Here is a 529512-nt window from a genome sequence, read left to right as displayed (position 1 = left end):
ACAACCCTCATGTGTCATGGCTGGCTCTTTTGTTCGGATCTCTCCCCTCTCTCGTTATGATGGACCCTCCCCTCCGCAACAGACGATTTCATAAATCAGATAAGAGAATTTCATCCTGTATTCTATATAAGAAATCCGATCGGAGCCGCAACTAGGGCGTTCCGGCAGTGTGTAATTCTTTTTTTCTTTTTTTTGGTGGTAATGCTGCTTAATCTAAAAATCTTCTGAATTAAATTTATGACAATGATATTTTGAAATGAAGAAAATAGCTCCTCAATATGCTTATTTAATTTCTTATATACGAAGTAAAGGTGAAGTATTGAATGGATTGTGAGATTTAGTGGCGCAAAAGCCAAACCTGACCATATTGCGTCAGGTGAAGTATTGGAAACGTCAGAAAATACCAGCTCGAAATTTTGACGAATCTTTACTTTCAGACTCCCTGAGTTCGAAAATTGCAGTTTTTTTTCTTTATGTTTGTTTGTCTGTCTGTGAACAGGACAATTCAAAAATGCTTTGAGTTTTCGATTGAAATTTAATATATCGAATTGTGACCAAATATGTAGATTTCTATCAGATTTTAAACAAACTCCATTCAGAGGAAATCTCTCTGGTTGTTCGAATACGAATGAACTCAATATCTTCAAAAGCTAGATAAATAAAAAAAAGTTTACATAATTTTAACATCTAATATATATTTCTTATTAAATTTTAAATCAAATCAAATCATTATCAAATTTTAAATCTGTTACACTATTGACCATCTCTCAGTCTGTGCTTTCACGTGAATGTAAGAATATAAAAAAGCGATGACTTAAATAAATAAAGCGATATGTCTTAAATCAATAAAATTAGACATATAGCCTTGTGACTACAATTTTTAAGCCGTGTCAAATATTGATGTCAATGGGTATGCGAAAAGGCGGGCAAAAAAGATATTCTCAGAGTGATTCAGAAGAAACGATAGACTCATGGCAAAAATCTGTATCTCTTAACTATCGTTGACTAAGGCCATGCATGGTATTCGGACCTGCAAATTTGTGCTGGAAGACAGGGGAAAAAATTTATTGGAGAATATGCAAGAAAGTTTCAGGAGGCACATCTCATTTGTGTAAGATAATTTTTGTTCTCAAAGCGTTGTATGTAAACAAGATAAACGTATGAATTTCTAATCCGGAATATCATAGAATAATTATGTTCCAAGCTTATATCGTCTGTCTTTATTTTAGATTTTAATTTCGTCCTTAACAATATAGCAGCGTTGATGGGCTTACAAAATTGTCTGTATTAGTGAGTATGTAATACCTAAGAAATAACTCTTTGGCAAATTTCGTATTTGCATATAGAATAGTCAGTCTAGTAGTGCTTAGAAAGATATTTGTATAATACATTTCGTGTGCAATTTATCACATTTGTAAACATCATCAAGTTAAAAAAAAGTTCCAGTGCTGCGATATTCTAAAATTAGTAACTGAACCCATTACGTAAGATTTTGAAGTTGTGCCAATGGTTTTTAAAACGCTATATTGATTTAGGCCCAAATTACAACAGCTCACATGAAAATCATAGTTTGATAGTTAGTTCTGTATTGCAAACCAGGTCCGTTTATATTTTGAATAATTTATTAAATCAAATATTTTGCAAAACATTTCGCTAACATTGTTCGATGAAATTTATAATAATTTGAAGTATATTCAGAGATATAATACTTTTCAGAGACCAGAATAGGTGTATTTACTTTAATATAACCCTTATTTTCATTAAAAACATTTTGTAGAGAGATTTTAAGTTATAAAATTTTCCACGCCCAAATTGAGAGAAACTTCTAAGAAACATTTCATGCCAAGAAGATTACCTGTTTTTAATCCCATTTCTTTTTAAAATGTATTTCTCTTTATTTGATTTTTGTTTTTATTCTTTTAATTTGCAACAATAGATCATTATAAATGTTGTAATCAATTAGAAATTTAAAAAAAAAAACAAAAACAAAAAAAAAAAAAAAAAAAAAACGATATATTACAACAGATTTTTCCCAGACATTTCTGAGAGAATATATTCTAATTGTCTTAATAATATTTTTTAATATATTTGACGTTAATGCATTTCAATTAAAAACATCTTATTTGACAACACTTTTGAATGTTTGCCATTTGAAGATCAGAAAACACGGAACACCCATATGAGTCTTTTAAAAGATCTGCGATTGCACTTTATAACTAAGCACAATACCAAATGGCGTTCCAGCTTCAAAATGACCCGGGGCAACTGAGCTATTTGAAACTTTTTTTAAAATCACTTCGGAACAATACATTTGACGACGGAGTGAACGATAAGTAATTAACTCAAACTTCAACCCATTCTTTTAAACACAAATTAGAAGAGAGAAAAAAAAATTGAGTTGTTTGAATGACAACTTCTGCAACTCTACAACCTTATTATGAATTCTTTTAATTAATATAAAAGCAGAGCCTTCCCAAAATTCAAAATTTTCTTGGCTCTTGGCAAAATGACAACTTGACGAAAACGCGTCTTTGTTCTTCAAGCTTTTGTCTGTAGCGTTCTAATTTCAATATGAATGAAGTCCAGGACAGTGCAGGTTATAACAATAGACCAAAGACACGTTCTCACATTGGCTGGTCTGACGGGGAACAAAAAGCCCGAAGAATAAAAAAAGGAAGATATTCCAAGTTTTTCTTTGATATTTAAGTGTGCTTTTGACGCTTTTATTTTTTATAAGCAGCGAAAAAACAATGTCCGTCCAAAGACTGACGGAATCTCTCAAAAAAATTTAGAAGAACGAACAAAAAAAGTGGCAAGAGGGACAATATTACCAACAACCGATTTTTTTTTTTAGTAAAAAGAAAGCATTCTATTATTATTTTTTTCAACGCTCAAAATTGAAAGACGTCCCCTCGTGTTAAATTCGTCGATTGAGACAAAACCTAGTATCAAAAACACGAAGGCAAAACAGAGATTCGGTTGTGTGGTCGTCCAAACTGTCATTAAGAATTTGTTTCTAGAAATCAAGTAACTCCCTTTCTTCTTCTCTTTACTTCTTTTTTGTCGAATTCTTCACCATTTTTTTATTTTTTTTATTTTTCCCCCCGATTCACTTTCTTTGTCTTTAATTCTCTCTTTCTATCTCTTTTTTATGGGAGTTTTTTCCCCCGGATTTTTCTCCCAGCGTTCCAATTAACCAATTCATTTGATGGTAATTATGTTCCCGGAGTATTATAAAAAAAAGAAGCAAAAAAAAAATTGGGAATGTATTCATTAAAGAAAAATATTAAGTGACAAGTGTCGTTCTATTCTGATCTTTAAATAGCATAATTTGCGTAAGATCTTACCATCTATGGATTTATTTGCAGATAATAACAGTTATTTGAGGAGAATGATGAGAATTAATTAATTCGACTAATATATATATATGAATGATTGTGCAATTCTTTTATTTGTATTATTAAGATAGTAAAAAGGAATCTTTCTTCACAAACAATGTTTTCAACAAAGTTATTTTGATCATTTTGTTCCAAGTGTCATTTTCAAAATGGTTTTTTTTTTTTTACGCTCATTTGATAAAAATACCACTTTATTCATTTTGCTTTAAATTTTATTGTGATATGAGACTTGGTTTTTTTAAGTGTTGATTAAGATTTCAAATACAGTTAATGATTTCTATTGTGGGATTTTTCTATGAAATCATTTAACACCAGAATGAGATTTTTTTATTTAATAAATAATTAAAAATTTTCTTTATTTTTTTCTTTAACAAAATATTTCGAAATACTATAAAAATCCATTTCATGAAAAGATTGTAATTTTTGTTTTAATTATTTACAAATTCAAATATATATAATGTTACAATCGTTGGGAATAATTAATTATTAATGGTTAATTACTCATACTTACAATAACACATTATATGTATATGAAATGAAACTTCTGGAAAATGAGCTAGCATTTATTAACATTCATTAACGAGCTTATTATTTTTCATCATTATCAAACAATAAGCTCAATTTTAGAGACATTTTTATAGGTTTTTTTAAAATTCATTACCAGTAACTAAAAAATTAGGATAGAGAGAACATCCAAACGTATTCAGAACTTATATTACTTCAAAAGAGAATACTCAGAAATTTATATATACATATATAGTGTTGCGATCATTGGGAGTAATATTTTTATTATTAATAGTTAATTAATCACACTTACCATCATAACATATTACCTAAATATGAAACGGAAATTCAGGGAAATGAGCTAACAGTGATTTTTTTTAAATGAAATCTTTATTATTTTTCATCGTTACAAACAATAAGCTCAATTTTATCGATATTTTTAAAGTTTTTTTGTTGAAATTCATCACTGTATTAGATACAATAGTATTAAACAAATGCAGAAATCAGGACAGAGAGGACATAAAACGTATTCAGAACTTGTATACTTTCAGATGGGAATTGTACGAGATTTAGCTTAGTAAGTAATTTTTTTTAAGGGTATACAGAATCTGATTAATTTGTGAAACTAAAATTCGCATAACTCAAAATTTAAAGTGATGTTTGAATTCAATTGATTAGAAAATAATTTTAAGAAATCTTATTATTCGAAATTATATAAAAGCATTTCAAGATTAAGCCTTAAATGTAGTATTTGGCGTATACTAAAATATCAGTAGAAGTACCAATTATTATAAGCTAAAGTTCATAAAAGTTTTTTTTTCTTTTTACTTATTTACAAAAGATGTTTTAAACGTACAATCATCAGAACTATAAGTAAAAATTTTTTTATCAATATAACATCTTTCTTTTAAATTTGGCTGAAATTCATTTGCTACATTATGTAATGATCAGAAATTCTGAAAAATCTCTGAAGAAGCTTAAGTAAAACGTTATTTACCATATTATATAATGTGCTAAAAATCAAAAGGTTTCGTTTTGCAACAATATATAATGATCAGAAATTCTGAAAAATCGTTTAAGAAATTTTTGTAAGATGTTTTAATAACAAAGATATTTTTCATTTTGCCTCAATTTAATATATTGCAAGTCCATAGATATATATAAAAGGTTTTCCCCTGTTCAGAAGTACCTCAAAATTAATAAAAACAATCTTTCCATCCATTAATAGCACTATTTGATGAGAGTATGTTAGAATTTCGAAAACAACAACAAATAAACCAATAAATAAAAATCCAAACACTCCATCCTGATCTAATCCCCAGATCCATCCCATAACGCAATACTACTTTTTATGACCCCTTAACTTCCACAAAAGAAGCAACTTTTGCAGTGATGAAGTTGGCAACACAAATGGAAGAGAAAGGAATGGGAGGGGGTGGAAACAGTGAAAGTAGATGGGGGGGGGTGAGGAAAGTATAACAAAAAGAAACCTCCCAGCGGCCTGCTTTGGAAGCTATTCATCTCAAAACTCATTCCAATCTATAAAAGGAAAAAAGAGAGAGAAAGAGAGAAAAAAAAAGTATATATGATTGTTCGAAAAAAATTGGGAGATACAACAACTTTCTCTGGCCTGCCTCGCCAGGTGTTGGGCTCTACCATCAACAAAATAAATCTGTTTCCAGCCGCTCAGTGACAGCGTTCCCTGTAACCGTGCTGGTTTGGGAAAGACATAGTTTTCCTAGTGGTGTGTGGCAACACCACTGACAAAAAGGGAAGGCTGCTAGTATTTATTTTATTTTCCATCGTTGATGGGGCTACTTTTTACTGTGGTAATTGCCTACCTCCTCCCCCTATCCAAAATTAAGTTGTCAAAAATATTAATGGTAGCAGAGCTTCCCCCCGATGTGTAAAAAGCTATGTTATACCAAAGAGGAGGCAGATTATTGATAGGTTACGAGTAACGTCTTACTCTTAAGCAAGAGGAAGGGGGGGGGGATTTTGAACTCTTTGGGAACCAAAAAGGATCATGTGATCGATCGAGTGTGTGGTCAAGGATATACAGTTTTACTCGAACTTCGATTCGAATGAGGGAATCTTCTATGCTGCCTATGATTGAGTATTAATACAGGGGAAAAAACAAAAACAAATATGAAATTGTATAAGTGAGATGTGGTTACACCCTTTCCATGTACATAGCTTACTGCATTTGTTTTCTTAGCACGTGTTGATATCAATCAAGCTATAGTAGAGTTCGTGGATTAAATGGTATAAAATATACGTTCACTTGTGATTTAATAGAGAAGTTGTGGTGATTTTGATTAAATGTATTAGGCCCATAATTACTGAAGTTGTGATTTTTGAGATCAAAATTGTTGAAATATGTAAAAAATATTGAATAATTCATCCAAAATCGAATAAACTGATATATAAAATTAAAGAAGGTCTTAGGAGAAACAGACTTTATTAACACCTATGCCTAACCTATGTAATGTTGACTAATGCTATAATAAGGTCATGGGAGAAAATAACCTTATTGACCCTTGATATAATACAGATATAGTGTGAGAAAATTTCAGTGTATTTAATTAAAATTCCGTTATTTTAAACTGTCATTTCATTTCGCTAAAACACATGTAAGATAATTGGTTTTGTTTCAATTTCTTCTAATCCGATTTGATAATTTTTACTGAAGAATTTACCTGCTGTAAATCAGTTTGTAAATTAAGAAATTTAATATATTTTGAATACATAAATAAATTTTTTCTGCAGGGAAATAATTTTACAACTCAATTTATTTATGTGTAAATACAATAGTAATTCATTAGCTAACATACCTAAATAAAGAAGTACCATCTTCTAATTGCTTAATTGAATAAGAAATTATAGATTGATTTATTATTCAAATTTCTATGTGACTGATTTATTTGGCAAAAAGGTTGAAATTATAATAGGATTAGGAATATGAATATTTTACTAGTGGAATATATTAGAATTGTATGCAAAAGTATATTCTTGAATATAATCAGTGATTGATATCTGGTATTTTGACTTAAAACTATTTTGAATAAAAAAAAATCTATTATGACAATAAGTTACTTCAAAGTTCGAATAATCATTCAATGACTTCTTGTAAAAAGATATTACCAGAGATATAAGATATGAAGAGTTGGGATTAAAAAATCTCTAAGCATATCATGGTACCATTGTCCTGTGACGAAACAGGTTTGAATTCCATTTGAAGTTATCTCTTGAAAGAAATACAGCCCAATGATAAAGGTAGTTGTAAAACCACACCATACTGCCACTTTTTCAGGATGCAAGGGTTGTTCCTGGATAACATGAGGGTTTTCCTCTGCCAAATTCGACAGTTGTTGATGTTAACTTGCTCATTGAGGCAAAAGTGGGCCTCATTCCTCCACAAAATGTTCCATGGCCAAGTTGTGTTAACCACCAATCGAGCAAGGAAATGTAGTGCAAAAGTTTTACGGACCTCTAAGTCCCCATCCTGCAACAGGTGCACAGACTTGATTTTACATGGATAAAAATGCAAGATCTGCCGTACGATTTTTCATACAGTTGAATACGGCATATTCAGAACACGGGAAACAACTGGCAAACTCACATTATTAGGCGAAGACTGACTCCTGGCAACATTTTCGACTCTGGAAGACGGGATTTCTTTTCATCCTGTACCTGGAAAAACGGCAAGTTGCCGTGTTTTTTCAAATTTCTACATCAGCTTGCGTAGGGCACCTGGAGACATTGGACCTCTTCATATCTGCTTTATACGACGAGCAACGGAGTTTTGTTGGTTCTGGTAGAACAATTTCACCAGTAGTGCCTTTTCTTGCAATTTAGGTATGGCGAACAGATAAGAAACGAATGTTCGTGCAGAATCCGCCTTCTTTTCATCCAAAGAAAAATGGCAATAGACATGCGCTGTAGCGCAAATTATGTCTCACATTTTCAATATATGCAAATAAATGCCATCTGTGTTACAACACCATCTACTGGTGAATTTTTGTACTAAATTCTTTTAATTAATAAATGTAATGCGCATCATCTGAATAATCTGCAGTTCAAATTTCATCTCATTTGGATCAATAGAACGCATTTTAGAGCCCTCTGAAGTGGGTAACTTATTTCTTGCTCACCCTGTACAATCCAAAAATAATTTACATGCAATTTAGGGATGAATCTTTTCCCACTCTTGAATTCAATAAGCATTGAGCATTGGATTGTATTTGGTAAAGAATTTCGATGTTAATCTCATCTTGTAAAATGAGAAAGTGAATGTCATTTTTTTAAAAATTACTTAAAAATTATTCGAATAAAAATTTTTGAAAATGAAAATAATAATAATGCAACAGATTATCAAACTATATTACTGGGAAATGTAGAAAAGAATGTAATAAATAATCAAAATTGGCTATTAAAGATTCATGAGAATATTGCATTGTTTAACGAATTGATTGTAGAAACAATCGAATCGTGTAAATCTAACTTTATACTGATAATTCTTTTTCCATAATCAATCGATTTAATGATAAGAAAGTTTTCAACTATTGGAACTTAAGAATACATTTTACTAAGACAGTTTTATTATCATGTAGAAACATTATTACTTTGATTCACGCATGCTTTCTATCATTGATACTACTATTTCAATGAAATGAAGGGGAGGGGGGAATGAAGATTTGTTATTTGAAGTATAAATGAATAAAATGACTTATGGACAAGATAATGGAGATATAAAGAAATAACAATACATGCTTTAGTTTATTATTTATTTAATTTGAATTCTTATGAGGAGTCTTGTTCTGTTTTCGAATAAGTCTTGTAAGTGTTATACAACAACTTTGATTAATTTCACGATTAACATCGTTATTATATTTTAGAAACGAATTGTTCCTTAGGGCCAAAGAAGTCATAAATAATAATACTTTTTTGTTCGGAACATTTTTTCCTTCAGGTGTACTTATATATAATAAAACAATTGATAGCAGTTTTCATACAAACTAATTTATTAAATGATAACCGACAGAATTACAATACTAACTAAAACTAAAGCATATTAAATTAGAGAATCTTGTAACAGCTATACAATTAGAATAGCATTTTAAGCTATTTTTTAACATTAATGATTTAAAAGCTTTAACGAAATTTTTAAAATAGTTATTTGACAGAAATTAATAATATGTCCCACAATAACCAATACTTCACAACAATTGCATATATACAGGGTGATCAGTAAAGTCCTTTTAAGCATTTTAATTTCAAAATGGCTTTTCCAGGGAAGTAATGTGTATTTAAAAAAGGAGATCGATAAAAAAATGCAATTAGAAAAAATGCTCATTATACCAATTATACCAGAAAAAACTCAGAGAAATATTTCATAGTTTTTTTTATAAAATTTTCAGTGATATTTGCGATTAAAATTATGACTTTCCGTGACTTGAGAAAAGGTTCTTCTTGAATTGGGAAAATATATTTTCTGTTATTACCATGCAGTTTTTCCGAGTTAATCAATTGAGAAGTGAAATTTAAGAAACGAAGAAAGTTAATATTAATAATAACTTAAAAGTCTGAAAATGTTCTTCGAAAGGGACGCAGACTACATTATTTTTTTAACTTTTGGACAAATCCTATATTAAGTCATGAAAGTTGATAATTTTAATCTCAAATATCTCTGCCAATTTTACAGATAACTCCATCAAACTTTTTCTTATGTTTTTTTATCGGACTTTTTGGCCAATCTCCTTTATTTTTTTTAGTTATTTCTTATAACTTCTACATTTCGGCACTAAGGGCCTTGTAATCTATCTCAATAAATTCAGCATATTGATTTTACTATGGCCCACCCTATTTATCTAACTATACGAAAGGGCTTAAAAGGATTTAACCGATCAGCTTGCATAATTCTCTGCCAAGCCACAATTCACCAAACAAATATCGTCTAAATCCTTATTAAAAGAATTGCATTTTACAGAAAAAGGACTTGCATCTGCTGAAATAATTCCAAGTTATAGTAAATTAGTAACGTATTATTATCTTGGATGGTTTTCTTGCCAAAGAAAAAAAGGAAGTTAAAATTCCCCTACCCCTTCGAAAACAATTGCAAGAAAAAGATGACAGTTGTAGAAGTTCAAAATATATTCGAATTAGTAGCCATTAAGCCTTAATTCAGAATTAGAATTTCTAAAAAAAAGGTAATGCCGCTAGAATACAACCATATTTATAATTTAGTATGAAATCTATTGACAGATATTAGCTACAAGATTTTCACTTTTTCCATTCGAAAGTAATATTGCTGTGCAAAGACATATCAATGTACCATATATGCATATCTTCATATATCTACAAACTTAAATTTTGATAAAATATAAAAATTGTGACTTCAAATCATTCTTTCTGATTAACCTTTCGGTTATTACTTCGCATTTTATATCGCATTAACCTTTTAAAATTCTCTTAAATAGTTCTTAACAAAAGTAGTTTGTTTTGAGAGGCAAAGGAAGATTTTCTATCCCAGCCACTGACTTAAAAATCATTTGAAAAAAAAAACTATTATCTTATTAAAACTATTGTAATTATTATCTTTACTTTGGTAGAAAATGAAGAGAAAAGTATTTTTAAAAAATTCATAGTCGGTAAGATAAAATTTCTGCTATTCGTGTCTGCTTATGAAGTCATCGCACCGAAAAAAGATTAAGCAGAGATCCCTGACAGGTAAAGTAATAACACTCGCTTCAGCTCGCTAATTACCTTTTACATCCAAAAATCAGCACATTTCAACAAATTTCCCAAAAACGGCGAGTGCCACAAAAATTGCGGCAATGTATTTTCCACGCTGCAACATTTGTGTTGTTGTTCTTCATAAGTGAAACTCGGTCGTTTGCGGGGCCCGTGATTAATCGGCCCTTTCGGCGGAGAACTTTCATTCCGGCCCTCTCTCCATCTTTTCCTAAACCTCATTCTTTTGTAAGTGTCAAGGCCTTCTTCTCCAAAAAGTTTGTTAACTCGCTTCTCTCAATCATTCCTTTGCCACCCCCTCCCCCTTCCATCCTTCTTCACAGGCCCTCGGTTTCTCTTGTTCTTTTAGAAAGGGGAGGAGGGAGAGTTTGTAGAGCAGTGGTTGTGTTTCTCTACCCCCCCCCCTGGTCGACAGGGGTGCCAAAAAGTGTGCTTGCTCTACACTAATTATGAGGGTCAATACAATTGAGTTTCTTGTATCCTCACGTTTAGCAACGTATTTTATGATTGATTTTGAAGGATTTCTGTCAGTGTAATAGGTTCTTGGTTTGCTGGAGTGAGGGCTTGGATAAAAAGTGCTTATATTACGTGAAGAATGAGCACGAAGTGAAAAGGGGATGATTTTTATTAGAATAAAAAATTGTATAGTGAAATATGGATAGATGTCCTTGATGAGATCCCGCTAAAAATTCGATTTATCTGGTGATTCAAATTCCAAAAAATTGAGTCTAAAAGTACAGCAAGAGGAAAGATAAATTTTTAATATCAAAAGGGGTGTAAAGATTTATTTTTGATATTTAATAGCTTTGATAAATAATACGTAATAAGAAATTAAGCAGTGTAGTATTTTAAATAAATCTTATATAAATATAATCAGTACAATAAAAGAAATCATATCTTCAGTATCAACTATTGATATGATTTCGCCAATTTGTTTCAAATGAAACTCGTAACTTCATCAATGATCGTTTGATTTCCATGATCTTCCATTTTCGAAACGTTGATAGAATCATTCAGCCATAAATGCTACAACGATTTCTCCAATTTTTACTTTAAATGAAAGTTTGACTCTTAGTGTATCAATGTTTTCTGCCCCTTACATTTTAATTACTTAAATCTTCGAAATAAAATTTTGACAGATCCACCAGCTTTAAAATTGGACCGATTTCTTCAATTTTTTCACAATCAATCTTGCCAGTTTGCTGAAATTGTTAACTAATTCGAATACTTTATTTATTGTTCGAATATAATTGAAAATGCTATTTCTTTTGTGTGTGTGTGTGTGTGTGTGTGTGTGTGTGTGTGTGTGTATGTGTGATAAGATGCAATTAGTTGCCAATATTAGATTAATATTGTTTAATATATTTGTCAAACAATTGGTGACCAAAGGCAGCTAATGAATAAATGATAATTATAATCAAATTTTAAAATATTGATTTTAATAGACTTGTAAGCAATTTAAATAAACAATGTTTAGCAATTTTATAACGAAAAATTTCGAAAATTCAGAAACTTCAAAAGAGTTGATACATTTCAGATCTAACATATTAAATCTTCCATAAAAAATTTTTACATTGCATTGAACAACTGCACAAGGTATGGACGTATTTAACCGATGGAAAGATTCTTGAAATAGAAACAATGTTTAATTCTTTGTTTTGATTTCTAATAAACAAAAATCAATTTATAAATGATATTTTGATATTATGTAACTAGATAAGTTCAAGAGATCAGTGATGAATTAAGGCCAAAAATGTTTGAATTAGTCACTTTCCTTTCCTTCTTTCAATGATTTGAAAAAATAATTCAAACCAATAAATGAGTGTGCGAATATATAATTGAATATTTTACTATTTGAATACTGTTCTATCAAGTATTATTCCATAATTTCCTGTTATTATACATAGATTACAACAACAGCTCGATTTGAGCTTTGAAACACAAGTATTTTAAAATACATTATCAATTGTCAAATTTTTCAAAAGAATTGGACACAATAATAATAAATAATATATAGTTTTTAAATTATAGTAAATACAACTATCATATTTTATAGATTTTCATTTTTGGTTAAAATCTTTTATATCTTTTTTAAATAAAATTTGTACTTCGATTTATCGAAATTTCTATTTAAAATAAAGAAAAAAAATCTTGATTCAATAGCTAGAAGTTAAATTGTTGAAACGCATAAATTCGAATATTAGCCATCTTTTCACATACAACACTATAATTAATAAATCATTTAATCATATCACTCAAAATTGTCATAATTCTTTTTTTAATATGCCAGTTCTGTGACAAATAATGCCAATTTAATGCCTTTGCAAATAATTTTATAAAGCTGCTAAAATGTTAATACTAGTATATATAACTAACAAGGGGAAATAAACTCGCAGACTAAGCATTACAGTAGATTTTAGATCCAGTAACACATCGGATCATTTATCATTTGGCTCATTTGCTGACAATAATGGACTTCCTAAGCTCAACAAACTAAATAAATGACACGTGATGATATTACTGATTAATAGCAATTGTCCATTTTGCGATTTCAGTCAAAGGATAAGGAAACGGAGAGATAATTTTTGCTTTCATTATCGTTTTTGGATTTTAGAATTTGGAGGATTTTGCATTTTAAATAAATTTTTATTGCATTTTGTTTATTAAGCATTTTGAATTTTAGATGCTTGAAAAGTATGCATTAAGAAACCAATTTAATATTCAAAATGAAAATATCAAGAAATTGAAATGCGTATCTATTTCAGATTAAGGGCTCTCAAAATATTTTTTTATATTTATATATAGCATAATTGAAAATTAAAAATTTATGTAACATCATAAAAATATTAGGGATTAAAAATTAATACATACACGGAATTTGTTAAAACGGATTTGTTTAAAAAATCTGCCAAAATGTGACTTACCAGACGTGGTACATATACCCAGGCAAGAATATATTCTTTAAATGGTACTATGGTGTGATAAAAAAATTAAACCTAATCCATTAGAATAATATTAGATGGTCCTAATATCAATGTAGGCAGTTACATTAATTACATCGATAATTACATTAATTATGTATGTAAGCTATTACATAGTCGTTGATAATCTAAGTGATTTCTATTGTATGCATAGTTTAGAATTTTCTTATGTCGCTTCTGATATTTTTTTGCATTGATATGCATGCACATTATATAACATTACAAAATAGATGGCTATTTAATTAAAAGCCCTAATCATTTTTTATGTATAACATGTTTAAAATTATATTAAATTTATTTTTTGGTTCAATATTAAAATAAGATTATGTTTATCCATTTTAGGTTCATTTAAATCAATGGCACAGCAGAGCTATAGTTCAATCACTCATTGGATAAAATAGCTCCCCATGTATTTGAGAAATTTTGCTTTAGATCATAGAATAGTTCATCAAAAATACTGATGTTGAAATAATGATTACATTAAAGAGAAGATATATATTTGAGCTTCAAATTAATACCTATATTTTATTTTGAAGTTCAAATATTCAGAAAAATTCCTTAAATGATCATTCATTAATTCAATGAACTGTCAAGAATATTCCCAGTGAGCGTTGTTCAGGTAAAGTTCAAAATTTTTCTAATAAAGTAGCAATTCAATAAACAGAAAATAAATTATATTGATTCGGGAATAATAATAATTAAGACCTAATTTATTTTGAATTTGTGTAAAAATTTTTTGGAATAAAATGGGATTAATGTTGAAATCCTATTCTTTTTAAATTATATACTTGTATAGAAAGTATTTGATATTCGGATGCTTTTTTTTTGTTTCATTTAAAGGAATTTCATAAAATGAAAAACTTTCTGAAAATAGATTTTTTTATTAATATTGTAAGAGATTTTATAACATAATATTCACTCTAATAGTATTATCACTCTATAGAAATAAATTTTGAGCAGAATTTGTCCTGAGGTAGTCATTCTGTCCGGCTGTTTGAATATAAATTAACATAATAACCAAACAAAGAAATCTAGAGAGATAAAATTCGGCACGTATACTTAGCATCCATAATTTAACACCTGTGAAATTTTGAGCAAAAAACATTGGAGGGGTAGGGGTTGGCCATCTGTTGATCTGTATTTTCAGAAACATGTAATCGCGGTAACTCAAAAAGGTAATGACTTAAATATATCAAATTTGGTATGGGATTTTGTGACTACAAGTGTAGCTTTGTGTCTAACTTTTATTTCAGTCGGTATGGAAAAATGCCTCTAAAACACAAATTCGATTTTCGGATACTATTAACTGCCTGCCAGGGTTTAATTGGCAAGAAACTCGCCAACGATCACACGATAGATTCAGTAAAAATGCTAAATACGCGGCAAAGGCATACATTTGGTATATATTGTATGCCAGTTCCACGCAAGACACTTTCTGGGATAACATCTTTATAAGAGAGGATACGAGAAAGTTTTGTTGATACCACTTCCACCAGTTCTATTAAAATAATTCCTGCTCTGGTTTTATTAAATGTTTTCTGATTTCGCTCCATTTTCTCATGTGTTTGTTAATCGTTTTCAGTGACCTTATGCGGTCCCGAAAATTAAGAATCGACGATTTAATAAACAATGTTGCAAAGATTTAAAAGAAACTTTCGTCAATCATTACTCTTGTCAGGGCCTCCATCTCACTTGAGTATTTCTGATTTAAATTTTGCATTACTTCTTGCTTGCATCCCTTTAAAAAATGTTCATACCCACACCTTGAACTCGCTTTCAACTTCAACACGCTCCGTCCAAAATTCCGTTTGGCAGTCTGGTTAGTAAATCTGTACCGCACAATTTATAAACGCACCCTTGAAGTGGTAGGTCTGCTGAATGCCCCCTTCGCTGCACCCCCCCCCATGTCCCCGTGACAAATGGTTTCTATGATGGAGTGTCAAATTTGTTGGCCAAGCCCCGCAGTGAAAAAAACACGACAGGGGGCGGCCATCACAGGGGTGCAGGGTAATTATTTTGGGCCGCGCTAAGCGCCTCTATCACTCACCCTCCCCTCCTATTTCGTTACCATAGCAACGAAAAAGATTCCCGTAATGAAATGAAAAGAGAGAGCGGTGTCGGTTCGCTGCTTGCCTCACTTTTTTTTTGTAATAGTATTTTTTTATTGTCATTATTATCCTTTCCCCGCTTAAATTTATTTTGCAGTTAATTAATCAACATTTTTATGAGACTTCCAGGATTATAATGTCTCGTTTATATGGCCGAAATTAAATAACGATTAAATTTAAAGGTTGAGATTTTTTTTGGTGGACCCTCAGGGTTTTTTTGGAGGACATAATTTATACTCTAGCCTTGTGTCTTTAGGTGCAACTATGGCCTATTAAATCGGGGGAATTATTTTAATTGCCGTCCTCTATTGTTATATCGATTTTATCAAATAAAAGACTTAATTATTTTTTTGGAGTGTAGGTTTCGATGTAATTATAATGCTCAGAAAAACTTAGAACAGATATTTTCTGCTAGAATTTTTATTTAAAAATGAAAATCTTACAAGTAAAATGTTATATACTTTAATGCGCATAAATTTATTATCCTATGGCGAAAACGTGGGGTATAAGATTATTTAAGATTTAATGATTTAAAAAAAAATTTAAAGCGCCTTGAATATATACACGAATTTAATTATTCTTTTCCGGCGTTCTAAATAGGTACAAAAGCTTAATAAAGAAGTGAAACAAAATAAATAAGAAACTGACAATATCATATTCAGGTGAGATGCTTACATAAATTCTTACCTTAACTTACAGAACAGAACGCCGTCTCATGCCCCCGTACCCGTGACCATTCTGGTCACTCAACGGTTTGGTGGGCATGTTACGGGAATTTTATTTAATTAACAAAATATTTACAGTAGGAAAACGAAACAAAATAACTATATACAGAATTTACAATTATATAAGAAATTATATCATGATGAGACCGTTTACATAATTTTTCAACTTAGAAATATAATTTGTAGTAATAAACTTAGAAATATAGTGCTGAGAGATAAAATGTGTAAAAATATACATATAATCTGTGTTTACTTATTTTTTATGATATAGTAGATCAGGATGCAGTTAAAAAAAATCAGATGGAAAATAATTTGTGAAATGGAAATGAAGACAATCTCTGATGGATTGAAATGTGTGACAGGAGATTGCGGTGCTTGTTTTTTCCTTTAGTCTTTTTTGGTATGAGACTTGATGTTGAGAGCTATGGAGGCAAGAATAGGTCTCTATTTGCACTTATAAATTTGATTATACTGTGGATTTTTTGCCTGGAAAGGAAGTTGTTGGCGACTCTTTCCACCCATTCCTGTTCATGGCTTGGTGATGGTTTTTTCATATGCCAGGAGATTGTAAGGATGCATTCCGTAGCATAATGAAGTGCGGTGCCTATCCCACCACAACTGCACTGGTCACTCTCAGAACTGTCTACAATATCTCCTTGAATGCAATAAAAGTTTATTCTTCAGCTAATTGCCGTTCTAAAATACAACCTTGTTGAAATTTGACTCAACAAATTGCCATTAGAACCATTACCAAAGTATCATAACTCTTCTTTCATCCAATTTATTCGCATGCTAAATTTCAAAATTGATTATCAAGAATTTAATAATAAAGTTTTCAAAAGCAGAAGACATTATTTTTGCAATACCAATAAAATTCATTACTTGCTTATTTTTATTGCGTCCTTAGTTTATATAGTTATTATCAGACTACAGCATGATCGAAAAGCTAATATTGACGGTTATGAGATTACGCCAATATCACCAACTCCTTATATATAAAATGCCAAGATTTCGCCAAATGTCCATTATATTTAAGATACGAAGATTTCACAAAACTCCTTTATAAATAATATACCAAGATTTCACCAAAATGGTAGCATTCCCGGATTTTCTTGGCGTTTTTCAGATTCAGCCAAGATCGCCAAGTTGTATTATTCATAAAAAGAAAATATTTCGCTTAAATGGTATAAATGTTATGTATTTTTTAATAAAATTAATATCATGCATGCTTCTAATAATAGGTATGCAGGAGCATTTAATAAAAGAATAAATTAAAAATGTTTTTCAATCAATATTTTAATAAAAGCTATTTCGGTATTAGTATATTATTTATAAAAAGATTGTAAATTATGCAAAGAATCGACTCATTTCATACAAAGAAACTTGCTTATTGGACATCATGAAATTTATATAAAAAGTAAACAACCTTCTCCATTGACAATTTGGTATTGTTATGTTTTGGGATATAATAGAGATAAAACCTGCTTTATCCCTCTTAAATATCAATATATTCTGTCAATGATTTGTAAGAATTTGTACGAATAGTTAATTTTTTAGCATTAACATTTTCTCTTAACATTTCTATCTTAAAATTTTTTTAACTGATATTCATTTTATTTCCACGTTATTTTACTCAGATTTCCACAATTTAAAACATTATAGACACAATAATTTGAAGACAAATTAAGGCTTCTACTTTTTTAATTGATTATGCATATGTAAAGGAACACAATAACAATGATATATACCCTTAGTTGTATCGAAAAGGGATAAATATTTATGGATATTTCTAATGGATGTCAGGTCAATCAATGCCTTGGGGGGAAAACTTGGCGACGAATGTGAAGTTTTTATCGAAAAAAAAGAAAGTCCTGGGAAAAGTATGAAAATTCTGGTGATATCTTTATTAGGGGTCGGGATTTAGAGACTCTTCTAGAAAATTCCATGTCCTATTGAAAAAATGTTTTATTTTTTTTTATTTAAAAAGGTTCTTTCAAATTATTTTTAAAGAGTTGGACTTCTTCCTCCTTACATCCAACTGGCAATTTCCTGTAAAAATTTAATATTTCACAACTTTACAAATAAAATAAAGATTTAAAGATATCTTTGTAACTGAGGATCTTTCTTATGTCTTTGTAATAGAATTCAAAGAATCGAAAATGTAGTTGAAAAATCTCTAATCGTTGGCGAATTTGGTTCAAAATTTCATACTACTGATTTACATTTTTGATACAAATATCACCTGTTAAATTATATACAATTAGCACATTGGGTTTTGATTTTACCTTGATTTCATGCATATTAATAAATAGATGAATATACAAACATAATACTTTTATTGATCTCTTAAGTAAAACATCAAAATTCATTGAAACTTCAAGATCGTAATTTTTGGCAACATTTATAATATCTATAATATACATCCTTTGTATCATTATTACTAATGATTTGGGTTTTATTCTGATAGAACACAGAACTGCTACTTAGCTATGAGCAGATTTTTATTTGTGCGGTTAAGAAAGCAGAGAAATGAGAGCTGTAAATGTGTTTTTATTCTATAACAAGATGCTTGCAGAGAAAGCCAACTAAATGTCATAATCACCATTCAGATCAAGTTTCTGATTTATTTTAAGGACTAAAATAATTTTGTGAAAAATAAATGCAACTTATCCTCAAATTAAATGTTACAATTAAGAAATTAAAAATTTAACTATTTATTTTCTTAAAAGTAATTAATACATGTAGTTACATTGAAGAAAATAAAAAGGCGAATGAATCATTGGTTATCTTTAGTAATAAGAAAGGAAAACGTGTGTTGGCCTTCTACAAGACAAATTGTTTCATCTAGAGCCATCAGATTTAGCACAATTATATTTTGGAAGTTGGAAATCTACAAGTCGGAGAGTTTTTAATACAGATTTTATTTTAAAATTTTAAATAAAAATTAAGCAAATTTTGATATTTTTTTACACTATGACTTTCTAAAATATTATTGCATAAAACTGGGTTTTACACCATTTTAAAATTTAAAAATTTTCCATTTTAATGATATAAATTGAATTGAAATGACAAATTTAAAAGACATATTTTCGTCTAATTTTTAATAGATTTTATGCTGCAATGAAATTTAAACAATCTTAATTATTTTATATCTGCAAAACAATTTGCATAAGGAAACTAGGGAAATGAAATTACATTACCGCTAAAGGCAATGCACAGTTTGAAATGTATTATTGGAAATCAAAATAACTTGAAGGGGACCCAGTTATTTAAGATTTTTCATAGCATTATGATATCATGAGATTAAACTTCATCAGAAAGGTTCTTGGGCACAATAAAGATAACTGATGTAAAGATATTAACATTACAGCACTTTATTGTCTATCATCATTTGACACTTTAAATTCTGTGTTGAAAAAATCCTGAATGTCAAGTTATTAAGAAAGATTACACTGTAATTAAGCGTAAAAAACATTTCTGATAAACCAGCTGGCCAACACTTGTGGCTAATAATCGCTAATAAGCTGAATTGTAATCATATAGAAAGGAGTTAGATATTCGGCTAGTAACTAATAAATATACAGGGTGTTCATTAATTATTGTCGGGGTTTCCGTACCTCATAATTTTCGAATAAAAAATATTACGCAAAAATCGATTACGTATTCGTAAATTACAACTCAAAGAATTTTATTAATGATATTAAAGTGTAAAGATTGCACAATTTGCACTTTTTAGGCATTCAGTTGAAGGCGATTGTATTCGTAATTCAACTCAAAGAATTATGAATACGTAAATTACAACTCAAAGAATTATGAATACGTAAATTACAACTCAAAGAATTATGTATTCGTAAAGTACAACTCAAAGAATCGCCTTCAGCTGAATACTACAAAGTGCAAATTGTGCAAGCTTTACACTTTAATATCATTAATAAAATTCTTTGAGTTGTAATTTACGAATACGAAATCGATTTTTGCGTAATATTTTTTATTCGAAAATTATGAGGTACGGAAACCCCGACAATAATTAATGAACACCCTGTATTTCATTTGTGAATTACGAAATCATGAAGGAAACAAAATTTACTTTTACTTTTTTTATTTTCAAAATTGTCTTTCAAATGTTGTCTCAATGCTTTCAAATGTTGTTTCAATGCTTGTCTTTCAAATGGAAGTTGAGTACATGTCATACTATTCATTCAGCATCGCATAGTATCTAGAGCAACGTACTGTATTTTCTCAGTTGTTACAATAATGGTATGGGAAAAACTTTAAACTTTTAAGTATAACTACGTTTAAGAAAATGAAATAGGCAAAGGAATCATTGATAATAAATGAATACATTTTTTATGACAACTATTCGTAAAGAAAAATTTTAGAATTATCATTGAAATGAAGAAACATTTTCTGGACAATTATTTTTATTAGTGCTATAACATTCATTCTTTGTATGTGTGTGTGTGTGGGGTGGGGTTTATGCCATTTTGTTTCTTTTCTTATATTTTTTTAATGTCTCATCATAAAAAAAAAAAATGTTATATTCTATTCAGGTCTGATTCTTTTTCTATTCGAGTGGAATTTGAGTTTGAAAATTTCATTCTTAGAAGTACAATCAAATTAAAACATATTAAAATGCAAATCGCTAATTAAAAACTTGTAATATAGCATAATTTTGAAAAGAGAAAATTTTGTCAGTTCTTTGTAGGATTGCAAGAAAACGTTTTCTTTTGTTGTTTGCTATTTATGAAGAATAGTAAATAATTGCTGAAGCTACTTTATCAATTAAATTGCAATCTTCTAGACAATAGAGAAACACCTTTGTATTTCACTGTTCTGTGTAATTTGGGGATCATTAAATTATTAATAAAACATATTGAAGATATCCCTCACTTTGTAACATAAAATTGTTCATTATATAATTGTAGTGTAGAAATGAAATATTCTACAATGGCAGTAATTCTGGACATTAAATAATCCTAAGTGAAAGAAAGAATGAAAACATGAAAAACAGATTAAAACAGAAAAATTCATTAATCGAACAATAATAATAATAAAGAAAACACTAGAAAGCATCGCTTAAAAATTATGTAATGCATTCCAGTCTCTTACTAACTGATTAATTTTTTTCAATACTATGTCGAAATCAATACAAGCGAATTTAGCTTTTGCAAAGCAATTGGAAGGAAGAATTCGTGCAGAATAAAATATATCCAAGTTTCAAAAGTTATATAACAATCATTTCAGAATGCTCTGCTGTCAGAGAGCTATTTATATTTTACAAAAATGATAAATGATTGACAATATATGAAAGAAGAGAAGCAGCTTGTAAAAATTCTAAGAATGGAAGAGATTTTTTTTTTTTTTTATTGAAAAGTTTTGTTCTGAGTACTAAAAGTCTTGAACCGCGTGCTGTACTAACTCCATCGTCTTTATAATTTAAATTAATTTAATCTTCATTTATATTAGATTATTATTTCCTAATAATAAATTTCGATAAATGTTGTCCCCTTTCTAGTTAAAAATCATAAAATGCGTCTCAAATATAAATTGAATATATTTTTCCGTATGTATAATTAGAAATATTCCGAAACAAAACATTTTCGTTCAATTTATATGATTAAATGAAAGTAATTATAAAATCTGAAGTTGTCGAATGAGAATGTAATAGAATTCCTCCAATAGAAGAAAATGTAATGCAGAATTTTAGCAAATTTAATTTTCATTCATTTGAATCCAAACTACTTTTATTTTTATTTTTTAAATACTGGTTAGATAATTTAATGTAAATAATTGTAAGGAATATAAAATAGAATTTTTTAAAAATTAAAATTTTGTATATAAGAAAGATTAATTTTTCCATCAGTATAAGTTTTAATAATGGTAGATTTAAAAATAATTTTTATTTTAAAATTACTTTCCATGAAAGTATTTGATATAGAAGTTATTGTTTAATAAAAGAGCGCAATATGATTTAAATAAATATGAAATATTTATTCAAACAATATTTATGAATATTATATTTTTATTATTTATACATATTTATTTATAAATATTTATTTGAGCCTTTTATATAAAAGCAAACGAATATACCTAAATGCGCAATGATAGTAATTAAAATCACTTAAATCACAGTTGATCATGTATAAATGTCAAAAACATAAAGTTAAAACCATCTGGATTTTTCTGAATTTCTTATAAATAATTAAATGTTTTTTGAATAAAATCTTTGTACTCTAGAACAATTATCCATGTTGCTTTAACAAAAAAAAAAAAAAAAGGTATTAAAAACGAATAAACACGGCGAAACAACTAAATTTGATTTATATGTTCTAACAATGATATTTCAGTATCCTATGTAATGCATATAAAATGCGAAAAAAAAAGTATTTTTCATAATTAATATATTATAAGCAAATTTACCCTACCCCTAAGAAATAACATTGAATTATCCAATTTTTGAGACATTCGTTTATACAATTCGAATATGGTCAAATTTAATCCGGATAATTGGTATTCTATTGTATTACATTTTGGGTTAAAAGAATTAAATCACGGAAAAGTGGAGAGCTAGTATTTTAAATATAATCTTAAAATGCACATATTTATTTTTTATATTTTTTTACCATTAATTGATTTGAATTTTCTTTAACAGACATATTTAATGAAATTCCGGAAATGCTGTCTATTTCATATCATGAATTATTATTCGGTTATAACACTCAGTTACCTCAATAAAAAGTTTTAATAATTGTTAAAAAGTTACCTAGATTAACTTCCAATATTACTATCTTTAATATTATTTTATTCTCTGATCCTTCACCCAAAGGCAGAATTCCTTCAAAGTGAGCACTGAATTTTTTTTTAATTCAAAAATCCCAATCTGACAAGGACTGAAAACAAAAAGAGAGAAAAAAATGTTTAAATAGAGATCCTAGGTACAAGATACATCCCCTTTATGCACCTGTTGATCTCCAATTCTTTTTTATCTTTCCGCTCTAAAACAAGTACTTCCAAAAATGGGAAAATGATTCCCTCGGGGGCAATATCACTTTCCTTTTTACGACGCTTAAAATTATTGGCCGAATTTCCGGACAGAATGTCATAAAAACGCAACACCCTCAGCCCTTAAAAAAATGTTCCTCTTCCCCTCAGAATGAAAGCCGACACCCATAAGAGACGAGAGATTATTTCAGACCCACTCCAAATTTCTTGCTCGCCGCCGAAAATGTTTAACCCCAGCCAAGCAAGAGATTACGCCCGGGTAAACCACAGGAAACGGCCACGAAATATGGGCATTCGTGTAAGCCCCGGTGTTATTCCGTGTCCACTCATTATTTCCAGACCAACTGCACCCCCAAAAAACTTTTCCTAGGTGTTTGCGCGTGTACATACATCTATATGGGTTCCTCTTCTCTTTCGCCAACCACTGTGTCCATAATCCAGAGAGAGTCTGGAGCAAGCCTCTGCGTGACCTGGACCACCAATGGGGTATTAGTATTCTGGAGGGTTCATCCTTTCCCTAGCACGCTCCCACAATTGAGGAATCCAGTTAGATTTCATAACAACTTCGTGGACTCTTATCTTTCTCCTTTCCCACCAAGGCTTCCATTTTATTTATTTTTTTCTTCTTCTTTTTCTTCTTCTTCTTTACAGGATGGCTCCCCCGATGGGCATTTTCTCCCCTTTATATCTTCGCTCCTCTTTTCTTGCAGAAATTGTCTGTCAGTTATCAGTTTCGCTTTTCCTAAGAGTTATAACGGCTGGCAATGTTGCAATAAACTACCTCGCTTTGTGATTCTTTTTCCCAATAAGGTGGTTTTAGTCGACTTTTATTACGATTTTTATTGACGGTGATATTTAAATCTCAAAATTTCTAGGTCGCCTTAGTTGCCACTTTTTTGTGTGTGTGGATTTAGAGCAGGTATAAAATATCAGGTTTGGCTTAGTGCCAGCCAGTAAGAGCTAAAGAACGTGATTGAAATGTTTTATATCAAAGATCAATTAAAATAGATTTGAAATTAAATTTAGGTATAGCAATCTTATAAAGCTATGCGATGAATATTTCAGAAGTAATCTCGTAATTTTGAATAGTTGTAACAAAAATAAGACTTGGGTTATTATCCTTATCTTTGAAATTCCATGCTACCAAAAAAAACAAAGGGACAACGTTTAATTCAAGGCGTGAAATCTAATGTGCAGGTTGGTCTCAATTTGTTTATTATTATAGTAAAAAAAATGATTGTAAAGAAACTATAACAATTTTTTCATATATTATAAAGACTATTATAAAGTTTTAATAAAAATACCTACATCAATAAATTTCAATCTGTGCAACTTTGGTAGCTTAGACACAGCATCTGTGATCCTAACTTTGAATATATCGTTTTCTTCAACTGGCCTTTTACACAAAGGACATATTGTCTTTAGTGAAACCTCAAAATTAATACTGGACAATTAATAATTGATTTGAATTCAGGGAACTAAAGAATATATTGAACTTTTCCTTTGCTGATGCTAGTTTGATAACATTCGGATGCAAAATCATTATTTCTGCATTTGTTTTACTATCTAATAGATTAAAAAGAATTAGGAACATGATTATTATAATGAAAGATTTTTACAGTATCATATTCAATGACTCTTTTGTAATAATTTCTTGTAACAGCGGATATATTGAAGGAATCAAGTTTCGAAATTGGAATCTATGGCCCAGGAGCCGTGATCGAATCACTAGTATCATCAAATGCAACAATTTAAAATTACTTTGAGTTTGAGCTGGTGTAAATGAAAGATAATTTAAACTAGTAATTATTGGTTAGTCATATCAAGTTATAGAATCTGAACAAGCGTTTACAGTATTTCGCCAATAGAATTACAGTTTTCTCGTCAATAGGATCAAGCTCGCTTTGACAGAGAATCAGATAGGACAATGGTATGTAATTTTTCCGTTTAGACAAGAATTTTCCAATGTTTGGATAATGTTTCCTTTTTTGTGCATGCGTCATGATCAAACTGGTGTGATAGCATTAATCTAATGTAAACGCAGCTTAATTCATATTAGACTTTTATTCATTAATAAACCTATATGTACAGAATTTTTTGCCTATATTGCACCATTTGTCTCAAATTCAGTCGCCTATGATATTTTTAATCATTTGAAAATTCCCAGTTCCGACTGGATTTTATGTAATCATTACACGCTTGACGTGCGTCATTTCCATTCCATTCCATTTCACTTTAAAAATAAGAAAAATAGGTTTTCTTTTATTTTCATGGATTAAAGAGTACAGTGCATGATGGCTTCTGTTGATCTTAACGTATTATGATGTTCTGATGAATCATAATATGTTCTGATGAATCTTAATATGTTCTGATAAATCTTAATAATCTTTGATGTGCCATGGAGCTCAATAATTCATGATTGATGAACAATGTAACTGCGCAATAAAATCAATGCAGGAGCATCTGGCATTTAAATGATACGAAAAATAGGAAGATTTCCATGTATAGATTGTTTTGGCAATCCAGAATTGGGGAGGTATTGAAAAATAGCCAAGATTTTCGAAGATAATAATAAAAGTTTATATTTCTCAGCTCAGTATATCGAAATACAGTGGAGTATGGGAGTATGACTTATCCGAACGATTCTTTTGTTGTGGCAAGAGATTTCTTAACACATATGATTATTTATAAAAAAAAATCTTGTTGTGAATAATTCATAATCAGAACAAGAATCTTGAAATCCCTATATTCATGTAAATCATTACTTGATAGAAGTTTCCTAAGCAATTCGAAGTGTGAAAAATGAATATTTAGAATTAATAAAAAACTATATGTTCATGTACGATCTTGGTTAGATGTATCATTTGAGCGTTGTTGAATTAAATGTAATTGTATTTACTTTCATATTTTTTGGAGTGATAGATTTTAAATTTAATTCATTCTAAAATCAAAAGTTCAAACTCAATTGCTCCAGATAGTGTAATTGGAGGCCATGGTCTTCTAACACAATCACGACTTCGTGAACAAAATGTATCAAGATCATTACCTATTTCCTCAGAAGATCCAGATTTCTGGATGTTGAACTTTTTGTAATTAAAACGTCCTATTTTTGTGCTAGGAAAGCTTAGAGAAATGGATGCCGGCCCAGGTGATGTCTTCATCAATGGCAAAGAAAGAAAAAAGCCTTTGAAGAGCTTTAAAATGAAGCCTCAATATAACTAAATCCAAACTAAGTGCGAATAATCTAAAACAAGAATGTCAAATTAGAAGACACACAAATATCTTGCAGCCCAGTAAGCACATTATACAATAAAACTTGTAACAAAATTTTTTTTAGTTATAATTTATATTTTTATTGATGAAAGAAAAAAAACATTCAGAATTATTAACAACCTTTTTTTAATCAATTTTGAATTTACTCACTGAAAGTAAGATATTTCTCAAAATAAAATAACAATGATAAAACGTCAAATATCAGGAATAAAACATTAGCTTTGCCATTCTTGTTTATTACATGGCATTTTCTAAATAAACATACGTTTCAATAAAATCCCTATTTTTTTTTCCTGCCCATTTAGAATTTTTATATTTGGCTTCTGCTAGTATATGAGTTTGAACTTTTGATCAAAAATATTTTATTTAGTAGCTTTAAAAAAATCACCTGATAAATATTTCAATCAGTTTAAAGAAATAATTTTATTTACAATGAGATGTCAATGAATTCACTCAGAAATAAAACTGCATTTATACATATGTATAAATCACAAGAATATAGAAAAAGCTATGTATATTTATAATCATTATAACATAATTCTCTTTTGCATATTCATATCCTTCAGGAACAGGAATGTAGAATTTTATTTTATCAGTAATTAAACTCAAATCCTATCTATCAAGTGGAAAAGAAGGGAAAAAAACCAAATTATCAATGTTAAACCGATTTCATCACTTCCAATTTTAAAAGCTGCAAATTGGATTCTTCCATCATCCATTCTACCTCCCCCCCCTCCTCCCTTCTTAAAAGTCCAATATAATTTCTTCGCATCTTCAGCACTTAGCCCTTGAGGAAGTCTGAAATATTTGATAGCCATTTTATAAAATGGAGATGGTGGTGAAGAGAGAGAAAAAAAAATACAACTAAGGGAAAAAAATAATAAAAAATACCATCCCAGAAATTAAAAACTTTTCCACTTAAACCCCATCTAGAACCGTTTTCCAATATTCATTCCTCCTTCGAAATATATGAATTTAAGACGATCCAAAAATCCACCAAGAGAAAAAAAATAATATATATATATATTCGTTCTTTACAAATCATACGGATCCTTGAGATGAAATAAATTCCCCATCAACTTCAAAAATTAATTCTTTTTTTTTTCTATTTTACTTCCATCATGTGACGTCATGGTTCTTCTCGACTGAGCACCAAACGACAATCACTTAATCGATAATTATCGCCTTGCAGCTCACCCCCTCCACCCTTTTCGTGCAAGGCAGAGGGCCTATTTAATTCGTCCTATAATTGTCCCTTCTGGAAGCTGAGGAAAAGTTGGCCCTAACTTTTCGTGGAAAGTCCTTCTCGGTTTGGCATGCGATTATGAGGTAATGCGCCCCATAATCCTGGAGCTTCCTTTCGTGTCAGGACGCCCCGGCTTCTTATGGGGAAGGGGGTGCTATGTCGTTGCTACTTGCTATTCGCAGATATTGATTCCCAAGGGGAAAATTGATAGTGAAATATCCATCGCAGATAGTTATCTTGGAATTAAACTATTTTAGAGACATATGTACTAAACTTTTTAAATTTATTTTATAAAAGATTTTATAAGCTATTTTAATTGAATATTTAATGTTTTTTATGTAGTAGATTTTTAATATCTAGTAGATTATTTAATATTGTAGAGAAAAGATTAAGATCTTGGGAATGTATTTTCAAGCTATAATTATTGTTGAATTTTACGCGTAAAGCGATGTGAAACAGTAAAAAAAATATCGAGAAGGAATGAAAAAATTGGTAAGAAATATTATCATAGCTTTTGCTCTTTAATAATGACTCCTTCCTGGATTTTTGCTAAGCTAGTGGTTTTATGGAATGGTGGATAAGTGAAAAATCATGCGATTCATTAGTTAAAATAGAATTACTTTTATTTTTAAAATTGTGTGATGTTTAAAGGAATTTAACTTACAATCCAGATAAACTGAAGTTATCACATATTTGGATTCATATAATCCTAATAACTTTTCAAATCTTCATTTGTTTCTACGCAACGTAGAAGCTTTTTAGATCTCTTATTTCAAAATGCAGATTTTGCATTTGCAATGGACGGCTTTCTTTTTACCTTTTAATATATGACGAGGATGGGTCGCTGATTTAATTTTGGAAAATATTGCGAGTCTCCAAAGAAGAAAAAAAGACATTATTATGACCTTTCCTGCAAATCGCTGCAGCAATAATGACACGAGAATATTACACATAAGACGGTATTACAAAATGACATCAAGGCTACCTTTATAAGGGTAAAGTAATGCTCATTACAATAAATTTGTGACTTTCAATCTGTTTTTAATAATGCATTTTCCACCTTCGTCAATTATCTGTTAAATAATCATATAAATTTTACTATATTAGTAATGCCAACCAATTTTGATTAAATACAACTTACCACAACAAAAGAAAATATTGCTTGTAGAATAAGCAGAAATAATTTTGATTGGTTAGTTAAAGTTGTAACGAGGTAAAATTAATTGGCGAAATTGGTTCAGTTGTGAAGTCTGGAGGATCCTGTCGAATTCTTTCCCCTTCCCCTTAGAAAAAGTACAGTGTAGTAGCGTTGAAAGATTTTCTCTTGAAACTTGAGGATGGTGAGGCAAACGACCATTTATGACGTATCTAGAGCTCAAAAGCTTTTACATGGAATAAAAGAGAAATCAATGAAGTAGCTATTGTTGAGGAACTAATTTTGCAGAGCATTTATTTAGAAAATGCATGGTGCTTTTGAGATTTCCCGAAAAAATGCCTGTTGGCACCATTGATGACATATCTGATGAATATCAGCATTCATATAAAATAAAAATCAGACTGATTGGGGGATCAGGGGACTGATATTTTGCTTTTCTCGATTATTTTAATGGCGTAGGTTGACTGATTTAATTGTATAGATTATCTATAGATTTACATTGATTAATTCTTAATGTACGAGATTGTATGTATAAAGCACATAAGATGATACTGCTTGTATCAATTTGTCAAAATGACATATCCACAATCTATAAAAGTGCTTAAATGAGCTAGCTGCAAGTGCTTGCTTTGAAAACGATTTCGTGAGGTTATTTGGTAATAATTCCATGATGACGTTATAATTTGATTTAATTCAAAATCTAGTAATATGTTGTTGTGTAAGATATCTTTAATTTTTTTCCTTTACTGCTTATATTATGATTTTTGCCCTTTATTCTAAAGATACCTCAAATTCTGTTAAATTAAAATCATATACTAAATGAGAAAATTAAATTAAGAAAAAGAAATGAAACAAATCCAACATACACATAATTAGAAAGTGTTCATAGTACATTTTTACAATCCTTTTTCAAAAGACATTTTTAAATTTCTGATCAAGTGATTATGTTAAAACGTCTTTTTGCGAGACTATGAATTTTTTTTATTAAACATTCTTAATGTTAGAAAGAGTTTCTTTACAAAATCGTTAGAATTTGGTTTCTAAGTTTATTTTTTTTGGAATTTAAATTGATTTTTACATTTGCATTACGTTACATACGTTTTAATTCAGTTTTACAGTTTTAGATGCTATTTTCTCAAATATAGAATATGATAGAATTTTCTTACGAAAAACTTCGTAAATTAAAATCTAATGCATATTTCTTTGTTCAGATTTGGTATAATAATTTCTCAATATGTTCTACAGTTCCTGAACTAGAGAACAAGTAATCTATTCATTTAGGAATATTTTATGGTTGTTTTAGTGCTTCCCAATGTGAAAAAAAAATGAAAATTTCGTGTTATTTATCAGTCGAACGCCAATATTTAAAGAATGGATATAAATATAGCTTATTTTTCAGTTCAGGAACTAGATTATATTCATTAAGCTATTTGAAAAATTTAAAACAAATCATTTGAAAACCTCCTAACTAGAGGATTTCTCTTTTATACCTCTTTTTAGGCAAAAAAGCCTTTTTTTCCAATTTTTAAAAAACTCTTGGCTTTTAATTGGTATATTTGGTTTCATAGATGTTTTTTAATCTTTTTTATGCAAATATTCAAAAATATAATTATTTTAGAACGTTTTTTAAAAAATTAATCCCGAACGTAACCACATACCTCAACATCTTTTGCCATTATTCATCATTAAATTTGGCACATTTGATCCTAAGTCTTTATTCTTTACAATTAATTTGCAAATATCAACATGATTATTTTTTATTATTTAATTGCATGAAACATTATCGGGAGCACAATGTATGGAAATTTGGCATAGAAATGAGTTGTATGGAGAATGCTCATCATTTTTGCCATTTAACTCCAAAAATATGGCACATTATCGCACACATTTCAACAACTTCCATCATTTCTTTGCCTAGTGGTTTTTACCGCAGATTGAACTAAAGGCTTTCTAGCCCCAATCTCTTCAGTACCCGCGAGGCACTAATTACACTGGACCCCGTCATAAATCTAAGGGCACGTGAGCGTTCCTGCAGGACCCCACTCTCTCGCAGCACGACCCCCAGATCCTCACGCGCCAATATCTCATCACTTTCTTCTCCTTTATCCAATGCTGAGGCATTAGATCGTCCTCATATTGGTAAAATAATTACTCCTCTAATGACCAGGAACGGACGAGGAGCAGCCATTGACATTCTGTAATATCCATCTGCCTTAAGAGCGTAACTTTATACCAGAGGGGCTTTCTGCTGGGAAAAGTATAGGGAGAAGTATGGAAGGGGAAAAAAAATTCTTCTTCGCATATATATTCCGTCCTAACTTCGGGACATTTTTTTCATTTTTTTTTTTTTTCAAAAAGTGAAATTTGTTTCTCGACTGCGAAGCCGGTTATTAAAGTTCACGGGCGCGATGGATAAATATAGGCTAGTGTGCGAAGTGGCCGAGGCAACTTCCCATGAGTTTTGAGTTTTAAAAATATTCACATCCATATCGTCGCGCGGCGATGTGGGTAGGTGTGTGCGCGAGCTAATATCTAGTTGGTCGGTTCCGTATTGGATAGTAAGTTAAATTGACAGTATTTCTTTAAAATCATTGGGGTTTAAGGTTTTTTTTAAAAATATGGTGGTTGCGGTTAGATATTGATATATTTTTTAATTACAACAAATATGAATCATATTTACAAGATATTCATAGTTTGAAAGATTTTTTAATCTATTATGTTATTTAGAGGTATTTCAGAAAAAAATTATGAGTGGAGAATGGTTGTAACTTTAATCTTATATTTCCGAAGCCATATTTATTTGCATAGTTTTAAGATGGCATAGATATTTATTAAAGAAGAATGCATTCGTTATATTTATCATTAATTCTTTAGCTCCAGTTGTCATCAATAAGCGATTTAACAAGACTGTCTTGAATTTCGGTGATCACCAATATATATTCACTTATTATAAAATTAATTTTTTTTATTTTGTACAGCGATTGATAATAGATATATAGATATCCACTAGTAATTTTATAGATTTTTATATAATTTTAAATCGATTTTTAACACATTTTTCTGTTTTTGGGTTATATAAAGATGCAATTAATGAATTTGGTGTTATTTTCTTGGCACAATTAAATAGTAAAATATTTTTCATTATAATAAAAATTATGCTCTTAAAGGTTAAAAGAATTGCGATCAATATTTTTTGATGAAAAGTTTGAACTTGATTATTTTTTTAAAAACTTTCTTATATATATTGTAATAAACCCAGTAAAAATTAATAAAAGATATTAGCGAATTTCTAGTTGAAATAGGTTATTAAAATTATTAGTTTTCCTTCATTTTATATATGAAGATTTATCATGTGGTATAGAAACATAAAAATTTAAAGAAAAAAAATATTTGCATACTACGAGAAATTTAAAGAGAAAAGAATGATTCTATAAATTTAGAATTTTGAACTATAAATTGTTTTTCCTAATTCTATTTGATATTTCAGATTTTATAAACTAAAACATTTTCGGTACCAGTTTTAAGAAATGAAAAGAGTTCTTTATTCCTGGCAACATTCTTTGTTTTAACACAATTTTTTGATATTCATTTTTCAAAATAAAAATATTATTTTCGATGGATTTTATAGAATTCTTGGAATGCTTCAAAATTTAAATTCTGATAACATGATTATAAGTTTAAAGTTTTTTTTTTAAATTTATAATTACACAGATATTTGTAAACTCTTAATAATCTTTAATGAAGATTGATTCTGAAATGTCTTTTGAAAACCGAAATCAGATTTTGTAACTAATTCACTCATTGGTATATTTCTGTAAAATATGTTTCACTGCGATTATTCGACTGTGGTAAAGAAGTAGCGAGTAACCTTTCAGTAAAAACAATATCGTTTGCGTTCGTATTTGCTACTTCTATCGCTTTACTTCATGTTTCGCTTATTTAAGAAAATATAAGTTTACTTTAGTTTTTCATTTATTATTACTCAAATTTCAGATACACTAATTCAAGTTCCGGAGTAATCATTCTTTATCAGAGGAAATTTAAATTTAAAATTTAATTAAAATAAACTCTGTACGAAGATTTTATTGAATATCTGAAGTTAGATTTTAGTTTTTGTAGTTCAAGGATACAGAAAATAGAGAATAGAAAATTTGGTGGCGGTTTTATATATAAAATTTTGGAATATTTCATAAACATTTATCTTTTATAGAACCTATCATTACTTCTAGCTATAAAATTTCATAATTTTAAAAATCTCCACCCCCCTCCTCTGGTGGGGGTAGAATTTGGTCTATTGGATCCCAAACGAGTTCTTTGGGTTTAATTCGTATATTCGAGTAAAATATTCTGAGGAAAAACTGAACCAATTCCCCAGGCTCAATCACTGATCCGATTTTGCGATTCTATTTTTGTTTTAAATGAAAATTTATGAGCTGTAGGTATATCTTGTTAGATATTGTCCCCTGTTTTCTAACACCTTCTATCTTCAGAAGAATTATTAAAAAAAAAAAAACTATTTCGTAGTGTGTGTGGGGGGTGATGTATGACATAGTCCCTAAGCCGTAAACCATTGTGTCGATTTCAAAAAAATTATTTCCCATAAAATCTTTTGAATTTTAGATAAATCGTTAATGGTCACCTGTCTTCGCCTATTCTAAATCTCTGAACAGTCATAAAATGAAATTTACAATAAAATTTTAAATTTAAATTTACAAGAACCTATTTCATCAAAAACTATCAGGAATACACTGCGTGCAGATGCTTTCATGGTAAAGAACCTGACATCAAACCATTGATTACACCATGCACTGTCTTGAAACGATGAACATTGTATTACAAGGATAGAAATTGGACATAACAAAAATGGGAGGATATTATCTGGCCAGACGAATCGTCGTTCATATTATTCCAAACCAAAGGACAAGTTTAAGTTTGGAGAATGCCATTATAAACGAATAATTTTGATTTATCTTCGTCCTTCTATTAAGGTTCTAAGAGGGTTCACTGATGCTGTGAGGCACGATGTCTGTGGTCTACACACACTTGTTTTGTTGTATGAGACAAGACAGGATTACATCCATATTTTAATAGGCCATTTTTTTATATCTAAGGTGCAAATTGATGAATGACACATGCATAAAGAACGATAAAATCCCCATTTATAACGCTTTAATCTTATGTCACTGATATAAAGAACAATGATGAAGTGTAACTCTCCAATCCTCTGGTCTGCATATAACAGAATGTTTGGGGGGCAAGCTATGCAGTTAATATCCACCTCCAAGAAAACATTCTGAATTACGACTTTTTTTATTTTGCTGGCAGTGTGTGTATACATCTTAAAGGCTGTTGTACATGATTGGTATTTGTCATACTTTGTTCTAGTACGATAATTGTTGTAAAAAAATTAACTTTAATTCTTTTGATGACGTTTTCATCACATTTTCACAGATGTCCATATTATTTTGTCCAACCCTGTGTCTGAGATGCGTTTATAAGCTTAGAACCAGCGCATGCTCATTGTCACAGCGATTTTTATGTCTTTATATGTTAATGCTTCCATCAAAAATATTGAGCTCCTTTATTACATGTATAATTGTTTAACATGTGTAATTTAAATCGAATTTTGATTTTGTAATTATTAAATAAAAATATATATTTTTAAAAGTTACATTATTAGAGATGTTTGTTCTTTTCATATTCAAATATTTCTCAATTAAACAATATAGTCAAAAATATTATTATAATCATAAAAAAATTCCAAAATGAAAATTATAAATTGTAGGGTTACATGGGTAAATAAATGTTTTAAGATGAAAAAAAATAATCTTAATGTTAAAAAAAAATCTTGTAAAAGTTATTATAATTGGCGATCATACAGACAGGTGTTATCAATACAATCTGAATATTTCCAGAATAAAGAACATTTCCAGAAAATGGAAAATTAAACTACATCTTTAATAAAAAGATGAAATTAATGACGCGAACCACAAGAAAAGCCATAAAGTCTATGCAACAGGCATTTTGGCTTATGGCATGCGAATTTTTCAGTCTCGAAAAATCAATATTTTAAAAGAAAAATGATTTAAACAGCTCTCTCTTAATACGAGACTTTTAATCAAAATATTTCAAGTATGTTAATGATATATTATGCTCGCATTGTTCAATGATTCATTAATGCTTCTTAGGCTTATTTCCCATTTTGTGTGCATATGAAATTGAAAAGTTTATATAAACAATATCTTGGTTTCTTTTTATTCATAGCAATAAATTCAAAGGATATCAAAATAAAAGGGATGAATTCAATGGAAGTTAAAGAACTGATTTAGATAGGGAAATAAGGTATTTATATTATTTAATTAAGGCAGATGATTAGTTAAAAAAACAATTTTCACCGAAAAGTCAATTTTTATTTAATATTCTTAATTTCTAGATTATTTTCTTTATGAAATCGTTTGAATTTAGTTTCTACCATCTTTCATTGCGAAATTATAATCGTTTTCATATTTGCATAGTCTACGTTTCAGTATTAATTTAAATCTTTAAATGCTATTTCTCTTATTCTGAATTTTGGTAAAACCTTATTACAAAACATCTTGTAAATTAAAATCTAATATATTTGCCATTTTCTGTTTAAATTTTAACAAAAAAATATCTCAATGCATTTTGCAGTTCTTGAGATGCAGAACAAGCAATCAGCTCATTACGAGAACCGTATTATTATTTTAATGTTTCATAATGTGAAAAAAAATGAAAATTTCAGATTTTTTTTAATAATTACATTTAAATATTTACTGATCGTATAGAAATGACTTTTTTTTCTTAGTTCAGGAACTAGACAATTCATTTCTTAAGTTATCTGCAAAATTTTAAACAACGCATTTATTAAAAAAAAAAAAAACTATTATATAAAAGTTTTTATTTTATGCTTTTTTTTAGCCGCAAATTTTTTCCCCCGTTTTTCAGAAAACTTAGCCTTTAGATGATACATTTTTATTTCAAATATCACCTTATTATTTTTCAATCACTATAAAGCTAAAATTTACAAGTATTTTATAATTTTTTTTACAAAAAAAAATATTCAAAATGTAGTTTTACAACTTAAAAATAAGAGAATTGGTATGAATTTTGAGATCAAATTAAAATGAAGAATCTTTCTTTTATAGAAATCTATTTCAAGTTTAATTCGGATTTTGTTAATTCTTCTGACTCAAGCATTATATTTAATCAGATTACGTAACACATGGAAAAGTACTTTAACAGAGTGTTTAAAGGGCATATTGCATTAACACTTAGTATAAATGGTGATAATTAAAATGGTCATGTAACGCTGTTTAATGCCTAGGCTCTCATTAATTTTAATTTGTAAATTTAAACCGCCAAGAAAATTAATTGTGAAAGCAGCTTAAAAGACTACCCTTAAAATTTGTGAAGTATTGTTTTCACGTCAAATATTTTGTCTTTTTTGAAAAGAAATTGAAAATTGTTTTTAATATAATGAAGAAATTAACGAAAATGAAATAAAAATTAATGATGCTTTTACGTATTTTGAGAACTAAAAGATATTTCAAAAATATAAATTAATTAAAGTATATATTTTACAGATAATTTTTTAAAGAAAAGTTGCCTTTAGTTCTGAGTTAGGCTGTTTATTTATTTTTTTCAAAAAGTTTTTGATAAAATGAAGAAAAAAGAAAACAAAAAAAAAAAGTTTGATTTATATATATATATAAGCGCCCAAAAAAGACGAACAGTAATTGTAATCTTAATGAACAAATCTAAGAGGAGCATTAAAAAAATGTATTACAATCAGTTTAACACAAACCTTCTTTTCCAAACTGGTATGAAATTCAAATTCTTAAAAAAGTCTTTATTAGATAAACTGAAAAATGTGAATTTGTTATCGAAAAAAATTTATAAGGTGTTAATACAAAGTATTTTTCTAGCAATTAGGAATAATCAAACGATTTTTAAATAAAAATAAATCGTCAAATTATACTTTAAAAATTATTATTTCATATTTGAAGCATTAATTGGATATAATAGTTCATTATTTCTTTTTTAGAATTCGTATTTTCGTTTTAAGCTCAGCTGATAGGATAAACAGTTGTGATGAATTTTTTTTTAGCATCTGTTGTTGTTACTCAATGTTTTGTCATCATTTTGCTGATAATTTTTCAAGAAGGATGATAGTAAAACTGTTTTCCTTCAATTCAATAAAAAAAATTAAAATAAAATGGCATACGTTACTGAAAAAAATAAAACTAGAAACGTTTCGAAACATTGAGATAAATATAAAAAAATTTATTTAATTGAATATAAAAATCATTTAAAAAACGGGACATGTGTGTTTATTTTCGATGAAATTTATTCATATTTTCCTTCAATAAGACAATTTTTAACTTCAAATTGAAATAGCTAATCGTACTATTTTGTCATAGCGATATAAATTGTAATGGTTAATTGTATAATGGCAACATTTCATTAGAAGGTTGATATCTGATCAGAATTTTATGCCCAGTATAAAGTTTTGTTATCTCGTTAAAGATAAGAAACAACTGTATGTTTATGAATACATGAAATATGGAAAATTTAAAATTTAATCCTACATGAAAAAGTTGAAATTTGATTAAACTAACAGTTTATTAGATGGGGAAAAAAAACTCATGACAGAATTAAAGATATAATAATTTAGCATACCAAATATGTTTTTCAACATGAAATGCATAAAAAAAAATTAATCAACAAATTAAAAATTTATTAAGAATATAAGAAATACCTTTACTAATGACAAACGCGAATTTGTGTGTCTACCCGTATATATGCAAACACTTTGACCTAATTAGGCATCAATATACTTCTGAAAGTGAAAATGTGCTACGTGAAAAATGCATTTTTTTTTTTTTTGAAATTTTTCTTTAAAAAAACTAAAAAAAGTTTGGCGTTTTTGTAATAACAAACGTAAAAATTGCATCAATAAATATTAATGCAACTAAAACAATTTTCTAGAACTTAAAAAAAAATTATTTTTCCAACGATGCTAATTTAAAAATTAAGATTTTTTCAATCACTTTTAAAAATATATTTAAATATAATTTCTGATAATACTTCGCGTTGTTGCATCATCTATTTAAGTCTTATGTCATTGTTAAAAATGTACAATAAAAATTGTCATTGGTCTTTGCATATTGGCTTAAAAACAGATTTTTTTTTTAACTATGCCGTTTATATGATAATATAAATGGCAATGTAACTGCATGATTTCCATTATTATATATATGAACACTATAAAATAAAGATCATTATTTATAGTGATCTTTAATAGTATAATAAAATATAAGATCATTATATATAATCACTGTAAAAAATAATATAATATATAAAATCCCTAAAAAAATATATCATGGTAAATAATATCATGATATATGATCTTTTAATCTAACCAACCATCCTTCAAAAAATATATTTTTAATGATTTATATTATTTTATTTTGTTTAGCAAAATAATGTTTATGTGTATTGTTTCGTCGGTTTTTTTAAAAATTCAATACTGATTTATATTCCCTATTATTTGAAATTCTAGTAAAAATATTTATTTTTAGCAGAGAGTAAAACACTGTTTTCCATTAATTTAACTTAATTGAATACAAAGCTGTTTTTCCCTTTGGTTTTGATAAATTTCTCATTTTAACTACGACCTTACTGCATGTTGTTCTTATTTGGAGACTATTACACATAAATGAGGAACATAATTAGCTTAAATATATAGCATATTACTGCTTAAATAATGCGCGATATTTTAAAATTTAAATTAGTATCATGATTGGACAAAATAACTAGTGGAAGAGTTCTCTCGCGAATGATATGTTAACAGAATATGCTGCATTCTGCTTTTACTGAAGAAAATCAAACATGGATTAGGCCTATCTTCCATCCAACTGATTGTGTCCAAAATATGATACAGATCTATAATGAATAATAGAAAGACCACATACCAGACTTCATTTATGCGAATCGTAGGATCTTCGAGTCAACATATATGCGAATAGACAAGCAAAAGTCAATTATTTAATAATTTGATCAAAAATCTGACACACATCAAAATTGTTATATGAATATGGATGGGCTATAAGACAGACTTCCTGCAACGGTTTCATCAAAAATGTGACAGATATTTGCAAATATCTGTAAAGGTCACATGTCAAATTCCACTCGTCTGTTCGTTCCAATTTTGAACTGTGTCTCTTCTCTATTCTCTTCGTCTATTTTATACACAAAAAATTAAACTAGAGGTAATGGTCTCCTCGAAACTTTCTCGCATACTCTCTAACAATTGTGCTATCTCTCTCCTTATATTCCTTGCGTTATCTCATAAAATTGTGTATCTTGGGTAAAGTTGTGGATACTTTGCATGCCATTGGCGAACAATAATTACGAAATATGAATGTTTGGCGATTAATCATTGGCGCGCAATTAAATTCCAAAATACCCACAAATCATACACGTGTTTTGGACGCCTTTTTTATGAATCACATAAAAATTTGATATAGTTAACTATAGTAACTACTATATGACAACTATAGTTACAGGATCACATAGTAAATTTAATTTATTCCAGTCAGTGTGCTTTTGAGTTACTGCATTTACATATATGCAAAAGTACAGACCGACAGATGGTCAACCTCTTTGAAACTTTGTAAGAAATTTCATAGGGATCTATCTATACGTGCACCTGCGTACCAAAACTTTATCTATTATTTAAATTTTGTAATTATCTAATTTATTTGTACTCGAACAGTTGGTTAAATTCCTTGGAATGGATTTCGTTCGGAATTTGATTAGAAATATATAAATTTCTATTAAGTACATTCATCAAATTTTATCCTTTCTAGTTCAAAGCATTTTTGAATTATCATGTTTATAGACATACGAAAAAAAAAAATGACAGACATATTTCTAAAAATGTGTTGTTTTTTTCCCGAATTCAGGGATATCTGAAACATGGAGATTCGTTAAATCTTCGATATCGAATTTTTTTGGTGACCACAGTACTTTCTGGATGTATATGAGAGAGTAAAATAATCGTCATTAAACCTCATATTTTCTAGAGTCATTCTGACGATTTTCAGCAATTGAAAGCAAAAGCCTAAATTACGAACTTTATTAAATGCAAAAAACTTAATACTTTTTTCTTACCTTTATGTTTAAAAATTTAAGAAAATGAATTTAAAATTATTTATTCAATTATTCTTATTTAAAATGCTATTTATATGTCAAATTAATACTGATACACTTCCCGAGTACAGACTTCTTTTGTATTTTCAGATTCTTTTCTTGATGGTTCAAAGACATTTACGCTATCAGTGTGTAAAAATTGAAATAATTTGAAAAACCTAAAAATTAGTTGGCATCACTAAATTAAATTAACCAGATTAAAATAGAAAACAAAAACTAGGGATGGCAGGCAGTGAAAAATAAACGTATCTATTCTTTAGTTTTTAATAACGGAGGAAAAGAAAAAAATATGCAATCAAACATTTGAAGAAGCAATGAAAATAATTTAGTTTACATTGCAATAGTAAAATACATTGTTGTAAACTATATTAATTGTTTTATAGTTAAAATTATAGAAAAAATTTCAACAAAGAAATCTGCATCACTGGATAAGTGATTTTCTGAATATCCTGTAGGAGCAAAAATTATTTTAATGTGATATTTTTTAAAGGTATCCAAAAAGTGTCAAATTTTCGTCTAGTTTTTAATTGCAATAGCGAGCGTAACTCTGCAAGAAGTACGTTCTCTCATCTCTAAAGTATATTTGCGCCAAATCTGATAATTGCTGATTCAAAATTCTGATTTGAGGTGCGCCTATTGATACACATTCATTTTTATTGTCAGTAGAGACTACCGTTCTTTTTTCTTTTAGATATTCTATAAATAGAGAAGAATTTAATTTATTAATTAGAGAAGAATTTAATTCTTCACCTTACCTAATAATGACAGTCCATTAATTTATATAATTGCGCGAAATATTTCAAATCAAAGATGAAACAGAAGTTGTTATCGGAGCTCTCTTGCAGAATTGGTCCTTTTCATAAAATTATTTCAGAATCTGATTTGCAGTTGGATATGGAATTATGCATCTCAATATAAAGAGCTGGAAGCTTTTGGTAAGTTTTCTTTAATAAAAATAATAATAATTGAAAAATAAGCCTATGTGTTATTGCATCATTAAATGGTTCCCTATTTTAAGGATCCCGCCCCTTCTATTTCTGAAATAATTTAAAATATTCGTTCATCAGAGAAAGTACAAACTCATTCATTGTCGTGTTAAATATCGCCGAAGGGATGTTATTTTAAAATGATAGTATTTTTAGATTGACGTTCTTTCTGCAAATTGGGTGATGTACAAAACCATAATGCACAGGATATAATCAAGACAGATGAATTGATTTATTAACGTGCTACTATGTATTGGGCTAAAGATTTGAATATTTTAATGTTTTACAGAATTTTTTTTAATTGAACTTTCACTACTTTTTATTTCCAGTTGCCAATATATAACAAAAATTTAATTTAATACAGCTGTTTGGAAAACACAAAGAAAATTGAGCTGATTTAAAACATTAAGACAAATGTTGATGTTGATTTTCAGTGATTCTCATCTGGGGTCATGGTCCATTTTTTTATTATCAAATTGTGGGCTTCAGCTTTGACTGACTCGTAGAGGTGGAAATGGATATTTAGAAACTTTTGGATACGCAATCTCATTTTTATAGTAAATTTGTCATTGGAAAATAAAACATTAAAAGAAAATTCAATTAAAAATTATTATCCAGTCAATTTTATAAGATTTTGATGTTAATTCTTTTATCTATTTTTAAGTCAAATATTTTGGCTATGATTAACATAAATCAATTGCCAGACCAGGCCTAACGGCCTAAATTAAAGTCAGCTGTTTATAAGGAAAAGACAAGAGGAATGCAGATTTTTAATAGTAATTTAAAAAGTATTCTAATTATAAATGTGTCTGAATGATGAAAGAATAATTGTATACATGAGTTGCTATGCTACCTTTCGAAATTCCCATCCTTCCTGGAAGTTAACGATAAATTCCAAGTTTTAAAGGAAATTGTAATAAGGTTGAAATTTAAATACAAATAATGTATCGGAGATTTAGAGCCAAAGAATCCATGCACTCCATTTGAAGATTCAAATTTAGTGCTTATCTGAATCCCAGAAAGAAAGTATTATAAATGTTGTCGTGATCTACAATGAAACTAGAGCTAAAGGTGAGGGGGGAGGGGAACAACTTTGTTATTTTTGCTATATAAGCAATTCGAGAATATGTGTTTGAAACATGTAGAGTATAAATTTTGTAATGAAATGTATTAAAGAAAGCACACAACACAATAACAAAAAGTCAAAATATTTATTTCCGTCAGTGACTTGAGTGTTGACGTTATCGCTCAATATTCACAGACCATTCATTATACTACAGCACATGGGGGGATGAACAGAAAAAAAAAATGCCGCATAACAGAAGGGGGAGGGCAACAAACAGGGGACTGTACATGACGGTCAAAATGGGGTGGGGGACACTGTACAAATGGACAGACCACCGCTGTCCAATACTTTTTTTTTCCGCTCTGCAAGTCCACTGCAGACCGATATCGCTGTGTTCGACTTAACAGAACAGAATTTTGATAAAAATCAGAGTTCGTCTCACATTTAATTTGAGTGTTTTTACGAACACGGCAATAAAGCTGTACAATAAATTTTTTTTCGACCTGGAGATTTTTTATTAACGATGAGTTTCTTGCGACTGATAAAATCTGTACAAGCAAATGGCAAGAATAAACGTTCTTGGTGAAGATTGAACAAGAACAACATATTTGAGCATCTCGTCAAAACAAAACATGGGGAAATGAGATTCTCTCACTGCAGCCTGCATTAGATTAGAAAAAGAAAAAAATACAAGACTGAAAGGAGTACATCACACAGCGCATCATTTTGGCTTTGAACTAATAAACTCTTATGGCATTTGTAAAATTATTTAAAATTTCACTTTAAATAAGTTACCACAATTTTTTATACTCACAGATATAAGAAATCCATTGGAATAAATAAAGGATTTTTATATTTAGTTAATATATCAAGTATAAAATAACAATTTTAAAAATCGTAATTGTCCAATTGAATTAATCGTACAAAAATAAATTTAAAAATTTTGCTGTCATAAATTTGGTTTATGTTAAATGCATTCACTATCACACTAAATATAACGAATTATATTATTTTAGCTGATGTTACTCAAGATAATTTTTCTCTATCTTCATGAAATGGATGCATAGTTTAAAATATCTTCATTAAAATATTTTTAAAATATCAGTTTTCAATGAAGATATAAATATTTGCAAAGCAATATTTACAACTAAAAGTCATATTAGAGAACACAGAGAATAAAAGTAATCCAAAACAAAATATTTTGATCATGTATGTTAATTATCATAAAACAAACAATGATTACATAAATAAAATGACTAAATACGTGAACCAATAGGCATTCACTACACTTAAAAAAAATTGATTGTTGAGTTACAATTAATCAAAAAAAAATTTATCATTAAAAAACAAGATCAATTCCTTTACAGAAAACATTATGCAGAATACTTGCAATCTGCTATTTATAATTTTCTACAAAAATTATAAATGAAATACAATAAATTGATAGATAAAAATTAGAAATTCAATTCGAGAAACTGTTTAATTTGAAATTTTTAAAAATTAGTTTTAAATAATTTTATTATCAGTTATGTTAATAACAGCTTTATATATTTTTCCGGCACAAAATTTGTTTATTTAAATCATGAGCAATATCTCATTGAGCTAGGAGATCCACAGTGAAATAGCTACAAAAAATTGCTATTAAATCGCAAATAACTTTCATGACTTTTATTCTTAACTATAAATAGTCAAGGTTATTCGAAAAAAAATGAACATAAAGCAAACATTACTTGTTTAGAACAAAATAGAAAGTTCTATGGATAAAAATACTTTTTCACAAATAAATATACTTAAAAAAAACCAGTCCTCATCGCATATCAAGAATTGTCCATCATTAGATCACAGAAGACTGAGCAATAAAAACACACAAACAAATCAGACAATCATTTTAAATAGTAAATGCCACAGTAAGACTGATTGTTTGATAAAACACTGGCCACAGCAGAAAGCAGTGAGAGAGAGACAAGACACAAAAATGCAGTCTAAAACTGTTTAAAAAATGTAGGACACTTATAAATATACCCCAGGTCGTGACGGATCACACATTGATGTCCTACAAATCAAGATTGGACGATGCGAAAGATGGTAACCGCGAAAACAATGTCTGTTAAACTGAAATGTGTTGTACTTATTTCAATACAGACATTTCGCAAAACAGCCTGTTTTTTTTTAACATCAAAGTTTTGTAAATTTAAGCAGAAATTAAAAATGTAATTGATATTTTTTTATTACATTGATATTTCTCACAAATATTGCTTACGACTATTTGGAATAAATAACTCGAAAATGTGAAGAAATTTTAATTCTGATATAACATGGATTTTCAGTATTATCGAAAAACAATATGCATCACAAGCGATTGATTCATCGCGATTACATCTCCACATTGTCCAGCCTTTTTCCTAAGTACAATTTTAAAAAAAAAATGCAAGAAATAATTAACTGAAAACTAAGGCCGGGAATTAAAAAAAAAAAGGGGGGGGGGAGAAATTCACATCGAGGTTGGGCAAGTAATTTTGAAGAAAGAGTCAATGGTAACAAGATGGACGACATCAAGATGACGGACGATGGAAAGGCCGCACACGCGCTATGACGTCACTCGGCCAGCTTGAACACGTATATAACACGGGCCAAATCGACCCCACTCTGTGAAAGTTAATGCATTCGAATTCTTCTATGTTTCTTGAATTATGGCACGATTTTGTTTTATTTTTTTTCTCCCGGAATTCAGGATCGAAATGGTTGAGGGAGTTGAGAGGTAGGGTAAAGACCTCTTCAGCTCACAGTGGCACATAAAGAGTTTGCGATCCTACCGCGGGCGGCAGTATAAGGAGTCTTTTCTTTGTTTTTAATTATTATTCTCACGTATGTAGTATATTACAAGAGTTCAGATTACAGGAGAGATCCTCCGTTTGTTTATGTACGTAAATCAGGCTACTATGGATGCAATTCTGGAGGCTGAAAAAGAGAAGAAGAAATGTGTCAGACAACTATTATACGATGATAAAACAGAAATAAAAGAATCTAGCAAAATTCAAGTCATTTATTGTGAACCCCTTATCCCTTAAAGAAATTCGAAGAAAATATATGTAACAGCAATTTTTACAGAATTAACTTTAAATTCGAACAAAGGAAGTAAGTATCTATATTTTATTGACAAAAATGGATAGCATATTAATTTGCATAGAGACAAGTGATGACCATCTTTAAGACTCAAACTAAAATTTGATGATAAATATTTATTCTTTTTTTAATCTCAATATTATTTGGCTTACAGGATGACAGCGCTGGTTAAAACAGTCTGCCTTTAAACCATTATTCTATGATTGTCGTGAATTCTTGGTATTTGGCATGAATCATTATAATAAAGATGTAAAATTTACCACTCTGCAAGCGTAGCACATTTTCTACAGTCTAGATAACTTTAGAAATATTAGCTGAAACATATTTGCAGAAATTCATTACATCTTAAAAGAATTCATAGATAGCTATCATAAAGATAAAATACCAGAAGACCTAACACGTGGAATATAATATGAAATGTCCCAGTATTTTAGAAAATGAATGAAAGTCTATTTAGAAGATGCTAAATTGGATTTTTGCCTGGATATTATTCTACAGAATTTTAAAAGATAGTACTTGAATTTTGAAAGGATTTTCTTTCTGATAAGAGCCTTACCTGATGCATACTGGGATCATACAGACCCCCAGATCCGTCCGCATAACCTGCTGTTTGGGAGATGACATGCCTGAGGGCGTTTGCCTAAGAGAAAAAAAAAAATACAAAATAACGAATCAGTCTCTGAAAAATGATACACCAAATAGATATTGAGCCGGGACAAAATAATTAGGTTAAAATCCATTACTTAAACTTTTCTTCCGCTCTTTTAAAAATTAAACATAACACAGGCTAACAGTCTGAACCGCACCTGACGGAGAACCATTCATCAAGACCTCAAGTTGTTATCACGCAAACTAAATCTCTTTACCTAAATATCACTTTGCAAGAAGTAAGCGGAAACGCACAGAAACTGTTCGGTGGTCAGAAAAAGAACAGTAAATAATCGGCCACATTAAACCCAAACGATAATTCCATGGTTAACACATCCCTCCCGAGAGAATAATCGCTGCCTTCTCTTAACACCAAGAATTTTATCTCTTTTTCGTACAACAATTTTTTCCCTTCCTTTCCCTTCTTAACAGCTCATTTTATAATAAATATTTTTTCCTCCTCTTGCAGCAGCTAGCTCCCCACACACATCTCCTATCACCTCCTGGAAGAAATTAGCCAACTCGCAGGGGAGTTGGCTGTCACTCTCCTGGAAAAGGCGACAAGACACGGCCGGGGCTACGCCTTTAAACAGGCCTCGTTAGTAGCTTCTAATCGGATTTCGTGGATCCCGAAGTCGGCGGGGGGGGGGGGTCGCCTCCTCTTCTTATATTCCCCCGAATTAGCCGCTCTTCTTGGGTAAGGTTGTGCGAAAGAGTTCGGCTGCCAGAAACGCTTCTTACTTATTGAATTAGCCCAGACACGCGACGTCATGCTAACAAAGGGGACTTCTGCTGCCAGATACCGATAGCGGTTGAGAAGAAGGGGAGTTTCTGGCGACTAAATTGAATTCCGTTTTCTGGAAGCGAGGGCTAAATAGCGGGACGGGATGACTGTCGACTTTCTTGTCTTGCTGGCTGCAGAAGAGCGCGCTGGGAATCTTAAAGAGGTTTCAGGGAGATATGGGTAAAAACGTTTCCACTCAGGAAGCGACATCTCTGGAGGAAAAGAGTCTGGGTGGCTTCGATTCTTCTTTTTTTTTTTCAGCTCAACATTAAGAAACAACGGGTGAAATTCAGTGCGGTACCGAAGAGGGACACTCTCTTTGAAAACTCTCCGTCTATCTAGAAGCATTCGGAAGTTTTTGGTGCGAGCTTTCTGTTCACAGTATGCTCAAACGTATTTAGAGATATTTCTTCGAGATATATTTGAAATGTTGAATTCAGAAAACTTATCAGTCTTGTAAATGAAAAGCAATATAAAGTCTGAAAGCCGAATTTAACAAAGAACAATAAAATGACCTAAGCAACACTACTTTTTAAAAAATTGCATTATACTCTTGATGTGGAGGATAACAAAAAAGCCGGAGTTCTATAAACTCATTTATTTGCCCATCAATAGCAGAAGACAAAGTTTTTGTACCAAAACTAACTGTTATAATATGTATTTTCTCACTTCTTATAGAGTACTAAACCCTCCATTTATCTCAAGCCACGTACAATATGAACGCGGCCACGGCCCGGTGAATCATAGAAGCAATTGCCCGTAACGTGTCGAGTTAAAATAGAAGGTTCTGTATTGGTAGTTTATGCATATTTATATACTGCATTGCAAGAATTTATTAGAAAAAAAGTAAATTAAAGGATATAAACTGTTCACATTTTAACATACATTCTGTACACTTCACTGTGGTATACTTATAAAAAACATTAAGCACACCCCAAGAACGATTTGCGAATACTGTATACATACAATGTATTTATAACAACGGCAACAACTGAGATCCATTGCACACTGATGAAACAATGAACAACGAATAGAACGCTCCTCTTTTCCTGTCACAACTCGTATTTTACACATGAACGTAGGAGGACAACTTCAAATGCCTTGTCTTCCTCAATTAATTATGATAAAAAAAAAACCTAGGCCGGATAATCGGGAGCGTACTGTATTCAAACATCGATCTCATGATTTGCAAAGCTATTTTTTTTTTTTACATGAATTAACTTTTCTGATAATTATCGATGTAGCTCAGTAGAATTAGAATGAAGATTCCTGTTCCGCCAATCATTCTTTGAAGTAATTTTAATACTTTTAAAAAAAGCAATCTAACTAAACATGTTTTTAAAACAAATGATAAAGCCTATAGTACCTGACATAATCACAGGACAAAAAAGTGTAGCGAAGTTATTCCAATTCTTATATAATTTGATAGTTTAATGCACACAAAACGATTTCTTCTGGTAAAAAGGACAACAGCACCTAGTGCAAACTCTGTAATGAGCTCCTGAAGAATTCGAGAATACGAATCTTCCATTCCACAAAAATTCATTCTTTCTGGAAAAAGACACGACCGGATTTTCCAAATTCGTGCAACTGTTAAAACGAATATCTGCCTTTAATATTGCAAAATTCAAAGAGAAAAACGCTCGTAAGCGTTACGAAATTTCAGCCAGAGTGGAAAAAGAAACGGCAGCGTTGAGATCGCGAGATAAAATGGACTCCTTTCTGAGAGCAATCATCAAGAAAGCGGCCAATTTCGCTTTCTAATAAGCGAGCTCTCTTTAATTAGTTGCTGGAAGGGAAAGAAAAACTCTGCAACTCCTTAGAAATCAAGGGGATTAGATTAGCGCCAGACGCAATGCCTTGAATAAATAAACACTCTAATTTATCACTATCTCAAAAGAGTAAAATGCACTAACTAGCTCAGTGCTTTGGACGGGGAAAAAATGGGAATAAGAAAGCAAAACCATGAGTTTTAATCTTAAATCGATTATAACAAGTTCAGACGCGATGATGGCAGAAAAAAAAAATACGGAGTTCCTTAAAAATAATTCTCTCCCCTTTTTTTATAGTGCTTAGTCAATAACTTTTTTTTTTTTAAAAAAAAAAGGTAGTAGGGGAAAAAAGTGGATAAAAAGAAAAGGCGGAGAGCTTTTAGCATATGCCTAGTTGCATATTTTTACATTTCTTGCAAGCCCCTTTGAGTTGAATGCCGCCAGTATTTTTAACGTTAGCATACTTAACCTTTTCTACACTTATCCCGCCCTCCATCCTCTCCAATCTATTTTACTGCTAGTAAAACCCTTTTCTTTTTTTTCCCTCTCTCTCACACATTTTTTTCATTTCTTTATCTATATCTATTCAAATTGCATTAAAGAAACTTAGGCTTTGCGGATGAAAAAATGTAATATTCGCAGAAGTAAATGATCATTATTAATATCTTCAAACGGATTTTAAAAATGTTTTATTTATTTTATACTGTGCAAAAAATACAAATGTTAAATCCGTAAAAAAATATACTGCTAACATTGAAGAGTAGGCTAACTTATTCTGCAAATTCTTCCAGATTAGTTAATCATCGATTTAATATATTTCGGATTTCCTTAATGTCTCCCTTTAAAGTCTTTTAAATCTTCTAACAGGTGGGTGAAAAGAGTTTTCACAAGTAATATTTTACATGAACATTAAAAAATCACTTATAATATTTTATATTTCAGATACTGTTTAAAAAGTAATTCACGATTTAAGTCATTTCGAATTTTACAGGCAAATTACCCGTCTTAGTCAGCCCATTAAACGAAGGATTTATAGTATTTACTATGTTTACAATTAAATACAATTTTAGATGATAGCTCCCAAAAAGTTAAAGTGCATCATTAAGCATAGTTCATTATCATCTAGAGATACTAAAAAGTGGGTACAGATTAAAATTAAATCTCAATAACAAACATTCTAAGCAATAAAAATATTTTATTTTATGGTGGCCTTTACATAACTATAAATGTAATACTTTTATTTCGTAGTATATATACTTTTTAATTTCCAATTTGCCGGCGTCCTGGCCTAGGGGTAGCATGTCTTCCCCGTGATCTGGGAGTCCCGGATTCGAGGATGATTGTTCTTTACCCTGTTTCTATCTGTGAGGTGTGTGAAAGAGCCCCCCCCCCCCCCCTGTAAATAGGTGTTGTGGAAGCTAGTGTGTGAGTGTCATCTTCATATGAGCTAGAAGTCAGATTTCTGCTCTCGGGTGCTCAGGGGCCTTTACCCTCAGAAACTATTGCACAAACTCGGTTTAAAATCGCTGACTTCGTAGCGGGCTTGTCTATGACAAGTGCCATAATTAACAACATAAATGTAAGGTAAATACATATTACATCATTCACGGACGAAATGGCCACTAGCAATTTTTTGTGTTTTATCATCTTAAATTGTTTGAAACTCCAGTTATTTCAGTATCGTGATGTCGAATAGAAGATGGAGTATATACTCACCTGCGACTGTACATTGGCCCCCATGGACTGGTAGGAGTCCCCACCGTTCAAGCTCATGTTGTACATAGAATCCTGGGGCGCACCAGGAGGGGGAGGGCTGATCATTTGACCAGGCTGCTGCCCTTGGGAGGTTGGCACCATGTTGTAAGGAGAGGAACCGGCTGCAAGAAAAGAAAAAAAATAGTCTCATTAAACCTTGAAGAAAATTGCACGGTCCTTTTGCAAATTTACAAGAAATTAAAATTTTGAATTTGGGGAGGGAAAATGAATTTTCAAGATTTCATCATTTCAAAACATTTGTTAGAAATTTAGTAAAAGAAATATGATAATGGATTTCCGTCATATATGTATACATAAAACATAAAAAAAAGGAAACATATTATTTACATTTCACTATTTAAAAACATAGAAGTGTCTAACATTTACTATATATAAATGATAAATTCACTAAATATTAAACTTAATCATAAATAATTAAAACTGAATTGTATAAAATGAATCACTTCAAAATTTTAATAAAAGATATTAAGAAATCAAATAAAAAATTGAAACGGTTCAAAATCGCATCTCACAATTCAATATAACTCTTCAAGTCATTTACGTCATTATTATTATTATTTTTTTTTTTTTTACCCAAGCAAAAAATCTGCTGTTATTTATTGCAGATCAAATGATATAAGTTTTGCTGTTAATGAATCAGATTTGTTAACTTAGGAGAATCAGCTAGAAAATTTCCGTCGAAAATAACTTGATATAAAATGCAGCATTATTATCATTTACTAATAAACGAAATAGAATTGATAGCTTCCCTCCAATGAATAACATGTTTTTACAAGAACCGCAGTTCGTAAGAATCCAGCAATTAATACACATATTTCTAATGGATCAAGCTTATTTCGTTTCTTTTCAAGCAGTATTTACACAGTAGGTCCCCTTATTTATGAGAATGGGAGGTCAGATAAATTAGCAGATAACTTCGACAAGAGCTAAAAAACAACAACTCAGTTCGACTCCGTGACCTCTAGAACTCAACAGGACAAACAAAAACTCCTTCTCCTGCCAATTAAATTCCCAATAAACAATCATCAAATATCCTATTACTCACAAGTGAGCTCACGAACACCATGTTGATGCTGCCAGATTTATAGCGCCACAGTCTCGAAAACTGTCACTCCGAAGGTATATTTATAGTTTTCCAACAGGAAACGACGCAAGCTGAAACCGAAAGATTTACAATCCTTTTACCATGGAAAAAAGAAGCAAAAGGTCTCTTTGGAAGATTAGGAATTAATTGGTCCGACGCAGCGGACAATTAGAATTTCGAAGAATACAGGAAATAAATACCATCTGCAATTTTTCTCACCGTTTCCACCGTTTTATTGCAGGCAGTGAACAAACAGCACAAACAGTCCTTGCAGAGTCTTCAAGAGAATCCTCTACAGGCGAAGTCGCTTTGCAATTAGCGGATTGATTTAATGCATTTCGCCATATCCGTTATGCCAGGGAGACGAATTAATTCATTAGTTTGACCTAGTATCGAAAGCGATCGCACCCGTACACTGGCCAGAAGCGGAACTCGAGTACTCAGAATCGGATTCGAGCAGGAAATAAGCATTTAAATCCTCGTATATTCGTCAGCACTCACTTCGAGAGCACAGAGCTCGTTTGGTTTAAGAGTTTTCTGGAAACAAATGAAAGCATTCTTCTCATAATAAATCCTTCATCATTTAAAAATATCGCAGCTGTTACCAAGATTCGTATCTTTTACTTCATAAATTTTTCCTGGTTTAGCATATAGATTCTAGTAGATAGACAATTATTTTTTCCAGTAGAAAAAAACAAACAATTCTGTTTAAGTCATACGACAAAATTGAAATTTCTAGAAAATTAAAATGTTTCAGATAACAGCAGGTCACTTTTTGTATTTGATTTAACTCACAACGAAATGAATTTGATTTAACTCGTTATAGAATTTTATAAATTTATGATTTCATGCTTGAAAGTAAAATTTCACAATATATTCATAGCTTTTGAAAATTAAATGTTGTTATGCATTTTGAATTTAACATTTCAAAGGCATTTACGCAGCAAAAAAAGCAAAGAAAATTCCATTTAACAGCTTATATTTTGTTTAAAACTAAAAATCAGGAAAATTTTATACAAAATTTATAAATAATTAACAATTTAGTTTCACAGACAATTGTCAAGTAAATTTTTCTAAAGGCAATAACTAGTGAAATAAAAATTTTTTTACATCAGCGAAGTATTCTGGTACTTTCGCTGCTGCATTATCAAATCAAGAAAATAGCGAAATTTTAATATTATATGTAAAAAAAACACACTTTTCATTTCACATTTTAAAGAGATATAATATATAAAACATTGAAATGCAACAAAACTGGCGAAATATATAATCTCAGTATTTTGTTGTGTTAGAAACCATTCATCATTAGTTAAAATGAAATATTTTCTGCGTTATGATGTACCAAATATACGGCGGAAATTGAGAATTCTCATAGAACAGCTTTGCAGTGCTATACATATTTAAAAAAAAAGTTGGAGATTATTGGGTCAAAACAAATATAAACTTATAACTCAGATGAAACCAAAATTTCGTATTATAAAAAGTACTGAGATAAGACTATGTAAAATACAAATGGCATATAAATAACAGGAATAACGGAAAATGGCGCCACTCAAAAGCTTAGAAAATGCAAGGCACATCGGGTTCACTACCGGCAGGAAAGGATTTAAATACGCCGAGGGATTCCACATATTTTATAACATGCTTCCCATAGATGTCGACGAGTCGGGAAGCATTTGACAAACAGCTGATAGCAGCAAATAGCCCTACTAAAGTCTTCTGGCGACACAGAGTGGCCATTGCATCCATCAATGACCTGGACCCTCCACTCTGCATTCACGACCACGAATAAATCATGGGCAACACCCGAATTTATATGAAACTGGGGTTTTTTTTCTTCTTCTTTTTATCTACACTATATCCAGCCCGGGTACAAGTTCCTCCTACAACGGTCAATTGGGGAATAGCTTCAATGTATGGTTTCGTCGGAGATAACACACTGGGGCTAAGAGATTGAGGAGTACAGTAAATAAATAACACGATGGATAAAAAAAAAATTCAGGGCGCACATAAAATAGGCAAGAAGAGGACTTGGAAGCACCCGCAAAGTGCCCAGCGGACGAAAACCCCTGTCCCACGGTCGCCGTTATGCTAAATCCAAACGGCCGAAAAGGGTGGCCAGCAAAATGGATTCATGTAAATTCTCAATGCCTCAGAAAGAGAGGGATAGGGGGAAGGCCCCCACCCTTTTAACGGTATGTATCTATGCATGCATGAATGTATATCTGTGTACATTCGTAACACGGCCGGAGACGTGCTGTTACATAACAAGACGATGCATCAAGAGGCATCCTTGCTGAAGCTCTTTGCCATCCTTCCCCAAACCATTCGCTCTAGCTGCACTGAGGAGAAAGAATGGGGGAAAAAAAAGAGGACATAGAAGAAGGAAGAGGGGCTGGGGGGAGGATCTTTTGTGCGTGTGCGCTCGTGTGCTCGAGCCTCGAAGTCTCGCTATTCGTCTAGCGATGACACGACGGAATGGAATAGCATTAATGCATCAAAACCTCTGACACATAAGATGAGGAAGGCTTTTCTGGATATTGCAGTTACGCGGATACATCTTTTCCCATTCCTTTCTGCTATCCCCGCTCGCCGGGAAAGGATATTTTATATGTATGGGCTACGATGTGACTGCGCTCTGTGTTGGGAGCTTGGGTGGTGTGTGCATAAGGCTTTCTTTTTATGCCGTGGTATAGACGCCGTTAACAATCTTTGCGAAAAAGCTCTTTTCTAATAGTGTGGACTTCCTTCTCTTCTTTTGGAAGGAAGACCAAGGGCATGGGCGAACGCCGCATCTTTTTCTTCATTTCCATCGTATCTTAGGAATGAAGATACAGATTTCTTTCTTTTATTTATCCGAAAAAGAAGGTTTTCATCTTCTAAACGATTTTCCCATTTCATTTGGTCCATTCTCGGGCTCCTATTCGGACAGCATTTGTAGGGTGAATGGGCCGTTTAGAGTGCCCTTTCTAAATGAAGAGGGAGGGCACTTTTTATATTTATTTATTTCTTTATACAAAAAAAATTGTGATCAGAGCTAAGTGCCGAAACCAGTCTGGAAAAAAAGGAATACAGATAGAAAGAAAAAAAAATATTTTAGCGGGGGTAGAGCAGAAGTGGTTGAAATGGAAATCGCAAAATAACAAAAGAGATGCAAAAGGGGGGAAAAATCAATTTTCGAAATGGACGTGTTTTTTCTCTGCCCCTCCCCCTCCTTGTCATTGTGTGCGAAAGCAAGAGACTAAGCATGCGTCTGTTTATTTAGTTTGTTACCCATTTTTCTGGTTCAGAGTTAAGAGCAAAGGCACTTAAGCTTAGCCATACAGTAGACCACTCCAGAAAACTATCGAGACAGGGTAGCCATTCCTTTTCTGACCAATTCGAATCTATTCTAAAAGCCAACCGATTCAACATGTTCCTACGAAGGCAGACAAAAAACAGACCACGATTTAAACAGATTTGCTCGACTCCGATAAAATATTTACAATTGTTATGGATAAGTATGTGGAAGAACTTTTATGTTTTCGGTAAGTATGCAGTTCGTCAGATTTATGACCGTCATTCGAAACAGATATTTATTTAAAGGCGGGGGAGGCAGCATTTCACTTCAGTTATGTTAAAGATATCTATAATACGATGCAAATTTTCGAATACATAAAACAGAGTGCGAGAATCGAATATATATATATATATAAAAGAGAAATTATTTGATTTGACGTTTATTTTCTTTAATAGAAAAAACAACAATTCCCTTCGGAAATATAATAGTGAGTGTTTTTAACTTTCAGAATGGGCACAAAAGTACAATAAAACAATGGCAATGTTGTAAACAAAAGAGCAATAGCTGTAACTAAATGATAGAATATTTAGATTTCAAGACTGATAGTAAAAAAAGAGTGCTTATTTTATAAGGATAGATGCTAATACCATAATATATTTAAATGCAGACTGTTCTTTAAAAGAAAAAAAAAATTTTTTTTTCGAGACAGCATGGCATATTTCATCGAAATTAATATGACAATATTTTTTAAGTGAAATGAATTTTTTTTTGAGGCTGAGTTATACAAAAGGAATCCAGATAGCTATTTTTTTTTATTGTAACTACATCTAGCACAGCAGAAATCGAATAAAGTATAATTTAACTATCCAAACCATGAACGAAAGATAGGATACTATTTTCTTTTAGAAACACTATAAAAAATAGCTCATATTTTCAAATTCACAAATTAATCCGATAATTTTCCAACTAACTATAGAGGAATACACAAGACAAGCTTTAGAAGACATGCATTGCTCTAAAAGGAGTTTATTATTTGGGCTAATAAGGTACATTACAATTTCGGCTTTTAGTTAGATAATTATATAAGAATTTTCATACCAGATCTGGAAGACAGGCACGGGCTTCCTAAGGACAGAAAAGAAACAAAAACAAATCACAGATCACACTAGAGAGAAAGTCCTATCTGCGGTTTTTAAAACGCAGAAACTAAAAAGATAATTCAACAAAGCAAAATAAAATTAAAAACAGAAGAAAATAGTTTTAAGCTGAAATCAATTGGGTATATTTTCCTACAATTCATGATAAGGGATATTTTTTTTAGAGTTTTCCAATCTTTAACTAAGTAATGCGATATACCAATATTGAAATGCGTTTACATATAATCAATCTTAAAATATGAAAAGCTTTTCCTTTATATGAAACTTGTTTATAAGTGTAAGAAAGAGAAAACAGCCCTAACAATTATTTAATAAACTTGAATAATTTTAATAAATAAGACAGGAGTAGATTATGCATGGCAATTTATTTTGGAATAAAGTAATGGTAGTGATAGTATATTCAACACAAATTTTACGTATGATATTTCTTCCCTTCCCCCCTTCTACAGTGCAGTTTTTTTTAAATAGATTTCAAGAATATTACATACACATGTGCTTTCGACAGCAAAAATGTTCTAATAGTGCAAGAGCTCATCGCGATGGTTTTCGATTGAATAATTACCAAAAGAAATAGCCTAATATCATTGTTTCAATTTATTTAAACTTGCATGATCAGATAAATCATTTCTTAAAAGTCCTAATACATTTTTTAAAGCTTGAGTGCAAACGATACATCCTAGTAACTTTCAAAAAATGTTTATTATTTGTGACCGAATAAGAGAGAATAACACGTAGCCCAATTTAAAATAACGATGAAACAATAAAGATAGTGATTTTTTTTGTTAATAAATTGCAGATAAATTCAACAACTATCAGGTTCTTAATCTGAAACAATAAAATAAATTTAACGCAATATCTAAAGTAACTGCATACCTAATTCCGAATTTCATACCAAAAATTTAGAAAATTCTGCAAGGTAAAAATTCTGAATTCAATCAGATATCTAATTGAAGCGGCATCCTAAGAATGCTTTCAAAATTATTGCTGATGGGTTCTTTGAAATTTTTAATTTTCGAAAACTTAAAATAGACGGCCGATTTCGAATGATTCATAAAAGAAATTAAGAAGAAAGGGAAAGATAGATTCCCAATAAAAAATGAAACTCTTCGAAAGTTTTTGAATATAATTTATTCCTATTCCGAAGTGAAAAACGAAAAGAAGTGGTTTTCGTTCCAATCATCAAGAACTGTCATCAGAAAATTTGCTTCGGGTACAACAGCCGTGGGGTAGGAAAACTTTTCTTCCTTTTTGATAAGGGGGACTTTTAAGTGTGAAGGCTGAGGAAGTGGGAGATGAACTTGTTTAAATTAAAACAATGCCGAATATAAACTCTGGATAAAAAAACGTCACTCATTTTAAAACAATCGATTTATTTAAGAATTCAAATTTGGAGAATTTTGAATCTTTGACAGGCTAATTTTCTTTGTCGCTTTCGCGTTGGCTTCTTCTCGCCGTTTTCATAAAATCTATTAAAAAATAAAAAAGGATAACAGGAGTGTATTTATACATTTTTGACTTTTCGTGCCACGGTTGCGAATTCTATTTCCAACGGACCTTATGAAAAACAGGGTGAAGAAATATGAAAAATAACAGAAATAAGGGATGAGGAAAAAGATGAAAGAAAAAAAAAATCCAGCTGGGTACGGAATAGCTATTTTATACAGAAAAAGTCCCGCTCTCTCACGGGGAATTTAATAACTTTAGTGTCAGACCTGGATATATCCCACATAAAAGGAATGGGGTAAAAAGAAATTCTTTCTTCAATTCCTTTCATATTTCGGCACGGACGAAAGAAGGGAAGAGATCTTTTCACACCACATAACTTTTTCAGGACTACATTTTTTAGGAGAGAAGAGAGAGAGAGAGAGAGAGAGAGAGAGAGAGAGAAAATTCATTCTCTACCAAGTGTGATGTGATAAATTTAATGAAAATTTTCGAAACCGCGTTTTCTCTACTATGAAGAGTCTGTTTTGAGGTTCCTACATGCTTTCAAAGAAATTTCTGAAATTCGGCAGACTGCGTGCGAGATGAGTCTTTCTCCAAAATTTGAGATCTAGTCTTTCAATTTACAACTCGTTTCAAACTAGAAGTAATGCATTTGTATGGAAGGAAATTTTATTAAGCTAATACAGAACTCCATAAAAAGGTTCCATCCAACGATTTTCTATACATAAATTCTGAAAATATGAATATGTTGTGGATTCGTAGTGGTGTATATTTATATTGCCGGAAAGTTAAATAATAAGGCATATATGTACGGTATATGAAATCTATAGTGCACTAAGGGAATATAATCCAACACATTAAAACAAAAATTTATTTCAAAAATACACTATGGAAATTGTAAAAAAAAACAAAACAAATAACTGAAAATTCTTTAAGTGATAAACAAACTGCCACATTGGATACTAATAATATATTAAAAGCTATTAATCATGACTAAATAACGAACTGATCTTATTAATTTCTGCAACATTCTGATAAAACAAAAATTTAATAATTAAGAATGCTCAGATTTTTCGAGTTAGTTATTAAGATACTAATCAAATAAGTACTGGGACACGATGTTTCGAATTCATTGAGAATAGAAAGCTTATTTCTCATAATCCGAGAAAGGAAATTAAAAAGAAAGAAATAAAAATTATGTTAGGAGGAAAAAGGCTCAATTTTTATAGCTAATTAATTCTTAATAATAATATATTATATATATATATATAGTGTGTGTGTGTGTGTAGCAAAAAAACGGTTTTCCCCACCAATTCTATCAGCAGAAAATTGACATGAAATCAAATGCATACATGCATGTCAAATAATATACATGATGGAATTTATTATTATCATACTAGTATGTACGGAGGCAATAACTGTTCAACCATACAAATCTGCAAAATTTGTATATTATTTATTGATACAATGATCACAATTGAAAAAAATATTTGAAACTCAAAATAACAAGAGATGTTAATATTTTATTAGATATATTGAAATCCCCAATTAATAATCGCCTGCTTGCTCCGTCTTCTATCCCGGGTAATGTTATATTTTCGATTTAAAAAATGAAACAGGTGTAATCGAGCTAACGTGAGCACCAATTTGCATTGCTTTTAAAGATTTAACTCCATACAACATGATGAAAAACTGTAGATTAAGAAACAAAATTACCCACCACCACCACCACACACAAAATGAATAACAATAATAATTCTTTGGTGGAGCATTTTCTGTTGAAATTTTGAAAACTAAAAAAAAAATAAACTTTAAAAAAAAAAAAAAATCTTTAAAAAAATAAAATTAACGATAAGAAAAGAATTAAAGAAAACGATATAAAAACTAAATTTTGATTCTTTTGACAAATTATTATGTCATACCTATAAGATATTTAATGTTACAAATAATTTTCGAATATTGCAAGAAACAAGAAACATTCACAATGGTAGGACTGAAAAGAAGAAAAAAAAAAAAAAAAAAAAAAAAAAAAATCTGGTTCAAAATGTCACAGGTCGATCATGGGTATTCTTCTTCAAGTTATCTTCAGGATTGCAGGACGCGTACACAACAAGCATCCTGGAACGCAATAAAAAATTCCCTTTACCCGGAGAACGGTTTGCGGACGGTTGTCAAGCGAATTCCGACTCCGTTCTAACGTGACAGAGGTGTACGTGGCGAGGGAACGAAAGTGTCGGACAAAGAAGGGGAAAAAAAAAAAAAAAACTACCACACCACCAGAGAGATTCAGAGAGTAGTTTCGGAAGAAGAAAAGACGCTATATGCAACGTCCATCGTAACCGAATCTCCCTTAGCTGTCAACGCTACAGGGCAGGAGTTTCTCATTCCTATTTCTACCCCCACCCCAGCCGTCCGAGTGCACATTGCAATTTGCTGCTGGACAGGGGGGTGGAGTGGCAGGAAGGGATGAAAATCCATTTGGGAACGAAGACAGGCGGATGGACAGAGCGACGGAGAGAGAGAGCGGAGAGGGAAAAAAGTCCTACGCAAAAAGAACGGGACAAGATAAAAATTTATTAAAGAATATATATGCAGTGCGGTCGAAAGGGGGTTGGCCAGGAAAAGTGGCCATTCAATTAGGGGTCCCCTCCTGTCAGAGTCCTGTCAAAGGCCCCCTTCGCCGGGAGAAGGCGGATTAGGAGAGGGTAGCCCTTAATGCCTCCCAGGGAAATATGATAAATTACGGAAAACGCAAACTTTTGCCTTCCAGGGAGGCCAATAGATCCTCCAGCGGCAATATGTCTTCGCGCCAAGGGCTTACAAGATATATATTCACCTCGGCCTCGGTGCATCAGGTACCCGTTGCCTGACAACTAACTTCGGCGGGAATTCTTTTAAGTTGGGATGGAATGGGTTCCTCTCGTTTGGAAGATTTAGCGAAGTTCTGAGAAGTATTTTGTTTTGTTTTATTTCTTCAGCTAGGTGAAGAGAAAGCGCGATCCAAATGTATTCAGTTCTTTTATTTTAGATCCTTTGGGTAATCAGGAGTTGCCGTGCAAGAAGTTTGCCTCTGTGTGAGGCATGGAATGATTTGGAGCCTCAAATAAAAAAAAAAGAATGCAAAAAGTTTAGAATCAACTTTTGAAAAAAGTCTTGAGTATATTCCGTTGACTATTCTTTTGTGTAAAGACTATCATTATGGCCGGAAGGTGCATAACAGTACATGTCAAGAAAACGTCTGACAAGTTCTCGGACAAAGCGGACTATTATTTTTTTTTTTGCTTAGATACATTTTATAGCCTACCATCTGACGGTGACACATTTTCTGAAACTTAAATAATGATATTTCTGAAATTTAAATAAAATCAAAAACACGAAACATGATGATATGGCTTTTTTACATTTTAAAATTTAGTTTAAATATAATAAATAGTACATTTCTTTAAAAAAGAGGGATTTTTAAATCCGTTTTATACTTGACATTCTATTTAATAACACCAACCCATGATAAAGATGAACTTCAAAAGAAAAAAAATGAAGAGAATTTTTGACTTAAATTGTGATGAGACTAGATGGGAGCGATTCCCATGACATAGAATGTAAAGTGTATATCAAAATTACAAAATGGGAACTCTATTTGTCAACAAATAAAATGTAAGGAACAACAAATAAGAAAAAAAGAGATATTTAACTGAACTTCAGTTACTGCTCATTTTTAATAGATTCGTAAATTAATAATAAATGAATACATGCTATTTTTTTTTTCTTAAATGATAAGCGTTTTAAAAATATATTGGGATTTGATATAAAAAGTTCATGTAAAGATAAACTCTTTTACATTGAAATCGAATCATGTTGAGAACTTTATATCAACTTTATTCTTTATCAGGTTGCTAAAATAATTTTAAAAAACTTTATTGTTAAATTAGATTAAAAATTTTCCAATTTGAAGATAATGTAAATTGCTAATAATTTTTATGGCTGTTTCATGAGAAATTAATCTATATTTCATATAATCGAGTTCTTTAAAATATCAATACGCTCGAGTCAGAACATTTTATTAAAATTTTTTTCTTGATTTTTGTGTGTGAATGTATATAATATTAATATTATACCAGATGCTCATTTAACAAAGCTAGTAGCAAGGCATGAAAAGGGTATTCGTATATCCTAAGAGGGAGAAGAGGGATGCCGTCACCATGACAACCGCTGCCAACAATCCGGCATGCCACTCATCCCTGACCTGGCCAGCATCGGCATGCGGGGTCTTCGCCAGGGTAATCACGGGCTGGAATCTCGGACGGACGGACACGCATTCCACCGGACCGGCGACATGATGGCGACGTCACTATCCCTCCCTTCCCTTCTATTGCTGAACCCCTCTTCCCAAACCAAAATCCGCTTCGATGGAGAAATCGCATATATACATATACGCACACGTAACACCTTCGCAAGGGCTTTCCTGCTCCCCTTCCATGGCATGGATAAAAGGGGGGGGGGTCTGCGTTGAATGCAAGCGCTGTGGGTGCTAATGCTGGCCTCTTTATCGCCCCCCATGGCATGCTTTCTCGTTGTCTAGTAACAAGGGGTAATTATCTTTGACTTGTATCGGCTGCAGATGAGAGAGAATTTCGCGGTGGTAGGGTTGATAATGTTGAATTTCTCGGGCAGCAACGTTTTATTACAGCCTGGAGGAAAAGAGGGCAAGACAATGGGATGGGATTGGGGGGGGGGCAAACTAGATTCGCATCGAAATTGTCTCTATCTAATGATATCTTCACATGGCTAGAGATGATCTTGACTTTAAAGAGAAGGATGAAGAGGATTGTATTTTGAATTCTGGAAAGTGAGTGTTAGAAATATTAAATGATGGATTGCAGAAAAAAAAATATTTGTATGAATAGCAATACGCGAAACAAAGTTAAGCATTTGAATTAAATGTACATATTGATATTGATTCCAATTTGTAATATTATTAAGAGAAAATAAAATTTTGAAAGAAAGAGAGGTTTTGAAAATATGGTATACTTTTCAATCTAAAAGAATTACTTAAATTCTCTTCTTGAATATATTTTTCAGTAAGTATATAAACATTAAAAAAAAAATATCAATTTTAGTTCATTTTAACTTGCTTTGTTTCCTATTAAGTGCACAACTTATTAAATTTTTAAAAGGATGAATAATGTATGATCTTTATTTATATTAAAAACAAAATAATCAGAACTGCTTATGACGAAATTTATATGTTGGTAAGAAATTGCCAAATTATAAATAAATATCATATCTTCGTTATAGTTCATTAAAAAGATAATTCATTAAATGAAAGTTTTAAAGACCATGGAAAAATAAAGAAACAAATTTTCAAATGTTAAAAATAAAAGCTAAATAAATTTTTCCTTCAAAAGATAGCTTTAATAAAACATTTGAAGTTCAACAGTTATCAATATTCAATACTTTGAAAATATACTAAGTAATGATCGCTTCAATAATGCTAATATACATTTTTAATTAAAAACTTCCCAGTCGAAAACCGCGAATAGAAACTAACATTTCACTGCGCATCAACCACATTAGTACAATAGATGAAAGCATTCAATTCGGTGTCAAGCAATCGGAACTGAAAACAAAAGCAGGAAATTAAATGCATTTCTCAGTCATTCCATTACCATTAACCTTCATCGCGTTTGTTTTATCGCTGTTTCTGTATAATAGGGGATGCATTGGCGGTGGCTCCTGAGGCGCGAAGAAATATCGACACTCGCTTTCAGCGAAGGCAGTTGCAACCCTAAGCAGAAGCATCCGACTGACCGTGGTCCGCGGTGGTCGATAGGGCCACTAAAGGGCGCAAAACAGCCCTCGCTTCGCTGGTTCCATCAGGAAACACCATTCCTGCGCCTGCCTGTCTGGATAAGGAAGGAACATAACGCTTCCTTTATTCAGAGCAAAGAGCAGAAACGCTTTTAGCCCAGGTGAGGCTGAGAAGAACTGAATGCCCAGGATGCAGAATAGAGTCAATGGCCTGTCAGCATTAGTGGACAATTTTGCATTGCGAAGAGGGGCTCGCTGCTGCTTATGAGTTTAAGAACATCTGAATTGAAAACATAAATATTCGTTTGAAATAAAAAGTAAAGTAATTCAATTTTATTAAAGTTTTAATGATTTCCTACAAATGTGCCAATAAAAATAAAAACATAATTTGATTTCCTGCGTTGAAATTAGCACTCCAATTTAGAGTTAAACGATGACTATTGAAATATATTTAATGATTGATATTTTAAGTGATGATAAAATGATATTTTTAGTAATACCCGTACAATATCGTAATTGCTGGGCTAGGTATGCATAACGAACCATGTGTTAGTTGGTTATGCTATTAATATGTACGGAAAGAATAGTAATCTGCACTTCTTATTCGACTTAATGCGTAATAAAACGCAAGCGTAAAGAGCAACTCACTCATTTCATCCAGAATATCAATCTATATCAGCTCTAATCATATTAAATAGATTGAAAATTAATTAATTGTTTGTCTAAACTACAAGTGGTGTCCTTATCAAGATGTCAAGATGATAACTTAATACAGGAAAACAATTTAATAAGATCTCAAAAAGGCAGTCACAACACGAAGTGATCTTCAGCAAAAATTCACATTTAAAAGACACTACTCGACACCAACAAATATAGACACAATGAAAATATATCGAAAGCTAATTCTTCATAAATTTTAATTTTACTGTTTGAAAAATTAATGAAATAATTTTGAAATATGACAAGTTCCCGATATTGAATGACAGATCAACAAGCTGAAGTTCATTTATTCATTGCAACCATTTTCCATTCATAAGAAGACTGGTTAAAACATGCCCTTTTGATGAAAATAGCTTCACACACTTGGATAGCAGAGTACAAATTCCCGGCTTAGATCTCATTTAACTCATAAATACGATAATGTTGAATCACATCGAATTTTCCAGAAAAAAAAAAGTAAAGAATGAAAAGGAGGATTTGTAGCGTTAAATTACATAGGAATTCCGAAAAAGTGTTTGAAGCACAAAAACAGCAGAAAAGTAAAAGAGAATTAACGAAAGCATTAGTTTTCTTCTTTTCGCCAGACTATTTGGAGTTTGAGACGAAATCAACTCGAAATTAAATTCGAAAGAAACTTAAGATTTAATTAGCATCGTCGTCCTAAGTACTTTCAGTAGGTGAATGGAAAGGCTCACTTAAAACGGCACTTAAATTGCACTCCACCTAGACATTATACGACACAATTTACGTCGTCAAAATCACTGAGAGGTGGAACGTCGAAAACATTTTTTCCCCCTGTAGCAGCTCATCGTCTTCCCCGTGCACCAATTAAAATTGGAGAGCTTTTTAACGAGGAATGCAGAACTCGAGCGCATTTTACGCGCGCTGATAAAAAGAGCCAGCCGGAAAGAAAGAAAAACCTTAACAATAACTTTTCTAATAAAAGCAAAAGCTGTTCTCTAAGAGGCTAAGAGATTAAATATACGAATAAGGAAACTGGAAGCGATCTTAAAGGAGAGAAGGGTGAAAAAATAATCAGAAAATCCTAACAAGGTGTAATTAAAGAGATATCACCAGAGAGGCCGAGTCGAAAACACGTAGTATTAATAATTGGTGTCGAAGTGCAAGAGAGAGAGAGCCTCGAATAGTTGCCGTCTCCATGGCAGAGTCACGTAGCCTCCCTCTTTCCACTCCACAGTAAGCGGAGAAGGGGGTTCGCAAATTGGATACTAGCACCTAGTTTTAGGGATAGTGAGGTCGCTGGGAAACATTTGCGGGTCGCCGTCAAATTGCGAAAGGTGATTTCTTTCCGCACCGGCAGTTATGAATTCGAGATTTTAAAGTATCACTCGACACGTATTCGCAGAGTGGAAAGGGGATGGATTCGTCAATTAACTGCCGAAGAGATTAAAGCACTCTCCAAGGACACTGCAAGCAGGTGGTGTTCTCAAATTAATAAGGAAAGTTGGGTTACATGACCTCTAGAACGTAGAGGAAACTTTAAAAAAATTCTTAACGAATAAACAGATCAGATAATGATGCATAGTTATTGATAATAAGTTAAATTATTTTTATACTGTTTTAGATTTGTTCTATACATTAGTAAAATTCATTATTTCCAATTATTTAGCATAATATTGAAATATAACTAGATGATATTAGGTGCCCTCATCAACAATCGAAATCAACAGCACTTTGCTTATACAGAAGGCCAACTAAATAAATATATAAAAATCAGTCAAATAACTTCAAATATTTGATTTAATTTGTCTTTGAAATTCGAAATTTAGAGGTGAAGCAAGTTTAATCAATCAATATGGTGAAGTTAAAAAAAAAAAAAATGTAACGATCATCTGAAAAAATTATTTGTTTGAGAGATGAAAAATAATCCAAGAAAAACTGATATATCTATTCTGAACTGATATATCTATTCAATTTTTAAAAAAATTAAGATTTAATTTGTATTAAAAAAAGTGAGACCTGAAAAAAAAATATCCATTTTCACAAGGAAGAGGCAACTCGAAATCTCAATGAAAGGAAACAATCTCGGATAGGAAGCGCCTATTCAGGAGGTACTTAATAGCAATTTTCGACCTTCTTTGTTTAAAAACAATAAATCCTTTACCTAAATACTTATAAATCTTCCAGCCATAGCATGCAAGTGAAGGTGGTGGCACGCAAGAAAAAAATGAGAGACACGGGGATGGCAAGCGAATTCTTGGCCTTCCCATAAGGCCGGCCGGATACAGGGCAAGATAATAGGGCGGCAGCAAAGAAAAAGGGACGAGGTGGCGAAAAAGATTTTGCTGATCCGCCTGGAAAGCGGAAGATGGGCACGGAGGAAAATAAGTTTGGGAAAAGGAAGGAAATAGTGGGCGCTATGGAGAAGAACGGAAACATTCCAGGCCCTTCCAAGCGAGCCTGAAGATGAGAACCTATGGGAGGAGAGTTAGCCAGTTTCCTGGATTTCTTCCTAGTTAGGGACCGGCTTTTCCTGATAATAACGTCTGACTTGTGGTTCCTCCTATAAACATCGCTTTAGAAAAAGGAAATAACGAGCGCGGTTTTTTTTTCCCTTCTTTTTTTTTCTCTCTCCTTTTCGTTCCTTCTTATAACCGAAAGGAAGGATGGATGGTTATATATTTTCCTGGCACTAGGAAACATTAGAGATAACCCGGGCAACAGGACATTAAAAAAAGGAAAATTTTCTATAAACTAAAATAGTAAATCAGTAAGTTAAAAAAAATCATATCTCAGTTCAGAAAACTAAATAGAAAGGGTTATGTTTCAGTTTCCGGCAAAATGATACATAAAGCGGATTGATTAAAAAAAATCGTTGATAATAAAAATAAATGGAATTAGATAAAATAGTGACAACTTCAGAACTTTTTCATTAAAAGATATCAAAGACACAAAAAGAATTTCAAAGTTTCATGAAAAACAAACGTAATGCCAAAATAAGCTTTTATTAAAAAAAAAAAAATGATACAGTGAATATCTAGAATAAATAAGATACAGAATGCACTATCAAAGCGAAAAAAAAAATTATATTAGCACACTATTTTAGTAAAAGTATTTGTTCACAGAAATTTAATTCACGCAAAGATTAAATAATACTAATTTTTATATTTTGCTGAATTTGGAATTTCCTTATTAAATTTATTTAATCTTTAAATGTTAACAACAAAATAAAAAAATGAAGTGCGAAAAATTTATCGACCCATTGCAAGCTCCCAACTGCGCAAACTTTAATTATCCGTGTAGCAAAAATACGCATTAGCTAATCTTTGTCAAACAAAAACATTTAACCTTTTTAATAAATTCCGTTGAGTAAACAAGAATTAAAAGAAGTAACTAACAAACACACACACATAGAGTGAGCAACTTCATTTGCTAATAATATTTCCGAGAATCAACGACAACTCTACCTCTTCACCCTCATGCAGTCGACAATAATCCCTCTTGCTACCATCCTACTAAACGATCCTTTCAGCTTGAAACAAATCAAAAGATCTTTCTTTTAAAAAGTCCTCAGTGGAAGATTGACACGACTAATTATCTCCACCGAAAAGTTTACCCAAAGCAAGGATCCTCAATTCCGAGCCTTTTCAAGAAGGACGGGGGAAAAAAAAGAAAGAAAAGGGCTGGCAGTACAAATCCACAGGAGGAAGCCAATCTCGCCAACATCAAACCACGCCTGGTGGAACAAACAGAGTAGAGGCCTGATATTTTTCCCGTGGCAAAAAAAAAAAAGGAAGGAGGAGCAGAAAATCGGGAAAAGCTGGAGCCGTAAGATAGACAGCAAACAAAACAATATAAACGCCCTCTTTCCACCAAAAGAAGAAAAGCCAATAAAAGCAGCACCCTGGAAGAAAGCAATAGCCATCAGCAGCTATGCACACACAAGACGCACTTCGGCGTCTGCTTGCACAAACATTTGTCCAGGCACCGAGGATACCTACAAACTCAAACAATTCTTCAGTTTTCTTTCTTTGCCTCTTTTCTGCAGGCGTCCTCGGGGCACAAACCACGAGTGGTTCGTCGCACTTGTGGTGGGTGAGAAAAAACGTTTGATTTTTAACGGGTGTAGGAGTTTCAGATTATCTTGGGAACTGAATTGGGGAGACATGTGGGAGGATCTCTTGCAAGTTGGAGGAAGGAGGGAGAAAGAGAATCTTTGATAATTCTGTTCAGAAAGAAAATTATTAGCGGCATTACACAATCGTGTCTGTGCTTAATAATGAAGGAATGAGAATAAGTGAACGCGTTTAAAAAGATTCTACTTGCGTATGAACATCGAAATGAGTTTAAAATCAACTCAAACAACTAATGTTTGTTGCGTTTTAAAGTATCTAAGAATCCCTAATTAAAAATATTTATTTATTCTTCCCCCAATGAATGAGATATTGTACTTTAAGCAGGGACTCAAAGAACTCTACAAGAAAATTATTATGAGAATTATTATGTTTGATTTAGCACTGCAATAAAGTTATTTTCTGCAAATTACAGTATTTTATCATTTAAATTTATTCAGAAAAAAAAATAATTGAAACTTACTTTAAAGTCTTAAATTCTCTTAGCTTATTATTAACAAATGTTGAAATCTTTGGAAGCCAAGAGAAGAAGCATAAAATTTATACTACACAACTATATTAATTTATAAAAATAGAGTATTTATTTGAAAATTTCCTCTACAGCTATTTAAGTTAAAATGAAAATATATTTGTGATGATTATGCGCATATCTGCCTGCATATTTAATTTAAACATGAAAATCATTAGAAGCAGAAATAAAATAAAACTTACGGAGTTTTTAGTTTTTCAACAGATTTATTAATTACTTGACGAGGACAGTAATAATTCATGATTATACGAAATGGAAGACATCATAATCCCAATTTTATTTCATTTTAGTATTTCTTCCTAAGATTTCAATGGCATCATGGATAACGTGGGAATCTTAAACATTACCGTAATAATGAATTTAAGCCCATCCGATATATACATCCCAAATACATTTCTCATCTTTCGCACTCACACAAACTTCCCGGCGCATAACTCTGTCCCCATAAAAAAAAACGACGCGCATAAATAGAGCGGAGCCCTACTCTTGGCGAAAAGACAGTGTCAGCTAATTCAAACAAAAGGCGAATATTTACTGGAGTGAGGAGGTGCGAGAAAGAAGCTTCTGCAAAAGAAGAAACGGAAAAATCCTCCGCCTTATTATCAGAAATCCGAATGGAAGTCGGAGAAAAGCCCCATTTAACTGTCCCATAAAGCAGGACCCCCGAATGTAAATGCGGCGGGGGGCCCCTTCGCCCCTTATCGCGAGCGAGCGAGGCAGAGAGAGCGAGCGTGCCGCCGAAAAGCAATGGGCACCCGGGGACAGTTTGGGCTGTTTGCCCGTCGAACAGACGTTGGGCCGAGATAAGCGGCTACGGGATGGAGAGGGCTAATCTGGGTCTCTCCCCCTTTCCATCCCTTTATCAGGGCCGAGCAGACACGGTCCGGGGCCACCATCCCCGTGTTGCCGTGGAGACCGGGTGATTAGTGTTGGGGATGGGGCTTGCCTTCGAAAGAGGAAGAGTTCGGATCTGTTTCTCGTTCTATTTCTTGCCATGGTAGGTTGGTATCAAACGATTTATTCTTCATTATTTATTTCTGCTATCCTACTCGACTGGACTTCGAATTTCCACTTTGATATCAGGCAACAATTTTAAATGAATCTTAGTAATTAATTGCATCATTTTGGATTATGATTAAAGTGTTAAAATAACAAGCATCAAACATTAAGTGAAAAGTTTTAAAAACGTGATATATAATCTAAAATCAGTTTTGAAATCTCTGATATTTATTTAAAAAATTGACGAATCGGTATTTGAAATAAAATTCACAATGGTTAAATAAACCGTGTTTCTTTCTTTTCGTTACATTCTGCTCATAATAAAAATATTTATCAAAAATGATTCATTTGAAGAAGAAATAATAAATAATTTTGATGTAAAGACTTTAAAAAATATCGCTGTGTAAGCCAGAGATTTTAATAAATTTATTTCCGAATTTAATAAAAAAAAATAAGGAATATTAAATGTTAATTGAAAAATAAAAATCGCAATTTAAATATTAGCAACCGAATAAAAATGAAGCATTCTCGGTACAGGAAAATAAAATACGAAAAAATTAAAGGTTAATTATATTATTATCTGCAACTGATAAAGGTATGTTTCATAATGCAAAATAAATAAATAAAAAAAAATTTAAAAAAAGAGGGAAAAAGCAGGACTTGGTATTTAAAAACTTGGAAGTATTCAGAAGGTTTATGATACGACGGATTTTACATAAATTATTTCAAAAAATTTTCAAAATTGTTAAACTAACCTGCTTTTTTAGCAGCATACAGGTTGGCTTCTTCTTGAGCTTTACCGATATTTTTCTTGTACCTTATCCTTTTATTACCGAACCAATTTGACACCTAAAGAGAAAAGGGAAAAATTAGTTAGAAACGTTCCAATCCTCAAAACGGGGGGGGGGGGAATTAAAGTTATAAAATTGCCGCAATCACTAGCAACTAAATTATCAAAGCTTTTTCTTGAAACCTAATGTTTATTCCAAATTTTAAAATACTTCAAAAGTTGCACCCTACATTATATCGACATTTTTTGAAACATTGAGTTTTTATAAGAATTTCCCACGGGAATTTCAAGAAGGAATGAAGAAATTACAGAAGACAAATATTTATTGTTGAAGAATCACATTCTGCGACACTTTCTTCAAAAATGGTATTTCTCTAGAAAGAAATTAATTATAAAACATTATCACTATACATGTAAAGACTAACATATAAATCTTACTTCATAAATCGATTTTTAGAAAATTCCGCTATTTTTGAAATATTCGTTCAAATATGAAATGCTATATATACATTAACAATCTGTAATTGGAAAGTTACAGCATTTTAATAATTGTAGATAAGCAAACGGGATTTATTGCATTGTATCATATTTTCAATAACCTGAAACAGATACTCTTACTTTGTGGATATATATGATCAAAGAAACATATTGAATTCTTGCCATTACAAATACTAATTTATTGCATGAAATTGAAATTTGATTCAAAGTATTTCTTTTATTAGATTTTAAACATCCTCTATTAACACATGAGGTCCGATTTTAGAGAAAACAAACAATAAAAATGGGCTTCTGTCAAAATAACAAATTTGCAATATATCTACATTCATTAACACCAACATAAAGAAGGAGTATAAAAGATAGGAAACTTAATTTTAATAAAAAAAATTACCTGAGATACTGTAATGCCACACTTCCTGGCCAACTCTTCTTTTGCTTCTTCACTAGGATAAGGATTGCTGAGGTGGGAATAAAAGTATTCGTTGAGGATTTCTGTCGCCTGTTTGCTGAAATTCCGCCTTTTTCTCCTAGAAATAGATTTAGAATTAGAATTCACCAGACTATTGAATTTAGATTTAGAATTCACCAGGCAATTTTTTAAACTTTAAATCCAAAATCTGTATACGACAATCAAACAGAAATTTCTATAATATCAGAAAACCTTTTACGCATAATAGATTTTTCAACTTAACTCATAATTTATATTAACAGGAAAATACTTAATAAGGCTTGTTATTTTAAAAGCCAAAATTTGGCATCACAGCAGAATAATTTTGGGTAAGTTTAAATACAGTTCAATTTTGATTTATAAAACCTTCCTTCGACATATAATTCATAATTAACAGAACAAGAAGGACTTAAAGAAAAAATTAACCTGTCGGTACGCATTTAACATGTATGTAATAAAGCTTGCTGTTTAAACCCCATTATTTGTAATGCATTTTTTAAATAAAAACTTTAACAAAAAAGTTGCAGCAATCCAAGACCAGTCCAAATAATACAGTGTATGAATCCATGAAACGTTCTCTATTCTATCATTTTACTTTTTAAGCCTAATTTTTAAGTTGTTTACAAACACGCCTTACAAGTACAAGGTAATAAGATCACAAATACAAAAGACATACAACCATGATAGAAAAGAATGAAATAGAATTCCCAAATAGCACCATCGAAATGGTGAAAAATTTTTCGCAATCGCATTAAAAAAAGGAATATAAAGGAATCGCAGCAGCAGCCCTTTACAATCCCGTTTTCATACAAGAAAAAAAAAAAAAAAGGATAAGAACTTATAATAATATTTGATGAATTTTTTTATACATATTGATTTAAAGAGTCAACGACTATCATCTTTGGATTCTTGTAAATTATTTAATAAAGACAGTTCTTTGGAATATGAAGTTTATTTAAAAAGCAACAATTCATTTATTCACAAAGTATTTCTATACCTAGAGATGAAAGAAATGGATTCTTTTTTTTTAATAATTTAATAGTGACTTAATTCAAAACTATTTGAACAAGAAGCGCTTGCGAAATAAATTAGCTTGTAAAATATACGTGCAATTTGAATGTAATTAAGCTTTAAGTAGATGCATTTATTTATTTTTAAAGTATTTCCTTTAACCCTGTACCTCGAAGAAAAGCCATTTCCACTCAATGAGCATGTGCCAATGTTCCACAAAAAGCTATCCGCATTGCTATTTAAACTAGGCTTCCAAATACTATCACAAGCACTGGAATGGTAAAATTTATTTCACAACCAAGCGTTGGAAAGGGGGGGGGGATGAACAGGAATCACAGAAATGGCCATTTTACCACCTCGTTCCGAATAGGACAAGACTCCTGTTTTCCCAAGAGACAGGAAAAAAGGGGAAAAAAACGAAATAATAATAAAAAATTAAACTGAATAAAAGAGATAAAAAAAAAGAAAGAAAAGGACACAAAGCAAATAAGAAGAGGAAGGAAAAAAAAAGAAAGAAAGAAAAGTAAAGGCGGGGGTTTAGCAGTGTAACGAGCCGGCGAACAACCGGTCGAAAAAAACCATTTACATTGCCCGCTAATTCTCCACTTCCCCATTAAACCTCGAGCAAAACAATTTCCACGCTTGGTTTAAAGAAAGAAGGTAGAAGAAAACAAGAAGGAGAAGAAAAGAAAAGGAGGAGGAAAAAATTAAAAGGAGAAAAGGAGTATAAACACCTAATGCCGATTCGCGAGCCGTGAGAGGTAATAGATTCAAAGAAAACGGAGAACGCCGAGTATTTTCATTAAAGGGAAGACTCCAGCCCTAATCCTTTCGCTTCAACCTGTATCGGGGGACGGTATATATACATACTTTGACGATGGAACACAGGTAATGCTTTACTATGAATGGAATTTTAAGTCGTATAGAAAAGTGTCGATTCCATAAAGTGCGATGCAATTCATGCAACGCCTAAACGGAAAATTTAACAACAGATGTACATGTGTGCCTTAATCTCTCATTCGGATGTTTCTTCTAAATGGATTTCGTTTTTAAGCGAATTCGTCTTTTGAACTTTACAGAGTTAATCCATCAGAGACTGCGACCGACCTTTTTACTGAAGCACGAACGGATATGTTTTTGGAAAACGTTTGACTCGAATAAAAAGAGTAATTTAATTTGATTATACTCAGAAAACGCATTATATGCCTCTGAATACGATAAACTGGCATAAAAGGTACAAGAAGAATGAAAAAAAAAAAAAAAAAAAATTCATTTTTAAATAGCAGTCGAAATGTAATTCAATAAAAGTTATAAAAATATCAATAATGCGCTTATCTAAAATTTTCTTGGTAATTGCAAAATTAACAGCAACGGAATATAATTTTTTTTTTTGGCGAAATATTGCTTATTCATAATGGATTGAATTATTTAGCAAAGAAATGATAAATTATATGCTTAAATAAATAAAATCTCCAAAAATGGAACGCATAAAATACTTTCATTTCTCTATTGCACTTCACTAAAAAAATCAGTGAAACATTGAAATAATTTTGTGGTCTTGTTCGTGTAGTGCTTCGCAATGACTAAGAAATTTAATAAACACTTGAAAATTTAAGATTAGGTTCTTACGCATAAAAAAATTCCCTTTTGCTTTTTACTTTGCGTATTTACAGCGATTGCATAGAAAACTCTTTTACAAACACAGTGCATTACAATGTGAAACTAATGAAACACAGTTGTACGCATACTAAGAAAACAATGGACTCGAAAGCGTAAAAGTAACAGAAAATTAACTTTTTTTAATGATTATCACTGAACCAATAAACAAGCCCTTTGTTTGTTTCATTTTTAGAACAATATTATTAATGATTTTTAAAATATATAGGAATCGTATCCATGCAAATGCAAACCTTTAGCAAATGGAACAGACATCCAATATAAAATTAAAATTTTCAAACAAGTGACAATTGTAAGCACTGCAATGCATTTATGGAAGAACTAAAATGATTAATAAATTAGTGTAAATGTGTACATTTATATATTATAATGTGTATATTATAGCGTTAAATAAAACGTTAATTTGCATCAAAAATGAAACTTCTTAAAATTCAGAAAGATAAAGTTACAGAAGTTTGTTTATAAATGAATTATTAGACAGAATTATACAAACAAATTAATTAATTGAAAACCCAAAATTTATAAAACATTTTCAAATTAAAATCTTTATTTTTCAATGACGAGAAAGACGATTAAATGCGACTGACAACGATAAAGAACAAGCAGTTTCACCTACATAAGTAAATCTCACTTTAAAACTTTAAAATGCTTTTTTCACTTTAAAAACCTATTTTAAAATGCTTTAAAGAATATTTTCTAAGTCACAAAATTTTATTTTGAAGCGAGACGTTGAAAATATACACATTCACATAAAAATATTATTTTTAGGGAAAACAAACATAAAAGAAAGAAAAAAAAAAAAAAAAACTTATACCAAACTCCTAAAAAGAGGCCTTTGAAACTACTGCAATCAAATAAAATCTAAGCTTCTTAAGAAACGAATTAAACCTAATAGTTAGGAAAAACGGTGTTAAAAATCAGCAATTCATCCAGAAACAAGCATAAAAAAAAATCTTTCCCTTAAGTCGAAATTTCTTGTACAATCGCCAGTACACATAAATATATTTTATATTCTACTAGTTGGCCTTTTTAGCATCTTATTTCTAACAAAATTCCTTCCACACCAATAAGGATAGCGGATTAAAATTTCGAGCTCACCCCCCTGCTGGCTCCGCTCCTCCACCCTTCTCCTGGATATATACACCTTATACTCGTTAGCAAAATAATTGACTGAATCGAGCGAGCGACATGTAAGGGGGCGCCGAAGTAGCATTTAATGCAGCTCTGGCTATTTAATCCTTTCTCGGGTAGTGGAAATTATTTCCCACTTGCGTTCGGGTGTGCATTAGTTGCAGCAGCAGCAGCAGTTTGAAAAGGCAAGCCATGAAAATAAAAATAGGTGGAAAAACCGCTCCTTTTTATTATTATTATTTTTTTCCGGGGAGAAAGCAAGGCGGTGGAAAATGTTTACGCGTTTTTGACGCAAGCACAAGCGGGCTTAAGGCAGCATAGATTTAATTTGGCTCATAAAATAAATTTCTTTTTAAAAAGGAGAGGAAAATTTTTAAGGTGATTTTCCGAGTGAAATCCCCACCTCCGTTGGCTCTTTTCTCCTATTCCCATAGAGGTAATTTTTGCAGGCAGGCGAGGTTTCGAGTTTTAATTGGAAGCAATCAGGGAAATTTATTGCGGGAAATTTCATACGTTTTAATTTACACCGAACCAACTTCGAGGAAGCAAGGGGAAAAAAAAATGAAAATAAAAATCCAAGAGAGACTTCACTTCTCTAAAAATAAAACTGCACAGTCTCAGCAGAGAAGGCAAAACCGTGAGCGCTTATGTTTTACGGGCGAATACATAAGAGGGTCTCGGATTTAACTTGTAATAAGTGATACCGGCTACAAATGTGCGCTCGGCCTCGTTAAAACTTTACAAGTCGCGGATGCATTTATCTTTCTTAATTGGAAGGATTTTATTAAAACAAGAAAGCTGGCTTGCTTTGACTCGGCGGTGAGGTAGATACAATTTGCAATGATTTATGTCAGAAATCGCTGGAGCCCTCTCGAATAAAAGGTTAGGGTGTGGAATTAGGAGGGAGGGGGAAAAAATGAGAAAATGCAGATTACCTCTGACACGCTCCGACGAGGATGAATTTCTATTACAGTCAGAGAGAGAGAGACCGGCTTATTTCTTTGCACCTACTTAAACTCTGAGCGAATACGGGCCTTATTCAATAAAGATACGCTTCTAAACGGCGTTAAAAATTCAAGAGACGAATAAATTTAATGATGCGGAGAAACTGATGGAACGTTCGCACAAAAAAAAGGGGATGGTATAGAAAGGGAGTGGGAGTAGGGGGAAAAAAGTGTATTCGCTTTGCTTTTGAATTTTAAAATATTTTGAAGAGGTGTTTTAAACATAATTATTTAGAAGCGTGTCTAGCGTAGTAAGGACAATCTGAAAATTACACAAGGTTTGCGAGACACTTTTAATTTAGAGAAGACATTAAAATGAATATTTTTATAACCTAAAACTTGAATCGCAGGACGCTAAGACTGCTAGTGAGGAATATGTCGGAATTTTTGATAGAAATCTGAAGCTCAGAGCATTGAAATTTTTAACAACTTGTTTTTAAATTTAGTACACTTACTTAAGTTGCTGTTATTCAAAATTGTTTTTTTTTTCCATAAATTATTCTTATTCTGAAAGAGGAGTTGAATAATAAATTCCCTTATAAATAAAGATAAAATGTCAATCATTCATAATTGTGACGAATGGCATGATAATGAAAAGAGAAAAGCTATATAAAATTATCAAGAATACGTTCCAGCACAAATTTGTTTTCATGAAGATATCTAGCATATTCATTATAACTGTTTTTATTATAATTGTCAATAAAAATTTGAAAATGAATTGCTGACACAAAAACAATGTATATATAACATATACATTACCAAGGCTTTAAATTTATAAAATATTTAAAAAAAAAAAATGACGATTAATCCTTATAATTTAAACCAAATAATTTTGGCTCAATATAAAGAAAGAGAAGAGAGCACCATCACGAAATTCCTTGCAGATTAAACTTATATAAGACAATTATATATTACAGGGTTTTTTTTTTTTTTTTTTTTTTTTTTGCGAATTTATGAATAATAAATTGTAATTCTCTAATGCAATTTAAAATATTCAACAAAAAGTAGCTAACTGAAAAAAAAAAAATATATATAAGTAAAAAAAAAAAAAAACTATTCAGGAAAATAAAATTGATGTGAATATATATCTGTCTTAACCCTATCAAATTAAATTTTTAATGGAAAATTAAAGAATGAGTTATTTTTGCTTGATTACGCCTCTTACATTTTATATCGGAAGTATATTGCCAAGAAATAAAAAGAACTTTAATTTCTAATTTACTTAGAATAACTTCTATTGAAAGCAAAAATAAACATATGCGTATAACGGCTATAACAAAAGCAAATTTGTAATTAAAGAAGAAGTGAAGTGACTTTAAAAAAGATAACAGTTATTAAAACGTGTGCAAAAAAAAATGTATTTTTGTAAAGAAAGGTTAAAAGTTTAACCCATTACACATCAGTACGCAATTGAAAACTTCAAAATAAGACATATAAATTTCTTAAAAAGCCCATAAAACTTCTCATATTTGTATGTATATATTGTAATGGAGCTGCAGAAAGGCAGTAGCTTCGGTTAAAGGGAACAAAAGCTAATAAACGGCAGTAAGCATCCCTTCCATCCCCAAGTGATGCGGAAGATGAAGATCAGGGGAGCGTGGACGCCGGGGGATGAGGAAGAGTTATGGGAGTAGCCCACGGTCCAGGGAGTGCGGGACCCATTACACGCCCATATGGGTCCGGCGTAGCTTAATTCTTCCGCGTCAGGCATCCCGGAATGACGCAATTGAAGGTCCGGGAACCTTAATCCTCAGTGACCGGACTTTATTCTGCTTGTCATGCGTACGTCATGAACGGATCTGTCATCGTGTAGCCTTTTCCTTCGGTCTGTTTTGGCTTTTTTTCCCCTCTATTCTTCTTTCCGATCGCTATCTGGTCCGGAGGGAAGTTTTAGTTAAATGTTTAGGAAAAAAGGTCAAATAATGCTGACTTTGTTGTGAAGGAGGATATGGGCCATGCGAGGTTTTCGTGGATATAAGCGTTCCGTTCCGGTTTTCGGTTCCCGCTATAAAGCTGCCTTCTTTGCCAGTAAACAATCTTTCCTCTTTCCTAGCCTCCGTCTTATTTCCACCGAATGACGAATGGGAAAAATTGTGAATGGTAAAACATGAAGAAAGGAATTTAAAATGAAAAGCATTTGTTTTAAAATATACTTCATATTGCTAGCTTAATAAATGGAGGTATTAACTATAACTGAAGTTTCAACTGAATTAACTTTTATTTGGTATAGAATTCACTTATATATAAATGTTCAATTTTTGGTAACTTTTATTTCAATATGTTAACTTGTATTTTTTTTATTGAGCTATCTTTAGAATAATTGATATATGTAGATCATTAGTAATATGGAGACCGCTTATGAGCTTACAAATATATATAAGAATAGAGTTGTACAGTAATAAATGCCTAGGAAGTAGAGGCCGACAATCTTTGATGAAAAAACGTTTCTATGCACAGCCTACGCAGCTTATAGGCAGTTTCGAAGGAAGTCGTTTTATACTTGCGTTGAGAACTGGATATTTTGTTCAGCTAAGCTTCATTACTCATTACATGGCATAGCAGAGATCTTTCTCGTCATAACTCAAAATGCAAGCATCACAAGAGAAATTAAAATGTGAAAGTTTAACAACGATCTCAGATAGCCAGACTTTAATTGCAGCCGATACTGACGATACTTCCTGGAGTCTTGACTTCATAAAATCAAAATGCATTTTGTTAGAGTTAATACTAATTTATTTCATTTTGGGTTGTGTGCAATTGGTTAAGTAAGTAATTGGAACTCGACTTAAATATTCCACAATAATAATAATAAATTAAATTTTTCTATCTGATTTAATAGATCTAAAAGCTCAAATCTTACTTGTCTTCATAATATTTCACCTAATCAGAATTTAAGCTTTACAGAAAGACAATAATGAATTTTGCTCGCAATGTAAAGGAAATTTTTAAAAAAATGAATATCGCAACTCACCTGGCGTCTAGAAACCTGGACCTGAGGATCATGACTGCTTCACAGGTGCTTTGTTTCAACTGGACTTGGATGGAGTTGAATTTCTTGTGAATGATCTGCACCATTCGCTCGATTTCTTTCGGCGTAATCGGCCTCGTACGGCTTTGTTCACGTAGCAAGTTCATCACGTGTGTCGTGAACTCGTTACATGCCTGTGAACAAAAAGAACCAGGATTTATAATTACTTTAAAGACGTTTGACATAAACAATCATTACATACATATTTAATAACTCACCAATCAGAATTCGGAAAAGTGATTCAGAAATGAGAACGTGATATAAATGGTATTTTATATCTCAGTTGAAGGATTCAACTTCTTGGATGTTTAACGTACAGACAATAATATTAAAAACCAAATTACATAGCTAGGATTCACAAATACATCCTATTAAATAAACTGCATTAAAGCATGATATTTAATTTTTTGCTTGTTTTTATAGACAGATACGCTACATAATTTTAATTCTAAAAAAAGATATGTGTGGATTTTTTTTTTCTTATTAACAGCAGCACTCTCAAACAGATGCTTACGTTCTCTAAGCGAATATATTAAGAAGTAGCAAGTTTACAATTATATTATTGATTAGATACGTGGAAAAGAGTCGATTTGGAAGGGGGATGACCTTGAAAAACAGATGAAATATTTAACTTTGTGAATAGCAAAATAACTAAAATATAATAATTTTAAATAAAAGTTAGTTAAAAAATGATGAGTAATATAAAATTTATTTGAATTAAATGACTATTTTTTGGATGAAAAACTCTGAAATTTAACTGATGTATGGGATTTAATACAAGATAATAAACTGAAGCGTAAGACTCCTTAATGAAGACACAGTTAATCTAAAATCAGAATTCGATGCTCTCCAGAAATAATAAGTTCAACTATTATAAATACATTTCACTTTTGATTGTTTCGTTCACATCGCGAGTTTTATTACACAGCAATTCATGTTGGAAAAGCAGCCACGAACATAACATACTTACGTTCAGGCGGAATCAAAACAAGTTTTCTAAAGGTTTCTCGCAAACTATATCAAAACACGTAAGCGGAAACAATGCACGCACATATCTTTTCCAACCATTTTGCGATAAAAGGAAGAGTCTCAGATCGCAACGCCCACTCCTCGAATCAGATACCATCCGAACAAAATTAAATTTCACGCAACGCACCATCCAGAAGACCAGACCGCTTTTATTGTCCTCGGCTCGATCTAACAATCGAGTGAAGAGGTAAACACATCGCAGTACCCGCACTTTTATGGCATCAGCGTTTTTCATGAGACATAAACTTCCAATTAGGCGACCCACTTCTAAACCCTATAGTCTCTGGCTTAGGAGGGAGGAAGGAAAAAGAAGAGAATGAACTGCACTAAAAGCCTAGGCCGCAGAAACCGAGTCGGGGAACATCGGAGCACCATTAAATATGACAAGCATCATTCCCTGAGACCAGGGCAGTAATCTCTCTCTCGTATTATTCCCGGCAAAAACCCTCAAAATCGATAACTGACCGGCCTACCCCCATAAACTCCAGTGGTCAGGTTTTACGAGGGAGATCTCTTTTCTACCAGCGATGGTTATAATACTCCTCTAGCCTCTTACTTGGAATTTTTTTGTTTTCATTTTCTTTTTATCTTTATACCCGACCGATTCTTATCTCATCCCTCTACGCACCGGCGGAAAGTGTTAACGCCTAGAGGGGCTGGGGAGGCCTATGCACCAGGTGGCTCCCTAGGGTGGATTTATATCCACCCTACGCAGGCCCGGTGTGCCTACCGTCTCCTCCAATTAGCGCTGACATAACTCATGATATCTCGCTCTCTCTCCCCTTGCTAACTAGTTTAGCCTAGCTTCCTCTCCTTTCGCATGGCAGCGCAAAAAGCTAATCTAGGCTACATCAAGTGGCTGCAAGAGGATATTCCATAAGGCTTATGGAACACTAATCACATTCCGGGACCTGTGTTTTGTTTCACCACTGACAGCTACCGCTCCAGCTCTTCCCTTCCAGCATCCGCATCCTCTCTCTTTTCTTTTTCTTCTTGTCTCTTGCACAGAGGGATAGAAAGCGAGAGAGAGAGAGAAAGAGACCCGGCCCTCTTCATCTGTGCCAGAGCATCATACTTGTAGTTCCTTACGGGAGATCATTTTTTGAAGAGGGAAGGAATATAACCACCATTCTGAGATTATTTCCTCGACGGGAAATCTTGTTGAAAAGATTTCGTGCGGGAGAAAAAAAAAAAGCTAAAAAGAAATTTCGTATGTTGGCTTGAAGATAATAACTAGCCAATTTTCTCAAACATTGGCAAAGGATATATGTCTTGAAAGTATGTAATTTCTTAATTGGGAAATACTGGATGATATGCTATTGTATTCTCTTTTCCTGAAAGGCAGACGATTCACATTTCCAAATGCTTCTTTGTTTAAATTTCATAATTCCAGATTTCCCAAAAATGAATATAAATAACTTTGTTTTAATGTTTTTGAGCACAACTACCTAAATATAAATGATACCGAACAAAATATATCATAGAAACAGTTATAAAGATAAAAAAAAAAAAAACCTTTATTAACTGAATTTCTCCTTATATTCAATAGCATAACATCGCTTCAATTATTTGCAATAAAAAAAATACAAATGACTGTTCCTTCAGATCTTAGTTTTTCAAGAAGTATATTTTCAAAACACTAAGATTTTATTTTTGCTTACTTTAAAGGAAACAAACAAATAAGATTTTTGAATGATTTTAAATAATGATTGCGTTGAAATTTCGTTATTTCTGCTTAATTTATCTTATTTCGTAGCAAAGCTTTGCTATTTGAAAGCAAGCGCAGAAAAATATCATGGAAAACATGTAAGTAGCGAATTCAATACAATATTACTAATAAAACGCGGCTGATCTTGGGAAATCCTTTCTGATCTTCTTTTTCTAAAAACTCTTTGCATTTTCAAAAAACATACCCAAAGAACAAAAACAGTTCGTTATCTCATACGCATTAACAATATCTTGATATTCAAAATTAAATATTTTTACAATTTTTATTCTCACGGGGATCTTTTTCGAAACATACCAAAAAGAATGTTTGTAGACCACTGATATCCCCTTTAAAAATTGTGTTAAAAGAATAATAATACAGCACTTAAAAATTATAGAATTTTGGAAATGCATAATATTTCTATTAGCAACCGATATTGCATAATTGACTTCCATGACCCGGAAAATTTTTAACCCTAAATGTAGTAACAATTCCAATTTTTAATGCATCCTTAACTGCAATTTTTATACAAGCATGCACATTGCTCAAGACATACAAAACAATCCAAAGCGGAATGTTTCCTCCAAAAATCAAACTCCACACTCGGAAATCCACGATTCGACCCACATTCACCTGACAGGTAAGGTGCTCATTAGAATTCCACGCCATCTTTCTTGCTTCAAGTTTTTTGAAGAAGCTCTTTTCTCGACTAGATTTGCGACAAGGTGGAGTGGAACGGGAGGACACCATTAATCAGGATGAAGGTCCCCGTTCGCAAAAGGCAATCAGGCCACGATTGTTTGTTCGTGCCTCTCTTAATTCAGCGGAGAGAGCGGTCATTAATCAAGAAGTGCTTACTAATGACGTCGACCAGGGGTCAGAGGGGTTAACCACCACGTGGCCAGACTCGACACCTGCCGCTGATAGGTCCTCAGGAGAAAGATGGAGTTTTAAAACTCGCGAAACTCTCCCCGTCTGAAAGAGCACTCGGGATTCTGACTAATGTCGGAAGAAGTCAGTGGATTGGAAAAGCATTATATATCATGCAGACCCGGGAAGTCCTTCGGATGGCATTTCTTTCATACTCTCAAGTAGTACTTTATAAAGAACTATTTGCTTAAAGAACTTCACCTAAACCATTTACCATTAATTGTGTCTATATGTAAAATTATAATCGAACCTTTATCTATGCTGTCTATGGCCAAAATTATCTCAGATAATTGAAAATTTCATTAAAAGAGACTAAATCTTAAATCGATATATTTATTTTTTTTCTCTTTCGACCAGGTTTTTCAAAATTATAAAAACTAATTCATATTTGAGGCCATGTATAAAACTTTTATCAGTTTTTGAACTTTTCATAAATGAATTCGTAAATGGTAACGATTTTCATTGTTTCCAGATGTTCTCATAAGAATATTATCTAAGCTCAACAACGCGAAATTTGCATGAGAGTAATGCCTCTTTTCATTGGAAATAGTTCATATCAATATAAAAGCATTTAAGAATGGAATTGCGTTTATTTTTCAAAATAAATCCCTAAATGATTATTTCTCGATAATGACCAGAACTTCGTGTCTTGAAAATTGACTCCAATGCCTATTTTTGCTCATTTCTAAATTTTTAAAAAACTATATTACAAAAAAGTTCGATTTTTATATAGGTAGGTAGGTTTTATAGAGGCATAACCTATGTTCTGCAGCAGTTTAAAATTATCTCGATGTATTGATGGATTTGCTCTGAGCGTTATTTTTCTTTTCATGTAATCAGAGGAATCCCCCCCCCGTAGGTTTTAATAATGTGCAATACATTTTTACGATGAAATTTCATCTACTCCTTAAGCCGCAAGATTCTTCTCAGACATAATATTTCTACTTAAGAGAAGTATCCATTTTAATTTAAATTATCGTAAGATGGTTCATAAAGAACTCATATCCATAAGATATGTCAAATTATAACTTTACATTTTACAAATTTACCTAATTGTTAGCAGGCTTTTAAAGATATATTTATATCATTTGTTCAATATATCAGACATTTCAACTGTCCTTTCAAGAGACATTCTTTATGGTAGCTAGTTCGACAAAATAATTTAATAATATGAAATACAAGCTATTTTCATGAATATATTTTTAAACTGTTCCTTTTCAACTTTTTTTCTATACCGAAACTACTTCATTGGAACTAAACTAATCTACAATTAGAAGATCTAAGTTCGAAATAATTTCATTTATTAGGCAGAAGAAATGTCCCTGTATCAAAATTAGTTTGGAATATCTTTTCTGAATGTAGATAAATTTGACGATCAATTATCTAGCAACTTATGATTCTTCTGCCACCTTAAAAAAAGTCCTCGAAGAATTTCAGAAAAATATTTATGCATCTAACAGAATTATTATGGATCCGCAAACTGAAGAATTGTATTAGAAATAGGAGAATAATGCCGATTTCAGTAATAATAAACGGTATTTTAACTGAATTCTATCATGATGGGCAAATTAGTGCGGAGAGAAAAAGAAAATCAACATAGGAATTAATAAAACAGGTTTCAGTCCGGGAAAAAATTTTCATCCTGATTTTTTCACCACCCTGTTTCGAATCACATATTTGCACTAATCAAATTCTAGAGATCGAATGCGAAGTTCGGTAAAGACAAAGATAATTTTATACCACTGAAATGCAAAATTCTTCACATAATGCAAGCCATCCAGAGACGACCCACTAATTCCGATGAAGAAATCCAAGCTATTGTTTCGTGCTGCCAATCGATTTGCATCCCTACTATCCTCAGGCTTTTGAAAGGAATTTCGTGATCTAATACGTAAATGGAAAGTGCGTGATCGCTCAACCATCATCATTACCCCTCACTTTTTCCTTCCTACAAGTAACCACCGCACACACGAGGGGGCCTGGTAATGTTTCCCTCGAATAACACACTATACCTTCCCAATCTCTCTCAAGCTGCCGGAAAAATTGCTCAGCGTGAAAATCGCCAAGAAAAGGTTAAAGCGCGGGAAAGAACGCTGCCTGTCTTAACGCTTTTCTAAGCACGGAAATAAAGGTGCAGCAAAAGTTCAGGGAGCTATTCTTTTAAAGAACCACCACCCACCACTCCCCATGGATTCAATGCCACATGGCGCTAACGGAGCGAATATCATGGAGGTTCGCCCCTACACAATGGAAAGCAGGAGGGGGGAGACGTCAGATTAGCAGGCACAGGGGGCTAATGGGACCAGGCAACTAATGTAATGTGTGGGCATGCGGCTTTGTTTAACCCTAATCTTTTGTCTAGGAGCTGACAGCCATGAAATGCAACGTCCGGGACGCTCCCTAACCCCCCCCCTCTCCACGTGCAGCACCATTCTTTGTTCATTCACACCAAATGAGTCCCTTATTAATTTGTCCGCTCGCTGAACTTTTAATTGGTGACAATATGCGCCTGATACACAGACAAACACCGCGATGGAAAACTTCGCAACCATCCATTTTAAAAGCGTATGCACACGCGCGGGTCTTACGGTCACTACACAGATAAAATAATTTCTTTCCCTTTTCGTTTTTTTTTAATGCTATGACGAAGCGATGGTGCTATTGTTGTAACACAGGAATTAAGCCGGCTTTGTTACCAGATATCGTTTTGTAGATAATAGCGCAGGAAGACTATTTTGTTATTTCAGTTCGCGGGACGAGACTGAAAATCTCGACAGGAGGGGAAAATTCTAATCGTAACCGAATTATCTTCAGCATAATTGTTATTTTTTTATCGTTAGAAAATTAATATCTTAGTATGATATGCGGTTACAGCAAATGCAATTTCCAATTTTTGTATGCATCTAAAACTTTGAAATGTAAACCGAAAATATTACTGAAATCTCCAGAATTAGGAGTGCGTGAAGCAAACATAATATTTGTTAAATATTCTCCACTGGAAATGAAAAGGTACAACAGCAGATACATTTCATTTAGACCTAAATTCATTATTATTTTTCTGTTTTTTCCCCATTATACTATATATTATGTTTGTAATTTTACGTTTTTCCAATAACTAAATGATAATCTTTGTAACAAAAGGTTTGATTAACAACTTATTAAAAAAACAGATAAATAATACATCACCGCTATTTCAAAATAATTTAGAAGATATTTTTACACATTTCGACAAATAAAACTTTACAAACTGTCTCTAGTAAAAGTGCTCGCCAAAGAAGAGATTGGACGTACTATATGGTTAAAAAGATATGGTTTGGTTTTCCACGAGAAAATAATGAAATGTTTTTAGCCTTGTTATAAAAATTTTGAAGCAGCTAATTATCTACATGCCCGTTTCAATTCAAAAGATAATTCACACATAGTTTTTGTTAGTTAGTTGTCGTGTGACTATTTAAGCCAAGTTTTTGCACAGTAGTAAAGATTCCTGAGCACCCGAGGGCAGAAGTCTGATTTCAAGCTCATATGAAGAAGAAACACGCACACACTCGCTTGCACAACCCTTTTTCACAAGGGAGCTCATTCACGCACCTCACAGATAGAACACAGGGTAGAGAACAACCATGCCCGAACCAAGACTCGAACCCGGGGAAGACGCGATACCCCTAGGCCAGAACGCCGACATAGTTTTTGTTAAAACAATAATTTTAAACAATCTATTAAAAGCAATTTTTCTAATAGCAAATTTTTAATCTCTGAAGTAATAATATTATTCATATGAAAAAGAATTATTATCGCGCAAAATAAAAACATTAGTTTGTTTATAGACGTGAAAAGCACACACATTTATCAAGTATCTTTCAAATTAAACGAATAATTAAAAAAAATCGAAATAAGTAATGCCATGTGCATGTATGGCATTCAATACATTGTCCTGAATATAAAAGAAAACCTTTTGCAATTCTAAACGAGAAGTTTAAGTTCAAAGAAGCAACTTCTGGACATTTATTACAGTCATTCAACAGAATGCAACTATATGCACAATCAAACTAATTCATTTCTTATGGAAACTTATTGAACGCATTCAGTGTACAATTTTTTTTTATCACATAATACCGGATGACATTTCGTTCAGAGAATACCTGTAAATTTATTAACCCTTTTTAAATATCCAACGCTGAAGTAAAATTAAAAGTAAACCCACCAAAGAACAACAACCTGTTCACCGTTAAAAAAAATTCCACCCGCCCCTCACCCAGAACAAAATAAATCGCAGAAGCCGAGCTTTACAACAATGCTCTCTTGACGCTTTACAAATGACGTTGTCTTTTCACCTGACATCTCTCCCACCCCGTGCTTTCAACTCATCTATTCTCGTCTGACCAATCAACACCCACGCCTCCAGAGGAAAAAGGGGCAGTAGCAAAGAGCGGAGGGGTCAGGCTTGACAGATGACTCGCCAGTACATATTCATGCTATAAACCATGGCCTAGTAATGCGCCACACATACACACTCTTTTTTTTTTATTCTCTTTCTTCCTTCTATCTCTGCGCTCTGTTTTATGATATATGTATGTCCTCTCTTTGTTCTTCACCTTTTCAGCCTAATCACACCAGGCTGAATGAGTCGCACGTCTTTATAAAAGGGGGCAGACGCGACAACTAATTCATTAAAAATAGTCGCTCTCATGTAGTATGTCCTCAGGTGACGGAGCGGGACACCTCTTTTCCGACCACCCCAGGAGCTGCCTTTGTGTTCTATGCTGCCTTCCCCTTTCCCCTTCCAGTATCGAGGTCCCCAGGGAGCCATCAATCTTGAAACCGACTTAATATCATTATCGTCGAAGCCGCTACTTAAAGTTCCAGCAGAAAAGGGTCTGAATATTTCATGGAAGTGGCAGGAGTGGGTTTTCGGTAGGGTAGGAAAAAGAAAATCGGAAACTATATTACCCCTAGCGCCCCTATGGTTGGAAATCTTTCTTCTCCCCCCCCACCTCTCTTTGTAACTGGGGGAAAGATACCGCGACTAAAAATCTCTTCTAGAATTCTTCCCCAGTCGACCCCTCTCTCTCTCCTTTTTACCCTTTTGGCTCATTCCATCAACTTTCGAAGAAGAATGGTACAGATTCAACGTTAAGGTCCTTCTGATTTTTGAAGTTGAAACTCAACTTATAAAACTATCATTATTATTATTTTAGCATTATTATCATAGCATTTTCTTTCTGAAATAAGAAGCATCGAGAATTTTCAAATAGCGTCAGATAAAGTTACGGTGACCGATGGATAAGATGCAAAAATGTACCCTTGAAGTAAGCAAAAATGAATGCCTTTTAAGTTTTAGTACGAGCATGCAGACTGATAAACAGAACATTTACAAACTAATACAATGGGAGGAAATAATAATAATAATAATAATAATAATAATAATAAAATTTCTGTGTAAACACGATAGAACAAAATCAGAAATCGTTTTCTAAATGTCTTATTTTCTTCACATAATAAATAATTAGATAGATGCTAGAATATATAATTATAGGCATTAGATTTTAAGAAAAGTGGAATTCACGCCTTCCCCTTTACTTTTGGACAATGAAATACAAAATATTAAAGTCAAAAATTTACAGAAGATGTATATACCCAATAAGCAATAAATTCCTCAGAGGATAAATAGTTTGAAAGGTACTTTTCAACATATACTTCATAAAATATTGGACAGAAATTTTAAGGGAAGAAAATAACACGACAAAATGAAAAAACTTAGATATCATACAATTAAAAGCCTTCTGTATAACCATGCATAACATTATTTAGCACTCAAAATGCTAAAGAAGTATGAGAAAATTTCATGCAAAATGAAATTGCAGATGAAAATCAATTCACGATCTATATTCCGAATATGGAAAAAAGTGGCAGGAAAATTCTTACAAAGTGCAGAAAAAAAAATACCCACCAGTAAAAAATAAGCTATTTATTGGATAAACACTAACTCATGCACTTTTGAATTTCATCATCAAAATGGTTAATCTGTCTAGATTAAATTAAAATTGACACAATCTGCTTTATAAATAAGAATGGCTAAAGAAACGAAAGAGAAAGAAAAACATCGCTTATAAAACAGCATTCAATACGCATTTATTAAAAATTTCATCTGCAACATTCAGCTAAATATATAAAGCGCAAGCATAAATTTTTAGAACTGGTTTATTAAAGTGAATACAGTCGCTTTTAAACGTTATCATATGTCTTAAAAGAAAGATTTAGTCTATCTCATGACAAAACGTTTTTACAACGAATTATCCAAACATTTCGAAACAAAACTTGAGAATTCCAAACGAGCGATAACGAAAAGTCACCGAACAGACGATAAAGGACTTGTTCCACTACCCACTGAAACGTCAAGCAGGCAGAGTCTGAACACTTTTGGTACGTCTGAAACCGCAAGACTTAGTGGCAAATCTGATTATACCCCCTTGCACTTGCCCCGAATTATTATTGAAATGGCAAATTTTCTTCTGCTCCTCACTCCCACCCCTCCCTGTTTCTCTACCTTCTCTTCGAATATGCAAGAGTTCGTAAGGGGGTGGTTGCGGCACAGACCCATAACGATTTTCTAAATGTGGGGTGAAAAGCGGTGGGGAGCAGACCCCGCAAGATAGGAGCTTATTTCTTCCCCACCTTCACTGAAATCGTTCAAAGATAAGCAAATATAAAGCACTTAAGGCCGAAGCGCGGAGACAAAATACTTTTCATCTTTGCAGAGTGTAGATACCGTTAAAGGAGAATGAAAAATTGGTGTTTGGGGATAGAAAAAGGGGTGGTGCGTATTGTGAATGTGAAAGAAGACTCGATGGCTTTAACAATCTGAAAGACAATCGCATTCGTCTATTATAAGCGACTGCACTAAAATTCGAAATGTTGAATGCCTTTGCAATAATAATAATAAATGATCATTTTAATATTTGTTTGAAAGCAAAGTGTTTTCATTAAGTTAAATTTTGAATTAGCCATTGTTGGTTTTAATATTTAAAAAAATCATCATTAAAGAAATAATCAGATATTAAATTTAATTGCTTCATTCATCATTATTATGCCCTTTCTATCTTTAACCGTACCATTCATATTGAAAATAATTAAAGAATGAATCTAATTCTTCCAAGTAATTTCAAGATGATTTATTTTTAAACATACCTCAAATGTATGCCTCTATTTACGTGACAAGTCAATATTTTAATTTTTATTTAAAATGATGCCAGTGAATTAAGGAGTTTTTCGTACATTGTTAAATGAGTAGTGTGAATACGGCTTCTGTAAAGTTTGCTTTCCAACTGAAACAGTCGATTCAAAGGGAAACATATCCACCATCAAGGTGAGAAAAAAACGAACGTTTGTTATTATGGTAAAATATAAAAGAATAATGAAGGAAAATTTCATGTTCTAAAATTTTATCATAAAAAAGAACCGATTACAATTCAGATTACAGATAGAAAAGATTATAAAAATAATGAAGCTTGATAAAGAAATTAATAAATTTAGCAAAAGTAATAATGTAAGCTGAATGTAGTAAAAAAAGGAATATTGTGAATATGTATCTTTTCAAATACATATCTAAAACAACTTAAAATTTAATAACTTTCGTAACATCATTAATTTTTGTAAACATTATAACAGCAGTTTAAAATTTGATAAGATTTCTTTATGCAAAGATTGTATTATTAAAATTTTACAATAAAAGATATTTAATGAAGCTTTGAGATAAATAGTAAAATAATGCATAGGAAAAAATAAAGAGAACGAATTATATGAGTTTCAAATCTATAAATAATCAAACAGGAGGAAATAGGTAGTTCTGAGATTTCTTGTTAAAACAATGTTTATTTTATTGATTGAAATTAATGTGTTTATATTGAATAACAAATATATATCAGTTGGAAAATAAATACATAAATTGCACATCATTAGTAATATTTTTGTAGATTTAATAAATTATGTTTTAATAAAGTCATTTGAAAATAATACCAGAAGAAATTGCAATTTTAACGTACATAATCTATGGATGGTAAGTAAACTAACGAAGAAAGAAAAAAAGCCATTAAATTCCAACGTCTCTCAAAACATCTCTTTAGCACAAATCCATACAAAGGGAGGCAACAAAGTTTTCACTCTTGTTTTTCTTTAAAGAACAAACTCCTAAACCGGAATCAGTCTTTTCCACTTAAAAACACTCTCTTCCCCTGCACATAAATGAAATAACTCAAATCCTAATACTTTTAACGCAAGGCTGGATACAAAACCTCGAGACAACGCGAGAGGATAAGACGTAGGAATAACGAGAAAATAAAACACTATAGATATTTTTCTCTACTCTTTCCTATAGCATCTCCTTTACACGAGCTTTATTTAGATTGACGCTTCAGAAAAAAAAGTAGAGGGAGGGATCTAACACCCCTTCACGTTTTTTCAAAGACCCCCCTCCCCCTGCGAAATATTTTTTTTTCCTTATCTATTTGCTTTATTTATTTACTCGATCGTTCGGAAACAAGCTACAAATGAAAAAAGAATCCCGGTAAACTTCTTAGGCGCCCTCACAATTAACCCCCTAATCTCCGCGCGGGAAAAATTCCGTCCCGGAAAAACAGGAAAACGAGATCGCAGCTGCGAGCGGGATCAAGGGGGAGTGACAGGTTGTCGCCGTCTCCTGTCAGTTTCCGATCCCTCCCTTGATCCCCGGCACCTTGTGAAGAGGTGATCCCTCCTTGTCACGCTTTTAAAATCCTCACGAGCCCCGATACAAGTGAGGGTGCTGCACAGTCCTCGAAGGGAATGATGCACTATACTTGCTTTCTTTTCGAGTGAATCGATTGAAACAATTGTATTGTGGAGCACGATTTGATAATATATCTCATTGTTAAATATAATAAAACATTAAGGAATCAATCGAAGTGGATAGTTTTCGACTTTATTTAGTTCTAGGCCCAATTTTTAATACTAATTTTAATAATATTCTCTTCCAAATTATTTTATTTCCTAAAATCTCGCTCATTTTCGAATAAATTTTAGATTAATTTCAAAAATAAACTTTGTGTACTTATATGCATTTAACTGTTTGTTAATAACACCATTAACAACATGCAACATTTTTTTAAAATTTGGGTTTCAATAATTAGTTATTCTTTATCCGCTTTCCATTACCTTTATGCCTTCTTAAGCTATTATCTGTAGCACAGATTAAAAAGTAATTGTTCCAAGTTAAAATGAGGAATTCAATGAAAATTATTTATTTTTCCATTTGAAAGGGTGCATGCATAGCTATCTTAAATAATATTAAAAATTATTTACATTTTAAATTTACTTTTTTCTTCACATTTTTTCTTATAAACCCGTTAAAATCAATTATAATAAATATATAAAAATAACAGCTCAAGCGTTTAAACAAATAATTCACAGAAATACTATATTTAGATACAATTAACAGATTCAACTTCAGTCTTTTTTAAGTAGTGTAATAAAAAGATTAATTCTAAAACTAAAAGTTTTAAGATTATCAAATTCTGGGTAAATCCAATGCGAAAAACGAAATTATATAGCTTCCGAAGACAATGGATATCTCAGATAAATGATGTGTTGTTTGTTTCCAGCTTGTTCTATTATATGTCACTAAGTTATCACTATCTTATATAATGTACTAATAACAGAAATAGAAATTGAAACTTTGGAGAAGGAAAGAAATGTTTGTTGGAGAGTATGAATATCATACGAAAGCTACGTGATAAGCAATTCATCATAATTTACTTATTCGCTACTTTTTCTTAATCTATAAGCAATTTTATTATTCAAAATAGTAAGAAAACGAAAGCCCAGTAAACTTCATATAACCAAAGTAACATTCTTTCTTAAAAATCTCTTTAAAAAAAATGGTTATAAATTTTCAAAATTCCTGGATACCAATCAAAGGTATTACTGAACATATATATAAAGTAATTTTTTAACTTTTAAATTAATCGGTAATACATTGGCTACATTAGCAAATGATAGACACAAAGTTAGAAGTTTATTAAGATCAGTGTATGATGATTTCACCATATATTTATTCTATTAAGTATATCAGAAATTCACTTCTTAAATGTTGAATTAATCATGAAAAAGTTTGTTTTCATTATTCATATTTACATACGAAATAAATAAAACTTAAGTATTCGCATTTGATAATAATATTTCTAAACTGAATTACTGTAAAAAGATTCGCCTAGATTATTCCTCTCTAAGATAATGAAACGATTAATACGGAATGAATGCACTGTTGAAAAATTAATTTTCATCATGTTGTTTGATACGACTGAAAGACATGAATTTCATTAAACCAGTCTAATACAAATTATTGCAGGAATGAGTACAAATTAAAAAAAAAAAAATGTATACACTACGAAATGTGTGTATCTATGATGTGAAAATCTTACATAGGAGGTAATATCCAAAGCAAGTATTTTTTAAAACTGAAAAAATCATACGATTAAGCATTTTTATGGGTGAGTTTTGAATTGAACATTGCTGGAGTCAAACGGAGCATAGTTTCAAACTGGAAAAAAAAAAAAAAAATGATTTTATATTATACATTAAAATTTATTTAAAAAATGTACGGCGACGAAATTGATATTATTAAAAAGGTTTTAAGTATTCAAAGAAACGTTTTCGAAAGATAACAGTTTTGGAAGATATGAACAACAGTTTCCATTGCCAAGTCATTGCGATTATTCCACTGATGACGATTAAGCCTATTTTTGCGCATGGTTAAATTTGACACCAGTTTCTATCACCTCATTTTTTTTCTTTTATAAATTCTTTCCTTTGACTGAATACAGTTTTGGCGACACGGCACGCCTATACTCGAGAAATTGCAACAATATTTTGGAGTTCCATTAATTATTTAAGCGGAATGTTGAGGTAAGTACTACTATAAAAACATTCAACGAAGCAATCAGAAATATTATATATATAAAGTATATTATATATATCTAAAGTAAATGAAATATATTTTATGTGTTAAAAGAAATTTTTTGTATTTCATACAAAATTTTGGTAACAATTACTTTTTTAATAAACATATTAAATAAATAATAAAAGTGATTTCTTCAACAATAAATAATAAGAGCGATATCTGTGCCACGTAATTAATGCTTTATATTATATTGTTGTTTTGTTTCTAATAGTATTTGTCATAGACAAGCCCACTTAGAAGTCAGGGATTTTATGCCATGAGTACGTCTCTTGTTTTTTCAGCAGCGCCATCTATGCCATATATTTTATATTACATACATGAAATATACTTTATGAACTAAAAGCAATGTATTTGTATTTCATATTAACATTTTAATAACTACCTTTCTCATCACCAAGATAATTTAAAAGGCATTTTAAGAACTGGAAAAATCCATTGCCAAAAAATATGAAACATTAAAAACTTGCTTTTTCATGATTAAGAAACCTGATCTGCATTATAATAAATTTTTAAAAAATCAATATTTTGATCATGAAAAATGAATTAATGAAAAAAAAGGCGTCGATTTCATTTCAAAACCCAGCTTCTTTACATCATTTTATCAAAACTTCATCAAGTCTTTAAGCCCCTTTTATCCCCTCTTTTCCAAGCTATCAACACACGTCCCACATTCAGACACTAGACAGAGAGCGAGGAGAAAGATTCAGAAATCAGAGGAGAAAAATTATTCTCTAATGAAAGCTTCCTAGGAATATGATAACAATCGACTCGAAAGCGAGTGATTCTCCTCCAGCAGAGATTTAGCGAAACACAGGAAACGAGATCCACCGCGAGATCCGGAATTAAAAACAGCTTCAGCCGCTACGGTCGAAGAATTAAAAGGCTGTAAAAGGCAACTTGAAAGTGGAACCTGACGAAACAAGCGATAGAGCTCGATTTATATATCTATACACCCCCACCAAGCCCGAGATAGATTAAAGTCGGGGAGTTTTCTAATTGAGAAAGGAGCCAAAAGCCAAGCAGTCCCTTCTCCTTTCTAATTACCAAGCGCTGGAATTCGATTACTAAGGTCTCTCCCTAGCTGCTACGGACCTCCTTTCCCCCTTTTCATAATTACTAGGTTCTGATTGGCATTCCCAAGTCTCCTTCATTCTCTTGAGCTGCTTGTCTTTTTGCTTAATATAGCTCTGTCTTTCGTTCGTTTTTAATATTTTTTTGGTCATCCTGGACATCTTTAGTACGAGAGAAAATAGGAAAAATTCTTGAGGCGCTGTAATAGGTGATAAGGCTGGAGGATGAAGGGCGATTCTGAACAGAGGCTTTCATTGCAAAGAGGCACTATGTATTTCTAGGAAATGTCCAAAAACATGAATTTAATTTCATGCAGTAAAATAATGTTGGATGCAGAAATGGTTTCAAAGATAAGTAAATAATAATAGCAAACTGGATTAGCAATCTGGAACTAAATTTATTTAATTCAATACATTTAACATTCCCTTGTTTTAATGTATTGATAACAGAGCCACCGTAGAAAAAAAAAAGAAAACTATAAGCGCTGACTCTCCCAATAAATATAACCTACAACTTAACAGAAACTAGCAAATATATTTCAATGATATAATTATTATTTTTTATTTAGAAACTAATTCATTTATGAAAGAATAACTATAGGAAAAAATGCTATGAATGTGGTTAAATTTATTATGTTATAAATTATCTATTATCCTTAAATCCATTGCAAGAAATTATAAATCACAAAGAAAAATAAATCGCAATAATTAAGAAATACATTTCAGTTTATATGCTAATTATTTAACATAATTTCTAATTATTTTTCAGATAAAACCAAACATGGGCACTCTCAGTATTAAAAAATAAACTGAGAATCGCAATATTAAAGGAATCGAAAATTGAATTCTAAATCTCACAAATATTTTAGAGTTCTGAAAAAAAAAGATTCAGTATTAAATTTCAATTAATTGGGAATTGAAGCAGATTCTTCATACCTTACAGAAAGTTGCTTATGTTTTCAAATTAATTTTCAATTGTTTTCTCAACATACTACTTTGTATGGTTCGTCCGACAGTTTTATCCTCTCAGCTTAGTCTTCCTACTTTGGAAAAATTTGGTGTTTAATTTTAAATTCAATATTTATTCAATTCAATATTTAGAGTAACAAACTAATTATTGGTCATAGGATTTGTATTAATTATTTTTTAAGCTATGTAAATGGATATTCATGATATTTTTTATTCATATAGATTCAATAACAAGGATATAGAAAAAAAACTTGTTGACTCATTTATAAATATTCTTATTTTGTCTTTGCAAAATATATTACATATTAAAGCGATAAGAGTTAAAAAAAAGTTATAGTTCTCAAGCTTATTAAATAATGCAAATCAATAAAGAAATTTAAAAAAAATCAGTGCGCAATTAAAAATAATTTTATTAAAAATTCCCAGCAGCTTACAAAGTTTCTCAGGAAGTCATTCAGGACGTATTGTCATTCGAAAATAAAAGACCTTTCGGAATGAAATCAGCTAAACTATTGGAGAACAAATCCCACTTAACCTCCCAACCTTCTCGGAAACAAAAAGCCCTGCCACTTCGCTCGACTCAACCCATCAGACAGGAGATAGACTCACCAATCCGGGATTCGAAGGTCATCACTCTGGAGCTGTCAGAGAACTCTTTGGGGTTTGTCATTTCATTTATTTACTCCACAACACTGCAGCCCTTTGGTAATAGGTCCTCAACCTTAAAACATGCATTTTCATTTGACTTATGGAGAGACAGGGCTTTTTCTTGCCCCCTTTTTCTTGGGCTGACGATAAATGATGACTATTCGGGTTATTTGAGACAAGACACAACACATCAAGAGGATAGTTTCTGGTTTCAATTGCATCTTGCTGCTGGGGCTTCTTGACTTCTGAATGGTAAGTGGCCATAAAACAATGCCATAAAGTTGTGCGCCAAGCCAGACCAATAATTTATGCCCTGAATAGGAAATTTTGAATGCAGGATTCAATTTACAATTACTCATGTGATAAATCAAATGTATTCCAAATCAATGTAATATCAAATGCATTCATTCTTTAAAAAAATTCTTAGTGAATCAGGGGTAATTTTCTTTGTATTTGACAGATTACTTTTAGTTTTCCTGTTTCGCTTAAAGGTATCCAGTGACACAGCAAGTATTATATTTATTACTTAACTTCAGACAATTTTTTTTTAACTGTTTCAAAAATTCTTGCAGGACTTATCTACATTTTGAAGATTCAGTGCATATTAAAGTGAGATTGAAGGTAATTTCTGAAATAGGATGAAGATAAAATAAAGCTTAAAAATTTTATTACTAATAACTTCAGAATGAAAAACGCGTTATAAGAAGAAAAGTTGCTGTACAGGAAGCTTTTTTGCAAACTACAAGCTATCTCGCATGAAAGTGGAATAAGTGTTTAAATAAATAAATAAAAATTTTCTTTTTGGATATACAAATTAATTTGACATTTTTATTACTATAAGGTTCCAATATCAAAACATTTAGAGATGTAGCGATTTTCTGAAAAGTTAACATTAAAAAAAATCCCAATTCCATAATATTTTTATAAATACTTTGTTTAATGATGGATAGCAATTAGTTTGATTTTAGGCAACAAACTACAATTACATACAGTTTATTTAATAGTGAATAAGAAATGTACAAAATTGGGTTTGGTTCATAACTGTATAACTTCACCTAACTGACATCTTGGTTTCAATTCATCCCAATTAGATGAAATGCGGTATTAAATGCAAATTACGTAGCGATGAAAAATAGTGATTTATCAATTCATTCATTCAAATTTCATCAACCTAACAAAAAAAAGTTTTTATTACATTTTGTCAAATAACAACTATTTCTAAAATTTATTTTGAAAGCACATTTCCATTTAAGAATTACACGCATCATCTTTTCTTTCCAGTTTCAATAGCCATTCTCTGCAAGTTCTCAACAAACACGTCCAGGATTACTTTATATTCAAGAGATCCAGCATCCCTGGACAGCTCATAAAATATGCGGCCGCAGGTTCATAATAAACGCCGACTGACCATCTGACAGACTGACGCGAGTGTGGGCCGTGACAAACTGAGACAGAATGCTACCCACCCCTTCCACTTTCAGTCAAAACCAAAGGGGTATAAACCCGTTATAAATCCGGGCCTGCCGCAATTTTAAGTGAATCGGAGTCTTAGCAAGGCAGGGAAGTTCTACTAGCCGATCCCTCTCATACACAGAGAACCAGCCGAGTCAGCTTAGCTACCTTTGCAGAAGCCAACCCCTAAAAGTTTTCGTAATTAGTCGTCACTGGGGCAATTTGTATGCTAAATAGCGGGGCTAACCAAATTGCCTGGACCACTTGGTACGGGAGAGTTAAGGCCTCGGCAATTACTGTTCGCAATCCATCAACCTTTATTACTAGGTGCCCCGGCTTATTGCAGTCTTCCCTGTGATTCTCTCCCCCCCCCTCATCCAGCGCCGACCTCCCTCTACCCCCTTCATCTCTTCTAAAGCAGCAGAAAAGCACGGTCCACGCGCTTTTGTGCAAAAGGTACACACAAACCATGGCGGCTTAATTTCCACCGCCACATGGGTAAATAGAAATAGCACCCTGTTTGTAGGGGGATGATACATCCCTCGAGGAAGCAAGGGAATGTAGTAAAGGAAGGAAAAAAAGTGGTAAGGGTTGAGATGGATGACTAAGAATCTTTCTAATTGCCTAAACTTTCGAGTGGGTAAACTAATGAAATTATTCAGAAGGAATCGTTCACGCTCGTACATCTTGGGACCCGGTTGGAATGAGAGGCAGTTTTTTTTTACTTCTTTTTTGAAAAAGAAGGGAGATTTTGAATGGACCCTCGGGGGTCGAAAGATGAGGGTCAAATATTTGCGAAGCAGTTAAAAAGTTAAGTTTTCTTTCCAGCAATGATGGAATAAAAAAATGTATATATATTAATATCTAGCTATAATAGCCACTTGGGAGAGCGTTGGAAGAAGACGGTAAATGTTTCACAGTTCATTTCATGCTAAAGTGCAATTACAAGCGAAGAGAGGCTTAAAAAGTCCCTAATCTCACAAAATATATATCACATCATTTCTATTTGCGCTCATGCAAAATTCCGTTAAGAGCAAAAATACATGATAAGTGAATAAAAATTCTTTATAATTTAAGTTATTTTAGGGATTCAGCAGTAGAATATGCGAGGAATTTTTTTAATGTCTGTAAAAATATTTTATCAGCAAGAAATTTAAAATTCCGATAAATAAAATATGATCTTAATCAGTCTTGTATGTAGTTGTCACATTCTTTTAATAGAACTTCTGTTTATTTTGACAATTTTGTATTACATGCATTGACATTCAGAAATTCATAGAATGCAGGTATATAAGAGCAAATGCTCTGCAGTTTAGGACATATTAATTGGTAATTTCATGTGCTAATCCGATATTCTCCACTGTTTAATGTTGTAAACAATTTTTAAACAACCTTTTTGTATAAAAGTGTGGACACATCCAACTTAAAATAATTTTATCTAGAATCTTCGTTGTCATAATTACAACATTTTCTCTTGAAATTTATATGCCAAATTTCTGGAAAATAGTAACCTTTATTTCTGTTAAACATTAATTATTCCTGATACATAAATACTTCACAGAACAAATTACCAAAATGAATTAATTCGTTAATTAAAATATTTTAATGATCAGCAAGCAAATAATGTTTTTTTGAATAATTTTTCTACAGTTCTACTAAGTTAAGGATGAAATAAGATTCAATTTCGAGAATACTTTCATCAAATAACGTATATTTAAAAAAAAAAAATAGAATGTAGTTTTATACTGGCAAATAACCAATAAATGGTTTTGTTTCAATTTATTAAAACTGTTGAGCGAAATAATTAGTCTCAAACAATACCAATTCCTACCATATTCAGAAAATTAAGAACTAAAAACTCGAAACATACCATTTAAAATTTAATGAAATTGCATATTAGTATTCAAAATCTACAATCAGACTTTATTGTATGAGTCGATTTACGGATTTTGGGGAATATAGTATTTGTTTGACTTGTACAAAGTGTTCCAATGTTATTTTATTAAAGTTCAAAGTGGTGTCACTTACCTGTTCGTACTTTTCGAGTTCCTGGTGGTATATTTGGCGAATCTGGGCTAATTTGGCGCGGTAATCGGAGTGTTCGATGGCATTTTCCGACTGAGGACCTCCGCTGGACGCCGCTGCCGAAGCGTTGGCGGCCGCGCCGGCGCCGCCGCCCTTCTCCGGACCAGCCACCCCTTCCGCGATCAGCATGTTGTCCAGCCTCATAAGTTGAGGGTCGGGAGGTTCCTCTTCCTGTGTATTCCGTAGACTTAGCACTGTAAAGAAATTAAAAGAGAAATCGTTAAGTATTAAACTCGCATTATCAGGGTAGATGTTCGCAGAAAGATATGACATTCAACTTGATGAAAAAAATATATTCGGTATCAAATCTCTTAGAACAAAATATACGAAATAAATTACTACATATGATGAAAATATAGGAAATAAATTACTACATGTATGAGAAAAATACGAGATGGAATAACACATAAGGAAATACGATCAACTACTTACTGATATTAAGAGGTGTGCACACATCTACATGAATAGAAATCTACTTTATATTTAAAAATAACTTTTGAATTCAAACTATGCTCACTTTTAGAAAAATGCTTATTAAATAGAAAAAACTAGTTCATGGGCATGAAAACATCAGTATATTGTCTTTAGATTTGTATTTAATCAATCGCATCTCTTGCATCACGTAATAAATTTTTAATAGTAGCCAATGCTTTCTAATAGCTCTTGTTTATTTTAGTTTTAAAAAAATTTAATGTATTTTTATATATAAACGAAATTAGGACAGAAAAATGATGTTTTATTTGTTCTAATTTCCATTCCTGATTTAATTTTTAATGCAACAGCTTTAGAAATTTAGCTGATTATCTTCATATTTTAAAAAATACCACATTGATTAAATGTAACGTTACAATGATTTAATCTTAATTAACAAGTAAAACTGATAACTGCAGTCCATGAATTTTCTATTGGAAAATAAAACTTCCAAAAATATTAACTACGTTAAATAGGATATGTTGTTCCTGCGTATAAGCTATAATAATAATATAAACCACTGCATATTAGCTGCAGTCGATAGATTTTCTATTACTAATAAAACACAACTTGTGAAAATATAAAATGCGAAGAATAATATGTCGTCTCTGCGATGATATAAACCACTGCATATTCTCTTGTCGGTAGCTGGAACGCATCTGAGGCAATATTAAAATAGGAATAGGATTTATCTCTGAAGTTATAGGCAAAAAAGAATTAAAAAGAAATCCCGGGACTGTTGATTTATATATGTGAACGTCAATTAGATTTATTCTTCCAAATTTAAAAGTGAACTAGATCAAGAAAAAGTAAATGAACATTCCCGATTTTTCCTTTTTTATTCATTTATTTTATTATATTCATTATTTATATCCTTTTTTATTTTATTCAAAATTTATTGCTTTGTATAAGACATACTACTATTCCTTTTAAGATTCGGAAGTCTATGCTACTGTTCATTTCAGGATTCGGAAACTCTCCACGCTTTTTAAGCACACGTCTGGACACATTTATTTAGTTCAAAAACGGCGTGAAAGGAAAGATGAAAAGAGAAGATATTTATATTTAGCAATAGGGCGAATTCAGCTCATTCACAGTATTAAGGGGCGTAATACGTGCTCATCTTTCTCGAATCATCCCTTACCGAAGTATAAACGCCGAAAAGTACTAGTCTTAGAACAGTTCTTGTGTCTATCAGCGTGAGTCTGTGTTTTCTTCTTCTCTACCTTCATATCTATTATATCAGTACATGTCTTTATATCTTTTAAGGAAGCAATGTTCTTTTAAATCTCAATTCTAAACTTATAATTATTCTTAAATGAACTTATTTTGTTTTAATGCCACCATTGCCAAACGCCATATAATCAATAAAATATAAGATGGGATTGATGAATGCAAAGTGTACTTCGAATTCGAAATAAATTTTTATAGTGGGACGTGAGTAACTGAATCAAAAATATCCCAAAAAATATTTAAACTAAATAATAATTTAATACTGAAGAGAAAAAATTTTTAATAGTCAAGAATTGAAATTCAAAGTGAACCTGAAAAGTTTTGAAATTAGCACAAGAAATATTACATGAAAAGATTTTGGATTTTGAATTAAAGGAACATATTGCACGCAAACATAAAAAAAATTAAAAGAACAGAGAGATAAATTCCACATTTCTCAAACACTGTCTAACCGATTCTTTGCAGAAATGATTACACATTTTCAGCAACGCTGCAAGAATTTTGGCAATTACTGACGCTGGTAGGAATAAACAAGTATACATGCTGCCGATTTTAAATATCCTCAACTAATTGTTCCAAAACAAACACACTAATACTTAATCAGCATGGGGAAACTGCTGCAATAAAAGAGCACAAACCGACAAATCAACCACAATTTCGACAGATAACCACCATCACCATTCAAAATCTTTGGACGAAACGTGGTTCGAAGAGGGAGAAAGTGGAGAGGGAAAAAAAACCTTCGCCAAAAATCTCGCGTGCCGAAGGAACTTACTGCAAAAATGCACGGAAGATAGAGAAAAGAGCGAAAGAACATGAATTAATATTTATGTGGGATCTTTTCCTCGCACTCCCCCCCTTCTGCAGGCCGCTAATAACGTTCAGAAACTTCTTATTCAATTACGAGCACCCGTCGCTGATGGTTGTGGAAACTGCTCCCAGCCACGCAAGGACGTGTGGCTATCACGGCGCGATCCACCAGAAAGGACGAGCTCAGCTTCAGCAGCAATTACTACTAATCGATTGCGATCACTTTCAGGACATTTAAATGTTAATCTTGTGCAAAAACGTGCGAAATACGGAGAGGGGATTGTTGTTTCTGTTTTCAGCATTTCGGAATGTTAGAACTGGCCATTTTGAATAAGACGGACCTCGTATAATAAGGTAGATCATAGGAAGTATTCGACAATTAGTCTTGCCATCTTGGGAATTTTGAAATTCTGTCGAATGTAGTATCATGTAATTCTACACCAAAAATGGGAAGATAGGGGAATGGACATTTTTAAAGTAAATATCTTAAAAACAGAAAATACTTCTGAACTATTATTATATAATACAGCAAATCGGATAGTACTAAGAGTAAATGGGTCACCGAAGAGTAAATGGTACTAAGAGTAAAGAGCAACTATCATAAAGATTGAAATTTAGTCAAGAAAATGTCGTTATTTGTTTTTCGTCAGTGTTTTTTTTATATTCAATTTCATATTTAAATTTTTTAATAGTGCATTTTATCCATGGTTATCCTCAACTCTTTGGAGAAAGAAGTGTTTCTTTAAATTGTCTAGAAAACGATTGCGATTTTTCCCTTAATAGCAAGTCAATGGGAAATCTAAGCAGCGGCTACATATATATATTTATTTGCCTATACGGTGAATAATATCTGTAATGATGACAGCTTCAGCTAAATTTCTGAAAATTATTTATGAAGGAATAACAGACATTCAAGAAATTATTCAAGCAAAAATTTGTATTTCAATTTATAAGCTGTATATCACTGCATATCATTTTATTGTTATGCCATGTTGTATAATATCGGCTATGTTATATATATATATATATATATATATATATATATATATATATATATATATATATATAAAATCCTAAATATTTTTGGGGCCGGTGTTGTCTGCACAAAAGTCAACAATTACAGCCAATATAAATATCATCTACTCTGCAAGCAAATTATATGGACACTGCATAACATTATCTAGAGCATCACATCACCTACAACAATTCATGTACCTCAATTAACATATTTATTTTGAATGTCTTCAATTTTACTTTTTATTACTGAAAGACAACTTTCTATTAATCAAAAGGAGTTTTCAATTAGTTGAAGAAATATAAAGCAACACAACCATGAATTTATTTTGATAGATATAATTCATCTTTGCCATCAAAATTATTTAAAAAAGCAAAAGGAAGGATTAAAGGAGGGCATTTTCATTTCAAATACAAAAATTTCACATTTTTTCAAAATATTGCCCAAGACATGCTACATGCTTAACATTCAAGAATGAAATCCCTTGTCCAGTAGGGAAATACATCGACAGTACATATTCAAGGTTATCAAAGGCAGTCTATTTCCTATTTCGTCTGCCTTAAGATCACATAGCTCACGTGGAATCAAGGTAGGAAAGCTGAGAGAATCGGGCGGAAATAGCTCCTATTCAAGAAGAAGCACTCTCCTCCAATTCCAACTTCGGGGACTCGGACGAAATAACATGACCCGACCCAATCTCGGACTACCTTCCCCATGACTGAATCTTTTTTCTCCTTTTTCTTTACAGAGAGGGCTTTATTGAAACAGTACGATTTCTTATTTGCTACTAGCACCTTTTCCTCCGACCAAGATAGAAGACAAAAGAAAAGAAAGAAAAATAAAGTCAGGGAATAGAGGTGTGAGAGGGGAGGTACTAGAGAACGAAATAAAGAAGGGGAGGAGGAAAAAGAATGTATAAAGGGTATGGTTCAGTATCGGCCCCTGTATCCACAGTACCACCATCATCCCTGCAACGTGGACAATTTAATGCCTCTCAGGCGATTTACTGGAAAATGACTTTGCGACACTATTACTTTTTTGGCAGGTTCCATTCCCCCTTGAGAAATTCCTCTATTGGATGGGAAGAAGGGGGAGTGAAAGGGAAAAAAATCTTTTCTCTTAGTTGCTCAGCTCTTCTTTTTGTTTGTTTCGATCCTCTCTGCCTTTTTACTGAGAAATCTTTTTCCAGTGTATGGCATTTATTTAGGGGTTTGCTTCACGCCACAAAATTCCACGCCACCTATCGGGTTCACTGCAATATCCGCACTTGAAGAAGGACGGTCGACATTGATGAACAAATTTAAGAGTAAAACAATGGAAAATGGAAGGAGGTTCGAAAAAGGAAAAGAAATGGGAGTAAGAAAAAGGAGAGGAGAAAAAAAAAAGCAGAAGTATCTAAAATGGTTTGTTTAGACAACAAAAATTTAAATACTGAATCTTACATTGAAGGTATCGGAATCAAATATTGAGGAGTTTTAGGAGACATTCAGAAAGTGAAAGGAGACAAAAAATTATCAAGTATGATCGACTTTTCTTCTTTTAAATGATAAATTTTCAATGAGCAATGATTGATAAATCGAAATTCATTCGCATTTTAGTGCAAAAGATATGTAATCATTGATGACAAGAGCTGATATTTCAACTTCAGAACCTGAGGATTGATTAAGAAATGTATTGATTACAAATTTTTGAAATAAATTTTAAATTAAGAGATGGTTTATCAATATATATTTTTATTTGGAGATAAGATTTCTTTTAATTTCAGATGATTGTAAAACAGTAAATAATAATACCAACTACCAAAAATTTCAATGTAAATAATTTATTTATTTACATTAAAAACGAAAATGAAATATTTCACTCATACTTGCAGACGATTATGTTATTTGAATCGTAATTCCAAATACCTTTTTGATTAACAACCGAGTAGAGGAAAAAAAAAAAATGTAATAAATTGTGTTTTAAAATCTTTTTCGTGAAATAAATCTTCAAATCTTCATACGTCAAAAATATTTATGGTTAAAATTTTGAAAAAAAAAAAAAAAAAAAAAAAAAAAATTCAACAAATTTGTTAAAACCTTTTGAAGTCAATAATATTATTAACTGATATGATTTAAATATACAATGGTAACAAAGCTCAAGTGAAAAATATTATAAAATATCATTTGTGCTGAAGTTAATTTGTGTCAAAGAGAAGTTTTAAAAAAATAATAAACCTAAATTTATATCAAAGAATTTCTATATCTGTTTCTAATGTCATGGCACGTAGTTATATTGAAAAGTGATTCAATATTAAGTGGGAAAATGTTACACAATCTCAAGGAAATAAGCTGAATAAATCTGAAAAGTTCATAAGAATTGATTCAATTAACTCAAATTGATGGGCGTAGATAAAAATTCTAACATTTTATGCCTTCCAGAAATGTATCTTTGACCCTATGTTAAAACTTTAGTAATCCAATCCAATTCGAAAGATATCAATTAAAACAAGAAGTTGGCTCTATTCGGCAGTGTAAGAGAGGGAGGATCCTTCCTCAACAAAGCACGCGTTGTATATACACCCTTTGGCGATTAGGTTTGCAGCAGTTAATGTAGCATCCGACAGGCTACCTTCCTGCCACCCCATCTCAAATTCTTGCAAGCCCTAGCGGAAGCATTCGAGAGGACAGAGAATTGCCCTGATTAAAGGGGGCGGGTGTGGAAGAACCACTGCTTCTGAAGATGGACTCTCGACACTAGATTAGCTGAACCGAAAACTCGCAACGTGCTTCTGATTTATGCTTGTCCATTGTAGTGCGAAGTCTTCGCTGGAGGTTAATGAGAGGGACTTAGGAGGCCTGGCGTCCGACTGAGATGGTAACAGGATGTGTGATGGGATCCTCAAAATAGTTGACCAAAGATGAGGAACAGGGACATGAAATCTGGAGTGGCACTTTACGAACAATAAAAAGCACTACGAGCTAAGAATGAATGTATATATCAATAAACAGATTAATATTAAAAATATATAAAATTTTATGGAATCAAATGCCCTTCTCTGATTCTAAAATATAAATAAGTTTTAACACTCCTACGTATATGAAAAGTTCAAGGTTGCATTGCTTAAAGAGTTGGCTGTCACTTGAGCTGAATGTGATTCACACGTACTATCTAAATCATTACCCTCTTCTTTACAAGAATTAAGAGATAACAAAAAAAAAGCGATAATCTAATTACATAGATGATCTGCATCACAAGTTTAAACCATGGCAGCGGACTTACTAATAATTCGCTTGGCGGCTCACAATAAGTTTAATCAATGCAACGTTTTTTAAATATAAGAATTTATAAAATCGTTTGAAAAATATTGTAAATGATTGCATGAATATCCCAGTCGCATTTTTTTTTAATCTTTCGCTATCAGTGCCCATAGACTAATTGCAAGCTCATAACTGAATCGAAAGGATATTGCTTTATATTTACACATAAATTGTTATTCGTTTTGCTTTTTTATTAACCAGCATTGGTTGATTTATTTAATTTCGACATATAAAATAATTTTGAAGCAATAAATCGAAAATTATAGAAAATAATAACTTAAAAGAATATGTAAAATCTAGATTTTTCATATTTATAGTAATAAAAGTTTATTATTGCTGAAACAAGCAGTTTTACAAATAAATATCATACTAAAAATACCTAAAAATGTTAGAAACATCTCGTAAAAGTAAAAGTTAAGTAAGGTACAATCCTTAAATTACATGAAAGGCTTTTCTTCCCTCCGTTATTTTTTTAAAGCAGAAGTAAAGAGAAAGAAAAAAATAATTCAAAAAGCAGTCCAACTTCTCTCTTCCTAAAGAAAGCATAATTCAAAAAAAGTCAAAAGAAGAAAGACCCTGGGGGATAGTTGGATAAAAAATTACGCCAAATTGGCGTAGAAACATTGAGAGCGCCTTTTGCACAGTTAAGATAAGAGCAGTCAGCAGTTGTATAAATCTCATCGGTGGTGCTTTATGTGCGGGGACCAGGACAGAGAATCTTCCTCCGGACGGTCGCGAAGACTTAACGTCGCCGAATCAAAAATGATCCCAGAGAGAAACGGGAAGCAAGACAAAAAAACTGGGAGCGGAGAAGCAGGGCGGGGGTGGCGGGCTCTGACGCTCAAACATCTCACGACAGCTTATTGGAATTGCTGTCTCGGTGGGCACAAAAGGGACTGCCGTTTTCGGATATATGTACACATATACATATGCTCCCCCCTCCCCGCTTCTTATTCTTTTCGCTCTCCTATCCCGTCTCGGAATAGGTTTTAGAAGGTTACTCTGCCGTGATTATGTGTTCACGGTTTGAACATTCTCGTCGGCCGTATTTTCTATATATTCTCATATGTATAGAAGCGGGGTGGTCGAGAGGGATGCAGGGGCGGAGAAAAAGCTATTCCTGCGCTAATATTTTTCTCTGTCTGTATTCCTTATCCTGGGATTCCATCTATCGTTTTCGGCTTCCTCTTCTTTTCGAATCTTTTTTCTTACCCCTCATCGTACCCTCCCCCCTTTCTTTCCCTTATATTTTATATATATTTATTCTTTTTCTTTACTTTGTCGTTTTCTGCCTCTTCCAGCATTATTTCTTGGTCCGTAGCCAATCCTGGCACATAAATTATACAGAGAATGTTGCTTTGGTACAGAAGCGACCGTAAGACGCAGCAGAAGAATGAGATAGGCAAGAAATATATATATATGTATAAAAAGAGAGTATAAGGGGACTTCAAGGGGGTAAAGGATCTAAGAAATTCATTCCGAGGAGTGCAGTATAAAGAAGATTAAAATGTCTTCCAAGAAGTAGGAAAGAAACGACTTTGGATTGCCTGGTAAAAAATAAAAAACCGTGGGAAAGAAAGTACAGAAAAAAAAGTCGGACCTTTTCAAGCTCTCTCAACTTGTTTACAGTTGATATCTGTAACGGGCTTATATTTATTTATTTTGTTTCCCTATCTTCTGATGGAAAATTCGAGTTGGAAAAGGAGGGTATGGTAAAAACAAATGGAGGGGGGGGGGGCGGGGGGTAGAGAGAAAGCATTCCAACGGAAAAGAGGAACTTTCAGCTATTTCTGCGGAGATCGGAATAATGTTCCCGGAATTTCTCTTTTCAATACCTAAAATTCGATTTCGGAGGCATTATACTCCCGCAGATATCTCATATTTGCAGTTTCGGGAGCAGTTTAACTGAAACTCACGCGCAGTAAACATGATACATGCGCCATTATATCATTTTTCGTTCCCTTTTATAAAAAGAGCGGAGACGGTTTTGCCTATAGAGAGGAATTTTGCTTTTACCGACCGAAGTAGGAACTTCCAAACCAAGTTATTTCTTCTCTCAAATCAATACAGGCGTTCATTGGGTATAGGAAGTGGTGCATTTATGCGAATGCGGTAGTTTTGCATATGAAAAGCTCCGATTTCGTTATTCGCATATGCTTTTAAGAAGGTTTTTTTTTTTTTTTTTTTGCTTTTATATATATTAGCAAAAAATAAAACAAGACGTTTAAAAAAATATCAAATATCCCTGCCATACGAACTTTAAGACATGTTGTCTTAAAGTTCGTATGGCAGGGGAAAATATTCAAAATGGGAATTTACCTCATTCTATGAAGTATCAAAATAAAAATAATGAAAAACAGAACGAAAAAGAAATTGCATCTCTGATAATATCATTGGGAAATGCGAATACTTATAGAGTTTAAATTCAGTAAATTTACATTCACAACAGATATTAATTAACTTATTTTTTCATAATCAATTTTTTATATTCTGGTTTTTTGTATTGAAGAGACAAAGCGGGACACATAAGCATTGAAAATGAGCAAAGGTGGATTGTTGTAAAAGAGGGATCAATTTAGCTGTTTCTGTACACAGAAAAAGGGGCAGTTAGAAACGATAATCACTGGAAAAAATTCTAATTGTTCGAAATTTTACATTTTATAAACATATAAAAAAATGACAATTATGGCAATTTTTCCTCAATTATCAATCAATAAATAAAAGAGGATATTTAAAGGGGAAACTGATTTTATTATAAGTTGTAGATATAAATTGCTGTCTAACTATTGCTTTCATCAAGTAATCAAATTGATGAGTTAAACTTACGCACACATTTCTTTGGAAATCGCATGAAAGTTATTGCATAAAAGCAGTATTTGAAAGATGATTCTAGTGTATTTTAAAACTAATTGACAGATTTGAACAAATTTTACCTGTTAAAACCTACAACTATTATGTATAGCAAAATTTCATTGTTAAAACACAAAGTGTTTAAATTCATCGAGATCCTAAGAAGCATGCATAATGTTGTTCATCAGAAATCGCTTGTTAGGAGAGGTCACTGTCAACCAGAATAGCCATTAACGATCAGCATATCTTTTGGCCTAAAATATTGTACAAAGGCTTAGAAAAAGACTATGGTGCAGGAAATCGGTCTAAAACAATCTACCAAAGTTCTAGAACGCGCATTCAAAATAATAAATAAATAAATAATCCGCTTTGGTTGAACTTGAAACTTTTTCTCATCAACCACCAATGATGAGGCAGTGAAATTTTTAAAACCGATTTCGGCTGAAAGAAAGTCCAGCAGCAGTAAAGCTGACAGCCCAACAGTGGAATGCTCTCAATTTAAGTTCAGCCGACCATCTTCACGGCTATCTGACTTTCTTGTTGACAAGGATGGTCTCGTGGGACGATATCTCTCCGTAGAAGACTAAAAGAGGGGTGTAGGCGATTGGATTTGTGTCACATGACCACTGCCTTCTCCCGGTGCGATAAGCCGAACTGACAGGAAGATATTGGAAGGAGGTGGGGGTGCGGTTATGTGACTCCAGCAGATGGTTCTGATGGAGCGGGAAGAGTTTCCGCACTTGGACCCCGCGATTCCTCTGCTCTGCATCCCTCGTGGTCTCTTCTCCTTTCGAAGGGGGGAAGAAAGGAAGGAATCCTTGCGGTATGATGATCAGACAGGCGTGAAAGATACACTGCACACTTTGTTAGGTACGTCACAACCGGTTCGAAAAGATGAGCCTCATGGTTGTCTTGTTCTGATTTTGGAGAAGAAGCCTTAAACAAACGATAAGCGACGCACTACTTCATTAAAAGAACTATTAGCGAAATAAAAGAAAAGTCGATGAGGGGAGATCGGAGTCTGAGGGAAAAAATTCAGATTAAAGATTTGTTTCATTGCATTAGCATTTTGGATTATAATGAATTATTCCAGTCTTAATTTGAAAAGGTAAACACTTATGATAAAACGTATCATTTGTTTAATTTATTTTACATAAACTATATATTTTTATTTCTTTAACAAAAGTATAGGCAGAATAATTTAATTCTGTTTCAAAATAAGCAATATATGATATGACCACAAATCACGTGGAACATTTTCATATAACTGTACGTGCTACAAAATTCCTCAATATGAAAATTCATATATTATATTTCCATAATTTAATATGAATACATCATTAAAATTACGATATTCTAATCATTTATCTATTATCACAGTAAAAAAATTCTTTTGTTTCTAAAAATAGAATTGAGTCACATTAAAATCAATTCAGATTTTAAAAAAATTGCCTACACGAATACTTAACTTTTAATATAATTAGGAACCATTTGTTTCATAATTGAAAAAGTTTATACATTCTAAGACACAAGCAAACATAATACCTTCTATAAATATTTATTGGAAAATAAAACTTCATCTGGATTATCACTCAGTTAAAAAAAAAAAAAAAAAAAAAAAAAAAAAAAACATTACTATGTAAATTCAACAGATTTTTCTGCTTCATCCTCATTTTTTTTTCACCCAGTAAAAATTCCGATTTTTATTTATTTTTTGCTTCATTTGTCGATTCCATACGAACTTCGCAAGCATATTCGACGACACGCCTTTCTCACCCCCCCCCCAAATAACGCATCGCATAATATCTATTCAAAAGCGCGCATGTGACCCTTCGATTATGGAAATTTTACGATTTCGAGATATTGCTCAATAATATACACTCACCCCATCTCGAGGATACCCCTTATCTCCCCAATATTTAAAAGAGTTTGGTGGTATTCCTCCCCACCCCTGCACCACCGAGTGAGAAAATTCATTTCCATCCCAGTCCTTCTTTCACCCCACTGCATACATATCCATATATACATAGAAGCCCCAGCATTAGAGAACTAAAAATTCCCGCCAGATAGAGGCCAGATTTAACTCTGCGATGAGAATTTTATTCAAATTTCTCCACCAAAAACCCTAGAGAAAATAGCGATAGAAGTTCGGGCTGTGACTTTTTTTTATTTGTTTATTTATCTACCATCCCCTTGCCCAACCCTTTGTGACGTTATTTCCCCAAGATATCCCCTTTTTACCCTATCCTTTACCCATGCCTTGTTGCTTTTCCATTGCATCATTACCACCCGATTATCACCCGTTGAAATTCAAGCTCTCTTCTTATATTTTTTTCCCGGTTCCTCCTTGACTAAAAGAGGCTGCAGAATTGATGGGCCACATAGATTAAAGCACAAGGTTAGGAAAGAGAAAAAAATTATTAAGGAAGAGAAAGAGAGAGAGGAAAAAAAAAAGGAGTAAAAGGAGACATTTTTTCCCCTCTCTTCTCCTTTTTCCTAATATATATCCAAGGAAAGCAGAAAAATACTTCTTCTGAAATAAAGGAGGACTGAATGTCTTCCGAACATTCTTATTTTTTATTCTTTCTTTCTAAGCATTCTTCGTCTCTGTTCTCTTAGCATTCGTTTTCAATCTGTGACCTCCCTACGTCAAGGGGGGATGCAGTCTTTTGTTCTTTTCACACTTTAAGAAATGATATGGTTTTTTTCCCTTCCTTTCTCCCCCATTGCTATGGATCTCTCCGGATATTGTTTATAAAAGAGATATTCAGAGAAAGGCTCAGTTGGGCGTGAGAGGAATTATTGGTTATTTTCTCCCAGCCGATTATTCATTTCTTTGCCATGCAGATTTGTGCTGATGTTTCGAGCAAAAGTCTTACGACTTCATTATTGTTTTTAAGGCACTAAAAAAAAATTTTCATTTGAAATTTCAGTATTAAAAGAAATAAAAATTAAAAATTTGTTCTAGAGACCGAAAAAAGAATAAATTATTTAAAGAAATATAAATAATTTTTTGCTGAAAGTTTTGGAATTTTTATTTCCACAAACTTTATTCTTGTAGTATCATTTATTATTATCCTCAAAGTATAATTAAAGGGAACAAAAATACAATTTTTTTAAAAATTCTTATCACCAAAGCTGAAGAAAATACCAGTTTCAAAATGGATAAAATGCTCGAAAAAATTGAAAATTTCAATGAAGTAAACTATTTTATATAACAAATAAAACCTTTTTAAAAATCATGGAATATTTTATTAATGATTTAGAATGAAAATAAAATAAATATGAAGTTTTATATGGCATAAAACCGAATTCATGCCAGTAGTCTCAGTAAGTGATAACTATGTTTTCACTAAAGATATATAATAATTTCAATATAAGTTGCTATATCCAACTGCTTTCACTGTCTTATATCAAAAACATTGACAGTAAACAGCTACCATAAAGCAAATGTGCACAGGAAAAGGCCAAAAGCTGTCAATAACATAACAAACTGCATGTGAATGATAAAGAAATCTTCAAGCTGACAAATCCTGCACTCAATATCTTCTTTGAAAAATAGTAAAAATCCTCAAATATATGATATGCACGTTTCTCTGAATAGAACAGCCCTTGGAAAGTTTACAGCTAATATCAAAACAAATCTTGCTACTATACTTAACAGAACGAGTTATTCGCATAATAAATTACATATTATTTTTGCATATACAAAGATTCGAAGAACTCACATAAAAATTTATAGAACTGTCACAATAATATGCTTTCTGCTATAGTTGTAGAACTTTCAAAAAGAAAACTCTACAACTTATCGAAAGGTCATCGATAAAATACAAGAATTAAGCTAATTCACTTTAAAGGCTGGGAGCATGCGCATAATAAACTGCACATTATTTTTGTAGTAACACAGATTTACATAGTTTGACAAAAAAATTCATAGTAACACTGTAACAATATGGAAAATTAGAGTATTCAGAGTAACATGCAATATAATTAATAAATAAAGAAAGTGATGTTTTGATATAAAATATATAAAGATACACCACATTTTGATAAAAAATTTTCCAGCAGATATTATGCGATACAGCCAAACAAGCTGGTCGTCCGTCCAATAAAATGAATATGAAAGCCGCTGGAACTATACATCACAGGTTTTTCGTGGTAACCTGAAAATCCAGGGGCCTTTACCGGTGGAATACGGGAACAGGCGGAAAAGTATAAAGAATTGCTCCCTGAAAGCATTTAAAGTAGTCTCAAAGAATTCGAAACTCTAAAAAACGAGGAATATTTCTCCCAACTTGTATGGGTAAGAAATTTTTTCGATTTCTCATTTTTTTTGAGAAAAAGAATCCTTTCTTCCTGCTCCCAGAGCGCCTGACCCTTTCAGGGCCAGGGGAGGGAGGTCCAATGTAGGTGGCTAGCGCTTATTCTATTCGTCCCGATACATCTTTTTATTCCCCTTTCACCCCCTAACTTTATGCGCTGCATGAGATTTTTTTCTCTTTTAGACTTCCATCCCTCGGGTTAGGCGAGGCGAAAATGCAACGGTAACCATTCCACCTCTACTAAGGGACGCGGTCCATTCCTCTGAATTTTTACGCTCCGAGGGCCCTGAATATGGCATGCAGGAAAGGCACAGAGAGGGATCGTTAAAAAAATTCCAGCGCCCCGATATTCGAAAAATGAAAGACCAGAGACTATTCGGCATTTTTTTGTCACCTTTTTCGATGGTATGGCAAAATAAATTTTTAACGTACAGAATTTAGAAATTCGGCAAATATATAGAAACAATTCTACAATTTACTTCAGAATTTATAAGTTAACTAAAATAAATAAGAAATTATAGATCTTTAGTGAAGTATCTGTTTCAAATGAAGGCATGAAAATGCCTAAAACAGAAATATTTGGATAAAAAAGGTGAAGAAATCGATTTACAGGTTTAAAATACGTCTTATCATCAACTCATGCTTTATATATTAAATATTTCGTGCTTCAATTGCCCGGAATTAATTTTCTATTCAGATATATTTTAGAGTTCGATAAACACTGCCATTAGAAGGAGAGGAGTGGTTTAAAAATTCTTATAACTTCCTTTAAGATTCATACGTTAATTATTTATACGCGTTCAATATTAAAAATAAGGAGATAAATAACTTAACTTGCTCATATACAAAGAATAAAGCAAAGTAGAGAGTAGTGTAATCACAAAAAAAATTCGAACTCAAAATTTTGACGAATTTTCACATTTCAAACATCCTCGAGACCGAGAAACACATTTTCTTAGCTTTTCTTAGTTAGTTTAGTTTAGGTTCTTAATTTTATGCGAATGTGAAGAGAAATATAATACCTTTATCAGAAAGCATGTGAGAATGTTTAAAAGAGACCACTCCAGTCCATTTACAGTTCTGCCAAAATAAAACTTAAATATTACTTCAAGACGTATTTAAAAATTGATACAGATCATTATTAAAAATGTGAAATTGGATGAAAAATTTCAATAAATGAAAAATGTTTTTTTATAAATAAATGAAAAATAAATAAATTTTTAATAAATAAAAAAATGCAAATTTTGGAAAACACAAAATTGTTAAAATAAAGTTTAATTAATTCAGAGGTTTTGTCTAAGTGATATTATACTGAAACAATACGCATTTCATACGACAAATTCATTATTTATTAAATAAAAAGAAAATATAAAAGTTTGAAAAATATTAAAAAAAAAATCAGCTCAAACTTTAAAAAAAGATTTAAATAATTCGGGAAATAAAACGGAATGGGAAATCGAGGACCTTATTTTTTTAGGTGACTTTACATGCGATCAAATTTGTTCTGTTACTAAATGGCGTAGTTCAAAGCCAGATAACGCTATTATAACATGACAAATTCTATGATCCTAGAACACCAATAGCATCTACGCATTCATTATCCAGTATTTATGAAAGAGCACTTCAGCACCTAATTCGAGCTGCCTGATACTTGTTATGAGGAACGATGAGATAATCAGTCGTTCTTTCGCAACAACTTGGCTTCTTAGTTAACCTGATCTCATTCCGTGTGACTTCTTAAAAGACTACGCGTATTATAAGAGCATGGTGCCTTTCTCTCTTTTTTTTTTTAAATTATACTATGAAACAATAAATAAAATATCATCTGATATATATATTGCTCAAATTGTATATCACTTGAACTAATCGAACACGAATTTTAATTTAAATAATTCTATAGAGTTTTGACCTTCGTTTTAAATTATAAGCGAGTATTAAAATGTGGTAAAAACTGTGGTGGTATAAACTGTGGTAAAATGTGATATTAAAATGTGGTTTAATATTATTTGTAATTTAAGGAATTAGCAGAAAAAGAAAGAAGATACAACTACGAAATATTTCAAGACGTGACTTGCATTTAATATACTGTTTTTCAAACACATAATTACCAACACGTGACTTTTTTTATGCTAGACAACAAAAATTATTTTATCGAACATACAAGGGTAGAAAGAAAAATATTTTCTATGATTTCAGAAAAATAAGACTAACAGATCCAAAGCCCGACGGTATTTATTATAAAGAACTATACTTTTTAAGAAGACTTAGAATTTTAATAAAAAGATTCAATAAATACAATGAAAGTCATAACTAACGTGGCATTCCTTATGCATGAAATATTTTTCCTTTTGTATTTACCTTCTCTCCCATTACAAGACGAGTTGGAAAGAATGGTGAAAAGGTGTATCTTTTCTTCCAGGTTTTAAAATTCGAATAGAGAACGACCCCGTTTTGTTTTCTTTAAAGGCATTATTTGATCGAGTTTTATGATTTTTTCTCCTCAATCTTTTCCCCCTTTTTCTTTTACTGGCTCCGGGAGTCCGTTGTTTATCGCGCACCCTCCCTCCTTTTCCACCTTTCCCAAAGAATTTCCAAACAATATATTTCTTACCATTTATATTCCTTATAGGTATTTCTTTTCTTCCAAAGAAAGCATCTGCTTAAACAAAATAAGAAAAGAAAAGGTTTTTCTACCATCTTCTTTTTCTTCAAAAGTCATTTTTCTGACTTCTTTTCCGGCTGGAGAAATTTAAATCGACAAAATGTTTTTTTTTTTTCTTTTCTTTTTAAATCGACAAAATTGGGAATATTTTAATAACAAGAAGACTGATTTTCAAGCAAAATACATTAAATTGATTAAAATTATAAATCGTCTTATGTATATCGTAGGCGCATATTACATGAATTAGTGGTCCTTTGTTTTTATTACATCTACTAATAATAAAGATGAATGTGTATGTGTTGGCGTCCCACAAGCTACACCAGATGACGTAGATCTAACAAACATAGCATATTATATATATATATATATATATATATATATATATAAATGCTTTGAGGGGTGGAGAGGTGCAACTCGAAGCGTTTTCTAAAACATAAATTCATTAAAAATTAAATGAAATTTTGGCCTTTTTTCCGTAATAAATTTCGAAAATATGACAGCAAAAATAATTTTTTAATCATTTTAAAATACGAAAAATTATCTTTTCAAGGGTATTATTTTTTATAGTATACTTTTTTATTTTTAATTATTTTTAAAAACATTTAACAACCGTATCTCACCAAACTACATTTCAGTAGAATGAAATTCAAATTATTTTTATTATTACTGCTAACATATCATTCATACTTTTATTTTACCATTATATAACGATACCAAGTACCATTATATAACGATAATGACCAAGATATAACGATTTGGCTCAAATTTTATAGTTAAATGGGTTTCGATAAAAGATATGTTTTTAATAAAATTTTTGAAATCTTGTTCTACTTGCAGACACCGAAGTCCTCTCTAAAACACCAAGCCATATTAGCGAAAGGATATTTGCTCAATAAATTTAACATGCAAAACTTAGTGAGTTAGTCTGCTTTGTGCAGATTGAATTGGCATCCCTCGAAATTGAGACATTGTCACAGATCACTATGTTCCAGCGCTGCGTATGTTATTAAATTAAAAACTTTAATTAATCATAACTCAATATTATGAATGAATAAATAATAACTAGACTTAAAGAATGTTATCTGCTATTTAATCAGATTACAAAATATATCACGAGTTAACTGAAGCAGCTGAAGTATTTACTTTAAAAAATCTATAAAAAGTGACATTCAAAAATGTCGACAAAAATACTAATAATAAATAAAAGAACATTAAAAGGTCTGGATGGAATGCCACTTTTTCCTCAAGTCATACATCTCCGTCCTATACCTCTACCACAGATGGCCAGATCCTAGGAAAAGAAATGACCGAAGTGACGCTATAAGAGACGTTAAAGAATCCGATAATGATGATAAATGAAATTTTGTGGTATAGAAGAGAGTCAAATTAAAAAAAAAAAAAATACCATCCTCACAGCGGTGACACCAAACGCTAGGTGTCATGACACGACGATGTGGCGAAAATGCGATTTCATCGTGTCCGGTTCATGTCAAAGAGGTCTCTACACCCCCTCCCCAGTCATTGTAATGCCTCAGGGTGAAGAATCGTTTGAGCAGGGATGTAGGCAGGTTCTTTTCGGGCGTTCCAGGGCGTAAAATATGGCTGCCTATCTGTAGCCGGAAGTGGCCGTCACGTGATTTGTGACCGATGTGGTTTATGCCCCTCCATTGCCTTTTTGATATTTTTGGTTTTGATCTTCACTTTCCGGTTTGTAAACGGACATGAAGTTTAGGAAATTCGGTAAGATGGAAATGGGGGGAAGGTGGTCTGCCTGCCTATACGAGCTAGAATTGCTTTTCTTTAGACGGTCTAATATCAATAAGATTGGAAAAGTTCTCGTGGAGAGTAAAAAAGTTTATATAAAGGGGACAAAAATCTGTTTTCTTCATATTTATTATTATTTTTTTAAGTTAAAAGTGATGATGAAAAGTTTTTAAGTTAAAAGTTATGAAAAAAAGAAAGAAAGAAAAAAAAAAAAAAAAACATGATCGTGCAACAATACATCAAACTCAAGGATAATGAGACATTTTTTTTCTTTATTGAGCAAATAAACATCAGAATAACATTGCTGAGAAAAATTATATCCATTTGATAAATTTTATGGCTTATCAACAATTTCTTCTTAAATACGTACATAAGATATAATTACTTATGCACATTCTGAATATAAACTAGATACAAATTTGCTTCGTATGTTTTTTTTATTTGTTGTTTGTATCATTGCATTGTAACATAGCAATAATTTAATTCATGAAATAAACATTTAGGTAATTTGCAAATGTTTTACCAATTTTTGTAGCAAAAATATCAAATTAGCAAAAACAAGGAAACAAGACATCGTTAAATCAATAATATGTAACTAATTTCTTGAGGTATAAAAACACTGTTTTCATGCCGAAATATTAACAGAAAAATCAATTGGTAGTACAGTAGAAGTAACTTCTAGAAAGAAAAGGCAGACTACAATTTAAATAAGTAGTTATTCCTACGACTTATAATATATAAATAATAATGAATAATTTTAAACACATTCTATAAAAATAAGAGAATGATATATGGAAATTCAATTCCGAATTTTTTTAGAACAGAAATGACATTTTTAATTTTAACTAGAATTATACCTATTTCTTTTTACGAGTGCTTCACAGAAATCTGTATTTGAAATAATTCATTCCATTTACTCTACAAAAGAAGAGGAGAGAGAAAAAATGCTTCTTACATGTTCGTATTCTAATTTTTAAGGTCTACGACTGAAAGTAGAGAGCAAAGGTACAATTTGCTTAACAAAAATGAGATTAAATATTCATTTAAAGCGAACCTCCAGCGTAAAATTAATACCGCAGGCAGATTAAATTTCAAAAAGAAAAACAAATAAAAGAACTTCCCGCTCCAAAGACAAAAGGAAAACTAAGTATAAAAAATTAACCTCAATTTCAGCAAATTTTACGCTCGTCAAAACAAAAGGGAAGAACGCAGATTTTCCTCTCCCTCGTAATTTCGCTTCAGCATGTCTTAAGCATACATGTGTGCATACATCTATATGTCTTTGCATGGGTGGGGTGGGAGGTGGAACGGTAAAAACCCATTTTTCTTTAAAAAAATATTAACGGTGAACTTTATACATGGTTGTGTATCAATATTGCCCTTATCTAAACCAGAAAGCAAAAATAATATCCCATTAAAAATGTGCCTTCGCCCAAAATCGGATACGAGAAATAGGACGTAAAATCTGTCAATTTTTTAAAAATATTTTTTTTTTTTTGTATTTTTTCAAATAACTAAAAATTAAGCTAAATATGTTTTAGCATAGAATAAAAAAAAAGGGAGGATTAGACAAGGAAGGAAAAAGATAATGACAGCCCCCAAACGGAAGGTTAAACACACTTCCGAGAAGGAAGCTACTCTGGGCAAGAACTCCCTCACTCCTTCAGGGCAAGCAGGCAGACGATATTTTCTATACTCTTTTCTCTATCTTTTAGGCTACAAAATTCTAATGGCTGGCGAAATAGAAAAGTTGGGCGGTTTAATTTGGGCGAAGGGCTTTTCTTGAAGTTTTGGAGGAGGAAATCAGGGGAGGTGGAGAGATACTGGAGGAAATGGAAGTTCTGGAACACAGAGAGAATTCCTTCTAACGGTAAGTGAACGGGAGCGAAAGGCAAGGAGCTGGCTTCCTTCTAATTACAGCACAAGCTCAAATCACCCCCCTGGGATTCGAGGGAAAGGTTAATGGAGCAAGGGTCGGGAGCCATCCTACATTTGCTGCCAACCTCTTACCATCCCTGTAGTAGGGTTGCTGAAGAACTCATATGTCGCCAAATTAGAGCCAAATGGAAGCAAAAGTTAAAAAGTGTAGGAAGAGGAGTTTTTCTCTCTTTCTTGAATATTTCTCAATAGACCTGTTGAAGTTACCACGAGTTTTTATTCGAATGAACTATTTTATAAGAGACAAATATTAGATTTTTTTTCATTGAGAATTCAGAATGGAAAATTTTATAATTTGTAAAGAAATTCTTGAGCTACTTTTATAACAAATTAAAATTATATTAATAATAACTGTTATAATAAAAAATGTGAAAATTCTTTTATTATTTAATTGATTCTACAGAGAAACAAAAGTTGAATCAAACCAAAATAGATAAATAAGTAATTTAACATTTTCTCTACCAATAGAATTTGCGATTGATATAAGAAAACTGAATATTTAGAAATTTATTTAAAATTCTAATAAAAAAAAGGCAAGAAAATTGATATATAGTGCCTTTTTTTTAAAAAAATACAATCCTTTAACGCTTGAAAAATTATAAAATAACGTAATTAAAAAAAAACTTATCAAAGAATAGATTTTAGATTATTTTCATTAATAATTTTGGAGTATGTAAAAGAAATCTTAAACATTTGACTGTATGTTGCTATTTATACTCACATTAACAAACCAATAATTAAAAAAACAGGAATCAAATTCGTGCACGAAGTCAGAAAAGAAATGTATTAATAACATACTGTTTGATTGATATTGATGAAATACATTAATATATATTCAAGCTTCAATTCAAAATCTAAAATAAAGTTGAAAGTTATTCTTCCATTACTTCCATATTGTTTTTCTATATTAAAGTTATTTTTCTCACATTCAATTTTTATTAAATTATCATGAAATACTTCATGATTTATGTCCATTATTTAAATAAAATAAGAAATTCTTAATAAATGGTAATATGTATATTTACTTTAATATTCTATAAAACGTCACAACTCTTATTACGATATACTAAGAAATTCATCTGGCGATCGCATCTTCACTGCATCTCGCCAAGGCTTGGCGTCCGCTACCCCTTATTCTAAATGGTGATGGAGCGACGGCCACTGCCCTCTGGTGGTCCTCTCGAGACTCCAGTGGGACCAGCCAGCTCACAGATGCACACCACAACGAAAAGATGATTTGGAAAATGTCTCTCACACTTTTGTCGCTCCCGGGCAGGCATGGCTATTTCGATGGTGTCTTCTCTCTTCAGTATGGGAGAAGAGGGTGGTTGGAATGAGTGATGCCTGAGGCTTTCCGCGGACCTCTGCAACGGGGCCCCAGAGTACCGTATTCGACCCGGGAAAACTTTTCCGACTAGGGCTTCACGGTACAGTTCACTTCGGGGGCTCTCGGGTTTTACGAGCCGGAAGCCGCTAAACCGCGAGGAATTAATATTGGGACAATTCAGTCGAGGCAGGCTCCAAAGGATGAGTTATGTGTTCGGGGATTAAGAGTAAGCTCGTCAAAGACTGAAGAAGGAATCGTTTTTATGAAGTGTATTCAGATCATTCAGATACTTTAGATTTAACATATTTCTTGTAGTAAAGCATATTATTGAAAGCAATTTTAAACTGTTTCAGAAAAATTTGGAGATTAGTGGAATTAAATGATTTTTAATGAATAAAACGTTGACACTTGCTTTTTAATTTTATTTTGAAAGTAGCAAATTTATCGTGATTATTTTCAAATTAAATATTTCATGGGAATTTCGCAGAAAATAAAGTTGAAATCGAAACAACTGTAGAATTTATTTTTAATTAACTTTATATATTTGCAGAGTTAAGATTTATTATGGTATACAATTCATCATTTGTCATATTAATGTTGCGGTTAATTAGCATTAAGGATTAACGTTTCATACAGCAGATGATACAAAAATTGTTAAGGTTTACAACGTTTCAATTTGTCAGTCGTGCCTGAAATGAAGCTGATTTTTTTTATCAAAACAATAAGAATCAATATAAGAATCCCTGAAAAATTAACCGAAGTGATAGTAAATTTCATGCTGACAATAAAAAAAAGTGAGTAAAATATTTATCTATCAGTCGCATTCCTCCATGGTGCAGATTGAAAAACTGCAGATTAGGACACCGGCAATGTCGTTTCCTTGCCAAGGAAAAGCGTGGCAGGTGAAGCCAACTTAACATGGCACTACTATAGAGCAAGTCAAATTGGAAATTGTCAATTTCTTTAATTGAATGAAAACCGAACTTTTTAAAAAAATTAATGATGTTTTAAAAGAAAAATGTTTTAATACAATTAACAGTGAAATTATAGAATTAAAAAAAATGTAATGCAGTGAAACATTTTTATCAAATATTACAAAATCACTCTGGAACTACTTTTAAAAATAAAAGCGAAATCTACATTTGTAACAGAATGGGGCAAATTATGTTTAATCATGCACTAAATGGTTCAAACAGTGAAATTTCAATATAACGAATAGCAAAAATCTTCACTATATTAAAATTTCTCTATAAAAATAACTATTTTATATTTAAAAAGAATTATGCTATTCATACATCTTGAATTTAATACGAACAAAGGACTTCGTTTTGTGCATGCTTGATATTTGTAAAATTTTTATTTTCATTTTAAAAGAAAAAGCAAGTTTATTCAGAATCAGCTCATAACCCCCCCCCCCCCGCCCAACGCCGCAGATGCATAAAGATAGCATTTGCATCAGTAAATGAACGGAGATTAGATGTAGAGAGAGCAAAGTAATATGAAAGAACTCATTTAAAAAGAAGCGAACACCCTGCGTCCTCAACGAAGATGTTTTCTTCGTAAAATAGGAGCCAAAAGCCAACTCTCTTCTTTACCCTAACCCAAAAGAATCCTTCCATCTCTTTAGTCAATACCATTTGATGTTTTCCTTTCGCGGACTTCTTTTAATAACATTAGGCAATCTCTGGGTTTTCGAGGCTGGAAAAGAGAGTAAGAGAGAGAGAGAGAGAGAGAAAGAGAGATGCACAGAACGAACAACACAAGACAATAATGACAACACACAGTCAAAGAAAAACCCTCTCAGCAGCAGCAGCAAGTGATAGAATAGAAAAGAACAAGATTGAAAAGGGAAGACACCCTCCCCATCGCCCCCCTACATTCACAACACCTGCATCCTGATGTGGATGGGGGATCTGAATGATACCCCCCTTTCTGCCGTAATTACGCACATTCCGTGCAATCGAAGATGTTACAGACGTTTGCCTTCGATTAAAGTAATGGGAAAATGGTGTCTTTTGGAACATTAAACCTCGGAGTAGGGCGTCGAGATCCGCTTATTCAATGGAAGAGGACAAAAGACGTACAAAAGAATAGAGAAAAGAGATGCGGGGGTGTAGGGCAGGAGGGAGGCTAAAACAACACACAATGCCCCTCCATTACGGCTCATCCCGTCTCTATCAGATGATACAGAAGATGTGATACGAAAAAGCAAGATTGGCCTTTGATGAAAAGTATTGATAAAGTACACATACACTCTCCAGATAGAGAAGAAATTATTCTGGGTGAAATAAATCCTTTTTTTTTCACGCGTATTATTTTCTTAATGATGAATTTTAAGTATAATTAAAAAAAAAATACGACACGGAATATGTTTTAATAGCTATGATATACAATGTAGTAATAATATGGTGATCTCAAATTTATGACATTGTTGAAAGGCTTCTAAAATTTTAATAAACAAAGAAAATTTTCAGGAAAAAGGATTAAAGAAAAAAGGAGTAAGAAATTAAAATTATATTTCATTCTCCATTCATTCTAAAAATCTATTTCAACAGCAAAGCATTGTTTTAGAATTCCTACATCACTGATGAGAATATTTTTACAATGCTTCATTCAACAAGATCATGAACACTTGGGGTGACTAGAATGAAAAGCTCAATTCCGAAAAAAATTAATTTAATTACTAAAATTTTATTATTTATCCTCTGAATAATTAAAAAAAAACTGCATGATAAATGAAAAATATATTTCGTTTCAATTAATTTTCAAAAAAATACAGTGCTTTCTGACATTTATTTCTAATTGATTAATTTTATTATTATAATCATCCAGGTCTTATTCAAATGTGAAAGCTGTTTTTTTACTTTTCCTTTAAATTTTGTTAATCAGAAACGAATTCCCCTCCTTTTCCCCAAAAAGTTACGTAGCCTGGCTTTTACTTTTCTAGTTCCTACCTCTAAATGTAGAAGGAATAATTTTAAAGATGAAACTCTCGCATAGACATTTTGTTCTTATATTTAATCCAAGGAACAAATGACTTATTGCAATCATTAAGCACATCATCGATTGAAAGCCAAACACTCACATAATCGTATCGTATCATTAATCGTATGTAGAACGAATCTGTTTTTCTGCGGTTCTATTTTATGCGATTTTATTTTTACAGCGATATGTGAATTCCAACGGTAATGTCATTATAATATCGTTGTAATGTTTTCTATCTTTGTACATACACAGTGCATATAGTATAAAATGTATGTACATATCACGTTAATTAATTCCAAAAACTCCAAAATAAAATAATATATCCAAAAGTGAATCAACCCTAATATCTTCAAGTGATGAAGGTGATTTTGTGTAAATTCATCAGAAGAAAATGCGTGTTTTGAATTATGAGCATTTTGACAATTCTCTCCATGTTTAAAATGAGAAATTAAATTTAAAAGAATATTTCAATGTGTAATTTAATTATTTATTTTATTTAGGAAGCCCTTTCTCATAATTTTATAAACCTTTGAGAGATGCTTTAAGTGAGAACTTATGTGGTCTCCTTTTACCGCATAAAAAAAAAAATTAATCTTTAATATATTGTAAAAAATTATTTGTTTTGGCTATTTATAAAGTTTCGGACTATTTTTTGAGCGATTTTTTTATCCAATTCCTATGAACAACATAAAAACAGGTTTAATAATACCTTAATATATGACATTACAAGGAATCACTGGAAACAAAATACAAAGTCAGTATTTAAATACAGAATGGGAGAAAAACAGAAAAATACCATACGAAAGGAGAGGAAAGCAAAACGAGTGATATAGGGACGATGTGCAGATAAAATTAAATTTTTAATTAGAGATCAGGCAGAAAGGAATGTTAACGACCAGTATAAAGAAGGGGACGACTCCGAATAAATGATTATTCGCTGGATGGGAAGGGGCAATGTCAAATATTCTATTCCGGCCTGCCATATAAAACATCAAATAAAGTATCTATATGAGTTAACATAGCGCAAGCAATTTAGTGTCTAATTACAATGATTGCAAGGCGATACATTAATCTGAAGTTTAAAAATTAACCTTTTGTGGCGAATTGCTATAAAATAAAGAAAGGTGAGCTTGAAATGAATATATTTCAATTCCACTTGTTGTACAATGATTTTGATAAATTCTATATAATAAAGTTCTTATTTTATTTCCATTAGAATATTTAAGAAAATACCTGGGAATTCTTAAGAGTAAAAGTTTTTATTTCATGTAAAGAAACGAAAATCGATTCATTCAGAAAACATTAATTCCGAAAAAGTTTTTTGAAATTGCAAGAAGAAATCCGAATGATTCCAGGATCATTTTTAGATTATGATTATTTGTTGATAAAGGTAATTAAGGAAATTAACCTAACAATGACAATTCCACTAAAATACGCTAAATAGTAATTTTTAATTCCTTTACAATACATTAATTATTTACAATTATTAATGTATTATTCATAATATTTCATTTCATTTTTCCGATAAATTTGTTCCAAAAAAATAAAATCAGGAAAATTTTCACCAAGCGAAAAGGTATGGCAAAATGAAAAAAGCTAAGGAAGTCCTTATTTCGAATTACATCTCAATTAGTTTTTGTAATAAACTGATGTCCTTCAAAATGATTAATTAATAGATAGAATTTTAATTTAAATCATAACAACATATGAAAAGAATATTTAAACAATGATTTATTAGCCTCTTTTAATAATCAGCTATTAGCCCACCATAATAATAGTATTACTTTCGTTACGTGAACCAACATTAACGAATTATATCTTATCATAAAAAAAGAAATTATTTTTTAAAAATTTATACTTGCAAACTGTTCTGACTGATGAACTATTCCATTAGTATAAAATTGAAAAAATTGATTGAAGCTGCTGTGAGCTGTAGAATCGTCGTCGAGCTGTTGCGAGTTGTAGTTTTATTTTGAAAAAAAAAAAAAAAAAAAAAAAAAAAAATCTTAAAAATGGAAGGAATTCTGAGGCATACTAAAACTGTTGAAGAATTAAGAGGTATTTTCATATGAAATAAAAATTGGCGAAATCGAGACTGGACAGGGATAGGAATCTTATCAAATATTTCCGCTGTCTTAATATAAATAAAAGTCATTTTGGCCAAGTATGTTCCAAATCTCCTCCTACAGAATTGGGCCGTATGCAACGAAATTTTGAGAATTTATTTAAGACATTAGAAATAATAGAATTTAATTAATTAGAAATTAACAAAAAGTCTGTGTTAGATTTTAAAGCGCCGTTTTATAGAGCTTTTATTAGTCAAAGTAATGATTTAACCATGTCATAAACTAAGTTTGAGTAAAACATTCAAAAGAAGACAGAGCATTCGTAACGTACCATTAGTATAATAAACTTGCAGTATTAATATAATAAATCTTAATTATTTATGAAGCAAATAACCTATCAACGGTTTCTAAAAATCTACCAAAATTCTACTCGGATTCATTTGATATTCTAATGTTAATTAAAAGCAGATGACAAAGTTTTAAATGACAAAAGGATTATTTTAATCTAATATTTTATAATAAATAGTTTTTACGTTAAAAATATGCATGAAAGGATTTTAATGCCGAGCAGTTTCGGGTATATTAGCTAATAGAAAATATATACTTCAAAAGTGTTTTCGATGTATTATCTGAAAATAACGGGCAATGGAAGGTAGGTAAAAACAGATAACATATGCAGCGATTATTAAATTTCTTGGCATATATAATGATTTAAATGAAATAAATAATATTAAATAAAAATTCCAAAAGCGGACCACAGCTTGAGGTTGGTTTTCCCAACTGCTTTAAATATATAGATAATAAATAATAAAAATTGATTCTATAACTTATTGCACAATGTTATATAAATGACTATTTTGTTCTACCCGCAAAAAAATTAATTTTTAGAAAAATTAAAAAGCATCGCATTTATATAATCAGTAACTTTTGTTTTCTTCTCATATTCAAAACAAAATCCTATAGACTGCACTAAATAAAAAACGAAATTGTGAAAAAAAACAACTCAATAATATTAATGAAGAAAAAGAGTAAAAAGAGTTTTAAAAATGTGAGATTAATTTTTTCCTACTAATCTAAACAAAAATTACAGAAAGCAAAGAGGCAAAATAGATGCTCTGCAGCGGAAATATAAAATTTCTTTCAACGAAATACGACAAATTTTAACATCCCTTGATATGTCAGGGAGTTTTTAGAAAAATCAGATATGATATCGCCAACCTCTTTAAAAGGGACAGAATACGAGACTTAGTAAAATATATCGCTATCTACAGTTTCGTCTCACCCACTTTAATTTAACTAAAACCCAACAGAAACGGATCGCACGTTTCGTCCTCAATAACCGAATGAGGCAGGCAGAGATTGAAAACAAAGACGTGTGTGCGGAGGCACGAGAAGAAGAGAAACAACACAACACTATCGCCGACACGAAAAGCGAAAATTCTCGTTCATTAATTCCCTCGCACGCGCGTGGAAAGAGGTGTAGAGAAGAGAAGCGAAGAGGCCTTATCGTTTGGTTTTGAGGGAGAAGGGGAAAGGATCAAAAACAAAACACTGACGCGCGTCCCTCCTCTCTTCATATCTGTTTGCTCCCCACCCCCTAGTCAGCGTCATATTAAAAGTCGCACTCCCGCCCCCCATTGAACAATTGCAATTACTGGAAAAGTTCCGATAAGAACTAATTAAACGCGGCACTGCGCCGAGAAGTTGTTCCCGTTTCCCAACGAAAATCCGGGATCTGGATTTTGAGAAGTTTGTCCGTCTGTCTGGCGCGTCAGTTGATCCAGATGGGGAGATCACAACAAACAACTTGTGGTGGTACAGAAAAGGGAGGAATAATAATTATCGCCATCAGTTTTCGGTTCTGCGTCCACCCCCAACCCACCGACGCGAGGCAGCAGCGGTCCGTTTCTCTAAACAATTCCACGTTCTCTCTCTCAGTATCGCATCTTTTCTATTTTATCGCGTATTGAGCTGCTTGGCTTTCTGTCGGTTGGGCTGTTTGAAAACTGATGCGGGGCCTCCAGAAGTCAATACAGGGGAAGCGAGCATAAATTACGATGCAGTTTCGAACCTCGGTCTCTTGGTAAAACTACTTTCCAGCTGATGAAAGGCGCCACTGTTGTTCAAGACTCTGCGAATCAACACATGGAAATCAGAGCTCAGGCAGCAACATCGTGGAAAATAAAGTGTAGCAGGAACATGTATGCAGACGGCATAATTCCTTTGTAAAAATAGGCCATATGGCGAGCTTGAATAAATGACAAAAAGTATATAAATTATGTAATGAGATTCCTAAAAAGTAAAACAGTCTATATGTTTTTTTTTTTGGATGTATATTATGAGAAAAAATTCCCTTTAAACTGCTATAAATCATTAAATTGAAAATCAGATAATGAATAAATATTTAACATTTCCATTAATAACTGTTTTTTGTCAGAAAATCTGTCAGATGAGAAGTGTTTTTAATAATGAATAAAGAGAATTGTTGGGAATTAAGAAATTCATTTTCAAAACAAGTTCACGTACTTTTTTTATCGACCGCTAGATGTATTTTGGGAGGCATACATATTGAACAGCATAAATATTTCAACCAGGCTCAAAATTATGAAGTAGCTGTCTAGACACTTTAATTGAGTAGTTTTTAGTTTGCAATAGAAAGGAGCAAGAAATAATAATAATAAGGGATAAATTTTGACTCAAGCCAAAGCTACTTAAAAAAACACTCAAACATTATTGATATAACTTTAAATCTATGAATCAAAATTATCGTTTTCAGTATTATCAGAGACAATATATAAAAGCGGCAAATTTCACTTCATTAGAGGGACAAAAAATCAGAACTTGTAAAAAGTATGTACAACAAAGCAGATTATTCGGTTATTACTCTTTTGGACAATGCTGCCAATGAATTCATATCTGATTAAGTAAACCATCGAATTTTTATTTTCAATATAATTTACAACCTTTATCTAATTCAATAACGGTACTTACGTCTGCCATTCCATACCAAATTGGGGGGAAAAAAACTCTCAGGGCAACTAAATTGTTCAGAGCACTAAAAGAGAAACTGGCAGACTGTAGTTAGCTCAAGACACAGAAAAGCACAGTTGCGCGATGAAGGAATCCAATTACTAAATAATACTCGTGTATAAAGTGGCTCACCCCTTCTTTTTAACAAGCAGGGCGTAGGGAGGGGATGAGCGAGGGAGTGGATTATCACAGCCGGAAAACGATTCCCTCTTCGACTTCCGACTCGCAGGGCGGCACAAAAGGCTGGATTTAATTAATTCGCAGAACCTAGTTGCAAATCAGTTTATCGGGCGGCGATATCCCCCGACCGTCGCACCAGCCCTTTCCACTAAGATCTTGGAAAACTGTATAAGCGGATTTTGATGCCTAATAAATAGGCTGCGGGATTTCTGGCAGGAGACCCTTGGGTCCGCTTAACGTGAATTTTGATCGCAAGCCTGAATAGTTAATTGGAAATGGTTGAAAACAACAAAAGGAAGGAGGAAAGCTTTCAAGATGGAAGGCCCTCAAGAACTGTGATATGCTTCTCTACTTGGTTGAAAAGTAGATCTATTTTTTGCGACATATAAAACACTTGGAAAACATTCATTACTAAACATAGTAATGTATATATATCTCAAATTTATGAATTAAATCTGATCAAAGGCAAACTTAAAGTAATAGGAAGATTTTATTTTTTAATGTTATGAGCAAAAATCTCAAATGATTTCATATCTTTAAAAATATTGGTAAAACAATATTTTCTATTGGTTGCATTAGTCTCAATTAGAAATACTTTTTTTCAAAAAATACTTTGCTGAAATTATTTCGAACTTATTACTTTTTTTCATATGATTAGATTAAACGAGCTTCATAGAAGTTGAATAACAATTATAGAAATGCTTATAATTGAAGTAAGAAATATCGCAACTTTCTGGATAAGAATAACTAATTATAGATAAGAATTTAAGATCAGCCTTATTTAGCATTGCACAATATACCGTTTTGAAGATGTACAAAAGAGTAATTTATATAGACAATTTTAGAAAGGAATGTCGATACAAAAGCTGAAATTCAGATCCTTAAATATCTGTGCCATACATAAAATCTAGAGTACACATACAAAGCAGTTCTAAACAGATTTTCGATTTCACGTCATTCTATAATCATTTAATCTCAACTCGTCATATGATACGATGATTGATACTTTCAAGAAATATGATTTAATTTAAGTTTAAGTTTAATTTACAGTTTACAATTTAAATTACAGTTTTATATCTTAAAACAATAATTGGAAATGGATAAAAAAGAAAGATTAAAAAATCTATTATGAGACACTAATCTTTTAGATCTATATGCTATCAAACTAGATAGTTTTTGAAAGAAGAACCGATACAAATTCTCTTATTAACTCAATTTTGGTTCGCATGAATTTTTAAAGAATCACATTCATTAAGGGAATTAGGTAGTCAGTTTTAAAGAAATGCACTCTATTACAAATGTAAAGAATATAACTTAATGAATTCTTTAAATAGGCGAGTGGATTTAAGTTTCAAAGAAAACTCAAATAATGTAAGTGAATATTTCAATGAGAAAAGAACAAAAGTGAAATAAATAAAATCCAGCCAATAATTTAATGGTAAGGACATTATATATATATGAAACCAAAATCTTTCTTCATTCACAAAATATTGTTCTTTATCATGCCATATTTCCAGAAAGAAAATCAATTGCGAGTCTCCCATCGAGACAATATCATTGAGATATATATGACTGCAAAAAGGGAGCTTTCATGACAATCGAAATTTTGAAATAAAACAACGTGTCCAGTTCCAGGAAAAAAAGGGTCGAAAATCCAATGTACATAAATTTTCCATCAATTTGAGATGGCAGGGAAAAAAAAAATGAATGTTCACTCCGACAGCAGAGACACAAAAACGATGGGAACATAAGAAAAAACAGAAGGGGGTGTTTGCGATTACGATCCCCGTAATCAGGCTCCTGTAATTACGGCTACCCCGAAAGCATAGGGATCGGGTGACGGATACAGCAGGATGAATGCGGGCCCATTTTTCTTGCTCCTTTTTCCTTCGTAGGTGCCACACGAGGTGGGGATGCGATCCTTTTGTTTTTTGATCCTAACCCGCATAGGGAAAGGACAAAGCAACCCAGTTTTTACATAGTTGATTGATTTCAGGCTTAAATCATATGCTTCAATTATAGCATGTGTCATAGACATTCTAATAATAGTAACTGAAAATTATTAAAGCAGAATTTTGTTTACTTATTTCTCCTCGAGTTTTTTTTATTTATTTATTAGTTAGTTTAATTAAAATGAAATTGGCTGAATGTTTACATTTTATTTTTCTTACAATCAATTATATTTAGCTGGACAATAAAACCAATAATGCAATTTAATCAGAATTCGTCTCTAAACTAGTTTAATGAATTATAAGTGTTTTGAAATCTAGCGAAGATTCTGATCTATATACTCAGTAAATATAAGTTTAAATAACTATTTACTAAAAAACGCTGGATGCTAGTTACAAATATATCTCTATTATTCAGTCAGCAAGAAGATTATAAATGATAAATCGAAATTTATGGTTTAATCATAACTTACAAATTGAAAAATATTTTAAAATTTATTCGATTTAGAATCTGCATTTATAGGACAGTACACCAAAAAGACATTATAATTATTACTGTTATTAAATAATTTTCCAAGAAATTCTATCAGTTATGAGAGAAATAAACATTAAAAAGATTACATTAACTCTAATACTAAGAAAATTTAATAATACATACTAAGCAGATTTTAAGATATAATTATGATTAATTAATATGTTTAGTAAGTATAATTTATAAAAAGTTTACATATTTAATTTGAATTTAAATACAATTTTTAAATTAAAAAATAAACAAGATTTAAATTTTCTTCTCACTAATTTTAGAGCATATTATTGCACAGAAAAGAACTCAAAGTCTTTCTTTTCAACGATACGAATTTATTTCTATTTAATTTTTTTTAAGTTTAAACATACTTTCTTGTACATTTTACAACAATAATTTGTATTAGTTCAGACAATGTATTTATGACATGTGTGTTGCAACGATAATAAATGCATTTTTTTTCACGCATTTATTATTTTACTCTTATTAATGCGCACGCATTACTAAGAGTAAAATTTTAAATAAAGATAATCGAATCAAGCCTAAAACTTAGCCCTTCTCCTAGGTTTCAAATTAGAGAGTAGAATTTTTTAAAAAAAAAAAATTTCATTATGTTTTCAGGAATGAGCATGGTATGTTATACCTGATTCTTTCTCTCTTATACCTGATTCTCTTTAATTCATGAAATTAAGCAGCAGATAATAACAAATATATTTTTAATAGTTTTATTTATTTTTTCAGAAAGAAAAAATGTTATACGCAGAAAAATCACGATTTATAAGCTTCCTAATTAAAAAAAAAAAAAAAAAAAAACTAAAAAAAGTGATTTTTTTTCTCTAAATAATTATATGCTTGTGATATGAAATTACTGCACTATAATGCGCAATTTTATGCAGCATAATTTAAGTGTCTAGAACTCAATTAAGTTATGCCTAAAAAAAGAGAGAGAAAATTCCGAGCACAACACTAATTATCAAAGAGAGAGAAGTTACAAGCATACTTTTTACCATCACCACAGTAGCGACAGAGTTAGTTCCTTAAAAATGCAAAATTAAAAACTCAGCTCGGCCCGGCCTTCATTCACACCACAAACCGAGAACCAAAAATCATGAAAAATAAACAGCAAAGCCAAGAAGCCGGATCATATAGCCGATACCGTAATTTTGTTGCCACTAAAATTATTTTGAAATATGTTGACGGGGTGGTTTATCTAGCGCCTTTTTCGAACATTCTCTTTCCTCCCCCCAGTTCGAAGGCTAGAATTTATAGCTCGCTATTTATTTAACTTTTCTTTCCCTCGGTAATGAGGGAGGAAATAATTATGTCGTAAGGGCGACGTTTTAATGGCGGCTTCTTTCAGAGCTGCCACAAAAGTAAACATTAAAGTTTTGAAAACAAAAGAGCAGTATTCTTCTCGTTCTTTTCAAGAACTCAGACGCGAACAATGACGTTTGAGAAGGATAGTACAACGGTAATTAAGGAGCCCAGAGAACACACCAAAAACGAAAAACGTAAAGGAGTTCGTTCTTTCCTCTTCTTTCGCTCTTAATATGTCTTTCATTTCATCCTTTAAAATTTCCCCGAAAATATCTTTTTAAGGAACGAAGATTCTGAACAATTTCTTCAATCACTGTCTTGCATTTCGAATATAAAGATTATAATCATGAAACTCGGATAGCATGCAAAAAACTAGCAAGCACAAGTGCATAAAACTATAATGTTTTATTTATAAGTATAGGAATAATAAAGAACATTCAAAAATTAAAATAAGATTTAAAAAAATAATCACCGCTACTTCACTGATACTTGCTTAACTCAAGATATTTCTCACAACCACAAGCCATATATTTACCTAAAATGAGAAATAAACAAATTAGACAAAGGGCAAATTTTAACAATATAGATTAGAAAAGTTCATAAAGAATCATATATTTAAAAAGATATAATCAAATCTGATCAATTAATTATACAAAGATGCATATTTTATCGTTTTGTGAAATATATAATAAAAATAGTAAAAAATTGTTCAAAGTAGGAATTTTTACTATAAATTTCAACTGAAATCTATGAAAATATTTAGTGTTTATCTTGTTACAACCATACTAAATAATTATCATCTCTATAACACAGAGCTAAATCAAGCATATAATGATTATGCAAACCAAAAACAAATACAAAAAGTAAAAAAAATTGAACTTCATTCTAAAAGTGAGTACCTACACAAATACATACATAATTTTTTTATTACTTTACTTTATTTAAGAACGGACGTAATTTTTTTTAACTAAATGTTTACATGGAAATGAGATTATTACATAAATTATAGATACAATCAGTGAAACGATTTACAGCGCATTTTAAAATATCCACGCATTTTCTCTGGCATTTGAAGCTAGAAAATTCTTTATAATTACATTCGTCTAATGTTTCAAAGGAATTGCAAGAGAGAAACAGAAAAAACATCATTGTTCTCTATATTTTTAAATAAAGATATATAATTTAAGACATACGTTACATATCAAAGAGCAATATTTATTTAATATTAATTAATTAATTAATTAATAAAATAAAACATTGTATTATTGGAAACACTACAATATAATCTCCTTGGGAAATAATAGTACAGTACTTAGAATCTAATTTATTAAAAAAATTGAAACTACGATATTTATATTTGTTTTCAGTCATCGATGATGAATTTTTATTTATGGATAAGATATATGAAAGAAATTCTACATACACATAAAAAAAAAATTAAACTCATATTTTGCCATTTATTGACGATTATTAGTCAATTATTTAACCAAGAATTGCACAAGATGGATCGTTGAAACACACGAAAAGAAATCACATATAAGCGGATGTAGAAAAATGAAATAAAAAAAAAAGACATTGAATAAGAATTCTGGGTGCTTTTGATGCTTTTATTTCGTTTGATACAAGCAATGAAACTTCTGAGAGGTCGCGGCCTACCCTAGAGGCAAATTTCTGCGAATGTTCGCAGCAAAGGAATCGCAGACGATTTCTACAAAGTAGGAGGGAAAGACGGGTTATATTATTTGCTTCTTCTAGTAGAGTTACAGGTTTTACTTGACCCTAGGTCGATTCATGAAACATTCATAAAGCGAAATTCGCTAATTTTCCACACAGAGAACAGTACTTTCTACTCTTTCTTTGGTTTATTTAAGAGGAAGAAAGGATTACAATAAAGAAATGCAGATAAATGTATCCCATTTTTGGACAAAAAGAAGTCGGTTAGTGAGAAGACGTTCTATTGTATGAAATATTTTCTTTTTAAGGAAAAAAATAATATTATTTAATATTCTAAACGTACATTTCATAGTTTATTTTATCTATGAAATGTGCAAAAATACATTTAATAATATATGAAATGACTGAAGTTTTCATAATAAGAGCGCGCTTTTACCATTTTTAATGTTTGTATCTATTTAAAAATAGTTAGCTTTCGTCTATTAGCATTCGATTATAGACATTTGACATTAGTTCAAATTCTTTAACATTCTAGATTTTTTTTTTTTTAACGCTAAGCAACAACACGAAAAGTTATTTTGAGAAATATTAGCATAACCAATTTTAATATGAGTAGTATTTCAAATAAATAAACACAGAGGGAGCTACTTTTCAAAAATCCAAAATATTTTACACAATCATTTGAAAAGTGACGATACAAAAGGAAAAATAGTGAACTAAATTTTCAATAAAAGGCTACATTAACTTTAATTTTTAAAAATTATTATCTGAACATACATTTAATAACACAACTAAAGCACTACAATGACATTTTCTAAATTTTTCATTGAAACAATCAAGAAATCGTTCATTTTATACATCGTGATAATCGTTTACATAGCTACATTTCGGATATTAAATTGCAAAATACAGAAAATTATAAGTTAAAAATAATAAAAAAGTAATATTTTTTCTTTAAAACAAAGATTTAAGTTGAATGACAAAAAGCTATGTCAACAAAATTCTCTTAAAATTTTCCTCAAATATTATGACATAACACCACAGAACAAACAAAACCAGTGAGAAACTAAGCTTCCGGAAAACACAACGTGCCTTAGAAGAAAGATATGAATAGCATAAACCTCATAACACTACCTTAATAAGTCTCTTTTCTTTCATTTTTTTTCATCATTTTCCGTGAAGGGAGTCTAGCTAATTTGGGCTCACTTAGGCTAAGTAAAAGCTTGAAAAAGAAGTAAGTGAAGGGGGAAAAAAAAAAGCTTAAGGCAAAAAGCCGTGAACGATTCAATTAAAAGGTTAAGCAGGCGTAAAAAAACCCATTGTTGGATTTGTTCATTTTCACTTAACCCTCTAATGAATTGCTTTTTCTTCTCCTTTTTTTTTATTCATCTTGTATTATTTTTTTTCATCATCATACATTTATTATTATTCGCACCGTTTTCAGCTCTATGATGGTATGATGCCTCTAATTCTTCAGCTCCATCGCGTCTAGAGCTCTATTCGAGCTAGCGTGAATCATTGCGAGCAGTAAGAGTGAGCTAAAGCACAATAAAATGCTAAATGTTGCGTGATGTTATTGAAGGCCATAATTGGTTTTTCCTTGCGAAATTTTCATTCTTAACGAAAAAAAACGGATGGAAATGTTCATGTTCGGCCTCTATGTTTAATTTTTGGTGAAATGATAAAACAACGACATAATTTGCAACGAAGCCAGCTAACACACAAGATAGATAATTAAACCACCTTGTAACATGTTCTTCAACTAAAAGCGTAAGCAAGTTTCAAGTTTCTGAATAAACAAAGTACTTATTTTAAATTTCTGATAAGAATACATTACATCACTTCAAATACAGACGTGTTATTCTGAAATTTGTTTTTACAAGATAACGAATATGGCCAATGAAAAATTTACAAATTTGGATTATTGATCTAGTTTGATGGTGACACACAAATTACTTTAGGCCATACCTAATCACATCGATATCCCTTTATAAAATTTTAGAAAAGATCAGGAAAATAATAATGAAAACTGGGCAGTAGGTATAAGGTACAAAATGTGGGTAATTTCTATCAGGGTGTATATATATATATATTATGTAAAAGAAATTTCTGTTAAGGTGAGATTGTAGTAAATGCAAAGAAATATTTTATACTGTTATCCTGCATAAACTAAAACACTGACATAAATAAATAAAGAAGCCGAGAAGTATTTCATTTTTATACGGATTGATAAATTTATACATAATAATAAAACATATAATCATCAAACAGTAAATTCATACTATGAAATGTTACACATATGAGAGTCATTTAAGGTTATCAAACAAAGATATTAATGGCCATAGCAAGATGACTAGTGTGCTCAGCATTTGCAATTAAAGAAAATTATTGAAAATTAATTTTAAATAATACATTATTTTTGGTGATGAAGGTGTACTTCTTCATCAAGAATGTTAATTTTGGAAATCTCATTTCTCACTACTATTTAAAAATAAATACTAATATATTTATTTTTGATGTAATTTTTTAAAGTGAAAAATAAAACAAACATTTTATTTAATGTACGATTTAATTAGATTCAATAAAAATAGAATATTACTCAAAAGTTTTGATATAAATCAGAGTTTTATTTAATTTTTAGTAATTAAAACCCCGCACTGGTTTCTATATTACAAAAATTTTAAAACCAAATCGTTCATTAAACACTTCACAGAGACACCAATAAATCTCTGACATTCATAGCTTCAACCACTGCTTAATGTTTTGTTGAAAAGCAGGCGAAAACAGGTCACGTTTGCTTGCAGGCCGACAGACAGACAGATCCTTTTCAGAGAGAGGGGCGACAACACACGGCATTCCTACTGATGATGAACGCCCGCATTCTTTTTCGAAACCGATCCTCACATTCGAACGCACACATACTTGCGAACTTTTCCCCATCTACAACGGTGCGGGATGGCAAGATAGGGCGCAGCACTGAGGATGAAAAGAGGGGTGCCTCTCCCTTATTAATATTCATGGCATCCCAGAGTCAAGCCTCATGTTAGCTACTGTTAATTTGCACGACAACACTTGCTCGGCTAACGCTCAAAATGTCCGCCGTTCCTTCCCACACCGAGACGTCAGAACCTAAAGCTGGAATTAATTACAGCTGCACGCAAAACGTCCCCGACACTTCTCCGCCAGCCCATCCCCCCCTTTGGAAGTCTAACTGCAAATCCGCCCCCCCCTCCCCACCCTTTGGAAACTCGCGATATTCGGGAGTTGGTATTTATAAGCCTAATTTTCTTTTCTGGGAAAGAAATTAAATTTCCGGCATAGCAGAAACGCCTCTTAACGTTTTCAGGGAGCCGTTCCCGAACCTCTCTCTCTAGGAACGGTGGAAAATGGCCGTTTCGCCCACCTACCCTAACCCACATGCATGCATACATGCATATGCATCCACACACACACATCTACGCGGATTTCCACACCAGTTTGAAAAGTTGCAGGGTGGGGGAGGTGGGGAGAAGGGGTGAGGGTCGAGGAATTTTCCACGGGCCTTGAAGAGAAATGCCGACATTTTTAAGTTTCACCAGTCATTTATTTGTAAACATTCCGTACATTACTTCCGAAAGTTTTAACTTTTACGGTGGAATTGGAGGGGTGTGGGGGAAGGTAGAGAAAAGGAAGCATTTCGTTTGCGCCTTCGCAGTTGTAATTATAAGCGCAATTTGACAAATCTCTGAGTTGCTGAGAAATTGCATCTTTTGGTAACTCCCGTTTGTTTCGTTTTCCTCTCTTCCAAAGATTTCGGTTCCCTTCGCCAACAGAAATATTTCAGGATCTTTGCTTTCCTTTCCTCACCAAATATTCAGGATCCAAACACGGCACTCTGGGAATTTTCTCATCCAACTTCTATCTATCTAGAGCCCCCAACAATAATAACTCACGGAACTGTGAGAACACCAGAAAAAGACACATCTCTGAAAGCACGAAGAACGTTGGCTGAAACAAGAATTTGAAGCACTTTGGACTGATTGGGTTAAATAAAACTCAGAGATAATTGAATCTCACTATAGAATACATATATTTTTTTTAAATATGCCGAACCCAGAGCGTTAGTCAGAAATTTTCCAGATTATCACTAGAATAAAATTTCAAAATGAAATAAAATAAACATAATATCATCTAATTACATTATATTATTTACTATATTTCTCACTGCAAAATCCTTTTCCAGCATTACGTTATTGTAACATTATACCTTATATAAAAGGCTGGAATTGGTTAAACAGTTTCGAATTTTGAGATAAATATAGTATTAACATACGAGGTTAAACCTAGATAATTTCAATATTCTTCAAATATGGCAATGCTTACGCAAAAATTAAAAAAAAAAAAAGTTTATAATTAATCATAAACATACATAAAATGAAATACAAAAATAGGAAAGGTAGAAAATTCGGAAAGAGTATCACGAAATATCGTTCGTGAGGAAATGAATAATCCTGTAACTGATACAGATAATTTTTTATACGTAGCGGCTAATGAATCAACGCTCAAAAATAGACCATTATCCGCTCAAAAGTATATAATAGAATTATATAATTTATACATTTCTGAAGGGGGGAAAATAGTATAAGCAGTGATAATGAGGAAAACAGCAAAATATTCCAGTTGGATATCATTTTATTTTATTAAAGGAAATAAACAAGGAAACTAGTAGTAAATAAGAAGTAAAGAAAATAATAAACAAAAACAAGAACACATTAATGAGATAAATGTGTTTATATATGTTATGTTTCTATTAAAAATATCAAACACAAAGAAAGTTTTTTTATGAGCTATGAAGAAATTATCTTTATTTACGAATTCAGTTAGTGAGTTTGATTAAAAAGAACGAGGGGGGGGGGTTGTGATTCTAACATCACAACAATTTTATCTTCCACAGTCTATTTTATAGACATTTCAAAATAATTCTAATCTAATGATGGAAGATAAATATGTTGTTAAATCTTGACTCTGAAATATGGATAAAATCTTAAAACAAAACCTGTCACAACTCTCGAAAGCCCATCTCTTCCCATCCAAGTTCTGATTCCGTTTCCGCCAAAGAAGGAAACTTCTCCGCCAATCAGGCCATCATAAGGTGATTCCGGAGGAGATCACATGACGTCCATCCGCCACGTGAATTACTAGGTGGAAATTTCAAGTAGCGCACTCATTGTAGCCCCTTCCATTTTCCTCCCCCACCCTTTTGTTCCATACCATTGACCTGTCTGGGAGAAACGAAATAAAATGGCTCGCCTCTCCCGATAAAATAAGTGTCGAAGCACATAAAATTAAAGCTGCATTTTCGGGACGGGGATCCAAATTAGCGCTTATGAGCCATTTCAGCCGGAAATTAGCCATCCCGTATCACTCCTCGTCGTTAAAAACCAAGAAGTTGAAGGAGTTATTATTTTTCGGCCTCTCATCGATATGATTTAGAACGAATTGGGAAGTGCGGGGAGGGTCGTTGAATGTTCGTTTTAATTTTATTCTTCTAGTTTATTTTTTTGTTCATTTTTTTAATAACTGCTGCTATTCTCTTCTTTGTCTTTTCAGGCACTTTTTTTTTAATGTTTGAAAAATTCGTTGACTAGGAATGATAATTGCTTGGCATTGAAGCCCCCTTTTCGGTTTTTATAAATTCATTTTCTGATTTATTCCATCTTGAAAGGATGATGGTTTAAATAGTTTTTTTTTTCATTGCCCCCTTTTTTTAATACTTTTTTTTCTAATCCATTTCCCTGCGCCCGTAATGTTTTGGTTTTTATCAGCTCTCACGTAAAACGGGGTGTTCAATTGAGTGTATCGTGCTCGAAGTGTTTTATTTGGTGCTACCTGTTTAATGTGCTACTTCAAATATTTATCTCTATCGCTTAAAGAGTATAAAACGCGTTACTTGATGGTGTAATGTTGTTTTCATTATCAGGAGTAATTCCCGCTTTTGAGGAGAGTTTCCGCTATTTTGTATCAAATAAGTGGTGCACCAATTCACTGCGGTTCGCTAAAGAAATGCTATCTTATTGTTTGGGAAAAATCATTAAGTTTTATGATAATAAAGTGCAGCGAGTAATAAAGAATAAATGGATCATTTATTTTTGGTCATTTTCGCCAAATGACGCTTTGACTTTTATCTATAATAACGACGTCTCGTGTGGCTAAAAATTACTTTTTGCCAATATCGTTAGAAGACAGATACATATTAAAGTGTTTTCTCTGTATTATAAAATGAAATATTTTTGAGGCAAACTTATAAAGCATTTTATAAATTTATCGGAATTTAGATCTGATATTTATAAACTGACTAACATTCATTCGAGATAGATTTTCAAAAACGCATTTATGTTTTCATGTGTATGACAGCTAAATAGGTATAGATATGAAGGAGTTACAGGTATATAAGAAACGATTTAGATATTCTATCTCTGTATCAGATTGATGAAAATATCTCCATTGTAGAATGATTTTAAAAATCAATCGTTTATTTAATATTAATCGTATTTTTTACTGAGTTTAATTCCCTATCGTGATACATAAACTTAACAGCATTCTAAGGAAATGAACTTTTTTTCATTTATCTAAGTACATTTAAGAAATGATACATAAGGAATAGAAAAATGAATGATAACCTAATTTTCTTTTATAATTAATGCGTTCATAAATGGATATAATATTTGCGTATTTCGAACAAAATGAAATGCAAATGATATGCATAAGTTTATTTGAAATAAAATATTCTCATGATTTCGATGTGAAAATCAGTTCTGAATTATTCTAACAAACATATATTCTTTTAATTCCTACCGATGTTTCTGAATTAACATACTTTCAAAATACCCTTTTTAAAACGAATGCATTATCTTTTGTTTGAATGTCACCATTGGTTTTTAACTTTGAACAGAGTAAACATTCGTACGCGAATACTTAAGATACAATCACTCCTCATAAATGCTCAAGGAATGCAACAAACATTTTAAAATTAAACACATTTTTTCAAAAGCGGCTAAGCAATTCCCTTTAGTTCACCAAGGAGGCAGCAGAAACTGAATGCAACAACAAACAACATCGTGCTTTTAACGGATTATATATCTCTTTCAAAAGGCTGAAAGAATGGCAAAAGTACGCTAATTTGGGCACAAAGTATTTAAGCACCCTTATTCCAAGGCAACGAACAAAAGCCCTCTCCCTTTGGGTATACGAACACAAACAAAACCTGCAACATCAAAACACGGTAGAGTTGATCCTGCTGCTAAACACCAAACCGAGCAGAAAGTTTGCCTCATAACGCTAACAAGAAACTGACAAACAGTTTCCGCAGAAAGAGAAGCATTTTAAAACAATAGCAAAACGGAATCCTTTGAGGGAAGGAAAACTTTAAAAACCCTTCCTCTCCCCGTTCCGGATTAAGTAAGAACTCGGGAGCCAGAGCAAGCAGGCATAAAAGCAGCAAGCAGCTCATACAAACAAACAGCAGCAGCAGTTCTGGTGCGCTCCGCTGCTTTTAAACGAATAATGCCGGCCCAAAGAAAAGAGAAGCAGCAAAGGGTTTTGGCGGGCTTTTTACTTTTTCGCGCGCTCTTTTCAGTTCCCCCCGTAATGGCTCTCTCGCTGCATTAGTTCATTAGCTGTTTTCCGTAATTAACTAGCATCACAAGTTGCCCGCGCGGTAATTAGGGTTTTTCTAGCGAGGATTTCTCCGCGCCCCACTCTCCCTCCTAGCCTAATGAAACGCGCCATCGACTGAGGCTATTTCAAAGAGCATAACAGCAGCAACAACAAATGCGAGTATTATACACGCGCGTGCATACACACATGCGTGCAGGGGCGGCTCGGGGCGCAAGTGGCATAACTGAAACCTGATGGGAGAATAAAGAGATGAACGCCATGGCGGCTTCCCATACAGGATGGAACAAAACGTTGGAAATTTATGCAAAACGTAGAGATCTTCATTATGATACATTAAAGAAATTGTCCACGTTTAATGAGGGTAATAATTTCCATAAGATTTCAGCTTTTTTCATTGAAACTGATTGATAGATAAATGTTGACAAAAACATTTTTCAGAATTATATGCTTTCATTACTTTGGATGTGACAGACGAACCAATATTGCGAGACTAAATAAATGGTGTGCCAAGACTACTTACTGAGTTGCCAACCGATTAAAAGAATTGAGACTAAAAGATTGATTTGATATTTTAAATTCATCCTCTTTGGTGTAAAAGAGTATTATTAAGGTAGGACATTGCAATATTGTAGTGACATCTTCCACAAATATCATCTATTAGAAAAAAAGTAAATTTTATAACATTATAGCAAGAGATATTACATGCAGTGGAACCAGTGCTATGAATTTCGAATGACTTTCTTTTCCTCATATTAATTTTCCAAGGAATTTTCTCTTGTAGATAGACATTCTTCTTTACATAGGAAAAAGCATATAAATGATTCGTCATTTGCCTTTGATCTAATATCTAGTTGGTCAAATAAGGTGAATCGGAACATAAATGGTATCCAATGGAAGTGACAACAATACTGTGGCGAGGAACGACCGAAAAGTACAAAAATAAAGAAAGAAGCAGCATGCGAGAGGTAAATGCATTATTTAACACAATGAATAAAGTCATGGGTAGACACTGGATTCCTTTAGAAGATGAAGGGGATTTAAATTGAACAATTATTGATACAAAGATGAAAAACTAAGATTGTTATACATGGATGAAATATTATTATTTAAGTGCATCTGTTTTTATAGAAAACGTAAATGCATTGTAAACTTCTTATAAATACACATATGATAAATGGTGAAATAGAAAGAAACAATGCTAATTATTTAATATTGCCCAATGATTTACGATTTTTCCCATCATTTTTTATATTATATTGATGATTCAGATGATATTACTGAATGAATCATAATGAACAACTTTTAATCGAAGCAACAGTCAATTCTATTCATTATAAATCCGTATTTTCATCCATTTAAAATAACATATGACAAAACATCAACATTATTGAAACTTCCACATTCCGTCCCTATTAAAGACAAAGCTAGAAAGCAGAGCTGTTTGTCAGAAGAACATTAATAGTGACTTAAACCACTGACGCGGCAGCTTTTTCCTCATAACACACATATAGCTAGAGGCGCTTTTACGTTAGGAAAAATCCTTTCTCTCTATTTGCTGTTTATGCAAGCCGAGGTCTTAGATTTGGCGCGTTTCTTTAAGTCATGAGAAAATAACTGCACTGAGTGCAGAGGAGGGGGGGGGGAGGAAATAGCATTGTTGGCGGGGAGGGAGGTTTTTGTTACGGGTGGTGGGATTTGGTAAATTAATTTTTAGCGCAAGAGTTAGTCTCGCTCGCTCCTCTTTAGCGGAAAAGTTTGAGTTCGAGTAGTAGTTGTAAAAATTGTTGGTTTTTAGAGACACAACTGGGAATCAAATGTTAATTTCGACTGCATTTTTTTTTTTTTTATTTTCCTTTCTTTGCTCCACATCTAGCGATTAAAGAGACTCAATTTAAGCGCCGGTACAATGAATATGTAAAACAATGAATGCGGTCGTCGTTTTTGCGTGCGTTTACTCTTTTCGCACGCAGGATGAGAAAGGGGGAGTGAGAGAAAGGGAAGAGAAAGAGAGAGAGAGAGAGAGAAAAAAAATATTGAATCCTTTTGAGGCATTTAAGTTGTTACGGAGCGATTAATTTTGGGAAGACTGAATTATTGTTTTTCGGATAATTATTCCCGTCGTTTACATTAATTTGGAAAATTTTTATTCATAACGGAATGATGATATTCATGACGAGCGGGAAAAGAACACGTGCATTTTTATGCGTCGGATTAGGGAAACATTTCTTAATGATCTCACAGTTGAAATGTATTTACAGTTTTTCTCAATGCTGAAGGGAATGCAGAGGAATCAGCAATACATTTAATGCTGCAGATTTCATAAGGACGAACAGGATTTATTTTTAAATGCTTCAGTAAGTTTTACAGCATTTGGTACGATTGAATTCATTCATTTATTTATATTCAATTTTTAATTGCATAGTCTGCTTATTTTTAAAAAATAGAGGAGGAACTAAAATCCAATTGTAACAACTCAGTGCTTAAGAATCACACTATAGTATTCTTGGTTCAAAACACTATCTCATATTACATCCGAATACATATTACTTCTTATACAATCATTTTTTTTTTTTTTTTGTATATATAAAAAGGATGAACTACTGCAAACTTGAGCGTGAATTAAATTCGAAATTGAGTCTAATAAATTTTGTTGGCGTGGATATTTTAGATGAAACAACTAAATAAAGACGATAATACTTATTGAGTTTCATATATCTTTTAAATTAACCAACCTAAGTATGTATACGAAACGATTTCAAGAATAAGTAGGCTACTTTAAATTTTTTTTTTTAGAAAAACAAGATATAAGAAAAAAAAAAAAAAGTAATGCGAAATTGCTTCAATTTAGCAGCATTACTGAAGCATTAGGGAGAGAAATATTGAAGAATATCTTTTCCTTTTCAGTGTTATGTATTTTTATCAACAGACCAAACCACATTCAAAATTTGATAGTTTAGATCTTATTAAATGGATGATGTCCAAAATTAATCAGCGTATACCAAAGGAGAACTATAAATCATAGAACGCAAAATAAATAGAACAGATTTGAATTCATTCCTTCTACTCAAACTCATGGTTACAAAAAGTTGCTTTTATGCAAATACTATTGATGGAGAGAGTAAGGAAGAAAGAACAAGAACATGGGGGGAGTGATTAAGGGGCGGAAAAAAAGTAAGAGGGGGAGTGGTCCCTTGTCACGTGGGCACCTGACTCATCACTCAAGGGAGAGGCAGATAGGATTAGTCACAGCTCAATTCGATTCATCGTGGAACCTGAATATATTGGTGAAATTATCTGATAGGCTGTGAAATTTCCATCCTCCATTGTTTCTTTCTTGCGACGCGTGACAATTGGGGATGGGGAGCAGAATAAAGAAAGAATTTGACTTCACAAATACAATGTTATATATGCTTTTGAAATTACTAAGTAACAATTTAGGAAAAAGAAACAAATTGAATTAATTTAGAAAAATACGTATTATTGATATAAAGAGCAAATATCCATTCAGCTTTTTAACGTGTACTGCATCAATAAAGAATTATTTAGAGTAAGAATTTATCAAGATATTATTATAAAAATATATAATTGTTTGAAGAAAGTATAAAATAAAATCGTACGGTTAGATTTTATACCGTTTAAAATTTTTCAAATGCAAATGCTACTATTATATAACTATTTCATTCACAGATGTCTCCCTTTCCGAAAAATTCCAAATTAGAATTATATAAATATTAGATAACAATTCATTAATTGTTTTGAGGCTTTGTACAGATTGAAATATGACAACAAACATAGTAATCTGTGAAAAAAGTTTAATTCTTATGTAGTTGAAAAGTCTGTCTTCGGTTATAAGTACATATTTATAAAATTTAAGTCATTAAAGATTTTAAAAACTTAACACATTAAGGACCGCTCACAAGTTTTCTCATGTTGCGAATCCCGTCTGTTATTGCTTTATAAACAATAAAGTTATGATTATTTTAGAATGTACAAGTTTGCTCAAAAACGTGAGGTGCCAGGCGTATGTCTTATAGATTTCTTTGTTGTCTTTAATGTATTAGAGCAATCAACAATTGTTAAAAAAAACTGCATATCATTTATTGGAGACAACTTCCAATAAAGCGCATTTATAATGAAATATATTTATCGAGAAAAAATACCAAGACGTGTTAAAGTATCACTTCCAATAACTCAAAAGCATTTCCTTAAATAATCAAATCCATTTCACGGCCACCCGATTGATACTGACAGAACAAAAGTCTTACCACAAGAAAAAAATAGGAGAGAGAAAATTATTATTTTATTTTAAGCTAACATTTTACACTGACATCAGTGAAAGGAAAAGCCTTTTAGTACATTACAACCCCGAAAAAGAAAAGCGAGCAAGCACATCCCTCCCGAAGTGATCAACAAGAGCCTGTATACACTTTCCCCAAATGGACAACGATTCATAAAGTAGAATGACGAAAGACACGTCAGAGAGAAATATGAACAAAAAGCACTTCCACTGAAATGGAGGAGAGGAAATGGATTGTGAAGAGGGCAGTGTGCTCACGTAAATGCTCCTCTTTAAAAGGCGCACACAAAAGGGAGAGGCATTCGGCTGACCACATAACGTATCCTTTGCATCATTGGAGTGAGCCATTCGAGTTGATTAAATCTCTTCCCAAAATCTCGAATGGGCATGCCCCCTCCCCCAGCAAACAAATCTCTCCTCCCTCCTCCTTCTTTCTCCTCCTCCTCGAGTGTTATTTACAGTCTTGGAAATATTCGGTCCTGTCACATACGTTTTGAGAAAGGCCCGTTTCTTTTTGTTCCTAAATAGAAATATTATGCCAACTGGTGCCCTGCTGACGTCGATAGAGAAGATCTGTTTATCCGGAGTTTCTGAGATGCCGCTGTCTTCTTTTTTTATTATTATTTCTTCTGCTATTCGTTTCATATCTGTATGGAAACGGTGGATAGAATGGGGGTGGGTGAGAGTTGGGATGATACGTGCGCACAGAATTCGGTTTCCAGAAAATAAAAAAAAGAATGTTATCTTCGGAAGCTGCGGATAAACGCAGTCGTATAACTCACTGCTTCCTCTCTCTCTCTCTCTCTGCCCTTGTCTCAATCCGTTCGTTCTTTCAGTTTTTCATAACTAGATCTGTTACAGATTTAATGGATGGCCGCGTGTCTGGCATAAACATAGTTCAAGAAAAAATTTGTACATCAAATGAATTCTTGCATTAATGGAACTGCAAATACATAGCTAATTTATTACTGATTAGATTAGATAAAAGTAAAATAAAGGAACTTAATAAAAAAGACAATGTTAATTCTGAATAAATTTTAGGAATTAGGAGCAATAGATAACAAAGTTTGCATCAAAGCGAGAAATTTTAGTCCCTTTGCTAACAAAAATGGTTCTGAACATACATTAAGAGAACAGCAACCATTTATTAGATATCCGGTCCAATACTGAAACTGCACTTAAGTGTGTTGTATAATTTACAAAACTTGATCCACTTCAATTTGTTAGATAACTGACTAGTAAAACTTTAATAATTATTTTTGGAATTTTTTCTACAAATATTTATGAAAAAATTACATTTCACAACGCGCATTTTTGAAAAAGCCGCCAATTGCATAAATGAGTTCAATTTTAAGTCAAATATTGTAAGGTGTAACTAACGTTCATTACTGAAAGGTGTAACTAAATTAATTGTGGTAATTAATTAAAAAGTAAGAATTGTACAGAAATAAGCAAGCATTTCATGTGTCGTATGTGTTTTACTGAGAAGCTGAGCTATAAGAAAACTCCAAATAAGAAGTGTCATTTCTGAGTTGAAGGCGAAACTCGTCTCACCTATTCAGTGCGGTATTTAATGCATCCAGTTTCTCATAGATTCAAACAGAAAACAACACTGTAATTTAAAACAGCTCCAAAACTATGTCCTCGTTATGTTTTTAAAAGCAAATATCACATTTAAATAAATAAAATGTATCTATTTGACATAAACTGCCTTTATTTAAAGAAAAATCATAAGTGCTGTATTACTTGCAAGCTGAAACGAAAACAATAAAAATATTCTTTTTATTGAACTATTAACAACTTCTGTGATCAAATAATTTTTTAAAAATATTAAAACTCGAGAATTCTATCAAAAAAGATGAACTACTAAAAAGATGGATAATTTAATTTAAGGACCGATATTTATGATAAATGTATTTCATACATATAATTAGCGCAATTATATAAATATTTTTGTATAACGTGATTAATCAATAACACTCTAAATAAATTTATGTAGGATTAATTAAATGTAAAAGAGTTCGGATAAAACTCCGACAGTTAAAAGAATCAGTGTGGTTTGCTTCCTTACAGCATCGGTTTTGTGACAGGGAAAAGAGTTTTACGTGAAACACATGCTGGCAACTGAATCATAACTTCAATGAAGTTATGATTCACTTTTCAAACATTTTAAAAAGTGAGATATTACATTAATTCGTAAAGAGTGGAAGAAAATGCATCAAATTATAATATTAATTAAATATCATCGTCATTCAATTTGAAACTTCGCACTTAAGTATAATTTAAGGTAAGATAATCACTATTTTTTAAAGACTTCGTTTAAAAAATGCTTCAGAATAAATGCATATCTGCTGAATTTTGAAAAGCACCGATATAAACAATAAAATTAAGTTCACAGAACTTTTCCAGCAGAAATTTTTGGGAAACAAGCTAAATGCATCTAATTCAATAAAATGAAATGAACAACGTAAAAATAAATATCAAAAATAATGTAATGACCTTACACAACCACACCGTTTAATTACAATTACTTGTGATTATTAATTATTTTTACTTAAATGATTAATTATTTAGATATTTTTCAATAAAACCAAAAATTTTCCAGCTCCAGTACTGCTCAAAAAATATATTACCACAACATTTCGAAACTTCTCCAACCTCATGTAAACCATGTTGTTGTTGGAGCAACAAGGCATTCAACCTTTTAAATAAAACTCTTCTCCCATTCTTCACATGAGGCGGAATCTAATAGCGTTCGTGGACCCTACATAATGGGAGGGTGGGAGTGAAATCCTTACTATACTTGTTATTGGCTATTCCTACTTTACGACTCCCATCTGAAGCCGGGAGACCTATAGAGTGGGCTCGTTTTACGAGGTCCTGAAAGAGCGGCTAAAAGACGTCCGGTTACAGTAATACGGGAAGGCCAAATGATACATGATGGCCACTTTTTTTTATGCCCTCCCTCGTCCAACGGGCAGGGGTGGATGGAAGAAAAGAAAGAGCATTTCACAGTTTATCAATGTCCTTTGCGGTTAAGAGGATGCTCGAATCTAAAAGGTTCGTCGCTTTTTTATGCGTTTGGAATTGGTTTGCAGGATGGATTCTTCCCGAAAAGACTTTTTCCTGACTCTTTTTTTACGATGGAAGGATGTCAACACATCTAAAGCGATTATGGAAACAAAGCATGCAGTAGATTGTTCTTTAAATCTATGATTTCAAAGAATGTATATGGATATAATGTGTTTATTTGAAAATATACTGAAAACGATAAAAATTGTAAATGAAAAATTTCGTGGCCCAAAATTAAACTTAATATTATACGTTGTAAAAATAAAAAATTCTATTTTTTTTTATAAGGAGCAAAAATTAGTGTCAGAAAAAGTTACAGAATATAAAAAATAAACAAAGTTCTGGATAAATTTTTGTTAACTATCAATTAAAAAATTAAAAAGTAATAAAAATATTTCGTATAGCATTAATAAATTCTATTATTTAATAAAAAATTACTCAATTTATTTACAAAAAAGAAATTTTCTAATCACTTTTATGTATGAGTTTTAATCGGACATTTTTTGATTTTCATATTTAAAACTTTCAGTAAACAAATATTTTATTTATTTATTTTTTGCTTAAGGCGATTTGCAGAAAAGACATAAATTTTGAAAAAAAACAAAAAGTCGGACATGTCTATTACGGTCAAAGGAAAATATCTCAAATGGAAAGATTCAAAATGATCATGGAGAATAATCTGCCTTACAATTCGAAATATATATTATTTTCAAATTTAGAATATTCAAAGAAATAAAAAATCGGCATTCCAATCAGAACAAGATTTTTTTTTGTAACTACCAATTCTATTATTCTCATTAGAGTAAATATTTCGTTTAGATTCCAGCAATTTTTAGTAAATTATGAGCACTAATCACAGCTGAGATTCCCAAGATGATGCAAGTTCCAGGGGATGATAGATGCAAGGGAATTTAATAGAAAAAGAGCAGCACTATACAACAATTGCGTCATATTGTAGTGAGAGTTGAAACGAAAATTAAAAATTTTAAGACTTTGAGAAAGTGCCAATGGAATGAGCAGTTAGTTCTCTCTAAGGCATTTCACACCAGCAAGGTAATCAAGCCTTTTCAAATAATAATAATAATAAAAAGAAAAGCAAAGCTAACTAGTTTAGATAGGCTTTGCGAAATTTACTGCGAATATTTGCCGATAACAAGTTTAAACAAAAACAAAAAGAGTAAAAGAGCTACAAGCGGATCTAGATGGTATATTAAATGATTACATGAAGAAGAACATGGTATCTTATGTATTACGGAAGTGTGGAAAACACATTAAATTTCAGAAAGAGCTGCCATTAATATTTCTTGGGAAAAGAGGGGGAAAAAAAAGAAGAATACTATTATTTCCAGCTTCCACCACAATACCAGATGGAAAGCACTCTCCCCCTTGACATTAATACATAGGCGTTGGATCAAAACGAGCTCCTCGTGAAAACATCACGGTAAGTTTTAGGTCACACTATCCTATATCCCAAAGCCCGGATATAAGATAAATATCTAGTTTTGTGGGGCAGTATTCTCTGGCACGTTGTTGGATGCGGAGAGGAGATGAGGCGTCACCTAGGCAACGGACGGAAAGACTAACAGGATCTTCCCCCACCCTGGGGGGGAGGGGTGCCCGTGTCCTCCCGTGCGTGAAATTGCCGGACTGCAGCGTCGCTTGGCTAATGGATTCGTCATATTTTTCATTAGACACCCTCTTCCCTGTACCCCGACCGTCCGTTGTTCAGATATTTTAAGCGGGGGAGGAGAGGGGCCTTCACTATCCTCCTGTTCCAAACGACAGCATGACCTCTGACCAGAACCGTCATGTCCTTTTTCTCCCCATACTCGTCTGAAATGAATGGGCTTCAAGCAGCAAATCACAGTGCGTAGCAAAACAGAATGCTAAGCATTTTCGAGGCGTTTAGATCTGAGAAGTGGATATTTGAGAGAGAAATTTTGAAATATATTTCACACATGTAAAATTGATTTTAAGAAGTATTATCATAAAGAGGAATAATGCAAAAAGGGAAAAGAATATAAAAGGAGGGAAAAAAAAATCAAGACAAAAAGAAAGCCATTTCCCTAATACGAATTTGCAATTATTCCTTTTTATGGCTATTATCCTACCAGTATATCGTATTCCTTCACAGGTCTCAGGTGATTTTTAACAATAATATGACAATGAACTGGATCATTACATGGTATAATGATTATAATCATCAGCGATAGAAATTTTGAGACAAAAAAGTCTTTTTCATAATGCCACATTTTAAAAATTAATAAGAACACTTCGAAAATAAGCGGATAAGACAGTATAAATAGCTAAAGGAAGTAATTAAGATGTAGCTGTAGTTTCAAAGAACGAGAAGACCCCCGACAATTTAAAAGTATAAGAGTCACTTTATTAATGAAACAAAGACAGAGAAGCATGTCTGGTTCATTCTTCTACCGTAGTATATACATAAACACTTGTAAAAGTGAGGGTATGTTGAAAAATAGTTCAGCAAATAATCCGATGATACACGATTTAGTTTATTCGTTCAATTTTCAAGCTGCAAATATTGTACAAGCTTAGAAAGTATGCCAAACTTATGGAATTGATTTGGTTGATTTTGGATTACTTTTCTATGTGTCAGCAACTGTAATAATAATAAGAAGAAGAAAAAAAACCCTGCATAATAGTGATAAGTAAATAAAGGTAAGCTGCTATCATTTGGCAGAAGTATTAAGAAACACATTTCTAAATTTGTATATGAAACTCAGAGCTATTTTAAGCACATCAAGAACGAGTCAAATCCGATCTTCGATAAAACCTTATAGCACGAATTCAAAAACACATGGAATCATTCGAAAGAACATGACTTGCAAACTTTGTCCGATCCATTCATCTTGTCAAGAAGCTGGAATTATCAATTCCCAAATAGAAACTTTGTCGAAAGAACAGGCATAGGGAAAAAAAAAAAAAAAAAAAAAAAAAAAAAAAGACTGATGAAAGCGAAACAGATCAGGTTCGGAGCGATAAAAAGTCTGTCCCTACAATTAGAGAATAAGTAACTATTAATAACACAGTTAAGGGCAGTCCAAGAGGTGGAAAGACACTCGTCATAAAAAAAGATCGTCGGGCACTTGGGCAACGCCTCTTAATAACTATTTAATACACTTCTAACCATGCAGGAAATGTCGGATCATTGAACATTCAATGGGGCCCTCTATGAAATATCCATCTTCGACATTTCTGTCAAGATCGCTTGACGATTTAGAGGTGGAGGAAACCAGTTATCTGTTTCCCACGAGCGCTGCAATTTGATTTATGTTAAATGGCAGCTGAAATCTTGAATCATTCGGAAATGCATTAACTAAACGGGATGGGCCATTTCGCATTTGGTTTCTTTTTCTCTCTATCTGCATAAATCCGCCTCGCTTTTCATTTCTTTTGTGGCTCCGAAGGGTTTTTATCGGAGTTGAAAATTGCTTTTTCTTAACGACGAAGTCATCCAAAAACCTATTCGGCTAAAGAAATTATTCGCAAATTTCTACAGCGATTTTTGATTGGCGAAGCAAAATGATTATTGTTATTGGACTTGCATTGACATGCAGTTTATGCTCCTTAGATATCATCTGAAATCAGCTGTACAGTTGATGGAAAATCAGGAATGTGATTGACCAAAAGGGGGAAAAATGCTATATAATAAAACAATAAACAATACATGAAGGAAAAACATTGAAAAAGTATAGGATTAAATAATTAATGTACAGAAAAAATTATTAAAATTACATTTAGCTTTCATATTCTTTCAAAATAATTATAAACGTAAGAAATCAATAATATATGATTTTTCCAAACCCAGGACAAATTTAAATGTATGTATATAGATTAACAAATATGAAGGGAAAGTCAGTACTTTAATGTAAACATATGTCACTAGTGTATCTTAGTAGCATTTCTTTAAGGGCCATTGGACTTTTATAACATATTTCGGACACATTACTGGCTTTTTTAAAACTAATCTTTCATTAACATAACTCAATAAGTTAAATATCAGTTCTACTGGTACTACACGCTTCATTTTATGTACAAATTGTACATACGGAAGAAATTTTTGTGACCTGAGATCTGCTTTTATCTGATGAATATTTCCCTGCAACTAGACAGTTTCGCTAGGTAGAAAGGTGTAGAGAGTGCAGCAAGCAAGAAAGACCTCCTACTTCCTTTTCGCGGTAAAAAATTTCTACTGCCGAGATAAATTGATTTTTTCCCCTTTTTAAATTAAAAAAGAAATGTATTATATATATCTTAGCGAAATTAACCAACTCTTTCTGGCAAGAAAGCACCAGCTGTCAAGGGTTTAATAAACTGAAAAGCAATACAATAACTCATAATTGAAAATTTTTTAAAATTTTCCTATAGACAGAGGTTTAATTTTTGATATTAAAGCCATCATAAGTTTAAATATATCGATAGAGGCTAAGTTTCGAAATGAATAATGCATCTGTAGAATAAATTTCAAAGACAAATTAAAATAAATATAAACACATGCACGCAAAGTACCATGATGGCGCATGAACATACAATAATCTAAATTTCCGAAACTTGTTTCGTGAAAAAAGTTAGTTGCCAATTAAGAGATATTAAGAAACATGGAAAATTACATTAAAAGGTAAATATAAGGAGCCAAAAATGTCAACCTCCAGATGTGTTAAAAACAAATTCTCGCTTTTTCTCATTCATGTCATTATGAATTGTACAGGAAAAAAAAAATTATTATTAAAAATTTCATAATGAGAATTATTTGGCATTACTAAATATATAAATTGAGCATATTTCAGTGTTTTATAGAATGGTTTAAAAAATCTTTAAACAATGGCACGTATTTTTCCAAGTAACAAAGCCTCCAGGACGGGGGACTCTCTTTTCTCTTTTTTTGCTCATCAAAGACAACGATCCAATTTCATTTCATTTCTTAAGGTCTTTGATTTTATAAAAGAGCATAGAAAAAAACAATTTCTAGTTCTTTTATTCCTCGTTTCCTTCTATTCGAAACCATTTGACAGCCATTTCACATTCCCTTCCACCAGCCTTAGAATAAAAACACATAATACATAGCCATTACCAGAAAACTTTTGTTTCAAATTCCTGATGACTGAACAAAGGCACCAATCAAGTGCACCCTCTTATTTTACATCCCTGATATTTGAGTTCGTTTATTTTTTTTTTAATTTTATTTTTTAAATCGAGAGCAGCCTTCAAATATCGGCTGTTAAGAACCTACCAGACAAAAAAAAAGTTTAAAAAATTATCCTTTTTTTGTGAGTGTATGTGCATTAAAAAATGAAGCATGAAAACAAAAACTAAAGAAACAAATTTAAAAAAAAAAAACTTTGCGAGGCACCGCTGCGGGTGGAAAAAATTTTTTTGGTCACCTTGTCAAACTATAAAAGAAGAAATAGACAATACCTAGAATTTTCAAAGGCATCATGAAATATTTGAAAAACAATGTTAGTAGAATTAGAATTTTCCCAGCGGGCACACAGGATGTGACGAACAAAACCCTTATCGTTTTGTGCTAATTAGCATATTCTCATAAATATGCAGGGCTGCGATAATTAATTGCGCTTGAAGACTGAATAGAGATCTCATTATGCTAGCGATACCATGCCAACATTTAAGTATAATAGTTCACGAAGAGAGAGTATACAAGGAAACGCAGATCGTGGTTGTGATATTGCGAGATTTGGGTGCATGTATTTAAATATGAATAAAAGAAAATTTATAAAATTATAAAAGAATTTGTGATAACATTAAAAAAAGTACAATATTAGGAATACTTAACGAGCCCTTCAGTTATTATTTATTTATTTTGCAAGACGTTCAGATGATGCTGAAGAATAATTTAGATTGAAGCATAGCGGATTAATGTATGATTATACTTTTGTAACTGTAAGACTTAGTTGATTGAATCTTGAGTACTTTTTGCAATGCTGGATTTAGGATAATCGATTTCCAAGATGGAGCTTTTGAAATTTTTTGGATTTGTTGATCACAACACATTTCCGCAATTCTGCATAGAAGAAATGCATAAGAAAATGATATAATTTAAAAAAAGAAACAGTAATCATAAATTAAGCTGATTTTTTTTGGTCAGTTCTTTTTTTTTTTTAGCCAATATATAAAGCACAATCATAAAATGTGATCCCATTCGAATTAACAAGGCTTGGTTTAAGATGTCTTCGTTTTAAAGAACATACTTTCTATTTATTCTATAATTAAATTCATATTATAAACTTTGAAGATTTTTTATTTTACCCCAATTTATACACTCAAGGTTAAAGAGGTAAAATATCTTTTACAGAAAGAATTATGACATAGCATAAATATTTAAATGTTAAATTTAACAATCTAAATTCAAGTTAATTCTTCCACATCATAAAATTTTTATATTTAACCAAATAAAAACAAGAATGACTTTTCTAATATGACTGACAAAAGAACAGGTTAGAGAATCGTTTTTATGTATTTAATAATACTTTTTGGATATGTATTGAAGTTGTTATAAAAATAGAAACATATATACACCGATCTTCAAAAAGTAAGAAATGTCGACGCGCGCGCCCCCTTCGTCGGGTCCAGGAAGCAGTCGCTCAGAGGCAGGGATCAATAGATGCAGGGGAGCAAAAGAGAACGGAGATGAGGGATATCGTGGCGGATACGATGTTTAATCTAGATGTTAATTCAGCTTTAAGTAGAATCCTTTTCAGAGAGGCGATTAAAAATCCTCGGAGCTTATTAATCAGAAAAGCACGCGAGGCTGAGCGAGTCACGTCAACCGAGAATTAACGACTTGGCAGGATTATTTGTTCGCCACCTTCGCTTTGGGGCGGCTTTAAAACAGTCTCAGAGCTCGGGATCTTTTACGGAGACTAAAGCCCCCTCTCCTTAAATCGCACGATTAATGTTCGGCCTTCTTATTCTTGCTGGGTGATGAACTGTTTCCATAATTGGAAGGGGGTGCGTTAACATTTCATTTCGAGCCTGCTCATAGAATATCTATTGGGTTTCCTCGCTAACTGAAATGGATGGATGGGATAAAAGTCGTCCAGGAAGTGTCCAGCTGTTGCGCAGGGAGAGGATAGATTCAGAAGATGTAAGAAGCTCCGAAAAGTTCAGAATAAATCCGTAATTTGTTTAGAGTCTGGTTTCTAACTTTCGGAAAGATAGTGGAGGAAGATTATTTGTAAAAGAGGTAGAGATTTTCAAGTCCCAAAAGAATAAATACTTTTCATTAAGTGATGCTAATATCGTTTGAAAACATCTGTTTTAAACAAAAAGGACAAGCTGAAAACATATTAAAAATAAATATAAACATATGTTAATACACGGAGAAAGAAGCAGGTACAAATAAGCAAGTTTTTACTTTAGTCGAAAGTTGTTTAAAAATTTTTGAAAATAAAATAGTGATATTTGATTTAACAGAATTTTGAAAAAAAAAAAAAAATCATTTCCTTTTAAAAAACGCTAATATAATGACTTTTCAACAAATTTTGATTCTGAAATTCACTCTCATAAATCATATTTTATTTGATATTGACGAAGGAAAAAACATATCTGGACATGTTATGTAAATTAAAATTCATTTAGAGAAAAACAAAGGAATCTGAACAATACTTTTATCTATACGGTGTGTTACAATATTTTAATATTACTGTTTAGAGTAATGAATTTATGAAATTATTTATATAAATTATAAAGAGAAAAAAAACCTTCATCTAATCCTTTCTGACAGTATTATTATTGAGGAAAAAAATTAAACTCATTATTTATTTGTATTCATATCATGTGCTCATGAAATTCTTTCTAGTTCAAATTAAAAGCGGAAAAGAATTGGAAAACATCTACTTGTGTGATAGGCTCCGAAAGGGTTAAGAATGTAATAATTTGTACCTTGTGCTATAAAAATACGACAAAGAAGATTTGATATAGTTTTTAAAAATACAGTTTTCACACCTCAGTTGCAAGAGAAAGAAGAACTTTTTAAATTGAATGAATTGACATTTTTTGTCATTAATTTTATCGTAATAGTCATTAACGCAAATCTTTGGGGAGGTAGAGAATTTAACCAAACGCAATCAGCCCTCCCTTTTCTTTATCCTTTTATTGCATACAAATACCCAAAACGCGCCTGGCATGTTTCCGAACAATACCGAAATCGGAAACGGATTTCTCCCCTAGACGTCAATACCATCACCCGAATGGAGCGATACCCCACTCACTACACACACTCCTCTCTGAATCACAAACCGAAAGAAAATTTTTCTCCAATACCACTAAAAGAAAACTATTCAAACAGACTTAGAAAAGTCCTTACGATAAATAATCTTTGCGAAAAAGGAAAATTCTCTCTTTACCCATTTCGGAAGAGAAGGGCCACGGGAACAAAACGCGAATGGCACTTAAATACACATTTTTTCCCGGATTCCTCCCCCCACTTCGAGTAGAAATAAAGGAACGGAGGTGTGAAAATCGTCCGTCTCCCATCAGAAAAGAGGGGCCCGAAGACCGTTATTACCCAATCAACGTAACGACAGAGGCCCTCTTCGAAGCACCCCTTCTTTTTTTCTCTTACCTAAAATCCGGCAAAATCTTTCTTGGGGGTCGGTTCCCAAGTAACTTCGATAAGCTGCTTTTAAATGAAGGTAATGGCCCTTAACGTAACGGGGCTGATGAGACAATGAAATGGTTGGAGATAATCCGAAAAGAGGAGGCATTTTTGATTCATGTTTTGAAAAGTCTTTGATTCAATAAATATCTCATCATTTTACTAATTAGTTTTAAAAACAAGCTTTATCGTTCGTAATTTTAAACATTTGGAACTCTTAAAAAAAATAAATAATCAAAGCCGTGGCCAACGTATGATTACATATAATGAGCTTTAAAGCACAAAAACGCAAATGTCAGTTAATAATTTTTTGCTGCTAGAAGATAATATTTTAAATATACCAATATAAATATTTATATGCAGTATATTTATTTACATTCAAAAAAAAAATATTAATGTGTTATAAAATTAACAAAAAGCTGCAATTTTTGTAAAAGAAAAATTGACATCTTACAAACAAAAGTAGAAAATTGAGATCTAATTTTTGACCCTATAATTTTATATTAAAATAAATAAAAAAAAATAAGAACTTGCACTGGAATTAATTTAATAGAATCAAATTATAAATAATTATTCAATTAATACCTAGGTCATTATTTATTTAAAAAATGAAAAGTGTCTATCAAAAATATGCAAGCATAAGCTAGACGACAAAGCTCTTAAAAATTATTAACTTTTTAGTGAAAATTATAGATAATACTAAAATATATATTGAAGCCAGCAACCAAAAATTTTTTTAAAAAAAAATCTGGAAAAGTTGGTATAACGAAACAATGACATATCAGTAATGGTAAATATTTTTCCATCTTACTTTGCATTTGCTTTGTGATGTAACAGGTAGAATTACTACAAAATGAAAAATACGGTTTTAACACAATTTTGTCTGACACAATTGGATTTCAAAAAGTACATTTTTCTGAAAAGGAATTTACAAAAGACGTACTCTTAAATTTCTATGTTTTGATTTTTCACCTTCCAGGTGAATTCTGCTTACATTACTACAAATCCATTTTTTTTTCTAGGAGATTAATAGAGAGAGAAGTCCCTTGACGCGTCTGCCGCTCGTAGAAGACCCCTAAAAGACAAGAGGGAGAAGAAAAAAAATAGGAGAAAGGCCGAAGCACTATTCCATTTGTCCATTGGCTTTGTGGCCTAGGCATTTTCTCCTTTAATGTGAAATCCATTAAGAATGGTTGTTTTTGGCAGTTCGCCCCTCGCACCGGTGTTGATGGAAGAAGATGCCGCATCTTCTTCCCGTTGCCCCGGGCAACAGAACAGGAGTGGCAGCTCGCCTAAACACGGTATGCGTCTTGCCCGTAGACGCTAGATAATGCTGAAAGAACTGAATGGATAGACCTTGTATCGGTACACCAACAAGCCCATCTCTTCTCCTCCTCCTCCTTCCACCTTTTTTATTATTATTATTTATTTATTTATTTTTAAAGGAAGGGGAAAAAATCTTTTCCTTTTTCCTGGATTTTATTTTATAGCTCTTTTTCTCTCTTCTCCGGGATAAACGAAGTACATCTTTACTCCTGGGAAGAGAAAAATAGCGCCAAGAGTTTGTTTTCCTGTTTGTTTTTTTGGTTCCCTCTCTCTCCCGTTTTTATATCCTAGTACTTTTGTTTGTATAGGTATATGGAAAAGAAAAGTTTTCTTTAAGAGAGTGTAGGGGAGGTGTTGGTTGGCAGGGGCGCAGCAGCAGCAAAGAGGTGTTTTAGGATCCTTAAGAGGATTTTATCCCGTGGTTCAGGGTGTTCCCGCTTTAGTCTCGTGGATTCGACTAAAGCAGGAGGGCATGAAAATGTCAAATGATTCTTTTCGTGGAGGAGCTGAACATGGAATGTTTTTATATCCGTGATGAAATGGAAATGAAGATCTATGACGCGTTTTATTCCGCCGCACATAAACGTGCGTTTCGAAGTGCTCAGACGTGACATAAGATCGTAAGTTGGAAGTGAACACGAGGCGGGCTTGACTGATGAACAGGGAGGGATGAATTTTCTATAAAATTACAAAAAGTGGTTAAGAGGCAAGAACAAATCAGTTTAATAATCAGGGACATATTAGCAAAAATTAAAAACATTCTAGTAAAGGGATTCAAAATTTATATTAATTCAGATTCTACTTTTGGTTACATTAAATAAATTTCAATATTTTTATAACAGTAATAGAAATTCGACAAATAATTAAAAACTACTATATATTTAAATAAACATGATTTGGGCAATAAATAAAAGGTGGATATTATTTACACTTAAATGAAAATACATGAAAATTAATTTCTTTGAAAAAATGTTTATACATTACAGGAACTATGTTCCTGAAATTAATCGTAAATAGCCCTTTTTTAAAATGATATATATTTATAAATAGCAAATGTATGACAACTTTATTAACAGTAGTCCTAAAGTACCATTTGGAACCCAGTAAATTAAACCAATTAAAAATTTTGTAAAGCACTTCTCTATTTTGATGAAGATATTTAATTAAAAAATTGGTAATGCCATTAAAAATCTTTTATTAATTTTTTTACTCAAGTCTTAAGAAATTATAAATTAATTCTGATAGCATCCCATCTTCATAATGAATTATAAAATTCAACTAAAATCAAAATTTTCAGAACCACACAGGAAATTTTTTTTATTTTTTTCACGTAAGTTCCAAAATAAGCTAATACGAATAACCGTTTTTAATTTTTATGAAATGTTTCAAAGGAGAAAACAAGGCACTAATGCTAAAAATGCTTCGTTATTTTTAAAATAGTGTATAAAAATTACACTTTTTACTTAAGGATAAATACTAAGGGACTCATAAAAAATAAATTAAACTGCAATTTCAAATACTTAAAATCATAAAGATCAAAGAATCTCCTAAGATTGAAATAGTAAATTATTTATTGGTTTTGAGCGAAACATATGCATGATTCATCAAATTTCCGCATAAAGCAGTGACTACATGATGGAAAATTTACAAATGGGTGATATTCCATTTGTAAATTTTCCACAGCATCAATATACTAAGATTAAATTTCGCCCTTCTTGCAAAAGTCTATATAAAGCAATTTTAAAATCATAATTTTTTTTTTTAGGGAAAGTCATGAAACTTACAACAAAACTCTCATTTTAAAAACATCCTCCAACAAGTTTTTAATAGTTTCACTATTGATCATAAGACTCGCCAAATAAATTAAAAATTGATGGGAATTTGAAAATTTATACATTTCTACATAATTAAAGGAAAAAACAATTTATTCAAAATTTCTTTTTCTCTCCCTTTTCTGACACTATTGGGTGAGGGACTGCGACGGCGAAGAATCGCAACTCGGAGAAAAAGGCGATAAAAATCACAAGATCATTTCGAGACCACAAGTGTCAAAAAGATTTACTTCTTCCGAAAGGCTGTTCTTATGTGTGATGTCAAGGGATATACGGATTGGCAAAAAAAAAAAAAGAAAAGGGGGGGATTAAAAACAAAAAAGGAAAACGAATGAAATTCCCAAGTAAAATAATAATGTTAGAAAAGGAAAAAAATAAATAAATAAAAGGGAAAGAAATGAGAGAAAAGTAAAGGAGTGTGAGAACAATCTTTAATTGGAGGCGTCAACGACGATGACGCAAAAAAAAAAAATGAAAGAAAGAGAAGAAAATAAAAAATAAATAAGAAAATGACAATGAAAAAATATATAAAAACATGAAAAGAAGGGGAAAAAAATACAAGACGCGTTTGGGATAATTGAGTTGGCTCGCGGTGGTGTGACACGCGGTAGCCGTCCGAAATCTTTGACGCTTTTTGTCCTTCGGCGAAACCACGTCAAAAAACAATGAAAAACGAACATAACAAAGAAAATTAAAAAATAAAGGGGCAAAAACTAGAAAGGGAAAGAAAAGGGAGAGAAGAAACAGTTAAAAGAAAGAGAATAAAAGCAGCAGAAAATAAAAAAAAAAAGTGAGAAGAAATTCGAGAGAACTGCATTAGCATTCGGTACGCCACAAGCATTGCTTTAGACGCCTAATTTGTTTAATGTGATTAGGACCCGCGATGGTCTTTCTGGCTAACGCAATTACACCGTTCTTAGCGGTCAAAGTGGCGAAACAAAGGCCCGAGAAAGCGATTTTTTTGTTCTTTTAATTTCTCTTTTCTTCTATAATTTCCTTGGCTTTTTCCGAATTCTCCTTTGTTTTGTTATTAGAGACGCTTAAAGATGCTGAATATTCATCCATCGTTCCCGCTCTCCCCACCCAACATTTTACTCGAGAAAATTGTATTACTGAATCCTAAATATACTTACGACATTTTCAATACAGGTTTCTAAATAGGCACGTGTCAATGGACTTTTTTTTAAGCACTCACCGTCCACACAATTTCCTTAGCTTCTTCGTATAAATTATGGCAGTGGGAAAGGATGTGAATAATTTGCCAGGCTTTCAGCATTTAAACCCACTTAAGCAGTGCATTGTTTCAGAATACGAGAAAGGTTATGAAGTCCGATGGGCTGTTAGCAGTTGGTTAATTATGGTAATGAGCCCAATTTCGGCTTATAATTTAAATGCTTTCATTTGTTGGAATAAACGTAAATTCGCTGAAATGTCTTTTTCTGGTAATTAAGGGCTCTCTTTTTTTCTTTCCCTTTCATAAAATTTGAGAAAGGGGAGGAGTGATGTGAATAAAACAATTACTGAAGTAATGGATGATCATAAATGATCCCCTCTCGGAGTTAAATTAAAAAGTGTCAATTTTTCCTTTTACAGCTATCATAAAATATTAAAACGAATCCATAAAGTTGAGAACATTCTTTTTTTATTGGCAAAAAATGTACTTTAAATTTTGTGGTATAAAAAAATTCGTAAAAAAGTTTTTCTGTATTCATTTGTAAGAAAACGATCTTACTGAATGTGTTCACTATACACTGAACATTAGATGAATGCATTATATTTTGTAGATTCTTTGGCTTATTGGGGATGCGTTTCATAGCTGTGAATTGAGGTCAAGTGACAGAAAGATCACCTCAACTAGTACTTGGCACACCGAAGTCCTGCATCATGTCAGCCTGAGAAAACTTTTACTGCTTCGATTCTCATAATAGTATCGTTCAAATAAATGTTGATGAAGCTAACTACATTTTATACTGAGATGCAATTATTATATCGTATATTTACTTCCAGATGTCAATCATATATGAAAGTGCAAAATATGGCCTTAATAAATCGTCTAATATGTAGCGAAAGAAGGCCTATCAAATATTTTAGCCAAACTGAAGAATTAGAGAGAAAACACAAATGGACTCGAATGTTCATAACCTCTATTTTCAAAATATTGAAACATACACAGTTCTTCGAAAGACAGATAACCAGCGTCTGACTCATTGGATTTCATAATAATATTTAGTAGATGAAACCGAAAAATCAACATTAAAATACCTTAAATTTTCTTTTCAAAAGCAATCATACCCTACAAAACAATAAATAACCTTATCATACAATTCAATATATTGAATTTTAATAATATCAAAACAAATAAAAGCATACTGCTAAGAGAAGTCAAAATAAGAAAACTATTCATATATAAAGAAACATACAAGAAGAAAACATAATTTAAACTGGATGGAGAACAGTTAAAAAAAGTTTAGAGCAGCACACATAATACAGTATTATCTCACTTTTGCGTCTCATCTTTTATTTTATATATACAATGATAGGTAAACACGAAAGACTTTAACAACTTTTACAATAATTTTTCTTTTGATTACAGTGCATTAGAATTCCAAATTTATATATATTTAACTGCGTGCTATACGTCGTTTACACCATTATAGATAGATCAAGCGAGAAAAAAATGTCATTAACATGATACCATAACTGGTCAGAAAGTTTCGAGGAAACGTAGCATACTTTGTAATGGGAGGAGAGGGTAAATTTTTAACAATTTTTATGAACTTGAAGGACTAAAGGGGGTGGGGAAGGAATAAGAGATGGAACAGAAATAATTTTTGGATTACATATTTCAATAAGAACCCTTAGTTTTGAATTTCATATTGAATAACGGTTTGTTAAAAAAGAATAGTTTATACTAATAGTTATAGTTAATTATAATAGTCTCCAGTTAAAATGTTTAAATATCTCTAGCAAATATAGTAATTCATATCATGCATGCTAAGAAATATATTCAAAATAAAAGAATATATTACAAATTTACTAATCTTCTCTTAACCGAAATGGAAAAGTGGAATTATTGGCGTTTATTACTTTTTACCAGAGTATTTTTACGTGCAAGTGATTTCTCGTGTTTTATAACGTTATTCCTAAAGTTCTTCCAAAAATGAAATAAATACAGCAAACCAAACAATTTAAACCCAGATCTTTCCACGCCCACATGCAATTAAAACATTTATAGCGATTTTATCAGCAATTAAAATGAAGCTTCCATAAATGCATAAAGCGCATCTATCTTTTGCTACTAAAATGATGAAAAATGCAACAAGTAAAACTATATTTGTCCAAGCATAATCTTCCCATTCCCACTCAACCCAAATCGAATCTAAACCTATATATAAATACATATACAGAAAGAGAAATAAAAGTGCGGGTAGAAAGGGTCTCAAAGAAAAAGCCCGAATGAAATAAAGCGAGGCAAGCCTCCTTAAAAGGATGATTTCATCAAGAAACGAAGCTGAGGAACAGAGAAGAAAGAGAAAAGGAACGCATTATCTGATTGATAGATGGCGATAAAATACAATTCGCCCTGACAGTTGCTCAACCCCCCCCCCACAGAAGAATGGCTGCGAATAAAAGTCGCAGTCGAACAAAAAAGCCCCGCAGAATAATAACAATAATAATAAAAGAGAGAGAGAGGGAAAAAGTTCACAATAGAAATAACAAGCGTCAGAATTATAAACAACGGGATAACAAGGAAGATGGGGATGCGGAAGATGACGGGATTTTCGGAGGACACAGACGGAGGGAAGGAATCAGTGGCGAGGAAAGAATCGCTTTCATTACTTGCTGCTAAGGGAAGAAGAGTTTTTGAAGAAGCATCCTTTGATTATACATTTTTGGAGAAGAAAACAGATTTTGAGTGCTGGGCTGGAATTTCAAAGGGAAATTCTGCCAGAGTAAGTAAAGGCGACCGAGGCACTCATGAAATGCAGGCATTCTTCGCTTTGTAAACTATGCAACGTATACTGACAATTTTTCAAAATGAAACAATTCTAACAGTAAGCGCAACTGCAAATGATTTAATTATGAATTTTATAGAAATAGCATTTTAGATTTCAAAAATAATCTCTAATGAGTACAAAATTATCTATCATAGTAAACTCCATAATATTCACAAGGAGAGGGGGAGGGGAGAAATCGAATGGAGAGAAGTCGAGTGTTTATTTGTACCTTGTTCCAGATTCAAATCTTTTCATAATTTTTTTCTCATATTTTAGAAGAACAGATTTGATAAAATGTAGATATAATCAATTGATTTTAACATATATGCAATATTAAAAGAGAAAAGAATACGAATACTTTTTTTGTAGGTTTTATATATTATACAATAATTTCCTATTATTCAGTAACAACAAACGAATTGCATATATTCTTTGCTTATGATACTCTCATTAATGCGTTTATCTTTTTATCTATAAAGAGAGTCTTTTTATATCATCTATGCAAAGTGAACAAAATTTAATAAATCTAGAGTGAAAAATCAAATACAGATGAAATGACGAAATCAACATAAACATCTCAGCAAATTTTTATTAATATTTAATATACATTTTAATTTTGTACGACCAGTCTTATCTCAGAAAAAAAATATATATATTTAACATGTCAAAATAGAAGAATTAAATGAAAAAAAAAAAAAAAAAAGACAAGAAGAATCCCAACAATTTTTTTCCACTAGTAATACTCTATTTTGTAATTTATAAAATAATAAAAAAAAATAGTGATTTATTTACCTTTGTAAGAGGAAATATTTTTCCGAAAACGAAATAATATTACTGATGATGAAGGGGTGAAAATCATTTATAAAAAAAAATATGTACCTAACTACTTTGACATTTTAGTAAAGTCTGATATAAGAACCGTAAAAACGGTTAGCGGAGTATTATATAAAGAAATATGCAGATAAAAACATACAAAAAAAAAGTTATACTTAAAGAAACACCTGCAAACACCCTTCTGCTAAGCAACATATTTTTTGAAGCCCGGCTTTAGTGGGGGTGGAGGAAAAAATAACATTCTTTGCCATTGAAAAGTGCAAAATCGTACAAAAGAAAATATATATCCAAAAGAAAGGACGTGAAGATGGCGAAGGATAGAGGGAAAAAAAAAAAAAAAAAATCTTAGCAGCAGCGTTTATGATGGTGGCACATCGGAATTCTCGTCGATTTCCCCCCGTTGTCATGTGCGGCGGTTAATGTGACAGCCCTCACAAAAGCAGGGGCTTGACAGGCCGGTCAGCCCACCCTCTGCGAGCGAGGGGCTGACAAATTACTCGAGCACAAAAGTAGCCCCGAATATCGCGCAGCACGACTCTGCCGACGTCGGACGCCAACGGGGCGCCGCCAAGCACAAATCAGGTCGTTCCCAATCCAACAGTAATTAATCCATGTCGCAATTGACGCGCCGACAATTGCTGCCTGCGCCCCGACCCCACCCGCAGAAATGCCGCTGTCCTTTTTTTCCCCCAATGGTGAGAGATTGTTATTTTCTCTTTTTTTCTCTTCTACCTAATTTTTTGATCCGAAGAGGATTATGGAGAGATAAATTCGTAGGACGCGGATAAAAGATATCTGTTTTCATTTAAAGAATGAAATGCAAAACCTTTTGAAGAGCATTGAAAGAATTGTTATTATATTGGCGAATAAAAAGTTACAAGATAAAAACGAGAACTGCGTATTAATGCATATTCAGATAATTATTTGTTTTTTAAAAATATTATTATATTTTTCTTCCTATTATAATATTGTAAATATATGAATGCTTGAATAAAGAATAATCATCTACGCAAGATAAATAATATTTGTGTGAAAAATATTTTGGGGAACTTTGGAAACGTTAAATGGAGATAATGACAAAATATTTAAAATTATTAAAAGTAACTTTTATTATTAGGTACTGAAATCTAGTTAAATTATTTGAAAAAAAAATGAAAGCAAAAGGGACAATTATTCTGGAATCAATGAAATGTAAATCGGAATTCAGATTTCTGTTTTAAAACACGGAGTTCCTAATAAAGTTCTGGAAAATATCCCAGATAATGGACTTAACGAAATCTACGTTAAAACTAGCCTATAGAAAACATACCGAAATTTCTTTACCCATTAATTTTTGTAAACAGTTAAAAATGAAGACATATTTTTTACCACAACGGAGAGAGTGGATAAAAAAATTTTTACTCGTTATTCAAATTTAAAATTAACACTAACAAATGTAAATTAAGGACAATGGTCATAGTGACCACAATAAAACTTAAATTTTAAAATTTTCTAAGAAAATATACTAATGAAAATGGTTGAATTTTTATTTAAAATTACAATTTAATTAAAGCAAACAAATCCGTATAAATAAATAATAGAAACAGAGAAAAGATTGGAAAATAAAATAAAAAAAACCTACATTGAATGACTGATTTTTTGAATACGTGCTAGAAGCTTCTAATATGATTCGCCAAAACAATGCAAAATAATGAATAGTAATAACAGAAACATAAAACATTTATTCAAACAAACAGCCATATAAATAAGTATAAAAATAATTAATCGGGGAATAGCAATTTTTCCACATAAGCGGCAAACTTCCATTCCAAACCAAGAAAATTGATGTACCTTACCACAAAATAAAGTATCGAGATACGAAGACGATGTTTTAAGTCCAAAGGCATCCATAACATGAGAGTGAATGCGGGATTTAGAAAGCCTTAGCACGCACTCGATACCGAGAGGGAAGACTCCAGCTCTTCATCCTTCTAAGTCGAGATATAAGTTGTCATCGACATCAGGAAAAGCCCAGCAGTTATCGGGCGAGAAAAAGTCGCGTGACAACACGGCAACCTGACACTCCGCAGGTTGACGACAATCACTTGACCCTCCCCCAACCCCAACACTCTTCAATTCTTCCTCTTGCAGCACGTTATCTCTATCTTCTTTTCCATTTTTTCCTCCTGTCTTGCTCGCTCGACTTTTTGTTTTGTTTTTGGCTTCGCTTGTGGTAAGAAGAGATAACCTTTTTTTTTTTCCCCCGCTCTCCTCCCGTGACCGGACCCGATGTCCAAGGTCCGGCAAGAACGTCATTTGTCAGTTTCACGTCGACATCCGAGATAGCGTCGGTGGGTGTTAAAGGATAGGGGGCAGCAGGGAGTAAGGGCAAGCATCGATGGCAAATTTGATGAGGCTTGGAGAGTTTAAGAGAGAAGAAATTTGTCTTACAAAGAGTGATGGCGTAGATTGTATAAAACTTGAAGGTTCTTTTCTTTATTTTTCACCCAAAAGAAGTACAAATGGATTTCCGCTCACTGATTATGGACCTCATCTCTGCGAATTACTTTAGAAAATAGCAACAAGAAAATGTTAGTAATGAAAAAGGTAAGTCTATGAATATACAATCAAACGGAATGTAACAATAAATCAATAGCGATGTTTGAGTGGTACATATTCTAGAATAGCCGCTTCTGGCGATCGCTAAGATTAAAGGTGGCTAACATTTTCAACTGAATATTTCATGCAATTTGGCTTTAATGGCTTCCTCAGTAAGATATTTTTTAACTTCAAATTTTGAGTAACATAACTCGTATTATTATAAAAGTCTTAAATTAGGGAAATGCAAAGTACAGTCTGATACTGTACTTTGCATTTCCCTAATTTTCTGTGTTTCCTGTTAAAATTTGAACTTCGATTTGACACGGAAGTAATTAATTGATACAAAAACTTTTTTGCTGAAACCAAAAGCATCTTTTATAGAGAAATGGGTACAGAATCATTCTGCATTCAAGTTTTATGAGTACAAAAGAATATATATATATATTATTTATGCAATATCTCAAAAGAATATTTAATGGAAGTTTTTCAGTTTCATTACAAAATTTAATTTTCAATTTTATTTTCGAAAAGATTTAAATAACGTAAATAATAATATTTTATTTTGTTTCTTTCATAAACGTACTTGTGGAAAAATGATGAAGTCTCAATTTTATACAATCCTTCGATCTTTTCAATCACAATCAATGAAATAACATTGACGCTTTAACTTTAAAATTAAAAACTTCTGCAACAAAATCCAACCGAGTAATGAGGAATATCATGTTTTTAGGACAATCAGCAAATTCTTTATTTTAGGTCAATCGGCCTTGGGGAAATTCTGGGCGTTTATTGACATATTTTATTCGTGAGGGTCAGTGAAGAGGTTTAAAATTCACACATTTCTTTAAAATAATAATATTCAGAATTTCATAACTTAGTCAGCTTTAGTCGCAAAAGGACGCGGCTTTTTTTTACTTCAAATTTTTATACCTAAAGAATTTTTTTATTAAATATTAGTTGCTTTTGGCGATGAACTGAAGATACTGGTTATATTTAATTGCAGCTAAATCGTTTAAGTATATTTTCATGCCTATGATTCCGCCAAATTGTCAGGCATTAAAGCCGTGTTATTATTTTTTTGGTCTAATACATATGATACCTCTTCAGTGTGAGAGAGATCACGCAAGACGAATAAATTTTCTAAAGGAGACTAGTACCGTGACATTACAATGCTCTTAAATACGCAAATGTGCGATTTATTATTTACTAAATTTCGCGGTACTGGATTTTTTTTTCATGTTCTATCTTGTAAACTATACAGATATCAAACATAATTCTTCTTCTGTAGATTTTAACAATAATAGAAATTACCAGCGATTTCATAAAAGAATGAGAACTGTTGAGAATTAAGCAAAATAAATAAATATAAGCAAAAATACAAATTGTTGAAATTTAGGGAAAATATACGGGTATATAAACCATAAATGTTTTAAGCAAACAAATGTACCATTTTATTGATATGTTGCGTTCGGTGTAATAATGGATCTTTTTTTGTAAAAGATTTAGAATATTGATGCTACTATCTTTAGAATTAAACTGATATCAATAAATAATTGAATATCGGTCAAATTTAAATACACAGATGTAGCAGAACACAAACAGTAAAAATAAAGAAATTAACTAATTTGTCAAACAGAAAAAATGACCAATTATTTTATAATATAGAAGTTGCTAAAAGTATGTCTATGGCCAGCATTCTGATGATATATATATATAATTCAAAAGTATGAAAATAAAATCCTCTTTCGAAGATCAATGAATGTATTGAAGTATTTATTTATTCCAAATATAATCCTGAAAGAGTTATATCTAAGATAGTAATTAATAGGATAAGTTAATAAGTAATTCAGAATAATCAGGAATTTCAAAATAAAGCTGGCATCGAAGATTTTCTAACATTTTCCAGCATGAATTTTGAGCAACGCAACAGTAATGACAGAAGGATTTTGTTACTCGGAATAACTGCGTTTCAGTTTATTCAGATAAAAGTTAAACATTTAATCTACCTAGAAAATCCGCTTGATTTGTTAAATCAGTAATTGGAAACATGAATAATTATTTATAAAGGCATACGATTGACAAACTAAAATTAATACGTTTAAAGTACTAGGGCTTGATACGACATCGTTTATAAGTTATCGTACCAGTATCATTGAATAATATCTTTCTGAAAAACATTCGTGTACACGCCAACAAACAGTAAAATGATATGAGCGATTCATTAAAAAAACATAGAGAGGGGGTAATTTTACGACCATCCGGACACAAAACGATACACGGCTAACAGCCCAAGGGAGACGTTACTTTTTATTTATTAAAAAAAAAGTGAAGGCGGAAATGTCTTTTATTTTACCAAATACAACGGGCCTTTTTATTATATTAACTGCTATTCGCCTCCGAAATGTAACGGAATGCAAATGTAATAGCCTCTGAGAGTCAGCTCCCCAGCAAAAGTGACACTATCTCTTTTGCTGCTGTAAAATAGAACATTTGTTTCCTTTTCCACCCCCTGTACAAAACAGGCAAATGAGGTGGGCGTTAAAAGGTTGCTCATAAATCCCAGGTATCAGTATCTGTGTTTGGGAGCAAATTCTCTCCAGGGCTGTTGGGAAGGAAGACTAGCGTAGAGCACGTTTCACGACGCGGTTCAGGTGTAAGGCCGGATAACTGGTATCCCAAGGGCTCGGCTGTGCTAACGTCTGCCATTGAAATACAAAGAGGGCGGCTGAGCAGTGTTAGGTTTCCATGTCATGAATCAAGCATACACTCCCTCCCTGCTTTTCTAGCCTCCCTCCACCACCTTACAGCCTTTACGGAACTATAAATAATGCAGATAACAAGGACTGGCTTTAATGAAGAGAGGACTAACGGCACACTTGCATCGTTCTTTCACGTGGTACTTTTCGCGATTTCTTTTTCTTTTCTTTCTTTTTTTTTTTTTCTCTTTCGCCTTCCCTTTCCTATCATTATTATTTCAGGAATTTTTTATCGCTTTATTTATTTTTTCTTTTTAGTTTTAATATACATTCTTCATTGCTCTTCTTTGCCTAATTGATATCGTCAGTAGCCTCGCCAAAAAGACGGTCGTTTTTAATCCCGTGGAAGAAGGAGAAAATTCTGCTATGGCAGGGTAGTCGGCGGGGAGGGCCGGAAAATGCTGTTATGGATGAAAGGGTATATTGGAAGGCGAAGAATGAGCAAGTGGTGGGTAGGAGTAGAGCGAGGTCCATTGTTTCCCAGATGCTGATGAAGTGCCCCATTAGGGACCGGGGGAGCACGGAGAGAGACGCGAACCACTTTAGCCGCATCTCAAGTTGCTGCTGCCGCGGCGTCCATAACTATTGGCGGCCCACCGCCCTATGTCCTAATGGGCCAGCCATTACCAAAGAGCGCTAACTTTATTTATGAACGTTCATTAACACAGCCATTATCACAATCGGAGCCTCTGAAGAGGTAGCCATTGTGTGCAGCACCTTCTCCCCGATACGGGCTTCTCCCCTTCACAGCTGACAAATATCACGTGACCCTCTGCCGCTGATGAGGCAAACTGGTCCGGGGCAATTTGCCCCCCTTCCGTTTTTTTTATCACCCCTTCTTCATCGCCTCTCTCTCCAGTAATTAGAAGTAAAGGCAAAAGTTCTTTGCATTGTCTTCTTACCTTTCTACTTTTTATAACAGACAGAATAAGAAGAGAATGGATAAAAGAAAGCAGTAAAAAAAATGAATTTTCAGGTGCTTTTATTTTAGCACCTTATTCTTCAACCAATTTCGTTGAGTTTTTGCCCAGCCTTCATTCTCCATAAAAGGGCTCTTACTTAAATTACGTGAACATTTTCTCCACCCTTTTTTTTTCTTCTGTGCCATTGCATCGGAAGTTGAGGCTTTTTAAAATGAGCAAACGCGTTTCTTATAAACGCAGAAGAGAGAGACCTTATAAAGGTGCTCTCCTGCCGATGTTTTATCACTAATTGGAGATCTTAAGCAATTATTTATGATTTCGCGGGGATCGAAGGTAAAAATTCGCCTGACACCGATTTCTTCTTTACTCGGATAAGTAAGTCTTTTTTTTTAGTCGGCTGTTTCTTAAGATGCGTCCGAAGTTGTTACAATCATTTTTACCTTCCGCTTTTGAAGCGCGTTCAGATAACTAAGTTTAGGGTCCAGTTCTTGAGACGAAGTGATAAAAAAATAACAACAAAGGATGCTAGGATATTTTTAAAAGTTCTTTCAATAGCTGAAAAGAGCCCACTCCGATAATTATCTTTGTCGTTAAAATTATAAAAGCTTCTATCGCCATAACTTTTTCTTTTCGAGGTTTTTTTTTTCTTCTCCTCCTTGTAAAATCTAGTTCCTTTTTCTTCAACGAAAGTCACGCAAGAAAACCCTTTTTTAAATCGAAACTTTGACAGGCTTTATAGTTTTAAGAGTCACCTCCTTCAAGTCAAGATTTTAAATCTGTAAATTTAACATATGCTGCACAAGTACCGCTTAAAGTAATGCTCTTAAGAAAATGAAGAAAAAAATATCGTGGTAATGTAGTTATAAAAGTTATTACGTGATTACATTATATTTTTCAAGTAAATTATTGATTTCAACAGCTTTATTTTAAAGCTGTTCTCAAAAAGTTATTAGTTCCTAATAACGTTAACTTTTTACACGCAAACCGAGCTTGAGCTTCTTTTGTTAAGTTTTAAAAATTTAGAAGTAAAAAAAAAAAAAAGAAGCATGTTAGAGCTTTTTAAAGCACAGTTAAAACAGACCAGTAATGGATTTATATTGAAATCATATTCCTATTGATGTTAGCAATTAAAAAATTACGTTTGTTGCATTAGTTTTTTTCATTTCTTGACGTGGATGTTTAGTTAAATTATGAAAATTGAAAAATTGAAGTAATAGCCCTTGCAACTAAAATGGAGCCTGAGTTCGAGTGATTAGAAGATTATTTTGGGAATATGTTTATATCAAATTTCATTTTTTCTTTTAAAATATATTTATGAGTTTTCTATTTTTTATTTTCAAAACTTGGTCACATGATATTAATTGAAATAGCACAATCTACAATTAAAACAAAACGCCGAAGTTGTAGTTTTGTGATACACCTATATCTTTCAGAGCATCTTGAGTAAGTGCAGAAAGGCGAATTAATCTGATTCATGACTCATTATCCGCGACACTCGCCATACCATTAATCTGAGGAAACAGCAAAGGATAACAACTTGAAAAAGAGAATTTAAAAAATAAATACGCATGAATTGCTTTCTTCAGAAAAGTAGAAGCATAGAAAAAAAAAGAAAAAAGAGCAGCATTCCCCCCGTTTACTGACAATAATACCACTTGTTAGATCAGAAAAATGAATCCCAGCGTGAACTTAATGAGCGTGTTTGTTTGGCTTGGCTCTCGTCTTTTTGGGAACGAGATTCCGAAGAGAAAAAAGATAAATTCTCTCACCCTCTGTGGCTGTTTTGGAATCCCGGCTCGGGATCGGCCAACAACCCTCCCTATCACAATATTTACCCGCTGGTGATATATCGCAGCGCGGACGGGTACTTGGCGCCAACCTCTTCCCTCTCTGATACAAAAACACGAATCTCGCACAACACCCTCGTACCTCCTGTATTTTGCGCCACAAGACTATTTCTGTTTGCTTTCATTTCGCTTGGTCGCTTTCTAGAGTTGACGAGAATATGACGACATTGTTGGAGAGACGAACGAATCAAAGAGAATTGAACTTGAACAAGCCTTGAAAAACAACAGTGTATCTATCCGAATCAGTCAACTTACGTAACATCTTTATATAACTTAACTTACGTAATCCAAAAGAATTCATATGGATAAATATCTAAAGAATAATGACTGATATAAACTTTCCGTCCTTATGATAGAAAGTAATGATTGAGGATGAAAGAATAAACCTAATTTAAATACTTCCCCTTGATTATAATAAGAAGAAATCACATATAATCTTTTTTTGGGGGAAAAAATGTCCTATAAAGAATTAGAAATATACAAGATGTATGGAAATATTGTAGAAAGAAAACAAACGTAAACTCACATCATAAGATACTGTATAGTTAGATCGATAAGACATGCTTAGTTAGTTTGTAATATAAAGTAAAATGATTCCATTATTTATGACAAAGTTGGGCAAGCCACAAAGACGTAAGAGCCTGTGACTTACTAGAATTAATAATAAATATCTAACTTCTTTTAAATTGTAATAAAAAATTAAATTGTTGAAAATTAGTACAAAAATGTGTTTCTTTCACCTGATTAATTTTTTTTCAATATTACTAAATATCTCAATGAAATTTGTTCTAAATAGTTCCCAAAAGATAAGTGGACCTAAATTGTTCAGCTAATAGTACATGTTAATAAACAAAATTAAAAATATTTAAGAATTTTAGAGCAGGTTTCAGAACAATACACGGAAGTAACTTTGATATGTTTAAAAATTCCTTACTATATTGTAATGATTCTATTTTCCACTATATATGCTTAAATGGCTTAAGATAATTATTTTGCAATTAATACGAGTGCTTGAAAGTTCTTGATAGTTAAAATATATAAAAAGTATCGAATTTGTTTATAGTATCAAATATTGCAAGCATTTAGCTCCTTTAATAGAAGTGCTTTATTTAGAAAAGAGATAAAGTTATTATTTGCAGTTTAGATATATGTTTGTTTCAACGCCTATACATTTCTTCTCAACCTAAATGCCAAATGGAAAACCTTGTAAAAATTCCGTTAATTTAGTGAAAGAACATTTCAAGAATGACTGTAGAAGTCATTTAAAATAATGTTTAGGATTGAATAGTTGAAGATCAGAGTAATTTTGATGCTCAAAAAAAGATTTCAAACAAAAAGATACAGCTCCAATTAATTAAAATTAGGGTGGTTAACAACTAAGGGACCATTTGGTAGAGACATTTCCGTGTGGATGATTTGCATCATTGTGGGCGAATAATGTTTGAAAGTGGTGAATTGAAGTAGGATGACTCTTGATTTATTCGAAGAAGTTTTTGGATCCAATCTTCAATTTTATAGATTTTCATATCATTATATAATACATTATTTCGCGTATATCATAATGCATTCAACATGATTCGAAAATTTTATTCCATAACACCTAAAAATTCTCTTTGCGTAATTTTTCTACAAACTCTTAGATTTGGGCAACGTAATCCGAGATAAGATAAAATATCTGCTTGTATTACGGGACTTTATGGCACGAAATGTCTTGACAATCGGATCACTATTTAAGGTGTACGTACACACTAGAAGATTTTTTTTTTAAATTTTAACTTTATAAAGTTAAAATTTTTTTGCAGTTTTTTCACAGTAGGTCATTAATATATGTTTAAACTCATTTCAGTGATAAAAAACCATATTACACTATTAATTAATTAAATAATATTTAATGAGTTAATTAGCCTATTTTTTGAAACATGATATCTTAAATTCTAATTTGTACAGACACACAATTGTAGTTGGAAATTATGCCTAATATTAGTCTTCATGTTGTCTGCCTCAATCAAGTTATAAAAATATATAGTTTTTTTTAACAATTTTTTTCATCAACGATGAATAGAAAAAGCAAGATTTTTTCTGTAATTTTAACTTTTAAATAGCTATTAAAAATTTATTTCTATAAATATAACTTTGATTGAGGCACAAAACATCCGCTATTTCATACAGATTATTTTGATATTTAAATAATTGTGTTTGGTTTATTTCTTGTTGAGTTATCATTGTTTGAATGAAGCAACATAGTGGGAAAATATCATTCTTCATAAAATGAGTTAAAAAAAAAAAAAAAAAAAAAAAAAAAAAAAAAAAAAAAAACGTAATTAGAGTTTTTTAATGAAAGCACAAGAAAAATAATTATAACTCGGGAAATATTTCGAATATTGACAACATCTTGGTATCGTTTGAAAGCTAAAAGATCAGAAAACATTATTAAGCAATAAAAAAATATTTGATATTTTGAACGATTTTCGAAATCTCAAGTGTGTACGTACACCTTAAAGAAAGAATACATAACTATCCACAAACATTAAGGATAAGCATATGAATTAAGAAAATAATATTCCAAATTAAATAAGAAAGAAATATGAAGTCTTCTCTAAAGGTTGTTCAATCCCTTCCCAATTATGAGTCTAGCGGATGAGACTAAGGAAAGGAAAAAAGTTGCATCCCAAAATAAACCCGTCACCTCCTGATTTAAGAATAGGCGGCTTTACAGAGAGGATTTTCTGAAGGCGAGTATTTGGATAGAAGTCTAATGATAAACACACGTGAATCAAGAGCTGCCGGGATTTAAACTTTCGGCGGCGAACAGAAATTGCTAAGGAGCTAAAAGTTGCTCTTCCTCCGGTTATCTAAGATACAAAGTAAAAACAAGGACAGTGATTTAGAAGAATGAGTTTGCAGCTATATATTTCAGGAAAGACTTAACTGGTTTTAGAAGACGGAGTAAGGCCTGAACTTGACAAATGCAATAGTGATGCATAATGGATGTAATACAGTAAATATAGATATTCGTTTAGCAAAATCAAAAGAAAATGCTTTTTAGTGACGGTAATATATCTAGTTAATTCCTTTTTTTTTTTTTTTTTTTTTGATAATTTATCATAAATTGTGTTAAAAATTCTATCCTCAGAGAATTTTACATTTCAAGTTTGTATTTAAAATACATTTCAAGAAAATACATTTTAGAAACACATTTTCCAACAAATACTTTTAAAAATGTTCCTCAAAAATATAATATTTTCTTGATCAGAAAGGACATACAGACATTAAATATAACGGTAAAAAAGTCGAATCTTACAAGATAAACGCATTTAATCATCAATATTGCTCATATATACAACTAATAAAGATTAATTTAGAGCGGACGTTTCGTTCCCACCCCCCCAAAAAAAATGAAAAGAATAGTTCTCAGAAAAGAAATTAAAACACATAAAAATAAAATTTTATCAGCATTAAAATATTATAACTCTTAATAAATATATATAACTCTAATATAACTTGTCCTTATAAATTATGATATTAATTCATAAGGAATAATTTGTTGGCAAAAAGTTGAATGAAATATTGTTAATTTACACAAATTTCACGTTTAACACTTTTCAGCTCTCGTATGAACCTACGATTACTTCTTATTAAACAGGAAAAATTCAGGAGAACATTTATATAGTGAAATAACATCCAAATAACATGAATTAAAAAAAATACAAAGATTTAGAATTATTGCAACGAAATAAACTGCTGATATGTATATACATATGAAGCAATTTTTCATTTACACTGTTAACAAATAATGAAATAATATCTAAATATTACTTCTATAGTGATTAAAAAAACTCATTCTAAAATTAAAAACATGAAGAAAATTTAAAAGAATTTATTGCTTAAAAATAACTAAAGCGATACAAATCTCTGCTAATATAGTGTTGACATTTTCAAAGGGAAGACTAAGCTTTGATACAATAGTTTCAAAAAGTGGAAACAAACTGCTAAACAATCGATTTAAGGAAAGAAAAAGCGCACAATATAGGGTGTGTTCATCAAATTTTACTCTTCATCCAAATAATAAATTGGCCAGGCCAGCACCTGCGTCCACAACACACAATCGATTCCATCCCCATTCTGAACAGAAAATTCTTCATTAACCTTTTCCTTTCCAAAGCTGTAATATTTTTCAAACAAACGTGAATCATATCTATAACAAAATGGCGGACTGACACGAAATCGTGACAGAAGCAGTTTATTCCGAAGGGGGGTAGGGAGAGAAAATAGTGTTGGTGTGAGTTAAGGAGGGTGGACTAGGGCGCAATAATTTCCTTATTATCGAAATACCAGTGCCGTCAGCCTTAATCTGTTGATTGCATGTCAAACATGAAGAACGGTAGGCGACGTAGTTTTGAGTGACAAACGTCATGAATACATGCATTGGGAAGGATGTGTGTATGCATTAGCGTATTAAATGGAGGAAGATCGTTTCTGGCATTTTCAGAAGCACTTGGGATATGCGGCCGGTTCTGATTGACGGGTTGGATTTCCACGCGATGATTGCTGGGGAGTTTTCTTTTCTACTGAAAGGACTTCATTGCTCCATGCAAATTTCTCATCTATTTGAGCAGCAAAATATGCATATAAATTGTGCTGGCAAATTGTATTTATTGAAAACGTATCGAGTAAAACAATAAAAATATTATCTAAAACAAATCTGTGATCCAGTATAAAATACTGGAGTAGGTAATAAATTTAGATAAAATGAGAGGCACTTTCCGTTTTCTCTCTCTATTTTAGCTTTAAGAACTTCCCCCCCAAATAGTTTTTTCTTGAATTAAAGAAAAAAAAAATGAATACCAAAAAATTGACTTCTTCCACAGAAAGAAACAAAATAAGTCACGAAATCAGAAAAAGATTAATTTATCTTCTCACTTTTTTTTTTTTGTGATATAATGATGTTAGCATTATAACACCGGCATTTAACAGCAGTACGATATTATGTTATAATTCAAACATTTTAGTGAAAACGGATAGTAATTTTCTCTCAGCAGAAGATAACAATTAAGATTAAAATGTTATTTCTGAAGAAATACCCACTGCTCTTACTTTTGAAGGCAATAATTATGGTAACAAGAAAATAAAAAGAAAATAGTTTTTGACTTCTTCCGCAAAAAGAAACAAAATAAGTCAAGGAATTTGAAAAGGATAAACTCATCTTCTCACATTTTTTTTATATATATATGATGATGTTATCATTATGACACAAGCATTTAAAAGCAGTATGAGATTACGTTATAATTTAAAAATTTTAGTGAAAATGAATAGTAATTTTCTCTCTCAAGAAGGCAAAGATTAAGATTTTGTTTCTGAAGAAATGCTCATAATTCTGAAGACAATAATTATGGTAACACGAAAAAAAATATACAGAAAATCGTTTTCTTTTATGATCCGGACTTATTCCAGATGTGAAATGAAATTAGTCTAGCCATACATAGAAGAGGAAGGAAAAAAAACACGACGAAATCAGAAAATAGATCACACACATTTTCAGGACATCAAGCGCCATGAAGCTCCCTACCCCCAGCAAATTCACCAGAGCAGCGGACCATGTAATCCCACAGGTAAAAACTTCATCTCCAGTCAGCATCCGGGATTATAAGGGTAGGGAGTGGAGGATAGAAATCCCCTTCCATATCCCTAGGGTAGTATCCAAGAAGCAAAACCGCGTTGCTCTTCATATAAATATACTTCGCACTTTCTCGGCAAGCAGCATCCCTCTTTCTGGGAGGCAAGAAGTATTGCAGATTTCATTTCCTCGTCTAGAAGACGTTACTTTTTCCTAGCGTGCTAACAGGGGAAAGTAAAGGGATTGGGAGAGTTGAGACAGTTTTGCATCGACCAGTAGAAATATTCCCTCACTTTCCTTTCCTTTTAAGAATACGGTGTCTAAATAGTAAAATGCAGATTCATTGCTATTACGCAAAAAATGAACTAATTGGAAATAATATATAAATGGCAAATTGTAATATTTATGGAAAAAAAAAGTGAATTCAAATAAGAAAAACTATAATTATATTACATTACAAGTTATGTTCACTGATATTTAATGGATTATTAAATGTTTAATACTTAATGAAGTTTGGATAAGTTGCAAATGTTTCATTTAAATAAAATAATGACATTTCCAATTTTTTCCCTCTTATGATAGAAAAATGCAAAAATTGATAACATCTTCTAATTGGATATATTTTATTGAGGAACATGCATAAAAACGATACGCTTTCAAATAAAATTTGAATAAAATTATAACGAAAAAAAATCTAGAAATGAAAATAAATTCCAATGTTCTTTGTGCACTTTGGAATAGAAGAAAATTAGAACAAATTTCATATAATTTTATCTGAAAATAATCTCTTTGTTGAAAAATATATTAAATTTTTGTGTATGATAGAGAAAAGGAATTTAATCCCCCCCCCATGAATCCTGTATCATATGAGAAGACTCATAAAACATACAAAGGGGATATTTTTTTTAAAAAAATCTTTAAGTCAGAAAAATAAAACGATTAAACTATATATAAAAAAAAGGAATTTAACTATATAATCGTTAATTTAAAAAGATAGAATCTCTTTGTATTATAATCCATTTCTTTCAATTTATTATACATTTGTTCAATGGTCTCGAAGGCGGATAAAGCCTGCTAAATGCTTTCACAAATTTCTTAAAAGTGTGATCTAGATATCAGGAGACATTGGCTGCCAAATGACCAAATGAACACCAGAAGGATGCAAACGATTTCAGATTGATCTTGGCACAAATTCTGCCCAAATTTATGCCTAGAAGGCATCTCATTCGCCAGATTTTCTATTTTCAAAATACTTTATATGATGAGGCCATACCACGAAATTATCAATAATACCACTGTAATTTAATAGAATTAAATATTTATCCTTAGCATTAGCTTAGCATGACGAATGGTTTCTATATTACTTGACTTCGATACAAAACAAGCGGATTTCTCTTTACCTTTGAATAGTTAATAACAGAATTACACTCAAATCCTTGCTCTGAAATCTGTTATAAATGTCACGATATCTTACATTTTTTTTTTTAATAAAAATATGTCTGACTCTTTCAAGACATTTTGCATAATCTCCCAATAAAAAAAAAAATTAAAAAAAAATGAAAGGCATTGAGGTATTACACCCTCTTTCATTTAAGAAATCAAAGGGGAAAACTGCTGAAATTACTATTTAATAATAAAGAAAAAAAAAGTTAATCTACCGCAGAAAATACCCACCACTCCAAAACCCGTACTCAACACCAACAGACACTAAACTAAACCCATCTCTCTCTCAACAGGCGAACATTATTTTCGGTACTTTGTTTGACACGCCGAGGTTGGAGCAACAAAACGCATTATACGAGATTTTCAAATTTGGATAAGAGCAGCAGCAAGCAAGAAAAAATCGTGTAAGAACACTTTAAAGAAGAGCCTTCCGGTCAAATATTTTCCCCGCACGATGGAAAAAAGATGAATGATAGAATTTCTCCCCCGCCATCAAAGTGGCTAAAGTAAAAATCACTCTCGCTACTCAACTCTCGCCTCTTATTTCCGTGCATTTTGATGGCTTCGAGTTGAACCAATCGCTGTACTCAACATTCACTTCGTAGTCCTCCATCGTCGATCTTTTACCTTGCTGCCGCCAAGAGTTTTGAAGCTGCAAAGAGCAAGTATCGCCCGAATTGGCGAGGAAAAAAAAGTGTTTTTTTTTTTCAGCTATTTTACTCGTTATAGTAATTTTTTTAAATGTTTCAAGATTGAAACATACTTTTGCTTTTCATTCTTCATATTTTTGGCGAAAATATATTTAAATTAATGGTGATCATGTACATTAAGCAGATTTATTCTTCTTCGTCTTCATGTTAGTATAATGGAGAAATTAAGAGCAAACTGACATCTCAAGTTTGATAATTATTCTTTTCAACACAATACAAAATCATGCGGTTAATCTGTTAAATCTGAATGAAGCTTGGTTATCTGCGGTTTTGGAAAGCTACTTAATAAAATTCGATTGCCTAGAGTTCAAGATATTGTTAAAAGTATATAGGCAGAGAAATAATATTTTTCCTTGCCTCCAAGGGAAAGACTGATTATGGATTAGTCGCATGTAAATTTTAGAAGCCATAGGGAGAAGAAAAGATTGATAAGAATTAAACTTGCAGATTCTTTTTATTTAAATTTCTTTTTTTTTTCTTTTCCCCATGAAATGATGATTCTGTAAATTATTGTTTTAAACGGATTACGTATCGCTTCATTCCTTCATGCCGTGTAATAATTAAAATCAGAACATCTTAGATTTTTTTAAAGAAATAGTTAGCCTATTTTTGTAAGTATTCAAACAAACTACAACTCGTTCAAGTTGCATAAGAGTGTCATACTTTTCACCTTTTTCATTAATCTAATTCGCAAATATGTATTATTATGAGCTATTGACTTTACATTAAATAAATGTGAATCGAAAGTCATGGTAGAATTTCATGTAGTCGCCATAATACAATGTGTCAGTAGTTTTTCATAAACAACAAATGTAACGAGAACAATGACAGGATCTTAAGTTATCATTACTAACAGACGTTTTAAATTCACGAGCTTCGTCATCGTTATTGAATGTCGAACTTTTATTGGAAATGAATTTCTTGCACTGGTTTTTCAACGTTGCAGTCGTTAGATATCCGTCTTCAAAATCTTACAATGTCGATTTCTAATATAAATTCATCAATAAGACAATAGATATTTTTAGAATCGGAGACTTTTGGATGGTTGATGGGCACGCCAAATGGGTGTATCGGAATAATTCCAGCCAACTATTCTCCAATGCTAGCTGGTAAAGGGGAAAGATTAGCCCTAATGTCCGATCTTCCTCTTTTCCACACACAGAAGAAAAAATCCTTCTTTCATTCTTCCGCCCCCCCCCGAAGTGAAGAGGGCGCTCGCGCATTAAGGACCGCAAGTCGATTCTTGGCCCCCGCGATCAATATTAATTGTCAGTAATGGGAGAAGAGAGGCGAGCGTAATTTCATTGCTGGACACACGCATATGCTGTCAGGAAGCAAAAAGGGATAACTTTCGATAAATTCCGGCTCACCCCTCTTATACCAATTTCTTTTCTTTTAACCCGCTCTTTTTATATTTTCTTTATTTTGTAAGAGGGGAGGAAGGACCACTTTTTGTGAGATTCACACACCGTTCACAATAATGCTTTTCTTTCGCTCTAAATTCTACTGAGAGTTTCTTTACTGTTATTATTTCTTCTTTGCTGCTGTTCGCCCAGAGACGACGATATTGCTTCTTTGGGGAGTGGAGTATTGGTCGATGCCGAGGGAAAAGATATCGGCGGAAAGAATGAGAGGGAACTGATGTGAAGTGAAGAGAAGAACGAATTGACGAGATGGGGAGATTAAATTTTCGCATATCGTCCGGAATCGAAAAAGCATGGGGAAAAGGGAGGTGTTGCAAAAGTATGTATATCAGATATTATAGTGGAAAATTTTCTAAAAAGAGGAAATTTCTCGTTGAATCATACCATGAAATGAGCATTTGTAGAAATGCAATTTGTCCCGGGAGAAGAATTTTAAGTGCTTAGGGAATTTATTTTTGTACCTCATTGGAATCTATGACATAATCTAATCGACATAAAAAGTAATAAAAATTCGATTGTTTCTGAATTACAAATAAAAGATGCATTATTTTTTGTACTTTATTTTTAGTTATTATATTTTATTGCGAAAACAATGAACAGGTAGTTAGTTACATGGCATTTTAGATACAAATGACAGATACATGAATTTGCAATCCTATTCTGATATCAGAAGTCAACGTAATGGATTCAAAATCTTAAGTCGTTTTTATTTATTTTTTCCCAATCTGAACAAAACACCATAGTTGAAAGACTAATCTTCTATATTCATAGTTATATTAGATTTTTTTGAAAAAAGTTCATTTTTTTTTATAAGAAGCAAAATCGTGAAACAGTAATATAGCCTATAATTTAAAGAAAAAAAGAAATAAAAATTGCCTCAGGTTTGGAATTAAAAACTAAATATGCATACAAATAATTTATGTTCTTTTAAAAGAGGGACATAATAAAAAATATCTTGTAGAATAAAAGCAAATTTAGAGTTAAAAATTAAGAATTTTTTTAACTACAACTAAAAACAAGAAAAATAATTTCCTTACTTTTTAAGACTTATATTTAGTAAAGTAACTTCACAAAAGGATCGGATATGTTTTTAAAATTTTTGTTCATGAATGCTCTATATAGTATCTCCAAATTTTGCAACATGAATTTTTCCTATTCATATTGTGAATTAACAACATTTATTTATATAAACGAAGCAATAACGATAAAAAAAAAAGTGTGCGTCTTCTTTAATCTTTCATTTCAATCAAAAGGATAGCAAAAAGGGTTTTTTAAAAAAAGTTCTTTTACGTTCAATACATTATAAAACTCATTCCACACATTTATTGATTTCTATAATGTTAGAATATTTTGTTAAAATACGAACGTTCATGAATGTAAGACACCAAAAGCGAATGAAAAAATCTTACGCAGAAGTAAGTGAGCAGTCAAGAGTGTGCCTCAAAAGAAACAAGTTCCACACGTGCATATCGTGAAGAGAAAAAAAAGATAAGGAAGACTTTATCCAGGGATTGATCCCTCTTTCTCACAGGCGCTCAGTTCAGAGAAGTCAGGTCTAATGGTATTTGACCTCCGTGATACGCCAACACTCCAGTTCCCCAACACAGGAACTTGAACCCAGATTACAAACTGTTTCCAAGTCCTGAGCGGAAGACTTGGTGTTGAAAAAGTGCACAGAAAGGAGATTAAGATAAAATATAAATCGCATACAGAGGCTTTAAACGATGTTGACGGGATTTAATATTACTTAACAGAAAGGGTGTGTAATTTCATACTAAACGTTAAAAAAAAAATAATAATGTTCATGCCTTTTTAAAACCTATACTGTAATGTTAAGCACGAAGTCTTCGCTGTATTAAGAAAACATTAAGCTTTATTTCAGTTAATTGTACATAAAACATTGTAAACTAATGATACCTTCCAAAATTCATTTTGATATAAAATTATCTAAAAATTGATGAAGTTAAAAATACGAACGTATTATTAGCAACGAATTTGATATACATTTTCAGCATTTCATACAATGCGATCGGTTTTGAATCGACGCAAGAAAAAAAGGAAAAAAGAGTGACATGAAACACATCTAAGTAATTTACCTTCAGGTTTTGCATTGACATTTAAAAACGGAACATTTTAGAAAAAGCAAATTCACTTCTATTAGGTTTAAGTTTTCACGTAGAAAGAAAACAATTTAAATGAATGAATAATCTGAAGTAATCCCAGCAAACCAGAAAATTTTCCGAGCGATTCAATTTACGCCTGATTGTATTTGTGATATTACGATAATATAATTTTAAAATCATGATCACATGGCAAAGTTCAAATAAAATTTACTATCATAATTTAACTCCATGTCAAATAAAAAAAAAGGATATAAAAATTATATAAATTAATGAATGCTAATATTTTTGAGATGAAGCTTTTAAAAATTGATAAAAATCTAAAACCAAAGTTAGTTTGTTTCCTCTATAACATGCATATGTAATTCTATCAATTAATCTATTTCGGTATTAGATTATTAGCAATAATTATCGATTAAAACTCCATCAAATTTACGAACATTAATTATTACATATATAGAAATATACTAGTAAAGGGTGTTTAGGGTGATATGTACTTTAATGTACTTTCTTCTTATTTCAATGCATTTTTAGAATTAGTACATTAGAAATTTTGCATCAAAATTCTAACGCGTGAAAAAAAAAAATATTATATTACACTTATTTTAAATTTCGGACTTTCTTTTCTAAAACCATGTTTGTATGAAACAATTATGTCTCGTATTGCCGTACAACTGATTTCTGCATTTTAATTACACTTATTTAAAATTTTGCACTTTCTTTTCTAAAACATGTTTGTAACAATTATGCCTCATATTGCAGTACAACTGATTCCAACACTTTAATAACACTTGTTTTAAATTTTGGACATTCTTTTCTAAAATCATGTTTGTATGAAACAATTATGTCTCGTATTGCAGCACAGTTGATTTCTGCACTTTAATTTAATTCTAGTAAAAAAAAAAATCAGTTGTAACAGTTCTTTGCAAGAAACATATATAAAGTGACAAGTAGATTATCCATCTTCATAAAAAATAAATGATAGCATTTGAGAATTTCGCCATCAAAAACATATTAGCGACTTAGATATATACTATAAAGAATGCCGAGCGAGAGGAAGACAGTTTTGCCTCAGGATATAATAATTATATGTATCTGTAAAATAAAAAAGAAGCACTTAAAGCCTCTCAATTGCTGCTCCAGTTACATTTCTTTACTTCTTTCTTTTAATTGAGAGTAATTCTTACTTCTCAGCGATTTGTCACGGAATAGTTCACAAGTAAACTTTTATGGCTCCGAGATAATGATTCGCTGTTTTAAGAACTTCATCTTTAAAAGCAACTCCGTGCTTAGCGGGGGAAAAAACCCACAGGGGAAAAAATCCCCCATACAAACATAATTCCGGAAGAATAAGCAAGTTATTACTTCTCAAAGCATTTCATTAACATTTTTTTTTAATAAATGATTTTTTTTCCTCCTCTGCAGCCACTTCACTTCTTCTCAGATGCTTATTTTTTTTATTTATTTATTTATTTAAAAGAACAAGATGGAATATTTTTTTTTCTCTGCTTTTTTTTTTTTTTTTTTTAATTCGCACCACTTTTTTTTTTTTTTTTTTTTTTTTTTTGAAATACGCGACATCTTTAAATTCGTAAGTCTCTGTTTTTGTTTCGGACTATGGATTCTAGGATATATCACGGATGGTTGATAAAGAGAACTAAAAATGATAGGGGCTGTAAAGTCAAGGGGAAGAGGGGGAGAGGAACGAAAATTAAAAAAAAAAAAAAAAAAATCTAAAATTTAGAAAGAAAAAAAAGAAATGAGGGAGTGGAACTTAAAAAAAATGAAGAAATAATAATAATGAAAAAACATTGTTCGGTAATGAATACTTTATGAAAGTCTCCTTTTCATTAAAAAGGAAGAAAATAAAAAGAAGCTAGATGGGAAAATAATAAAAGAAAAAGGGAGGAAGAGGCATTCAAGCAAACTAGTCATATTGATTCGCAACCGTAGCCGCAACTCCACGAGGGGTCATGGATATCTGATTTTTTTTAAAGATTTTTTTTTCTTTTTATGTAATTCCGATTATATGTACTTTTTTTAGCCTTTAATTCCGATTTCACTCCCGTTCTTTTCTCATTTAATTTACGGTTGATGAAACAGAAGAGCCTTGCAATTGAACGAAATGGAAGACCAGGGACAAAGTGGGGGGGAGGGGGAGGAATACCCAACGGAATAAAATTAAGAATCCAGTTTAGAAAAGATACTAGGACCCAAAACCACGTTATTATTATTATTTTTGCCTCAGTTTTACTCTTTTTCGTTTTAGATTTTTTCCCCTCCCTTTCTTTCTTCTTCGTTTCCTATTTCTTTTTATTTTAACTTGTTTGGCGGCTGGTTTTTAAAGACATTGGAAACAGAAAGGATGTATTTATAGATAAACAGCACAAAAAAGGCATAGAAGAGAGAAGGAGAGAAAAAAATAAAAGAGTAAAGTCTCTCCAGTAAAGAAATAATTGCGTCAATTTCCTTTTTACAAATCGGCATACCAGAACCCATTAAAATTAATGATTTTCTTTCAGGTGGAGTTAAGACGCCGATAACAGATAACCGGCGATGGTTCATTTTTTATTGATTACATTACCCTCAACTGAGAGAAAAATCGTAATTCTGCTTCGAATACAATTTTTTTTCCTACTCATTTACTTCAAATGTCATCTGACTTTAATGGCAAAGAAAACCGACACACAGCTTTAGGAGAAGAAGCAAAAGCCGTGTTTTTCATTTTAATGCTTATTTTTTTCCCCTCTCTCCTACCTTTTTAAGTTAAGATGCAAGTACATTTCACCAAAGAGATACAAGGGAGGGAAAAAAAAAAATGCCGCAAAAAATGTTAACGAATGCGTGGTATTTGAAATTTCTAATTAAAATCGCCCCAAAAGGAAAGTTATCACGTTAATTAAAAAGTAATTATGAGAGAAGGATAGAAAAGGTGGAATGCTACGAATGTAACTTTATTGCGCAAAAAATGGCATAAAAGACATGCTTGAGGAGGTAGTTGTTGGGCAGAGAAGGAGTAGTGGTGAGGTGATGTAATTACCTCTATTTTTCCTGCTCCTAGATCAAGAAGATGTCTTTTTAGTAAAAAGATAAGAATATTCCAAATAATTGAGACTTAAATCTGAAATACAACATGTGAAACGCAACTGTGTATAGTTGTATGCGCACCAAAAAGATAATTCTCTATATTCAGTATACATGAGACAAACAATAAGATAGACATAGAATTTAGAGCCATTTCTATGCATGGAATAATGAAAAATTCTTCACTATAGATGAAATTTTTCATTTGTTAAAGTATAGGTAATATATTGCAATAGCTTCTACGGTTTATGAATACTTCAAATATTAAGTAAATAATAATTCGCGAATAAATATGTAGCATTTTAAAGAGTAATCAATTAAAAGAAGTCGACTGAATAACTGTTACACTAAATCTGTTGACTGTTACTTTTCTTAAGTAAGATTAAGGTATCTTTTTCAAAAGACGGACGATCTGGAGGTGAACCGTAATACTAAATCGAAATCAGATGACGAGAGCGACATCTGATCCGACACACTCCACTCAAAACTTCCACAAAACAACTAGGGAAGAGACGAACTTAATGGGCGGCAACTATTTTTCTATGAAATAATATTACATAAAATAATGATTTTATAATGAAAAAATCAATATAAAATTAAATATTATAGATAAAGAGCAAGTAAAGGTGTCACTGATATTAACGGAAATACAAAAATCCACACCATCATACACCAACTCCAATTTAAGAAACATATGAAGAACATATTTTCTTTCGTTTCAAAATAACAAAAAAGTGAAGTAATTAAAATAGAATACTGCTTAATAAATCCGGACGGACACGCTGAAATAAAAAAAATATATATTAAATTTGCTACAGACACGCGTTTTGTTTCAACGGCACTTTTGACGCCACCAGTCCATGTCTATATTAGGGTCTCGAATGACTTAGAGTCTAAAGCAGCTCGTTCAAGGAGCGGCGACAAAAATATGCTTGCATAAACAATTTCAGTCTGTCATGGACCATCACATACAATAAAAAATTAATAACCACCAACCACCAGGATAGAAGCATCAAGCTTGCGCGCCCAGAAAAAGAAAGCCAATAAAAATAAAATAGGGGAAATTGATATGCATGCGCATCTTCGTTAAACTCTGTGATGACCCCTCGCTTTTTCCACGTACGAACGACACATGGCTCTTCTCTAGTGGATCAGGTTACACAAGAAGATGCTGAAGTGTTGCGCCCGAAAAGATTTTATTTATCAAATTGGAAGATTAACAGTGGTCCGTGTTCGTCTCGTGCCAGAGATGTGGGATAGAAGAGACTTTTGGCATCATATTCAACTTTTGAAAGCGGAAAACTTAACTACATAGCAATGATATCGAATGAGCTTATAATTTTAATAATGAAAATGAACCAAAAAATACACTTAAAAAAACATGTAAGGAATTATCATTGAATGTAACAAAACCGAACATATTAATTAACGTTTATAACTCGTAATTAACAAGTTATGAACTTTAATAATTTAAGTCTTATTATCTTGATACTGATATTTAAATAAATTAAAACAGCCGGAATCCTAATTTTTTTTAATATAAATTTTAAAGGACGCAAATAAAATATCGACTCTGAAAATTAATAATGAAAAAAAAAAATCAAACTAAACAACAAACACAATTTCTTTGATTCTATTATAAATTATGCATTAGAATTTTTCGTTCACCTTTAATATTACGAATCAAATATTTAAAGAGTATGATAAATGCTGAAATAATAGAAAAATACGGGGGGAAAAAACTAAGCTAATTTAATAATATACTTCACTTTAACAATATTTAGAAATATTACATTATGCGAAATATAACAAAGGAGGAAAGCTTTACATTTTACAATAAGAAATCATTCAGGTAATTTATCTGTATATTGCGAAATTTTATAAGAAGCTTACATAAGCAGCGCTGATCGAATATTTTCTGAGTACGGTTATGATGAAAAAGAGATTAATATTACAAATTCAAGAGTTAAGTAATAAGCTCATATTTAATACTTTAATTATTAGTTGAATTTTCAAATATTACATTTTAGTAAGCCGTAATAAAATAAACTGCCCTATTTAAACTTGATTACTACTGTAATTTAGGAGCTGGCAACTCAGGAAAAACAAATTTTCAAAAAAATAAAGTGGAATCATTTAGTGCGTGAATGCAATGTAATCTAACACCAGCATAAGTCTCGTCTAATCTATCCTCAAAATGCATGGCATGGCTAACGAGGGACCGGCGACATTCGTTAGCAAGGGCTGACTCGGGGGTGGTTTGCAAAAAAGAAGGCGCAAAGGGTGACACTCGATCCATCAAGGGTGAGGTCAGGGTTCATTACCTCTCCACCCTGACCTCCCGGACGACATAAATCGTCCGGCAAAAGAAAAGCCGGTCGCCCACCACTTGTTCCCCCTTTTTAAAAACCATCACGACGAGATGTCAAACCTTTTTTGTGGACGGAATAAATCGGTTTTTAAGAGCGATTTCAGAAATGTACTTTGCGGTTTGCTTTTGCCGAGAGTAATGAATCGAGAGTGGCGGAAATGACATTGTGCGGGGAGAAGAGGCTTAGGGCTTATGGACATTAAAACAGGGAGTAAGGCAGAGCAAGATTGTTTGGAAAGAGTCTTCGGCAGCAGAAATGACAAATCGAATGAAAGAAGGGAAATGCTAGGGTTGGGGGTGACAAATTTAGCGTTGTAGAAAGAAAAATCACGATTTGAAAACTTAATTTGTGTTTTCTATTAAGAGAAATTACATGATTAAATTTATGTTTGTGGGATAGGGTATCAATTGTGTGTACCCCTGCTGCATGTACAATATTGTAGGGGTTGGATCAGGGTATTAAACACTGATTAGTACATCTAAAAATCGGTCAGAAGAATTTTAAGATCACGCAATAGCGACATACATCTGTTGAGTTTTAGAAGAGTTTTATATAAATATTATACATTATGTAATGAATATTCATTGTATAAATTAAATAGCGGAACCTAATGTGAATTATTACATGCAAATTATGTAGTACATGAAGGAAAATAATAGAGTTTTTATCTCATAGATAAAATGAATCTTAGTATTTAAAACAAGCAATACTTAGAATAATTCGAGGTGATGACATCTTCCTAATGTTTTTGTTTCCTAATGTTTTCTAATTATTCATACTGCTTATAAAAACTTTAAAAGAAGGTAAGAAAAGAGCTTTCAAATGGAAAAAATGTCCAGCTTTTGGACCGTATAATAGCATTGCAAATAGAAGTTAACTGTAAATACCAATGAAATTTATAAATATATTTACTTCGCATTGTTTGATTTTTTATGTCAATCACACTGGATTGTACGTGTACAAGAGTGAATAAATTCTATAACAAATGATCAAATAAAAACTATACTTAGATTGCAAAATATCATTGCAAAAATAACAGAGTATTCGCATCTTCAGCATACGTGATTTTTATGTAGAACAATGGATTTTCTTAGGATATTATGTTCAAACTCACAACATATCAAACTAATTATATATTTATTTTCATAGCTAGATCAAATATTTGAAGAATTTAGCAGAATAATTCTAGCACTCATATCACTTACAAGCATGATATTGAAACATTACTATGTTTTCATATGTTCAACTGGCTATTTAGACAATCCGCTTTTAATGCTGAAGTAAAAGTGGAAGAACTAGTAAAATAGAAGTACATTTGGAGCAGAAAGCATTTAAAAAATATTTAAATCAGTAAAATGAATAACTTGGAACATAAAGGTATAGGTTCTTTCATAAAACAAATATATCAAGGGAAGGGGAAGGGAAGGGAAAAAAAAAAGATATTTCCAGAAACGGTCCAGAATAGAGAGCTCTGGAAAAATGAAACAAATTCCAAAGGGAGTGTGAGTGGGTGCTAGTGGTGTATAATCGTTTGGCGGGGAACATCCATCGTATGCATGGCGTGCTTCTGGTGAAGACATCACCCGGTAACAGGCCAATGATTAATTTGGGAGGTTGGCCGTTAAGGGTGGGAGGCGAAGCGATTGCTATACATCATCCTGCCGATGACGGCCCACCTGTGAGATGACGCCGGATTTTTAGCCCGCTATCGACCCACAAACAGATGATGCCGCTTGCTTCCCGATATTCTCTCTCGGTAAGAGAAAAAGATCGTTTTTGTTCCACTCCTACCCCTCTCTCGCCTTTTTTTCCTCCCTACCCAAGAGAAAGATGCGAAATTTCCATTCAAAAGATTTACGCAAAAGGTCTGTTTGAAAACATTTAATCGGTAAGGATTTTTTTGGGGGGGGAGATGTAAAGAATGGAGCCATTTTAAACTAAATTATATTCATTAAACTAAGTATAAAGTTAGTTAGTGATTTCCATTTCAAATCAATCAAATTTAAAAGTTGAACACAGATGCTTCTGTATTCTACATTCCTCGCTTGAAAAAATGTCTATAGTGATAAAAAAGAAAAAGAAGTTTTCGGATATAACAATGAAAGAACGAAATAATAAATCACGAAGAAATTTCTTTTTTTTTAATCTACTTATTAATTTTAAAGATATAATCAGTCCGTGATTATTAATACTATGCTAAATTAATGAAAAGAAAATATTACATTTATAAAGTGGTTTCCATGGAATAAGGATATGACTAATAATAATAAAAATTTCTTTGGTAATTTTTTCATACCTCCTGAAATTTTTTTATTAAAAAAAACTTAAAATTTTGAATGCTGTCTTTTCATTTAAATTAATCACGTTGTAGAATGACACTGGTAAATAGCAAAGAAAATTGCATTTGGAAAAAAAAAAAAAAAAAAGCGGTATACTAAATATGCTACAAATTTTAAAAGGTAAAAGAATTCCATGGCGAATTAAAATATAACAATTTTCTGGTAAAGGTAATTTTTAAAAATATTTAAATCCTTTATGAGCTATTAATGCTGCTATTTGTTTATTGAAATTACATAAATCGTTTTTGAAGCAAATTGAAATCAATTCAAAAAGCAACATCTTAAAGTATTTTTTCTTAACTATTAATTCAAAAACAAGAGTTCTTTTGGGGAAAAATACAATGTTAAAACAAAACAAAACAAAACAAAAAAAAACTTTTAAACATTACCTTCTTGAACGTAAAGGAGGGGAAGAAAAAAAAAAGTTCAATTTGTACTTAACAACCAGAAAACTTTCACATGAGATAAGATAAAAAAAATAATAATAAAAGAAACACCCCAAATCTCAAATTAAGTACCATCAGGTAAAAAATAAACAAAACAAAAACACAATACCGTCTAACAAAGGGGTAGGTGAGAGAGAAGACACAAAAGAAGCTAAAAGGGGAAAAAAAGTTCCCAACTCCAGCCATCTTCTAATCCTGGAGTGTGGTCCCCTCTTTTCCCGAAGTTCCAGCCTCTCACACAAAAGCCCATATCCGGGAGATTTCGGGAGTTAACAGCCGGAGCCAGGGCCTCGTAATCCGGAATTTACGACCACGGGAGAAGGACTTATAAGGCGGAGGGCATACCTGCTTGGCCGTTGGCTGGGACATTAAGTAGGGCTTAATTGGGCGGCAATAGCCCTGGCGGCTTTCTCACTTTGATTAGTGCACCCTGGCTATAGATATATCTATATATAGCCGGCAGCTATCTCCGAGCGCGCTAATTACGCTCTGCCAATACCCTTCGCAAAGAGAGGGTCGAGGAAACATTCGGGTCGATATGGGCTTCGGGCTTATATGGGATTCCCTGACGTTCCTGGGTTAACCCGGCCCGGGGAGATCAACTATATTAGACTCACATTCAGGAAAGTCGTTAGCCACTATTTGATGTCCTTTCCGCCATTTCCAGTTTTAAAGTGAGCTTTTGAACGATATTAAAACTTCTTTTACTGTCCAACTATTTGTGGCTCGAAAAACGGAATGATGGAAATTTATTACGTGTACCACAAATGGTATTGGAGGACTTTGCTTTTAACGAAACAATGGAAAGGATAAATCTGTTGAATTCAACTCGAAATGTGGACACAAACAGTGATTCTCGTGCAGTAAAATCAGTATTCAGAAATTGGAGCTTTTTATTTGCATAATAAAATAATTAATTGTAAAAGAAAAAAAAATATATCTGCAATTCAACAAAATACAAGTATTACGGTTTAATCTTTTTAAAACATAAATCAGGCGATTAATAGCATAAACTGACATTTGAATTTGAAAGAAATTAAAATTTTTAAATGGCAGTAAAAAAAATTTACGAAGGGAAAAAAATCATAATTAAAACATTAAACCTGATAGTTCTGTTACAAATTGCCAACATGATGCTTCTTCTTAATTTCTCCTTAAATAAGTTGCATTCTTACCTAAAAGAGAAAAGAACATTTTGTTTAAGAAAAAAAAAGTTAATATGCGATTAAAATGAATTACAAAATAAGTATAATTCTTTTAATGTTCACATTCATCGCTTTAAAACATTGATAATATTAAAGGAGTTTCAGCAACAGATTAGTGATAAAGTAAACGACAAAGTAGCAGTATTTAGTGTTGATACATTTCTAGAAACCTTTGTCAACAAAATAAATTAAAACAAAGGATTCAAAGAAAGAAGATGATTAACGAATTAGATAATATGTTTTCTCTTATGCTATAGAAATATAATTTAGAGAAAATATATAAATTAAGAGAAGCATCATGTTGGCTTATAAAAATTAAAGAGAAACTTTTAATGTTTAATTAAAAAGACTTAAACAAAATTGTTTTATAGAATACATTAAACACTTCGAAAGGATAAAAAAAAATAATTCATTCGTGAAGGAAAAAAGCATGTTTTAAGTAGAACTTGTCTCTGAAACTTATTGTATGTCTTAGCAGATTCAGTATGTGTATGATGCAAAAACAGATTGCTGCTTTATATTTTTAGAAAACAAGGAAAAAAAAAAAATGCCGTAAATGCTTTCCAGAACAGAAAATATCTCATGATACAAAGAACATAACTCGGAATTTTAGCGTCGATAATGGTAGCATTTTCAAGAAGCAGCGAATTTCATTCATTTAGTAAAACTTTTTATTTACTTTTCCACCTCCTACGTTTCGATTTGGCGCAAAATAGAGATACTGCCCCCTACCCTTTAAACCATTGGCAACAGCAAATAAAAGGCATTTCAATAGATATAATAGAAGGGTGTAAGACTGATACGTGCTCGAGGGGGGAAGAGAGAAGAAATCTGTTCGAAACGGCAAGTACCATCAGTGACTTGCCACTTTGGCTGGCAGATCGGTTGTGGAGCATTTTCTCCAATACGTGGGAGGGGGGGGGGGTAAAAAACGGGTACCACCGACCACCCCACCTTCCCGAAGAAGAGAAGGAGGGTGTGGTGATGTATGTAGCCATCAGAAATCGTTTGTAAATTCCATCATGGAATTCCCAAATGCGTTCTTGATTCTCTGATCTTCATTCTCCCTCTTTCTATCTCTTTTTCATCCCCTCTTCCAATATCCTCGGTCTCTTATTTTTTCCTTTCTCTCTCTCTTTCGGTCTCTGAGTATCCATCTGCAAGGCAGCAAAGAGAAGAACGAAAAATAATAAATAAACGGAAAAATATAAATATATATATATATAGCGCGGGTGCGATATACATGCTTTCATGTATGCAGCCTGGCATAAGGCAGTGTGTAGAAATCGGTAGGGTTTTCTTCTTTGCTGCCTGCCCCCTTTTCCCGATAGAATGGAAATCGCTGGGTATCAGAATGGGCATCGAAAGCACTCGGATCTTTTGGAGAGGCAAATATTTATCAACAATCACCTATATAGGGCGCCATCACGATGGGTATATATCTGGGGATAGTGCTATGAAATGGGGGAAAGTAACACGTATAAATGTGGATTAATGTCAATAGATCTGATCGAAATCGTAAAGAAAACCAGCTTTTTTTTTATTTATTTTTTTCCAAACCAAAGAATTCGGTAGTGGAAAAAATGTTAGTTTTAAAGAAAAGATTTTTCAAAGAGAGATTCCTCCATTTTATGGACTTACACAGAAAAAGCAGATATAGTAATAATTTTAGTTCGGATGAAAGAATCAATAACAAACTTAAAAAACTTTTTTGTTAATAATTAATTGATGAAAAGGATAAAAACAGAAAAAAAAATTTATTTTTGAAGACATTAATATATTTCGCATATTAGGAACAAATTGATTACTTGCGTCAAGTGATACGAAATGCTCAAATTTCCAGTAAAATAATAAAAACAGAAAAAGAAATTTAGAACACAAGATGTCCATACAGTTAATCCCAAATTATATGAATATATGCAAAAATTTATTTTTGATATAATAAGGGAGTCCATAACATTTACGAATCGATAATGATTTTCTGAATATTCAGTAAAAATTAAGATTAAAAAAAAATGAAGAAAAAATTATAGATTATTTTGCAAAAATATATTTATAATTGATTTCTGTCTACTTCTAATCTTTAATCGAAATACAAATACAATTAGGGATTGCAAAATCGGACCAAAATTTCAATACCGATATTCGGTATTTTTTAAATCTTAATATTGGGATACCGGTTTTAATACCGGTATTAGAAATTTTGGAAAAAGAAAGAAAACACAGGCGTTTCTTTTTTTTTATTTGCCAGTTTTGTTAGAGAGTGTAAATATCACAAAAAATAATTTGTAACTTATAAATTATAACAGTGTATAAAGCATCCTAAAAAAGTAAAAGTACAACTTATTTATTTAAATCACAAAAAAAGTGTAAATATCACTATTCAGTTTGTGGTACTATTACAAAATGTTGAAATGTGATCTAAAAAAACGTAATGCATGCATTGTACTGTCATTAAGCCTGAAAAGTAATTTTGTGTAAAAATTACCAGCTGTCGAAAACGCTCTTTCGGCATCTACGCTAGTTGGTGGTACTGTTAGCAATGCGCGATATACTTTTTCCAAGTATTTACCTCTAAATCCCTCATCTTCAAATAAATCGATTTCTCGTCGGATGGTTTTGGATATAGCTGATTTCTGTATTGTGTTTTGGTTCGTTGAAATTTTTTTTTATTTATTGCTAATTCTAATTTTTTTCAAGAGACAATTCCTTTTCACTATCGACAGTAGGGACATCATAATCTTCGATAATTGAACCGAATTCTGAATATGGATAGGTGTGTGGGAAAAAATTTTTTTGAAGCTTTTCTCTAACTTAATCAGATTTGAATTGGTTATTTTCTTTTCTTCTTTTCATTTTCCTTTTTCAAAATCATTAGAATTATGTAAATACCATAAGACATTTTCTATTTCGGTATGCCTTTCTTCTGTGCGATTTTTCAATGTAATATAGTTGGAATCCGAAGTTTCTATATCCACAGTATTTGGATTCTTCTGTTCTTTATAATTGTTGCTCCATCAGTCGTTATGGATACAATATTTTCTTTCAGGGATAATCCATGTTTCGCTAATTTAGATTTAAGCAATTAATTAAGCCATTAATTAGCAAATTAATTTCGCCCGTTAGGGAGACATAAAAACAAAAAAGTATACTATATTGCTATGTTCGCAATACCTGAACATTGAACAACTTAAGATTGAAATTGTAATCAATTTATAAAATATAGTCTTTTTATGTGCAGAATAATAAAGGAAAATATATTAGTATACTAGCAGAATATAGGAAAATTATGTACCTATTCTATTACATGGTATCTACTATCTTTCGTGTTAAATATATCTATATTTAAAACAAAAGTATAAAACAATAAATCATTGCCGATAAAGTTATATATCAAAAGATACGCTAAATTAGAATATTTGGATTTCTAACGAGTTAAATTTGCATTTAGAGCAATAAAACTTTATAAACCTTCTTGATTCTTCGTATTCGAAATATATAAAGAGAAAATGTCAAAACATTCGTATTCGAGATTTTGTCGAATCTCCATGCTTCAGACCCTCCTGAGTCAGAAAAACTATGTCAGTCTGTACAGTGAATATGATAACTCAAAAACGTCTTGAGTTAGATTTATGAAATCTCATACGAGATCCTTACACAAATTTATAAATATCTATTAAATTTTGAAAGAAATTCATTCAGAGGAAGTCTGTCTGACCGACGCTCCGAGCAGATGGGAAGATGATAATTAGAAACCTAAGGAGCTAGATAGATAAAATGTGATATACAGTTTTAATATCTAATATATATATTATGCATATAAATCTGGAAAGTATAGATCCTCTGTAGGTCTGTACTTTCGTAAGCGAGTAAACACGATCAATTAAAAAGGTAATGACTTAAAAATAAAGGAAATTTACAATGCGATCTTTTGATTATAATTGTATTTCAACGTCATATTTTGATTGGGAGAAAAAAAAAATGGCATACAAAATGTGTATTTGATTTTCTGGTGCTTGTCTGCTAACCTCATATAAAACGATTAATCGCCAAATATAAAGGTTTCATGATTATTGTTCATCAGTGATATACAGTCAATAAACAAATATTTTTTTTAGCTATATTAAGACGCACAAAATTTTCATGCGTGAAAATAAAAATCTGGATACTTGTCACGTTCACGGGCTTGCCCAAGATTTATAATTTTAGCCGTGGGGAGGAATATATCCACCTTTTAAAAAAAAATCAGGGATATCATCCAATCCGATTTTAAACGCGATAGATGAGGAAAATGACTTCATTATCAAAGGAATAATACAGAAAGGATCCATATGTATACTTATATATGACAATAGTGGGTACCATTGAATATGCACCGATATATATTTTCATTATTCCTATCCTCCCCTCTGCTCCTCTTCCCGTTCTCGACTTCCCCACTTTTCCAAGAGTTCTTGAATTTCCCAAGTGGACCTTTGGCGTTAGGACTACGAGCGTTTTGGGAATACAAGTTGCAAAGGAAAAGTAGCAGAGGACAAAAGTTTTTCTTTTTCTTTTCTTTTCATTGTTCTTCTCTTTTTCTTTTTGTCTAAATGATCCAACCCATATTTCAGAATAGCCATTATGTCGGGTTTGTAATGCTCTTTTCATGCGACCGAGAGGGTATAGAGAAACTTCTTATTTTTCTCCCTTTGTTTGTTTTATTTATCTATTTTTTGAAGAGAACAAAAATCGGAAAGGGATTGAAGCAAAGGGCTGGGATATACACGCACAGACATACGAAGATGAGAAAACGGTAAAAGCCGAGGAAAATATAAGTACGAATAGGACGACAGTACGATTGCAGGAGAAGGATAAAGCTTGTTTTCAGTTTGCTTATCTATTTATTGTCTCTGGAAGGCTTTATCGGTTGTTTTACTTCGGAGTAAGGACTTTAAGCCGATCAGAATAGCGAATGATGATCTTGTAAACTGGTTTAGATAGAATATCTTTATGTTTGCTTTTTTTCCTTCCCAGTACAGAATTTAATAAATAAAACATTTTGAAAACTCGTGACAAGAGAGGAAAAATGTGATAGGAAGAAAAGAGATCGCAGAAAAAGGTTAACATTAAACGAGATCTAAATTTTTAGACACCCGTATTTTATCAAAGGCTAAAATAGCGATGCTGTTTAAATAAAAAATTTTAAAAATCAGACAGAAAATGATTCACGAAAGTTCTTTGAAAGCTAGAACGTTGTAATTTATATGTTATTTTCTTACGCTATGCCCTAGAGAATAAACAACAAATCATAAGACGCACACTTCCCCTTTTTTGTAAAAATGCTTTGTTCCTCATATTGTGAGGTTTACTATTATTAAAAATACTTTGGTCTTAAGAAGTTAACTTCTTGCCTAAAAATATTAAGTACTGCAAATAATTTACACTATGGTATATAACACAGTGAAGCAAATTTTATAAGGTTATATTCTATTTGAACTTCTTCTGCATATTCCTAAAAAAATTTTTTTCAACCGTTGAATACAAAATATTGCATGACTTAGAGAAATACGAAATTCGTTTGAACTCCCAAATTGAATTTAGAATAAAGAGAAAAAATACTCTTCTTTAATAAAAGTTTGTTAATTTTATACTATACAATAACATTTTTAATGCCGAAAAAGAAAACTGAAATAACTAAACTAAGCGTCAAACCATCAGGGAAATTTCAATTGCATTAGCATCCAAGAGTGAAGAATTTTAAAAGAATAAAGTTTTTTTTTTTTTTTTTTTTTTGTATTAACTGCAGAAAGAATTTCAAAATAAAGAAAAGTTATAATTATCTTTTTAAATATGTATATCAAACTAACGGTACTAGAATTTTCTCATAAAGTCACCACTCTATTAAGCTAATTAAAAAGCACTGAATTCGGGCACATATCCTAGGAATACAACGAGGCAGCTCCGGTCGCTCCTGGGTTTTTGATGGGAAAGTTATGTCAGTGGTTATAGGATATAAAAATTTTACGAGAGCAGCAAAACGTTTTATGAGAAATAAATGAATGATATATTGGTTTATTTTCGGCAATGAACCACACAATATGACTCAGTTGGGTCACGAGTCAGTCTTAGAACTTTTTCGTCTCTTTTATCATCACGCCTTTGTAAGCCAAAAGCGTCAGTAATGGATGGCGGTGGTTTAAATGCAACCCACTCCATTATGGATATTCCGCTTTAAAATAATAAAACAGTTATGGGAATGAGAGGAAAAATTTTATTAGGAAATTTAAATGAGATATACCATAGCGAGTGATTGTATCTTTATTCCGAAATTATGCATCATTATTATAGTATTATGATAACGATCTTCATATAAATGTTTCTGTTTCAAGCTATCCAAATGTTTATATTAATTATCATTTAAATGACACAAATGAGTAATTATTAAAGTATAGATATCATCTTACTGTACCCTAAGTACCCATCTTACTGTACCCATCTTACCCTAAGCAGTAGCAGAACAAGAACATTTCAGAGACTGCAGAAGTTTAATACATTTTATATATTTGCTTAGATTCAGTATAAGAATTTTTAAAATATATATATTTGAAACAGAGCAATATTATTACAGATGTAAATAGGATAAAGCAGAAGAAAAATAATAATTTGTATAATATATCGCATATTTAACCGGTAGATCATTATTTTTTTACTCGAGTTTCAAATTGTTTATTATGTAACTTCAGAAACATTAGGTGTCAATTCAGCATTTTTTTCTGTATACATCAAGATGAAATTCGAAACGAATAATTAAACCGTATTGAAATATAAAGACAGTATATAGAAACGTAACGGGAAACCTAAATTATTTCAAAATGAATAACGCACGCCTCTCCCTATATGTGAAAATATCACATATAGGTGCGAGAAAATGATACCGCCACAATTTTCTTGAATCAAAATGTTTTTTTAACAATACATATATATATTCGAGAAAGAAAATAATTTCATAAAGAATTTAATGAATTATTATATAATCTCAAATTAATGAATTGTGATACTAAATACTGAAAAACAGAAGAAAGAATTTTATAAAGAAAATTTCGGCAAGAATAACCGAATACAATTGCGAAATCAGGAACTAATAGTCAACATTTGAAAATAGTTATAATGAAATAAATTCCAATTTAACAAAATTTTCCATTTAATGAAATTTTTAAAAGATCCTCCATTTTCAAACACATCTGCAAATTATTTGCTTTCTATGTTACAGAAAAAGACAAACCTGAAACATTTGGATGCAGTTAAAGAAGGAAATTGTTCACATTTCTATGCACTGGTAAGACATTGTAATTATATCTTACGGAACATGATGTATTGTAAAGCGTTAAGAAAGTTAATGGAAGCATTATCATCAGGGATAAGAATAATAACGAAGGATTACTAAAAAAACTTCACAAAAAAATACAAACAACATTTAATACAAAGGAAAATAACATTTTTTTTTTTAATTTTTTTTTTTAACTTTACAGGCAAGGGTTTTCAATAGTTCAAAAAAGAATTGAAATTTTTTACGAAAAATTTACTTTCTATAAAACATGTACATAAGATAAACTTTGTTATATTTTACGGCGTGCATTGAAGTCAGTGGATAGATGAATTTCAATAGTGTGATTTTCTTCTCCCTCTATCTTTTTTTTTAAATTGCTTTAGAAACCTTTAAAAAAAAGGAATTCCTTTATAGTGAAATTTTTATATAAAACAGAGAATATGATGAATACAAACTTGACAGTATATATCAAAATTCGTATCTTTTAATAATTCGCCATTACATAACCGAACCTTATTCTAAATTGATGATATTTTTTTGAAGTTACTAGAAGTCTCTTACATTAAAATATTTATTTCCTTCAAATAAAGAAAAAAAAAAAAAATTAAAAGAAAAGTCGTTAATCATTTATAAAAATTTTCATAGACTTTCCTTTAAGAAATTTTACAAAAAATTTCTGAGATTACAAAACAGATTCTAATTAGTTGATGCAATAATAATACAAGTAAAACCTCCATTTAAAAACTTGTCAACTGTCCAAACATATTCCTCAAAATGAGGAAAGTGCATCTGGAAAAACATTATGTTTTAGTAAATTAAAAGTTCCTGGTTTTAATATTTCGTCATAAATACAAAAACTCTCTCAAAAACTTGATGCAGTGAATTTTGAAGAGTTTTCTCGAAAAATACAAGAATAAACTGCGTTCTGTATTCATCAGTGATAAATCAACATACCAAATAAACTTGAATTAATATTTTTTTTTACTAAATTTTTAAGTTGAATATTCAGACTGACAAGAACATAATGCTTATGTCTATAATCTTTCTGGACAAAAATATTATCAAAATTTAAATAAAAAAAAAAAAAAAAAAAATTGTCCAATAGGTTTTTACCAGACTGCAAACTAATGCATTTTGAGTTACCAAATTTGGCTACTTAATAGGTAGTAAATGCTCAGGGTCGAAATTTTAAAGTTTCATTTGCTTCGTAGACATCATGGAACAGAAACAATTTTTAAATCCTTTTAAAATTGAAATAGATTTTAAAAATAAGCTCTTAGGTGAAACCAGTTTCATTTTTATACAAATTATTTTTCGAATTTTAAAACATTTGCACAATATTTTTACTAATATTTCTCACAGTTTTAGAAATCGGATTTATACTCATATGAGTTCATTCCTCATGAGCATTAAAACTAATTTCTTAAGTGCACATTATCGCTGCTATATAATTATGAATAATAAAGATAGACGAATCAAGCGCAGAGAAATATGTTACGTTTCAGACTAAGTTTTAATCTCCTTTAATTTTTGGGGGGTTTTTACTTTGATTTCTAGAGAGTGTAAATCAATAAAATAAGGAAAAGTAAGAAAATTGGACAATGAATGACGATCTAATGATTGAATAATTACAAGACGTCTGCTCCTTGAATTCGGTTAACAGAAAAAAAATTATTTATGAAATAGACTGGGTATGAAGAATAAAAATTGCAACCGTTACTAAATCTCTGAACGATTAAATAATAATTTCTTCTTTTATATAAATTAGTTTAAAATGATTGGATGCCATCATTGTTACAATCCGACATGCATAACAGATTGTTGATGCAAAAATGTTCAGTAACAAGGACACTGGAGTAAAAGTACAACAATTGTTGGAAACCAAGAAAGTCATAACATTACAAATGAAATTGTTTTAATATAAATAACATACGGCATTTTACAAATTCATTTTGATTGAAAATTTAGACTGGTTACAAATAAATGTATTTTGTTTATCATTTCAATTTCGTTGATAAAAGACATTTTTCACCATCTTAATTAAAATGATAATATGAAAGAGTATTCTTGTATGTCTAATAATACAATACAGAAGAGTTATTCGGTATGCCCATATACTTAAAATCTTAATTGGTTAAAAAAAATACTTCTCAAAGAGCGGAGATAATTAGCAAGTCATCACTCGAAAACGCAAACCGTAATATTAATCCAAATCTCGGTGTCCCTCGAGAGCAGTGCGAAAAATCAGAATTTATATCGGAACACAATGGTAGTTCATTCCCGAGGCTCTAATTTATTTATGAGACTCTCGCACCTACGAGGCAAAATGCGGCACGCATGGCTAGGAGGTTGTCAATTTACCATTAGGCGAGTTAAATAGCTGCCTCATTAGACATCCCGAAATGTCTACCTGCGGCGGAACCTACGCGGTAACCATGGCAACCGGCATCTTTAAGCGATATTTAACGGCAGCTACTTGTTGATTCCTGTAATGACCACGGGGTGGCCCTCTAGATTACGGCCGCCTCACGTGACCTCATAGCCGAGTTTTAAAAGTCGTTAAGGTATCGGATGGCGAGGTGAGGTTCTCCCATTTTTGACACACTGAATATTAAGTTGTAGCGTTAAACATTAAGGAAATAGTTTCTTAACAGAGAGGAACACCCACCTTAATATAATTGAAGATTAAAATGTGTTAATGCAGAGAGACGAGAGCATCATTTCATTCGACTGGTGCCGTTTTAATAGTAAATGGTAGTACATTCCACATTTTTAGGGGGAAACAATTCTAAACTTAATGGGAATGGCGCACAATATATTATAATGTAATTGAACTTTTTCATTTTTTTCATTTATTGGGATATTATACGGTATAATTTCAAAATGGGATATTAACCACACAAACTGAGTCTTTTTCCAATAAACAACAAAGTTTTTATTTAAATATGGTGACACAGTAATTAAGTGGATAGCGGTTAATTAAGGCATTCAATAGTGAATTCCAAGGCAATTTACCTTTCTTGAATGCAAATCAAACTCTTATGCATTAAATGTAAAATTTTCATGCAAATAAATCTTTAGCAATCATTACAAATATAAATTGATATTAATAACTCATTATATATAAAAGTATGCCTACTTTTGAGCAACAAGGAAGGAAAGTTAATTACTTTTATTACTTAACATTACTTTTTTTACAATCATTACACGTAAAAGCATAAAAAGAATTTTATTAATAGAGATGGTAGAATTTTTAATAATTATTATTATGCACCGACACAGATTTAATTTTTAATCATAAAATAATCATTAATAATGCTTCTGTCAACTAATTCATAATTTAATCGAATTCACCAAAGAAGTTAGATATTGAATTGTTCATTTCAGTCAATTAGAAAGTTATTAAAGTTTACAGGACATCGCCACATCTTACTACTATTTTTAATTGTCAGATTTAAAACGAAAATTATTACGATAATCGCCGATACAAAATTGATAACATGGTGGAAATTCGAATCTTTAAAGTATAAATAGACATAATGCAGAAATATAAAAAGATAATTAAATACTGCTGACATGTAATATTAAGTTACAATTGCGCAATGGAGGGAAGAAAAACATAATGATCCAAGACAAGTTCAATGAAAAATAATAATGAAAAAAAAAAAAAAATCATATGCATCGTCAAACATTGCAACGCGGTCACAAACATTCTCAGAAAACCTAACCAAAAAGAAGCAGAAATTAATCAAGTAAAACAGGAGAGATGTGTGTATAGGGGAAGGGGATAAAAAAAAAATATGCCGTGGAATGGAAATAGAGAAGAGTGGTGGAAGAAATGAAAATATCAACGAAATCTTGGAAGGAAGCAGCATATAGAAAAAAAAATTAATAAACAAGAAAGAAGGAAAGCAAAAAAAAAAAAAAAAAGACGCTACTTACTTTTACTGGGGCACACACATGGTGAGTTAAAAACTGGCACCTCGTTAGCCATACAGCTGTGAAAGTGTAACGGGATACCCTGTGTGTCCAGAGGAGTTTGAAAAGGGCCAGGCGCCGAGTTGGGGGTGTCAAAAGCAATAGAACGTGGCGCGAAGTGAAAGGGAGGAGAGAGGAAGAGAGAAGAGAAAAAATCGTCTGAAGGGTGGGAGGGTATGTGAGGAGATTCAGACTCATCTATCACAACCCCTCGACTTCGAAGGAAAAAAAAAATCCTACTGAGGATTGGAAGAGCCAGACTACATCTTTAAGCAAGATGCCAGATACAAGAGATTTCTAGACAAGAAATGAAATTATTAACATTATTCTGTTGGAAATATACATATGTTAATCTATTCCAAAAGCATATAATTAATGGCAGTCGTTTTTATAAAGCAGACCCTACCATCGTAAAAGAAAAAGAAAATAATATTATATATATATATATATATTTAAATAGTAAAATGTAAATGCATCTAGTTGTGCTACACATTTTCAAGCAAAATAAGATATCATATAATTGGAACTCGTAATGTTAATTTTTAACAAAATTTCTCTTTTCATTCACAAATAATTGAGGTATGGTTTGAGGTAAAATGCCAAAGAGGCATTTTACCACAAACCATATAATTTATTTTCAGAAGACATGACGGAGGGTGGAAGAATGAATAAATATTCAATAACATTCCTTAAGTATTCTTAAAAATAGCAATTTGGGAGAGAAATCACTTTTCCGTTTGTTTAACCAAATAGAAATAATATTCCATTCCTGCTATTATTTAATGCTTAAATGTAGCATAATTGAAAATTAAAAGCAATCCATACACAGTTAAATTACTCATGATTTAACGCAAGATAACAGTGCAAAATCTGCAGTAGTGAAAACTAATCTATATAAGGGATTAATAAGACGTCATATCTTTCAGATCTGATCAAAAATTCGATGGCAAATGATGCGACAAAAACAAGAAACAAAAAAAAAAAAAAAATATTTTTCTCAAAAAGAAAGTTATTAGTTTTACATATAGAATCCAAACTCGTATTGTGAAAGCAATCTTTATTTCCGATAATTTATTATTGTTGTATATGTAAATGAAATAAGGAGTAAACATCTTAACAAACACTTTAGATCTATCAATGATTAGGATAATTAGGACCAGTCTTTTCCAATGGTATAGGACTATAGCCATTGATATAATGGAGCCTAAAAATTTGGTAAATTGATTTTATTTTAATCTTAAACCAAGACATTTAATAATTATTTCAAATATATTAAAAGTATAAATATGATTACGGTTATAATTAGATAATCATCTATTTTGAAGTGCTATATAAAAACAATGATTAGTTTTTTTAAAAAATCAGAATCAATGTCTGAATATTTTTATATAGTTTAATTGCAAAATTACGATCGGGAGTTGGGGCGAAACTGATCCACAAGAACTTCTTTTGGAAAGGCATGATTGTCAAAATTGCAAGACATTAAAAAAAATAATGCATGGTTTTTTTTTTTTTTTTTTTTTTTTTGATAAAGTGCTTAAATTTATAGCTATGATTTTGATGGAGCATCAGATTTTCCAAGCTGAGTATGCTCACATCTGTTAAGACCGCTTTTAGCATAATAATGATTTAAAATGAATTAACTTTGTAAAACAGAGCAGAAGACACTTGATGGTAGGAGAAACAATATATTTTCGCGAAAAAAGTAGACAGAGTCATTAGTTGAACTGTTCTTACCAAAATGTACAATTCAATGAATGATACTCAATGAACCAATACATACAATGAGATACAAGCCTCTTAATGAGATTCTAAATGAACAAAAAACAGCAATGAATTCAACAAATTCAGGCGAAGAACTTCACAACAAATTTCCAAAATGATAACATATTTACACAAAATCCACGATAAAGTTTCGCCATAATTTTATTGCCGCAAGCAATATTATTCCGAAAATGCTTTAGAATCAGCAATGCAATTAAATTCTTTTTATAATCTTGCTCATTTTTAAATATAACAATTATTAAATAGCATCAAATCGAAGAAAAAAAGATAATCAATAATAAAAAAATAAATAAATTAAAAAAAAAGAAGTCTGCATTTTCTTTGCTCTTACGATGCATCTCTGTCAGGAGTGTTGTCTATGCATTTATTCTTGAAGTGCTAACAAAGATTAATTTCATGAGAGAATCACAACTAATTTTCTTTTTGGAGTTCTGAAGTGAAAAAAAGGAAACCTCTGAAATATGTTCAGAGACGTAACTAAATCGCAGTCATTTGAATCTAAGACATAATCAATTTTTTTTCAGCCACAGATAATATTTCAGTACATAGAAAATATCTTGATCGTCTTTAGCGTATTAGAATGGTTTTTCTATACAGAAGAGCAGTCGAAATAGAAGTTAAAGAAACAAAAAGTTATACAAAAAAGAAGTAAGGGAGAAAGCAAAGGAAACAATGCTTGTAATAATGGATAGTATCCATTAAACCACGATTAAAACAAACTAAACGTGTTTCCAGGAGGCAGACCCTTTTTAGTAAAAGGATTGTTACCAACAGACAAGCAATTAGTCTTCTGGAGAAACGTTGATTTCATACTGTAGTGAAGAGGAGTGCCAACAAGAGAATTTCGGGAGTGAAAAGAAATATATGGTGAGGACGAAAAAAGAGAGAAAAAAAAAAATCTAGAGCAGGAAAGAAACTTCTTTTCCTTCTTTTTCCCATTTTTCCATCGGCAGGCGCAAGAAAACGAGCCTTCCCTTTTTGTTCCGGTATAAGAAAAGAAGACATAAAAGTAAGAAAAGAAAAAAATAAAATTCTTCTCTGTCAAAAGGGAGAAAGCATCGAGTGTGGAGAGCTAGGGCATCATCGCTGGCAGCATTAATGTCCCCAAAATGACGATCTACATGCATATGATTATATTGCCGATCAATGGGGGGTGGGTGGAAAAGTGCCATACAGAAAGGGCACACATAACCCTCCCTACAAAGGAAAAACTCCCACCCCCCAACACTCAACGACTCGCTACATATTTTCCGCAGATCGACTTCAAGTGATTATGTTCCAAAGCGCTGGTGAAAAGTTTTTGCTCCATCGTAGCAGGCCTCTTAATGGCATATTGATTACTGAAGAGTTAACTGCTTTTCACCGCTGCTTTCGGATTGGGATGGGGGGGGGTCACGCAAGGAGAGGTGTGTATGTGTGCATACACGAACGAGCATGTGGGTGGAAAGACGGGGGGTGGCATTGCTTTTTATAGTGTGATTGAACGAGCTACTGGCTGGGCCACCTCATGAAAGTTAAGTAGATAGTTTCTAATACCCTGCGTTGTCCTCACTTCTTCCTTCCCTTCTGAAAGAGAAGAAAAAACTGAATTCTTACGTGTATTTCTAGTCCTTTCTACACACACCCTTGGGTGAGGTTTTCTACGATACTTCTCCCCCTACTCTTCTTCTTTGTCTGAACTTACACTCTGCCTTCATTCTCTTCCCATTCCTGTCGGCTGACGAGCAGGAAAGAGAAGTATAAGCTGGATAAATGCGCATGCTCTTACTGAAACTAAGCCTATTTTATTTCGAAATTCCTTTTTGATAACTGATGAAATCTAAATTTTAGTTTAATTATTTTTACATCATATCAATTCATCAGTTAAAAATATGGATATATCGAGATTTCTCCAAACGATTTTTAACTACACAATTTTATAGGTAATAGTTTTATATGCACAATAGTAACCAGCAATTCAAATGTTTAATATTTTTTCGATTTAAAACAGCAAAATAAAACAAAATTTTCACACATCAGGACCATAGTACGTAATTTGTAAACAAAATAGGGGGGGGGGCACTGCAATGGAAATGTTTACTTTTAAAGGCCGAAAGAATGAAGAAAAATAATTGCTATAAAGATGCAGAAGAACATATCAAATTTTAATAGCATTCTTATTTCAAGTAATTAGAATCAAAATACATGAAGAGGGAAATAGAAATCTTGAATCGTTCAAGTAGTTAACTTTCTTTAGGCGTAAAGAAACGTGAAGTATTAAGAATAGCAGAGGAATATTTCGAAGTCCACGAGCAGACGCACTTCGGTTCTAACTTTTACTCGGCGAATCCACTCTTGAGGACTGAAGAATCTCAAATGAATCTGTTGCCGCTAGGGATTCCTTTGGGGGTGGGGCAAAGGCATAGAGATGCTGAAGAAGACAAGGGAAGAAAAGGAAAAGAGAAGAGGTCAGAAAGAGAGGAAAAATAAAGGATATATAGAGATGCATGAGGATGAGCAGGCAGAAAAGATTCAAGTACAGAGAGAACATAGAAGAAGAGGGCAAGAAGGGGGGGGGGACTGCATTGGACATCGAGTGGCGAGCAAAAGGAATTGAAAGAGGGTGAATCGGAATGGAATAGGGGGTGGAGACGGATGCAGAAATATTCTTGGATGGGGATGAGGTACCATGAAACACATAAGGATGGAGCCAACGGAAGACAGAAAGGAATTGAAGAAGCTGGTGAAGAAGAAAGACTGGATCTTCTTTTAGAAGGATAGGCGAGACAAAATGTCGGAACGCAACGGAATCACAGAAACAATTTGGGAAATACAAATTGTAAATACTCGAGTGTGAGACATTTCTTCTGAAAGAGGAAAAGAATATATTAATAAAAATTGAAAAAGGGGTTTCTCCTTGTAGACTTTAAATAGAATTTCTCCTGACCATGTTTCCATTATTGTAATTTCACTTTTAAATGTAGAGGCAGAAAATAGTTAGACAGCACTTTAAAAAATGCGTGGTTTGAAAAAAAAATTACCAATAGACAAACATAGAAGAAGAGGTACATAAAGTACATAAACACATAAAATAGAGGCACATAAAGTACAAAAAGAGGTTTCATAAAGTACAATAGGAGAAAAATTTTTTGCAAATAACCACATAAAGCCTTATTTCATTAAATGACTAAAATTATTATTTAGGAATTAGTATTCGTTGTATTGAATATTAAAGTACAATAAAAATTGCTAAGATCGTAAAAGGCAGAAATGACTCTACTTTTTGATACGCTGATGAGATAAAAATATTAATAATTAAAACACGGCATTACATGTAGATTTCATTAAGAGTAACATGAATATTATACTGACAAGGTATATTTTTAAGAATATTTTCAACTGTCAATTAATAAACAGCGACAAACAAGCTAAAAAAATACCACATTCAAGCCTAATTTTGAAGGAAACTGTATGATTATTCAGAAAACGAAATCTTTTATAGACGCACGCAAATGAGAGTTTTCACCTATGAGAATACTAACATTAATCAGATAAAAGGATAAGTAGGAAATTTGCATCGAAGTAAAGGGTAAACGCAAAAAAATAACTACAGTACTTCCTCCAAAAAAGAAGGATGAGATGTGCAGTTAACTGTCAAGAGTGTATGGAGTCGCTGATTTGTGTTATCAACGGGACACGGCTGATGAATGGCGACCTCAAGATGGTCTGCTCTTCGGCCGTCACGTAAGCCACGCTGTTGCCACATTATTTATTCATTTCAGAGGTCTAGCCTGCTATGATTAAGAAAATGACTTTAAAGGGTGACGACTACCTATACAAAATAATTTAAAGATAACAGTAGTAGTAACTGGATACATAAGTGCACTTAAGATATCATTTAACCACAATTTTATTTCGAGAGCTTCACGTATAAAAGCGTGTGTTTGATGAAAAGAAGCCATAACAATGCTGGAGTAGAATAATTTTCAAACATATGAGAATTGCTGCATATATTTGGTGAAAAAAATTTCTCGCCTTTCAAGAACTTCTACACAGCCTTTTTTACCTAATGATGTTAATGTGTTAAGTAAAGAAGTAATGAAAAATCAATCGTTAAATTTTCTTCTTAAATCTCAGGGAAAAAATCTCTCTCTCTCTTTTTTTTTAATACAACAATGGATAAATATTAACCTCTCAAAGAATTTGTAGATGTGCATTACACGTCATTCAATTTTCATTTTTTAAAATTAATTCTAATGCATAATAGAATGTAAATCTATCGAATGTTTGATTTTTAACGATAAATTGATATGAGAATTAATGGACAAAACAACATCACTGTTGTAAGATCATAAAGAGGTTATGTCTAAAATGTAGATAAAGAAACAAAACAAAAGTTCAGCAACAAATTCTTCAAACAATCGTTTGCAAAACATAAGATAAATTGAACTGAAATCAATACAGGTTATGAATTACACAAATTACTTTTCAAATACAGCATTATTTCTTCACTTAATAAGTAACTAATGTATAAAATAAAAATAATATTTTAACCAATGAACTTTCTCTATTCTTAAATGCTACCAATTTTATTAGTTAATTCATTGGTTCATAAAAGTACCGGTAGGATTTGAATCCATTCATGCGAATATCCTTTTAAGTATTAGCAGTGAGAGAGAGAAAAAAAGAGCAGCGAGTAAGAAAATCCGTTAAATGATATCCCTTTGACCCGACCTCACTCCCACTCCTAAAAATTGTCTCAACAGACTCAAAAATCCGAGGCGACATGACAGATGGTGTGCAAGTGCCTACTGAAGAGGCGAGAGTGAAGCTTGCGGGGGTCGCTGGTTCCCAGAAGTTTTTGAAAAATGGAAGACAACAGCTGCGGTATGATCAGGGGTTGGTGGAATTTTCCGCTTGTCTAAAAGGATTAAGCAGCCCAAAATCCCTTAAAGGGATTTGTTTATAAACTGCAGGATGGTGACTTTTTTTTCCTTCCTTTATCATCGTCTGTTAGTCTATTACTGCAAGGTATAGAAGATGATACAAAGAAAAGGATGTGTGATATACTTTTAAATTGTTAAGCATGAATAAAAGGATGCTTGATATACTTTTAAATTGTTAAGCATGAATAAAAGGATGTGTGATATACTTTTAAATTGTTAAGCATGAATAAAAGGATGCTTGATATACTTTTAAATTGTTAAGCATGAATAAAAGGATGCTTGATATACTTTGAAATTGTTGAGCATAAATGAACAGGAAACGTATTTAAATATAATGCACACATGTTGATGCTTTTTACAGTAATTGATATTAAAGGAAAATATATTTGATAACTAAAAATATTTGAGTATTTTCAAATCAGTGACAAAACAAATAAAAATCTGTGTTCAGGAAAATAATTTGGCTGATTTCGGCAACTTGGTTATCTTCGCCATATTTTCTACGTAAACTCTGCATATTTGGAAGTCAAGGTATTCTACCAAAAGTATGACAGACAAGCTAACTTGTTAAGATGAGTATTGAAAGCGCGGAAATTAAAATGAGAGTATTAGATCTAACTAAATTTTCAGTTGCAAATAATGAAATAGTGTTTCAGCCGATATTTAATACAAAAAGGAATGTGAAATCGTAGAATTAAAGAATAAAAGAAGGGGAGAGGGACACATGATTTTAATAAGTATCAAGACAATGCATAGTACATTTTGATGTCAAACGTAGGAGCTGTTTAGGAAATGGAAAAAATTACAACAAAAGTTTTTTTAAAAATTTAAAGCGTCAATAATTATTAAGAATATTGCTCACTTTTGATCATAGAAGATGCAATTTCTAAATAATGAGCAATGCATCTAACTACCGTGATATTATACCAAAACAGATTCGATTTTGATACCATACCACCCACTTCACAGGAATGCAGAATCGAAGAAAAAGAGGCAAAAATGGGAAGACGGGGGCACTCAAAAAAGGGAACGATAGTGTGTTAGAGAAAGACAGAGAGAGAGAGAGAGTGAGAGACTAAAAAAAAAAAGAGTCAACAGACTGAAAATTAATGTTTCAGGAATCAAAGGACCTAAACCATGATGTGCGAGCGGCATGTAGAAGAAGATTGATTTGATTTTGAAGGGGGCACGACTAAAGGGGGATGAGGTTGCGCAAAACGAAAGATAGTGTGACGGCTAGGGGTGTGGGGGGATAATGTTTCGAAACAGACAGATGTGGAAGTCGCACGTAACTGCATGATGGATGGGGATTCTAAGAGGCTGCGGCTCAAGAGGGATGCCGGAGAAGGTGATTCGAGCCAGCTGTCAGAGGAGAGATGTTGCGTCTCTTAACCGCCAGACAATTGAAAAATTCTTTTAACATACTCTCTGCCGACACCCTCTTTTGACTCCTTTTTATCCGAGGCGCGATTATGTAGCAACTTTTTTTTTTTCACTTCTTCCCCTTAAAAGCCCTCCCAAACATCCTCATCCGTTACTCTTTTTTTTTCCTTCGCCAGCAGCATGTCGATCATGGGGTGGATCACCCCCCCCCCTCTGTCGGTTTTGCGTGTAACTGTAATCGGCATGTTTGTGGATTAAGTGGCTTTGAATCAACTCTGTGCTGTCAGACAAACGACAATATTGATAGGAAATCAGGCCTTGCGCTGTTGTTCATTTTATTTGAGACGTGCAGTTTGCACATATGGATTGAAAAGGATATTTTCTAAAATAAGTTCACCAGTTTTTAATATATGATAGATTATATAATATCTTTATTGAGTAAAAAAATGCAAAATAATTTTTTTATTTAATAATTGTATTTAAAAAAAAAAGGACTTATTTCCGAAAGTAAAAAATTACAATAGACAGACTTCAAAAAATATCCCCAGGTATAAACAAGTAATATTAGTGTATTATATACAAGAGATAATATATAATATTATAAACAAGTGACATTAAATCTCAATGCAGAATCCATGTAATCAGTATATATATATATATATTTGACAAGGAATACTGCAGCATTAGAAAAAAAATCAATAAAAACAGCCATAATTAACCAGCGACATCTTTCAGATATCTATATTAATTAATACTAAATAGGTTGTCAACCTAAGCAACTTCATCTCGGAAGATGCAGATACAAAAAGTACCTTAGATAAAGAAAAAATTCAAAGGGAAAAACGACAGAAGAAATGTAAAGGCACGCCAATTAAACGATTCTCGAGAAAGTGGGCGAATAATAAATTGCTTATTAGAGCAGAGAACTCTTTCACTGATTAGATCGAAAAAGCGGATGGAATGTTTCACCATCTCATCCCTTCTGTATGCAGTCTTTTAATCTTTTATATATGTACACCGAGGAGAGGAAAACCCTTCTATCAAGTCTTTTGGATGGGTTTGATGCTTCAATGACACGCAGACATGACCGGCTAAAAGGAAAAAAGGACAGATTAAATTCCTGAATCATAGATAAATTTGCTACCGTTATAATAAAAATTAGGGAAAGTCAGCAACAAAAATCATGATCAAGTAACTGAAAGCACATGATTACACGAATCAGTAAAGGCAAAATGATTAAATATAACAACATTACAATGGCCCATGGCCCAAACTTTTACTATATTCTACTGATTAATTCATCCTTATATAGAACACATTCGCCCTCTATGCAATAGACATATCAGAATTTAAATTTAAACCCTATGTATCTTATATTCTGAATACTAAACTTGTTTTTAAAATTAAAGTTTTCAATTTCAAACAGTTCTTTTATATATAGAAAAACAAATTCATTGACATACAATATCATCTCCAACTAGTAACTTTCTGCATAAAATTATCTTCAATTAACTTTTGTAACATAGACGAAATGCACGCAGGAAGAAATCATATAAAACATAAAATGAATTAAAAAAAAAAATACAGAACCCATTTTTCGGGTAATATACTGACCAAAAAATAAGTTCCGAGGAATAAATACAAACAATTCAAGAAAGACGCAATTTGCTCAGCTTCTTATAGCATTTTGAGTTCAAACTCCAGAGTCCTCGAACGAAATCGGAGAGCATCTTGAATAATTTCAATTAAAATTACCTATAATGCTCACGCTAATGCTTAGGAATTCAATACATAATAAAATAAATAAATAAAGTCGTATAAGACCATCGAAATAAAGTCTTTAACATCGTCTTTCATATCCTTCGCTCGAGATTTGATAAAAATAAAATAAAAATTTTCCCACTTAGGTAGTTGGAAATAGCCTTCAATCCAGAATTCGACGTAGGAACATGGCTAAAGTTAGGACTGCGAAGAAGAAAAATCTAAAATAAATAAATGAAAGGAAGTTAGGCAAGGAAAGGAAAAAAAAAAAAAAAAAGTGAAGCAGGTCGAAGGAACGTATAAGCAAAGAATTTTTTCTCCCTTCCTGGGGTGTTCGGGATGAGGAGGAGAGTGACTGCAAAGCAGATTATGGAAGTCAGGAGTGACAGGTCCTTCAGCCAATTCCAAAGACGCAATCCAACTCCAACCGCCGACAACGGACACTGCCTTACCTCTTATACTCATAGCTCAAAACTAGGTTGCAGGGGGCTTCCATTAAATATATGCCTTAGAGCTATAGATTCACGATAACTTTATTTTACGTGGACTGAATGACAAATAATGGTCAAACATGTACTACATTTCGAAATTTCACAATGGTTCCTGGTTTTATTAAAAATTCAAATTCAAATAAATTTTATATAAAAAAAGAAAATTCCACTGCAGTCAATGAATTTAAAATTCTAGAAAGGAGTTTGCTACAGATTGTAGGAACTGAGATCTTTTAATAAATAATGTTTATAATGTGAATAAAAATTTAATAAAAAAAATTATTATATAGATATTGTGAAGCACAGAACTCCTGAATTTTATCCTGTAGAACTTTACCTACTGCTAAAAAATAAAAGTTTTAAAAAAATCATCTAAAATATTTTGAAATCAATATAAAAAAATATTTGAATTCGGATTTTTTTTCTTCTTTCCTACTCCTGCAGCTGGAAAAAGAAAAGGATGGAATAATTCATAAAATATTCATACTACTAAGAATGTCCAAATTATTTATTATATTAAATATCTTGTAAAAAAATCTAAAATACACTTTGAAATTAATAATAAATTTATAATGAGATTCCCAATTTAAAAGTAATATGAAAGGAAGATAAATTATCTCAAAACCTGATTCAAGGAGCACTCAAGGAACAAGCAGATTTTTTTTAAGTATTTATATTAATAAATCGTATAAAAAATCGGTTTGTTTAAGCTAATTTTTCAGAAAAATCTGGAAGGTATAGGAAAGTTATCTTGAATAAAATGTTAAAAAGTTAGACACTTTATAGTTTATTTTACTTAATTATTTACTTAACACAAATTTTAATCCAATTCATAGTGAATTGCGACAAACTTTAAGGTGCTGTCCCAATTTCAGCCTCAAAGTTTATAAAAAATGAACTGTATTTGATGTATTTGAATTCACGTATAAATAACAAATAAGTAAATCAAATGGAATTACATATACTGGTAAAAAAAATCCATACAAAAGTAATAATACAATCTCTGATAATACTATCATCATTGTTTCGATCAAAGGTTTTGTGTCACTACATGTATTGCATTTTACGGAATAACTCTCCCAATATATTGATATCCAGAAATATATCGTATTTATTGAACGATAGTGATGAAAGGCGAGGGTATGGGCCTTTGGCACAAGTCCCTCCGCTAGATGGCAGGTTACTCGCTAATCTATCAGACCTCATATCCACCCCCAACCAAGAATACTCCCCACCCCTCCTTCCTATCTCCCACTATACCATCTATAGCGGCCGTGAAGTTGTTAAGAAGATTGCCTATCTGATCACTGGCACCGAGAGAAAAGAAAGAATAAATAAATAAATAAAAAGGGAAAGAAGAGAGAGAAAAAATAAATACATAAGACGCTTCTGGTGGAAAGAAGGAAGAGGAAAAAATATCCTTAGCCGTGGCCAGCTTTTCAGATGGAAATTTCATCCTCACATGGGACTGCGATTGGGGATGGGAACTCAAATGAGTGAGATGGAGTCAAAAAATAAACAAATAAATATAAGCTTCAGGGAGGCTGTAGAAGATGTGGTAGAGTAGTTAGAGTATAAAAGAAAAAAAAAAAAGTTTTCTGCTTCTTTCCTCCAAGTTAGGTAGGTTGGTTTCGTTTTGGTCGACCATACTGGAAGTAAGTGACTCGGAGGATGAGGAAGGAAATTTTACTTTCAATTTCCTCCTTTAAATATGCGATACGACTTCGAGATCTATCGTGCCTCTGCAATGTATTCCAAAACTTTTCCTCTTACCCTCCCCATTCGAAAATTTTTCATCATAGAGACCAGAAATTTTTTTTAGAAATTTGAAGGGGAGAAAAAAAAAAAAATTGAGAGAAGGGGTTAAAGTAGTCTACGGTTAGGTTAAAACTAGTGGGTGGGGGAAGAAATAGAAATAGAGAGAAGGAAAGAAGGAAATAGGAATGGAAATGAATACCAGGGGGCGCTCTCGGGGCTATTGTGGCTCTGGGATTTCTCATAAGTGCCTCTATCTGAGCAAAAGAAAATAAAAATATCAGAAAAAAAAGAAGGAAGAACGGTTTTTCGGCGTAGACTTTTGGAAAAGTAGGATGGAAAGGAAGGTTAAAAAAAATCGAAACGAAAGGGGCAGGAAAAAAAGAGAAGGGGGAGAGTGGTACATCCCTACACCACAGCTGGATCCAGCCGAGTGGGGAGAATTCCGAGTTCGCAGTGGATTGGAGTCGAGAGCTGCTCCGTAGAGAAACCCGACGGGATTCGAATTGGTAAGGATATATATAACGTATAGATCGGCAGGATCTAATCTTGAGGAAGGAAAGGAGAGAGAGAGAAAAAAAAAAATGGGGGGAGGCAGAGGGATCGGTGAGGGAGGGAATAGAACGTTTGATCAGAGTTCAGGAGCATCACTTTGAGTGGGTGGAAGGGATCGTATCGTAAATGCGGCAGAAATTCCATATGGGATTTAATGCAACAGTACATGGTATTTACATGATAAGTTCAATGGAAAGAATGCTCCGTTCAATCGAGATCGTGCTCCTGACAAGTAGAGCATGCTGGATGCGGATAAGACGCGTTATGAAGCATGGGGACCGAGAATTTGAAGCAGAAGAGTGAGAGATGAATCGAATGTTATCCACAAGAATGGATACCCTTCCAGATATGGCTCGAATAAATAGCACTTGGTAAAAAAAGAAAAGGGGGGGGGGATTCAAGAGATTCTCAAATTTCAGAGGAAGAGTAATATTCGATTGAAGAAAAATGTTTAAACCAAACGTGCGATATAACAAAGCAGAAATACTGCAATAAAATCCTTCCAAACTATATGTTAAAAGATGTATCCATTACACAAAAGTCATTTTTTTATATTAATTTTTAGCTTTCTTCATTTTCCTGACTGGTATGCATAAAAAATACATTGTATCAAAAAGAAAATGCCATAAGATTCGACTGGTTGATATGTCGTAAAAAAATGTTTCAAACATAGAGACATGATTTTGATGCCCACCCCGCGAATTAATGCAAAAGATTTATCATATAACGATAAATCCTGCACCAATCTTATTGAAGTCGTATGATATTTACCTTTTGACCAAAATATTATTTATTATGACCACTGAAGCACATATCGAGTTACCGGAAATCCAAAAGATGCTACATTTAGAGAGTAAATGTAACATCCCCATAACTAAATTAAAAAAAAAAAAATCAATAAAAAAAATTTAGGGAATCTGAAAACAGATACACTATAAAATAATTCCGTTTCTCCCAAACTTATCCACAAATACTATTTAGAATTAAAGCCAAACATCCAGATTTGATAAAACAATTCCGTATTTAACCCACAAAAGGCCAAGTCTGCTTTGAAAGTCCCTGGTTGAGCAAGAATTCTCACAAAAGGCGCAAGAGAGCTAAATCTTTTTCAAGGGGCTAATTCTAGAGAGGGAGGGAGGCAGCTAAACAAGGAAGAGGAAGAGGCAAAATTATCCTAAAAGGAGTAAATGGCTGAGGAAATGGACGTTGAGTCGGCAGGGAAAAGTGGCAGTCAGAACACAGAAGAAAGAGCATCACCTGTCACAATGCATTTTCCTTTAGCACCACAGGGGCAGGGGCTAATTGCGAGCGGCCCCGCAAACTGCACCACAGACGCCACATAAAAGCGAAGGTTATAGGAGGCTAATGGCAGGAAGCTCGTCAGTTGGAAAGTTGGGGGAGGGCCGCAATAATTACATTTGTCCAGGTCAATGAAGCTCTAAAAGGAAGAGGCGGAATCGAAAGAGTTGGGAAAGAATAAGAAAACTATTAGATATTTATCTGGGTAACAGAGGGTCTTCGATAGGCTTTTATGTAATTCCGCAATATCATGATTACGTTATGAAGCTACCAGATTCTTAACAACAACGGACACTTTTGGTGGGCAATAAAACAAAGAATTTGGAATATCCAGAAATGGTATTATCCAAGAATCAACTCGAGAGTATACATTATATTATAAGAGGGAGAGATTTAATACGTATTGAAGGTCAGATCCACAGATATTGGTGGATAAACATTTAAAAGTTAAAGAACGAAACGTGGAATCTAAAAATCTGCAAATATTTATTTATTTATTTTATTATTATTATTTTTTGTTCTATTTTTCCAAAGCTGCAATATTAGCGAAAGCATAAAAAGAGGAATTAAATGTTCGAACAAATGACAGTTTCATACATTAAATTAGATTATGAAATACATCACCCTTTTCTTGCCAAAAAAAAAAATCAAACATAATAAAATCAATAAATTGAATTTTATTCTTCTTAATTTCAATATTTAAATGTTTGCATAGGAGAATATTGTTTATAACACGCAATCAAAAGCAAAACAAACACCAATAATAAGTAGGAGGGACATTGAATTAAAGAAAGCACAAAAATGGCACGGGTCGAAATTCATTTCGTGTGAAACTTTCTCAACAAAACAATGCGAAAAGAAACATAACTAACTGAGACACTACACGAATCGCTTAAATAAAACCAATCAATCATATTCGCGCGCTTATTTTTACGCCCAGTTACACATGAGAACGTGTTTCACGCTCAATTTCACTGTCCCCATCCAACCAGTAACATCGTAGCTGCAATGGAACGTATCTTCAGTCAAAAATGAATAGCGCCTGCTTTGCGAGACACTTTACAGAAAACAATAAAATAGTAGGTGGATTAAAAGTAAAATGTAGATTATATGCTATTACAGATAAAAAGTTTTCAAAACGAATTTGCATATAGTTAAAAAGGTTTTAAAAAGTTTATTTTCACAAAATTTTACTTTAAGAAAGATGAAAACGTTCTAGCATCTTCAATTATGAATTAGAATATTAGAGAAATAAAGTGTTTGCAAGTTTAGTTGCAAAGATTTAACCTCTAATATTAAATTTTGTGTTTTCTCTGAAAAAGAAACCATTAATCAAAATTAAATCTGAAAAGTTTCGATCCAGCATATATATTAAAGAGAAAGAAAAGAATCGAACAGTATTTATTTATTAATCAAGTATGACAACTAAATGATGACTATTTAATGATTACCGCTATTTAAATTATGAATACGAAAAGAAATACATGTGAATTCTTTTCTTTTCTTTTCTTCTGCTAATTACATTTACAATTGCAGTAGAGCTTTCCGAATTGAATATTTTTAAAAATGATCAGAGAAAGCAAACAACATAAATAATAATGGGAATAAGATAAAACCTTTTCAAAAGGTGTTAACTCTACAATATATGACCTACTAATTTCAATAAAAACGGAATCCAGAAGTAAAAAATCTCCTCAACACAAAAGAAACGTAATAAAAACTTTAAAACGCCATTTACGCCCCCCCTAGTCTAAAGTGAAGTCAAATTAGATATAAGTATATGATCAGGGGGGGGGGAAGCCCGCCGCTCAGTTCCTGAACAATATAATGGAAGTTTAATTAGAAAACTCGCTACAATAACAGCACAAATGCAAAACAGAAAAAAAAAGAAAAAAGAATAAAGCTTTAGTTCCCCAGCTGTTCCTAAAGCAATCATCGTTCTTTAATCGTGATTTCACTTCATAAGCTTTATTGGCCTAAGCTATGATTATGTAACTACCGCCATCACAAAACAAGCGCCTGCAGCTAAAGAGTACGGTGAATGGGCCTTTGTATAAAACCTGTTTTCCGACAAAATCACCTAATTCCAATTCGTCTTGCAAATTCTACTATTCAGAGTACGAAGATGTAGGTTGAGTGTGCATTAAAAAAATAAAAACAAGAACGAAATCGTAACCTATGTAATGATGATAGCAGGGCGTTTTCAACATATGCCATAACTCAGTTGAATATCTGAATTGCCAGATATGTGGAAGCGTACAGGAAAGATAAACATAAAAATGTTTTTAGAAAAGAAATATATTTACAAAAATTACAAAGAACAACTCGATAAAATTTTATGTGGTTGCATAGGGACTTAGAGTTCCTTTTTAAGAACTACAAGAGAAAACTAATGAATTTTATTTATAAAATGAACATGAAAACATGTGTAATTCTTAAAACATGCGAGATTTTTAACACATTTTTAGTTGTAAAAAGATGGGCCAATGAACATTCAAATAGTTCCATCTAAAAAAAAAAAAAAAAAGCAACTTTTTGAGAAAGAAATTTAAGAACTTTTCTTTAAGAAATTCTGATACCGCGTATTCTGTATTTTTAATTTTTCTATTTTTAAAATAAATAAATAGCAAAACAGATTGACTACCTACACAAAATTTTAAAAACAAAGAATGTTTTATTGTAAATTATCAAACTGATTGGCAGATGATGCTTTTGATAAAAGGAAACTAATATATACTACTGTGATATTGCTTTTATATACTGATATAATGTTCTCACCTGGAGAAAACATCGAAGAATATTTTTTTAAAAAATATTTTTCCTTTGATGCAAAGCAGAAAAGCAACAACTAACGTAAAGTAAATCATAGATTTAAGAGTTCATTATCCATGAGTAATATAAAGCATGCATAAAGTATAAACTAAATTAAGACCTCATAAAAAGAGTTAATGATCAATATCAAGTTAAGCTTTCTCATATTTTAGTGTATTTCGCGAGGAAGTTAAGTAACACAATAAAGATGTTACTTAGCTTTTCCGCATAATATAGAAATAAAGGAAAAACCGGAATTGAATACAATGTCTTATTTAAAGTTGAGAAATTTTTGCAAAACAAAACGAAAGAAACCTTATAGTCATGATGTTTACAACATTAAGTTCACTGAAAATTCCTCACGTGTTTATTTAAAAGCAACGTCTTTACCAAACGGCTTGAGGAAGGGAAAACCAAGGTTTGATACCATCGCTATAATGACCATCCCATAAACAAAATCGCCTAATTAATAACAAGCCACATCGAGCGAGATCTTTAGAGCCGCGTGTCCATCCTCCAGTCCAAAGGGCTCTTGGACTTAAAAGAGAAGCTGACAACGGTGCTTGCACAAAAGCCGGACCCTATGCAGCATTGTGGCGGAAAAGGACTGGGAGCGGAATCGAGTTTTCCCGCCCCCCTCTTCTCCAGAAAGCTCATTAAGATCCGCGATGCCCATTTACATGTGATCTAATATTAATGCAATGATAAATTACAATCTTCTCTTTAATCCCAACGCGTAAGACAAGGGAAATGGAAATAGGATTGTACGGAGGAACAAATTCCGAGGGCCTTATTAATATTAAATGATGCTGCGCATCGACTAAGCTCTTCCCAGTTTCCGATGGAAGGGTTTACATGCATGGAGTGAGGCAGACAGGGTGGCCAGAAGACAATCGGGAGGAGTGGGAGGACGTTCGGACAAACGAGGGGGCTTTTGCCCATTGCACTCATTCCAAGACTGCGGGTGATATGGCGAGGAATATTCAAATTTTAAAGGCTTCGCTACTTTAAATAATCTGTCCTAATTTTTGGAGCCAATTCGTAAAATGGAATTTACAAGTATTTTCAGCATAATAGTGAAAATGAAAAATTTTCAAGCGGAAACCACACCAAAGATGTTTGTAAATAAAGGAAAATAATAGATAAAATCAAAAAGAATAATAAATCATAAGCAAAAACAAAATTGAAATCTTTTGAAGAAAACATTTTCGATCCATGCCCCCCCCTCTCCCTCTCCACTGATAGATCAATTAAGGCTTTTTAAATTACGCCTCATCAAATAATAGCGAAAAACTTAGGAACTAATTTTGAAACATTTTTGTTCCGTTATCATTAATTAATGTTTCACTCTCTGGTTCTATTTTATCTAAGAAAATCAGATTTGAAAAATCTAATGTTTTTAGATGGATTCGTGGAACATTTTGCAACTAAAACGGGACAAGTGGACGAAATATAATGAATTACAAAGGAACACACTTGCCTACCTTGGCACTAAGGAAATCTGAATGATTATCATCGAGATTGATAGCTTAGACAGAAACTGAATGGAAGTAACTCAGCCCCACACCATTGCTGAACATCAAACAAGAAAGCGACAACACGCATTACTCAACAACTTCTGAAGAAGTTTATAAAATATATTTTATGACGCATTAAAAGCAAATAAAAATAAAGTAAAAGTTGTAATACAATAAATAAACATGCAAACAAACATGACGCAAAAATAACATCATGAAGAAGCTAATAAAATGATAAACTATAGCTAATGAAAATTGAGATCGAAAATGAAGGAAGGAAATATGTAATACGTAGTAAAGCTATGTATTACGAGTAATGGAATACAATATAATTAATAGAATAATTATCGATCTTAACAGGAAACATACACTTAGTAAGAAAAGGAGGATATAAGACTTTCTTTCCAACTCGGCGTATTTTAAAAATTTCACAAAAATAGAAACTAAAATCTAGTTTTGAAGAATAAGATTTCATTTCTTATTAAATTATTATATTCAACGTTGCATTTATATTCGATTCTCAAAAATTCGGCTTAACATGCTTATTTCAATGCAGAGAAACATCTTTTAACACGGCACTTTAATATCAGACAAATAAAAGTTTAAAAAAAATTCTAAAACTGAGAAGAATTGCTTATTTTACAAATTATATTCTTACAAGGATGAGTACTTGACGTGCAGTAAAAATTAGCTTCAAGACACAAAAACAACAGGGGGAGGATTTCATAAATAAAATCAAAAATCAAATATAAAATTCCTCGAAAATTTCTATAATTCACATTTTTTAAAATTATACTTTGCACAAATATTTTTTTTTTCATAAGAATCAGGTAAATTTGTTAAATTTCTATCATGAATATAGAAGTTAAAAAGCATGATTGCAATTTAAGTTGTATTATTAAGGAATGAATCTATTGTACAGGAATCTACGGGGGTGAATGCATTTCAAACATTAATTTTATAGGAGCTGATAGAAAATCCTTCATAGTGAAAACTATCTCGGTGGAATTTGTGGCAAGTCCCCAAGGTGGCGGACGACGAATTGCCAGAGTCAGTCACCATCAGAGCCCAACATGGCGGCTCTACAATTAAGCCGCGTTCTTGAATGATTAAGGAGGAATTATAATCGGTTCGGGCGCGAATAAAAAGGAGACTCCGCGTCAAATGAAATGATACTTTGAGAGATTTAGCGGATCGTCCGGAATCGGATCATTTTTCCTCGGGATCGGATTGGTTGGGAGGGGGGAGGAGAGAGTTGCAGAAAAGCTTTGTTTTGTTGGCAGCAGGGGAGGGGGGGGGGGAGAGAAAAATTGAAAGCCGCATTTTCCTTAACTGGCCACAAATGCTCTCGCCGATGACTCGTTTCGAACGCATTTTTAAACAAGATTCTCAAAGTGTTTCTTTAACGCCTTGACAGGGAGGATGGAAGGAAGGATCGGGGGAAGAGTGATGAATGAAGGTTGGAAGTTTTATTGTTTTTGGAAGGGGTGGGGGCAAAGAACATTTTTATAATCATGGGTGATAAATAATATTTTTCGTGGTAGCTAAAAGCTAATGCTCCCCCAAATAATGAATAGAGATTGGTACAAAACTGGAAGTTCGATCATCCTTTTAAGAATGAGGCCAATGGGTATACACGAAATTTTATTGACAAGTTAAATGAAAACACTGAGAGAAGGTTAGAAAGAAAATTTTTCTTATAAAATACATTAAAATAGATTTTTAAATCATTTTCTTTTCAGAGAAGAATATATTAAAAAAGCATAATGCAAAAAGAAAATTATTTGTCTTTGAAGCATAAACGCACATTTAGCCAAACCTACAGAATAAGAAAAATGATTCGATAGTTAAAAAAATTATTATATATGAATTTAACCCAATCAATTAGTTAATTATGTAACTCTAACAATTTCACCGATTATATATCCACCATATGCAATGAATGATGTTAATTTTATAAAATGAAGAGAAACAGCATTCATTTTAACATCAACATTTGGCCATCACATAATTTCTGTGATTATTATTTAAATTCAGAAAAAAAAATCTATATAAAACCAAAATTAATATCACTGGAATATTGAAGGAAAAAAACTAAAAATGATGTTTGTATGTAAAAGGTTTCACATGTATTACAGCCGATATAATTAATCGGTTTTATCAATATTAATTGTGGTTAATGCAAATTATTAATAATAATTAATTATAATGATCTGGTTATTAATAAACAATTTAAAAGCTTGGTTGTTATTAATTATTAATAATTATTATTATTAATCGCCAATTAACCACATTTATTATTAATAATAGCCAATTAATCACATTGAAGACATCATATATTAATAACCCAAAGTATAATTATAAAATTAAAAAAAAAAACACTATTTTGACATGTTTAAACTATTAACCGCAGTAAAAATTATAACCTTCGTATGAAACAGTTTTTAAGACCGTGCAGCACAATTCAAAATTTTAAATCTATCGTATCTCGTGTATGGCAAGCAGCATTTCTTTAATTTTGTCAACCAGCCGCCAAAACAGGCCATTCCCAGTCTTCTCGACTTCTTTCAACTCCTTCAGCTCTCCCGCATTTTATATCTGGAGCACGCAAAATGAACATATCTCTCGCCATTAAGTCGAACTGATTAGATCAGAGGCCTTATCGCGAACCAGCTCTGTAATTAAACACAGAAATATCAGACGATTTCGAAGACCGTTTGACAGGGGATGCTTCGGGGCACGAACGCCTTCTAATGAACTTCTAGACCCCCTCCACTATTTCTGAAGACCAGGCTTATACGCCTTAAACAAACATTGGGGCAAGATAGGATTTTCGAATAGTTCATGGCTAATAGGATCACTGGCGTAAGTCATTCGGGAATGTATCGGTATTATCAGAAGTGGCATAACCATGCAATTTGATTTCATTACATATAAAAACATGAAGCTGCTATTCCACATGATATTGAGGAATTGGATACCACGGTATAATATCCACAATATGCAAGTTTATTGAGTAAATGATACAAATTGACGGACAGAAAATATGCTGCAACCGAAAATAATTCCATAAAGAAATAAACATTTAAAATGCAATGCATAAAATTTATTTTACAATGAAAAAACAGAAGGGGCGTTCTTTAAAGAAACATTGAACTAAGTGAAAACAAATTCAAAGGGCTAATAAATAGTGACTGAATTCAGTATAAAAATGTTATGCCAGAAGTTATGTGTTCTAATACGTGCATTACAATAAGAGCAATATTAAAAAAAAAAAAAAAAAAAAAAGTAAAACTGATTTGCATGCTTACAGATCGTACATTCTTAAATTTCATATTTCTTTTGTTGGCAATGCAATTGCTTCTTCTCTGAACAAATAGTAAAGGCGTTGATTATATCAATTCAAGCATCATTATAACATATTATCAAAGGAACTGGCATTTTAAATTTCTTCCAAATCATAGAAGAAAACTAGTGAGATTGTTATATGAAATTTGATATGATCTCACTGATCCCAGAAGTTAATGAATGAAGATCAAGCCCTCTGTCAAGGAATTGCATGCTACTCTCTACCTATCATTATTGCTTCCGTCATGAAAATTAGTTTGCATTGACATCTGTATCGAAGATCGATAGAGTATGCAAAATCACTAACGATTAAAATGATTGGAAAAAAACTTGCGTGAAAAATATGTATTTTTACAGCCAATTTCATTACAGATCATACTTTAATATATATAACTTCGTATACGTTGAAAATATATTGTGAAAAATTATATCCAAGACATTAATTTGCAAGCCGCTTTTTAAATTGGTTGGTACCGTTAAAAGATTGCAGGATTTCGAAACACAATAAGAATTAATACTTTTATAATTTGATTAAACAAAATATTCGGTTTTCTCAATTAAATCACATAGTAATTTCTCATTGTATGTTTCCTGACTTACAAAGAGCTTTTATAAGAAGGTTATGAAATCAATGATGCCAGGCATCGTCAAAGGGGGACAAATATTCCAGTTTCTGGAAAGTAAAGAATATTAATTTAATCAAGATATTTTGACAAATGCTGCATAATCAGCAAAACGTTAATTTATCAAATTGTAAATTAATTATGTCCACTGATTTCTCACCACGCATACAGAAGGTCATGCTGTCGCTCTCAAACCACTTTCCCTCTCACCGTTCCTTTGCCCACTGTTCCAATAGCCAGGGAAACAACAAACAACACCAGGTTTTCGGAAGGAGAGAGAAATCTTAAAATTTCGTGTGTGCGAGATTCGTTGTAATTACGAAGCTTGTTGAAATAAGATTCGAAAACTGTTATTGGGAAAATATTTTGCCTCCGAGGGAATAAATAGAAGGACGAAGGGGGTGAATTAGGGGGGGGGGTGGAGGGAAAGAGAAGAATTTCGCCGATTCTCGGTAGATTTCCATTCTGATTGCGAACGTGGGGATGGTGGGAGAGATAGCATGGCACGCAATGCTGTAATTAGAAAATGGTCGATTGAAATATTTCCGTTCGTCGTTAAGGTGCACAAGTGCTAAAAGGAAAAGGGAAGGGGGCCTGCAAAAGAGAGGAAGAAATAGCAAAAGAGAGGCAGGGAGGGTTAAAACCCGGGCACAAAAATCATTTCAGGAAAATGGAAAATGATCAAAGCCCCTTTCAATGATGACTGGGGAAATAATAAAACACATAATCGGTGTTTGGGGCAAATTTTCTAGAGAATGGGGAAATGGAATGTCAATCTGATATCAATGAAAGTTAGGGCAGGAGGAGCTGTTGAAGCTTCCTCCCCTTCGTAAAGGGTTTTATGTCGAAGAGCAATTTGGGAACCCAAAGGAGATAGCGGTAAAGAATTGTAATTAAAATGCGAAGTAATATTTCAAGCACTTGACGACTTTTCCGGCATAACGATGGCTCGCTGTAGCGTCGAGGAAGGAAAAAATAATTTGAAATATCGAACGAGTTGGTTATAAGTTTTCGGAGTAAGCAAAGTACTTAAAAATTAGGAAAACGTAAGCATTCCATGAGGAAGAAACCCTTTTCTCTTTATTTTTTTTTTATTGACAGCTGCATCTAAATATTGATATGAAGAAGAGTCATTTCAATGATAGATTTTTTTTCCCTTTCATATTTTTTCGAAAGGCGAGGAAGGAGTTAAATGAATGCTAATTAATTAAAAATAATTAAAATCAAACATTGAGTTGAAATTTTATTTATTCGAATAAAACAAAGTTCGGATTTTTCATTCATATAGTGTTTAAAACGGATAAAATAACGATAAAAAAGTATATTTATTCCTTCCCTTTTGATGTTTAAGAACTAAAATAACGGTATTTGAAGCAAAAGCTTTATTAAGTAAAGTAAAAATAAGCCACCTCTAAGAAGAATTCTAAATCAGGAGCAATAAACTTTTTGATAATTAAATTCCAATACCAAAACATTTATGTACGGCAGGAATTCAAGATAAAATGTTGAATAGAATGGATATGGGATAGTATGGTGAAAATTCAATATATGTAGAGTAATGAGATCAAACAATATACATAAAGCAAATTCGTAAGGAAATAGCAGAAATACAGAAAAGACCTATCTACAGAGGGTATTGCATATTTCTTCCTAATTATATGTGTATTACTAAACGAAGAATTCTGGCAGTTAATCGACAAATAAGTCTACCCAAACCACCACGCCATGTTTCAGCGTCATCATATAATTAATTTTAATACTTTTCTTTCTTGCTTTGTACATATCTGTAAAAAAAAAATCTGTATTAATTGTCACAATTTTCAAGAGAATAAAAGAAAAATACTAATAATTCAATGTTTAGATACTAGAGATCCCATTTTAATATACCTATATTTATTTCAAATTTAGTACTACTTTTTCAAATTTGATCCTACTGATTACAGACAAAAAATAAACCAACATGAATCTTCTGAAACTGCTATTGAAACCACGCGCCGTTCAGATATCCAGAAATACCGAAGCTTCCATAAGTAAAATCTGTAGCCCCGATATCTTTAAATTCTTGAAAAATGTTGTGGAAGTAAAGTTTATGGTGGCAAAGGAAGAAATATAAGGCAGATCACTACGTCAACAGGTTTCTAAAACTTAATTATTTCGAAGAAACTAAGAAAAGCCTAAGAACGCATCGTATATGCGATAGACATGTATCTCAGATCATTTCACTCAACCACCTAAGCACCCCACGTACACCAAAAAGCACTCCTGGCAATCATTCAGGAAAAAGGGTCCTCCCCGTTAAGAATGATTAGAGGATTATACGGGAGGTCAGACAGTTTATGTCTGATGGCGACTCCTGAAATATTTACACCCTTTTCTTTCTCCTCTGATTTTTCCTCTCTCTCTAGCTCTGATTTCTCTTTCTGCCGTGATTGATTTGCCTTTACTCTGCGGCAGTCATTCCGAGTTAAACCCTCCATTATTCCCAGCGAGTCGCAAATTGTTGCCGCTCTCTGTCGCATCCGAAACGACGTCGTCTTAAAACTAGTGATGGACTCGCCGCCAGAGATCGACTCTCGGCCTGAATGTTTTATCATCGCTGACGTGACTAATTGGCTGCGGTGTTTCTCAAGTGAGGCGAAGCTCCACTGTACCAGAGATAAGTGACGTAATTTAGAGGGACTATTAAGATCTAAAAATAACGTTAACTTTAAACGCGGAGGAGGAAAGAGGTAAAAGAGAGAGAATGAGGATTCTTACCTTTAAAAGTGACGAGAATTAGTTATGAGGTATCGCAGGTGATCATTTTCGAAGGGAAAGATCATTTATAAAACAATGAATCGATGTGGGAGGGAGGATACTTATTGAATTGATACGCTGCTTTCCGGCGGATCAGGCTAGAGGCTTGAAATACGATGTGTTAGGAACGTTTCAATATTTGAATTGGATTGTGAATGATAGTCTAGTATGAATTAATAGTTCTGCTTCAACAAAGACATACCTAATAAAATGAATTCTAAAGAAAGAGTTTATAATGATTGGAAATAAGAACTGCACATTCTTTATAGCAGAAATTGAAACAAAAGAAAATATTTCAAATTATTAATAAAAATATAATAATCATTCAAAAATTTTTGAACGTCATAAACGAAAACTACAGCGACCCTAATGACCATCAAAGTCTAACAAAATAGATCCCTTTCAAGCAATTTGATTAAGGTTGACAAGAACTGAAATACGAAAGAAACTAAAACAGTTTTATGAAAGCAATCGATGTCTAGGAATATGAAAGTCAATTCCAAAAAGTTTTCTCAGAAACGTAATCCACAAGGACAGAAAAAGTAATAAAATAAAGGCTCCCTCGAAATAGATAACCTTTCGAAAAGTTAACGGGAGAAAAAAAAAAAAAAAAAAGCAGTTTGCGAAAGAGGGTAAGAGAAGAGATCCACTGTGTAAGTCAATGGAATGAAGCTATTTCATCAGTGGGCCCATTCAATGACCGTACCATATGACGGACGCTACACATCGAAAACCGCTGTCCAACAGAAAAAGATACAGCTGAGAGCAGCGGAATTTCGAACAGTGTACTCAGCACATTTCTTGTGGCAGTGAAAGGAAAAAGATGTATGAGGGAAAAAAGAAAGGTGTAGGAAAAAAAAATTACTGAAATAATAGACATGAAGCAAAAGGCAAGGGTTTTTTTTAATGGAAAAGTAAAAATAGCTTTTTTATGGAACCGGTTTTTATGAAGACAGACATAAATAAATAAATAAAAAAAAACAGTTTCCATTTTAGAGTAAAAAAGTAAATAGCAGTTCAGAAAAATTGGTTACTTGAGATGCACTTTTGTTAATTTATCACATGAAAGCTTTGACTGAGATGTGAAAAATTCGAAACAAAGAGAATTAATCCAATGTATCTATATCAAAAGAATCGACAGTAAATTCGAATACATTGCGAATTCGAATTGCAATGGTTATTGATATATGTGAAAGTAAAAACAATAATCATTGGCATAGGAAGAATCATATTAAAATCAAAGCATTTTAAGCCATTTCGTTAGATCTATAAATGACAAAATAGTTTGATTTTCATGCTAATGATTCTGGGATAGAAGAAAAAACTTTAAAAATCTTAAATTTGCCTATTTTGTCCCCGATATTTATCAAGGGAATGAAAGTTCAACCATAAGCAATTTAAGAAACTTAAGTTATTCTAAACATTTCTAACGATATTACATTTACATGCTAGGAGTTAGATTTTATTTGAAGGATTACCGTTATGATTTGAATATATGCATATGTTAAATTCCCTCGTGGGAAGTAAAATTAGCGAGATTAAATCCTAAATAAGGCAGCAAGTATGAATTAACAATATTTGGGATAGATAAATAGTTACGTCTGTTATGCTTTTAATTCAGCACCATATTGGGAAACAAAATTCACACTATAGCGAAAGCAAAAGAAAATTACTTCAGATATGAAATCTTCGGCCGTAGTTTTGCTTAGAGTTTTGTTTCATTTCAAATGAAACAGTTCGAATTTATAAAAGTGGTACGTTTCGCATCAGAATGGATTGGGATCTCTGCAAATGGAAGATGTGACTATGGGCAATCGTCACAATTGGTGCCTTTCGGATCCCATCGAGAAACTCCTCAACGCAGCTCTTAACCATCCACCCATCCATCCATCCATCTATTCATGCAGGCATCCATCCATACCCCTAACACATACACACATTCCGAGAAAAGGGAACTCTATGAATTATGGATGCTAGTAATGGGTAGGCGACTTGATTCTTTCATTTTCGGTCTCGGAATCGGCCATGTTGGAAGCTGTTTCCTAGCCCCCTTTTCATGGCAGCTTCGCGATTCAGTGACTTCTTACTTTTTCGCATTCAATTCCCGAGGAAAAGTTGCTCTGGAATATATATTTCTATTGATGCATAAAGGAGGAGATAGAATTCCCCGCCAGCGCCAAAAAAAAAGGGGCCAGAGTAGGAGGGGGTACTTCTGCTGCTGCATTCCCCTTTCTGGCAGGGAAAAAAAAAAAAAAAGGGATGGTGGCGACGATGATGGAATTGGTTAGTGGAAGAACGAGCGCAACGGCTCATCGTTTCCAGTACCTTCTTCTCTCAAATATCCATCGGGTATGGTCAAGTGCGGAGCAATACTGGAAAAAAAAAAGAAAAAAAACACAGAAATTTGCGACTATAAGTGGGCGATGAAAGAAAAAAGAGAGAGAATTTTCGAGGAGAGCATTTCGCAATGAGATTCGTGAACGCATGTTCTTTAAAGAAGAGTATGCTGGAGTGTCGAATGGCTTGCCGTTTTGGAATACAAAAGACATTTTTTGGAATGAATAAAAGCGAACACAGAATAGAAATATATCATGCGCTGCCGATTTAGAATCAGAACGGAATTTGCAGTTTGACATTGAGACATCGATATACATCGACATTGAGATATCGTTTGATACGAGAACTTTAAAATAAATAATAAAAGGAAATAATGTAAATATTTAATAAATCTGTAGTATTAAAAAAACTCTCATACCACATGTACTTACTTGTCGAATATGGAAGCTCTATTTTTTGGTACAATTATAATAAAAGAATGCAGTGTTAAATACTACGTTTAAAAGTTTATTTAAGAACAGTAGCGTTTAGCAGTTGTAATTACGATACAAATCAATAACATGAACATATAAACCAAATTACTTTTTCAACAAACAAATTTCTAATATATGGAGGTCAAAATATCCCCCAAGCTTTCTGAAAGTCAAATAAACATCTACAGCAAAATTTAAAATGTCTAACACAAACAGAATCGCCTTTAATACATTCATAAATCAGGAAACAAAAACAATACATTCAGTAGTAATAAACCTTAGAAACAAAGAAAGAAGCACAACTGATGACGCAAAAAGTGAGTTTAATAATTTCTGAGAAAAGAGTACAGAAGGCGCCTTGAAATACAGAAAACTATCTCGCAGCGTAGACATCAGAAAGAGAAGACTTATTTAATGAAAGGGGGGGGGGGGGTAGAGAGAGGAAAAACCTTTACGGCACATTTCCCTTTGTCAAATAAAGCCAAACTTCTCGCAGCCCCAAAATTAATCAACAGCCAAAAGGACAAGTTTAAAGCTTCGGATGCAAAGTAGCTCCCCCTTTTCGTTTCTTCCTCCCTTAAACCATAAAGGATTTTCCTTTTAGAAAAGAGGGCTGACTACGTGAAAAGCCCTTCAAAGTCGAGTGAAATTGCTCTCTTTTATATCGACGAGGGTTCTCCGGTTTGTGAGGAGGGAGTACTTATTGGGGCGGCGCGCTATTACCGCCCCATCACAAGGGCCCTGTTGATGAATCTAATGAGTCTAAAACAAGATTCGTATTTGTCGTATAGCTGCCGTAAAAGAGATTTTCACCTCAAAAGCTATGCAAATGCTCCCTTCCCGTTTAGGACTTTAATGAGAAAGGATATCAGAGGTTTCTGTGCGCAGGATAGGGTTGCTGAGTGATTGAAATGAGGCCAAATCGGCGCCAAGCGTTGCAATCACGGATCTATTAAACTGTGCTATTTCGAAACCAATGTCGGCAAAATTAATAATCTAAAGATAAATTGAACAAATTTGAAACGTGCAATTACTAGTATATTTATCTGGAAAGGTGTTTAAGGATATTTTTTAATATGTGAAATGCATGATTTTTTTTTAAATGATTCGTTATAATTTGGAATCTCAATCCCGATAAATGTCAGTGGATTAAGAAAAATTAATCAAGTTAATAATTAAAAATATTTAATTCTATAAATAATTTAAAATTCCCAATAATTGCATAGTTTAGAAAATATACATGTGGTTTTAAGCATATTAACTATACAGTGAATTTAATCAGAAATTCGAAAAAAAAATATTAACTTCTGGTTTAAAAAGACATTTATATTCGGTTTTTAAAGTAAAATTTAGAAACATGACACCATTATACTTGTTTTGAAAAACAATAGTATCGAGAACCTTTATTCTTCACTGTTCTGAAATACGGTTAAAAAAAGTATCATGAACTGTTTAAACGCTGGCATGATAAAAATTTAGAAATATAGAAAACTTAGCTGATGATAAACCCAGAAAAAAAAAAAGCTTCAATTGCCCGCCATTCTATGATGTATAATTTTATATTTAGAAAATTTCTGCCTGTATCTGACGATATATTTTTTAAAAAATTGATTACGTAATTTTTCAAACTGCGGGATTAAAACATGAAAAAAAAAAAAAAAAAAGTCTTTATCGTTATTTGCTTTAGAATTCTAAAATATAGAATTACTGCCTTATGACTTAAGAGCTGAAAAAGATTTGAATGTAAAGTTACCGAAATGAATTGGAATTTAAAGCAGACAAATTTAAGATTTTCGTATGAATAAGATCTAACAGCAAATTCGCAGAATAAGAAGATGCAATCCAAACCAAGCGTTATATTATATATAACGTTATATAATTTTTTAAATTTTCATATCTAAAAGCGGTAGAAAAATAGAGAAATTCAAATCTCAAATTTCGCATTCGAAATCGGAGACATTTCAGTTCGACCGCGATTTTCTTTAAGCGCATATTTTTTAAAGTACTAAAAAAAAAAAACGTTATCGCCTTCCTTTTTCCTCACTCACTTCGAAGCTTGATAACACATATCTGAGAAAAATTTATTTACGCTGGAAGGCAATATATTTGGAGCCCAACAGGGGGAAAGGCCATGTGGCACGAAATTATTTGCCGAACAGATCGACTCATATCTTGGAGGACCAAATGCAAGGGAAGAGAGAAAAAAAGCAGAAGGAGGAAGTAACTGTGAAAATAAAATTAAAAAATAAATATATAGTTTGAAATTCAAGCAGAAAGAGTCAAGATATTTTAAATGACTTCGCATCTTCTTCGATAATGGAACTATTTACTTCTGTTGTAAATAGTAATTAAAACATAGATAAAGAATAAAATTAAAACCAAATAAAAACTAAAATCAAAACAGATTGATTACTTTTTAGGACTGAAATACACAGGAATTTTACTAACAAAAATTCCGAATTCTTAAAATGCAACTCGCATAAAAATATTTTGGATGTATTGATATCATTTCATTAATTACTATCCATTCTTGGTGACCAGTTGCACGCCGAAATTAATTGCTGCTAAAAATATCAATTGAATATTTTGCGTAATTTGTTCTTAACAGCTCTCTCAACAAAATATTTTTTAACCGTTCTGTTCATAGTGCTATGCACTTCTTATTTTCAATTTATATTTTTATATGTCAAATTATATCACAAAAATGGTTTTAAAATGTTTAGAAATGGCCCCATTTAAAAAAATTTCACCGTTGCTTAGGTCTCAAGTTAAACCTTAATTATATGTACAAAAAGTTTTGAAAAATTTTATTGAAAGCATATTTTATACTTCAGCATAAATATGGAGAAAGAAGCCGAATCTTTATATCTTAATCATTAACAATGAAAAAAGAAGACCGGATATATAATAATGTAAAATATCTTATAAATTAATTAAAAATTGAAAAAAAAAATTATACAACAAAAATATGGCATAACTGAAAAATATTTAAAATTTTAAGATGTAAAAATTATTTTTTGTGCTCAAATATTTTTGGAAGTTTGAAAATGGCCAATTTTCAATTCATTAAAATCTTTAGTAAATTGCAAAGCTCACCTTTACACCCACCAAAGTAGATAAGTTCCAAGTTTGGTAGCTCTACTTTAAATGGCAAAACTTGCAGAGCAAAACACACACTTGTGTTTGTTATTAGTAGAGATATACCTTCATTGTCCAATGATGAACTGTTATTAATTCTGTTACAGTGAATTCTGTTACAGTTACCAAAGAAAAAACAAAGTTCATTCACATAATTTTTTCATTAATCATACATTCCATACTGAAGATCTAGATCTACCAGAAGTTTTTATCAAACACACTACAATTGTAGGAATAATTTTTTTCCAGCCTTTTTTCTTTTTCAACCCACATCTTTTCTTTCTGATATTTGAAACAATATCGAATTAGTTTTCATTTAAAATAAAGACACTGAACTTCATTTAAAATAAAGACAGTGAACAAGTTATTTTTTCGAAACTAGGTACAATTATTTAAAAAATCTTTAAATTCTAATAAAGCATTAAATTTAGTTTATTAGCATTAAAATAAATTAAGTGCACTATTTAAAGCATCTCAATTAAGTCGACATTAAAAAATAACGAAAATTAACCTTATAATGAAGAGAAATAGATAAACAATATATATGCTTAAAGGCATCATCAGAATAATACCGGTAAACACAAAAATAACAGAATGAGAGAGAAAAAAATCTCTTAGGTAAGCTTTTCGAACGAAAGATTTTTCGCCAATTACTAGCGGCTGGAAGTATCAATGAGCATCAAGTCGAAAGATATTTAAGACACAATTTAGAACACAAACCGAATTAAAATCCACCGCTACTCATTATGGGGAATTTAATGATTTAGGTCTTAATCTGCCCCAATGGAACAATAACGCCCCAAGGCTGTTAAATGAAGAGGAGAACCCTGAGCGAATGGAAAAGCTCTTAATTGAACACAATCAGACAATATTCCACGGATGGGAGAAAGGCTTTTAAAAGGCCTTCCCCTTTTAGAATGGGTAAGTGCATATGTGATGATAGATAGAAACCGAGGACGGTATTATGAGAAGTGGAAATAAAGAAATTTGCTATGATTTAATTTGCTGGGTGAAATTCAATTTGAATGGACCGCTCTGGAAATGAATTAAAGGGCAAAGGAAAGAAAAAAAAATAATAATAAAATGACGAAGCTTTATTCCCTTTCCGGTAATGTATTCTTTAGAAAAGAAACAAAAGGAATTGGCAAAATTAACTTACGTGATAAAATGTAAGGTTTAATAAAAAGGTTTTTATTTCTACGGAAAAAATAATTTAAATTCAGAATTCTTAGTTCTATGCTAAGATTTTATTGCATTTTAATAATAATTCCGCCATAATCCGAATACAAATTTCGATCAAGTAATACTTTTGATATAGAGATTTTTAAAAAAAATCGTAAATTTTAAAATTATGAGCGAATATTAATCATCTTACTAATTACGAGAATACGGCAACTGTAAATAAAAAAATATGATAAGCGAACTAAAAACATCAATATTAACCGAAATTTTAATTTTTACAGACGATAAAATAATTGCTAAGAATCAAAAACATATTTGCAATTTTGAATTAAGAAACGCAATTAACAAAACAAAAAGTGCATTCGGTAAAACTTAACATTAATTTTCAAATAGGATGAAAATTGCTAGGGGGAAAAACAGTAACAATTAATGGCATAGTTTAAAAAAAAAAAAAAAAAAAAAAAAAACAGAAGACCACCTTCCCACAACAAGTATGCGTTTGAAACGTGTTAAGAAATTTCAAATTCAATCGAATATATTTGCAATAATAGAAATTACGAATACATGAATAATGATAATAATAATAAAAACTGCTGCTCCGGTGCGAAGGAAAACCCAGTAATTATTACCTCTAAAACAAGTTAAATCGACTCCGATGAAAGGGGGAAAAAAAGACAAGAAATGGAATTACCTTTTTATCAAAACAGTAGTGGAGCAATTTACCTCACCCATGAATAAATACATAGTTAAAAAGCGGTAATTATTTGGCCACTGCATTACGTTGACACTGTCTTTTTGGGTGCACAAAATTATGTTAATACTTAATAGCAACTTTATTCAATTCTTACCGAGAACAGTCGACGTGCAGAGTAATCCTGATAACATTAGGAGATATTTACATCGGCTGTTGTGCTAATAAAATAAGTAGTGGTTCCTCCTGGTATCAAAATTACAGTCCAAAAGAATTTTATGCAATCGTATAGCTCTATTTATAGAAAAGGAGTTGGGAGGGGTACTTTTGCTAGTTTTTTTACATTTTATTTTTTAATTTAATGTTTTTATAAAAATCATATCACTGGTTCTATAAAATTCATTTTTGTGACAAAACTAATCATATGTTTACTTAAGTAAATGAAAATAACTTATTTTTTTTACATCTAGATTCAATCAATGTCGATATACTTAGCGTCCTTCTGCTATTATTAAGTATTATTAAAACAAAATCTCAATACAAATACGTATAATTTACCACAGAAATTTTTAGAAAAGGAAACTTTGGCAATGAAAGTGCAAATCCTGTCCACGACTTATTCTGTCACTTTATTTAACCAAGATTCTTATCAATGGTTTATAGTATAAAAACACCCGAGGGAAATAATTGTTCTTTATTGAATGCAATTCTGTTTTCAAGGGACTAGTAACGGACAGACGGAGATTTTGTTTAAAAAAAAAATTAGAATCTAATTTATAGACAGTTACTGTTTTATTTCTCCAGCTATTCTATTACGACAAAATATTTTTAAATGCTAAAAAAAAAAAAAAAAAAAAAAAAATTAGAAATTGCTTAAGCTTATTTTCGATAATAATAATAATAAACCCAACGAAACGAAAAAAAAAAAAAAAAAAAAAACGTTTGTAAAGAACAAGACTATACCTCACTAATAACTCATGTAATCAGGCAGCGTTTGAGGTATTAAAAAAAAAATCGCACAAATCTCAGGACATTGCAAGCAATTTTAAATGGTCTCATCATTTCCTCTGGTTAAAAAAAAATCAATTTGGGGTGGAGAACAATAAAGGCATGTCTTGGAAAACATCTGTCCAAGGAGTGTACAAACTCTTGTAGATCCACTTCACAATTGCTTCCGCAAATATAACATTTCGCGCACTTAGCTATTAATGATAGATACCCCCTGACGGACATGAAATAGCCGCCAGGATTAGATCGTCACTTTAAGAGCGTAATTTTACGCTCGATGATTGAGATAAGCACTTTCATTTCCATTCAAGCACACCCTGAACGAACAGTGAATCTTAAACAGGCGTTAAGCTCTGTAAATATAGCCCATTAAAAAACAGGGATGCTAAGCTCGCTGCTACTATAAGATGGTGTTTGTTTTAAGTACTGATGAAAACTAAGCGAACTCAATGACTCGGAACGGCTTTTGTAAGGTACCTGCGCTAACCCCAGACGTTCCTTGTTTTAACGCCTTTCTGGAATTTTTTAGGAGGTAGAAAACGGTTTTAAACAAAGACAAGAATACCCATATATATTAAGTATTCAGGTAACGTATAGTGGATGCTCTCATGGTAATTTTCCCAGAAATAAATATCAAAATAAAAAGATTAAAGATGACGGATATTTTCTTTGTGACTTATTTTCATAAAAAAGAAATAAACGAGAGGAAAAACATAGTTTCTTGTATAATTAAAAAGAATACTTATTAAAAATAACTTCGGATATGGAAGAATTTATTTCAAATACACAAGACTAAATTATCGATATAATTGTCCATAACAATAAAAATGAACGCGTGCGTGTGTTGGTGCTCTACAGGGCAGACCGTTTCATCAATAGTTACCAAATTTGGCACCTTTGGCGGGTAGAAATATACACCTAGGTAAGATTTAAAAAAAAAATTATTATTAATCAAGCTGAATTTTGTCTTTTTTATACGATAACTTTTAAAAATATTATTGCACAGAAAGGAATTTAACAGTCTCAAAATAATAATAAAAAAAATTATCTTTTTAATGATACGAATTTAACAGTAGAACAAATTCTCCCTGAAAGCTGACATGTTCTGAAAATTTCTTTCTTCCCCCTCCCCTAATATCCAATAATAAATAGAATGTGATATTGGAATTCAAACCATTTATACCGTTTCAGCAAATATTCAATTGCATGGGTTTCTTCTTTTGTTTGAAGTTGAAGAATAATTCCATTTAATATGTGTGAAGTTTACAAGATGAATAAAAAAATAAAGTTACAATCCTGCAAAATTAAAAAAAAAAAAAAAAAAAAAATCGCACATCTACATTTTTAATGGCGCTGTGGTATCATGGGACTGATCTCCATTAAAAAGAATCATGTACACAGTGAATTGAGCATATGTAAAACATTTAAAATAAGATAACTTTGATATTTGACACTTTGACTGAAATTAAATATAACTAATATGCAAGTAAGAGTAAATTAGTGTCCAAAACGATTTTACAAAATAACAAGGTATTAGCAGTTTAATAATAAAAACATACTATTCCATTCCATTCCGGAACACTTTTTATATCGTCAAATGCAGAAAGATTATGTTTAGTTTCATTTAATCCAGTCAAAGAAGAAAGGAAAAGCATGAGACATCACAATTAAGCATTTCCGATGGAAAGCAGAAAATAAAGACGACAACGACAAGAGTAATGAAGCACTCTAATCCTTACGACAAATCACTGAAGACATGAGAGGTGTCTTGCATCTAAATCGAACCAGAATGATGGCCTCACTGACGTCACATTCAAACTGACAACCAACAAGTGCCAGTCTCATCTATTTAGCTCTACTTCGGCTAATTCAGACAACAAGAATACAGATGGCTAATTCTAGAAAAATATTTCTTTTCGCAACAGTTTTTATTTTTTACAAAATTAAATTTAAATACGTTGTAAAATAAGTAAAGTTACCAGTAAAAGTAAGTTTGCAAAACATATTTTTATAGATATTTGTCGAATAATTTTCCGAGATGAATGTTGAAGGTTATAAATCATGTGAATTAATATCTGCTTATTGAAAGCTGTGATTAACTGTTTTATAATGAGAAGTTTACGACAAATCAAGAGGAAGAAAAAAGAATTTCAGCAGGTTAATAATGCGTCGGATTTCCTCACGTCAAAAATTTGAAAGATAATTACCTCGTGATTATTTTTAAGTATTCGAAATATAAAATCGAAAATTGTAAGACGTAGACTTTGCCAGACGTAGAACTCATATTAATAACTGCCACCATCAAATGTTATTATTATTATTATTGGAAACAAAGAAAAACCGAAAAACATAACAAGTTCGGAAAATTTTTCAAAATATTTCGATATTTGTACACAGAAAAACATACTTCTACATCTATACGAATTTTGATGAACATCTATTTTTACGAATACACTCAAGTGAATAGTTTGAAATTATTCTTTCAAACATTTATGATTTAAAAAATTAACAGACGTCTAGCCTAAGATACAGATAAAATTCTAAAAACACCTAGAAAATGTAAAATTCCTTATTAATCTTTTTCACCGCTGCTTCAATTCGTGTTAAGAAATTTAATGTTTCCGAGAAAGAAAAAAAAAAAAAAAAACGGAGAAAAAAATAGAGATGCGTGCTTATTCAAAAAGAAGGTAATTTTAACAGAAACTAGTTTGCAAACTTGAGAATAGCACGGAAGTTTGCTCGAGGTTTTGATATCCGTCGAGTTAAGTTCTCTTTTCCCATTTATAGCAGAAGTTCATCTACAAACGAAATGAGCAAAACAAGAAACTTATACAAATAATGAGCCAAGAGGGAATAAAAAAACCTAGAAACTAAGAACACACTCGTAACAAAATCTAGTGGGAAAGAGCACTTGAAGAACAAAATTCTGCAATATGCAAATTTTGCAGAATAAGAGAGCTGTTTTTTCCCCTCAAATTTCAAAACTTGAGACAATTTAATTTACTTAATCCGTACAAACCTCAGAGTTCTCCGAAGAAAAGAAACCATAATCTCGACACGGAGGAAAGAGGAGAGAAAATTTGTTTTCTTGTTGTGGGGAGGGAAAAGATGGGGTATTAAATTAGAAATGGAAATAAGAAGCATTCAGTCTCATATATATGTGTGCTTTGATTTATAACGTTTATCAGGCAAAGCCGTCAATGAAGGACGAAGCTGTTTCGACAAACCATACTTTCTTTTTAATAAATGGTAAAGCAAACATTTTGGAATTAAAATTAATATTTTTTGTTGTAATGAATCAGGATTAAATAAACAACACTGTTATTTAGAATTTCGAAGCGATAACCTAATTATACGGATGGAAAGTTGAAAATCATCCATCAGTTACAATATGATTAATCATCGCAGTATTCTAAACATAATTATATTTATTAAAGACTGATTAGTGTGAATAAAAATTTTATACTGAAAAAAGAATCATATTTATTTAAAAATGAAACAAAAAATGGGCCTTTAGTATAAAGTTGATATATTTGTGTATTTTTTTTATGTGTATGTATGCGTGTGCGAATTTGATTTTGTTTCTGAAGTGCAATGTTACTTTTTGATGAAGAAGAACAATGGTAGAAAAGTAGTGGAATCTAAGAATTCAATCTCTAAATTATGTACAATAAGAAACCATTTCAACCTTCCTTTAATATAAAGAAAAAAAATTTAAAATTTTTTTAAGATTCGTATTTTTATCTTCAAAAAAGATTTAAAATTGGAAGAACAAATCATATAGAAAATGATGTACGTACAATGTAGGTAGAGATTACAGACTACAACAAAGCAGAAGAAAGAATATATTATAATAATAATTGTATTTTGAAAATTGATCTAAAACATATAAAGGTAGAATTTTTTTATATTAATTATTTTCTGTTTCTTATTAATTATTTTCAGTTTCTTAATTCAAATTTTTTTTTATTATAAATATTGCAGAATCTTGGAAAATTCACAATGAGATGGAGTTACATCAATTCAATCGAATTTTAATTGTATTAGTGAATTGATTAACCGGCATTTAAATTCTTAAAATAAATGGAAAATATATTCTTAAATAAAGCACAGAACCATACAGAATTTCGAAACTCTAATCCAACAGGAAGTTTTGTTGCAAATGCTATTACAAAATTCCATCTTTATACACATGAAATAGATTAAGATAAATAAAAGTGTCTAAAAATATTAATAATTAATTTAAGAGAGAAGGATAATGTTTAAAAATTAATATAATTAATGAAGATAGAAAATTAATAGATAAATAAAAACTATTTTACTTTTTTCACTTAGCTAGCAATTTCCAGCAATTTAGTCGAAATTCATTTCGTTCTACCTTTAATAATACCAAAGTGAAAACTGATCTATGCATTCAAATGTGTCTCACAGATAACAAAATCTGGCAAAAGATTGTACGGTTCCAGATATCTCTCACCTCTACAGGTAATCCCAAAAAAGCCACAGAATTCATTCACGCTCTAAATGTGTACACATATTTCTGAAGTTCCACATAATTTTTGTTTCTATTTCCAAGTAGCAAAACAGAAAAGCGCGATTTATTGTATTAGGCAGAAGGCCAACTGATTAAAAATTCGCCTGGAAGATAGAGGGAGAAAAAGAAGAGATTATATTATATATATATATTATATATATATATATATATACTCCTCTAAATGGAAAGATGAGAATAGGGGCGAAACAGAAAGGGAATAGTGATTCCAGTATTTCTCTACGCCTCGAAAAAATATCCATCCTCACATCAAAAATAAAGTTATTTTCCCTTTTCTTTTCACTTCTCGGCTATAACCCGCGGCACAAGATAGTGAAAGAAAAGAATAAGGGGAAGGTCACCGCTGACTCTTCGAAATTAGTTTTTCTAGCGGATATGTGGTCTGAATAGGGTTCGGAAGATATCTTAGATTACTAATAGCAAAAGATGTTTATTTAAACAAATTCCATCTACAGCACAATAATAAGAAAGGTTCGATTTAGAAGAGAGAAATCGAATAAGATTTTATAACGGAAAATATAAGAGAAGTTTCCTTTAGATTCATCTTTGGGGAATGCGAGATATTTGGAATCAAATGATGAAAAAGCAAGGCCTATGATGAAAAGTGTCTATGGAGTTAATAAAAACTTGGATTATGAATTAAAGCAAACAATATAAATTATTATTATTATTGTTGTTGTTTCCAAAACATAATTTTGATAAATATAAAATAATTAAGTTTTATTAACGTGTGAAGTTTCAGGATATTAAGAGAGAAAGAGGGAGTACTGGAAACTAAAATGCACATTTTCTGCATACAGGAAACTCAACAATTCATAAAATTCAAAATGCAACAATTTCATAAAATGCAAAACTCAAAATTTCATAAAATTTATTTTATAATTAAATGCATAATTTTTGTACTATTTTACAGTTTTAATTGCAATACAAACATTTGTTAAAGTATATTTAAAAAAAAAATGCACACATTTTGAGGAAGAAATTGAAAATCAAAAATATTTTTCATATCAGATTTGTGAAGTTAATGGTTTTATAGATAAGTTTATAGAAACATTGTGAAAGAGAATAAATACAAAAAACTATCTAAAAAAAAACTATAAATACAAATACTATCTTATACGAAAGAAGGGGCCGAGGAATTTTTTTTTTTTTTTTTTTGTTGTATAAAAGATTCCAGTTTCGATATGATTATATTCCATACTTTTATGTGAAAAGAATGCGACGGTGCAATCAGATCTCAATAAAGTATCAATCACGAGATAAAACGCAATTGTTAATCAGCATTCATTCCAAATTATTTTTAATGGAAGCTTCCAAAAATAACGCTTTAAAGAAAAATGGCTATCTGATGCAGGTTGCCAATGGTTTATGTAGTTGAAACACAACTGAAATGGCATACATAGAAATCCAACATATTACATGACGAACCGTTTTCACGTAGTTTTCCGATATAGAAATTTTCCTCGATAATGATCTCACGGCACCTTTTAGACGATAATGGCGACTCGGTGACTGATTGAGAAAGAGAGATGCACCTTTTGTGTGCTTATTTATCAATAAAAAGGTTTGAACAGTCACACCATTGTTGTGTAGAATGGTGTGATCGATGGAGGCAAAGAAAGAGTCGGAATCAGTCAGAAGGTGCCAATCAAGAGACTCATTTGTCAGTTGAAACAACCGCATCAATAGATACGCCTGCCGTATTATCGAATGGGGGCGGGAAGAGAAGACAAACGTACAGGGAAGGAGGGGGTCATTTTGACAAGAGAGGAATGGGAAGCTGCCTGCACCTTGACAACCAGAAACGGAAGGTAAGTAAAACATCAAAAAGTGGCGCGAGAATTAATGGAAAGAAATGGAAATTTGTTTCAATGAAGGAATGAAAACGAAAAGTAAACAATTGAATAGAGATAGTTCGAACAAGAAAATGCAAAACATTTAACTTGGGTGGAAGGAATAACGTTAGGTTTAAGCAATTTTTCTTCTTTCTGAACAATAATGAAAACTTTTTTTTTCTTGTAGCATTTATTATAGCAATGATCAAACAAAACGAAATAAGAATAATGGATAATATTACCACACACACACACACACAATAGTAACAAGCGAGGAAACAAGTTATAATATCTAAAACTAGGGTCTATGTAAGATTCTCATTAACAATCAAAGCATTTAAGAAAAAATATTAATATATTTTGAATAATTTGCAAATGTTTAATCTAACCTCATAAAAACACATCACACGGAAAAAGATTTCATTTGAAGAAATTATAAGAAATGCTGAAAAGAACTTCATTTATTATTTATTATTATTTTTTCTATTTTAAATAGATTATCTTTCCAATTAAACTTATTCAGAAACCATGAAGTATTTCAGTTAAAAAGAATTTATTTTTTACTAGCTATACCATAAGAACAAAGTAAAACGAAAGAAATGAAAAGAGAAACTAAAAAGATAAATCTAATAAAGTTAATATGACCAACTTTTGAAAGTTAGTTGTTGCTATTTTAAAACATCAGAAACTCTTAATTCATTTCATGAAACTACATTCTATATTCTTCTAAACTCAATTTCTCCATTTAAATATTTATTAATCTCAGAAGAATGAAAGGTCACACAGGGAAGTAATCTAAATATGCCCACAAGGAATACAAAAACACAGCTTACCATCACGTTTCTCTTATACCTTTGAAATAAAATCATTAAGATAATTTTTCCGACCCCAAGCCACAAACGGAAAGTAATACAGAAAAAAGACTTCGCGTAGCGGAGGAAAAAGAAAGAATTAAGACTTGAAAAATATCTGCTAACATCATTAAAACGAAGTAAATGTGAAAATAATTACTGAGAGGGGTGGTCCAGCCCTGAACCACTCTCAATGATCCTTAACCGTGTGAATGAACAAGGGTCTGCTAAGTAAGGTGAAGCGCTTGCAGGAAAAGCAGCGCGGAGATCAATCAAAATTTGTCGCACTGTTTAAATGTGACAATAAAGGGAGCTTACACGACATGTGGCAACCCTGTAGGTCAAAGACAGGTGTCGCCACACCCTCTCACCACTGCCTAAAAGGAGTTCGCGTGTCAGTTGGTCATTTGGATTACTCGTGAAAAGAGGAGGAGAAAACAGAGAAGTTCTTCGCGAAAAAATTCGCCGCAAATGATAGGACACATGTGGACAGATCGCAAAAAGCAGAATAACTATGGGAAATTCCTTCGCAAGACATGAAAGAAGCAACTATTTTAAATGGACATTGAAATTGCGTGACCATTTGAGGATTAATTATAACGAAATTTAAAATGAAATAAATTAGTCAAACCGAATTTTTGATACAATGTAAGCAATGCATGCGTAACAAATGAAGTTATTATAAAGCATGTGTTTATTTTATGTTCTTTAGGATGAAATTGCTTGCACTAACCTTTATCTGTATTTCCTGAATTCTTTGTCACTATGTCAGCACTAATCTTTTATACGAAAAAAATTATTTTATAACTAAATGATAGAGAATTTCTTAATTCAAATGTTTAGCTGATATAAATTTTCAGTGAAATAAAACGTTGATTTAAAATACTCTATTAAAACAATAATATTTAACAAAAACCTGAGCTATATTATCTTTATCGAAATTTTTACACAAGGTTTAAAATAATTGCAGTGTTCTTAAAAATCATAGTGAATACTTGAGACATATGGATGAAATATTTCATATTCATTGAGAGTAAGATTATTCATATCAGAAAAATATGAAAAAAAGCATTTAATTTTAAAGCAAATCCTATGAAAAGATGGACCTTACAATAGGATGAAATTACATCTAACATAAAATGAACATGATATTCGGAATTCTGAAAGTATATTAAATGCATATGCTTCATTTTTTAAATTAATCAAAATAAATATTACATGTAACCAATGAATCTGTCCTTAAAATACTTCCAGAAAAAAAGAACTTTCAAATTAAAAAGAAAAAAATATGTGTTCGGTTCAATTAAGCAACAATGGTCGAGAATTAAATAATACATTTTATTTCAGGTTTAAAAAACGTTAGACAAATGTAAAATGTTCTTAGACACACCACTAATTTTAGAAGTGCAAATGAATTGTCCAATAGAACGTTGCCAAATAAATAAAAAGCTAAATATGTTGTTAGAGGAAAAATAAATATTTTCCCACAACTAATTAAATTAAAACGGAAGATGAACACGTTACACAACTTTCTGGGAAAATAGAAAGTCAATGCGAACACATGCATCACTCCATCGACAGCTGCAGAATACAACTTCCCAAAAATAAAATTATCACTGCCTAATTCGAGGCCCCTGCAGAGTCGAGCCTCTTTTGAGACATTCGCATGTCTTCGCCCTAGTCTATGGGTCTTATTAATAGCCTTCTAACAGAGGCGCCTACCCTTGCAGAGAGGAATAAGCAAGATATTTATTTTTTGCTCTTTTCTTCGCTCCACAGATCTGCTGCGGTACTCATTAGAGTAGAAAGGTAATCATTGTTCTAAACAATGCCGATTTCAGACGAATAACAATGAAAAAGGGACAGAGGGGGGAGATGAGGAGTCGAAAATGAAAGAATTATAAAGCTTCCTGCAAAAACACTGTCGCTTTCGAATTGTTAATATAAACGTATTTGCCGACAAACGCTTTTTTCCCCTCCTTGTCCTCTCCCCAATTACTTCTCTATCAAAACATCTGTTTTTGGAACAAATGGAGAGTTGAATGCTAGAGATAATTGGCAGAGAGAAAATATATAAATGAAGCATTAAATGTTTGTGTTAATAATAAAGTTAAAGAAGAAAAGACTGTTTAATTGAAATGAAATTGCTATCCATTATTCATCAGATTTGTTTTATAATAATAAAAAAAAAAGCAATAGAACGCAGACTCAAGGCAAGAAAATAAATTTTCTTTTTATTATTATTAATATAATGATCATAGATTAAAAAATAGCACTGCGAGATGAAATCGCAGTTTATAAATCAATCACACATACAACAGTTATTATTATTGTTGTTGTTATATAACGGAAACATTGCTTCAAATACAAATAATTAATTTTATACAAATAGGTAATTTTTAAATCTATTATTTATTTAGGATATAAGCTTATCAATTTAATGAAATCAAAAATGTTCATAGAGAAACTACAAGAGAAAAACATAAATACAATTCAACTATGAAAGCATTAACCTTAATTGAATAATTAATAATAAAACAAGAATTCTATTCACAATTATATTTCATAATTTTAATGCAAGCTTTAAAAAGAGACTTATTTTAAATCTAGATGGCTAAAATAACAAATATCTTCCAGTATGTAAATTATAACATCCTATTTATTTCAAAAAAAAAAAAAAAAAAAAAAATTGAAAACTAAGCCCCTTCAAGGGTTCGTAGATGTTTACCATTCAATGGGAAAGACGACATAAATGAAGAGAAAATGGCTTAAACTCATATACCAAAAGCATAATTCTATGTTCAACACACTTTTCTCCCAGCAATTCTGTGTTCATGTAAAGGCAATAACAACATAAATGTTTTGCATGCAAAGAGATGAAAACTGTTTCAAGGAGATTAAATCACCTGCCACTTAACACAGCGCAACTAACCGAGCAGGTTAGTCAAAAAAGAAATGAGAATAAGGCTATCCTGGTAGGACATTTGCAAATATCCTCCTTTCCAAGGTGAGAGGAAGAGAAAAAGTGTGAATAGAAAGCGTCCTACGGTGGGAGGATGGAGAGGTGGGTGGACGGGGATAATAAAGGAAAGAATGGAGGACGGAAGATGCTCGGGGAACACCAGGAGCAAGAAAGAGAATCACTGTGACGGCCATTGCAGGCTCTCAGCGGGTCCCATTTCCACTGAAATATGACTCGCCTCTTGGGTTCCCATTTTCATCCTCTTGCAGCACGGGGTAGTTATGGATACAGCAGCTGAAGACAGCTCCCTATAAATCAGCCATCGTCTGCAGCTATTGCTCCCCCTTCTTACCTTACGCGAACTAATTAAAGTTGTAAGGGTCGACAGTCTGTGTCAAAATTGGGTGGTGCCGTAGTGCCCTCCCATTGGTGCGCACCCCCCAGCTGCGGGAAAACGACACAGTTACAAGTTCTGGATAAAATGGGAGAGAGGGATGCTTCGACGAGAAATTGAATATACCGTCGAAATATCACCCCAGAGTCTCAAACTCACCGAGGTTTGATTCAAAGCCGTAAGAATATACTAAAATAGGAGACAGTTCTACGATGATCCGGCTTTATGAAAAAGTTTTCTTTTTCTTTTTGCCCCGCTTTTATCTTCTTTCATTTTTTTCCCCAAACGTTCGCATATTATTGCATAGAAGAGGTGGATTCTTTTCCAATCCTTTTCTGGAAGGAACATCATGATGGATAGAAAAAGATCTCACAGAAATAAAAGTATTTCAAATTGAAAACATTGTTATTTATTAATTATAAAGAATGGCATAAGAAAATTCAAAAGATACATTTACAAAATTCGCATTCTTCGTATAGAAAAATTACAAAAATAAATTAGTCAATTTTTGGTTCAAAGGTTACAGAAATTAAAACAACAACAAAAAATCGTATCATTCACCAAATTATTTTCTATTTAATTGTATGGCTAAGGGTAGAAGTGTGAATGATAATATTTCATTTAAAATGGATTGCAGCAAGGAAACATTTTATTCCTTTTTATGTCACAGAAAGCTGAATACTTTTTCAAAGTACTAGTAGTCTTGGGAGGGAAGGGGAATTCATTTAAGGGATTGTTTTTTATACGCAAGTTACTAACTGTTACTGTTATGCGAATTTTTTTTTTATTTTTCAAATTTTTTCTATTAATTCCATCGTTTACATGCAGCCAATTGACTTAATCTAAATGTAAATGACTACAATTTCTCTCCATGCTTTTTACACATTATTAAAATCGATAATATAAAAAAAAGTGAATACATATATGAGGGGAAAAGAATTTTTCCAGATACCCTATACATAACTGTTACCTGCACAAGAAAAGCAAATTTTTCAACTATTAAATTTTATCATAAAAATCACAAACACAAAGAAAATCGGTAAAAAATGTGTAGCAATTTACTATACCAACAAATATGCATATATACATTCAGACTTGCAAAAATATAGTAAACATTATTATTATTAAAAATGATAAATATATTATTAAAACACTTTCCAACTTTAACTAAATCTGCTCTTGATGTTGTAAGCGAAAAGATAGTCTTCGAAAACAATACGTCAAAATGTTACACGAAGGCCATTAAAACAGCGAAAAAGAAAAACTTTTGAGAATTCAGCACACAACACGAGGGAAATTTCCAAGCAAGCATTAAGCACTTCATTACATGCTCACGCTGCAGTAAATATTTCTTCGCTGGTAAGAATGTTCTACTGGAAAAGCACACAATCATTTATTGTGCAGCAAACGGAAATTCACGTGACATCTAGTGCGAGAATCACAAGTAAATCACTTCCAGAGAGAATGGAAGTTGACAAAAATTACTCCGAAAATGCCCCCACACAAATAAATTTCTGCTCTTCTACAACAATTTTAATGAGGCAGAGGGAAGAGCAATCTAACACTGTTCAGAGCAATGAGGAAATTCCTCCAGCAGAAGCAAACTTCAACTTGGCTGGACTCTCTCGAAAGGAACAAAAATACTTGGATCTTATCCATATCGCTACTGCTTGAGAACAAATATGTCGCCTGTGAATCATTCTGGCAGCCGTCTCAACGCTTCGTCGAATTTGTAATGTTAGGTGAGAAATGGGAGCGGAAAAAAAGAAAGAGCGAAAAACTTTCCAGAGCAGTCAAGACTTTGCTAGATTAGCGATTCGCAGAGACGAGGAAGGAGACTGAAAGCGATGATTCAATCTGGAGACCTCGTCTAATTCATCGGTTTAATAAGGCACACGATGGATCTCTAAATTAACAGATCCAGTGCCGTATTTTATCACTCACAGTGAGGGCCTTTCAGTCAAGTAGACAAAGGGCTGGAAGTACGAGTTGGATGAAGGCAATGACACAGCATTCAAAGATGACTTTCGACGATCGCAACAAGATAAAATTTCTCAATGTCTGGAAAACGATTCTTGCTGAATCTTTTTGAGTATTCTGAAGGAAACTGAAACGTTCATATCTAAAACTTTTAATAATTGAGAAAATGAAAAATTGCAAGCATGAAGAGTTAAGAAAGTTGTTTAGTAAAAAATGCAACTGACATAAAGTTCACTGCATTCAATTTTAAAATTCATAACTCAAGGTGGGGAAAAAAAAAAGCACATTTTCTAGCCAAAAATCAAAACATTATTAGTAAAACTAAAACTGAAAATTCCTCTAACATTTCAGATTTTAAACACGCGTATCACTGCAACTCTTACAATCAAATGGGTAGAAAATATTTCTGTAAAGAAACCGTATTTTCTTAAATTAAAAAAAAATCACTACATAATGAAATCAAGCAGCCGAACTTATGAGTTTCATACAAGGTCTTTTATTCGAAGATGATACGCTATTTCTTAGAATAGTAAGGCGCAAGAGCCTAAAATCAAATTCCACACACAATAGGAAATAAAAAAGTAAAACTAATCACACTCAGAAAAACCGCGTGCGGCAGTAACATTCGTCGACTCCATTGTCAGCCATCTTTTTCTGTTTGCCCCTTCCCACAAGGAATCCGCACCCTGTCAGAAGCCTATTATAGAAGTCCCTTTATTATATTTTCCCTGTATTATCCAATTTCGGGAGGCTTTAGCTTCTCCATTTCCCTTGGACGTGCCTCTCCTGACGATGCCCGGGAGGCAGACGTGCGGATACCACCATCCAGCATCCTTGGCTTGCTTCTCCGCATCCTCTTTTTTTTCCCCCATCTCAGTCTTCCTTTCTTTTCCTTTCCGGAAAAGACAGAAGACGGTAGTGGCGGAGGTGGAGAGCCGGTGGCGGATTAGTCCAGTAGCAGCAGCTACTGCTGCTCTGGTAATGACCAAGGCTACCACGTGACCATATTATTTCACTCTTTTTCACCTTATTTTCCTCCACCCTTCATACGTTACGTTGTTGTTGTTAATTTTTTTTCCTTCATCCTTTTACTCCAACCCCTTCCACCATGAGCCGTGAGTTCTGGTACCTCGATCTTTTGTTTCCCTCCTTTTTTTGCAGTTCACTTCTGATGGTTTTTAGTTATTTCTGCAAAAAGCTATGTTGTCCTTTCTTTGATTCGTTACCCTTCTTTTTGATTCCTTTCTCATGTTTGGTTTATTTCTCATTTAAGGGTTTTTAGGCCAATTCGCACGTAAAAGATAAAATTTATGTTCATATATGTACTTGATGATAACAAATGTCGCTATATGACCATACCATTTCACACAGACAAGCAGGTAAAATTATTTACCTAGCATGCTTTTATTTCCATACACATGCAGTTATAATTACAATGGCATTATTTTGTAAGATTCCATAGGAGAGTGGAAGGGAGAACATTCCGAAGTTTGCTCTCTTCCACATTCCGTATGCCATTTTGAATGTCACCCACCTCCACCACGATATCCGTGCACATCGATCTTATATTTCCATCATATTTTCGAGCTAATGTCAGATTTTAGGTATTTCTATAACTACCAGTGATATTCCAACTCTCTGTTTTTGCTTCCTTTTTTCTTATTTTCCCATTGCTGGCTGGTTTATTTCTCGGTTAAAGGCCTATTCCTTCTACTTTTAAACTTTATTTACTTATGCGCTGTTTCTTTCCTAAGCATTTCTTTACTTCATTATGCACCCATAAGTTAGCTTTTTCTTTATGTCACTTGGAAAATTGAAAATAGACTACATCCATAGAGATTTGCTTAAATATTTTAAATAATTTTTTTTTTTCGATAACAAGGCGATGGAACACAAATTTTAAAATGTTTATTTTTAATGTAGAATATACATTTTCGTGATATGAATAGTATAGAGAAAACCATTTAAAACAATATCCTTAACGGATTTCACAAAATAACTATAAAATACAAATTAAAAGAAATAAAGAGTAAAATAAATGAAATCTAAAAACATTTTTTTTTAACAATCGGAGTAACAAACAATCGCTTAAGCAAGCTCTTTATGAATTCGCAAAGATACTAATAAATCGGGGTAAGAACTATTTAGTATGAAAACATATAAAAAAATATTGTTATAAATCGAATAACATATCTCAAATTAAAGAGAAAATAGAAGGTAGGATATATATATATATATTAACAAAATTAGATTTAATGTTTGTGAGAAAAAAAATGAATTTAATATATTCCTACACACTAATTTATATATGCAGACAAGAAAGAAAGAAAAATAAAACAACAAATTAATAAAAAAAGACGAAAGTAAGTTTAACATTTCCAGATTAAAAAAAAACAACAATATAATCCAGAAAAAACATTAGAAAGGGGGATAGGGTTGTATTCGTATCACAGCTAAATACCTTAAAATTAAGAATTATAATTTTCTAAGTGGTTTGTCAAGTATCCTTCCCAATAACACATTACTTCTTTTGACTGTCTATCTAACTGTACACATCACAGAACAGCAAATTTTTTTACTGATATGCTGAATGAAGCATTAAAAAAAAACAGAGGAGGGAAAATCGGCTCAAAACGTGAGAGATGTTAAGAGAAAGAAGCGCAAGATCGGGAAAATTCTTCGCCTTCTAAAACGGGGCGGACAGTCGGTCAGCCATTTTTATGAATCGTAAACATTTTATGGGACGTATCGTAGTGGCGCTTTGGACCTATTTATGTCCCCATCGGTTGTCACTGCAAGGACATCAAACGGTCACCTTATGAATGGGATTTTCTGTGAGGGAGGGTTAAAAACAGGTGGTCGAAAGGCGGCTGCTTTTACGACCCGGCGAGAAAACCATCTTGTACTCGATGCCGAAATAATCACACCATTCTGTCAGCGGAGGGACGTAATGTTCAAATTTTACGGCCCCGTGTGATTTATTCGACAATCGTGGAAAAAAAAAAGAACGAGAACGGGAGAGAATCTCCGGAACATCGACGGAGTTCTGGAGAGGATGCTTTTAGAGAAGAGCATTTGAAGGAATGGGACCCGTAAATGGATGGAGAGAAAGAGGAGAGTAGCAAAAATCGAGTTTGGCGAAAAAATAATAACATTAGAAAACAGTTTCACATCGTTTGGCTCTTAAAGATAAATATAAAGTGCTTCAGGTGATGAGGTTGAAATTGGAAAAGATGTGGAAACCATGGAGTTTCCTCTTTTGAAACACGATGGAATTCATTTGATAAGTATTTTTACGCCATATCATGGAAAATTCGCCTTTTCTTTTTAAAAACAGTCGCATATCTGCATCATGCAAGTTCTTCTTTAAAGTGCATCAGTTTGATAACTTAAATAGAATTATTTCTCATGATTCTATTAGGCAGATAAATTTAGAAGTTACAAGGGAATTTCTTAAAATATCTACATAACTGGCCATTTATTTTGCACAAATGTATAGTTGAAAAGAAAAGAAAACCTAATTAGACATCTTTGATTAATCCAGTTACATAATTTTATTTACACAATTATGATATTATATCAAGTGGTATTAAAAAAGAGAAATGAACTATATATATTCTTTAAAATATGAAATTAACAAACTAGAGAATAGGATTTTACTGCAACATTTAGGTCGAAATAAAATCAGCTAATGGAGCGTGCGATGAAGGAAAATGATCTACGGCCTTTAAATCTCAGTACATACTTGAAATCTTTGAGTTATATTCCTGAGCACTATCCATACTTTTCAGGTTGTACATCAAACATATCTAATTACTTTTTTTTGTAGATCTATGCAAATATATACAAAAGATTTTTTATATGAATTCATGGTTCATTAATATATCGATATATTTGGCCTGAAAATAAGCAAATAAACATTCTAGCCTCTTGACACTATTCGTTCTGTATAATAAAGGAAAAAAAAAAATTCTAATTCTAAAACTTTTTGTTATATATGCTCAACTATTTTATGCCATATATAAATAAAAAATTTAAAAAAGCGAAAGACATGGCTGAGTTCTGATGCTTTTACTAAATATTCTAACGAAAGGAATTTTAAGATTATGCCGGAAATTTCAACCATTTACTTTCGCTCAGGCTAAAAAATAATACCACATCAAACTGTAACAACAATAAAACTTTCAGAACAGCCGAAATATTTTTTTTGAAGCAAAAAAATATTATTACATACAGAACGACTACTACTATCCAGGTACTCTGAGACATTTTCATTACTGAGGAAACAAAGATCAGAACTTCCCAAATTACGATCCCGATAACGAGGTTAAGTAGCATCCCCATTCAAAATCCTTTAAGCAAACCTAGCGACGGCCAGCCGCACCATACTCATGTATTCATCAATGCAAGGGGAAAATGTGCGATGCATACCCGAAAACAAAATTTATCATGTTCAAGCTGAAACCTGACACAATTTCGGCGAAACTGCGTTAGATCGTGGCATCGGAAAAGATCCCCAGTTGACGGAAAAAGGTAGGCAGGGAAAAAAAAAATCCATATATATATATAAGGTAGGAAGGAAAAAATTCCACCATCCTTGGCTTGATTGTGAAGCTCGGCATCCTCTTCAATAAGTGATGCTCTTGGCAAGGAGATAGGATCACACCATGCACTAAACTGCCTTGTAAATATTTGAGCAGCTTCGGCGCTATAGTCATAACAAGGTGTTTGGGCGGGAGTTCGCTCCCCATCAATAAATGATTCATGCTTCAATGCGTTATACACGGGATTCCAGGGAGAAGAGAGAGAGAGAGAGGAAGATGAGAGGAGGATGAAGAGAAAAAAAATAAATATCTGATGGTGGTTAAAGTTTCAGTCTTACCTCACTTTGATGGGAAAGTAAACGAGTTGCTGGTTGTAGCAGGGGAAAAAAATACATATATACAGGCATATTTTTTTTCATAGACTGGAAATCTTACCTAATGAAAGAGAAAAAAAAAGCGTATTTAATTCAATGGTAGTTAATGATTCAAAAATCTTTGAATAATGTTCTTAAGAAATTCATTACTTAGTGAGATATCGAGTATATATATATGTAAAGAAATTCAACCTAATGTATGTGAAGACACGAACTGCTCCGCTAATGATCCGAAAGATATTTTTGGGACTAAATTTACTAATTAAGAATTTAAATAATAAAAGTATCATGTTTATGTAGTCATGACACAGCATTAAAATTTAAAATAGATCTGCACAAATTCGCTTTATTAACATTGCATCAATATAATTTTAAGAAAAAAGGAAAGAATGCTTAGAAGTATCTTAACTTACTAGAATTAATAAAATACTCTTAAAAAATGTAATCAATAATAAATGCACACGAAGAAAATTAGGATTAAAGATTTCAAAGAAATGCTAGTATTAATTTTTTTTAATGGCGCATGCAAAAAATAAATACATGTTTGTAGGGGGGGGGGAGGAATTACGAAATTGAATAAATAAATGTGCAACTCATTCGAGAATAAAGTTCAGTTCATAATTCAGTTCAAAATGGAATAACAAATGCATTTTCTTGTTTTGTAGAATAAATTATTTTTATAAAATTAATATTATCAAAAGCGATTTATATGTCTTCATATACAAGAATTGATTCAATCATTTTTGCTTCTTTGTTTTAATAAACTACAGGGAAAAGATTTTAGCTAGGTGCGTCAAAAGTATGCTACGTTACTAGAGTCATTTTGAATTCATGATTAATCAGATTTCAAACAAGCATATACACAATTCTGCAATAGAACTTTTTAATAGAGCTTCTTCTTGGGAGAAGTAAGCACTGAAGAAAACTCAAGTAGATACCATGTACAATAATATATTTAAAAATATACATTAGAATGCTGAATTATCTATTCAATCTTATCATTGAATTATTAACAATTCAATTTTCTGAAACATAGGAGGGATTTTAAACTCTAATAATGATAGAAAACGAAAGAATAAAAATTCCCACATGTACAATAAACTGTAATGTTCTTCTTCCAGCCAGATAAAAGAGGGGAAAAAATGTCCATTATCGCTCAGCCCTTCATTGAAAAGTTAATGTAAGCAAACGCAAATTTCATCTGAGGAGAGACCTCATGAAAATCGTGGCTGGAGATTTAATTCATCAATACTTTAATTACTAGATTCCCCCTAAAAAAAACCCTCCAAAACGTCTTCCCTCCCATTGGGACAGGGACAAACAAAAGGACTCCTCTTCCCGTCATTACGGGAGTCCTAAAGTGGTACACAAGAGATCCGTCAAAAGGACTTGAAAATGAAGAATAGTCGGCGGTGTCTCCTAGATACCAGGTAGGCATCAGAGACATTAAAGGTCTAATGACGCTTGCGAAAACGTCATTAGACGGCTTAATGACTCTGATGAGGACTCTTTTCCCCCAAAGAGGTAGACGAAGACATCATCAATTGTTTGTCCCTTTAGACAGAGTCGCGAAGAGTAATTTACGTCACTGGGGCTCGGATTACTTGATGACACTGGAAAGCAAATGCTTAAGAGCGTAATTATAATCAAGCGACCTGCTCGCCAATGGTAAATGGATAGCCCCGAACTACTTTGCAGAAAACTATGTATTAGACATTAGATCTCTCCCCAACCCCTTCCTCTGCCCACTGTGTTAATTTTAAGAATCCCCATTAAGAGTCGAGAATGGATACTTTTCGCTCGACTAATCGAACACCGAGGTGTCGTTCGAATCGGAGACCATCTCTGTTACGGAGAGATTCATCATTAGTTGAATTTAGTTCATGTTATTACTCGAAGCTTATTTCTTTATAAAAAGCTTTTCAGAGTTCTCTTCAATACGACATTTTGGTTAAAATAAAAGATTCTGGACTTAAGATGAAATTTCGCGGCATCTCAAGTACTTTGTCGAGGAAGCACAAGTAAGAACAATAATCGAAAATGAATGATTAAAAATTATTTAATGCCATTAACTGATGGATTTTAACTGAATAAATGTATTCGATCAAGATACTTCCTTAATTATTTCTGATAGTAGACATTGAAGAATCAGATAAAAATCACAATCTCAGTGTTCGTGGTACTCACAATTATTCTGTCAGATAGATTATTTTGAGGTCAATATTAATATTTTAAGGCGTTATGGCTTTAAAATAATCATACAAAGTTTTTCTTCTGTAAAAGAAACATCGAGTGAAAAATTAATTTAAGATTAAATTTTCGTATTCATTATTTTGTATTTAATTAAATATGGATTTCGAGAAATTGCTTTTTTTCAAATAATTTTCGAATAAAAAGTATTAGAATTAATGTATTATTCAATAAAGTTATTTTAATTAATTCCCACTAGAGAGAAAATTCTGTAAGCTATATATTCTAAAATATTCTCCTCATACAGAAAATATAAAGTAGAATTAAATAAAAAGTTAACACTTAGGAACTTAATCAACACATTATTTGGCTTATCAGCTATGTCCATGCAGTATTGTAAAACTAGATATGTAGATAATAAATTAATAAACACAAATGTTTAAATTCTGAAATATTTTTTACATGGCATTAGGTTTTCTTTTTTATTATGTATAGAGGTTAATATGTTTGAAACTTAAGAAATTCTGACAATAAGATCCCTATTGTTGACAAAATTAATGGGGACTGAAAAGTTCACATAAACTATTTTTGTGATATTCGAGTTTTGATTTTTGTTAACCCGGCACAAGCTAAGAATCCGTTCAGGAGCATACGCCGGAAAACAAACCTCATTCCTTCCTTCCTTCACATAAACTTATCTACAAACAAAAATCTTACATTTCAGAGGGGGAAAAAAAAAAAAAAAAATAGAAACAATACGACAGATATATTTTCACTTAGTAATGATGAATTCTTCTGTTAGTTTCATTACTTTAATAGTTTCTGAGTATTACACAAATTCAATTAATAAACTATTTTTTTTTATGGTGAAAACTATATTAAAAGATGATGCTCTTTCAGAAAGATAAAACGAAACGATTTTTGAATGAAAATGGAAGAAAAACTTAAGATATTGGAGAAACGCCTAAAATAGCAAGCTGTGTTTTTGCACTTTTAATCACCTGTAAACATTATTATTATTTTTTTAAATTTCACTGAAAATCATTATTGATATCATTTTAAATACAAATATTTATTAAAATTTTAAAAACTGGAATAATGCTAAAGGCATTTCTAATAAACATCATTCAATATGATACAACAAAGAAAGCATAATCACACGATACAGACAGAAGTAACAGTACAAATAAATTTAAAAGTTATATATGTATCGACGAACAAAGGAAATCACGATGAATAAGAATATTTATATACATTAAAACTTACATATGGTGAGTAAAAATAAACCGAAAACTCACATGTTCAGTACCGTCCAGTAAATAACAAACTTCTCAAATAAAAATTATAAATCGATTCTAAATTAAAAGATGCATTGTTGCCATCATCAAAACAGGTGAGGGGGAAAAAAAGGGGGCTTTTCTCGTGCAACAAGTGTTCGGCGACCCACAAGACATGCTTTGGCGAAGGTGCGCATAAACGGTCAGCAGAAGAGAGAGAACGGCTGTCCATATAAAGTGGGATTAAAGCATCATCCATCACACTGGAGCAGTGGGCCGGGGTGGGCGGACAAGGCAAAATCCTCGACTGTGATAAATGATGTTCGGCCGAACAACGATGCTTTAACACGTGTTCCCCCCTACCCCACCGCCATATTATAATGAAGTGGGGGCGGCTCCTTTTTAAAAGACACGTGGTTTGCTCTGTTTATGTTTTTCCTGTTCTTCAGCGACCGATTTTCTCATTCTTTTTTACTTATGGTTGTTTTATAAGATATCGAGCGATTGATTTTTAGGGTATTTCCCTTAAATTTTCAAATTAGCTCTATTAAAGTATTTTACCAGCAATGTAATGCATTATTAGTTGGTTTAGCTTTTTTTAATAACAAAACTTTACAAATACAAAACGAAAGAAGTTTTCCTGAAAACAAAATATTCCTGTCTTAATGCTTACACATTTAACGCAATATCTTTCTCAATAATTGGAAGCAGAGTTAGTTAACTAATCAAATAACGCAACAAACTGTTTTACAGCTAAACAATAAAATATGTACTTTTTTCTACACAAGCGATAATTTATCTTAAACTACTTTACTTTGATTTACATCATGCAAAGGATTTCCTTTTCTTTTACACCAATATATTCTTCTGCAGATGTCAACAAGACATGCAAAGAAAATATCACAATAGAAGGATGTAAAAAGCAATAATCAATTTAAGAGAACAATTTAAAACAAAATAAAAATTACGCATGTATATGTGTCCATTCAGCTACAAACATTTCGAATAAAATGCAAAAATATGCCCACAAATTTGATTTCAGTTCATACATACCTAATAAAAATCGTAACGGAAATTCTAAACATCAATAAAAAATAACTTAGACGAAAAAATATTTCTTTAAATCTTTTCTTAAGAGTGGAACTTTTGTTCTACTCTGGAAAGTTATATTCCACGAGAAAGCAAGGACTAGAAAAGTAAAATAATAATAGTAAAAAAAAAAAAAAAAAAAAAAAAAGCTTAAAGCTCTAGCACAGAACCCACATGCGATATCCATTAAAATTTCCCACCAAAGGTACGGAATCCAAACTCGCCAATGGAGGAGGTGTTAAGAGGGAGAGAAGAAAAATCGCACCAAAACTCTGCTTTCGAACCGACCCGGTGGACAAGAAATAGCTTTTAAGACCTAATAGCCAGACTCTCAGGTGACGCTATATTTATACATCGAACACGAAGCAACGAAGAAAAGAAGGGAAAAAAGAAAAAAAATGCAGACCCAAACTTGAGGTTGTATCAGAGCCAACGATAGCCAAGTCATGAAGTTTTTTTAGATAGTAATTCTGGTAAAAAGAGCCCTTCTTTTATCAGCATTCATCAGCGGATATATAAGAAAACAATCAATTCAGACATCAATAATTTGGAATTATACTAAATTCTCAATACCCAGTTATAAGTGTAAGTGAATGCGAAAGGCTGGAAATGCATATAATTCAAAATGTATTTAATAACTAGAAACAGTTATTAGATAAAATAACATTCTAGATATATGACTTTAAAAAGATAATAAATAGCATACAAGAACTAAATATTCATTAAATTCAGTTGATACATTTTAATGCAGAATTGAGTAATTAAAATTTTCATTCAATCATCAACCATGCATATATAATTTTAAACGATTCATAATAGTCAATTTTACAATATTTCCAAGATTCTAATAAAATATTATTTAAAAATTCCATATATTTAGAGATTTAGTCTCATAAAAATTTAGTGTATGAAGAAATAAGTTAAATTTCATTTGGGAATCTAAAGAAAATAAAAGTAATAGAGAAATTCTAATCATGAGAAGAACTTTAAAACGAGACAGATAAAAATGCTATATTATGATGTAGCTTATTTCCCCAAATATGAAGACTTAGTTTCAGTTTATTTTTCTTTTAAAGAAAATAAAAGAAAATGAATTTCATTTTATGTCCTGTTAGAGAACATAATACAAAACTATTCAATTCCTTGAAAGGATCAATGTACAATATAAAAGTACATTTATAACATGAAAGCAGAACGTACAAGAAATGATACGTAGAAAATTGTTTTGCTAATATGAATGGTCTCACAGATAGCAGGTAATCAATGCTTGATTTTTGCATGAAATGATTGTTACAAGGCATTTAATGTTTATGTACAAAGAACTGAAGGTTCAGAAAGAACAATTTAAATATTTTTATAAGAAATAAATTTACGGTCATAATATTCCTGAATAATACATTTTTAAAAAGGTGAAAATACTGAACATAGTATGTTTTCCATGCAGCTATATTGACAAAATATCATAATTTGGTAATAGAAATTCTGATGCCATTACATAATAATTAAAGGCTTATCGTTTTAACAATGTAAAAATATTAATTTTTTTTCACTATATGAAGGATCAATTAAATAAAATATACCATCTCATAAGACAATCGAGATTAAATATTTTACTGACTAATCCAAAAATTTAACTATTAAAACCCTATTATTTCCCTTAATACACTGCTTATTACTTTAGTACAAAAGATATCCATTGTCAAATCATCAGATACGTGTTCATAAAACATTAAAAAAAAACAAAAAAAAACGAAAAAGTTCTAATTTGCGTATCAGCAGAGCCCTACAGAATGGAAACTGTGGCATTTGCATAAAGTTAAGTTCCCATTTAAGCTCTTCAATTCCGAACGCTTCCTCCAGGAACGGTAATACAGTGGGCTGTGATGCAAACAGGCTCTTAGATACGGATACATGGCTTCTGACGAATACATTCGTCACAGGCAGGTAAACACGGCGCAAGCAAATGCCCACTTAAAGAAGGGAACCGTAGACAAAGAGAAGTGCTGCCTTAAAAACAATAACGGCGGGCCAGCAAGAAAAACGAGCGTAAAGAATGGAGAGCTAGCGAGCAATAATAAGGATCCTACCTCCTAATATGGTAATTACGCATCCAATCCACAGTTTCAGGGAAAAATGCTCGACGGCGGAGGAGCGCGTGGCCAACACAATGCCTTTTGAGGAGGTCAACATAGCCTTATAAATTTCGTTTAAACAATAAAAGCGCTCCCGTAATTTATAGCGTGGCCGTAAAAGAACAATAAGGCGACTTAACCGTCGAGGGCTCTGGTATTTTTATCTATTTTATTATTGTTATTTTTTTTTCTGTGTGTGTCTCTTTCCCTTTTCAAGCATGCCAATCTGCCACCCTCACTAGTTGCTCACCTAGTGGTGCTGAAGAAATGTATTTGTTTTTATAATTTTTGTATTAATTATTGAAATATGAAGATTTTGAAATATTAATTTTCTTTCAATAGAGTAAAGAACATATTGAAATCCAAATGAGTTGCAAGCACAAAAAGTATAACCAACAGATTGTTCATAATTTCAGTTATGGAGAAAACATAAGAGTACGATACTACACTTAACTGTATTTAAAAAATGAAAAAATATTGAATAGTTGACCATTCCTAAAAGTCTTATACGTTTCATTTATGAATTTTTGAAAATGCTCATTAGTTGTTTAAATTGTCAATTCTCAATGTTTCATAGTTTGGAAATAATTGTCATCCGTATGTATGTGATATAAATGTATCATAAATAAAAATGACAGCTATACCCAACAATAAAAAAAATTACAAAAAGTATTTTTTTTTTTAATTGTTACACCCACTAGGATACTTCGCTATAAATATTTCAAGAGAAAAGTCACTTTAACCCAGAAGATAAAAATATGACATAGCCAGTTCTAACTACATTTTAAAACTATCCGTGAATGTGTAACAATCGATAAATAAACAAAATACATGATTAATATTCTTTTTTTTTTAAAAAAAAAAAAGGAACTACATTAACATTGAATTAGCTTTAAAAAAAATCTGATTTTTTACTTGAAATCTCACATTTGCAACCATAGGCAAAAAGCGTTTCTTTTTATCCACTTAAAAGCAATACTTAAAAAAAAAAAAAAAAATACGTCTTTTATCTTTATAAAGATTTAACAAAGATTATCATTTACAGATTCAGTGGGTAGTAAAATTCTATGATAATAAAGGCTGTGGAATTTGAAAGCATAACATTCGAAGGTTAAAAAGAAAATTAATTTAATAAACAATCAAATGTAAGAATCTTGGAATGCCAAGGACAGAAATAAATGGAAGGTAATCTGACACTGTTGAAAATTACTTTTTATAAACACATAGGTAAAAAAAAAAAAAAAAAAAAATTCAACTAACATATTAATCAATTTCGCAAGGGTGAAGAATATTTCAAAAATAAAAACGTAGAGTTTCTCATATATATATATATATATATATATATCATCTTTACTATCCACGGCAGAAAATTCTGCATCGCCCATAAAGAAAAGAAGAATATAAAAATTAAAAAGATCGAGAAGATTAACTTAGGTGTATATCACCCTTTAACGTATGGCAATAAATAAAAAAATAAAACTTTAATTAATTCCACCACTTCTCGTCTGAAAGAGTGAGTGAGAGCACAGAGCATCTCTCTCACACATAGTAAAAATTACGAATAGGGTGTTTTAAATGATGACCAGCCTCGGGGTTTGAAATAAAGTAAGGGACTTTTTTTAAGGACTTTTTTTTTAAACCCCCAAACGATTTTTTTCCCTTCTCCTGGCATAATAACGAAGAAGTGAATTGAAAACGGAGAAGAGAAAAGAAAGATGATTCGTGCGAGAGGATTAAAAAAATATATCATAAGAAAGAATTAAAAAAAAAAAAGCCTCCAATGAATGGGTGGGGCAAGGGGAGATAAAGATTGCTAATTTAAACACCCTTTTACCCGGGCATCGTCATTAATGGGCCAAATGGCCATTCATCGCAGTTAATGAATCCTCCGGCCGAGGCTTCTTCAATGCTTTCAATGAGAGCCTCTTCAAGGCAGAACATTTTAGAAGGAAAACGGAGAGAATATTGATGGTCGTTTTGTGTTTGCCAGCCTTGGGTGGTAGCCATGCTTGTGAGGTGGAAGCAGACACTGCAAGGTGTCGATTATGGATATTTTTAATTAATTGGAAATGACGGGGAGAACCGATGATGGGTAAATTGTGATGCGATTCAAGACAAAGAAGGGTTTAGCAGAATTAAACACGTATCGAATTTCAAAATGGTCGTGTTTAAAGACTTGGCAGAGCGGTGTGACAAATGTTTTAAATGAATTATGGTATTAAGGTTTAAGCAATGTAGTTGTTTAACGAATACAGGAAATATCAACATTGCCTCCATGCTTCATTTATTTAATCCACTGAAATTCCTTATAGTGATTTTTTCTATCTATCTATATATATACTAATAATAAAATTGTGTGTGCTCGGGGAGGGGGAGGGGTAAAAACGTGCATATTGGAGCGTTTTTTTAACTAGAATTTTAATTAAAAATTAAGCGAAATTTTGGCGTTTTTCCCCAATGACTTCCAAAAATATTACAGCACAAAAATAATTTTCGCATCATTTTCAATTCAAACAATTATCTTTCCAACGACACCAATTTAATTATCATATAAATATTTCCTGAATTTTAGCAATTTTTAAAATATATTCTCATGCTTAATTTTAACCAAAAGATAACATTGTTACCCTGAAATTTAAATCGTTTTCATTGTTTCATCAAATAATTAAATTGTAATTTTCCTCCAATGTAGAAAGCTAAAACAGAATGTTATTGTTTTATTTGTATGACTTACGACGAATGAAATGGTTAAGGTATAACATAGCGAAATTTACATGACAGATATACATTTTAATAGTTCTATAATGTTATCGGACAAATGTTCTTTAGAAACATTCATAGACGATAAACAAAACTTATGTAAGACAGTTAAAATAGCATGGCTTTAATGTCTGACAACTTGGCGGAACCATGCATTTGAAGTTATATCTAAATGATTTATTTGAAATTAAATATAATCAGTATTCCTGGGAAATCAGCGGGTAGCCAGGGGTGATCTAATAATAATGATGATTTGTGTGTGTGTGTGTGTGTGTGTGTGTGTGTGTGTGTGTGTGTGTGTGTGTGTGTGTGTGTGTGTGTGTGTGTGTGAGTGTGTATGATTGCGTTAATGCTCTAAAAATCAGTAAGAATTCTGTACAAACATTAAACGTATCACGAACGTTAATATGAAAACATAAGAATTCTGGAAGAACACCAGTTATTGAATAAAGTTACTGTTAAATTTGCAGATATTTTTTCGTCTTTGCTTTACAATGCTAATTATTATTCTGTCCTTTACACAAATCATTATTGGCAAAGGAGATATCATGAAAACAAACAATAAATACATTTAGTTAATTCTTAGAAACATCTGAAAAAAATATATCTATATTTAAATTATTTTAACATGAAGAAAGACGCCAAATTTTATATAGCTTTAGGTTATAAATTACAGCGTATCCCTTTTTTATAAATTTTCATAGAGTTGACAAAAAATAAGGGAAATGCCTAATAAAATGAACTGAAATGCAGGAGTATTCTAAAATAGTATGAATTACTGATATCTATCAAATGTTGAAGCTTAAAAATATTTTGTTGAAGAAGCCATAAAGGCAATGTAAAATACCATAAATATGATTAAAAAACTTAACGACAATTAAACCTGGAGAATTAGCTGGTCGCCGGAAGCGGTCGTAATAAATATATATATAAAAATGGCAATTAAGCTTTTAAACAAATGTTTAATTAATTTAATTTACTACAAAAGTCAATCCATAAACTTAAATTCGCAATTCTGTTTCCTCAATGCAAGTCTTAAAAAAATTAGCAGCAAAAAAGAAAAGAAACAAAAATCATGAGGAAACAACGTTGCTGTAGCTGCAAAATAATCTGAAATTTTGGCGGATTGTTTCCCCATTTCTAAAATTGCATTGTAGTTAAAAGAGATGATTCATAAAAATACTATAACGATGTAAGAGTTGACATTTTAATAAAAATAGACATGACTAGTATTTATGCATCAAAAGAATAATTGAGGGTAATTTAAACACTTCAGACAGATTTTTTTAAATTCCTTTTTATTTCTTATTCTCTCCTTTCTTGCTCTTAAATCTAAGTCGAATTTTTGTTGCCAGTTAATATTTTATATACACAACTGTTTAACTTCAATATTTTCTGTCTTTATTTATTTACAAGAAAAATAACTCCAGAAAAAAAAAATCTGAAAGAAATCCCTAAGTAACATCATCGATCAAATGATCGCATAAAAAAAATGCGACATGACTAATCATTTCACCTGAAGCCAACATTTATCAGCTATTAAGAACCTGTAACGCATATCAGATACAGTTAAGTTCTGTAAAAAGTGATGTGCCAAACTTCTTGTAAAGGATAGTAAAGTTCGCTTGTCAATGCCAAGAACACGTCGAAAATACTTGAGACTACGTAGTTCATCAATGAAGTAAATTAAATTTAGAACCGCAGCAAGCGGCCAAGTGACGAACCTGCCAACTCATTCCCTCATCATCTCCCGAGAACTAATCTGGGTAGACGCGAAAAACAAAGAACAACCGATAACTTTAAACACTCGAGCATTCTCGACGGTTTCTCCATCTGTGGATAATTTTACAATCTCATTTGAAAGTGCAGTCAAGTGACATATTGTTTCGAATCTATTTAGCAAATTTTGAATGCATATATTTTGAATTTCCAAATATCAATCTTAATAGCAACTAAGCAAAATAATGTAAAGCATAAAATTTACACTTTTTATTCACCGACTGCGTAATCGTGACTTTAGATGCTTTTGAAATTAAGAAGGTTAAAAAAAATCATTTCACACATCGTACAATGAACTAAGGAAGTGAAGATTTAGAATTTTAAAAAATATGCATTCATTTTAAAGAAATACCTAGTTATATATGTTTTTTTCTATTTCTATACATAACAAGTTGAATTCGGTTTGGTAAGATTTAAATACGTATTTCGTTTAAATTAGTTATTAGAGTATTATATTATATAATTACTTTTACAAAGCTGTTACCATTACTTTATTTTTTATTTTTTTTAGAAATCAACTATAAGGAAAATTTTAAAAAAATCACTGCTACAAAATTATTACCATATAATTCTGAATTATTATATACTAACATATTCTTCACCAGTATACGCGTTGCTTATCTAACACCAACTTAGAACCACAATATATATAACTTTTAAATAAATATGAAAAAAAAAATATCAATACATTTTAAGAAACTAATTAAACGCTTTACAATTTAAGAGAAAATAAATTTGTAACAATGAGCCATCTCAAGAAAAAATTAAACATAAATGCTTAGCTATGAAAGGATCAAACTGAAAACAAATGTGGCAATATATTCGATTCATTTAAAGCGTAATAACATGCTCGATAACTTTCATTTTTCCTTTTCCCTAAAGTAGCTTTCAACGCATTTGGGGGAGGGGAGGGCAGCACATAAAATACAGTATCTGAATTTCTTTTATGATTTCCGACACAAAAAATTCCATTTTTTTTAAGATTACTGAATCAAAAATAAATACCTTCATTTTATTTTTATTACAATTCATAAAGCGAATATAAAATGTATGAAACAACTAAGAGTAGCACACGATTTTTATTAGTTAAATTTATTGGCTGTATTTAAAATCAATAATAAGGATTTACTAATAGCGTTTAATTAAAAAATTATTTTCCTATAAAATCAACACGCAGCATTGTACAATAAGCAATAAAGTATATGAAGACGAGGTGACTCTAATAAGGCACGTCAAGAAACTTAGTCCGTGGTATCACTTTGAAGGCGAATAGCTTAAGCGCGAAGAAATTTTTTTTAAGAACCATTATTGATCACCGGACGTTTAATCAGATGTCGTGATGAAAGAAAACACGCGTGAAGGTGACGACGACACCCGAAATATTTTGCACATTTTGGGTGTCTTGTTAAAAACCAACCTTGCCTTCAAACGGAGCCGTTAAGAAGGGGAGAGAAAGGAAGAGTAGTTGGGAGATGGATTGCAAACACGCAGTTCATCTTCTTCAGCTTCTGTTTGTCTGTCCGCCGATCAGGCTAATGCTAATGTGGCTTCTTATGTGCTCCTCAACCTTTTTTCACTCCTCAGAACACTCCCCGCAAAAAGAGATGAGAAAAAATAAAGTAAAGGGGGCATTCGCAAATTGTAACAGGTAAAGAGAAACTCATAAGCCTTATTATAAATTAAATTAAGGAGAGCATATAGAATATAATTCAAATTAGTTCATCTTATTAGTTCGCGTGTGAGATATGAAACTTCATAATTTAGTTCCAGACAAAATATAATTTCATCTTTTTTCCTACCTAATAATGAAACTTTGTAATGATATCGATTCCTGAACAGAAAAACGTGACTACTTTGCAAACTTTAATGATTAAATTGCGTTCGGAGCGAAATGGGAGGGGAAAAAAAAGGCGCTTAACACATTTAATTACGGTATATTTTCATCAATCAATCTGAAGTTTCGCATTTCAATAAATGCCGCACGAATGTAATGGTGATAGGAATAAACATTATAATTATATTCTGCTGAAATGAATAATGTATCCACTATAAAATATTTATGAACCGCTCAAATATTAACACTGGTTCAAAGAAATTTGTTACAGACTAACAAAAGTTTATCGAATTGGTAAAATAGTATTGCATGTAAATATCATATATATTAAATTATTGAAAATTACAAAAACTCACACAGAAAATAGTTTATACTTTCGATAACAGTCGTACTTTATTAGGAAAGAAAATTGCATATATTTAGAAAGTAAAAAAGCAATGATATTTACAGTAAATTTATCGAAAAAGATTTTTGAATTCATCCAAAACTACACCAAATGCCTTTGGGAATATTCCGATGTCACTGATTTCTAGTTAGGACGTTAATCAGCAGCTAACAGAATTGCTCTGTATGCATTTTTTTTTTTCTCCTTCATTTAGGTGTAGCTAAGTACACCTAAATGATACACACATTTCACATGCTTGGGGCCATAATAAAATAGCGCTTTGTCTTTCAGGTGATGCATTGGGGAAGGTCGAGGTGTTGAAATACAATTTGTCTCCATTCCCTTTCTCATCCTGAGTGCTTTTGTTGGTCTGACGTCACCGAGCAGTTATTCCAACCTCGTACAGTCCGGGGAGTCTATTTTGGAAGGAAGAGAAAAGCATCCTCACCCTCTCGGAATCTCTATCGTTCTCCATCCTCCTTTACAAGCGGCCGGAAGGCAAAGAAATAGAAGTGCAATGGGAAGAAGAAAGATAAAACTGATGTCATGACGACAACGGGAACCTACACTCAGTTTCCTAATCACCACGGAATAGAGATTTCCCTGCTTGCCGGAATCCCAACATTTTCTCTCTGTCTTTCTGCATTTTCAACCTCAGAAAATGTCAATCAGATACATTAACCTTTCACCAATTCTCTTCAAAGTGTTTTTGGTAGACTTCCCTCCTTCCACAGATTGAAAAATTTCGGATAAAGAAAATATCAAATTCATAGTGAATAGAAATCCACAAACAAGTGCAAAATAATTTTTTTAAACAGACAAAAATGGCTTATGAATATTAAATACATTGACCCTTCATATCACTAATTCGGCTTAAAATAGAAAATATTTTTTCAAGAAGTCAAAAATTTGATATTAAAACATTATTTTTGAGATATTAAATGAAAATAAATAATGAAAATTCTTATACTATTTATACTATTTTAAATATCAAGTTTCTATCACGATACAAATATTAATTCAATTTTTTAAAGCACGCATTATGAAATCAAGAGTTTTGGAAATATTTGTCCGGCTTTATGAACTCTGTTAGATACGACATAAAATGTAATCAATGTACTTATAAATGTATTAACTTGCTTGCAGTTATTTTTTGTAAAAACTGGATTTCATTAGAAATTATATTTTGGGAATATAAGTGAACACTTCAAATTCAGAATCATTAAAGTTACCACAAAATTTTTATAAGTATAGAAATGTGCGCGCATTTAAAGACATGAATTGATTTAAAATTATTAACTGTTGTTTAACTTTTTGAAAAAAAATGAATTAAATATCAGAAGATGTGTATCAATTCACATTAATGAAAAAACTTATTTCACCCAAAAAATTGAATAGATTATAAATGGACGATAATTAGAAAAATTAAGAAATTATATATCTATATCATTTTAAACAGAATACTGTGGTTCTAAACAGAACACAACGATGAAAAAGTGGAATCTTCTTAGCACCTCGATAAATGAAATGAAAAGCAGCATTTAAAAATTGTATCATAAAATAAACGAATATTATCTCACTCTGAAGAGGTTACAATTTTATTTCATTACATAACAATAACAATAAAGCTTCAATGATGGGGGAAGGTTCCCCTGAAAGGGCGATTATGTCTTTTATTTACTCCGCAAAGTAGAAAAGCACTTTACGAGAATAAATCAAACAACAAACAAAATCAAGCATCATTTCAGCAACACTAAATAAACCACACGATTGAAGGGAAGGGGGAGAAAAAGAAATTCTTAACTCGTCACGGAATGTGAGTTGGAAATTAATTCGCGCCCATCAAGGGACGGCAATTCCAAATTCATCTGAAATTCTACTTCTCGCATAACAATAAGATTCGGGGCGTCTTTAATGGCTAAAAGATTTCAACCTCACTTTGAGGCATTAAATGCGAAAGTTTATCACTTAAATTACCCCGGGCAGGTGACAGCTTTATTGACGGGAACATTTTTACGTCACAAATAGGACAGAAGGCTGCTTCGTTATTATAACACTCGATGTGTGCTAAAAGGAAAGGAAAAAGAAAGAAATAATAAAAGAAACTGGCTAGCGAATTTAGCTAAACAATTTCTTTATCACGGAATTGCCGTTAAAAAAAGTGGTGGGTGAGAAAGACGACTAAAATTTAAAAATGGCATAAGGTAGCGAAAGGCATATAAAAAAAAAAGCCAACGAAAGAATTTAGCTCCTACTAAAATCTTTACTGTTATGTAGAGAATAACAACTGAACGAGGTACTAGACAGGAGAAGGAAGAAAATAAATACTAACAGAAAGGGAAAGGCACAGCAGAATCAACAAGAGAACTGAAACCAGTTCAACTTTCTTCATGAAATAAAAAGGTAAAAGCCTATATAAACACGCGCAAGTCTTGATCTGTAGCGGGTTTTAAGCATCACCTACCGGGCTTCGCTTAAATAAGATGAGAAAAAGACGGGGGAGGGAAAAGATAGGAAAAAAAAAGAGGGCCCAACAATTCTCTGTCTCTCATCTACCCCCGTGCAATTGCCCGATATAAGAAGAGCTCAACGATCCGATAATGGTGTGTTTTTATCGCCATTTTATTGCCTTTTCTCCTCTTATATATCCCCCTTTCCTTTCAGGTCTGAGAGCCTCCCAAAATCTCCCCGCTCTCAACGCCGAATGAAAATTCATGGACCTCCAACCCCCCACCCTGTCTTTTTTCTCAACATTTTTATTTCCTGCTTTCTTCACAACTGCTTCTCTTCCTTTCTTAGTTATATCGGAGGATACCTTTTAGATATAATCTATCTCTCTTTATATATTTCCATATAAACGCATTTCTTTTACATCCGAGTCGTAAGTTCACCCACTTGTTCTATTATTATTACACATACGAAAGGGGGGGAAAATCGATTCGAAAAGTGTTAAAAAATACCCACCTTTAATTTGAATAAAATTAAGACACGATAAGAATGTTTGGGGAGGGAAAGGGTTGAATTTTGATTTCGGGAAGTTAAGTGGGGGAGGATATGCTCCACTCATCACTTACAAAAAGTTGGGTACAGTGGGTTACAAAAAAAAAGGGAGGGGGGTAAGAAAGGGAAAGCATAAAGAGATATTTTTACGGTCTCTATTAAAGTAAGGAAGCATTGAAAGGGAATGATATCGTTTGGCAGAGTCACGTACCGGTGCTCGACCTTAATCTACCATTCTCAGCATGGTCGCTTTATCAGACAGCAAGGATACCTGAAGGGATCGACACCATAATATCATTGTAACGGCTAGGTCGCTTTGCGTGCGGATGGCTGGGAAAATAACTACAGATTATACATATCACGAGAAAAAATACAATTGCATAAAAACGCATCTATGAAGCAATTACAAAAAAAATCTTTAATACATCATTATATTATCATCGTTTTGTTAAAAGAAATTCTTAAACTATTAGCTTAAAGGAAAAATACATTATATAACAAGAAATCACTACCACATTTTTTTAAAAGCCAAATTTTCATTTTTTTAAAAGCGCATATCTATTTCAAAGATTGCAATAATAGATGCATTTCTGAATTTTAAAAAGGGACATAAAATAAACTTAAAACTATATTCGTGTTAAAAAAAATAATGATATTAAAAGATGCTGAAAAAAACTTTTGTATAAAAGATTTCAAATTACTTTCCGTTATTTTGGTTTTAAATAATAATAATAAAAAAAAGTATAAATCAAAAATGTCAGCTTTCCGTAGAAGAAAATCGTCTTCACATTATCAAAACTAACAAAAAAAAAAACCTAGCAGCAAACAATTTTTGCAATTATTAGCTTAACACCTGAATAAGTCATAAATGAAAATACTATGCAAAAATATAAATAAACAACATATTAAAAAATGCCTACAAAATTGGAAAAAAAAAAAAAGCGCCACCAGTTAAATTTAATTTGAACAAAAATTTAAAAAAATCTCGTTAACATAAAGATTTAAAATTAATCGAAGAATTAGATAACACAATGTAATGAGACGTGATCTTCGACACCGAGGCAAAATTAAAGAACTGCACTTATGCTTTCACCCTTCCCTAACAGGCTTTGAAGTGTGGCGTCGACTCGAAGACATTTTCCACGCAACCATCACCGCTTACCAACGAAGTTAAGAACCTCAACAGGGGAAGAAGATATATGGCATGTCAGAAAGGTCCGAGAGCGTAATTAAATAGAGATGGATCTAAAGTGTTTTCAGACTTATCTGCTGAAGACATAAAGCGCTCTCTTGTTTATTTAAGGAGGAGGTCCTTGCTTAATATTCCCCTTTGTAGCCACTGTGTTCAGATAACAATTCGACAGTTCGTAGGCCATAATTGTAAATCAAAGAAGAACTTTTGATTTCAATCCAACGGTCCTGCATGTATTTACGGCGGTTTTATTCATTTTAAATAGGTTCTGGTGATTGCGGTGTATGTGACAGGAGAACTAATTGGCCAGACACAAACAGATATGATCAATTTTCATTTGAGCCAGACGTGATGATATTGCGCAGGAGTTAAAGAATGCGCGCGGTTATTTTTTTTTATTAATTTTTAAAAACTTTAAAGATAAAAAAAAGACTAATAGTTAGTTCTTTTAAATAAATCTGTATTAAAATGCAACACACATGAATCGTTAAAAAGTTTAACAAGGTTTTTCATAAGAATCGAAACGTTGAATTCTCAAGTCACGTTACTTTTCATTATAACAACTCTTAAATTATATGAAGGAAAAAAAAAAAAAAAAAAAACAGATGGTTAAATGTATATATTTAAGATAATTACTCAGCAATAATAGTTTACATAGATCAAAGACATTTTTAAAATACAAACCGCAATCCACAATGAAACGCATAGACGAATTACAGGATCATTAATGCGTTGAACATCCAAGCAAGATGCATGCTTTTTTTTAAGCAAAAAACAAAATTGCATAATAAAGTCTTCCTGTTAAGACTTTAACATAAAATAAAATAAAGGCTATAATAAAAGCTATTTATCATATAGAGTGCTTTAATTATTTAAATACGTCACCTTTGGCGACCAGCGTATTTGCCAGTGATATTGGTTAGATTTAATATTTAAACCGTTTAGATACAACTTGATGACTTCCTCAAACTGACAGACATTAAAGCAGTTTATTTTGTCTTATATCAATTCTATTTATTGAGAACATAAATCTCTAAAGCAGATCAATCCCATATCATCATAGTGCTATTAAAAATGGAAATATCCGATATATCTATCTTCAATGCAATAATATTTCGATTTCGGGGTAGTGCAACTTCACTTTCTTTTATCTGCAAACTATGCAGATATCAAACATCATTCTTCTTTTTGAACTTTCTACATTGGAAGAAAATTGTGCGATTAAATATTGGATGAAACAATAAAAACAGTTTTAAATTCTTGGCAATAATGTAATTTATTGTTGAACATTAATAATAAATATTTTTTAAATAAATTACAAAAATTAATGAAAATTTCGCACAATTACTAATTTGTATCATTACGAAGACAAATTTTAAAATTTTGAAACAATATAAAATTTATTTTCGTGCAATAATATTTTCGAAAGTTATCGAGAAAAAATTCGACTATATTAAATTAATTAAAATTCTAAGTAATATTTTTAAAAAATCGCTTCGAAGTGCATGTTTTCATCCCTCCAATTTATATTTGTACCAAATTTGGTCAAACGGGCTGGCCTATAAAAAGTCAGTACGGATATATTCATTTTTATAAATAATAGATATTAATTAAAATCATCATCGGCGGAGATAACTAAGGCGGAGGGGGATTTCTTTGGTTGTTCAGATTTTCCATAAGGAAAGAAAAAAAAAAAAAAGTTTAAAATTTTAAGTAAATCATATTTTGACTTTACTGAGTTTGGACAACTTTGAAACATTAAAATAGTTAATAATAATATGCAAAATGATACGAAAAAGAAAATATACAGTAGCTACATTAGAAACGCTTTTAAAATGGAAAAAAAATTGTATAGAATATGCTCGGGTATTTAATTTTTAAGCAAAGTTCAACAACAATAATGTATACTATTACTTTGTAAGTATAAAACAGGGCAGTTAAAATCTTTCTCCACAGCAGTTTTCTATGGTTTCCCTACGTAATCCGGGGCATAAAATGAATAAATTTTTCTAAAAAAACTAAGTAGAAAGACTAAAATTAATTTTTAAAAATTTGAAATTAAAATATGCAAAATACAAAAAACAATTTGGCTTAATCATTAAAAGTTTCAACGTTATATATCACGAGTTATTTAAGTAACAAAAGACAAATATAGTGACTACATTTTTTTTATTATTACAGTGTTTTGTTCACTGGTACAAATAAATACATTAAGAGTATAATATGTCAAGTATTCAATTTTCCTTCTCTTTTTTAAAAAACCGTAAACAACAACTGAAAAACCTCAAAATAGATCCTAAGTCAATCAAATTTACGAAGAAGTCTTCAATAAAAAATAGGGTTTGAATCTTAATCCCTGAGCGAAAAATCGTATCAACAAATCACACGATAAATCTAGACTTCATATTGTTACAATTTTAATAATTTTAGAATTATTAAAACGAAAAAAAAAAAATCTATTTCAAATATATATTTTTTAAAGCTTGTTTCTGCAAATTATTTATTAATGAATATCATGTACAATATAAGCAATTGGTTGAAAAGATAGAAAATGAGAAACACAGCAAAAGAAAAAGATGGCAAAATAATTATGCTAATGACAAACTCAAAATTAAAAAGCACTTTCTTCAGCAACTAAAGTTCACAACCTCAATTGCTATCCTAACACATTTTACTCAAATAGTACATGAAACTTTATCCCCCAAACATTTTTATCGGTGCAATTTGATAGGGCAAAGTGACATTGACGTCCACCCCTAAATCTACACAACGACCTGTTTGAGGACATTTAACCGTGACGTATCAACCAAATTGTCGCATTTGCATTGATTCTGGTCCATTGTTATTCAGGTTCGGCGTCTTGATTGAAATAATAGGCGATACTGGAGGAGTGCTGAGATAAAGACAGCAGCCAGGGCATTGGGGAATCGTGAGTGTTTTTATCTTCAAAAGGAAACGTTCACCTTACCCATTGACCAAAACGATGTGACATCAAATGGACTGAAGTGATAAACCTCCTGACCTCCATAGAGTTTATGATGAAATTTTGGATACTTTCTGCTAGGACACCCACGGAGGTACATTACCTGAGGTAGTTTAGTCGGGAGTTATTTGTTTAGCTTTTTTTTCGGCTCAAAGTGTAAGGTGAGCTAATCAGTGGTGCAACAAACATTTTTATCCAATGCAGTATAAAATACAGCTTTAAACGAAAATTTATAGGATTTTTGTTAAAGCTGAAATATCAAAGAACAAGTACTAAAATAAAGTAATTTCATAAAAATTGGTATAGTTCAATATTGTTTTTCTTTTAATTTTTGAAAAAAAAATTCTTTCCAAGCTATTTATTTCATTTAGAGAAACTCGTAAGTAGAATTTAAAAAAATAGTCATATTTATGTCATAAAAGACACAGTACGAAAAAATACCAAAAATTGAAAAATCAAAAAAAATTACGGATCACGATTTTTAGTGGAACTCAAAACTTTTTAGATTTTTTTTTCTCTTACTTTTCTTCAAATTGCTTTCTTTAGTAAAAATATTAAAATAATCATTTTGACATTAAATATTTTGTTGAAATTTTTAAATGTTTAATATCAAATGCACTTCTATTTATTATTATTTTCATATAAATAAAAAAAATATTTGATTTATTACTAATTTATTTTCTTTATTCTGAGATGTGGTAACTTTTTTTAAAGAAAATTCAATGTAATATTTTTTTTTCATTGCAAAGAAGAAAAAATTGTAAATGGAAGGTGAAAAAAAAAAAGAATTTATATTCTAAATTAATAAACGCCTTTTAATGCTTTTTATTTTTCGAATTCACACTTTAAATTTTTAGATAAAAAAGATGTAAACTTTCAACGAAAATTAAAGAAATCAGAACTTGAGATGATGAAAACATTTTTTTTCCCCGCATGTACTAAGAAATTTTGATGCATTGATCCCTTTTCTCTCAATTCTTAAAAGATATGAACTTTTCAGTAGAATTTCAATTTATTCATTAATTTCACATTTTAAAGTTCAAATGTACCAGGTCAATAATATGCATCTCTACTACACTTTTTTAAATGGGAAGCAAAAGACAAAAACTTCTTTATATTCAAACAATCTAAATCTACAACAATAGCCACTGAAAAAGCGTCGAAATTTAGCTTTACACACACACATATATATATTGATAATTGTCAAAAGTGATATCCGGATGTTTAAAAATTAAAAACAAGAAACCGCTGGTTCTTGCAACTTTTTGAAAATTTCCGCTTCTTTCAACAGATGGCGCTACGAACGAGCCCTCACGACATCGCTTTTATCTCTAACTCGCGTTAGAAAGTGCGGCCGTTTTCTTCTCGACGAGCGAGATTTTCAGAGATGAAACGATGGATAGCTGACAAGAGACGGACAAGGTATTGGCGACAAGAATAAACCAGAAGCAAACAAATTCCGTTCTCAGTCCTGATAATATATATATATATATATATATATATATATATATATAAAGTCAGTCGCACAGAGACCAAGTTGTTCGAATCTAAAGATGGGGGGGGGGGGGGTATAGCAGAGGTTGAAGCGAAAAAGTGACATTGGCTACTTGTCAAGATACCTTACTGAACGCAGTCATCTACCCCCTTTTTTAAAATGAGGTACTCGAAGGAAGGCAAAGATCCAAGTCTTGTTTCTTTTCTGTCCCTTTTTTTATTCTTCCTCCATCTTTCTATCTTCTCCTCGCTCCTCTCGACGGGGGATTTTCGATTCAAGGTATGAGAAAAGGATCTGAGACAGGCAGAAGACATTTGGTGTGAATGTCGTTGGTGAGATGAACTGCTTTGCTTAATGCGACGGAGAGCAGTTAGAGCAAAAGAGAAAAAGAAAAAAAAAAAAAAGTTTGTTGTCACACTGCCTGCTTTTTTCACTTTATTTCTTCACAACCAGGATCTTCTAATGTTGAGCATATCAGCTAATAATTTTTGAAAGTAGGAAGACATCCATGACAATTCAATTTTTTCAGCAATTTCACGATTATTATAACAAATATGCTTCCGTAGTACTTGCTTTTAAATTGTTCTAACATATTTTAATACAAGACTTGAAATTTTATTTGCAAGCAAAAATAAACTAAATCCTTGAAACAATTATTTTAAAAAAAGAAAGAAAATTTTAGAAAAAAATTAACACCTTGATATTTTCTCATAAAAGAAATGAGAAAGAAGTAAATGAATTTAGAAAAATGCTTCTATCAAAAATATCTTTTGAAATATGTACGCCTCAAAAATATATTCAAATTTTTTTAATGAATTCAAAACAAAGTAAAATATTCTCAGATTCACTTTTATGGTAAAAAAAAAAAAAAAACTATTATAAATAACAATGGAAAATGATTTTAAAAATCCTTAATTCTTCCGTTTGTCCATTTATAACCGAAAATTAATTTCGCAGAGAAAAAAGACTTGACAAAAACTGTTCTTTTTAAGACTCTTCACATGAGTTAAAAGTGAGCAATATATCCAAAACTTTATAAAGCTTTAAAAATTAAAATTTGCTGTATCCCATACTTAAGTTATTAAGCCAGATGTCGAATGCAAGTAATAAACAGCACTGTTCACAAAAAACAAAACAGTGAATTCAGATGAGAAAAAGATGTAGAGAAAATTTATTAAATATTGAATATTTCCTTTGAAACGCAGAAGTCAATTAGAATCTTTCACTTATAATTCACTGAAAATAAACAACTCATAAAACATCGCCCATGTCAGTGGTGATTGCTTTATACAGATAAATTCTTAAACACTCTTAAGTTGTAAGTCGTTATCGGTAGTTACTAACTATTTTAAGAAGTTTTAAGCCTTCTTTAACTGCAATGTTCTTGTCAAAACTAATTGTCCAAACATGTCAGTAAACAAGGCAGCCATGCTAAAACATTCAAGTTTCCCTTAACGCCTCTCGTCATCAATAAGATAAACTATACACTTGCTTGTAAATCGACACGTCAGAGCTATCTCAAAAACCCGACGTCTCCAATCCCCCATCCCCAAAGACGTTCTTCTTTCAAAAATCAACAAACAGTAAACGTCAACGCATCTCTCGGCAATATCAATTTTAAACACCTCTGCTCCTCGGACAAGATATAAAATAGAAGTTTCTCATGCTGCGCCGAAGATAGACAAGCTAGTTCTTTTCTATACTTTGTATCTGGTGTGTGCGTAACCCCTTGGTAAGGGCATCTATCGGCACCCAGAGCAACGTACGATAATTCAAATAATCAGATATGATTTTTTTCCCCCCAACCGACGATGAAAGAAACAACTTGATAGGAAGAATTAAATTAGAAAGCTATTTTTCAGTCGACTAGACTTCAGTAATATAAGTGCTATAAAATATTTCACAAAAAATTTCGGCGCTGAGCAACTAACTTTTAATTTCAAGGTTTATTTATTTATTATTATTTGAAGTTACCTAGTTCTAGAGTAAATACAATAAGAATATCCCCGCAGTTTCTTAAAAATTGCCCATGATTAAGAATTGAATATGCGCAATCGTAAACTTAATACACTAATTTACAGATTGTGGGACAATCTAAGAGGGAGGAGGGGGAGGGGGAGTTTCACATTAAACTTAAATTAGTTTTTCAATAAGTAGGATTATAATACCTGCTTTAATTTTTTCTCTTTCATATAAAAAAAATCTTTATAAAAAATTATGAAAAACTCAGAAATATAAAATTAGTAAACGAAATTTTTTAACAAATAGTTTTATATTATTTTTATCTTTTTCTTTGGGAATCGAAAGATGATCGGCGGAAAATGGAAATAAAACAATTTTTTTTTCTATCGAATCAGCAATAAATAGAAAGGAATTTTAAAAACTGATCTCGATCAAATAATTAATCGTTCGTTGACTTACTGTTAGATTTATCAAAGAATTGTTCAGAGATGAATTTTAATAAAAAGCTTTTCACTAAAAATACTCAACCAAAATCCAACAAAATACCGATATTTGAATACCATTAAGCAAAGCAAAGCTTAAAACACGTCGCATCATTTTAAATACAACCAACGAAATCTCAAATTCTCATAAAAAGATCCAAGTAGCTAAGGCCCACGGCGCAATCACATGGCCCCACAGGGTCACTCATGTGAGGACCAGGCCACACTCTCTGCTCAGAGGCCCAACAGGGGGTCAGAGTTCGCAGCAGCGATTAGATCATTTTTTTTTCTCCTCCTTTTATCGTCGGTCGTGTTTAGATCTAACATATAAACAATTCCCCGGGCTGTATCAGGAGTGCGCGTGCGCCGTGCAGAGAGATAGGATTTATAGCATGCAGATTGATGTAGGCATTTATTAGGGTAAGGCGAAGACACTGTTGAGTGCACTGGAGGTTGAAAGGCGGTGTTTTAAGTGGACTCCTCGATTGAAAAATGATGCGATCCGTTCTTGGCAAGGGTAATTGTTTCTTTAACGGCGCGGGCAGCGGACAGTTACCCATCACAAGCGCGTCATCAAGCTACCGTTTCTCATCATTATTATTATCCTACTTACTTGGCTCTTCCTTCTTTTATACTCGTTAAACGATTTGTGATAAAAAGAAAATGTTGATTCAAAGAAAAGGAAAGTGAAGAGGTCGCGAAACGGAAATGAGCTTTGCTAGTTTTATGACTATCATTATAGAAAATTTGTTTTATTATAGGTTATCAAGCCTTTCATTAATTTTTTTTTTCTCATGGCAATGCTTTTCATATTTTTTAATCACATCTGCTACAAATGATAGAACAAAGGAGTTATCAAACGTCCATCCAATTCGATTTCAACAGAATGAGAATTTTCAAAGAAATTTCTTCCATCCATGAAAAGAGTTTATTTACGATTTTTTTTTTTTTACCACATGGTAAACGAATTAATACGATAACTGAAGAGAAAATATTTAATAGTGACATGACCAAATGAGTTTCTGAATGATCTGCAACTTTTGATGTGACTAAATATTATTATATGCAAATTCAGTTGGATTATTTCCGATCAAAAGTATTATTAACTACTGTGGAATGCAAAAACAGTTTAAGAAAAAGCAGGTAGAGGTGGGGAGGAGATCATCTAAATTCTCCCATTTCATTATCAAAGAAATAAAACAAATATTCTGTAACTACTGAAATGAACTATTTAGCACTGAAAACATGATAAATGTGATACTTATTCATATATTATTACTGTTACTACATAAATTAGTCCATTCGAAATGAAACAATTTAGCGATATAAAAAATTAATATCAAAAATTATTAAGCGTAAATTTCCATTTTGTACGACTAAGAGGACAAAAAATACAAGCAAAAGTTTCTTCAGCTTATAACAACAAGAAAATAAAATAAATAGGTTATTAAATGAGTTGTGGTGAAATCAATACGCAAAAGAAATGCTTGCAAAAAATATTTTAATCAACATGCACACACCGATTCAAGAAAATTGTACATCAAACCCATTCACTAAATATTCTTTTACGAGAGATGCACGACTTCCGCCAAAAGCTGTATTCAATTCTGGAATATTTACATTTATTAAATAACAGAAGGAATTTTTATCTTCAATCGAATCTCTAAATAAATTTATATAAGGGAAGAAAGAAAGTGACTAAAATTATGAAATAATACTTTTGTAAAAACCATTGTTTTTCTATTTTTGTCCTCTCACTTCGACATACAACTAGCTCTCAAAGCAACCGTGGCTCAAGCAACTTACACTCGACAAAGTGCCATCACATTTTTCTCAAGGTAATTCAATTCATTAAATCCCTTATGACCCGTGTGCTCTTTATTATGGGACCTGTGCCCACCACACCGGAACGGCATCGACAACCCAATTCACGCTACTAATTTCGCACCGGAAAGGATCAAAGCTCATTCCCACCGATGACTTTTCGATGTAAGTACCCTACCATTCATCAATCAACGGCTGTGATGCTTGACACGTCTTCAAAAAAGTTCCTAAATCACGATAAAAATCACTAATCAGCTTCCGTGCCTCGCCTTTCGGATGAAATAAAATAAAGTAAAATCAACAACGGCGCACAACAACTATAGATACTGCTGCGTTTAATTTGGCGCTCTTTTTTCCTTTGTGTCTTTGTTTATTAACCTATCGTTCGGAGCTTCTTCTAATACATTGTAATTAAGCGGGCAACGGCGAGCCCACCTTTTTGGCGCCTAAAGCCACTGGGCCTACCGCATTTACATTGGTATCGTTAGATGCTACGGCTCCAGGGTTGGCGAGAGAGATCCCCCCCCCATTCTGTAGCATTAAGACTATGAAAATTACGACGGAGCTGGGTCGAGTTGTTGGAAGGCCATCAGCAATTGCGATCCCAAGCTGTCAATCAAGTTTTTCCACCTGCAAAAATGGCGAAGTGGATGTGTATGCGAGACTTTTTTTTTTTTTTTCCTTTTCGTGTTCTGTGGGGGTGAACGAACATTTCTAACAGCAGTTGCGTCCCTCCCCTAAATCGGCTTACCTTTTCCCTGAGTCATTCCGTGCTATAGATTCGACAGCTGAATGAGTAGGTAAGACATTCAGAAACCCCAAAAGCAGGCCTCCATTAGAAAAATTATCTACGAACAACGAACAATAATGGTATCACAAATGACGAACAACAAATAAGTGTCAAAAATTTTCCAAAGCAAGCTGGATGATATGCGATAAGTGTTTAATAACTAATGAAAAGTAAAAACTAGTTTCTTGGAATTATGAGTTATTCTCGTTTCTGATTATTAACATACTAAGATTGCCGTAGTAAAACTTTCACCAGTTACCTACAAAACATTTAGAAAGATAATAAAAAAAAAGCAAAATTTTGTTCGGAGTTTCAATGAAAACATACAATGACAAGATAAAATTGAGAATACCATATATAGAAATAACCTGAATTCGCAAGAAATAATATTTATAGATTTTAATTCTAAGCAATGGGCAGTGATGATTTATTCCCCACTCAAAGTAATGCTTATGTCAAGATACATAATATGCTTATACTGTTAATATTAATATAAGAGAAACGATTTTAAAAAATACTAAAAGATTTTCAATATTTGTTACAAATAAATTATTAAAATTGTAATAGTATTTTCATTTTCATTATGCAATATTTGAATACTGTAACATTAAAAAAAATATATCTAAGAAATTTATAAAAAACTTCATTTACACATAAAACAGAGAAAATTGTTGATAAAAGAGAATAGATAAAATAATTACTGAAATCTATGTAAAATATATCAATGTGTATGCAAGACGCATATGAACATTAGTTCAGATACAGAGTACAAAATATATGGAAAATGACATTAAATCTTTAGGAAACAACAGTAAAGACTAATTCTCACAGAAATCGAGTCTTACAAAAGATAGAAAATTAAAATCTACAATTTTGAGCTAAGTCTTAAAAGCATGCTTTTATTTTTTATTTCCCTTTCTAACTAAAGCATTATTACAAAGTAATAATAATAATAAAAAAAAAAAAAAATAAAATCTTGAGCCATCGCTTGCATATAGGACTGATCAAACATTAAAAATGTTACAAAATTGTTTTATTTTAACTAATATTAAAAAAAAAATTCAAGTGCTTGAATTAATATTCATTCTGTTCAGTAACAAGAAAAATTCCATTCATTAATATTTTTTTCCTTTTAGAAAACTGTTAAACTATAATGTACACCATTTTAAATTTTGAAAAGTGAAACATATCTAACTGAACCCTAGAACTTTTGAACGTACGTGATTGAATTATCCCTTTGAAACTCTTACAAAAACTCGGTATTTAAATACTCATATTTGGAATAAAAAAGCCAAAGTAAAGCTTGCTGGGAAAGAAACGAAAGAGAGAGAGCAATCACATCCCATTTAAAAGCAACCATTCTCGGAATGGAGAGATACATTTCGCAACTTGTAACAAACAGGCCAAAGAGCCGGCAACATTACGTTCTATCATCACGTTCACCGGAATTGGATTTTGAGTGATGATAATAACCGGTGCCTTTTCAATCGTTTTCTGCTAACCAACGATAATGATTGGACGGTTAAAATTTTGCGAATTCACTCACGTTTCCGACGGGGATGAGCTCGATGGCAATTAGAATGTTTTTGTTCTCTCAATTTGGTTTACCTTGTGGGAATTGCTACTAGAGAGAAAAAAAAAAAAAAATGTAGTTTTTTTTTTATTATTATTACTTTTTTTGTAGGTGAGGTAACAAGCTTCGTATGAGTTAACATGAATGGCTTACATAAATAGCTCCGAATAAGCAGCATAGAATTGAAACGATAGGTAGAAAAAAATATCTTATGTAAGATATAAAAATTAATGCCATGAGATAATTTAATTGTAAAAAAATTATTGCATTATATTATAGAATTTATGGATTTAATTAAGTATAAAAATTCTGAAGATAGTTTAATTTAATTAATAAATAGAACGATGATTCGATGCTAAAATATAAAAATAGTGGCCACGATACCTTTCAACATGCGAAGCAGGAATTTCAAAATCATAATGGAATCAAATCTTACCTATAAAAAAGAAAAACAAATTAATATTTTTTTAAATTTAAATAAAAAACGACATAATTCAGGGAAAAAAAGCAAAATAAATAAATAAATAATTTCAACAGGGTTTTTTTAGGGGGGGGGGGCATAAAAAATAATTCCCTTTTCTATATAACTGCCAAGAAAAAGAATACATGCACTTAAGCATATATAAATATTCGAAGGATCAGTCAATTAATATATTCGCCACATCAGTACAAACCTCATTGGAAATTTCCTAGAATTTTTGTTACAAAATAATTTACAAATTCCTTATTTTAGAATAAGGAATTAGATAATTAACTAACTGATCGCTTTAGCACATTGTGAATAACGAGTTAAAAACCGGTTTATTTAAAAATATCAATATCAAAAAATATCAACCATATCGTACAACAAGCATTATTATTGTCTCGCAATCAAACTTTTGCAAAACCATGCTTCTCCAATTAAGAATTAAAATTTAGGCGTGCATTTAAAGAGATATAAATATTCAAAAATATTGTTTTTTTATTTCTCACTGGATTTTCATGAATTCCCATGGAATCTTCTAAAACATAAAGGAAATGAGCAAGATGATAAGAAATGGAAAGAGAGAAAGAATAAACTCCAGATACCGTAGCGTTTATTCCCAATTCAGAAAACTCCCACATTTCCGATATTATATATATACCAAAAGCGTAAGATGTTTCAAACAGCAGATAACGGATTATGAAAACCCTGCTTTCTGTGTTTTTATCTAATTCTGGAGGATTTCGCGGTCTCGGAAGAAGCTTCATTAAATTCGTCGAGCCTATGCATCAAGGAAATGGTAAACTTCACACACACTCTACCTAGCAGTGAGCAGATCTCAGAGAAAATCCTTGATTGCGTTATTTACCACATTTCTTTTCCATCCCTTCAACTAGGCAAGTAAGACAGGCGTGCATTTAGACATTCCTCAAACAGTAGTACACCCCCCCCTCACACACACACACTTTCTCCCCACTACACCTCCTACCTCAAGATTCTACGTTTTCCTTACTGGAAGGATCTTATTTTTGTGGCTGAGGCCACTAGCAATTCTTCGGACGAAAGAGATTTAATCCGAAATTTCGCTTTAGACGAAAAGTGCCGAAGCGTGTGCGTTTTTCCTTCTATTTTTTTTCCTTGCCTCCTCACCCTCACACCCCTTCCTTGGGATGGAATGCGATTAGGAGAAACCCCCACTGATGAATCCCAGAAGAAAAAGGAGCAGAACGGGATTGTTAGAGGAGAGAAAACGGGAGGAAAGTAAGAGGAGGATGGGAGGATGAAAAAAAGGAGAGAAGATATAAGTTTTGCAAGGGGCTTTTCTCTGTTTTTAAAGTAGGTATAAGAACGGCGGGGGGTTTTCCTACCTTTGGCGTACCGGGAAAAGATCACGTGACTCCTGTTATTAAATTACTGACGTTCAACTGGGAGAAATAAAAGGAAGCTGCTGCAGAAGCAAAAAAGAAAAAAGTATATATAATGGAGAAAACAAAGGAAAAAGATAAATAAAGAGAGGAAGAAAGAAAGAGACAGAAGAAGAAACAGAATATAACGAAGAGAATCATCCGGAAATGTTTTCGTGTTCCGTTACTTTGCCGAAAATTTCTTTCCCATTCCGGTTTAAACGAAACGGGTTGGAATTACACTCCTTTACCGAAAATTTCTCGTGAAGAGACGCCGAGAACAGAAAGGAAGAAACATTTTCAGCTGTCTAAAATGAATTATAAGCGTATTTATTTATTATCTTCCCCGGTTCAAACCCTCATCCCATTTTTGCCGTTCAATTCCTCTCCCAACCCCCTACCCCGCCATTTTTGATTCACTTTAATATATAATTTTACATTTGCCGAATCAAAACTGGCAGAGAATAATATGATTCGGTTTAGAACTACTGCACTGAATTTCGAAATAGATTAAAGAAGCGAATTATTCTCTCTGCTTCCCAATATTTCGGAGTAATGGGTAAAAACTTCTCCCAGAACGAAAAAGGTAATTTGTTCTATACAGCCAAAAATCATACACTCGAGAGACAAAAGGAAGAAAACGGAGAAGGGAAAAAATAAAGAAAGAAAAACGAATAATTTTGCAGACTCTTCGAAAGAAAATTTCCAGGTTAAATGCCTGTCATAAAAGATTTCGGCTGCTAACTGTAAATGCGATTGCGTTATGAACACCAATTATTTTAAATAAACCACCGTTGTATCGGAAAAAACTGCTTTGGGAAGATTAATTTAACAAACGAAAAAAGAAAAATAAAAGATGAAAAAAAAAAAAAATGAACGATGAAATTAAGAGTTTCAAGCCAACCATTTTATTCACACAGCGCATTTAATATTTAAAATAAACTACAAAGAGCTCAATTCAAACAAAATATCTTTTGAAGAGAAATTGTGTAATACCCAACAGTGTGAAGGTAATTATCTCCCATCGAAAAAGATTGAATCTATTTATTATAAAAGATTTGATTCCTTTAAAAAAAAAAATCAAAAATGCCATGCAAAGAAAATAAAAGACGCTTCTCCTCAAGTTATTAAGAAAACATCAATTATTCACATCAATTTATACCTTTTTTTTTTAGGCAGACATATTTTGGTTTGCTTTGCTTTAGACATTAATTAATTCCTCAAATTATTTAAATTACAAATTATGAAAAGGCCGTGGTCTTTAAAACTCAATTTAAAAACAACTTTTTTTTAGAGAAATTTAATAAATTGTTTGCTACGGATTGTATATATGATAATATTAAAGTCTATTATGCTCACTAAAAATAAAATTACTTGCCACTGAATCAATTTATTTTATTCAATTTCAAGTGCATTTTAATAAATGGAACAATAAAATATATCTAAATTATTTTTATATTAATTACATTACAATAAACTACGCCAGCCTTTTTTTTATTATTAAGAAGGAAGGTTTAAAAATATTTTTAATCGGAAAAACTATTATAAAAACATCAACTTATAAAATGTAATAATTTGGAAATAACTGCAACATAAATATGAAAACTGTTGAAATAACAGTTCGCCATCCTTGCGTTAAATTACTAAACTATTAATAATGTCATATAATAGCGAAAACTGAATATAAATAAAAATTCGTTTGCAATTATTATGAATACATTTGCAATTTTTTAAAAATTTAATAAAAAGAACTCTTTATATATTCAAAAATAAAAAATAAACGTTTTTAAATAAATGAAATCTATTAATTTTTGTCCAATACCAATCTCTTCGTAAGATGCCAGTCATTTGGTATTTGGTCAATCTTCAACTCTTTCTGATTACTAGTCAATGAATTAGCAACTAAAGATTCTTAAAAATATGAATGTTTTTTTAACTAATAAGCCGAGTAGAACCGCCAAATACTGTAGATATATAGTAACAAGATTGAATAAGAATGCTAGTATGAAAATTTCTGCGCAATCTCTAAAGAAAGCATCATCATCCTCCGCAACCGGAAGGCATCTCAGACATCCCAGTCCCCTCTCCCCAACTCCGAAATCTCCCAACCGAATCCAGAATGCAAAACATCGTTGCCGACGACCCGAAACCAAACAGTGCGGAATGGGCATAAATACATTCAGTGTTATCGCTCCCACCCCCTCAACCCCTCCCACAGAATCTCACATTCCGTTTGTTTTCCAAGCAGAGAGACAAAGACTTCGGGGCAAAGGGGGAGGGCTAGTGAATTTCATAGACTGCTTAAGACATAGAAGGAAAGATAGAGGAAAAAAAAATAATGAAATAGAATAAAAAGGCACAACTCAGGGCACAAGAGAAGTGGGGGGTGGGGGCGAGAAAGCAGTTTGAAAGAATCCTGAGCCTCATAAGCGTCCGTTCACATTACATATCCCATAGAGCAAGAAAGGGGGTCCGCCGCTATCATTGAGTCTCTTCTTGAATGCGGGATTCTCTCTCATAAGGAAAGGGTCGGGGCTGTTTTGCATGTGCGTCGTTGCGAGAAATTGCGCCTCATCTCTGCCGAAAGAGAATCTTTCGGGATGCGGGTGGAGCAAAAGGGATGCGGAGAGGGTGAGCCGGCAACGGAGCGTGGCCTATACCGTGAAATTCGGTCGCATGATCGCATCGCATGGGGATCGGTATTCGTCATGTATTTTTTTCTTCCTGAATCCTTTTTTTTTTATGCCTCAACCCAACCTCAATATCGGGGAAATACCCTCGAGATTTCGACATACACAAATTTTTTCTTTCCCCTTTCTTTCCAATCGTTTGTTTCTCAACCCCCGTTTTGCATTTGGTATTTATTTATTATTTTCCCTGCTTCGAATATCGCTTAAAGGCTGGTCTTGCATGATTCGCTCACCCGTAGACAAACCATGACGGAGAATCACCCCAGTTAGTTTATACGCCATTGCCACTAGAAAAATTCTAAAATTCATTTTTGGGTTATATGAATATGAATAAATAAAAAAACATGTAGCAAACTTGGTATAATTAATCGGAAATTCATTTTCTAAGAGACATTTAACAAATCCTCACGCCAAAATTATCCAAGGACATAAAATACATAATTTAACAATTAGTAATTGAATCAAAGGTATTCAGAATATTTCTTTCAGCTGAAATTTCATTTCACTTTTATGTCATACCATATGCCAATAAATTGCTATAAGAAAATATATAAAATTAGTAGTTTCATCTTGTGAGAATGAATGCATATCATTTCTAAATGAAACTGAATTATTGCCATAAATGCGCATCACTATTTTTTAATTATTAATTTCTTCTAATACAACAAAATTTCTTCATGGATTTAGGCATCAAAATATTAAAGTTTGGAAGTAAACGAATTCCGAAAATTTGGAAAGAAATATTAGGCAGGTGAGTTATTGCAATAAACAATACAGCAGGCCAAATTCAAGAAGCCATTCATATTACTATTTCACAAACAATATCAATTGAACAGGCATAGTAAAAATTTTCAAGCATATTTAAAGCAATTGTACACTATATATCTATCTATTCAATAAATATATATGACTTTTCAAAGCTGATATTCACTTGGACAGACAGATGATGGATTCATGCTGGGACCACCAAAGTTACTTTAACAAAAGTGAAAAACATGGCATATAATCAGAACATAAAATTAACATCTTTCTTTAAGAAGAAACTATATTTAAAAGGAATTCTACGGAAATTTGAACGAACTATTTCTCGTGTAGATGGTGGGGACAAAAGATGGAAGACATCCTCACTGCAGTGAGAATGAATTATCAATGAGAAAATAACAGGGGTGAAATCTAGGGAGAGGATAAAAGAGCGTTGATCAATGAGAATTGGAGAAGGACGACACATGACAATACAATAGGAGGAGTCAAGCTTTGAAATTCGTTGTCCTACGCAGAGTTTCCATCCCATACATAGCACAAAAGGTTATTGTGAAAGACTGGCTTGAACTGTCCAAAAGGACAGCTAGCGTGGTGGGTGGTAAGGCAAACAAGATCTCACGCCTCGAATTTCCCATGCTAGCATTCGGATTAGCAATAGAATTATGAGATTTCAAAAGGATTTAGAAAGCAGAATTTCATCCCTAGTGAAATCAAGAAAATTGGTCAATGTTAGAGGACTTTAAAAATCATTTGATCATTCTTTTCAGACTTATGAGAAAATATTACATCGTATCTATAATCTACATTACATTTACATATCAAAGGTTTTATATACATTTTCAATTACCTTACATACAGGATTTTAATCACAACACTACTCAACAAACATATTATGGGAATATTAATATTTATTTTCGAAACTACATATATTAAAAGCGTTAAGGTGGAAAAATACTTGACCAAGAAAATAAAAACATTAACATTTTTTTCTTAATTTTATTTCTAGGAAAATTGAAAAATCAGTATGATATTTTCCGATCTTACAGTTTATACGTTCATTTACAAAATGCAGAAAAAGACAGTGCAATTTACCAATTACTAAAGAACACCAAATTTTGCAGGCCATTTTTGCAGGTCCAAAAATGAAAATAAATAAATAATTAACAATTTATTTCAAATTTCTTCTAGATTTTCAAACAAAAACTCAGAAATCTATACTTATAATAAAGCTCAATGTGTGTGTGTGTGTGTGTGTGTGTGTGTGTGTGTGTTGGCGCTCCACAGGCCAGGTCATTTGACATAAAGCTACCAAATTTGGTACATGTATACCTTAGAGGTCGGGAATGTGCACCTGGTGTCCCTTTTTTTGAAATTTTAATTAGAATTTTAATTATTAATTAAAAACTAACTTTCCCGCCAAAAAAATCTTCCATTTTCCCCACCGCCAACTTTTCCGCCAAAATAATCTTCCATTTTCCCCAACGCCAAATGATTTAGGCTTTAGTTCTTTTTTTCTCCCAACAGTAATGAGGCTAGGGTTAAGATTTTTCGGCGGATTATTTCAAACGATTCTGTTTATTTTCTTAATGTTTTATGCATTTAAAATTAAACATTGTGAATTAATCCATATTTCAGATTCATTCTGAAGTACTTTTGAATTAAAATAACACAGAATAAAGGAAATTAAAAATGTCTAATCTGCATAGCGTTACCCCAACTGGCGTAGAAAAATTCACGCATTTGCGTTACCGTAAAAGGCGAAGAAAATTCACGCATGCGCACTGTGTTCTGATTGTTGGCATGGCAACCATTATCAACGGACGATTTTAATTACTTTTAGGTTAGTTGTATGCTTTTGTAAGTAAATTGTATTTATGCTAGTTATATATTTTTGTATATGCTTATAGTTTTAAGTACATCGTTTTTTAAGTAGTTTTTTTTAACCTGTTTACAATAATTTAAATTATTTTTAGGTTAGTTGCATGCTTTTGTAATTAAATTGTATTTATGTTATTTATATATATTTTTTATATATGCTTATAGTTTTAAGTACATCGTTTTTTAAGTAGTTTTTTTAGACCTGTTTTCGACCGATTATTTTAAACGATTCATTTTATTTTCTTAGTGTTTGATGCATTTAAAATGAAACATTGTTAATGAATCGATCCATTCATGATGAATCTGAGAAAATTTTGTTGACAAATTCTTGAGATATTACATAAATTAAGAAAGATATTCTTTAGTGCCCATAAAGTTTAAACGCTCAGTGACTCTATTATCAGTAATCATATTATTAAAAAAAAATGCTTTGTTTCAGTAAAAAAATATTATTATATTAATTGCAGATTAATCCTTTACACTTTAATTTAAAGCATAATTTCTACGAGGGGTAATAGAAAATTAGAGAGATACATATCACGCTATGACTGAAGGCCTTTATAATATTATGAGTGATTTATATGACTATCAAAATTTGAAGTTTTAAAATATTTTGCTGAAGAATCTATTAAAGTTGGAATTGCATAAAATATTTAATTATTAAAATTTTAACGAACATTAAGATTGGCGAACCGGCTGGTCGCCAAAGGCGGCTAGTATATAATATTAAGATAAGTAAATACTTTATCATACTTAAACGAATAAGAATATTCAACAGAAGATGAAAAATGCATAAACTTTTAAAGTAATTACATAATTTAATTTTATTTTGTAAATACTATTATTCTCAAAAGTGTTTTTAATTAAACTTTTTCAGTCAATTTTGTTTTTCAGTTTTGGAAAATTTTTAGTTTTCATTCCTAGTAATTTTACTTTTCTTTATTTTAACCAAGTTGCTTAATCAAATCGAGAAACACGAGAAATATACAGCTTCACTTTTGGCAAAAATTAAATAAGTGTATTAAAATAATAATTATTTTTATGGAAAAAAACCTAAAAGATTAAAGTTTAGATTCTATTCATTTTCAGTTATAGAGAATCTTCTAATATTATTGCATATATTGACCATATAATGCTTATAATTGTATTAGATATTAATGAAAATTCTTTATAATGGGTTTTTAAAGAATTATTAATTTTAATTTAGTTATATTTTAAAGTGTACAAGGATATTCAATAAAAAGTTTACAGATTTACAATTTCCAACGTTATTCTAAAATAAATGAAAATTTCAATAGTTTTGATGTGACAGGAAATAGACTACGTAATGAAAAATAAATTTAATAAATAGCGGCATGTATGTATATCATGAAATTATAAAACACAGTAGATTTGTGACGACTATTACAAAACAAATTAACATGTGTAAGAATTAAAATTCTGGAATGGACAAAATCGATACAGACTTCCCTTTAAAAAAAAAAAAAAAACCACTCCCGATTTTAACAACAAGCCTTTTAAATGTGCAATCAGTGGCAATAAAAAAGGCGTTCATCGATGCAGAAAAATGAATACCACGTAGAATCCCTGAACCCTCATCGTTGTTAACAAGGGTCCAGAGTCGGGCCGCAAAATGGCCGAGTTCTTTTGAAACGCAGTTACCATTCTATAACCTCCTGCACCTAAAAATCGGAACCCCGCTGGGCTCTGAATGGCGGTAATTTGCATAGGTTTGCTCACCCTGAAGGAAGGAGCGAGAAAAAAAAAGTGTAGGAGGGGGTGAACGTAACAAAAGTAGAAGTCAGGGTAAAAGGAAGTTAGGTAGGGTAGTTATATCTCGAATAAAAGCAGCGGCAGGGAGGCCTTCTCAATACCAGTGGTATCATTGGCCTAACCAGAGACTGCACCACCTGGCCCAGATGTTACAGATGGGATGGATAACAGATCTAATATTGACAAATAAGCATCAGTTAAAGTAACCTATAAAGCTAATTCAAATATGTAATTCACATCATTGAATCCTTTGATATTTTTGCATAACGAGAGAAAATTATGACCGTTAAGCAATTAATTTTGATTATAAAATGTCGTCCTGACATAATCTAGTTTCTAAGTGTACTTTACGGAAGAAAATCAAACATCCTTTTGAAAGGTTTAATCACTGAATAACAAATTTTAGGCGGAGATAATATATATCTTGATATACAATAGATAGTTCAAAGAAACCAATTTTGTAGGGTAAGCCTATCATCATAGATATATTTTAAATATTTATATATTTTATACGCAAATGGCTAACTATGTTTATGGTATGCAATTATATTTTCATTTTCGTAAAATGAAATAATTCATTTATTCTCACTATAATGCTATAAATTTCCAGATTAGATTATTATAGAATACCTTAATGAAAATGTGAATTAGCTATGCTTGGTATATTGTATAGAAAGTGACAAAAAGTAATACACAGAAAATAAATATCTTTAAAGAAAATATTTTTGATGGACAGTTAAATTTTTCTAGCACTGAGTAATTTCTTTCAAATACAAAGAATAATTTGGAATAATCTTAAAGATTTCAATCAATGAATGGATGAAAATGAATATATTGTTTGAAATATGTGACTGACTAAGACACCACGATTATCATACTGATTTCTGAAAGAGCATTAAAAAATGTTGCGATTGTATTTTAAACAATTGTATTTTTATTGTAAGGTATACATTGAAGTTATTTTTTTATTGTTTTTTTTTAATTATTTTACCTCGTTATTCATATAGACAAACACCATTAACATTAACAAATCTTAATGAAATTTAGTTACAAATAGCACTAAAAATAATAATTTCATGAGATATCAATACGCTAAAGCGACTGTATAGCCACTCTTCCATGTCGCATAAATGGTGAAATAAAGTATAAGAGAAAAAGAAATTTCCGCTTATATATCAAATATCAGTGTGCTTAAAATGTGAATTAATTACGAAATATACAAATCGTGAGCTTAAAAATAATTTAAGTGTCAATAAAATGTTAAAGATTTTCTACAAAATCAAATAAGGTGGAGGAAATTGCATTTTATTGTAATGCATTTCTTCATACAGAATTACCGTTTATAATCCAACTACAAATCCTTGTACAGACATTGAAAAAAAAAGTACAATATGAATGATTACGACAAAAATATCAGTCTGTGCAAATTGGCAAGCACTGCGATGTTCTCAATAAACCTTTCTAGTCAAGAAATAAATGCCCCCATCCGAATCTAAGTTTCAACATTTTCACAAAGCCGTAGCACATAAAAAGGGCTCAAGATATTTAAAAACCGCATTTCTCACACGTTAATCTAACAGCAAGCTACTACACCAGCAGCAGCAGCAACAGCACCAACTTAGCGTTCATGCGAGAAAGAGAGAAGATCTTTTAAAAATAGACATGGTTACTTACAACATAATTCCGAGCCAAAGGCTAAGACAGGATGAGTAAGAGAAGGGCGTTGAAAATCTCATCAATAAACCAAAGCACCGAGAGGAAGATAAAAAAGAAAAAAAAGTGCAAATGAAAAGGTCCCAAATATTTTGCACCCCTGAAAGGAAGGGGGAAAAAATAATTCTAATAAAGAAAACAAAAGTGTCTCGCTCTCTTCGGGTAGATACAAGTTTATCCCAAATGGAGTTTCTCGAGTTGTTGATTTTGAGGATAAAGACGGGGGACAGGTGGCGAAAAAGGCAAGCGAACTCCAGAAATTTACGATACAGGTTACGGTTTCCGCGCGACATCCTTCCGACATTAATCGTCATTTTTATGAGGCATTAAAAAGACGGGAGTAATCCTCACAGAAATAATGGAAAGTTTGCGGAGGGAGGGGTGAGACACTCCTCCATCACTCCTTCTTTGCTCCCGTGAAAGATCATCCTTTGTAAATCTTCTCCAAAAGATGAAGTGGATGGATTGAAAAATCGCAAATTCGTTGCTATTTGTTTTGGCGAGTAATGGACGATATGTCTCGAAGATAGCGGAAGAATAACAGTGAAGATCACAGATTTATAAGACAGATGCAGATTAAGAGTAATATTTTAGCACTATGTTTTCAGTTTTCGGTTATAGGCAAAGTGACTCAAACATGGTTAACTCTTTTAGAACATTAAATTTATTTTTTTAATTGAAATTCAAAGCTATTTATTTACACGATCTCTACACTGAATAAACATGTATTTTCAAATATGAATACACACAGAGAAATAGTAAAAGTCAGAATAATTAAATAACAAAATGCATCTTTGAAAACGACAACCCTAGATATATAAGTTTTCAGGACTTTGGATTATAATTGGAACTCTTCAATTCAAGCCACATTTAAATATCTAAGTTTCAAGATATCAATATGAAAAAAGTCTATCCCCTTCCATTGTTACCAAAGAATCATAATTCTACTATAAGCAAGTCGAAATGGTATGAATAAATTGCCAAGATTGCAATTTACAATTCTGATATTATGTGATATTGTGTTAAAAATATTAAATGTTCGGATAAAAGCATGAAAAAATTAATATATACGGCGAATAAAGTTGAAAACGCTATCATACCGTAAGAAAAAACACAGTAGAATGGTTTCTTCTACTTTTTTTTTTTTTAGTGGAACATTTGATTAAAATTTTTGCTATCCAAGCAGTGTGATACATTTTGCTATCCAAGCAGTGTGATACATTGTCAACATTCTATTTTAATTTTCACAACTTGATTCTTGAAAAAATTCCTCACCTCACCTAAATAGTTTGACAAAATTATTCATAGAAAAAGCCTATTTATACACGATTCATGAACTATATAAGTAGGCATTACGAATTATATTATGTACCTGATTACAGACAAACTTTTAAAATCCAAATGCTTCATTAAAATATCCAAAATAAAAAATAGTTATAATAATATTCCGTATTTCATTAGCAGGATAAATTTAGACTTCGAGTTTCTGTCCCTGCAAAATTATTAAAACTGTTAAGTTTAGCGTATATAAGAAAAAAAAAAAAAAACTTTTTTTTTAAAGATATGAATTACTTAATATATATATATCTATATATAACGGCAAAACAGAAAAAATTACCATATTATCAAATATAATGAGTCAATAAAGAAATCCGTTATAAATAAAGAAAAGAATATGAGTCAATAAAGAAACCCGCAAAAAATAAAGAAAAGTTCATTAATACTGGAAACACATATCCAATTGGCATACGGAACTTAAACAGAAAAACTATTCTACATCTTAGACACATCTGCTTCCATATTCAGTTTAATGCATGCAAATATGTTGCAACAAGGCGTCATACAAAGACAGATTATGGATAAAATCAGCAGTCTGTTTCATTTTTAAGCACTGCTAGAAATGATTCAAGAAATCGAAATAGATTAACATTTAAAATGAGTAATGAAATTATTATGATTCCAATCACGATTTCCTGAGTCATTGTTAAAGAAGTCGCGTAAGTAATTGAATATCAGACTACACCCTTCGAAAAGATATAAGAATGACTTCCAACTAATCCATCTCGGGTGGAGAAAATAACATAAATGAACCCGCATTGTCTGGAAAGAACTTTCTTGTGGGTATCCGTCCACTTCGGACGTCCGACTGTTAACTGTGATTGCACAGAAGAAGCGTCACAGGTAACTCGACGCGGTGACGTACACACCTGTTTGACTGCGAGCCTAGGGGCAAAAAGTGAGATTCCAGGGCAAAAAATTATCATAAAACGTCCATCCCTCACTCGCGTCCATCAGAGCATAAATGCGATAACATCGCGTTTTTGACCAATGAGAGGGAGGCACACGCCGGACCCGGCCCGCGGTGGGGCGAACCCCCGTTACACGATTCGCTACCATTAAGTCATCAATTTGCCTTGTAAAATAACCCCGTGTAAAAACTGTATGTGTCAAGGGGACAATCACAAAGTGAGGTTTGAAGACATTTTTTGCTGAGTAACATTAAAAAGCCGTAATGACAGATTAGGAGGACATTAAAAAATAAATATAAATGTCGGTCCAGTTTCTAAATTTTTAAAACAAAAATTTGCAAGGAAAAAATTAATTAAGTCGACAAAATAGCCTCTTAATAGTTTTATGTGGATAATGAAAAATTGCTTTTAATTTTAAATAGCATTAAATCCGATTAAGACTTTTTTTTAATAACATCATTAAACACCATGTCGCGAAAATTTTCATTTATCAATTACTTGCCATATTAAAACAAATAATTAAACTACCCTTAAACAAATAACTATGAGAAATATACTACGAATAATACCAGAAAATTAAACATTAGAAACAATCAACTTATAAAAGTAAATTAAATCTAAGAAATTTATTCGCTTACAAGTAAATGGTCTTTATTAATGTCTTGAAATTTTTATGCAGTTGTTTAGAAAATTTTCATTAACAGTGTACTTTAATCACAAAACGCATATTAATATAATTCCTAAATACAAACACAGGCGTATATTGAGTCATTAGAAGAAGCAAAAAAATTTAATGAAAACAAATGGCAAAGAATGCATCTGTCTTTTTATGTTGAGATGTAACGAAAAACGAAATGAAAGAAAATGAGAGAAATAAGTTTTATAAGCAGGATAAACGAAGCGGACTCTTAACGAATAATTCATAAACAATTAATAATGATACAAAACCTATTATTAACAAAATATTGAGGAATTTCAGCAACCTTTTATGTTGTTATACAACGAAAGGGGGGGAAAATACATTGTTCTCAGGATAAACGAAGCTGACACTTAACGAATAATTTATAAACAATTAATAATGATGATAAAAACATATAAATTAACAAAATATTGAAGAATTTCAGCGAACTTTTTTGTTATTATACAATGAGAGGGAAAAAAATACATGAATCTTTCCAGCAATCAATCTAAATTCAAATAGCATTTTTTTATATGTAATTTTGCAAAGGGCAATATTTTTTCTTAGCTTTTTGTTTAAATTTATTAAAACTCAATCAGTAAATCAGTAATATTGATAAGTAAAATTTTTTTTGAAAAAAATTCTTTTTTACACTCATATGCTATCAAAGAGTTCAAGCCCAGTTACTTTTGAAAAAAATAAGGTAATATTTCAGAAAAGAAAAAAATATTGTGGGTGAAATGCAATCTAAAATTACACACATAATAAAATTTCAGATAATAATTACTGACATTAAAACATATTGTAATTGATTCCTAGATGTTCTAATATATGGACTAATAAACACGTCACGGAAACAATTTTAGTTTCAAAAGTAATACATTTTAAAAATATTAGTACATAAGAAAATGACAATAAGCACAAATTCAAATGTGTTATCATGTTAGAAAACCTGTGACTGATCGAATAGAATTAATAATCTGAATAAAATTCCATCAATAAATCAAAAACAAAGCAGATAACGTAATAAGACTAATTGATCGAACAAGAAAAACAAACATACGATACCTCATGATTACTCTTCAAAACATGACTTCATCAAACTAGCAGAGAAATAAAAATATACTGCTTTTTAAAAGACTCGAATGAGGGGAGGTTGAGAGAGAGAGAGAGAGAGAGATCACCCATGAATGGTGTATTCCAGTATATAAAAAGCCCCAGAAGAGAGTGAAGAGGGCGTGCATTTTCCCGCCATAATAAATAGAACGCAGACGAGATTGCGCGCTCCTTCACCACCAGAGCAAAAGATTAATGATTTTAGAAACCAGATGGATTTTATCATTCACAGTGGTGAAGACAGATAGAGATATGTTTCCATCAGAATAGGGTCATTATTATGACGAAATAAGTGCATTGTAATTTGGACACCCCTTACGCGCGCAACCCCCCTTTTTTATCACGATTGTTGTCGGCATGGTAGCGATAAATGTATCCACTAATTATATGCTGTATGGCACGTATTTTATTACCAAATGCTGGCTAAGATAAATTACAAGATAAAAAGGGATTTTTTCTTTTCCCCGCCCGTAACCCGCATTAGTATTTTTTCCCTCAATCTTTTTTCTTTTTCCCTCCGTCCCTCCCCACGGAATATTATTATTATCTTTTTATTCTTTTGAAGTGGTATGCTTTATTTACGATCAGCACAGCAGAACTTGCGCGGGCCAAAAAAGCAGCGGAGAAAGAAAGAAGGGATAATAAATACCGCTCCGAAAATTAATAGCGGAGGTGAAAAATCAATTGATCAGTGAAGGCGTCACACCGTTTATCATTTCTGCCGATGATAGTTTTTTAAAAATAAAAATAAAAAAACAATAAATAAAGAGTTATGCGCGCGTAATAAAGCTGTTTTGGCGGCTTTTTAAAGACCATTTCCGCGCGCGCGTTCGTGTGGATAGGTTAGGGAAACTCACTTATCCGATCACTCGCTTTTTCTGGCTCTATTCATTATTCTTCCGTCTATTTTGAAAAGTGAGATTTTTAATCGTTTCCAAATGACACGTTAATATTCATTTCAGATCATGGATTTGTTGCAGAAGATTTATGAGGTAAGCGTTAAGATGCAAGATTCGACGGAGGTACTTAGAAAGTAAACAGAGGTCGTTAATTTGTTTCGAAATAAAACTTATACTTCTTATTAACTTTTTTTTCTTCTCATGTTTGATATTTTCAATTACTGAGCCATATTTTAAATACAATTTAAGAGAATAGAAGAGTTTCATTGAAATTTGTTCAACAGATTCAAACGTTGTCTGTGGGCAGTTCATTATAAAAACAATGGTACAAGCATGATGCGTTATATTTTTGCTTCAATAATGGCGATAGAATTTTCCTGAAATATATTAAATGTAATACTTCTAAATTTGAATAGATATAAAAAAAATCTAGAAGGCATTTTGTTACACGTACAGTTTTAATTTATTTCGGCAATTAATCTTTATGTAGCACTTTCGTTTTGTGCATATTATCTTCCAATCTAAAAGAATATGAAATCTCAGAATCAACAGCTAATGTTAACAGCATTAAAAAAAAATTATATCAAATTAAGTTTAATATTATCCGAAATTAAAGCAAAACTATGAATAAATCGCAGACAGATGGTTCGAACAAGAAAATTCATCATGGTTAAAATATCCAAAGGAAAAAAGAATGAAGTACAGAGAAAAGTGATATAATCAAAAGAGGGTGGGGAAAAGTTAACATTTCAGAATGCAACAATAAATTATTTTTGTTACAGAAAAATATGAACAAATGAATCAATCATTATATGTGCAGAGTATATTATATAGTGAAGGTATAGAGATATATGTGTTTTGCCTGTTGTAGAGATAATATAAACAAGAAAACATCGATTATATTATCTCTACAACAGGACAATATGACCTCATTACTTTTCCCTATTTGATGAAAAATGCAAAAAAAAAAAACATACAATAGATTATTTTTATGTGAATTTGCTATCAACAAATATTCTCTTATTTCTTTTTAAGGAACATTTTTACACCGTGTTTAAGAACACTAAAAATACGCTTCATAAATGTGGAATGTATACATCAATAAAAAAAATGAGGGAAAAAACTATTGTTCAAATTAAAATTAGAAAAAAAATCACTTTGAAAACAATATTGATTAGCCTTTGCTTACAAATGCTTTTCAACTCACTCAAAAATTATCACACTTGTCTACGTGAACACAAACGTATTTCCTATTTTAGCGTGTCTCGGAATCTTCTCTTTCTCTATTTAACAAAAGATTGTATACAATGAAATGCAATAGGTTCACCTTTGCAAAGCTGCTGCATTGTCTGGACATATTCTGACCTCTCAGCAGACACAAATCCTCTCTGAAGCACTCTAGCAATTTCAAGCAGAAGGAAAAGAAAAGAGAGGCGATTCCCCCCCCCCCTCCCCCGTTCTTCCCCAGCGGTCCCCCAAAAGAAATGAGGGGCTATAATGGCCAACTTTCCCACCAAAAGTCTTTCCAGATAATGTGGTCCCTGCGGGTTCCTACCTAGGTCCAGTGAAAGGAACGAACCGCATTCCCTACCCCAAGGTATCACTTACAGTTTCTTATGAACGAGAAAAGAATTCAAAACTAAGAATCTTAGATGGTAATGCATCAAACAGCATTCGCACTTATTTCAACAGAAATGAACGGAACCGAAATTCTTTTTAATTGAAGTTAATCAGGGTTAAGCTGAAGTTGTAATAGAAAGGAACAAGATGAAATTATTTAAAGTGAGCACCTATTTAGTGTTTCAAATATGAATAGTTTTATTCATTGCGCAGAATTTTACTCGTTTCCTTATACTATATGTACGAAACCTGACAAGTGCATTAATAATAGCATATCGAATTTTATATTTGTTTCTTTAACGTATAATAATGGGCAGGACATTAAATATTTACACATTTGCAACAACAAAATTCTAATATGAGAATATTCCGGGATTTTTTTTATGACGAAACTTAGTTTTCTTAATCTCAAATGAGCATATAAGTTAAGAAGAAGAATTAATTTATGAAATATAAATAGATATTCACAAACTGTTTATCAAACGTTTTAAATGAAGACTGCGTTTCTAAATTTGTTTTCTAACATTTAGAGAAGTTCATTGGTTGTATATTAATCAAATTTAACAATAAAGACAAAATGAAATTTAGTTCCTCAGCATATTTTGAAATTAAATCTAATTTAAGGGGAAAGAATGTTAAATTATCTCAAAAACAATTTTCATATGTATGCCAGAAGAAATTCTTAACATTTAATTACCCTTTTAATAATAGTTCTTCCTGGTCACGAAAATAACTATAATACTTTGAACTTCTTTTAGACTAAGTCAATTTATCAAATTTTTTAGAGTTAGCGAAGAGTCCAAAACCTGTCAGGTTTGAACGCTTTCATGTCTCTGCACTAGATATTCGCAAAAGTTTAAAGGTTAATACCTTTTAATTTTTGCGAAATATATCATTCATATTTTATAAATGAAACTTTAAAAACATGTTTTAATTAAATGTTAAGAAAAATGTTCGTGAATATTTAAATATTTATTGGATACGTGAATTTTCTAGTGTCAATATATAAAGTATAATACAATAAAGTAATTATATATTCCATGTCATTTAGTAATAAGAAATTTAAAGGAATTCTTTTATTTAATAAGAAGAAATTTGATTTTAATATCGTAATATTTATTAATAAATAATATTAAAGGAAAATTTCTTTTCACCCTTACTACAGATGTTGTACTAATAATATATATTTGGAAACACAAATTTCTTTCAGTCACAAATTGTTAGAAAATATATATTTTTTTTAAATTCATAAAGTGAATCCATTGCTTACAAATATAAAGTTAACATAACTTCAGATTATTTTGTTCTGATACAAGAAGCATAAAATTTAATGAAATTTGATTATTTGTATTCATTGATCTGTAAACAAAATATAAGAATCTTCTTTCCATATAGAACAATGTGGAAGAACATAAAATAGATTTTCAAATACATATTTCTATATAAGAAATCATCGCCATTCTTATCAACATCATATATGATAGCAGTGATTTTATATTCCCGAAGTCATCTGGCACTGTCAAATTCGATATGCAATAGCGACACATTCATACTCGCTTCGATAACCCCAAGCTTGCAATATTCATGTACGGTCTCCATACACTGCATTATTAGCCCCCTTTACTTTTAATCTAAAAACAGAGCCCAAAATAAGCTTACTCGTGCTGTATCGCATCCACATAAATAAATAAAAATCGAGTGTTTTTCGGGCAGAAAGAGCAACTGTGCGTTATCGACGTCAGCAACACCCAGAAAAAGCAAAAAAGGAGGGGGTGCATGGGGGTGTAAGGGGGTTCTAGGGAAGAAAAACCCATTTCCGGCCCGTGGCGTTGTTCCATCAACACCACCGATAAGAAAGCTCGCCAGAAAAGAGCACAAAAAAAAAAAAAAAGAGAGAGAGAGAGAGAGAGAGAGAAAGAGCATTGGAGGTTTCCGAGAGGGGGGGTTTTCCGAACTTCCAAATCAGTAGGGTAGAAGGTAACAAAAAAAAAAAAAAAAAGCAATGTAACTTTACAAGAACGAGTCGAGGTGCGAAGGGTCTGGTCCCATTGGGAATATGAATCCCACTCACAGAAAATTCCAGAAAAAAGTAACACACAATTTTACTTTTAGGTTAGAAAAGAGAATAACTAACATGAGAGTCAACGAAAACTACCATCAAGCATCGAAGCTAAAATAGTAGCAACTCAACTGATATCCATGACAATGCATGCAACAGCATTCAATAAATTGAACGCTATGCATGAATCAAATAAGTGTGTGTAAAACACATGGTAAGCAAAATAAAGGATGTCATCAAAATTTTCAGTTTTTATAAACAGTACAGAACTTATTCGATTGTAATTGAAAAGGCGCATTAATAATCCAATATAAACGCAAAAATTTCAGCTTAATGTTGGTTTGTTATAGAAATACGAAGCACACGAAAGTTTAGAATACAGTGTTTTATCTCTCTCATTCTGTGTGTCTGGAAAATTATCACCTGTTATAAATTGGAAAAGCCATTCATTCTGATAAAAACTTATTGGAATGAAAATAGTTAATTAATAATTGATGGAACTAATAAAAAAATGTGTTATCAATATGATAAAAACTGGATACGAATCACATGATTTCAAAATTCATTATAATAGCTGATCAATGAAAATCATTATTCATTTAAATTCATGTGGAAAGTTGTATATAAAAAATCATACATACATAGAGCTTTCGCATAGAACATAACTTAATTTCATAACAACAAAGTATGACCAGACAGCAACATTTAATAGATAAATAAAAACATTAATATGACACAAAGAATATGATGCTTATAAAACTAATGCTATCGAGAAACTAATTTTTCAAGTGAAGTCTCAGATCATACCAAAACTAAAACAATATCGAAAGTTAAAGCATCAAGATAGGATCCAACATATCAGTCGGATTGTAACATACGCAATGAGTATATATAATACTGATTGACAAGCATCCACTGCAAATCAGGTTTGATGCCATGTACTGATTCTCCACACCTTTTGTGAAAACATGATACACATTCTTTGTGACTATTCAAAGCTATGGAGTTATTCATTGACTCACATATACATGTTTTCCATCTAGCCCTTTCTCCAAGAAACATTTCGTTTTCCTTCCCAAGTCGAATCTGGACCAGCTACACCCCTTTCTACCGATTCCACTTCACACCTGTCAATTTCCACGAATGGGTCTCAACATGGTGCAGTCTAACAAATACCGCAAATCCTTTATTTTACAGCTGTAAAACTTATGGTCAAAAAGATTCTTCTTTTCATGCAGGGAGATGAAACAGCTTTTCCCTCCAGGCGGTAGGAAATGAAGAAAGGTAGGTCTTCTAGGATAATCTTCATCGGTCAAAACAGAATTCCTCCACAGTAGGGAGGGGTATAACCCCAACAAATACTCTAAGTATATTGCGAACCTATTCAACTATTTACAAAGATAGGTAAAGGTAAATAATAATGTTACAGGGTAAGAAAGTGAACTCTGCAATAAAAAAAAAAACTATTGGTATATTTTACAAAAGTTAATAAAATAAATGGTAGTGCTTTTGTAGCTGCTAAGTCGCACGTATAAATAGGATAGTTAAAATTTTCTTTCAGATTCAAACGCTGTTGGCTACACGGAAACGTTTCAATATTGTACCATTTATGAGACACTCAAAATCAAATTGTGCTAATACTTTTTTTAAGCATAAACACAAGCTAATCTTTTCGCCTATAAAATTATTTTCTTAAAAATGGCTTTGTTCGTTCATTGAACAACACAAGTTCGTTTCGAAATAATCATAAAAAAGGGATAAAAAAAAATGTAGCGCAAAATAATATTTTATAAATAATATAAATAAGACCAAATAATCTTTAAATAAAACATCTACCTTAAACATTTTGCACTGCTGGAATATCCAGAAAACTCCAGTATCTGCAGGAAAGGAAAGCCTTTAGACAGCAATACCTCTCCATACATATTCATTGCTTACTGGTAAAGAAAATTTGGATTTCTTATTCAAAATCTACTGCAATAAAACTTTGCGATGATAACTATCTTAATAGCATAAGGCGAGAGCCTCTCGTAGGTATTTCCTGCATGAGAAATGTAGTTTCTCCGTAACTTTATTCAATTCTATTTGTAACGACAAGGCATTAAATATAATATTCATTCTTTTAAAGTAACGTCGTAGGTAAAAGCATTTAAATTGGTTTGGCGAAGGCAATAAAGAGTCAGAAAATATAGTACACGCTTTTGAGTTCAAATACATTGGAAAGCGAAATAGCTATTGCAGGTCTCTGGAGATACATTTCGGTGGAAAACTAATACAGGGAACAAGCACTTTGTACTGAGAAGGAAATCTAATAAATATAAAAACTGAAGGAATTAATACACAAAATATCTTCCAAGCACGTGGGCAAACAAAGAGCGTGTCTTGCAAAACCTGAGATATCCCTGCGCGGCAATTATATCGCCGAAAGCAACCAATGGAAGCCCAGATATAAATGAATCCCTCAGCAGCCAGCAACATAAAGCCGTAAATTCGGGGTTTAGCCGCTTATCGCTCGTGATAAAAAGGCGTCTCCGAGACAACGCTTTAATCTTTGGAGCCCACTAAATTTGCACCTTCGCTAACAAATTCCATAACAAAAAAAAGTGCGTAAAGCCGACTGAAGGAAAACGCTTTGGTAATGCTTTCATTTACACCTTCCAATTGCGAGCGCAGAGTTGGCACGAACAATTGAAGAAGCGGATTCGGTGGTTTATTCTGATACATGTCGAGAATCTAAGGTGATTATATAAAGTCCCGTGAGGAAAAATCTTTTTTGATATTACGCGAAACAAATTAGAGAGTTGAAATGTTTTTGATTGAATGCCTTCCTGTAATTTAAATGGTAGTTAAATGTCTAGAATTTTTTTCTTTCATTTTAAATTAAACGATTTAACAACTTTTTAGGTATTTAATATGGTTAAATTAATCACATATAAATTTCAAATAGCAAACAAGAAACAGTTTTCTTTTTTGATATATATTACGATGAGATTAGAATTTTAATGGTAAGAACTTACATTAATTCGAAATCATAATTTTTAAAATAGGAAAAAAAAATTGTTTTAAAAATTATAAGACTTAAATTTTTGAAACAAAAGGCAAAACAATTTCTTGTATCATTATAAGATCAAATAACACGTTTTCCTCTGTTATAACGAATATAGCTAAACAAGATATCACAATTTTATTTATAAAATTATTATTTGGGCCTGCTTAGAAATAAAAATAATTGAGATATTTTTAGGTATTCAAAATATATTAGAAATCGTATTATATAAATCGTGAAAAATTATGGCGTTTCACAAATAGAAAAACTTATCAGAGAATCTTTAATCAAAACAGGAGTTGATTACCATATTACTGAATAAATTACTTAATGATTAGCTTGTGTTTCTTAGCATACTAGCCATATTTGACTACGTTGAGCCAATTACTTAATGAAATTTTAAAGCGAGGTGTAAATCACTATTGCAATTAGGATTATATATTGTTAGGGGCTCTGCAATACATATATCAATAAAAATGTCTCTCTTACTGAATAAAAATGCGAGGTTTAAAATTCACTTTCTGCTAATTCAAAAGAAAAGGAATAATGAAGTAAAACACCGGTATTCGATATGTTTAAAATTAAAATAACTGATAATTCTACGTCGTCCAATAAAAATGATTAAAAAATGGATGGGTAAATGTGACAATGAATCTGGATCTAATCAAATGGTCTGCGCCTGTCATGAGGGGCTCGTGACACTTTCTCATTCAAAGTCCTATTTAAAAGACTAAATCGGCGCCAAGCTAGGAGGTAACTAGATACCAATTTATCATGAAGCAAATTCTTGCAGTGCAAACAAAATGGTGCAGACATCGTTAACCCTCACCCAGTGGACGACACGACACTCGAGTTCCTAGACATTCGATGAGCCGTTCCTGCTTGTTGCTCAACCAAGAAGCAGCCACGGCTGTCGTCTTGTTCGAGAAGAGTAGATGCATTCGTCTCGCTTTTGAGAAGGGAAAAAATATCATTGAGTCGCAAATCATTCCAAACGGGCAACTGAGCTGTCACTCAAAATGCATGGAAACCACCTGCAGGTCATACTTCAGAGATTTTTCGAACATTGCGAAAAAAAGCTGGGACGACTTTCTTGGTCGGTAATGAGCGGCAGGGTAGATGCGCAATTCATTGTTAGTGAAGGTCGTTTGTAACAATCAATCCCTGCCTGCTTTCTGCTGACATAGGCAATAAGCTCGAGAAGTGAGGATTTCTCTCTTCTGCATACTGTACCTTGAAGATGCATGCAGAGAAAAAGAAAATCAAATTGATATTCTGGCATTGACACGAGGAATATTGCACATGAAAATTGCGATGAAGTTACTTCATACGTGGAAGAGAACAGGATTGAACTCCCTTCTGTTCTTTCAGGTTCGAAGCAGAAGAATGAAAAACATCTTTCAGACGAGTTTCTCTACTATTACTAACTAAATTAAAAAATAAATTTATTAAAAAAACAATACTTTTATATCGAAATTAAAAATCCATTTTGCAATAGAATAATTTGTAATGAAATTGTTTTAGCGGAAATTATTACTTAAAACATTAAATCCATAAAAACCAGATTGGAAACTAAAGGAATATGTGATAAGATTCCAAATAAAACTTTGAATAGCAATATTCAATAAAGCTACAATCTTATTAATTGCATATGGAATACTAAATTTAGTTAAGCAAATAAATATTGTAAACAAATTTTGTTTTAATGTCCTGTAATTTTTGTTGATTACTAATTTTCTTTAAATTTATATAAACCTAAAAGTAATTTACAAAAAAAAAAAAAAAAAAAAGCACTAGATTACCTTTTAGAAAAATATATAATTTTTCGATTTTTGAAAAAAATTATTTTCACTTTCAAATTAGAAAAAGTTTCGTTGATAATTTATAACACACAAGAAGTTTTTTTCAATCATTAAGAAAATAATATTCGAGAATGACATGCTAAAGAATGAAATATATATATATATATATATATATATATATATATATATATATTAAAAAGTCATTCGATCATTTGCAAGAATCACACAAGAAATAGAAAATAAAAGAATTAACTGCTAAAAAGAATGTGGATTATCAAATAAATTTTTTTTAAGACAAAAATTCTGAGAAACAATGTTTAAAAAGTACAAAAATTTAGATTTAAAAAACTCCTTAAGATTTTTTACGTAAGAAATAGTTTTGCATTTAAAGATTCAGAGAGCAATCGATAATTTTTTTTTAAATTTTATATTATTTTTTTTCACTAAACAAACAGTATAACTATCAATTTTTTTTTTTTTACAATTTTGGATTTTTAAGAATATTTTTAATTAATTATTAAATATGTTGAACTACAGACCTCTGCCCGGCTTTACAGTACCCTCTTGTAATCTCAAAATAATTTTGGATAAACCACCATGCATTACAGGATGGCATGATTTCTTATATAATATGGTTAGGAAAATCATTGATGACAGAAACAGAGGTATTCCATATACATAATTAGTATCTGCCATATTAACATATATTTGATCGAGTCCATTGATATTAATCCCATCATTCCAATGCAATAAAAGAAAATCCACTAACGCTCTTTGAACCCCCTGCGCTCGTTTCCCAAAGTGTCATCTTATATTCGTGAAGATCATATATTTATTCTGTCTTCAGCAGATACCGATCTCAAACGAAACTGAATGGAACGTTTTATTTGCATTGCACCCTCCACAGCGTGGAAAGGATTTAAAAGTAGAGGCTGGGTGGGGGGAAAATATTTTTATATGATGGGGGACGTGTTTTGCATACACAATGCATGAGCACATCTAGATATTGCCAAAACCGACAAGGACGAGAAGAAAAATATTTCTATCTATCTCTCTCGCTCTCTCTGTGCATAAAAAATACAGATATATTCCTCTGAAGAGAAGATTTTCGACGACAGGGGACGGAAGTGGGGTGTGAGTACCTTGCATTGTGAAAATTCATTCACAGAAATGGCAGGAAATTTGCCACTTCTTATGTAAAATGGTGGGCAATTTCACTAAAGCTTACCTCTCAGCTGTAGACGTCGTCCCATTGTCAGAGAAAATGTTGCTGTATTATGTACCACCCCAATTCTTTTTCCCTAAAAGATTCTTGAAGAATATCTTACCACTGCAAGTATCACTGTAAAAGGACAATCTCGGATAATTTTATATTTCTAGCGAGTGACAAGCTCAAATATGAATTTTCATATTCAAACCAAGGAATTCATACGATTATAAATGCATTGGCCACTTTTTGCTTCATAATAGCTTCATAGCGTTTTCGATACTGCATAAAGAGACACTTTAATTGCTTGAGAATAAACACAAAAAAAAGTTCATAATTAGATAAAAATATTTTATACCAAAGACACATATTGGAAATATGACGTGCTGTATTTTAAATGAAAGTAAATATTTGCTGATAGACACAATTATATAAAGAGAAGTACAATGCTTCAATTTATGTAATACACAATTTTTTTTTAACTATCACTTTACGTATATCTGTTAAATTAACAATTTTTGAAAATCAATTTAAGTATTTCCATAAACATTTCTATTTCTTTAAGTAACTGCAATGTCTTTTTAAGTACTTGCTCGATAAAAAATTTTATTTGCTCAATATCAATTGTCCAAATATGGCACTAAGAAATTATAATAAAAAGAAATTCAAAACCTATTTCAAACTTTTCTTTTCTTTCTAGTCTCTAAACATTGTTTGTATACTATGATTTGAAGTACCTCTTTCAGAAATTAACGAATTATTTTAAAAACTTGTGACGGAAATTTACGAAAAATTTATGCAGGTTATCCCTGCATAACACATTCTCATAGTAGGTACCTTTTTCACAATAAATCGCTCTTAATAAGTGTTAAGAAACGGGAAAAAGTCTGAGCAAGCAACATAAAACGAACCTTTAAAAATCAAATATGACAGAAGAATTTTGGCAGCAAATATATCTTGATTTACAAAATATAATTTAGGAGAGAACAAAGCAAGTAAGTTTTGCTCTTTGAAAAAAAAAAAAAAAAAAATGTAACAACCCAAACAATTGAAACTGTATTACGTTAAAAATCCTCTAAAAGAAGCACAAATTGAAGAAAGAATTTCAAAAAAGTTTAGCATTTTAGAACGAAATATACGAAAATTTCCTAAATAATAACCAAGTAATCAATTTACTTCTTAACAAAAAGAACGGAATGGAAATCAAAATGTTTTATGGAAAGTTTAGAGGGGGAAGATATCATGGAAAAAAATAAAAATGTCCTCGACATTTGGTAGTTAGTATTAATTACAACAAGAACAATATTTAATATGCAATATTCTATACTTTGGGTGAAAATTGCTTACTTAAATATAATGCATTCACTTATAAAAATACTAAATTATAGTATAATAATTATTTTGTATTGTGCAATATGGATTTACATAATATTTTTTAGGAGATTAACAACGGTTATTTGTAATATGAAACTGAAAAATAATACTAAGGATAAATTCAATAACTGTCATACAGCAATTATTAAAAAACGATTTATATCCCAGAAATTCATAACGAAAGAATTTTAACACTTCTGTTTAAAAGGCACTATTTAAACTCATAACATAAATGAAAAGGAGAAGCCAGTAAATAATTTGCGCCATTCACAATAATGGTATCCATGAAGTGAAAAGAGCATTTTAGCAGAAAAACAAATTAGGAACCAATATGTCTGCGCCAAAGAGTCATGTTTAAAACAGATTGAAAATAATGACAAAAATTTCAAAAGTTGAAACACATCACCTATAAATACCTTAAAATATGAGGTTCGCCCTTATCCATCACCACACTGATGTTCTCCAGGTAACCCCTAAGGGCTGAAAATATGGCATTAAAATCTTGTAGTTAGTAATTTTGATTTTTTTCCCAGAGTTTCTTTTCTTTGGATAAAAGTTGACAGCTTTTATAAGCACGTCTAAGTCGTTTCCTCGACCATCAGGCCCTAAAGGGTTAACGGCGTTTGCATATGCTTATTATTCATCAGCAAATTAATATGCAAATGAAGACGAGATCCCTTTGAACTTTCAGGCACGTTGTTATTACTGTTGTGAAGAAAACTGGTTATCTCGTAAGAATAGTGAACAGACTTCTCTAGGAAGAATTCGAGGTGCGCAGCGATAAAATCTCAAATGCTGTTTATTTTACTCTGCTGTACTTTCAATTCGAAGTTCATTCCAAATAGAACTTGGATTTTTTTTTCCCCCTCCATATTTATTGAATAAGATATATTCGAAGTTCGTGGGGTTTGAAAAGATTTCGCTCATAAAACAGTTTAGTAAGCATAGGATAAAAAAGAAAAGAAGGGAGGGGGGATTATCAGTTGTATTGTAACAAGAAACTGACAGGTTCAGCGAGTTCTCAAAACTTTTATTATATTTTGCTTCGTTCTGTAAGCAAATGTAATTAAAATTGCTCTTCCTGGTTGATCAATCATAGGACGAGATGGGCAATTCAGTCAAGGAACCTTTTGTTGACGTCAGTGCTCTCAAAAGGTACAAAGTTATTCATAACAGGTTAGTTCGAGTTATTTAATGAATCAAAAGGCATTTAACGTTTTTTATTTATTCTGTAGCATTTTTGAAAGATGAAATTACTTCCTTTCAAACAATCATAAGAAAATTATTATTATGTTTTTAAATATTAATAATCTTGAATTCTTCATTTAACATTTAAAGTATTACCTAGTGTGTAAAAAAGAAAAAGAAAAAAAAAATTAATGCCAGAAACCAACTATTTACTATGCTATGGCAAATAACCTATGATATGACAAGGACTATTCACGCATTGAGAAATTATATCTGAAAAAAAAATGACGCAAAAATTCCAAAATCAAAATGTTACATATTTATTTCAAACAATACATTTAATAAAACATTAACATAAAGGGTTGATGAGTATTCTTTTTCTCCTTTTAATGCAATGTTTAATAGTGCTCTGTTTCAATGGTGTGAATACAGAATGTCTGTTTTTACAGATATGTTTCTCAAGGAAAATAAGAACCAACTTTTATTATTTTCCATTAAACATGATCTCATTATTTATAACAGATAATGCCTGATTCTATTATTAAAAAAAAAAGAAGAAGAAAGATTTAACTATCCACAGAAAAAGTTTCAAAAAAGTCAATTCTATGATTTCAAGCATGTTAGTCGATGCACATTCGTCCATAAAAAACATTTTTAACGTTGAAATCAATGCCATTGGCGCACTAACCACAAAAGAAATCGTCTGTAGTTGAATCAAGCTAAAATGATGGACTAATAATCCACATCTTTTTCTGTTTTTCCTTAAAATAGCCCATAGCTAAAAAAGAACAAGTCAAAGAATCTCCCTTTCCTCCAAAAAAGCACAAACAAAAGTGTGAAAACACAGCAGTGATGCTCCCTATCACGAACCTCATTCAAAAAGTGAAGGTGACTGGTATCTAGAAGACCTCCAACGATACCATTCGCACCTAGGTTCCACGCTAGCAGCCGATAAAGGAATCGACACAAAACACGGGGTGTATAAGGCTGTAAAGATTGCGAGGGCAGGCACAGGTTTTAGGGCCTTATCTAGTCTCTGCTATTCTGTCAGCACTTCGGGTTTTCTGTGGCAGCCAACCTGGGGGCAAAATTGATAAGCCGACGACACCGAATTCAGCGGCCGTGTAAACTTTTCGCAAAAGCGAGGGAGTTATATTTTGTTCCGGCAAATACGATCATTAACGAGGGGCTGTGGCGGAAGTTCCTGTGGTAGGGGTAGATGGAACTTTATCGTCTGTGAGAACACTACGGCCGGAATATAGGGAGCGACGCCAATTCCACGACGATATCTAGGAGTTATATCGCTAGCAGAGGTAATAAACGGTGCTTAAAATTTTATTGCTCGTGTGAAGCAATCGTCCGCAAGCGAGAGAGCTAAACAGGCCAAGGTGTGCACGAACCTGTTGGTATATACATCACAAATAATCTCAGCCCTTTCTAAACCTCTTTGGAAAGCGCAATTTATTTTAAAAGATGGTCTCTAGACACCTAAAATGTACAGTTCCAATTTCAATCATCACAATACCAGAAAAAGGGATAAATTGATCACATATTTAAATGAATCTATTCATGTCAGGAATTAGTAACATTATTAAATTCAACTGTTAGAAACAAAATTTACAAATAGGTTTAAACAGTAGCATGTATAAAAATATAAAAGTTAGAAAATGTTAAAAAATCAGATTTAGAATTTTTTTTAAAAATGTAGGTTATTTTATAGAAAAGAATTCTATCATTTCGTAAAAAATTATATTCCGTAGGCACTATCATTTGAAAGAAATTGTTAAAATCTTAAGGAAAAGATACCATGATACATAACAAAACAGCCAAAAAGTAATTAAAATGCATGAGTGATCAACGTCAAAAAAGTTTAAATTATCCTATTTCAAATACTAAATTGCAAATTCAAAACCATTGTAAGATTTATATCACTATTAAATTAAAATAAAATTTAAAACGTAAGAAACTGCAAAAATATTCTTGTGCATTTAATACAAAACGTCAATAATGATTTCTATATCAATGCCTTCCTTGGAATGAAAAGTTAATTTTATAATGCCCATGCCTAAATCATGCTTACTTCATCTTTATTTTATGATAAAAGAATGAAGTCCAATGTAAAAGTCATAAATCAAATAATTCTAATATATACTATAAACTATTATATGTTGTGTATTTATGTATTATGTTAGATATAAGAAAAGTGATATTTAAATGAGAAAGTCTGATAATTAATGACCTCTTCTATCTAATCTACTATTATAATAAAAAAAAATATTCCTCTAACAAGCTACAATTATACTACCACAATATAGCACATTTTGTGTTTAGCTTCGTTCTGAAATCAAATAAGAGAATTGAGTGTATATATTGAAATAGTACTTTTTTCTGAAATCACTAAGTCCAGAATTTCATACAGATCCATAATTTTAATATGAAAGATCACAGGCTAATTTTCATTCATCTGCCTCAGATTTTATCAAACTGTGGGATCGTCACTCACAGTTTGATAAATTACTTGTTCAGACCCCGAAGAAGATAAGGGGAGAAATAAGATAAGGGGATATCTGAAATTTCATAGTTCTTGTTTTACATTTCAAAACATTTCCAAACAAAAATATAAGCTCTATGTATTATAAGTATTAAATCACAATAATAATAAACGAATAGATCGACAACTTTTTCATTGATAAATCTACCTAATCTAATAATCTAGAGTTTAATACAGATTTAAATTTTAATTATACTAACTTCATTAGTATAGCTCGCTTCATTGTTGCATTTCATTCACAGATGGACGGAAAAGATACATTTTTCGGAATCAAATAATTCTAAAACGTGACGATTTATTAATATCTCAAGAGGAAACTTTTTGAAGACTATATTCTTTCTTTGTATACCAGAGAGTTAAAACGTAACTTTTAAAGATTGTAACAACGATGAAGAATATTTTATTGAAGTTTTGGAATTACAAATTGAAATCTAACAATTCCTGTTAAATATAAATGCATCGAATCGCAAGAAAAAACATTGAAAAATAGTCAAGATATCAATGTGAAATTTTTATTAATGACTCCTTTCAGCGAGATGTAATTATTAATTCTATAAAATTATATTATCTGAATGTTTGTATCTATACTAATAATTTATACAGATAAAATACTTCTAACAGAAAATGCATGAAGAGGAATTATACAAGCGAAGCATGTTATCATTTTCTTATCATTCAAAACTGCTAACTTTTCGGAAACTTATTGTTGCAGAACCACCCGTGGTCAAAAATTTCCGCCTCCTACAAGAAACTTATCACTGAGTTTCACAACGGAAGTAATTAGTAAGTAGTGAAGAATGCGAGATTCCCACGTCTTTCCAGAAAATTCCGTACAGCTGCAAAACACTTCTAAGATCCATAACACTCAAGAAAGCATGTTTCTTGCAAACAGTATAACAATAAGATAATTAAGACAAGAACAAATATTAAAATATGCAGTTATTTCGAAATATTATTAGATTATCTCTCTCAGATAATTTTGTACATATGAAATTTTCTAATAAACCGTTAGCATCTAGTCAATAATGTATGGTATTTTTATATGCTTACGTAGCAAAGTTTTTAACACTCTTGTTATTAAAAAAAAAAAAAAAAAAAAAAAAAAAAAAAATGGGCATTTCTCAGACATTCTATATGAAAATCATATTTTCTATAAATACGGAACAAATTAATAACGAGATCCATCATAAAATTTTTGCTTCTGAATTATTCAAATTCAAATTTTATTCACTTACTTCAATTTCAGTAATAAGAAGTACATTGTTTTCCATTACGGCAGTTAATTAAATTAAACGAAAACGAAACACATTTCAGGAAACTTTCATACTTTATTTTTTATATTTTATTAAATGAATTTGAATTTTGATATTCTAATACAGATGGCCATTTCTTAAGCTTATGTGTCAAACATATGCCGAGAACAACACATTTATCGATTCTTTTTTGGAAGACATTAAAAAAAATTATTTTAAAAAATAAAGTAATGTAATTAAACTAGCAAACTACACAAAAAAGATTCAACTTTTTAAAAGTGAAACTTTTGGTCCAGTAAACAATGCAGAAAGAAATTATTTTTCTACATCTAAGCCTAAATAAGATAGTAAGTGCCAACATCACTTTTAAAAAATGGGAATTTAAAAATCGAATTTTATATATTTAGAACTTTTAAATGAGAGTCCCATGTACTATATAAAAAAATAAGGATTTTGTTCTGTATTCAAATCATACAATTCAAAATTTCTCTTTCGAATAGCAATGATTTCTCGAAATCTAAACAATCACATTTTTAATGTAAACATATTAGAAATCTTAAATGCTCCCTGACGTTATTTAAATCATCTTAAAACACCAGTAAACATATATAAAACAATTCAATGAAATCTATTAGTTCAATTAGTTATGTTCAATGAACTTAATTTTATATTTTAAATTTTGTGATGTGCTACATCGTAACTAACACAGCAGGTAGCCACGATAAAAACATCCGATCTTTCATTCCTAAGTTGCGGAGTTCAAGAAGTGTTGCTATTAGCTTACTTCAGTTTGAAATGATTCTTAACATTTAGTTCCTCCCATACTTGGCCGTTTACCAACATCTCACTGATGTTAAGGTAACATACTTGACAACCTAGCACATTTCCAAAGCAAATAATGTCATAAATCTTCAGATAAATCCTTTTTTGTTAGCTATCGCTACTGTTTTATCAGCGATTGTGCTAAAAATGAACATAAATATCGTTTCCGCTCTATGCAAAAGCAGGTACGGTTTATAAATTAAGGATATTTTTAAATTTAGTTTCAAATAGAAATTAGAATTTCTACTTCACGCAATTGATACTAAAATTCGATCTTTTTTTTTTAAATCTATACATAGAAATGAATTTTTATTGCATGTATCATTGGATTCTGATAATACTTCAAATTAAAAAAAAAAAAAAATTCATCTCCGACTAACAGCAAAATTATGTTTTCTGTTACTATGTTTGTGATGAATTTTTTAACAAGTGTTCTGTAATGCACCTTTTTTTACTCGTTAATGCTTCTTTTTAACTAAAAAACATATTCCTCGAAATTTAAGACATTTTTTGCTTTCTAAAATTCTTTGAAACAGAAATATATCAACTAAAATTTGTGCTCAATTTAAAGCCAAAATCTTCAAGTTTACAGCTTTATAAAAGATCTTGCACCTAAATTAAAAAATGCATTATTTAGCTTCTGAACTAAGAAATATGCTGCATTTTTATCCAATCCTTAATTATTTGAATTCGACTGATAATTTTTTTTAAAAAATCATGTTAACTTTGTGCATGAGACTTAAAAACAAAATTTTTTTTCAATAAACAGATTGCTTATTGCTATGCAGTTCATGCACTGCAGAGCATATTGAGAAATTACTATACCAAATTTCGACAAAAAATGTACCTTTGATTTTCATTAGGAGGTTTTAAGTAAAAAGATAACAAAATTTATAATAAGAGAAAACAGAACTTAAAAGTTGTGAAAGAACTTTAAAATAAACGTCGCGCAAATACAAAAACCAGTGTAACCTTTCAATAAATGAACATGAAAATAAAATTCAAGCGGTTTCTAAAAATAAATTTTTTCAGAAATTAACAATCTGGACAGAAAAGGGGTAAAAAATTCAATACTTTCACCAAAAAAAAAAAAAAAAAAAAGACATTTTAACGTAGTTATTTATCTTAATCAGTTGGAACTAAAGTTTTAAAAATAACCCCAACCAAGTTATTGCTATGAATATTAAACGATACTCTTTAATCCAAAGCATGAATTCTCATTATATTTAAAAACTCTTAATTACTAAAAGAACAATTCAGATTTTTTCTTAAGACTTGTTAATTTTGACGTAAGAATACGAAAAAAAATTCGAATAAATCAATTTTAAATGATTATTAAAAAAAAATCTAGCCTAAAAATGTATATTGCGATATTTTAAAACACATTTTATTTTACAATGAAAACCAAACAACTAATCTGATTTTTTTAATATACCTTTAATGCTATCTATGATTAGAATCTCGTTTATCTGAATTTTCGCTCAATAACGAATCTAGATTAGATATCCAGATTTTACAGCTGTTGAACTAATGATGTGTAACAGCCTAAACTGACTATATCAAAGACATGATATTAAAATTAATCTATGTAATTTTTTGAATAATTTGATATACATGATCAAATATTCAATCGACATAATCAGAATTGTGAGTCAAAGAATTTAGAATGGAATTTCATTACGTCGATGATCAGTAAATCGGATGGTAAAATTTCAACCAAGAAAGTCAGGCCACAACTGACTTTCTCACAGCTGCCGTTAAGAACAATTAACTTGCTGTGATTGTCGAAACCATAAGTGACACACTTCATTATGGTCCCCTCCCCGAAACTTCACAAGACCTCTCTCAAATTATGATAACGGGAAGATTGCTCCAGCTGTGGTCGTGAACCCCGAGGGTGTCCAGAAAGTATTCCTTAGGGGGCCAGGAAGACGAACCGTTAACTTCAGAAATAAATGAAAGCGAGTTGATAATGAGAGTGGCAACTAAATTATGTTTCAGCTTACTTTTACAGATTATAAAAAAGTATAAACTGAATTTTTACTTAGAAAAATATTGAAAATTATGAAATTATGTTATGTTTAGTGTGGACAAATAAGATAATAAAGTCATATTAAAATGTGTTAAAATAATTTCAATAAGATTATTGAAAATATTCAAATTTTGTATATAAGAAATTGGCAAAATTTCTGACATTTATTGCAATGACTAGCCGTTTTTGGTAACCAATTCGTTTGCTCGGATTAATGTTGTTGCTATAAATATGAGAAATTTATAACAACAGCAATTTCATTTAAAATTTTAATTAAATATTTTGAATAAATTAAATTTGAGTGTTTCTTCGAATGAAACAAATTTTGACAGTCATATTACTCATTATTTTAAAAGCTTTATACTTTTATTTATTTATTTTTGCACAAAACATTTTCCTAATTTTCTGTCTTTTATACATCCAATTATATCACAGGAGCATTTAAACAATTTTCAGCGTTGTTTGAATTTAAAGATAAATTTTAATTGTATTAACGATAGAATTTCAAAAAAAAAAAATCAATAATTAAAAGCATACTGAAGCCTCCTGAACACGGTAAGAAGAAGAAAAAGGCGAATCATCATATTTTGATCAAAAACAAAGAAAATCCCAGAATAAGATATTAGTAACAATAATGAAAACTTTAATTTAATAATGAAACATATTGTTGTTAAATACACTCAAAATACTTTGAGTGTATTTAACAACAATACTCTCAAAATTTCATTCATTTTTCTAAAAAAAAAAATGTGAGCTCAATACACTAACTAAAAAAAAAAAAAAAAAAAAATTAATAAGAAAAATAAAAGGAAAAAAGTTGGTATAGTTGAAGATATTTTTTTTTTTTAAAATTTTGAGATGATATTAAAATTATTTTTGCAAGTTATCAAAGGAAAAAAAATTGAAAAATTTGCTTACTTTTGAATTAATTAAAATTTCAAAAAAAAAAAAAAAATCAAGGTACACACAGAATATACATATTTCGAGCTCGATTGCTATAAGCCAAACACAATAACTTGTAGAACGCCATCACACACGCATTCATTTTTATTTTAACGGATAGAGATAATTAAGCGATATTAGAATAAAATTGAATTAAATTAATAATAAATACATTTCTTGGCATTTTTAAAAATATTACTATATTGCAAGTTTTGTATTCAATAAACTTAAAATTGGCACTTTTCAGAATCACGTTTCATTTAAAATGCAAAATTTTATATTAAAATAAGACAAACAAATAATTAAAAGCAAAACTTTAATCCCCTTTAAAAGTAAGTATTTCTGAAAGAAAAATCTTTGAAGGATTTTACACTTATAAAGATTGGGGTAAAAAAATTTAAATGCAATAATCAGCAAAATTTTTCGTTTATTCACAACACTTAACGCACTTCATGATATACATTTCGTACTCTATACATACTGAAATGTTTTTATATATCAAAAAATGTAGTTCATACAAAATGAAATCAGGTTGAAAGATTACACTTCTTATAATTTCGGCGAAATATTGAATTATTTTTTAAATTAACGAATTTTCAAAAATGAATTTTCCTGTGGAGATGGCAAAAAATTTATTTTACAAACTAGAGTCGTTTGACTTTGTTTTATAATAATGAAAATAGTAATGTTAGAAATACATTCAATTTTTTAAGATTAATAATTTTTGAAAAAAACACAGAAAACCATTGTTGAGGAGAAACTTAAAAATTCAGAAACTTGCTAGGAAATTTTGATTGGAATCTTATTATTAATATTTAAAAATCTCGAATTTCTTATTTTAGGATATCGAAGAAAACATATTTTAAAATATATATTTACACCTTTACATTGAAGTTTATAAGACCAAAAGTTTTATTTCCTGTATATTAAGAAACATTCAAATTTCAATAACCTACAATTAATGATGATCTTATAAACTTCAAGTAAAACTAGACCTGCAGGTTTTTTCCCCTCTAATTTTACTAGTTAAAAAAATGGCACAATAAAAAGTGTGAAATAATTATTAATTTTTGAACACTTTTCTTTGATTGTTAATTGGTATTAGCACTTTATGAACGTCAAATAATCTGCATAATAACACAATATTGCAATGTTATTCGTCGCAGCAATTACTTTTAAAAAGAATTTTTAACATGATTTTTTGCTAACTAATCATTCTAACTATAGTGCACAACATTTAACTATAAGAAGAGAAAAAAAATTCCCTCATAATGCTTCCGACTTAGACATCATATTTTAGCAATATGTATATATAACTCTTCAATAACAATTGTTCTTATTGCTATTCGAACAAAAAAAAATTTAAAATATTGCCAGTTGCAAAACATAAATTAAAAGCTGCAAATTGATCCACTACATTTTTAAAACGAATGCAACTTCCACAGTTAAGATCTATAACCAAACTACTAATATTTGTATAGTAAATTAATTATTTTTCATTATTTCATTCTTTTTTTTAATTACTGAATTTGATTCTTTATTTATTATTTTTTTAAAATTTTTTCCTTTTTATAAACGTTGCTTGCATCATTTTATTTATTTGATATTAAAATTGTAAATTGCATACAATTAATTCTAGCAGAGAAAAATTCGCAGACGATTTCGTCAAACAGTTTGCAGAAAAGAACATTTACTTCAAAAAACTTTACACATATACATTTAATTAATTTTTAACTCATCTGATTGGAAAATTCGTTCTACTTATGCAACTTTTCTCTATGATGTCTCACAAGTTTCGGAAAGATAATTGTTATAGTTTATACAAAATTAGAATATGCAAATTTTTACATTTATTAGTATGTAAAAATTTACCAATCCGTTTTAATTGAGCCGCTTTCTTATGTTCTGCAAGCTATTTATGTTTACGTATAAATCTCGTACAGGAATAATTTGTGCAGGAAGCAAAAGAAAAGAAAAAAAATCTATCAAAAATAATAAGCATGTAGGCTTAGCAATGCTTTCACTTAAAACTAGGAAATATTAAATGATATTATGAAGATTAATTTCAAAATCAGATCAATCTTTAAAAAAAAAAAAAAAACTATTCACATTCAGATTACACGCACTTAAAAAAAAGAAAAGCAATGCTTTAACTTAAAACTCGGAAATATTAAATTGCTTTTTTTTTTTCTTCTTCTTTTAAATATTGAACAAAACACCTTTAATTTTGTGATAGAAAACAATTCAAAAAAATATCTTAAGGTTTACTTTAAAACGTAATTATCTGACATAAATCTATTCATTTAAATCTACTGCGAGACTTGATTATTTATCTAACGAATTTTTTTCTCTAGATCATGGTATATACTATATTTAAAAATCAGATTCCATTCCCGAAACTTAAGCAGCACAAGTCTCCGTATACATTAAATGTTTTTAATTTGCTGTCAAAAACATATCTCAAAATAAAGAGAGCTGTGATTAAACTTTTTTTCAATAGTCGCATTCTTTGAAAGGTATCACTAAGTTGCAAAAATGCACAGTTGAAACATTTCACCTTATAACTTTTAATTCACTGGAGAACTCATTCATTAGGACACTTTTCGCGGCATCTTCCACGCCTTAAAATAATTAGAGCCTATTCTTATACAAATATGAGGAATAAAAATTACTAAATGGAAACGGAAATACAATTAAGTTTCCACCAATTTTATTACCATGCATGCAGTTGAGGGAGACTAACTGCGCTCAAAGCGATACTAAGCAGATGGCAGAAATCGTTTAGTAGCATTCAATTTCGGCTCTTCAAAAGTCAGTTACTGCTATTCAAAACAGAATGAATGACGAGGGGGAACGAGGGAACTACGATCCCACTCTACAGAATCCAACAGAAAACGGTGGGGAAGATCTGCTTTGAGTGACACTAAGCTAGTTCGTATAGGATACGATTAGCTTCCATAAAATCGCATAGGTCTCATATTAGGAATATAAAAATCGAGAGGGCGGAAATTTTATCAGGGAAAGTCTTTTTTAAATGTTTTAAAGTTTACTTATGATGTAAACTCACACATTTAATAATTATATTAGTTGATAAAATGTGAGTATATGTATAGAAAGATTATATATATGTGTATGTATAAACTTTCACGCCTGTTTTAGAATTTTAATTGTAGTGGACAAGGTAGATTTTTTTTTTTTAAAAAAATTATCAATGCTAATAAATTACAATATTTACAATAAAAGAAATAATTTTTGAAAATTCTCTAAATAAACTTAAAAGGTTTTAAAGAATAAACATTAAGAAAAATAATCAAATTTCAGCAAATAAAATAATTTATTCTGAAAAGATTAAGCCATATATATATTGTGAAAAAAGTAGTAAATTTCACATTCATTAATATTTGATTGCAATCAGATAATATCTTTAAGAAACCTTTTTGGGGAACTTTTGAAGATTTAATCTTCTCTTGGCAGTTCAAGTTTCTTATGTACATTCAGAACTATTAGAGGTGGGTTAATGTATTACATAATATCATAAAGCAAATAGAACTATACAAATTTCTTTTTGGAGCTGAATGTGATAAAAAAGAGAAAGAGAAATGGCACCAATAATGAAAAGTAATTATTAGAATTAATGTAAGTTTTTTTTAAATATTAAATTAAAGTTTAAAGCATTCACATAGTTTGTGTGGATCAGATAACTGATTTCAGTTCCATACAAAGAGTAAAACAAAACAGCATAAAGAAAAGACTTCAACATAACTTTAAAAAAAAACCGAGTTGTATTTTCCTAATCCTCAAAATAAATCTAAAAAAAGATATTATTATACTGAAAATATATTATTTACTTTATTCAGAAATTCTTTGTCAAATTAAAGATTGTTACAAAATTTTTATTATTCAGATTAAGAATTAAAACATTTACATTGAAATATCTATATAATTTCATTAGCTTCCATATTGCAAAAAGTATGTTGATATTGAGTCTCAATATGCAAATTGCAGTTTCTTTTCATTACACATTCTATTAATTAAGGAATATACCATTCTTCAACAATATAAATACTGGGACATTTTTTCTTACCCTTATAACTCAAAATGAATTTAATGATAATAATATAAAAATAATAATTTTCTGAAGGGTATTTGTACAATTTTCACTTTATGTATATGAGGAAATATTTAGTTAATTTTTTTTTATAAAGGAAGGACAAATTAATAGTATTTGATTCAATTTTAAAAATAAAAGCAAAACTCTTGAACAATCAATTCTTAAAAATATTGAACATTAATTTAATTATTAAAAATTTCACTCTAAAGGAGAAAATAAGGTTGCAAGCAGTAAAAACATTTTTTAAAAAAATATCTATCTCGCTGCACTTCATCATAATATGCAAAAGGACACGAAAACAAAAATAAATAATTTTTATTATTTTACTGACTTTGCTATTATATATATAAACAAACCTCACAATTTTAAAAAATCCAATTTGTTTTTAGTTAGTATTATTTTCAAACAACTCAGATTAACCTATTTCTACTTTTTAAATAAAAATGAAACTATGAATTTACATTTTATGATAATAATAGATAAATTTGATACAATAATTACAAAAATTAATATATAAGTTAGGTACTTAAAATTTACTTATATTATAAAGCTTCACTGAAGAAAAATTAAAATTTTTTAAATTTATATATATTTTACATTTTTATGTTGTTTTAACTGAATCTATACTATGCCTATCAATCATATTAGTGAACATTTATGCCACAGCATTATACAAAATTTCACAATAACGATTTATAATTTTACAAATACGGAAAATTATTTCATACAGTTAATAAGCAATTACAATGAGTTATTATTATTGTTAAAGTTATTAGTTTTTATTATAAAAAAATATAATGACAATATTTACAATTTTCATGTGTTAAATTAAAAGTGTCCTATAATGCATAAATAATAAAAAAAATCTTAATATATTTAATTCTTCAAATTAATAACATAGTAAAATAAATTTTTGATAAAATTTTATAAAAAAAATAATTTTATTTAAAAAGTTGGATTTTGATAAGTCAGTACTTCTCTCCATCTTTGTGTAAAATGTCCATACATTCACAAAAGTAATAGCACAATATTTCAGATATTCTAGTACCTATAAACAATTCTAACAGTTGTAGGTGTAATTCTTTTTATGCTATGATGTCTTACAGAACAATAGGTTTCATTTATAAAATAAAGATATAATTTAGTTTATTATATTTATAGAAGTATATTTTGTATTTTTAAAAAGCTGAATTAAAAGTAATTAAAATGGCAATCAATTTTTAGATATGTATTTCAGAAAAAGAAAATTAACAATAACTAATAACCATTTATACTTCAATTAAATGAAAAGATTTCAAATATTTGAATTTCATTTTACTTTCACATGAAATTAATTAGCATTTCAATAGACTTGAGATATTTAAAAATTTTTTTGCTTGTAATCTATGTAATTTGTAATTATTGTATAACTGCATATGTAAAAAAATACTAATGTAAGTAATTAATCATTTTATAATGATATATGAATTTACAAATTAAGTATAACATTAAACTGAATTGCTTACTGAACAGCAGTTAAATAGAATAGAATAGAATGAAACACAGGCAAAAATTTAATGTAAGGACAGTAATGGTAAGAACAGCAGTATTTATGGAAATAGCTTGAAACAGAAATTATATTAACTTGCATATAATCCATATTTGCAATACAAAAGATATGCGTGAATTTAGCTACCACATCTGCAATGTGAATCATAAAACTCTTTAAACTTGCACTTTTAATAACTAGTTATCACTTTTTATTGTATAATCTGTACCATATTCTAGACACTTTAAAACAGTTCATAATATGTTAGTTGGTTCAATTTGGCTTACATTTTCACTTTAAAATGAAACATTGTAAATTTTTTTTAGTTAAGCTTTCAAGATTTATAAGCAGCATAAATTATCCTTTTTTTTAATGAGCAGATGAATGGAATTAAAATTCAAATAATATCATTGTCAATTATTTAAGGAAAAAGTCATGTATAAGGGTTTTAAAGCAATTGTAGTTTGGAAATATATTTCTTATTAATGAACACAATATTTGAATAAAATAAAAATTGTGTTTTAATATATATTTTAAAAATGATAAAGAAATAAAACACTTAGAATAACTAAAATAAGACTTATTTATATATATATATATTTTAAAAAAAATCGGAATACAAATAAAACAATTTCAAAATGAATAATAATGAAACAATAATTATTCAAGATAAGCAAATTAGCGATTTAATAAAAAAAATCGAAAATGATAAATACGAAAACAACATCAAAATTTTCCGCTTAATTCATTCATCACTCGAAATCGGTAAACCTGATTAAAAAATAAAATTTCAATCACGTCGCGTGTTGTGTTTACTCGATCTGATTTACGAGATATTTAATTCATAAACACAGCTCCCGTCTCTAAAGCCGTAATTCACTCGGCAAGAACACAATAAATCTTTTTCCCGGCGAGCGGCCCGAAGCTAATTAATCAAAAGTTGACACTAACCTGTTTTTTCCTTGATTTCGCAGAGCACGCTGAACAGTGCAGGTTTCATACGATGACAGTTGAGGGTATGCTTCCTGTAAGAAAAAGATTTGGCCCACGTTAAAAGAATTTTGTGGTGCAGGCCCAAACTACACACTACAACACAGCGAGCACATAACACATCCTGCAGAAACATAAAAACCGCTCGTACATATTTTTATATTCAAGGCCAACGGGCGAAGGTTAGGGTTAGCGCGAATCGACGTTCCCGCGGCCCGATCGCAGGCGGCCTCGGTACTCACCTAGCCTGGGCTTCGTCAAGTGACTGATCGGTGATGTTCATGATCTGTTGAAGGATCTCTGAAATATCATGTTTTCGAATTTCTTGGTCCGGTTGCGGACCCTGGTTCGTGGGGTCCACGCCATGCGGTTGCTGTGGCATGCCATAGCCGTGCTGGGGTACGACGTGACCGGCCATGCTGACGGAAGTATGTTGAGAAACGGAATGCATCATTCTTTGTTGATCGTCCATGCCCTCAACAACACACCATCCGCGCTATTTTGGCGATCGTAGCTATAAAACGCACCGGTCTCCGCTTCAGATGAGAGACAAGAGCATCTCAACAGTACCCACGCGCACACTATCCATAAAACTTCACTGGGAGTACACCTGCTAGCACACTAAAACCCGACTCTGGTAATTGAGTGTTTTGATTGGGAATAGTTTTGACGGACAGCGAGCGGGTTTCGAGGTGGGTTGAACGCTAATGCCAGTCAAGTCACCTCGCCATAAAAGATGAGCGTCTCGTATGACGAAATTTACGTCACACTACGAATCCCACCAATCGGAGGCCACAGAGAGCGCTACAGCCCAAGCCCGGATGGATGTCAATCAAAGCTCAAAGTGTTACTTAGGCTCCGCCCACAGCGTGATCGATGACAACCGGAACTTCCGTTTTAGTGACGTAACAGCAAATATGGCGGACCTTGTGGTTTGTTGTTGATATTGTGTCCTCTTGGATTGTGGTCGGCAAATTTAAAACTGTTTATTATTAACTGAAACTTCAGCCATGACTTTAGCAACCAGATCATCGTTCTTTTTAAATGGATATTCGTTTGCATACTCTAGTAGGTAAAGACCTTTACTTACTCGTGCACCTACCGGTACTTGCTATGTTATTATCTCAGTATTGTTAAAAAACCTCCTGCAAATGCTTTTTGGCGCTTACATGTTAAATCTTTAAAAAGCAATCAAAATATACAAAAGCTGACGGTAGTTGATATCACATGAAATTTGATTTTATTACTTTACTGTAAAATTAACCTTTTATATGAAAATTTTAGCAGATATGGTAAATTTATTTGTGAATTTGCAATACTAATACTAGAATAAAAGAATGCATACAAGAATGAATTCCATCGTTCAAATGATTGATTGTTTTATTAAATGAATCTATGATGTTTGATATGTTCCACCTAAGCGTGGAGTGTTTTATCGTTTTGATTTATATTGCTCATGTTGTCAAAGACATGAATCATTGATAAGACTTCTTAATAATTATTTTTGCACTGAAGTTCATATTAGTTTGTTATAGAAATATCTGAATCTTTTTATACATTTCTTTAGTAATTACAAAGTTATGTTCTTGAAATCCATACTTGAGATTGAAATGTTTCCTTTAAATACATTTGTTTATCTAAGCATCAATATTCCTCCATCAAAATAAACATAAATGAAAAACTATTAGTTAATTAATTACTAAATTTTAACTCATTATATAATTAAATTCGTAAGTAATATTCTATATCAATATTTTTTTTCTTAATTTCGAAATACTGATTACATCTGCTTTATTTTTATAAAATTTTCATTGCTTGCAGCTTTTATGTATAAGGTTAATGTAATTTTTTTACATTTAAAAAATGTTTTTTTCATCAATTATATTTAGGATTAGCTATGAGATATCTTTGAATATGTTATTTTTTATTTATATTTTATTATAATAATGTTTAAAAAATGCCATACATTGAATGAATTATTTATCCATTACCCCAGCCCTTTTATGCACTTCATTCATCGAAAAAAAATTTGTGTAAAGGTTTTTTATTTACTTCATATCTCTAGAAATTTTGTATTTTTAGATATACATTATATTCTTTGTTAAAATGATTACTTTATTTAACATATATATACCTTCTCCATACTGAAACAGTTTGCATAAGAATTTAAATTATATCATAGTGATTTTTATCCTAAGATTGTTTTTCTTTCTTTCTGACTCAAATTGACAATTTTGCTTACAATTAAATGCATATTGTTTCAAATATTTGACTATTTATAAAATCTGATAGTCTTATAAAGTTATTTAAGTGAATTTTTCATATTTCATTTTTAACGCAGCAGTTTTTTAATATAACTGTTATAATTTTTTTTTTTAATTTTGATCAATTTAATTTTTATTTTTATTTATTTTTTGTCTTAGTTTGCTTTTGGTTTTCTGCATTTCATTTGTTTCATAATAAAAATATTATTTGTATTAATTTGCCCTAGCATATGAAAATAGTATTTATTTTTAAAATCTTGAGTTTTTTTCATTTTAAAAATATTTTTAATGCTATAAATTTTTGTTTGTGTTTATCCTAACTATTCACTTTTATATTTTTGCTATTTTTGCTATTTTATATTTAACTTGTATACTAACATTTCATTAATTTTTAAGAATAACTTCATTATTTTCCACCTTAATCACTTAAATTTGGACAATTATTTTATTGTAGTTCTAAATTAGTTGTTCTATGGCTTTTTTTCTACTAGTAAAAAATAATTATCAATTGTTGCTTGTTTCCAAATTTTCTTTTCGTTAGGCTTTATTTTGTTGTTGTTGTCGTTTTAACTTTGGCGCAGATAATAGCATTTCTTTTACACACTAGATGGCGCTATGACTCTTAGCTATTCATGGTTTACTTATTTCAAAATAAGCTCCTTTAAATTTTTATTTGAATAGGTTCTATTTTTAAAGTTTCTTCATACATTAATTTCGAAATAAAAAATTACAGTATATTGTATTTAAATAATTGTATAAAGATAGCTATCATTTTATATGAGAAATCTGTGGCTTCTTTTTGTGTTTGTTGTATTCTCAATTAGATTAAAATTTCAATGAAACGAAAGTATCTGTTAAAATTAAATTTTAAAAAAATACTAAAATTAAAAATTTTAATTTTACATTTTAAACTAAATAAATGGTATAAAATTGAACTTCATTTACTTTTCAATTTGCAATATTTCTCTATACTTATGCAGGAAATTGGATATTTACTTTGAAAAAGAAACAATGTAATTGTAACTTATAATCTATTGTAAATATATTAAAATTGTTTAAAATGAATGCACGATAATATCTAATAAAACTTATTATTTACAGGCTTTATTCTGAAGAGCATTGAAAAATATTTCAATTTAAATAGGAAAAATAATTTGTTCCATATGGGAAAAAAAATCAAATGTAAGATTTTTATTACTTATAAAAATTTTTTTGAGTTCTCAGTATTGATTGTGCGTTTCTAATAAAATCCTGTAAGAGACAAAAGGAATTATGTGGCTTAAAAGACATAATATATTAATTTTAAATAAAATCATTCATTAAAAGTAACATCTTTTTTCTTTTTATGTTTTACAAATCCTACTGCATTGAATGATGTACTAATAAATTAAGAAATTTTGCTGACATCTAATATACAATACTGACAAGGCTGTAAATTAAAAGAAAAGTTGAACATCCTAAACATTGAATATATAAAGATTATAGTTTTACTGGTTAAATTAGAGAAGATGAAGAATATTATAATATCTACTTTTTGTATAGAAATTTATAGCATAAAACATATATACTCAGAATAGATGCAAAAACACTAGAAAGTATCACTCATGCAGATTTAGTTTACTAAAATGATATCTTAATTAATGTGCATATGATTTTACTGGAAGTATTCTAGATTCCTTCTGTTTTCGGCAAAATAAACTTTAGAACTGCAAATTATAAATTCATAATTATTTTAGATCTGCCAATGACATATGTTGCTGCTTTCACAGTTTGTTCTAGTGAACTTCTTGTGCTTAGCAACTGCATGTTTTATTCATAATTCATCATATATTATATATTTTTTTTGTATTATAATTCATCACATATTATATCTTTCTTTTGTATTATTTCTGAAACTGTCTCTTTTCATAGCTTCATGTGTCATTATAAAACATCTTCTAATTCATCCTATTTATTTTATTTTGGAATTTTTTTTATTATTGTTTTTATTATTTATTGGTGTATATGTTTTTAATTGCTATATATTTGTTTTTTGCTACCAAATGGCTGTATTTTGACCAAGAATTATTTTGCTTTTTTGCCCATAATCTTTTTTGGTAGCATTCATTTTCCAGTTGCATTTTTCTTTCACATCAAATGTTTTCCAATATATTGGTTTGCAAGTATTTTCAATCGTAATCAACATATTTTAATGGCAGTCAGTACCCCTAAAATTTTATTTAAACGATTTCTTGTAAGTTTTTATTCTTGTATTCAATTGTACTTGTATTCAATTAAGTTCAGCCGTGAAAGTCCTTTTGTCCTGTATTCAACTGCTCTTTGGATACTGTGATTTGGATAACACAATGGCTAAGATGATCAGTTTGGGTAAAGTTTCAGTTACGTTGAAAGAGTTTTTAGCTCTTTCTTTCATTGATGTAGACTTTTTGAATTCCAACTTCAATATATATATATTAAAAAATGCAACCTTAAGTTCCAAAAATATTTTTGAAGATTCTATAAAAGTATGTAGTAATGTTAACATTGTAATCAAGACCTTTAGATTATGTGAATGATGAATGACGAAAAATAATAAAAAAGTTCTGAAAGCAATGCTAAAGAATATTAAAAATATTTATACCTATAGTTTGTCATTTTATTTCTGAATTTAGGTTCACCTGAATCTTTAATAAGACTTTACCTCTAGGAGTTGTTTACCATCAAAGAAACCAACTATTATATTATTTAAACAACTTTTTTAAGTATAACAATTTTGTGAGTTTTATATGTGAGTATATGTTTATAAGTGAGTTTCAGAATTGTTGTTAAAATCAGAATTTAGTGTATAGCAAACAAATGGTGAATGTGTACATTACAAAATTGGAAGAGGTGAAAATGTCAAACAGTGTGGTACTGACTTTTTTTTTTTTTTTTTCCTTTCTTTCTTTACCCTTTCTATTGTTACTAGTCTTTAGATATTTGTGATAGTTCTTGTGATGACATGTATGGCGGAGAAAAGTTTTCTGCATCATGCCTCAAAATTTATTTTTACAGCACAATTGATTAATCTTTGCTAATTGTTGCTAACCAACTAATACGTTAAAAAGCATATCTCAAATTTTTCTCCAAAATATATTTTATTGTACTGAACCATATATATATATATTTCTAAAGAAATGGTAGAAATCTTATAACGCATAGTCAATAAAAATATAGTATTTATAACTGGCCTTTTAGTTGTGGCAGTAGAGGGTTACAGGCAATCTGCACAGCTTTTTTTTTATAATTAAATAGCATTTGCTTTTGTAACTTGCACATTCTGTTGAATGGATATGCAAATACATTTTTTAAAATAAAAATTATCTGATTTTTTTTAAAAGCTATTTTAATAAAAGTAGGTCTAAAATGCACAGTGTATAAAATGCAAACTGGAATATTCAGTTCCACAAAATTCATTATATGAAGAGAAAAATTTATCTATATTACATGTAATAGCATTCTTACTTGTTTGAAGGTTATCTTCATTTGTATTAATGGCATTTTCTGTTGCAAATGTATATTACCACAAACTAATTACACCTTACCCATTCAAAGGCATGCAGAGGAAATTGAATTATTTTGACATTGTGATAGCACTAAAGGAACTTTGGTTGAGTTCTGAGGAATATCACCGGCCATAATACAGCCTTTTCTCTAGGAGGCCATATCTCATCATTGATAGGATGTAACAATCAACACAGTTACTATAGCTACGAGGGTGGGAAGAGCCAGTGACCATAAGTATGGGTTATTAAATCCCAGGTGCAATAAGTTCATTTTTGGACAAAGAACCTTATGTAAGCAGATAATCAATTCATAGTTGATACCTTTGACAAAAAACAAAAGTGAAACAAACTTTACCGTTTATCCATTTTTAATAACTGCACATGCAAATTAATGTATGATTTGTATCTCAGCATTGTTGCGCAATTTTATTTTACTTTCTCTCTATCTTTGATTTGGATAATGATTGCATGTGTTTTCAAATCCATTTTAAGTTAATTAGCATTCTCTAGTACACATATATGCTATTCTCCCTATGTGATACTGACTTGATTTTGGTATGCCTGAGCTATCCTTAAAATTGGTGGGAACCTTTAAAATCAACAGTTGATTATTTTAATTTATTGAGAAAAGCTGTTAGATATTTTATTGTATAATTGTTTTTTGCTTGAGCTAAATATATGGCCATTCATTTTTATATTAGAAAGTAGCCAGAGAAAAATAAGTACTTCTTTGGCTTATACTAATTTTCTATATATTAAAACTCATTAAAGAAATAAAACATATTAGCCTCTGATTTTTTTTTTTTTTTTTTTTTTTTTACTGGTTTTAAGAACTTGCTGAAAAAAATAAACCTTATGATCTCTTTGGATGGTACTGCCAGAGTACATTTTGGCTGTCGAAACAGTTTTTTTTTCCTTGAAATTAAAAAATTATCAAATTATATTATCTAATGATTTTATAGAATTTTTTTTAAACCATTCCATAATATTTTGTATATTATTGTTTACATATATTTATCTCGTAATTTAGCAGGAAGTTTTTTTTTAGGATTCTAGATTAATCCATCTTTATCTACGAGAATTGCTATAACCGTCTTAATGTCCTTTTATTTTATAAGCTTTTTTTTTTCTTTTGCTAAGTATGAACCAAAACAGCATTTTTTATGAATTTTCAAACTGAAATTACACTATACAAATGGCATTTAGATTGATCATGAGCCATATTTGGTTCTAATGCACATTATTATATGCTGAAGTAGAGCCTTTAAAAGGGAAGTATCAAATTAGATCTTCTCATATTACCAAAATTCAAAATTATAAAACTTTTCTGAAAGGCACCAACATATTTTTTCAAAATAGGCCATTATTATATAACTAAACAGAGGAAATTTATTCAGTATGATATTTATTATATATATTGCAGTGCATAGGTAATAGAAGAGCTTGGCAAGAATGTACAAGAATATCTATAGCTATATTTCCCTATTATTTCTGGTGTAAAAGATTTCCTAAAATATATATATATATATATCATATCTTTAAATGATTTTTTTGTGGCTAAATATTCCAAATAACTCCATTAAAATGCAACATGCTTCTGAAAAAATAAAAAAAATAAAATCTTTGAACTGAAAAATGAAATGGTTTTAAAAATTAGATAACGTGAAGCAATGAAAAATGTTGGAAAATTGTTGTAAACTAATTTGTTACTAAAAATTATCTCTGTAAGCATTATTAAATATGTAATATAGCATACATTTTTCCTAATGTCATTAAAAACTAATAAATAGCATAAAAATAATTTTATAAAATAAATACTATTGATTATGTACTTAAGTTGCCCATGATAGTTTTTTTTTTTTTTGTTAATTCTTCATACCAAAATAAAAGTTATAAATGTGTGAGATCCTGACAAAAATTAACTGAACTGGAATTTTAACAATGTTTCAATTTTTAAGGAGTGATTTTAACACATTTGATTCATTGTGATTTAGTTTTTTTTTTTTATCTTAAAATTTTTAATGTCATGTTTTAGTTTATTTTACATTTGTTGCAAAAATAATAAATGTGTTTTTATATTTTAGTTCACTAAGAAAATTGAATAATTTGGATTTTTTTTTTATGTAATATTTTATTTTTTGTTATTATTCTTGTTTTTAGACTATATATTTTATCATTTATTATTATAAATTATTTTGAAATCCTGTAATCAATTTTTCTGAAATTTTTTACAAAACTTGTCTTGTATCTAGATTAAATAAAACTTGCCTTCTTTAGCGACTGGCTATTTAGTCATCATATTTATAGCATGAATTTGTTTATGTCATTCAACTTTGTTGAAGTATGTCTTATCACTTCAACAGAGTTCAATTCTTCAGAGTTCACCACTTCAATTTTAAATACTATTTAAAATTGTATTTGCATAAAAAGATTTAAACAAAAAACAGAGTGCTGGCTATGCATGCACAGTTAAAACTGATTAAATCAGTCCAATTGTTAAAGATAGTCTTTGTCTAAGTTTTATTCTGTCATATTCTCAAAAAGAGGGGTAGAGGAAATCAGTATCCATTGATGACATATCTAAGACCTATTTGCGATAAAAATTAGTTTAGTGTTAGCTGGCGGGCTCTAGCAAAGTTTTTTTCCCCCTGAAAAAAAATGTACAAGAAAATAATATTTTTAAAAATTTCTGGAAACTGGAAGGCTAATGAGCATTGAAGGCATATCTCAAGTTGTCTTTAGTTTTCACATGAGATAAAACTTGCTAAATTTAGACTTTAAACTTGGGGTAGAGAATGTTTATTATTTTTTTCAGTTATTTTAAATACATAAAATAAATAATTTCTTTGTTACTAAGTTTTGAAAATATTAGATCTTTGTAATTCATCTGGAATATATATTTGTATTGAGTTTCCAATTTGTAGCATATTAAGAAATAAATAAAAATGAATTAAAAATCTCACCATTACATGCAATAAAACAAGTCAAATTAAATAAAAGCATATGAAATGCAGAGAAACCGTATTGTATACAACCACATTATATATATAGTTCTTAAGCGATTGCATTGCATTAAATTTTTTTTATAACTTGACATCTATTTGTTCTGTATTAGGTTATTGTATTTTCACTTTTGTATTTTATTAAATAAATGTTATCTAGGACATTCTTAGCAATTAAAATAATTTCGTGGATTAATTATTATGTGGTATAACTGATTTATCTTCTCTTAGTGAAGCAAAAACAGAAGCAGCTTTCACATAGACATGATAAGTGTTTGTCCCTCCCATAGACCTTGAAGGGAAAGAGGAGGGGGTGGGGCTTGAGAATCTATTTGGTATACATTTTTCTGCTAAATTTATGGTGAATTCCTGACATACAATAGTTAAAATGTCTTTTTTTTTTTTCTACTGTATATAATAAATATTTGCCAGTGAAAAAGCTAAGGTGCTTGTAAATGTTTCAAGTAGCATAGCTGTACCCGCCCCCCTTCTCCTTTATCTTAAATTTCTGCCATGTTTTAAACATAATAATTTTAAATGTTGGCATATTATAATACAGCTGAATTTATTTTTCCATATTATTATAAATGGCTTTTAATTTTTGGTGCTTTCTGAATAGATTTGATGGTTTTTGCCTTCTTTCTGCATTTAGATTTAAAATCAAACAAAAAATTCCATTCTTTAATTAATTAATTTGGAATAACAGCTTTCTAACATAATATTTCGCTTAATGTTTTCTAGCCACTGCCAGTGATAATTTGGCATCCCCAGTTTAAATATATATACACAATTTTATTACAAAGAATATCAGATGTATTACAAAAAAAAAACTGAATTCTCTTCAGATAAATTTCTTTTAAATATTTTTTTTATCAAATTCAGAATTATTTAACTTGCCCATGTTCACACATTCTATACATTTCTCTTGTATTGACAATTGCAAGTACCACTAAATTATTGTATTTATAGTGTCAATTAAAACTTTATAACTAGCTTCAGTATTGATAGTGCTTATAATTTGTGTGTTTATATAAAAAAAATTATTATATTTGTAAATCAATAAAACTTGTTCTTTTCATACTAATATTGTATTAAATTAGCAACCCTTGATTCAAGCAATGCAAATTTATATAATTCTGTATTTTTCTTCCAAATGCTTAATATTCTTATTATTTATTTTATGTTTTGCTTAAATTTAAAACACTTTTTTTCTATTATAACTTATGTGTAAAAAATGAAAATAGAAATAGGAAAAAGACAGGTTCATTTAAAATGCTTATTACTGTGAAGTCTTTACATTTTTTTTTTTTTTTTAATTCTTAGTAAAAAAAGAGTAACTTTTTTTTTTTGTATATTAATAAAGAATTTTATTCATTGATTATGGTTTTGAAAAGTGACACTTTAGCACATTTTTCAAACATGTATGTGGAAGATACATTTTCTGTATCAGAAAAAGGTACCTTCCAATGTGGTAACGTATTTGTCCAATCAATTTTTTGGTGTCTTCGTTAGAATGAGAGACTGTGCTGTATAGATTGAAATACATGGTAAGTGGAATAAGCAAGAACTAGTTAATTTAGGAGGTGAAATCACAAACCTTATTCAAATGCTTCCAAATTTTTCTTAACTATTATATTAATATATCATCCAATATTCTAATATGCTTGAGTATATTGTAGAGATTTCTGTTTTAATGTTTGGTTCAAATTCATTATATTTAGTGTTAAAGCACTATTAGTGATCTGATTCATTAAAAATATTTCTGAATTCAAAAGCTGATTACTCTAATCTTATCTCACCAATTGGAATCAAACTTAGTCTATTCTGATTCCATAAAATGAATAATTTAAAAAGAGATACTTGCATCTTGAGAAATTCCTGTGACTAATTTATTGAATACATGATTTTCATCTGAAGCATCCTTATATGCTATTTAATTGTCCTATTTGGTTAAAAAAGGCCATCTTTTGTCATGCCTGTAATTCTTAACATAAATTCATTGAATTAATCAAAATTCATTATTTTTCGTAGCTATTGAAGTGGCTGTTTAAGCTGGATATCTGGTAATTTTTCTAATTCTTGAACCTCAATTTTTTAAATATTTCTAGGCATACAAGTCCTTTCTTTCATCTTCCATATCCAAGTAATTAATATGTTGATTAGTTAAAAAATGTATCGTAGACATCTACAATAGGCATTCTTTGGTTGTTTTTTCAGCAGTTTAATTTTTCACAGATGCTGTTTTTTCTGGTATATTTTTTGTCTTTAATTTTAAGCATTTTATTGTGATTCTTTGCTGTTTTATAAACACTATCATAAACATAAATTACAGGCAGCTAAAAGCATTGAGGCTGTGTAATAGCAAATAGGATTTTTGCATCAGTTTTATATTAAATAATGTAGAATGACTGTGGGAAACTTGGGAACTCAATAGCAAATAAAGTTGGATCCAAGAGCATAATTTCAATCCTAATATGATGATCTAACATGATATTCTAATGGACTCTTATGATTAATAAAAATGAATAAGTGTTAGTAAATTTCAGTTATTTTTCCTATATTAATTTTTTATTTATTTATTTGACATTGAAATTTATAATGCAGAACAATTATTAGCAAAACAGAATTTATCTGTGATTGCTGTCACCACAAGAAGAAAAATTTTGAACTGTAAAAAATGTTTTTGATCTGTTTCTAAAAGCATTTGATGTTATTTCTCCAATGTTTCAAACTTGATATTAAATTATCTTTGATGTTATTAAATCAAATGTGAGGTAACATGTTTGTAGTGATTTATTTATTAGGTTTAATTTTATATTGGATTATATACTATTACTTAAGTCTTAAGAAAATAATTGCTAGTAAGAAAATTTTAAATCAAATAATTTTTGTATATGAGATCTGCAAAATAAATTATTTTTTAAATTAAGTTTGTAACATCTTATAACAATTGAGATTTCAGGTCACACAAAGTTCATAACATTCATTTAATTTAAATGAAATTGTATCTCTTCAAAAATTATTTTTCATTCAAACTTGGGGGAAAAAAACATGCCATAGATTTAGGAAGTTGAATTAAATCAGAATTTTTACTTATATTATCTGTACATACTACATTTAGGTTTGAAATGGCATGAAACATATTTTCTAGTGTTAGTGCATGCATTCTAATCATCCAAGTTTTAATGATTTTAAAATAATCAAATAATTGACACCTTTAAAGTTTATTCACATAAATTGTGGAAATGGAATAAATAATTTCCTAAAGATCAAATTTGAATTAGATAAAATCTTGAACTCTTCTTATATATAAAACAAATGAAATCAGAGTTTCTGTATTATAAATCAAAAGTTCCCATTAAAAAAGCATTTTTTTAAAATATTATCCATTCTTAAAGGGCTCATTTTTTTGTTAGTTTTATTAATTTTAGAGACTTTTATTAGTTTGAGAACTGTGTCGTAATTATTTCTTGTAAAGTAATCTACATTATTAACTAGTTACCCATTTTGAATTAATAATGTATTTTTAATTAAACATAGTTATTACTTTTATATGTATATTTTTGTTATATTCTTTTATATTATGAAACTCTGTATTTTTTAAAAAATTTTAATTTTAGGTTTCTTTGACCAGTGGCATGTCGTTTCATTTACAATCAAAGAAAATTAGTTGGTATGTTTCTTTTTTTAATTTTGTATTATACTTTACATTTTGAAAAATATGTTTTTAAAGTAGTAGCACTGAATTTTAGTCAAACTATTTATTATTTATTAATAAAACAAATTTAAAAATCTTGAGTTATGAATTTATCATAGAATTTCAAACACAGAAAGTATTCAAAATTTTTAATTTTCTAATGTGTCTAAGCTTTGTGTAAGTTTTTCATCATGAATATTTAAAAAATATTGAAATTATTTTGATTTCTAAAAGGGTTCATTAAATTTTTATGTAATTATTTTATCTTAAATGGATTTAAAGTTTTCTAATTAAAAAAAATTAAATTATCTCCATAATCAATAGATGATTTTTTTTAGCTGTATTTTTGTTTTTATTTATCATTATATAATGTTTTTAATGACTGTATAGATATTTTGAGTGCTCATATATAATTAACATACAAGAAAAAATAGCTATTTAATAAACTAATATATTTTTTCTTCTGTGAGTAAATTTGTTTTACTTTAAATTTAAATATGTAAATTATAATATTTTGCTACTTATAGATACAGTTGATATGAGTATTCTTTATTTCTATTGAATTTATAATGTACATTTTTAAATTAAAAAAATTAATCAATACTTACAAATCAAATATATTACAAAGTTTGGCTTATATTACTTCCAGCTGAATTATTTTTTTACATTCACTTTAAAATATAATTGCTTTAATTTGTTGAAAATGTAGAAATATAAATTTAAAAAAAACATATTTGGCTAATTGTAGAAATTACTGAAAGTTAATTTTCTGCTAGCCGGATAAGATTTTCTTGCACTTTAACTCGGAGCACTATTTGCTTTATTTTTGTTTAAAATAAAGGAAAAATCAATGAGAAATGTCTTTTTTAGTAATAATTTCAATATTCATGTTTTGCTAACACATTGAATTGTCAATATTATTGACTTACTAACGAAAAACTTTTAAAATAATGTTGTAAACTAATTCCGATGCTGTTTTCTGCCTTTTCATGAAATGTAATGAAGTTTTTTTTTTTTTTAAATCAATTTTTTTTATGAAAAGGATTTTTTTAAATTTTTATTTTAATTATGTCATTTATATCAAGTCAGATTCTAAATCAAGATATCTCATTAAAAATTTCACCTTATTGAAATTATATCTAAGGTAATTTCTAGACCAAAGCTAGTCTGCTCAACTGTTATTCAGGGCTGCTATATATCTTAATACACAGATTATTTTCAACATTTAAAAAAGGTGATTTTGAATGAGAAAAAATCTAAAGATTTCTTCTTTGTATAGTAGTTTTTAATTTTGAAGAATTTAATTGATTTAATTTTAGGCTTATACACAGTTTTAAACAATAATTAAAATTATTTTTAAAAAAATGAAAGCTTACAGAATTTGTTTGCATTTTTTATCCATTTTACAGAAGTTATTATTTTTTTCAGCAGTTTAATAATATATGGCAATGTTATATATACAATCAAAAATATATACTCAATAAAAATTATTCCAATAAGTATTATTTTTGACTATGTTTTGCCAAAATTGCAGATCTAAAATATTGTGAAAAGTTATGTTATTTGAATTTTTTTAATATTTGTTACAACAGTCTATTATTTAACTGTGGTTTATAATTAATGTCACACATTCTGTAATATCAAAAAATGCATCTGCATAGTTTTTTTTTTTAATCTAGACAGTTGCTAATTAATTTCTGTAAAAAAAAAAAAATTATTCATATAGAACAAATGATCAATCAAAATTCGATGGACAATTCATTATCAAAACTGTCTTTTATAATTATTTATGTATTTTTGTGTATTATATTTCTAGGTTATTTATGTATTTTCATATTTTATTTTTAATATTGTAAAAAGATTTGATATAATTATATTTATTAATTACTCAATCAAAATGGAATGTTGAACAGCTAGTCATATTGCATGAAGTTTTAAATCAAAAGGTTGAATGCTACAAAACAGGTACCATTAGTTCTTTGCAAAATTTGCATGAAGGATATTTGGATCATCTTTAGTTATGTTTTAGCAATAATTGCTACAAGTAAATTGAATATAATTGCTATGTTCAGTATCCTTCATTGTTTTGCTAAATTTTACAATGAAGATTTCCTCATTCTTGAGAAAAAGAAAGGCTTAAATGCTGTGAATCAATATGCTTACTGCCACAGATTTATTAAAATCCAAATCGAAGTATCAGTATCATTACGAAATATGTGTTCATGTTTTTGCAAAATATTGGAGATTTATATCCATTTCAGAGATTCAAAATTACTCTGTATGTAAGTCTGGAAATTTGCTACCTATGATGTTTGTGTTAAAATATGGCTTCACAAGAACTGGTTAAGAATAAATACTTTTTGTCCCTCAGTGAGGGAGAACTAGGAATCCATTTTTACTTCCTATGTATCATGAAAAATTCATCATATTTTTCATAGCCTAAAGGAAAGTATTCATGCTATACAGCCTCCATATCTTTCCAAGTGATTCTATTAATGGCCAAAGGTACAGGATTGAGCGAATGTGGAAGTCCATGTCCATTCTTTTTTTAGATACTGTAGACCCACTGTGTCTCTTTGTAAAGTGAAATTTCAGCTGGTTAATGATTTCATTTCGAGAATAAAAGAAAGACGAAATTGCCTGGAGCCTTCATTCCTGATTTGCTACAACAGGTTTGTGTTACTTCATAGAGGCACATTTTATCAACCTCTTGCAACCATTTCAGGATTGAAAGCAAACTTTAAACAGAACATGAAACTTATGCAACTCAATAATATTTTTACAGGTAATTAGCACTCATGGTGGTTTTGGCATGCTGTCATATATAAAATCATATGTCTTACTAGGAGTCCAACATTATTGTTTTTGCTTTCACCAATAAATGGAGCTTGTAGGAGCAACTTGTATGTTAACCATTTTTTTCCCCTCATTGGGCTTTATTTATAAAGTGATTCTTATTACATTTACATATTATTATGCATTTGTAAACTGTTTAATCTGATTAGTAGTACTAGGTATATCAGACACTCTGTAGATTTGAATGATAATGCAGAGTTCCATACATATACTCACAGAAAAAGATTAGAGAAGATGAGAGAAGCATCTTTTTTTCTTTGAATATTTATTACATTCCTAGGGCCTTGTCTCTCTTGCAAATTATGATTTTTGGATGGAAGTTAACCCCAAAAGATTAATGGTAACATTATTGTTTCTTAATATTGTTTGTGTTAATCTCCCCCTTTACTGCTGCTCCTTTTTATATTTACACAAATAAAAAAATTAATTAATTTTTTTGAAGGGAGCAAATATGTTCCTATCATAATTTTCAGTAAAATTGGAGTAAATATTTTCTGTGTTGTCCTGCAAATGATAACACCAAAAAATGTAACTTTCAAAATTCTTTTCTCCAGTTTAAAAGATAAAAGGCTGCTTCAATCACTTGGGGGGGGGATTTAAAAATTTTCAACAGCTAAAACCAATTATAATAATTGCATTTTGTCTCCTGGTTTAATTTCTTCCAGTTTCACGTCTTATGGTTAGTTTACTTTCTGCTGTAATAAATATGAATCAAAAGTAAATTGTAGAATTTTCATCTGGCATTTACAATTATTAGTTTACTAAACTTTAGGTTTAATGAATGTTAATATATCAACTTTTTGTGTGCAGGGCAACAGATTACCTTGAATTATCAGAAAAGCAATCAGGTTAAGTTGTACCCTATTACAAACTTCATAATAATAACTTTTTTATATGGGCCTGCTTCTATACAAAGTGGAATGGAAACCTAACTCATAATATAGTTCCATTAGGTTAAAAATTAGCAGCATCTCCAGAATTTTTTATTGATGAAGACAACTTGATACTGTCCTCATTTTGTGCAAGCAATTTTTCTACGTGTTTCTTTTAGTAATGGAGAAATATGAGATGAATTCTAGGTGTTTCAAAAGCAAGTATGTCAGGTTCACTGTGACAAATATTTCCAGCTAAAGATACAATGGTTTGAAAAATGAGATGACACTATTTTATATGTGAATCATTATGCTGAAATGAAATGTACATTTTATCAATTGCTGCAAATATATACATTGTTGGAAGATTATCCGACTGTCTTTTGGAGCGTATCTAAAAAGAGAGAGGGTAATTGATTTTTACTTAAAAACTAGAAATGGTAAGTGGAGAAATTAAGTCTTGAAAACTCGATTTAAATCATTAGTTTTTGACTATATTTGAAAATTATGACCTTCTATTAGCCTTTTTATTACTTACCAGATGGAAGATTTGTTAACAGAAAACAGTTGTGAAAAATTTAAGTTTAAATAAAAAGATGTAACAAAAGTTTTCAGAAACAAGCACGCATTTCAGATGACACTCAGCGCTCTCCCCAGAGCTTTCACACATACTCCCTCAAAAGGTGTTATCCCCTCCCCCCACATAAAACTGTGACCTTGCCCAAAGCCGTGATGTCACAAATGGTTAAATTTTTATTTTCAAAACCTCACGCATGAGAGTTACTTTCTTCGTAACGATGCGTTTTAGTAAAGTAAGCCGGTATTTGTATACTGATTGCATGACACTGGAGAATAGTAATTAAGAAATGTCGATCTTTGGCGTAAATCTAGTGTTTTTACTGAACCTAAGTATGAATTTGACAGTGTTTATTTGCCATTCATTACTGGCATACACTTAGTACACAAATATAAGAAAATCGAATATAAACATTAAAGGCTTTTTTCCGACTCATTAAAATCAAAATTTGTCATAGAAGTGCAATTGTAGTCACAAGGTCGTACACCAAATTTCAATTATTTGCATGCATACAAAGTACAGATCGACAGATGGTCTATCCCTTGACGGTTTGGAGTCAAGATTTCATTTCGTTCAACATTTTAGATGGTAAACTCGTGTACCAAACTTTATCTTCTTAATTCTTTACGTTTTGTTGTTATCGAGTTGACTTGTATTCCGACAGGCGGAAAGACAGACCGACTTCTCTGAATGGATTCCCTTCAAAATTTATTGGTATTGTACAAATTTCGTGTAAAATCCATAATATCCATATAATATTATATCAAACTTTATTCATCTGAATCAAAGGTTTTTTTTAGTTGCTGTTTTTACAAAAAGGCAGGGCAACAAAGTGGCAATTCCAAAAAAGTGTTTTTTGTATTCATAGAGATCTGGCGTGTGAAGATTAATTAAATCCTGGAATTCCAATGTTTTGACGATGACAATTCATTCTTTTAGTGTGCGAGAAAATAAAGTATTTTATGCAAGAATTAGTATTACATATATGTTAAAAAAAAAAAAAAAAAAAAAAAAAAAAAAACTTTTCATTGAAATTTCGAATTTTCTTTTCTTTTTCAAAGAAGATTTTTAAGAAAAAGAAAAATTTAATCGAGCGCGGGAATAGGTAACTGGGTAATTACCATGACTCGTCTTTGGAATTTGATGTCCATGTCGACCAAAATTATAATTTCACAGAAATAATATTAGTATTATATTAAAACTCAGAAAATTACTTTTTTAATTATACCAATTTTATTTCCTTACAATGTTTTTCTTTGTTTTTTTAATTAATTTTAAAATTGAATTTGATATACAATCTGTAGCAATGTTTTTAATATGACAAAATTCAAACTCATCCATGAATACATTCAATCGCATGCTATTACCAGTGTTAAGATTGAAAAAAAAATTGCTATCTTTAGATATTAATGCTTATAGGACGCTAGATTTTTTATCCCTGATATATCTGACAAATCACTGATATCACGTGAGAAGTGAGAGCGAGAACAAGAAAGTACTGTAGAGCTATTTTTAAAAAAAGCGAAATCTAGGGTAACGAATTTTTATTGGCCTCTATATAAAGATTTCATAATTCTTTATTTGCTAATGTACGATCAATATCTCATTACTCATTAAAATTATGGCCATTAATTCAGAGCTCAAATTTCCTTCTCTTTATCCAACAATTCAGGTTTGTCTTTATGGCGTGTATTTTTTCGCTTCGCTCCATGACATTTATCTAATTCATCAACCTATAGATAACTTTTCATTTATCTTGAAAATAAAAATACTGGTTGAGTTATGCAACAATTCACTACGCTATCTCTATAAAAACACAAATACTGTACTTACAAATTGCTTCTTCGTTTTGGAATTCTTAACTTATCTGTTCTAAAGCTCCCAGATTTTACATTAATCTATGCTTTAATTCTAGCCATATTTAATGCTTTTTTTTGTCTGCGTGTATTTTCTTTTCTTTTTTTTAAAACTTAATTTAGATTTCTCATCTCGATTTCCTTGCAGCATTATTTTGTAGTTTAAGATTCCGAAAAATGTAGGGAAAAAAAAGTCAGAAAAGAGTGTGGAAAAAACGTTGAGAATATGTTCTTGTATAGAAAAAAAATATATCTCTGTTGAGAATTCAGAATAAGATGTCGATTCGAAGAGTTTTATCTCGAAAAGTGCAAATGAGTTGCCACATATGACAAAGCGATTACTCAACCTATGCGAAAGTAATCCTCGTCGGACCTGCCGGCTTTACCCCATCCCCTTTTCTTCATTCTACGCCGTCCCCCTTCCCCTTGTCGTCTCCCCCTCCCTTACATGTTTTAAGATGCTTCGAGTTCTCTACTTCTAATCTAATTAGTAGTGGAAACGAAAATGTTAAAAAAGGATAAAAAAATAAACCAAATGCTGCCTATGGAAAGGGGTAGGCTATGGAGGTGCGGGTGGATGTTGTAAAAAGCCCTTGCAGCAATAAGCTTGGGTACGAAACAAAGGAAAGGGAAACAGCCTTTACCCCCCTATTGAAAGGCGTAGGGGGGGCAGTGTGCACAAATAGTAAAATAATGATCCACAATAAAAACCGGTGTGAATATGCAAATCGCGAGAGCTCAATATTTTGCATTTAATTACACCTGAGCCAGTAATTAGCAGCGGGGCACGTGCTCCTCTCGTGCCGGTAATTAGCTAATTAGCGGCAGTTCAAAAGTAATTAGACGCACACACCCTAAATTACTTCCAAAAAGTCCGAATTTCTAATCAGCTTCATTAGAAAAACGGGAAAAAGCAGTCTATCCTTCTTCTGCCCTCCCCCTCCCTTCCCAGAGTGCTCCTATACTTTTCCCATTAATTCGAAAGAGCAAAAGCGAAGGTATGTTCGGGAGGACTTTGATTACAGAAGTTAAACTAGTTTTCTTTGAAGGGGCTGAAAACGCACGTCGTGATTAAAATAAGTTCCTCTTCCCGGTTTTACTTTTTACTTATTTAATTTTAAATTATTTTTTTAAGCCCTACTTACTTACTTTTACTCCCTCCCTTTCGAATGCCACGCATGTTGTCGAACCTGAAGAAAAGCCAAAAACGGTCCTGCTGATAGCTTTGGCTAATGAGAGCTTTAGTTTTAATGGAAGAGAGAACCAGTTCGCTGCGAAATATCCTTTTTGAAATGAAGAACGCCGCCGTAACAGAAAACAGTTTCGGATACTCACTCGTCTTCGTAATTTTTTTTTTTTCCCACCTTTTTTGCTCCCTCGGGAAAAGCTCATATCTCAGCTTCGACGGCTTTTGCTTGAAAAATCTAATTATCCCTAATTCTTGGCGATGGAAAGTTGTGTTCGAGATCACTGGCCAAAAAGTAACTAAACGTTACAACTAATTAGCGTATTATTATAAAGCGGATTCATGTCTGAAAGAACCTTGATCTGAATCATTACTAAAAGCTAAGACTTTGCACTGTCATTATGTGCACGTTTGTTCCTTCTTAAAAGAGTCATTTAATATTTATTCCTGTTTTTTAAAATACAAATAAGCCTAATAATATTTCTCAGTTTTTACTTATTCAAAAAGTAACCTCTGTCGCAAATGAAACACGATAATGATGAGACAAACAAATGTGTGAAAAATATCAGTCGTTTCCTCTCTCCAGTGAATTAGCTGTCTTGAAAACCGTGTTGAAAAATGTCTCGATTTATGTAAAATCTGCTATACGGTTTGTTTTCAATAAACTCTGCATGTTTTGTATCATACAAAGCATGAGTTTTATCTTATATGAAGTTATGATATTTTAGTTCTTTAAATGAAATTCATATGCATTTTAAAATAATATCTCTTGAATGGTTTAAAGAAATGTAGTTCGCTTTGTTATTTATCAATAATACAAGTAGAATTCATTTCATCCAGAACATAAAAGTATCCATTTATCAGTCGTAATATATTAAATTTCTAGTGGGCTTCGCTTCCTACCCGCTGACGCTTGCCAATCCCCGGAAGATTGTATAGCAGTCCTTGCATGCTTGTTATGGAAATTTTGCCTTCTTCGCTTGCTACAGTGGCGACATTGCATCTTAATAAAGTTATTGCAAATATATATATATATATAGTTAAACTAAATTCATTTGCTTATAATGTCTTAATACAAATCAGAATAGAATTTTTATTTGCCGTGAACAATGTCTTTTTCTTGATTTTTATAAGAAGCAAGAAAAACGAAAATATTTAGATATAACTATAAAGAACTCATTGTGGGCACTTTAACCCTTTTGCCGTCCTCTCCCTCTATTTTTCGCCGCATTAGAACAAACAAAAATAAAAACTCAAACAAATAAACATTTACAAACCGTTTTGAACGTTTAAAAGCTTTAAAATGTAGAGGAACGCTTGAACCGCGTTACGGCCTCTCTGCAGAAATTTCACTTGAACGCGCTACACGCGTTACGGACGACGAAAAGGTTAACACAATTATAAAAAAAATCAATTTATGAATTAAAATGTTTAAAATTACTTCTTTATAAATGTAATTATTTACCTCTTTGATCGGAGAGATTACTGCAATGTTTCAGCTTTGATGTAGATCCCCATTGACAATATTTTGTATTAACGTTTTTATTTCATTTCGTAACCCAGAAGATACTGATGTCGTTTTCCAAATATCTCCAAAAGGGACTTATATCAAAGCTGCTCCATTTTAAATTATACTTGAGCATTAATGATAGAGCATTCTGAATAATTAGTATACTTCAAAGAATGCGAAATTAATAGCTACCGAAAATTGGCGATTCTCCTGTAGTTCGGAAATTTCTCTCCGTACACAAAAACGTTTTGTACATCAATTTGAACTGGATCTGCTTATGAATAATACTTCGACCCTTTCATTTGCTCTTTCTTCAAATAACTCATTTGCATATTGAACTCATCGTTTTTTATTGTTTCGATGATATTTAACTGCTGATAGTCATGTTTAAGTGATAACAGTTTGGTTTAGTTTGAAAGCTTTTTTAGATTAAAGCTCACTTCAATAACTTTATCTCAAATTAATCATTGATATGTAACCACCAGTAATAACAGTAAACAGTCGAAGTGAGGATAACGTTTGTTTACGTTTTAAAAGAGAAATCACGTGCTCATATCTGCAATGTTGCCAAAACCAATAGCTAAATAATGCGTTTTTAAGAACCGCACAAGAGAAATATTTATATAGATGGTTAATATGATTTAAATAAATTTTTCTTACTCTCAATAAATGCGTTGCTTTTCCACCAGATTTGTTGGTAACGAATAAATAATTGGTGTTCTACATTAGCTCGAGCTTTTTGTGGACCCTGAGGCAAAATGTCCGGAAGCATATGAATGTTTATTTTTAAAAAAATTATTTCCACATGAAATGCATTCAATTAAGCGCAATTCTTAATATTATTTACACAGTTGCTCAAGAGAGATAAAGGCTGAATCAATTAAGTAATTGCTTTGTAATTATTGCAAAAAATTATTTCAAAATTGCGATAATAAATTATTGCAAAAAATTATTTCAAAATTGCAATAATAAATTATTGCAAAAAATTATTTCAAAATTGCAATAATAAATTATTGCAGAAATTCATTTAATTACAATTATCTATATATTATTGCATTAAACTAAAAATATAGTCTTTCATATTGTAAAAATAGTTTAATTTAGGCTATTTAAATTTTTTACTGGGTACTTAACACCAGAGTTACTTGCTTATAGAAAGGATAATGTACAAGGACTTAAGGACTTGGACAAACAGCAATGCAAGGTGAAAATGCTGGCTTGACATAACAGATGGCGTTTCACATGCGTGGGATTTCGATTCCTAAACAAATCTTCATTTCAATGATCACTTCAGGTTCACTTAAGCTTCAGTAATCATAACCATTGACGTCATAACTGCTTACATTGGACACAACGTAATTATTAACCAAAGACGTGACAATTAAAGGTGATGTCAGCAGATCTAAAATGTTTAGTTCACGTCTAAGTCGTGAAAAATTACTTTACATTCGATTCAAGACACATCATAACTTGCTTTGACTACAACGACAATAAAAATCTTCCATGGAGAAATTCATACATGTGAGAAACGAGCAAGTGAAGATCAAATTATTTTCTATTAATTACAAATAATAACTTTTTAAAAAAATTTCTTTCAATACATGAATTATCAGTAATCCTTTAGTAGTCACAAGTGTAAATGTAATGAAAAGAGCTTGAAAAAAAAAAATCACGCAGCTTCTCTATAATAGATTTCTATGGATCCATAATATCGAACAAATCAAATTTATTCTATGATGCTTAGTTCCGTTTCGAAAATGAGAAATGTATAAACGAGTATGTAAATCTTTTAATGTAAGCAGTTAATCTCATTTTAACCCATCTTAAACAATTCATGTTATATTCATTGGACAAATTACAAGCAAATTCTTTCATTCGCAACTTAATTGTTTTTAAATTATTGTCTTGGCTTCAAAATCATTATCAGAAATTAAATCAAGGACAGCCTTGTTAGCCATAAATCTGGTTATGTCTTCAGTACTGTAATCCAAAAGTGACGATATATCAATACCTATCTATTATACATGTACTATATGAACAGAACTACAAGGAATTGGTAATCCAATTGTCCATTTTTAATTCTATGATAAAGATACTCAGCTACTGACTGAAATACGTGCGTGTGTTTGGAGGAGAAGAGTCAGAATAAGTACCATTGGCTTTAAATCGTTTTTGTTTGTTATTCAATTTAATTCTTTTCCTTTATTTAAACTGTCAGTTCTAAAATATTGAAAAGCCTAAACATTCTTGTCATCCATTACGTATTTTTTAAAGGGAGAATTGCTATTTTCTCAAAATGATTACATTTTACCATTTTCAATCATACCGCTGATTAATACAAAAATATAGAATTATTTTCTTATAATTACTATTACCGATGCAATAAAATTTCGATAAATCATTATCTCTGCTCAGAATTTTCAATTTTAAACATTGCCCACTTTCAATAGAATTTATCTGTCACTTTAAATAGGAAGTACTTTTAACTGTCAGTATTAACCGCAATGACCTTTATTTATTTCCATAACACTTATGCAAACATATCCGCAGAATAAGGTTTCATACTATCACAAATATGCTTTTTACATTACATGCCATTGTAAAAAAAATTTGTTTTGTGCTCTGCCATGTCAAGATCTTTTGAATAGGGAAATTTCCATAATTATTATTATATATAGAAGAAGTGAAAAAATTTAAAAACCTTGATCTTTCTTCATTGTATATCATTTAAGTAAAAACTACAATAATATAGACGATGTTTGTTCGTGAAAGGAAAAATGAATCTATTTTTCTTACAATCAGTATATGTAATTGTCCAGTGCCGTCTGCAAAGCTGGGCGGAATTTAAAAAAATATACCCCCGCAGATGTTTAATTTCAATTTCTGATTTAGTGTCAAGCAGTTTGGAGTGTGTGTGTGTGTGTGTGTGTGTGTGTGTGTGTGTGTGTGTGTGTGTGTGTGTGTGTGTGTGTGTGTGTGTGTGTGTGTGTGTGTGTGTGTGTGTGTGTGTGTGTGTGTGTGTGTGTGTGTGTGTGTGTGTGTGTGTGTGTGTGTGTGTGTGTGTGTGTGTGTGTGTGTGTGTGTGTGTGTGTGTGTGTGTGTGTGTGTGAATAAAACTACAAATGAATAAAAATTGGTTATGGGATTGTAAACTTCATGTTTTACAATCCATAGTGAGTTCTTCCTCTAATCTCTTTGAGTTGGACACATTCTGTTATGTAGTGTTGGACTGACCAGGATTATTGTGACTGGCTGTTATGCTCATTAACTATTCAAATTTTTGCATAAGAAAACAACGGCCAACAAAAGTTCCAAAGAATCTTCAAATTGTTGGTAATTTTCCACCAATCCTTTTAATATTTTTAAATTCCCAGGATGTTGTAATATTGTGTTAAAATTACAAGCCATAGTGAGTTCTTCCTCTAATCTCTTTGAGTTGGACATATTCTGTTATGTATTGCTGGACTGAGCCTATTTCTCCACATATGCATGTGTTGCCTTGCATCCTTCCGAATCTGTTCCTTCATGTAGGACTGTAGAAAGTTATTTTTATTATTTTCTTTCTATTTTTTTTTTTTTTTTTTTTGTTATTTTGTATTTGATAATGCATTTTTTTTTTCTGTTAATAAATATATCACAATCTTTTTCCGGAGCGTTTTTAATAATTAGTTTTGATATGCGTGTTCGTGAAGTCTTTTAATTCATAGAATTCCGTGCCTTTCTTCTTTACTGTGAATGTTTTTATATATTTACATCTAAAGTGCACTACAAATTATGATTTTTTTAAAAATTTCTTAATCACTTTCACAATGTTCCTGAGATTTTCTACTACAACTCTCATTAGTTAATCTGTGACAATCAGATCAAGGTTTTGTTAATAACAATACGGCTCGATGTGCACATCTTCAAATGCTTTAAATAAAAGAGCATAATTATTTTATTTATCAATTTATATCTATTTATATATTTATCAGTAATATTTTTATTTATCAAAATCACATCTATTTACATATTTATCAGTGGCTTTGGGGATTTTACCCCTCAAATCAATCAATATTTGCAAACTCACCTTTTAATAAATCTGTAATTACAGCTGAGGTAATTTTCCGAATTGTTTTAGTGCACAACAGAGTCACGATCATTCTTTATGGGATTTATGAGGAAGTCAACGTTCTAAAATCGTTTCACTCTTGCACATTTATTCTTCACAAATTACCTCAGCATTCTGAAAGCCAAATGACACCATCACTCATAGAATTGCCTTCACAAAACGCATGTTCCAACCCGCATTCATTCAGAGAGGCTCGTTTGATCAATTTCCGCACTCGAATGACGGACCAATTAGAATTATAGCGCAATTTCGGCCGCTAATTGCTTATGACCTAGAGTTAAGAGCTTCAAAAGCAGTTTCTATGTCATAAAAAGTTAAATCATTTCTGAATGAGGTTGTTTATTAGTTTTGACTATTTGGCCCATTATGCTTTAACAATGTTTTATTTTGAATCCAAACGTTTGAATATTTCGGATTGGCACATTTTCATCATGGTCTTTGAAAAGTTTGTTGGACATTATTTTCATTTTTTTTTTTTTTTTTTTTGTATTTATGTCTTTATTAAAACAAAAACTAACATAATAATGAGATACCTTTAGATTTTTAGTAAATTGTATTATACTAGAATGAAATGTTTACATTATGTAATACCATCTCTTTTAATTTTTGAAATTTGTTTTAATTATTTTTTTCGTATACAAATTATACAAACTTGGTATCTTATTGAATCTCCGCGTTTCAGATACCCCTGAATCCGAAAAACACATTTTTGTAACTGTGACTGTATGAACAAACTAGCTCAAAAACGCTTCCAGTTAAATAGATGAAATTTGGTGTGTGATCTCTATACCAAATTTGTAAATTTCTGTCAAATTTAACGTATTTCATTCAAATGAATATCTGTTCTACAAAATACAACAAATCCTACAGATTTTAACTGCAAAATACAAAGAGTTAGGAAGATAAAATTTGATAAGCAGGATTTAGCATCTATAACGTAGATTTGTATCAAATTTGGAACCGAATTCCGCCAAAAGATTGATCGGCTGTCAGTCTATACTTTCTCTTACACGTAAACAGATCATTCAAAAACGCAATGGCATATATAAGTGGAAATTGGCGTATCATCTTGTGACTACAATTGTCGTTCTATATCAGAGTGGTTTCACCAAGTAGTGAAAATGTGTCCGAAATGCGTATTCGATTTTCTGGTACTTGTGAAAACCTGTCATCGATTAACCGATAAAAATCGCGTGTTCAAGATCGATGTTTTTAACTAAAGTTCGCCAATGAATGTAATTAGCACACAAGTATCGGTTTTCTGTAGTACGAAGCATACGACTCACACGTTTGAAAATAAATTAAAAAAAAAAAAAATCTGAGCACTTTTAAGAGTCCACGACCTTGCTCAAATTCAACAATTTTATGCGAGTGGAGGGTGATAACACCTTTATTAAAGAGAAAATCTTGGGAACATCACTCCCATTGTTCTTTACCCCAAATATATATATATATATAATATAGAAACTTGACTATTAAGTAATAAAAAGGTACACAAGTGATGAAATTCGAAAGTGTAAGGGCCGTGGTGGCCTGGTGGTAAGGTCTCAGCTTCGGAACCGGAGGGTTACAGGTTCGAGACCCGATTCCACCGAGGAACCGTCGTGTAAGGGGGTCTGTTGCACGTTAAATCCGTCCTGACCAAACGTCCTCCCGCTGGTGTGGGGAGGGGGGAGGGTGACAGCTCAGGTGTCGTCCTCGTCATCTGACCGCGGTTCAAAATGACGAGGTCCGTCCGAAAATAGCCCTAGTGTTGCTTCAAACGGGACGTTAATATAACTAAACTAATCGAAAGTGTAAGAAACATTTTATTTTATTAAAAAGCCCGTGAAACAAACGTAAAATATGAAAATGTGCTTCAATTAACACATAGAGAGCATTTATTATTAAATTTGTGAATACAAATTTGTTGAGAAAGTCTGAGAGCTGACGAGGCAGATTTTCAATTTCTGTGATTGCGAATTTTTTTAATATATATATATATATATATATATATATATATATATATATATATATATATATATATATATATATATATATATATATATATATATATATATATATATATATATTACATTACAAAATGGAAGTATAATCAAAATTTGTGAGAATGTCTTAAAAAATCATTTTATTTGGCAGTTGATGTTCGAAGTTTGCCTCGAGTATGTTGTATATTATATGGGAATAGGATAATTTCTCTGCATGCATTTATGAAGCGTATTATAGTAATTTTTCGCAGATATGATCTATAAATTTGTACATAAAAAATAGATTTGCCGAAGCATGTCAAAAGCTAAATGTAGAAAACGAGATCCAAATCGCTTCTTTCTACTGATGGCATGATGCTTTTTAAAGTGCACTTCTCATCATCAGAGAATCCTTGAATACAAAAATAAAATAAAAACAATCTTAACAGATGAATCAGCTCCAAGTGCAGCCTATGCCAAAAGTATCATAACGTAACATATTTATAAGTTTACTTTAGTTCCCTATTAGTTTGAAAAGTATTTATGTGAAGTCTTAGATATATTTGTAATCATTTCTAAGAAGTGGGAAATTATTAATAAACTCGAGTGTATTATTATAAATATCTTATCATTGGTCCGTATTTATTTTATCAGTATTTTATCTATACAATTAATTACTTTATCTTCAGTTTTATCATTTATCAGGCCTTTCTTTTCATTTCATTCACAAAGCAATTATAGCTACTTAATAGAGAAATTTCGAAACAATCAAGACTGTATATTTTTAAAAGTTATGCTGGGAATTTATCGCTAAATTGCTTCTTTTTTTCATTTTCATATGCCGATATTACCAGTTCATAAAACCTGATGAATTTTGAGCGACACTGGCTAAAAACTGCAACAAATTTCCTTGATGGATATCTGAAATTACTTTCCTTTAAATACAATCTAAATCTAACTAATTAATAAAAATAGTTAAAAGTTAATGGGCCTCTTCCTTGTTATTTTAACTAGCATCTCAACTAAATGTATTTATTTTTTATTATCCTTTTTTTTTCTTTTTCTTTTGCATCATCAAACCGTACAATTTCCAATACCTTTCCCTGTCTTCCCTACCCCTTTTAAATTGAGAATCATTTGGCAGAGTTGTTCCTTTTTTTATATATAAATTTTTTTTTCCCCCAAATTAGAGACATTTCCAGCAATTTTTTCCAAAGTCATTTGATCTGCCAAACTGTAAATTGAGCTGCTTTAAGTGTCGTTCATGATGAATTTGCTCTACTCTTCCCCCACCAACCCCGTTTTTAATAAGTGTCGTTTGCTCCCTTTTCCGTTGAAGGGGCCATTAAAGCACAGAATCGTTTGGAGCAAAGATGAAAAATGGAATGAGGAGTCGGAATTGAAACGTGTCGCGAGAAAAGACAAGATGACAAATGACACTCCAGTGTATGTCAGTGTCACTTGACAAGGTGTTCGCTGAGCTGTCATGTCACCGACGCAACCTGCACGCACTTCCCATTTTTATCGCTAGAGGATATTCGTATTGATGTTCGAATCGAATCTTTGATAGGTTCTACACATAGTGGTATTTAGTTTTTATCTGACTGGCATTATTTTCAGATATTAGTGCTAAAACATTTTTTTATTACTTTCTCATACATAAAGAAGTAAAAGAAAGAATCGTAATCGTCGAAAAATTCGAATTCGAGATTTTGCGAATCTTTACGTTTTAGATTTTCTTGAGCCTGAAAAGCACATTTCAGGAATTCTGTCTGTGAAAAAGATAACTCAAAAACGCTTTGAGCTAAACAGATGTGATTCGATATATGGTTTTTACACTAAATTTGTAGATTTCTATCAAATTTTGAACGAAATCCATTTAGATGAAATCTGTCTGCCCGAGTATAGTCAGCCATCGAACTCTCCGACCCACCACGAAGGCACACGGATTTAAACCATAAAAACTGAATGACCGGACCGCCGCAACAGCAACATTGGCGGGAACTGTGGTTGAGTCCTAAGGGCCGTCACCGGCCACGGTACAACCCTCCCCGAAGGAAGTACGTCCCGTCATCGATGGGAGGAGTCAGATCCTCCACCTATTAGTGTAACCTCCAGGGTGGCGAGATCCAACCACCATGCCGGAAGCATCTCATCCTCATTTCGAGGTGCCCCCCCGGGGGGGATTTTGCCCAGGTATAAGTGAAGACGATAACTACAAAGTGTAAAAAGCTAGATTGATAAAATTTGGTACACTTATTTAGAATCTAAGGTTTAGATCCATATCAAATTTTCGTGTTCGTATCAGTTGTCGTACTGTACTTACGTATGCATGTAAACGCGATAACTCAAACACACAACAACTTAAATAAATAAAATTTGATATGTGATCTTATTGATAAAATAGTAATTCAGTGTCAAAAGTAATTTTGAGCTTCGTTGGTCGAAAAAGATGTCAAAATGTATATTCGGCTTTCTTTACTATGCTCTGCAGTACAAAAGTGTCTTACGCGCGACTCTAAAAATAAAAATCTGAGCATTTGTAGCCTTCATTTCAAATTTGATATAAATTATAGCCATACTTTTTTCAATATACTTTTTTGAGGGAATCAAGGAGATTAAAGTTATGCATTATAAATTTAATAGAAATTAGGCAAAAGCAATGTTCCTGGCGAACCAGATAGTTGCCAAAGGCTTCAATAAGACACTGGTTGGCAAATTCTTTGAACTTTAAAACAAAAAAAAAGTTGCGAATGCTAAGAATTCATAATAAAATGAAAACGAAACGAATGTGTGAATTCTTGACAAGAGTTACTGGGTAAGAAACTTGACTTACGAAAGAGCATTTTTTAAAAATGAGGAAAGGTAGATATTTACAGTGTTCCCATATTATATCAACTTGAAAGGTAGCTAAACCTAAATACAAAGTATGACAGCGAATTTAGTAGTCAATTATTCGAAACAGACTGAAAGCAGAAACTTCCGAATTGTTACTTTATTATTATCTTAATGTTAATATATTAACGTTATAATATATTATATGAACTTTGCATTGCCAAAAGTTACCATGTTAATACTAATACACTTCCTTATTTCTTCTGTCTGTGTTTAAGTAAAGTACGAAAAGCTATTTTTTCTTTGTTTATAGTGATGGTGGTATCTGTTCATTGAAGATCTTACTTAGACATTCTTCAGAATATCAGATATCATTTAACATATATATATATATATATATATATATATATATATATATATAAGAATATTCTAAAAATGCAACGCAACAAAATATTTTCAGTTTAAAATATTCTTGCACAGAAAATAGTACTAGCATACTTTTCTGAGAGGCGTTGCGTATTTTGGCAATAGATTCCGCTGCACTAATTCCAACTCTTTTTTGTTATAGTTCGCCTTTTGTAACGTATTGACAAATTTTGTCTACATCTAATTTTACTTTTGGCAAAACCCCTCCATGCTTCATCAATTGACTTTAAAAAAAAAATCTTTTAGACATGTTTTCATCACCTTTCGCTTGCCAAACAGTGTAAGCCGGTAAACAGGGTGACAGCAGATTCCGACTGGTGAATAATCACTATCCGTCACCACAAGATGTTCGCAGCATTGTCTCGTATATTTTACATTTGAACGTATTTGTCCATTTAAAAATACTTCTAAATACAATTTTGAGACATAATTTTCTTCATAAAATATTACAAAAAAACAGCGTTTATTTTTTTTAACATTTATTTATTTGTTTTAATTTATAAGGTGTCTAGTGTGCGACGAATTGTTGTTGATTCGATTTCAAGTGGCAGAGTTGGCAAATTTGATTTTAACTTCGAATAATATATCGGAAATTCACAAAATAGCAAATTCTCCTGATGCATAATTATTAGTCAATTTTTCCATTGCATTTTTGTTAACTGTGTGTAAAATTAGTGAGAAATGAAAAGTGTATTATGCTTTACCGATTCGTTTTCCGATTTGTGTGGGATGCTTGTTTTTTTTTCTTTTTTTTTTTTTTTTTCTTACCCATATTATATAAAGAAATAAAAGCTTTGTTGGTTTTTTTTTTTTTTCTAATGGCTGTATCAATTTTAATTTATTTTTATACTAAAACAATCTATTTTATTCCGCAAGTGTGGATCCCGAATATTCCCAGTTAAAAATGGTTGTAATGTACTTTTTCAATTTGGAAATTTTTTTTGTCAGATTTCTTTTTTTCAGTTCAGTGATTAGTTGTTTTGTACGTTTTCTTCCTTAACTATCAGTGGTGAATTGTTTTATCTTGCAATCCTAGGCAATGTACAGTTTGAGGGTCTTTTTTAAATAAGGTAGTTAATTCACATTACAAGCCATTTTCACATTTCAAGCCATTTTCAGCTAATTAAGGATTTTCTGGGTGATGTTATTATTATTATTATTTTTACTTTGTTGATATGAATTTATTTTCATTTATCTGTTATGACTCCAAGCTGCATAAGCATCCACATTTGTATAAATGTTACTGAAGCAGGTGTTCGGTGTTATAAATAATCTAATTTTGTGAATGTAGTGAAACATATAGGAACCACATAAATTGTACTTGATAAAATGTTAATATTATCCTAATATTATTTCATAGAATTTTTTTTACAAACTTATTTGTCTTATACGGAAAATAAAATGTTTAATTTATGTACTTGCTACCCCTTCTCAGTTTAGCGGCTATATTCGTTTCTTTAGTATGAAATCTACCGCTGATAAATATATATGAAATTAAGCACCAACTACTCTAAAGAATTAGACACATAAAAAAATTGGCCACGGGCTCAAACCAAAATTCCGTTCTAACTTCGGTTTACATTGCTCTAACTTCCTTCAAGTGGCAAACGTTGAACTCGAACTATTTGGACTCGAAATATATAGAATGCACTCAAGGAATTAACTCAAGAAATGCTGTGTTTCATAAGACGAAAGCATTTCGTAACATCAAAGATACAAAATTAGCTTTCCGGGAATAACCTTCGACTGTTCTTTATTTCTTTTTGTTAATATACATAAAATAAAATTATGGCTTTCAGTTTTAAAATGACAGTTTTTATTTAAACTCTTGCATTATAATGATGTGCCATGCATGAGTTAGTTATACTCTTGTACCAATGAATTTATAGCGCAAATGGTTAAAGAAACATAAAATAATGATTGACCATAAATATTAGAAAAATAAAAGGAAAGAAAGACACTATGAGACTTCAAAATCCCTGTAACTAAAATATATTTCACCATTTAGGAATTTATTTTTAAAATGTTTCAAAACATCTAGATTTTGAAAGTCTTGGGTAAGAAAGTATGTTTTTCTTTTTAATTTATAGAAATAATGGAAAACCAAAAAATGTGGTGAGATTCTATACGATAAACAATTTCACAGGGGTATTTTGAATATTTCCACAAAAGTCTATTCTGGTGAATTGGAAACTCACAATGAGTTGTTAAAACATGCTTTTAGTAAATAAATAAATAATCATAGCTTACTTAGATATACTTAGATTGAAAAAAATTTGGGAAAAAAACTGATATTTAAAGAATTTATTTATTTATTTTTGCCAATTTAAATAAGATTTTCAGTGCACCGATTGCTTAGGCAGTGCGGAGTTTATCTTTTATATTATTATTATGTCTTTTATTACCGTTAATTATTATCTATATATTTTATTCATAAATAACACAACTAACTTTGTCGCTTCTACTAAAGTATATACATTATTTCCTGTAAATGCTTATGAAGTTTTCCCCTATAGCTCGAACTTACTACCTTTCATATTGAAAGATTTATTCCGTTAATGTGAGCTGTACTTGTTCATGGCCTATGACTCTCTAAATGGATTCCTTTCCTTAGATATTCTAAAATGAAAGAATCTACCTATTTCAACATTTATAAATGACTAACAAAAAGTGAACGAAAAAATCGGGGCCAATTACTTATCATCTAGAACTATCACACCGTGCTCAAATTACAGCAGCAGTAACAGAGAGCGGGCGAGAAGACGCAATCCCAATTCTCTTCTCTTCTGAATCTCATCATTTCGTTGGATGCGTTATTAAGCACACAGACCATTTGATATTTCCAAATCTGGTTGTCGCTCCCCCTGTAATTGGCTAATGCGAATTTGAAAAGGTAATGTTCTCGTCAGCTGGCTGATGGCGCGAGCAAATGGCATTATCACATTGCCATTCGCTATTGATTAATGAGCGCTCATTAATCAAATAAACCCGATAAAAATGTCCCGCTGCCGTTTATTATAGCGAGAGATGCGCTTTTCGTTATTGTACTAGACGACCAGGAAAAATTGGTGGAAAATTTTGCCGGTTGTCACCTTTTCTCGCAGTCAGCGTTTTAAGCGAAGAGGGTTTAATCTATCGTAAAAGGCATCGCGATTTGTTTCATCAGTATTTTCATGACTGTTATAAAGTTTTTGTTGCATCTACGGTTTCCGCAGAGCGTTCGAGATCCAGTTAAACCAGCTAACCGTTTACCGATGTCGAGAGAATAAATGTAAGCTATCGTTTTTGATCGGGATTTCATTAAATCGTTTGCTTCTAATTAATGGCGGATTCGAGTTGGATAGGTGAAAAATAACCCCGTTAGGAATTTTTGCTATTTTTAATACATTAATTGATCGATTTTAGCTAAGCAAGATTTGTATTTCATTGTAAAACCTGTTTGCTCACCATATTAATGCTATTAATTTAATAATGCCAACGAACTTTGATGGGCTATATCTTATCACACTAAATGGAAGTATTATTTTAAATTATGCTTGCACAATAAGCATAAAGCACTCTCATTGACCAGTCATGCACATAAAGTGATGATGATGTCGTGTCCGCGTTACCATGGAAGGGGGTGCAATAGCTTCTGAGGGTAAAGACCCCTGAGCACCCGAGGGCAGAAGTATGACTTCTAGCTCATATGAAGATGAAACGCACACATTTGCTTGCACAACGTATTTTTACAGGGGGGGGGGGGGCACATTCACACACACCATGCCCGAACCGGCATTCGAACCCGGGACGTCCGGATCACGAGGAAGATGCGCTACCCCTTTGCAAGGAATGCACATAGAGTGTCGAAATTAACTGGCGAAATCGGTTAAGTGTTTCAAATTGAAGATTCTATATATTTCTAATAGATATACTAGTGAGATATCTTTATTTAAAACATATATAGATAAATATAAAGGTTAGAGATATCATTTTGTTTCCGTTATACAAATTATTTGGATTCTGAATTCATTTCAGTAATCAGCAAAATCCATAAGAGGATTTTCAATAATTTCAAATTATGAAGTTTTTTTCAGAAAGCAGTACTATCGGAGCAGGGGGAAAAAATAAGTATAGGTTGCTGCACTCAGCATGCATTTATTGCATTTAAAAAAAATGTTATTGCGCTGGTTTCTTCTTGAATGAGATCGTTGTAAATTGTCTGCTCATGCTAAACTACTAACAAGTTTATATCCCATTAACTCCCATAATCTGAATTAATGAGAGTTAGTAATTTTTTAAAAGGAATTCTTATTGAAATTCACTAAAATATTGAGACTTTGTTTGCCAAAATCCTCTCTTAATTTGCTGTAGTGCAAAACGAACTTGTTTATAAACATAAATTTAATCTTTCCTAATTATGAGTCAGTTTTCTGAGCATTTAAATTAAAATGAGCTCAGGTATTGATATTCAAAGGAATAGGCCAAGGGAGGAAAAAGAACTGAAAGAAAGAAAAGTGAATTATTTTATATAAAGCTTTCTTCTCCGATTCAAAATTGTTTTGAATTTATATGCCATTTAAGGGTATTTTATTATAAGTTATGTGTTTTTCTTTTACCACCATAACTTGATTTCATAGTTTAAAAGTTTCATCTTTAAATTGTAATTGAAAATAATATTATAATTGCATTATATACAGGGTGTCTGCAAAATTCTTCTATCCCACATTAACGTAAGAACGGTGACATTTATTGCCACAGACGGTATTTAGGTATAGTAAAATTATTATGCACTACATAGTGAGATTGGTTATAAGCCACCTTAAGGAGTTAAGGCTTCTACTAGAGTTAGCGTTTTTATCTCGAAAACCATACAACATGTATGAAACAGTCTCTTATAAAATTGTAGAGTGTTTTCAAATTAATGCGAAAGAATATCTTGAATACAATAATGCGTAAAACAAAATGTATATTTGTTTGGCCTTGATTGCCAACTCTTATGCCAGAAAAGCGGTAGAAATAAAATAAAACAATTACTTATTAGCGGTTCTTTTTTTGATTCATTTGGTTTCTAGTGAATAATGACACATAATTTAATTATCATTTTGGATAAATCGGACATTGAGTATTTCTTTTACTGATTCTTTTACTGAATTCTTTTACTGATAGGAAATAAATGTAATTAAGAATATAGTCTTAATTCTAAATATTTCGAACTAATTTTATCAAATGACTAATAAGTTTTCTTTTAATTATTAACACTCAGGGTTTTTTTTTTTTCTACACTTCACAGCCATAGGTTGCGAATAATAATAATTTCTATTTTTTTATTATTTAAATAATCATTTATTATTATTAATTGTTGTTTACATAATGATATAATATGAATAAGTGAAATCGTAGATATTTCTTTTAAATAACGTTTAAGAAAAAGTTTATTCTGAATAACAAGTTATTTTGATAAAATAGTATAAAATGGAAATACGAAAGCATATTAAATGTTCATCATATTATGTGTTTGATAAATTATGAAATCATATTTATCTAAAAAAAATTTTTATACAATTGTAGGAAAATCTTTTAAAAATATTTTCATCATCCTGAAAGAACGTGTATTTTATTATAAAAACGCAGCGATTCAAGAATTGATAGACATTGTAATATGCCAAGAAATGATGCAAATAAGAAATTTACAGATGACTAAATAATGCTTATTCTATAAATAAATATGAATGTTTCTTTTAGTGTCATTTATATAAATGTGCATTGTCCCCTCGTAATTGTGCAATTTGGCGCATTTCTCATGAAGACAAGAGGAAGGCACTGTCAATTTTTCAATACCTAAAAGTTACTTAAAAATGAAGTAACTTTTATGTGTAGTTTTCAGCTATATTTTCCAAAAATGTCATCCCTTAAAAATGATTTTTACCCTATTTTTAGACTCTAAAAATTGCCTTTTCAATGGTAAAAATTACTTTTTTCACTAATTATATTACATTTTTAAAATTTAATTTGTTACTGAAGTAATTTGTAAAATTGAGTTTGTAATTGTGATTTAAAAAAATATTCTTTCTTTGGACCTTAGCTCCGATGTACGATTTTTCTTCCTTTGTCGTTTCGCAATATATATTCTTTTTAATTTCCACCCACAGTAATTTGTAGTACGCCTATCCCATTAAATTCATATATGTTTCCGTCTTACCAAATAAAAAACTCGAAGTTTAAAAAAAAATTCATTCTGTCTTAATAGTTTAACAGCCAAGAAAACTAATAGTCCAAGCGCCAAAGGCCACTAGTTAATTATAAATATGAATTGAAATTTCTTTCTAAAATAATCGAAATGGAGACCAATTTAAGTACTACATTTATTCGTTACTTTTAGAATTTCATAGAATTTATTTTTTATTAATTATCAATCGATTTAATAAGTGAAAATGTACATTAATACAAAAAGCAAAGTTACACATTAGTCTTAAAAAAATAAAATTAAAGCATATTAAAACCGAAAATTAATTGGCATTTAATTTAACCTTAGTATTTTTTTTTTCACTTAACTACATCTACTCACCCAAACAGAGCACCTATATAAAACACTTCCTTGTAACGGCCAAAGAACTTCGTTTTGTGCATGACAAATGCGCAGATCTCTGTTGCTTCATTAATAACTCCCCAAACTATCTCTTTTCCAATCGAAACGCAACCGCACAGATTACGAACGTAATAAAACGTTCCGTTTTAGCTCTTGGATAATGTGATTTATGGAAGATGATTCTGACCGGCATCTATCTTTTTCGAATTAGTCACTGGGGCCTCTTAAACGGATTATGAATTTTAATGGGCACGTATTGAATCACCTCAATTACGATCATTACCTGATTTAAATACATTTTTTTCCCCCTCTACAGCTTTCTTTTTCGATAACGAGATGATGGAGGGGGAGGGGGGAGTGAAAAAAGAAAGAAAGAAAACTGGACGTCTATAATCGAAGAGTATTTATGGCTGTTATGATATGCTTTACATAAAAGGTAGAAGAAAAAAAAAACCTTTCGAGTTTCACCATGGGGCACAGATAATAGTAGAACAAAAGGGATTGAATATTTAATAATGAGCGATGTTTTAATTGATTTTCTGTAGGAGTGGGTAGAAATTTATGTGCTACACCAGTCAGTTTTTATGAAAGGTTTGATATTTAATTCTGCATTGGAGGTAGAGATGCGTACGGAAAAGAAGAAGAAAAATCGTCTCGGCAAGCTGGTAGTCAAATGTAGATTCCATGTAATTTGAATTAATATATTCAAATTCTTTTCAATTATAGGCAAAAAGAACGAAATATTACATATTGAAACGACGTAGATATGGATTTTATTGATATCGCGTAATTCAGCATTCATTACAAAATAAATATTCAGCATGAGCTTCATTATTCAAATACATTGGAAAAAATTAATGTACGCTCATCTTCTGAAATTTTCTGACTTGATCATTTTTATACAAAATACCAATAAATATTTCTTCTCCTTTATTTAATTAGTTTTCTACAAATTGTTAAACCATGTGTATTTAAAACTTTCGAATTGCCGAAAAAAACTATAGAAATTTTATTTATTTTTTTAGATGTGTCTGTACAAATCATGTTGAAAGTAGTCGAACTTAAAAGTTAAAAATCGGTTTTTAGTTTTAAACATTTGCAGCTGTCGAAAAGCATTTACTACGAAAGTTGTTCGTCTTAATGACATTCTGGTTAACCTAATTTGATTTATTTTTCTATTTTCATTCGTAAGGAAGCTATGGGGAAGTAAACATTTCAATCTTCAACTTACTTCCACCCCCTGTAGATGGCCCGTCTAAAAACACATCAAAGATTTATATTCTTTTTACAACATATCCTTGGCAGGTTTAAAATGCAATAAAAAAATTTCTAATTGTCATGTTAATTGTTAACATGATCAACTCGTTACACACACTTATATAAATTTTAAATGGAGGATGATGATCGGTAAAGATCTTCAAAACTTTTTCTGTTATGAGACCCGTTGCAATAGATAATGTTCCTTTGAGGAATCTACCTAAAATGATAAATTAAGTCTTTTCTGTGCTTACCTAACAATAATTAATCGCATAATAAAGTTTATAAACTGACATACTATCTTGAAATTGCAACATGCATAAATTGTTGAAAGTTATTTACAGAATACACTGTTTTGCTTAAATAATACAAACTTCTAGCACTTCTTGGTTTTCAGATGCTCATGAAGTGAAGTTTTTATTTATTTATTTATTCTATTTAAAATCCATCGAAACTTTTACAATTTTCCTCAATACTTCAGGGTATATCATTGCACAAAAGCTATTTTTAAACTACTTTATAATTTAAAAAAAAGAAAAGAAAGAACAGTTTTGATGGTTGCTACTAGTTTTATTTCCGTATAATTTAATCATAATTTTATGAATAATTTTTTTTAATTTATTTTATAGTGACATTAAATACGTGTTGTGTGCGCACGTTGTCGCTGTTATGTAATTAAAAGCAAACTATAGAAATAAAATGTAGACAGACGAACGTTAACATATTACGATATCTTAAAGTAGATTCGAAACTTTTTTTTTAAATTCTAAAGCACTAATTTGTGTATTAGAATACATCCTGTGTGGTCTTGACCTTACTGTTAACGTTTTTCAAATAACCAGTTTTAGTTATGATTGCATTACTAATTTTTTTCTTCTGAATATTGTATAAATTTTATTTGATGATTCAGCGCACATCCGGAATGTGTAGTTCTGCATATTTTTGCATTACTTTTTGTTAAATAATTTTCACCTTTTCGAAATGAAAAGATTTTAATGCCCTTATTGATTAAATCATTCGAAATATATTTAAACGAGGAAACTTTTAATGAATATTTAGTACAATTCTAAAAATTTTATACCCCTTGCATATAACCACACATCCATGCTATAAAAATTTTAGCACTGAAATACGCTTTCATGTTGCTGAAAATTAAAAGTTTCGTTTGCTTATTCTTTTATGTATGTATTACTTATTCCTCTTGTGCTTACTCTATTTTTGCTCTTTTTTATGTTGTTTGTTTGAGTTACATTATTTTCTAGTTATATCGCAAAACAAAAATAATTGAAAGTAAATAAAACATTTATCATAAGAAATTGCTTGATTGTTATAAGGAAAGCTTAATGATTTGTAGCTATTTTAGTTTGAACATTGTAATGAAGGGGGGGGGGTGACTTTCTTTCCTCCTGTTATTTTCTTCATCAAAATATTATTGGCATGCTTATCTGGTTTATTGTTAATTTTCTGTGAAAAATGTGTCAAAATAAAAGGGTATAGGTATTAGTTATTAGTACAAAGTAATAGGTATTAGTTATTAGTTCTCTTTTATATGAAGGAGGCACCAAATTATTTTCCTTCCAAATTTTATGCATTTAAATTTTAGTGCTTACGTTATATATATTTATTAGCAGTTGCGTGGCCGATTAGAAGAAATTTCCGAAAATTTAAAATTTTGATTTGTTTCATCGCGGGAGGCTTAGTGTTAGAGGAAGAAGAAGACAAAACTGATAACACAAGAAGCTATGATAAAACATATCTGCTTACATCGCGATACAAGTGTAAAAGCGATCGGAATTTTTCCCTTCGGTGGTTTTATTATAAAATTTTGATAGGGATTTCTTTGACACTTATCGATTTAGGCAAGGGAATTTTATATATCTTTAAAAGAATGTTGTTGGCATTAAGGATTTTTATCCCTTTACTCGAAGCGTGGGGAAATACTGAAGCGAGCAGTTTTATAGAACGTGTGTAAAATTAATTAAATAAAAAAGTGGAAATGGATCAAGAAATAGAACATTTTAAAAGGAAGTTAATATGGGCTAAAATAAGATAAAAACTAATTAGGATTTAATTAGAATTTTAATTAGACTAAGAGATATCATTACATATATATATATATATATATATATATATATATTAGTTCGTTGAATAAGATCTTACAAAATAAATTAAATACAATTGTTTTTAAGGTTTGATAAATTAAAACTTGCATAATAAGTCAGAGCTTCTGTAGCAATGAATTTCGAATTCAAATGAGATCGTGGTAATTAAAAATGCAGGTCAGGTTTTTATTAATATTTGTTATTAGATATATCAAATGTTAGTGATTGCAGCTACCTTTTTGAAGGCATTCCATGCTAGATAATTGCGGTAAATAAAATTTGTTTTATATCTTACTTATGAATTCATTTTTTATCTTTTATTTTTCTATGCAAAAGTATTTGGACTGATGAGATTTATTCAGTTTCAAGTTTTGACTAAAGAGTAAAGTTTTAGATTGTTATATGTACTAAATATTTTTATTTATTTTGAGTTGTTTCTTGTAAAGATAAAATTTTTGTAATCAATTTTTCATTCCCTTCTGATAATATTAGAGTTTTGAAATGTTGAGCAGTTTTGTGCTCTCACCAGCAATGCGCTAATAATTTCAGAGTTAAATGATCAGTTAATCAACCAATTTGTTTATATGTTGATTTATATATATGACGCCATCTAGTAGTGAACTTGAAAAATAATTGATTTCAAGATTCAATAATATTTTTAATATCAAATTATGAAACAAAATACTAAAAGAAAAATTCCTTCTTTTTAGTACATGAATAAAAGTTGGCTTTTAAAACTAATTTCATTAAATTTATTCATTTTAGAGATTTAAAATAAGCATCCTATCTCTAATAAAAGCGAGGTGAGGAAAACATTTGTCACTAGAGGAAGGAAAAAAAAAAAAAAAAAAACGCATATGCTCATTACTTTCAATAATTATCCATTTATATTGATCTTGGTTTTAATACCGCCATCGTTGAATTGATATGATCCCCCATCCCTTCCCATTTCTATTTTTTTACTGGCCAACTCATCGTAACCCTGCATCCAAAACAATTCCCTTCTAATAATCGGCGCTCAACTACGAAACTGCGACAAACGTAATTGTCGCTGATATGTCTAAACCGGATGATAGAGATGGATTGTTGGCAACCGATTTTGCGATTCAATGATAGGTTACCTTCAAACCGCGTAAAACAGAAGTGCCACGGAATACAGGAATTATCCAGAGGCAGATGGGGAATTAAAAACAAATGAGCTGGGAATAACAAAGCAGTAGGGTCAAATTATTGTGATTGGTATGTTTTAATCACAGTAATCTGTACCCTCACCTTTTCTCCGTGCATGTTGTCATCTCATGCTGAATCGCTGTAATAGCGGCCTTCATTATAAATGATAAAAGCAGGATATATGCAGAAGAATTATTTTCTCATCTGATTTTCAATTTAACCGTCTTTGTCCGAAAGAAGCGTAAACACCCGACGAATCGAGACTGAAAAAAACAACTTTTAGTTAAGCTTGTTGTATTTATTATATTTAAGTAGCTAGGCTATATTGATTAATATTCAGAAGTCGTTCGCATCGCTCTCATGTTTAGAAATTTTAATATTTTTTTAATTGTTTATTTCTTGCGAGCATTACCTTTTTATTATACATTATTATTATTATTTGCAGTATTTTCCTACTATATTTTAGTTATAAAAAAGGTTTTTTTTTAGCAGAGAAAATTTAATTAAACATAAAATACTTTTTATGAAACAAAATTGAAAATAACTTTATTATAATTATTTGTGCATTTATTTTTCCGGATTTTATTTCTATAAGTTTGCACAATTTTTATTGAACTATAAGAAATGAAGTATAAGGTTAAATCATCAATTTCCGTATTTAAAACTTCTTTTTATGTTTTGTTTGAACACTCGTTTATTTTAATTATTGCTATTAAGGCGAATGACGTTTAGATTTTAGTTTCGTTTTAAGCTGAAAAAATTACCTGTAAAAGACTGGCAGTACTCGCACAGCGTTACTCGTCACTTGATGAATGTCACAATAGCGTAAATTAAAATGAAATCACTAAAATGATATCAAACTGGGGGGGGGGGGAAGAGGTTTTTTTTTTTTTTTTTTTTTTTTTTAAGAGTGAATATTAAATTAACATATTTCTACCTTAAATTTTTAAATTGAGTAAAACTTTTTGTTAAGAGTAATTGCCTATTTTGAAACACGTATGAATACGAAACATGGAAATAACCAGTGGAAATGGTCTTTCTGAAACATACTCATATACTATCTAATAAATGTACTTGCGTATCATTAACAGTTTACCACTTACGGATAATAGTTTTTTTTAGTTTGTTTTATTGATTGATTCCTGGAATGCGGTTATTACAAAAATGAAAGCCGAATGTGCATTTTATGAATGCGCACCGAATGTGCAACTCGAATAACTTACTCTTTGTACTTCGCTTGCTTATCAAGTGCACATGTCAACTTATACACTTGACTATGGATTCATAAGTAATTCCAGGTTTAGTCACCTTTTGGATTTAGAAAGAATCTCAAGGCGCCAGCAAATTTTGAAAGATATTTCGACTGTGGAGGTAGTATCCATTTATAGTGCGACATCATGTTTTACAGTTACGCCTGATGGTATTGTTTTTTCATGTTTTTGCTTACCTATGATTGCTCTGTGAACTTAGGAAAGAAAGTTTAAACATACAAGCAGAAAACTCAAGAAAATGAAAACATGCAAGCTTATCATTCATAAAACCTCAGTAAATATTGATACTGTCAAGAGTATTGATCCATAATAAATGTAGTTACATAATTTAAATATATAATACTTAATTTAAATATAATTAGAGCATATCTTTCATTATATAAATAATAAGCTATATATATATTTTAAATTTCTACTGATTTTACATTTTCGTATACATAGAGGAAGTATTGTAATAAAAAAAAAAAATCGAATTCTAGTTTTTGACGAATCCTGTCTTCAAATCTCCCTAAGTCCGAAAGAAACATTTTTATAATTATGTCTTGTCTGTCTGTGAACATGATAGCTCATAAAGTTTTGAGCTTGGCGAATGGAATTTGATATGTAGTCTTTAAATCAAGTTTGCAAATTTTATCATTTTTGAAACGAAATCCATTCAAAAGAAACTGTGTTCAGCTATCCGAATATAAGGTAGCATGATAGCTGCAAAACCAAGAATAGCTAAATGAATAAAATTTGGTACACAGATTTTCCATCTAAAGTGTAGATATATATCAAATTTAGATTTTTTGACAGTCTATCGATTTGTTTTTTCATAAGCATGTAAGCACAATAACTAAAATAAAGCAATGACTTAAATTTATGCACTGTGGTCAGTGATTTTATGAACACAATCGTAATTCTGTGACAAATTTAGATTCCACTCGGTTAGGAGAAAAAAGGTGATCAAAATGCAGTTTAAGTGTATTAATCGCATTCCAATGATTAATCGTCAAAAAAACCCTCAAAGATCGCATTCTAATAAACTCTTTAGTAATTATTGTTCGCTAAGAACATGCAGTTAATAATGCACAAATACATTTATTAAAAAGTATGCGAGAAAGTTCTGGGGGAACTACTCCATAACTCCTTTTTTAAAACTTGATTATGTTCTCCTTTTATATGAATATTTCAAATTTACATAAAACAATTCATTGAACTATTTCAACCCAGTGAACTGCAATTACTTTCATACCTAAAATAATACAAATGGCCTCAGACCAAGTATAATGATAATCCCACTTTGTGCTCTTCACTTAAAATGCGAAGCTGATAAATCATAATTTTTCCCTTTTCTTGCCTAAAACGGAGCAGCTCCGAAGCCGCCGGGAAATCTCCGCTGCCATCATTAATAAAAGGCACCCATTACAACGATAGTCATCGCCTAATTACACACAAGCAAATGCATCAGTTCTCGCACCAGTTGACGGACCTTCCAAAAGCGCTCACCTTTTATATAACGCTGCAGCTCTAATTCCATCAGCCAGGCCGTTTTTGACGTCGACACCGCATGCTTTTGCATACGAGCGCCGGTAATAAATCTTCCTTTTTACTTGCAAGTCAATCAATCTACATTTAAGAATCACCTGACATCAAATCGACAAGGTGTCGGAAACGACGGCAAGAGATAAATAAATGATGGGCCAAAGAAAACGAAATTGGAGGTTATTGTTGAAAAGGGGGAGGAAAGAAAGAAAGAAAAAACGCTATATTAATAATAAAAGGGCGGAGAGTAAAAATCAGTGGGGATGGCGGGTTGAACTGTGAATAACCATAATCGGGGATGTACTTAGGGCCATTTATACCAGCAATGGAGAGATTTATTAAAATAAATAAGAGGCACTTCCAGAAGTGGATAGTTTGCAAATAAAATGATATTAATATCGCGCCTTCCACCAATCAGGTGAATGTTTTTTTACAGGAAAGTGAACAAGTGATTTAACAGCGCGCCGTTTAAATTTCGACGTAGCAAATCGGAGGCGTCCTTGTGAATGAAGAGGGGTATTTGTCAAACGGAGAAAAAGGAGAGGGAGTGGGAGAGGGTGGAAAAAATATAAGTGTGGATGGAACGAAAAATAAAAGCATCTTCGAGAGAAAGTGACATGGGAAATAAAAAATTGTTGGAAGGGGTGTGGGGAGAAAAGGGGTATGGGAGGGGAGGGGAAAAAAATGGCTAAGAGAGATTAAGTGTTCAGCATCTTGAAAAGCCAGATTAGTGCAATCATGTGTGAGGAAAAATAAGTTTTAACACGTTCATTTATTTAGAGAGGAAACGGATTTGTAATGTTAATAATTTATTAGGAAAGAAATTTTTCGAGTGGGCGAAGGTAAAAGAAAACTGCGTTTTATTTTTTTTTAATGTAAAGTATACTTAGTAAAGTTTTTTCCCTTCCTCTCTTTCTTGGAAATGGAAACAATTAGAGAAATTTTTTGTATAATTTTTCAGCATTTTTTTTTTACTTGTTTTGCAAAGGATTTAAAATTTTTGTATTGACATTATATGTCTGTCTTTTATCTACTGTTTGTCGATTCTTATATATATAGAATTGCATGGTTTTGTTTAAATGATTGTTTAATTAATCTGGCGCCCCTTTCTGAAGCTACAAAATGATCTTATAGTGAAGATATTGTAGATAGTTCTTTGGCCGGCAAACTTCCTTCCTTTCCAACATTTTTTGAAACTTGAAACAGATTTAAAATTGCCACGCTTGATCATTACTGGCATCGGAATTCGAGGATGCATTCCACCCCTGAAGATCTCGGAATTCTTCTGCCAAGCCATCTTCTAAAAAACAAAAATAACTTCTATGGTTTTTTTTTTTTTTTTTTTTTTTTTTTGGATTATTACAAATTTTCTTAATTTTAAAAAGTAGGTTTTATTAATAAAAAACTTTAAAAGAATTATTTTCCTTCATTGAATTTCAAAATATACCTGATAAATTGCACTTTTTTGATTCGATGCCTTTTTTTGGAAAAATCCCACCGAAGGGTGAAGTCATAGCAAATGTCACCTGTAGAATTACAATCAATTTTAATACTTTTCCTTGAATTTAGACAATGTTATCTCAATAGCCTATAGAGTATGTGCTAATTTTTGTCATGAATATATTTAATATATTTAATTTTTCATTTAGCATATATGCCGTATCATTGCATTGCTTACTAACACAAAGAATATATGTGTGTGTATGTGTGTACACACACACCTCCATTCTGATAAAATGACCAAAATTAGCTTACATTTTAACTATAATTTTCATATTCAAAACATTTGACTTATCCATTTTGGAAATTTTAGAATATTTGCAATTTTATATGAAAGTCTTCCTTATTAATAATTGTGGCGGGCACTGCAGACCGTTTGGCCTAGAGCTACCAATCGTGGCATCAGATAATACTTTGGAATTTAAAAATATTCACCCGGGAGCAAATTCTTAAAATTTTAATTAAAAATTACATTTAAATTGTTTATCTGCTAAATGTTATTGAACAAAATTGATTTTACATAAATTAATATTCAAAACAATTGTTTTTAATGACTCCAGTTTAATTGTAAAAGTTTTCCCTGAATTTCAACAGAATTTTTAAAAGAAAACTTTACATAGTTTTTAATAATAAATTTCATTGTTGAATTAAAGTTCAAGCCATTTTCATTGTACTGTTTAAAAACAACTAAATACATTATATTATAAACACTTGATTTTCTTCCATTGTTGTAAGCTAATAAAGAAGGATTCTGCTTAATAGCTGTAATTTGCATGAGAAATAAGAAAGCGAAGTTACAGTATCAGCGATGATTTGAAGATTGATTATCCACAAAACTGGTTTTTTAATAGCACTACGGTATCCCTTGTGGCTCGTTATTCTATTAGGATGGTATAAATATGACATTGAGCAGAATAACTGTTAAATAGCATAGCTTTGACACTTATCACAGAGTAATGCTTAATTTTTATTTTTATTATTATTTTGAAAAGCATGAACGTTAGGATTTGATCGGAAATTACTCAGTCAATATTCCCTTCAAATCAAAATCCAAAGGCGGTTAGTCTCTAATATTGAGCGTTTAATGAAGAAACGTACTTCCTATTTCACCTAAATACTTCTAATACGAATAAATATAATAAATTAAATTTTAGATAATACGAGTACTTTAACTTTAGTAATGATTCTAAACTCAATGATTTTGAAACGCCTTTCTAAATCCACTTTTTATTGTCTTTTGAAAAGGGGAAAAAAATGGTTTTTAACGCTTGATGTCATAAAAGAAACTATTGTCGATGTCTTTCATTTTTAAAATATTCATTGCAAATCAAGTTTAAATTAAATGACGTAGAATTTTTTCTCTATACTCATAAATTCTGACTATTGAAGTCAGTTCCATTTATTATGTATTTTGTAGATTTCTACGATTTATGGAGGAAACATCTTTCCTTTACATTCAAGAATATTATTAAATTTTACAAAATTGCTATTTAAAAATATCTGGAAGTTTTTTTTTTAATTAATAATATTTAAGTTTGTGTTGAATTATCATTATCAACTATGCCAAATGGGCAGCCGACATTCATTATTTTTCTCGATTGGAGTCAACAATTTCTATTTTAATTTATTTCATTTGTAATTTTTTTGTACATATTATTTTGAAGACCATGTAGCGCATTTAAGTGAAAACTTTTTTTTTCTCTACATGATTAAATTTGTTCCCGCTTTTTGCATGAAACTGTATATTAATGTATTTCTGTTTCAGTTTAGATTGGTTGATCCATAAATTATTATAATACGAAAATTATATTTTCTATCTAAATTTTTCTTTAATAGCCTTTCTATATTTTTTCGTGCGCCATTGATTTCAAAGTAAATTTGATAAATTTGTTTTAAAAGAGTTGAAATAATGATACGGTTAAAAACTGTGATTTAAAAATAAATATATAATTTATTTTTTATAACTTTTTTCATACATATTGAGTTACATACTCAGTTATCTGTTTTCATTTGTCATTTTTTTTTCTCGCACTAGAACTGGCTTAAATCATTCACCCAGTGTTGATTACTTTTCTATTATTTGTGTGATGTTTTTGTTCCCTTATCAGAACTGTTTATTTATCTACTATAATACATCTTTCAAAAAAATCTACTTTTATGCCGAATTTTTACTATTTGAGCCAAATTATATTTAATCTGCAAAGAAAAAAATAAATAAGTAAAAAGTGGCGGAGTTAGTAAAAAGTTGCGAAAAGTTAAGTTGTTTTTATACATTTCCATATTTTTACAAATGAGCATGTTAGAAAATCCTTAAAATATGGATTCATATTTATTTTGTTTTAGCAATTTTCTGTACTATAAGTCATTTTTAGTTGATGTTAAAAGTTTCGTCTTATCCAGCATGAGCCTTTTTTTTTAATTAATTCGAATTCTTACAATTAATTTCTTAGTCAAGAATTTATCAAACTCAAATGAATATCTAGAAAATTAATTTCTATTTTCATAATTTTCTGTGGTGAAGTTGAAGTAATTCAGTAAACAAGAAATCTCGAGGTATAGAAATATTGCTACTCCACCCTTCCTCTCATTTCCTTCCCCTTCTCTTAAATGCTCCACATCAATCAATCCCGTTTAATTCAAGCAATTTAAAACTATTCTGAACTGTTACCATGAATCATTTTTTAATAAATCACGTTTTTCGAAATCCAACTCTTTTAAAACCTATTTTTTATACGCACGATTAAAAAAAAATTGAAATGTTATAAACGATGGAAGATTAAAGCTTCAAACTGTTTACCAGCGATATTTTTAATTGAATATTTTACGAAATTAACAACTGAATTTTTATTTCTTGTGGTTCTTCTCTTTTTTTTTTTTATATACATATATTTAACATTCAAGTTATTTCTTTTCTAATCCTGAAGCATCCTTCCTAAAAATGAGATAGCAAAATTAATGAAAGAGTTTGAAATCGAGGTAAAAAATGCGTTTTATGAAGGAAAATTACTTATTATTTTTCTACGCACACAACACCACAAACAGTGCAGCACTGCTTTTTAATCAATTTGCATTACATTTCAAGCGGCCATGATAAATTTGGTCTTCCGCATATAATCCTTTTGAATGGAAAAGATAAAGATAAATAATGAAGTATAATGAGGGCTGAAGCTATAGCCTTGTAATTAAGGGAAGGGAATATCGGAGGGAAAAAAATTTCAGGTGATTTATCAAAAGTCCTTCGGAAGAAGAAGTAATGTTTGTTTCCCGGATTCCCGAAAACATCTACAAGAAGAGGGAAAAAAACAGGGAAAAAAGAAAAAGAAAACCTGGAGGATCTTGAGGAAAGATATTTTAAGCCACCCAAACCAAATTCGCGATGCTTTAGAAAAGTTTCACCAGAAAAATTCCTCTCTTGCGATACGAAGATTCAATAATTACTAAGTAGCCTGGCTTTATTTTTTTACGCCCATTTTCAGATACGAACGAATGAAAAATCGTTATTCTCCCAAAAGATTTTTAAGATAAGGCCGCTACACGTTTTCTAGAACGCGAAGCTTAAGAACAGAGAAAAAGCTGCTGACCCACCTCCCTTCTCCCCCTTTCTTAGTTAGATGTGAGTTGAAAAAGTAAATTAAATGGTAAGTTATAAAAGGTGCTTACTTAATTGGTAAATTATGACTCTATATAACTAATTTTTCAAGGAAAAATAAATTCGAAGACATATCCACTTAATTATGCAATTTCAGACACATAAAGGAAAACATTTCTGGTATAGAAAAAATAGTAAACATAATTAAAATGGAAAGTATTAGAAATAATTTGTTCATCAAAACATTTTGTCTGAATATGATGAAGTATTTTTTTGCCCTAAAAAAACACGAACTCCGCTTTTCAGAAATTAATTTTGCGATGCATTTTTCATGGCTGCGAAATTTTTCGAAAAACCAGCAAAAATGTCTTGGAAATAAAGGCCTTTTTATCATATCCTTTATCTTGTTTGTTTGGATAATAGAGTTTTAATTTGTCTTGTCACAACTTAGCAATAATTAACACTTTCGTTGTTTTATATATTCACGTTGCTCATCTGGCCAGAAAAAAGTTAATTTCTGAGAAAATTAAGTTTAAAATAAAATTAATCCAAAATGAATGATTAAGAATTAAAATTGTTATAAATGTCAAGATTCTTTGTTGTTATCAAAAATGTGAAAAAGATTCCATTTTATAGCTTCTCGTCAATCTCTTTAAACTCATCTTTTGCCTCCCTCGCCTTCTCTGTCTTTATTAATATATATATATTTTTAAATCTGAAAACGATTTTCACTTCATTAAGATGATTTTTTACGCTTACTTCCACAATTATTCTGTATAAATTTTTCTTCGCTGCCGTAAATTACAACTGAATGAAATCGGAATCTTTTGATTGGTAGTTCTTCATTAGAAATGCTCATTTAAAAATGTAACCATAATATTGTTACAAAATTTTTTCTTCTACAACAAATACCGCCACTCAATTGTAATTACTCAGCGCATTTAATTGTGAGTTTAGCAGCTTGCTTGCTGTCTAATCCTCCAGTTTCTTTACCTGTCGGCGACTCCGACCACTCTCACACACACAACTTCCGCCGATACACACACTTCTTCCCTGCAGATTCAGATTGCCTGTCTTTTATAGTTCCGGGAGGCGGGGCTGGAATCTTCAGACCAATCAGGGCGTACCTGGCTGTATCTCGGGTCTTAGTGGATGGATCGTGAAAGTTCTCGAACCTTCCAGTAGTATCCATTTAGTCGCCAAATTCGTCGCCAAGCTCTCAGGTCATTTACGCGGCAGCTGCTCAGCACAGATCTTACAACGGTCTTTCTCACGATGACACTATTCATGCCGGGCAGCAAAATTACAGAATTGTAACAATATTATCTAATACAACAAGGCTATAAAATCCAGATACCTACACTGGCCAGATAAGCGTTAAAAGATACCAGATAAGCGTCTAAATCAGAGGTTCCTAAACTTTTTTTTCACGTGGACCACTTTCAAAGTTTTACTATTTTCGGTAGGCCCTTGCTGCTACATTTCTACTGTATTCCCCAAACTCCTAAAAAGTATCACCCTAAATTGGGGGTGTTAAGAAGAAAAAAAAAAGTAGCACATTTTCTTGTGGCCTATTTATTAAAATAATACTTGTGGTTATACAAAATTTTAAACATTTATCATTACAAACAATCAACAATTGACAAAAAAATCAACAATGAACTCTGAAATGTAAATCAACAATAAAAAATAGTCATACTTTTAATGAGACAGATGTACTTGATGAATTGACAACAAATTATCAATATTTGGCTTCCGTTTTGTAAGAAGTAATCTCAAATCTCCCCGTTCTGTGATGTTCAATCTGCTCCTTTTTTTTTTTTTTTTTTTTTTTTTTTGCTAACAGGTTGGTAACGGCACTAAAACTTCTTTTGGCAAGTTATGACGAGGGAAACGCTATCAAAAATTTTCTCGCAATTTCCCACTTGTACTATTATCTATTGTTCTATTCAATTCTGTGTTTGAACTGAATCTCGAATATTTTTGAGTACCTACCTAGTGAATGATGCTACCTGCCTACGTTGATAGGTAAATCCAAGCCAAAATTTTTGTCCTTTATTATGAAAACCAGAAAATTTTTTGTGAACCCCCACTTACAACGTGTGAACCCCTGTTTTCTCTTCACGTCTACGTGGATCCCCGTGTGGTCACCTGGACCACTTTGGGAACCTATGGTCTAAATTTATGCCACCGCACAAACATTTTTATAGAAAATAAATTTATTTCGAAAATACTATATAAAAGAGAACATATTGCTTTCTTCCTGACGTTTGGCATTTCTCCTCTATTACCATCTTTCTTATTTCAATATTATCTCATTCGCAGGGTTAAAAAAAGATTCTTGATAAATGTTTCTAAGTAAATGTCGTTTAATTCAGGATTTAACAAGAGTAATGTTGTTAGTGTAAATAATTTCTCCGAAAACACTTCTAAATATAAAAATATTTTGTTATGTAAATATATAATATTTCAAAGTTTGGCAAACTTTTGAAAACTCAAACACTTCCGGTACATTTTTGTCCTCGCTTATTTCCATTTGCTTATGAGTAGATATTTATCCCTATGTAGAAAATATCACAGATCATTTTATTAAGGATTAATATTAGGATTAACCTTTCAATGTTTCATATAGCCATTTGGCCACACATTTTTATTTCCATTTACAATATTCACATGACTGTTTCAAAGGGGAACAGTAACTGATTGGACATCCTTTTCTAAATGCCTTTTGATAAACATTTGCAGGAAACACTGCAGAGCGGAACTAGAATTAAATTTAAACTGGAAACTTTGAGAAATACCAAGGTGTCTGTTGTATAAATAATTCTGCCATTAAAAATACTGTCAAAATATTTTATTTCCATTGTAAAAAATATATTCGTAAAAGGGGACTTTTATTTTTATTGCAGATTTGTTATAACGTGATTTATGTTCCTGAGAATATTGTTTAATTCACATTGTAGCCAATTGGCATTTTTGAATTGCTTTGTTAAAATTTCACCAGAAAAAATAAACTAGAATTTTTTAAATAGTTTTCCTAAATTATATGCAGCTATTCAAAACACATGAATTTTTCTCGTAAAAAAATAAAAAGTCATATATTCTAGGGTTAAAATCTTTAAATTCTGTTTCAAATTCAATGTTAATGCTTAAAAATTATTCTATATATTGGTCAGTTAAATTTCCGGTCAGGAAAGCTAAACACCATTCTACAAGAGTACTTCGAAATATGAAAAGAAAACACCATGAATTTTCATGAAAATCATTTCCTGGGGTAGTAATGTCCTAACTGTGATTAGACATTCCTTGATAAAACCGTCTTCTGTAAAAAAATAATTTATTGTTCCTTATTAATTACTATACAATATTAAGAATTATACAAAGTAACCTTGAAGTATTCAACAAAATTTTTTCTTTAGTTTTATATGTGCTGAGCCAAACAGATATTTACTGTGGGCCATGTGCGGCTGTAATTCTCTCAAGTTTTGAAATCAGGGTGCCGTTTAGAGAATTCAAAAATTTTGAAAAATAAAACTTTTCTCCACAAGCAAAGTTAGCGACTTATCGTAGATAATTGTTCATTTCTAGTATTAAATTTTATTTCAATTTTAACTAGAAGTTATTCACCTGCATATAAATTATAGTTAACGTATGAGAAAAACCCATGAAGCAGGGCAAAGTGGACGTCTGGAGATATGAATATATTAAACTCCTATTTAACCAATTTTACTTTGTCTTGAAAAATAATAGAAGAAAGCATAATCGTGTAATAATTCAGGATTATTTTTCAAATATTTTATATCGATTGTTTCGTTTAATGCACCGCTTAGATCGTTTCTCATGTGATAGATAGAAATGTAAAATTTATGGTCAAAATTGTTCGCATATAAATCGCTATTTATTAGAGATATGCAAAATATTATGCAAATTTCAGTGGCATTATCAAAGAAAAGTTTCACTTTTTTAGTAGAATTTTTTGCTATCTGATATACGAAGAATATAAAGAAATAGTATAGTAATAGTTAAAAGTATGACCTCGATAGTTTGAAGAAACTGAATGTTTCAGAGCTTTTTTGAGTTTTCGAAAAACAGATTTTTGTGATTGTGTCTGTTTGTGAACAAAATGACTGAAACACACATTATTAAAGCGATGAAATTTAATAGGTAATCATAACAACAAATTAGAAAATTGTGGTCAAAATGTGAACGAAGATTCTTGTAAACATATCAAATTGATATTTTAAAAACGTAAAGAACTATATGGTTGAAATTTGGTATGCAGATTTTTCATCTAAATAGAATATGTGTTTTAAGTAATACAATAAATATACTCCTGAGTATTCGGCCTAATATGGCAGAAGGGTAGGCCGGATAACAAAAAAGCCGGATATGCCGGAGTTCTACGAGCTCATTTCTTTGCCCAACAATACCAGAATACAAAAAATTTTTACCAAAACTCACTGTTAAAACACGTATTTTCTTACTTCTGTTACACGTTATAATATTAATTAATAATTACTTACTTACACTGTTATAATATTATTTTCTTCCAAAACCCTCTATTTATCTCAAGCCGAGTAGAATGTGAGCGCGGCCTAGGTGAATCATAGAAGCAGTTGCCGGTTTTTGCTGTTGCGCCAGAGTCAAGTCGCTGTATAGCGCCTAATTTCTCCTCCATATTCACTACAACTTTTTTTCGGTTATGATCCATTTTGAAATCTTTACTGTGCTACTTAAAAAAAAGCAATAATCATACCCCAAGAACAATTTACGAATACTGTAAGTACTGTGCAGTTATAATCAGCGGCAACAATAGAGGTCCGTTACACACTAACGGAACAATGAACAACGAATAGAATGCTGCTCTTTTGCTGTCACAACTTGTATTTTGCACATGCCACTTGAAGGATCGTAGCAGACACCCATTTTTAATGCCTTGATAATGTTGCCAATGCAAATCTTTCCTTCCTCATTTAATTACGACAAACGAAAAATCAGGCGGATAGTACAGAAACTGGATAATCGCGAACCATATACTCGGAAGTGTCCTTCATATCTTATTAAACCAAATCTATCAAAGGGGCGACCATTTGTTGGTCTGTAATGTATGTAAACGCGATAACTCATAATTGAAGGTCTTGTTGCTGAAATTGTAAACTGTATTTAATTTTAGACCGAACCGATGCAGAAGAAAGGTTTCCAAAAGCACTTCGAATTTTTGTCATAATATTATGAGTACGAAACACGCCATACTGCTACATCACACTCAGATTCTGGAGCCGGGGTGTAGCGATTCTAGAATGGATGATTCGAATTTGTATGCCAACAGCCATTCTTACAATCTACCATTGAATTAGACCAGTCATTCTGGTGGTCTAATTTGGAATCTTCTATTGGCAATTTTATCATACTCCTGCAATACGTTTTTATAGTGACGATTGTAGATAAACTATCTTTGGCTGGCAGATCTCTTTCTCTCTGAATTTTGGTCCCGGCTGCTTTCACCTGGTAACAATGGTCTTAAGCATTTTTGGCAGCCGATGCATACGCATAGTCTTTATAGTAGAGGGCCCAGCATGAATTAGGTGTCTTAATGTTTTAAAATAATTGTTTTTGTCTTGTGAATAAATACTTTACGTATTATCCAACAGCATTTTCTGATTATATGTGAATCAGATCATACACCACAATTTCAGCAAAAACACGCTTGTGAAGTGCCATGATTTTTCGTGAGTTTTTTGCTTCCCTCCTTACTCTACTCCATATGCTTTTTTATTCTAAATGACAGAGATAGTGGTATCTTGAGACAAACAACAAACTTCATGTTATCAAACCTCATGTACAACCTTGGCCCTCATTAACGAACAGAAAAGCAGATACTTTTTAACTCGTTTACGCTTTCGACAAACTAGATTCGCCAATATTCACTTGTTAGGTAAATAACCACTGTGTTCGTAGTGTCATTGTCAAATATCTGTCCAACATATATTGTTACATTGCCAAAATTTCAATATCCAGCGTTTACAGTTTTTCCAAAAGTCTTGCACTACATTATCTTTCTTGCTTGATAAGGTACCTCATGTCCAACTCTTTGCATTTTTAAAGTCCATTAAGTTTGATTCATTCATTTAAATTGATTACATTTTAGAGTTTCTGCTCATTTTCTCTTCGGTGACTGCTTTAAAATGATATAATTTTACCTATTGTGTGGCGCAGCATGGTCAACATCATGGCTGTTGCGCTAGAAAAACCCAAACAAACAAATCCTCTACTCCAACCTCACATTATGGTCAATGGATGAAGAGGAGAATGGAAGAACAGAAAAGAAGGTGTTCGATTGTTTAAGCATACGGGAATACCTAGGGAAGAATATCCCTCCCTCTTTGTTTACGTTTACAGCTGTTTTCGAAGATTTTATTTTGTTTGCTTGATTTTCGCACAATTTGATTCGGCACTATATTTGATAAAAATCATCTTTGGAAAAACAGCTGTAGTAGTGAAGTCAGTGGCCTGATGATAAGACATCGGAATCAGTCTCATTTTATCGGAGAATCGCCACGTATAACAGCCTGCTACGGGTTTAAATTACAATCATGGGCAGACATCCTTGCAATGATCTACCGTAATAGTTTGGGGAATGGAGCGTCGACACAGATAACTTTGCCGATTGATTATAGTACAAAATGACAACATCTGTTTCAGAATCACTTTTGAATCTTTAAAAATAGGACTTAAACCCAACATTTCAAATCAACATCTGTCAAGTAATATTTCAACACGATGAATCACTTCTTCATTATATATCTCTAGTTATTATCTGACAGTTGTCCTTGTTTGCCAGAATTTTATTTGAATATAATTTTTCAAGTTAGAAGACTGTCCCAGTTTCCATGAAATGAATTATACAACACTTATGTTCCGAATCTTTTACTCAAAATCAACAAATATATCATTCGCTTGTTGCAACCTTTCATAGACGTACTCATTCCTCGAAGCTGCTGACTTTTGGTAATAAATTTGATTGATTTTATGGATTCAGATAAAAATGGTTATCATGCTGTGGTGAGCTGAATTGAAATCCAAATAAACGCAGGGAGAATTATATATCTCAAAAAAGAACCCTCATAAGCATTAAATCATCTTAACAGTGTTTCTTATATTGTATTTTATGGATTCAGATAAAAATGGTAATCATGCGGTGGTGAACTGAATTGAAATCCAAATAAACGCAGGAAGAATTATATGCCTCACAAATGAGCCTCATAAGCATTAAATCGACTTGACAGCGTTTCTTATATTGTGTTTGAATTTCTATTTAGATATCTGTTGCAGATACGAAAGTGAAGTAACAATTTTCACCGAGTCTGCTGTGCGCCATGCATGACAGATTCTTGAATGAGATCAAACAGAGCGATTCCTTTTTCGTGTACATGACTACTTTCGTGTGCGCCAAGGTGTGTTAAAACATTCGCTTTTACGACCATAGTCAAGGCGAAAGATTTAATTTGTCCCGGTGGGAATGTGCACAAATTGTGTTAAGATTATTCTGTTTTCGGTGAAACTATTTAGGGAGCAGGGTTTTTTTTTTATTGGATTAATTTTTTTGTTTGAAAAGACTTACTTTAATTGAAACATTTGGCATTTTTCATTGTAATTGTGGGTAAAAATTGAAATCTATTCAATTTAAATTTATTTATTATATATTTCCTTTAACTTCTCAAATACCTAGCTATTTTTTTATTATTGTTGTTTAATAATGAGAAGAAATTCAAATACTCTTGAAGTATTTAAATCTATGAATGCATGTTACATTGTTTGCTATATTCAGCATATTTACAAGTTTGGAATCTTGTCTTGGAATCAAGTTTGGAATCTTAAAGGAGCAATTCTGGTATATATATAAATTTATTTATTTCGTGCATCTTGGGAACGGCTCGGACGATTTGGATGAAATTTTTTTATTTAAATTAAGTTTTTTTTTTATCTACATAAGTCTTTCTTAAAAAAACAACAAAAAAATGTATTACTAACTATTAGAGCCTTTTTCTCTCTGCTCTCATGCAGGCAATGTCATATAGCGCCATCTTGGACCTGATTTCACCTTGTTGAAACTGTGTGTAAGTTTAAATATGTAAGTAATACTGATATAGGCTGTAAAATGAATACTGTGATACAGATTATTTCAAATAACATGTTTTGAATTGATTTTATTCTTGATTTTTTTAATTATTTAAATGACCAGTTCGTATATAGGTAAGATTGAAAAAATATTCACATGTAATCAGTATGTGATTCGTATTTAAATATTTTCTCCAAAAAAACCCTGTGTTACAAAAAAAAAAAAAAAAACTATCGAACAAAGTTTGGTTTTTTAGATATTGCTATAATAATGTAATATGATTCATTTAAACCAATGAACTCACCAAATTTTATGGATTAATTGACGACAATTAAAGGAGCAGTGTTCTACTTCTTAGCGGCTGAAGTCTAACTTTCCATATCTATTTTACTATCTCCCTTTTTCTTGTGATATTTACTGATTTGATTAAAGCTTCGAATGGATTTCAGAATTTCAAATGGTTAATACCAAAATAACACATGTTGTTTTATGTATTTAATTTTTTCTTCAGAATTCATTCATACTTTGATTTTGATATTTAGTTTCATGTCTATTAATTTACTCCCATGTCTTCCTGCTGTATATATATATATATATATATATATATATATATATATATTTCAGACCTACCATTCACCACAGATTGATTATCTCTACTTTAAAATAATTTTTAATCAGCCGAAATAATTGTTTTAATTAGAAACTTTAAAATCGTTGATTCTGCGCTTAATAATTTCCATCGAACCAGTTTAATATTTCACCACGTGAAATTATTTTAACCAGAAAATAATTAATGTTACGGTTAATAATAATTTAAGCGTGCATTTCATAAATTTTACATTTTTGAAATGTGTTATCTCTATCTGTTCAATGTCAGTTCCTCTTTTCTGGAAACCTGTATTACCTGGATTTTCCGGTAATCGAAATAATTTATTTAAAAGTATCTAATTAATATTTGCTGATATCACTTTACCTTTGATCCCTCCGTTTAGCTTATGAATGCGAAGGTATTTTAATTTTTTAAGCTTTTAATTTCCAAATTAAAAATGACTGTAGAAAGACAATTTTTAACTCATACTCGTAAAAATCGAGCTAATTTATATATATATTTATATATATGTGTATAAAAGATCATATATGTTGCATGATTGTTATATAATTTCATTATCAGTCTGTTAATTTTTAGGTATTTAAAATTCGCTATAAAAATTGTAATTTCTAGATTTGAATCATTTTTAATCAAATACTGATATTTTTTTGTGTTATTAATGTCATGAATATTATTTTTCTCCGTGCAAGACTGCATTGAGTTTCAGGAAAAGCTTGCGAAAATATCAATTAAAATATCTGTATTTGTTTACAACTTCAAATATAAAATAAATGAATAAAAGATTGACGATTTTTGCTATTTTTTTAAAAAAAACTATATCCAAGTTATTCGAAAATTAAATAAAAATCGTCTTAAACTCGTAATGGATTTTTATTCCGATTTCACATAAATATTTTTGTAATTTATTTAATACTTCGTATATTCGTCAACAATGATAAAATTTTATTCAAGAAAAACTAAGACAAAAAAAATTTTTAATTTCTTTTGACACTGTATTATTTTATTTTAAATTTAATCGTATTTGCTATTATAACTCATGTCTGATATTTTATTCTCAAGATAATTCTATGTTTTCTTTTTTGTATCTATTTTATTGTGTTAATTATTGCCGTTAAGTCACCATGAGGCTCAGAAGAATGTGAGTGATGGGGTGGGGGTGGGGGAATGACTGCTTGGAACAGCTCTGAATATCTTTCTGATTATATCATTTAAGAAACCAGTTGAGGGTGAAAAAATTTTAAAAACCATAATTTTATGAAAACATTTGAAACTTATTAATATTGTTCGATCCATATAGATTCTTACTGAGAAACTTTAATTTGTTGCTATAAAAATTATGTAACATTAGCTGTCCTTGGCCAACTCGTTCTCCTGAATATTGGTACTATTTGATCTTATTAAAATCTTTTATTAATAAAATGATGTTCACAACTTCCTAGGTGTCTGTGTAGTCTTTTTCAAATTGTATTTTGCCGCAAAATAATTCTATTTTCTGATTTCGCAAATAATTTGTGCAGAATTACTAGAATCTTTCGCCTTTAGCTTGCAACAATTAAAGAAAAACGGACTATTAAATAATAGATGAAGCAATAAAAGTGGTTTTGATTTCATTACAGCAAGAAAATGTTTTTAATAATTTAAAAATACTCAAGATTTATGGAAAAACTAGACAGCAATTGAAATGAAATGATTTAAAGATTATTTTAAATAATAGATGGTGTAGAAATTATTTTTGTGTAATAATATTTTTGAAAATCATTGCATAAAAACACTAAAATCTTTGAATTTTTATTTAAATGAAATTTGAAGAATATCGCTCTGAAGTGCAGATTTTCTCCTTCCAAATATAATAGCTTTGGGTCTAAATTGTTTTTCCTTTTGAGTACCAGCACACACAGACCCATTGCTCTAAAGTATATAGCAATCTGCCTATATAAATTATTCAATAATCGCGTTATGAATACATATGTTTATGATTTTCTTAGATTAAACTTTCGGCTGTAAGTGTGTTCCCATTCTTAACTTGATGAGATTGCTTCACTTAAACTGTTGTCTTTCTTTTGCTTTTGATGTTGACTGCAATATGTCCCCAGCCCCTCGGAGCATTTTGTCGAATTGTGCGTTGTGGTCAATTGCTTTGAACAACCGACAGCGAGAAGCCTTTGTTTTTTCACTCTTCTATTACTGTGATCATTACCATTTTTTGTTTCATTTTTTTCTACCACTTGATTGCCGCTGCTATCCTGTGATCATTCCAAATTGCTTCTGCTTCTGTGCACTGTGGGAGGACATTGTCGGACATCCCACGGATGTCACATTAAAAGCTCATGATAATATCTCGGTTAAAAGGCTTCTAACTGAATATAAACTCAAATCGATCCGCTGCTCTTCTTCTTTCTTTTAACTCTTCAACTGAGCACTTGACGGAAGGCCCCTATTCCATTTTTTTATTTATTTATTTTTTTATTTCTTATCTTCATCGGTCCGCTGATTGCTTTTAATAGGGTTCTTAGTGGAACTCGGGGGAATTTGATTCCTTTGTACCGCAACCGAAAAGCACTTACTTTTACGGTACTTGCCTAGGTCGGTCGTGCAATGCAAATTTGTGGACCAAATTCGAGGTAATATTATTTTTTGAGAAATAATTATAAATTCCCTTTTGTGCAGTACTTTAAAAAAAGAAAACTGTTTCCAGTAGGGTTTTTTTTTTTTTTTCAATATAATTTAATATCGGATCAAATTCTCTTGAAATCATGAAACTCATGTGATATACCATCAATCTGATATTTAAGAGGAAGATATTCTTTTGAGGCTAAATATCCATGCTAATTTATTTTTGATTATTGTTTTTTGGGGAGGGAGGGGGGTGCAATCTTGAAAAGCACAGAAAATCATTCTAATAATATGCCGTGCGTATGTGCGTTCTGCATCTTGCCAGTTGTAATGTAAATTAAAGTCATAATGTCTATATATGTATGCTCCACATGTGGACAATATTTAATAAAACATAGCACATTTATTGTTTTAAACAAGAGGAAGAATATTGTTATTTTTTTTCAATGTACAAAATTTAATTAAATATTCGATTAATTAGAAATTAACCCTTTAAAGGGCCATTTTTTTCTAGTCATATTATGTTAAAATATTTTGAGGCTTGAAATTAGAATAAGAAAGTGGATTCATTTAACTTATTAGATAAATTTAATTTGATTCATTAATTAATTTGGTTAATTAATAATTAAGTAACAAATCAAGACGCATCATTTTGTCTGAGATAAAGAACTGAAGCATCTAAGTTTCTGACTTACTAAAAAAATTTGTCAAAATTTATGCCAACCTACATAATTTCACACAAATATTGATAAATTTGGTGGGAAGTATACTTCCCACGGCCCTAGAAAGGGTTAACAAAAACATTTCCTCAGTAACTTTACGTCATTTTAAAGACATAAAGAAATAATTTTACGTCATTTTAAAATCCAAAATTTTACCATTTTAATGATACCAGTTCCAATTCTGCACTACATTGTTTTCAATTGTCATTGATATTTTTAAACGCATTAACACTTTGGTCGCCATGGGGGTCAATGATACAGAATTCTGGTTAATTCAATAGAGTCGTGTGGTCACAAGTGACCGACAAATTAAACTAATCTTTGAACTATTGTTCAGTGCTGCTGCATTCTCTGTATATTTCACAATATAGCAATCGATGTGGCCCTTCTGCATTTTGCTACGATTTCGCATGAGAATGATATATGCTTTTCTGTAGCAAAATTGTTTGATTATTATTACCAAAATAATAAAATAATTTTGCTCACATATCTTCACAATATAAACCTGCAAAACCAATAATCATTTTTCAACCAATTTATATAATAATCTTTGGCTGACAATGTGGTGATACAGTTGCAATAAAATCTGTCCTTTTATTTTCTGTTTTATTTTAATACCTATAATTTAACCAGATATTCATTAGTTTCAAAGTATGATTTAACATTGCTTAAAAGCAGGCATAAGTCAATCACTCAAACGGAGGCAAGCAAAGTAAAATTCTTGCAAATGATCAATGCATAATGCAACTTCAGAGAAAAAAAATAAAAAAATTGCCTTTTTTTTCCATAGAAATTTTGAAGAAAAGCATTCCTAAAAAAGTTTACCCCATCGTAAAATTTGAAGTTTTACTTCTTCAATATACTAATGTTATTTTTGTGCAATTTTTCCTTCAATTGTTATTAATTCGTTTTAAAAGTTAATGCCGGTGGTTTTGAAATTAAAAAAAAAAAATTAGATGGTCCTCCTTATGCTTCGCAACGTCAAGACTTTGAACTACTCTACCACTATTTATTTTCTCTTTTAATTTATTTTATGTCTTGGAAATGTTTTAGCATATTATTTTTTAATTAAAAATAGTTGTTATGTTAATATTTTACTCGAAGGGATTAAACTCAAGTAAGGCCTAGTATATCTACTATTATTATATAAACAATCTTATTATTACAGATTTCTCAATTATTTCTAAAATACTATTGAAATTTTCTATTCCTCTAGCGCACTATAGATTCGAAAGTATGAATTGTGTCTAGTTCCCGCATTCACAATCGGTTCGTCACTTCTCGGCCACCGTCGCTTTCCAAAATTATTTATAGCATCTGAGTGATTAAAAGAATTCTAGCGTGACATCTGATAAACATAAGTGGACAAACCACCGTCTAGTAAAGCCTTGTTATCTGCTGTTATCATTTTGTTTGAAACTCTATTGTTGAATATTTCATGAGTTCGTATTTGTTATTACATTGTTTTTGCGCGCTTCCCTTTTTAGAACTAATGCTCTTTTTGCTTATATTTCTTTGTTATTCAAACTTTGATATAACCAAAGACAATTTGAAGTGATTTTGGAGGGGGGGGGGGCAGCTATGAGTATAACCTTAATGCGCTGGAAAGTACTTTTTAAGAATCTATTCAAAATGAAAGTCAATCCTTTACGTGAAACTTTTTTACTAGTCCTCAGAAATATGGAAAGGGGTTTGTTGTTTTTTACTTTGTTGGTTCTGCAAACATTTTGAATTTTCTTTCAGCTTTAAAAAATTCCAAACGATTATTTGCTGAAATAAAAATGATTATGTAGCGCTACTGGAAGTTATCACTTATAACTTAAAGTGATCATAATTTCTGGTGAGAATAGGAAACATTTGCTGATTTATTGTCCTTTGAAATGATCTATAGAAAGAGGTCTCTGTTGAGATCCATTGATGGAATATGGAAGACGTGACTAGCCAAACAAATTGATCAAGAGCTAGTATTAATAATTAGGAACAATTTATCATTATTGCATAGGCATGCATTATTGGTTTCTTCTAAGATATTCTATCTTTGTTGTTTGTTAAATGAATTTTACAGGAATATTTCCTTTGGTTTCAAGAAACATACAATACAGTCTTGCATTTGGACTTTCTCTTTTATCATATTTTTTTCTTCGGAACAAATCAGCTATATAGCTAAGTGATCATTTGTGAAACTTTGCCCCTAAAACAATTTGTTTGTCATACAATTTGTGTATTGCTTAGCTACATTTGCATTTCATTTCTTGGTAAAATTTACTATTCCAGTAATGCCTTACTACCGTATTAATCATTACAAATAAACTGGGTCTAATTAATTGTCCATATAGCTGTTCCCTTCTAATGATAATAAATTATCTGAAAAAAATATTTCAGTGTTTTCTATATCTAAAGAGTGTTAGAACTCTTGGCATTTCCGTCTGTGCAAGATCTAATTTTTACAACTTCTCTTGTATGTATGATAAGTAATCAAGCAATGCGTGCCTAATTAAGTCTCATAGGTTATAGGTTCTTATGTGATGTGTTTAAGTTTCCTATAACGATTACTACTACTTTTTTATTATTAAAATTACTGGTCTGTCACTTTATATTTAGAAATGTTTAGAAGGCCGAAATTCGGCAACTTTTCCCTATCTTTAAAATAGAAATAAGAAGAAATAATGTTTTATCCTTATCAAAAGCTTTACATGATAGTCACATAAAGCAGAACAACTCAAATCGTTGCCTCTTAAAGAATGATAATTAAGTAATAATAAAAGTCCAATATATATTTTCGTTTTAATTGTAGGAGAGTTTTTAAAGCATGATATACAGGTCATCCTTTTATTCAGATAAGAAGATTCATGTTCCTTTCGAGCGCTTGGCAATATTGCTTGTCTGAACATAAGAGACAAATCATTTTGTAATGCGCATGTGCGTTACATTAGTTTCTTCGTAGAGTATTCTTGTTACCTCCAATTATCCATTAATATATTCTAGTAAATAACCAGCATTATAATAATATTGTAAGCTTACTCATACGAGCAGAGCCCTGTCCTTCATAACAAGCAGAAATCGGCTGAAATTATATTCAGCTAACAATACGACGACAGTGGAACTGATCCACAAGCGATCACTCAATATACAATAAATGTGCTGGAAGGAGGAATTCTTGAACGACCCAATGACTGTCGCATCAAATTATAGTCTTCAGTGATCTTGCATTGATTGTCACGCATCAGTCACGGATTACACGAACATTCCGCTAGGCACACCCTCGTCCTATTCAGATTTTGTTCTGTCAGTTAATGCGGCAGTGAGATAAGTGGGTGGTAGTATCTCAGAAATGGTATCTGTTTGTTCGATCGTTAAATATGTTTCAGTGCAAAAATTGTAGAGATATTTCTAAAGTGAATCAGCAAATGGTGAAATGTTGCTTACATTATGCCATGTTAACATAAATTTGATGCTGATTTATATTCTTCAGGAGTATTTCAATAGATATTATGCTTTATTTAAGATTTTTTGTTTTTTTAAAACTTTGCTCTTGATTCAACAATATCAGTGAATCACTGTTTAAATCTATGACTGTATCACTGTTTAAATAATAATTCTCATATTGTTTTTATTGTAATAGTCTTATAGTCATTGATTTCCAAGAATTAACAACTTGTGAATTAACTATAGTAACCTTATGCTTGCGATCTTGTTCACGAAGCGAACTCTGATGTTTGTTTTGATTTGATTCTTAAAAAATAATCGTTATTTAGGATAAATCAGACAAAATAAAAGTCGACTTACTTAAACAAAATCTAAAAATGTATTAGTAAATGAAATATTGTTCCAAAAAGATATAAAGTTTTGAAACGAGTTTCTAAACTGAATTTTAACATTTCGTTTTCACTAGTTTAATGCTGTAAGGGACTTCAAATACAAATTTGTAATTATTGATTGCATTGGTATTGCTTCTATTTGATATTTTGTGAGAGAATTAAAAATTATTTTTGAAATGTATTGATTTTTGAGTGTGGCGTTGATATGTATTTGTTACTGTATCTGCCTCGAAATTGCATTTTGAATATTGCTTAAATTTGTTGTAATAATTTACAAATAATTTAATAACAGAAAATAATTATTGTAACTCTTTATAGAAAGACTTTTTTAATTACGATTTTCGACCCCAAAATAATGAATTAGATATTTTTTTAAAACAATCCTCAACGTGCTGTTGTCTTTCAATATCTCTGACTTTCTTCGTAATATTTATTAAGAAAATAACCGTCACATGAAAAAAATTCTTAACGATTAATTAAATAATTTTTTGAAGGCATTTCCTTATAATTTTCATTAATAAACATTTCGTTTCATTGTGCAATGCTGCGGCGTAAATCCGATCATGAAATTCTGTCTACCTAAAACGTTTAAATATAATTAAATTACTTTATATTAATGAGTTTAATCACATTTATTTTGCATTATCACGTTTAAGCATAATTTGATTACTTTATATCAATTAATGCAAAATTGTGTTTTGATTTGATCTTTAACTACGCTTAACTTATGGCCAGGTTTATTTTCTCACTCCCCTCACGTAGAGAAATTTCAAGAATTGATTTTACAGGCGGAATTGTCCCGTGGAGTGGTGCGCATCAAGTGCCATTGTAAGTAAATGAAACTATAAAATGATGTTCATTATCAGCACGAGTAACAGTGCGTTACTATTTTTGCATAATGGTAGTTTATCTTTCAACCGCAACTAAACGAACACTCCCTGTTACTAGTCCCACAATTACTTTTCAAAGATCCGAAAGGCACGAAGCATCATTCATTCTATCGATAATTTAGTAGAATATCCGAATTGTCTATTATTGCCTTCCGAGAAACATCAAATCAGTTTTCTTTATAATTTTGGTACTTAAACTTTTCATAATGGTTGTATTTTGAATTTAAAAAAAGCAAGTATCCATTTTGTCTTTCACGCTGTTATAGCATTTTTGAGTGTGTAAAATTGTTAGTTCCTTATGGATGTTCTATTTTCAGAATATGTACCGGTTTATAAAATAACTTTTACCTTTAGTTTATGAAATAATTTGGAAAATAGTATAGAATTCTTATTAAAGTAAATCAATATTGAATACTTTTTCAACAGGTTGATAATGTCTTCAAAATATTGTATAATATCAACCAACTGGACTTTTTTATATATATACAGTGATTAAGAAATGATTTTAATTTTAAAAAATCAAAGTTATTTAAATTTATTTACTTTTGAATCGTTTAATTAACTTTTAATTCTATATGCTCTTAACTTGTAAAATGTTTGAAAATTGTGTTATCAATTCAGATAAAAAAAAATTGGTTTCCCTGACTCATCCACTAATTTCTCAAGTTGAACTACTAATTTCTTCAAACGCGATTAATACTTTTTTTTTTTTTTTTTTTTTTTACTTTCGTACCAACGTGTAACGAATGAATTCAAGTCATTTTATGCATTGTATTAGTTCTTTTCTGACAAATTATACAAAACCACATAGAAATAATTTGTTATTTTAAGCCACTTTTTAATTTATTTTGATGCCTTTGATGCTTTTTCATTTATTTATTCACTTTGCTTTAACTCGTTCCACTTCAAATTTATTAAGATTGCTGGTAACTTTTACGATTTTATGAGCTATTCTTCTTGATAGTCCCATTTAAATAGTCCAATTTAATCATCTATATTATAATCAATCTACGCTACTACAATGAAAAAAATATTTATCAAAATTAGTATTAGATCCGATTTTATAAACGCTTTAGAGTAAATTTTGCGAAATAAATTTCCAATCGGAAAATATATTTTGCTATTTTAAAAAAATGTAGTATTTGTTCATCTTTTGTTGAAACATTTAATTGATAATATTTAAATATTGTCACGTAGATACTTTAGTGTGGAACGCAATGACACACACAAGAAGTAGAGCTAAACCAATTTATTAACTCAATTCTGAACTGAGAACACTGTGACTGACAAATCTACTGCTTTTATACTAGCAGGGAAAGTTCCAGAATACTTTTCTGGAGACAGTAAAAAATGTCCAGAACACTTGTCTGGTATACTAAAGAAATGTCCAGAATCTTCTGGAACATGAAATAAAGGGAAACATAAAATCAAGGAATTAAGTATTTACACATACTGTGAAGCGCATTGTCTCTAGCGGGATTCGAACTCACAATTTCTCGATTATGAGATCAGTGCCATGACCATTCGGCCATGGCGAGTTGACGGCCTCTTTTCAATGCGGCAATATATACTTTTGTTTTTTACTATAATCATGCTACACTTTCTCTTAAAAATTATTGCATTACAACATTTCTCAGGTATCAGGATTGTGTTCAAAGCTGTTCCATATAAAACACAATCCTGAAGTAAACTTGTCAGATTCAAAAAGTATTTTATAGTGATGTTTATTTTATGAATTTGAACTAGGCAGAAATAGTGCCGAGACTATTCGAAAAATGTGCTTTGAGTATGAAGTATTATCATTAAATGAGCATTCAGTACTACAGTTGTGATCCACACTGGGAGGGGGGGGGGGGTAGATTCCAAAATAAGTCCAGGTTTGATGACCCATGCACTCTCGACGGAATCATATTCAAGGAAAACATCGAGTATAAACTTCACAATGTACAAGGTTCTTGAGTACCAGAAGAAACAATTCGATTTCATCTTAATAACCTTGAGAAGACAATGAAGCTCAATAAATTTGTACCTTACTTGTTAATTGAGGAAAGCAACTCCAGCGGCTCATCATTTGCTCTTCGCTGCTGTTAACTCACGAGAAAACCTCATTCTTGGAGAAGATATTGACATGTGACGAGAAATGAATGTTATAAAGTAACTAGAAAAGAAAATATCTAGTTGTATATCATTTGCCACCTGATAAAACATTCATCAACAGGAAGTATTGCTCTAGTTTGTTGGATTAGCGATGGCTTTATCCTCTTTGAATTGTAAAAACCATTCTAGGTTCAAAAATATAACAGTTGCACTGCGTCGGGCACAACCAACATTAGTTAATAAAAAAATATTTAAAAAATAGGAATGGTTCGTCGAAATAATACCAGACCTCATACGAAGAAATGAATTAACAAGGTAATCAACACCTTGGTTGGGAAATTGAAACTTATTTGCTTTACTCCTTGGACGCTGTTCCATCTGACTATCGCCTGTTTTCGTATAACCATCTAAATGAGTAATGGTTCTATAATCGATACGATGTCACACAAACAATAGTTTTATTTTATTTTATTTTATTTCGCTAGAGGGTCAATAACTCTCACAAACGTTGGAATAATTGCTTATAGCTCATTTGGATCATATAATTCAAACTGCAGGTAATTGTTTTATTAAATAAAATGCATTTGCAGGAAATTACTCAATTATTTTTTTTTTCACTTACAAAAACGGCACGAATTTTCTTAGATAGCTGATACGTCATTATAGCATAATTGTTACTGTCCTGATATTAAATGGAGTTAAAGTTATGATACCGGTCCAATGTAGGTGCTGATCCAAATTCGATGATTCTTCCCTATGTCTAATGAGTTTCAATTATCTCTGTCGTACGCAAATGAATCGTTTGTGCTTAGGAACATGCGGAAGCATCAGCAGCATGTGACCTATACATAGTTGTTGTGTTGTTGAAGTAACAAAAAGAACAGAATACTAGATGTTATAGAGCATCATGTTACTACGAATGCCTGCGAGAACATAAATCTTGAATTATCTCCTCCGAAAACATTTGGTAAACTTTAAAGCTATGTAAATACAAATCAAAAAGAGCGCAAAGCAGTGCTAGTCTAAATGTTGTTATTAAAGTGTATATCAATATTGCTTTGTGTCTCATGTTTTTCCGATGTTCACAGTTGCCAGATACGTACAGTACCCACATCATCCCTACAAAATTGTAATTTCAACCGGGGGGGGGATTAAACTTTGTCTTTTGGAGTATTTCTTCGCTGTAAGAAAGCTGCGTATGCAACCCTCTAGTTCTATAAGCTGGTTGCTTCTATATAAAAATATTATCTATTACAGTGGTTTTTAATGACATGGAAAAAATTTTCGGTGGTTTCCACTAAATTGTGATTGAAGCCCCCCCCCCCACCTCGTTCAAAAGTTACATTTGCAGAGTTAAAGCTTTTATTACATCATAATTTCCTTATGCAATACACTCCCGAGCATCCGGTTCGCGACTATCCGGCCTAGTTTTCTTTTAAAGTAATTCACCGCGTCCATATTCTACTTGGCTTGAGGTAAATGGAGGGCTTTGTACTCAATAAAAAGTGAAAAAATGCATATTATAACAGTGAACTGTGTTATAAAAACTGGTGTTGGTGGGCAAAGAAATGAGTTCATAGAACTACGGCCTATCCGGCCTGCCCAGGGGCCACTCTAGAGTGTACTGTAGTTAAAAATAGAAAGATATTTAAAATTGGGAGAATTATCGTCTCATCATTATGAGCAACATTTGTACCCGAGTATTTTTGATAATTGTTGTGATTTTTTTTAAAAGTTAGGGACTGAAATGTGATTTTCAATCCCTAGCATCAGTTGCTTTCAACACGATAATGTTTACAAACTGGATATTTTCCATATATTGCGTGATGAATGATGCCGTCACTTGCATCATAAAAAAAAAAAAAAAAAAAAAAAATCGAAGCGCTCACTGCAATAGACAGTTGGATTTAGTCCGTAGTTTTACTTCGTAATTGGTACTAAGAGTAGAAATTTAAGTTCTAAGAAAGGGTCTCTCAAAAATTTTATTAGAATTATGATTAAAAATCAATCGAATTCATAACTTTTTCTCAATAAATTTGGATTATATTATATCATACAAAAGATATTTCTACACATTTTTAAAATTAAAAGAAATAACTTTTCACTAATACAAATTTTATTTCCATTCACATTATTTTCTCATATTTTGATAAATTTAAAAAATATTTTTATTATTTATTATAATTTTCAACAATACTTCTTATTACTGTCTACGAATTAGCATTGCGGAGATTCATATATTGTGTGTGTGCGCGCGCTTGCGTACATATGTGTGTCAACGGTATCATTGCTTTAATTTTTAGTAAATTTTTAAAAACGTATATAAGCAAAGCATATCAAACTATTTTGGATTAGAAATTCTGTATATACGTACACTCATTACGCAGTATATTTATATATACACTCAGTAAATAAATTGAATCTTTATGTATGTAATATATTTAAATCTGCTCTAGCAAGAAAACCGATTTGATAATTCCCGCCTGCATATTATAAAATATATGAATAATATTTCTACATGTTTGCTTTTCAGTTTTTCATGCCAATCATTTTCCTATCCTTGATTTAATAATCATTATTGTCAAGTTAAGGGTTCTTGAAATGGATATTCCAATCTGTTTACGTGAGTCATATGCAGTTATTATTTTATTGCGTGTAAAAAAAACTTTTTTTGAATTCTAAATTTGCCTTGCTGGTGTATTTGTCGTATTTTTGCTTGAACTTTTTGTGATGTCTGGGGATCGTACTGTACCCAGTAAGCACATCAAATCTTCTTTAGTGCATCTTCCAGCTCAAATCTGACGCCACGATCTGGCAGCTGCCACTCAACGCGTTTTACCCTTGCCAAGTTTTGCGAGGGTTATTCCGCTATTCACAGAAAGTGCGTCTTTTTATATGAACTAAAACAATCTTCTTTGTCTGGCGCGTTTTGAGAGCATGGCAACGTTGTTTTGACACCCCGACTTGCATCGAATCAATTGAAAAAGAAAAGAAAGGAGCCAACCGAAGAAATAAGCGGTACTTTCGACTGTTTAATAAAAGTCGCAATCTAGTCAATGGCGAAGATAATGATCCGCATGCTTTATAATAGCTCTGATGATCTTCGCATGGAAATAATCCTCTCTGCGATGAAATTGCATCGCGTTTTGGAATGAAGTTTGCCAGGCCGTAGGCGGCCATTTTGGAAGTCATCCGTGCCCGATTGCTTTTTTGTGGCGGAGGATCCTTGCTCTTAATTATGTCCTCACTTTTTATGACCTTTCCCCGGGCAAGTTCGCGAATTTCCATCCAGTAGGAAATTCCGATTCTTAGGGTGCGGTAATTTTACTTTTCAACTAGCGAGTTTTTAAGTTTTCACATTAATTTCGGCTTTGCAGCATTTGACTTTTTTTTTTTTTTCAAAGAGCTTTGTTTCAGAAATTTTCATTCGACTTTAAATTTCCGTTTTAGCCCTTTCCAATTTTATTTTCGTTCACGAAAAGTATTTTAGAACTAACCGATCCCATGTAATATCCGCGCTCATTTCAGATTCATATGTATTTTAAATTTCTCTAAGAATGCAAAAGCTAAGGGATACTTTTTGAAATTTAAAAAAAAATCATAAAAACCTTATAAGGAATGTGCGCTATTGAATTACAGTTATCTCTTTTAATTAAAAGTATTCATTGACTTAGTTTATTTTGACTTCTCGCTTTAATCTGTCTGCTTCATTTCTGATTGATCTTCTACTAATTTCATCCAAAACTTAATTTGTGAGTTTTTCTTTCTTCCATATATTGTAAGAATTGTTGTGAACTCTACGTCATCTCCCCCCCCCCCCATCATGAAGGATGAAGGAATTATTAAATACCAGAATTAATATAAAAGCAGACTAAAAATAGAAATTAACCTCTATTTTGCCGTCACGTACCTTAGTTTTTATTTTTGTAAATTCAGATAAAATTTGCTTCCATTTTAATGTAAATAATAATCTAATCCGACATTATCTGTGATATTCTAATATTAGTAAAAATAGAAAGACCCCTTCAACATTCCGTGTTAATATGTGGTTTGAGATTAAAGAAATATTTTGAAATAAACAAAGCGTAATTAGAAATTTTAATTAAGCTTTTCAAACTTCCTATTGAAAGTAGCGGAGAGTTGCGAGAGAAAATTTTAAAAACATTCATATTTTTGAAATTTTAAATAAAATTTATTAAGATCCTTGTGCCAAAACCAAAGTAATAATAAAATAACATTTATGCAAAATGTGCAAAATAGAACACAGTAAAATGTTAAAACAAAAAAGTTTTGGAACCTGGAGATTTTTGCTTTTTTTTTTTTTTTTCCTCCATAAAAAAAACATTTTTACTAATGATGAATGAAACATTATTTAATGCATATTGCATTTGCCTTACTTTTATTGAAAACTATTTATAAAAGAAAGCACCTTCGTTGATTAATTAGTTCGGTGGAATATTATTCATGTTTGGTTTCAATTAAATCTATTATGCATAACTTGATATTCGCGTTTCTCTCAACAAAACTTTTTTGAGCATTAATCGTGAAAGATTAATTATTTTATTTTACATTATTTAATACATAGTGTATTGTTTTACTTTTATTGAAAATTATTTATAAAAGTAAGCGCCTTCATTGACAAACTAATTCGATGGAATATCACTTATGTTTGGTGTTAATTAAATATGTAGTGCATAACTTGATATTTGTGATTCTCTTAGAAAGTGTTTTTAAGCATTAATTGTGAAAAGCATTAATATTGTTTTATTTTAATACATTGACACCTGTTCTGTTCGTTAAGAAGTTATTGTTCTGCGTATTGTATTCGTAATGAAATCGAGTACCATGGCTTTATAGTTATCATTAAAAACTTATGTCCTGAGTAATATGTTTTCAATATTTTATAATAATTTCACTTTCTAATTCCTTATTTAAATGGTGCAGATAATAAGCAGAATGTTTCTTCCTTAGCGTTCAATAATGGAAGAAAATTACCCGAATAAGTAATTCGCTAAGCAATGAAAAGGGTTTGAATTTCATTTGTAATAGTGAAATCTGTAGCTAAGAAATACAAAAAACAAATTTTTAAAAAATTGCCAAAATTTAGGAAAAATTGTTAGAATAGTTAAATTGATATCATTAGATTGACAATTTTTTGTATTTGAAAGTGGCGAAAAATCAGTTTTTGCAATAATAATTTCGGAAGTTATCATGGAGTAACGTTGAAATCTCGTTAATTTTTTTAAAAGTTCCCAGTCCCTGCACATTTCCTCCCTCTAGAACACATCTTTATTGAATTTGGTAATTCTAGGTTAAATTACCTATCCTTTTAAGCACCAACACATACACGTATATATTCTTCTTTATTATTAGTCAAGATAAGCCATTTCATCTAGACTTATTTCAGTAAAAACTAATTCTTTTCAGGTTCATATTTGGCAGTATGCCATTTATCAAACTAAACAAAAGTTTGGACTTAGTTTTAAAACTATTTTACCTTTTTTTATTTGTATGTGTCTGTACTCTAATATGAATCCCTAATTTTTTCTTCTATGTGGAAAAGGAAAATCATTGGCTCTGTGCATTATTGCTTAAATTTTAAGTCCAAAATCCAAAAAGATGAGATATATTTGCTCGTAAGATATATTTTGGAGTCGAGCAATGTTTTTATAAGATGTACTTTTGTCTGTTTTCAAAAATTATTGAAAAAAAAAAGGTACACAATTGTCTTCATTAATGCTTTTCTTTAATTCCTCATTCAAAGAATTCCATTTTCGGAACTATGCCTCTTTATCATTATGTCTGAGAACACAGCAACGCAAAACTAATGGTAGTGGTCTCGCCGAAACTTTCTTGCACACTCTCCAATAAATTTTGGTCCCTCTCCCTGCACCCACATAAAATTGTAGGCCGGGTAAGGCCGTAAAAATCTTGTCCCGCATTAGTGACCTATGTTGTGTTGTGACTTATGGCACTTTACAAGCCCGCTTACAGTTATCTGTAAGAGATTTAAGCCGAGTGAGCGTCTATTGTTTTTTCAGTAGCGCCAACTAGGGCCAAGAATACGACTTAGCTACTTCATGCGTCGCATTCGCTTGCACAGCCCCTTTTTACAGGAGGGCACATTCACACACCTCACAGATAGAACACAGGGTAAAGAACAACCCTGCCCGAACCAGGAATCGAATCTGGGACGCCCAGATCACGGGGAGGACGCGCTATCCCTAAACCAGGACACCTGCGTATTGAAATCTTCAAAAGGCAATCGTCGATTTTATGCAGTTTCCATAGAAATGTAATACTTTCTGCTAGCAAAAGCAATTTTTTCGAATTATTATCATTTTAAAAAAAAATTTTCAATGCAATTTTTAGATAGAACACAGAAGAACAACCATGCCCGAACCGGGGACGCCCAGATCACGAGGAAGACGAGCGACCCCTATGCCAGGACGCCGGCTTAGTGAACTATAATAACGAAATATCGTTGATGTGAATCTAGCATTTTGACTGAATATATGACGAGAATATATATACTTTGGACTCCTTTTTGCCTACCGATTGACACCAAAATTGACTCAAAACTGCTGTTGTAATCTCTTGATAACGCACTAAATTTCATTTATTTAAGTTGTTTCATTTATGAATTATTCTACTTACATATATGCAAAAGAAAAGAACGACATATTGTTAACTGTTTAAGAAACTGGGTTCAAAATTTGATAAATATCTATATTTTAGATGCTAAACATATGCAACAAAATTTTTATATATCTAACTATTTGCATTTTAGAGTTATCGAGTTGACTTATATTCGAACAAATAGACAGACAGACAGACTTCCTCTCAAGGGATTTCTTTCAAATTTTGATAGAAACCTTCAAATTTTGTTGTAATTTCATAAGCCAAATTTCAGTTGTATAGCTGAATTACTGTGTTCACAGATAAAGTTTTGTAAAGAATTTTTGTTTAAGATAGACAGACATAATACCGAAAAAGAGTTTTTCGAACTCAGAGAGATCTGAAACGCGGAGATTCGTCAAAATCTTGAGTTCGAATTTTTTTTGAGATTATAGTACTTTCTCTGTATTTCGTATATGCGAAAGTAATGCTTCCTGTCGTAATACTTCCCTATTAAAATAAGAAATTTTTTGAGTCTCAGATGTTTGCATTAAGAAAGCCGTGTTATTGTTTAATTCTTATTTTGATGCGCTGAGTCAGTGATGCGTGTTATGCTTTGCCTTATCTCGAGGAGTCTTAATTTTTGCTACGCTGCTCTTGCTTTTACCTTTCATATTGTTCTTATTATACCTCTCCCATGACTTCTTTCAAATTTCCTACCAAAATTGCTCGAAGATTATGCATACATTTCTGATAATCAAATTACAACTCCTTAAACCGTCAAGCTTCTGTGAATACAATTGGTGGAAATGAAAGTGTACATTCAAACGCATTTGAATTTTTATTACAAAATGATGGTAATTAGTATATTTACTTCATTTTATCACTACATCTTAATGTTTAAAATTATACTTTTTGATGGCTTTTGTTTTGAATGCCTTTTATAAAGATTTCTCTTAAACAGTTTCTCTGGATTTGCTTCTTTTTCTTGCGTAGGATTAATAATGCCACTCCCTCATTTGTTTAAGTTCTTCAATTTTCTCAAAATATCTATTTAAGTGAAAATTTAATGAGGATTTTTTATTTTTTCGAATTTTTGAATGCATGTTGAATATTTTTATATTTAAAATAATAAAGGAAACCAAAGAACTGGTCCCTCCTGCCCCACCCACTGATTCGATTCCGCCAATTTTTACCTCGTTCATGTCCCTGAGATGTGTCATTAGGGGTCGATGGTCTCCTTCCCCACCACAGCCATTTTCAAGAGATATTACTAAATAAAATCCTGGCAGTCCCACAGCCCCGGTAGACATCGACAATCCCGATAGCTCCGATGTCTATCGGGGGTTGTGGCAGTCCCCAGTTTTAACAACTGGGCCGATTTCATCAATTAATTTCACCATTTTGCTTGTAAAGCTAGCATCAGAATGCTCTAAGTTCACTGTGCAAGTATAATTTAAAATGAAATCTTTATTTGGGATAGGTCGTAAAAGTTAGTTGGCATGATTGTATTAAAAGTTTTGTTATAATGGAATCGAAGGCGATTGGCGCTACTTTTTTATTCTTTTAATTTGATAATTTTTCATTATACGAATATGAAATTAGCTAAAATGCTACCGATTTCTCTACATGAAACAGATTAATTTTAATAATTGGTATAGCATTTACAATATTAGCGAACATTCAGCCCTGATGGAAAACACAATGACTGCTTCGTACCAAAACATGCAACCCCAAATGGATTTCTGTTTCTATCTCTTATTTCTTTTGCCCTTTAAGGTAAAAAAAAAAAAAAAAAAAAAAAAAAATGTTGAAATTATTTTTTATTCTATTTTCACTCTACAGATGAGACACTATGATTACTTGAAGCATAATCATGTTATTTTATTTCGATTTTTTTCCAGTTGAAACTGCTTGGTTTGGTGTAATCAACCTCAGCAAAATTTCTTAGACATGATTTTGAGTCTTATAATCTCAGGTGTGTGTGTGTGTGTGTGTGTGTGTGTGTGTGTGTGTGTGTGTGTGTGTGTGTGTGTGTGTGTGTGTGTGTGTGTGTGTGTGTGTGTGTGTGTGTGTGTGTGTGTGTGTGTGTGTGTTTTGAGACTTCGGTGAATTATTAAGAAAAAGAGTGAGTGTGTGGAACAAAAGAACATAGTGAAAAATAAAATGAGCTTAATATAACAAAATTATTTTCAAATATGATTAATTTCAATATAATATTTCAATAAAATTCAAGGATTTATTATATCAGTAGCTTCCAGTGCTTGACTAAGACAGGAACATATGGGGCAGTTGTTCCGGGCTCCCACATCAGAGGGAGATCCGAAATCGAATAGAAAGCTTATTTTACGTTTCCTTCTTTAGTGAACGTTCTTCATTACTGAAGTAGTGAAGCAGAGGGGGGGCTCCCAAAGAAGTTTTTGCCCCGGGCCCCAATTAGGTTAAGTCGGGCCCTGGTAGTTTCAATCTTTTTTGCGAAAAATGCTGCCGCGAGCGATGTGAAATGGGTTTTCACATTCCTCTCCAAAGTAACAATGTTTGAACATAACTAATTAGCCTGGAAGCTAAGGCCTCCTAGCCAGTTCTTCATCTCGGGGAAGAGATGAAATTCACTCGGCTCTAAGACGCGTTCTCAGACGCAAGTCAACTGTCGAATCTGTATCAACAGAAATTATTGTTAAACTAAGTTATCAAGTGTTTCAATAGAAATGGACAATGCTGAAATTCAAGGTAACGAGTCAACCGTCCAACATGTCAAAATTGCGACTTTTGTAGTGTCAATGTTTATACAGTCCTGCTGCATATTCTTCCTTTAAAAGAAAATTCAAATAACTTCGACATTAATGAGGAGCTCCAAAGGAGCCTCAAGTCATATCTCACATCACTGAAGTTAGCATTTTTTACACAGGGAATTAGTCCACCGATACACTCGTCTACCGATGTGACAAATGCCTGAATCTTTATGGCAACTATGTTAAAACGTATCCATGATTGTAAATAAATTTTAATATTAAGCTCTTCTATTCTAGTATCTCCACCCACCCACCCACACACAAAAATACCTCTAAACGTCGCAAAAAAAAAAAAAAAAAAAAACCGTACTCGCATATTGTGAACATAGAAAATCTGAGGGGATCAACAAAAAAAAAAATCTATTTAACAATCTGAGAATTTTAAAAGCGAGAACTTAAAAGCGGCTTAATGCTGTATTAGCTATTGTCTTCGATTTTCTGAAATGATTCAAATTAATTGTAAAGGGTCATTGAAAAAAATGTTAAAAATGTTTCATAATAAGTTTTAATAGAATCCTTTAAGTTAGCTTTTTACCTGTCATTCAGATTTATCCTCTAACAGGGATGATTTCTTTATAAGCTGAAAAACTTCTCAGTTTTACAAACATAGAAGTTCCTGCTTCAATTACTGTGCATTATCCAATGATGATAGCTCTCCATTTAAGAAACTTTTCATTAATTATCAAGTTTCAAATTTTTATGACTTCAATATTCTTCCCAAATTCTCCAAAAAGATTCAAATTGCTTGTAAAGTGCTTCTGTAACTTTGATTGAAAAAGAGTCGCAAATTTTCTCTTAATAATTATTAGTAGATTCCTTTAAGCTAGCTTTTTGCTTGTCGTGGAGATTTACCTTTTAACAGGGAAGATGAGTTCTTTTTAAGCTGAAAAGTTTGTGCTGGTGACTGTGATGTTTAGTGAGACAAGAGTTCTTTCGCTTTATCTTTCTGCCATTAGGAGGCATTTTAACGTTTTGCTAATGTGCCTGAAAACAATTGAGACGATATCTCAAGAAAACAACTGATTAGTCTAATGGCATTCTTTCTTAGCTTCATCGTGTACCAAAAGAAACAGCCCTCACAAAAAAATAAAGAATTGTAATAGAAAAGCGCTGGAAGAAGTGGAAAAAAAAGTCCCCGAATATATAAAAGAAAATTAAAGTTGGTGATGCGATGTTTGCACTAATTTAAGATAGATTTTCTTTTACCTTTCCCATTCTTTAACGAGGAAAAAAAGGGGAAATCACTTAGCGTCCGTTCTCCTGGAGAGAGAAGACAGATATAAATGTAAACTTTTCTAGTGAAATTTTCCGCCGCCGACAATCAAGCGATTGTAAAAGAGGAGAACGCGTGCTTAAGGACAAAAGAAGGCCCTTTAACAAAACAATAAGTACGGCAAGAAGGAGAAGTGAAAAAATAAAATGAAGAAAGAGAGAGAAGTAAAATTCAAACGCCGTTAGAAAATGCTTTGTTCGTTGCAAATAGTTTGAAAACAACTCTTCAACCTCGCTTTTCTCCTTGCTAAATGTGTATCAATTACTAGTCGAGGACAAAGAAGGTAGGCTCGATAATAAGAAGAAGAAAAGAAAAATGAAGGAGAACAAAAAAAAAATGTATAACGGGAGGGTTACTTTATAAAGATTGGATGGAAGAGCAGCGCAACTCTGAATAAAAATCTGAAAAATAAAGAGGGGTTGACTTGTGCTGGCTAGTTGAAGTTTTACTTTTGTTAGCAGGTACAAGTACCTTTTTCATCCCTAATTGGTGCGACGGTATCGTTTTTCATTAGGTCTCTTTTCGGGAAAGAGTTTGTGAGTCGGCGATAATTTTTGCTCGGAATCGATTCCTATCTTGCAAAACCTGCGCTAATCGACTTGGGAAGTGCCGAGGACTTCTGTTTGCTGCTCTTGTTAACTCTCATTAGGAACTGAAAGAGGCGTTCAGCGACGGTTTCAGAACCTTTCTATTTTTATTTTTTTTTAATCCAAAAGAATACTTTTTTGTTTCCTTTCTCTTTCTTCATTCTGTATTTTTCTTGTTCAGCTCTATTCCTACATTTCTGACTTTTTTTTTTTAAATTCATATCTTCATTTCTTTTTCTTTTTGCACATATCATAGAATTTTACGTTATTGAATTGTGTTTTGCCTATGTAAACTGAAGTCGATAGAATTATGCATTGTTTAACCAATCCTTGTTCTACTTTAAGTACTCTTAACACCTGTTTCACTTTCTAGTGTTCAAAGAGAAGGTATTTTAATCTTCAAATTTCAATCTTCAAAAATCGAAAACCAGATTTTTCGAATTATGTCTATTTGTGAAGACGATAATTCAAAAATGCTTTGTACTTGACGGTTGACATTTAGTGTATGGATTTTATACCTAATTTTCAGATTTCTGTCAAATTTTGAAATCCATTCAGAGGAATTCTGTCTGTCCAAAGTGTAGTATGTAAATTTGTAAGAAATTTGGAAACAAATCCGTCAAGGAACTGAAATAGCAAAATAAATGCAATAACTAAACAAAATAAACAAAAACAAATTTTTATTTTGTTCTAACAAATTGTTAGAACAAAATAAATGCAATAACTAAAAAATTTAATGACTGAAATAAATGAAATTTCTACATGTGATCTACAATTGTAGTTGTGTATGAAATTTTGTTTTCAATTAATCGGAAAAAATACGTCAAAAACACTTATTCGGTTTCCTATTACTTGTGTATTAACCGCATTCAATTGAGCTGTCGCCAAAAGTCACACGCTAATAAACTTTCTCATAAATCTTTGTTCACGGATATGTAAATGGCGTGGACTATTTAATAATGCACCTGAATCGGTTTTCTTTACTATACAGTAGACTCCCGATTATCCGCGCCTGCCGCACTAAATTTTTTTTTTTTTTTTTTTTTTTTTTGCTTCCAAGCAAAGAGAAAATGCTTCCAAAACAAGAAGCAAACACAAATGACTGATTTCTTCAAAAAGGTGTAGTTTTACAGTTATGCTTTTGTTATTACATAATACATTACAGTATTAAAACAGTACATATGTATTCATTTTTCTGTGTATCCTTGACGCCTCTCGTAAGTACAAAGCACTTTTCTGTTTTCATTAACAAAATGCATTTTAGGTTAGTTTTGAGTGATATACTAAACTATCAAGCGTTAGTTAAACATTTCCTGCTGTTTATTTTACGTTTTATTGTACATAAAACGATTTTTCAATGTTGGAATGACTGTTTTCTATTTTGCTATACCCGTTTTTAGCTTTTTTCGGATTATCCGCGATTTTTGTTATACGCGGGGGCCGCGCCACTCAATTCCGCGGATAAACGGAAGTGTACTGTACTACGAAACACACAACTCTCATCGACGAGCCTCTGAAAATGAAAATCTGAACCACGGTCTTGTAATTTTATGCGGTGGGAAAGCGATAAAACCTTTATTAGAGAATGTATGAGAAAGATTTTGGGAAACTTTCCCTCAGATTTCATGTTATTTCTCTATATTTCTTTTTTTTTTTTTTTTCTTTTTTTTTTTGCGTTTAATCAGATATTTTAAAACTGATTTTTTAAATCTTCTAATTGAGATCATGATCTCGATTGTAGAGCAACGTTTGGATCAAAAAAGTTTCAGCTCTTCTTTCTTCCAAATTCCTTAATATTCATTGACAAACGTAATTTAAAAAAAAATATCTTGTTTTGAACATTATAGTTAGTTGAAAATGTAATTTCAAAAAGAAACTCTTTCTCTATTATTGATTGAAATTACTTTTTTAAAATCTATTTCCTGGTTATAATGTTATTAAAGTTTATTCTAAAAAGGGTTACAAATGGGAAAAATTTCTAAAAGCTGTGACACTTAATTTAGAGCAAGCCTTCATGAACTGTTTGTTCCGAACACAGTCGAGTCACAAAGCTATGGAAACTTGATAAAGATTCAATTTTATTGACAGAATAAATCTTTTCTTCAACCTCATATTTCGCAGTTATTTATGTGTCCTTCAAAAAGGAATGCATTAGAATTAAACTATGAGTAAAAATCAGAAGTTTTTAAACGATTGTATATCAGCCGGAGGCGGGGGGGGGGAGAGAGAAGCTCATATGTCCAAAATATTTCTAATTTGTGACTAAATTTTCAAATTAAAAAAAAAAAAGTTTTTTAAAGAGGTTTGATTTTTTATAAGGATTGATAAAATGTGTTGATTTATCATCACTCTTATTTGAGAGAACACATTGCTGCATAAAACGCTTAAACCATATTAATTTCATGTAAATTTATTGCTGAAACAATTAATATAGTCGATTTATTTGACAATTAAAAAATGTGGGTAATTCTAACATTCTTAAAGAAATCAAATGTTTGTATTGCAATGTAATAAGTTTTAGAAAATATTTGTTTTATAGGAGTGACGCAAACGTTTGAATTCAACTGTTTCGCCGATCTTTTTTTCTGAAAAAAAAAATTAATTCAAATAAATTATTATTTTAGTTTTAAAATTTCTTTTTTAAAAATCATTATCTCAGTTGAAGTATTTTTTTAAAACTATTAATGAAATAAAAACCTAAAATCAGTCTATTTAAAGGCATAACAGTATCCGACAGTGAAAATAAAACTGAAACCATTCTAACATAGAAATAAAAAAAAAGAATTGAATCTCCATTTCGCAGGCTTACGCGCCATTAGTTTTATCCTCGGAGTCACAAATGGCTTCCTAACCTTTCCTATTCCATCCATCGGGAGAATGAATAATGCAGGCAGCGTTTTATCCATTCCAGAGGATCATTTTCTGCTGGGAAATATTATTTTCCACCCTTGTACTTTATGTAACGCGATTATTAAAGTTTGCGAAAGGCGCAAAAGAAAAGGAGAAGAATCAACAAGAGGCTTTAAGCTCTCGCAAGAGACCTGTAACTGTAAACCCATTTCATTAACAAGTTTCGTCTCTAGAGTTCTAAATGTATGTGTTTATGTCCCTTATATATATTTTTTTTTCATCCCTTCATTACCTGTTTCACCGACGTTATTTCTTGGAAAAAGTCGAGGGAGGAGAGAGAGAGATAAAGGCATAACATTTTGTGTGAAAATCTCTCGACATCAAAGACCCCGTTTTAATTTGCGCGAGATATCGTTTGCCTTTGTCGGAATACAACCTTGTGTGTTCCGCGGATTCCGAGTCAGTGAGTTCTCCCGGAATAATCCCCCGGTTTTAAAAGAGTCGCTACAAAGGTGACGGAGTGACATTAAGCTCGTTTTCGCCGTGCGTAATTAATAGGCTAGTACCAAATTTTGACAGCACTCGGATGGAACACGCGGTAGGTGTCTTAACCCATTGATTAAAGCGCAGGAGGGAAAGGCAGTTGCACAGTGGTTCTCATCGGCCTGGTGAGAGACCCGCTTTTTAATTTGGAATCGAGAGCGAATTACTTTTAAAGACGGCGGGGTGTTGCGGAAACTTCGAAATATTTCCCGTTCTTCCATTTACACCTTTCGTGAGTGCCCAGTGTAGCAATGAATTTGAGGCTCTGAATGCTGCGTCAGTTTATTGCTGCTACTAAATTATATTTAAATTATTTCTGATTTTTGTACATTATATCACGTTAAATTCTTTCAATGCAGAAATATTATCTGTAAATGAGCGATTCTCATCCTGTAGATACTTTTAATCAAACTTTCCATTAAATTTTAATCAAGCATTCGTTCTATTCTTATTTTTATCTTTTCCTGATTTTTTTCAGAATTTAAAAAAAAAAACAGTAATATGAAAAAAAATGTATTAATTCAAAACTTTTTAAAAATATTTTTAATATAATAACAGCAACATGAGTTTTTCTATAATCAAGCTAAATCCAATCTTTTCTTGTTACTCACGTCGCTCAGTATCCGATTTAAATTACATTTGCTATTAATTGAAGAAACATTTTTTAGGAAATTGATATTATAGTTTTCCTTTCCTATCCCAACTTTTCCAACTAATGTTCCATTGAAAAATAAGGATAAAATTTTTAAAAAGTAGTAATTATTTACTTTTTGGATCTTTTTTGAACTTCTCTCAAGCGATTTTATTTTGTCTTCTTATGAGGTAACACGTCGTTTTTGGGAACATCTATTTTTTTTTTTTTTTCAATCTGTATAAATTACTTGAAACATTTAAGCTTACACGTATTATATTTGTATCAAAGTAATTACTATTGTTTGTTAACATGTTAAGCGACAAGCCTATTTTGACGTTCTTTCCGTCTAGCCTATAATATCCGATTTCTTTGATATGAAAGTATACAACAAGTTACCGGTGGCTCATACGGAAAGCTAATTGTCAGTCACCAGTGACTGGCATGGCGCTTAAAGGGTTAATTACAGATTTTTAAGAAAATTACAAAATATTTTACAAAACTTCTTTAATTTGATATATGGGTCAAGTATTTATTTCGCTCTGTACTAATTTGTAAAACCGGTAAATGCGTTTTATTAGTTTTAAAGTCTGTATTTTACTTTGGTATTAAAAAAATGTTTGATATTTTTGTTTGATTTCACTAATTAGTTTTTCCGTGTTTCCAGCCTTTCTCACCCCTTCTATTATTTCTGTGTTGCTTGAAATTAAATCTCCGGAAACCAACTAATTAATTGTTTAACACTTTTCCTTAATTTTACGAGTTTGACTCTTGATAAACTTTTTGATCCAAATGTGAATAGTATAAGTCAGATTCGTGGAATGATTTTTTTTTTTTTTTTTGCCAATTAAATTGTTATTTAATTCTTACCAGTATACCACGAAAGTTAGTCATGATCATAATCTAGGTTACAAACAAAGCGTGTTAGTGATTTTGCATTTTAGTACCGCGTCTCGACTCTTACCGCTTGACCCTGTATTTCGTTGAGCTTAAATGGCCCGGGTATAGGTTAATATTTGATAGAAGGCCATACAATCTTAAATTTTTGATATTTGGGTAAATACGTTATGTCATCAAATGCTTTTCTTTAATGAGCTGTCACTGTATTTCGTAAATTAATGATTTCCATTTATGGACATTTTTTCCCCCATTGCATTAGCATGAACAAAATGAAAACCTCTTCTATCCTGTTAACGCGGTGGTCATCTTATGCCTTTAATACAAGATATAAATTAAAATTCTGTGTTCAAATATTTAGCATGTTTTCCTCTTTCACATTTTTATATTGTTTATATGTATCATTTAAAGAACACCAGATGAAATACAGTGACAGATTAAGATTTTTTTCCCCCACAATTCTTGAAAATTTTCAAATTTTGTACCTAATTAAAACTTTAATCTATCAAGCCATCTATAATTTTAGTATGTCATGAACTAGAGATTGGGTTAAGTTTTACCTTTAATAAATTCGATTCTTATAAAATTTCCCTTTTTATATATAATAGTTTGATTTAATAAAAGGAAATGTTTCCACCATGGCTGAATAAAGCGTGATGTTATTGTTTTGTTATTCATGATATTCAAAGAAAATCTGAAGTACAGGGTGTTCATTAATTATTGTCGGGATTTCCGTACCTCATAACTTTCGAATAAAAAATATTACGCAAAAACCGATTACGTATTCGTAAATTACAACTCAAAGAATTTTATAAATGATATTAAAGTGTAAAGCTTGCTCAATTTGCACTTTGTAGGCATTCAGTTGAAGGCGATTATGTATTCGTATTCGTAAATTACAACTCAAAGAATTATGTATTCATAAAGTACAACTCAAAGAATTATGTATTCGTAAAGTACAACTCAAAGAATCGCCTTCAGCTGAATACCTACAAAGTGCAAATTGAGCAAGCTTTACACTTTAATATCATTAATAAAATTCTTTGAGTTGTAATTTACGAATACATAATCGGTTTTTGCGTAATATTTTTTATTCGAAAGTTATGAGGTACGGAAACCCCGACAATAATTAATGAACACCCTGTATATCATAAAAAAAAATTAAAGGATTTTCTTTTCCTTCAAAATATTGTATTCTGGTAATATTTAAGGCCTGGTGAGTTTTATATTTTTAAAATTTACTTTCAGTTACGGCAACGATAACGTGCACACACACACAAAATAAATAAATTTATTCAGTAGTATTGTGTATAAAAAATGCAGTGAATATAAATGCAACAATGAGAAGTACTATTGCCAGTTATATTAAAAATATTTTTAGTAAAATTAGAATAAAAAGGAAAAATTCAATGAAATCAAATTAGTATCTCTGAAAAGGTTTTTAAATAAATGTAAAGAATTTTAAAAAATAGCTTTTATGCGATATGTTCTATTATATAATCTATTAAAAATTTTGAAAGTCCCTTCATTAGTGAACATTTCTACCTAAGAAATAGCTAAATGCCTAATTTAGCTGCTGCTGATCTAATGGCCTGTCCTGTTTAACATTTAAACGAACTTTACATGACACAATTTAGTAATAGGATCCACCATATGATTAGTATCATATTAAAAAAGAATAATTATAATTATTAGGAAATATGAATATTTAGTTTGAGGAGCCGTACTGATTGTAGAATTACCTGTTTAATATAAATTTAAGTATATGAAACAAATTTGATTTAACTCTAAACGTATGGGCATTTCACTGATACATTGGAACTGCCACTGGAAAACGGCCATTTAACCGCTCGCGACAGATTTAGTGCTAATTTTTTTATTTTATTTTTTTATTTGGCATAATTTTTGTTTTCTCTTGTTGACTATTTTAAAATTGAGCAATAAGAAAAGCAGAATTAGTTGCATATTTTACATACCAAGAAGTTTTTTCGTTATGTTGTTTGTTAAATTAAATTTTGTGGATTCTTTCTAATTATTCAAGTTGTCATGATTTTTTAACCCATTAACTGATATACACTTTCTGCTACACAATCTTAACTGATATATGAAGAATAATACTAAACTGTCAGACGTACCAAATATATTTTTAGCGCCGAGTGGTGTACGAAAAATTCGAAAATTCCCAAATGGCGATCGGGACAGATAATGGATTAAATAATAATAGTACCTGGTGTTTTGTTTGTGATTGATATGTAAGAATTTGCATTAGTTTTCTTTTTCAGTTGTGACTTGTAACATGCATTTTTTTTTATTTGTATAGCAATGCTTTTTTAATAAAAGATAACAATGCCATAATTTTCTGTAAATAACAAAAATACAGTGCTTCATAGAAACATGGAACTTATTTTTTGAATTCTATGCAAACATGTTTGCGAATAAGGTAGTTATTTTTGAATACCTGCTTTCGTCAATCTTGCTTCTAATAAATTATTTAGTCTAATTTTTAGTTTAAACAAAAATGAAAAATTTCTTTCTGAAATTCAGTAATAATATAATTGTCTGTTTTCACTCAGTGGCGTAGTGACCAGGGAGCAAAAGGGCTATTCACGCTCCTGATGCCAATCTGAGTCAAAACATTAGGGCGATTATGGCAATTATAAAGCTAAATTCAAAAAGAGAGCAAAAAAAAAAAAGTGACCTTAATGCTATTTACTCTTAATAAACCAGTGTTGACAGCAGGGGTAGTAATAAATCATATTATGACCCAGACTCCATTCGCCTTCCCTAAGCCACTGCACCCACTATTTCTAATTTGTTTATTTAGACGTTGTTATGTTGTTACAATAAGTTTGGTCTAACATTTGCTCTTGCTAATTTAAAACCTTTTATTGATCTTTAAATAGTTATAAAACATATCGAAATTTTTCTCATTAATAAGCATGGCGATCCAAGAATCGACTAAAATGTCCAAATTATACTGCATTGGTTCTCTACTGACCGTTTAATGACTAAGACTTCTCTGCACAAACAGGCCGAGGCTTAATGAAGACCAAAATCCTCACCACTTCTACTAAGCATCCAATTTAATGATACTAATAAATGCCTGGCTGTGTAAGAGCCGAACATGAAATGATTGGCTTTGTAACCCGATAATGAATACACCGGCAGCAGTGTTGCTTCCATCTGAAAGAATGAAGTGTGGAATCTGGCGTGACAGAGTATCATTGCCGTTGTCCAACGATCTTTAATGCTCACCGGGAATGGAGGGGCGGGGCTAATGAAGGATCTCGACTTGTTATAACTGCTAATGGAAACTTATAGGGAAAATGACAGCGGCGGAAAGCCCTGAGGCTTTGTTATGAATTGCATTCAAATACGTTTAATGATTTGAATATTCAGACACGATTTGGATTGGATGGATGTTGTGTGCAGCAGTATGTGTATTTGCATGCTAACGCTGTTTTTGTTAATCGTAATCTATGTGAATACTTCATTAGATTACAGGTACTGTCACGGATAAAGTTTTTATTTCTTTAATGAATTTTTGCAAATTTAACATTAAAATTGAATTCAGTAACAGACAATTGAATATATTTCCTTAGCTGTTTTGTCTAATAAATAACACATTCCTTTTCAAAAATATATTCTTCTTCTTTGATCTGTTTGGGGATTATCTGTAATTTTTCTATCAGATTCTAGCTTCTTTGTAAGGTTTGTGATTGTAAATTTGAGAAGTGGTAATGCGATGCTCGTATGACACACGGCCACGAAGATTAAGGAGGTAATTTGTTTATTACTATTTTACAATGTAGTATTTCCTTTAAAAATTAAAAATACAAAGTAAATTCTTCAAAAAAAAATTTTTAAGTATATCATTTTTTTATTAGAATATATATAAAGGCTAAAAATAATGTGTCATTCTCATTAATATTGAAATGTCAAATGTAACGTAAAAGGGCATATTTAAATGTTACAAAGGTATTCAGATAATAATGGGAAATTGTTTCAAAATATTAAAATTATTATGGTATAAGCAGTATTCTAAATTTTGAAAAAATTTCAGAATCAGAATGGGCATTAGTATGAAAGGTAATATCTATTTATCGAAGTTTTTCCGACTACTATACTTTTTCAATGTTTCGCAATTTCTCATTTGTCAAAATCCCAACTAAAAAGGCCAACTATATTAGGAAGACTTAGGAGCTGCTATAAAAGTTATAAAGCTGCCTAATTTTCTCTGCATTGATAAAGACATAGTGATTGATAGATATCTAACGGAGCATGACATTATTGCAAAGTGTTACGAATGTAAACAAAATCCTATAATGTCTGATGAAAATAATGATGAAGAAATTATTAAAAATCCTTCACAAGAAAAAATGTTAACAGTATTTAACACAATATGTAAGCGCTTATATTTTTTTTTAAAAAAAAAGCGTTATCAACTATGTTTTTATCTTTACAAAAACATGAAAATTTTTATTTTCTTAATACATGAAAATTTTTATTTTCTTAATACATGAAAATTTTTATTTTCTTAATACATGAAAATTTTTATTTTCTTAATACATGAAAATTTTTATTTTCTTAATACTAAACCTACATAAACCTACTACCCTAATACTAATCCTACATTTCAAAAACATGAAAATTTTTATTTTCTTAATACTAAACCTACATAAAGCAAAATTTTACAATTTAACCCTACAATACATTATGTACTCATTTGGCTAAATGTTATTTCCATTTAAAAGCTTCAAATGACTTTTCCAAAAGGCAGCAATGAGTGTTTGGAAATCTTTTTTAAATACTTTTTGATAAACATTTTTAGAAAAGACCGATATATAGCAATGGCAACACTAGAATTAGATTTTAACTGAAATACCAAGATGTCTGTTGTATGAAAAGTTCTACTATTAAAACTACTATCAAAATCTCTCTCTCTCTCTCTCTCTTTTTTTTTTTTTTTTTTTTTTTTTTTTTGTGTGTGTGTGTGTGTGTGTGTGTGTGTGTGTGTGTGTGTGTGTGTGTGTGTGTGTGTGTTGTAAAAGATATGCTAGTAAAAAAGATACTTTTATTTTTATTGCGGAATCCTAATGTTGTGATTTGTGTCACTGGGACATTATTTATTTCATAATGTGGCCATTTAACACATTTTAATTTTCTTTTTAAATTTAATGAAAACAAATCACTTAAAAATTCTTTTAATAATTTTTCCTTAATGATAAGCAACCATTCAAAACACGTATATTTTTTATAACGAAATAAAAAGTAATACATTTAGAGTAAGATTTATAGTAAAATCAGTAAAATAGAGTGACATGTTACATTTTTTCTAATTAATTTACAACTTTTTTTAATAAAAATTTTATATGTCAGGCGTTTAGTCTTATTTAAATAGAGAATCCATTTTACTTGCATCTAATGCAATATAAAAGTGAATCAGTTGATTGATTAATGGATTTTTATGGCACAAAAAGTATTTTTGATTCGGCTATGCCAACTGAAGATTTGTCGTATCGATGTTGCACAAATGATGGATCTGCTATTCAAATGTCACATTTTTTCCCTTCTATTTTTATTGTTTTATTCCGAAAATGGATATTACTGATACCTTAACTAAAAAGTAACCGGCAATAAACTTTAAATATTTCCTGACTTAATCTCTAAAGTTGGCGTAGGTGTGCCGTTACACAGTTTTGAGGCTTGTTTTTTAACATCTCAATCCGGCATTTAAAAGTGTCGAACGGAAAACGAGTGAGTGGTTATGATGATGAGATTCGGCGTCACGAAAAGCGGAAATGTGCTTTTTAAGGGCTCAAAGGGTTGGGAAAGAAGAGTAATAAACCGCGTACACGATGCATATTTCCGTGGACGTGTTACTTCTGCATGAAATCCGCCCTGTTCGAAATGTGGGAAATCGCGATTTTCGTTCGAAATAGATTTTATGTATTTTACTCGTATTTCTGATACAGTTTATACCTCTTTGTTCAATAACATTTGAATGCAGCATTTGGAATGCAGGTGATCTCTTACATCGACTTGCACGATTGCTTTAATTACTTTATCGAGGACATCCGAAATCTTTAATGTTCGACAGCTCTTTAAAATATTCTAAAGATCTTTGGTTTCTCACGAATGCATCTCCCTAACTACTCGATATGCATCAGAAATCCCCCAGAATGCTCATAATTTCATGGTTGAATGTTATTAGGCATCTGGGGCCGCGGTGGCCTGGTGGTAAGGTCTCGCTTGTGAGCCGTAGGGTTTCATGTTCGAGACCCGATTCCACCGAAGAACCGTCGTTTAAGGGGGTCTGTTGCACGTTAAATCCGTCATGCCAAACGTCCTCCCAATGGTGTGGTGTGGTGTGGAGAGGGGAGCTCCAGCTCAGATGTCGTCCTCGTCATCTGACCACGGTTCAAAATGACGAGGTCCGTCCCAGAATAGCCCTAGTGTTGCTTTACAACGGGACGTTAATATAACTAAACTAAACTATTAGGCATCTGGTACAGCTCTTGATCACCAAATGCCTATAACTCCTTTGAACTTTCTGCATTTCACAAATATATCTATCGTTTTTAGAAATAAAAAAAAATCGTTCGCCTGCTTATTTGTTTTATTTATCAAATTAACACCACATTGTTGTGACTGATTCCTTGTTAGCCCTAGTGGTATGGTCTCGTGTTTGGGTCCGGAAAGCTCCAGATTCGAAATCCGATCCTATTGAAGATCTGCCTTGGATAAGGTTCTGAAGCACGTTAAATCTGACTTCGAAGGCCATACACCTTCATGTTGGTGTATTGGAGAAAGGGATGTCAGCTTATGTGTCGCCTCAGTCATCTGCCTGGGGCTCAAAATTGAGAAGTTTGTTGCAGTATGTTTTCAAATGGATCGGAATCTAAATTACGACATAGCAATATTAGCCGTTGCTATATTAGTAAGATTGCGTTCCGATTTTTAGCAACTGCCTTTTCAGACATTTTTACTCTTTATTAAAATAATTCATATTTTTGTTATAAATCTTTCATCCAGCCAGCCTTCAATTACAGCCAATTTGTATTTCCTTTTTTTATTTTCCCTGTTCCAAATCATTCGCCTAAATTGGGTCTACATCGCGAGCCTTTTTAAAACCTTGAATCAGCAAATTGTTGTCAATTTTATATTCTATTAAAAAGGTTATTTTCACTTCCTACGCATTATAAACTGGTTACTTAGAAAGTCACTTCCTTTTAAATTCGTTTCTTGAACGTCCGTCTAGTTGCGTATTTCCATTTTGAAAAATTGGTCATGAAGTGACTTTTGGAACTGATGGCTGATATTCGGAGGTTTTTAAAAGTATTTTATTATAAAGTAACATTTGGAATTTTACTTGTATGTAAATTCAAATGTCTAAAAAAACTAGTCATCTTTTATCCCATATATTTCGTGGTAATTGGGCTTATATCATGAATATATATATATATATATATATATATATATATATATATATAACGCATGTGGCATAGAAATCACGCTTATTATTTATTGAAGAATGGCCATAATCAAATGAAAACAAATCATCATACGAATTTCAGATTTCATCATTCAACCTTTATAAGCTGCCAATCCAATGCTTCGTTTAGCTAATTAATGTAGTTTCAAGATAGAAATATTCTGGAAATGATTCGCTAAGAAGCGCATTCAGTCAGAGAAAAGAAGACATAAGAGAAATTTAAAAAATAAGCTTCAAACGGAAAGTCTCATTGAGCGCAAAAATAGGCTTAACCGTCGCCAAATAAGTGATCATTATGACTTTCGTACACAAATTGATGCTCATATCTTCCTAAACAATTATTTTCCAAAAACGGTCTTTGTAAGAGTGAAAAAAATTACTTTTTTGATGATATCAATTTTATTTACGTACAATGTTTTCCTTAATTTTAATAATACTTTTAATTCAATTTGTTGCAATGTTTTTAAATGCTATAATAGAATTCAAACTCGTCCATCAAAACATTCAATAGTGTATTTGTACCAATCATTAATTCCATAGCAAAATTTTCAGTTTCATTTTTATTTTCGTAATATTTGCACTATTTAATTTTCAGTAAACTTATTCAATTCAATAAAAATTATATTTTTCATTCGTATCAAAAAACAAGGTGAAATGTTTTTTAATGCATTCTATATTAATCATTTAGCAGCTTTAAAAAAATCGATAATCTGAGCGAACAAAACGGTTGCCAAAGGCGGCTAGTATATAGTACGTCATCTAATGTTTTGTCATGTTTGCTAAATCAAGATATAAAAATTCGACCCGCAACAAATCAAAAGATTCGATACCTGACAGTGTTACAATAATGCACAATACAAGTCCTCTCATCCCTTTCGTTCGTTAAGTACCGTTGTGTCTGCAAAATCTTGAATCAGAGATCCTGCAGAAATCGGAGGGTATTACAACGTGTTAATCTCGGTTACTCACTCCCCGAAATTTATTCGACTGCGGAGCAGGAAGGGGGGGAGAAGCCGAGTTTAAAGTAATTCTTCCACCCAACTATCCATTCCCCGAGGAATGAACTTTAATAGGATTACCGGGATGAGCGGGCAGGGTAAAAGGTATTTGCTGTTGTGCATAAAGGATTGCATTTTCACAGAAGAAAAGGGGCAGAGGTTGTTTGAGCGAGCCACGGTGTAAAGTGGTGTTTTTCCTCTTGTGGCTGGATCAAACTGAATAGAAGTCTGTCGATTCCGTTGGAGTTTGGGCCTCTTAATGGACAGCTTTAATCCGTTTTCGCTAATCAAATGAAAAATGTTCTTTTTGGGTTTGGGTGATGTAAGCTTTGGGGAAGAGGAACAGTTTCAGTTAATTTTGGTCCATCTGAATTATTTTCTCTAGTAACTTCAAATAGATTATTTACAAATGTAATCCTTATGCTTCTTTTTTTATTACGTAACCAAGAAATAATTTCATTTTGTAGAGATTATGAATGCATGCTTAAGCCGCTGTTTCTAGTTATTTAATGATTGAGTTATTGTTTCACTATTTTCAAGTATTCTGTCACATATATTAATACGAGTATTCTGCAATACAGCACCGTTTATAATATGTTTTACAAGAGACTGATGTAAAACGACGCATAAGTCAGACATGACACATTTCCGTGGAAATGTCGAATTCATAGTTTTTTGAAATCGAATTTTGTCATTATTCAGATTGATTCATTTTTTTTTCATGAAATAATTTTACAATATTTTTAATATCTTCATCACTTTTTGTATAAATTTATTCGTTTCTTGTTAAATTAATTATACTGATTTTACGTTCCGTTCTTTATATTTGGTATAAATCATTATTTTATGAAGTTCAGCTTTTTCTGTTCTAAATATGCATCATGTTTGTAAAAAAATTCTATTATGTCTTTTCAAGACATATCATCAAAATTATTATAAATAACTTCGCTTATTACAAATGTTAAGGTGATAATGCAAATTCGTTTAAAAGCAATAATTTAGATAGTATTAATAAAATTAAACCATTATCTTTATTAAAATAAAAATCATAATTAAATTTTATCGTTAAGTATCATATATGTGAGAAAAATAATTTTTGATTGCATATCCTTGAGTATAATTATACGTATCTCATTATATGTTATTGAAATGTATGCATGTAAATTTTTAATTACGTTAATTAAATTCATTGAATATTTTTTCTTGAGCATGTTGACAAACAAAATAAGTGTGAAGTTTTTCAGTGAAGGCCATTGTATCTATAAAGAAACGATGGAATAACTTCTTGGCATTTTTCTGCATTATCATTTAAATAAAGACTGAACAATTTGTCTTTTATTTATTCGTGAAATCTGAAGAACACTGAAATTGTGTTATCTGTATCACAGAGGAAAATTCTATTCTTCAGAAAAAACGGAGAAAGAATAAATGAAACTGAAAATAAACAAATTTTAGATAAGGAGAAATGACATACAAACGAAGATATTTTTTTCCTCATAGATATGAATGTAATAGTTACGAATGAATCGAGATTATGATGAAACTACATGTAATGTTAAAAATGCATAACCAATGTTTTATTGTATTTAAAATTGTACTCGTTTTCACTTTAGAATCTCAAACATAACTTGATTGTAAAGCTTTTGAAGTTTTTAGTTAAAGGATTTGTGCTTTTTGATCATTTAGAATTTCTATTTATTTTTATAGTATGTAATATAACCGTTGATTCGAAGATCAGATCTCTCAATTCGTTTATAAACTCGTTAACTTCTTGAAAAGAATAAATCAAATTACTAGTTTTTAAGTTTTAGAGACTATTACACATTTTCTTTTAGAATGTTAGTAACAAGTTATTATTATTTTGAATAATTTCTGAGTTATGCAAAAAGTGGTCAGTGCATCTTCTCTTTTGTTCCTTTTTTTTTTTTTTTTTTTTAGCTTTCAGTCATCTAGTTATTTTTAATATTTTTACTTTCATGTATACGTAGTATAGAGAAAGTATAAGCACCTAAAAAAAATCATACTCGTGATTTCGACGAATCTCTACGTTTCAGACCTTCCTGATTTCGAAAAACATATTTTTGGAAAATGTTCGTCTGTCTGCGACAAAGATAACACAAGAACGCTTTGAGTTAAATGGATGAAATATGACATATTGTTTTTACACCAAATTTGCAGATTTCTGTCAAATTTTGAGTGAAATCTGCTCAGAAGAAGTCCGCCTTTCCGGATATAAGTTAACATGATAATTACAAAGATGTGGAGAACTAGATATATAAAATTTATTATACAGATTTTACATCTATAGTGTAAACCCCTGTCAAATTTTGTTACAAATCCAACAATGAGGCTGTCTATCTGTTGGTCTGTATTTTCAGAAATGAGTAAACGATTTAATTGTAAAACGAAATGGCTTAAATATATCAAATTTGGTAAGTTAATTTGTGATTATAAATGAAGTTTCGTGTCAAATTTGTTTCAGTCGGTGGAGAAAAACTGTCTAAAGCACAAATTCGATTTGTGGATACTATTAACACATGCCAGGAATGAATCGTCAAATATCTCGCCAAGGATGACACGATAAATTCAGTAAAAATACTAATTAAACGCCAAAAAATATTTCGTAACTGCTGTACACCAGTGCCATTTAAGCGTTCTCTAGCAGGACAAGTTTATTAGAAAATATGCGAAACAATTTTGGGGAGATCACTTATCGTAGTTTTAATTTTTATTAATTTCAACAATGCTATTTATGGGCGAAATTGAATGGTGTGACACAATTTTGTATTATACCAATTTGTGCTTTATATGAGGCAAACGAATGATTAATTGGATATCTCCATTAGGAACTTTTTACAAAAACGTGTTAAATGATATAGTACTTGCTTATTGCTTAAAATCTGTCAAGCCGTAAAACTTTTTTTTTTTTTTCCTTTTTCTAATATAATTAACAATTCTATTCCAAAAAATACTATTAATTGAGTTGGTGATGCTGAGATAACGTAATCATGTTTCCCAAAAAAATTAATCTAATGTAGATAAAGGAAATTTATTTCAATATATCTTTCTCTAAATCAAACCCTGAATCTATCAAGTCTTACGTCATCCTACATTAAATTTTATTGTAGAAAATGATTTTAATCTGAAATAAATTTTTTCATTCATTAATTTAAAATAAATTTAAAACAAAACTAATAATGTGTATTAATTCTTCGACATCTGATTGTCCTTCAAATTTCTCAGGTCCGTTGCCAACAATCTGAAGTCATATTCGGTATTGTGCCCAATAACAAAACATGTGCATTTGTCAGTAAAACTGTCTGTAATAACAATGGGTTCTGGTTGCGATGAAAATGTGATGGATGCCACAAATATTTATTATACTTAATCAAATATTTTCAAATTGAAAGCAGCTCTTTGATATTAACTTAACTGCCTGTGTTAACATAACTACTGTGCGAGAAGTTTTTCTCGGCTCATTTCTTTTATAACTTTAAATTCTCATTTATTTTTATTCTGTTTCATCATTTAGCATTAGTTACTAATACTAATCATCCGAAACATGAATGCACTTCATGCAAATCGTCAATATTACTTAATTATAAATATTGTTTAGTTTCAATCTTATTTGTCAAATCACAAAATTTAAAATAAAACTTATATATTAGCCGTTAACTCAAAGACTGAGATCTTCTGTTCTCTGTTAAATATCCAACACCTGAAGAACTAGCTGCTAGATATTTCCCCCTTTCCCAGCTTTGTTAAATCTGGATGCTGTGTTACATCTGTGTGCTAACGTGCCTGCATTATTCTTCCTTAAACTTCAACAGCAGCTTAATTTTCTCTTAATGCTGGCGAGCATATGAGCTTGACATTTAAATATATTTTCATTAGTCTCTTTAATCAACTACTGTAACCCTTTGCATGTCACGCTTTTCGGTGTAGTTCCTGGTTAGTGCCGACAGCATCTCTGTAATTGAATGAGAACTCAACTAGCGAATCAAATACTTAATGAAATAAGCTTAAAAACCATCCGAAATGCGCATTTCATTCGAACGGGGACTGCTTTTAGTAATGTTTTAGAACTGAAAATAATTGGGTGGATAATTTAAAAGCTTCTGACGTTGCATCAATCGTTTCTAATTTTTGTCTCGTTTCAGACATTTATGGGAGCGTTTAAAATTCAGTCTTAATTTGTTGGAAACTTTGAAATATCTTTTATCACTAGTTAATAATTAGTAAAACCCTTATTGAATTCGGACGCTGGCAGTTTAATTAAAATGGAAATATCAGCATTATTTTAGTTCAGGAATGAATTTTACAATCTTTTAAGTTTTTCAATATTTGGGCATTGATAATACTTTTAAAATACCTGCTTCTTTCGAAAAAATTGAAAATTTACCACCAACTTCGCCAACTTGAAAAAATAGAAGTAATACTGTAATGTCTTGACCTAGACTGATCAAATAACGAAGCAGAATTTCCAGATAATTATTTATTTTACAGCCCTATATATACAAAAGAACAACTTGTTCTAATCTTGGTTATATTTATATCTGTAGTAGGAGACACAACAGTCGAAGTCGAAGGTGTATCTTGAAACTCTGTTCTCCATCAATATGGAGAAACCATACCACAGGGAACTAACAGGTTGTTAGTCAACACGACCACTCCAGGGGTAGTTCTCGAACTCGTGGGCATAGTCCAACACTCTGCCTGCAATTCGTTTCTTTTCCTCTCCCTTAAAAAAAAAAAAAAAAATCTCCGCACTTTATTTCGGCGACAACCTCCGCCTCTTAATTTACATAGGTCATTTGAGTTCTCTTTCGACCAATCGGGGTTCAGCAATATGCTCCCTCAGCGGCGCCAGGCGGTCGTGGGAAGGTCCTTTTAGTGATGCACTTTTTATAACACTATTCTGGAGCACGGAGTTATCATAGTCCTTTTACAATGAGAAACATTTAGCATCCAGATGTTTGGACACCCCTTTCTCTTTGAAGGTACTCTCAATATCTCTTGGACGAGGAATTCCCACATGTGGTCTATCTCTGTACTCGCTAATGAACAGATGCGAAACCACCCAGGTGAAAAGATCCACCATTTGGCTATCTCGAGGAGTTTAGTAATTAACAGCGACGGCACAGCTGGCTGTAAATGTCTTATGAGTACGGGGAAACGGATAATGTTAAAATACACATGATATCACTGTCACTCAACAAGCGCACATTGTTGTGTAGGGCCTTACATATCTGAAAATATACCGTGCCTTGGCAAAGTGACTTCTCAAGTACGAGAATGGGAAGTCATCTTGCATGTTCTTGGTTTCTCCGGCTGAATATAAATAATATTTACTGGTAAATGGTTTCACAACAAATGATATATATGACGTGCTTCTATAATGGGGTATTTTTTACTCCGTTTCCATGCACATGTTTTTATCTTCGGTGGTCCCTTATCTAGATTTTCTGGATACCCTTGTAATGGATCAATTTTTCATTTATGGTTTAATTTTACAATAATGAGAGTACTTTTTCTTCCTACTAGATACAATTTTTCCATTTTTACATTCATGGATACAAAGAGAAAGTATTGAAATCATCGAAATATTTGATCTCGTACTTTCGTCGAATCCAGATTCCAGACCACCCTGAATTCGGAACACACATTTTCGAAATTATATTTATCGCTCTGTCTATCTGTTTATGAAAGAGAGAGTTCCAAAACACTTTGCTTTAGCTAGATGAAACTTTGTGTCTGAATTTTATACCAAATATGTTGATTTCTTTCAAATTTTGAAAGGAATTCATTCATAGGATGTCCGACTTGTTAATTGCAAAAGAACACAAAAACTTTACTACTACTATATAGCATTAAGTACTCATGAGAGGCACTTCTTTTCCATGAGAACAACAGCCTCATACCTCAACCACTCGCACTTTCTAGCGCTTTCTATCCTCCCCCAACGCCCTTCCAGTTCTTTATCCTCAGAACACTCAAGTCTCTTTCCACATCATCCAACCGTCCAGTTATGGGTCGTTCTCTGGCCCACAACAAAAACTTTAGAGTCTGATATATAAAAATTGATACGCTTTAATATCTAAAATGTAGATCCTTATCAAATTTCGGACAAATCCGTCGTGGAGTTTACCTTCTGTCGGTTTGCACTTTCGCATGCATGTAATAAACGCAATGTCTTAAATAAGTAAAATTTGGTATAAAAAATTGTTTAAATAAATCAAATTTTTGTTTCAAAAAACGGTTAGCAAATAAGGCGTTCAAAATTCGTTTCTCGTATCTGTGTATTTACCGCGATAGACGCTAATGAATCGCTTCGTTAGATTCAGTAAAAACTCTAGTTTCACATTAAAGATCGATATCTGATAACTATTGTTCGCCAATGCCGTGCAATTTATATATAAGTACCGATTTTCTTTACTAAATTATGAGTTACTGAACTCTCATGTGAGGGAATTTGAAAATAAAAACTTGAGCATTCATGGTTTTTACGGTCTTACTCAAGGTTCGTATTTTTGGTGCTAGAGAAAGAGGGGGGGGGATGAAACCTTTAATACAGAATATATGAGAAAAATTTGGAGGGGAGCATTCCCTTTGTTTAGCAATCAAGTCCTTTATACGTAATCATGCATAATCGGTTAATAAATGTTGCATCACAGGATGCCACGTCGTCACCGTCATAGAACGTAACCAACAGCGAATGCTTTAAAACAGAAACAAATTTCTAGAAACTTATTAGAGTGCTGAAATCCATATTTTAGCAGTTAACATCCTTTTATACTTTCAACAAATAAATCCAAAAATATTTCACTAAATCACTGTTCATCTGCTGTAGCAACTAGATGGAATGATGTCCATTTTGCTTCATGGTACGAAGTCAATAACAAAGCATATCCGCAAATTTAAAAAAAAGAAAAAAAAAAACTGAGTTGGAAAAATGTACACTTCGTGAAATAATTATGCGGTTCGTGAATTAGAAGAACTATTTAGCTCTCGGAAGAACCAGCAAGTGGTTTTTTGAGTATTGTACCTCAAAGAAATCCTTTGCGTTTTTCTTTTTTTCCACAACTTCCAATTACTTGCAAGAAGCCAAGTCAAAACAATAGTAGCTCGGCAATATGCGCCACGATAACTGTTCCAGAAGAAAGGCTTGTTGTGTAATTCTTACTCGGATCGTGATGATCGCATTGTAGGGAATGGAACTAGTTTGCTTAAAAGCGTAGTTTCTTAACAGTTCGGAATGTGAGTCGGGCCATCGTTATGCTTAAACGAGGAAATTGGAAGATGCATTTTCATTTAAAGTTTCGTGAGCCGCGTTTTGTGTGCAACTGCGACAACTTTTGCATAATATTATTGTCGACTGCGCTATTTGGAAGTGAATATGTTGAGGCAATAATAGACATCATGGGTGGTCTGTTGGGGTATGAATGTCTCGCGGATATAACTGGTTTTTTAATTACCGGTTTAAGTTATATTTATGTTTCTCTTGAACTTGAAACATATTTGCATTTATATGCAGTTGAATTTTTGAAAAAAATAAATAAATAAAAGGCATAGAATAGAAAAACTTATAAATTTAAAAAACGGATCACGCAGGTCACGTTAACAGCTACATTTTCATTGAATTTTTTAAATTGTTCCAGGAATGATTTTTATATATATTCTTCGAAAAAAGTATCACCATTGCTAATCGAGACTCCTTATACAGAATGGATTTATTTTCGCTCATGCATAAGTATATAAAATAGATTAACTTTATTTCTATTGTATTCTATTTTTTATTACAATCTTTATTTTAATTAAAGAAAAATAACGTTAAAATATAATCAATAATTCAATATTTAATTACCAATTTCCTTAAAATTCTAAATTTGGCTGCTAATTATTTTCAAAATCATAATATTTAAATTATTACGACTATAATTCGGAGATATGTAATTACAATTATAAAATTTATTCAATTGTTAATTATATTTTAAAAATCAGGAATTATGCAGAAATCTATAATTCGGGATAAGGTGCTCTTTTATTAAATTGTTGACTTTTCATCTCAAGATGTAAGATTTCCAAGAAAAAACTATTTATTTTACTAGTTTTATTATTGATATTATTACTTAGTATGTCCTTGATTAGTGTTTGGTTTTTAGTTAGTTAGGTATTTAGAATTTTACTTTGAGTCTAAGCAGATATCATTATATTATTATGTTAAGATTATCATTATATTATCATTTATATTAAAAAAGTTATTACCAGTAAGTTTTATAAATATGTTCCCTGTCGTTTTTATCGATTTTAATTCAACGCTTTGTAATAATTCATGATTTTTCTGTCCAACATTTTTAGTTTTTTCGCTATTAAAAAATTTGTCCCAATGAATACAATTGTCTTTTTCTATGACAAGGAAAAAATGTGCACAAATTACTTTGAAACCAATGAGAGATTAAATTGATTTCATGTGAGTCTAAAAATGCTTTGTATGTTTAGTGTTTAAAATAAATAATTATGACATTATTTTGACACATATCTTTCTCGGTCGTTGAATAATTCTTTCTAAACATCCCACCCTTTCTAGCAACTAATTATTCTGTTATCAGTTTCGAAGTAGACTGTGAGATTTGTTTTATTATAGTTCATCTTTGCTTATAATAAAGATGAATGTGTGTTTATATATGTGTGTTGGCGCTCTACAGGCCAGACTTTTGAACAAAACTACAAAATTTGAGGATTTTTCAAAATTAGAATTTCAATTAATTGAAATTGAAGCGAAATATTGATGTTTTTGCTTGATAACTTGCGAGTATATTAAAGTACAAAAATGTTTCTACATTATTTTAAAATTCAAAAAGTTATTCAATCTTTATCGCCATCTTAAAAAAAGAGAGAGAAAAAAAAACGTATGTTTCTCGGACGCATAAGCAGCATATTTTTTTTTCTATTTTTAGTCAATTTTAAAAAAAAATTTAGACATATTTTCCTTCAATATTTTTTATAAAAAATTAAATTTAAATCAACCTCCACAGGCATGTTACGCGTGCATGAAAAAAGTTAATTTTTCGCTTTGACAAAAACTCAAATCAAAAAGTTAACATTCACTATAAATTAAATGTATAAAAGTATAATTTTCAGCATGTGTCTGTATGAAATGAAATATATTTGTGAAACATATTTTCTTAAAGAAAAAAAAGTTCAAGAAAAAGTTTTTTTTGTGATCTTGTAAAGTATTTATATTATTGATTTAATTATTCTGCATTATTTCAGGCAAACATTGTTTATATATAAAGGATATCCACGCTAATCAGAGCTAGGTTGCTAATTTCTGAACCGTTTGTAATAGGTATTTACATCTAATAAGAAAAATGGTTTAACCCTTTAAAGGGCCATTTTTTTCTAGTCATAAAATGTTAAAATATTTTTAGGCTTAAAATTAGAATAAGAAAAGGGATTCATTTAGCTTATTAGATAAACTTAATTTGATTAATTGATTAATTTGGTTAATTAATGATTAAGTAACAAATCAAAACACATCATTTTGAGTGAGATAAAGAAATAAAGCATTTAAGTTTCTGTCTCTCTAAAAAAATTCTCAGAACTTATGCTAACCTACATAATTTCATACAAAGATTAATATATTTGGTGGGAAGCATACTTCCCACGGCCCTAGAAAAGGTTAAATGAGAAAAGAATTATATTTTATATAATTTCAATTTTTTTTATTCTGACCCAAAGTACTTTGATGTATATTTAATAATTTTTTTCTTAATGTTATAAACTGAATTTTATATTGTATCAGAGAAATTTTTATTGAATATTCCTCTGAGATATTGCATGAGTTATTAAAAATATTGTTTGGTACACATAAGACTTCAATGCTGCAGGATTACTATTTATATGTTCTCATATTTTTAAAAAATATGTGTTTGGTTTCAGCTAAAGAATTTTTGTATTATTTAATGTTTAATTACTACCTTTTCAAATAGAGTTCAAGCTTTATTGAAACGAGAAGAATCGACAGAAAATTAAAGAACTGCATAATACAATGAATAGAACATTATGAAACTTCTACAACCGTATGAGTTATATGACTATCAAAATTTGAAGCTTAAAAATATTTTGCTGAAGAATTTATTAAGATCAAGTTACGTAAAATGTATAATTGCAAACTTGAGCAACCATTAATTCCTGCGAACCAACTGACAGCCAAAGGCGGCTAATATAAAATGAATTTCATTTGATTACTCTTAAAAATATTTTTTTTATTTGCTTTAATCGAATTATTGCAAATTTTGCAAGTTAGTTAAGTTATAGTTTGTACATCCATGGTAAAAGAGTGATAAACTGGATGCTTATAATGTCGGAAATTTCCACGTAAATCTTACCTGGCTTAGAATCGACATCATATTGAGAATTTTCTACTTCTTTTTTGAAGGCAAAACATTCATATACTATATGGATTCAGACAGAAAAAAAAATGTTTATTGTTTTTCTCGAAAAACTATTCTATTTTGATATTTTGTATATGAATTTGGCTTCATCTGGTGCATTCTAAGATAACATTTATGTAACTTAAAAAAAAAAAAAAAATTACACGGAATGCAAATTTTTTTTCCTAATTATTCTTCTTTTAATAAATATTTTTCTTATTGTTTTTGTTTTTAAATGTATTTAATAATTTTATTCAGAACTTGCATTCGTAAGAAATTACAACTATTTTCCTATTAAAAAGTTTTGCATAAATTTTTCTTTTGCAAATTATTTTACCTATGATGCTTCTTCTTCTTGCCTCTCGATAATAAACACCATCCTAAATCACCCACTACCCCAGCATAATTTGCCTACATTCTCGAATTCTTCCACTCAGGCCATTTCCAAATTCTCTTTCCTTCCATTCTTTTTTCTTCTTTTCTCCCCTCCCCCCCCCCCTCCTCCGAAGCTCCCAACATCTCTCATCAATGATATTCATTTCATTTCATTTCGCTCTCCTTTCGGATTAGTCACTCGGGTGCAACTTAAAAGCGAGGACCTTCACCGAAACATGAATACACAAATAATAATCATAACAGCGAAAAAAGAAAAAAAAAACGAAGAAAATATTAGATAGAGAATACGGCTGTAATAATAACCGCAAACAAATAAAAATGTCTTAAAAATAAAACTAATTTCCGAAGAGAGAGAGCGACGCGGCTTGGCGAAATTGGGTTTTGTCGAAGGAAACACAGCATAGATGGTGTTGGAGGGGTGCACGGAAGAGAGGGGTGGGTGAGCGTAGTAATAAATACGCGTCTTTTCCATGCACCAGGCCAGGCAAATGAGAAACCACCAAAAGGATGATGGGAAAACACATGGTAGAGGAAAAAAAATTGCATCAGGAGAAGGCATGCTATTAGGCAGCCAGGCCCTCAGTAATAAACCATAAAATAACGGGCTCATATATGCTTCCGAGGACTTCATTAGTTAACAAGAGAGTGGGGCCTAGTAGCGTTCCCTGGGGTGCCGTGGGGCCCGAGCTGCGATGCGCTCCGTCATCAGATTAGTCGTCATTAACGGTCAATGCAAATGATGAGTTACAAGCACCGGTCGTCTCTTTTGTTGTGCGGAGGAAAGGGATCACTGGTGATGCGGAGGAGCAGCATCCTTTGCTCTCCATCTTCTCTCTCCAGGGTGTGAGTAGTGGGATCCGTGATGTTATTTGTAGGGTGATAGTTCTAGTTCTCGACTTCCATTTTGTGGAGAGAGTATTAAGGAGATATAATCGAAGAGGGGGATGGCAGAGAATAGGGTTTTATTTCCCCCTCCCCTTCATCTGGTGATCGTCAATCGATGAAGTAGCGGCTTTGGACCGATCTTGGATTTTGTTATTTTTTTAGTAATGAATGCAGAAGCTAGGATTTTTTGAAACATCTTAATAGCCCTCTTATCTAATGTCTCATTTCTTATCGACTGTTTATTCTGTTATCAATGCTGTTATAAGGAAAGATCATTGTAGAAATTATATCTTATAAAGCGTATAACATTTCTGTAACAGAATACTGACCGAAAGCAAGGAATTAATAGAAATCTTATAATTGCAAAAATATCTGTCTAAAAGTCTGCTTTAATTAAAAATCTACAAGGTTTTGGCTCAAACAAAAAGCAAGCTTTTTTATTTTTCAGATAGAATTTATGTATTAAAATAAACCTTTGCAAAATACATACCTCTAATCAGAATGAAATTATATTGATATGATTGCCTTTAAGATTAAGATGGGAATATTTCTGAAATTTAAGAATATTCCAACTATAACTCCTATTTTTAGTATTTTCCCACTGAATATAATAGTTTTGGAATGTTAAGAATATCAGTTTACGCATATTATTTTTGATTGGAAATTTTTCTTTAAACCGAGTTACTACTTACGAAGTCCTTTTATTGCATCATTGAATTTATTTGAAAATTTCATTAATTTTGTTTTGAAGAAACTACAGTTTCAGATAGACAAGAAGAATGAAAGAAAATTAGAATTTTCTTCGGATAATTTATTTACCATGCCTTACAGAGAAAGCGATAACTAATTGGAAAAAAGCTTTGAAAAAATCATTTCATCTGTTTTTTTTTTTTTTTTTTTCTGTATTTTGTTTGTGTATGCTTATTATATTCTGTACTGTTCTGAAAACATTTGTATTTAGGAATGGAAGAAGAGATAAAACTTACGGTTACGAGCTTAGATTATCCATTAAATTTTATTATGAATATGTATGTGCAAACACGCGCATATTCATGTTGTAATTATTCTTATTATAGTATACTAAGTTTTATTGGTAATTCTTGCCAGATTCTTTTGACACATTATTTCTTTAGATTTCTTAGATTTACTACTCCTTACTTGTTTCTTAGATACTCCAGATTTTTTAATTAAAAAAAAAAATTGAGAAACAATTTTTTGTGGAAAGGGGGAGGGGGTATAAAAACTATTTGGAAACCAATTTCCTTTAATCCGCTCATTATTATAACGATGATTTGATTTAAATTTACTCTAAAGCCAAAAGCTATTTTTCAGCGATTTTAAATGAAAATCTCGTTTCATTTTGTATATCATATATGACGTAGAAATAGTTTTCCTTAAAAGTTATGCTTGAATGAATATTTTACTTAAAATAGATACACGTTCAAAGAATAATATATTCAGAATAACAAAATATTGAAAATTTTCAACTTTTCCCTGCTCGGACCGGGGCCAGCGACAAGTTGTTGCAGATGCAACTCTTATTACATGTATCAGATAAACTGTGAGAGGATTTTTTTAACACCTTGGAAAAACATATTTACCTTATTTTCATTGCAAATATTTAATTAGCATTAAATAAATCGAGCTTAATTTAATATTAAATTTATGCATTTTTTTAAACGTATATCATTTTCTTCTTTTCTTAAAAAAAAATTCTGTCAGTTACTGGGTTTTCAAGGCATTTAAATTGTAATCAAGTTTAAATACTCAAAATTACTTCATATTTTATTCAGCGATTTTTAACTCTCGCATAATAGGCAAATCTCTATGGTCTTCTACTTTAGTTCCCTGCGTGTAGGCTTGACTGATCGAAAATTTTACTTTCTCCCCATCTTTAAATTGAGATACGGCTAACCACGAAAGCCATCTGCGGGTAAAATGAGCCCTCTTTCGAACCCATAGATGTCTTGGTTAGCGATGCACTAAACAGAAAATATGCGTTCCCCTGTCACAGACACCCTCTCATCCCCCGCGCGCTCGCCACCTTTTAAAAAGTCAAACCGAATAATAATTATCGTCCACGCCAAGAAATGAAATAATAATGATAATATTTTAAAAAAGAGAGAGAGAGAGAGAGAGAGAGAATGAAGACAACTAAAAAAAAAAGAAAAAAGCTGCGTGGTTTGTCAATGATTAATGCTTCGGAGACATTTATCGTCTTTCATAAATTACCCTACTCATCAGGACAACAAAGGACAGATAATACGAGAGTTTTCCTTTTCCTAGCGTCAGATAACGCGATTATGGCAGGATATTATTGTAATTGATAGGGGGCTTGGTTAATTCAGACACAACTTTTCCATTACGAACCCCTTGCTTAAGAAGCCCTTTGTTGCAAGAACTTACTTAATATTATCAACTTTTTTCTCTCTCTCTTTCTGGCTGTCTCTATTTCCTTTTCACTCTATTATTTTTTTTTCTTATCCTCTTGCGTCTTCTTTTAATATAAATATTTTTTTTTTCTTACTAGCTTCATTCATTGCGCTTTTTCCTTTATCTACTTCCCCATCTTCTTCACCTTTTGTTAATTCTTTTGATTTTTTATTTATTTTTTAATTCCTCTTCTTCTTTCTCTTTCATTTTTTTTTCCCTCACTCTGTAAGCTCACCCTTACCTTAGATTATTTTTTATTTTTTTTTTCAAAAGAAAAAGCTAAAGAACTAAAAAATAAAAGTTAAAGGGACTGGGAAAAAAATTGGGCAAAAAAAAAGTGGCGCATTTAAATTAGAGTCTCGATAATGAAAATTTGGATAGGTGAGGTGTCATCTCCTTTTTTTTTTTTTTTAATTCAATCCCCCCTCCCCCACTTTCACGCCAAGCACCTGCTGGGGTAATGGTCGCGAACGGTAACCCCCCCTTCCCTTTTCTTCCATCCAGTACACATATATCTATAGATATAGATATATTTTCATTATTAGCCTCCTCCTTTTTCATTATTATTTATTTTTAACACTTCGCCAGAGCGAAATATGTTATCCACATTATGGAAAGAGAAAACTCTATAATTACAACGGGATGTTTTAAAACAAAGAAGAAAACAGTTTTCAAGGGGGTGGGATGGGAGGTAGTACCAGAAGGTGGGAAGACAGAAAAAAAGACGGGGGGGGGTCCAGTGTGAGCCGCGTTTGATTAAAGTTTGAAATATTCATTAGTTTGGCCGGTGGAACCATTATCTGTTCCCTCGTAATCAAAACGCATTTCCTCCCTTTCTTCCAAGCGACACACCAATGCTAAGTAATGCAGATAATTAGCGAGTTTTGAATGCCAGCTACCCCAAAAGGGATTGGGCATACATTAGGAGGTAAAGGGGGGGGGGACTTGATGAAGCGTGTGATATGTAGTATTTCGTTACGGATACCGAAAAGCCCCTCCACGTATTGTGTTTAGATCCCTTCTAAACAAAAAGAAGTACAACGCCAAGATAGGGAACATTTTTTTGTAAAAAAAATATATGCAGGCGCTTTTGAATTATCTTTAACCAAATCGCAGCTGAGTGATAGGAAATGCCCGGTTCGTTAATACGCGCAATTAGAGACTGGGTTTTCTTGGTTGGTGAGAGGGGGAAAAAATGTATCCCTTTTTAACAAAAAAGGTGTAGTGAGTTTATAATGAATTCGTTAACTTGAGTGAGAAAATAATGAAATGGGAAATGCTTGGCAGTAATGTAATTTTAAACTGTATGTTGAAAGTATTACATATATGCGTAAATTTTAACTTTTGACGAATATGATGGAAAATGGTGACATTCATTGCTACGTTATATTAGTTTTGTATGATTTATATTAAAGACCAGTCCGAACAAAAGCGAAACCTGGTACTAAATTTACTTGTGAGGTATTTATAAAAAATCTTTATACAACCGAATAAAAATGTTTAACATTTTTCATTTTACATAGTTTGGTCTGTTAAAAATTTCAGAAATACATGATAGTGATAGGTAGTTAAAGTAATTTTGTGAAGCTAAAATTTGCTTTCACAGATAATGGTTACTAAATAAAATAGCAATAATAAAAGTATAAAAAATTTTAAACACTATTTGCTGTTTCAGAACATGGTTACAATATGTGATTTTTGCTCCTTTTATTTTAGCATGACTTATAATAAACTCCTTGATAACATCAGTATTTAACCTTTGGTCTAATTTGGATAGGATAGGTATAATGTGTTAGATAATAATACTAGATATGGACTTTTTTTTTTCTATTAAGAATTTAGAAGCAATAAAAATAAATTATTTTTGAATAAATACTGAAATATTGCATTACTATGATCAAATGTATATCTAGAATGCAAAACTCAACGATGAATTTTGATTTCATCTAATATTTAGAATAATATAAATATATATGTCTTATGTTAGTTAAAAATTTTCTAATTTTATGAGAAATAATGTTACGTTCGTTTAAAATTATAATTGTAAAGTCGTATATAGATATCTACAAGTTAACCCTTTCTAGGGCCGTGGGAAGTATGCTTCCCACCAAATTTATCAATCTTTCTATGAAATTTTGTAGATTGGCATAAGTTATGACAAGTTTTTTTAGTAAGTCAGTAACTTAGATGCTTCAGTTCTTTATCTCAGACAAAATGATGCGTCTTGATTTGTTACTTAAGTATTAATTAACCAAATGAATTAATTAATCAAATTAAATTTATCTAATAAGCTAAATGAATGTCTTTTCTTATTCTAATTTCAAGCCTAAAAATATTTTAACATAATATGACTAGAAAAAAATGGTCCTTTAAAGGGTTAAATGAGTCTACAAACATCCAACCTGGCCTCCGATTGGTGGATGAGAAATGTGCACAAATCATAGGATTATATATATATATATATATATATATATATTCGGGTTAAAAAAATAGAGCTGCTGTCAGTGATGTTGATCTTTTTATGGTCTTAGATTATATTTTCAATAATGAATCAGTTCTTTAAAAAGTATAGTTTTTAGAAATTACTACTTTTCTGTTAGGGAAATTCTAGATATGATTTCAATACTAAATGTTTATAATACATAATGTTTTGTTGAAGCCACTAACTAATTGGCTGTAAAAATTCCCAAAACTCTTATTAAATTCAGAATTAATCTTGGTTTTTAGTATTTAATTTAGTGTCTAGGTTTATGGAAGTCTAAATTGCAATTCAGTGTTCATTTTTTTTTAACTCCTGAATCTGGTAAAGGTAACTCTTGTACAAGCTGTTTTATCGTCTACGTAATTTTTATTTAAAGTTTATTAAATATATTGATGAACTTAAAATATTTTGCATGTGTTTATATTTCTGTAAAAATGTTTTAATTACAAACACAGATTATGTGCATTTTGATTTTTTTTTATTTATTTAAAGGACTGTATATTGTTTCATTGTACAATATCGTTTTATTCGCTGAAGTTCTTGAGAACAAACTTCCCTTCTGAGTGCCTGTATATTATATGTCATTTCCGGTTTATTCTCAAGCTCGTCACAATAAAATAAACCCCCTTTTAATTTTCTTCAATACCATTATTAAATAAAACATTATAGAAATGATATCTTTCCTTAATGATTTCCATCTAAAGCGAGGAAACATTCTAGTTTAAATTCTTTTTAATGGCTTTAAACAAATTGACGAATTAATATTGATATTTAGTCAATATTTAAAGATTTTAAAGTTCTAGAACAGCAGATTGTTTTATTGTAACTCATCTGCCATCATCTGCATTTTTGCTATTTTTTTTTCATTTTTTTTTAATCTTACAATTATATTCATTAGTTGTTTATTATTTGTTTCACTGATTAGTCCCTGCAAACTTAGTTTTTAATGTTGAAAATGTAATCAATTTCTATCGCAACATTTATTAAAATTTAGAAGGTTACTGTTGATTTTTTTTAACATTGAAAAGTAAATACTGTAGTTACAGTATTTACTTTTATTATAACCTTAAATCTTATTTATAACTCATAAAATTGATACAAAAACTATCAGTCTATCGCATTTGTTTTTTGCTATATTTATTGTTTGAGCTAATATCATAATGTTTATAGTTTTTATATGTCTGAAAATGGTACTTCTTATTTTTATATTATTTTTTAATTATTTCTTTAAGAATTTTCATGAATTTCCATGACTTGTATAATTAGATTGAATTTTTATTTTTTGCAGTATGAAACAATTTTGTAAAAATAGAGTTGTGATCCACATAGGTTTATTTTGAAACCAACATGATCCATATTAATTAAAAATTATATAATCAGACCACTTACAGTTAAAAAAATCTTCCATGAAAAAGGATTCATTGGAAAATTTTGAGAATTCTTGATATACTTGGGGGAGGGTTATCTCAAACTAATAGCAACAGTTTTAGAAGTTAGATAATATCTAATAACCAAGTACTATTTAGTTTAGCAACTGGATTATTATCCAAAGAATCAGTTTATATCTAAAAGGAGAAAAGTGAGATTTAATTCGCTTAATTTGAGAATTCAACTACGTGCATAAATAGAGTAAATTTGCAATAAAAATAATAAAGGAAAAAGAAGAAATTTACGAACGTATGATCAATAGAATTCAGACCTACATTTTGATTATTATTTATAACTCTTTCAATTTCCCAAAGTTTAAAAAAACTTATTAATAACTACTTACTTTATTTTTTTATGTATTATTTAAAACTTTATTGTGCTTTACGGCATCATATGCAATGTTTTCCATAAATGATAAACTTTGTAATAAATTTAAAAAAATTTTGAAATATTTTATGTTCATAATAATTTATTACCTTAAATTACGATCTTAATTTTTTTTTTTTTTTTCAATAGGAATCTTATGAATATCATCAACCTGCTAAGATGGCGTTCTACGATGACCGCAAATTTCTTCTGTCTCACATTCATCATTCCTTCATCACTTGCGACGACACCGGCATGTGCGAGATGGCCATGCTCAATGAAATCGTCACTGACAAAGCGTTGTGCCAGGGCGACGATAACAGACCCGAACTCAAAATATTAGATTATTACGCAGAGTCGGATCTCCTGGAAGCTGGCCAGTCGTACGACATTGTGTCCGGGATGGGATTCATTGGCGGTCATCGTCATCGTTCCAATACTGCCCAGAGACTGGAAAAGTTGAAGAAAGATCGCCAAAATCAAGCCAAAATTACTCACATTCAGTGGAAGGACTGTCCAACACACTTAAGTGGTAATTTTTGTGGTCTCTAACTATGAGTTCGAATGAGCATTGAAATGTTTTTGCAATTTTCTATTTTTCTTAAATGAAATACACATCATAGTGTTTCTATTATAAGTTGTAAGATTACAATAGTCTGTAGCTGTAAAGATAAGTCTTAATGTTGTGTTACTCAACCCGTGCTGACCTGTATGTGCATGATGATTCGTATTTTGTGATTTCTCGTTAAATTAAAGGAGAAAGGTAGGAATTTTGTATAGTATTATACTGTCTCAAATCATGAATTTATTGTGAAAATATAGGAATCGTCTGGGCCTTCTTGATCAAGGTTGCAAAGTAAGTAGTGGAAAGTTTTAAAATCAATTGCATTTTTGGATTTATTAAGGTATATACTGTAAAGTCTGCGAAGATATTTATTTTTATTTTGAATATTATGGTCATTTCCCTCCATTAATTTCGTTTATATTGAATATAGGAATTTTATTGATATTTGTGAGCCAACTGAACAATTCTGGCATTCCCCCCCCCCATATAAATAGGTTTGCATCCTTATTCAGTTGCATCGAATTCCTGTGCTATTAAATACAAAACTGATTACCGAATCTATGAGAGATTTTGCGAAATGTTATCGTAGATTCCGGTATCTAGTCATGAAATAATTGCGTATCTTCGTCAAAGATCTTTTCTTTTTAGTCATCTAAGAATGAAATGCATTTAAATTAATCGCAGGAACGATTTGGCTCTTTGAACCATATAACTAATACTTTAAAAGTAGTTTCAAGGCTTATCTTATGCAAAAATATGTGTGTGCCTTCTCAGATTCTTTAAATCGAAACCACAAAAAGCTGTATTTAAACATTTAAATTATTAAGGAAATGATTTGATTAGGGATTACAATACCGGACTAAAATTTCAATACCGGTATTCGGTATTTTTTAGATCTTAATACCGGAATACCGGTTTTAATACCGGTATTAGAAATTTTAGAAAAAGAAAGAAAACACACGTGTTTCTTTGTTTTATTTGCCAGTTTTATTAGTAAGGGTAAATATCACAAAAAATAATTTGTAACTTATAAATTATAACAATATATAAAGAATCACAAAAAAGTAAAGGAACAACTTATTTATTTAAATCACAAAAAATTGTAAATATCACTATTTAGTCTGTGGTACTAATACAAATTTTTGAAATGTGAACTTAAAAAACATAATGCATCAATTGTACTGCCATGAAGCCTGAAAAGTAATTTTGTGCAAAAATTACTAGCTGTCTAAAACGCTCTTTCGGCGTCTACGATAGTTAGTGGTACTGTTAGCAATGCGCGATATACTTTTTCCAAGTATTTACCTCTAAATCCCTCATCTTCAAATAAATCGATTTCTCGTCGGATGGTTTTGGATATAGTTGATTTCTGTATTGTATTTTGGTTCGTTGAAATTTTTTTAATTTATTGCTAATTCTAATTTTTGTTCAAGAGACAATTCCTTTTCACTATCGACATTAGTGTCATCATAATCTTCGATAACTGAACCAAATTCTTCTGAATGTAGATATATTTGTGGGTAAAAAATTTTAAGAAAATTTACTATAAACTTAATCAGATTTGAATTGGTTATTTTATTTTCTTCTTTTTCATTTTCATTTTTAAAATCATTATAATTATGTAAATACCATAAGACATTTTCTATTTCGATATGCCTTTTTTTCTGTGCGATTTTTCAATGTAATATATAATCTTCGGATAGTGATGTGTGCTGTTCTAGTGTGATGAGTGCTGTTAGGAGTAAACGGTTCCAGCGTGCTTTAAAAGCTAATATTAACATATATTCTGTTTTATTTTCAGTTAGTATGTATGTTAGTAATATGTCATTTTTTATAGGGGAACGTTTATATATCTTAACAATTTTTTGAACTTTGTAAATTATAGGAAGCAATTCTTGATGGGTTAATACTCCATCCTCATTAGCAATATCTTCTTCAACAATTACATTGTCATTATCTTCATTGTCAAGATCACTCACACTCTTACTCTCTTCAAAGTTGCAATCCGAAGTTTCTATATCCACAGTATTTGTATTCTTCTGTTCTTTATTTTTTTTTGGTATAATGCATCTATTACTCCTAATTGAATTCCATGAGTATAGCACTATTGCTGAGTTACACCAATCAACTTTCCAACTTTTTTCATAACTGTTGCTCCATTAGTCGTTATGGATACAATATCTTCTTTCAGGGATAATCCATGTTTCGCTAATTTAGATTTAAGCAATTAATTAAGCCATTAATTAGCAAATTAATTTCGCCCGTTAGGGAGACATAAAAACAAAAAAGTATACTATATTGCTATGTTCGCAATACCTGAACATATAGTGGAGACAATTTTAAAAATTTCTAGTAAATACCGAAAAACCGGTATTTAAACTTGTGAATACCGGTATTATAAAATTGTACAAATGGCTCAAAATACCGGCATTCAGTATCCCGGTATACCGGTATTGCAATCCCTAGATTTGATGTTTATAAATTAATGTTTCATATATAATGTGCTTCACAAACATTTAGGCCTTACTTGATGAAATAGAATAGTGATAAATATCACGTCAATTATTCTTTTTTCATAATTTATCAATGCCGAAATTAAAACGTTTGGCGTTAGTTAATTCTAAATGGTGAAACTGATGAAAGATAAGAATAAAGCTTCTGAAATGGCTTAAAAGTCAGAAAATAATATTTACTAAAATATAATTTTAATAAAAGAGCAACCGCCAAAGTGAATCCAAGGCTGACAGTGACAATGTAGTGATTGACGAAATCTGACGACATTTTCGTCTTCACATGATAGGTGACAAGCAGAACAGATAAGGCGATGATGAGATCAAGCTATGGCATCATCTCAACCGATCCATCAGTCTGGAAAACTGGCATCCGAATAGTTCCTCACATCTTCCCCCAAAATGAGCTGCACCGCATAAACCAAAATACACTTATTGGAATATCTGCATCGGAAATTCGAGAAGAATCTCTAGCAGGAAATGCAGCAAATTTTGCTTAAATGAAAAGAAATAAAAGCGTTAAACTTACAAATCTTTACTTAGAATTTTCTTCTAAAATACAAATAAAAACCCTAAATAAATTTTGCCTACATTGTTTAATTCTTTAAGTAATAACTCAATGACCTTTTTAAATTTCGAAGAGCTCTCTTTTGCTAGCAAATAAACGTCTTGCAATGTCTACATTTTTTTTTTTTTCATTAATTGGAATCTTCTTGATATGGTATGGATTTCTACGTATTTGGTTCATTTTTTCTATTTCATCTTGTATATAGAATAAACATACTATCATATTCCTGTTTCTGTAACCTTTACAATTGCTAGCACTTGTGAAGCAATTGTATTTGATTGAACTCGTGCGCAAACAAGCAGCAATAATTTATGTACTTCCAGAATATGCGTTGCACCTAGAATTTTTAGAAATTTTATAGAAATATGTTTGAGCGTTCAAAGAATTAGTTTAATGTTTGAAATTTGTAATTATATATTTCCTCCTTTATAGCTTTGCAAAAGGACTGTAGATTCTTTTTTTTTTTTTTTTTTGTTAAAAAAATAACTATTGTGATCTGGCACTTCATCTCAAAATCTACTTTCCACACCATTCAATTATGCAGTCATAATTATATTTTGTTAAATAAAATTGCGTGGCGCATCGGTCTAGTTACTCTTTAGTAATGGTTTTAACTTACTTGGAAAAAAATTAATTTAAACTTAAATTTAGATTCATTTATCCCTATTAAAACTCTAAAGCATTCGTAATTTTTTGCAGTTGTTTTAGAATCTTTATTTTTTATATATGTAGTTCTTCTTTTTCTATATTTGTTTGTGAATATTATTCAGTAAATCGTTGCAAGTGACATTTCTATACAAAATCCCGCAATAGTCATTTTTAGTTGAACTTTTTACATTTATCGTAATAAATCTTTCCTTTACTATATTTGTTTGTTTATTTTAAAACGATAAAAAAGTTTTAAAAATGTTTTCTTTTAAAAAGAAAAAAAAATTAAAAGCGGCTATTTAAAATAAATTGTATAAAGCGATATCATTATATGTATGTCAGATAAGGGTTTAAAAAAAATCAAGAATTAAAATATACAATGGAATGCTTTTTATAAGCATGTTTTCAGGCTGTCTGCGGTAAAACCGCTGATTAATGAGTAATGAAATATATTCTTTAAGCAGTCAGTTTGTAAATTTTACGCATACATCCCAAATAAATATAGCTTAAACGATGAATCCTAATTTATTTCAAAACTGGATGTTAATATAATCAATCAGTATTACAAAAAAAACATACCACATTAAAAGGAATTATTTTGATTGCATGCCAGTTTTATGCTATTACGGTTGAGATAAAAGCGCTATAAATATACGGAGACCATAATCATTGCTTCTTAATTTTTTCCGCTCATAATTAAGAAAATTCGCATGGACTTTTTTTTTTTTTCCAAGAAAAATTTTATGAGCCCCCTCTTATGACAATTAATAAGACGAAACTTTTATTTGGGGAATAAAAATATTTAAATAATAATTAAGTATTAAAATGGCTGTTTGATTTTTTAAATAATTATTAAGTAAATTTTAAAGAAATGTTTTAAAAATACTTTACGAATTATTTTTTAATGCAAATTCAAAAAAATTGAAATAGTCAGGAACTTTTGTAAATTTTTACAATTTCATCATGCAATCATTGATTATGGGGACATGGATCATAATTTAAGAATGCATTATTATTATTATTGTTGTTGTTGTTATTTATGTTTTTCCAAATAATTTTCTGAACTTTGTAGAGGAAAAAAAATTTAAAGAATCGAAATAAATAACGAAAAATAACGAAAAAATAACTCAAAAGTAATCACAATTCTGAGATAAATGATGTTATTTTTTTTAATATAGATAATGAATATTTGAAATAAGCTGAATGCTCATTTGGTTTGATTTCATATGATTAAGTTTATACCTAAGTAGTGTAATAAATTTCGAGTCTACTTTGGGACCATGAAACACAAATCTCTGAATTTTAAATCAGGTGGAATTTTCTTGCTCATTGGATGAAAATCGAAGATCTATCATTATGTCGATAAAGCCCACAAATATATAAAATTCCGAATTCATATTTGCGGTCTTCTAACGAGGAATCCGAAATTATATGTTTAGGCTGCTACCCTTTGTGAATATTTATTTTATATCGTGATAAGATTATAAAGAATAGCATCATGTTAAAAATGCTAGAGATAATTATGCAGTTAAGAACAGTACCTTGTGATAATGTTATGCTATTTCCATAACGGAAAGAATTTTGATGCTATATTTTTCCAACATTAATGAGCATGTTGTTATTTTGTGTTATGAATTAGAATTATTGCAATTTGGCATACGATGGTATAGCACCAACGATACGACGCTTAGTTATTATATGATTTTTTCGCTCCTAATGATTCCCATTCGCATTGAAATAGTAAATGGTGTTGGATATAATAAATGGTGAAATAGGATAATATATATTTTGGATAATCTAACTTCCTTTTCCACTCATCCTATAGTAGAACCTCAAAAAAAATGGAGGCCAAATTTTAAATCATGACTTTCTTATTTTTGACAGATTTTCCTAAAATTTTGAGAATAAGTCAGCAAACTCAACATCGACGTATTTATTATCCGCACACTTTTTTCTTGAAATGGTCGGAATCAGTGATTGATTTAGGCATTGTGCGACTCAAGCTATTGCACATTGCACGTTCTCTTGATAAACGGAGCACTTTAGCTTCACATTTTTAAAGTAAAAAAGACCTTTTGCGAAAATATGAAAATATTTTTTAATTTAATATTCTTAATGTTTGAGCAGTTTTCTTTTTAAAACCGTTTGATATTTGTCGCTAAGATTTTTTTTATTTTATTTTATTTTTTTTATTTATTTATTTTGGAAAATTACACCGACTTTTATAATTGTATTTATGTACGTTTAAACTATATTTTACATCTTTAAAAATATTTTCACAAATTTGGTAGAATTTTATTTCGAAAAACTTCATAAATTAAAATCTAATGCAAATTTTTTGTTCAAATTTGGTATAATAATTTTTCAATATGTTCTGCAGTTCCTGAACTAGAGAATAAGTCATTTATTCATTCAGAAACATTCCATAGTTATTTTAATACTTCTCAAAGCGAAAAAAAATTTATAATTTCATGTTATTTTTCAGTCGAATCCCAGTATTTAAATAGTGGATAGAAATGCAGCTTATTTTTTAATTCAAAATCTAGGTAATATATTTCTTAAGGTGTTTGAAAAATTTTTAAACAAATCATTTGATAAATCTCTAAACAAAAATATATTTGCTTTGTGCGTTTTTTTAAACCAAGCTTGCCCCCCTCCCCTTTTTTTTCTTCGATTTTTTTAAAACTTTTAATTGGCATATTTTGGTTTCATCTATATTTATTCATTTTTCTTAACAAAAATTCAAAAATATATCTATTTTAGAGCGTTTTTTCAAGAAATTCATCCAGAATGCATTTATATATCTTAATCGATGGTGTTACTGATATATGTAATACATTTCGAATCCTGTCGGCTAAATAAAATGTAAAAACAGTGAAGAGACTTGGTATTTTTAATTTAATTTTAATATCCATTTCGTGAAAGCAATTTATTTACAAGAAGTACGCAGCGCGACACAAAGCAGAAGACAAAAAGGTACGAACAAATGATCACTAATCTTATATAACATAGGATTTCTGGCCAGGCGCCAATTCAATACACGTGATGATCTTTGACACCTTTTCAAGGGCAAAAGTATCACTTTCATTTGATTCGTAGTACTGCTGGTGTATTATTTTTACAAAGGGATTAATTAAACCGAAAGTGGAATTGGATCACGAAATAAGAGAATATTTTAGAATGAAGTTACGATGGGCTAAATTAAGATAAAGTTTTGGAAATTAATTTGGATTATATTAAGAGTTAAAACGGAATGTACTACGCATCAAATGAAACTCATACTTTTGCCCTTGAAAAGGTGTCAAAGATCATCACGTGTATGTGGCACCTGGACCTTATAACATAGAAATCCTATGTTATATAAGATTAGTGATCATTTGTTCGTACCTTTTTGTCTTCTGCTTTGTGTCACGCTGCGTACTGCTTGTAAATAAATTGCTTTCACGAAATGGATATTAAAATTAAATTAAAAATACCAAGTCTCTTCACTGTTAAACCTGCCTTCTGCTACAACCAAAATAATTTTGCATATTATTTAGCCGACAGGATTCGAAATGTATTACATATACGTAATAGAATTTGGAATCCTGTCGGCTAAATAATATGTAATATATTTTAGTTGAGTTGAAGAGTACAGGTTTGACATGATTATTTACAAGACGCAGCGCAGCACAAACACAAAAGTAAGAAAGGGGCAAAAAAGAGACGAACAGATGATCACTAGTCTTATATAACATAAGATTTCTGGCCAGGCAGCAAAGGAATACATGTGTTGACCTTTGACACCTTTTCAAGGGCAAAAGTATCACCTTCATTTGATTCGTAGTACTGCTGGCGTATTATTTTTACAAAGGGATTAATTAAACTGAAAGTGGAATTGGATCACGAAATAAGAGAATATTTTAGAATGAAGTTACGATGGGCTAAATTAAGATAAAGTTTTGGAAATTAATTTGAATTAAATTAAGAGTTAAAAATATCATTACATATATATATAATTTTTTTTATTTTAATTATTTTATGAAAATATATGTTTTATTTATCATGACTGCGCGGTATCCACGTTTGGTTGTTTAAGCAGACACACAGTATTAATAAACAAACTATAATAACTAAGTAAATATAATAAAACAGATAGGAACCTCAATAGTTATAATTGGCAATGTCTTGATCCTAATATTTTATAATTCATAAAATTTAAATTTACAAATATTTATTCATTTAGCTAATAAGCTAATAAAATCTTCTTATTTCGATTTGCCTACGACGCTCTCCAGTCCAGCGCTTAAATATATATAGTGCTAAACAAAATCGGTTCAAGAATCCATCCTCATACGAAAGATCAAAAGATGAGTTACTGAAAAGAGGTTTCGCAACTGTTATTGGTTTCCGTTTTTCTTTAGCGTTTTACCAATTATTTTTTTAGGATTTTCTGGAAGAATGTTTTCTCCTATTCAGCAATGCCGAACTTTTCATTTGCACTGCCATTCCCCCCCCCCCCTTTTAAATGCATAGAATTTGTTCACTTCACTAGTGAAATGCATAATAATCGAACCGTATTTTTTTCCCTTTTGAATAATTTGTGTTTTTACAGATCCCTTTCCCATTATAACATTTTACATTGCCCTTTTCTGAAAACTCAATGACTTTATTAAGAAAAACAGCTCAACTCTTTTGGCCATTATACGAAATTTATGGATAAAAGCTTAATCGACTCCTGCTTATTTAGCTTTAAAAAGTGGCATAAACGCGATAACATTTTGACTTCTCTATTACATGTTATAAAATTGATGTCTGGAACTTTTATATACTCTTGTCTACCCATCCTTATGCCACTGTTTGAATAGAAAATAAAACATATTCTTGTACGATTTGCAATAGTGAATCAAAATTCATGAAATGGTAATTAGTTCCTGGTTTTAATGTTATTTCTTATTTATAAAAGTGTGATGATTATAAAATATTCGAGGTGTAATTATAAATGCATAATATGTAAATATAAGACTATGTTTGAATTTTTTTTTTATTTTTTTTTTTTTTTTTTGTGTGTGTGTGTGTGTAAAAAAATGAAACTCACTTTTAAAAGTATTTTAGCTTTCTCTGTAAATATTCATTTTTCATATTTGAATGCATTTTTCATATGCGATATTGATAATGTAATTGTTTTCTTTTGTCCCCCTCAGAGCAAGATTTATCTCAACTATTTCCTAAGAAGGACTTAACTAAATCCAAAGAGAATAAGCAACCAGTTAAGTCAGCATTAAGTGAAGCCCTAGAATTGTTTCCAGCTGCACCAAATAATCCGTTTGGAGAATATGCCAGGTTTGACGGACGGGTAAAGTGCCTTTGTTTTTAAATGTAGTTTCGCTCTGTTTTATTATGTATTTCCGTATGTTAATAATTATAAATACTCATATTTCCAGAATTTTTTACTTTAATTTTTAAAGTATATACAACCCTTAAATATTGATTTATTCTTGTTAATGTCTTTAAATTTAGAATACGTAATTTCATAAAAGCAAATCATAAAGATGGTTAGATTTTATAATCCGAATTAAGACTTTGGGTTCGACTTCCACATCCTTGACCGAACTTTTCTTACGAGAGAGGTTGCTCTGGAGCCGTTAATGGTTATTAGGATTTAATTTCAGTTCCCTCCTTCATGCTATCACGATGGCGGTCTCTCAAGTTATTTAGTATACATAGACAAGACGAGATACTGTGATATAGTCAAAAAAGTTAAACCTTTCCCACATATAGAAACATCACAACTACGAGTATTGGAAGTGCTGAATAAATCCCACTTTTTTTTTTTTTTTTTTTGGAGATTTATAAGTGTTATAAAGTTACCTCTACTCTGATGAAGGAACGTACTTCCTGCAGGAAATTATTGGGTTTTGACTAGTGATTACTATTGACATTTCACCTCTAGTTTCCGTGCAACTACAGGATGACGATCATTCATTTCATCCTAGATACCTTGTCAAATGAAGTTAGCACTTTGCAGTATGGTTACAAAAGGATTAAGTTAATCAATTTATTTCAAGTTTTAGATCTCGCAAATTCCACCTGTTACCAGTTACAAAAATCTTATATCAAAAAGTTTATAAATAATTCGCTCAGTTTTCTATAAAAATACAATTATGTTTATTTTATTTTATCCATGTAGATAATTAAATAATGTATTAATATTCACTAAAATTTCGTCATGAACTGGAAAACAAAATTTTCTAAATTAATCATATCAAGTTAAAATAAGTATAGTTATCAAATTATTATTATTACTATATATCTTTAGTGACTAGCTAATTCGCCAAGATAAATGATCCGTAAAATTTTTAATTAAATTTTTTATGTAATTTGATCTTAATAGCCTTCTTCAGCAAAATATTTTTAAGTTTCAAATTTTGATAGATACAGTCACTCAAAAAAGTATTGGGACACTTGGCATGAATAACTATACAGCTATTTATAAAATTATTTATCACATTAAAATAAAAACAAGATGAATCAAAAAATATTTTAACATTTGGTGTACAGTTAGTAAGGAAAATTTTATTGTTATTTTAGAATTAAAATTTGATCTAGCTTTTCAAATATAGTTCAAAGACAAAAGGTGTCAAAAAAGTATTGGGACACTTTTGAAATGAGAAATTCAACAAATATGTAGCACATTAATAGAATTGAATTTACTACCACTTTTTTTAGACTATAATTTTAAACATAAAAATGTCAACAGGTAAGATTATTTATAGAAAAATGGTGAGAAATATAGAATTATGTGAGAAAACTTCTAATAAGTCATTGGAAAAATGGAAAATCAATTCACTGTTCAGGATCTATCTTAAAATTTAGCAAGTTTACTTTTTAAACATTATTCACAGGTTCAAGAAAACAAATAGTGTTGAAAACAAGCAAACATCAGGGTGTCCAAAGGGCATTTAATGAATGTGAAAATTACTTTAATTATTAATTACTTTTTATTAAAATTAATTAAAATTACTTTAATCTTTAATTAATTTAATTATTAATAATTACTTTACTTTAAAAAATTACTTTAATCCAAAAATTAGTGAAGTAAAATTGACTCTGCAATATAAACGTAAGTTCGGAAAATCTTTAAATCTTAAAATTGTAAGAAATGTTTTAAGAAAACATGGATATCATGACATGGTGCCTGAAAGAAAGCCCTACATCAGCACACCAAATTGATAAGCTAGGTTGGCATGGGGTTGATGAAAACTAATACAACATTTTCAGAGCGGATGGCAAGCAAAAAAGTTTTGCGGAAATCAAATTTATCATTGCATGACAAAAATTTACGGCCTACTGTTAAATATGAAGGTGGCAATCAAATAGTGTGGGGTTCTGTGGCAATCATTGGTGTTGGAAATTTAAATTTATTGATGATACAATGAATAAATATGTCTAACTTGACATTCTCAAGCGAGATTTAAAGGAAAGTGCGAGCAAGCTGGAAGTCTCAAGAATTTTAATTTGCGCAACGATAATGCTCCGAAACATACTACTAATATTTGCAAGTTATGGGTCCTCTACTACTGTCCTAGTATTATTAAGACTCCCCACAAAGTCCAGACCTTAATCCCATTAAACATGTGTGGGATTATTTGCAGCAAAAACTATATGAGAATCAAATTTCTAACAAGCAGGTTTTAAGAAAACATTTGATCGAAGAGTGAGCCACACTCGATTAAAAAAATTTGATAATTTTGCAAGAAATTGGTCCAATCCATGCCAAATAGAACATGAGAGGGTCAAAGAAAGCAAAGATGGCTCAACAAGAAATTAACTTTTAAGTCTTCATTGTTTTTCTTAATTTATTGGGAAGTGGCCCAATATTTTTTGAGCACATTTTCTTGTTTTATTTCTTTAATTTTTAATTGTAACTATAATTACATTAATTTGAGAGTTTTATTTGAATTATGATTTGTATATATCAAAATTATATTTGATTTCATTTGTATATTTCAATAAAAAATTATGATAAAAATCTGTGAACTTGTAGTGTGTCCCAACACTTTTTTTTTTTTTTGACAGATTGCATGTAATTCATAAAATTTCAGTAGCCTTTCAGTATTCATTTTACTATATATTTCTGTATATTCTCTCCTAAAATTCTTTAAGAATGGATACACTCTACCACTTCTAAACTTGTAACAATGTAACTTATGTTCTAACCTAAAGTATTGTAAAATATGGCATTTCTCTTCATGTAAATAATAAGTTTTAAATATAAATCTTTTTTAGATTATTCTCAGAATTAAGTAAACATATGACTTGCTTTCCAGAAATCTACTTTCCCAATTATAATTTGTATTACAGAAAAAAGTTTAATTTCACTATTATACATGCCTCATTATTTTTTCAAATCAGTATCTATAATAATTCGGATTGTAAAATAAAAAGCAATCTGCAGGCTTTGATAGTAACTTTAATCAATAAGTTTGATATTCTTCCAGAATTTCTATGTTGTTGTTTTTTATGATGCATTTAATATTCGTTCAGAATGCATGCATACCTTTGAATTCTTGTTGGAAAACATTTTTAATATACAAGGTCGCTGAAAATTGTGGCTACACTTTCAAAAGTGTACTAGAAATAAACAAAGATTTTCACTTACGATTTTTTTTTTTTTAATGTTCCAAAAAGAAAATATTAAAGTTTCTTTTTACTGAAATGCAAACTAGACAACATCATTATCAACGTTTTACAGCATTCTCATTTCAAAATGGCTTCACTGCAAGAATAAGCGCAAGTTATAAAATGCTTTAAGAAATTTAAATCTGCAACACAGATACAGCGTAAATTTTGGACTATACAATCGAAATCCACCTTCAAGGTCCACACTTTATAAGTGGCATGAAAGATTTATGATGACAGTTAGCGTATTGTCAGAACCAAAATTTGGCTGCATTAGAAGCTGCTAACGACGATGACGTTACACGAATTGAAGAATGCTTTCCTCAGTCCCCGTAAATTGATTTGCCGTGCAACCCAGCAAATACAATTACCGAGATCAACTGTACATAATCTAGTATATAGCTGTACATAATGCAGTATATGGCTTTATGCGTATAAACTTTAGTTGTTACATGAGTTAAAGTTTGATGATAAGCCCCGACGTCGAACATTTGCAGATGAAATGTTACAAGAAATTGACGATGGTGGAAATTTTCACAACATATAATGTTTTCAGATGAGGCAGCTTTTCACGTAACAGGTAGTTTTAACCGACACTATACTCGGAGATAGGAATTAGAAAATCCTCATATCTTACTGGAAGAAGCAACAGACAAGCCTAAAGTAAACATGTGATGTTGTTTATTGCACGATCATTGCAATAAACCACATCACATATTGCCGCTGTTGAGCCTTTTTTTTTCTCACACTCTCTTTTCCGAAGTAACTGTCCCGCTCGGACAGTTACCTTGATATACTTGAAATTTTCTGATTTCCCCAAGTAGCGGATTTGCAACCCGATCAAATTTCCCAGCAATTTGTAATTCCACACTGGGCGATGTGTTAGTTTAGAAGTGGAAATGGTTCTAAATGAAAAATTCCTTGGGCGAAATAATAGTAAAAAACCATGGACATCTAAATCTCCAGACCTAACATCTTTGGACTTCTTATGGGGATAACGAAAGACATTGTTTACTAATCTCCAATTAGTGACACTCATGAAGTAAAAAGTTAAGTTGCAGTGACCATTCAGAATCTTAATCCTGCAGTGCCTCATAGAACATGACTAGAAATCTCATATAGACTCGATGTGTTGCGCGCGACTAATTTATATATATATATATATATATATATATATATATATATATATATATATATAAAGCAAAAGAATTAGTATCATTGAAAAGATAATGTTTTGAATTTTAAAGATGATTTTAAAATCATGCTTATTTGGAATATTTTGGAAAATTATTCAGGAAAAATGCCAAAGTTTTGCTTATTTTTAATTAAATTTCTCTTTTAAAAGAATCATACTGAGATGCTCATATCTATTTTCTAAAGTACTATGTAGCACATTTAATAGCTCTTGGTCAAACGACTTAGTCTGTAGAGTGCCAACATGAGCATGCAGACACAAACCACATTCATCTTTATTATAAGTATATATGTATCTAAGTTATAGTTATTAAATTTATTTATTAAAAATAGAGGGTTATAAAGTTATCTTACTAAGAAGAAACAAGAAGAATTGAAAAACTGAGGTATATTAAATAATTATTTTATAATTATGTTTTTATTTTATATTTTTACTCATTACAGAAACTTTTTATGCCTTTGTCTTTTTTCAAAGTTATTAATTTATTCTAATGCCGTCTTTTTTTCTAATTAAAAAAAAGATTTAACATATTTTTAATGATTTTATCATTGTTTAAATTTGTTCGTTAAAGCATAAAATTATAAAAACTGGCATACAAACAATATAACTTTCAAATGTGAATGCTTAAGCTCTCTTAACTCCAGTTGCCTTTGGCAAAGTTGAATTATCTCATATATTGTTGCTTCTGAGGGAGCATTGCATATAATTAATAACAGCAAATATTTTTAAACTGTGCTTTTATACAAAAAAAAAAAAAAAAATGAATCCTAGTTGAGTTTTCTTTTTAGAAATATTATTTTGTTATTTCATACTTTGCTACATTTGTATTAATTAATTTTTTATGCATTAATAAAAAAAATTCTCATTAGAAATGTTTAATTTTATAGAAATGAATAAGTATTTTTCTTGAATCAAATTTTAATTTTGTATTCATAATGTTCTTATATTAAATAGAACTGTATCTGGTTTGTTTCCTTTTGAATCTATATTGTTACAGTAACTCCTTTTCTAACTGCAAATAAGTCTTTTGGGTTTTTATACATTCTTATCTTTTTTTTTTTAAATTTTTTTTTTATTGTGATATTGTGATTTTTTTAAAGGTCACAATTTTATTTGTCTTGCAGGTATGGCTGTGCACTCTTATGTAACTTTTTAAGATAATTGTGAATTTGAATTTCTGCTACATCACAGCTTTTTTTTTTTTTTTTTATGTTTACATAAAGGTTACAAAATATATTCTTACATATACAATTTTTTTTTAATATGCGAAATTTTTTGGAAACTTATGGCAGTATTTCATACACAATTAAAATCAGCTATTTTATGGCATTTTTGGTTTGGGAATGAAGCAACTATCTTTATTTTGAATCGGAACTAAATATAGTTTCTTTAAAATTGGAAATCCCGTATTTAATTTATTTGTATTTTAAAGGTATCATTTCTTTTAGTTAATAATATTTCATGCTATGGTTGTGCTATGTATTGCTTGTCAAATGTTATGTTGTTCAGCCTATATTCTTTAAACATAATTTAATTTCTTCCTTAAGGTTAATCGATCTGCTCCTTCAAAGAAAATTCTTATTTATTTAACAATGCTGCCACAAGCAGAGCGCAACTATGGGATGGAAGTTATTTGTTTATCAAGTGCAAGAGTTCTTGACTTGATTGGCCTAATTTGTTGGATGTACACCAATGAAGGAAAAGAGCCAAAGTTGAAGTAATTGTCTTAATTTTTCTTTTGCTGTAATTCAAATTATTCAAAGTTGATATTCCATTTATTTCAAATACTGAATATTCTATTTGCATTTTTTCAAATACTAAATATTTCATTTACGTATTAAATACATATTATCTCCACTTTATGATGCTTAATATATAATGATACAATTCTTTCCACTGCAGTCAAATATGTCACTGGGAATGCTTTTTTTTTTTTTTTTGTCACATTATTCAGAATTATTGCTAAACAAATTTTCTTTTAAAGTTGTGGTATTAAATTTCAATTTAAATTAGAATTTTTTTCAAGTTGCAATGTTTTTCCAATATTAGGCCCATAATTAAAATTATAACAAAGAATTGTAACTTTAGAAAAGACTACACAAAGAAGGCTTGCCTTTGTTTTATTCTACTATCTGTGTTCCTTTACATCTCTGTAATATCATTTAAATTAATATAATTTCTTTTTGGATATTACAACCAAAGACATTTTAAACCTTTCCAAATTCCCATTTAATATTTAACTTAAGATTTTTCAATGAATTATTGTGAGAATCAACAGTAAATTGAAAATAGTTTTATACCAATAATTGTTTCAATATACTATTCTTCCTATATTTCATCAAATGTATATATCAAATAATAATATTATCCTTTCAAAAAGTTGAAAAATTACAAAAAGCTTCAAGCAGATTCTGAATTCAAAATTAAGGGAATAGTGAGTTTGTGCCTTTTTTACTAAATCTGAATAATGACTGCCGTGTTGCACTTAAATTTTTTGCAACACAAATCTATATATAATATGTGTGTTACAGAATGTTGTACAAATTAAAAAATCGCTCTTTTCTCTGATTTCGATTTAGAATAATGAAGTATGTCCCCAGAATTTCTCATATAGCTTTAAAAAGAATTTTAATCTGACAAGTAGAGAAGAATAGATTAGGTTAGAAAAAAATTGAGATGTACAGTAAATTTTATTCTAACATAATATGTTACTTGTACCATTTTTAATCGCTATATAAATTTATCATTTTTAACTTACTTTAAATCATTATTATTTTTTTAATTATTTTTGGTTTCATTTTCCATAAATTAATTTTCCAGCTATGTTCTCAGAAATTGACAGATGTAAAATCAGAATCGCATGATATCAGACGAATCTATTTTGATAAACCATGAATCAAAGTTTACTGAATCTGATTACATTATGCTTTTTCGTGACACCAAATTCACCAACTATGTTGTCAGTTTTGTGTTTGAAAGTAATATCTGGATATGTAAAATTTTTTGAAGTAGTTAAAGTATGTTTTTTTAAAAATCTTTTTTCCTATTTAAAAAAATATTTAGCAGAAAAATTTTATTGGATATCACTTTGTAAGATACTTTTAATAATATTTAAATTTCTTAACTTTTTATTTACAAATCAGTATTAACAATTAACTTTTTCATTTAGATACAATTCTCATTAAAGTTTTCTTCATGTCTTTAAAATGAATTTCAATGTCTACTAATAATAAAAGTACCCTTATACATTTATATTTATAAGTAGGAACAGATTAGCAAGTAGGTAAAATAGGCAATTTCTAGATTTCCCACCTCTCCCAAAAATTTTGTGAACAGAGATCAAGATTTTTAAATAATATTTTTAATTTAATTTAAGCCAATTTAATGCTTTTATTTGATTTACTAAGGCCAACTGTATAACTGAACTTATTCAAATTACAGTCAAGTTACTTTTAAATTTCTAAATATCATTCTTAGGATTATTTATCCATGTTTTCAAATTTTCTTGCATTTCAGTATGGCCTTTTTTTGCAGTGGGGTATCTCACAAACCAACATCTCTAACAGATTTTATATTATATTATTTAGAGTGTGTAAAAATTATTTTTTTACCATTTGAAAAAAATATTTTTAAAGTAATAGTTTTGATATGTAGAATAGCACTGAATTGAACATTTGATGATGACTAGATACTGAATTAAACATTTTGTTATTTCAGATTTTTTAAAGTATTTTTATTTTTGAAGAGAGTGTTTACATAAAAATCAGGTCAATAAAAAGTTTAGTCTGAGAAGTTTGGATTAATAAAGGAAGCTTTAAAATTTATCCTGTCTTGTATTTAAGCTATAATAGTGTTTCTTATGTTTTTTGGGTGTTGGATTTTTTTTGCTCTGAATGGAATCTTAAACAATTGATCATTTTTATTTCTGAATTGGATTATCATGTGAAAAATTATAATTTTTCTTATTTTAAATATAAAAGCATCTGTGGCTTGTAAATTTTTTTATTCATTTGTGCAATTTAATTGATTAATGCATTATATTTATTCATTTGTGCAATTTAATTAGTTAAGTAATACAATTCCTAATAACTATTAGAATAACTTTTGACTTCAATAATAACAAAAGCCTTATTATATCTCTATATTTTATAGAAGAGAATTTCTAAAATGCTCTTTACAATTTATTGATGTTACAATTTTTCTTTTTGCATATTAGTATAAAGTGCATCATAATTTAAAATTCAGAATTATATTTCACATGGGATGAATCTTAAAATGAAATGTTTCAAATGCTTATCATGACTTTTTTTATATTCATAGTTGTGTACTTATAAGAAATCAGTGATTTTTCAATTTTTTTAGGGTACAAAAAAATCTTTAACATCTAATTTATTATTCATTTATGTTATATGTAATATTTTCATGTGATTATGAGATTTTATTTGAAATTGCAATTGAATTTTACTCACACCTAGATACATTGAATGGCTAAGATTTATCATATAACTGTTTTGCCTAAGTTACACATAATGAATTTAATTCTTCAATAAAACTTTTATTTAACTTTATAATAATAAATTTAATAGAACTTTATTAGACATTAACTTTTTATGTAATAGTCTGTGCATAACCAAATTCAATCTATTCCAAATGCAAATATTCTTTCAAAAAATTTACCTAAAGAATTAAAAAACAAAAATGAAGTAAAGAATTTCAAATTTTTATCATGATGTGGCTTTTTCTTCTTACAGTTATAATATTCTTGAACAATGAAAAAATAATTTTCTGAAAAAAGTACCCTTTGTTGAAAATTATTTATTCATTGTTCATGATTTTACTATATTCTTGAGATTTTCGAGTTATCAGCAACTCCATACTCTTTAATAATCCAAGATTTAAACGTTTTCTTTCAGTATTATTATTTTTGATAAAACAAAGATGGAATTATTTACTAGCCATAAAAATAGTTGCTCAACAAATATTTCCTTGAATCCAAATCCATCCATTTTTTTTTTATTTGCCATCTTAATTAATCCCCTTTCATTGTGTGATATAATCTTGTTAAAAATTATCAACTAAATACTTATCAGTTTAAATGCATTTCAAAAAGTAAGGATTTTTAGTATTTATATGTATATTTTCTTAATATTTTCCTTTGCTTATATCTTCAAATATATAAGAAGTCATTTCATTATGAATACTTTCAATAATTATTACTTCATATAATAATCTAGGTCATGATTGGCACTGATAAAGTTTATTCTAGATAAAAGGAATGCTTGTTTATTTCATTTTCTTATCTTTAATCTTGTTGTAGTTCTTGTTATCTCTAACCTTGTAATTTTTTTTTATGTATGTTTGTTTGTTTTTGTTTCAATTGAGCCATTTTATGTGTTGATGACATATATTTCAACAACAGAAGCTTTCACATATTTTTCAAAAGTGAATAACCCCCATAAATAGATATTGAACTTTGATTCTAAAATTTCTTCATTACTCTCTGTCATGTTTTTCATTTTGGTAATGAGAATTTGTTGACTAGATTATTCTGTAAAATTCTTTAAAATAAGTGTTGTATTTTTTAATTAAACTAAAAGATTTAGATGTATGTCTAAACTAGTTTGAAAATTTGAAGTCACTAAATGTAAATAAATATTTATTACAGGCCTTCTGTGAACAATTACTGTTTGAAAATTGCTGAAGAGACTGGTGAAGTAGATGAAGATTTTCCAAGTCTTGATACAAATGAATTTGTTGGAAAATTTGGGTTTCCTTACCTAGCTCTAATTGAAAGAGAATTAAAGGAGTCATCTTTATTAGTCACTTTGTAAGGAATTTCTTCAAAAGGTTTTATTTAATTCAGTTAAGAATTAAAATTTGTGTCAGTTTTTAAATGAAAATATCTGTTACTGGTTATGCTTTTTTCTTACTTGTTTGCCATTATTACTGTTTTAAATTATTCTTGATAAATGTCCCTTTCGAGCATTGTTCATAATTAATTCTATTTTTCATTGGCTTTCTGACATTTTGTCCATTTTGAAATTTTTTAACATTTGCACTTCTACTGTTTATTGAAAACAGTTAAATGTCTGTAGCTGTAAGATTAGACAAATTATATACTAAACACACTGTAGTACTATAAAACTATAATTTTTTATTTGGAGAGTAAACTTCTATCTTATTGTTAAAAAATAAGGAAAGTAAATTAAAAACTGTTCTATGAAGATAAGTTTCAGCCTACAGACTTTCACCTAAACTATTGCTTAGACCATTTCCACAGTAGTCATTAAACTACAAATTTTCAAATACCTAAATTTAGTAATTGCAAGTTGATAAAAGAGAGTTTTAATTCTTTTTAAACAGATAACTTTTAACTGATGTCCACACATAATGTATTTCATTTGTTAGATTGTCATGAAAATTTGATTTGCCAAAATTGTCATCACTTGAATAGTAAAATCTTGAATCTTGAATCTTGATCTAGAATTTTATTACAGGCATTAAACAAAACAAAAAAGATGTAAATTTAATAGCATGAGTTTGACTTAATTTTTAAAACAAAATAGCTAATAGAAGAACCTGTGTGGATCATAAAATACTATGGCATCCTTCTCCTGTCTCTGTCTTCAATTGTGGCAGATGAAATAATTATGCATTAATTGGGGGGGGGGGGATCCTGATTTAGAAAGCTTCTAAAAAAATCACATGAAATAAGCACATATTTGGAACAGTAGCAAATATATTTTATCAGGGTACCCAGATTTAAAACTGAATATGAGTGCTAAAACCTTAATGAAATGCAAAATTGAATTTTTGCCAAAAACTTTAATATCTCAAATATCATTCTGGATACAAAATATGTTATTCTAAACTTGTTGCAAATACCTTCTAAACTTGTCTATTCCACCAGCTTTCAAATGAACTACAATTATACATATCAGTTTTCTAATTTCAGGAAAATTTTAGCCTTTCATCTGCAATTCATCATGAAATCACAGTCGACAAAAAAAGAAAACAAGAGACCATTGTCTCCTGGTTTAATTTCTCCTGATATGGTTTATTTTAAGTTCATTCAAAAGCTGATAGAATGTACAACTTTTGAGGACTTTTGACATCTTACAGTTATTCAGCATTAACAGTTCTGGCAACAATTACGTTTTGCATTTTGAGAAGATACGGGTACTTTTAACTGTGTTTTAAATCTAGGTGTTCTAATGAAAACAGTATCATTTTATAGGATTTTTACTGTTCATTAAAAATGTATGCTTTTTTTTATGTGTATAACTGTCAAAAACTTTTTTAATTAGAATTTTTCCCATTTTATCTGCCTTGACTTGTGAATGTAAAAGATAGGACAGGATTATCATAGTGTTTTATGATCCATATTCTTTTGTTAAGCAGATTATACAAGCTCATACAATTTCAAACTCGTACTGTATTTATGTATATATATAAACTTTAAGTTTTATTAAATTTTAAGATATCTAAATATATATAAGTTACATAAATTTATATTTTAAATATGTATTATAACTATATATATATATATATATATATATAGTTACCATACATACAGGTGGTTATCAAAATAATGGAAACACCTGTGAATAAAAGTGCCATTTTTTAATGCATTTCAGAAGCATTAAAACATAATAATAGCAGCCAGTTTATATATATATATATATATATAGCAATATATATATTCTGGTAGTATATATTAGCTTTATTAAAGTTCTGAAATTCTTGGATTTTTTTCAAATGCGTAAAATGTCAGACCTCTCAAATTTTCAAGAGGCCAAATTGTAGGAGCCTATCTAGATGGAGTATGTGTGACTGAAACATGTCAAATTTTAGGCATTTCTAGATGTATGGTATCTAAAGCCATGACAGCATACACACAGCGCAGCAAGATAAGCTGGGCAACGCAAAATAGTGGGAGGAAAAGGAAGGCTCTTTGAAAGAGACCAACAGGTATTGAAGCGAATTGTACTGTCTGAAAAGCATACAACTGCAGCAAAAGTGACCACAGAGTTCAATACCCATCTGGATTCACCAGTGTCAGAGATTACAGCTTCATAAACAGAACATTTATGGCAGAAGTCTGTCGTCTACAGGGTATCACACTCACTCCAGTACCTGGTCGATTTATGAGTGAAAGAAAGTAATAGGGTCTGACCAATTGTGTTTCCCACTTTTTCCTACAACAGGACGAGTGCACGTTTGGAGGGCACCTGCACAAGCATATGATTGTCATTGTCTCCTTCCATAGAGGTGGATCTATCCAGATATGGGCAGCTATGTTGCGGTTTTCTGCTGGACCAATCATAACCTTTAAAGGAAGATCACTGGGGAGAGAAGTATATAGAAATTTTAGTTGACCAGGTCCATCCTATGATGCAAACTTTGTTTCCTGTGGGAGATGGGATTTTCCAGAATGATAATGCCTCTATCCATGCAGCGAAAGGTGTTCAATCATGGTTTGATGAATACTAGGAGGAATTAAATATCTGCCTTGGTCCCCAGAGTTACCAGACCTCAATATAATTGAACCTTTATAGTTTATTTTAGAAGTTTCAATACGGAATTGATATCTTCTACCGGCATTTCTCCCAGAAATTTACAAAATCTCCAGAAAGAATGGTACATTATTCCTCTAAACACTATTCAACACTTCTATGAATCGATTTCTAAGCGAATTCAAGCTGTATTACATTTCAAAGGTGGTCCTACACCATACTAATAAAGAATTCTTTATAAATCTAAGGTGTTTCCATTATTTTGATAACCACCTGTATATTTATACTATTGTGCTATATATATTAGTATTTGAAATCCTTATACATATTGAGTATTGTTGTTAATTCTTATCATGAAATATTATAATAAACTTTAAACTATTAAAAGTTTTTGCATAAATTAAACAACTGACATTTGAAAACAATTTTTAAAGTTATGATAAATTCATCTCATCAATTTTTTAGCATATTACTGAAATATTTTATCTCTGTAAATAGTGTTTTTTTTTTTTTTTTTGCATCAAACCAGGTGTTTATTGATTTTTTCATTGAATAAATTTGTGTTGTATTGCATACAGGTAAATTTTGAGTGAATCTTCATACATTCTTTAAACCAAGATGACTTCATAGCAGAGTTTTAATATATTAAACAAAGGATTATATTTTGAGACCTGATTCAATTGAAATTCCATCATCTACATTGACTTGAAATTCCTGAATTTCATTGTGGTGGAATGTTTATTTTTTGGTATAGTTTAAAAATCTGGAGAGAAAGATGTTTCTCTCACCATTTGAACATAGCTGAAAATTATCTTGCTCTAAAATAGCTGTTCTTTAGCTTCAGAATAATTGATGATCGAAAACAAATTATTCTTTCTTTTCTAATTTTTTAAAATTATCTTGATTATTTATTTCAGCTTAATTTTTTTTGTTGTATTACATACTTATTTAACTTATACATTTTATTTTTTCCCCTAGATATATTGAAGATGAACCAATTAAATTTGATGTATCTAGTTTAAACCTGAGTTTAAGAGAAGTTGCTGAACTGGCAAGTCATAGAGTTTCTGTCAGGAAATCTAATGGTATTGCTTTATTTTTCTCAACTGATATTGTGTTTTGTTCTATCTTTTAACATTTCAGTTTTGAGCATGGCATATAGTATTCATGTTTAACATTTCAGTTATTTTTTGTTATTATTTAGATAGGGTTTCACTTTGGATAAAATGTTTTGTAATAAATGTTTTTCTGTTCATTTAAAATTTAACATGCATTCAAATCTATAATTCAAAATATATCACATTGTAATGCATGTTAATTCTGATGTATTTAGCTTATTGTTATGAATAAAATGCTTTAATATACTATTCAAATGTTATATCATACTGATATATCTAAATGCATAAATGAAAACTTTGGAATATTCACTAGGGAACATTATTTTATTTCTGAAGTTTTACATTACATAAGTTTTTTTTAGAAATATTACTCTTATTCATCTTATAATTCAGGATTTAAAATCAATAATGACTGATGTTTTTTTTATCACACAGGAAATTTTAATATTATAGATTAATATCTATACAAAGTGTATAAAAAAGAACAAAGTTGTGAGAATTGTGAAATAATATTAAAAACTAGTTAAAAAATATAATCAAAGACCAATAATTGTCATATAATAGTAAATTTATTCTCTCCTACTTTAGTTAGAAATAAACTTCTATTTCAGAAAAAATAGTGCAACAAATAGTAAAAAATAATGCAAAATTATAGAACTTTGCTGATTTTATATAAAAGGGCCTTTTGAAAATTAATCAATAGTTCAATTTGAAGTTCTGAAATTGATACCTCATAATTTCTGCCTCTGCTATACTTATTCCATAAATGTATTCAGGAAAAGTGAGATTTTTAAAGCTGATGAAATTGTATTGCTAAAATTAGCATGTTAATAAGAAATTTTTACAACAGCAAAATGTAATAAAAATGAAAACAAATTCTTGAATTAAATCATGTAAATGATTTCTGTAGTGTATGTTCCTATCACCCTGCTATGATATATGTAATCCTACTTTGGATTGCAAACTTGGGTTTCCAACTTAATTTATTAGCATATTTAGTATCAACTAATTACATATTGATTAGTTATAATTAATGTATGTAGTATTAATGTATATGTGTAATGCACATGTATTAATATGTAATATTAATGTATTATGTATGTAATAATAATATATGTAATTTTAATATAACTGGCAACTAGAAAACTTTTCTGTTTGCATATATTATGTGTGGATAAGTTAATATTAATTTCATTAAAAAAATTTTTGTAATTATGTATCAATAAATTTCTTGACATTTTACCAAATATTTGAGAAGTTATCAGAAAACGATTCATATTTAAAAAGTATTTTTGTAGGAGTTTTAACATTTTGACTTATTTGAATTATAGAATTTCATTTAAATATTAATTTAACTTATTGTAGCAAAACATCCAAACAGTTCTGTTAAATGTGTTCACCAGTTATTACAGAGAACTTCATTATAGAACAAGTAAAACAAATATGATAAAATAAATCTTTGAGATATGTCTGTATTTTAGATGCTTATATTTTTGTGAAATGTTATTTTCCATTAGTAATGCGTTCACATGTATTTTATTTTATCAGATTCCATTGATTTTATTAGTGTTTATTTTTATTTGTATAACATAGCATATATCGTACCTTCATAAATTGTTGCTTTTATGCATCTTGGTCTCACCATTATTCATCATTAGAAAAACTTATTTTATAATTAAAAGATAAAAATTTGTTGTTAATAGAAAATGTAAAAATGCAAACTTAGCATAAGTCATAAGTGATAATTTTTATTAGACAAATGGAAACTGATTCCAATTGAATATTTTTATTAATTTTATTTAATTATTCATTATTGTTCATTATAGTCTTTATATAATGCTTGGTTAAATAAAGACTGCTTCATAGTTTTATTTAACTACATTATACTTTTGTTTTTAATTTCAAGAAAAAATGCATCATTATTTACTATTTATGAGATTCACCTGCAAAATAAAAATAAAGATAATGCATTTCTTGTATATATTTGTTGGGTGGTCATAAATTCTTTTCCTAATTATAAAAAAATAATAATAATAATGTAAAAAATATTATAATTTATTATATGGTTGTTTTGATATATTGTAAAGACATTTATAAAGTTTTTAATAAAATAATTTACATTGTTAAATTTCAATATGAGCAATTTACTAATTCCAAGAATGTCGAGAGAATATTCCAATTTTCACTAAATGGAGCATATGAGATCCTAACTTTTGAGTGTATCAGTATCTTTCTATTGGCATTGCAAGCACTTTATCTTTTATGTAATTCCAAAATGTTTCTTGAACGGTAATGGCCGTTATGAATTCATGGAATTGAAAAGCACATTGGTGTCATTTTAATAACAATCCAATGCAAAATCACTATTTCAGCATTAATTACACTATCTGTTGGATTAAATAAAATAAAACAAAATAAGAATACAATTATTCCATTAGGAAAATTTTAAGTATTTGATTCAATGTGGTTTTTGCAATTACTTTTGAATAATCTGGGAAAGATTTTATGATTACCCTGTATATATATATATATATATATATATATATATATATATTGACTATCTCCGAAAATAACATTAATTATATTATTTTTCAAGACAAATATTTTTTTACATAGAAAGCATCTACATTTTGTTGTGATAAAAAAAATATTCTCATTTTTCTTACAGCTTATCATATTGAAAAGATAGAAGAACCTGGTGTTGCTATACCTTTAGATAGTAAATTATCAAGCTTTCCAAGTTTGGTGTTTCGCTTGGTATTTGAAGATGGTAATTATCTTTATATACTGTCTTATTTCCAATTTTCTGATTTATATTGTAAGAAGTTAATGATTTTATTTCAGGTTTCTTTCTTACAAAATTTCGGTGATTCAAACAATTTAATTTTGAAAATTGACTTAAAATTTTCACTGCATATGCAAAGGAAATTGTTGTATTATATAAATATTTGCTTTATATCATTAGAACAATTAAAAAAATATGAAACTGACAAAATAATACAATTACTTATAGGATTTTTTGCAAAGTAAACCTTTTTGAAAACTTTTTTGTGGTGGTGGTTGTTTAGTTGGCTGATATAAGTATACTTTACTGATCTTTTCTAACATATCTCTGTATTTCAATAAAACCATTTTTTATTTAACATATGCTTGGTGGTATAATAAAAGTGAATTTTTTTACTATGACTGTATTATCTTCTGAACATGATTTTTTTCAACTCAGTAATTTCGTTCACTTATTTTCACCATGTTTGTTTTTTGTCTCATATTTTTGAGCCTTGGCTCTTCTTAAACAGTTTTCTAAGCAAATATGTTTATGTTTTATATTAGAAAATTCCAATCTTATTAAATTTTTATAACTACCACAACTCCATTATGCTCTATTCTCAAAGCTCTGTTTGCCTTTATTATTCTATTCAGTCAAGTTGCCATTTTTAAACATTGTTTTAAATTGTTCAAGCTGCAAGTATATAAAAAAAAACTTCTCAAAAAAATTACAAATAAATAAACTGATTTAAATTAAACAAATATAATATTAAATAATTAAAACTAATAAGATTTATTCAATAGAAACACATGTGACCTTTTAGTATTGTTGGATTTTGGATTGAATATAATTAATCAAGTTAATATTAGTGAGTATATTGATATAATTATGGAAATAGCAATAAATTTGCAGGATTTCTATTATCCCCAAAATGATCCCAGAAAGAAAAATTATTTATTGTTCAATTTCCAAACATGTTATATTAGCATGCTGCATCCTATTAATGAAGCCTTTAATTTCTGGTTTTATGTGTGCAAATAATTTAAATCTATTGATTTAATGAAGGTTTTAATTGAAAAACATCTAAATATTTATCTTTTTAAACTATGCATTCAGCCTAGACAAAAGAGCATTTTAGCTAATTTTTGACCAGAGATTTTGATTTTTACTATCATTTATTGAATAGAATTGGTTTTTAAAGCATATATATTATAATAATTATTTATAATTAATTGATCAATTTAAAGATTTATATACACTGCCATATTTTGTTGAGAAAATCTCTTGGTTCATGGCCAGAGAAACATGAGTTGGGGATATATTTCCATTAAAAATCTATCTTATATGTATGCCTCTATAAAAATTATTGTTGTTGCTTTTCTTGATTACACAATAATTTATTTGATAGTGAAGATTTTTGCATGGGGGAAATGACTTGAAGACACATGTTGTCTTTGATGTGGTTTATTGGTAACATCAACAACAAAAGGCACATGATTACGCCATAGTGTAGTAGGCCTAGAGAACTACACATAAAATTTCTCGGTAGAGAGGCAATATCACATTCACCCTAGTACACGAGTCACTTCTACTGGGAAAAAAATATACTAACATCAACAGGGAGACCACGTGATATTTACATGATTGGCAGCTAGCTCCGCCCAGGAAGACCATGTGGTTAACTGAATTCTCAATAGCCTCCTTAACATTTAATTTATCAGGGTTTTTCAGATGTCATCATAATGGTGTGGTGTGTTAGTTTAATGATTGAAGTGTTGGCACAGTTATTATTTTATTGGGTAGCAAGATAACTAAGCCAATTCTTTGTACTCTTTATATAATTTTTCAGTTTCAATTGATCCATGAAGTCACTTCTACTTAATCAAAACTTTTACTTAAATGAAGTATTTATTGTCAAATTAAATATTTCGGATAAATGATATTCTCAAATATGCTTCAGATATTCTCAAACTTCAAAATATTCAGTCAGTAATTTATTTTAGTATTTATTTAAATAACTAGTTGATATACCTGTTATTATTCATGATTAATTATTCTTTTATGTATAATATTTTTAATGCAATGATTACTTTTTTGGGTAAAATTTTATACAAACTTCTTTTCAAGACATATGTATTGAAATAAAAGGGAAACCAAAAATTTGTAGAGTAGTTCAAAATCTTAGTCTTCTTAACTTTACAACAGTATCAATTTTATTTTTATGCAGTTTTCTCTCTCTCTCTCTCTCAATTGTTATTTCTTCTTTAGTGAATTTAATTCAGACATTTTTTAAATAAGAAAATCTATAGGATTCCATCGCCCAACAAAAGCCATTATCAGCATGAGTGAACTTGGTGTAATCGAACACTTTTATTGTTTAAAAAAAAAGAATAATTAACTCTTCAATCAATAATTAAGTGCAAATAGGTTTTGTACTGACTATAAAGGATGTATTAGAATACACATGAGATGCAAATAATGAAAATGTTTAATCTTACTATAGAGAAATCTTTCTTCAAAAATTTAAAATCATATCATTCCTATTGTAAATTCACTGACAGTTTCTAAATATCTGGATACATTCACTATTTTTGGTAAATGCGGTATTTTATAAAATTAAGTGTTCAATGTTGTTGGAGCATGTCCGTTGTAGCCTAAACCAATGGAATTCAACGCTTCATAACTCTATCAATTTGGATTACAGAAGTATGGAATTGTTTGTTTAAATATTAACATGTGGATATTTGAATAAATATGACTAATAGTACTAGGAAACTGTAAAAAAGTTTAGATTTAGTAATTTTTTCAGAAATACATTCATTTACTAAAACACATAAAGTGTAATTTTTTTACATGATTTAAGGAATATTACCTACAGGAAATATATGCTGTCTTAAAGAAATCAGCTACTGGGCAATGATTAAAATAGACACACTATAAATACTTGGCGGAATTAAAGAAATGCAGATCAATAATGAAAAATATAAATATGTGTTATTATAATAATTGTGTAAGCATTATTTATATGTTGTAACAATTGTGATATGATACTAATACTTAATTATACTAATTATGATTATATTAATTGTTATCTCAATCTTTGTCTGTCATAGTAATTTTGAATAGGAAAAAAAATTATTTCCAAACAACTGCAAACTAATGGGAATTTTGGAATTAATTCAATATAAGATTGGAAAAATGGGATAAAAAATATTATACAGAATATATTGGAAACTCTTTTACTTGATGAGAATTAGAGTAAACATATTCAGATTTTGTATTATGTTATGTACTTCTAAATATATCATATGTTAATCTTATGAATGTTACTTCTTATAATTAATTATAAAAATTAATGGTCTTTTATTTGTAGTATTATCTTTTTCTTTGCTTTTATTGTAAGATCTGTTTTATTTTTATTTATTTGTCTTAAAGTTTATTTTTATGTTATATCTTACATTTTGTTTGTTATTTTGAATTATTATTTCTTTTATTGTTATTATTTTTATTTAAACTTCATTCATACTTTTGAATTTCATATGTTTGTATTTTCTAAATTCTATTTTAATTGTAGGTTTTATACTTTTTAAATTCTCACATAACACATGAATTTTGTTTTATATTTTATTGGTATTTTTAAAAGTCATAAAGATATGACAAATCTAAAACCGCTGCTGCAGCCAAGTTTAAAAAGTAAATTATATTAAAATTATTATTATATTAAGCACCATTTAATTTTGCATAATGATGCATATCATATTATCACTGACTATAATTATTAATCGTTATTATATTTAAATATATTAAATAATGTATATAATGTAATAAATTATATAATTTATAAACATGTTAAATAATGTTTTATTCTAAACACCATTCTAGATGCCAAAGAAAGAATGCGAGATTTCGAAACTGATGAATATGATGCTCATATGAAGGCTGTTGAAGCACCTTTATACAGATCTTTCAATGTTACCCTGAATCAGAAAATGGGAATGAACTACGATGTTCAATTAGGTAAAAATATGCTTATAGTTTAACCTTTAAATTATGAGTAGAAGAAATTGTGAAACAACTTTTTGAAATGAGGATTATGACTAAGAAATAGTCATCCACCCCTACCCATTTTTCATGTAGTTAGTAGGTAAGAACCATTATCCTGTTTCACCTCTTGTTGATTTCCCAATCTTTTCTTTTCTGACATGTGTTGATATTTCAAAATAAAGAAATTAAATGTTGTACTCGATGATCATTAAAATTTTCCACAAATTAGTTTTACTTAATGAGAAAATTTCAAAACGTCTTTTGTGTGAGAGTTGTAATTTTCTCTAAAAAGGGGTTGGGAGCTTCTAATTATCATAGCATTTGAATTACCTGAAAAGATAAAGAGAATATTCTTTCTCTTTCTGTCTGTCTGTTTTTTATTTTTTTTTGTATACGTAGTATAGTGAAAGTATAATAAACGTTAAAAACATTCTTTGAGATTTTGACAAATCTTCACATTATAGACCTCCTTCAGTTCAAAAAACACATTATTGGAAAGCGTCTGTCTGTATCCCTGTGACAAAGATAACACAAAACTGCTTTAAGCTAGATGGTTGAAATTTGTTATCTGGTCTTCACACCAAACTTGCAGATTTCTATCAAATTTTGAATAAAATCTGTTTGCAGGAAATCTGGCTATTAGAATATAAATTAACTCGATAATTACAAAACTAAGAGAGCTATATATATAAAATTCAAAACACAGATTTAATATCTTTTAGTATATATACCTGTCAAATTTTGAGCCAAATGCAAATACAAGTTAACTGTCTGTCTGTCTGTACTTTCAGAAACATGTAAATGCTATAATGCAAAAACATAATAACTTAAATATATCAGATTTAGTATGGGATTTTGTGACTGCAAGTGTAGTTTTGTCATTTGTTTCTTTCAATCGATTGAGAAAATCATGTCTAAAACATAATTTCGACTTTTGGATTTTATTAAGGGCATGCCAGGAATTAATCGGCAAATGATACAAGGAATTCAGTTTTGAGGAGACTACACCTACTGGTTTTTTAAAAAATTTAAGTAGCATAATTTTTTTATTACAATCTTTGTTGAATTTGATTTATCTTATTGAAACTCAAGAATATTCTTAATTTTAATTATTCTGATCCCTTTTTTTATAAAATAAAATTTATAAATTGGGTTTTTTTTCTTTCATAGCTATATTTTAAATTCTGCATTTTTTTTTTTTTATTCTGCTAGATAGAAATTATAATTAAAGTTAATTAATTTTATTAATGACTTAATCAGTGTTCAAAATTCAGATTTTCTAAAGAGAGGAGTTGTAACAAATTATCAATATATATTGTGTTTCTTTAATATATAAAATTAAGCAGTAAGTTTTGCAAATTTAAACTATTGTTGGAAATGCCACAAATGAGCTAATTTCTTGCAAAATCCTTTTATTTTATACAAGTTTTTGTAATGATATTTAAATAAAATATATTTATTGTATTATTCAAGAATTATAGATCAATATTTATTTTTTTAATTTGATATAAATCTTATAAAATGGAGACATGTTTTGATAAAACTAATTTTTGTTAATTAATTTTGTAATTGAATTATATCAAATTGAAATAATTAAAAAAAACTTTATTCCATTTAATGATTAAATCATTATTGAAGAAATTAATTAATCCATAATTATTATTGAAGAAACAAAGTCTAAATACTTTCATATATTGTTGCAAGCTATTATTATTTTAAGGAATGTCTTAAAAATTCGAAATTGCTGCCATAATTTTTTAAATTATCTATTGTTTTGAAGATTATATAATTCCTTTGCTCATGCTTAATTCCATTATTCGAAAGTATTTATTTTATTTATATTTTTTATTGATTCATTGAAATGGTAAATTTTTTGCTGCAGTATATTTTATTTAAAAGATTCAGTACTTAGTTTAATCTAGAATTAAATATATTTTTGTAATGTTGTGAAAGTTTGAAACTAATTCATTATTGTTAGATTTTTAAAAATTTTTAAATATATGTAAGATATTTTCATATAAGATATAAGTAATATTGGTTTCAATTATTTGAAATTCCCTCTATAATTCTTCTTAATTTTGATAAATTTTTTAGAAACATTAAGAAATGAATTATTCAAAAACTTAAAGCAATGTGCTTTTAAAAATATTTTACAGCTTCAATAAAAGTAATAATATTGAAAGTAAAATTGATTCATTATTATCCTGTCTTGTAAATGCCAATATCAAATCTCATAAGACAAGAACTAATGTTTTGCAAAATCATTAAAGCAGTTTTTATGTACCACATTTTTTGAATTCAGATTGTTGGTAATATATTAGTCGCTTTTAAAATATAAAAATTTTCAAATTTATTTTAATAAGTTATTCTGTTGAGTCTCTACTGTATTTTAATAAGGATTTTATAGGGCTTCCTTTAAAATAGAAAATTTTAGTTTAATTAGAATGCTTATTCTAGTAGAAAATATATAATATTTTATTAAAATTATTTCTAATTATATGCTCAAAATGTGTCTTTCCATTACTTCTTTTATTTTTCTTATAAAGTTGATAGTTTTCAATTAGTTACAAATATTTTATTAGGATAATTAAAAAAAATTTCCTTGATATTACAATATTCATGAAATTATTTAATTTGTGTTGAAATTTGGTAAATTTTTAAAAAAATTTATTAAAGATTTATATATTATTAGCTTTATGCCTGTTTTATAAAATTTCTCCTCCAAGTATATTTAATGTTTACATTATATATTTGAAATATATAATGATACATATTTTATTATTTACATGACATATTGTTTATGTTTATTAAATTATATTATTTATCAAAGCATATTTTAAAAGGAATAAAAATTTTAAATTTTGATATTATATTTTCATTTTGCTTTATAAAAACTGTAGAAATTTTTCTTTATATTACAATGAAGAATAACAATTATTTGATGGTAAATAAATTTGTTTTAAAAAATCATTCATTATAATTCTTTTATAATATATCTTTCTTAAATATCTATTTTTATCTATATTGTATAAACAACTTTAAATTCATTAATTTTATTTTTTATTAATTTTTAATACGGTTTCTTCATTTTTTTAGGAATATCCGGTGAAAAAGTGGAAATTAATCCTTTACCTCCAAAGGGTGCTGCAAAAATATTAAGTAGGCAACAGAAACCAGCTACTTTATATATGGACACAATTGCAGCTTGCGAAATTGTGTCTAAGAAATATAGTGAGTACATTTTACGAATGTCATATAATGTTTTGTCATGTGTGTGTGCCCCCCCCCCTACTTTTTTTTAATTATGTTTTTTAATATTTATTCTGTTGCTATATATCAGACACATGAATGTATATGAAAAATCATACAGGTGTTGAATTCTTTTAACTATTTTTTATTTCCTATTGTTGTTTTAGTAATTTCTTAAATCTAAAAACCATTTTAATGTAAATAATTTTAGAAAATATAGTTAACAATGAAACTTATTTTGTAAAATAATGTTTTAATTTATTCTAAGTATTTATTATGATAATATGGAATTCAGAATGTAAGTTTTGCTCTTCAGGTTTTTTATTTTGTAATGAAAGAGTACATGTTAAATTTTTCTTCTTATTTATTTAATGGAATTTTTTTTTAAAAATTTGCAATAATGTGAGAGGATACTTTTATTATGCATGCATTCAACACATGTTAAACAGAATTCTCTTTTTTATATTTCTAGTTTGGGACTGTAAAAAATGCTCAGCTTTTAAGTATAACAATTAAGAGTTTAATTTTCAGTATGAGAGAGAAAGAAGTAAAAAGAAAAAAAAGGTTTAACATATGCAATTTTTTTTGTTTAAAAAAATGCATATTAAAATTATTAATAATAATTTAAATCTCCCTTACAGATCCTGGAAAATGTATTTTCAAATTAATATACCAAATGAATCAAGAATTCAAGAAGTATGTCTTTGAAACTGACCCTTCAACTGCTCAAGATATCGTTAAGAAAGTTCAGATTATTTTAGAGATGCGATCTACAAATGCATGCAAAGAATTTCAATTGTACAGAGAGAGAAAACTTCAGAGAAAGGCTATGAAATCTCAAATAAGTGTCTCAAAAGGCTCAATGACCCGATCATGAATAGTTCCATTTAATGATTTAGTTTTTAAAAAAAGTATTAATCTCTGAATTACCTGTGAATCTATTACTGTTTTCTTATTTTTTCATTAAAAAATTTATTTTTGATAACATTGGTATCTTTTTGTCTTCTTTTAATGGATAAATATGATGCAAAAGTCAAGTTAGGCTATAGAGCAAGAAATTCGTAACAGTAAAACTTATCCATTAACATACATGGTTGTATTTAAAATGATTTTTTTTATAAAATCCTCCAAAATATTTAAATTTTGACAGGAAATGAATGCAAGAGAAAGCAAATATAAAATTTTTAAAAAATATAGAATTTAAAGCCAAAAATGTTTTGAAAATTAGGAGGTGTTTTTTTGAAAATTAAAAAAGAAGTATATGGCGATAGCTTTTTAGTGCACAAGATTATCAAATAATTTGTTTAAATTATTGCATTTAACTCAAGAAATATTGTACCTATTTCCTGAGCTTAGCAATAAACAGTATTTCTATCTAATCCTTAACTAATGAGATTTGATAAATAAGTAACAAGGAATCTCAATTTTTTTCACATTATGAAGCATTGAAAAAACTGCAAAATATATTGAAAAGAAAAGATTGTTTATTCTACAGTTCAGAAACTGTAGAAGTTATTGAGAAATTATTGTGCAATATTTGAACAAAATGTGCATTGAATATGATTTCTTGGAGGGTTTATAAAAAGAAAACTTAGGCAAATTTAGAATTTGAAAAAGCATCTTTTAAAAATGTAAATGTGGTATTAAAACATAAAATTTGAATGTATGAAAATAAATATAATTTTCTAACGAATAAATACAGAACCGGAATTCAATCAATTTAATAAAGAATGAAATTGAAATTCATATTCAGAGATTAAAATTATGAATTAAAAACAAATGTGGTTTTTTTTTTTTTGTTTTTTTTTTTTTTTTTTTACAGTTTACGTAGCGATTTTCAGATTACTTCAAAAACAAAAATCCATTTTATGTATGATATCAGAATTACCCATAGATACTTGTGTTCTCTGATTTATTTAGCGATTTTCAAATTAGACAAGTTCTATTTTACATAAGACGCCAAGATAGTTTGCATGGTTTTGAGGATTTATCATGAGTTCATAAAACTAAACAAGTGCCTAAAAATATGTTGCAAAAAAAAAAAAAAATCAACAAGAATTTTTTTACAAAATCCTATCTTAAAAATGTTTAAAAATTATGAAGAGAAATCTCTTCAGAGTAATTTTAGAACTAAAATATGTTCATTTGATTTAATTTTATTGTATAAAAATAATAAAGAAAAATAAAATTATGATAAGCAGAACAAATTGAATACTAAAAAAATAGTACCTAAAATATGGGAAATCTCTATAAAATGGAAAGAAAATAATGTAAAAGATATTTCTGACAATCCAGAAAAGTTTAGATAGAGTTCTTTATTTTAAATCAGGCCTGGTCATATATAATTAAAATTAAATACAGGAATACATACAATTTAAATGAATTCGACTGTAAGATCAATGCAGAATCTACTACCCATTGGTCACAAATCATCAAACAAAAGATAATTGTGCAAAATATGTTTGATGAATGTTGACATAAGTCAATTTATATTGAACATAGATACTAATATTGCAGGTCGTGCATTTATTGGAGATTTGAGTTATTTATAAAACTACTATCCCTTTATTCCAGTTAACAGAATGGGCAATGCATCTTTCTTGAATAAACACGAAGTTGTTATGAATGCTTAAATCTGAATTTGTTGAAAACCTTTAATTGTATAATGATGATTTCAATACATTTTAGTTATTTAGCAGCATATATTGCACAATAAAAATTTCTGACATAATATTTTTATTGAGGATATCAAGGATGACTGAACAGATATAATATAATACTTTAAACAGGAACATTATCATTTATTTATGAAGATTTTCTCTAAATTGGACTTTGGGCATGGTTGCATGTATTTATATTATATAATTTGAGATTTATTTTATGTAAAAGCTAAAAACTATGATGTAACATAAAACTACAATAAAAACTATTTTCTGATTTCTTATCACTTGTTAGGTTTATCTTACTGCCAAATTTTTAATTTGTATTATTTTATGATGGAACATAAATAATGTATTAAACATTATTGAATGTTAAAAATTAGTGAAATGTGTTTATTGGATACAATTGTTGAAGAAAAAAAAAAACAAATGGTACTCATGGCAGATATTTGTTTTTCTCTTCTCTTAATATTTGGTTTTGAAAAGAAAAAAAAAATTCCACTATCGTTTGGCCTTGTTGATTGATATCTGAAACATTTATGCCTATTTGTTCCTTCACATCAGCACAGAATCGTAGCCAGTTCCAAAATTTAAAGAAAAAATTTCATGCTTTTTTTTTCACCCTGTGAATTTTTTTTTTTTTTTCATATTATTTCTAGTTTAAATTAAATTCAAGCATTAAGGAAATTTAAATATATTATTCTCATGATTTTTTATACTTGCAAGTCAATGTGACGCTTTTTTGTTTTTGATAAACTGCATCATAATATTTTTAATTGAGTCGTCAAAAAGAAGTTATTATAATCTTTTTTATAATTTTGTTCAAAATTGTTTTTAAGTTAAAAAAAAATTATTATTGGGATAGTGAAATCAACACTCATAAAAGTGATCCACAAATCAAATGCTTTTTTTTTTATTTATTTCAATTTGTCATAATATTACTGAAAAGCTATTAACGATTAAATTGAGATCAATATCTCCCTTTAAACATTAGAGAGAGCAAAAGATGCCACCGAAAATTTATTTGCATAAAGGTCCCGAAACAATTTAATCCAGTCCCGGTTAACTGAAATTTTATGTTCGGTTTACTCAATTCGGTTTACTTACTCAATTTGTTCGGTTCATTTTTCTTTTATTTTGAAAGTATTGTAATAAGTGTCATTTTTATTTGACAGACATAAAATGATTGTTTCTCCCTCTTTTTTTCGGTAGTTTCTTTTCCGAAAAATACGTTTACTGTATTTATAATTTGCTGATCAGACTTAATTTAGACAAGAAAAACCCATCCGAAACACCAGGTCTTAAATTGTATCAATTTTCAAATTGAAACTTTAAATATTTGCTTTAATGAATAGTGAAATTCCTTGCAATAAATGAATTAAAAATAATAAATTATCATAAAGGAATTTGCTTGCATTTAAATATACAATTATAAAAAAGAGCACAGGTAAGAGTATAAGCTTTGAGGAAGAATTTACTATGTGAATCAAATTTGAAAACACGAAACTGAAATATGTTTAAAATATTTATAACTAAACTTCTATACATCGAATTTGAAGATTTTTGGTAAAAAAATTGATGTATAGAAATTTCAATAAGCAAAAAATTTAATTTTTTTCATCAATATCTTACAGAATGAACCATTATACATAATTAGATTTTAGGATATCCTAACAATTTTTGGATTTATTTATTTTTAAAAATGTGCAAATAATTATTTAACGAATTACTTTTTAACTAATGAACACCTTTCCTGCTGATCATGGTTTGTTTGTTTTTGCCAAATCTGTTTTCATTTAACGTAAATTTTTCTATATTGGGGGAAATACTCCCTATAAGAATTTTGAAGCGAGGCTCAGTTTTAAGAAAATACATGGCTCCAAAATTAAGACAATGATTCCTAAAAAGAAGATGAAGCTCGCCAACAGATATCAATTGCCTTTACGTAAACGATTTCCGGTTTTCTAAGAATTTCTTTTGTAGTAAAAATCAACGAAAGAATACTCCTTTTATTCTCAGGTTTAATTTAAATCTTTTTTATGAGCAAAATTAATTACCGCTGTTTGATTGCAGAAGCTAATCGTAATTTTAGATTAAAAAAATTTATTCGATGCGTAGAAATTTAATGTAAGCATATATATATATATATATATATATATATATATATATATCTTATGAAAAAAAGTTCAATGTTTTTGATATCCAGTGTGAAGAGATTCGAATATGCCCTCTTCTGTGCATTTTGAATAGATTAATAAAGAATTTGTAGAAGTAAGGCGAAAACACAGAAAATTGAAGAAAAGAGCATAACATAAATATGCAATGCTATTGAGAACAAAATAATAATCTTAAATTTAATTTTATTAAAAAGTATGAACTACTAGTATTTCTTACCTTTGCACAATTCGTGCTGCCATCTACAGGTATAAAGATGAAATTCCATTTCTCAGGGTGGTTATCATATCATTGATCATATCATTGTTCATATAATTTACAAATTAATGTTATAGTACAGATTTCTTAAAAATACATGTAAATTTCTACTGTGAATATTTCCTTTCTAACTTAAATGTAAATAGTTTTTGATTATTTTATTATTTTGTAAAAAGATATGCAATTTATCTTAAACTTTATTTCTTACAATTTATTCATTTTTTTTTTTTTTCATATTACCAGACAGATGTGCATGATATTGTAAAAAATTTGGAAAAATGTAAATGATCTAAAACTTTAATTTTGGTAATTTATTCTAATACAATATTTATTACTATTATTATTAGGCAGGTATAAATAGTATGCTAAACTACTTAATTACTTAATTAATTATTTGAATTCATATATTTTGAACAAAAAAATTTAATTGCAACCCATTTCAGTTCTTATTCTTTCTTATTTGCAAAATATTTTTTTTTCCCCTTTCGTTTTCAGTTCTTAATACTGTATAAAATAAAAGCGCCGAAAGTTTTCACTGCGACTCAAGTTTTCTGTGTATATGAAATCATTTCGATAAAGAAAACATGGAGGAATCATAACAAAAGCTAGAAATAACGTTGTATTTGATCCATATCAATATTATTTAAATTACTAAAAATGTGCAAGTTTAATTAAATATGTAGTATATTATTCACTTGTAAACTATGATTCGAAATATTTGATTGAAGCAGTGTTTTTGAACGAATGATGATAAAAGGAAGAAATTATAGCAATTCAGCTCAGGGGTTCGACTTCTGATCCAGAGTCTACTATCCCGAATTTTTAAACAACACAAATCTGAAGCCTTTCAGCCCTCTGATAGCAGTTGCAATATTTTCTTTGAAAGAAACTTGTGTAAAAATAAACAGACAGCAGACATTCTGCCTTTGCTGTCTGTCGTTTCATTAGAATATTTCGTTCTATGCCTAAACGTTTGTTACACATTTCATTCTTAGTAACAATTCAATTATATTAAATAAAATTTATAAAGCTGCAGTTATTATTAAATTTTTGGAGTCTGTTTTATATATAACTAGAAGCTTATGGCGACCAGCTGGTTCGCTAGGAGCAATGTTCTCTAAAATTTTCAATTAAATATTTATGTACCTTGGTCTTTTAACACTTCTTCAGAAAAATATTTTTAAACTTCATATTTCAATAGTCATATAACTCATATTATTATTGAAACCTTACGATATTTTGTTCATTGTACTATATTTCTCTCTAATTTGCTGTCAGCTGCCATCTGAATTTGAAAAAAAAAGCGATAAAACTTCAAAAAATACAAAAAAATTTAACGGAAACGAAGCAAGTTTTTAAAAAAATAACTTCAAAAAAGCTAATCCTTCAGCAGTGTAATCTTACGTATACCATATAATTTTTTAAAAAATAATTTATGCAATATTTTAAAGAATTATTCAATAAAAATTACTCTGATTCATCATAAAATTCAGCTTTCAAAAAGATTTAAATGCAGTAAATAATATTATATCTTATTTCAATCAATAAATGCACTTCTAAAAACAATTATGAAGTCTGAAATTTATACAGTACTTTTGATCCTACAAATCATCTGAAGTAAAATTATCTTGACAATCTAACGTTTCAATCTTCTGCGATCAAGCCTGGCCGAATTATAAAGCTTATGAATATCGTTATTTTAGAATGATAATATCAGTAACAAATCCCAAAACGTTTTAGTTAAAAAAGGAAATTTGTGGAATTTTAAAATAAATGCGTACTTTATCTTGATTTCACTGGTAATAACTGGTATTTTTCAAATGGATGTTAATTATTAATTTCGCAAGAAAAAAATTCATACACTTTGTACCACTATCGATAATTAACTATTAAGATACATTTTTAATTCTCAGATTGCTTTTTACATTTTTATGGTTTCCCATGTTTGTGGGTTTTATCACTGATGGCATTGCATACAGTTTTTTTCAAGAGGATTTTTGATAGTTTGTTTCGGGCTTATTTATCATCGACATATATATAACATGTCATTTTAGAACTTAAATCCATTATTATTTAATTTCGGTCATATCAGAGGACCGTAGTACCATAGAAATAGAGTTGCGCGATTTAGAGACTAGCGCTTATGAAAACTTCACAATGTTTTAGTTGAAATGCATGTTAAATTAATTTTCATTTTATTTTTAGACATTCAAAGCAATTTCATATAATGTCGAATAATTTTTCAGAAATTTAAATTTTATAAAATATTTTAATCATTTATCACGAATATTTTATACTCACCATTACTTAATAAAATACGAGGGTGATCCAAAAAAAAAGTTTACATGGCAAAGGAAAAATGCTTTATAGACAATAGACACAGGATACAAATGGTAATTAAGAGGCATATGTGGCGGTCACTTCTCTACATAATCACCAAACCTGTTGAGGCATTTATCACACCGTCTTGGTAATAATCAGGTCCCTGGCTATTGAGCCAGTTCTCGATACCTTTTTGAACATCACCATATGATATGAACCTTGTTTCGGATAAATGTTTCTTCAATACCGGGAAAAGAAAATTCTCACTGGGAGCCAAATCGGGGCTGTAGGGGATGCTAGCTCCAAACCTTCCACCTAAACGTTTCCAGCAATTGCTGAGTCTGGTGAGCTGTATGGGGCCGGGCACTATCATGCAGGAAAATGACACCTTCCGTCAGCAATCCAGGACGTTTGCGTCGGATGGTTTCACGAAATTTTGTTAAGATGCCACAATTGCATTCATGCGAGACTACTTTTTTAGACGTCTTGCCATTACTGTTGCTGTTTCAGGTCTCAATATTAACACTATAGGCACGAACGACCGGTCTAAGACAACTAACGCCCCCTGTTCCCACTCTGGGTAGCAATATTTCCATCCACAATTTCTATTTTCCAAATGCTGCTAAAACTTGTGAACTTTTTTTTGGATCACCCCTCGTATTAACCGTTCATTCAATCTCATCATTCATTAGAGTAATAGTTGCAAGGAACTTTTCCATAAGCTAAACCACCTCATCAGTTTGTGCAGGAAGTATGGTTTCACATTCCCAGAAATAAAAGGAAGGATTTAACTATGTTAGCTATATTTATATCTCGCTTAGAGGAGCACGAGGATTATTTCGGGACGGACCATGTAATTCTGAGCAAGGGCTGATGGCAGGGATCAATAATTGAGCCAGCGCTCTATTTCCAGGTTTCCGTGCCACGTTGGCGAAAGGACATTTGGTTCCATCGAATTTAGCATACATACATGGCAGTTCTTCTGTTGAATTGGATTCCAGCTTGGAGGCCTGTGACTCTGAAACAAAAGTCTAATAAACCAGGTCACCGCGGACTCCCAAAAGTACGAAATGAGCAAGAATAATCAAACCTTTCATTATTCATTTGTTTATTTCATCAAAATTTTATTTTATTTCTATATACTTATTTTTTAGTTGAATGTTTGATATAAAAATGGAAGAGAAACTTTAATAACCCTATTCTAGTTTGAAAATTTGTGCTTTTCCATCTACAGATAAAAAAAGGGTAGAAACTCTATAATCATTGGCGATTCGATTCGGAAATCGACAACAAGACATTCGTGGAAAATGATTAGCAATTAAAGATAAATAATTAAAATCCTCGAATTTATTTGGTTATTATTATATGTAAAACTCATTTTCATTATTTCCTTTATTTTTGATGTTGGAGAATATATGAATTATATCTTGTTGGATGCTTTTAAAAGGAGAATTTCTGTCATTGATAAAGTAACTGAGACACAAATAAGCTTCTTCAAAATGTTAGATTCTCTCCCCATGTTATTTCATGCCCCCCCCCTCACACTCATTTACCGAATTGGGAAGTCCATGAATTTTAGTCATTAATAATAATAAAAATGAATGTGTGTCTGTCTTGTTCCATGTTTTCCCTTTGCTCAGTTTTGGAAGGAATCTCGGCGAACAAAATACCCTTTGAAGTAGAAAAGATTGTAGTATAGAAGGAATTTCTACTGTCAGGGGAAAAAAATGTTAATTTTATTTTGCTCATGTTTTTTTTCATGTGCATATAATGTGTTTTAAAAATAAACCCAAGTTTCTATTAAAATTTTCTATTATCTATTATTGAATTTTTATACTTTTTGACCATATGCATGGCACAGTATAGTCTTTTCTGGCTCTTGTGTCAATAAAATCAACAATCCAATCCAAGCCAGAGAACATTACATTGCATCGGTTTACAATAGTTACGAAATATTAACTGTTGGCTTGAATTTAACATTTTTATTGAATGTATTGAGGAAGATGTGATGAGCGAGGATAGATCCTGGGATCTTGTGATTCGCAGCCCAGAAACATGACCACAATACAAAAGCAATTGCTCGTAGCTGTTAACTGGCTTATAAGCTATTCATCACACTATCGTGTAATACTTGGCGAGTATTTTGACGATTAATCCCTAGTATGCCATTAAATATCCAAAAATTGAATTTGTGTTTTCAGATCCGTTTTTCAAATGTAGTGTATTTAAGTTATTGCATTTCTGAACTATCGCGTTTATATGTTTCTGAAAGTACAGACATTCAACCCGTAAATGGATTTGCTGAAAATTTGACAAATGTCTACACAATAGATCATAAATTTGTGCTCGAATCTTATTCATTGATCTTGTTGATCTTTGTTGTTATCGTTTTAACTAATAACAGAGCAGCCGGACAGATAAAAACTTCCTCTGATCAGATTTTATTCAAAATTTTATAAAAATCTGAAAATTTAGTGTAAAGACCTTGTACTGAATTTCAACAGTCTAACTCAGATTGTTTTTGAGTTGTCTTTGTCACAGACAGCCAGACGTACATTTTCCAAAAATGTGTTGTTTAAACTCAGGTAGGCCTAAAACGTGGTAATTCGTCTTGAGTTTGAATTGTTTGGCGACTTCTATACTTTCACTACACTACGTATAATAGAAAGTAAAAGGTTTAGAAACAGATTAACTGACCCACTTAGTACACTGTCAGGTAACTTTATAATTTTTCTTCAAAAAAACTTTTAAACCAAGGTTTTTTACCTAGCTGGAACTTTATTTATGTAATTATAAATTAAATCTCGAAGGTCCCTGACTGTCTATTGTACATTTCCCATATTTTGAGGGAGGGAGGGAGACAATAAATGACTTTGTGCACTAGAAATTCGAAACTTTTTTTTTTTTTGACAAATTTATTTTTTTTTCTTCACATCACAGAGAGGAAATTCAAAGATGTATCTTCTTATTTGCAAAATTCATTCAATACTTAATATAACATAAATTTAAGGCTACCTAAATTTTTGTTTAAAACTGAATAAACCCTAAATTTATTGTAAGAATAGTCAAACTTTCTTATTCATTCGTTTCTTAGCTAACATATTTATATTAATAAGGGCAGATACACTTACATAATTTCAACAATAGACTTTTTCGGATTTTATTAAATCAAGAACGTCAAAATGCATTAAAATCTCCAGAGCAATATTTTGTCAAATTTTTTTTTATATGTGTATTTAAGAAACAAAAAAATGGCAAACTAGAGACTTTCTATGTATAATGGGAGGTAAAATCTATGTTTTTAAGCAACGAAATATCGACAACATCATCCAATCTGCATTTTTATTACATCATCATGGGCGACCCACGCGTGTTGTCCTGCCATCATTTATTTAATCCAGTGAACGAACCTATGACGATATCGGTGAGCATTACTAGAGTCGCCCTGTTGGTTGAAGCTTCATATCAGGGGTAATCAGGCCTTTGGTCAGTGAAGCATCGCATCTCGGCCACTGGTCCATCATATTCGGCGAACGTGAGCCGGCGGAGAAATGAGCAGCAGTGACTTGAAGCAGAATTTTCGCTGGTCTTAGCAACAAAGTTCACCGCAACGGAACTTTCACAATATCCAACATATTAAGGATTCTAGTTTTCAGCAAGAGATTTATTGTAATTTTTCCGACCCAATAAAAACGATATGGGTTTTGTTAAAATCTGAAAAAAAAAAAAGTTCTAAAGATTATTCAGCCTTTTCTTATACTGCATTCTGATAACACTGAAAGAATCGTCATAACCATATCTATAATGAGAAAATCTTTTAATTCTAAGTTTGGCTAATTTCAAACCATAAATGCTTCCTAGAACAAGATTTAAAAAAAAGAATTCCCATGAAGAAAAATTTCTTGGCTCTTAGTTTCTTCAGATAAAATTGTTAATGCTAAAATAAATATTGTGCATTGCTTAGTAACAATAGAAATAATAAATGCATTTAAAGGCGAATAAGCTATGAACTTATACCAAATCTTTAAAGATTTGGTAATTTGGAAAATTTTAAATAAGACTATTCTTTTGAAGCTTTTATTACTCCAAAAATTTTTGCTATCTTGCCCCAGTAGTAATTACGGTCCGTACTTTAAGAATATTTTTCCGTAAAAGGAACTTTTATTTTTCTTTGGAGACATCAGAATTTATTACGCACCTATGCAAGAAGAATAACAGATATTCGTACCAATAGACGCACACTGTGAAAGCATTAAGGCATATTTTTCTATATTTTTAATTAATGAAGAAGTTCTGCTTTTCGACGATCGTCTAGTACAGTGCATGGTTAAACAAGTGTTCTCCATTTTAAAGAACTTCTTTATCTTTATTGCAGAGAATTCTTTTTGACAAAATTTGATATCAACTGATTTGCAGAAACATGATGTCGGAAGTCACAATGTGCTTCAGGTATATACATAAGGGCCCCAAACGTGCGACCCACAACAAATATCCTGGCGCTTTTACAAACATAGCAGTATGTAACAAAATTTTTAGAAAATTTCATAGCTTTCAAAAATTCTAATTATATATGCTATAAATATAAATATACATCAATGACCTATTCTTAATTGACGCGATATTTCCTCATTAAAAACAGCGAATAATTTATGAAAATTGACTTCTGCAACAGCAGTGGGTTTTTTTCTACAATCAGAAGAAAGACCATGATGCTTTTGCTAAAAAGTGAGTGAACTTTAAGACAGATCATTATACACAATACATCAAGTATTATGTATTATGTATGAAATAAAAAAAGATGGAGAATGGATCATCTAAAACATTATCAATCCGATAAGTTTGCTATTCTCAAATTAGTGACAGCTCACCATTTCCTTAAAAATATTTAATTAGAATAAAAATATCCAGCCTTTTCCTATATAAGACAACGTTCCCCTTAGATCAGTTTGGAAAATAGTCACTAGGAAATAAAGTATCTTTCAAAGTAGAACATATATATAGAATTGTAATATTTAAAGATTCTTCAAGTATCAGGAGTAAAATATTACATTTATAATGTATTTGTTCCTTTTTTTACACAGAATCTCCAAAATAAATCTAAGTTCCTATAAAAATTGAAACTTCTTATAGACCAAGGCTGAGATTTATTTAATCTGGCTTCTTCTAGAGAGATTGAAACTCTCATTTTTAGTTCATTCTTATTGATGATCCTGGTATTATCGATGATATTGTATCTAGGTAAAAATCATTTTTTGGATGTTAGCAATGAATATATAAATCATGTTAGTTTAACTAGATTAGCGGCTCTTGTTTTGTAGTTATTGCCTATGCAGAGTATCCGTTTTATAGATGATTATTTCTGAACGAAACATTGAATGGTAAAAGGTATACAATAAAAGTAACTTCACCCCTCTCTGCAGAGTTTCAAACAACAAGGGAATGATATTTGACAGTCAGCATATTGAAAATATTATGCTTCAGTTTATATAGAGTTTTTGAAAGTAATAAAAGGACGTTTCTCCTTGTAATTGGACTAGCGATCATCAGATCCCAATATAGGAATTCTGCAATTAGGGTATCTTGACTTATAAAGTAATAAGGGAGTTATTTCATGACAGACGAGAGGATGTGGTCCCTCCAAAATTTTCTCGCATACTCTCTAATAAAGGCGCTATCCCAGAAAACGCCTTGCATATAATTGGCGTACAATAGTTATGAATTATTAACCTTCGGCGTAAATTCATCATTTTTACTGAATCTATCGTGTGATACTTGGCGAGTTTTTTGGAATTAATCCTTGGTATATAATTAAAAGTATCCGAAAATTGAATTTGTGTTTTAGATGCGTTTTTTCCAACCGAATGAAACTAAAATTTGAAACAGAACTTCACTTGTTATTACAAAATCCCATATCAAATTTGATACATTTAAGTCAGATAATTTTTGAGGTACCGCGTTTACAAGTTTCTGAAAGTATAGACCGACAGACAATCAATTCCTTGCTGGATTTAGCTCAAAATTTAGTAAGTGTCTATACTAAAGATATAAATATGTGTACCGAATTTTACCGTTTTAGCTTTCTTCGTTTTATAGTTATCGTAATAACTTATATTTGATCTGTCGGGAAAGCAGATTTCCTCTAAATTGATTTTGCTAAATTTGATAGAAATCAACAAATTTATGCAAAGACCGTATACCAAATTTTCATTATCTAGTTCAAAGTGTTTTTGAGTTATCTTTGTCACTGACAGACGGACGGATATTTTCCGTAAATGTGTTTTTCGAAATTGGGGAGGTATAAAACGTGGAGGTTCTTCAAAATCTCTAGTTCGAATTTTTTGACGATTACTATACTTTCTCTATACTTCATATACGAGAAAGTAAAAACGTAGACTCATTTAGAAACTAAAGTTCTTTTCTGTTATCAATGTATCAGAGCTGATGTACCAAGGTCTATTGCCAGTATTTAACAACTAAGTTTAGCTTCCATTTCTACTACTTTACTACGCGGTCGCCAATATTTGGCGATGATAGGGAACTTGGTGATGACTGGTTACATGATAACGAAAAGTATCGAACGAACTTGAACAACTGTAGATGCCGGTGCATGTAGTTGTGGGAGAATACCTTCCCAGGAAGAAGATGTTTCTTTCTTACCTTTCTTTTTGTCAATGGAAATTGTAAAAAGGGTTTGAAATGCATTGTTTTGCGGAACGATGCAACCTGGACAAAGTAATTGCCCATAAGCTTTTTCAATGACAATCATTTTATAAATGATTCTACATTATAAACAAAAAAAAACCATTTTTATCGTCCTTCTAGTGGAGAAAAGGTTTGTCGGGCCTGAAGAAGGTTCTATTAATGTCAAAGGACAAAAATAAACAATGCAAATAAAACCGTTTCAAGCAATTGCGATCTAATTTTGCATAACGTCTATTGTCGATTTCAAATATTTTCCTTGTAAAAATTTTGAAATTTTGAAGGAAATCCATTCTCAGAATGTTTGTCTGTCTGTGTATAAAAAGTAGCCAATAGGAGTGATTTCCTCGAAATTATCATTCTCTAATAAATGTACGTATGCCACTGGCCAACAATAGTTACGAAAGAGCCTACTAGAGCGTAGTTTTTAGTTTTTTTGTGTTTTTTTCCCAAATTTTGATTGTGGTGACTAATAGTTAAAATTTGATTATGGTGACTAATAGATAATTTTGATTGTGGTGACTCATAGTTAAAATTTGATTATGGTGACTAATAGATAATTTTGATTGTGGTGACTCATAGTTAAAATTTGATTATGGTGACTAATAGATATTTTTGATTGTGGTGACTCATAGTTAAAATTTGATTATGGTGACTAGTAGATATTTTTGATTGTGGTGACTCATAGTTAAAATTTGATTATGGTGACTAGTAGATAATTTTGATTGTGGTGACTAATAGTTAAAATTTGATTATGGTGACTAGTAGATAATTTTGATTGTGGTGACTAATAGTTAAATTTTGATTATGGTGACTTATAGATAATTTTGATTGTGGTGACTAATAGATAGTTAAAATTTTACACAAAGTTACAAGGGCAGTCCCAAAATCATATACCGAATTTCATATATTTGAGTCATTACATTTTTAAATTATTGCATTTACATGCTTGAGAAAGTCCAGATATACAGATGATTATTTATTATTTGACGGATTGGTTCCAAATTTGATACGTATATACACTTTAGATGCTAAATTTGTATATTACATTTTATCCATCTTCTTAGTTCTTTTCGTTTCGGAGTTGTCATGTGAATTTATATTCAAACAGCCGACCAGACTTTGAAAATTTGATAGAAATTTACAAATTTTGAGTAGATATTATGTACCAAATTTCATTCGCCAAGCTCAAAATATTTTTTGAGTTATTGTATGCACAAACAGATAGATAGACTAACAGAAACCTGTAAACAGAAACAGCCAGACGTGATTCGGCATTTTTTTTTTTTTTTTTTTTTTTTTTTTTTTTTTTTTTGTTCAAGCTAATCTGAAACGCTAAGATTCGGCAGTCAAAAACTTGAGTTCAGGTTTTTAAAAAATTATAATACTTTCACTTATTAAAATTATAATACTTTTTCTTACTTAGAAAGGCTTAAAAATACTGTTCGCTCGATGGAGAGTAATTGTTCCGACGGGACAACATGCCGCTATATAGTATTTTTCTCTTTCTGCGCATGCGTTTGTAGAATTTGGCGGGGTTTTCTTTTGGCGTGAAAAAATTGATCACTTGTCGTAGATTAATTCCGACAATTTTTGCTCTTTGTTCTTTCTGATGCGAAGGTGTTTTTTTCCCCCTCTTTATTTGCCATTTCTTTTCTATAGTTTTCCTAATTTAGGTATGTCGGCCTTTTGTTTTTATTTTACCATGTTTCTTTGTGTAAATATCCATTATTTTAAAACGATAAACAGTGAAAAAGAAAAATTTAGAAATGCAAAGACGACAATTTATGGCCAAGCATGGAATGCTTGAATCTATCTTATGAAATTGTGGCAAACATAAATCAGTCCCTTTCTAAGCATGCGCTGCTTACTTGCCGTCTTATAACTGGCCGAGTGTAAACTTGGCATTAGTATATGCATACATGCTGAATGGAATTTAGTAGACAATTTTGTTATCTATATAGGAGTGAAAACCGATTAGTGGGTTGTTGCCTATCGATTCGTCTATTTAAATGCATATAGGGGCAATAATTCAAAAATCAAACGATTAAGATAAATTCAACATATGATCTTTTTATTAAAATTGCAGTTCTGAAAATTTCGTTTGAATAGGTGGAACCCCCTCCGTCCAAATTGAATATACGGTTTTCTTCATTATGCCATAAGACTCAAGGCGTCCATATACGGGACTATGAAAATAAAATGTCATTCAAGGCTTTGCCCGGAGTCCACAGAGAGAGACAACATCTGTATTTGAAAATATGCGAGAAAGTTTCGGTGAGACCTCTTTCGCTGATTGCTACATGATATTGTATGAGAAACCAATTTGAAAGCAGAAGCAGTTGGTGCTCAGCTGGGTAAAAGCGTTTATAGATGAAATATTAGTATAGAAACATCGCCTATTAACGTTGGATCCTAAAGTCATCGGAATTAATTTCTTCAATCATCATTGAAGAAATTATCATCATCAAGAAGATCAATTTCTTGAATCATCATCATTTCTTCTAATCATTGAAAAGAAAATGCGTGAAAGCAGGTTCTCTTTCTCAATTAGCAGATGATTTCAATTTCTTGTAGGCTGGAAAATTATCTATTAGAGTGGAATTTGCTTTTTCAGGTGCTTCTATTTTCTTAGACTGTTTTCGGAGATTAATTTAGCATGCAAATATTATTGATAGAAAGGTTTTACTTAAATTTTTTTTCTGATTATTCACATTATTTTTAATTTTATGCTTATTAAAAGATGCATAAAATTATCTCTTTTGGTAGATTTTCTCAGTTACATTATTTTAACGCATTGCAATTAAATTGCAAATTTCTGTTGATAGCTAATTTATTTTATACCTTAATTATTAAAATTGTAGAAAAAATTAATTAAATTACTTAATTAATAAAATTATTAAAAAAAGACTATAAAAAAATAAAGAAAAAAAAAACTTAAAAGATTTTCAGCCTCTAAAGCGAAACATCTTGATATAGTAATGCTTGAGTTTGATTCTTATTATTTTTTAAATATAGCTCTTAATTAGTAATAATAACAAGCATACTAAAAATCTAATTTTATTTCAAGAAGGTCTGTGCTAAATACAATAATTAAAGTGCATTTTACAACCATAACCAGTTAGGGTGGTCTCTCCAAATCTTTCTAGCTTACTCCAAAATAAATGTACTTTTGTATTATGCCACTGGCTAACAGTAGTCAAGGAGTCTATTAAAGTGTGATCTATAGCGATTAATCGCCGGGATGTAACTAATAAGTAAGCACCAAAAATCTGAATGTGTATATGGACGCCTTTTTACTAATCGATTCAAACGAAAATTTGACACACAGCTACAAGTGTAGCCACAAAATCACATAAGAAATTTCATTGTGGCACCAAATTTGACACATGCTTATAATTTAGATGTTAATTAACTTTTTTTTTCATTTAATTCCTTATATTTTATATTATCGTGTTCACTTGTCTTCGTACAGCCGGATAGACCGATTTCCTCTGAATAGATTTCATCGAACATGTGATATAAATCAACGTTTGATTAATCGTGAGTTGATCGTGTTCACAAACAAGCATAATTTCATATATGCATTTTTTATTTTCTTATGTATATCATATAGAGGAAGTAAGTAATCGTCAAAAAATTTGAACACGAGATTTTGATAAATTTCCATGTTTCACAATTCCTTGAGTTCAAAAAACACATTTTCGAAAAATATCCGATTATCTGTGACAAAGACAATTCAACAAAGATTTGAGCTAGATGGTTGAAATTTGGTATGTGGTCTTTACACCAAATTTACAGATTTCTATCAAATTTTGAGTAAAATCTGTTTTCCGTTTGTCCACCCATTCAAATATAAGCTAAAACAATAATTACAAAACGAAGATAACTAGATAGATAAAATTTGGTGCACAGATTTAATATATACTGCAGACGCCTGTCACTTTTGAAGCAAATCCAACAATGGGGTTGACTGTCTATCGGTCTGTACTTTCAGAAATAAGTAAACGCGATAATTAAAAAACACAATGACTTAAATATATCAAATTTAGTATGACCACAAGTATAGTTCTGTATCAAAATTTTGTTTCAATCGGTTGGGAAAAACGGGTCTTAAATACAAATTTGATTTCCGGATGCTTTTAACCATATGTCCGGTATTAATCGCCAAAAAATACGCCAAGGATAAAATGATCAATTCAGTAAAAATACTAAATTCAAGTCAATTTTTCGTAAACTTTTCATACATCAATGTCATCTAAGACGTTCTCTGGCATGATAAATTTATTAGAGAATATGCGAGAAAATTTTATTCGCTGGGTGGATTTTGGAATATCCAAAATCTCGAAAAATTTTCTAGATCGGATTTTTTTTTTAACCAGTTCATTTTTTTCACCTTGTATATTCCGTATAAAGTAAAATAAAAATAAATACATTTTTCGGACAATCAGAGTCTTGAATGGCTCTTCTCCTTGAAAGATAATAAATAAATTTTCTAATTTAAAGTCAATTTATCTTCAGTTTTTATCCATTTCAAAATATCATTATAAGTAGAACCGATACTTTTTGAAATGAATTTCTCATTAAGAATCTTTACTAAATAACGCAGAAGCAGGATTTGTCGAGCTCATCCCCCCCCTTCATAATGCAGGACAGAGGTGACCAAAATCGACGCAATTGTGAAAATGTCAATAAAATAAACAAGGACTGGAAGTGGGCTTCATTTGATTTGGGCCCTTTTGTAAACACAATCACTTCGAAACCAGCAGTTAATGCAAACCGTATTTCCACATGCGCAGTTTACACACCGGGCAACATGTGTGCACGCGCGTCCATACATTTATTTAGATGCGTGGCTGCTGCCCAAAGACTTAATGAGGAGGGCTGGTGGGCGCAAACTGGGGCCCTAATTACTTGGGAAGCTTGTGATAGATTGTTCTCGAGATTGAGATGCACTGCAAAGAGGGCTGCGGTGGATATTATGGAATTCCATCCCCCCGCTTATTCAGAGGAGTTTGCAAAGCGTGCAAATTTGCAGGAATACTATTCGGAGATAAACAGTGCCGAGAGTAATTTTTTAGAGTAATATTCTAGAATTTGAATTAATACTGAGTTTGTGCTTTCGGGAAATAAATGTGTTCTAACAGTAGAATTTCTCTGAAGAGTGGTATATATTTAGTTTAATTAAATTTACGTATCCAGAGAAATGCAAGGGATACATATAATGTGCAACTTCATAATTTTGAGCCGCAGTCAGACGACGAGAACGATACCTGAGTTAGACAAGCCGCGTGGATTATTCGTGAAATAGGATTTTCATCCTGGAGCCCTCCACCTTTAAGTCAAGACATTGTCAATAGGTCACGGTGGATCCTGAGTGGCATATACCGGGGTCCACCCTAAATGTGACCCAAGAACTGATTTTTATTCAGAAAATATACATGTTGAAACAATAGAATTTTGTTGAAGAGTAGTATATATTTAGTTTAATTATATTTACGAACCTAGAGAAATTCAAGGGCTATTGTGTGCAATTTCATAATTTTGAGCAGCAGTCAGATGACGAGAACGATACCTGAACTGGTTAAGCCTCGATGGATCATCAGTGAAATAGATTGATTGAGATGCACTGCAAAGGTGGCTGTGGTGAATATTATGGAATTCCATGCCCCGCTTATTCAGAGGAGCTTGCGAAGCGGGCGAATCTTTCTGAAGAGTGGTATATATTAGTTTATTTAAATTTACGTACTCTTTTGAAGAAATGCAAGTGTTATTGTGAGGCCATCTTCATAATTTTGAGCCGCAGTTAGATGACGAGAACGATACCTGAGTTAGCTAAACCATGATGGAATATCAGTAAAATAGGATTTCGCTCTTGGAGCCTTTCACCTCGAAGCCAAGATGTTGTCAATTAGTCACGGTGACTCCTAGGAGGCATATACCGGGGTCCACCCTAAATGAACCAAATAGCTGAAATTTATATAGTTAGAGATAGTCATATATTTATGATTATTCTAAATGGCATAAATAATTGTATGTTATGTTGTTTCTGTCATTTTACGTTTTTTAAAATTTCCAATATTTTAGTTTTATTATTAATATACAATTTTAATTACAATTAATATACAATATTTTATTATTAATATACAATCTGCCGGTGCTTTAAACCTTATTTGGTGAAATATTCTTGATCTTCTAACATTAAAAAAAAAATTCACTTTTGTGCCTAAGATTGGCGCGTTATGAAGTTTCGAATATTGCAATTTTATATAATTTCAAACCTTTTGACTAGCAGCCTTGAAGAAGACTGGCCAGCCAACACTTGGAGTTTCTTCGAGGTGGGCGTTATATTCAAACTAAATAATTCAGATAGTTCTGATTTTTAAAAAAATTGAAATTTTTGTTGTTGTTTATTTATTTAATGCGTTATAGTGCCAAGAATTTTTTATTAAATATGACTCATACAAACTCTATAAAAATTAAACATCGTAGAATTCTCAGCATTACATTTGTTATCTCAAATATCATAAAATATAATTGTATACATCACTTAGTTAATTATTCCCATTGGCATTATATGCCTAATTTTAATGGTTTAGAAATAAGCGGTTTATTGTGATTAGAGCCAACATCTTGTATAAAGTACTACCAACTGATTTCTTAGGATTGCATCCTGTTAAAGCGCTAATCTATTAAGTCTCTAATCACCTTATTGATGGTTTTGTTGTTGCTGTTGAAGAATTTAACAATGAATAAAATCATTAAAAAGGGTTCAAAATGCGTATTCATTTTTTTTTACTGTGCTATGAATTTTAGTACTAAGTGCATTCACCATCAATAATTTATTTATTTATATATAGGAAAGAATTTGATAATAGATGAAAAGGAATCTACCATTGCTTTCCAGCTTGCCGATAAAAAAAATTTTTATAACTTTTTTTCTTTGATAAAAATCTCCATAATCAAAACATACTTTGGGTTTCGTATAGAGTATTAAAGGTATCCAGCTTCATTATTACGAAAAGAGTAATCTGCCCTGCTCGCTTTTTCTATATCTAAACAAAATGCTTATCACTTTCTTACTCTTTCGATTTTCATTTATTACAATAATATTTCTGCCTATCAAAAACACCTTTCGCATATCTAGACATTTGAAATGATTAGAAAACCAAAGAATCAATTCCACAACCCCAATTACTGATCCAATTCCACTAGAGCTTATTTCATATGAAAGTTCACTTCAAAATAGTATGCCATCAGTGATGTCTTTTGTATGCTTTCTAGAAAACTACCCGTTTTCTTAAGCTTCAAAATATAGCTTACAGAGCATCTTAAATTCTTAAAGCTAAAATAATACTCCAAGCAATTTAGAATTTCATCAGCTTGTTTATTCTTTCAACATAACAGCGTATCTTACAAACATTGCCAGATTCCAGAAGGTTTACGATTGATCATCAGCTATTATACAAAAAATAAACGAAATAATATTAACAAAATATGTTTATCAAAGAAAAAATCGTTTGCTTTTACTTTCTAATAATATTTTAACAAAATAAAAATGGTAGCAGTTATAAAATGTCTGAAAAGGAATCGTCTGCTAAATGTCTTTTAACAGATTTAGATTATGATATTTACCGAACAATGTCTCTTTCCAAGTGCCATTTTTGAGAGAATTATCAAAACATTAACAATAGTGTAAGTTGTCTGACCGTAACTTCTTCGCATACTCTTCGATGAAGGCCTTATCCTTATTCCTCAGCATAAAATTGTAGACCCTATGTAAGAACACGAATGCGTTACATACCACTAACACACGACATTTATAAAATATAGATTTTTGACATGAATCTAACATTTTTTACCAAATCTATGACAAAAATATGTATTTCAGTCATCTTTTTTTGTCGACTGATTGACATTAAAATTTGACACCTAACTAAAGTTGTAGTTACAAGATAATATATCGAATGTCATAGATGTAAGTCATTGTTTTTACGAGTTATTTCTTTTCCTTTACGTTTGGAAGAATACAGATCTACAAAGGGTCGGCCTTTTCTCGGCACACATAGCACAAAGTTAAAAAATAATAATGATAAACAACCATGAAAATATCACAGTAAAAGAAATCTGATAATCATGATGGAAAATATGATGATAAATCCTATGATCCTTAGCTGTTGCCCACTTTTCCTTCCTTGCTAATCCAGCCTTGTCCTTTAGCATTGTTCATTGCATGCCTTATACTATCAGAATTTACCATACAGTAGCTTTCGACTAGTTTATTCTATTCGGTGCATCATCAGCACATTTTCGATTTTTTTCAGGGAATAATTGCGGGAATTGCATTTCTTTCAACCAGCTTTAACATAAAAAGCGCCTCACTCCAGAGATTGCCCATTCCCGAGCGCATCAGACAAGAGAAACGACAACAAAATAAAATAAAATAAAAACAAGCAACTACTGTTGCTGATAAAAAGAACCATAGAAAGTTCGGAAACGTCTCAATTCCCTCTAATCCACTTAAAGTCCCAACTCCAATAAATAGGCACCAGAGAAAAAGAAAAAAAAAAAGAAAAAAGCAAGCATGAAAGAAAATCCTTTAAAAAATTGAGCCCCTTTCCGCATTTTCCCAAAACGGTTATCGTCCACGAAAAGCAGCTTAACACCATTTACCAGGGGAGGGTAGACACGGCGATTCCCTCCACTCTTTTCCGGGACAACAGAGTTGTCTCTCCCCACCCCCTCCACAAGCAGATTAAGAGCGCGAAAAAAGAACCTTAAAATGTGCCAGCCCCGGTTGACTCTTGGGGGTAATTCTCTCTTCAGAGCAACTTGGGCCCAATAAATGGCTGAATGTCCTGTAGCACAGCGGGTCTCGTGTTTTCCTGCGTTGTTTATTTCGTCATTATCCATGCAGTTGTGCGGGGTTCCCCAGGGTTAGTTGCTGGTGCCTTAATCTAGGCGTCTTAGAAAAGCTTATTCGGTTGGCATGGGAGGTGTTTCTTTTTTCGCCGCCTTTATTTTCTCTTTCCTGCCGAAGCGAAGGTCATCCGGTGTAATAAAAAGGGTTTCGCTCTCTTTCAAATTCCCTCGTTTTCACTCTCTTAAGCTTCGCTCGTTTGTGCGGATTCGGTTGTCGGTATTCTTTCCTGGAAGAAAGGGAGTTGTCGGATGCAGATCAAAGGGAATGAATTGATGTTGCCGTCATTTGTTTTTCCGGGTTTGGGGTAGTCTCTTATATTAACTTAGTGAATTGTAAAGTTTTATTTTGGTGTTATAAATAATGAAATAGAATCGATTCTAAATTGTAACCAACTTTTATTATATGTGAGATAGTCAAAAAGTAAGACATATCACTGACTCTCCAACCCGCCTGAAGGCACACAGATAGTAATTACTGAATGACCGGACCGCCGCAACAGCAACACTGGCAGGAACTGTAGTTGAGCGCGGCCATCACTGGCCACGGTACAGCCCTTCCGTATGGAAGTACGTCCCGTCATCGATGGGAGGAGCCAGACCCTCACCTTTTCTTTTACCCTCCAAGATGGCGAGATCCAACCACCATGCTGGAAGCATCTCATCCTCATTTCGAGGTGCCTCTCCGAGGGTATAGTCAAAAAGTAAAGTCACTTTCACAATTTTTCTTTACAGCGTTTGGTAACACTGCTAGTATCCAGCGCTGAATTAATATGGATGGTAACACTCGTATGCAAAGTGTCATTTTTTACTTTCTCGTTAGTCTCTGGAGTGTAGCAGATCATTAAATACGGCAGCTCCCTTGTCGATCTAAACCACGAAGGTAATGAGAGCATTGCTTCGCTTTTTGTCTCTGGAAGGTGTTAAACGTACAGAAATTATTCATCGAATACATCACAATATGGTGACAGCAGTTTATCGCAATGACAAGATCAACGAATGGATAGAGAGTTTTCAATAGGGAAGAACTTCTTTATGTGACGACGAAAATTCAGATAAGCCATCGATGTCAATCACTGAGGACAATTTGAAAATTGTTGAGAATATGGTTGTAGAAAACAGACGAATCAAAGTACCAAAAAGCCAATACTTTATATATCAGTCATGGTTCAGCGTATTTCATCTTACACGTGCTCATACAATCTCGATCACATTCTGTCCAAAAGGTGGCCGAAATAATAAATTCGAAATTCTAATAAACTGTGATTCTAAGCGCTGGAACCCCGCAATTCAATCTGCGTTTTTCAAATGTTTGGACCATTGAAGAAAGCTCTAATTAATGAAACTCTAATAAGAAGATTTCCAACCGATGAAGAAGTCATTGATGCTGAGCAAAATTGGTTGCAGATACAATCTAAAAATTTTTTTCCCGGCAGAATAATAAAACTTGTGAAACGTTAGGAAAAGTGCGTTGAAGTCCAGGGTGACTATGTAGAAAAATAATGTAAGTTTCAGTTTTTTATCATTAAAATAAATGAACTTTTTTTCAAATGTCCCTTTATTTTTTAACTCTCTTTCGCATAACTCCATTTTTAAATTAAAGTCTTCTTTTAAAGCTATATCAAAATCTTCTAAGAATGAAGTTCAAATAGCAATGATCCAATGATGAAAAGTATTAGGTTTCGAGACAAAAGAGCATCAATTTCAAAATCAAATACTTTCAAAGAATCGTTTATATTTGAACCCACTGCTCATTAAATTTGACATTCAGAATCATATACTCCACTTTTGATAATGAATGGAAGCACAAAAGTCTGATCGTCTGATCGCAGTTCAGATTGGTGAAGTTCTGCTGAAATAGCTCAAAACTTATCTCAAAATAAATCTTTGGTGTAATAGACTAAGTTAAACTAAAATAATTCAAGCAATCTGTTTGTATAATGGTTAGGTAACTAAAATGATATAGTTCATCTGTCACATTCCATAAGTCTTTGATGATTAGGGCTGATTTTATAAGGAATCCTGTAAATTCCATATTGACTAGCGACATTTATCATATTGATATTAAAATGAATTCAATTCATAGAAGCATCACATCTGTGAACAAAGGCTGTTGTAAAATCAGTTAAAGTCATAAATGACTAAACCTAAGAATTGCAGAATCGACTGATAATGAAAAATATATGCATTCCATCAATTTTACAACTTTGAACAATAATCTTTTTGAAGCCACTGTTCATTCACTTAATTAAAAAATGGTTCAAATTTGACCCAAATCTGGAATGTTTTACGTCTTCTGTCTGCTCAATAACCAATACAAATACATCCAAAAAAATTTTATTTTGAAATCCGATATTTAGCATTAATCATCTTTGGTGATCAGCTGCTTCACCAGAGATATGGTTATATTTAATTTCAACTGTTTAAATATAATTTCTGTATATGATTTATCAAATTGTTAATTATTAAAGCTGCGCTATTTTATTTCTCTTATATATGTTCTTTCATTAAACATATTTAAGATGAATAAAATGCTGTTAGTCTTTCTGAAAAAATGAGGACTACTTCCAAAAATCAAAGCACTGTTAATAAACGTAAATGTCGGTTCATATATCTTCTAACTTTCGTGGTAATGTTGCTTCAATTTTCATTCGGCTGACAAACTGCTCAGATATGAAACAGAGTCCTTCTTCTATAACTTTTAGCAACGGAAGAAAATCTCGCAATAAAATCTTTGATGAAGAAATGAAAACAGTTTGAATTTCAGGTCAACAATGTAATCTTTTGTTCAAAATTAGGCAAAAAAAAATTATTTTTAAAAATTGCTAAAATTCTGAAAAAAAATTACATGGCTATTAAATTGGTATCATGAAAAAAGACAACTTTTTAAATTTTGAAACGATCTAAAACGTATTTCTGGAAGTTATGTGGAAAAATGTCGAAGTTCATCTTAATTTTTAAATAATAACTTCTATTCAAAATTTAAAAAAAGAAAAAAAAAATTTCGAAGGTACACATTTCTATCCTCAAAAAATATATATATATACCAAATTTGGTAACTGTAGAACAAACGGTCTTGCCTATTAAGCGTCAACACACACATTCATTTTATTATTAATAAAAATGAAAATGTTCATTTATTTAATTTAGGAAGTGTAAGAGGCAGATATCAATTAAATTTGTTGAATTTTATACAAAAAGTCTTCTGAGACCTCTTCATTAGACGATGTCGATTGCCTTTGGTTTCTTGCCTCTTCAAAAACAAGACTTAAATCTAAGCAAAATAAGGCTCTTCACCTGTATTAAGATTAAGTGATTCAGGATGCTATTAGAATTAACTCTGAAACTGAACTTTTCAGACGTGCATGACACTAAAAATTACTACTATTTAACTGAAGGATATTTTTTTCAAGGACTAGGGATTCAAAGCTATTCGAATTGAGAATGCATTGGAAGTAAATTCAACATAGCCATTCCATTCCGTCAAAACAATACCCAGATTAGTAATTGTGTCCAACTCCCCCCCCCCCCAGCTTGAGAATGTGAGGTTTTGCAAAGGTAGTAAATGTTGCCCAAAGGTGCCAGTGTCTGAACATCGGCATAGTCTAATATTTATCTCCTTGACAAACGAATTCACTTATGTTTGTTCGCTATGTTATCGAGTCGAGGATTCGGTTTAAACTATTCAACGTACTGAGCCTTGTTTTTCTATCATTTGGAAACAAATCAACTGTCAAAGTCGCAAGCACATCTGGATTTTTATTTCTAATTTATTTATAATGGTGATCAGCAATGCTTGTCTCTACTTAGCTATGCAGATCATTTAAAATGAACATCCTTTAACATCGGTTTTCGCTTTTGCCAGATTAAAAAGAATTTTCCTTCCATGATTTTATCCTTGTCTAATTGTTCACCAAATAAATTAAATGAAAATGATTTTTATTTTTATTTTTGAAAGACAATGAGGCTTTGATTTTTCTAAGGCTAAAAAAAATGAAATAGCACCAAAATTATCACCAAACCCTTCCTTCTACTAGATCCCTCAGTTAGCAAAATGAATTATTCTACTTCCCCGTTATTTGTTACTAGCTGTCTTTGGTGTTCTGCTGGTTCGCTTGTGTTTAATTTGAATTCAATTTCTTATCTATAACTTGATATTCAAGAATCTTTCATAAAACTATTTTTTAACTTCAGTTGTAATAGATATTAAAACCGAGTTATATGCCTGCTGTGCTGATTGGCTTCTAATTTTTCAAAAGAATATCATGCAAAATTGTTAAAATTGAGTAATCGTAATGATAATATCATTCTTCATTTCATCTTGACAATACAAGAACATCAACATACTGAAATAATATACATGATTTAGAATTCCATAATGCAAAATAATGATCAATATCTGCTCACAGGTTTGTTTATTTTTCGTTTTAATCCTTATTTAATCTCTCATAAATAAAAGTCAATACGTCCTTGTTTGAAAATCATTTTTAAGTAAAATAAATGACATTTGGAGCCAAATGCATTGCCATTTTACCAACAGAAGAAAACCAGTGATAGCAGTCGGCCACAACAAATCCTGTCGATACTGCTTCGTTCAGTGGTGGTGGGGTGGTCGGCTGTGCACATCAAGAAGAAAACCAGTTTTTTCATGGAAGCCATCTCCTCTGTAAAACTGTTTTTACCGAGTGGATTCTAACTTAGCAGGAAAGCGCATTCAATTATAAAAAGCCATTATACTACTCTTGAACAAGTGATCTTTAGATTCTAGAACCTCGTCACAAGACATTAATTAACTTAAATCAAGTTAACTGATCTAAAGAAAGACGTTCCTAATTCTGATAGGAATGCGTCATCATTTGCGTATATTAGATTTTCATTTTACAAAAGCACACTTAGATTTGCATGTATGCTTCCATAATATGCTGGATATGTGGACGTTTTATGTTTAGCTTCATCATTTCGTGAAGAGAATAGAGAAAGCCTTTTCACATTTTTTCATTAAACGATTGAATTTGAAACTTGATACAAATTTATGATTTTTTTGTAAATATATCGCAGCGGGAACCTCTTCCTAACTCGTAGATTGCCCAAGCTATTTCTTTAACATGCATGATTCAAATAATCAACTTATTGACTCAACATTTCATACAAATTTACAATTCTTAGGATAAAATCATGTCTCTCTTTCTCTCTCTCTCTCTCTCTCTCTCTCTCTCTCTCTCTCTATATATATATATATATATATATATATATATATATATATATATATATATATATATATATATATATATATATAATGTATGTATCAGCTTTGTTTGTTAATAAATGGAACAACAAAATATTAATTGAAAGCAAAGTGGGAAAGAGATTAAGGTGAAAGAAATAGGATTTAGACAAAAGGTTTAATTGACTGCAGCAGTATGCTTTAAACGCTGTCAAGTAGGTCATCGTTATGACTTGCCTGTAGAAAATAATGTTCAGATCTTCCAAAAATATTGATTGTCTAAAACAACTATTTTATCATTATCTCAAAATTCAAGAAATTACCGTTTGTATGGTATTAATTTCATTTATTTCAAGTTTTTCTTTATATTTTTAATGAATGTTTTCAAAAACAATTCTAACTTGATACACAATCTGTAATAATGTTTCTAATGTTATGAAGAAATTCAAATCAATCCTTAAAGAAATTATTTTCTTTGGACATTAATTTAGAAGAAGTATTATCTGTTCTGTTTTTATTTCATGAAATATGCGTTTTTTTAATTTGCACAAGGAATAATTTGAAGTAGATTGAGTTATTAAATTCATATTTTTCAGTATCATCTAATAACAAGTTGAAAGGGGAATATGCAGTTCAAATGAACGGTTAAATATCTTTAAAATTCAATAATCTGGAGGACAAGCCAAAGGGGCGAGTATATAAAATTTAACTACGTATTTGACGGAATCATTATCTATGTATTTCATTTTTGAATTTTACTCTACCTACGTTCACGCACAGATTGACTTATTGTTGATTTTACTCAAGATTTACAATTTTATTGAAAGACCACAAAACGAATTTCACTTGAAGTTCTCCAATTGCAGTAATCATACCTCTACGAGTACTTAATAGTCCATTTAGGAACACGTGCAATAAAAAAAGAAAAAAAAAATGCTAAAAGAAAGCATGAATAATGAAGATTACGAAGTTTTTACAATAACAAAGACATGATATCATCATTGACAAAAAATGGCTTTAATACCTTCGTTAATCACTAAGACATTCATTGTGGACTTTTTGTCGTACACGTTGTATGTTAACATTCAATTTGCAATTATTTTATACTTCTTAAGTTCTTTTCCACTTAAAATCAATATTCTTCATATAACCTTATGAGGAGGGATATTTCCTGTGGATTAATAATAATAATTTACAATTGATTTTGTATTTGGAGAGAAAAAATGTGTAAATATGTCTAGTCTATAACCTACTCCAGCTGTTTGCTGTAGATGAAGGATCATAAGATGGATGAACTTCAAAAAGTCACGGATAGACTTGCTAATAATGTAATATTTAGGAGAATTTCACTCATTATTTCATGATAGATAAAGAGGATTGCATTAAAATATTCTTCATTTAAACTGTTTCTTTAAAATTTGTTATATAACTAAATGCATTGTTTTATGATTCTCAATTATAACAAGGTTGCTTTATCACAATACATTTCTGGACAATAACTACTATGCGATTTGGTTGTCGATGGGTTATTCGAATTTTTTGGTGCTTGCAAACACGTATTTACCTATGAGGACAAGGATGACCTATACTGCTTACTGCCATGATTTTTCTTCTAAAAGTTGCAAGATTATTGGAAAAAAGCATTTATTCAATTCACTTTCATATTTTAAAAAGACTATTTTGTTCTCAAAGAGATGTAATGTTAATTACATCTCTTTAAATCTTAAAAATCTTTGAAAGAATCTTACGAATCTTTACATGATTCATAGCATAATAAACTATCGAACAATTCTTTAAAAATTAATCGAAGATGTCATGGAGACGGAAGAGAATGTTGAGCAATGGTTTTTGCATCGGAGTTAGAGTTAATTCCTTTTTTTTTCCCCCATTCATTTAATAAAGTCGTGTAGGACACTTTTTTTGCTGCACAAATGTATTACTCTCAAAAACTTCAATTATTCAGAACTTTGTGTCATAAACAAATTGACAATATCTTTGAACCAGAAATAGTGTATCTTTAATCGAGAATAAAGATTTAAGATATCTATTTCGCTTTGTTTATTTATTATAAAGTGATTCGTTACATTGCTCGACGTTATTGTTATATTGAAATTAACTTTAATCTTTGGGAATGAATGCTCGTATTGCTTGATCTACATTTCCAGTATGTTTATCTTTGGCATCACTTAAATGTTTTTTTTCAAAGAAAATGTTACTTAATGACTTAAATGTTTTTTTCAAAGAAGTAGAATTTTTTTTTTGTAACTGAATTAATGTTATAAACATTTCAGAATGAACTACAACTTTGTTACTTTTCAGATTATGCACATTCAAGTGATGCATATTTCAGATTATGCTTATTTCAGAATTTTCAGTATGAAAAAATCAGCACTATTGTAACATAGATTTGAATAGAGAAGTGAAAAATAAGATGAATGAGATAAAAAATCTTACATAAATAGAAAAATATGTTCATTTATTAATTGGAAGAAGGGCAGAAATTTTCTGAAATTTCTGTCTGCGATTAGTGTTAAATTCGATTGTTATAATATAAGACATGTATTTCTTCAGTATAAGATATATCCTATTAATTAATTTGACGAATTCACTGGAAAGCATGTCGATAAATAAATTATCTCATTCAGAAATTTAAAAAAAAAACTCTTTGTTTTTCTTTAACGTGCATTTGAACGAAGTCAAAACATCTTGCTTTTCTAGACAAATCCAATGTGTAAACATGGCGAGGCCACAACCACTTTATAACTAAAAGGTCATTTTAGGGAAAATGATGAATTAATATCGTCAAATTTGAAGATAATTTATTAATGTTAGTTTTATAATTTGTTAGGCGTGTTCTTCTTCCAAACAAATTATATGCAAAATAATTGTTTGTAGACTGAAAACTTATATTAAATACCCGGATGAAATAATGCACTGCAGATTGTTTTTTAAAATATTTTGACGACAATTCTGAAGGAAATTTTTATTTATACACTACAAGAAGAATATTTACCCACCCAAACTCCGATAACGCAAGGGAAAGCACACACTCCCGCGGCAAAATGTTCGAGACATTTAGCCAACTGAAATGTCGGTAAATATTTGCTTTCGTTTCAGTCAAATTTGCGCAGAGAAATGCTCAAGTATATAATCAGAACCATTAAAAATGTACGTAATTAACTACATTTGTTCGCCTTTAAGAATTTAATCCCAAAGTCTTTTTAAGACTAACTAGCGCGAGTTCTGTTTTCTTAGGAGAAAGATTGATGGTTGAAATTTAAATAGAAGAGCAAGCACTGAGATTTCTTTTGAGGTTAAATAATTTTAGATAAAGTTAAAGGCTATATATAGACTTATTATTAAAATAGGTATCTCAATATATTAAACCAGTAAAGATATTTGATTTAAATTAATGTCCAAATATATTTGTTTCACATATGCCTGTATCAGCAAATATTTATATGAGAAAACATGCAAAAATAAATTTAGTAAATAGTAATTAGACAATTTTGGGACAAAAGGGCAAACTTTATAGGATAAATAAATTTTGTCGGTTGATTGTGAATATTACTTCAAATGTTATTAAAGAAAACAAAATAAATACCGTCGGTTTTACGAAGCCTGAAGTCCTTAAATGAATCGAGAACCACATTGTTTTTAAATTTATTATCAGGAATTTACATAACTAAATTAAGTAGAAGAAATATATGGCAAATCCAAAGATCCATTGATTGTTTTCTGTTATTTGTAAGTCAATGTTCCTTAAATTGCATGCTCTAATAATGGTAACAGCAATCAACTTAAAAAGAAATACGCAAACTTAATAAGGTCAGGCCTCTTCTTCTTGCGTACAGCCGACCACCTCGCCACCACTGAACATAGCAGTATCGACAGGATTTGTTGTGGCCGATTGCTATTATAATAAGGCCAGGCTATAAATTGCACATAAGTAATTTTAGTAGCTTAAACTTTCACAAAATTTGATTATGGATTTTGTTTTTTAATAAGCAAATACAATAAAAATTATCTTAGCTTAAAATATTCCATAAGCATTCTGTAAACCCTGTCAATATATCAAATTACATTAAGGAGATTCGTTAATAAAACTAATGGACTTTTTCTGTAAAATAACCCTCTTAGCTCCAAATATACACTCAGCCTTATCAAACACAGATTTCTTGAAATTCAAATATTTTAAATAAGCTATAGTATAAAAAAGACAATTTTATAAACCAGACAAAAACACACATTTATTTGAAAATAAATAAAATCATTACATCTTTTTTTTCATTTGTATCATTATGAAAAGGCAAATTGTAATAACACTATCCAGTAATAAAGTAGAATTATTAACTTGTAATAAGAATTTTCATAACATAATGATATAAAGAACTTGTTGATAGATTAGGTGAATCAGTAATTAAATATTTAACAAATTCTCTAGAATATTATCTCAGAATTTTAAAGAAGAATCTAGAATCGCCTAGAAAAATAAATAGCATTTTGGATTAAGTAATAAACAACAAATTACGCTTCGAATTGAAACGTCAGTTCTTGGATTGGAGTTATTCAATTCAAGAACTCGATTCATTGAATTTGAGGTAATTCGATTTATTAGAGCAGCAAAATTTTTTGCACTTCTATGTACAAAATATACTAATATGTGAGATGGCAAAATTGTAGTTTATGTAGAGGTGTCGTTGAATCGTTTTTGACTGAGAAAAAAGAATTTTTTTTAATAGTATCTTATTTGGAATTATATTTCAAAAACATTGCAAGCGAAACAAATAAAATTTGACATGTTTTCTTATTATCGGAATAGTATATCTGCATCACATTTTGATCGAAACTTACAATTTGAAAACTTGTTGGTCTGTCTGTCCTTGTTCTTGTGAACACGACAACTGTAAAATGAATTATGAAATGTATAAAAGTTGGCATACATTTCATTTCATACATTCATACCATACTTGGCATACCATACATTCATTAACCTTTAACATTGCTAAAATATATTTCTAGATTTTTTTCTAAATAGATCTATTTCGAAGAGATAGTTAAGATAATATGATAATAGGAATATCTTTCAGTGTCACAAGTTGACTATTCCGGCCCGCCCTGCGGCACGAGGATAAATATGAATGATCGGACTGCCGCGGCAGCATTGGCAGAGACTAAGGTGAATCCTAAGAGCCATCATCGGTCACAATACAAACCTTCCACAGGGAAGCACGTCCCGTCATTGGTAAAGGGTAATTGACCCCACACCATTTCTGTTCCCATCCTGGGACGATAATCAATTAATATACCCGACGATTCTCATGCTTATATCTGAGGTATCACTGATAGGAGGGATGGGCTTAAATATATGTAAAAAAAAAGGATGAAGGAAGCAGAGTTCTTCATTTACTCAACCTGTGAAATTAAAGCGATATTTTGCTTTTGAATGATAACATACTAGTTAAGTATCAGTTTTTTTTTCTTAGTTAAGAGGAAAAGGACAATATTTCGTGAAAAGCTAATTTAAATTATCAGTGGGTGATTTAACAAGGCACTTTTTTTTTACTTGTTAGAACAATAGGTAGAATGAGTCAATAGTGGCCCACCGAAGGCACGCATAAAGGAGGAGGATCAACGCCACTGTCACTAAGCATAGGATGTGGTTTGTGTCATTTTTTTAATGTCAAATACTATAAAGGGCTGAAGTAATAATACCATAATCCGAGAGCCATTTGCCCTTCTTAAACCACTAACCTCAGGCACCAAAGATACATTTTGTTCGAGTGTCATAACATCATGGTCATTACGCACATTACTACGGCAACACACGTCAAATGCCCTCGTACCTATATGAATATCACAGTTGAAAATAAAAAGAATCAGTGGACAATATAATAATAGCCTCTTTTCTTATTTATTGCAAAATAATAGAGAAGTACTGACCAATACTCATTTGGTTATTTTCTGTCTTGCATGAAGATCTAATTGATATTAACTTTGAGATAAATTTTTTATTTGGTCAGTTTTTGTCTTAGATTTATTAATTGTCAATTACTGCAAAAACAAAATACCTTGGAGTCATTTCAATAAGCAATGATTAGAATATGATAAAATTTTGGTATTCCTTGAAATGTATTGCAAGTACATGGATGAGAGTCACTAGTTGATGAAGCTGGTTCTTGTTTTCCTGGAAGGTGTAGAAAAGTGCGGAACTTATAGTTGATGATGATCCTTACCTCCAATATGAAAGGTGTAATGTCTTCATCTAGAGTGATCAAATAACGAAGCAGAATTTCCAGACAATTCTTCATTTTACAGCCCTATATATACAAATAAATATAAAATATACAACCTATATATACAACTAAACGAACAACTTGTTCTAATCTTGGTTAAATAAATAGTTATTTACACCTGTAGCAGTAGACACAACAGTCGAAGTCGAAGGTTTATCTTGAAACTCAGTTCTCCATCAATACGGAGAAACAACACCACAGTCAGCACGACCACTCGAGGGGTAGTTCTCGGACTCCAAACTCGTGGGCGTAGTCCAACAGTCTGCCTCCAATTCGTTTCTTCTCCTCTCCCTAAAAAAATCTCCGCACTTTATTTCGGCGACAATCTCCACCTCTTAATTTACATTGGTCATTTGAGCTCTCTTTCGGCCAATCGGGGTTCAGCAATATGCTCCCTCAGCGGCGCCAGTCGGTCGTGGGAAGGTCCTTGTAGTGATGCACCTTTCATAACTGACTATTCTGGAACAGGAGTTTTCATAGTCCTTTCACAATGAGAAACATTTAGCATCCAGATGTTTGGACACCCCTTTCTCTTTGAAGGTACTATCAATATCTTTTGGACGAGCAATTCCCACATGTGGTCTTTCACTGTAGTCACTAATGAACAGATGTGAAACCACCCAGGTGAAAAGATCCACCATCTGGCTATCTCTAGGAGTTTAGTAAATAACAGCGACGACGCAGCTGGCTGTAAATGTCTTATCAGTACTGGGAAACGGGCAATGTTACAAAGGTTGGTGCACGAGCTGATATAAATTATCTTATTATCTTGTTACTAACCTTAGTGTTATTATTCATTGAAATCTGTCATTTTCTTAAGTCGTTAGGCTTAAAATTAAATCGGCAAATTTTTTTTCATTTCATCTCTATTGAAAATTATTATTAATACTTAAATCACTTTTTGGAAAACTTTCTATTAAATCTTCTTGATTAATATTTCTTTCTATTAAATCTTCTTGATTAATATTTCTTTCTATTAAATCTTCTTGATTAATATTTCTTTCTATTAAATCTTCTCTATTAATATTAAGTCACTTTTTTGAAAACCCTGAAACAATAACTTAAGAACAAGGTGAACAGTTTAATCAGCTCATAAAGAGAATCGAAAACATTAGAATGGAGATGGAATATATCACCGCATTGAAAAGAGGCATGGCTGAATGGTCATAGCACTGGTCTCTTAAGATTGTAAATTCGATTCCCGCTACAGACAATGAGATTCGCAGCCTGTGTAAATATTTAATTCCTTTATTTCATGTTCCAGAAGATTCTGGACATTTCTTTAATTTACCAGACAAGTGTTCTGGACTTTTCTTACTGTTTCCAGAAAAGTATTCTGGAACTTTCCCTGCTAGTTTAAAAGCAGAAGATTTGTTAGTCACTGTGTTCTCAGTTCAGAGTTGAGTGAATAAATTGGTTTAGCTCTACTTCTTGTGTGTGTCATTGAGTTCCAGACTAAAGAACCTACGTGACAATATTCATATTTAGTATATTTTCTATTGCACTGTAGCTTAATATCTGTTAAAATAGGTTCGAGAATAAAAGGGGAAAAAAAACTGAATCCAATTAATAGTAGTTTTTTGATTGACTATAAAGGAGAACGTAAATATTAGTAAAAATGATTTTACTCGGAAAAACATACATTTGAATTAGTTGTTGTATTTGCAAATTCTATTTCATGAAAACGAAACAGCCACTGTCCATTACTTTCCTGTTGATCTTCTTTATTTATTCTGTACTTGTCACCTTTGATGACTAGCTATTTCGCCGGCATTAAATTCCTGTAAAATCCAGTTCATTCGTCCAATTTAATCCTTAGATACTTTTATGAGCCCACCAAATTATTAAAGCAGTGTTATTTTAATTGTCTAATACATGTTCTCTTCATTGTGAACATTACATGAACATTTCTAGTGGTAATCAGTCCCATGACATCATGGCGCTATTAAAAATGTAATGCTTTGTTCATATATCTTCAGATTTTTCGCAGTACTGTAACTTCACTTTTTATTCATCGTACGAATTATAAAGATATTAATTAGAACCCTTCTTCTGTACTTTTCAACAGCAGTAGAAAATCACGTAATTAAATATTGGATGGAACAATGAAAATGATTTCAATTTCAGTGTAGCAACCTAATCTTTTATTAGAAATTAGGCAAAAAATATATTTTTGATTGCCAAAATCCCAAAAAATTTTGCACAATTATTAAATCGGTGTCATTAAGAAGACAATATTTTAAATATTGAAATTATGTAAAATTCATTTTTGTGCAATTATATTTCTTGAAGATATTGCGGATTAAAGAAGAAATTCAGCTTGATTTTTAATTAACTCATTTAAAAGAACCATAAAAGATGGTCGTTCCCACTCTCCAAGATATATACATGCAACTTTTGGCAGCTTTGGGCATAAGCTGCAGAACAGAAACACGCATAATCACATTCGTTATTATTAAAAGATAGATATTATTGCGTTCCAAGCTCTCTTGAATTATCGTGTCCTCAAACAAATAGACGGATGAACAGACGATTCTAAATTGTATAAAAGTGACTTAAATATGGCAGGTAAGTCTTTGTTTGCTAAACAAATGAAAGGAAGGATCACAGATAAAACGGTTTCGAAAACAAAGCCTCGCGGATTCATGATTCGATTCTAAGAAATATCCGGACCTGTTACACGCTGTATCACTTTGTCGTAAAACAGTGAACACCAAGCATTTTTCCACAGATGAAGTGTGGGATTCTGAAGAGGGAGTGTCGGCTTAGTTATCGCCCTCATCATCTGACTATTGCTCACAATTCTCAGATCATTGTAGTTTAAGTATGAAATTTTAATCTAATCAAGTTAGACCAAGTGAAAAGAAATCACAGGTTATGTATTATGTCTTTGATCAAGTAAAGACTTGTTTTTTTTATGTATGTTAATACATTTGTGCGAATTAAAATTTAAAAATCTTGCATATATTTGAATAGATAAAATTATTGTGATATTGTTTTAAAAAGACAATATTTTAAATATTGAAATTATGTAATGCTATTATCATTGCTGAAAAGGGAGACTTATTAACTTATTAATGAGTGCGAAGTCGATGGTTCTCGATTTGGCATAAATCTGGAAACTTTGAAGACCAAAAAAAAAAAAAAAAAAAAAATGCTATGGAAAACACAGTAATTATGGCGATATCTTTATTAGGACCGAGATCTTTCGAAACTTCTGGAAAATTCAATATGGTGTTGGGAAATTAAGAAAAACCAAGCGCTCTCATGAGGAATCAGTTCTCTCTTTTAATTACTGATCACATTGTCGGTTGATGACGTCGAGCGCTGTTGAATGATTTACTGCTTAAGTGTGGGTCTTTGATTCTTTCAAGTGTTTTTATTTCTGTACAGCCCAGTTAGTTTGTGTGTGTGTGTGTGTGTGTGTGTGTGTGTGTGTGTGTGTGTGTGTGTGTCGTGTCGTGTTTTCTCATGGAATAAATTATCCTTTTTTTCTTATCAACATTGTTTTTATACCGTCGAACTCACAATACACGTTTACTGCAATATGTATGAGAGCATATTACATATACATACCGTGGTGAGCAATTTCAATGTTATATTTTGTTGTCATCATAACTATCAAGGAAAGAATTCAATTTTCAGCTGAGATTAAAGTTTCTGTGCTAAATCCCTTACGAGGCAGAAAGCAAGGAAAAGAGGGCGCAGAAATGTATTCGGAACTTATATAGCTTCGAAAGGGAATTTTCCTTAAATTTAGCTGATATGGCATTCATTTAACTAGATTTTAGACAGAACCATTCATAATTGAGAACTTAAAATTAAAGCGATATTTGCAATTACGTGATTGGAAAATAATTTAAGAATGCCAACAAAATTGAAATTATTTTATCATTTGAATTATTATGATTATTACATTATTTGAAATTATTACAATTATTAGACAAAGCATCTGCAGAAAAAAATGATGCCAAAATGAACCAATTATTAGAGTGCAAATATCGAATGTAAAAAATAATAGTAATGACCCATTCGATTGATGTAATCAATAGATTTATTCATTTTTTTATAGATAGCATTTCATAATATTTAAGTAATATAATTTTTATTGGCTTTTTTTTTTTTTTTTTAAAGCCACACCATATAATTATTTTTTTTCTGAATGTATTCAGACTCATTCACAGATTCATTTATTCTGTTCGCATGAATTATAACATTTTATTCATCGTGATAAAAAAAAAAAAAAAAAAAAAAAAAACAGACGAAGTGTACTTCTTAATGCAAAATTTCTTATTTGAAAATCCTTATTGTATAAAAGTTTATTGAAAACAATAGAGAAAAAAAATTATCTGTGTTTCTATAATTACTTTAAATAAAAAAAAACAGACATGTTATTTAATCTTTTTTCAAGCTTTGTTTCTCAAATTTCTTGCGGGCCTTGCTTTAAACATGTCTGAATTCAAGAATTTGGCTGTTAAAATTTAAATAAGGAAAAAAAACAACGAATGATCAAATAGAAGAAAAGGAACGCGAAATAATTTTGAATAAAAATTGCAAGAATTTTCCCATTTTATTTCCCCTTTTGCGTTTTGTGATGCAAGGTGCCTACGAAATAGAGGGGGGGGGGGGAATTCGCAGGTACAAAAAAAAAAAAAAAAAAAAAAAAAACCCGTAAGAAAGGAGGATTAGGAAGAGGAAGAAAAATTCCAAAGAGCACCTTTTACACGAAAACCTTTAAGCACATCCAAAGCAACGCATGAAAAGAGGGAAGCACTGAAAAAAAAAAAAAAGGAAACAGAACAAGTGAAAAACTCCACTCGAAACTACGAGAGAACAGGTCGAAGAAAAGGCAAAACAAAAACAAAAAAATATATATAAAACGAAGGAGAAAATTATTATTATTTTTTTCCCTTGCTTCTCATCTCTCTCATAGTTACCCGCAACTTCTCAAAAAGAATAGAAAGAACAGAGGAAAGAAAAAAATAATACATAATAATAATAATAAAAAAAAGGGGAAAAGATTCCCTTTTTTTTTTTAACCTTTCTTTTTCAAGAAGTTTTTCCTTAAATAACAACAAAAAATAATAATACAAAAAAAAATCCCTCTGAACCAAGAGCAAAAAAAAAAAAAAATTTTTTTTTCCCTTCCTCTTTTGCTCTCTGAAAAACGTCGAGGAAAAATCCCGCACACCGTCCACGTTTTATTGCCCCGCACCCTCCCCCCATTGGCCCCCCAAAAAGCGTCTTCTACGAGTCCCCGAAAATCCCGTGTCACTTCATCTATGTTGGCGCTGGCGAAAGCTGCTGCCCCGATCCACCAATGAGAGGCCGGCGAGCTGTGCCTGCCCCCCTTTTGCACACCCCGGGCAACATGTGCTCAGCAATAAGCCATATCGCCCGAATGGATATTGCTTCCTTGCTCGTGAAAACCCCGGCCGCTCTCCCCCCCGCCCCGCCAGGAAACTCGAGAGGAGGGTCTTGCCGGGGGTTGTCGGGGGACTTCTCCTCCCGACGATATTAAAGGTTGAGCCTTATTGCAAGCTGCAGATGCTCAGCAGCGCATGCGTTTTCGGTTTGACAAGCGCCCGACGGAATCGGAGGGATCCTTTACCAAACGCGTTTCCGGGATTCACTGCCGGTCTTCTACAAAGGTTGGGGCGCCTCAGCTCCAGAATCTTTTTTTTTCTTAAAAGGGACTTGCAACGTTTTCTGTGAGGGGTTTCGTCGACTTCTTACACCCCCACTGTGTTCTTAAGGAGGATGCGATTGATAAATTCGTATTGTATTTCTAGGGTGGCGTGTGTTTCGAAGTTTGGTGAGGGCCTGCTATTTTGAACAAGAATGCATTGATTTTTGTTTGTTGATCTCTTAAGTAGCCGGGTGTCTTTCATGAAAGGACTCTATTCCAGGAAATGATTTTGCTTGTCATTCCCATGAAACGATAGCTATCCATCATTGTATTTCTGAGCAATGTTTCTTCGAATTGCTGGGATATAAATAGACATACATCCAGAAATACATTCCGATTGTAGTTTAGGGCTTCAGGTAGTATCATTCGAGAAGAAAGAAACTGGCATATTTGAAGAAACAGTCATGCCCTTTTGTTGACTTTTTTTGCTCAGCGTGTCTTAGTTGCGGCAGTTTATTATTATTTCTTCTGGCACAGTGGCTAACAAAACAATTCTTAAAATTTTATTGCTTTAATTTTTTGGATTTAATTTTAATGATCTGGATAATCATATGTCCATATTCTGCAAATGAGGGGGAAAACATTCTTTTCTAAAATGTCAGAATAAATTTATGTTTTTTAATGCGTCTCACTCTTTTAGCACTTCAAATGTTTATTCTGAGATTATGAATAAATAAAAAAATAATAATTATCGAATCTCTTCGTAACCTTTAAATCTGTTAAAGAAAGAATGTTTTATATGTTTTCACCAAGATTTTCTTAATGATTTAGAGCGCCTCATTTACAACTAAGTAATTTTTTGTTCGTAAGAGTGCATGTACTAGAAAATTTGCCGCATTCACATTTGTCATATTTTGCAAGAAGAAATCTAGAGATTCCTTAGCTGATGGTTATGAAAAAATAATTGCATTAATCTAAGCTTGTTTATCCCCCAAGAATTAAAAAAAAAAATTGGATATTTTATAAAAGTAGAGATATTTAGCAAGATGAATCTCTAATAAGACCCTATCTCTAATAAGAGGTTTTGCATAATCTTGATTATTCATTTCAACAAATTCCGAAGATTCTTAATTCTAAATTTAAAAAATTCAGAATTGTATCTTTAAGTATGTTTTCCTCTAAAGATCCTAAGACATCATTATATACAACACGGTCTTGATATAAGTTAAATCCGTCTTGATCAAATATCCTCTGACTGGAATAGTTTGGTAGCTTGGCGATGCTGCTTTGGTGCTGCTACCAATTTATTCTCGGCATTTATGTAAGTTGTCAATAGGCTTTTGTAATAAAAGGAAAGGGAAGAAAGATATGCAAAAACACGAATAGTATTTATCAAAAAATCTAGAATTATATTTCATTTATTTTATCAAAGAGAAGAAATGTTTTTGTACCACATTAAAATGGAAAGATGGGGAAGAGAGACAGACAATGCTCTATATCTAGCATCATGTTTCTACAGAAAAAGAATATCTAATATCTATAGGTTTGGGTTGTAAAGACGCCATAATACAAATTAAATAGTTCCTTGCGTGCGTACCGTATGCTTGTTTACATTACTCCGCACCGACGTCCTGGTGTAGGAGTAGCGCGTCTTCACCGTGATTTGGGCGTCTTGGGTTCGAGTCCCGGTTCGGGCAATTGTTGTTGTTCTTTTGTGTTCTATCTGTGAGGTGTGTGAATGTGCCCTCTGTAAAAAGGGGTTGTGCAAACGAATGTGATGCATAAAGTAGCTAAGTCGTCCGCTTGGTCCTAGTTGGTGTTACTGAAAAAACAAGAGACACTCACTCGGCTTAAATCGCTGACAGATATGTCAGCTGCCTTGTAAAGTGCCATAAGTAACAACAACAACTTTTATCAGCGTTCAATGCCATATTAGGTTTTTGCCACTCACATTTACTAAACTGTCGATTCTCTTAAGAATAATAATCCTTAAAATCGTCTCAGTAGATGACCTATTTTATATGCTTGTTTATAAGCTTATTGTGAGTTCCAGTCCTATTTTTTTCTAAGGAAAATAACATTCCTTGTGTGGTTTTATTGTTTGCGCTGATGCTTTTCCTTGAAAGTAAGTGTTTACAGATATCTTTAAATGAGATAACAGGAGTTTATACTTATACTTTTCGACCATTTTACAAAAGTTTGCCAACTCCCGGGGGGGGGGCATCTCGAAATGAGGATGAGATGCTTCCAGTATGGTGCTTGGATCTCGCCACCCTGGTGGCGAATCTGGCTCCTCCCATGGATGACGGGATGTACTTCCTTAGGGAAGGGTTGTATCGTGACCGCTGATGATCCTTAGGACTCAACCACGTTTCCTTCAGTGTTGTTGTTGCGGCGATCCGGGCATTCAGTATTATTTATCCGCATGCCTTCGGGCGGGTCGGAGAGTCAGTAATATGACTTTAAAAAGTTTGTGGCCTATGTGCTGGCATAGGGGTAGCGCGTCTTCCCGTGATCTGGGCTTGCTGGGTTCGTGTCCCGGTTCGGGCGTGGTTGTTCTTTCCCTGTTCTATCTGTGAGAAGTGTGAATGTACCCTCCTGTAAAAAGGGGTTGTGCAAGCGAATGAGTGATGCGTGAATGGCAAGCCGTTCTCTTGTCCCTAGTTGACGCTACTAAAACAAGAGACGCTCCCTCTCGGCTTAAATCGCTGTCTTCCTAACAGCAGGCTTGTCTATGGCAGGTGCCGTAAGAACCAACAACAACACAAAAGTTTGTTGAACCAGTATTCGGAAGCATTAAAACAATATCTAAATTTTACATAACATTTTAAAGAAGTGTTTGCATTAAGATTCAGTGAATTTTTCATTAAAATCATTTAGCAAATCGGATGATTAAGTTTCATCTTCAAAAATGTTTTCTCGTATTTGTGAAAATGATGAGACTAATAAAAAATACATTTTAACTAGTGTGAGATAGTTACATGAAGAATTTTTTTTAAAAAAAGATATTCCCTATGCATAGAAATGACAAAGAGGATGAGTGGTATTCTATCGAGACAAAGACATAAGAGTAAAAAATGATAAGCTATTAGATACACTATAAGCTTCATAAAATTTTCCCTGATTTTCATAAACTTAACTTTTAAATATTAGACGATGATAGATCTTACATTTTTTTTTCCTATATTCAGATTCAATGTTAAGATATCTAACCTGTAAAATATTTGCAACCTGATAACGTAATATACGACGGTAATATTTTATACATAAGTAGCATTTTGATCTACTATAATTCGATAATGAGTGGACACTATAAAAATGGAACTTTTTGGATAAAAGAATTGATCCATTCATTCTTCGGAAATGCCCTTCAATATATATGATCCATTTACACCATTATATCTGTGTCGTCTTTATTTTCATGACCCAGATACTCGCACATAAAACTATTGAGTTTCCATAACTTTTTACTTTCCTGTATGAGAAGTAAAACGAAGAGGAAAGTATTGCAGTCATAACAAAAAAGCTCCATTTCAAACCTCAGTGACTCAGTAAAACGCATTTGGGAATCATGTCTATCGCTTTTTGATCATAATAGTTCAAAAACCATTTGAGGAAGATGGATGAAATTTGGCATGCGATCACTGCACCAAAACTTGTGCAATTCGTTCAAATTTTGAATGAAATACATTCATAGGAATTCTGCCAACCTGATTGTCCGAGCATATATTAAAATAATAGCTACAAAATGTAAAGAGTTGTATGTATAAAATGTGGGGCATAGATTTAGTATCTAAAATATAGAGGCATGTCAAAATTTAAATTCGGTTGAGGAGTTGATCGTTTGTCGATCTGCGTTTTTGCATTCAGGTATAACTTAAAATAACTTAATGCGACAACTTAAAAATAATAAAATGTGGTATATGATCATATTACTAAAAATAAGTTATAAGAATCGGTGGAAGTGATCTCCCGAAACTTCAACTTCCCTAGCAATAAAGATCTTATCCTTCACCCCTCCCCGCATGAAATTATGGAATGTGCAAGAGAGTGAATGATTTGCATAACAATGCTGAACAATATTTGGGAAATATTACGTCAATCTAGCAATTTTACTGAATCTATTGTGCGAATATGTATTTCGGAAGCTTTTTTTCCGATCGATTGAAATCCAAATTGATACAGTTGGTTATATTAAAGTCCCGTTTTAAGCAACACTAGGGCTATTTTGGGACGGACCTCGTAATTTTGAACCGCGATCATATGACGAGGACTACACCTGAGCTGGCACCCCCCCCTCTCCACACCACGCCACACCAGCGGGCCAAATTGATACAGAACTTCAGTTATAATCGCAAGATCACATACTTTATGATTTAAGCCACTGCTTTATGAGTTATTGCATTATTGCTTTTACATGCATGTGAAAATATAGACAGGAATGAAAATGTGACGGACGGTCAAGCCTTTGATAGATATGATTCAAATTTTTGATAAGAATTTAAATTTTAGATGCTAATATGTACCAAATTTTACCTGTCTCCTTAAGTTATATAGCTATCGAATTCATTTGTATTCGAACAGGCAGACTTACTTCCTCTGCTTCGATTTCTTTCAAATTTTATAGAAATTTAGAAATTTATTTAAAACTCCATAAACAAAATTTGGAATTCCAAAGCATTTTTAAGTTATCGTGTTCACAGTCGGGCCAATAATGTATTTTTAGAGCTCACAGAAGTCTGAAGGACATAAGAATCGTCAAAATTTCGGGACGATTTAACGATTTTCTATATATTTCGTATAAGAAAAAATAAAATTAAAAAAAAGTTTCCAAAATGTATACTTTACTGTCTTTATTATATTACAAAATACAAAACTCTCATATGCGATATCTGGAAATAAAAATCGGAGTATTCGTGGGACTCTAAAAATAAAAAGCGGAGCTCTCGTGGCCCTCACGATTTACCCAGAGTTCACAGTTTTATGTAGGGAAAATGGCATAACGCTTTTATTGGAGAGTATGGGAGAGAAAGTTTTAAGGAGACCCTTTTCGGTAGCTCAAACATGCAATGAATTCTTTATCTTCTCAACAGTGTTTCCCTTGCACATAAGCATAGTCATATCACTGACTCTCCGACCCTCCCGAAGGCACACGGATAAAGAAAACTGAATGACTGGACCGCCGCAACAGCAACACTGGCGGCAATTGTGGTTGAGTCCAAAGAGCCATCACCGGCCACGGCACAACCCTTCCTGATGGAAGTACGTCCGGTCATCGATGGGACGAGCCAGACCCCCCACCTTTTTGTGTATTCTCCTTGGTGGTGAGATCCAACCACCATACCGGAAGCATCTCATACCTCTTTACGAGGTGCCCCCCCCGGGAGTATGCACATAAGCATAACCGTCTCAAACAAATTTGAGCTCCATAGACTTGAGTAATTTGCTCCGTCAGAATTCCAACACCTACATGACCCGATGAAAATACTTACTTAATAAATGACGGTAACATTATAAACATGATAACGGTTTAGTTGCAACCCTCAATTATATTTCCCTTTTTACTTTCGCTCTTAAGAGGTATAAAAAGAGAAAATGGTTCTATTGTCAAAAAAAAATCAAACTAAATTTTGACGAAATTTTATTTAGACTTCCTACAATCAAAAAGAAAAATCCCACTGAGTATGATAATTTAAAAACACTGTGACTTAAGCAGATGAAAATTGTCTCATGATTTTTACACCAAATTTGTAAACTCCTATCAAATTTTAAACGGAATCCATTCAGAAGGATTTTGTATAATCGATAATCCGAATATATGTTAACACAGTAGTTAAAATAGAAGATAGGTAAATGAATACAAATATAGATTTGGCATCTGAATAGATAGATATCGATAAAATGTGGAACCAAATCCATCATGGTTGACAACCATGTGCTTGTGAAAGCACACCCGTTGTTGTGCTTTCACAAGTATGTAAACACAATGACTCAAAAACTCAAAAATTTATATAAATAAAATATAGTATATGATTTTTTTTTATTACAATATTAACTTTGTGTCAATTTTGAATTTTAATCGGGTGGAAAAAAAATTCTAAAATAAATCTCAGCTGTTCTGATGCTATCCATCGCTAGAATGCACTTAAAGAATTCTAGCGATGAATTGGGAAAAAACTCACTGAATATCACTTTCTAATAAACTCCTGCGTAACTATTGTTCGTCGTTGGCATAGGTTAATATTACAAAGGTATATTTATTAGAAAGTATAATTATAATTTATAAAGTTTGTGAAAATATATTTAAATAATTTTTTTGGCTCAAAATTAATATAAATTCTGAGTAAATTTTGTTGGAAATATGTTTTTAATCATGCAGAATTATCTGTGGATGAACGGCTAACTGTATCTGACGTCATTGCAATTCGTGCTTGTTTCTTATTTGTCATGACGTCAGAGGCGATTAGTTATAAAATGAAATGTATTTTTCTTTCCAAGAGGTCCGAGGAAAATGGTAAGCAGTAGAAAATCCGGATGAGACGGTATATAGATGTCTTGTTCATTATAATATTATTTAAAGTTCTTAGATGATATATTTTGCTTTATGATCCAAGTCATGGTCGTACTACTTTTTTCTGATGTACCTGTTTTTCTGATGTCCTTGGATCAGTATTGCTTATTTAGAGCAAAAGTTTTAAAATTTTAGAACTTTATTTCAGATCAGATTGCTAAGGTGAATTATAAAATTAGTGACACTTAGGACTATCTATCAGATCTTTCAACATTTTATTCATAAGATATGTACTTAGAATATTTCGTAGAATTCTTTACATTTTAACATATTTAATCTTTTAAAATATTATGGCATGGTAGTTTCTTTATCAATCTTAATTTCTAACTTCCATATTATTTATTTATATTCTTATTTGCATGTATTACATTGTAGAAAAACAAATTCATTCATAATTGACATCAAAGAAATATTTTTATCCTACAAAAACAATCGTAAATTTATTTATGTTAAAAATTGTCTTGGAACGGATATTTATTTGATGTAAACAAAACGTTTATTACAAAATTCGATTTTTAAGTAGTTTATTGTTTATATTGGAAAAAAATAATACTTAATAAAGAGACTATGAAATTTAAGAAAATATATACCGATACCGAAAAAAATAAATAAAAGAATTGACATATAAAATAAATAAAATAAAGAATTGACATTCTATTGCTTATTAATTTTTAAGAAATTATTAACCAGATTTAGTAACCAGCTAGTTCGATGGAAATACTGGTTTAGGTTTAAATTTCAATAAATCATTTACACATAATTTGCTGTTCATGATTCATTCAACAAAGACTTTTTAAGCATCAAATCGTGATCACATTAAAATCGTACTGTTTAAATAGCCTCACACTATTTCTGTTTATAAAGTTCATGGACTTTCTTAATTAAATCGAGGTCTAGGACATGGGTAATCATTTCGAATTACTCCATGTCTTTGCGGTGAGGTAATTTCATTTTCCAATTTCTTACGTAAATTGCCCGGATTATTAGCATGATCTTTCTTTTTTAACAATGGAGGAAAATCGCCCGATTTAAATGTTATGAAACAATGAACACAACTTGAATTTCACAACAACAATGATATTTGAAATGAAAGTTATATATATAAAAAAACTAGCTGACCCGGCAAGCGATGTTCTGCCATATAAATTATTTCTAGTGAATATTTTGGTAGTTAATAAAAAAATAACGAATGTATTGCAAGTGTGTGGGGATGGGATCTATGACAAAAAGAGAAATGGAGCGCTGTAGACGATGATCGCCGATAAAAACAAAGAAAAACCAACCCTTCATTTTCTCAATACAATGTATTTCATTAACGTAACGAACATATACATTGCTTGATCTCTTAAAAGTTAAACGTGAAGTGAAAAAAGTAATATATCTTTTATTTTAAAGTATAAAAATGAAATAAGGAAAATCAATATTCATTTCGAAGAGCAATTGAGTGTACGGTATTTTTTGTCAGTCCGTATTTAGCGAACACAAATAAGCTCGATGAACTCGAGAACATACCACGTGCAATTAATTGTCTGTGTGAAAAACATAGCGTGCCCAAATCGAAGCCGCAAACAGACGTCGTATGGCCTTGCGACTTATTGATTGTTTTTACGAATGCCAAGCTAATAGGAAATTGAACGCGTTTGAATTCAATTGGCAAGTCTGTGAGAATCATTGGAATTCGTGGCAGCAAAACATTTTCGGCTCGGTGGTGGTGGCTCGGTTTCAAAATGGTGGCTTCGATAACGTTTTTCATTAATTTTTTAATGAACAATCGCGTGTCATTGCACAGCCATGGTGGGTTCAAATTTCGAAGCAAAATAACCGGTGATCCAACTTTCAGTCTTTGAAGGTGTGGTGAAATGCCTGGCAAATCCAGTGAGTTCAAAAACTCTGTTGGATAATTTACAGCTTCGTTAGCATTGCAAACTGTATCGATCGATTTGTATGATATCAAGTCGTCTGGCAACTGCTGCTGTATCTTGAAGTTTAAATCGTCGACGTCCACATTTTTTGCTGCGAAAATGGTTCTTTTTGCCAGCCACGCAAGATTTATGTATTGTGCGCGTACATCGGGAAATATGCGGTCAATGAGAGCATTTTGCGAATCAACGATATTGCAGAAATTAGTGGGCAATTTTATGCATCCAGTATTTTCATAGACAGCGACTTTTCCATCGCCGATATCTAACAATTGGTCTGATAATGTCTCAACAGATGGATCTTGTAGCATTTGGACGCGTATGTTTATTTTTAGCTGGACTTGTTCAACATTTTGTCACAGTGGCGATGATTTCAAGCAAGCGTTGATCTCATCAGAGTACGTTGAACGTGGAATGACGGGATAGGGACATCCTAATTACCAAGCGTTATGAAATATACTTTACGGCCTATTCTCATACCTACCAAGTACACATAAAAAAATTCCATAAAAATATGTCGAGCCGTTTCGGAGGAGTACGAGCACAAACACCGTGACACGAGATTTTTTATATATTAGATTACTTTAAAAAAATTGTCAAAATTCAGGGAAAAAATTATAATGCATGCAAAACAAGGCCTTTAAGAAGGTAATATTTTGTGTTTTAAAATGATGTAAAATTATTTTGGAAAAATGTTTGAGAAAGTTATTGTGAAAAAAGACCAAAATCTTGCTTAATCTTTAATTAATCAAATTCTAGTTAGAATTCAAATGAGAATAAATAATAATGATAATCACCCCAAAATGTACGTTCCCACCTCCGAATTATATTAAAAATTCAAAATTATATTATAATTCAAAAAAATTCAATTAAACTAAAATTTCAAAATAATGATAATGATTATCAACATAAAATGTACATTCCCAGTCTCCGAATTATATCTGTGCCAAATTTCGTAACACTAAGTCAAAATGTCTATCTTGCCAAGCGCCCAACACACACACACATGCACGCACATTCTCTTTTATTATTAATAGAGATAAAGATAAATTATCAAGATAATTTATTGAACAAATTTCAAACAGCATGTATTTAATAGACTTGCATTGAGAAAATCATGTGAATTAAACTTTGCCATATATTTTTTGATAGATTTTTTACCATGTAATCGTAAAGTTATCTTTATTATTTACAAGATTCCAAAATGAAAATGCAGAAATATTAATTCATTTTTTTTATAATAAGCTTTTTTTTCAGCTTTCAAAAATTCCTCCTTTAAATGAAAATCTTTTACAGTAGTAATTTAAAGACCAAACAAACATTACTTCAGATTTTGTTTTACTTGTCTTCAAAAGCTGGAACAGGAAGAAATCATAAAAAACGGTAGTTTCTAATGTTTTTCATTGTCTAATTCTTGTTGTTTAAAAACGAATTATAAAATTTTGAGTTTTTTTTGCGTCATTTTTAATTAATATAATGCGTTTCAGATGAAGTTTTTAAAAGAACTAAAGGGTTCAGGAATGTAATTATTTTATTTTTTATTCCATTTAAAGAATGTATAAAAATATTTAACTGCTGATATAAAAAAAATTGAAATGCAGAATTGGTTTCTTTTACACGGTTACAACGTTAATTTGACGAAGTTTTGCAATAAGAAACGAAATATCATTTTGCGGATCTTCAGATTCATTATCAAAACTGTTTTTAAATAGTTACGATTTACTGCCCAAAATTTAATCAAATATATTTCGCTGTGCAATGGATTACTTATAAAGCCTTTTTTATGTACTTTTTTAACATGACTAGTTACATGATTGTAAAGGTTGATGTTTGTAATTGATTTTTCACTCACTTCCTGATACGCTGTCGTATCTTAAATAATAGTTAGTCAATTGATTAAATTAAAATTGATGCTCTGTGAGTGCTGCCATCTAGCAACGAATTGAGATAGGATTGCTTTCGAGATTCCATGTGATTAATAATAAAGAATTCATCAAAAGTTCTAAAGAATCAAAAATAAATTTAAAAAAAAATCGCTTAAAATTCGCTTTCGAGGTTTTGGTATGCGAATAATAGTATTCTTTAAAAAAATATTTTATTAAATTTATTATCTTTGAAAACAAGCTGGCTTACCGGGAATATCGATTATATTTAATTTTCATTAAATATCTTTTGATATGATGCTCATGATTCCACCAAGAAAAATGTTGTGATAGAATAGAATCATGTTATTTTAATTCTCTTATTGTATCTTTGCGTAAATGAACCTCCCTATGGAATCGAGTCCAGTGACATCAGAGTGCTGTTAAAAGGTCCCAGAATAAATTAGCTCTTGACTACGAAATATCTTTCGATTTTAAAAAAGCATTTTTATTAAATTTATTAGCAATTGTAACTAGACGTATGAGGATCCAGTAAAAGTTTTCTTCTAAAATTATTAAATATACTGAGGTAATATAATTGTAGATGCAATATACTATAAAAAAATCAATCTTAAGCAATTTACTGATCTTAATTTAGGAAGAATTTTATTCTCTCTATGTCTATATCTATTTCTCTCCCTATCTGAAAACAGCTAGATCTGAACATATTCTTTTCTACATAACTACACCTAGCTGAATAAACACATTCAATATAGTGTTAAGAAAAAAAATTCAAAATTCATTCTTTGGTTGTGCGATGAAAAGTACAATAGGCTCACTAACGGATATTCCTTACGAAAACAGGAATGTACAGCAGTAAAATATAGCCGTACATGAAATCAACAATAGCAAATCAAGTAGCAGATTTCTATTAAGTAATTGCTTCGCAATAGCACAAAGAACTCAGAGAGAACTAAACTGCTACTCTCTACTAACTCTTCTATCTGTTCGTCTCAGCTTTTTATAGCTCCTGTTACAGGACATCAAATATTTTGGAAGAAAATAAAAAATATATAGTCCTAATGAGGCTGTCGCCAAGTTTCTCGAATATTCGAGATCCTTCATTTTTGTACTAAAGTCACCAAATTTGTATCAAATCTCCAAATAATCCACAAGGATGGGGACCATTGACTCTGCCTCCACTTAACTGCCATTTCTATATCTGTAAAACTATCTTCCTTAGAAGGGAACTCATTAAGCAGGAAAGTAGTATTACAAATTCGAAACAATATTTAGACGTAAATACATATATATCTATATTAGGGATATGATTGTTGCTGTTGTTGCTGCTGCTGTTGCTGTTTCTGCTGCTGTTTGTTGTTTCATTTATTCTTTACAACGCCTTGGAAAGTATACGAGAGTTGTTATGAGAATCTTTTATTTCAAAATTCGCTGATGCGATCCGCTGTCTAAGTCAATAATTTCTTTTGAAACCAAAAATGATATGCGACATATTATATATCCTTGACTATTGCCTGGACGTTCTTAAAAAAAATACACTGGTTTGACATTGTTCACATAGCATTTAGTACGCTCTTTCTGCTGGATAAACAATATGGTTTGATGTATATATGAAATTGCAGCTTGACCATTTTTATGATATGTTAATTTTGGAGAACAACATTATGATATAAAATATTTTACAAAACTTAACATTTTCAAAAGCGTTCAGCATAATTTGGAAGATCATATTTTATTTAAGAAAAAACCAAGAATAATAAAATAAAATAAAGTGTGTTAATTAAAAAATAATTAATCTATCTTTTTTAACAAAATGGTCATTAAATCAGATGCATGAAATTAATCCAGGTTTTTAATATCGAATATGTATTCACAGTCCATACAAACTTTAGAAAGGATCATTTCCACGGAGCTGAATATCAATTCAGGCACAGCTAATTACAAATAAAAAAAACTTCAAATTCATTATTTCTATAAAAAATTTTAAGAAACACATAAAGTATCGTGCAGCAAAGTTATAATTTTTAACAGCATTAAAATTTTTATAATTATAAAAAGAGACCCTTTAAGAAATATGGACATTTTAGGAAATGTTCGCCATATATTTTTATATTTTAATCCCTTATTAAGAAATGAATTCTTATGCAAGAATAAGCTGAATATTTGCCCTTTGAAATCATTACAATATAAAAATATTTTTTTGTTTAAAAAAATTAAACATAGATTGCTATATTTATTTTTTAATTGAAAAAAATTAAGAATTTCAAATAAACAGCATAATTAACACAATCGGGACATTCAACTTAATTGTAAATTTACTTAATTGTAAATGATACTTAATTGTAAATGAATGTTATCTATCAACATTTTCTATTTCTTGTAAATGAATTTAATAAGTATAACAAAGCAAAAAAAGTTGCATGCTTTTTATTAGAAAATATTTAAATATTATATGCAATATTGCAGAAATGAATTTATTTCGTTCAGATTTTTAATAAAATCAGGAAACAAGTACTTAATAAACCTAAGCATTCAGAAAATTCATACTCTGTGGTTATGAATAACATAAAACAAGTTATTAATCTTCAGTTCCTTTTAAAATCTTAGTCTTTATCATATATATATCAGATGGCAGTTAACTGACAGAAATGAAATACTAAAAATCTTTGTTATTTTGTATTTTGATACCTTTGACTGAATTGGATACCGCCTCTTCCATTTTTAAAGCAATGTTTAAGGATTCGTTTATTTTAAGCACACTTTAATCTCGGGTGAAGCACAGAAATCCCTCTTTTGTTTCGTGAATACGGCATAAACAGTTTATCTAAATGTTTATGCTAATATTTCTATTCAATAGTTTCCGAATGCGAATAATGTCTGATTTTATTTCGATTGGATTTCAGATGTTCAGTCATTATTGCGGGATAGGAAAGGGTTCTTATACTTTTAAAACTTGGATCTTTTTTCCGGTCACTACTCATTTCGTTTAAGAGTGTTTTATATGATAATATTTATAAGCTACCATAGATTTCACATATTGATATTGAAAAAATCGTTCAAGACTCTCTACAAGGATGGCAGACTGTTGAACCTTGGCTTTTAAACAAGGAACGTAGTTATTTCTTGGTTAGTAGATGCATAACTGGAAAGGAATTTTTTTAAACAATTTAAATAGAAATTGGATTAAAATATAATCATAATTTTCTTCTCAATAACTTTGGCGTATTATTACAAAAAATTAAAACACTTTTTCAATGTTCAATTTTCAATGTTTCAATATCAATTCGATTTAATTTTAGTACAAGATTCAGTACAATAAATTATAAAAGTTTAAATTAGATATTTTTATTGTTATATTCTTGCAAGTTGACAAGATATTAATGCATATTGTGTGTTTGTGTATATGTGTGTGTGTGTGCGTGTATCGTCTATACACGCACGTTATCGATGATATGGAGTCCAGTGAAAATTTAAAAAGAAAATAAAAGGCAAAGCAAGCCTAAAAATTATCCCGCTACGACATTTCGTACTAAACTTTCCGTTATTTTTATTTATTTATTTATTAAATATGTCCAAGAAAGAAGTTAAGAAACAAGATTTTAACTGTAAAAATATCTGAATTAATGGTGATTAAAAAATAAACAAGAAAGCAGCATTTTTTCCTGATTTCTTACATTTTGAAATAGAAAGCTTTAAATAGACAAATGAGTTAACTAACGTTAATAAAAATCGTTTAATTAATTTTATCAAAATTATTTAAAATTCAAAATTATTTTTCAATATATTTTTATTTCCCCCGTTGTTTGATAATGAAACACCTAACAAGAAAATATTTCTTCCTGGTTTCGATCATTTCAAAACCATAAT

At 30.9% G+C, this 529512-nt stretch overlaps 2 protein-coding genes across 5 annotated transcripts; one reads left to right on the top strand and one right to left on the bottom strand.

The window, feature by feature from the left end:
* Positions 1–42564: 42564 nt before the first annotated feature.
* On the bottom strand, positions 42565–330324 carry LOC129980579 (homeobox protein extradenticle-like). 2 transcript variants are annotated; one of them, XM_056090954.1, is made up of 10 exons: positions 329849–330324; positions 329568–329641; positions 100065–100315; positions 79184–79374; positions 71333–71468; positions 70409–70502; positions 55999–56025; positions 50477–50637; positions 46113–46196; positions 42565–45391 (listed from the first exon to the last, which is right to left on the bottom strand). In XM_056090954.1, the coding sequence occupies exons 1-10, from the start codon at positions 330076–330078 to the stop codon at positions 45371–45373; spliced, it is 1269 nt and encodes a 422-aa protein (XP_055946929.1). In that variant the 5' UTR covers positions 330079–330324; the 3' UTR covers positions 42565–45370. The 2 variants fall into 2 exon arrangements, with proteins under 2 accessions (XP_055946929.1, XP_055946930.1); XM_056090955.1 differs by lacking the exon at positions 55999–56025.
* A 182-nt stretch (positions 330325–330506) lies between these two features.
* Positions 330507–476077, top strand: LOC129980577 (target of rapamycin complex 2 subunit MAPKAP1-like). Of its 3 annotated transcripts, none has more exons than XM_056090953.1 (11): positions 330521–330674; positions 342017–342069; positions 441400–441781; positions 450724–450875; positions 456944–457113; positions 461062–461223; positions 464891–464997; positions 467699–467800; positions 471680–471814; positions 474938–475072; positions 475732–476077. In XM_056090953.1, the coding sequence occupies exons 3-11, from the start codon at positions 441430–441432 to the stop codon at positions 475965–475967; spliced, it is 1551 nt and encodes a 516-aa protein (XP_055946928.1). In that variant the 5' UTR covers positions 330521–330674; positions 342017–342069; positions 441400–441429; the 3' UTR covers positions 475968–476077. The 3 variants fall into 3 exon arrangements, with proteins under 3 accessions (XP_055946926.1, XP_055946928.1, XP_055946927.1); XM_056090952.1 differs by having other exon boundaries at positions 330527–330678; XM_056090951.1 differs by lacking the exon at positions 342017–342069 and having other exon boundaries at positions 330507–330674.
* Positions 476078–529512: the final 53435 nt, after the last annotated feature.

Source organism: Argiope bruennichi, chromosome 8 (assembly GCF_947563725.1).
Source record: "Argiope bruennichi chromosome 8, qqArgBrue1.1, whole genome shotgun sequence".
Taxonomy (NCBI): Eukaryota; Metazoa; Arthropoda; class Arachnida; order Araneae; family Araneidae; genus Argiope; species Argiope bruennichi.
Note: the sequence above shows the minus strand (reverse complement) of the source record. Positions and strands in the feature narration are given on the sequence as shown.

Bases quoted from the DNA above. Each gene is read 5' to 3' on its own strand.
- LOC129980579 (XM_056090954.1), bottom strand. From the start codon at position 330,078: ATGGACGATCAACAAAGAATGATGCATTCCGTTTCTCAACATACTTCC. The intron at 100,316-329,567 runs GTTAGTGTCAAC...ATTTCTTTACAG, and splicing joins CGAAATCAAGGAAAAAACAG to TGCTAAGTCTACGGAATACA. The intron at 71,469-79,183 runs GTGAGTTGCGAT...ATCTATTTCTAG, and splicing joins TCCAGGTTTCTAGACGCCAG to GAGAAAAAGGCGGAATTTCA.
- LOC129980577 (XM_056090951.1), top strand. From the start codon at position 330,651: ATGGATATTCGTTTGCATACTCTA. The intron at 450,876-456,943 runs GTAAAGTGCCTT...TTCTTCCTTAAG, and splicing joins ATGCCAGGTTTGACGGACGG to GTTAATCGATCTGCTCCTTC. The intron at 464,998-467,698 runs GTATTGCTTTAT...TTTTTCTTACAG, and splicing joins TTCTGTCAGGAAATCTAATG to CTTATCATATTGAAAAGATA.